Raw genomic sequence first — 576,716 nt, 5'->3', positions numbered from 1 at the left:
AAGTTTGGAGATGAGAGTTCACTTTTCCTTTTTAAGATGTTTCTGGCTATTCAGGACCCCTTACCCCTTCAAATAAATTTGATAATCATGTTTTCAATTTTTAAAAATGCTGGTGGAATTTTTATTGGGATTGCATTGAATCTGTATATCAATTTGAGTAGAATTGACATCTTTATGATATTTAGTCTTCTAATCCATGAGCATGGAATGTTCTTCCAGTTATTTAGGCCTTTTTCAATTTGTTTTAACATTGAGTTGCAGTTTTCTGAATACAAGTACTTTATATCATTGGTTAAGGTTATTCCTATTTGAGTTTTATCTGTCATATTTTATTTTTCCCATTCTTTTGACACTTTTGGTTACTTTTATTGATATAATCTTCATTTCTAGACTCTTTTCCAGGCCTTTCTCTCCTGTCTTTTCTTTTCAGGCTCTAGCACACCCTTTAGTATTTCCTGAAAATCTGGTCTCTTGCTTAGAAATTTTCTCAGTTTCTGTTTATCTGTGAATATTCTAATCTCACTCTCATTTTTGAAAGACAATCTTGCCAGATATAAGATTCTTGCCTGGAAGTTTTGCTCTTATAGTATCTTAAATATATCATACCACTGTCTTCTTGCTTCCATGTTTTCTGGTGAGAAATCACTTAATTTTATTGGGTATCCTTTATATTTTATGCATTGTTTTTCTCTTGCTGTTTCCAGAAATTTTTGTCTTTGACATTTGAGTTTGCTGTATTCAGATTTTTTTGGGATGGGAGTACGTTGTGCTTCTTGGACATGGATATCTATGTCCTTCAATAGGGTCGGGTTACTTTCTACCATTATTTCTTCAAATATTCCTTCTGCCCCTTTTTCCTTCTCTTCTCCATCTGGGACACCCATGACACATATGTTTGCACATCTTTTGCTGTCTGTAAGTTCCCTGAGACCTTGTTCAATTTTTTCCATTCTTTTCTTCATCTGGTCTTTTTTATGTTCACTTTGAGAGGTCATTTCTTCAAGCTCACAAATTCTTTCTTCTGCCTTCTCAAATCTGTTATATGATTCCAATGTTTTTAAAATTTCAATTATTGTGCCTTTCATTCCCATAAGATCTGCTATTTTTCTACATATACTTTTAAATTCTTTTTTGTTCTCATTCAATATCCTTTTTTTTTTTAAAGATTTATTTATTTATTTAATTCCCCCCCTCCCCCGGTTGTCTGTTCTCTGTGTCTATTTGCTGCATCTTGTTTCTTTGTCCGCTTCTGTTGTCGTCAGCGGCACGGGAAGTGTGGGCGGTGCCATTCCTGGGCAGGCTGCACTTTCTTTCATGCTGGGCAGCTCTCCTTATGGGGCGCACTCCTTGCGCGTGGGGCTCCCCTACACGGGGGACACCCCTGCGTGGCAGGGCACTCCTTGCACGCATCAGCACTGCGCATGGGCCAGCTCCACACGGGTCAAGGAGGCCTGGGGTTTGAACCGCGGACCTCCCATGTGGTAGATGGACGCCCTAACCACTGGGCCAAGTCCGTTTTCCTCAATATCTTTTTTTAAAAGATTTGTTTATTTATTTCTCTCCCTTCCACTCCTCCCCGCCTCCACCCCGTTGTCTGTTCTCTGTGGTGTCCATTCACTGTGTGTTCTTCTTTGTCCGTATGCATTCTTGTCAGTGGCACCAGTAATCTGTGTCTATTTTTGTTGCATCATCTTGCTGTGTCAGCTCTCCTTGTGTGCAGTGCCACTCCTGGGCAGGTTGCACTTTTTTCATGCAGGGTGGCTCTCCTTGAGGGGTGCATTCCTTGTGCATGGGGCTCCCCTATACAGGGGATACCCCTTTATGGCATGGCACTCCTTGTGTGCATTGGCACTGCACATGGGCCAGCTTACCACACAGGTCAGGAGGCCCTGGGTTTGAACTCTGGACCCCCTATGTGGTAGGCAGACATTCTATCAGGTGAGCCAAATCTGCTTCCCTCCAATGTCTTCTTAGTATCCTTAATCTCTTTAGCCCTCTCATTAAATTTATTAAGGAGATTGGTTTGAACATTGATGATTAGTTGTCTCAACTCCTTTATGTCATCTGGAGGCTTATCTTGTTCTTTTAACTGGGCCATATCTTCCTGTTTCTTGGTGTGGATTGTAATTTTCTGTTGGTGTCTTGGCATCTGGCTTACTATGCAGCTTTACTCTTTAGTTTAGGGCTTCCTCCTCTTTCTCCCTTGCTGGTTGTGCAGTAGAAGCCAAGGATGTAGTTGGTGCTGTAAGTGGTAGAGGCTCAAGGTGCCCTCATTGCCTCAGGGACCAATGAATCTTCTCCCAACTTTCTCCTTTGCCAGGGTAGGACAGAGTCACAGCTGTGTGGAATAATCCAAATTGTGCAGGCGTAGATGGTAGTTGCCCAGAGAAACTGATGAGGCTTCATACCCTTTTCTCCCCTGCCTGGGGCAGGGATGGAGCTGCAGGTGTGGGCAGCAATCTATGCAGTGTGGGTCCAAGATGACCACAGTTTCCCAGGTAGACTTCTGATTATTCAGTCTGCCAGTCAAAGGTACCTACAGTTACCTGGACAGGCTGGTGCAGGGCCCACCTGCCTCCTCCCTGCCAGAGGTGGGGTTGAAGCCTAGGCTCAGGCTGCAGGCCAATCTGGATAAAGAAACTGGTTCCTACTGTCTTTGTGATTTTTGGTTCTGGCTTCCCCTCAGGCTGGGGGCAGAGTCAAAATGGTGGCTACCGGCCTCTTTCTGACTTGGACAGATTCACACCCTAGCTGTTCCTAGGGTTATTCCTTATCCAGCCAAGTCTACTAATCAGTAACCAAAATCAGTGGCCTCCTTCCCTGTTTTTGGGAAATGGAGCTTACAATTCTAGCCACAGAATAGTTCCTGGGGCAGCTTGTACTGCCAAATTAGGACAATCACTGACCTCCGAGGCTTGGCCGATAATTTCTTGGTGATACTGGCGTAGATCTCCCCAGCTTCCTCCCTCCCAGAGGGAGGGCTTAGGCTAGACCTGCAATTTGATCTGGATGGAAAGAAGCCAGTGCCCTGCAGCACTGTGATTTTCAGTCTGCCCCACTTCCCTATGTGCCAGGCACAGAGTTAAAATGGTGTCTACCAGCCTGTTTCTGACTTGGACAGGCTCAAACTTTAGTTGTTCTCAAGATTATGCTTTATCCCACTGAATTTACTCATCAGTAGCTGAGGTTGGTGCCCAACCATCTCTTCCTTCCCCATTTTTGGGAAGTAGAGCTTTCAATTCCAGCCACAGAACAGCTCCCAAGACAGAGGAGGGGAGGGGGAGGGGAGGAGGAGGGGAGGGAGAGGGGGAGGGGAAGGGGGAGGGGGAGGGGGAGGGGAGGAGAGGGGAAAAAACATTGAGGTACAGAATTTTGTATGAACATATTTTTCATTTCCCTTGGGTAAATATCTATTCATGGTATTGTTAGGTTGTATGAAAGGTATATATTTAACTTTGTAACTGCCAAACTATTTTCCGAATTGCTGTGTCATTTAGAACTCCCATCAGCAGTGTATGAGAATTCTAGTTGTTCCATATCCTCATCAGTACTTTATATTACCTTTTATTTATTTTTTTATTAAAGATTTATTTTTTATTTATTTTTCTCCCCCCCCCCGGTTGTCTGTTCTTTCTGTCCATTTTGATGCGTGTTCATCTTTGTCCGCTTCTGTCGTTGTCAGCGGCACGGGAATCTGTGTCTCTTTTTGTTGCGTCATCTTGCTGCGTCAATTCTGTGTGTGTGCAGCACCATTCCTGGGCAGGTTGCGCTTTCTTTCGCACTGGGCAGCTCTCCTTACGGGGCGCTTTCCTTGCGCGTGGGGCTCCTCTAAGCGGGGAACACCCCGGCGTGGCAGGGCACTCCTTGCGCGCATCAGCACTGCGCATGGGCCAGCTCCACACGGGTCAAGGAGGCCCGGGGCTTGAACCGCGGACCTCCCATGTTGTAGACGGACGCCCTAACCACTGGGCCAAGTCCGCTTCCCTATATTACCTTTTAAATAGTTTGTTATTCCAATAGGTGGATAGTAGTATCTTTTTATGGTTTTAATTTACATTTCTCGAATGACAGATGATGCTGAGCCTCTTTTCATGTGCTCATTAGCCATTCATATACTTTTGAAGTCTATTCAAATCATTTGCCCATTTTTCTTTAAAATTAAATATTTTATTTTGAGATATTTGTAGATTCACATGAAGTTGTAAGAAATAAACTATGCTACACTATCATAATCAGGATATTAACACTGATATAGTCAACACACAGAACCTTTCCTTCACCACTGTGTTGCTTGTGCTGCTGCCCCTTTAGATCCACACCTTCTTCCCTCCTGCCTTGTCCCTGTCTCCTGGCAATCACTAATCTGTTCTCCATTTCTATGATTTTGTCATTCAAGGATACTATATAAATGGAATCATACAGTATATAACCTTTGGAATTGGCTTCTTTTGCTCAGGTTGTTAGATATGTCAATAGTAGTTCCTTTTTGGATTGGAGTAGTATTCCATGATATGGATGTACCACAGTTTGTTTAATCATTCACCTCTTTTAAATTGGGTTGTCTTATTACTGAATTGTAAGAGTCCTTTCTACATTCTGGATACAAGTATTTTGTCATGTGTTTTCCAAATATTTTCTCACAATCATGACTTGATTTTTTATTAACAGTGTGTTTTGAGGAGCGGTTGAAGAGCAGAATTTTTAATTTTGATGAGGTCCAGTTTATCCATTTTTTTTCCTTTTATGGTTCATGCTTTTTGTGTCCTATCTAAGATGACTGCTTAACTCAAGGCCACAAAGATTTTCTCCTATGCTTTATTTTAGAAGTTAAATTGTTTAGGAACTTATATTTAGGCCTATGATCTATTTCAAGTTAATTGTGTATATAGCATGAGGTAATTGTTGAAGTTCATTTTTCATGTGTATGGATATCTAATTGTTATGGCATCATTTGTTGTATAGAGGGTCTTTTCTCCAATGAATCATCCTGTCTCTTTTATTAACTCTCTCTTCTTTTACTATATTGTCATACTGTCTTGATGGCTATAGTTTTAGAAAATCACATAGTAAGAATGCTCCAAATTTGCCTGCTTTTTCAAAATATGTTGGCTATTCTAGGATCTTTGCATCTGCATATACATTTTTAAATCAATCTATCAATTTCTACAAAAAATCCTGAGATTTTGATTGCAATTGCATTGAATCTAGAGGTAGATTTGGCTAGAACTGGTATCTCAACAATAATGTCTTCTGAGGAGCAATATTTTGTTGTTTTCAATATACAAATATTGGTCATATTTTCAATTTATTCTGAAATATTTCATGATTTTTCAGTTATTGTAAACTATATTTTAAAATTTCAATGTAAATTGTTCTTTGTTCATATATGAAAGTATAATTGATTTTTGTATATTGGTCTTGTACGCTATATCTGGCTAAACTAACTTATTCTAGAAACTTTACTGATTCTTTGGAGCATTCTATGTAGACAAACATTTTGTCTAGAATAAAGATGATTTTATTTTTTTCCTTGAACAAATATTAAATTTATACAATTAATAATCTTTGGACACCTGGACAATTTCTAAGATCTAAATTTATTAGAAAAAGAAACAGTGATTAAAAACCCCTAACATCTTTTGCTTCCAATTTTTATACATTATAGCATTGCCTCCAGGTAATGATTAAAAAGATGTGCAAATGTCTCTGTCTTATATATTTAATTTTGTTTTTTCCAGTTAAAAAAATAGGTATGTTGTGGAACAGGTATAGCTCAGTGGTTGAGCACCTGCTTTGCATGTACAAGGTCCCAGGTTCAAGCCCTGGTACCACAAAAAATAAGTAAATAAATAAATAAATATGTAAATGTGAAACTGTGTAAAAGAAATGTGAATGGTGCTTGTAGGGAACAAACAGCCTTTACTGGCACCCTACTAAAGTGCTTATGTATGAGAGATGGTGTATTAGTCAGCCAAAGGGATGCTGATGCAAAGTACCAGAAATCTTTTGGGTTTTATAAACGGTATTTATTTGGGGTAGAAGCTTACTATTACCAGGCCAAAAAGCATAAATTACTTCCCTTACAAAAGTGTTGCCACATGTTGGAGCAAAATGGCTGCTGACCTCTGCAAGGGTTCAGGCTTCCTCTTCCTCTTAAGGCCCCATGATCTCAGCTTCTTCCAACATCAGCTGTAGGCTAGGATAAGTCTCATCTCTCTTCCATGGCTCATTACTCTCCCTGCTCAGCTGCTCTGCTCTCTCCCCACGGTCAGCTGTAGACTATTAGGTGAATGACTCGTCTCTCTTCCTGAACCCTCTGCCATGTCTAATGGAGCCTTCTGTCTTTCTTCACGTTTCTGCTTCTCTGTGCATTTACTTCCCAGGGCTCCAGCATTAAAACTCTGACCTCCCTTTGCTCCTGTGCAGCTTTTCTCTGTGAGTCCCCACCTACCAAGGGCATGTGTACTCAGTGTCCTAATGACATAGCCCAATCAAAGCCTTAATCATTATTTAATCAAGAAAAGTAAAACCTCTGAATCCAATACAATCTAATATGACCAGTTTACAAAAATAATCCATATCTATTTTTGGAATTCATAAACAATATCAAACTGCTACAGATGGTTCTTGGTCACTTAGTTTCCAGATCCTCTGAGTCTATGGAGAAAACAGAAGGTGGTTGCTTTATAACCATTTTGGGTATATGATAGTTTCAAAAATATGTGAATATGAAAGAGAATGGATGTATCTATGAATTGAGATTTTTGCAGTTTTAAGATGGAAAACTTGCAGTGTACGTGTTTTGAAATATAAAAAGTTTATAAGGTAAAATATATTTGTGTATGCTTAAATACATACATATATTAGACTAATAGATAAAGCTCACATTGATTTGACTGTTATTAGAAATACTATTGCCCAATCCGACCTCACAAATTCAGAAATACTTATTCAAGTACAAGAATCTGTCTCTCTAAAATAGAAATAAATATTGGCTCCCTCAAAACTGTCTCTGACAGACAATGGATTGTGGCAGATTCACAACAGCCTCCTTTTTTTAAATATACTTTTTTATTTTAATTTCTTAAAGATAGATTACATAAATGTTAAATTAAAAATATGGAGGATTCCCATATGCCCCATTCCCTACCCATCCCACATTTTCCCACATTAACAACATCCTTCATTAGTGTGGTACATTTGCTACAATTGATAAACACATTTTGGAGCATTGCCACTAAGCATGGATTATAGTTTACATTGTGTTTACACTCTCACACATTTTTCTAAGTTATTACAAGATATGTAATGACCTGTGTCTGTCATTGCAGTGTCATTCAGGACAATTCCCAAGTTCTGAAAATGTCCCCATATTATACCTGTTTTCCCCTCTCCCTCCTCTCAGAATCTCCAGTGGCCACAGGCCTCCACATCAATGCTATAAGTTCTTCCATTGCTAAGATCACAATAAGTCTATAGTAGAATACCGGTAAGTCTACTCTAGCCCATCATTCATTCCCCAATCTTGAGGATTCTGGGATGGTGATGCCTACTCCACCTCTAATTGAGAGGGGGCTTATACCCCATGGGAAAGATGGATGGGACTATCTTGCTTGCAGTTTCAGACTCTCTCTGTTCCTTGAGATGGTTGTTGTCCATCATCATCTCCTTGTTAGTTGTCCTGGATGAGTCCAATTACTGGAGAGCAGGTTATATAAATCTGTTGAGATTCAGGGCCTAACTGGCACCTAGACAGCCCAAAGATTTAAGTCTCTTGGACACATACCTATCAAATTGAGTACTAACTGTAGGTTCAAATAAAAGAGGCAGAAGAGCAATGTGTAGGGAAACCACAACTGAATTCAATTCTGTCTCACTGGGGAGCATAAATTCCAAAGTGCGGCCCACTGGCAAGATGCCAAATTCCTGAGCTATCTGCCCTGACTATACTGTCTGGATGTCTCCAGAGTCCTCAGAAGCCCTACTAGTTGAGGTAGTATTTACTTTGACAGTCAATGAGATCCTGCTGAGATGTGCAGAAGCATTACCTCTAGGATGACCTCCCTACTCACTTTGAAGTCTCTTAGCCATATAAACTCATTTGCCTTTTCCCCTTTTGGTCAAGGTCTTTTTCCGGTTGCGCTGCTAGTTGGTGCTTGGTAGTAATCCCTCTGTGCCAGGGAGACTCGTCCCCAACTTGGCAGTGTCTAACTCAGTTTCCTGATCTTTAGCTTTCCTGTAAAGTGGGAAAATCACCACGGCCAGGACAAATGAGTGTGACATCACAGAAATATTGGTGAGGAATATTTTTGTGAGAGGCATCAATGGCGATCGAATGTCACTTATTTCTAAGTGTCAAAAATCCAGGAAAAACTGTAAAATTAGAAAAGGACTCAGCATTTCTACATCAAGTTTTCTTTAAACATTTTCTAATGGTTGGATCATTCAGTTGTCCCAGTCACAAAGTCTTTAAATAGGTTTTACTAAAAGCCTACAAATCTTGTTAAATTGAAGCTCTTACTTGCTGAAAGTCTAATGTTCTAGCCATTGCTAAAAAGCTTGTATATTCTGTTTTTCCCCATCTGGGGAATACCTATAATATTCTCTTGTGGTAGAGAAACTCACTTGACAGATAAAATACTCTAAAATCTAAATGAGGTTCTCCCATTAAAACTGTAAGTTCGTATCATCCACAAAGCTCTGAAAAGGGAGGTTTGAACTAAAGATATTTTCAAATATTAATGATCCAATTTTTCAGAACAACTTAGTCTCACTTGGTTTAAAGTTCTCCTTACATCTAATAGTAATGTGATTTATACCACAAAATTCTCATAAACTCTCACCATATGAACTTGTTACAGAAAAATCCACAAGGTTCTGATTGACTCCTTCTCTGATCGACTCTACCTTGTGAAATTTCAGTCTCGTCAAGTGTTGTCAAAATGTCACATACATATTCATGTACCTGTTAGGACACAACCTAGGTAATATATAATCAGGTATACTGATTACAATATACTAGAGGAGAAGACCAAAGAGTCAGCTTTAGAATTGAATGGAAATTCTTGGAGCCCCTTCAACTCCAAGGCAAAGAGACATGAGTTCATGTTTCTCAGTGTAAACATTTACCTGAACATCTCAGCTTAATAAGATGACATCAGGGGTCTAAGAACTTTGTTATTGAGTGAAATGGTGCCATTTAAAGGACTCGAGATTAGTTACAAGATTTGACTTGTTATTTAATAAGCTCACTCTGGCTGCTCATTTGAAAGGAAAAGCCAATGATATTTCCTGATGGATTGGATGTAGGGGTATGAGAGAATGAGGAATCAATCAACTGGAAGGGAAAAATTGCAGGCTTAAGGGGGGGAAGATCAAGATATTAGTTTTGAACAAGTTAAGTTTAAGATATCTATTAGCCCACTAAGTGTAGTTCTTAGAGTCCATTTTGTATATTGCTCTGACTAGATATGAAGTCAAAGTAGTATTTGAAGTCCTGGCAACACTGGCTCTGGTTCTATAATTAACTAGCTGAGTGACTTTGGGCAAGTCATTTTAATTCTGTCTCAGGTTCATCAGTAAAATTAGAGTTGGACTCAATCAATTGCTCTCAATCATAGATGTTTTCTCACCCACAAAACATCTAATCAAAGATCCTGGAATTACCATTATAGAAACAAATTTGCATTTTTGGAGAATAGTCTGTATTGAAGACATCATGTTAATATTTTGGTAATGGTGTAAAAACTCTGGCTTCCTCCTCCATGTCCTCTACTTGAGAATCCCTGAGCTCGATGACCTCAAAGGTCCTTTCCAATAATAGCATGCTGTAACTCATGACTTAAGCCTTAAAGTCCACTGCAGTTTGCATATTGACAGGTATGTAAATACTGATATGAAAAGATGTTTACCATACCTACAAACTTAAGTACAAGTAATTTGTGAGAAACAAAAACTGAAAAGTAGGAGGCATGTCCTTTTAGATGAGAGATTCTGCTTGTTATATATATAATTTTTATTTTTTTATTGTTTTCATCTATTCTTGAATGCCTCTTTTTTCTATTAAATTTATTATTACCGTGATGCATGAAGATAACTTTAACATTTGAAAAATACTAGAAAACTTGTTTTGTAATTGTCTCTCACTCCATGACCAATTTCTTATTCTCCAGAGGCAACTATTTTGAACTCCTTTACTTGAATATTTTGATTTTTCTCCATCTTTCTACGTAACACTTTTATATTGCTATTTCTTGCTTTTTCAATTTTAGCATTACCTATTTTAGTTTGATATAGTTTGTGAATCCCAAAAATAGATATTGGATTATGTTTGTAAACTACTCTGTTCCTCTGGGCATATTATATAGTATTGGATTCAGACGTTTCACTCTTGTGTGATTAAATTATGATAAAGGCTTTGATTGGACCATCAGTAGGATGTTGAGTCCCCACCCCTTTGGTGGGCAGGGACTCACAGAGAAAACTAAATGGCAGAGTAGTTCGGGGAGTTTTTGATGCTGAAACCCTGAGAAATAAATACACAGGAGAAGAACACAGAGGAAGAGAGATGGCTCCATAGACACAGCAGAGGCCTCAGGAAGAGACAACCTGATGGTCTACAACTGACTCCTTGGAGAGATCAGAGCAGCTGAGCTCAGAGAGGAATGAGCCCCAGGAGAGAGACTCATCCCAGCCTACAGCTGATAGTGGAAGAAGCTGGGACCACAGAGACCTAAGAGGAAGAGGGTGGCTGAACCTTTGCAGATGTCAGCAGCCATCTTGCCCCAACACATGGTAACACACTTTGGTGAGAGAAGCAACTTACACTTTATAGCCTGGTAACTGTAAGCTTCTACCCCAAATAAATATCATTTATAAAAGCCAATAGATATCTGATATTTTGCATCAGCACCCCTTTGGCTACTAATACACCTAAGACTTCCTACCATGGAATATGAAGATTTAACTCTTTCTCACATGCACTTCTATGCATCTCCTCTTCTAAAACAGCTGTTTTGTAATTTTATTAAACCAATATCCAGTGTTCACATGACTAAAACTATGTAAATACAGATGTGTAATAGTAATGCTCTATTGTAATATACTCTACTGTAATTCTCTATTTTCTTTGCCTGTACAATATTTTGTTTTCTCCAAAATTAATAATCTTTTTAAAAAAAATAGTATTCTTAGTTTTCCATATTCTTACCATCGATTGTATAAATTTCCTCTCAACATTTTCATGCACATTAGGCCTCCTTCCTTCCTCCTCCTCTCCCTCTCTTCTCTTCTTCCTTCCTTTCTACTTGATGATCTCAGGCCTCACTGCACATCTTAGGATCTCTTTTCATCATCACCTTGGAAACTCCCTTTATTTCTCTTGGATTGGAATTCCCATGATTTTATGTTTTTTGGTTAATTTATTGTTTTCATAGAGTACATATTCCAGTAGCTTTGTGACTAGGGTGTATATTAGCCAAAGGGGTGTGATGCAAAATACCAGAAATTGGTTGGCTTTTATAAAGGGTATTTATTTGGGTTAGGAGCTTACAGATACCAGGCCATAAAGCATAGGTTACTTCCCTCACCAAAGTCTATTTTCACGTGTTGGAGCAAGATGGCTGCTGACGCCTGTGAGGGTTCAGGCTTCCTGGGGTCCTCTTTTCCAGGATCTTGCTTCTGTTTCCTCTGTGAGCTTACTTACCAGGGCTCCAGCTTAAGGCTTCAGCATCAAACTCCAACATCAGAAAACCCTCCAACTCTCTTTTGCCATGCCTTTTATCTGTGAGTCCCCACCTGCCAAGGGGTGGGGACTTAATGCCCTAATGATGTGGCACAATCAAAGCCCCAATCATAAATCAGTCATGCCCAGGTACAGACCAGATTACAAACATAGTCTAATATCTATTTTTGGAATTCATAACCATTTCAAACCACTACAGGGTGCCTGGAAAGTAAAATTAAATTTTGTGACCTACAAATATCCTGATTTCATCCTCCTCCTTGATTGATCTTGGATGAGGTATGTATGAGATTCTACGTTGTATATCATCTTTCATCAGAATTCTGATGGCATCTCTACATTATTATCTTAAACCTCCAGTACTGCTCCTAAAAAATCTGATATTCTGATCCTTATTCCTTTATATGAAATTTGTTATTTCTTCCAGGAAGCTTTTCTGATCTCTTCTTGTCCCCAGGGTCCTGATTTTCATGATCATATGTCTTGGTGTGGGTCTAGTTTTCTGAACTGCTCTGAGCACTGGATAGGACCTATCAATCTAAAGATTTAGCTTGTTTAGATCTGGGAACATTTCTTAAATTTATTCTGTGATTTTTCTTCCTTTAATTTTTTTTTTCTTGCTTTCCAGAATATTGTGAATCCTAGACTAGGCCTCTGTTTCCTGACCTTCATTCTTCACATCTTAGTCTCCTTTGCTGTGCTTTTCAGGAGATTCAAATCAAATTTCTTTCATATTTTCTACTGAGTTTTTCATTTCTGCTCTTCTACTTTTAATTTCAAAAATTTCATTATGTTCTACAATTTAAAAAATAGCATCCTATCTTTGTTTCATGGATTCAATTATCTTCTTATAAATTCCTAAGGATAGTAATGTATGCTTTTTTTTTCTATCAGCAGAAACTCAGTTTTCTCCAGGGTGCTTTATTATTCTGTTTGTACATTTTGACCCCTCTCTTCTACATTTGGCACTTTCTTCTAGTATCTTGGGAGTTGGCTTTCTGCTTATAATCAGTCTTGAAAGATGAACTTAAAGTTTGTCCACAGTGGACATTAGGGAAGGAGAATTTGGCTTACTTTACACCAGGCCCCTTACATAGACATTTTTCTCTTGGACAGGTCAGATTCTTCTGATGATTTTATAATCACTTGTTTGGATGGTAGAATGATTCCTGCCTGTGTTCAGGGAGCCAAGTTCAGGGAGAAAAGAGCTAGAGGGGGTTTTAACATTCAGAATGTAAACTTCCACTTCTTCCCTCTGTTTTTGATCAGGTAACCAATTCTATCTTTAGCTGTGTCTATTCTACAACCTAGAGGCAAATAGGGGAAGGGAATTGGGGATTACTGCTTCTCAAACAGTCCTTCACCTAATCTTGTTTTTTAGCCCCTCATTCACTCCCTCCTGCCTATTACAGATGAATCTGAGCATTTTGTGGCAGAGGCTCTAAGAGTAATTAAAGTTCCTTCTCAGCTTTCTCCATTGCTAGTTTATGATTCAGAATTCTTAGTTCTTTGTCAATTTGCTTTATCTGTGCTTTGTAGCTTCCAAAATTTTGTTTTCTTTCTCATTCTCTTTGTCCTAATTACTCATGACCTTCTTAAAAATAAATCCTGTTCCTAGGATTCAGGTAGTTTGAGAGACTAAAGTGTATTCAACCTGCTATCTTACTTGGAAGTCTGAAACCATTCCATTCTTTGTTCAGAAAAGTGAAGTACAAACAATCAGAAAAAGAATTCCACAGCCCTACTCCATTCTTCTACTCTTCTTTCCCCTCACCTAATTACTTGTTGATGTTACACTGAAGATATGGGCAAAGATGTTTGATACCAGAGACCAACAAGAAATAATGCACTGTATTCCAGCAAGGGTGGTTTGCTGTTTACTCAGCACTGTTATGAGATGCAAAGAAGTCAGGAATGGTACTATCCACAAAAGATATCTAAGAGTAAATGTACCATAATAAACAGAAATGAGCATCATTAATTTGTGTCTTCTCTGGGTGCAATAAAACTCCTAATGCCTTTGGGCTAGTAGGTAAGGAATTTTCCAGAGGTGACAATATTTTTATACTAACTTGGTTCTTATAATTCATGTATTTTAATTGAAGTGGCAACAAAATGCTCAGTAAATGAGAAGCTATAGAATGAACTTTTCAAACCTAGAGAAGACAGAAATCTCTCAGGGGTGGGCTTTGGGAATGTCTCAAAAAAAGTATCAACTGAGAAAAAAAAATGGAACAAGATTGGTTAAGTGTTGATGACTGTTGTAGATGGGTGATGGATACATGAGAGTTTACAAAGTATTTTTCTCTTAATTACATAGGCTTAACTTTTTATTCATAATAAAAATTTAAAGGGAAGGAAGTAAGAAAGCCTAGTGTTCTGTTTGACTGACAGCTGTCTGAATTTAGATATTAGTTCCCCAATCCTTCCTAATATTGGCCAAGATATTAAGAAAATCCAAGGTAAGTTTTCTATGTGGCAAGACTTATTTTCCTTGCCACTTCATAGTTAACACATATGCACACACACACACACATCTCGCCCAGCTGAGCACTCCTATGATGCGCTCTGGGAGCTTTGTAGCATGGTGGAATGATTACTAGAACATCAGTCAGTATGGTGGCTTGGAGCTATGTACCCTAGAAAAACATGTTCTTAAATTTAATCCATTCCTTTGGGTGTGAACTCTGTATGTAGGACCCTTTGATGAGGTCACTTCAGTTAAGGTAGGGCACAACTGAATCAGGATGGGTCTTAATCCTGTTACTGGAGACCTTGCAGAGGAGAAAGCCAGAGGGAGCAGCCAGAAGCTCAAAGTCAATGGAACCCGGAAGAGGAAGGAGAAGCCAGGAGAGGCTGCCACGTGCATTGCCATGTGACAGAAAAGCCAAGGACCAAGGATTGCCAACAGCCAGCCTAGAATGCCAGTCCTCTGAGAGAAAGCATCACCTTGCTGACACCTTAATTTTGAACTTCTTCTAGCCTCAAAATCATGAGCTAATAAATTCCAACCCACTGCATGGTATTTGCTTTAGCAGCCAGGAAACTGAAACAGAAAGTATGTATTCTAAGAACTTTAGCAAATTACATATTCCCTGGGCTTCTGTTTATGTATCTGAAAAATGAAGGGTAGAATTTCCATGATTAATAAAGTCTCTCCCAGGAGCAACAGTCCATGATCCTATGGCTAATACGATATGCAATGTGGCTTTGGACTTATTTTTGTTTAATCCTTCCCCACCCCCAAGATGGCTCCCTCATCTGTCTGCTCATTGTCTGCTCATTGTCTTCTCATTGTCTCCTCATCTTCTTTAGAAGGCACCAGGAACAGAACCAAGGACCTCTCATGTGGGGCAAGTGCCCAACTGCTTGAGCCACTTCCACTCCCTGCTGACTGCAGCATCTGCTGGCTGTGGCCTCTGCTTCTCTTCTTTAGGAGGCACCTGGAACCAAACCCAGGACCTCCCATTTGGGAGGTGGGCACCCAACTACTTGGGCTGCATCTGCTCCAACCTTAGACTTATTAACACCTTGGTCTTGACACCTGGCCATAGACTAGAAGACATTACTGGACATCAGCCTGCACCAGTGGTGCCATGATGGAATGAGTGGAGCCAAGAAGGCTTCATCAAGGGATGCCTCACTTGGTGATTTTGTGATTACTTGTCTTGGCAGTCTTCTGAAAATCCATTACTGGGAATTAAGAAACTCTCTTGAATGTTTTGATGGCCCAGTTTCATTACAGGTTTGCTCAGATGGTCTATATGTCATCTTTTTACTGATTTTTCTCTTTTGCAAGAGGAAGGTTATAATTCCAAGTTTTACAGTCATTTCCTCCTATTCCAGGGAGAGGCTTGAAAGATGTAATTTGTACTTAGTCATGTATGGCCTAGTTTATATCCCCATTTGATGTTAATTTGAGTGATGGATACCATACCCAACAATTCTTCTAGGAATTTATCCTCTAAGTAAACTGGCACATATAGCAAGGAACTCATGTGCGGGAAGGTTTGATGCAGCATTATTTGTAAAAGCAAAATCCTGGATAGATGTTTTTCAGTAGGAGAATGGTAAATAATGTGGTGTGAATATACACACTCACACCACACATACACACTCCTCTTATATGCATAGACTATTTCTGGAAGGATATCGGTATGAGTGGTATGGTAGCAGAGGTGGCCTCTAGGAGGGGAAATTGGGGCCTGTGTATCTTAGTTGAAAGCAAAATATATATTATTGAGGAACTTTCTGTGCATTCATTATTTTATTATATATTCCTTTTTTTCAGATAAAAATCTTCATATATTTTTAAAAGTCACATGATATGAAGAATTATAAAACAGGAAGAGTAAAAGACCACTTCTGTGATACAATATGTGGAATAGTTTTCTTTTCTTGGTCCTCACTTTTCACCTCCAACTCCCAGCCAGCCTGCCACTGGCCTTAAGTACCTAGCAAAAAATAACAATTCCTGAAAAAATGGCCTTTCAAATTCAGCTGCATTTTTTAATATATATATTTTATGTATTTCTCCCCACCCCCTTCTTGTTTTTTACTTTCTGTGTCTGTTCATCTTTCTTGTTTCTTTAGGAGGCACCAGAAACCAAACCCAGGACCTCTGGTGTAGGAGGGAGGTGCTTAATCACTTGAGCTACCTCCACTCCCTGCTTTGTTGTGTCTCTCACTATGTTTTTTTTTCTCCCCTGCATCTTTTGTTTCATCATCTTTTTTTTTTTTTTTAAAGATTTATTTTTATTTATTTAATTCCCCTCCCCTCTCCCGGTTGTCTGTTTTCTGTGTCTTTTTGCTGCACTCCTTGCGCGTGGGGCTCCCCTTCCCGGGGGACACCCCTGTGTGGCAGGGCACTCCTTGCACGCATCAGCACTGCGCATGGGCCAGCTCCACACGGGTCAAGGAGGCCTGGGGTTTGAACCGCGGACCTCCCATGTGGTAGACGGATGCCCTAACCACTGGGCCAAAGTCCGTTTCCCTGTTTCATCATCTTATTGCATTGTCTTGTTGTGTCAGCTCACGGTGCCTGCACATTGCATCAGCTTACTGTCATCTTTAGGAGGCACCGGGAACCTCTGTTCCCTACTTTGTTGTGTCTCTCATGTTTTTTCTTCTTGTGTCTCTTGTTGTGTCAGCTTGCCACACCTGCCCATTGCGCCAGCTCACTGTTGTCTTTAGGAGGCCCGAGCAACCTCCCATGTGGTAGGTGGGAACCCAGTTGCCTAAGCTACATCTGCTTGCCTCAGCTGCATTTAATGACCCCTTCAAAACAATAGTATTTAAAGAGATTTTGTAACATTTGTATGATGAATAAAATTATTCCCCTCTAACAGTGATTCTCTTTAGTTCTATAAACTAATAACTAAACCCAGCTTATCAATGTGAACAACGACTTTCGGCTCTCATTTGCACATGGCATAGCAAATGAAGCATTGCACAAAGCAAGTGCACAAGTGACTTTTCTGTCTGCGACATGACCCAGGGTGGAAAACCCAAAATGTGACCAAACAGCCTTCTAATTAACAAGGCAGTGATTGTGACAAATCACAAGCTGTTCAATCCTACCTTTACTGTTTTATATGAGGAATTGTCATTCTGAGGTAAGATTTGTACTAGATTAAGAAAAATAAAATGATCTTATTCATACCTTTTGGAATAGTCCTGAAAAATTGCTAAACTTTTATTCAAAGAGTACCTAGTGTATATACAGAAAATAAATCTACGAACATGGCACAGTCCATTAAATGGTTTGTGTACACCCTAGAGAATGTTAAAAGTTGCCCAGGAAGTGAGCTTCATGAATTGTGTGACAATTTAGGCAGATGTTTCAGTTGTTTCAAACTGACCACTAAGTCATGGAGTTTCTCAAGGATTCGTGACATCAGGTCCTTGAAAGAGATCTCAAGCCTGTGTAGTCTCTTCCAAATTTGACTGGTAGTCAGAATCACCTGGGTGTCTTAGTTTTAAATACAGATTGCTGGGTTTTTCCCAGAAAGTCACTAGCTCTGGGTTGGGACACAGAATTTGCAATCTGTTGCAGTTAATTTCTGATGCTCAGCTAAGTATGGGAATCAGTAATCTGGTTTATTCACTCCATTTACTGATATGATTTGGCTCATCTAATTGTACTTAATAAGGTATCTGGTTAGTTGATAAGTGCTGATATCCCTAAAACACATTTAAAGATATATCCTGCTCCATTTATATGAATTATATACTTGGAACAATAATTTACATGTTAAAGCCCTTTATAGTTAAATGTATTTGCATATGTTGAAACTGAGGCCATATATGGTAGTGGTAAAAATCCATTTTCCCCACTCAGATTCCTTAGCTTCAGATCTCATCTCCACATTGTCTTATCTCTGTGACTTTTGACTAGGTTTTGTTTTTTGGTTTTTTTTTTAAATCCTTTCTGAGCCTCACTTTCTTCATCTGCAAAATGATGGTAATAACTACTAGCATGGGTTTGTTGTAGAGATCAAATAAGTTAATACTTTTAAGCCTTTAGATCAGGGACCCGATTGCAATTACTCCACAGATATTAGCTGTTATTTTATGTGATCTTCACAAGGTATTGTTATCACATTGTTACGACTGTGGAAATTGAAGTTTGGAGAGTTTAAATTACTTGCCCCAGGCCATATGAAAAAATAGTGGGACCACAAAATCAGACCTTCCAACTCCAAATCCCAGGCCTTTAAATATTAATTATTTCACATTATAAAGTTGTCTATCACTTTCATCTTTGCCCAGAGAATTTGTGAAAGAGATTTAATATAGACCAGAGGATTCTAGAAATATAAGAAAAAATGGAAAGATATAAATCAACAGGGAAGAGAACTCCAAAAACAGCTACTGACCAAGTAAGAGAAGAAGCTTTAAATAATAATGAGTAGGTGGCATATGTAAGGGTACATAAGGGTATGATATTGAATTAGGTAAGTGAAGTTACAACAGAAAAGATGAGGTATGGTTTTTGCCAGCTCTGCTACCGATGAGGATATTATCAAAGAACAGACAAGAAAGGAAATGATTCTCATTTCACATTTACTGCTTCTAGGGTACTATCCACTTCATCTGGAAACTATCCAGAAACCATTAACTACATTCATAAAGATACAGCCCCCTCAAATCAGTATTATGGGTTTCAGTTCAACACTGGGGTGGAAGTTAACAGAGAGCCAACTAATGATATCGTAGTGTGGAAAGAGAAAAGTATAATCCCCATATTCTTTTTTTTAAACAACTCAATTTTATTGATAAATACTAATAAAGCATACAATCCATTCGAAGTATACTATCAATGGTACTTGGTATAATCAAATAATTGTACAATCAAGCCCCATATTCTTTAATTCAACCTTGGAAAAAAGATTAAACTACAGGCTCTAGGTGGCAGTGTGAGATGACAAGGTTTTGGCCAGACTTTGTCTCTCTAGATAGATAAGAAAAAGGTTACCAAATATTTACAAATCTGTTACCAAAAAATTTAAGCTAAATTTATGTTTATTCTGCATTAAAAACCCTGACATGACACAAGAGAATGCACACAAATTTAGATATTTACAGGCCCTTGCAAACTGAGGAAAAATGGCACCCCTGGTTAAGGAAAGCTTCTCTTCTTAACCCAACTCTGTCTGAAAGTCCTGAGGCAACTGCAGGAGGCTGGAACGACCCCAGAAACCCTACAGAGTAAAACCAAGATGCTGACTTTTTGTTCCTAGCCCTAATCCTAACTCCTCCTTGGCAAGCTGACATGAACTTTTTATGTTTCTAAATCCATTATTAAGAAGAGTGAAGAGCTTTCTTACAAACTGAGGTTATTTAAAATGATTCTAAAGATGTTTACTTGTAATCTAGAATCTAAATATTTGTCATACGAAACTTCTTACGATTTTTGATGGAGAAAACTTTATTCTCCTCAAGTTATAAATTAAGATTGGACCAAGGCTTGATTTTTACCTACTGAATTTGTAATAATGTCCCAAATCCTTACTAATCTTGCTCCATTTACCTCAAGACTGATGCAAACTCTTAAAATTAGGAACAGAAGTAAAGGCAGTAAAAATCTTGACACACTGTAGCAGTAGCTAGTCAAATATGGCTTGAAAATCTTGGCCAAAATATAAATGCCCATATTTGAGTATTGAAATTAACTGCACAAAAAGAGAGGAGAATTAGGTTAGCAGGGTGTGGTTGGCTGCAAGTTTAATATAAACCAACAGGATGATAAGGGTGCTAGAAAATCTGGTGCAGTTGTTGAGGATTGAATCATGGCCCCCACAAAAGGCATGTGCCACACCTGGTGCTCTGGGTGTGAAGCCATTTGTAAATAGGACCTTTGAAGATGTTGTTAGTTAAGGTGTACCCAAACTGAGGGAGGGAGGGCCTTAATCCAACATGGGTGAAGTTCTTTTAAGCAAAGGAAACTGGACACGGAAGGAGAAGCCACAGGGAGCAGCCAGGAGCTGAACGTCAATGGAATCCAGAAGAGAAAGAGATGCATTGCCATGTGACAGAAATGGAACCCCAAGGAACCCCAAAGATTGCTGGCCAGCCAGAAGATACCCACCTTGGGAGGAAGCAGGTCTTCCAGCCTCTGGAACTGTGAGCCAATAAATTCCTGTCCTTAAACCAATCCATTCTATAGTATTTGTTTTAGCAGTCAGGGAACTAATACATCAGTATTTTTTAAAAAATTGAGATAACACACACACAACATAAAACTTGCCACTTTAACCATTTTTAAGTGTACAATTCAGTGGCGTTAACTATTTTCATAGTGTTGTACTACTCTCATCACCTTCCATTGCTGAAACCTTTTCATTGGCCAAAACAGAAACTCTTTGCCCACTAAGCAATCACTCCCCTATCACTGCTCCCCCGGCCCCTGGTAACCTCTAATCTACTTTCTGTCTCTCTGAATTTGCTTATTCTAGATATTTCATGTCAGTGGAATCATATAATTCCTTTTGTGTATAGCTTCTTTCACTTAGCATAATGTTTTCACAGTCAGTCCATGTTGTAGCAGTGATCAGAAAGTCATTCCTTTGTATGGCTGAATAGCATTTCATCATATGGATATACCACATTTTGTTCCTATGCAGTCTTAAGCTACAAGTAGATGTGTAGCAAATGAATGAAGGAGATAATGGCTTGCTCTAATTTGCTTTACACCTGACTCATAGGTTTGGACCCAAGAACCATATTTTAAGAGGAACCATGAGAGAAGAGAGTGTGACCACATGTGGCAGCCCTGGGGGTATACTGCTGGATGTCCCTTCAAGAAAGGACTCGCTGTTCAGCAGCAAGGAGTGTAGGTAACTGAGAGTCTCTAGCTGCAGCAGGTTTAGGATCCACCACAGCTTTTGGGCTAAGGCTACCCTCTTCCCAGGCAGCCCCCTGCCAAAGGCTGAGCTCAGTGGGAGCGCTAGGGCCTGGCCCTTTCTTCACAGCAGGGTTCCTAATAGGCAATTTTTGCTCCAGAGCTCCTAGCTGGGATGAGCAAGACTGGAAGATCTGGGGTGCTCTCCACCCAGTCCTGCTTCCTTTCCCCTTTCCTTGTACAGATGTCAGATTAGCATCATGATCTGAAGGTTTTCCCTGCCTAATTCTCATCCTTCCCCCTTTTATATTATTATTATTTATTATTCCCTCTGCCCCCAATAAACTGTCTGTATTCCTACTTCCACCTCGGCTTCTGCTTCCTGAAGAACTCCAGCTGACATCCCAGAGGGTAATAATTAAGATAGAAAAGAAAAATAGGCGAGTGGGGACCAATGGTGAATGGTCAAGGCAAATGGCAATGTTTATCCTCATGGGGAGATGTGAGGGATGGCAGCTAACTTTCTTAAGGTGGCAGAAGAGGCACTAGACTGAAGTTCAAAACTTTGGGTTCTATTCTGAGCTTTGTCACCAACTATGTGACGTTACTGAAATTTTCCGGGCCTGGCTTTTTTGTAATCTGTAAAATGAAGGACTGTATCAATAGTTCTTGATTTTTTAAAAAAATTTCTCTCCCCTTCCCCCCTCCCCCAGTTGTCTGTTCTCTATGTCTATTTGCTGTGTGTTCTTCTTTGTCCGCCTTCTGTTGTCAGCGGCACGGAAATCTGTGTTTTCTTTTTTTGTTGCGTCATCTTGCTGCGTCAACTCTCCGTGTATGTGGCACCATTCCTGGGCAGGCTGAACTTTCTTTCGCGCTGGGCGGCTCTCCTTACGGGGCGCACTCCTTGTGTGTGGGGCTCCCCTACGCAGGGGGCACCCCTGCGTGGCACGGCACTCCTTGCGCACATCAGCACTGCACATGGGCCAGCTCCACATGGGTCAAGGAGGCCCAGGGTTTGAACCACGGACCTCCCATGTGGTAGGCGGACGCCCTAACCACTGGGCCAAGCCTGCTTCCAGATATTTTTTTTCCTCTACCCTTCCCTGCCTTCCCACCTCCCCAGTTGTCTGCTCTCTGTGTCCATTCACTGTGTGTTCTTCTGTGTCCGCTTATATTCTTGTCAGCGGCACCAGGAATCTGTGTTTCTTTTTGTTGCGACACCTTGCTGCATCAGCACTTCGTGTGTGTGGCGCCACTCCTGGGTGGGTTATGCTTTTTTTGAGCAGAGCAGCTCTCCTTATGGGGCGCACTCCTTGTGCGTGGGGCTCCCCTACGCGAGGGACCCCAGTGTGGCATGGCACTCCTTGGGCGCATCAGCACTGAGCATGGGCCAGCTCATCACATGGGTCAGGACCTCCCATGTAGTAGGCAGACGCTCTATCCATTGAGCCAAATCCGCTTCCCAGTTCTTGATATTTTATTCTTTAATACTCTGGTCCTATAATTACTCTGTCAGATAGCCAGATTCCAGTATGTCAGAAATCAGTTTTCTATTTTTTTAAAGGATATTTATATATTGGCAGTTTTCCATTTATACTTTTGGTAATTGATGTAAAAATATTAGGTCTCCCTTTTACTGCTTTGTGTTCCATCAGTGGGATTTAAACCTCTGTTGAGGACAATGAGTTGATCTCTTCAGATACTTTCTCGTTTTAGTTCTTTGGTTGTATGACTAACAGCATTGTCACATAAAAGGTAGAGCTGATTTCTTCAGGGTTGCTCTAGCAGGCAGAAATAAAAGCAGTTACAGGGAAAAGGATTTCACTCCATATAGAGAACTTTTTAACAAAAGAAGCCAAAAGTGAAATGGGCTCCCACTAGAAGACATAGGCTATCTCTGGAAATATTTAGAGTCCCAATATTACTGACAGAAATTTATGCACAGCCTTCCTCAATGGGTGTGCCTTGGCAAACTTGTGTTCCACTAACCCCTCCGAGGTGTAGAGCCCAATTTTGCTTGTGTGTGACATGCACTGGGTTCCCCAAGAGATAGATCCTTAGATCAGGAGCCACAAGATACCAAGGTGGGCAACTGGGGCTCAGCCCTGCTGAGGACCTCTGGTGTACTGAAGAGCACACACCTCAGAGTATCCCTCTCAAGTGGTGAGAGAGCTGGTACATTTACCCACTGACCCCATTAGTTGAAAGCTGCTTTCTGGGAATGTAGATTTCTGACACAAGTGCTAACTGTTGGAAGTCAAGCCAGCATTCACAAAATGGTTCCTGCCAAGGAGATATGGGCACAGCACTGACAGCTTCTCCCACAGGTAAAACTTATTTTAGCCACAACTGAGGGCATACTCTCTTAAAGTGATGTCTATTAGAATACACAGTAGATCAGGTCACCATTTGGTCTGCCATGTATTAGAGGTAAAAAGGAGAGCACAAAAGCAAAAGAGATAATTTGTTTCTTGGGACAGGCAAGAACTTTCCTTCATGAGTGCTCAGTCAAGGCTGTTTCACTCAAACTAGTCTATTAAAAAAACATAGCAGGGAAGTGGACTCGGCCCAATGGATAGGGCGTCTGCCTACCACATGGGAGGTCCGCAGTTCAAACCCCGGGCCTCCTTGACCCGTGTGGAGCTGGCCCACGTGCAATGCTGATGCGTGCAACAAGTGCCGTGCCACACAGGGGTGCCCCCCACGTAGGGGAGCCCCACGTGCAAGGAGTGCACCCCATAAGGAGAGCCGCCCAGGACAAAAGTTCATCCTGCCCAAGAATGGCGCCACACACATGGAGAGCTGACACAGTAAGATGACGCAACAAAAAGAAACAGATTCCCATGCCACTGACAACAACAGAAGCAGACAAAGAAGAACACTCAGCAAATGAACACAGAGAACAGACAACCGGGGGAGTGTGGGGGAAAGGGGAGAGAAAAACAAAACAAAACAAAAAAAAACATAGCAGTATGAAAAAGCAATCAAGTAAAGACTGATTGCTGTGAATGTGACCTAATCCCTTAAAGATCACAGCAAAAAAAAAATGTGTGTTCAATATTAATCTATGTTAAAAATGATATTGAAGTATATTCTTGAAGTATGCAGTATTCAGTAGAAAAGCTAGGTTTAGACGAAAGTGAGTAGTATGTCACCATTTGTGTGAATAGAGATATAGCTATAATCATATTTTTTTAATGCATGTTATCTCTGGAAAGATACCCAAGTCATTGGTAACAGTGGCTGCCTCTGGGAAGGAAAGCTGAACTCAGGGTTGGTTCACTCAGCAACCATTGACCTTCATTTTAAAGTGTGATGTTGGAAAGACAAATACCTCATTCTCAGACTCCTTTGCAGCCAGGATTCAGAATGTGAATTTAGTACCCTCAGTTGGTTGCCCGGGTGAGATCTGGGAAACAGAAATGAGCATAGAGCATCTCCCTGCTCCTGTTTTCAGCTGGCAACCAAGTCTGTGGGACGAGAGTGGTTGAATTCCATGTCCCAGTGTCGGACACCATTTTGTGAAAGTTGAAAGCCAGCTGTGGTGGTGGCAGCAGTATTGGCTTCTATTTATTTATTTATTTACTTGTTTTTTTTACAGGAGAAGTTGTAGGTTTACAGAAAAATCATGCATAAAATACAGATTTCCCATGTATCGGCCTGTAATTAACATCTACATTTGTTACAATTGACGAAAGCACATTATATAATTACATATAATTGGACAATATAACTATAGTCCATGGTTTAAATTAGGGTTTACTGTTTGTGTAGTGCAGTTCCATGGATTCTTTTTTTAATCTTATTCTATTACCACGTATACAAATTGTATTTCCCCTTCTAACCACATTCAGATATATATATTTCAGTGTTGTTAACTATGTTCAAAATGTTGTGCTACCATCACCACCACCCATTAACAAAACATTTCCTTCATTCCAAATAGGAATTCTGCACATTTTAAGCCTCAGCTTTCTATTCCCTATCCCCACCCTGTACACTAGGTGACTATATTCTAGATTCTGACTCTGAGTTTGCTTATTCTAATTATTTCACATCAGTGAGATTTTGTGTCTGACTTATTTCACTCAACATGATGTCTTGAAAGTTCATCCATGCTGTCACTTCAGAACTCCATTCCTTTTTACAGCCAAATAATATTCCATTGTATTATGTTTTAGTCAGGGTTCTCTAGAGAAACAATCAACAAGAGATATCTGTCAATAGCATATGACTTTGTAAGAGTCTTTCATACAACCATGGGGATGCACAAGTCCAGGTTCCACAGGCAGGCTGCAATCAGGGGCTGCAATGAAAGTCCAATGAAAGTTCTTGACAAGTTCTGGGAGATGCTGGCTGTCCAAAGACGAGCTGGGAAATTCTCTCTCAATGTTGGAACCACTTCTCCTCTTAAGGGATTCAACGAATTGGATTAAACATCACTCATTGCTGATGGCAATCTCCCTGATTGATGTAATTATAACCAGCTATCTATGATTTACCACTGCAGTCAAGTCAGTGGTGACTAAAGTTCATAAATGCTCTTGTATTACAGTTAGCCCAGTGCTTGTTTGACCAAACAACTGGGCACAATTACCTGGCCAAGTTGACACAATAGCCTAACCATCACATAAGTATATACCACATTTTGTCTATCCAATCATTGGTTGGTGGACTCTGAGTTGCTTCCATCTTTTGTCATTTGTGAATAATGCTGTTAAAAACATTGGAGTGCAAGTATCTGTTTGAGTCCCTGCTTTCAATTCTTTTGGGTATATACCTAGAAATGTGATTGCCAGGTGGTCTGGCATTTCTATACTTAACTTTTTTTTTTTTAAGATTTATTTATCTGCCACCTCTCCCCCATTGTTTTGTGCTCACTGTCTGCTCTCTGTGTCCATTGGCTGTGTGCTCTCTGTGTCTGCTCATCTTCTTTTTAGGAGGCACCAGAAATGGAACTTAGGACCCTTGTGGAAGAGAGGCACTCAGTCGCTTGTGCCACCTCAGCTCCCTGCTTTGTTGTCTCTCATTGTCTTCCTTGTGTCTCCTTGTTGTGTCTTTTTGTTGCATCAGCTTGCTGTGCCTGCCTTTTGCACCAGCTCACTGTCTTTCTCATCTTCTCTAGGAGACATGAGAAACTGAACCCAGTACCTCCTGTGTGGGAGGCAGGAGCTCAATCGCTTGAGCCACATCCACTTCCCATATATAACTTTCTGAGGAATTGCCAAGCTGCCACTATGGCTGCACCATTTTATATTACCACCATCAATGAAAGAGTGTTACTATTTCTCCACATCCTCTCCCAATACTTGTAATTTTCTGCTTTTTTCTTTTTAGCTATAGGTTTAATTTGCATTTCCCTGGTGGCTAATGATGTTGAGCATCTTTTCATGTGTTATCTGGTCATTTATATTCTTCTTTGGAGAGATGTCTTATCTTGCTCATTTTTTAATTGGGTTGTATATTAGTCAGCCAAAGGGGTGCTGATGCGAAATACAGAAATCTGTTGGCTTTATAGAGGGCATTTATTTGCAGTAGAAGCTTACAGTCACAAGACCATAAAGAGTAAGTTACTTCCCTCACCAAAGTCTCTTGCCATGTGTTGGAGCAAGATGGCTGCTGGTCTCTGCAAGGATTCAACCTTTCTCTTCCTCTTAAGCTCCATGGTCCCAGCTTCTTCAGATCTCAGCTGCAGGCTGGCATAAGGCTCATCTCTCTTCCCAGGGCTCATCTCTTTCTGGCTCAGCTGCTTTGCTCTCTCCACAAGGCCAGCTGTAAACTATCAGGTGAATAGCTCAGCTCTCCCTGGGGCTCCAGCATCAAAACTAAGCTCTCTCCTCTGCTGTGTCATTTTCTGTATGAGTGTCCACCCACAAAGAGGGTGGGAACTCAATGTCCTACTGACATGACTGAATCAGAGTCCTAATATTAATTTAATCTAGTAAAAGTGAATCCTCTGAATTTTATACGATGCAGGGTATCACCCCAGAGGAGCAGAACAGTTTACAAACATAATCTGTATTTCTTTTTGGAATTCATAAATATTATCAAACTGCCGCAAGTTGTTTGTGTCTTTTGTTAAATTGAAGCACTGGCTTCTTGAAGCCTGGATCACATCATTGGTGAATGTACTATCGAACACCATAACTTCATGCTACTTTGACTCTGCCTCCTCTAGCCATTCCAGATTTTGTAAGGACGAAATTCCTTATGTGACAGTCCTTTTTGCTTGAATTACCTGCAATGAATACTTACTGATGCAGCATTGGAACTGAGTGGGAATGAAATGGGAGGGGAACTTACTTTCCACTCCATTCTTTTTTATATTGTCTGAAATTATTTTATGTAACCCCTGTTTTAAGAACTACTAAAAATTATTAAGCATGCCAAACACAAAAAGATAGAGAACATTTAGATAGAGGATGAATAGAGTGATCTGTAAGTTCTCTTCTGTGATAAATCCTAGATGTATAGAAATGCCCAATAGTTTAAGATCTGGGAGGTACATTGTAAGTTCTTCATGCCCATATTTCAGGGATGTTTTCTTTGTCTCTTCATTGCTGACTCTTTCCCTTCTGTATTCTAATTATCTCTGCTCCTGTATCTACCATTGGAGCTCCCAATACTGATATCTGCTCCTCTCTCCCCTCTTCTCTAAATTTTTCTTGATATTGAGTTTATCTTCTCAGACACTGTTCTTCTCAAACAATTTTCATCTTTTGTGAAAAAAGGCTGGTCTTCTGTACATATAATCAGTCAATCAGAAGACACTTTTTCTTCCTTGTGATGAGCTGATCAATTTCAGTCCATCAGTGTAACTTCTGGGTTGTCGGCATTTTAGGATTGCATTTATTTAACTTGTTAGAGATATATGCACATTTGTAATCACCCAGAATAATTTCAGAATAGTCTTACTTTTTATTCCATAGTTATAATGCCTCGCTTTCTCCTAAGTACAATGGATCTCAAGTATTATAAATACAAAGCCATTCTGATCATGACAGTGGGCCATGATAAAAGATGAAAAGGAATTTCAAAGCACAAAATCTTTATTCTGGAGGATGGTAGCAATCTGCTCAGGAGACACCTGTTACAGGCCTCACTATAAGGTGAATGAAGTAGCCCTCAAAAATTTCCACCACCCTTTGCTCTAACTCCATGCCTATCAAGCAACCTTCTGGTTGCTCATCAGCTTCCCCAAAACTTCACAAACCTGGAAATTATAATATAGCCTGTGCATGAATTCAAAATGATCTAATTCTGTATCCAAATGTGCCTAGTTTCTAAAAAGTTGATTAAGTAACATAGACCCTATAGGCTTTAATTTTCAGAAAGGATGTAGCCTGAATGTGGATTAAAGGTTATATCCAGATGGAATGTGGGCAATATGTTAATTCAAGCTTACCTGGAATGTGGGTGATATGTTAATTCAAGACCTATCTAGTACTAAGACAAATGCTTAAAACTCAAAGAAACTAACAAAAGTCCTTTTTTTTCATAAAAGCACCTACATCCTCTGTAAAACAGGGACCCAGAAATCCTATTCAGGGTTCAGCTTTTTGGACAGGAGTCCTCGAGCCTGGCCAGTCATTAATAAATTTTTCCTCCTCAAGAATATTCCTGAGTCGTGGCTTTCAATACACGATCATTGACTCTCTCTGCTTCCACAACAAAAATGAGTACCTGGTTGAAGAGCTGAGCATTCAGGTCATGTGAAAAGTGATATAAATAACTTGGTCAATTTATTATTATAAATTGGCATTCTGTTAAATATATATTAGTCTCTACTAATTTGGTTAGCACCAACTTGATCTTTTTTTTTTAAGTTAGGCCAGTAAAAAGAATTTATTGGGAAATGGGGGAAAAGAACAGCTTGCTGAGAAATGGGAGAGAAGGATGGAAATACACACTGAGATTTGCTGTGGGCTCTTCTAGGCAGAGAGAGCAAGGTTTGGCTTATATGGCTACCTTTTAGGCTATTAATTTTTCCTCCCCTTGCTAATGCTAACGGGAGGGGCCCCAGTTGTTACTGGTTACCTCCACCAATGGTAAGGCCTGCTTGGAATATCCAGGGCCTCCCCTCAGCTCCAGAAGAGTCTCAACTGGGACCTTAAGGTCAAGGTCAAGGTCTCAGTGGGATCTCACGGCCATGTTGTCTGTCGGCCATGTTGTGGCTCTTCTTCTCATTTCCCTGCACTAACCTGCCTCAACTCCCCCCTCAGACAGTTCATGCCCTTATTCTTAAGGGGGTGCTGAGGGGTGATGGTCATTCTTCTATAGTTACTTCCTGCTGGTTAGGGCAGTAGTCCCCATTTGATGGGGCTTAAATCTCTCTGGCTGTTCTGTTGTGGTTGAGGGAAGATGGGTCTGGCACCCTGGCTGGAACTGGATGAAATCCCCGCATAACTAATAAGGTATTGATTCTGTAAGAAATAAACTTAACTAGAATTTTTAAGATACATGGTCCTATTAAAAGGATAAAGAAGATGGTGGTAGGCGGGCACAAAAAGGGGGCCAGCCATAACATACTGAACCTTGAGAGTGAGAAAGGCCAGGTGCCTTCAGAGCCTGTATCCTCCCAAAGTTAATGGGAAACAACATACTTCCTTAAATTCTTTTATGCTATTGGTTAAATCTAGGGGGAGATTATGGTAGACCTGTTGGGTATTGGTATAAACTGCCAACCCCAGTTCCCACAGCTGTGGTTATGCTTAGGACAGCTAGGAAAGGTACGAAGAGAGGCACTGCCTTAGACATAAACTTAAGAAGAATATATAGGCAATAACAAGACAAGCATAATAAAGACAAAATAAAGACAGTGCTTAAAAGAGCCATTCCTTTATCCTATAGGCACATTTATTAACTATTAATACTTAGAAAACGAATTACATTTACCAGGGTTTTTAAGATATTCAATATTCCTCTGCATATGATCTAGAATAGGAAAGATATCAGTATAATCATCAGGCATATAGGTACAGTACTTAATACTAATTAATTCACAAGTTCCTCTTTGAACTGCAATTAATAGATCTAAGCTCCAGATTTGCAATGCCATACATGTTATATCTCCATGGGAGCAGGCCACAATGCCAATTGTGTTTAAGTTCTATTCACAGTACTCTGGTAATCATTGCTCCACTTGGCATGTCCTTCACACAGCCAGCATGCTGCACATCATTGACCCTAGACAGAAACTAGGAAGGTAGGCTCCCGTGTTTCACTGGCCTGGTGCATAGCACCCTTTGACGCTATGAAACAGAGCCAGTCTGGAGGCAATGTCCATTGCACATCTGGCCATTTTGAGCCATCGCTGGCTGCTGCGGGAGTCTGAAACTGAAATGCACTTTCCGTTCACTTTAGGAGCATGTTCAGAGATGCAGTAGACGCTTTTATTGTTTTAGGGGTCAGTGACCAACCCAGCCAATAACTCAAATGGAGAGGCCACATGCAGTAACTGAAGGCCTAGTTTGAATACACAGTCATACCTTGGTACTTGACTGCTTTGAAACTCGTCAAATTTGGTACACGATGCATTTTGATGGAAAAATTCTGTCCTGGTACTTGTCCTTTGTTTGGTATTTGATGCACAAGCTAGAACTTGTTGGCATTGGTTGCCTCATGGCTTGCTACCCTTTCCAGCTGAAACAAAGGGTCAAACAGTTGTGTGGTAGCTCTTGCCCTGTGCATATCCCACTGTGGCCTTATCTCAGCTTCTGTGGTCATTTTGTGTATTTTTGTGTTTCCTCATCATGGGTCCTAAGAAACTGAGCAGTGATAGTGCTGAGCAGGAAAGAAAATGACTTCACACCACCACTGAGAAGAAAAAAAAAAGGTAATATGTAAACATAAGAGCAGTATTCATATTACTGATCTTGCTAGGAAATAACAATATGCCTAGAACAACGGTCTCCACCATCAGTAAGAATAAAGAAGTGATAAAAAGGCTGATGTTGCGAAGGAGTTAAAGAGTAACAAAGCAGCGTTCCCAGTCACTCAAAGTTGAAAAGCTGTCATTAACTTGGGTAATGAGAAGCAGTTAGCAGGTGACAGTGTATTGGAAACCATGATATGTGAAAAAGTGAGAGTGTTGCATGCTTGTCTTTTGAAAAACAAACCATTGCTGAGTGGTGAGAGTGCTGAAGTTTTTCAGGCCAGCCACAGCTGGTTTGATAATTTTAAAAAGAGGACTGGCATCCATAGTGTTGTGAGGCAAGGCAGTGAATCCTAATAAAAAGGCTGCTGATGAATTCATCAGTGAAATTCAAGACTACATAGAGGCTGAGAGTTTTATTCCCTACCAAGGTTTTAACTGTGATGAGACCACAGTTTTTTGGGGGAAAAAATGCCTAGTAGAACCTACATGACAAAAGAGGAGTAGGCATTACCAGGCCACAAACCACTGAAGGACAGGCTCACTCTCTTGTTGTGTGGCAATGCTAGTGGGGACTTAAAACTCAAGCCTCTATTAGTCTATCATAGTGAAGACCCATGAATTTTCAAGAAGCATAATAGCATAAGAAGCAAACTCCATGTGATGTGGAGGGCAAACAGCAAAGCTTGGGGCATGAGGCAATTTTTCACCAAGTAGATAAATGAAGTGTTTGGTCCCTCAGCGAAAAAAAAAAATCAGCTTGAGAAAGATTTGCCTCTGAAAGCTCTCCTACTTTTGGACAATGTGCCTGCCCACCCTCCAGACTTGGAGGATGACTTACTGGAGGAGATCAGCTTCAAAACTGTAAGGTCCCTGCCCCCCAACACTACTCCAGTCCAAGGACCAGCAGGTCATTCCAAACTTCAAAAAGTTGTACACCAAGGCACTTTTCCAGAGGTGCTTTGAGATCACCTCTGATACCCAGGTAATCTTCACGGAACTCTGGAAGAAGTATTTCAATATCCTGCACTTTCTTAATCTTATTGATAAGGCCTGGAACCAAGTCTCTTATAGGACAATGAATTTAGCATGGAAGACTTTGTGGCCAGAAGCTGTGACTCAGAGAGATTTTGAAGGGTTTGAGGCTGACACCAAGTCTGCAGGTACAGAGGGTACAGCTGTGCAGGATAGTATATCTTTGGGTCAATCCATGGGTCTGGAGGTCGATGCTGCTGACATTGGGGAGTTAGTGGAGGAACATCGTGAAGAGCTCAGCACTGAGGAGCTGCAGGAACTACAGAAGGAGCAGCAACAAGAGGTGGCTGAAGAGACTTATTCAGGTGAGGAGAGAACAAGGGAGGACGTCCCCCGTTCCTTGATAAAAGAAATGTGTGCAAAATGGGCAGAAGTTCAAAACTGTGAAGAAGTACCAATCGGACAAAGCTCTGACAAGCGGAAATGTGAATTTATTGAATTTTATACTTTCAAGGAATTCTGAAAAGAAGACAGAAGCAGTTCTCACTGGATAAGTTTTTAGTGAGGGTAACAAAGTGTCAGAGCCTGTGGTGCAAGTTGAAAAAAAGGCAGAAAAGAAAAAGAACACCTGTAAGTGCAAGTGCCCGATGTTCTGTTGGAGGGGGACTCTCCTTCCAAGGAACACTCCGTGTGGCCTCTCCTCCTCACCACTCTCCTCCCACCATCCCATTAGGCCATGGACCCTTCTCAGTGCAGGTAAAGTGAAGTTTCTATTTTATTTAATCTAAATATTTATTAATTTTTAGGTTTATTTCTCATGTAAAGTAATGAGATACAACCCTATCTTTTTACATATTGCCTTAAAAATGTGCATTGTTTTTGGTTTGGGAACACATTAAATTTATTTACACTATTTTTCATGGGAAAAATTTGTTTGGTACTCATCGCACCTCCAGGAACCAATTACAACGAGTACAAGAGAGTTTGATGATATTGAAATCTATCTCTGTCACGATGATGGGAGAGAGTATTGCTGTGGGGGGAGTGGGGGGTGGGGGCGGTGGGGTTGATTGGGACCTCATATTTTTTTAATGTAATTTTTAAAAATAAATAAATAATTTTAATTTTAAAAAAAAAGAAATCTATCTCTTGATTTTATAGACTTTCTAAATACTTCAAATGCAATGTATAACTTATCAAATGAACTTAACTATTTTACTACTTTGCTTTTTACTTCTATACCTAACAGGTATTTTACTTCAGCAGTACCGGAAACACTACCTTCTTAGTTATTTTATGAAAACTGAAGATTCCCAATGGAATCAATATTATCTTTCTTTATCACCAATTTAACATGCAGATTGAGGTGGCTTCTGACAGATTTCCCTATTATGAAGTTACTTTTTGTTATTAATTTCAATTTAGGTTTCTAATTAATAATGGCTTCCTGAAATTAGCCATTTAAATGCTTTGTTTAGAAGATGCTTTCACAAACTTCTTATAACTAGTATCTACCTTTTAAAAAGCTTATTAAACTACAGTTAGCAACCAGTGAAGTGTACTTTATCCATTTAAGAGTGAGCAGATCTTTCTTTAACTTTATTTCAGTAAACATGAACTTACAACTTTCATCAGCTTAAAGATTTAATACATATAATGTTAATTTATTTAATTGGTATTCTATAAACCTAGGGAGATTTCCCCCAAGCTAAACAAAATGGAAACCATTATAGTTTATGCCAGGAATGTTCTTTTTCTTTCCTGTACAAGCGGCTTAAAAAAATTCTAAAACTGTGAATAATCTTAAAAGCATACTATTAGATTCTAGAATATATTAAAATTGTTTAATTTGTTTTAATCATAATTTAGAAAAGATCTTTCCGTAACTTTCAAGGACTTTCACTTACTGAAATTTGACAATTGGATTATTTTAAGACTGGTAAAATTACAGGGCAAACTAATTCTTAATAATTCCCCAGCCTAGAAGGTAGAGTTTTAATGGGCCACACCTAGCCCCTCCCTCAGAGCTCTTGCACAGAGATGGTCCTGGGGGCTGGGTAGGTCAAAGAGCTCAGAAAAATCTTTTTCCCTTTCCCAATAGTTTCTGTATTCAGATTTCTATATGACCTTTCCATCCTGCTTAACCTAATTTGATCTCTAGGAATATTCATTCACATATGTAACTGCATATTTAATTTTTAACAATCTGAATAGAGCTCTTTTAAGAATTTTAAGAATTTTAAGAATTTTAAGAATTTGATATTAACCATCTCGATGTGTAAAGATATACAATGAACAAATAGGCAGAAAAATTGTACAGAGAGTTGGGCACAAAAACACAACTAGCTAAAGTTAAACTTACTAAAGTTAAAACTTTCATTCTTTTACAAAATAAATTTAACTGTAAAATAACATATAAAAGGTTTCTTTGAAGGCTATTTCTAATTACTCTAATTTGCACTGTGACCATGCAGTTTTGCATAAAAATTTCATTCCTTTTAATTAATGGCTTGTAACCAAATTGTCTCCAATGCTTTAAAACACAATTTATAACATTTCCTTTACTTCGGAGCTTTACTTATTTCTCATGTTGACTTTAACAGACCTTGGATGAGCAAGACTAATTCCAGTATATACTCACTGAGGTCATTGAAGCCTCAGGGAAACCTGGTTTTTCTCATGACTTGCTGCTTTTAGGAACATCAACACTCAAGGTGGGAGGCCCTTGCTCCCCAGTCCTTGGCCACTGGACTAGAGGAGTGGATGTCCAACCCTGGGGGTCAAGAATTCCACCAGGCAGTAATCTAGTACACACCTGGAGTGACGAGAGAAAGCAGGTCACTAATGCCAGTGGAAGGACAGGAGACAGGTATCTAAATTTGCCTTCTCCTGAGCCATGGGGTGCAGAGGTTGTCACGAAATAACCATAAGCATAGGCAAGGGGTGAGGCTAGACGTGAAATAACCACAAACAAAGGCAAATTCAGTTTTAATTACCATTCTATAGCAAACATAAACAGGTGTGTGTTTAGATCTGAACTAACCATAAACAAAGGTCAATTCAGTTTATAATTACCATCATAATAGCTAAAGTCTAGGCTAAATCCACCCAGTAATAGCAATTTCAGATATTATCCTCCTGCTGTTTTATAATATAAAGGCATCAATATAATGAGCTTAACTCTTAGTTACAGTTTCTAATAAGTTTCCACTTAAAAACAATTTGGGCACTTCTGTTTATTAACAGACTATTTTATTAGTAACAACTTTGCTAAGTTTTTCTGCTTTTTCAGTAGCTTAATTAATTCCACATGTGATTTCTTTTATACATCAAATTCAACTCCAAGGTAGTCTTAACATTTAAAGACTCTTAGGTTACCTTTCACTGTTATCCAATTTGTAACAGGTGAACTCCAAATCTGATTTAAGAGTTAGGCATGAGCAGTCTAACAAAGTTAAAGCAAGCACAGATTAGAACAGGAGAGAATTTTACACACTTGTCTTAGCTTAGGGAAAGACCTGACTTTAGAATCACCTAGACACAAAGCTCCTAGTGCCTGTCCATGGCAGAAAGTTTTTTCACGACCCTCCAGCTTAGTTCCTCCAGGAAAATCCCTGGGCATCTGCTAAGTATAAAGCTAAAGGAACCCTGCCCCCAATGAGACACCAACTGGGCTACAACCCATTAGTTAACCTCCCTCAAGGGATAAAACTCTGCAGGCTCTTCTCACTGGAGGACTGGAGTGTTACAAGGAAGTAGGCAGGGAGCTAGGAAAGCCAGGAACCTTTTAATCTTAATTGATGGCACCTGAGGAGGTTCCTTATTCTACAGGGAAGAGGCTGAGTGAATGGGGTCCATTTCCTCACCCGTTTAAGGCAGAGGTTCTTAGCAAAGCATCCTTGAGCTTGAATTGAAATTCAAAAAAAACATTCTTGTGGAGACGTGTGGGTGTGGGCGTGATACATTTATTAAATAATACACATTATAGTATGGACTGAGTAAGGGGTCTGTGGTTTTTACCTGATTAGCAAAGGGGTCTGTGGAACAAAAAAGATTAAGGGCCCCTGCTTTAAGGACACATGACCACGTGGTCTCTGGCCATCACATCCGTCTGTCTTCTCCTCTCTCACACTGGTTTAACTAGAACTCAGGGTCTCATACAGGCCCTACTCTCAGTCATACTGTGGCCACGTGGTCTTTTTAGACCATCAGTAGGCAGGTGGTCCCAATTTCTGAGAAGGCACCCCAGTAGGGAGTCTGCTGGAATGCTGGAAGAGCCGCCCTTTATCCTAGGGGAGGAAAAAAGGTGTTCCTCAGTCTGGGTGGCAACCCACTGTTAGACTTGACTGAACGGATTGCTCTGTGAGCCAGTGTCCTGAAAATCCAGGAGCCCTGCTCACTGTCCCCACGTTCCAGGGACCATGAGCTTTATGTCTCTGGGCATCCCCAGAGCCTTAGAGGTCTTGGGTGCATCTGGGCCCAGCTCCCAGACAGAACACCCAAGCTGGCTGACCCTAGGAAAGGGGCTGGCTAGGGACCCGCATGGTGACTCCCAGGGCCCAAGTTCCTCAGTTAAACCCAACATTAAAATCCCATTAAAAAAACTAGAGACTAATTGTCCTGTGTCTTGCCTGCAACAGTCTTGGGAACCCCCAAGCCAATCTCAAGGCCTTCCCAGGGCTGAGAAGGAGCAAAGCCTCAGGCACTACCAAGGGTGGGGGTGACGCCTCTCTAACATGCATTTTCGGTTTCTAAGGCATTCTAAAGCATCACACAGACCCAATATGAGGACAGCAGCAGCTGGAAGATCAAAGGCACTTCTAATTAAAAGGAGTTAGCTAGTGGTCTGAGGAAATACAATGGGCGATAGTCACTCTGAACTCACAGAGAGGGCCTGGTGACGTCCCAGCAGACTCCTGCTTGACTCAGGCCACATGCCCGGTCAGGTCTCAAGGACAGTTCCACCCGCCACCCAGAACTTCCTGGGATCTGCATGGCATGGGGGCTCACCCCTCCCACCTCCAAAGAGGGAGCCGGAAGTCTGGGCCGACTGAGCATATGTCCTGTGGGAGCCTATCCAGGAACCCCCTTTAAAGTGGCAGAACCAAAAGAGGGCACGGACAGGCCTAATTAAAACTCACCAGTCTCTGGCAGGGGCCAGGGAGCACCACTCGCCTTTCTGTCTCCTGCAATGGTGCGCCAAATGAAGCCGGGGAAGTGTTGGATCCCTCCTGGTTCTTGGCTATGTTGCATAAAAGAATATAAGAACACGCCAGTTTAGTTAGGCCAGTAAAAAGAAAGTTTATTGGGAAATGGGGGGAAAGAATTGAGCTTGCTGAGAAGTGGGAGAGAAGGACAGAAATACACACTGAAATTTGGTGCAGGTTCCTCTAGGCAGGAAGAGCCAACTTGATCAGTTTTGGAACATAACAAGATCGTGCTTTTGAATATATGATGGAGGGCCATCTGGATTAAGGTAAATGACTGAGATAATGTTCAATGTACAGCCGAACTTCTCCTAGTGACAGCTCCCTGTCTCTTCCTGAGCTTATTTCAAAATAAAGCAATTATTTCACCTTGCCTACACTTGACAAACATCCCAATGTGGCCTTACAAAAGGACTGTTCCTGTAAATGATATAAAAATGGATGGCAAAACAGTTATTTGGATTTCCTTTCATCTTTCAAAATTGTGATACATGATGTCATAAGTGGCTCTGCCAAACCTTTACCACAAATGGCTTCTTTTGACAAAAGTGGGCAGTTCATAATCATTGGATTGCATTTCTCTTTCTTACTTTTTTTTCTTGGATTGGATTGTATTCCTAGTTTTTAAAGCTCTCCCTTTCCAGGATACATTTTAAAAGGCAAAGCAGAAGGAAAAAGTACACAGGAGCTAAGTTATCTACTCTGAATAACATTTTTTTTAAAAAGCTGTCTACCACTTTACAGAGTTTCATGGGCAGTACTGAAAGCAATGGCAGAATTCAGCCAGGCTATGTATGCCATATAAAACCCTGATTGCCAAATATTAATTTCCTTTAGGTAACGGTCGTAAGAATGATCAACCTTATATTAAAAGAACTATTAAACACCTGTGATATTTTCCAAATTTCTAAAAGTGATTCCTTTGGGTTAACTTTTGTTAGTGTTTATTGCAAAATTATTAGCTTTTACGTGATAGCTAGAGGATGAAACTGATCTATTAGTTCAAGGTGAAAAGAAATGCCTGGCTTGCTTCCCTGCTCTCTCTATATTTAGATATACCACACTGAACAGTAAATTATTTTAATAAGAATATTTGTTAAATTCTTCCCAAAACACCAAATGTCTTAAAAGGCCCCCTAACTATTAAATGACCTAGTCCATTTTCATTTAAATTGAGTAAATGAGCTGGATTATAGCATTAGGTAGTAATAAACATTTGAATTCTATTAAAACTGCTAAAAAAAATGAAATGTTAATGAAGAAAGCTAGCTGCAATGCATCACCATAATCTAATTATTTCAAAATGGAAAATCAGACCCAGAGGTATAAACCACTTTAAAAAGGGTCTGATAACCCTTGTTAATGGGCAACTAGAGAGGTTTTTTTCACACCCCTTAATGCAGGGAAAATTATTCAGTATTTAATTCTATGAAGGGAAAAGCAGCAAACTAATAGCAGATTTGGTTTCCCTGGTTCTTCGTATTGCCTGTTCTCCATTGTGTTTTCTAGGTTCTCCAGAGAGAAATAATTAACTCTTTACTAGCTGCAATATTTTCAGGTAGGGAGTAACTCCTAATTCTGCCTAACCTTTATCAGAAATGGCTTCTTTTGAAAAAAGTAGGTAATGTATAATCATACAATTCCAGAGAATAGCTGGAGGAGGTTGATTTCATTATAGATCATCCTGAACAATGAAACATTCTGGAAAAGATGAGACAAATGATGTATTTTCATTTCGCACTGGGCCCTACAAATTATCTAGCCAGTCCTGTTCCCCAGGTGCAACATTCATCAAGATTTTGCCAATTTTGATGAGTAAAAATTTTTTGAAGCACTACTGTGTGCCAAGTATTGTACTAGGTGGTGGTGTTCAAAGGCAGCTGAGGCCAGACCCTGGCTTTGGAGGGGCTTACAGTCTAGTACCTGTGGGGTTGCCAGAGTTAGCATATAAAAAGCACAGGATACCCAGTTAAACAATGTTTTAGTTTTAAGTATGCCCCCCAAATATAAACTTGGCCTCTGAATTTTTCTGTGGCCACCAGTCATTAAAGTTCTGAGGACATATACTCCAATATAGGTTCATCTATCGATGAACTTCCACAGGTTGCTACGTGTTTTACACACAAATATATTAGAGTGCTTAGCACAGTATCTGGCACCTGGTGACTGCTCAGGAAGTGTCACTATTGTCCCCAGAGCCAGTAGGAAGGCTGATAATAAATAACAGTCACCGGGGAGGAGTGTAAATATTTATGACACCAACTATGCTCAGACTCTTTGTTGCGAGTATTCATTGTGCACGTTATTTTTTAATCAATTCATTCCATAATTAACAACAACCTTAGCCACAATGATTTAATTATCGTCACAGCACCGACTTGCACAACCAGGAGCTAGAAGGGAAAACATGGCCATCTGGTATCTGAGCTGTCTGAAATCTGGCCCCTCATACAATAAATATTTTGTTAAACAAATGGGTCTGACAAAAATGGCCTAATTTGTACTTTAAGGAGATGTTCCTAGGTGCAAATAAAAATATAGGTATTCTTGAGTAACAAAGAACATTCCTGTGGGTTTTTTTTTTCTTTCAAACCTCACTTTTCCCACATCAAAGACCGCGCGTTCACTTCCGGTTCCGGGCTGCCGCCTTTGTGGGTTGGACAAGGGTAGCCCTGAAACCACTCAAGGCAGGAAGGAGTCTGAGGAGAGCAGTGCTTTGGCCGACCATCCACTTATGACATGAGAGATTATGTGCTGCGGAAACCCAGCCAGGAGGCCAAGAGCGTGGCTTTTAGTTCTGTGGAAGTCCTCTCTTTTCCTTGCTCTTCTGATGTGGATCCAGCAGTCCGAAGAGAACGTCCACCAACTTCCTTCCCTCCGGTTTCTGTGGAAGACCCGGCCACGCCCTTTGTTTCACTTGTATACGACTCCATCTGCTTCCACCTACTCAAGGACGGCATGCCAGCACGTCTCTCGCTAGCAATTGTCTCTCTTTCCACATCATCTTCTCTACTGGATCATTCTCATCATCATACAAACAAGTTGTGATCTATCCCATCTTAAAAAAATAAAAATAAATAAAAATAAACATGCAGAGAAAGGGGCGACTGCCCTGGGATAGAACTCTTTGTGTGTATGTGACAGGTAAGGCAAGGCCTTCCAGGTGCACCTCTAGGACCATATTCTGAGTAGAAGTCAATCAGAAAGCCAATAAGCAAATGGAAGGCCAGGTGGAACAGACACATTTGACATAGCATATTTCAAAAGCCAAGAGATGCACAGCTCTCAGCTGCTGGCAAGGGGCTACACTGTCGACGTATTTGGCATCCAACAAGGGTTTGCTAATCCCCACTGCAGTTCTCTCTGACTGACCTCTGCAGCTAGCAGGATCTGTGGCCAGCTCTGAAAGGTGGAAGTAGTTTTCTACTGTGCACCGCCCCCACTGTCCAGTGACAGCAAGGAACTCTTTCCCAGAGTGAATTACGTTGGAATGTCATTGAAACTTGCAAAGAGGCCAGGGTTCAGAAAGGCATTTAACCAGGAGTGCCAGTGTCATCCTTGAAGGTGGTGACAAAAAAAGTGGAACCAAAAACCTCCCTGTGCCATTAAAACCATCAACTACTATACAGAGAATAAGATCTTACGGAGAGAGCAGTTTCTTAACCATAGCCATCCGCCCTCATGGCGTTTTCATCCCAAGGGATACAAAGTTGGTCCCCATCCTCATTAGGCAGCCAGGAACGGCAAGATGACGTTTATGATGGGAAAAGGGGAACTCAGTGATCTTCACAACTTCATGGAGAATGTGATCCATGGCCACATCCTGCACAGCCCTGCAACAGGTAATCCAGAGAAAGAGTACTCAGAAACCCAGGCAGGTGCAGGCAATGCACAGGTAGGTGACTTATCAGTGAGACCCCAACTTCAAGGCTAGAGTCAAGGTCACCGTTCCAAGCCCTGGAAGAGTGGCAGGCAAAAGGAGGGTGGACTGCCATTTTAGGAAGCTGCAGGGATGATGGCAAAAGCCAGTTCATAAGAATGTGGGACCAGGTTCAAGCCTAACCTTTGTCAAGATTCCCCAGCTTCACCCTGAAGCTGCCTCGCTAGCCTGCTCTTCGCAGCCAGGCTTTTTGAAGGGGTTGCGGACCTGCGTTCTTTTCTCTTAACCTCACGGTCATTCCTTATTCCATTGCACATGGCCTCCACCCTCGCGTCTCACTGGACTAAACCTGTCCTTGATGAGATCCCAGTGATCCAAATCTAATGGACTCTTCTCTGCCCTTATCTTTTTAAAAAATGTTTAACATAAATCTTACAAGTTACTCTGTTAACACAAGATAATAACTGAGATAACAATAATCCACATTGGTCCATGGTTACATTCTCCCTGCGCCCCCTTATTTTTGTTCATTCCCCCACCTTGAGGGATTTGGGACGATGACCACTCTGAGTGCTTCAGGCTGAGAAGGGACACAGATATTATGGAGCAGAGGAAGGAATTGTTTTGCTTGTAGTTGAAGATACTCCTTGTCTTTGGGTTAGGGCCGGCTCATCATGTTTTTGTTAGTTGTCCAGGGCAGGCCCAAAGAACTGGAGAGTAGGAGTTGGTCACAACTCTGCTGGATGTCAGGGCTCTACTGGCATAGGAGCAAGCCGAAGATTTAAGTCCCTGAGAAACATATTTAATAGGCACATTGAAAATGATAGGTTCGAATAAAAGGTGTAGAGGAATCATGATTAGGGGAATCATAAATGAGTATAACTATGTTACATGGGGGGAAATGAATTTTCATATTCTCCCAGATAGGTCCCACTGAGATTGTTGATTGCTTGAGTCCGGGTGGCTTGCCTATGGCGTCTGGATGTCCCTGGGGCCCCTGAGAGCACTTTCGTTTGAGGCTTTGTTTACTGTGACAGTTTGTGAAATCTGCTTAAGACCTGCATAAGGGTAACCTCCAGAATGACCTCCTGACTCACTGTGAAATCTCTTAGCCATGAACACGTCTACCCTTGATTGTACACTTTAGATGGATTATAGGTTTATGAGTACATTTCAATAAAATTGATTACTGAAAAAGAAGTAAGGCCTAAAAGAAAAAAAATTAAAAATAGGCATTGTTATTATTTACTCTTATGGCCTTTTCTAGTCTATCTTTCCTTCAGTTCATCTGCTTTCACTGTCCCTACCTAATATAGGGAAGATAAGGGTACCTCTATAGTCTGCCGCTTCAGATTTTCTTCATTTTGGTATTTTTCTGTTTCTTGTCTTTGCAATGGACACAGAGAGCAGACAATGCAGGGAACAGGAGGAGGGGGAGAAATAAATTTAAAAGAAACAGTCCTTTAAAAAACAATAGCAACAACAACAAAAAGAAACAGAACCTCATGAGACCTAGGGAGTCTCATGGAATAGACTCATTATTTTGAGAACTGGTTAAGAAAAGAATGATTCATTTGGTCTGCCTTTCTAATATAACAGTATTCTTCTAGAAGTTCCTTCTAGACATGTTTCAGCTTCAGTTTCAATAAAGAAGGAATAATAGAATAACTTCTGGTTTGTATCATTAAGTGATAAACACACTTTTATTTTAACATGTAACCATGAGTCAATTATCACATCTAAAAATATTCAGTAAGTGTTTAAATGTTTAAAGATAAAATGAAATGAAGAATGCAATGATCATCAATGGACTCAAATCTCTTGAGACAACCAAACTTTATCTGCTTCTTGCTTTGTTTATAATATCCACTTATAAAGTGTTCCTGAAAAAAACCCAACAACAACAACAACAACAGCATCAAAAAACTGCATCAAATCAGAGCAAGTCTTTAAAGCTAACCACCAGTTACAGGAAATACTAGGATCAGGGGAACATGTTAATATCCAACAAAATCCAGAATGCAGGAAAGGATACAAGGCTATAGAATGACCCAAATTTTTCAACACAAAAAAATTGCAAGGAAAGGAAAAAGGGAAGAGGAATCTATAAACTAAAAGAGACTTAAGAGACATATGAAATGAAATGGTAGACCTTGTTAGGACCCTGCCTCAAATAAACCAACTAAACATTTATGAGACAACTAGGGAAATTTGAATATGAATACTTCTAGCTGAAATAATGGTATTGTGCACTGTATAAAATAGTTATTAATGTGTGTGACTTACTAATGGGTGAAATAATATATCTGGAATTTGCTTTAAAATAATGCAGATTTTGTGTATCCCCTAGGAATAAAGCAAGATTGACCAAGAGTTGGTAAATGTTGAAGCTGGCTGATGGGAATATGAAAGTTCACTGTATTACTCCATTTTTGTGTATGTCTGAAATTTTCTGTGATAAAAAGTAAAATACATGCATGAAAAAGCAAGCAAAAAAACGTATTGTACTATGGGCCTTCCATGGTAAGTGAGGGGGCACAGAAGATTCCCTACCAAGTCTATTAATAAATTTAAAAATTCAGATCTTAGAAACTGCTCATTTTCTTGTATTGGGATTAACAGTAGCTGATGCCATTGATAAGTTCTCTATGAGTTCTGTAGCCTATCAGGAGCTCACTTAGCCATGTAAACATGTATGGAGAATATTGATGTGCTAGATTACTGTGCTGGAGTAGAAAAGCCAAATGGACCCTCAAGAAGTAAGAGCATCTACTGATGGTTCTACCGTTTCCATATTCTGGGTCTCATAGCTCTGATGTTTGCCGCTTTGCTCAGGAACAGATCTCTTATCACAAAAGATTTGAGACAGCTGAAGCCCTGACATTCTTTCTTCAATTCTCTTAAATCACTTAGAACAACAACCTGTATTGATTAAAATCACATCAACCTTTAAAAGCAAGAACTTAAACATTTCATGAAGTAGAATCAATCCACACCAAAATATCATCTGGTTCTTAAATATTTAATATTTTTCTTTTCAGGCCTTGAAAACATTTACCATTTTCATCGTGGCTCACCTGAAAATAGACATTATTTTCCCTGTGTTATACATTTTTACTGTCAACTTGCCTTGAAATTAGGCCAGCATTGATATTTTAGGGGCTAATTTTTATTCTTCCTTGTACTCCTCATGCCATCACCGCTGACCTAGTTAGTCTTTATGTGATTCTCTTGTCTTCCACCCAGGTGCAGTGCTCCTAGGAAATTGTCACTAAACCATACCTATGATTTCCACAGGCTTCCTTTGCAGGAGCTGCAGGGCACTCACAGAGTCTGTGGTTCCCTCATTTTAGAATTGCGAGGAGAAACACCCATGCTCAGGAGCAAGGAAAAAGGTTGTTAATTTCTTTCCCCATTAGAGGGTTAAATTCTGAAAAGCTGTTCATTTTTAGGAGTAACTAAAATTTGAGAGATTTTCATGTTTCTTTGTTGGGCCAATAAAAAAAAATAGCCCCCAAATGTAATATAAACCACATAAAAACACTGAATAGGGATGGCATAATAACTCCTTTTTAATCTAAGTAATGTAGCTATTTTTTTAGCCTTTAAATTGAAAAATGAACTTCCAAGTTCTGTTAAGAGACTGTTTTTTCTTTTTAAAGCAGCATTCATTGCCTTAATAAAAACACATCAACGCTTTCTACATTCTAATTTAAGAAACATTCAAGGAAAATGTTAAAATATTCAACTGTGTTTGAAGTGGGAGTAGAGGCCTAAAAATATAGAAAACTTTTAAAAAATAGTTTTGCTTCTAAATTTCTCTGTTTTAATTTTCTTCCTATCAATTCTCTAAACCAAAAGAAATATTCATGGCTTTGATATTAAGTGCCTAGAATCAACTATCTTTAACAGTTAAGAATATTATGTCATGACTCACCAATAATTGTACATTTGCTCTGAGCAAGGGCCATTGCCATGCTGCACTCCCAAATTCTCATATGTCTTATCAGTGTCATTTGAGATTTATAGCACAAACAAATGAAGAATTTCAGTTATAGGTATACCTTAGTTATAGGTGTCACAGTTTTTTAAAAGAGGATAAAGATTCTGGAACCTATGAAATGATAGGTTTGGCAAAAATTCCTTGCAACCATTTTAAAAATAACATGATGGGCTACTGGAAGACCTTATGGATAAACTAAGTCCACATCTTATAAAATTCATCTCATTTGTTTTTTAAGGTTTATTCTAAGTAAATAGAGTAAGGTAATGTTATAATTCAATACTCTTCTGGCAATTACCATCATCATTTATGTAACGATGGAGAAATCTGAGAAATTAAAATAGATCAAACCCTACCCCTGGGTTATATAATGGCTGTGCGTTAACTTAGGGGCGTCTCTAGAGGAACATCATGGGGCATGGCACGAGACTCCTTGTAATATAATATAGATGAACATGAGCATGGAAGGGACATTCTTCAGTCCTACAGATGACACAAAAATCGGAGGGATAAATACTTTGATAGAAGAAACCCCAAGCTCTCAAATGATGGTGACAGCTTAGAACGCTGGTCCAGGGCTCACAAGAAAGTTATAGTCAGTGCATAAATGTCTTGCTAAGGAAAGGCTAGGAATGTCAGATTTTATAATCTAGGTTTGTTTTTGGTTTTTTGGATGATGGATTAATGAGTCATTAGTGTCATATATGTGTTCCCTCTGACGTCCATGTAGCAGTTTGTATATCTCAGGTCCCCAATCAAAAGTTACCTTTTGGGTGCCACACATTTTAAGAAAACTATTGGCAAACTAGAAAGAACCATTTGGAGAAGTATGCCCAGGATGTTCTAAATTTTTTTTTTTTTAATCTCAAATGGAAACGAGGGAGAAAGAGTGGGCTTTTAATTGATAACTAATATGTGCCACAAACTATTAGGTCTTGAGGCACCAAACTGCCATCTGTGGGTAACTTGCTTCCGGTTGGCCTGGAGATGTGAGTCTGTGGACAGGAGAAAGCCACCAGAAGCCTGCAAGGGTAAAGTGTGGTTTGTCTGTGGGGGCTGAGACTCAAGCCGAGGTATTTTTCTGGAGGGGGCTATCTTTAGGCAGAAGCCAGATAAAGGGGGATGCCTTAGATGAGCCACAGTGCATAGAATCCTGCTCTCTTGATCCTAATCATCGAAAGATGCCTCGTTTCAAAGGCCAGGCATGGAGAGCACTCATGGAATAACCCTTGGCCAGCCTGACCTCACCATGTCCTACCCCACTCTCCTTTGTGTCCTCCTAGGACACAGGGCTGTCAGCCTCTCTGGCTTTCCTATGACTCTGACTGCACAATGTGCCTCTCACCCCCAGCTCTTAGAGGAAGGTCTCCAGTAAGCTCCTCTTCTTGCCTCCAGGCCTCCAAACAAGCTGTCTTGTCCTTGTCTGATTAAATCCTACTCATTCAGGTCTCAGCTGAATGGGTGTCTCCCGGGGAGGGTGTTCCCTGACTACCCACGCCAAGCTCGGCACCCTCTATGGGAAGAACAGCTTCACCGCCACGGGAAAAGGGTTGTGGAATACCTAGCTCCCAGCACAACACTGGCAAATGGGTGGCGCGCAGTGGATATTTGTTGAATAAGTACCAGGGCTGAAAATTTACTCCCATACTTCTCAGATGTAAGGAAAGGTAGCTTCTTTGTTTTCTACAACTGCTTTGATCTTCCTATGAGTTCCCTACTCCGCTGAGTAGCGGAAGGGAAAATGTTAAATTTAAAAAAAAAAATAGCATCTTTTGGCAAAAATAATTAACATACCAAAAATAGCAACCAATGTTTCCAAGGACAAGAACTTGATAAAAAAAATTTACTCTTTCATTATAATTCATCACTGCCAATGTTTTATGTGACTCCACTAGAGAAGACTTGAAAGCTTGCACCCGATTTCTTCTGGACTTCATTCACCCCGAGCACCTTTCCCTTTGCTGACTTTGCTTATTATCCTTTTGCTGTAATGAAGCATAGCCATGAGTGTGACTCTGTGCTTGGTCTTGTGAGTCCTTCTAGCACAGGAGTTGTTAATCTTTTTTTTTTTTTTTTTTTTGCAAAACACCACTTTATTTTTTTTAAGGTTTTTTAAAATGTATTTCTCTCCCCCCCACCATTGTCTCCTCTCTTGTGTCCATTCACTGTGTGTTCTTCTGTGTCCACTTGTATTCTCAGCAGCACTGAGAAATCTGTGTCTCTTTGTTGCATCATCTTGCTGTGTCAGCTCTCCATGTGCGTGGCACCTCTTAGGCAGGCTGCACTTTTTTCACGCAGGGTGGCTCTCCTCGCGGGGCGCACTCCTTGCACGTGGGGCTCCCCTACATGGGGGACACCCCTGCATGGCACAGCACTCCTTGCACACGGCAGGAATGCACATGGGCCAGCTCACTACACGGGCCAGGAGGCCCTTGGTTTGAACCCTGACCTCCTATATGGTAGGCGGACACTCTATCAGTTGAGCCACATCCGCTTCCCCTTAATCTTTTTTTGTTCCACAGACCCCTTTGCCAGTCAGGTGAAAACCACAGACCCCTTTACAGAATGTAGCGGCAGATAGTTTTATAACACTCAACATCAGAGGTTAGGGAAAATAAAGAAAAAATAATTTTTTCTTCAGTTCAAGCTCCTGGACACCCTGAAATCTTTCCTTGAAACCCTTCAGGGTCTGTGGACCCCTGGTTATAGTGACTCACTGAACCTGGGGGCGGTCTTGGGACCCCAACACAGCTCTCCATCATCTGGTCGGCAGCTGCCTCTCTGACCTCATCACCAGTAACACTGCGCCGCACTGTTCTCTCAACACACAGACACATTCTGTCCCCTCTGCCTGATGGCTTCCCTGGATCCCCATGGCCAAACAGCTTGTTTCATCACCTCTTTCAGGCCTCTGCATCAGAGAAGCGTGCCTTGACCTACAGCACTCCACCTCCTCATTCTCTGCTTTCTTTTTCTTGTTAGCACTTATCATCTGATATATTTACATCTATTAATTTATTGGTTTGTCATCCCCTCCACTCCACCTCCCCTCCACTAGAATAAAAGTTCCATAAAACAGGGACTTTATAATTTGGTTCCTAATTTGAGCAAAGCATTCTGAAGTATGCATAAGTGAAGTAATATGGTGTCTGGGATATGCTTCAAATACCGTAACAAATAAAAAATACTATGTCATGCCCAAGAACATCAGGAAGTCGTCTGAGATACATTTCAGTTTATTATCATATGATAAAGATAGAATAGCATGTGATAATAACTACAGGTATTTTACTTAAAGTTTTAAAATTTACCATGAAATTTTTCAAACAAAAGTAGAAAGAATTGGGTAGCAGATGTGGCTCAGCTAATAGGGCATCTGCCTCTGATATGGGCGGGTCCAGAGACCGATATACCCAGGGTCTCCTGACCCATGTGGTGAGCTGTCCCACATGCAGACCTGCCGCGTGCAAAGAGTGCTGTGCCATGCAGGTCCTTGCGCCCTGCAAGGAGAGCCACTCTGCGTGAAAAAAGTGCAGCCTGCTCAGGAGTGGCACCGCACACACAAGAGCTGATGCAGCAAGATGACGCAACAAAAAAGAGACACAGTTTCCCGGTGCCACCAAAGGTGCAAGCAGGCACAGAAGAACACACAGTGAGTGGACACAGAGAGCAGACAAGGGGGGAAGGGGAAGGGGAGAGAAATAAATAAAATAAAACTTAAAAAAAAAAGTAGAAAGAATAATAGAATAAACCATAAAACCAAAACCTGACTTATTATTGAGATTTTATCACATTTGCTGCCTTTTTCCCTTTTGTTGTAATATGTTAAAGCATATTTCAGATTTCATGTCATTTTACTCTTGTATATTTTATAATACATCTGTAAAAATTATGGACTTTTTTATATAATCAAGAGAGCATTCATCACATTTAAAATTGAGAATAATGTTTTTAATCATGATAGCTAGAGCATAATAAAAATTCCCTACTTGTCTCCAAAATTTCTTTCTACATTTGTCTTGCTTGACTCAGAATCCAAATAAATTCCATATATGTTATTTTTGATGCCCCTTAAATTTATTTTAACTTCTGGTCTCCCTTCATTTTTTAAAGCCATTTGTTGCATAATGTGTTGTTTTTTTTTTTAACTAAAACTTTTATTTCAGAAAAGACAGATTAGAACAAATGGGGGAACAGAAATGAAATTTGCATGTACAGTGGAAATATGGTCTAGTTAAAAACACTTAGACATAGAGCATTGAGAATAAGGATCAGTCTGGCTTCTTATTGAGCCTTGCTATGTGGGATCTTAATGGAATTGCAGTCTGCTTTCTGCCTTTCTAAAGATAATTTTAATTTATGTACTTGTAAGGCAGGGATTTAAGGTGCTGGTGGTAGTCTCTGCGTCTGCTAACAGTAGACTCTCCAAACACAGTTGAAAAATCAGATAATTTCCTTCATAGATATTATAAAATGATTTTTCAGCATTTTCCCTTAACATTGAATGATTGCCAGAATTAAAGGGGGCATGGTGAATTGGGATTAAGAGAGTTGGTTCCCAGTCTTAGGTTTTCTGTTTCTGATTGTGAACCCTTTGATTGGTTGATAATCTTGCCAGGTCTCAGCCTCCTCATCCATATGTTTTGTAAAAATAAAATTTAAAATACACCTAACCTCTGGCATGAACTTTTTCAGGAAACATTTTGAATAATACAGTTTGGAAAATGCTATCTTAAGATATCAGGTACAGAATTGGCACCATAAAACCTGTACAAACAGATAATAATTGGGTCGTAAACCTGAATTTTGTAGGTTGCATTGTTTTTATACTTATCCCCTCCCTGCCTCTTTGACATTTAGTAAAAAAATAAAAATGAAAGCTGCAGAGTGTCTCGATTATGATAAGAGGAAACAAAAACAGAGCTTGGCCCACGCCTAGCCTATTAATTAGGATGATCTTGACAACAAGCAGCAGAAACCAGCTCTCACTACCACATGTAACAACGGACTTTATGACTGGGCTGCCACGAGGACCTAAAAGCAAGGGCATGGCTAGGCCTGAGAATGGAACCAGGCGGTGTGCCCCAGGGAATCCAGAAATCCGTCCTCTCCATCTCTTGCCTCTGCCTCCCTCTCAATCTCTGTCTCTCTCTTCCTTTCATATTGCAACCTGCATTTTTCTGTTTCCCATTCATATGGTACAAAACAGGTGCCCCCAACAATCTCCAATCAATAATATGATGCAGCTTATCAGGAGACTCTAATAGTTTCCCTTCATCCTCATTCCAAATGCTCAGGGGAGAGACTAATCCGTCTTGGATTTGGTACCCGTCTCTGGACAATGAAATGCTAGCTGGACAGGATGGTTTAGGATTACTTATGCTGGGGGGAGGCAAAGGGGTGGAGGGGACATTGGTTAGATAATCCAACAGATGCCCACCACACTTGTTCCAAGCAGGAGTGGTGAGGGGCCGTGTACCACTGGAGGCCAGAGCAAAGCTGGCTGTAGGCAGTGAAGAGAGAAAATGCTAAGGGCTAAGTACAGTTGGGGAGACGATACTTTCTAGCAGGATTGTTTTAGATTTGTTTGTTTGTTTTTAAAGGAGGATGCTTCCTTTACATAAAATTTTTACTGTATGATTTGATTTAATTCTCTTAAATGCTATGTGAGGAAGTGATCTTCATCCCCATTTTATAAATACAGGCACAAAGACTATGAGAAATTAGGTTAGATGGTCAAGGTTATATAGCCAGTCTTTGGCAGAGCCAAGACATGATATGAATATAAACAAAATTCTGGTTAGTGAAGACAAGTTGGACAGTCTTCACTTTCGTGGTCTTTTAAAACTAAATGTTCTAAGAATATTAATTCACAATAACAGTAATGCTTTTATGAAATATCTTTTTTCTAAACACCTTGAAGACTCCTCGTATATTCCAGTTTGGTTTTATTTATTGTCCTAAAGGGATTTGGGGATTAATGTTAAAACCTATTTTTGAAAAGACAATGTAAGATTCATGTTCTGCTATAATCCCTCAGGAGTTTTTAGGAGGCACCAGGGATTGAACCTGGGACCTCATACATGGGAAATAGGCACTCAACCAACCAAGCTACCCCCACTCCCCTGAACTACTAGTTTTTTGTTGTTGTTGTTTTTAATATTTATTTTATTTATTTCTCCCTCCCCCTCATTTGCACTTGCTGTCTGCTCTCTATGTCCTTTTGTTGTGTGCTCATCTTCTTTTTAGGAGGTATCAGTAACTGAACCTGGGACCTTCCATGAGGGAGGGAGGCACCCAATGACTTGAGCCACCTCTGCTCCCTGCTTGTTGTGTCTCTTACTGTGTTTTCTCATAGTGTCTCTTTGTTGCATCATCTCATTGTATCAACTCATCATGTCAGCTTGCTGTCTTGCTTATCCTCTTTAAGAGGCACTGAGAACCCAATCTGGGACCTCCTCTGTGGTAGGCCCAAGCTCAATCACTTGAGCCACATCTGTTTTCCTGATCTACTAATTTTAATGGACTTGTATTTCTTTAGAATATTTCTATTATTCATTCTTTTAAGTATCAAAATTTCAAAATCTGACCATTTATATTAAGGCATTAACTTTTGTCACTCTCTTCCAGTAAAGATTATTAGATTAAGGTCAGATTCCAGATTTTTTTTTTTTGTCACTTTCTTTGTAATTTCCATTCACCTTTGTTGCTTTCTTGTATTTCTTAAAGACTTATATTTCTTGATATATAAAAATTATAAGACTTTCATCAGTCTCCTGTGTACCCCAAGAGGAACTTTTCAGCACAAAGCAGAATTTTCCATTTCATGGGCCCCTATTTTATTTCACTGCCCGGATATCACCATCTTCTGCAAACTGTGCCATAAATAGTTCTGCTTAAGGAAAGAAAAATTAAATGGGAGGTACATTTTTAAAAAGGATATTGTCTTCATTTATAGACAAGGAAGTGATAAAGGGCATAAGCCACTTGCCCAAATTAGTTACTAAAGCAAATTCAGCGTCTTAAGTTTCCTCATTGCCAGACTTGCGCTGTGTTTTTGTCTTAAAATCTAACATGGTTCTCCCATTCAAAGGCAGCATAAATTAAAACAGCAGCAACGGGAAGCGGACTTGGCCCGGTGGTTAGGGTGTCCGTCTACCACAAGGGAGGTCCACGGTTCAAACCCCGGGCCTCCTTGACCCGTGTGCAGCTGGCCCATGCACAGTGCTGATGCACGCAAGGAGTGTCCTGCCACGCAGGGGTGTCCCCTGCGTAGGGGAACCCCATGCGCAAGGAGTGTGCCCCGTAAGGAGAGCCGCCCAGCCAAAAGAAAGTGCAGCCTGCCCAGGAATGGCGCAGCACACACGGAGAACTGACCCAGCAAGATGACGCAACAAAAAGAAACACAGATTCCCATGCCGCTGACAACAACAAAAGCAGACAGAAAGAACATGCAGAAAATAGACACAAAGAACAGACAACTGGGGTGAGGGTAGGGGGAAAGGGGGGAGAAAAAAACAGCAGCAACAACAAAAGTCGTGTGAAAGTCTCTTGCTGCTGTGTAGTTGAGCAAAGGATAGGAAGTGACACCTTCAGATCATCAAATCCTGGTTACTGTCAGGCTACCACAGCCCCGGGCGATGCCAGGATTCCAGACCCCTGGCTTTGAACAATATGCCCAAGCAAGAAATGGGAAAGGGAGCGGCCATTCAATTGGAATGTGTGACGTTCGGAGCCTAGCAGGCCTCATCTCAGGTGGGGTGGGAAGACCAACGATTAAAGACAAAACCTAAAGGGAAATGCTACTTCTCTTGAGGCTTAGGTTGCCCTAGTATTTGAGGACATTTAAAATTAGATCAAATTAAAATAGATAAAATATCGCAATGTGGATTTAGGAAAGTGGCTCCCAGTAGCAATTTCCATTCTTTTACACAGCGTGGATACAACTTTCCGTTGAAAGCGTGAAAATCAGTAAAACCCCACTCCTTCTCTTCCTTCTGACTTCTAACCATGGAAGCCCACAAGGTTCAATCCCGGGATGGCTTCTCTTTTCCAGCTACACTCACTGGTGGTGAGTTCATCAGGTCTGTTGACTTTAGGGCCATCTGTAGGCTAACTCACCATTTCTCAACTCCCATCAGCACCTGTCCCCTGAGCTCTAGAGTCATGTCCAGCTGCTTCTTATCATCTCCCCTTGGATACCACACTGGCAACGCAGCACCCTCAGTACTGAACAGATCTGCCTCCTCAAGCCTGCTCCTCTCCCCAGTTCTCTCCGATTCAATAAATGGCAACTCACTCTTATAGTTGCTCAGGCCAAAAAACGTGGAGGTCCTCCATGAGTCTTCCTTGCTTCTCTCACACCCCACATCTAATCTATCAGCAGATGCTCTTGGTTCCACTTTCAAAAGGTATTCAAGCTCTGACCACTTCCCACCACCTTCACCACTGACACCCTGGGCCAAGCCACCATCACATATTGCCGGGATTCCTGCTTCCATCCTTGCACTTGCTGTCAATTCTCAATGTAGCAACCAGAGAAATTCTGCTAAAGCAGGCCAGAGCATGCCCCTCCTCTTTATAATTCTCCAATTGGCTTCTGAAATCCTACAAGTAAAAGCCAAAGCCTGTAAGTCCCCACTTGTTCTGTTCCCCTTCATCTCTGTGCCCTGGCTTCCTGGGACCCCAGCCCTGGGTCGCTCTGCCCAGCCACGCTAGCCTCCCTGCTGTTCCTCAACACACCAGGCACAGTCCCATGCAGGTACTTTCAGTAGCTCTTTTCTCTGCCTAGACTGCATTTCCCCCAAATATCCTTATGGCTGGCTCCTTCACTTTCTTCTAGTCTTTTGTGAAATTACCCCTTCTCATAAGGCCTTTCTGGATACCTTATCTAAAATCACAGTCCATCAAATATACACACTTGCTACCATCCTGTATAATTAATCATTTATTCTCCTTAGGATTCTCTACCATCTCAATCATTATATGTTTTGATTATATATTTGTATATTCTTTCTTCTCTAATATCAGAATATAAGCTCTTCAGGGTAGAGTATTTTTGTCTGTTTTAGTCACTGCTCTATTGCTTGAAACAGTACCTGGGATTTAGTATGTACTCAATAAATACTTGGTGAATGACTGTGTGGTAGTTACATATTTTCTGCCTCTGGCTGAAGAGATGATGGGCTTACCTATTTCTTCAACTGGGTCTTCATCAGTAGCTCCTCACTGTCCAGCAGTACATGAAAACGGCCTGGCCACTTCTTGGCTCTCACCAGGGAGCAGAGATCACCTGACCTCTATCTACTCCAGACAACACCTCACCTGCCTTTTTCCAAAAAGGACTCTTTGGATTCTAAAGAAAGCTTAAGCAGTTTCTTTGCCCTTTACGAGAGAAGTTGTGTGTTTACAGGCCAATCGTGCATAAAATACAGGATTCCCATATTCCACCCCAGCACTACCAGCTTGCATTGGTGTATTAGTCAGCCAAAGGAGTGTTGATGCAAAATGCCAGAAATAGGTTGGTTTTTATAAAGGGTATTTATTTGGGATAGGAACTTACAGATACCAGGCCATAAAGCATAAGTTACTTCCGTCATCAAAGTCTATTTGCAGCAAGATGGCTGCCGACATCTGTGAGAGTTCAGGCTTCTTGGGTTCCTATGTTCCTGGGGCTTGCTTTCCTCTGGGTTCAAGGTTCCTTTCTTCCTAGGGCTGGCTTCTCTTTCCTCTATGAACTTACTTCCTGGGTCTTCAGCATCAAACTCCAACATCAAAACTCCAACATCAGAAACCCCGGCATCAAAAGCTCCAACTCTGTCCTTTGCCATGCCTTTTTTTTTTTTTTTTTTAAGATTTTATTTATTTCTCTCCCCTTCTCCCCACACCCTGGTTGTCTGTTCTCTGTGTATCTATTTGCTGCGTCTTCTTTGTCTGCTTCTGTTGTTGTCAGCGGCACGGGAATCTGTGTTTCTTTTTGTTGCGTCATCTTGTTGTGTCAGCTCTCTGTGTGTGCAGCACCATTCCTGGGCAGGCTGCGCTTTCTTTCACGCTGGGCGGCTCTCCTTATGGGGCGCACTCCTTGCGCATGGGGCTCCCCTACATGGGGGACACCCCTGCGTGGCAGGGTACTCCTTGCACACATCAGCACTGCGCATGGGCCAGCTGCACACTGGTCAAGGAGGCCCAGGGTTTGAACCGCAGACCTCCCATGTGGTAGACGGACGCCCTAACCACTGGGCCAAGTCCGCCGCCTGCCATGCCTTTTATCTGTGAGTTCCCACCCACCAAGGGGTGGGGACTCATTGGGGACTCCACACCCTAATGATAACTCAATCATGCCCAGGTACAGATCAGATTACAAGCATAATCCAATATTTCTTTCTGGAATTCATCAATTATATCAAATTACTATAGTGTGGAACATTTGTTGCAATTGATGATAGCATCTTTTTATAATTGCACTATTAAAGTCCATGCTTTTACTTAGGGCTCACTGTGTAGTATAGGTCCATGGATTTAAAAAAATTTTTGTATTGTTACCATAAATACAATCTAGCATTTCTCTTTTTAATTATATTCAGATATGTTTCAGTGCTGTTAACTGCATTCACAATGTTGCACTACCATCACCACCATCCATTAACAAAATATTTCCATTATTCCAAATAGGACCCTGTACATTTTAAGCCTAAACTTCCCATTCCCTAATTCCACCCTGTCCCCTGGCAACCTGTTTTCTAGATTGCTTATTCTAATTGTTTAAAATCAGTGTGATCATACAATATTTTTTTTTGTGTCTGGCTTATTTCATTCAACATGATGTCTTCAAGGTTTATCCATGTTGTTGCATGGATCAGAACTTCATTCCTTTTTATGGCTGAATAATACTTCATTGTGTGTATATACCGCATTTTATTTATCCTTTCATCTGTTGATGGACACTTGGTTGCTTCCATCTCTTGGCAATTGGGAATAATGCCACTATGAAAACTGGTGTGAAAGTATCTGTTCTAGTCCCTTCTTGCAATTCTTTTGGGTAATAACCTAGTAATGAGATTGTTGGATCATATGTTAGTTCTGTACTTAGCTTTCTGAGAAACCACCAAACTGTCTTCTACAGTGACTGTGCCATTTTACATGGCCACCAGCAATGAATGAATGTTTCTATTTTTCCACATCCTATCTAACGCTTTTTATTTTCCATTTTTTTAAAATAGTCATTAAATGGATGTGAAATGGTATCTCATTGTGGTTTTAACTTGCCTTTTCCTATGGCTAATGATGTTGAACATCTTTTCATGTTTTTTTGTTTGTTTGTTTGTTTTTGTTTTTTGCCATTTGTATATCTTCCTTGGAAAGATGTCTATTCAAGTCTTTTGCCCACTTTTAAATTGGGTTGTCTTTTTGTTAAGTTGAAGGATTTCTTTATATGTAATAGATATTAATCCTTTATCAGAGAATATGGTTTCCAAATATTTTTACCCATCATGTAGGTTTCCTTTTTATTTCATGATACATACCTTTGAAGAATAAAAGTTTTTCATTTATCTGTTTTTGCTTTTGTTGCTTGTGCTTTGAATATAAAGTCTAAAAAGAAACCATTGACTAACACAAGGTCCTGAAGATGCTTCCCTACATTTTCTTCTAGGAGTCTGATAGTTCTGGTTCTTCCTTTGATCCAGCTTGACTTGACTTTTGTATATGGTATGTAGCATGGGTCCTCTGATTTTTTTTTCCCAAATGGAGATCCAGTTTTCCTAGCGCCATTTGTTGAAAAGAATAGTCTTTCCCAATTGAGTGATCTTTCTCCCCTTGTCAAAAATCACTTGACCATAAATGTGATGGTTGATTTCTGAGCCCTTGATTCTATTCCATTGGTCTATATGTTTTTTTCTTGTGCCAGTACCATGCTGTTTTGATTACTGTGGCTCTGTTATAATTTTTAAGACCATAAAGTATGGGTCCTCCAACTTCATTCTTCTTTTTTAAGGTGACTTTAGCTATTTGGGACCACTAAGTCATCTATATAAATTTTTTTTTCATTTAAAAAAATTGCATTGAAGTATATTTTTTCATATATGAACTTACATAAACAATAAATATATAGTACAAGTTGTGAACTTTTAAAACAAAGATGCATAACATTATACAGGCTCCCAGACATCACCCCACCACCAAATACCTTGCATTGTTGTAAAACATTTGTTACAAATTATGAAAAAGCATCATAAAAGTATTACTATAAACTATAGTCTGTATCTTACATTTGGTATATTTTTCCTCCAACTTTCCCTCTTATTTTTTTTTTGTTAATGAACCATACAATTTATTTAAAATGTACAATCAATGGTTTTTGGTATAATCAGAGTTGTGCATTCATTACTTCAACCAATATTAATTAAAGCATCTTCATTACTCTAAAAGATAGAAAAAAACAAATGCATTACTATCATAACCATCTGGTTTTTTTTCTTTTGCCTTAAACAATTTTTTTATTAGGTTGTAGATTTCCAGAGAGATGCATAAAATGTTCCCATTTCCCCACCCCCATTGTTAACATTTTACATTAGTGTGGTACCTTTGTTACAATCAATGAGTAAATATTATAATTGTACTATTTTTTATAACTTTATTTCAAATTCAGAAAAAAAATAACAGAAAAATGCAGCTCAACAAGTTATGGAAACATTCCTCCTAAAACGTTCTTTCCAGGCACTTTTATCTTATCTAATTCCAAATTCTAACTCAGTTGTTCCTCTAGTGTTCAGTAAGATACAGAGATTAGTTAATTAATAAAATTACGTGGTATTAATGAAAAAATGTCAAAGAGATAAAATGCTTAATCATATTCAGATCTCACAAAACCAAACTCCACAGTCTTTTTTTTACCTTTAGCATTAATGTAGTACCAACTTTGATAACCATATGTTAGCACTCCTATGATATGCTTTCAACATTTCTATTCATTTCCAAGCAACTTTTTTTTAATCACTTCTACACAGATTAAATCTCAGCTTTCCATTCTCTAACCACTTTCTATTCGCTGGTGACTTATGTTCTAGCTAATAACTCCATGAATTTGTTATTATATTTAGTTCATAATAGCAAAATCATGCATTTGTCCTTTTGTGTCTGGCTTGCTTCACTCAACATAATGACCTCCAGGTTCATCTGTGTTGTCATATCCTTCATGATTTCATTTCTTCTTCCAGCTGAATAAAATATCATGGTGTATATATACCAGTTTGTTTGTCATCAGTTGGGTACACCTGAGTTGTTTCCATCTTTTGGCAATTGTGAATAATGCCGCTATGAACATCAGTGTGCATATGTTTGTTTTTGTACCTGCTCTCAGATCTACCGAGTTTATAACTAGAAGTGGTATTGCTGGATCAGATGGTAGATCTATATCACTTCCATAGGAACCGTGAAACAGACTTCCACAGTGTCTGTAACCTTCTGCCTTCCTACCAACAGTGAAGAAGCATTCCTATCTCTACATCCTCTCCAACACTTGTAGTTTTCTGTTGTTTTTTTTTAATAGTGGCATTCTAGTAAGTGTGAAATAATACCTCATTGTAGTTTTGATTTGCATTTTTCTAGTAGGCAGTGATGTTGAACAATTTTTCATGTGTTTTTTTAATTTGCATCTTCTTCTTCTTCTTTTTTTTTTTTTTGTTAGTCCAGCTTAGGGTTTGTCGATTTTATTGTTCTTCTCAAAGAACCAGCTTTTCATTTTGCTGATTTTCTCTTTTTTATTCCCAGTTGCATTTATTTCTGCTCCTATCTTTCTTTCTTTTTGCTTTGGAATGGGTTTGCTGTTCTTTTTCTGCTTTCTCTAGGTGTTCAGTTACGTATTTGATTTTAGACTTTTCTTGTTTTTTAATATAAGCTTTTAGAACTCTAAATTTCCCTCTCAGCACTGCCTTTATTGTAACCTATCAGTTTTGTTTTCATTTTCATTTGTCTCATGATATTGACTAATTTATTTTACAATTTCTTCTTTGACCCACTGATTGTTTAGGAATGTGCTGTTTAACCTCCATATATTTGTGAATTTTCCCCTTTCCCACCTATTATTGATTTCCAGCTTTATTCCATTATGATCAGAGCAGGTGCTTTGTATATTTTCAATCTTTTTATATTTATTGAGAGGTGTTTTGTGGCCCAGCATGTGGTCTATCCTGGAGAAAGATCCATGAATACTTGAGAATGTTGTTTATCCTGTTGATTTGAGATACTGTTCTGTATATATCTGTCAGATCCAGCTTATTTATTATATTTTTTCAAGTTCTCTGTTTCCTCACTGATATTTTATCTACTTGTTTTATCTATTGATTTGAGGGGCAGATTGAAGTCTCCAAGTATTATTGTAGAGATCTCTATTTCTCCTTTTAGTTTTGCCAGAGTTTGCATCATGTATTTGAGGCACCTAGGTTAGGTGTATAGATATATATGATTTTACTCCTTCTTGGTGGATTATCCCTTTTATTAAAATATAATGGCCTTCTGAATCTCTTATCACATTTTTTTGCATTTAAAGTCTGTTTTTTCTAACACCAGTATAGCTCTCCTTTGGTCACTGTTTGAGTGAAATATCTTTTTCCAATCTTTCATTTTCAGTCTATTTGCATCCTTGGACCTAAGGTGAGTCTCCTGCATACAGCATATGGTTGGTGCATGTTTTCTTACCCATTCTGTCAGCCTTTGTTTTTTGAATGGAGAGTTTAATCCACACACATTCAATATTACTACTTAAAAGCATTACTTACTATAACCATTTTATCCTTGGACTTTCATATGTCATATCTTATTTTTGTCTGTCTTTTATCCTTTTGGTTACCCTTTCTGATTGTCCTCACTTCTACACTCTACTCCAAGCATCTCCAAGCATCTCTCTTTTGTCTCTTTTTTTTTTTCTCCCTAGCTGCAGAACTTCCTTTGGTGTTTCCTGCAGGGCTGGATTCTCTTCTGTTTCAGTTTCTGTTTATCTGTCTTCTGTTTCTGTTTATCTCTTCTGTCTTCTGTTTCTGTTTATCTGTGAATATTTTAAATTCACTCTCATATTTGAAGGACAGTTTTCCTGGGTAAAGAATTCTTGGCTGGCAGTTTTTCTCTTTCAGTACCTTAATTATATCATACCACTGCCTTCTCACCTCCATGGCTTTTTAATTTAAATCTGCACTAAGTCTTACTGGATGCCCTTTTACACGATGCTTTGCTTTACCCTTCCTACTTTCAGAATTTTCTCTTGATCTTTGGCATTTGGCATTTTGAATATTATGTTTCTTGCAGTAGTTCTATTTGGATTTATTCTAATTGGAGTACCCTGTGCTTCCTGGATACATATATTCTTTCATGAGAGTTGGGAAATTTGGGACCATTATTTCCTCAAAAACTCTTTCTGCCCCTTTTCCCTTCTGTTCTCATTCTGGAACTCCCATAACAAGCATGTTGTTGCACTTCATGCTGTCATTTAACTCCCTGAGCCCCTGCTCAATTTTTTCCATTCTTTTGTCTCTTTTCAGTTTCAACTGTTTTGTCCTCTACATCACTGATTCTTTCTTCCATGATACAAATCTGCTGTTGTATGCCTCTATTGTATTTTCAATCTCACTTATTGTGTCTTCATTCCTATAAGCTCTGTTATTTTTTACCCAAGATCTCATGTTTCCATGTACTCATTCAGTGTCATCTTCTTTAAAAGATTTATTTATTTATCCACCCCATCCATTATCTGCTTTCTGTGTCCATTTGCTGTGCATTCTTCTTTGTCTGCTTGTCTTCTCTTTAGGCAGCACTGGGAACCAATGCCAGGACTTTCTGGAGTGGGAGAAGGTGCTCAGTCTCTTGTGCCACCTCAGCTCCCTGGACTGCTGCAAATCTTATTATCTCTCCTCTGTGTCTCTTTTTATTGTGTCATCTTGCTGGGCCAGCTCTCTGCTTGGGCCAGCTTGTGTATGGGCCAGCACTCATGTGTGGGCCAACACTCCTGCATGAGCCAGCTTTCTTCCATGGGCCAGCACTCCTCTCAGGCCAGCACTGATGCAGGTCAGTTCTCTGCTTGGGCAATCTCACCTCTTGGGCCAACTTGCATTCACCAGGACCCAGGAATCGAAACCTGGACCTCTCATATGGTAGATGAGAGCCTAATTGCTTAAGCCACATCCACTTCTCCAGTGTCTTCTTAATGTCTTTTATTTCTTTAGCCATGTGTCCTTTGGTTCAATGATTTGATTTATTTTCTTTCTCTTTTTTCTTCTTCTTTATTTTCTTTTAAATGTTACATTAAAAAAATATGAGGTCCCCCCCACCCTACCCACACCACCCCTTCCACATCAACAAACTCTTCCATCATTGTGGCACATCCACTGCACATCACTCTATCTGGTGAATACATTCTGGAGAACCACTGCAGCACATGGGCAATGGTCCACATTGTAGTCCACACTCTCCCCCAGTCCACTCAATGGGCCACGACAGGACACACAATGTCCATCATCCATCCCTGCAGCACCACCTAGGACAACTTCAAATGCCCTCACACCATATCTCTTCTTCTCTCTCCCGACCATCAGCAGCCACCGTGGCCACCCTCTCCACATCACTACTATAATTTCTTCCCTTACTAATCACAGTAGTTCCCTAGTAGAACACCAGTAAGTTCACTCTAATCCATACTCTATTCCTCTATCTTGCGGACATGGGATGGCTATGTCCAGTCCCCCTCTACATCAATAGGGGATTTAGATTCCACATGGATAATGAATGCAATTCTCCTGCTTGCAGCTGTAGGCACTCTTGGTTCCCTGGTATGTGGTTGACCCTCTTCACCTCCCTATCAGCTGGCCAGGGTAAGTCCAAGAAACCAGGGGGTAAGAGCAGCAAGTCTTCTGAGGTCCAGGGCCTGACAGCCACATGGACAGTTCAGAGATTCAGGTCTCCTGAGTATACACCAACCCAAACGCCAACCACAGGTCTGGTAAAAGTAACAGAAGAGGCATGTGTAGACAGGTTATATCTGAGTCCAACTCCACCACACTCAGGAACACAAACTCTGAAGTAGGGTCAACTGACATGGCCCTGAACTCCAGAGCCATCTGCCTTGACCATAGAACCTGTGGGTCGCTGCAGCCCTCAGGAGAACCAGCACCTGGGTTTCCATCTACCTTGGCTGTCTCTGGTACCCTGCTGAGGTGTGCATAAACATCACCCTCTGATGACCTCCCAACTCTTTTTTTGGAGAATCTTAGCCATATAAACTCATTTGTCCTTTCCATTTCCCCCTTTTTATCCAAAGTAAAAAAAGCAGCTTTAAATACCTGATATTACATGTAGGCTGAGATATTCTGCCAGTCTGACCTCTTTGTTCATGGTCTTTTTGTAGTTACATCATCAGTTGGTGCTAGGTAGTAATCCCTTGGTGCCAAGGAGGCTCATCCCCGTGAGTCATGTTCCACGCTGGGGGGAAGGCAATGCATCTACATGCTGAATTTGGCTTAGAGAGTGGCCACATTTGAGCAACATGGAGATTCTCAGGAGGTAATTCTTAGGCACCCCACAGTTATAGGCCTAGTTCATATTTCAGGCACACAGGCTCATAATCGGAGCCATCAGTATCAAGGGCTCATCATTGGACCATCCATCTTTATTGGTCTTTGCCATTGCACTTGGGGGATTGTTGTTGTTCCATTGGAGAATGTGATAGAACTCCCCTGGTCATGAACTCAGCACTCTCTCATCTGTCGTTTCCAACTGAAACCACTATGAAAATATCCAAACCTTTCTATGTACCCTGTATACATGCCCTGGAGAACTCCCTCCCAACCGTGTGTTCCCCACCAATGACACCCCACACAAGTGCTCCTCCCCCGCCATAGTTGAACCTTTCTGTAGCCCAAAACTTCTTCAAAAAGGAAGCCCATTATATTGCCAGGTTCCATTAACAGAAAAAGGAATATAGTGATGGATTTAAAGAGTAGATATAGAATACATAGAAACTTAGAAAAATTAAATAAAGGAAAAATAAATTGGGGTATCAACAACAACAACAACAAAAAGCTTTGTTTTTGAAATCTTGCCTTTTATCACTGCTACAGGTGTTGCCCTGTATGTACAGTGGCAAGGCAATTTCTTCCATTTCTTCCTCAGTGTCTACCTCCTTTCTTTCTTTCTTTTTTTTTTTCCCCCCCGATTATTAAGTTTCTCCTGACATAAGTTTTAGGTCACAGTAGTTCACATATACAATATATGGTACTCCCACATATCCAACATCAAACCCTTTGTCCCTTCCCCAACAGTGATCTTTTTACATGTTCATATTATATTTGCTGCAGCTAATGTACAGATATTGAAACGATAGCTTTCAAACATGGTTCCATTTGAGTTTACATTATGGTTTATATTTTAGACTATACAATTTTCTAAACTTTTAGTTATCTTATGTTTTACATTACGGTTTACATTTTAGCCTATAGACTTTTATACATTTTTGGTGTAATTTAACATGACCTATATCCATCAGGCATGATCCTGTGGAACACTTCCATTGCCGCACAGTTACCCTGATTCCATGTATTCAACACCTCTTTCCCCCTCCCCTCAGGGCCCACCATGACAATCAGTCTTCATTACTTGAGGGACCATATTCAGAGATACTTGCAAAAATGTTGAGGGCTTGACATACTTGACTGCCCTAACCCATATGGAGTCACCAATTCTTTCAAGAGATACAATTCCCTCTGTTTAAGAACATCAGTCCTCCCCAGGATGTGGGCATACCTTCACTCTCATTGTATGGGTCTCTACCCAATGATATAATCCACTATGATAAAATGAGCACCTACACACTCCCCAGAAGCTTGCCCTGTGTCAGATGCCCCCCTCCTTAAGCATCCCAAACAGGCAAGCTTCCATATTACATTCTCTAAAGAGTTTTCTCTGCACCACATTTTCGACCACATACCTGATAATCTCCCATGATCAAATGTTCCCCCCACCTTCTCCCCAATTTCTTGGGCAATCTGACCCATCCTCCCATCCCTAGCCCCCATAAAGCCCACACAATCCCACCCAAAGTTATCCCTATGCCCCCATTTTATCCCTTCCCTGTTCAAATACTTACCTCCAACTTATCATAGATTTCACCCAAGTAGCTGTCAGCTCACAACATTCCTCTACCTCCCAACTACCTTTAAGTTTATCATCCAGTCTCTAGCTCTCTGAGGCAGCTTGGTTTGCTTATTTCATATCAGAGAGGTCATGTGGTATTTGTCCTTCAATGCCTGGGTTACTTCATTCAACATAAGGTTCTCAAGATTCACCCATGTTATCACATGTGTTTGCACTGTATTTGTTCTTATAGCTGAGTAGTATTCCATTGTATGTATATACCACGTTTTATTTATCCATTTATCTGTTGATGGGCATTTGGGTTGATTCCAACTTTTGGCAAAAGTGAATAGTGCTGCTATGAACATTGGTGTGCATGTATCAGTTTGTGTCCTTGTTTTCAGATCTTCTGGTTATATACCCAGCAGTGGAATTGCTGCGTCATATGGCAAATCTACAGGTAGTTTTTTGAGAAACCGCCAAACTGTCCTCCAGAATGGCTGGATCCTACTGCATTCCCACCAGCAGTGGATGAGTGTTCCCATTTCTCCACATCCTCTCCAACAATTGTAGTCTTCTGATTTTTTGATAGCTGCCAGTCTTATAGGAGTAAGATGGTATCTCATTGTTATTTTGATTTGCATTTCCCTAATAGCTAGAGATTTTGAGCACTTTTTCATCTGTTTTTTAGCCATTTGTATATCATCTTTGGAGAAGTGTCTGTTCAAAATTTTTTCCCATTATTTAAATGGGCTGTTTGTCTTTTTATTTTCAAAATATAGAAGTTCTTTATATATGCAAGATATAAGTCTCCTATCAGATATATGATTACCAAATATTTTCTCCCATTGTGTAGGCTCTCTTTTCACTTTCTTGACAAACTCCTTTGAGGTGCAGAAGGCTTTAATTTTGAGGAAGTCCCATTTATCTATTTCTTCTTTTGCTGCTTGTGCTTTTCGTGTGAAGTTCATGAAGCCATTTCCTATTACAAGGTTCTGTAGATGCTTCCCTACTTTGCTTTCCAAGGTCTTTATGGTCTTGGCTCTTATATTTTGGTCTTTGATCCATCTTGAGTTGATTTTTGTATAAGGTGTAAGTTGGTAATCCTCTTTCATTCTTTTACATATGGATATCCAGTTCTCCAGGCACCATTTGTTGAAGAGACCATTCTCTCCCAGTTGAGAGGGTTTGGTGGCCTTGTCAAATACCATATGGCTGTATATATGAGGATCTATATCAGAACTCTCAATTCGATTCCATTGGTCAGTGAGTCTATCCTTGTGCCAGTACCATGCCATTTGCACTACTGTAGCTTTGTAGTATGTTTTAAAGTCAGGTAGTGTGATTCCTCCAATTTCATTTTTCTTTTTCAATATCTCTTTGGCTATTCGTGGCCTCTTTCCTTTCCAAATAAATTTCATAGTTAGTTTCTCTAGTTCATTAAAGAATGCTGTGTTGATTTTTATTTGGATTGCATTGAATGTGTACATCAGTTTTGGTAGGATAGACATCTTAATAATATTTAGTCTTCCTATCCATGAACAGGGAATATTCTTCCATTTATTTAGGTCTTCTTTGATTTCCTTGAACAGTGTTGTGTAGTTTTCTGTGTATAAGTCTTTTACCTCTTTAGTTAAATTTATTCCTAGGTATTTGATTTTTTAATTTATTATTGTGAATGGTATTTGATTCCTGATTTACTCCCCAGATTGCTCATTATTGGTGTACAGAAATGATACTGATTTTTATGCATTTATCTTGTAACCTGCAACTTTACTGAACTCATAAGTTATAGAAGCTTTTTTGTAGACTTCTCAGGGTTTTCTATGTATAGGATCATATCATCGGCAAATAGTGAAATTTTGACTTCTTTCTTTCCAATTTGGATGCCTTTTATGTCTCATTCTTGCCTCAGTGCTCAAGCAAGTACTTCTAAGACTATGTAAAATAGGAGGGGTGATAGTGGGCATCCTTGTCTTGTTGCTGATCTTAGAGGGAAAGATTTTAGGATTTCACCATTGTAAATGATGTTAGCTGTGGATTTTTCATATATACTCTTTATCATGTTCAGAAAGTTTCCTTCTATTCCAATCTTTTGCAATTTTTTATCAAGAAAGGGTGCTGTATTTTGTCAAATGCTTTTCCTGCATCTATAGATATGATCATGTGATTTTTTCCCTTCAATCTGTTTATGTGGTGTATTACATTAATTGATTTTCTTATGTTGAACCATCCTTGCATACCAGGAATGAATCCTACTTGGTCATGGTGTATAATTTGTTTAATGTGTTGTTGAATACAATTAGCAAGTATTTTGTTGAGGATTTTCATGTCAAGTTTCATTAAAGAGATTGGTCTGTAATTTTCCTTTCTTGTGGCGTCTTTGTTTGGCTTTGGTACTAGAGTAATATTGGCATCATAGAATGAGTTAGGCAATGTTCCTTCTGTTTCAATTTTTTGGAAGAGTTTCAGCAAGATTGATATTAGTTCTTTCCAGAATGTTTTGTAGAATTCACATGTGAAGCCGTCTGGCCTAGGGCTCTTTTTAGTTGGGAGGTTTTTAATGACTGATTCTATCTCTTGTGATTGGTTTGTTGAGATCATCAACTTCTTCTTTTGTTAATGTAGGCTGCTTATGTGTTTCTAGGAATTTGTCCATTTCCTCTAAATTGTCAGTTTTGTTGTAATATAGTTTTTCAAAGTATCCTCTTATGATAATTTTTATTTCTGTGGGATCAGTGGTCATATCTACTTTCTCATTTCTTATTTTGTGTATTTGCATCTTTTCTCTTTTTTTCTTTGTTAGTCTAGCTAAGGGTTTGTCAATTTTATTGCTGTTCTCAAAGAACCAGCTCTTGGTTTTGTTTATTTTTTCAAGTGCTTTCTTATTTTCTATTTCATTTAATTCTGCTCTGATCTTCGTTCTTTCTTTCTTTCTTTCTCCTTTGGGGTTAGTTTGTTGTTTTTAAAATAATTCCTCCAAGTGTGCATTTAGTTCTTCAACTTTAGCTCTTTCTTCTTTTTTGATGTATGAATTTGTGGCTATAAATTTCCCTCTCAGTACTGCTTTTGCTGCATCCCATAAGTTTGGATATGTTGTGTTATCATTTTCATTAGTTTCAAGGTAGTTATTAATTTCTTTTGAGATTTCCTCCTTGACCCACTGTTTTTCTAAGATCCAAATCTTGATGCCAAATCTGGGTCTCTGGCCCTTGCAGATTTCCAGCTTCATTCCACTGTGGTCAGAGAAATTATTTTGTATGATTTCTATCTTTCTGAATTCATTGAGACTGTGGCCTAGCATGTGGTCTATCTTGGAGAATGATCCGTGTGTACTTGAGAAGAATGTATATCCTGCTGTATTTGGTTGTAATGCTCTGTATATGTCTATTAGATCCAGCTCCTCTAATATATTGTTCAAAATCTTTGTTTCTTTATTGATTCTCTTTTGAGATGTTCTGTCCAAAGTTGATAGTGGTGTATTAAAGTCCCCCACTATAATTGTAGAGGCATCTATTCCTTCACTTAGTTTTTCCAGTGTTTGCCTCACATATTTGGAGGCACCCTTGTTAGGAGCATAAATGTTTATGATTGTTCTTTCTTCTTGAAAGGTTAGCCCTTTCACTAATATGTAGTGTCCATCTTTGTCTCTCACAATTGTTTTGCATTTAAAATCTATTTTGTCTGATGTAAATATAGCTACTCCTGCCCTTTATTGGTTATTGTTTGCTTGTAAGATTGTTTCATTTTCAACCTCCTTGAATCCCTGGGTCTAAGACATGTTTCTTGCTGACAGCATATAGATGGATCATATTTCCTTATCCAATCTTCCAGTCTGAGTCTCTTGACAGGTGAGTTTAATCCATTGACATTCAGTGTTATTACTTTCAAGGAAATTACTTATATTAGCCATATTTTCTTTGGATTTGTGTTTGTCATTCTGTTTGATTTTCTTTTTCTGTTTTTCTGCTTTTAGTTGCTCGGACATTCTCCTCCAACGCTGTCTCTCTTGTTTTTTTTCTTTCTTCCTGCAGAACTCCCTTTAGTATTTCTTGAAGGGCAGGATTCTTGCTGGCATACTCTTGTAGTTTCTGTTTATCTGTGAATATTTTGAACTCTTCATCATTTTTGAATGCTAACTTTGCTGGATAGAGTATTCTCAGTTGGAAATTTTTTCTTTTAGTACCTTGATTATGTCATACCACCGTCTTCTTGCCTCCATGGTTTCAGATGAGAAATCAGCACTTAATCTTATGGAGCCTCCTTTGTATGTGATGGTTCTCTTTTCTCTTGCTGCTTTTAGTATTTTCTCTTTGTCTTGAGTGTTGGATAATTTGACAAGTATATGTCTTGGGGTTGACCTGTTAGGATTTATGCTGTTTGGGGTGCGTTGTGCTTCCTCGACATGTAATCCATCTCCCTCAATAGGTTTGGGAAGTTTTCAGCCACTGTTTCCTCCAACATCACTTCTGTCCCCTTTCCCTTCTCTTCTCCTTCTGGTATGCATATAATACATATGTTTGAGCATTTTGCATTGTCATTCAGGTCCCTAGGCCACTGCTGGATTTTTTCTATCTTTTTATTGACCAGTTCTACTATCTGTTTTATTTCAGATGTACTGTCTTCCACATCACTTAATCTCTCCTCTGCCTCTTTGAGTCTGCTGTTATTTGCTGAGAGTGTATTTTTGATTTCTTGAATTGTGCTGTTCATCACCATCATATCCATTATCTTTTTGTGTATGATTGCAATTTCTTCTGTATTTTATCCAATTGTTTTCTTCATATTCTTAATCTCTTCCTTCACTTCATCATATTGGTCCCTAATATATGTTTTGAGATCTTTAATTACTTGTTCAATGTTCTGCTTTTCTTCCTGGTTTTTAGTTTGTTACTGGATTGGGGCATGTTTTCCTGATTATTGGTTTGGTTTGTGGTTTTTTGTTGCTGTCTGGTCATCATTTTATCTTGGGTTTTGTCAGTTGTTTAGCTTCTTTGTCTAGATTGTAGTTTAATTAGTTGTTGCTTTTGTGGGTGTGTTAAGTTTTCTCTTTGTCACTTTGTTATTCTTATTCTATTTCCTTGTTGTTGGCTAAATTCACTTGAAGGAAAATATTAGGGCCAGAGAAAGCAAAAGGAGTAAGAAAAGAAAATGAATAATAGTAGTATTGATAGTAAATATTAACAGAGGAACCATGTGAGATTTAGGAGAATGGATATTAGACTCATGTAAGGTATGTAGAGTTATAACTGTAAGAAAAGTAGAGTATGTAAAATGAAACAGTAATCTGAATATGGGGAGGAATACAGTGTGAATTAAAAGGCCCGTGTGTTCAGGAGAGAGGGAAAGAGAAAAGAGAGGACAATACTACAAAGAGTGAATATAGCAGATTTGGCCCAGCGGTTAGGGCATCCGTCTACCACATGGGAGGTCTGCAGTTTAAACCCCGGGCCTCCTTGACCCATGTGGAGCTTGCCCACGTGCAGTGCTGATGCGCGCAAGGAGTGCCGTGCCACACAGAGGTGTCCCCACGTAGGGGAGCCCCACATGTAAGAGTGCACCCTGTAAGGAGAACCACCCAGCGGGAAAGAAAGTTCAGCCTGCCCAGGAATGGCGCCATACACACGGAGAGCTGACACAAGAGACGCAACAAAAAAAGAAGCACAGATTCCTGTGCCGCTGACAACAACAGAAGTGGACAAAGAAGAACACGCAGCAAATAGACATAGAGAACAGACAACTGGGGGAGGGGGGAAGGGGAGAGAAATAAAAATATTTTAAAAATTTTAAAAAAGAATGAATATAAGGCAGAAAACAGAACAAAGGTATTAGTAATAAAAAGTCAAAAAAATAGGGGGGCAAACAAAGAGAGGTGTAATGTAAGAGAAATAATTAATGATGGAGGATAAAAAGATGTAGAGGAAAGGGAATAGTGTTGGTGGCCAAAATCAGTACACACAGAAAAGAGTAAATGAAGGATGAGGAAATAAAGCAAATGTGACGCTCTCCCTGCAATACCTAATATAAAAAGAATAAGAAAGCAGAGAAAGAAAGAAAGAGAAAAAAAGGGGGGGGGGACAAAAGGGAGTGGGGAAGTAAGCAGGAAAAAGAAAAAGAGAAAGAAAGAAAAAAGAAAGAAAAAAGGGCCTTAGGAAATAAAGAGGAAGGAAAAACCAACCAAATACTAGGGAAAGTTTCAAGCAAGGAATCCTGTTTGTAGTTAAATCAAATGCTTAGGGATCTGACGTTCCCCCTTTTCTCCCTTCCTCACTTCCCTCTCTCCCAGGCAGCAGGAAAGCTGCCTGAGAGGTCTGGTAGGAGATTCAAGTGGGTCCTTGTTAAATCAGCTCCGCACAGAAAACAATGACTCCTAATTTCCAGAGAGAGAGCACCCACACCTCACCAGGAACCCTAAGTATGCTATTGGAGGCTTGGAAAGCACCTCCTACAGTTCCTCTCCTTTTGGTGTGCTATGAGAGGGCTAGCTGATTTTCTGACTCCACCTTCTCCCAGGCCAAGTTTCCTATCCCAGGGTATTTAGGTGAATTGGGCTTTCTTAGCAGATTCGCCACTCCTCTCTTCCCAGACTCTCCCCAAGCCAGGTGGTATGCTCTTCCAAGCGCAAAAAAAGAAAAAAAGAAAAGAAAAAAGGGGGTGGGGGGAAAACCAGGAAATAGAACCCACAGAAGCCAGGCTCCCCTACTGCACCCCCCACCGAATCCCTCCCACCCACGGAGTCAGTCCAAAACCAGAGGGCTAAGGCAATCCCGGAAGTCCAGGAGCGCTGGACTTGGGAAAGGGAAGTCCGGGACTCTGCAGACCCAGGGCATGTAGGTCCGTGGAACACAGGCTACGGGGACTCAGGGAACACTGACCTGGGGCCACGCATCCGGGGACCATGGGGCCCAGGAACGCCACCGCACAACCATCCATTCTCAGGAAACACCAGGGTCACCAGCCCCAGGGGGAAGGGTCCCGCCAGCCCACAGCTTCTGACCTCTGTACTTGTAAACCGCGATTCTACCTTTAGCAAGCACCACCTCAGCAACTCTCTCTCCAAATCGATGTCCACACACCCTCAAACCTGCAAGCCCCCACTCCAGCAAGAGTCCAACCCCACTCAGCCAGCTCTTCGCAGGAGAGACCGTAAGGTGCACTCACTCAGACACCATCTTCGGAAAGGAATGTCTCAATGACCTGATTTTTAGGAGATTTGTATGAACATCATTGATTCGTTGTTTCAAGTCCTGTGTCTCATCTGGAGCTTTGATTTGTTCCTTTGCCTGAGTCATATCTTCCTTTTTCCTAGAATGGCTTGTAATTTTTTGCTGATAATCTAGGAATTTGATTATGATGCTGAGTTTATGTTGTTCACTTCTCTCTCTTGCCTAGAGATTATCTGAGTGCTACCACTCTTCTTTGGTTCTTGATTCAATTTGTTCTAGATATTTAGGATTTCTCCTGTTTAACTGCTTAAAGCAGGGATAAGAACCCAGCAATGGGGTGCAGCCAGTTCCAAAGTCCTTGGAGAGGGTACAATAAAGGCACCTAATTGCCTCTTTTAAAATTTTTTTACTATTTTTCCCTTCTTTTCATGCACTTTCCTGGCCTGCCAGAAGATGGTGCTCTTAGGGAAACTCTTGTCTCAGGGCCCAGAGGCCAGGTGGAAATGCATTCAGTGTAACCTCGCTCTTGCTGAGGTAGGCAGTGCAAAAGCAATGTCCTCAGGGCAGGCGGAGCCTCCCAAACATTCTCAGAAGTTGCTCTCTTCCCTAGGCCAGCCACACCTTTCCTCCATCTGCCCCCTCAACAACCAGCCCAGTGCTGTAGCAAGGGTGTTTAAGAAAGCAAATTATCTTTAGCTCCTTGCCTGTTCTCAAGGCTAACAATGTCACAGGCCCATCGGGCCTGGAAGTGTGCACCCTCCAAGGCAATTTCCCTTGCCAACATCTGAATTTGCCATAGACTGTTTCCCTTCTTCTCCTCTTTGGTGGGGAAGAGGGCCCCTGCAACCCCCTCAGTCAGTAGATGCCTGTCATTGGCCAGAGGATCCAGCGCTGTTTGCTCCTAAGGTGGAGCGATGAGCACTACCTGCTGCTGCTGCATCTTTACTCATGGGACTTTTCCCAGTCAGCCAAAACTCTGTTCCTTTGCCCCTCTCTCTTCTGGGTAGTGTCTACTCTTCCCTTAGTGTCCTAAGCCCTATCCTCCATTTTTTTCTGGGAGAAAAGTGAGCCCTCAGCCTTTCTATGTCTTCCTTATAAATGTGGCGATTGGCTTTCCCATTTCTGCAAAGGTTTTTGGAATTTTGATCAGGATTGTATTGACTCTATAAATTGCTTCAGGTAGTGTTGCATTTTAATGATAGTCTTCATGACGCAAATAAATACCCTTCCATTTATTAAGGTCATATTTAATTTCTATTACCAATGTTTTGTAGTTTTCTGTTTACAAATCCTTTATATCCTGGTTAGATTTATTTTTCCAGATGCTTGATTCTTTTAGTTTCAATGGTGAGTGGATTTTTTCTTGATTTCTTCTGATTGTTCAGTGCTTGTGTATAGAATCACTATTGATTTAGTAGTGTTAATCTTGTTACCTTGACTGAATTCATTTATTAGCTCTAGGAGCTTTGTTGTGGGTTTTTCAGGGTTTTCTGTTTATAGGATCATTTCTTCTGTAAATAGGAAAAGTTTTACTTCTTCCTTTTCAACTTGGATGCCTTTTAATTCTCTTTCTTGTCTAATTGCTCTGGCAAGAACTTCCAGTACAAAACTGAATAACAGTGATGACAGTGGACATCCTTGTCTTGGTCCTGATCTTAGAAGGTAAGCTTTCACCATTAAGTAGGATGTTAGCTGTGGGCTTTTCATATATACCCTTTATCATGTTGACAAAGTTTCCTTCTACTCCTAGTTTTCTAAGTGTTTTTTTATCAAGAAAGATGGTATATTTTGTCAAATGCCTTTTCTCCATTGATTGAGATGATTATGTGGATTTTTCCCCCTTTATTCTGTTAATGTAGCATATTAGATTAAGTGATCTTAGGTTGAACAAATCTTGCATACCAGGGATAAATTCCACTTGATCATGGTATATAATTCTTTTACTATGCTGTTGGATTCAATTTGCTGGTATTTTGAGAATTTTTGCATCTATATTCATAAGAGAATATTGGTCTGTAGTTTTCTCTCCTTGTGGTTTCCTTATCTGGCTTTGGTATATGGATTGGTTGACCTCATTGAATGAGTTTGAGAGCATTCCCTCATCTTCACTTTTTTTGGGAGAGTTTAAGCAGAATTGAAGTCTTCTTGGAATGTTTGGAAGAATTCCCCTGTGAAACTTTCTAGTCCTGGGATTTTCTTTGTTGGTAGAGTTTTGATTACTGATTTAATCTCTTTACTCATAATTGCTTTGTTGAGATCACCTACTTCTTCTTAAGTCAATGAGATAGCCTATGTGTTTTTAGGAATTTTCCCATTTCATCTAGGTTGGCATACAGTTCATAGTATTCACTTATAGTCCTTTTTATTTCAGCAGAAAGTAATGTCCCCCTCTTTATTATTTTCATTACTTGTATCATCTCTCTTTTTTTCTTTATTGGTCTAGCTAAAGGTTTTTCAATTTTGTTGATCTTCAATGAGCGAACTTTTGGTTTTGTTGATTTTTTTTCTCTCTCTCATTTTGGAGGTGGTCTCTATTTTATTTATATCCCCTCTAATCCTTATTTCCTTCCAGCTTCTTAAAGCTTAGCTTGCTCTTCTTTTTTAGGTTCTTCTGGTTTTGAGGTTAAATCTTGGATTTCAAATCTTTTTTTAATGCAACAATTTAGAGCTATAATTTTTCCTCTCACCACGGTCTTCACTGCATCCCATAAGTTTTGTACGTTGTATTTTCATTTTCAGTCACCTCAAGGTATTTCCTAATTTCACTTCTGAATGCTTCTTTAATCTGTTATTTGTTTAAGAGTATGGTGTTAAATTTCCATATATTTGTGCATTTTCCTTTTCTCCTTCTATTATTGATTTCTAGCTTCATTCCATTGTGGTTGGAGAATTTACTTGGTATGATTTCAATATTTAATTTATTGAGCCTTGTGCTGTGATCCATCTAATGGTCTATCTTGGAGAATGATCCATGTAGACACAAGAAGAATGTATATTCTGTTTTCATTAGATGCAGTGTTCTATATATAACTTATGTTTGGTTGTTTTAGTGTGGATCTTCTGACTAGATGTTCTATTACTGACAGTGATTGTTGAGGTCTCCTACTATTAATGTAGAACCATCAATTACTCCCTTCAAATCTGTTATATTTGCTTCATATATTTTGGGCCCTGATGTTAGGTATGCATATATTTATAATTGTTACATCTTCCTGTTGAATTGTCTCCTTTATCAGTAAGTAATGACCATCTTTGTCCCTTGTAACTGTTTTTGATTTAAAATCTATTTTATCTGATATTAGTATAATCACCCCAGCTTTTTAAAAAAGATTTATTTACTTATTTCTCCCCTTCCCCCTCCTCCACCCTGCTATTTTTGCTGTCTGTATCCATTTGCTGTGTGATCTTCTGTATTTCTTTCTTTTTTTTTTTCCTTTTTGTCTTCTCTTCTCATTTTTGTTCTCTTCTGGGATTCACTGGGATTTGATCCTGGAGGCCTCAAATGTGGAGAGAGGCTCCCTGTCAATTGCAACACCTCCATTCCTGGTCTCTGCTGTGCTTCACCTTGACTCTCCCCTTCGTCTTTCTTCGGTTGCATCATCATCTTGTTGCATGACTCACTTGTATGGGCATTGGCTCACTGCACAGGCACTGGCTTGCCATGTGGGCACACTTCCTCTTCTTCTTTTTCACCAGGAGGCCCCAGGGATTGAACCTAGGTCCTCCCATATGGTAGGCAGAGGCCCTATCACTTGAGCCACATCTGCTTCCTCCCAGCTCTCTTTTGAATACTGTGTGCATGGCATATTTTCCCCCATCCATTCACCATTAACCCACCTGTATCTTTGACTTTAAGGTGCATCTGTTGCTGACAACATATAGTTAGGACATCCTTTTTTTATTCATTCTGCCAATCTCTGCCTTTTGACTGGAGAGTTTAATCCATTTATGTAGCTGAGCGAGAGGGTTTCGTCCTTGCTCAAGCCCAAGAGTCGGGGGGGCTTGCTCCTGCCGATCAGCCGGTGGGGGGGTGCCCCGAGAGGGAGCACCGGTTCTCCAGGCGTGGGGAACGCGCGGTTAGGAAAGAACCACGGAGACCGCCTGAGCGCAGGAACAGGTCTGCTTTATTACGGAAGTACACTTAGCTATATAGGGTTGGGTAGAGGGAGGGGCGTGATGAAGGGAGGGCTGGCTAAGGGGCGGCTGTGGACAGGCTGAAGCTGATGGATAGACCTGAGGTAAGCAGTTACTGGGGAAGAGGGCAGATTGTAGGTTGGTAATATGGGCGGGACTGGTGGGAAGGGTGGCAGGGGCTGGAAGGGGAGGAGGGGCGGAGAAAGGCGGCAACAATTGTTCCTTTTGTTTTAAAAAGAAATTGAAGCAACAAGTTTTGGTGCGCACGGTGGGTGTGAATGGCTCGGCGTGCGCAGCAACAAAAGACAAGGATTAGGAGGAAGAGTAGGAGGAAAAGGAGGTTATAGGGATGGGCACGGGGATAAGACGAGGGGTGGGGGGAGACCACGAGGACTGGCCGGTCGTGAGCGGACAGCATAGCATCTGGCCAGGATGCATGTGCCCGCCATTAGGGTCGGCGCACGCCGGCGCCTGGCGCGCGCCGAGCCTTGCCAGTGAAATGGGCCTGTGATGCCCCTGTACCCCTCGCCCGAGGGGGAGGAGTAGTTGGGGAGAAGTAAGGAGAGGAAGACAAGAAGCTATAGGCGTGCGGTCTGGAGTAGGTGGAGAAACCTGTGGCAGCGGGGTTGTGTCCCCCCCACTCATAAGACGGAAGGTTCGTGCGTCCAGTGAGGTTGGCGACATCAGTAGTGAAAGAGGGGGCGGAGGCGGTTATGTTCGAGGCGAGGAGCCTTTTTTGTTGCCAGAGGGAGAGGGTCCAATTGAAGGGCTGGTGACTCGGGTTGGCAGCGGCTGGGAGAGCGAGGGAAGCCAGGACGAAGAGAACGGCTGCGAGGCTGTGTAGAGGCATCATCTGACGGTGCGGCATCTGTGGAGAAAACTCCTCGCTCTCCACACTTGGCGAGCGGGCAGCATGAGGGGGGTAAGGAGAGCGGGGTAAGGGTCTGAAACGTTTTAAGAAGGGGCGTTCCTTGATGATGGCTGGTGCTGGATCCGGGTGAACGGGGCGACCTCTGGGCCGTATCCACTGTCAATGTTTTCTCTCACCGAAGGCATAGGGTGCTGATCGTTCAGTGGAACTAATGGGTCAGTGGCGGGCCGGATGCAGCGCCCAGGAACCCAGAGCGGCTGCGGCTCAGAATCTGGAAAGACGCAAGCAAAGCCCCTCCCTTGTGCTAGGAGGGGAGCTGGATCTTGCCAACGATTTGTGGCAGGGTCTTTCCAATGGACGAGGGGAACTTGCGAGGGCTGCCACATGGGTCCCCAGTGTTTATGGGTGGGGGAGAGTCCATGGTCATCGAAGGTTAGGAGATTGTGATGAATGAGGCAGGCAGTCACGATGTCGGCGGGGGCCTTGTGGGGAGAGGAGGCCCTTTCTTTTTGAATGAGTAGCTTGAGCTGTTGGTGAGTGCGCTCGACGATTCCTTGCCCCTGTGGATTGTATGGAATGCCAAAATGATGCGTGATGTGATACATCTGCACAAAGCTGGCGAAGGCGGCACTGTGATATGCTGGTCCGTTGTCTGTCTTGAGATCCCATGGAATTCCCATGAACAAAATAGCTTGGCGAAGCGCCTGGACGCAGTGTTTAGCACTTTCTCCCGCAAGAGGGACTGCATAGCACAGATGCGAAAAGGTATCAATTGCCACATGAAGATATTTGAGGCGGCCAAATGCACTGACATGAGTGACATCTAATTGCCACCTTGAGTTTGGGCGGAGGCCGCGGGGGTTAACACCCTGAGGCTGCAAAGGCCCAAGTGGCAACAATGGCGCGCAAGTCCGGCACGCGCGCACAAGGTGTTTGCAAGTTTCAATGGGAAGGTCTGGGAAGAGCTTCCAGATGGACCGCGCGGAGAAGTGGAATTGGGAATGCAGGAGCTTGGCTTGATTAACAAAGTCTCCAAGCCGCGGCCCGTCGGCAGGGTTTTCATGTAGGAGGACCGGGTTTACCTGGCGGCTTGACACAGAAGCATCAGCGAGGTCATTCCCTTGAGCCAGCGGTCCTGGTAGGCCAGAGTGGCTTCTGATATGAGCAATGAACCAGGGCTGCTGCCTCGCCTCAAGCAGTCGCTGTACGAAGGCGAGCGCCCGATCGATGTTTGAGTCACCTGGTAGGAAAGTAGCAAGTGGGAGGCTGCGACACACCTGAAGAGTGTATAGGCTGTCAGTAAAGATGTTGAGAGGCTGGTCTGGGTGGAAATTGAGGACTGCAGCGACAGCTAGAAGCTCGCCCACTTGAACAGAAGAGTCATTTGTGAACAGCAGTTGCCGTGGCTCAGGATTCTCAGGAGTGTATATGATGGCAGCAAACGCCGTTTTTGAGGCATCTGTGAAGGCAGTGATAGCAGAAGGGATCGGGTTCCATGCGGGCAATGGACGGAACGGGTTGGAAAACGCCAATTGAGACATTCCCTGCAGCAATCAGTGATGAGGATAGTGGTTGTCAAAGGAGCCGCGAAAGAGCTCTACCAGGCTCTGCATTTGGGCATTGTTCATGATGAGGGAGGTAACTTCCTTGGCATCTAAAGGCCAAACAATGGTGTGTGGCGGGATGCCATACGTTTGTATGGAGAGAAGTACTAAGTCAGTGGCCAGCGCGATCCAGGCCCTTGTAAAAGGGCAGATTTTTGGGAGCTTGCTTTTTGACGTATGAAGAAAGAGGAGGGGGCCATCTTGCCACAAGAGACCCGTGGGAGTGACCAGCGTCGGCAGAACTAAAGCCAAAATTGGAAGGTCAGGGGAGAACCGCTCTAGGCGGCATTGCTGCAGAGCGGCGCTGACCTGTTGGACGACTTCTCGAGCAGCAGGAGTGATGGTGATGCTGCGGGTGGCTGCAGTTGGTGGGCTGTCTTTGGTCTGCAAGAGCTTGAAGAGGGGTTGCATCTGCGCTGTTGTGATGGGCAGCGCTGGGCGAAGCCAATTGATTTGTCCGCAAAGTTGTTGGAGTTCAGTCAGCGTCATCTTGTGAGAGACATGAATTTGTGGGCTTGTGGGCTGAATGAAGTGATGAAAATGAAAGCCCAAAAATTGAAAAGGAGGTTGGAGGTTTATTTTGTCTGATTGCACGGTAAGTCCGAGGCTTGAAAGGTTTGTCATCACTGCAGAGAGCAGGTCATTGAGGAGCGCGCTGGAGCTCGCTGCTAAGAGGAGGTCATCCATGTAGTGGAGAATGTATGTTTGCTCTGGATGAAACTTTGAGTGCAGTGGCTCAATGGCATGGTTGACATAGAGCTGACATATGGTTGGGCTGTTCCGCATACCTTGCGGTAGCACTCGCCATTGGAATCGAAGCGCTGCGCCCTGGTTGTTGGTGCGTGGGACTGTAAACGCAAATCGCGGACAGTCTCGCGGGTGAAGAGGAATAGAGAAAAAGCAGTCCTTGATGTCGATGGTCGCCGCGTGAAAATGCTGGGGGACTGCGGTGGGATGCAGGCATCCTGGCTGAGGTGATCCCATTGGCTTGATATGCTTGTTGATTTCGTGGAGATCGTGGAGAAGGCGGTATTTGCCAGTGCTCTTTTTGCTGATGACAAAGACTGGTGAATTGTAGGGACTAGTGGATGACTCTATATGCCCTGCTTGTAGCTGCTCTTCGACGAGGGCAGAGAGAGCCTGCAATTTGTGAGCTGGCAAGGGCCACTGCACGAACCAGATGGGCTCCTCTGTGTCCCATTCCAGAGGGATAGGGTCAGGTTTTGAGATGGGAGCAGTGGGCGGGCAGCGCAGCTGAGAAGGCTTCTGTGGTGATTCGGGCCTTTAGCTGGCTGAGGACATCTCTCCCCCATAAGATGGTCTGGACTGACGAGAGGACGAGTGGACGAATTTGGCCTTCGTGGCCTTCTCGGTCGCTCCAATGCAGAGGCTGGGATGTTTTCCAGGAGGCAGCGGCTCCTGTGGCGCCGATGACTTGAGGGCCGGTTTCGAGGGGCCAGTGATTGAATGCGGCGATTTCGAAGGGAACACAGGAGACTTCAGCGCCAGAATCCAGAAGCCCATCAAGCCATTGCCCATTAATCTTAAGCTCTAATGAGGGTTTCTGGCGGCGTGTGATGGGCATTGTCCACATTATGGCTTGGGAATTCCTCTAGGGGCCTCTTGGGGGTGGGGCTGAGGCCTGCCCTGCTGGGAGTTTAAAGGCTGCTGGGAACCTTGGGTGGAACGGCAGTCGCGGGCCCAGTGATATCCTTTCCCACAACGCGGACACGGCGTAGAAGGGCCCCTTGGCTGTCGCATCGGCGGGTCTGAACGAGGCGCTGGGCCTGGCTGGGAGCACTCGCGGACGAAGTGACCGGGCTGGCCGCACCAAAAGCAGACGGAAGTGGAGGTGGATGAAACAGCCATGGCAGACACAAAGGCAGCGGTGAGCGTTTTGACTTGCGGGTCGACGTCGCGGCAAGCAAGGACCCACTCGTGCAGAGCTTTATCACGTATGGGAAGGACTATGGCTCGGAATGGCGCAAGGCTTCCATCTATGATAAGTTCTTTGGCCAGCGCAAACTGGGCATCCTCGCTGGAAATCTTCCGCTGACAGGCTTCCAGGACGCAGGCGACAAATGCTGGGAAAGTCTCATTGGAGTCTTGAAGCAGCTGCGCGAGTTTGGTGGGCTGCTTAGTGGAGACTAGAGAGAAAAATCGCTAGACGAGGACTTTTACCCGGTGCCAGAACCCTGGGTCAATTTGAAGGTAAGAACGAGGGTCTGCATAATTGTTGGTCCCCGTGTATGCATCAGAGGGATCGAGGACGCCAGCTTGGGCATTCTCCACAATTTGTCGGTCAACAGCCGCTTGGTAATGGGTGCGCCATTCAATAAATTGACCCAGCGTCAGGATGGCGCGGGCTAGTGCAATCCAGTCATATGGGAGAACAAGTTGGGTCCCCAACTCCTCAAGTAGTTGCTGCGCATAAGGGCTGCCAATTCCGTCTTCCTTTACAGCTTTGCGGAGGGTCCTGACCTCTTCCGCTGTAAAGGGTAGCCAAGTTTGGGGTCGCTGCGGCGTGGGCTGCGGATTTAGCGGATATAGCTGGGGGGTTTGAGAAGACGTGGCACCGGGGACTGATGGAGCAGCCAAGGCAGGTGAAGGGCTATTGCCGTACGGTGGCGGCAAGGGATAAGCGGAACACGGGTGAGAAAATGGCGGCTTAGCGGCTTCCGGGTGACAACAAGATGGCGGCGGGACCCTTCTGGGCGCCGGCAAAGATGGCGAAGCTGCGACATCCGACAGCAGACAAGATGGCGCGAGGGGTGCTTCCGGTTTAGTGGAAGATGGCGACCACGCAGTTTCCGGGCCCGAACCAGATGTTGATTGGGCAGGAAGAGGCGGGTAGAGGCGGGAGGAGGAGGACACCGGCGGAGAAGAAGCCGGATGTGCGCCATCTTGGGCAGAAGTGGGGGAAGAAGGCGGAAGTCCGCCATCTTGGGGAGCGGCAGGAGTGGTTTCTGTGTGCTGCGGGGAGCTCGGGCGGGGAGGTTCGCGCTCGAGAGCAGCAGCAAGTTGGTTAGACAGAGAGTCAGTGTCGGCGGACTCATCGGGATCACAGTCTAGAGGCCGTTTGGGAGAAGCTTCATAAACGGCTTCGGTCAGAGCGCCAAGGAGACAAGCGCGAATGGCAACGAGAACGGGTAAGAGGCCTGCTGGGAAGGTGCGTTTCTCGTGCTCCATGGCGGAGGTGACTCGATCTATGAGTCGCGAGTATGTGTCCGGGCTCCAGAGTTGGCAGGTGGCGAGCCACGGATTAAAAGGGAGCAAGAGATCCCAGTTCTTTTGGAGCTGCCGCAAGGAGACGCGGACTCCATTGGCATCGAGCAGGGCAGCGAGGGCCCTGACCTGTGGCGCCTGATGCAATGACAAAGAGGCGCCCATGACGGGATAGGGACTGGACGACGGCGAGGGGTCCCTTGGGGCTCGTCCGGGCGAGGGGTCCCTACCTGGAGAGGAGGACGATCACAGCAGCAGCAGCAGCAGCAGAGAGGGGCCGGGGGAGGAGCCGCCCCACGTTGGGCGCCAGTTGTAGCTGAGCGAGAGGGTTTCGTCCTCGCTCAAGCCCAAGAGTCGGGGGGGCTTGCTCCTGCCGATCAGCCGGCGGGGGGGTGCCCCGAGAGGGAGCACCGGTTCTCCAGGCGTGGGGGACGCGCGGTTAGGAAAGAACCACGGAGACCGCCTGAGCGCAGGAACAGGTCTGCTTTATTACGGAAGTACACTTAGCTATATAGGGTTGGGTAGAGGGAGGGGCGTGATGAAGGGAGGGCTGGCTAAGGGGCGGCTGTGGACAGGCTGAAGCTGATGGATAGACCTGAGGTAAGCAGTTACTGGGGAAGAGGGCAGATTGTAGGTTGGTAATATGGGCGGGACTGGCGGGAAGGGTGGCGGGGGCTGGAAGGGGAGGAGGGGCGGAGAAAGGCGGCAACACATTTACATTTAAAGTCACTACTGATAATGCAGGTCTTTCTTCTGCCATTTTGCTATTTAGCCTTTCTAATTCTTATACTATTTTGGGTCTCATTTCTGTTACAGTCTACTTTTATTTTTATTTTCTTTCTGATGTTGTACAATATTGAGCACCTTCTCATTTATATCTGGATGTATTTTTCATCGGTTTTCCTTGTGGTTACATAATGTTAAAATTTAACAGCCTAAATATAGAGCAGTTATGTATGGTTTGAAAATAAGTTAACTTCAATAGCATGCACATATATTTGCTTATACTTATCTGTCCCTCCACCATTTTTTGTACTTGTTACCACTTTTATCTTTATACATTGTATATCCAAAAATCTAGATTTAGCATTATGTTTTATGCATTTGCATTTTAGCACCTGTAGGAAGTAAGAAGCAGAGTTACATACCAAACAATACAGTACAAAAATACTGGCATTTATAATTATCCAAATGGTTACCTTTACCACAGGTCTTTATTTCTTTTGAACCACTCTCTAGTGCCCTTTTGTTTCAGTATGAAGAACTCACTTTAGCATTGCTTATAGGGCAGGTCTAGTAGTAATGTACTCTCTCAGCTTTTGTTTATCTGAGTATGTCATAATCTCTCATTTTTTTAAAAAGAGTTGCATTGGATGTAAAACTCTTGCTGGTAGTTTTCATTCAGCACTTTAACTATTTCAACCCACTGCCTTCCTACCTCCATGGTTTTTGATGAGAAATCAGCACTCAATCTAACTGGGACTCCCTTGTGTTTAACATGTTGCTTTTCTCTGGCAGCTTTCAGAATTCTCTCCGCCTTTTACATTTGATAGTGTAATTGATATATGATGGGGTGTGTTTTTATTCATGTTTATCCTGTTTTGTATTTTCTGAGCTTATTGGATACGCCTACTCATATCTTTTGCTAAATTTGAGAAGTTCTCTGTCATCATTCCTTTGACTATTCCTTCTGCCTCTTTCTCTTTTTCTTTTCCTTTTGGAACTCCCAAAGCATGCATACTGGTGCATTTGATTGTGTCCCATTGGTGTCTTAGGTTATTTTTACTTTTGATAATTCTTTTTTCTTTCTGCTCCTCAGCCTGCCTCATTTCAAGTGTCTTATCTTCAAGTTTGTAGATTCTTTCTTCTGCCAGCTCCATTCTACTTTTGAAACCCTACCAGGTGTTTTTCACTTCAATTATTGTTGCCTTCAATTCAAGTAGTTCTGTTTGGTTCCTTTTCAAAATTTCTATCTCTTTAGTTAAATTTTCATATTGTCCATTCATTATTTTTCTGCTATCCAGTTCTTTCTCTGGATTTTCCTTTATTTCCTTGAATATTTTTAAGGTTTTTTTTTTTTTTTAAAGGCATTATTCGGTATGTCCACATGCTGGTTGTTTTTGTTGGTGTTTTCTGTAGTCTTTGAATGGGCCACCATTTCCTGTTTCTCTGTTTGTCTTGTGCTAATTTTGTTGCACACTGTACACTTTAGCATTTTAAAATATTAACTCTGGGATATACTCCCTGGCATATCTTTTTCCAGGTTTTATAACCAGATGTTGATAAGACAGAGATTTTCTTAGTATTAGTGTTCCTATCAGGCAGGTATCTAAGACAAATGCCTGTATGGGTTTTCCCTGTCTTACCGAGCCTCTCTTGTCCTGGAATTTTGCTTGTTCATTGTTTTGGAGTTATTCTGTTTACAGGAGTTTGGTTGTCCCCTCTGTTTCCCAGGGGACAAACATCCCTATCCCAGGTATCTGCAGCTTGCAGGCCTTTGTCCCAGAAGGTCCACCTCTATAGTTTTTTACATTTTTTTTCATTGTCTTAGGCTGCTTTTACCTGGTGTGCAAATTATGGGAGGAGAGTCACCCTGGGAAGGATTTTCATTTGGTCTTTCACAGCCCAAACATGGTAAGGAACCCATGAAAAGGGCACAGACCAGTTCCAAAGTACCCTATGGAGGAGGTCAGGAAGGGTTGCCAAAAACTTCTTTGATGGTTCCCTAAAGCTGAGCTTTCCTGGCCTGCCCAGCAAATACAGCCCTTCAGCTAACTTCTTCTTATAACTCTGAGGAAGCCCTGGGTCTTTAAATCTCCTCAAGCTTCCACTCCTGTCTGGGGAGGGTTGAAAAATAACTGCCCTCAGAATGAAGACCCAGAAATCTGAATGCACTAATGAAAAGCCATGATCAGTGATCAGCCATGCACACCTCTGTTTTGGAGGAAGAGGATTTTTGGAGGGACTGGACCCTGCAGTGGCCTGCTGCGAGAGTGGGAGATGGCCAGTGCAGCTGCAGTGCGGAGAAAGCAATTTACAATTCTTTATCATAATTTATCAGCCTCTTCCTCCTGCTCTTCCCTGAATGCTATGCAGTTTTCTTCTCACCTCTGGAGCTTCAAAATAGCTGTTTCAAATAGATCTGCCTGATACCTACCCAGCCATCTTCCCTGGAAGTCTTTAGGTATTCTTTTATTTAAGGGTTCAAATGGTTGCTCCAAAGCTATTGGGGAGTTAGAGAGGGCCATAGAGGTAGAATTGGGCACCAGGTATCTGGTCCTATTACTTCCCTCCTCACAGGAGCTGAGTCTGTCGGTCTAGACTGCTGGCAGGCTATCCTCTTGTATGCTCCCCTCCTTTGCCCTGGCCTCCTCCCAATTTTGTTCTCTAAACATTTCCCCCTTGTCCTCTCTTCCTTCAACCCTCCCCTTTTAGCCCATCTTTCTCTGGAATACTTTTTCCCTCTTCCCAGTCTTTTTTCCTCAGAACCTGCTAATCCTATCAATGAAAATAATTAACTTCAGGCCCAAGAGACTTCCTTATGTCTCACACATGTTGAAGTCTCAGACAGCATTCATTGGCATTTCCCCTTGGCCCACTTACAGAGCCTCCAAAGTGGGAAGGAGTAGGTCTGGTCTAGCATCTTTGTCTTTCTATTCAGGGAGAAAGGGAAACATGCCTCTGATTGGAGGGAGTGGGGAAGAAACTGGAGCAGGGAGCTTCTTCTCTAGGCTTTAGCTAGTTTCTTCCTAGTCACAAACCAAACCCATCTTCCCACAGCAGGAATCCTTTCCCCTACAGATTTTCCTCACCACCCCCTACACTCCATCTGGTCTATTTGAGAAGATTCATATTCCTTGTATTAACACAACTTTGATTCAAGTTCTGCTAAAAAGACTCTGGCTTTACTTTGCTGAGAGCATTTGTCCCTCATCCCCCTAACATACTCTTCTGGGATATATTATAAAACTTTTTGGATTGTCAATAAGCTGCATCATTCCAAAATCAACTCTTTAATTTTTTAGGGTTTCAGACAATACAGAAGACTCAATTTATCCATCCTGGAAAAGAATTCTAAAATAGAAACATATAAAATAACCAAATTAAGTGACTAGATGAACTTTATCAATATTCTAAAGTCCATCCATCAATGTACTTGAATCAGATTTTGCCAGGGTTTAGGTAAGAATAGAATAAGGCAAATAATCAGATGAGGGAAACGGACTTTGGCCCAGTGGTTAGGGCGTCCGTCTACCATATGGGAGGTTCGAGGTTCAAACCCGGGGCCTCCTTGACCCGTGTGGAGCTGGCCATGCGCAGTGCTGATGCGCGCAAGGAGTGCCGTGCCACGCAAGGGTGTCCCCCGCGTAGGGGAGCCCCACGCGCAAGGAGTGCGCCCGTGAGGAGAGCCGCCCAGCGTGAAAAGAAAGAGCAGCCTGCCCAGGAATGGCGCCGCCCACACTTCCGGCGCCGCTGATGACAACAGAAGCGGACAAAGAAACAAGACGCAGCAAATAGACACCAAGAACAGACAACCGGGGGAGGGGGGGAAATTAAATAAATAAATCTTTAAAAAAAAAAAAAATCAGATGAACTTAATTGCATCTCATAATAACTACCCCCTACCAAAAAAAATTCTCTTTCTAGGTAAATTATCTTTTACTCTTAGAATAGATGACTCTAAGGACAAACTTTTAAATGATGAACCATCAAATACTATTAAAAGGGAATTTAAAGAACCTTAAGTAGGAAAGAGTGCATTATTTTATATTCTAAAATATCTGAGAAGTTTCACTGGGACAGAGAAAAGGAGCCTCCTAGACTTAAATATTCTCAGAGATACTTGAGAGCAAGAGTTGAGGTACCTCAAAGTGTAATTAACTAATTTAATGAATATTGGAGCAAAGAGTATTAAAAGAGCAGTTTTGGGGTAAAACATGCTTGGAGCCTGCTGAGCTTGGCTATCTGTTTCTTACTTCTACAGGTCTCAGCCTAGTGTTACTTCTTCCCAGAAGTCTTCCTTTGCCCACTCAGTCTGAGTTGGACTTCCCTTCCCAATCTCAGTACTCATCTTCATAATGCACTTATCTCCTGTTATTGTACTTGCTGTTAACTAACCTGGCTTCCTTGCTACACTGTCAGTTCCTCAATGGACAGAGGCTGCCTGGCACAGACTCGGATGTGGTATCATCTCAACTCATGTCTGAAAAATAGTAAAGAGGGGAGGGGTGGGAAATTTTTTTGAGATGTTCAACTTTTCAAAAGCCTGAACCCAATTATATTAAGTGTTCTGTGGTAACGGGAGAAGCCATGCTTTTGAAGGAAACAAGAGAAGGAATTTCCTCCAAGGTCAAAGGGAAAGAGAAGTCTTGGTCTTGCAGGCTGCCAAGACCATGTCTCACTTGTGGCCCCTGCCTTGCCAGCAGTTCCTCAGCTCTAAGCATACGGTAGAAGTGGCAGAGTGGCTGCACCTACTGGACCCGCAGCTCAGGACAGTGATGCACTTGTCAGAAGGTCTCCCCAAGGGCTAGGTGCTGCCTGGGATGCTGAGATTCTAATGCCCTGCAAGAGGTGCAAGGCAGGGGGTGAGGTAAGGTCCCCCAATGACAGATGGAGTTTTTTCCTGCCATGTGGGATAAGGTTTAGAATAGAAATTAATTTAAGTGATCTTTCTTGCACACCCGAGTCTGGAAACTGATTTATTTAACAAATAGTAATATATAGTGTTTCCGCCATAGGGAAAAAAAGCAATATCCACTACAAGTTAATATATAATATGAACCTGTTTGGATGACAAATTTGTGTCAATTTAAGGAAAATTTGGGAGTAATCAGCATCAAATTTATTTCAAGACAGTCACTGAGATCATTTTGAAGTGATAGGTGGTGGTAAGTTATTTCAATGATTAGGTCATGCATACTGAAATGGGATAATTATTGAGCAGATGAAAGGTCTTTCCTTGGAAATGCTTTAAAAGTAGTAATGATTGATAGCTTCTGAAAACAAGGAGCCTGGGGAACTGACTAGGTGCATTAGAAATTCCTTATTAGGTCTTCCACTTCATAGAGAAAGAAACCAAACAAAATTAGAAATAGACGCATTTAAAGTTCTTGAGTCAAAAAAGGCTTTGGGGAAATAGTAAAGAGTAAATAAGATGTTTCTGTGCTTGTAGGTGGTAGAAAAGAATACCAATAGGGTTAAGGTTGCCTGTGTAGACACATAACTTTATGGAATATTTTGGATAATTAGCTTAGTTGGAGGTAGCTTAATTAAGGAAAGTGCAAAATCTATGAAATGGTAGTTCAATTATGGCTAATGATGGTATAATTGCTCATCAACACCCATGAAAAAGAAATATCTAGCAATATCAATAGAAAGCATTCTACAATTATATAAGTTTGAGCTGTACACCACAGTTCCTCAATTCTTGCATTTTGTAAGATATGTCTTGCCCATAGTAAGCATTCATTTCTTCATAAAGAGTAACTAGAAATGGTGGGTAATGACCGTGAGGGATATGTAAGCAGTGTGAGTCCCTTTTCTCAAGGTTGGAGGGCTGCCACCTCTCTTTCTGCCCATCTCTTCACTCACCCCTCATTTCTCCCCACGGGCGGGAGAAGTGCTCAATTATTGGGTCAAGTTCATAGGGTGAAGCCATATGCCCTTAGGAGATCGTATCTTTTTTCTATGCTCCTGGTGGACCACAAAGGAAAATATATCGAGTTATCATTTTTTAAACCTGATTGGCAAAAATCTTTAAGTGTGATAATGGACTTTATGGTGAAGCAGTGGGGGCGAGGAAGAGGAACTCTCATGTATTGCTGGTGTAAGTGTAAATTGCAACAGCCCCCAGGGAAGGCAATTTCACAATGTCTATCAAAAATAGAAATGCACAATTCTTTGACCCACAATTCTGCTTCTAGGAATTTATCTACGGTTGTCTTTATGTGTATGCAAAATGACATGGATGATATTCATGGGAAACGGGTATAGTACAAGATGGGAAACAATTTAAATGACTATCAGGAAGTAATTTTGACAATAAATTATGGTGCAACCATATAATGGATTTCCACGAAGATGTAAAAAATGAGGAAACTCTTTAAGTATGGAGATGAATTTATTTCCAAGATTTGGCCAGAAGAGTTAGAAGAATTGCTAGGTTATTACCATATTTGGTAAGTGTTCTGAGTTCAACTGTGTAAGGGGATATATTGAAGTCCTAACCCCCAATATCTCAGAATGTGACTTTATTTGGAAATAGGGTCTTTGAAGATGTGATTAGTTAAGATAAAGTGGGACTGGATTAGAGTGGGCCCTAATCCAGTATAACTGGTGTCCTTATAAGAAGAGAGACACAGACAAAGACACAGGAGAGCACTAGGGGATAACTGAGGCAGAGATTGAAGCCCAGGATTGCTGGCCAACCACCAGAAGCTAGTAAGGGGCTAGGGAGGATATTCTTTCACAGATTTCACATTCCGGGCCTCCAGAGCTGGGAGACAATACATTTCTGTTGTTTTAAGCTGTCTCGTTTATGGTACGTTGTTACAGCAGCCTTAGGAAATTGACAGTAAGTGTATATTTAACTTTGTAAGAAACAGCCAGACCTTTTCCTAAGGAACACTTCCCCTTAATACTTCAACATGAATATCATTAACTTGAGTTCAATATTTGTTTAGTTTCCTTTGAATTGAGATAATTTACAATAAAATGTACAAATCTTAAGTGTATATTCAGTAAGCTTTGACAAATGCCTCAGTGTAACCCAAAGCCCTGTCAAGATAAGCAACATGATCATCACTCCAGAACATTCTCTCAGGTGCCTTCCCAGTCAACCCCCAGTTCCCCAGCCCCTCAGACACCCCGTTCTAATTTTTACTCCATATTTTGCCTGTTATAGAACTTGATGTAAATGGACTCATGTGATACATACTTTTTTATAGGTAATGTTCCTTTCACTTAGCCCAATGTTTTTTAATATTCAACCATGTTGTAGCCTTTTTATTATTAAGTAGCCAATGGTAGGAATATTCCACAGCTTGCTTCTTCATGCTCCTGTTGCTGGACAGCTGCTTCCTCCACCCTATTTTCTTTTTTTGTTTAAAGATTTATTTAAAAAACTGCTATGCACATTCTTCTACAGGCTTTTTTGTGGACATATATTTTCATTTTTCTTGGCTGAATACCTAGGAGTAGAATTGCTGGGTAATATGGTAAGTCTCTGTTTAACTATAAGAAACTGTAGAACTTTTTCCAAAGTACTTTTACTATTTTACATTCTCGCCAGCAATATGTGTATTTAGGTTACCCTACATCCTCACCAAACTTTGGTGTTGGTAGTCTTCTTAGCGTTAGCAATTCTAGTGATTATGTAGTGGTGTCTCATAGTTTAACATTTCTCTGACTGATAATGAACACTTTTTTTTTTTAAGATTTATTTCTTCTTTATTTCTCTCCACCACCCCCCCCCCCACCCCCGCTCCCGCTCCAGTTGTCTGCTCTGTGTCCATTCGCTGTGTGTTCTTCTGTGACTGCTTCTATCCTTATCAGTGGCACCGGGAACTTGTGTTTCTTTTTGTTGTGTCATCTTGTTGTGCAGCTCTCCATGTGTGCGGCACCATTCCTGGGCAGGCTGCACTTTCTTTCGCGCTGGGCGGCTCTCCTTACGGGGCACACTCCTTGCGCGTGGGGCTCCCCTACGCGGAGATACCCCCGCGTGGCATGGCACTCCTTGTGTGCATCAACGCTGCACATGGGCCGAGGCTCACACCGGTCAAGGAGGCCTGGGCTTTGAACCACGGACCTCCCATGTGGTAGGCAGACGCCCTAACCACTGGGCCAAGTCCGCTCATTGGCTGTTTATGTGTCATCTTTTATGAAGGGTCTGTTCAAATCTTTTGTCCATTTTCTTTAATTGCTATCCAGTTTTAAAAACAGTTTTACTATCCTGATTTATGGAGCAATCCTGGAAAACCACATCATGATAATACACAACTATCTACTCTATTTCTAAGCATGTCCAGGAAAGGAAAATTTTTATCTCAAAAACTTTTTTTGGTATTGTATAACTATTGTAGGCATTTAATTGCTTCCAGATTACTATAATTTAACCCTGTTTCTCTTGGTTACTCCTAATTTCTGTTACTGAGTTAAAAAAGAACTGTTTAGAGATAATTTGTGATTAGACATTGCATACTTATTTAGGTTATTTTTGAATATGTAACAGGTATTTAAATTTGTAAATGACATGTCTTTAACTGTTCCTTTCCCCTACTATTCTCAATCTGTATGGAAGAGACAAAAAAGAACAATTCAACCAAATACCAATTTACTTGTGCATTTGTCTACCTTTACCCCTTTTACTAATGAGCTAAAAGAACAGAGGCTCCTCTTGCTGGAAAATGTGTGGTTTTATTTAGGATTCACTTTCTTTTCATGGCTCAAGAGTTGTACTTAAGCATTCTTGGTCTGATACAGTAGGATAAAGAAGCTGATAAAAAGCTCCAGTTCATCAAAATGTTTTCTCCATAGAGTTGGTGGTATATTAAGTGTTACGAGGACCAACTGCCCTTAGCCAAGATACATAGAGAAGACTGTCATACGGAAGACATGTCTTAAGCGCAGAGCTGTGGGCAGGTGGCTATGTTGACTAGGTCTCCCTTATCCTATTCAGGTAGGGGCAATATGGTGATTTATTTTCTAACTTATTCTCTGACTATCCTTTAACATGCATTAGACTTATGGGTTCTCAGCAGCAGCAGCAGCTGTTGGGGGTGGGGTGGGGAACAGAATATTTGTTTTTTTGCCTTAAGATGTGTGTAGGTCCAATTTTAAAGAAGGGGATAATTATGAAAAACATTTAGAACTCTACTTAAGATTTGTAAGCATAAAAGTTATTTTTCTTTTAAAGATTCATTTTATTTATTTCTCTCCCCTTACCGCCCCCCCACCCCATTGTCTGTTCTCTGTGTCCACTTGCTGTGCATTCTCCTCTGTCCGCATGCTCGCTCAGTGGCACTGGGAAACCGTGTCTCTTTTCTGTTACATCATCTTGCTGAGTCAGCTCTCTGTGTATGCGGCACCACTCCTGGGCGGCCTGCACTTTTCTCATGTGGGGCGGCTCTCCTTGCAGGGCACACTCCTTGCACGTGGGGCTCCCCCACACGAGGGCGTCCTTATATGGCCCTTGCGTGTGGCATCTCTGCCAACTCACCACACTGGTCAGGATGCCCTGGGTATCGAACGCTAGACCCTCCCATATGGTAGGCTGATGCTCTATCAGTTGAGGCCTGTCTGCTTCCCTAGAGTTATTTTTCAAGAACCATCATACATGAGATCAGTGGCCCAAGGAGATTTGCTTATTTTGATTATGGGCATACAAATACATAATATATCTTTCCCCTCACATTCCTACTTCAACTCTTAATGTGTTTTTAAACAATGAAAATCCTGTAAGTAACTACAATAGATGACAGGTCTTCCCCTTATGCATCATTCCATTCCCTGAGGATCAAAAGGCAAGACCCACAAGTAAGACTGAAAATGTCCACAGTCTATGCCCTTGCTCTGGTTTCCCCCTAAATTCCTTTTTTAAAAGTCAAGGGAGGGGAAGCAGACGTGGCTCAAGTGCTAGGGCTTCCGCCTATATGGGAGGACCTGGGTCTGATCCCTGGGGCCTCCTGGTGAAAAAGAGAAAGTGTGCCCACACGGCAAGCCGAGTACCCCCATGAGTGGCCACATGGCTAGCTGAGTGCCAGCGGAAATGAGTCACGCAGAAAGATGATGGTGCAACAAAAGAGAGATGAAGGAGAGTCAAGGTGAATTGCAGCAGAAACCAGGAACTGAGGTGGTGCAGGTGACAGAGAAACTCTCTCTACATCAGAGATCCCCAGGGTCGAATCCCGGTGAATCCTAGAGGAGAAAAAACAAAAAGAGAAGACAAAAAAAGAAATAGACACAGAAGATCACACAGTGAATGGACACAGCACAAACAGCAGGGTAGGGGTAGGAGGGGGGGAAAAGTCAAGGGAAAGAAAAGATGACCAGAAAGTCTTGCCTGACTTTTAATCTTGTTCTATTTTCTATCCTAAAAGAAGTATATACTTTTTAAAAATACTTTTCTCCAGCTGTCATAGATTTATGAATATAGAGGTACAACACAGCATTAAAGCTAAGAGCATGGTCTCTGAAGGTTGCTACATGGGTTTGAATCCCCTTCTCTACCATCTACTAGCTGTGTGACCTAGGTCAAGCTATTAAACCTCTCTGTGCCTTAGTTTCGTCATATGTAAAATGGGAATGGTTGTATAATTACTACTTCATAGGATTGAGGTGTCAGTGAAATCAGATCATATGCTCAATATGCTTTAGCTATTATTATGTTGTAAGTAGAAAAAAGAGACAGATTTGAAACTAAGGGTTAAAAATTTCAAAGCAATTCTAATCAAATTTGTAACATGGTCATTTGTATAACTTGAACTTAGAACTTCCTTTTAGAACTTGCTCCAAGAGCAAGTGCATGCAGAGGACAAGCTAGAAGATGATACATGGCCAAGCCTCCTCCCTTGGTTTTTAATTTTTTAACAGTTTTATTGAAGTTTGGTTGATATACAAACAATAAGCTGCCCATATTTAAAGTGCACAGTTTGATCAATTTTAACATGTATACACATCTATGAAACCATCACCACAATCAAAAGGGTGTACCTGTATTTCTCCTCCAAAGTTTCCGTGTGCCCCCTTAGTAACCCCTCCCTCCTGCTCTTTCCTGCCCCCCCCCAGGCAGCCATTGTTCTGCTTTCTATCACTGGATTTGAATATTTCTAGACTGTTCTTTAAATGGAATCACACGGTAGAGACTATTTTATTGCCTGGTTTCTTTCACTCAGCATAATTATTTTGAGATTTGTCCATGTTATAACATGTATCAATAATTCATTCCTTTTTATTGCTGATAGAATATCCACTATATGGACATACCACAGTTTAGTCATCACCTGTTGATAGATAGGTACAGATTTTGGCTGTAAAGCTGCTATGAATATTCATGTAAGGGAAAAAAAAAAAAGAGAGGGTAAGAGTTCCAGCAAGAGAAAGAGTACCTAGCAAGACAAGGTCGTAGTCTTTTGTCAACTATCATGGAAGCGACAGCCCATCATTTTTGCTACAGGCTGTTCATTAGAAGTGAGTCCTTACGTCCAGGCCACACTCAAGATGAGGGGATTATAAGTATGTGGATAGGAGGAACCGTGTGAGAAGCTGCCCACCACGTGGGCTAGGGGCACATGCCCTCTTCTTTGCCTCGGGTATGGTAAGCTTCCTCAGGTTACTGACAGTGCCGAGTCCAAGAGCTGCATTTTCCTAAATCCAGAAATCACCCTCACCATAGGAAGGTGTTGGTGGTAACTATGGAATAGAAATTTTCATTTCACTGTGACAGGTGATCGCTTTAGTGTAAAAAGATTTACATACACACTTTTGTATAATCCTAGAAAATTTCTGAAAGACTGTAAAAACTCTTGGGAAAATTTACTCTGAGATTGGGAATGCGGGAAAGGGTCCCGGGTGAGCTTTCCCTGAGATCTTTCTATACTGCTTGCTTTTTTTTTTTTAAACTCCTTTAGAGGGGAGTAACCCACTAGCCTCGGGATTTAGCACTTTGGCAGAGCCTCGCTCTCCTTTCTGACCTGCTGCAGCTCAAAGCCTCTCCTGCGTTGCATACAGGGATTTAGAGAGACTAGAAGAAAGGGCGACACCAGGACTCAGGAAGGAGAAGGTAAAGCCGCAGCTCCCAGTGCCTGCTCCCCACTCCCACCGCTCCCCACCGCCCTAAGTCCCGCCCAAGGTCCCCGCCCCCACTGGCCTGAATCTTGCTCCCCTTTCCTTCAAGTCCTCGAAGGGGAACAAGATCTGCAAACCAGCTCTGAGCCTCTTCCACCACACCTTTCCTCGGGGGATGGTGCTCCTGTCCCGGGGTGGGGTGTGGGACCCGGGTGTGGCAACTGGGCGGTGGTGCCGCGGAGCACAGAGGTGGCTAAAACCCCTCTGGGATTAAGGCTCTCAACCCCCACGGTGGCGCCTGGAAGCCTGTGCCCGTGGCCCCGGCGTGTTCGTGGGTCCCTGCGAGGCGCCACTCCCTAGGCCGCCTCATAGTGAAAGTCCTAGGTGGGTACACGGGCGGGGCACCCGCTGGCTTGACCTCCAAAGAGCGACCTGCCGAGTGCCCGCCCCTGATCACCCTCCAGAGGCTCTGGGTTTTATAGGTGAACCGGTCCACCGCTCTCCTGGTTTAGCTTTTAACCACGGCAGCAGGGTTTGCCTCTCCCTGGTGGTGGTGGTGCAGCGCTCTCCCCAGCGCTTCCCGCGCTCCGTTCAGTGGCGCAGCACGAGGGACGGGCTTCGGCCGCGGAAGGTACCGATCAGAAGTGCTCTCACCCGGGCGGCGCATGGGCGCTCTCTGGGAGGGCAAACTGCAGCCCTCACCGCCACCCCCACCCCGGCTGCCCCTCCCGGCACCTGCCCGGTGCGACCAGCCCCAGGGGTGGAGTCGGCAGGGGCGGGCGCAGTGGCGCGCAGGTCGGGCCGCGAACGCTGGAGGGGGCTGTAGCTCTCCTGCTGTCCCCGCAGCTCAGATTCCACTTCCCCAGGACTACACCCCTCCACCGGGGGCCGGCCCAGCGTTGGGAGGGGCTGGGGCGCCGCCACCGCCTTCACTTCCCGCTTGGAGGCGGCGGGTCCGGAGCGGACTCGGCGGTTGCGGGCGCTCGGCTTCGGCGCCGGGCGGGGACGCTGCGGCCACCCGCTTTGCGCCGTTCCTCCCCGTGCAAATGGTGTTGGCCCGGGCGTCGGGCCGGACATGGCGACCCTGAGCCTGATCCCCACCCACCCCGCCTCCCCGGAGCCCGCCGCCTGCTCCGCCCTCCCCTCCTCCCCGCGCCACCTTTGATGGCTCGGACCTCGGCCGGCCACTGCCAGCTCCCTGTGCGCGCCCGGAGACGCGAGCTGCAGCCGCCGCCGCCCACGGGTATTAATAGCCGCGCGCCGGAGCCTCAGCCGCAGCCCCGGCCGGGTCCCGGCCCGCAGCCACCGCGGCCCTCGGCAGCCCCAGGGCTCGGGAGCTGCTGAGCCGGGAGGCCGGGAGTGGGAGCCGGAGCCTCCCGGGAGCCGCCGCCGTGGAGGTAGGAGCGGCCCAGGGAACAATGAGCGCCGCGCGGGAGGGTGGGGGCCGGGCCGGGGTCCTGGATGGGGCGGGAGCAGCAACTTGTGAGAGTCCGGGCGCTCGCCGGGTGGGGAGAGAGAGCGGAGCGGAGGCTGGAGGCGTGTGTGTGGCCCCGCGGGTGTCCTGCTGGGGGGAGGCGGGGGGTGGGGGAGGACGGCGGCTGGTCTTTTACTAAAGCTGGAGGTTCGCGGGTCGGCCGGGAGCTGCGGCCGCAACAATAGCGCGGAGCGGGGATCCTCCGGACTCCCGCGGCAACCTTGCACGCCTCTTCTCACCTCCGGGATCTCCCTCTGCGCCCTTCACCTCCCATAGCTCCCCCCGCTCTCGCCCCGTGCCCTTCCCCCCGCTTCCTTCCAGCCCACCCTACCCGGTGACAGCGCTGGGCGCTTCCTGACCTCAGGCCACATTCTCAGCCCCTGAAGCTGGTCGCCGGCCGAGGTGACCGCTGGTGAGGTGTCCCCGCTGCCAGGTGCCCGCAGCTCGCTTTTGCGGGAAGCTGGGTCCCCGGTCGGCCTTGGACCTGTGTGACAAAGAGGAACACACCTTCCACCCAAGTTAGATTTTGTCTGTCTTTACCGCCTTCCTTTATAGAGAACAAAGTTTCCCCCACCCCTTATTTCTTTCTTTTCTTTTTTTTAAAGCAAGGGCACAGATTTTCATGGTGAGCAACAAAACAACTTCTGATGGTTGTTTTACGATTTAAGTTCCGGAAACTTTAGATGTGTGACCCTGTGTGCATGTGCTTTATTTAAAGGGGAAAAATAATAATATGACTTCTCCGTAATGAGTCTACGACCCTGCGGGGGTCTGGGCAGGGTCCCCAGAAAGGAGAGTGAGGCTGACAAAGAAACGGGGATCCTGGTATCAGGTTAGCTTGTTAAGATGTGGGGAGAAATGGCCTCTCATCTGGAACTGTTTAGCAGTGTTAGCTTCTCTCTCTTTCAACTCTCGAGTACAGTGGTGCCTCTGGGCTGTTTCATTTTATTATTGTTGTTAATGCAGGTCTCCTTGTTAGTTTCCCAAATTTGGCTCAGCCCTGGGGCTGCAGTGAACTCGGGTTGCACTCCTGCCTCCACGTGTCCCTGAGCCGTGCCCCCTGTGGCCCCCACGTCCTCCCCCCAACAGGCGTCTGATTCTGAGAGCTCACCCCAGCCTAGCACGGGGTTGTGTTTAATGTGGTCTGCACGTGGTGGTTTGCCAAGCCCATTCCAGAACATCTTTCCCGCATTGTCTTGCTTTTCTTATTCATTCTGTTCACTAAGAGGAGAAAGAATGGCTTTTTTTGGTCCTGAGAGTTTTGGGGGAGTTGCCTTGAAAGTTGCCTTCATTGTTAGGCTCTGGCAGGGACCTTCTGAAGTCTCCCATCTTTGGCCGTCTTCCCTAATTCCAGGGACTTCCCAGCCTTTCTGATGGGTTGGTCTTCCAGTGCGATGGTTCCCCGTGAAGCACTTGATATGTTGGGAACAGCATCCACACGACTCACTTTATATTCCTGCAGCATCGTTCTGCAGCAAAGGCACCAAGATTGGAGTTACTCCAAGCAAAATGAAACGTTTGTGTTTTTAGAATGCCTGGCTAATAAAAGCTGCTTCTGGGTAAAGTAAATAGACACAGTATTGGGCTCTGTCGGATTTACTGGGGGAATTGTTGGTGGAGATAGTGAGTCTTCTTAGTCCAGAACCTGCCACAATTTCAAACTTGGATTTTTTTGCATCATGTGGACTGGGAAACTTGAAATACTTGTCGGTGGAACTGTGCCATATAGGGTCACAGACTCCATCCACTGCGCTGTCCCCCCGCCGGCCCCAGTTGGGGTGTGGTGTTTCACTTAGAAGGAGCTCTGTTATGGAGGGAATCCTCAGTTAAGTGTATGATACCCATTTTCATATCAATAATATTCCTTAAACTTCTACGGGGATTTAATTCCTTGGGTTATAATAGAATACAGATGCTACTCTGTAACCAAATTTACCAAGAAGGCTTTAAAATGATCCATCCTAAACTACTTTCTTGTTGGGTTATTGCCCCTATCTTGAGACTGAAAGGAACCTGGATGAATGGTTTTGTTTGTTTTGCTTTTCATTAAAGAAATTGCCCAAGGAAATAATGGTTTTTACGAGATAAAAAATAATTATAGTGTTGAAAGTGTTAGTTATTTTTAAAAAGTGGAATCCATACTCTATTATTCATTGGACAGCACATAAGAGTTTAATTCATTTGGAAAATGCTATATATTTCTGAGAAAACACTTGTGATTGACATAAAAACAAAAAACAAAAAAAAAAAACCCAACAAACTCTTCCACCCCGGAGAAAGTTAAAGAATCCCAGAGAAAAGACAAGAACCTACTTTTTGCATGCCGACTACTCTAAGGAAAAATGGCACCATAATTTTCCCAGAGGATGAGGGAAATTTTATGGATTTGTAAGTATTTGCCTAATGTTTTGAAATCATGACGAACTAGGTATTTTTAAACAAACCCTTTGTAAATGGCCTTGCTTACAGAAAACAGCTTATTTTTTGAGAAATGCAATTTCATCTTTAATTGAAGCTGCCACTGATGAGAAGTATCCGTATAAAACTATAAAGCCATTTAAGTCCTTTCTGACTTTGATGCCCAGGTTTTCTGTCTGTTGATCACCATATGCCTGGGAGGGGAGAGAATGGGATTTTAGTTTTTTGTCCACAAAAAAACTATTTATCTCTCTTCTGTTGTTTGGTGCATTTGATTAAATGAAGGTATCTCCAAACTTGGATGTTGAATACTAAGTGGTGGATCAACAACTTTTTTTTTGCCTTTTTAAGATAGTGTTCTACTAAAGTGTTACCTGCTCGGAGTCCTCTTGCCCTCTGCTCCATTCACGGCTTCAGAGGCATGGCTGCTGCCTTGTTAACCAGTTGCACGTGTCTAGGAAGATCAGAGCCAAAGGTTTCTATTCACATTACTTGAGAGACTGTTTTCCCTCCAGTACTTTTATGGTTGTGCAGCTTTTGTTTTTAATTAAGAAGCCCCCAGAAAATGTTTATTTTAAAGTGGAGAACTTGGCTTTTTAATTATACTCGTGCCCTGTTTTAAATAAGTTAACAGTGCTTTGCCAAATGGATACTTTGAGCAAAAGTGGGCAGCTGATACATTATTAAAATGCTGTGCCCTGAGCATTTGATACTTGTGAAGTCTACCCAAGGGCCACCAAGTACAATGTGACAAAAACTGAGTTCAGGCTCCTTCTGTACTTTGCCCCCCAGTTGGCACTCATAACTGCAGTTTTCTTGTTATCATGGGGGGATGAGAATTATTATACAAACTGCTAGATTTTCAAGTTAAGGTGTGAATTTAGCAAGTATACTAAATTAATTTCATGTGTAAAATCGTCATATTTGTGCATTTTTAAAAAATAGAGCCACTGGGCAAAGTAGATGGCCTTTAACTCATAAGTGAAATTATTTTTGGCCGTTACAGTAATGATAATATTCTCTACCAAAAGAGTAACCACACTTTATGTGTGGACTCTTGGCAAAATGCTTTCCATGAAGGTATCTTATAAAATTATAAGAGATGATTTATAAATCCAGTATTATGGTGACTTTATTTTTTTTTATCCTGTAAATTCAGGATCTGCTACAGTGCCTGGCACATAGCAAATCCTTGGTAAATCTTTGAGTGAATGATTAAATTGTGGCTTTAATGTCTTTTAAAATTAAGCTTTAAAGTTTGTAAAAAAAAAAATCTAATAGTAGCACTGATAGGTTGCTGTTCTGGGAGTTTGAAAATCTGATATTTGACTTTGTTTCAATTTTACTTCATTTTTTTTCCCTCAGTTTAAACTAATCCTTAAAGCCAAGTAATATTGTAAAAGGACAGAAAGTCATTTTTAAAAAATAGACAATAAAGACAAGCATGAAGAAGAAAGTAAAACTTATCTGAAATTCAGCCCAAGAACAATTACCATTAATATTTTGGTACCTGTTCTCTTGTATATCTTTCTCATTTTTATCTTCCCCCAACTTGACATTATTATTAATGCTTTATATAATTCTTGTCTGCATAGATTTAATTTGCTCACCATTCCTTCTTGTATATTGAAGCTTGCTTCTGGGATAATTTTCTTTCTGAGGTGCATCTTCTAGAAGTTCTATTAGTGCTTATGTGATGGTGGTAGCCTCATTTTTTGTGTGCCTTTAAAGATACTTTTTCTTGAACAATGGATTACTTGTATGTGGAGTTCTGCACTGTTGTTCCTGTAATAATCTACTGTTTTCTGGTTCCATTGTTGTCCCTGTGATGTCTGCTGTCAGGCTAATTATTATTGTAAGTAGTCAATCTTTTCTCTCTGACTGCTTTTAAGATATTTGATGTGCTGGAGTTTCACTGTGATATATCTAAGAGTCATTTGTTTTCTCCCTTGCTTTTGCTCTCCTTCCCCCTCTTCCCTCTCTACTTCTCCTTCCCATCTTCTTATTAATTTGTTCTCTATTGCTCAGTATTATTTTAGTGTTTGGGTATACTACAATTTGCTTATTCATTCACTTTTGGCATTCAGGTAGTTTCCAGTTTTGGCTATCATGAATTAAATTGTTAAGAATATTTGTCAACAAGTCTTTGTGTAGGGTAGATTTTCCTTTTCTGCTGGGTCTGATGGTAAGCGTATGCTTAACTTTTTAAGAAACTGCCATCTGTTTTCCAAAGTGGTTGTACTATTTCATATTCCCACCAGCAATATATGTGAGTTCTAGTTGCTCTAATCCTCACCGTCACTTAGAATTGTCAGTCTTTTAAATTTTAGCCCTTCTGGTGGGCATACAGTCGTATCTCACTGTGGTCTTATTTTACATTTTCTTGATGATTAATGAAGCTGAGTATCTTTTCACGTGCTTATTAGACATTTGTATATCTTCATTTGTGAGGTGTCTATTGAACCTTTTACCTTTTTTCATTGTTTTTTTGTCTTATGTTTTTACAGTTTCATTGAGTAAAATCAATATCCAACAAATTGCATGAACTTAATGCTATCCTGTTTTTCAGTTATAGTTCTTTATGGATATGAGTCCTTTGTTAGCTCTAAGTACAGTGAATATTTTCACCCAGTGTATTTCTTACCTATTTGTTTTTTACTGATATCTTTTGAGAAGCAAAAGTTATTGGAAAAAGATTTTACATAGTCTAATTATTGGACCTAGTAAAGGTCAGGGACTTTATTCGGATTTTGAGAATTAACACATTTCCTGTGTGGGAGTCATGCATGAGTATTGCTCTATTCTAAAGATCAGACTCTCGTTTACTTAAGAGTGTTGTAGCAGTTATGTACTTTCCTAAGTAACACTGAATTGAAAAGACGTAAGAAAGTTTTCCTGCTTACTTGTAAATTTGGGGAAATAAATGTTTAAGATTCTGATCTAATAAATAGGGTTTCTAAGATCCAAAATTGAGTCCTTTATTCTTTAGTGTGCAGAAGAATTATGAGAAAGAAATGATTTTGAAATCAATACAAAACAAGGCCCTGGGTAAAGGTAAGGTGTAATACCATAAAAGGAGGTCAGTGTGGCACATGTGGAAGGTTAGTAAAAGAACTTTAGTTCCTCTATTTTGGCAGTAATTACATCTTGATTATATAGTCATCTGTGTATTCTCTTGTATTCTTCACTAGAATAACAAGCTTCAGCAATTCAGAACATATGTTTTCCTAAGTTTTGTTTCTCTTGCCCATGAAAGGTAAATAATAAATACTGGTTTATTTGAATTGAAACTTGTGAATAAACACTATAATATTTTAGAAAAAAGAATGGTATCAAAGTTAACAAGAGTTGGGAGTGTAGACTGCGAAGCCAGAGACACCTGCCCTTAAATATTTTTTGTCTTGAGTGATGTTGGGCAAGTAATTGGTGCTCTTTTCCTAAAAGCTCAAGGGACCATTTAAGATACATATATCTGCAAGACACAGAATGTCTGACTAATAGCAACTTTAGCCATCAAAGCATCCAGTTGCCTCCCATAACAAGAGGATGGGGCTTCCAATTTGGTGTCACAGCTCACAATGTCATCAAGGACCCAGTTTATTTCTGTCCCTCTCCTCTGCCATCTTTGGCATATTGTTTTTTGTACTTGGGCTTGTTTCCTAATGGTTAATTAGACTGTAACAGCCTAATTAGCTATATTAGCTAAGCTGCTGCAACTCCAAGCCTCTTTTTTTGCACACCTTTGTTGCAGATCAATAAGAGGACAGGCTTTTCTAGGCTCCTTTTGCAATTGAGCAAAAGCCTTCCCAGAAGTCTCCAGCTTTAAAGGAAGTTCTGGGAAATGCTTCCGTGTTCTTTAAAAGAGACACAAGGGAAAGAAAAAAAAGACACAAGGATGAGACTGGCTGTGATGCTTGGAATTGTGGCAGCCATGCTGAGACTAATTTTAGGAAGAAGCATTTAGGAGAATGGAGTCCTGAGTGCATCATTGAGTCATTAATCTTCCTTTTTTTCTGGAGCTGTTCTAATCTGGATTTAGTATCCTAATAGATTTACTTACTGTCTTAGTTCACCAAGCTGCTATGACAAATACTGCTCAAAGAGTTGGTTTAAAGAACAAACATCTGTTATCTTACCATTTAAGAGGTTAGAAGTTGAAAATGAAGACATCATCAAAGCTGTGCTTTCTTCCAGGAGTCTGTGGTGTTTGGTGCTAGCTTGCCACTATCTTCCGGCATCCTTGGCTTGCATCTCTTTTTCTTTTGTGTCTGCCCTTTCCATTTCCTCTTCATTCTGCCTTCTGGCTCTTCCCTGTGGCTTCCTCTGACTATTGGCTTCCAGTTTCTTCTCTTTATAAGACCTCCAGTAATATAGATTATGGCCATGCTGTTTCTGTTGACCACACCTTTACTAATAACAGTCAGAAAAGTCCTATTTACAAATATTTACCCCACAGAAATGTAGATTAAGAACATGCCATTTGTTGGGGCACATAATTTAACCTGCCACACTTACTGTCTGATCCTGCTTGAGTCCACGCATCATGACTGATAAATTAAATGGAAGATTTTGTTCTCATCTGCGATTTATCATTATCTGTAAGAAAATGGGTTTACCTGAGCTAATTATGTGGAAAGTGATTTGGTGGTCAAATCAAATCACCGTGAGAGATTTGTTTTCGAAGACTTTAGATATCTGATAGCATGTTCAAATCATGCAACTAAGTCTAGGTGAATTTTCCCTTTCTTTCTTTAAGGTGGCCTTGTAGGACTTCTGCCTGGAGTTGACCAGTTGGCAGTTTGGATTACAGGATTAACTTGAGAGTAACATTTCATTTCTTGAATGACACATGATGTAGGGCAGAGAGAACCTTTCTTTCTACCTGGAAGAGCATTTATCCACACATTTTATATTGCTTAGGAGAGCTGTGAAGACATTATTAATCAGGGGTTTAATATCCTCCTTCGTAATCCTACCAGAGCCTCTGGTTCCCTGGAACCAGATTTTAGTGTGCACCAAGGTTATTAGGAAACTGAGCTACTTGAAATATCAAGATTTAGGGAGGCCAAAGGTTTCCTGAATTAGACGCACCTCTTCCTGAATTTGTGAAGAAAAGTTAAATTATTTAATGATAACCTTAATTTTAATCCAAGAAAATGAATTGAATATAAAATATCCTGGTGTACAAATTGCGTAATATAGAATAACAGTGGGTCTTTTTTCACTTAAATGATATAATCTCTAAAACCAATTTTGTATCCTTTTTCCATTCTCACCATTGTGATGGCCAAATGACAAGTGTAATGTATGTATTTGTTGCTGTTTTACTTCATTTTATGTAAGGGTTTATCAAGTCAATGAATGTTGATTGAACATCTATGTTGAAATACTAGATTCTTTTTGTGCCCCCCAAATAGGATCTGTCCCTGCTCTTAAAGAGTATAGAGTCTAGAATGGAGTGGGCATAGTTCAGTGGTTAAGCACCTTCTTTACATGTACAAGGTCCAGGTTCAAGTCCTGGTACTGCCTAAAAAAAATTAATAATAAAGAACATTCTTATGTAAAAAGAGTATTGCATCTAGAATGCATGAAGAAGTATATAGATAATTACAATAAAAGCTGGAATATATTAAGAGCTTTTAAAGTAAAAGGTACTAACATTGATAGATATGTTCAGTATATTAAGAATTTGGATTCTGGTTGGAAGAAGTGGCATTTAAATTGAGTCTTGAATGATGTATGTTTTTTTTAATTTACATGTTTATTTTAATGTTCACTTTGTAGCATGTTCATTGTAAGAGAATTAGAAAAATATTCTAGTATGAAACAAAGTAAAACTCCCTTGCAATCCTGCCATTCAAAGATAATGAACATTAAAATTTGGTTTATTTAACTTTGGTATATTGGGTTTATTTCCAGTAGTTTTTCTGATGCATACAAACACATTTTTTTTTAAATTGGCAGAATGATACACATACATTTAGAAGCCTTCCTTTTTCCTTAAAATTATCTGAATGTTTTTCCATATTAAGTAGTTTTAGAAATTAAATTTTTAATGCCCACCTAATATCACATTGCGTGGTTCCACATAAAATATTTAACCTTGTTTTAATGGCCATGTAATATTCCACTGTGTCATTCTACCTGAAATACTTAACCTTGTCCTTTATCGGTCATTTTGTTGCTTCCAATATTTTGCCATAATGACCATCTGTACATAACTCTGTGGCCGGAGGCTTTCTAGGTCTCTCTTGTTGCAAGGGACAGAATACCGGCATATCAAGCAGGAAAGGGACTTTCTTAGTTCCAGAAAGGGCCACGATGGATCTGGTCTCAGGAATAGTGTCCTGGTTTCAAATTTCAATCCCTGTGGTATATTCCCTCACAGAGTCTAGTCTGCTTTTTGCTCAGCATTGCCTTCCGTTTTCTGGTTTGTTTTTTTTTTTTTAGAAACTCTCTACATCTTTTTTTTTAAGATTTATTTATTTATTTAATTCCGGCCACCCCCCCCCCCCCCCCCCCCCGCCGTTTTGTCTGTTCTCTGCGTCTGTTTGCTGCGTCTTGTTTCTTTGTCCGCTTCTGTTGTCGTCAGCGGCATGGGAAGTGTGGGCGGCGCCATTCCGGGCAGGCTGCTTCTTTCTTTTAAAGCTGGGCAGTTCTCCTCACGGGCGCACTCCTTGCGCGTGGGGCTCCCCCACGCGGGGGGCACCCCTGCGTGGCACGGCACTCCTTGCGCGCATCAGCACTGCGCATGGGCCAGCTCCACACGGGTCAAGGAGGCCCGGGGTTTGAACCGCGGACCTTCCATGTGGTAGACGGACGCCCTAACCACTGGGCCAAGGCCGTTTCCCCGTTTTCTGGTTATCTTTTCCACTGCCATGCTGAGGGAGGCAGTTTGTGTGGTGGTGGTGAGAGGGTGTTCTACTATATGTTGTAGGAAGTACAGCATCTAAGGCCCCTGCCTTAAAACTCACTCTCCCAGTCGTCTTGGCATTGAGTGCCACCTTCATATATTTTCAGGTCCCCCTGGACGCAGAGTGATTCCATACCTGATTGAGAATCACCTGGTTGGAGTCTGAACCCTCTCCTCTAATCCCCAACCCACGCAGCCCCACGCTGCTGCCCCTGGTCAGCCTAGATCAGGGGTCATCAGTCTTGTGAGGTGTGTAAAAGGATGTGGGAGACTAGGGGAGAGGAGACTGCTTAGACAGCAGTATCTTTTTCTAGGTGGATAGAATTGATAGGCAAAGATGAAAAAGAAAAAAAAAACCCAAAACTTTTAGAGGGTAGGTCAGTAAGGAAAGCAAAGGCAGAAATAGAAAGTCCTCGTACTCCCTCGACAGGTCATGCTGAAGCTCAGCTAGTTCATGATCACGTAAAGGTTGACGTCTGAGCTCAAAGAACAACAGTTCTTGCACAGTGATCCTTGCGAACAGTGCCACTAAGTGACTGATCACCAGGTATGTATTATCCCTGTGAGGCCTTTCCTCTCATGTCTTCATCGCATGATATACTTTCTGGAGTGGGAGCAAAGTGGGCAGTTAGTGCTTCCTCAGCATGAATTTATTGCACAGCTGTGCAAGGTTGGGAAGTTTCAGAAGTCGGGACCTGCAACCCATTGTCTAGGTCTGGGATGGGGACGGGTCCTTACTGTTTATTTTTTCTAACTTGTGAAGACCTTTTACCTTCCCTCTTTTTTTTTTCCCCAAAGATTTATTTTATTTATTTATTTCTCTCCCTGCCTCCCCTCTATTTACTCTCTGTGTCCATTTGCTGTGTGTTCTTCTGTGTCCACTTGTGTCAGCGGCACCCGGAATCTGTGTCTCATTTTGTTGCATCATCTTGCTGCGCCAGCTCCGCGTGTGCGGCGCCACTCCTGGGCAGGCTGCACTTTCTTTTGCACTGGGCGGCTCTCCTTATGGGTGCACTCCTTGCGCGTGGGGCTCCCCTACGCCGGGGACACCCCTGCGTGGCGCGGCACTCCTTGCGCGCATCAGCACTGCGCATGGACTAGCTCCACACCGGTCAAGGAGGCCTGGGGTTTGAACCGCAGACCTCCCATGTGGTAGGCAGATGCCCTATCCGTTGGACCAAATCCGCTTCCCTACCTTCCCTCTTTTCTCGGTTTCCTTGGCTACGTAGTAGCAACTGAAGTAGTTGGTTCTTTTCAGCTCTCATCAATCCCCAGCAAACAAGGACTTTTCATGATAATCCCAGTATGTGAGAGGGATGACATTCCCTTTGGGACACATCCAGCTGTTACCCATTTTTCAAAGTCCCTAGTCGAGTCTATGTCAATTTCTAAATTCCATTGGTGTGTGTTTTGAGATAGTGCACAGAGGCACTTTAAAAAGCACATAGGAAGTGTGGAATAAATAGAACGATGCTGATGATGGGTGTAACTCATTTCCTCACAACCTGGCAGCTGGCTTCCCCAGAGTGAGTGACCCATGAGAGACCAAAGTAGAAACTGCTCTGTCTTTTCTGACCTAGAACTCGTACACTGTCACTTCCGCAGTATTCTTTTGGTCACACAGGCCAGTCATGGTTCAGTGGGAGGTAACTACAAGAGGGATGAAAGCCAAGAGGCAAGTGTCATTGGGAGCCACCTTGGAAGTCCTGAGGGACCTGTATTCATAGCCCAAACCTGCCCCTTCAAGTTGTGTGGTCTAGAGCAACATATATATTTTCTGAATCCCAATTTCCACTCGTAATTTTAAAATGGAGATGATAACACCTAGTGAATAATGTTCTTTTGAGAATTGAAGAGAATATATAAGAAGGCACTGTCTGGCAGTCTATAAACAGCTCATGATATGGTAGGCGATGTTGTAAACTGTGAAGCTTGGGTCTTCACTATTCAGAATGTATAAGGTAACCACAGTAAGTAAGATTCTTTTTAGCAAAGATCTTGGTCATAGTTTCTTTTACTTTTACATTCTGCATGTGTTTTTTAAAGTGTTTTTTGTTTGGTTCCTGAAAGGGAAAATCCAATCATTCTGAATTAGGGGATACCAAGTTCTTTAACTATCCTTGTTTTCAAATCTTTATCTTTAATAATACCCCAAATAAGAAATAGGTTATCTGAGATCTACAGTTTCATGCTGAAAGGATTCTGAGACATTATTGATGAGTTTTATCTATCTATCTATCTATCTATCTATCTATCTATCTATCTATCTATCTATCTATCTATCTATCTATCTATCTCTCCTCTCTCTCTCTCTCTCCCCCTCTCTCCTTCCCCCCTCCCCTGTTGTCTGCTCTCTGTGTCCATTTGCTGTGTGTTCTTCTGTGTCTGCTTGCATTCTTGTCTGGTGGCACTGGGATGTGTCTCTTTTTTGTTGTGTCATCTTGCCGCGTCAACTCTCTGTGTGTGCAGTGCCACTCCTGGGTGGGCTGCGTTTTTCACGTGGGGCGGCTCTCCTTGCTGGCACACTCCTTGCGCGTGAGACTCCCCTATGGAGGGCACCCCTGTATGGCATGGCACGGCACTCCTTGCGTGCGGCAGCACTCCACTTGGGCCAGCTCACAACATGGGTCAGGAGGCCCTAGGTACCAAACCCTGGACCTCCTACATGGTAGGCAGAAGCTCTATCAGTTGAGCCACATCCGCTTCGCTATTGATGAGTTTTAGTGTGTCTACAGAGCAGATATGAGAGATCATTAAACTACATCACCATTTTTTATAGAGATTTTAGAAAATGCTCACTTGTAAAAGTAATTAATACATAAATCAACACACTTTGACTTTTTTGGAGTGGTCAAGAAGGCTTTGTTTTTTGAAGTGATGGTAATGTGGGATAAGTAACTCTACCTGTTTTGCTGTAACTGAAAATGAGAGTAGCTGAAAGAAATCTGGCATCTCTGCCCTATTTTCTTTCCCAGCCTCCAGTGTTTCCCCCTTCCCGGTTGTCTTTCCCCAGCTCCCATGCTGATTTACTAGAAGTTTCTCAAACAAGCCACAGCAGCCTTCCCCCATACATCTTCCTATCTTTACACCTGCTGCATCCTTTGCTTGGAAGGTGAGAGTATTCCTCCAAGTCCTAATCAGCTCTGACGTGCACCCAATCCCTACCCACCTCATTCCAGAAACCTTCCTTAAAGCCTGGAGACTGGACAAGGTCTATTCCTAGGCTACAACCTGGATCCCATGTGTTTTTTACTGGTATATTTATTCTTTCCCCCAGTTATTTAATTAGAGCACTAACATATATTGAGAACTTATAAGCCCCAGGCTGAGTTCTAAATGCTTTGCATGTACAAACTCATTTAATCATCACAATTGGCATAAGTGTGATTGTTCTCATTTTGCACAAGAGGAAACTGAGGCACAGAAGTTAAATGACTTGCCTAAGGTCTTGTGGCTTATAATGGGCCAAGTTGGGATTGAAGTCAGGAAGTCTTTGCCCGCTTTCTTGAGAGCACCTTCTCTTTTTATACCTCTGCATTCCCAGTGCCTGACAGAGTGTCTAGAACACAGTAGATTCTCAACAAATATTTTTGAAGCTTTACCATCTGAAGGGGTAAACTCTTTGACAAATCCTTTCTTTCCATTTCTTTATAAAATGTATTCGCCCTTGACTGTCTGCTGGGATTTGAGGTTCTAAGGTTGCTTCTGATGTTCTTCCTTGACCCTCATGGGTTGGGGGAGGGGGGTGTCACTAGCCACTTCCTTTGTAGTTATGCTCTTATTTGCTACTTAACAGAAGAGCAGATTTGCTAAAAATTCTGTGAGAGATATATTTATATACCATGAAAAAAGGATGTTACCCATAGTTTTCTTTGGGTAACATCCAAAGAAATCGTTGTTTTTTGTTTTCTTGTTTGGACCTTTTTGCATTTTCTGAATCTCCCTTAATGAATTTTTATTGCTTTTATAATTAGTAAGTCATGTCATTTAAAGTGAGAAAAGTAAACTACTTTTCAGAGATGTAAGAAAAGGAAACACTTAATATTTTTTTCCCTATAAATCAAGCTAAGCCTGATCACACATATAGATACGTGGGACATACTTTGGGCCACAGAATGTGCATTGCAAGCATTTCTCTGCTGTGCTATAGAAATGCTCTATTTCTTCTTCCTAGTATTTCCAAGGCACATGACAAAGGAATACAGATGACACTTGGGTGAGATCTTCTTGAGATGGTTGCCCTGGAGCAGTCTCTTTATTTGTGGTTTTGACGTTTAAGGTTGCCAGAAGTTTGTTATCCAAACCAGTGGGATGCTTTTGCTTGAGGTAGAATAATTCATAAGTATGAGTTCAGACTCTAGGTACCCTTTGAGAATAGTCATTCCAAGGTCAGATAAACACTAATTCTAAGGTCTGAGTAACAGGCCAGAGTCAGTGGTATGGTTCAAAACCTGTGTGTGGCAGGGAAGCAGGGATAGAAAACATTTGCTTTTCTCAGACTTGAAGGCAAATTAGCAAGGGTTGCAGGGGATAGGAAATAAGTATTCTCAGGGTGATAGGGAAAACCCAATAACTCATCAAAAGTTGTCTCTTGAATATTGCTTGAAACATAGTGCACCAACTAGAAGAGCAAAAAGCATTTAGTAAACACTTTCTGACTTACCCTGTAATTGCTGCTGCTATAGCAGCTTGATTGCCTATTTTGCACCAGAGACTCCGCTAGGCATTGTTCTTGGTGCTTTGCATGCAGATCATTTGTTCCTTGAAGAAGGCATTATCTCCATTTGACAGAAGAGGAAACTGAGACTTAGATTGTTTAATAGCATGCACAGGAAAGCGGATGTGGCTCAAGTGATCGAACTCCCATCTACCACATGGGAGGCCCCGGGTTCGTTTCCCGGGGCCTCCTGGTGAAGGCGAGCTGGAGGCCTGCGCCTTGGAGAGCCAGCGCAGCAGGATGACACAACAAAGAGAGCCACAGAGGAGAGGCAGTGAGAGACCAGCAGACCAGGGAGATGAGGTGGCTCTAGCAACTCAGTGCCTCTCTTCCACACAGGAGGTCCTGGGATCAGTTCCTGGTGCCTCCTAAAGAGAAAGATGAGAAGAAAACCCAAGGAAATACAGAAGAACACACAGTGAATGGACACAGAGAGCAGACAGTGAGTGCAAAAACAACAATGGGGGGGAGGGGAGTGGGGGAAGAAAAGGTTAAAAAAATAGCATGCCCAGGCACAAAGCCGATAAGAGAAGGAGCCAGGATGTAAAATCAGGTTTTCCTGAAGTCTCTAAAGCCTACACTCTTCACAGCTCAGTTTGGGATTTTCTTGTAGTAGGGTTACACAACTAAGTGGCATTGGAACTGGGTTGAAGAAAGGTGAGTTGGCCTAATTCAGGGTCAGACTCATTTTTTTATTTAAAATTTTATTTAGTTCATTGGGGATTTTTTCATTACTGTTGATTAACAAAATACATTAAAATTTTATCCGCCCCTTCCCCATGGCTCCCTCATCTGTTTGCTTGTTGTTTTGTTATGGGTTTTTTTGCTCATTGTCTGCTCTTTTGTTTTGTTTTGTTTTGTTTTTCTTTTCTTTAGAAGGCATCAGGAATCAATCCTAGGACACCCCCCCATGTGGGAGGCAGGCACTCAACTGCTCAAGCCACATCTGCTCCCCCAATTTTATTTTAATTACTGAGTTTTTTGGTGCTCCCTTAAATTTTGCACTCAAGGACAGTGCCTCATTCGCCTCACCTTAACCCTAACTAGTATGAAGTTCTGGAGTTTGAATGATGAAAATCTTCCTACCCCTCAGATTATTTCATCATAGTCTTCATCATTGTCATGTTTTTTCCTCCTCAAGTTTTTTTTTGTTTTGTTTTCTGTTTTGGGTGAGGGTTTGCTCACAGTCTTAAAGACACATCTTAGCTCCCTGTTTGAAGATGCTGCTCTGTCTCTGATGTGCAGTTGCTGGTACCATAGGTTGCTTGTCGCATATTAGCTTTGATAAACTGAAGCCAGGTCTGATTAAAGCCTATTCAGAGTCACCCTGATCTGGAAACTCTGGGTTTTGTGGCTTGGTTGTAATGCTTTGGGGGGCAAAAAGGAGTTCCGTTTTTAAATTGAAGTCCCATAATAAAGGAGCTGTGAAATGAGGCCTTCCACGAATGCTCCTGGCAATTATGAGCTGTCGGCATAATGACGGGGGGAAGCAGAGGGCTTCTGCCTGTTGGTGGGTAATTGCTGTCCGCCTTTTCCGCTGGTTGCTTACAGAGCGGTTTGGGTGGCTGGGTGTCCTAAAAAGATCACAAGGATATCTTAATATATCTCACATGGAGTTGACTGACCATGTTTCACTAGATCTTTTTTTCTTTTTTAATAAAATATTTAAAAATAACATTAAAAACCTTTTTTTTTTTTTAATGGTAGAAGATTTGAAAAGCAAAGAAAGGCAGTTAGATAACACACTCATACATCCTCCACCAGTTTTTAACTACCACCACCCTACCACACCCAGATTTTCTTGTTCATATTCATTTGATCTATTTGCCCTTCTTTCCTTAACGTAAACATTTTTTACAAGTTTTAATTTTTTTCTAATTTATAAACTTATTGTACAAGTTTTTGTGACTTTCTGTTAACTTGCTTCCATAATCCTTAAATGGACTTTATTTAAATCAAATGTCTCTTGAGGTCATTTCCTGTTGACCTTTCCTCAAAGCAAATCAGCTGAGCTCACAATGAGGGGGTCCCTGATGATTTGCCCTTTGAATATTTGTCATGTAGAGATTCCCTTGAATGTGTTTAGAAGGATTTAGTGACCCCAAAGGCTCCATACTTCCTGTTTCTTTCTTTTACTGGTTGATTTTTTTCTCAGCGGCATTTGAGAGTATGTTTGGGATCAACTTTCTATTTACAGTGCTCAGTCTTCCTCATGACTTAGAAAATAGAACTATAGCAAGAGTGTCTCAGAGAAGTCTTAGGTGCTAAAGGAAACAATGAATGCTTCTGGCAGTTAATAACACTGTGGATTGTGCCTGTTTGCAAGCTCGGGGGTTGGAAAACTGTTATGATTTCCTAGGTAGTGGCAAGAAACAAGTCTGCCTTCGTCACATGTGTACTGGGAGAAGTAGCTTTCACTTGCCTGTCTGCAGCCTGGGTTATTTTGTTCAGTCCTGCATAACCACTACCTTGCACGTGGTTTGGTACATAGTTGCTCATTAAACCTTTATTGAATTAATGAAAATGAGTGACCCTCTCACCAGCTCTTTGGCATCCACTGTCTGTAAAGAGTCTTGATTTTGTAGTCCCAAATTGGTGGCATATCTGAATTTATTTATTATCCTAGTCCTCAGACACAATCTACTTAAAAGTACCTTTAGCTTCTGGGCTTTGTGTCTACCCCTCTCAGTTACAGACTTGGTTAACCTCTAGTGAAGTTACTACAGGTTCTCTTAAAATGTTCTGTGAATGGCTGAGGGGTCTTATAAGTCAAGAGCTAAGGTCTTAAAAACAACTACCCATGTAGGGCAAAAAAAAAAAAAAATTTAATGAGGGGACATGATATCAGATATTAGTGGCTTATAAATGAACCATAGCATTACCTTTTCTAAACACTCTGTGATTACCCTTCTTTAGCTTAATTCTGAGTAAGTTGCTAGATTGCTTGAGTCTGCCTTTTTGAGTCCTGTTGGCACCAACTCCTGTCAGTAGTCTTACTTTTAGTAAACATTGTAAGTAATAGCATTTAAGAGTGTGAGGGAGAGGTAGGAAAGAAAGGATCAGGAAATTGGCATGGGGTATTGTGGCTCCTTAGTATTTGTTGATTTGCGTCTACCTTGGTGAGTTTTCAGGGAGTGTCGTTTGTTTTGACCATATGGAGGTTGCTTTAACAGCTGGACTCTGTTTACCTGACATCCACTGGGCTGTATTTCAGGGACACTTGTTTGGAGAATGTGGGAATGGGCACTTTAAATCTACGTTGGAAGACCCATAGTCTGGGGTGCTCTTGGTGGGTTTGTGCTAAAGTGAAAATCTCTTGATTCTGCTTAATTTAATCTCTTGGCTTAAGACTCTTTTGAGTTGTATTTGATTATACAACAGAGCATTGCAACTGTGACTTTCAGTTTTTATGCCTTTTTACCTACTGCTGCAAATCCAGTGGAGGCATTTTGAGTCTTTTATAGAGTTTAGATTTTTGTTTACTAAGAAACAAGCTTTTATTCTTTATTGTTATAAGAATTATCTAGCGTTCTTCATTATAGTTGCTTTAGCTTCCTCTTGTGTTGTCTAATGTGTAAATTTGCCTGAGAGGAGAAGTACCTCTGACATAGAGCCCAGCCTGGCAAGCCAAGATGTGTTGGCAGGTAGGATTGTCCAAAGTGAGTGATTGCTTCAGTTGTATCATGAAAATATGATGAACTGAGGTTAGTTTAATTTAGAAATTCTACTTGGGTTTAACAAGTCTGTCTTTGAGTTTTTAAAAAATCTTTTAAAAGCTTAAAATGGTACCATAAATTGCAACTAATGCTGATATTAAAAGAAGTGAAACAGATTTAGAGAAACATTGCCAGTATTTTAACAGGGCTTGTAACTGTAGATGTAGTGCTGGGTTTTGTAAGCACTCTACTGTGTATAGGGACTAAAATGCCTTTGTTTTAAGCGCGCCAGTTCAGAGTTCATGGCAGTTTGAACTCTGTCAGGCTGAAGTTTGTGTTAACACAATGCTATGGGTTAAAAAGGTTTGTTAAGTAAATGATAAAAATGAAGTTACAAGGAGAAAATTTACTCAATTAGAGAGAAAAGGCTTTTCCAGCACTTCTCCGTCGTTAGTGATTCTTATCCATTAAAACAAATCTGTTAGGACTTTTCTTCATGATTATCTCCCATCATTTAAAAAATAATCTACTAGAAATATTCTATGCATAGATTTTTGATGCAAATGGTTGCATCCAGTATCTGCTGTCTTCTACCTTGCTTTCTTTGCTTAATACACCTTGAAGATTGTTCCATGTTAGTACATACAGATTTTCCTCATTCTTAATATTGGTCACATAAAATTCCGTTTTATAGGGGCACCTTAAACTAGCTAATGTTCTCCCTATTAATAGACATTGTTTAGACTGTTTTGCTGTTATAAACAATGCTGCATTGGAGATCTTTGCGGTATGTGAGTATATCTGAAATATGAATTCGTAGAAGTGGAACTAGTGGCCAAAGGGTGTATTTGTTTTTAAATTTTGGTAGATATTTCCGTATTGCTTCCCCGTAAGAATTTATACTTGTTTCTGTCTTTTATACATTACTTACTGTGTGCTAGGAACTATATTAAGTGCTTTATAAATATTAACTTAAGAATAATCTAATACCAGACCTCAAATTTATAAAAATTCTGTAAAATTTTCATTTTCTGAGGGTGCAGTTATTATGGATTAGCCTAAGAGAATTTATATGATTAGCTACCCCCCCCCCAATAATGCGGCAGCTTCTGAAATAGTATGCCAGTGTGAGTGACATTTTGGCGTTTGCCATTCAAGCATAATTGTGCCCTTGCATGTATCTGCACATTCATTTGTGCACATTGTTTGATCTCATTTTTTTCTCCCAGTCACACAGAAAATAAAATTCAGCCTATCTAAGGGGTTAAAGAACAACCCCTTGACTACAGATGTTTTCACTCTCTCTATGGGTGTTTGCCAGCTTCTCATCAGATTAGTAATTCTCTTCTGGATAGAACAAAGAGAAGATGTCACTGACAACTTGGGGACGTGGAAATCCCGCTGTGCTGTTTTTGCCCTTAGTTCTTTTCATGGGTGAGGTGAGAAAAAGTTTGAGCCTTCTAGTTTTGATTAACCATAAATGAGATATTTCTAAGTAGGAATCCAGCAGACACGAGGGTGTGGCTATTGATTAATTTTTGGCTGCTTAGGGCTGTCTTGCTGGTGATGGGGATGAAGTGAGGCGAGGGAAGGAGAAACTAGCAGGATAAACAAGGCTCTGATGTAGGGTATCAGTGGGGCTGGCATGGGGGAGGGGGCCGGTCTTGGTTCTGTGAACAGCTGGGTTTCTAGTCTCCTTGACCCCCTTGGAATTTCCCCATGACCTCTCTTCCCCGGGGGTCGTAGTCAAAAGAATGAGGAAAGCACCCTTGAAAACTCACCCACAAACCCAACATCTCCCTAATGTTGAACAGAAAGGAACAAAGAAAAATTACTTATTAATCCTTAGCCTGCCCATTTCCTGGTTCCTTTTAGACCTTGATCAAGGGTGGTAATTTCCATGTGTATTCCTTTAGAAGTAGAGAAGCTGGAGAGAGAAGGAAGCGAGCTAATAACCAGCTTTTCAACACAGTGCTGACTTTAGCATTTCTTTATATAGTATTTTACCAGGCCCTTGACATTTGTTTAAAGGGAAAAAATTCTTTCTCCAGGAACATCTGTGCAAATCAGATGGGGTGTGGGGGTCTAGAGCCAAGCGAGTGTATGGGGTAATTTAGCACATTGCTGAAAGCGGAGTGAGAGACAACATATCCACGCTATTCTATTGCAATGGCAGCAACCCAATATCAAAGGCAGACCAGCAAATTGTGCCAAAAAGATGCATTCATAGTGCTGCGTAATCACATTTTGAAAAATGTGCTGTAGATAAGTGGGAAAATATGCACTCTGGATGCTTCATAAATAAAGGTAGTTAAGGATGTCTGTCATTCTCACATTTTAGCTCTAGTATTTGGTATGCACATCAAAAAAACCCAAGCCTATTCACAAAATCAATTTGGCATACAGCCCCTTTCAAATCAGCATCATTTCATTGCATGTTAGCTTTTGGTATAGCTTTAAACTAGGAAATCTCATGTTTAATTAGGTTGCAAAACAGGAGAAGAATTTTAATGGGCAGTTGGAATAAATAAAAGGTGAATGGTAAACTAACCCATGGTTTGCTTAAATTTCAGGTGCTAGTTAAGAAAATTCCGTAGAAGGAATTTTGTATATTTCATGATATCCATCAACCTGCATACAATTTCTTCAGGTTTTGATTTTCATTTACTGTAAGGTTTTTGCCTCTCATGCTGGGATCTTTGGAATACTGAGGGTTTTGTAACTCTGGAATGGAGGGCTGCGCAGTACTTTCCAATATTTCAAAAAGTCTAGCCAGAATCCCACTGTCAGGTTTGCGCAGTGAGTCTCTGAGAATTAATGAAGGCATCAAAGTGTTGTTTCATTTTGCCAGAGGTATCTCATGTGGGTGTGATAACACTTGTAATCGCATGCTAATCTGAAGGATTTATTGGCCATTCGTTACATGTGCATTTAATGAATAAAAAGTAGGGACATGAGTTAGTTGTTGCTTCACTGCAGTCTGGACCATGCGTTCCTTTGACAAAGGGATGGGGTGGGGTATGGCGTGCCATTAGTGATTAGGGTCTTTGGGTCCTTTGAGGTTGAAAGGTTGGTAACCATTGTTACAACTGATAGCCAACACCCAGCTCTGGCTCCCCACCCCCATCCCATTCACTATTTAAGAAGGTGTTGACGATGGAAGTGTTCTCACCCCTATTTCCAGTTCTTTCCGCAAGACTAAGAGATGACTGCAGCTTTGGAGGAGGGTGAAGAGAAGGACGCAGCTGCCAACGACTGTATGGCTTCCAGTGGGGAGCTAACTTTCCCTTCCTTCTTTCCTTTCAACTTCAGAATGTTTATTTCATATATTAAAAATATACAGGAGAGGGAAGCAGATGTGGCTCAACCAGTTGGGTGCCTACCTACCACGTGGGGGGGTCCTGGTTCGGGTCTCAGTGCCTCTCCTAAAAGAAGACAAGCCAGATGGTGCCTCCCGCTTCAACGAGCTAGATGCCTCTTGCGTTGAGTTAGATGCCACCTCCCCACCACCTCCCAGCTGCAACGAGCCAGATGCTACCCATGCTACAAGCTAGCAGACGCCACAGCCCTCAGGGAGCAGATGTGACTCAGGCCATTGGGCCCTCGCCTCTCATGTGGGAAGTCCCGGGTTTGGTTCTCTGTGTCTCCTGGAGAAGGTGAATAAACAATGAGTAGACAAATGAGAGAACCATCTGGGGGAGGTGGAGGATAAATAAGAAAAAGTAAATAAATAAATCTAAAAATGTATGTGTGTGTGTGTATGTGTATTTGGGAGAGGATGTGGCTCAAGCAGTTGAGCACCTGCTTCCCACACATGAGCTCCCAGGTTTGGTTCCTGGTGCCTCTTAAAAACAAAAAAACAGCAGGGAAACAAACGAGAAAACCAACTCAGGGGAGAGGGAGAGAAAGAAGACAAGAAATAAATTTACTAACGGTGCTTGTCTTCCTGAATACTTTTGCAAATTATCATTAATGAGCCTTCAGTTATTTTAAAATAGAAAAAAATATATCAGTGTATTTTTGGAATTTTTCAATGTGGATGGTTTGGCACACTTGACCAAGTCCATGCGATGTAGCTGAGTCTGGCATATATCAAGAGTTCTGAAACACGTGTGAAGTGTTGTGAAAAAGAGTCTTGTGGGGATTGCAAGGAAAATCCTGGAGTAGAAGCTTAGAATTTCTGCTTATCACTCCCTGAAAGTTTCATATTACTTCTTTTGTGCAGATTCCAAATGTTTTTGGAAGGTTTGCAAGTGAATAAAATAATCCTTTGGCAAAACTGACCAAAACTGAGGGATTTAAGGGGAGTGCCCAATAAGTCATTGTACGTAAGCATTGTATTGTTGGCTTTGGCAAAGATAATTCTTAGAGAAAAGCTGTATGTGAGAAGCTGGAATACATGATGCACTTCTGTGGGGGCACTTGAACTGTCTGCCTTGTTTACCATCAAATTGGCATTTTCCCTACTGGAATAATAATAACTAGCAGTCTTATAGAGCATACTATGGGTCAGGCACTGGTATCAGTGTTTTACATACGTTACTTTGCGTTCTCCTCAAACAACTCTGAGAGGTAGGTACTGTTGTATTTGAGGAAATTGAGGCCCAGAAAGGTCAGGTAACTTGCCCAAAATAACAGAGCTGCTAAGTAGTAGAGCCATGATTTGAACCCAGCCTGGCTCCTGCCTCTGTCTGGAACCTGGGCCAGTGGGGATGGGAAGGGAGAACTGCCAAGGTTAAAATCAGGTCGAACCAAAGCAGGAGCAACAAAAGAAAAAGTAGATGAGACCTGTTCAAAATTAACAAGTTTGCACCTCAAAGGACTTAGTCAAAAGGGTAAAAAGGCAGCCAACTCAATGGGAGAAAATATTTGGCAATCACATATCTAATAAGGGTTTAATATCCATGATATGTAAAGAGATCAAACAACTCAACAATAAAAAGACCAAGTATCTGATAAAAAAAAAATGGTCAAAAGACTTGAAAAGACAACTGTACAAAGAAGAAATACAGGGGAAGCGGGCATGACTTAGCTGATAGAACCTCTAATTACCATATGGAAGGTCCAGGGTTCAATCCCCAGGCCCTCCTGACCTGTGTGATGAGCTGGCTCATGTGCAGAGCTGCCACGCACAAGGAGTGCCGTGCCACGCAAGGGTGCCCCCGCATGGAGGTGCCTCACACTCAAGGAGTGTGCCCTGCAAGGAGAGTTGCCCTGCGTGAAAAAAGTGCAGCCCGGCCAGGAGTGGCGCTGCACACACAAGAGCTGACGCAGCAAGATGATGCAACAAAAAGAGACACAGGTTCCTGGTGCCACCGAGCATGCAAGCGGGCACAGAAGAACACACAGCGAGTTGACACAGAGAGCAGACAATGGGGGGAGGGAGAGAAATAAATAAAAATAAATCTTTTTTTAAAAAAAGGAAGAAGAAATACAAATGGCAAAGAACACATGAAAAAATGTCCAACATCACTAGCAATTAGGGAAATGCAAATCAAAACTGCAATGAGATATTTCATACCTATTAGACTGGCTGCTTTTAAAAAGCCAGAAGACTATAAACACTGGAGAGAATGTGGAGAGATAAGAATACTTATTCAATGTTGGTGGGAATGTAGAATGTTACAGAGTCTTTGGGACTTCCTAAGGAAGTTGAATGTAGATTTGCAACGTGACCTGGCAATATCATTACTGGGTATATACCCAGAAGAACTGAGAGCAGAGACACGAACATTTATCTGCACACCAATGTTCATAGCAGCATTATCCACAATTGCGAGAAGTTGGAAATGGCCCATGTGTCCATCAACTGACGAATGGATAAATAAGTTGTGATGTATATACACTAGGGATTATTACGTAGTGGTAAGAAGAAACGACGTCACGAAGCATATGACAACTTGGGTGAATCAGGAGGACATTATGTTGAGTGATGCAAGCCAGACGTAAAAGGACAAATGTTGTATGATTGTGCTATTATGAACCAAATATATTGTGTAAACTCATGGAGTTAGAGTATACATCACCAGAAAGAGGGGGGTAGAGAATGGAAAACTGAAGGTTAATCTGTGCCAGACTGGTAAAAAGATTGTAAATCTTTGGAAATGAATAGAAATGGTGAAAGCATCTCACACTGTAACTAGCAGAGATATTATGTGAGTATAACAGTAGCTGAAAGGGAAAACCTAAGGTCATGTGTATTACTAGAAGGAAAGCTAAGAACTGTAAAACGAGATTGTATAAGATAGTGAAACCTCATGTAAAACACAAATATGGGTGATACTGCATATATAAGACGGTTTTTTACAAAATATGAATATAAATATAGTAGATGGAAGGAAAAACAATAGCAGTTATATATGGCAGGGGAAGCAGAGAGAGATTGAGAGGTGATGAGTTTTGTTTATTATTGTTATTGAAATAGTGAAAGTATTTGAAGAATGATTGAACACATGAATGCACAAGTATGTGATTATACTGACTACCACTGATTGTATACTTTGGAAGGATTTATGCTTTATTACTATCTATCAATAAAATTGACTTGTTAAAAAAAAATAAGAAAGAAGCCATCATTACTCTTAACCCTGAAAGAGAAAGAGGGGAGAAAATCTTTTGGAACCTGGAAATGATAGCCACAGCTGAAGGGGTGGGATATATCACAAGAGATATGGTCATAAAAATAAAATAGGGTGGAAGGGTTTGCTTTAAACTCACTCTGTGGCAGGTGCTTGGGTCATAGATTGCTGGAAAGCTTGGTTTGGTTAATTTTCAACTAAGCAACCATCTTTATCGCGACATCTGTTCTATTGGCCATTCAAAGGGAGTATAAGACCTGGTTTCCGTCTTCAGGGAGCTTACAGCCAAAATTGAGATTATGAGATATAATAGCTCATATGAAATTCTTCTGAAGAATTACATAATATAAAACATAACTTCTTATAAGGAACTTAGCTGTAAGGAATTCAGTGTGGGTGTGTTTGGGTTTGTTGGGAGAGAAATAAGTTGCTCTCTTAAGTGGGAGAATGGCAACATTACCAACAACAACAACAAAGTCTTCAGCATGAATGGCTTCTCTGTCAAGGACCGAATTCTCTCAACTCTTCCCTCCTTGCTCCTTAACCGATGCCCTTTATTTGCTCTTTTGCTAACTCCTGAACTCCAGACTTCCTCTTCCTCTCCGTTTTGTCTCCATCAGTCATTCTTTATTCTTCCTCAGCCGGCTCCTTCTGCTCAGACTCTAAACAGACTTAAATACTTCCCATCTTAAAAAATAAATGTGAACTAAAAACCTTCTTTCCTGAACCTTCCCTCCTTCTGTTGACCTCTTTTCTCACTCACATGATTCCTTGAAAGAGTAGTTTGCTGCTGTACCCCTGCCTCTAAAATTCGCTCTTACCCTGATAAGACTCTAGTTGAATCATGCCATGACAGTAGTGCACTGCTGGTGTTATCCTAAAGCAGATAGACTTTTCAAATTTAAAAGAAATGCTTGCTTGGTGCAGAAAATGAAAACCACCAATACTGAGGGAAAGTAAGACATCTGCAGTCCCACCCCTCAGAGGTAACCACCATTCCATTCTAGGGTCTTTCCTTTCTAGTATTCTCTCCATCTTGTGTTTCACTCAAAGACCGCCATATCACACCACACGTATAATTGTGTGGCCTGCTTTTATTTTTTTAATGAAAGAAATGTGTTTTTAAAAAATTTAAGTGTATTTTATAATGAAAATCAGCTGTCCCTTGCCCTATTCCTCTACAAGCTAACCTAGAGGTAATCATTTTCAAGTGTTTTAACTCTCTTTTTTATGTTTATCTTTGTTTTGAAATAATTTATTTATGTAATTTAGATGAATTAAAATGCTTAACCATTTAGCAGATGTAGTTTATAAAGTAGTGTATGTAATTTTAAAATTCAAATATAGTTTGTATTTTTTACTTGTTACTACTCTTTACTCACAAATATGAAAGATGAGATTTAACTGGCTTACAGTGTCCCACCCAAACAATCCCCCTCCCCCCAGCATCTTCCTGGTCCCCACAATGTTTACTTATGACATTGGTTGACATTTGTCTTTTTATGGCTGAGTAAATAGTGCTCACAGCTGAGCTGCTTAGTGTACCAGAGCTGCAATTCTTTCCTTTTCTACCTTGTCCTTCAAGATAATATTGTTTGCCTGTTTTTCAGATGTATCTATCACTAAATTCATTTCTGGAATCTCCATTGGAAATATTCCCAGTACATTCAAACCTGGTAGATAATATATCAATTCTACCTTTTTCTTGGAGATCACCTTCCTGGTATCCTCTTTCTTCCCCTGTACATTGTTTGCTGTCTAGTTCCTGCATAGCTGTTGTCTTAGGATTTCCCATCACTATCAACCATCATCCTGAGATTCTCTTAGCTTCTTTCTTCTGTCAGATCTTCTCTTGTACTGGATCTCATGCCATCTTCTTTGTTTGATTCTGAACCTCTTTTAGTAACTTAATTGTTTGATTCTGAACCTCTTTTAGTAACTTCCTGTGAATGGATGCTTTGGAGATAAATATTTTGAGACCTCTTAAAACACATATCAGACATATCTGCTAATGTTTAACCAAACCCACAGACTTACTGGATGTTTTGTGTATAGAATTCTATATTAAAACTATTTTCCCAAAGAAAATTATTCATCAAGGGATTTTGAAGGAATCAGAATAATTTTAATGAGTCTGAAGCCATTCTGATTCTTGATCTTTTGTGTGTTACACTTTTTCTCTCTCTCGAAGCTTTTCAGATCTTTTCTTCAACCCTGGTATTATGTAAGTTCAAGATTATATGTCTCATATTTGCTTTTTTTTTAAAAAAATCATTAATTTGGGTACTAAAGAGTCATTTCAATCTGGAATTTATGTCATTCAGTTATGGAACCTATTTTCCTCTTTGTTTTCACTGTTCCCTCTTTCTGATTCTTTTCATATTTGGATGTTGTATCTCCTGGATTGATCCTTAGTTCTTTCCTGGATTTTACTTTTTGTATCTTCTAGCATTTTTGTTTTACTCTGTGGTTTATTTTTTTCAGTTTCATCTTCCACACTTTTTGCATTAAAATTTTTAAAATTTCCAAGTGCTGTGATACTTGAAATGTTACTTTTTATTGATCTCCTGTTTTTTTTTTTTTAAAGATTTAATTAATTTATTTCTCTCCCCTCCCCCCGCCACCCTGGTTGTCTGTTCTCTGTGTCTATTGCTGCGTCTTCTTCTTTGTCCGCTTCTGTTGTTTTCAGCGGCACAGGAATCTGTGTTTCTTTTTGTTGCGTCATCTTGCTGTGTCATCTGTTCGTGTGTGTGTGTCGCCATTCCTGGGCAGGCTGCACTTTCTTTCGCGCTGGGTGGCTCTCCTTACGGGGCACACTCTTGCGTGTGGGGCTCCCCTATGTGGGGGGACACACCTGCGTGGCAGGGCACTCCATCAGCACTGCGCATGGGCCAGCTCCATATGAGTCAAGGAGGCCCGGGGTTTGAACCACAGACCTCCCATGTGGTAGACGGACGCCCTAACCACTGGGCCAAGTCTGCCGCCTCCTGTTTTTATTTCATGGTTATGATGCTTTTATCTCTCTGGATAGTAATTCCATAGTTTTTTACTTTAGCTTTTCCCTTCAGGTCCCTCTCTTCTCCCCCTCCCCCTACCAGTTTGTTTGATTTGTTCTGTCTTTCATGTTGGAACCTTTCCTAAAGTATCTGGTTATCTCTGGCTGTTTATATTTAAAAGTGAGGCACTTAAAAGCTTAGTGGAAACCATGTGTGTTGACAGAGCTTGTGCACTGGGGGCCACCTTCGTTAGGACCCTTCTGTTTTCTTGGATGACCCCAAATGTTGGTAAATGTAGGCCTTTTCCTTTGGGTTCTCGAGTTTCCAAGGAGAAGACTTCTCTGATGCTGTGCCCTGTGGGGTGTGAGACTTGCTGCTAGAGTTCTGCAATAGGAGCTATAGACCTGAGCAGCTGGGGAGAGTGGTCTCACAAATCGGTGTGTAAACTTTCATGTAACCTCTGTTTTCAGTACAATGTCTTATTCCCACTTTGAGCATTCTGGACCCTTGAGCCCGCATCCTTTCGGATTAACTTTCCAGAGATGGTAAATGTTCTGCTTCTGTGTAGGTTTGGGGGATTTTCCAGATTTTCATCTCATCCTCCTGTGTTTACCCCTGTCTGTTTTCAGTGGTATCTGTTGTCTACAATTCCTGAACTTTCCAGGGATATGCCTCAGAATTGTCTTGTCTTCTTTCTCTGGAGGCGTACATTTCAGCTTTCTTCTAAGTCAGTTGATGCTCTTCAGTGCACTCTCCTTCTCCTGAAATACTAGTGACGTTTCTTGGTTTTCTGCTTTTTCTTTCTTCTGACTCCTTTTGCTTGACTATGCCTTTTAATTTAATTGTTACCATGTTAGTAAGGTTTGGTGAGGAATAGAGATGAATGCCTGCATGGAATCTGCCATGTTTAATGAGAAATCCTAGTGGACTTTCTTCATTTGGTAGATATTTTCCTATGACACTTCGCATTCCCCTACAATATGAATTTTAATGCCTGGGTAATCCTTTGTATGGTTCTTTGCTTTACTGTACTAATCCCCTGTTGTTAGACATTGTGTTTCTAATTTTTTATTAGTGTAAGTATAAACAATTCTCCACTTAATATCTTTATATATCTTTTCCAGACTTTGCAATTACTTTCTTAGGCTAGATTCCTGGAAATAGAATTACCATGTTGAACTATATAAACCTTTTTTACAACTTTTTACATTCGTCTAGCATGCTTTCTTGCATTTCCAATCTTTATTTCCGAAAGAACTGTCCAGTTCCCATGTCTACCAGACATGATCGAGTACCTGCATTTCATTGCAGGTAACACTTCGGCATGGACATACAGGCTGGTCCTTAGTTTGGATGAACTAATTTAACATCAGTAATTCTGTCAATCCACATGAAGTCAGGCTACCTGTGGCGATACCATGGGTCATCAACCTTGGGGAAGTTACTTAACGGCTCTGGGCCTTCATTTCACCATCCATAAAGTGGGGGTGATAGGAATAATAGTGAATAGACTTAAGTTTAGATTTTTCCCTGTCTGTCTGGAATGCAGAAAAGGAAAACCAATGAAATAAATTTCTTAAGGTGAAGATAAGATTGTCTTTGTTGTTTTTTGAAAAGTGACTGGAGGGAAATCGTATAGTCTCATACAACAAGTCAAATGACAGAAAATTGTGAAGAAGAAATAAATTAAAAACTACCTCACATCCCACCCTTTAGAAATAATGTTAGCATTTCTTGACCACCGTCCAGTTCTTGCATCAGTTAGAAAGATGGATGGGATCTCACCATACATAGTATTTTACTTAAGGTATTAAGTAAAATTTAAGCAAAGATAAAAAATGGAAGTGCAACTGAAAGAATTGCTCACTTCTTCATGACAACAGAGATGAGAGCTATCTTTTAGAAACTAAGTTATGAGAAAATATGACAAAAATTATTGAGATTAGAATAATTTCTTTTAAACTACATTTCATGTTGGAACATAGATTTCTTCCAAAGAAAGCTAAGAAATTAACACCAACCTCATGCCACCCATCTTCCCCTGAGCTCCAAATTTTTATCAGTTAGGACATTTACAATATAAAGGATTATAACATTTGTATTTTGTCCTAAAACCACAGCTCCCATTGCTCTTTTACTTTGGTCTATTTTTGGATAGATTCATAACTTGCCATTTACTGTGGTATTTGCCATCCCTGAGTTATTTTGATACATTTTTGGTTGGCTGGATTTCACTGTCAAATTGTTTTTACTTAAAGAAGTCCTCATGGGTACTGTGCTCCCTGCGTTCTGAACTGCCTGAGAATGTCTGTGTCTTGCCTTTCTATTTGAAGCACAGCTTGGCTGACTATCAGGTTCTTAGGTCACACTTTATTGCCCTCGGAATTTCTTAGACATTGCTCTCCTTTTTTAGCATTGGATATTTCTGGAGGAGAAAACTGAGGCCAGGTTAATGCTTTTCTCTCTTGCATATGAATGACTTTTGTTATCAGATGTGCCCAAAAGAGTTTCTTAGTTTTTTGGGGGTTTAGCACTTTACCAGCATGTCTAGGCATTGGTTGTTTTGTCATTTTCCTGGGACTTGCAGTACCATTTGATCTGTAGATTAAAGTCTGTCTTTTTATCAGGGAAGTTTTCTTTTATTACATCGTTTAATATTTTTGAATATATTTTGTATAATGTTCATTTCCAGGAACTTTAGTTGTTTATCCCATTTGTCTTCCACACCGAGCATCAGATCTTCTACTTGTTTCTTTATTCCTTTCCATTTAATTCTTTTTTTTTTTTTTTTTTAATGGACGTACCGGGGAATGAACTCAGGACCTCATACGTGGGAAGCAAGTGCTTAACCACTGAGCTACATCTACTCTCCAATGAGGGTTGGTTTTTTTTTTGGTTTTTTTTTTTAGGAAGTACTGGGGATTGAAACCAGGACCTCGTACATGGGAAGCAGGCGTTCAACTATTTGAGCCACACCTGCTTCCCATTTCCATTTAACTTTGAATGATTTCCTCAGGCTTGCTACCTGTATCTCTAAGCTTTTAGATGCTTGCTTCTTTTATTGTTGTGGTTGCTTCAAATGTAGTTTCCATATCTGTAATTTTTTTTTTAATCCATTTCTTTCTTGGACTCTGTTAGTGAATTTGAGTCTTAGATTAATGATAATCAATTCTTGAAACTTTGTGTCTAGTCTTGGAGCCCCAGCTTCATGGGTGTGTGGAACATGCATTCACATAGGGGCCCATGCTCAGAAGCGCCCTGTGCTTGATTTAATGTTCTGCAGTCATCCTCTTGAAATTCTTAATACTTTTTGAATAAGGAGCCCTGTGTTTTCATTTTGCATTGGGTCCAGTGAGTTAGGTAGTCAGTCCTGGTGATTTTCTTTCCAGTACATATTATTATTTGTCCTTTGCCTGGGTTCCTACTCTGTGATTACTTATCTTGGAATGAGGCTGAGCTGTTTGGTAAAAAAAACTGATGTGGGATATATGGAGGTTTAGAAAGCTGGGGTGGAGAGGATTGTGAAACATCTCACATTCACTGCCTCTGTATCCTTTTACAAATTCTGTTGTTTATTTAGCCTTGAGAATAATCTTCCTTCAGTTTGTTACTTTTAGGAGTCTTGCGTGGCTCATAGTATATCCCTGTTAGATCCTGGCTCTCTTAAGCCCAGGTTTGTCATATGGTGGATTTGGTGGTTATCCCCTCCCTTTTATCATCTTCAGCAGTTTTCCTTGGACTGGTTCAGGCCAGGCCTTTATTACATATTAAAAAAAGGCACCAGCATGGTTTCTCCTGTGTATTTCTTCTATACTACAGATCTAAGTCAACTTGGGGAGTTCGGGTGCTTGTAGCCATTCTGGTAAGGATTGTGTTGCAGCTGAACTTCCTCCTAACTGGTGCACCAAGGGCTGGACAACTGCACTAGGCAAAAAACTTGCATCAAGATCAGGACTGAAATACATTGATGTGGGTGATTTAGCTAAAGAAGGGCAACTGTATGATGGCTTTGATGAAGAGTATGATTGTTCCATTTTAGATGAAGATAGAGTAGTTGATGAGCTAGAAAACCAAACGAAGGAAGGTGGAGTTATTGTTGATTACCTGGTTGTGATTTCTTCCATGAGTGTTGGTTTCATATAGCTTTTTTGCTGAGAACAGATAGTAGTATATTTTTCAAAAGACTTGAAACAAGGGGTTAAGATGAGGAGAAACTAAAAGATAACATTCAGTTTGAAAATTTTCGAGTTCTTAATCTTCATTAAAGATGAAATTGTTTGGCTTTCTTGTGGAGAAAAAAAAGCCCTGGAATAAACCCTTATTCTATCCACCTGCTAGTCTTACAACACAATCTTAATACAAAAGTTTTACTCATACTTGGACAATCTCTATGATGCAGGGAGAGAAATATCAACAAGAGTGATTGAAATGTTGCCAGGCTCATAAGTCAAAGAACTATTATCTTTGATCCATTGTTCAATCCATTGCAATATCTGATTTATATTATTATCGGGCAACTGATGCACTATTTCTTTTCTGTAAGATGCTGTGGTTTCTTGATAAAGAACTTGAAAGGGTTGAAAGTAAAGACTGTCATCAATGTTTAAACTGCTAAAGAATAAATAAATCTGATTAGATGGGTAGCTCTGTTAAGTTTATTATGGAAGAAAATGAAGATCATCTCTTAAAATAAACGTAAGGCTTAAAAAAAGTCAACTTAGCATAGAAAATAGTAAAATGAAGTAAAACAATTAGGAAGCAATGAGTTTTGAGAGCTTATTACTTTAAAATATATATATATATAAGGGTAATGAAAATTTAACAAGGCTTTAGTGAGCTGAAACAAACTGGCTGCAGCACACTACTAGAAAGAACACTAGAGATTTTTAAAAAAGGAAACAGGAAAACTAAAGGAAAGAAAGTAAAGCATTTGGACATTGGGGTTACTCTTGTAGAGCTACCTACAGCTCTCTCAGGTGCTGTTTTGATCTAGAACTTTATTCTGGGGTGCCTTGATTTTCTTTTTAAGATTCCATGTGACAAAATCCCCCTAGAAGACTTAGGGATATAATCAAGTGCTCCGCTCATTGTTCTATAATTTCTTGGTGCTCCAAATATGACGATACCTTTCTTAGAGGACATCTTTCCTGTAAAGTGGCACATATTTCTCCAGGACCCTTCTTATATGTGCTAGATGATTTTGATTCTCTGACATCATTTTTTGACCTGGAAACAGCAAATACAAGTTTCCAAAAATGATTGCATTCTTGTTGACTGTCCCCTTTACCATGCAAGTAATACGTATGTCTTTCTATGAGTTTTGTCTTTTGGGACGGTATTCTTTCAGCACATCATATATTTGAATGTCTAGTATGTGCTGTAGTTGCCCAGTTAGGAGCACAGATACTATGATGACATAAGGCATAAGAGGATAAGTACAGGAAGAGAATTGCAGTATGCTTGGAGTGCTCAAATGGGGAGGAACAGGGAAAGTTTCAGAGAGGAAGTGGTATTTGAGCTAATTTTTAAAAGGAGTAAAATGTATTCAGGCAGAGATTTAGGGAAGGATGCTCCTGCAGAGGCAAGAAAGGACTCACATGCCTCGGAGTCTATGCCCTCAGGAGAGATAGAGAAAAGACTGGAATGGTGAGTTTGATTCATCTTAAGGGGCCTTTAATTTAATTATCAGGCTAAAGAATTTAGGGGGAGTAACAAGCTTCTAGTTGCTTTGGAAACTTTTAAATCTGGGCAGTAGGAAACATTAACATGTTGAGTTAGAGGCTATAGTTGCAAAGACCATTCCACTGTTGAAATAATATAGCTGAGTGGTCAGCAGGGAAAATATAAAGTTGTCCTAGTTCCATTTTTATCTTGTTGATGTAGTTTCTGTGGCCAGAATTTTGTTCAATTTCTGTCTGTCATCTTTGTACCTTTAATGTTATCATGGGATTCAATATGACACAGCAGGGAGCCAATCAAATCATTAAGACAATTTGTTGTAACTTAAGAAAAATAAAAGCTCCCGGGGGGGGGGGGGGGGGGAAGTATTCAAATATGCTGTTCCCATGGTATGTGCAGTTGAAACAAATATTCTCCCAGCTCTAAAGTGACCCTTCCAGTGGGAGCAGTTTTGCCAAAGCTGAGTTGGCAGTATTACCAACCCGAACATGGCCATTTGTCATCCTGCAGGGTGTGCGAACTCTTCAGGAGGGCTCAACCATCTTCCACATTTTGCCACTACCCTTGATGGCAGGGGATCTATTTGTTTTGTTCACAGCTCTATCCTGAACATCTACAACAGTTCTGTAAGGAAGAAGTCTCAATAAATATTTGTTGAGTGAGCGAAGTTTTGAGGTACAAAAGTGAGAGTAAGATCCTAAAGGCTTCAAGAAATGCTTTGATGTTTTGACTACTTCCTGAACCGTGTACATTTACTCGAGGGCCTGCTGCGGGCCTCATTCTGACTTGGAAATTGTTGACATCACTAAAGTGAAGACTGATCTGTCCACAGTGATGCCTTTTGAAGGATCCTCCTTTCTAGAAAGGGGTCCCTGGGTAGCTCTAATTCACAACTATTTGTGTGCTAATAAATAGGAGTGTGTGTCCTGGATATCCAAGAGGGATCAGACTAATCCTTTAATTAACGTGTATGTTAATTATATGTGGTAAGAGGAGAGGAAAATCCTTTGCCTCTTGAACCTGGATGTTTCCAAGGCTGAAACTTCAGGCTGGCTGCAAACTGATACAGCCCATGGAAATTTGCCAGCTCTGTGGGTGTCAGAGTTCCATGGGCTTCCCAGCATCCTATTCCTGCGTGGTAGAGCAAGTACCTGCCTTGGGATACAGGGCACTTACTGTGATGCTCCCAGTGAACCCTGAATGGCCAAGGTGGGGTGACCTGATGGGTACTGGCTGATAGGAGGAAGATTTAGATGACTGTGGTGGCCAAGTACATGGACTCATGCCCTGCAGGGTGTTGAGTAGACCTGGGAGCCAAGGCAAGCTTCCTAAAATGATGACTTGTTTTAAAACCATGTAACAATATAAGAAAAGAAGTTAAAATATATTTCAGGCCTTTAATTTTAATACATTCTTAAATAATGTTCCATGTCTGCCTAGATTACCATTGTCTGTTTTAGGCTGAGGTTGTAGAGGACACCTGTTCAGTTTTTGTGCCACACTTACCTGAGTGCCCCAGGCAGACAGTAACTGCTTTTGTTGATAGATGACTGACTGAGGATTCAGTTAAGGAACCTGACATTAAATTGAGCAGTACAGAAAAGGATTTGAGTAAATTTTAAAACAGTAACCAGATTATATAAATCATGGGAATAGAAATTCCCTAACCAACAATATGTAAAAGAAAATTAATACATATTCCGTAGAGAGAATATTTACTTATTATTGCCATGCATATTACAAAGACTTGTCAAGTCAAACAGAGTTGAATTTTTTATTTAAAAATTAGTTCAAATAAAGAATTGAAAACAGGGTCTAAAATAAATACTTGCACACCAACGTTCATAGCAGCATTATTCATAATAGTTAAAAGATGGACTCATCCCAAGTGTCCATCAAGAGATGAATGGATAAATAAAATGTGGTTTATACATACAATGAACTATTATTTTTCTATAAAAAGGGATAAGGTTTCATGCATGCTACTATATGGATGAATCTTGGAGATATTTTGTTGACTGAAATAAACAGACACATTAAGACTGAGGAGGATTGTGGGAAGATGGCAACAGACTAACAGGGTGAGCTGAATGCTCTCAAAAAAACCACAGAGAAAGAGCCAAAAGTTGTCCGAGGGACCTGCTCTGGGGGTCAGCAGATAAGGACAGTCCTATACAACTCCCAGAAGGGTGACAGACAGAGAAACAAAGCTGAAACAACAATCATGAGTTATCAAATCCCTATGGTGCCCAGGAAGGGCTCTCCTCCCCCACCCCCAAGATATTAAGCTGGGGTAAAACCCCTGGCTCACTGCAGCTGACTGAGAGGTGAACAGATACTTCTTCCCTGTCATCTGTTTCAAGGGAAAAGGGAGGGTAGGTTGGTGTGCTTTTCTCCAGCAAATTGAGCTGTCAGAGCTTCCTTTGAATCTCTGAACTGGAGATGTGACACGGGAACACAGGAAAGCTGGGATTGAAACACCTCCATGGAATGGTATGCTGACTAGTGCCATCTGCTTGCTGGTCTGGAAATTGCATGAACAAAAACTGTTCTCTACACTCTCTGTATCTGACCCCTGGGAGAAAATCTGTACCCACTAGTGAGTCCCTGGCACAATTTTGAAAATTTAAGCTGGACAATTTTAAAGACTGAAAATAAGTTGAACCAAATATCAAAAAGAAAAGCTATGAAAACAAAACACAAAAAACAATAGGCAAGAGAGAAATTAGCCATCAGAGTAAGTTCACCAACATATCTGGATACCTGGATATGAGCAAAATATTACAAACCATACTAGGAAACAGGAAGAGATGGACCAGCCAAAAGAACAAAGCAAATATCCCAAAGAGATGGGATTTAAGATAATTAATTAGTGATAATCACACAACTCTCCTAAATCACTTCAAAGAATTTAAAGAAAATATGACTAAAGAAATAAAGGATATTGAGATACTGGGAGGACATAAAGAACAATTTGAAAACCTGAAAAGAAAACAAACAGACCTTATGGGAATGAAAGACATGGATGAGATTAAAAATACATTAGAGGCACATAAGCAAATTTGAATTGCTTGATGACAGAATTAGTGATTTCGAAGACAGAACATCTGAACTAGAAAAGACAGGGGAACGGAAAGAGAAGAGAATGGAAAAAATTGAACAGAGTCTCAGGGATGTGAATGACAAGGTGAAATGCACAAACATTTGCCCTATTGGTGTCCCAGAAGGAGAAGAGAATGGAAAAGGAGCAGAAAGAATATTTGAGGAAATAATGACCAAAAGCTTCCCAACCCTCATGAAGGACATAAATATCAATACCCAAGAAGGACAATGCACCCCAAACAGAATAAATCTGAGTAGACCTACCCCAATACACCTACTACTCAGAATGACAAATATCAGAGCTAAAGAGAGGATTCTGAAAGCAGGAAAAGGATAGCATTACATACAAGGGAAACTCGATAAGAGTAAGCACTAAATTCTCATCAGACACCATGGAGGAGAGAAGAAGGTGGTATGATGTATATAAGGTCCTAAAAGAGAAAAAACTGAATGCTATATCCAGCAAAGCTTTCCTTTAAAAATGAGGCGAGTTCAAAGTCTTCACAGACAAACAAAAACTGTTAGCATTTGTTACCAAAAGACCAGATTTGCAAGAGATACTAAAGGGGGTGCTGCAGCCTGAAAGGAAAACATAAGGGCAAGAGATTTGGAGAAGAGTTTGGAAATGAAGATTATTAGGAAGGGGAAACTAAAGGAGCCAGACAGTAGAATGATATGACAACAGAGAACTGAAGGACAAAATGGATAAAGTAAATAATGCCTTTACAGAAATAACACTGAATGTTAATGGATTGAACTCTCCAATCAGAAGACATAGGCTGATAGGATGGATAAAAAAATATGAACCATCTGCAAGAGACGCACCTCAGATGTTAGCATACAGCCAGGTTAAAAGTGAAAGGTTGGAAAAAGGTATTCCATGCAAATAGTAATCAAAAAAGAGCTGGAGTAGACCAGATAAATGTAAAATAGCAACATTATAGTATATGAAAAATAATTACTCAGTGCAACTGGCAAATTGTTCGTGGATCAGTATTTTTTGTCATTTTTTTCATGCAAAATAAACACTTTTAATTGAGGAGAGCTGGAGAAGAGAAATAGTTTTGGATACTTCATTTTTCTTTAACCCTTTCTTTAATTAAAATAATCTACCTGGATCAATAATGATTTACCATGACTACCATTGAACAAGATTTTGAGTTTTTCTGCCTCGTAAAATTATGAGTTGGCAAATTGTTATCTGCTGTAATTCATTCCAATAAGATGTGAAGAATTGCCAAATAGGAATTTGATTATCTAGAAAGAATTATGGCCTAAATGGAAATTAAATAACTAAACCAGTAATTTATTTCATTCTTAGAGATTATGTCCAACAGAGCTGTAATATAAAAATTAGAACTATGTTATAATTAATTTCTTATATTTGAAATATTTATATTTATAAATGTTTGTTACTATACTATCTTTTTTATATTTGATTATATTAAATCAAACTTGGCTTTGTACTCTTGTTCAAAATTTGTAATTTCTTTCAGTCAATTTTTCTATTTATTTTGCAATTTTAAAATAAAGAACATTTTTTAACAGTTAAAAAAAAAGCCATTGATTACACACTTTGGATCGATCATATGCTATGTGAATATATCTCAATAAAACTGCTTAATAAACAAATAAATAATTATGCAATAATAGCCAGAAATAGCAGCTATGTACAGCAGGGGAAATTGAGAGATTGAAAGGTGAGGAATTTTCTTGTTTGTTCATTTTTGTTGTTGTTGTTGTTGTTATTCTTGAAATAATGAAAATGCTTTAATAATGATTGAAGTGATGAACACACAACTGTGATTATACCAAATACCACTGATTGTACACTTTGAATAAATTGTAGGCTTTATTATTTTTTAAAATTGATTTGATTAAAAAATTAGTTTGAGGCATAATTCAGTAAATATACTTTGCATTTTTATTTTCAATTTTCCATAAAAAATTTCAAATGTAGATAGTGTATTACCACAAGTTCAGGAACAACGTCGGAATTTGTGATTTCCATTAACAAACGCCTTTTGGGTGTTTATTGTTGAAAAGTTTAATTTTATCTTTTTAATTTAAATTCTCCCTCTTTGTATTGTACTGTATCTGCTTTACTTAGAAATGTGTTTTGTTTTGTGACAGAAATGTCCCTTTTCTGACTTTTGCCTGTTATCACTCTGTCATTCCCTTTTTGAGTCCACGCCTTTTGATTCTCCTGACCCTGTTTGTAATTGCCTTTATATTAATTTTCTCTTTCTCAGCAATGCCTAATGCCAGCTGTGGGAATGGAATAAAGTGATCCCTATTCCTTTGTCATTTTCTTTTATTTATTTATTTATTCCCTACCCACCTCCCCCGCAGTTTTTTGCTGTCTGCTTCTGTGGCCATTTGCTGTGTGTTCTTCTGTGTCTGGTTGTCTCCCTTTGTTGTGTCATCTTGCTGTGCCAGCTCTCTGTGGTGGCGGGCTGTCAGCTGTCCGCGGGGCACAGGCTAGCTTGCCTTCACAAGGAGGCCCTGGTATGCAATTGAGCCACAGCCGCTTCCCCCTTTGTCATTTTCTTTTAAAAATATTTTAGTGTTCTCCTTTCTGCAAGGTTATTTTGCTTTGATATATGAACAGTTACTGTGCAAGACTTTTAAGATGGATTCTAATCTTATGTTGGTGCCTGTATATCATTGTAATAAATGGCTAAACTCTGAAAAATTACCCTTTTCCTAGGCTATTTTTCCTAGAGAAATTTTCATTTTAAGTCAATATTCATAGAAGCTCCTGTCTCAAAGTCTAACTCTGTACGTGTTTGTTTTGTACCTTTTTCTCTTTCTGAAACATATTAGAAGCAAAGTCAAGGTTGACTGATAAGAAATTGGTCAAGTCTATTTCCTTCCCAGCCAGGTAATATATAGGTAATAGATATAAAATGATTTTTCAAATACATCTGTGAAGTATGGCTTCTGTCTCCTCCCCCCGCCCACTAAAACCAACTGTTAGATAGCTAGCCCCTGACTGCAGAATACCACTTATAAATGCTCTAAATGTACACATGCTGACTTCCTTCACCTCCTAAACTCTGCTCTGCTGATGTCTCCCACCCTTGCCCCAGCCCTCCCTAAGAGTGGAAACTTAACACATACAAAATGGCAGGGACCTTTACTTCCCTCAGTGCTGCCAGAGGCATTCTGGGACCTCCCAGTCCTGTCCAGCTGTCACAGTAGTGGCTGCTGGTACTGCACAGCTAGGTACGGCACCAGGTCCTGGGAATTCCTGCTCCCACGAGCTCTGGCCTGCACAACCCCTGACTCTCTTAAAGTGCCAGCATTCTCAATGTCAAAGACCTTCCTCTGCTGGTGCTGCCATTACTCTACATTATTCTAACCCCAGTGGAGCAACTGTAGGAGTCTTGGAAACAGGTGAAATGAGCATTGGGGACGTTGAGTTGTGCCACAGGATATACTTTCACAGAGAAATAAAACTGAATAGTAGTGAGGTCTTGCTCATGCTGTTGTTAAGCTTTACTGTGGATGAAATGGGCTTTTGAGGGCAGCTTTGAGAATGCTTACACCACGCAACAGAGGAAAATGTTTTTTGGATTCCAACTATCCTTTAATATGTGAGTAAATGTTTGGAATAAAACCTGTTCATAATCTGTAAACTACTCATATAAATTGCATCCAAATTAGAAGGCATTTTAAGAGACTAGGCTACTTTCTTTTACTTTAAATATTTATTTTTCCCTCGTGCAGTGTGGCAGTAAAGCCAACCTCTCAATTAAAGAAGGAGAAAAATTACTCAAAACCTTGGCACCCCAACCAGTCAAATTCTTTGCATCTCATGTCCAAACCCAGTGTGTACATGCATACTCCTTGCACAGAAGCAATTTTGCAGTCTTTTTTAACTTTAACATTATAACAAATTGATTTTTCTATGTCCCACTGTCTCCATGTTTATAATTTTTGAGTGTATAATTGTATCCACAGCAGGTATACCATAGTTTGGTTAACCTTTCTTTGTTTTCAGTTGACACTAAGGTAAGCCACACAACAAAGAACACCTTTGTGCTTATAGCCTTTTGTTCTTTGGCATGAATTACTTAAGATAAAATTCTCATAAATGGCAAATTACAGGAAGCCTGCAATATTAATACTGGTGCATTTGGGGTTCTAAAAGTGTTGCATTGCCTTTCTATCAATGCCAGCAATGTAACATTGAGTATTACGTGTTTTGTTACTTTAAAAAAAAAATCTCCAAAAACAATTTTTATTTTCGTGTTTTAATGCAAACGCTTGAATATAGGCAGATGTTGTCAACTGAGAAAAAAAGTGAGGAAGTCAGAGAAATTTGCCCGAACCAGTCCAGGAGAGTGCTCTGTCCCTCTAATCTTTAACTGGTATTTTATCAAGTGTAATGTTGGTCTTTCTTTAGTTCTTTACCTCTGCAAAGTACTGTCTTTTTTTCTTTTCTTTTTTTGAATATCAGGGCTTAGCAACCTTTCATAAGCAAAATGCCATGCTTGCCGAGTCATCATAAAACCAGACTGTTCTTACATATGTTTATTTCCCCTCAATACCAGCTCAAGTAGAAGCAGCCAGCTGACTTCTTTATTTAGAGCGGATCTGTCAGAGGCCATACACAGTGAGGGGTGTGATGTGTGATGTTTGGTATATTCTTATTAAATTTCCTCCTGCACTTCTCTGTGTTAGTGTTTTGTCATCCAAAAATACAATTTTCAGGCCATTAAAATCTTCATTGGAACAATTAATAAAAAAATGTCTGGTAAATAACAAGGATGGGGCCTTTTTCTGGAACTCAGAATCTAGGGAGTTATTCTTTAATGATTCAAAATTCTTTGGGTACCTTCTTCAAGTAGCAACGCACATCTCTGTACTGTCATCTAGCTCTTAGTCCTACCTCATCCACAACTATGCTACAAGTGTTTCTTCCAAATGCTTTGTGGAAATCCAGCTATATCGTGGCTCTAGCAATCTGCCTGTCTACTGGCCTAGTAATCTGTCCAAGACAGAAAGGGAGTAGTAACTGGGGACTGGCTTGTTCTTAATGAAGCCACCCTGGCTTCTCGTGAGCTTTGCTTCCTTTTCCTCTAAAGCAGTTTCTTTTGACAATTGTCCCTTAACAGTATATTTTAAAATTTGGTCCTATGTTCAATTCCTCTAAGTAAAACTAATATTCTTTAGTTTTACTGCCTGCTTATTTTCTAGATGAATTTTCTATTGCTTTATCATGCTTTGTATTCTCCTCAGATCTTTGCATTGCATAAAATTTATGGGTTAATTTAAGCAAGACTGTCATTTCTGCTCTATTTACTCTTTCGGAACTGTAACAGATTATCTCTCAGTTTACTTACGCCTTCTTTGACTAGCTAATTAGCCACAATTGGTCATCAGCATTGATGAAAATAATTCTTAATCACAATTTAAAACTTTAGTAGGAAGGAAATAGTTAATGTTGGAATGGTAATAATTTTTTATAATGAATACAAAACTATAAGCCTTTTCAACTTTGAAATTGTTCTTTATAAACTCAACCAAAGTTCTTTTATCCGGGACACACATGACTTGGTCCCTGTTGAGGATGACTCCTAAGCTCTCCACAGTTGCCCTGTGCAGAATGGCCACTAAGAAGCAACTTAACTACAAATGAAATGCATGATTTACATTATCTGGAGAGCCTTTCCTGCTGATTTATTTAGTTAATGGCCAAAGCAGACATCGGCAGGTGAAATTGTTTTCTGCAAGTCAAGGATTAGAGAGCTGGGATGCGGTGCAGATTTCTGCTCCTTGTTGAAGTGTCCTGATAGGAGTTGTAAATGTTTGAATTCCAGATATGGAGCTACTGGAATGGCATATTTAGACTCGCTTTTCTGTTTTGGGGTTCATCTGTAGTGACAAGTTTAAGACATTAAATTTATGTTAGATTACTTAGCACTATGAAGCTGGAGCTAACATTTGTGGTTTCTTTTAACCCATCACATAGTCCATTATTCATGGCAGCCTGTGCCAGTGGGCAGCCAGTGTCCTCTGGCCTGACTTAGGTTTCATCCTCTCACCTGGCAGTGATGGGGGCCTCTCTGGAACTTGGTGTCTCCTGCTTGGGAGGATAACTGGACAGCTCTCTCCTTGGCCATTCCTTATAGGCACCGGAGAAAGTCTGTCTCTCCCTCTTGGCTAAGAGGGTCCCTCTGACCTTTGTCCTAGATTGGGCCTGACTCTCCTTAGTATAGGATTCACTTGGGTATCTATTTCAGGGTGACTTTTGGGTCTTCTCAAAAGGAGAAAAATAAAAATCACTCATAATCTCAACTCCCAAAGAAAACCTGTTTTGGTGTGTCTAATACCAGTTGCTATTCAGCGCTCATATAGCTAAAAGTATTAATAAAGAACGTGTGTTCAATTTGAATTGATTAGTTATTGTGCGATTGATACTTATGGTACAATCAGTTTCAGTGTATAGTTTTCCATGAGTTATTCCATTTCGGAATTCCTTATTTAAGTCCTGTTACTCACAGTAGATATTCTTTTTGTCTGTATCCCAATGCTGAGGTAGGATTTATTAAGAATTTTTGCATATAACTATTTTTTAAATGTTCTTGTTTTGCTTGAGCTCAAGTAAAGTGAGTTTGAGAATATGACATCACTTGAAAAGAAAATTGCTTATCTTTGAAAGTTTGGAAATATTTCCCAGACTTATTTGTTTATATAGATGAAGGGAAAAGTAGAAATCCGTATTTTTTTTTTCTAATTCTTCCTTTTTGGTCTAGTCATGCTTTCCGTTTACATATTATATCAATTTTACTTTTTTTTTTTGAGGTACTGAGGCTGGGAATTGAACCTGGGTCCTCATGTGTGGGGAGCCAGCGCTTAACCACTGAGCCACATCCGCTCCCCCGAGTTGGTTTTTTCTTTGTTTTTTTGCTTTTCAGTTTTTAGAAAGCACCAAGGACCAAACCTGGGACTTTCCATGTGGCAAGCAGCCCCTCAGCTTCTTGAGCTGCATCTGCTCCCCTAATTTTACTTATTTTTGTTTTTCCTTTTTGGTTTCAAAATTCTGTAGATAAAGACTGTTTGTTATTCTTGGTAATATTGTTCTAGAGAATGGTGTATTTTCCTTTCAGTGGGACTTTTGTAGAAAACCACTCATTTATATTATATTTATATATTCAATGTTAAAAATACAGGTGACGTTGTATTTCTTTTCTTCCAATCAGTGTTGCATTAAAGAGGGTATTTAAGCTTGCAATCGATTGATTGACTTTTTTAAAAAGGTTTATTTATTTTTTCCCTCCCCCGTCCCCATCGTTGCCTGCTCTCTGTGTCCACTTGCTGTGCCTTCTTCTGTGTCTGCTTGTCTTCTTTTTAGATGGCACCAGGAACTGATCCTGGGACCTTCTGGAGTGGGAGAGAGGCGCTCAGTCTCTTGTGCCACCTCAGCAACCTGGTCCGCTGTGTTTCTTATCGTCTCTCCTCTGTGTTTCTTTTTCTTGCATCATCTTGCTGCACAAGCTCTCTGCTCGGGCCAGCACTCCACACGGGGCAGCTCTCTGCCCGGGCTAGCGTACCGTGTGCGCCAGCTTGCCTTCACCAGGAGGCCCTGGAAATGGAACCCTGCACCTCCCATGTGGTAGACAGGAGTGTAATCGTTTTGGCCATGTTCGCTTCCCTTGATTGACTTTTGTTATTTATTCTTACTTTATGCTTTATGATCTGGGAATGTATCATATATACATAGAATTATGGTCATAGGTAAATTTTTGTGTTACAATATGATTATTTGAAAAATGGTTTATAAACAGTAAAATGTATGTTCCTTATCTGCCATTTCTTGTTCTCCAGGTTTGTTTTTTCTGCCCTTACTTATGGTTAGGTTTCTGTTTCTTAATACTAAGAGTGGATTATAGATGTTGGTGCCTTCTAGGTATTATATTACATATATATAAATAATGTAAATATGATGAGATTTTTATAAGAATGGTCTTACATGACTGTGGGGATGCGTAAGTCCAAATTCCATAGGGCAGGTCAGAGGCTAGAAACCCCAGTGAAGATTTTTTATGAATTCCCCAGGAAAAGTTGACTGGTTGAAGTAGAGTTGGAAGTTCTCTCTTTTGACTGCTGAAATCATCATTTCTTTCTTTCAATTCCTGCAGCTAATTCGATGAGACATCTCTCATTGTTAAAGGCAATATCCTCAGTTGATTGTAGATGTAATCAGCTATAGATGCAATCAACTTACTGATGATTTAAGTCCACAAAGTACCCTCACCATAACAATCAGATCAGTTTCCTTGACCAAACAATTGGATACCAAAACCTGGCCAAGGGTGGCTAAAACCAGTTTCTACTGATAATGAGATAAATGGTGGCTAAAATCAGTTCCTACTGATAATGAGATAAAATTTAATACCAGTCCCTTTCTGACTGATTTTGAGCTAACACCAGAAGAGTAAGGATTGTTATATTGTCAAAATAGTTTCTTCCCTTAAAGAGAAATGGGGGCTGTATTTGGTAATTGTGAATTTTGTCAGAAAAATAAAGTTTTTTCATAGGGGAAAAAAAAACCCGTTACACTCTACCCCTTCAAACTTGACAGCCATATTTATCACCTTAAACCATACTCAATCTCTAAATAAAAACAATAGCATTCATACTTTCACTTAACAATACTGAACTGTTACAGCTGGAAACAGTTGCATACAACTGGAAACAAACTAACTTTCCCCAAAACAGGGTGCAAGTCTTTGGATGAATATTTTTCATTCTTAAACATGATAGCCTATAACTTAAATACTATGACATGAAACTAATACAACTTATCCTAAGATAGGGAAGAAAACAGATATTTGCTTTTTGTGTGTGTGTGTGTGTGTTTGTATACACAAGCATGCTCCTTATAAAACAAGAAAGAAATGTTTTTAACAATTACAGTCCTCTTTTCTGTAACTGGTCATGTGGTTGTAGCTTGTATTTATCAATACTTTCCTCCACTATTCATTCCATATTCCCTTTACCCTAAACAAGCACCTCAGTAGGCCATGGTTCTTCGCCTGATGGAATGACCCAAACCTTCATTCCTGAAGTTTCTGGGCTATTGGTAGTCCTGCCTGGATTTGGTTGTTGCACTTTTCCACTGACTTTAATCACAGGGCATAGTATACTATGAGACACTCTAGGGCAGGGGTTCTTAAGGGACCCATGAGCTTGAATTGAAATTAAAAAAAAAAACATTCTTGTGGGGATGTGTTGCTGTGGGTGTGATATATTTATTAAATAGTACACTGTATAGTAGTATATTAACGGGTCCATGGTTTTCAACTGACTGGCAAAAGGGTCCGTGGAACAAAAAGATTAAGAACCCCTGCCCTAGGGGATATCTGTATTCAAGGCAAATTCTCTTTGCCTCCATTGTGTATTCAAGGCAAACTCTTTTTTACCTCCATTGTATCTTTTTCCCTTTGATAGTAAGGACAATCACCCCAGCCAGTACAGTAATTCCCGTCTCTGCCTGTTGATTCAGAGGCTTGAGGAACCCAGAGTGGCCATATGGCCATCTTAACTTCCAGTTCAACTAGAATCATTGTTGTATCTCCTGGTGGAAGCACTCCTCCTTTTGGAATTAAGATCTGTAAGCCAGCAGAGCTTAAGGTTGCAGGGACAGGAAGCAAAACATTTTCCTAGTGGATCACTAGATGTAATAGCAAATGTTGCCACTCCCATTTCTATCCCTTAATTCCTGGAGCCTTGAATCCTGGGTATGGGAGAACAGCATGATAGAGTGAACACTGATTTAGAGCATACACTGCCTCCTGGAAAACACTGCTGGAGCCCTGCAAGATACTGCCACCTAGTTGGTGCTATAACTGAGTCTTCAAAAGGCCATTCCACCATTTGTCAATCCAAGATGATGGGATGCCTGGTTAAGACCAGTGAATTCCATGAGCATGTACCCATTCCTGCGTATCATTTGCTGTGGAGTAGACTCCTTGCTCCAAAGCAATGCTGTGTGGAATACCATTGCAGTGGATTAGGCATTCTGTAAGTCCATAGATGGTAGTTTTGGCAGAAGCACTGTGTGTTGGGAAGGCATATGCATATTTGGAGTATGTGTCTGTTGTACTTAGACCAAAACTCTTTCTTCTTCCATGATGGAGGTGTTCCAATATAATTAACCTTCCATAGGTAGCAGGCTGATCACCTCGGGTAATGGTACCATATCAGGGACTGAATTTTGGTCACTGCTGCTGGCAGATTGGGCAGCCCCCAGTGGCTGTAGCCAGGTTGGCCTTGATGAATGGAAGGCCATGTTGCTAATCCCATGCATACCCTCCATCTCTGCCATCATGGCCACTTTGTTCATGAGCCCATTGAGCAATGATAGGAGTGGCTGGGGAAAGAAGCTGACTGGTATCCACCGAATGAGTCATCTTATTATCCACTTGATTATTAAAATCTTCCTCTGCTTAGTGGGTCCATAGCAATCTAATCCAACTTTAATGGTAATCCTTCCGCCATTATCCCATACTCTATTATCCATTCTCACACATATTTCTCTGGTTTTTGTCTTTATAAATTGGAAAAACCATGCAGTTCTTTTGGAGTATAGTGTACTACCACATGGGTCATACTTTGTACCTCACCTTCTGGGGCCAGTTAGGACTTCAGTCTGAAAGGAAAGAGAAGTAGTGGTGGTGGGTCATGAGAAGAATTAGAAGGGTCTTGTCAGCTAGCTATCTCAGAGCATTACATTGTAGTTTTATCTGGTGAAACAGGATAAATCTCTTCAGGCAGAGGAATGAGAACTATTTTTCCTTAGCACAGGTGGAGATCAAAGATGGCTTATTTCCTCAGGGCAGACTGGAGGTCAGGTGGCTGGTTCATCAGGGCAGACCATTACAGGTTTATCTGGGTTTCAATGTGTGTCCGTCTCCCCCACCACCATTATCAACCCATATGCCCCCCCCCCACCCCCGCGTTCCAATTTTCAGGATCCCATTCCTTTCTAATCAATGCCCTCACTTTAACAACAGATACCCTACAAAGTTGGGAATTTAGTTTACATTTTAATTCAGGCACAGGCACAATGAGACTCTGGGTCTGGTTTTCGATATCTCAAGTCTGCAGCTACAGGAAATAATATTTTCTTTCAGGAGACATAGAAGCTTTCATTTATTTCCTATGGCTCTTAAATTGGGAATTTGAAGTCTTGTCTCCTCCCTTTCTTTTACAACTGTATCCAGCATATTTGGGAACAACCAGCCAATATCATTATGCCTTTTAACTCCATAAAACTTTAAGGTGTCTAAAACACTCTCTATCAGAGTCTTGACCCTTACAAGCATTTGAGTAGCCATATGCAGTGGTGATATTTTGTTTATCTCTATTGCCAGCTATTACCATGGACTATCAGTGCCATCTTGATAGTTGGAAATAGCATCATTAGTGCCTTTAAATTTAATCGGATTGGAGAACCAATTCCCCAATCTCCAGAACTAGTTCCGAAATCTCATCCTTAAGATTCTGTATCTCAAGAGCCACCTCGTTTCAGGTACCAAAGATGTATTGTATTAGTCAGCTATGAAAACAGGAGATATATATTATGTAAGTATTATGAGATTTTCAAAAGAATTGTTTCAAGTGACTGGGGGATGGGTAAATCCAAATTCTGTTGGGCAGGTCACAAGCTGGGAATTCCAATGACAGTTTTCCATGAATTCCTGAGGAGAAGCTGAAGTAGAGATGGAAATTCTTTCTTCTGAATTCATCACTTCTTTTAATGCCTTCAGCTTATTGGATTGCCTCATTGTTGAAGGCGGTCTCCTCAGTTTACTGTAGATATTATCAACCATAGATGCAATGAATTGACTGATGATTTAAGTCCACAAAATGTCCTCACAGCAACAGTCAGGCCAGTGTCGCTTAACCAAGTAAATGGACAACATAACCTGGCCAGGTTGACTCATTAACTTAACCATCTCAGACTGCTACCTAACTGAGCCTTGGGTCCTCTTTCTGGGAAACAGATACTGGCACCAACTTCAGGCTGTGGGGCTGATCTGGGAGGCTCTGCTAGTGGAGCACAGGCATTCAACCAAGGATTTGCTTGTCCTTCCCCTTCCCTTTCTTAGATTTTTTTTTTTTAAAGTGAATCTCCATAAAATGTATCTAGGTACCTTCTCTGTATGGTTGTTGTGAAGTATTGTGAGAATTAAATTAAGAAATGCAAGTAAGTGCATAGTGGATGGCACCTGTTATTGGGCAAAAGTGCTTTTTGAAAAGATGAAGTGACTTGAATGGAAAACTTGTATTTCACAATAATTCTAGAAATACAGGGTCCTGCATTTGATGTCTCTCTTTAGACTATGACTTGTGGTCTTAGCTGGAAAGTGATCTGGACCTGACTCCTCAACCCCATTTGACTATCAACCTTTTCCCTTTTATGGCGCGTAGTTGAAGACAAATTCTGTTACTGGTTTTGCATCTGTCTACTTTAATCACATAGCTTTTCCTTAGGAACTGTAGTATTTGCTCTGGGACAGTGGGGGTTATCTTTATTTTTCCCTTTGGATTTTATTTTATTCTCTAGTGTCTACTGTGTGTGTGTCTTAGTATTACTTGATGCTTTGCAGTTTTAAACTACTTTTAAGGTCAGTTCCTTTGCGCTGTGAGGCTCTTTAGTTCTAAACTGAACATCAGTAAGTGCTGCAGAAGCATTAGACCTAAGCTTTGTGCCACCTCGTTGTGTGCACAAGGAAAGAAAGCAGGTGGAGAGTGGACACCATGGACTTTTCTTTTGAGCACATACTCTAATCCACTGCATAACTAGAATGTATGTGCCAAATCCTTGGTAATGAAATTGAGAAAGGTCTTAAGACATTTTCAGAATTCATAAGTTAGAACCGTAAAAAGACAGTACACCATAGTCCTTATAGGCCTAATAGTATTTGAGTAAACATTTTGATGATTTGATAGATTTTCCCCTTTGGCATTGTCAGGAGCTCCCTTCCACCTGTGGTTTGCTCAGCAGCTTGATTGACACTTTGTGTTAGAAGAGGAGAGGTTTGGGGAGACTTTGTGATTGCATCTACAGCGACCGAATCATAAGACCACTGGATGTTAATTTTTAAAAATTACAGCATTGTTTAAATATCTTATTTATTAATCAGGCTGACATTTAAACTTTTTATTTTTCTCACAAGGGGTTTCTTTTTGTTTAAATCTGCTTTATTCCCTTTATATCTCACTATTTTAATTAATAATTCTAGGGGAAGTGATCCAGGATTTGGTAACCTTTACATTTCTGCTATATTTCATTGCTGTATTTTATTGCTTCATTTGGTTTATTATAATATTGCTTAGTTTATTTCTTGAATACTATTGAAACTGCTGCAGAATTTAATAGCCTGTACCTTTAATGGCTCATATAAATTGCTTTCCTTTTTTTCCACCCTGAAGGGAAGCCCTCTCATTTATAATTCACGGGGTTTGATAAACTTTAGAAAATGTGTGTTGTTTTTTTTTTTCTCTTGAAAGTTGTATAAAATAATGCTGTTACTCCAAAACAGATGTCAGCAGAATGTTACACAGAATGCAGGGCATGTTTATTTTGGGGTATTTATTTCCTAAGCATCATTTCTAGATAGTTTGAAATGTGAGCAGAGAATGATAATGTATCTGTATAGGAGGTTCAATTGTAGGCAAACCTTTTACTAAAAACTTCCTTATTAAATAATGAGGTAGTTGGAAATATCTTGGCTTAATTTGGAAACTATTAAACCTAAAAATGCTTTGTAAATTACTAAAGAAAATACCTAGAGCTCCCCCCCCCTCCTTAACACAATTTTCCAGGTACATCTTTAGTTACTTATTAAGTCCTTTCATTTGTTCATGATGGAAGGGAGGACTTCTGTGATGAGCTAAATTGCTCTCAAGTTCCAGATGTGGCCTTGATTGAACCAGAAATTAACAGCACAGTATCTGTCCAGGGAGCCCCAGGACTTTGTTTCTCATTTTAATCCCAGTTTGATCCTCCTTCTTTTGGAGGTACCTCTGCTACCATTTCTCTTAACTGAGAAAGCAGCTCCAAAAGTTTGGCCTAAATCATATATTTGCTATCCTATTACTAAAAATCAGCCGGACTTCTGCTCCACTTCTCAACTGGAACTTTTTCTCTTCACCACCAATGACTGCTTGATCGATCATTGATCTAATGATTGAACTTTTCTTAATCCTCCTTCTTGATGCCTTGGCAGCATTCAGTATTGTGGATCAACCCCTGCTTTTTTGGGGGGTGGGGGTGGTGGACAATCATCATATTTATTTTCTTTTTCACAGATTTATTGAGGTATCATTAACATTTAATAAACCACACATATTCCAAATGTATAGCCAGGTAAGTTTTGGGGTGTTTTGGCTTTTTTTTCCCTATCAGTTTTGCACGTTACTCCATTAACACAAGACAATAACTACAATAACAGTACATCTGCTTTGGTCCATGGTTACACTCCCCCCTTATTTTTGTTCACCCTTCAGTCTTGAGGGATTTGGGGTGATGTTCACTCTGACTGCTTCAGGCTGAGAGGGGACTTAGAAGTTATGGAGCAGAGGAAAGAAGTTGTTTTGCTTGCAGTTGAAGATACTCCTTGTTTTGGGGATGGGACATGTCCATCATCATCTTTTTGTTAGTTGTCCAGGGCAAGCCCAAAGAACTGGAGAGCAGGACTTGGTCGTACCTCTGCTGTTCGACTGCTGCTTCTTGATGCTACTGCCTTCCCTTAGCTTCCTGCTGTGATTTTTATAGTGGATTTTCAGCCTTGTTCTTCTATAAATATGGGAGTCATCCATCAGGGTTGAGGGACAGAGCTGTCCTAGAGGTGCCCTAAAATTCCTTCCAGCTCTGAGAATCTGTGATTCTTTCTCTGAGTCTCCTTCCTTTACCCATCCCATAAATATTGGCAAACACTCCAGATGCCTGTCTCGTGTCTTTTTTTACAATCTCCTTTTGAGGGCTCACCCACTGTCATGATGTCACCTCTACTCAGATACAGTTGACTTATAAAGTCCTTTTTCTGAGCCTCAGCTTGCCAGAGGCGAACTTAGCATGTGAGTGGTGGTAATAAGGGGATGAAAAATGGTGAATGTTGAGGAAGTGGAGGCCGTAACCTTTGGATTATTGCTGGAAAACCTACCTTGATGCCCTGTATCAATCAGTCACAAACTTGAACTCTCAGGACTTTCTCGTTCTGCCTTACTTGCTGCTAAGTTTGGACATGACCATGTCTCCATCTTTTTCCCTTCTATCTAATTTGTCATCAGTTTTGGAAGTTTCTTAATGGTACAGTGTTTCCAATAGATGCTCCTTTTTTTCTCAATGTCACCACCATCATTTCTTGGATGGGGTATTACAGAGGTTTCTTAACGGATCACTCCATATCAGTATAACCTGTCTCCTAATCCTGCCAGCAAACACTGTCATATTTTCTTAAAATCATTATAATCCTTCAGATGAAGGTCCTACTTCTTGGCCCATAGTTTCAAGGATACCAAAATCTGCCTCTCACCTACCTATCTCGTTTTCTCTTTGACTATTTTTCTCACCTCTTTACTCCTCTATCGCTACCTTCTGGCACAGCCAGTGGCACATTGTGGACACTTAGTAAATATTTATTGAACGTAAGCGTGAACTCTATGCAAAATGGATGCCTTATTCACCATTCCACCTGCCATCACTGCTGTTTAAAAACTGTAAGTCGTTTTTCAGGGACCAGCTGAAATCCTACTTCCTCACTTGAGGTGAGTTCTCTATTTCTGTGGCTTTTAAAATTCATATCATACCTATTGTCAGAAGTAAACTTGTTGCTTTAAACAATTATCTCTTTTGCTTGAAAGATTATACATCCCAATAAGACAAAACCATATCATGCTATATTAGTAATTTGTGTCCCATATAGTGCTAAGTGTATTTGCTGTAAATGTTTGTTAATGTGATGACCCCAATTGCTATGACACATGAATGAAGCATACTTTAAACATTTTGTTTGCTATTGAAAAATTATTGAGTAAGCAAATCAAATAGTATACTGGAGAGACTACTGGGAAGATGGAGCATTAGAAAGGTTGAGGGATCACTTCTCTCCAAGAAAAAATAGTGAGAGGACAGGCAGAGGTTGTCTGGAGGGCTGCTGTACAGAACATCTGTCTTCCTCCCTGTCAGCTATTACAAGGGAAGAGGGAGGGTGAGTCAGAGGGCTTCTCTTCAGTGAATTTGGCCAGTAGAGCCTGCTTTGAGTCTTGGCTCTGGCCAGACCAGAAACATAGGAAAGTGGAGACAGAAAGAAATACTCAATGGAAAGGTTTGCCAACAAGCATATTCTGCTGTCCGGCAAGGAAACTGCAAGAAGAAAAACTGCTTTTAGGTCTCTCTTTACCCCACCCCTGAAAGAAAATTATGTGTCCCATTAGTGAGTCCCTGGCCCAATTTTGATAACTTAAGCTGAGCAATTTTAAAGACTTAGGCTAAGTTGAACCAAAAATCAAAGAAGAGCTGTGGAAAAAACAAACAAACACTAGGCAAGAGAGTGAAATTGACAATCAGACTAAATTCAACAACATATCAGATGCTTAGACACCAGCAAAGAATTACAAGCCATACTAGGAAACAGGAAGGGATATCTCAGCCAAAAGAACAAACCAAATATCCTGATGAGATACAGTGTTTAAGACAGCTAATCAATGATAATCCCAAATCTATGTCAATTAAAAGTATTGGAGGAAAATATGACTGAAGAGATAAAGGACATTAAGACACTGAGTGAGCATAAAGAACAGTTTGAAGGACTGAAAATAAAAGTAACAGCTTATGGGAATGAAAGACATGGATGAGATTAAAATTACATTAAGGGTACATAGAAGCAGATAAGAATTTCTCAAAAACAATTAGTGATTTTGAGGAAAGACCATTTGAACTGGAAGAGACAGGAAAACAGAAAGATAAAAGAATGGAAAAAATGGAACAGGGTCTCTGGAAATTGCATGGCAATGCAAAATACACAAACATACGTGTTATGTATTTGAGGAAATAATGAATGAAAACTTCCAAACCCTTATGAAAGACATAAATATCACTATCCAAAAAGACAGTGCACCCCAAACAGAATAAATCTGAGTAGACTTATCCTGAGACACCTACTATTCTATGATAAATATCAGAGATAGAGGATGCTGAAAGCAGCAAGAGAAAAGTAAAGCATCACATACAAGGGAACCTTGATAAGATTAAATACTGACCTCTTATCAGAAACCATGGAGGTGAGAAGAAGGTGGCATGATGTATTTAAGGTACTGAAAGAGAAAAACTGCCAGTCAAGAATATTGTATCTGGTAAAAAACGGACCTTCAAAAATGAGGGTAATCTCAGAGTCTTCATAGACAAACAAAAACTGAAAGAGTATGCTACCAAAAGATCAAATTACAAGAGATAGTAAAGGGAGTCCTGCAACCTAAAAGGAAAACACAAGGGTGAGAGACTTGGAGAAGAGTATAGAAATGAAGATCATTAGGAAGGGTAAATTAAAGGGTAAAAAGATAAACAATATAAACTATGACAACAGAAAACCAAAGGACAAAACGGATGAAGTAAGTACTGCCTTTACAGTAATAACACTGAATGTTAATGGCTTGAATTCCTCAATCAAAAGACATAGACTGATTGAATGGATAAAAATCTATGAGCCATTTATATGCAGTCTACAAGAGGATCACCTCAGATGTAAGGACACAACCAGGTTGAAAGTGAAAGGTTCAGAAAAGATATTCCACACAAATAGAAACCAGAAGAGAGCTAGAATAGTGATACTAATATTGGACAAAATCATTTTTAAATAAAAAACTGTTATAAAGGATGAAGAAGGTCATTGTATATATATATGTGTTTTTTATTTCTATCCCCTTCCCCCACCCCATTGTCTGCTCTCTGTGTTCATTCACCTTGTGTTCTTCTGTGTCCGCTTGCATTATCTGGTGGCACTGGAAACTGCATCCCTTTTTTTTGATGTTGTTGTGTCATCTTGCTGCATCAGCTCTCTGTGTGTGGTGCCACTCCTGGGTGGGCTGCGCTTTTTCACATGGGGTGGCTCTCCTTGCAGGGTACACTCCTTGCGTGTAGGGCACCCCTACTCAGGGGCACCCCTGCGTGGCACGGCACTCCAAGCACACGGCAGCACTGCACATGGGCCAGCTTACCACATGGGTCAGGAGGCCCTGGGGATCGAACCCTGGACCTCCTGTATGGTAGGCGGATGCTCTATCAGTTGAGCCATATCTGCTTCTTGATAAAAACTCTTCAAAAGATAGAAATAGAAGGAAGCTTTCTCAATATGGTAAAGTACATATATGAAAAACCTACAGCTAGCATTGTACCCAGTGGTGAAAGATTGAAAGCTTTCCCACTCATTTCAGGAATAAGACAAGGATGCCACTGTCACCACTGTTATTCAATATTGTTATAGAATTTGTAGCTAGAGCAATTAGACTAGATATAGAAATAAAAGAGATGAAGAATTAAGTAAATGGAAGGATATTCTATGTTCATGGACTGGAAGACTAAATATCATTAAGATGTCAGTCTATCCAAACTGATTTACAGATTCAACGTGATCCCAATAAAAATCCCAACAGCCTTTTTTGCAGAAATGGAAAAACCAATAATCAAACCCATCCCACCCCCCATGGCTCCCTCATCTGCTTTGCTCATTGTTTTTTGCTTATATGTTTTCTTTCCTTTTTCTTTAATAGGCGCTGGGAACTGAACCTGGGGCCTCCCATGTGGGAGGCAGGCACTCGACTGCTTGAACCACATCCATTCCTTGCTCTTTGTTTTTGCTTGTTGTCTACCCATTGTTTTTGCTTGATTCTGCTGCTTGTTTGTATGCCTTTAGGAAGCACTGGGAACCAAACCCAGGACTTCCTATGTGGGAGGCGGGTGCTCAACTGCTTGAACCACATCCCCTTCCATCAATAATCCAATTTATTTGGAAAGGTCAGGGGCCTCAAGTAGCCAAAAATGTCTTTAAAAAGAAGAGCAAAGTTGGAGGACTCTTCACTTCCTGACTTTAAAGCATATTACTTAGCTACGGTGGTAAAAATTGCATGGTACTGGCATAAAGACAGATATTGACCAATGGAACAGAATCGAGAACTCAGAAATAAACCCTCATATTTATGGTCAAGTGATTTTTGACAAGGCCATCAAGCCCTCCCAGCTGGGCCAAATCAGTCTGTTCAACAAATGGTACTCAGAGACTGGATATAGATATCAAAAGAAAGAAAGAGGACCTCTATCTCACACCTTATACAAAAATTAACTCAAAATGGGTCAAGGACCTAAATATAATAGCGGCAATCATAAAAGTCCCAGAAGGAAATGTAGGAAAAATTTTCAAGATCTTGTGGTGGGCAGTAGTTTCTTAAACCTTAAACCCAAAGCACAAGCAACAAAAGAAAAATTAGATAAATGGGACCTCCTCAAAATTAAACATTCCTGCACTTCAGAGGACTTTGTGAGGAGGGTAAACAGGCACCTTACTCAATGAGAGAAAATATTTGGAAATCAAACCTGTGACAAGTGTCTGATATCCATGTTATATATAAAAAGATCCTACAGTTGGACAATAAAAAGACAAATGACCTGCTTAAAAATTCGGCAAAACCTGAATAGACATTTGTCCAAAGAAGAAATACAACTGGTGAAGAAACATATGAAAACTTGTTTAGCATCACTGGCTATTAGGGAAATGCAAATCAAAGCTGCAAGAAGATATCATTTCATACCTACTAGAATGGCCACTATTAAAAAAGACAGAAAACTTCAAGTGTTAGAGAGGCTGTGGAGAGATAGGAATGCTTATTTGCCCTTGGTGGGAATATAGAATGGTATAGCCACTGTGGAAGCCTGTTTGGCGGTTCCCTTGGAAGTAAGGTATAGAGCTACCATGAGACCCAGCAATGCCATTACTAAGTATATACCCAGAAGATCTGAGAGCAGAGACATGAACAGACATCTGCACACCGATGTTCATAGCGGCTCTATTCACAATTCCCAAAAGATGGAAACAACCCAGTTGTCCATCGGCTGATGAACGGATAAACCAACTGTGGTATATATACACGATAGAGTATTATTAAGCTGTAAGAAGAAATGAAGTCATGAAGCAAATGACAACATGGATGAACCAGGAAGACATTATGTTGAGTGAAACAAGTCAGACACAAAAGGACAATTGCTGTATGATTTTGCTATTATGAACTAAATGCAACGAGCAAACGCATGGAGTTAATAGCTAGAATGTACGTCACCAGAGAATAGAATGTGGTTAGAGAATGAAAGCTGAGGTTGAACTGTACAGAATTGGTAAAAAGTTCTTTGTAAATGTTTGGAAATGAAAAGACATAGTGAAAACACATCATAGAATTTGTACTTAGTAATATAGGGGTATGATAGTGGTGTGTTTTTTGTTGTTTTTCCTTTTTTTTTTTTTTTTGGAGTAATGAAAATGCTCAAATATTGATTGAAGTGATCCATGCACAAATCTGTGATTATACCAAATGCCATTGATTGTACGCTTTAGATAAATCACAAGGTTTTGAACAAAAAAATTAATAGGGTGGGTTGGGGGAAATATACACCAAAGGTAAGATATGGACTATATTTTGATGATGTTCTTTCATAATTTGTTACAAATGTTTCACAATAATGCAAGGTGTTGCTGGTGAATTGATGTGTGGGAGCCCTGTATGATGTCATGCATGCTTGTTTTGTAAGTTCACAACTTTTACTATACACTTATTATATGTATGTTCATGTATGAATGATATCCTTCAAAACATTTTTTTAAAGGAAAAAAAAATTAGTGTACTGCACCCTCATTATGGGGCCAGGCAAGGGTTAGGTACTTTCCATAAATATTTGGAGAGGCTGGCCAGTTGCCAAGAGAGAGATGACTTTTCTTCAGTGAATGAGAATGACGTGTGTTAAGTCGCGTGAGTGTGCCTGCTGTCTAAGATAGACTGGCCTCTGTTTGCAGAGACATTGTTGTGTGGGAGTGGAGAGTGACTGGGAGCTGTTGTGTTTGAGAGGTCCACCTTTCTCCTGTTTTCTTACCCTTGCCATTTGCTTAGAAGTAGAACAGGGGTGCGCCTAAGTTTAATTTTGTACTCTCAGAATTATCAAGAAATTAACATCAGTGAAAAGTGAATTCTTGGAGATTTTTTTCTTGTTTCCTGATTACTCTCTTCTCAATACCTTTAATTTCCACACCTATTCTACATTTGTCTTTGTATATCTGTGTAGTGGAAGAAACGGGCTCTACCAAATCTGTAAATTGCAACAATTGTAATGTCTGAAGTAATTTTTAGAACAGGGTTGGAGTATAAATTAAAAATTGATTGGAAAAGGAATCCAAGTTTTTGGTTGTTTTTTTTTTTTTTTTTTGAATAATCAAGAATTATTGAGAAAAATTAGGTACTCACTAGGCTTGGTACATGAATGAACCATGGCATAGTGTTTTCTTGGTGAAGTGGTCTAGCAAAGAAAGTATTCGGTTTGTGTTAGGTGGTTTTGTATCAATACCGTGGACCCTGCAAAGTAGGCTTGTCTGAGAAGCACTTGGAGGGCTTGTTAAAACCCACAGTGCTGGGCCTCATCTCCGTAGATCTGGGCTGGTCATAAGAATCTGCAGCTCTAACAAGTTCTCAGGCGATGCTGCTACTACTGATTTGGGGACCGCACTTTGAGAACCACATCAGTAGATGGTAGGGGTTCTCCCTGTTTTCTAGGAAAGCCAGAACTTTCCTAAAGTTCTCACACTTCCTAAGTTCAGGAACACTGAGTTGGAGCCATCTCTTGTGCTAACACCAGTCAGGGTTTAGGGGAGTGATGTCACGTGCCACGGTAGTGCGGACCTGTTTCCTGGCCCTGGGGCTTGTGGTGTAGTGGGCAGTGAAGGAGAAGAGGAGACTGGTGGAGAAAACACATGGGACTCTAAGCTATATTTAAGCAAAACCTAGGGACGAGTAAAATGAGTTGTTTTTCTAAGAGAGGAGGTCAGAAAAGGCTTGTTTTTTCTGTAGGAGATTACATTGGAGTTGTGTAGAGAAGAGAGTATTTTAGGAAGAAGAAAGAAAACTCTAAAAAGCCGTGCAAAGGGTAAAAAGTATAAACCATAATGTAAACTGTAGACCATGCTTAGTAGCCGTGCTTTAATACTTGTTCATCAATTGTAATAAATGTACCACACTAATGAAAGACCTTGTTAAAGTGAGAAAGTGTTGGGGGGGGAGGGTACATGGGAATCCCCTGTGTTTTTGTTCTAATATTTATGTAATCTGAAACGTCTTTTAAAATAAAGAGCAAAAAATCAGTGCTAGGAAATTGCAGGGTGTGCTGAGCAGTGAAGAGTTTAGTAGGATTAGAAAACAGTTTAGTTATGTGGAGAGAAATCATAGCAGATTTTTCCAATGCCAGGTTGGAAAGTGTAACATGTAACTTGGTATTGATTAGGCCCAGATTTCTGAGCAGAAAAGGGATATCGTTAATACTGCACTTCTGAAATAACCACTATGAAACAAGAAAATTTCTCTTCTGTTCTGAGTTTTCCTTTTCAAGTACTTTCCAGAGATTAGTTGGAGGTATTTAAGATAGCCTATTTAATTTGTTTTTTTTTTCCCCAGTTAGGGAGAAAAGACAGTTTTAGGTTCTATAGTCTTGCTTTTCCTTTGGTGGTAAATAGGGGCATCCTCTTTGTAGACAGTTAATATATCCTTGCCTCCTTTTCCCAAGTGATCAAACAGGCCAAACACTTCCCGGCCTGTTTGAAGTGTCTGGTCAATGCAAAACAGTTGATGTGCAGTGGTTTCTTTTCCTCGCAGACTTTTTGAAATAAGCAGATCTCTCCACACAGATAAGTTGTTGAACTTTCTCAACCCCCCTTATCACTGTCCCCGTGAAAGGCCAAGCCTATCTGGTCGTGCCCTGGAGAAGCTGCGCAGCCAGGCCGCCTTTTTGGTTTATCTTCTCCCTGCTGGTCTTCGGGGGCTGGCTTCTGGCCTGTGGCCCCCCTCCGGGGGTCAGAAGTCTAAGGTGGCTTTGTCACAGGGCCCCTTTCTGGCTTCTGAGGGCAGAGCCAGAATGAACCAGTTATGCCTGCTTCTCGCCCTTTGCTCTACTGGGTCTCTGACATAGTTGGTTTTTGTTCCTCCCAAATGGGAAATGCTCATCCCTTAGCTCTCAACACGTGTCCTTAGAAGTGCTGCGGGGACTCCAGAACCCAGCACTCTACCTTCCTGCGGCTGTCTCTCTTAGGCTTCTCCCATGAACAAAATTTCCTATGAATTTATCTTAACCTGGAGTTTTTAAAGTAGCTTGTATATAAAGCACTCCAAATAAAACAACTTTTGCAAGAAGAGTTCCTCTTCTTCAACCTGCTGGAGTGATAAATGTCACCCTTCTTTACTGTGCTTCCTCTCTTTAGATTTCATGCTCTGAGTGGGGCTGGAATAGTCCGTACTTCTGGCTGTAGATGCAGGATGGTGTGCTTTTTAGGTAGATGAAAGTTTAATTATTTATATCCTAACAGATAATATGTAAAATGGTACAAAATTAAGAATGAAAAGCAAATCTCAATTCTTTTTTTTTTTTTTAAGATTTATTTATTTATTTATTTCTCTCCCCTTCCCACCCACCCCCCTGCCCTGGTTGTCTATTCTCTGTGTCTATTTGTTGAGTCGTCTTTTTTGTCCGCTTCTGTTGTTGTCAGCGGCAGGGGAATCTGTGTTTCTTTTTGTTGCATCATCTTGTTGTGTCAGTTCTCTGTGTGGGCGGTGCCATTTTGAGGCAGGCTGCACTTTCTTTTGCACTGGTTGGCTCTCCTTATGGGGCACACTCCTTGTGCATGGGGCTCCCCTACGCGGGGGACACCCCTGCGTGGCACAGCACTCCTTGCGCACATCAGCACTGCGCATGGGCCAGCTCCACACGGGTCAAGGAGGCCTGGGGTTTGAACCGTGGACCTCCCATGTGGTAGACGGAATGCCCTAACTACTGGGCCAAGTCCGCTTCCCCAAATCTCAATTCTTTCTCACTCCTCTTCTTAAACCAGGCTGGTGCTTCTCCAGAAGCAGCACTCTCACCAATTACTTCTGAATCCTCCCAGAGATGTTTTGTGTTCACAAAGATATTCATATGTGTTGGTCTGGATGCACACACTTGAATAGACACATTTTTAGCAGGTTTATTGAAGTATAACTTACAGATCATACTTATACCTATTTTAAATATATAATTCAAAGATCTTTAGGAAGTGTACCAAGTTGTGTGACCAGTTTTGGGACATTTTTGTCACCACGAAAAGATCTCAATCTCTCATGTCCTTGGCAATCAGTACTCACTCCCACCCTCAGTCCTAAGCAATCGTGTTCTGTCTATAGATTTGTCTTTTCTGGATATTTCATGTAAATGGAATAATAGAACATATAGTCTTTTGCAATTGGCTTACGTAATTTAGGAACATGTTTCTTTCTTTTTATTTAATTGCCTTTTTTTTTTTTAAAGATGTAATATTTGTAAAATATTACATTAAAAAAAATAAGAGGTTCCCATATACCCCAAACCCTACCCTACTCCTCCCACATCAACAACCTCTTTCATCATTGTAGCTCATTCATTTCATTTGAAAGTGAATATATTTTGGAGCACTGCTGAACTGCATGGATTATGGTTTACGTTGTAGTTTACACTCTCCCCCAGTACATTCAGTAGGTTATGGCAGGATATATAATGTCCAGTATCTGTCCCTCCAATATCATTTAAGACATCTCCAAGTCCCAAAACTGCCCCCACATCACATTTCTTCTTCCATCTCCCTGCCCTCAGCAACTACTGTGGCCACTATTTCCGCATTAATGATACAGTTTCTTCCATTGTTAGAGTCACAGTAGTTCTATGGTAGAATATCAGTAAGTCTATTCTAATCCATATTTTATTCCTCCATCCTGTGGACCCTGAGATAGTGATGTCCACTCCACCTCTAAATTGAGAGGGGGCTCAGATTCCACATGGTTGATGGATGCAATTCTCCTGCTTGCAGTTGTAGGCATTCTTGGTTCTCTGTTGTAGTGGTTGACCACCTTCACCTCCCTATTAGCTGACCTGGGTAAGTCCAATGAACTGGAGAGTAGGAGTTGCAACTCTCTGAGGCTCAGGGCCCAGCTGGCACATGGCCAGTCCAGAGATTCAAGTCTCCTGAGTATATACCGACCTAGTGTCAACCACAGGTTCAGTAAAAGTGACAGAAGAGGCATGTGTAGAAAGGTCACATCTGAGTCCAACTCCATCAAAATCAGGAACACAAATTACAAAATAGGACCCACTGAAAAGGCACTGAACTCCAGAGCCATATGCCATGACCATAGAACCTGTGTGTCTCCATAGCCCTCAGGAGTACCAGTACCTGGGGTTTTATCTACTTTGCCTGTCTCTTGGATCCCACTGAAATGTGTGTAAGCATCTGATGACCTCCTGACTTTTTTTTGAAGACTCTTAGCCATATAAACTAATTAGTCTTTACCATTATCTCCTTTTATTCAAGGTCTTTTTATATTTGCATCACCAGCTAGTGATTGTTAGTAATCCCTCGGCACCATGGAGGCTCATCCCCAGAATTCATGTCTCATGCTGGGGGGAAGGTAATGTATTTACAGGCTGAGTTTGACTTAGAGACTGGCTGCATTTGAGCAATATGGAGGCTCTCAGGAAGTAATTCTTAGAGCTCTAGGCCTACTTGAAATTTCAGGCACACAGGCTCATAAGCATAGTCATCAGTATCAAGGGTTCATCATTGGACCATCCTTTTTCACTGGTCTTTGCCCTTGCTCTTGGTGGATTGTTGCTGTTCCATTGGGGAATGTGGGCTCCCCTGGCTAGGAACTCAGCACTCTCTCGGTTGTTGTTTGTCACTGTAACTGCTATGAAAATACCCAACGAATATCCAAACACTTTTATATACCCTATATACATACCCAACCATGTATCCCCCAACCATGTGTCCCCCACCAATAACACCCCACACCAGTGTTAGGAACATGTTTCTGACCTTTATCCATGCTATAGCATATATTAGTGTTTTGCTCCTTTTTGTTGCTGAATTATATTCTGTTGTATGGATATACTAGCTTTTTTTCTTTTCTTTCTCTTTCACTAGTTACTGCATATTTCAATTATTTCTACTTTTTGGCCACTTTTGGCTATGAACATTTCAGCTGTGTGCAAGTCTTGTGTGGATAAATTCCTTTAGATATCTAGAGTGGAATTGTTGGGTCACTAAGAGAAGGATTTGCTGCTTGTATTCTAAATTTATGTTTACGTTTTAAAAGAAACTGCCAAATTGCTTTCCAAAGTGACTGCACCCCTTTACATACTCACCAGCAATATCTGAGGATTCCAGTTTCTTCAGATCCTTGATAACATTTGTTGTTGTCTGTCTTCTTCATAAGTCATTATCTTGGATGTGTAATATCATCTCATTGTGGTTTTAATTTGTGTTTTCCTGATGATATTGAGCATCTTTTTGTGTGTTAACTGCATATCTTTTTATTATCAGTTTTGAAAGATGAGGTATATCAGTTAACTTAAAGTGCCTCTCACTGTCACCTTTCCCTGCAATTAAAAAAGTTACATTATTTCTACATTGTCAGGGTTTATAATATTCTTCAGCCATTATAATTAATTTAGGCTTGGTCTTACAGTAGAAATATATTTAAAGCTTACCAATAATTGTTTTTGTTTTGCCACTTCTTGTTTTGCAGAAGTTTATCCTTTATTAGTTTCTTTCATGAAGGGCTCATGGATAATATTTTTCTGAGTTCTTATTAAAAATATTTGGCTATTATATTAGAATAAAAGTTTGGCTGAGTTTAAAGTTTTGATTCCTTTTTTATTGCTTTGAGGACTTCTGGCACTCAAGCATTGGATGTAGCTATGAAAAAGTCTAAAATTCTGTCCTCTCATATTTTACTTGAACTTTTTGCCTAGGTGTCTAAATGATTTTTTCAATTTTTTTTCTCATTCTTAAGTTTTGAAGGTCAGTGATGACATAGAAAATGTCTTGGTGTTGATTGTTTTGTTAGTTTTTACTAAAATATATGTTCATTTATTATGGAGAATCATCTTTTATTTCTGGAATGTTTTCCTGAATATGCCTTTAACTTTTTTTACTTTGTTCCATTATTTAAATTTTATTTTCTTCAGGGTTATCAATTGTGGGTATGTTGGACCTTCTCTTTTTATCTTCTATAGCTATCATTTTTTTTTCTCCTTCAACACTCTTCCTTTTTCCGTCCTTCCCCTCAAGAACCTCATATTTCCACCAATTTGTATTTTCTTTTACCTGCTTCCAAACTGGCCTGCATTTTGGTGATGTTGTTATTCAGTCTTTCCACATTTCCCTCTGAGGTCTGCCTTAATGCTTTATTTCCTTCTGATGTTTTTCCATAGTTTCCCTAAACACTTGTAAATCATCTTGTGTTTTTGTTTAAAGAAGCATTTGCTAAGTTGTGTTAATTTATGACAATATGTTTGGGCCAAAGTTTAATCTGTTGCATGTAACATTTCTCTGGTGGGTGTTCTTCATCTGTCATTTATTTTCTTTCTTTTTTTCTCCCTCCTTTCTTCTTGTAGCATCTTTGTAAAAGTCCTTTTTTGTTCTTAGGCATTTTTTTCATGAACTAGCTATTTGCAGGAGCGTTATGTGGGTTAGAGTTCAGGACCAGGTCCCAGGTTTTCTTTATCAGGAATTCTTATAACCTGAGGATGTGTGTTTATGGATTTCTTTCAACCTTTGTTTTTTCCTTGCCTGATGGGAATGGTAGTGTTCCATTTCCGTCTCTATCTTCTTCACCTTGCCTTAGCATGAGACCATGTCCTACTAATATGACTTGCCTGAGGGATTCCTCATTCAACTTTACTTTTTGTGCTTCTTGGGATTTCATATCCAGGGGAGTCTTACTGCTGACTTATACCTATATTCCTAATGTTTCAAGAAAACTGTTGCTGGTTTTGTTGCTAAAAATGTTCTACTTATTTTGAGAATGTGGCTGTGCCATTTTTAACTAACATCTGCAGACATGTTCAACCTTTCTGAGTATTTTCATTTTCTTCTTTTTGACCTTCACTGCAGTTTGGTAACTCTTCCCATGTTTTATGGTTTGGCACAGATGTCTTTTAGTTTCCTCAAGGACAGAGTTTGCATATATTTTTTGGTGTGTGTGTCTTAATTGCTTTTAGATGATTTCCAAGAGGAAATCTTTGAGCCAGGATATTATGACATGATAACTGTACTTTTCTGTCTTTTCTCTACTGGTTAGAAATCTTGTTGCTCTTTTCCTTTTGCTGCTACTTCTTTTACAGTAACTCTTCAAATAGATCTGAGAAATAAAGTAGCTTTATAAACTATTACTCACTTTCAGTTTGAAGTGATTACATTAGTAATGTCTACAAGGACTTTGACTTTTCCTTAAGGAATTTAGAGGGAGAGGAAGTTATCGAGGTAAAGTCAGAGTAGACCATGAATTAATTTTTATAAACACTCAACTTTTAGGCTTGTTAGACTTTTTTTTTTACCTAGAAGACTGCATTGTGTTAGTTGGCTTACCATTTTTCATATCAAGTATCAATTATGGTTACCCATTTATGACTTGCCAGAGTTCCTGAGATATTTTCTGAAATTCTTAGAATGCTTAACTCGACAATCTTAGCTGGATTTCTATTTGAATTAAACAGTACTTTCCAAGTATAGCAGCAGTCTGCATGTAAGTATGATAACAAAGAAAGTGTGACATACTTTGTTAAAACATCAGTATCCAGAGGTAGAAATAATATAGGCATGTGTTCATTCAGGACTAAAGAGAAGGAAATTTAAGGTACCAAATAGCTATTAATCATTAACTTAATATGATGTTAAATACAAAGGTGCTAAATATTGCAATGTGTATTCATTTGAGGATTTGGACAAGAGACAGAGAAAGAATTCAATTTATGGGATGAAGGGCCTTGTTCTTGACTTAGGTAGGACAGTTTTTGTGGAGGGACCCTAACATCTTTGATGTGGGGCTACCTAGGAGAATAGGGTCCTTCCTCCCTACTATCAGACAGACCCACGACTCGTTGACTCATCTCAGAGCAGTAGGAGGCAGGGTGGGAAAACCATGTGTACATGACTCAGGACAGGGTCTGCCCATTTGGATAGAGTGCAAGGAAGAGAAGGCAGGGCTGGGAGTCAGCAGTGGATGCTTCAAGAGGCAGGGAAGAATCAACACCAAGTAGGGAAGAGTGCAAAGAGGAGGCTGGAATGAGGAAGGGAAATTTGACTGATGTCATAGTTTTCTCTGGAGGTTACATTTAATATTTATTTATTAACTTAAAAAATAATTTCAAACTTATGGGACAGTTGAAAAAAGAATGCAGACCCTACACAGAGAACTCCAACATGCCCCCACACCCCCAGACTCCCAGATCTACCAATTTTAACATTTTGCCACATGTGCTGTTTTCTTTCCTCCCTGCCTCCCTCCCTTCTTTCCTTTCTCTCTCTCTACCTCCCACTCCATCTCCCCCTTCTCTCGCTTTCTCTCTACACCCTGAACATTTGAGAGCATGTTGCACATATCATACTCCTTGAACACTTAGTACTTCCATGGATATTTCCTGCCAACAAGAATATTCACTTATCTAATCACCTTAAAAGTAGGTATTGAGGTCAAGAAATTTAACATTGATATAGAACTTATATTTTATATTGCAATTTTTATGTTCCAGTAATGTCGTTTTGAGCCTTTTCTCTTCCATTCTTAGATTCCATCCAGTATCATGTATGGCATTTATTTATTTTTTTAAAAGATTTATTTATTCCCCTCCCCCTTGGTGTTTGCAGTCGCTGTCTGCTCCCTGTGTCCGTTTGCTATATGCTTTCTGTGTCTGCTTGTCCTTTTTTTAGGAAGCACCGGGAACTGAACCCAGGACCTCCCATATGGAAGAGAGGGGCTCAATCACTTGAGCCACCTTAGCTGCGTGGTTTGTATATCTCATTTTCTTTTCTTTTTTTTTTTTTTAAAGATTTATTTATTTATTTCTCTCCCCTCCCCCCCACCCCGGTTGTCTGCTCTCTGTGTCTATTTGCTGTGTGTTCTTCTTTGTCTGCTTCTGTTGTTGTTAGCGGCACGGGAATCTGTGTTTCTTTTTGTTGTGTCATCTTGTGTCAGCTCTCCGTGTGTGCGGCACCATTCTGGCAGGCTGCACTTTCTTTCGCGCTGGGTGGCTCTCCTTATGGGGCGCACTCCTTGCGCATAGGGCTCCCCATACGTGGGGGACACCCCCGCGTGGCAGGGCACTCCTTGCACGCATCAGCACTGTGCATGGGCCAGCTCCACACGGGTCAAGGAGGCCCGGGGTTTGAACCGCGGACCTCCCATGTGGTAGATGGACACCCTAACCACTGGGCCAAGTCCACCGCCTGTGTCTCTCATTTTCTTTCCTCTTTCTGACTCTTTTGTTGTGTCATCTTGTTGCATTACACCAGCTTGCTTTCTTGCTTGTCTTCTCCAGAAGGCACTGGGAACCGAACCCAGGACCTCCCATGTGGTAGGTAGGAGTCCAATCTCTTGAACCACATCCACTTCCCATGTAGTGCATTTAATTGTCTTTATCTCTTTAGTTTCTCTTTCTTTTTTTAAAAAAATTATGGTCACATATATACTGCATAAATCTTCCCATCCCAACCCTTCCCAAACATACCATTCAGTGGGATCAATCATATTCACAGTGTTGTGATACCCTTACCACCATACATTACTAGAACTTCCCTTTACCCCAAACAAAAACCCTTTACTCATTTTGCATTAAGTCCCCATTGCCCCTGTCCCCACTCCTGGTAAACTCTACTTTCTATCTCTATGAGTTTGCATATTCTTTCATAATTTCTTTGTGGTTAACATGCGCCTTAAATTTAATGTCCTAAATTTGTTCATTACCTTTGACACCAACTTAACTTCAGTGATATACACACACTGTGTTCCTATAACCTCTGTTCCCCTACCTTTATGTAGGTCTTGTCACAAATTGCATATTTATATGTTATGAGTGTAAAACTACTGATTTATCTTTGCATTTTGTTTATTTGCCTTTTAGGTACTGTCGGAGGTGAAATGTAGGGTAACAAACCAAAAATACATTAGTACAGGCATTTACATTTACCCATGTCTTTATCTTTACCAGAGATCTTTATTTCTTCATGTAACTTCAAATCAGTTGTCCTTTCCTTTCAATGTAAAGAACTCTCTTTAGCATCTCTTGTAGGGCTGGTCTAGTGGTGACGAGGTTCCTAAGCTTTTGTTTATCTGATAATGTCTTATTCTATCCCTCATTTCTGAAAGATATTTGCTGGATATAGAATTTTTGGTTGACAGTTTTTTTGCTTTCAGCATTTTAAATATATCATCCCACTTTCTTTTTGCCTCCATGGATTCTGATAAGAAAATGGCACATAATCTAATTGAGATTCCCTTGTATGTGACATGTTGCTTCTCTCTTGCAGCTCTCAGTGTTCTGTTATTGTTGACATTTGACAGTTTGATTATAACATTGCAGGTGTGGGTCTAGTTGGTTTATCATGTGTGGAGTTTGTTGAACATTGTGAACATGTAATGTCTGTCATTAAATTTGGGGAATTTTCAGCCATTATTTTTTTAATATTCTCTCTGCTCCTTTATTCTCCTTCTGGGATCTCCATAATACATATATTGGTATGCCTTATGGCATTCCACAGCTTCCTCAGGCTTTATTCATTTGTCTTCATTCTTTCCTATTTCTGCTCCTCAGACTAGATGATTTCACTGTTTCTTTCTTCTACCAGCTTCAGTCTGTTGGTGAACTCCTTTAAGGCATTTTTAATTTCTGATAGTGTGCTCTTCAGCTCTATTTGTTTCCTTTTCATAATTTCCATCTCCGTATTGCTATTTTCTTTTGTTCATCCATCGTTTTCCTGATTTCCTTTAGTTTTTTGGTCCATGTTTTCCTTTAGTGCTTCGGCTTATTTAGGACCATTTCTTTTTTAAAAGTCTTTATCTGGAGTGTCCTGAGTCTGATCGTCCTTAATGATGCTTTCTAATGTTTAAGCTTCTTTATTCCCTGGGCCTTTGCTTCCTACTCCATTGTATGTTTTGTAATCTGTTGAAACCTGGAATTTTGATGTTTTAATGTACACTCTGCAACTTTAATTTACACTCTGCAACTTTCATTCTTAAGCTTGTATCCAGCTAGTGGTACAATGCAGCTTTCCTTGAATGCCAGGCTCTAACAAAAAACAAACCAAACAAACAAACAAAAAAAGGAAAAATCTTTCCCAGTCTTTGCATTGACCTATGATTGTGCTTCAGAGTTTAGCCATAGAGTTGAGAATAGCTCCAGGCCAAAACCTAAGGGCCTCTCTGGTCTTTCTGTGTGCTGCCCTAGGAATTCCTGTTATGCAGCTAGGAATGTCCCCTCTTCTCTGGGAAACTGTTTCCCCTCTGACAACTAGCAATCCCTTGCCCCAGGCAGACCCTTGACTGCTCTCCCACAGCTTTCTGTGGGAGAACTCAATGTTCCCTCTTCTACCTGGAAGGCAATTTCTGAGACAGTGAGTCCCTCAGCCCCCAACAAGACAGACTGGATTTAGCTTCCATGCTCCTAGTATGTGTGCAAAGGTTACTCAGCTCCCTGCAGAACCCAGACCAGACTGGGGAACTGAACTAGGAGTGGAGGCTAGCTCCATGCTGAGCCCGTGAGGGGTGGGAGAGGGGCTGGCCAGGACACCATTAGATCCTACTGCTTTTTTTTTTTTTAAAGATTTATTTATTTGTTTATTTCTCTCCCCTTCCCGTCTCCCCTAGTTGTCTGCTGTCTGTGTCCATTTGCTGTGTGTTCTTCTGTGACTGCTTCTATCCTTAAAAATGGCACCAGGAATCTGTGTTTCTTTTTGTTGTGTCATCTTGTTGTGTCAGCTCTCCGTGTGTGCGGCGCCATTCCTGGGCAGACTGCACTTTCTTTTGCACTGGGCGGCTCTCCTTGCGGGGCGCATTCCTTGCGCATGGGGTTCCCCTACTGGGGGACACCCCTGCGTGGCAGTGTGGCACTCCTTGCACGCATTAGCACTGCGCATGGGCCAGCTCCACATGGGTCAAGGAGGCCGGGGGTTTGAACCGCGGACCTCCCATGTGGTAGGCGGACACCCTATCCATTGGGCAAAGTCCGCTTCCCCCTACTGCTTTTAATTAGCCTTTTTCTTTATCTGGCACTTGCCCTGCACCTTCAGTCCTTTGCCTGTTTTCTGGAGCTTCATTAAAGATGTTTCTGCCAGCTTTTACTGGTTGTTCAAAGCTTCTGTGGAAGGGTGGAACCCTGAAGCTTCTCTACCCCACCATATTGACCCTTCCATGTATTTTCAACCATAAGACAATGAACAGAAAATGTATATGGAAGTCATTTTTCCTGGTTTGTGAAGAGTTTTTGAACACAACTTACTTTGTCATTAATATACTGTTACCACCAGTATTTGAGTCATTGAACAAATAGTGATGGTCTTTTTTTCACTTTGGTATAAAGCACTCTACTAGGCATTATAGATTAACAGGGCCTAGTCTGGTCTCTCAATAGACTAATAGATGAACTAACTGAAGGATAGGTCACAGAGCCCAATCAATTTGATTTGGGTTCTTAGAAAAAGCTTATTTGGTCAGAAATTAGAGAGGTACTTACATAACAGACTTGTGAAAGCATAGATGGGCACTCCCAAAAGAAGGAGCAGTACTCCAAAGGGCTGGTCTGGTTTGTCATAGAGGCCTCATCTTAGAGGACTACACAAGGAATGAATAACAATCTTTAACAAGCTTTGGTGGAAAATTGATGGGGAAGGTAATGTGGGGGAAATAAGTAGTAAAATGGTGTTTCCTAGATGGCGAATTTCCCCTCTCCTTCCTATCTGATCAAAGGATACACCTTTTTCGTCCATGATGACTTGAATCAATGACTTAGGTTGGTATGACTCCGAAGTTTCTGATCTGTGACTTTAGGGCCAGCCAACACCAGGATCATGACTTGGAGCCCCAGGGAATTTGGGGATCAGTACCTTGCCATATGAGATATTTCCATATGGAATTAATTGGAAAACTTGTGAGACTCTAACTCGTCAGGAGAAAGAGAGAACAAAATTGAACATTAAAACCTACAAAATAAGATTTGTAAACTTGATGGTTTTTCCTGAAGAGAAGCACTGAAGGGTGACTAGTTTTCAAATGCATGAGACAAGGCTCTTTACTCAGCACTGTTCTCCCTAAGTGACCACTTTGGAACCCGTTGCTTGGCTTTCTTTGTCAGTAAAAGCCCAGTCTCTTTTTCTCCATTGTCTTTTAGGAGTGGGCCTGCTTGTTTTTTGTTCTGTTTCCCCCTTTCATTTCCCTCTCTCAGCTTTCACTTGTATAGTTAGTGGACTTGGAACCCACACCCCAGTTTTCCAACTCCACCTCTCTAACAGCCAATGGGATGTTCTTTTATAACCTTAAACTTTGTCCCACACCAAACTCTCACCTTGCCCTCCTCCTTCCTCTCTTCTGTTCTTATTTAAAGCTTCCTGGTCATTGTTATACATTTATCTCCTTCTCTCAGCAGCTAACCATTTACAGCATTGGGTTAATTTTTCCATAAAGGTAGATAATTATATCATCCCCTTTTTATTTCCATTGCCACTATCTATTTTCTCTCTCTAAGCATAAACTGTTGAAACAGTTTAACTGGATGCCTCCAGCCCCTGCTGTCCCATCTCCTTTATTAGAGTCCTATTGTAAATCATCTTCAGAGTCACTTTTCTAAAATTTTTTGTTGTACCTTTTTTTTTTTTAAGATTTATTTACTTATTTATTTCTCTCCCCTTCCCCCCGGCCTGCCCCAGTTGTCTATTCTTTGTGTCTATTTGCTGCCTGTTCTTCTTTGTCCACTTCTGTTGTTGTCAGCAGCACGGGAATCTGTGTTTCTTTTTGTTGTGTCAGCTGTCTGTGTGTGTGGTGCCATTCCTGGGCAGGCAGCACTTTTCTTTCGTGCTGGGCGCACTCCTTGCACGTGGGGCTTCCCTACGCGGGGGACACCCCTGCGTGGCACGGCACTCCTTGCGTGCATCAGCACTGCGCATGGGCCAGCTCCACATGGGTCAAGGAGGCCTGGGGTTTGAACCGCGGACCTCCCATGTGGTAGGCGGACGCCCTAACCACTGGGCCAAGTCCGCTTCTCTGTATCTTTTTCTAACCCCAGTTGCTTCCTACTGCCTCAGTGTAAAGAACATATTTCTTTACTAAGTATTTGAGGTTCTGACTCCAACCTGTTTTTAAAAATGCATCTTTAACTCTTGAGCAATGATTCTTCCTGTATTAAAAATCCGTATACCCTCTCCTTTTTGTCCATAACTTTGCTTATACTGTTCATCTTCTCAGTAATGCTGTTCTCTTGTGTTTCCAGTCCCCCTCCAAGTATTATCCAATGTTTGGCACTAAATTCAGTTCCATTCCTAAATTTTCCATGATGGATGTCCCTTTCTCTCCACCATCCCTCTTCTAATCCTTCTCACATTGAATTCTGATTCCTCTGTGTGCTTATGATGCTCAGAATACTGTATTATCATAGTATAAATTTACTCACTGATTGGTCTGGTCATTAAAGCAAACATTATTTTATTTTATTTTTTTAAAGATTTATTTATTTCTCTCCCCCCCCCCACCTCTGTTGTCTTTTCTCTTTGTCCACTTCTGTTGTCAGCGGCACGGGAATCTGTGTTTCTTTTTGCTGCGTCATCTTGCTGTGTCAGCTCTCCATGTGTGCGGCACCATTCCTGGGCAGGCTGTACTTTCTTTCGCGCTGGGCGGCTCTCCTTATGGGAGTGCACTCCTTGCACATGGGGCTCCCCTACGCAGGGGCCACCCCTGCGTGGCAGGGCACTCCTTGCATGCATCAGCACTGCCCAAGGGCCAGCTCCACATGGATCAAGCAGGCCATGTGGTAGATGGATGCCCTAACCACTGGGCCAAGTCCTCCGCCAAGCAACTCTTATTGAACTCCACTCTATGCCAGGCATTGTGCCTAGGTAGGTGCTGATATAGGATACAAGGAGTGTCCAGGATTAGGCTCCTGCTTTAGGGTAATCATAGATCCTGGGGGGAGTAAACACACAAGCACACATGGGCTCGGGCATCCCCATAAGACTTTAACAGTCATGAGTCAGAGGGGCAGCCGTGAACAAACTCTGCCCAGTGTCATGATATGATGGTTGACCTTGACTTTTAAAGCAAGAGTAGACCTTTCCAGGTGGAGAAGGAGGGCAAGGCATTCAGCCAGACGGAGCTACATCTGTGAAGACGTGGATGAGTCAGCGTGTTGAGGCCAGAGGAGAGGGAGAAGGGGAGCGTGCCATGCAAGAGGATGATGGCGATGAAAGATGATTGTTTTTTGTTTTCAGGAAAATGACTTTGCCAATATTACATTATGAAGAATGACTTTTTGGGATGGGGAGCAGTTGAGAAAAGGAAGATAAGGAGGAAATGCTTTAGGAGGTTATTGTAATAGAAACATGCAATAGAAATGGAGAAAGAGGACTACCTCAGGTTGCCTATGGTTGTGTGTATGTTTAGTTTCTTTGAATAGGTTATAAACTTGAGAGCCACATGTGTGTTTTAGCTATCTGTCTTTAGAATCCCCAAAATACTTGGTATGTTGCTGTGTCCATAAATGGTAATTAATGGATAAGTTAATGATATGGCTTATGCATTGTTTATCATCTTCCCTCTAGACTCTAAACTGATGAAATGTAGTTCCTTGCTCATTGTCAACACTGAATAATAGGCTGAACACAACTATAGTATGAATAATTAGAAGCTAACTGTAAAACTAGGAAAGAAAATATGCAACGATATGCAAAAATATGCACGAGAATAAAATATGCAAAATTATTTGCATGTCGTGAGTGCTTAAAGGTGACATTATGTTACTGAATGTACTGGAGCTGACTCACCATTTGTGATTGCCTGTGAAGGGGATGGAAAGTCTTTATCTTGGTGTGGTTCTGGGGAAAATTCTAGCGATGAACGGTACACAAATGTTACTTAGGGGTTGGTTTCCTTGAGTCTCCTGTTCTGATTTAGATTTCTTTCTCATTGCTCCCTGTAGGTGTCTTATAAACCTCTTTAATCATGGGAGAAATAGAACAGAGGCCGACTCCAGGATCACGACTGGGAGCCCCGGAGAATTCGGGGATCAGTACCTTGGAACATGGACAGAAACTGCCCCCAACACCTTCAGGAAAACTCATGTCCATCAAAATCCAGATGCTGGATGACACCCAGGAGGCATTTGAAGTTCCAGTAAGTTGGGGATGTATCTGAACTCGTGTGTGTGGGCAGCCTTTGGCATGGGGAGGTTAATCTCATTCCTGTGGTTTGGTGACAGGAGGTGGCAGGACGTGGTCTATGTATTCCATCCCTTCCTGCCCATCCTCAACACACTTCTAACCCTCATTGTTCTGATCTAAGTTTTAAAGGTATACACGAATCACCTATAGAGTGATACCAATGGCCATGCCACTCGAATTTTACTGTGACTGTCTCTACACAAATAGACATGTATGTGTATAGGTATAAGTTTATGTGTGTATTAATATGTATTTCATATGCACATATTGTGTGTGTGTTGGAGGGAAGAGTGGCCTTGTGAAAGGATTCCAGTTTAATTTGTTTATGACAGACAATCCCTCTCTCCCCTAAGGGTGTGTGTATGTGCACATGTGCACCTGCCACTTCGGTTACTGACAAGAAAAATCCCAAGAACACCCTCCAAGAGCTGTATGCCTGCTTTAATTTCAGGAGAGCAGGAGAGAAGTGGATGGGCCCTGTTCTTGGCCTCAGTGAGTGGGGGATGGAGAGCGTAGAAAAACTCAGATCAAAACACGCAGAGTGGCAGCTTTGAAATTGAAGAAGCCTTTCATTCCAGGGTCCAGGGAGGAAAAGCTGAGGAGGCTGGGAGCTGGGGCAGAGAAGCACTCCTAAGCCTTGGCCGATGTGTCTCTTTCACTTGTCCTGCCTCCTCTTGCTCCCTTACCTCTTCCCCAAATGGAGCACCTGCTAGAGGTTAGGAGCTACCACGACTTACGTGCAGAAGGAGGATTTCTTGTGCCCAAGGCAAAGGAGTAAGATAGGTGTGCCTGGCTCTCTTGAACCATGCCTGCATTTTCTTCAAAACTCATTATCCCTTACCATGGTTCGAGTCTGTAGAAGTCTTAGCACACTACAGATTTAGTTTTTTGGTCTGTCTTCAAGCACCATGTCTAATATTGTTTGTGGGGGAAGAAAACAACTCCCAAATCCCAACGATCAACTTCTAAATAAACTTTGGGAACATAACCTGTGCTTAAAATGGAGACTATTCCTGTTGGCTAGAGCAGCTGAGATTTAATAATCGGCATTAATGTTGGTAACCCATCATTTAATCATGTATGTGAATATAATATAATTCAGTAAATTATATTTCTTTCAAAGAACATTGTTCTGAGAGCGTGAGTTAACATCACTTATCTTGGGGAAAGATAGACCTTAGAATAGCTATGTTTAGAACTGCCTATTTATTGTACATTGCAGACAACCTTTGTATCTTTCTGATTTTCTTGTTGTGGAATTCAAATCTTTCAAGGACACGGGAACATCTTTGCCGTCTGATGAACAAAACCATTGCAGTCTGCTGGAACTATAAAATGCAGTGAGGAGAACACCTGCCATTCAGTTATAATTAGGCCTTTGGGAACATGTGTGGAGTTGCCCCCCCCCCCCCAATTCTATCTTGTTGTCAGACTGGTTTAGTGAGGTATTTAGTTTCAGTATTTCCTGTTTGGTACTGCTGAGGACTTGTGAGCTAAAGTCTCTAGCAACTCATTCTAGTAAATGGTATTCCCATATGTGGTTTGGACTGAGGAATCATCCAGTGCTACTACTGTGTGCAGAAACTCCAGGGAGCACTATACCATATTGTATCCCCTGTGGGGCTTCAGTCTCCTTGAGCCAAAGAAAGTCTAGACTCTGTCCTGGCTACTATTTAGCTAGGAACTATGTAGGGACTCCCTGCCTAGGAGGTGGTAACAGAGCTGTGTTTTCTTTAAGAATTTTTTTGTTTGACAATTTCCAATGCTGTTCTTTGTATGTGAAGACAGCTCTTCTGTCTGGAAGGAACCTTCCTCATTCTTCTGATAAACTCCTAGGCACCCTTTAAGGTTTCTTTGGGCGCTGACTCCCTCTGGCAGTAGCTGCGGCTTTGTCTTCCCTCCTTGCTGAGCTCTTTGTTCAGACACCTGTCAGGGTGCAACCAGACAGCCTGAGTTCAAATCCCAGTTTCTACTGACTGACCTTGGAAAGTTCCGTAATCTCTCTGTACCCCTCAGCATTCTCATCTGTAAAATGAGGCTAGAAAGAAACCTGATGACTTAAAGAGAATAAAGAGTTGATACAGTTGAAGTGGTTGGAATACTTCTTGGCACACTAAGTGCTTATGATTGGTAGTATTGATTGTTGTGCCCTCCCCACTCCACTGCTGCCTTCTCAGGGCAGGGACCTTGTCTTATTATCTGTATATCCTCCCGGCACCTAGCACAGGGTCTGGCATGTAGTAGGTGTTCATTACGTGCTTGCTGACTGAATGTTAGAATACGTTTATCTTACAAGTTGAGAATTAATGTCATTATTTTTCACATGCCTCATCCATTCCTTTTTTTCTTTTTTTGGTCAAAAGTTTCCTTCTCAATCAATGGGCAACAGATGTGTTCCTCAACTGTGGAAAGCCAGGTGTCAGCATTTTTATTGATGGAGCAGATTTGAAATTGCTACCTTGTGCTCTTTAAGAGCAGAAACAGCCGGGCCATCCCACAGCTGGAAGGCATCAGGCCGGCCCAGGGCGCCTCAGTCAGCACGCTAGGGTTGGGGGAAGAGTGGCTGCAGTATTGCAAGAGACCTAGCTCTCCATAACTGCTTTAAAACCTTGGTCCAAAATTGTTTGCTGTTAATCCATCAAGGCCAAGTGTCTGACCCTGGAAGTGGCCTCCTCGCCCACGCACGCTCCTTCCTTTGGTTGGACGCCATCAGTGAGTGAATTCTCATTGCTCACTCGCATTTGCCACGCAGATGAGCGGGGCAGGCAGCCAGCAGTCACTGCAGTTTTCCTTTGGGAAAGTTCTCTTATGAACTGTGTCTTTCCCCGGGGAATTGGATTTCCTGGGTCTTTCTTATGATTTTTGTTTTAAAATATGGATGCAGGCAAACTAGTTATTTTAAATGCAAATCCCCTGACCACTTCCTGGAACAAATAAGGAAACCGTACTCTCTGTGGTCGCCTCTCATCATTATTTAGAGTGTTTTTTTTAAGAGTTTAGCCTTTCAAAAGGCTTTGGCAGCGAGTGCCCCAGTATTTTCCACTCTGTAGCTAGTGCCATGGCCACCTTTGCTGTTAACTTGTCCTGTAAACTCAGAAAGAGTCTTTTTCCTCTGCAGAGGCGAAAGTTCAAAAGCGTTATTGATGGTAAATCTTTCCACAGTGTTTCATCATCTTTGTGGGGGAAATGCTGTGTAGATAAGCCTCACCCTGTGGATTGTGCCTCCATGGCAGCAGCGTTCTCTTGCAACCAGAGATGGTAGAATGCAGTGGCTCCCGAGGCTCCGAAAGAGTTAACACTTCCCATCCTGCCAGCGCCAGACCCCGAAGGTCCCCGAGAAGGTTTTATGTGTTCCCACCACATGACCCTGCTGGTAAACAAACACTGTTCCTACTGACGTTCATGGGATGAAGCAGATGGTTTCTTCTCTGAGTGTTTACTCAGTTTATGTATTTTCATGAGCAGTGCCGTTGTAGGAGGAGCGGAGAAAAGCAGAGGAACCAAAGTGTAGACGTTTTTGGTGTAGTTTTGAACAGCTCCGGTAAAAACTCTTGGGGAAGAGGTTCTCAGGTCAGAAGAAGAGCGCTGGTCCCACTTGCCGTCAGCAGGAGTGGCCTCTTGCTGACAGGTGGGCGATGACGGAGACAGAGGCCTCACGGAGACAGGGCACAGAGTGGCAGGCAGGAAGGGCTCCACCGCGATGTTGTCATCCCAAGAAGTAACCCTCGTCCTTCCTTGCCTTGGCATCTTGTCATTGCCTACTCAGAGGCTTTCAGCTCCTCCAGTTGCCTAAGGCTGGAGTATGGCTTTCTTAGGGCTGCTGGGGAAGGCAGTGAAGATCTAGGGTATATGTTAAGCTGCTTAAGCAGTTATTCTTTCCCACCATCCTCATTCCAGGTAATTCTCTCATTGGTCTACATACATTCTACCTGCAGGTAGCATGTGAACCCTCTGGGGGCAAGGCCTCTTTGTGCTTGTTTATCACTGTGTTCTCAATGCCCGGAAGGGTGCCTGGTGTCCAGCAGCTACTCCATATGGGTGACTGACCGATGGCCCAGATGTCCGGCCATTTAACTCTGACAAGAGTTACGAGATGCCATTGTCCTTTTGCTACACAAGAGGGAACCCATGGGAAGAGCTCGTGGGCCCCTTCCTCACATCTGCACGTCTTCAAGATGGGGTGGGGGTGGGAACCCAGCCGGCCTGACCCCTTGGCATCTCTGCCTTCCCCCGCACTGAGCTGTCTCCCCTTATAAGATGCGTGGACTTCTGCGCTCTTGCCCCATTGGGTCTTTCCAGTTGTCTCTCCTACTGTCCCCAAACAGAAGGTTCCTCTTTCAGCTGGCTTGCCTTCCTGAGCACTCGTCGCCTTCTCACCTCTGTGCTGCTCTTGTTCTTTCCCTATTTCTAAGCACTGACCCACGCCCACTCCCAGCAGCCCCTGATTGATCAAAATTCAGCCTTCCAGGCAGGCTTAATTCCACCTTCCTCAGGGTGCCCCTGCTCACGAGGGCTTTCTCTTATAGTGCTTGTCTAGACTTCCAACCATGGCCTCTATTCCTGCCTCTCTCACTAATTGTGGCTTGCCTGTCATAATAAAAGACATCAAGTCATTGTGCTTATACTAAAAGCCATTGATTATAGGCTTTAGATAGATTGTATGGTATATGAGTATATCTCAATAAAAATGCTTAATAATAATAATAATAATAAAGATGTCATGTAAGTTTTTTGGCAGTTGGGAAGGAATTGCCAGGGTTGTCTCTGAGGCCTAATTAGGAGTCCAATGCAGCCAGCCCTTAATTGATGAAACACTTATTTTATCACCCTTTTAAATGAAACAGTCGTTTAATTTCTTTAATTATCACTGAAACTTGGGCTTGGCGTCAACTGAGGGCTTGTTCTTCCAGATGCTCTGCGGTTCAGTGAAAGGTCTTCAATTGTTGTGTAACATTTTAAAGTTGTCATTAAAAGCTTGATTTCACAAAAAGGGAAGGAGCCGGATTTTGTCCCTTAAAAAGCTCTGCATTTCCTTTTTGTGGACTTCAAATATACCTCAGGAAAAGCTGTGGCTGACAGCTTCCCACTGGGCTTGTGCTCACTCATTGCAACTGTCTTTACTAAAGCACATTTGCCTTCTCTCTATGCTTTTATTTTTAGTGAATTTTCTTTATTTATTCTCTTTCAACCATTTTACTGAATGTGCCTTCTTTGGTAAGCTGCTGAGCCCCCCGCCCCCGCGCCAAGAAATGGAATACACATTTAAATAAAGGTCTTGGGGGAGACTAGGTCTAATCTTCCTTCTGACAAGCTTCTGCCTCGACTCCCCTGGCATTATCAGTATCTGGCGGGGGGGGAGGGGGGAGGTCCCCTCAAGTTCATCTGATTATAGTGATGGGAGAAGGAAACTAGATGAATTCCAGGGCTACTTGATTCTCTTCTTCTTCATGAAATGCCTCATACATAAGAGGTGGTGGTGGTGGTAGAGGACAGACCTAAATAAAATTTAATTGGCCATTTAAAACCAGGAGAGGCATGTGTGCCTGGGCCCATTTAGCTGCCTCACCTCGACAGTAGCTGCCATTTGAACCAGAATGAGTGGAGGAAATTTCACATGTTCACTCAGCTTTTTAAAAATAAGTCCACTTTTCTTTTCTCCTTATCATTGTTGCTTTTGGCTCCTTTACTAGCAAAGTTTCTGAAATGGCATTTATGTCCACGTAGTCATTTCTGTGTTTTATTTAACTTGAGTGATAAATTGGGCTGTCTAGGTCTGGCTTCGTGCGGTTCAATCCAAAGGCTACTTTAATAAATTTAAAAAATTTAAATCATTTTTGGTAAGTACTGTTAGCCTTTCTTTATAACCCCTTAGAAACAAAGACTAGAGCTTAAATTTTGGCCTGACATATTTGTGTGTGCCCCTTTCAACTTTAGTTTAGACACTGCTGATCAAAGTTAAGTTCTGTAGCTCTGAAATGGCTGCAGTCATTTTTTAACAGCTGTTTGTTATTTTCTCCCTGAAAAAAAGAATTACTCAGTAGAACCTAATAAATAAAAAGAATAAGCTGTAATCGAGAATGTCCTTATCTGACATTAAAATGAGCTGTATTTTGAAAAAAAAAGTAGGAAGTTTGGGAAGCTTTCAAATGGAGATAATAATTTTTTAATTAGAAGAAACAGCAGTTAAAGTGGAAAACTTGCTTCGTCACTTAGAAACAGTATAGCTTAGGACAAGTTGATAACCATTCTCAGTCTGTATCTTCATCTGTAAATACGGAGAATATTTACTCCACGGGGCTGTGGCAGAACTAAAATGAAATGTCTTCTGAACAAACACCTTGCACATTATTAGGTTCATTTAAAAGTTAGCCATGTTCTTTCCTTTCATTCTAAGCTTTAGTTTCATTGTTCTTTTAACAGAATTCAGAAAGCATTTTAAAAATAAAGGTAGTATGCTTGACTAAGGAGAGTAATCCCTTCTCTTTCCCCTGGCTTTCTGTGTAGTCTCACATTAGACTTCAGCTTTCTTTGGAATTTTTTTTCTTTTGTAGGTAAATAATCAAGTAAACCATCACCTAAAATAGAGATGTTTTCCAGGTGGCTTTCTGAGGATCCATAAGAATAAAGTACCACTTGGACAATTGCAACGAAATCTCAATTTCTGAGCAGCGCACTTCCTTTTCCAATATACCAGTAGCTTCTCTGAGCCTTAGTTTGGTAAACTTTAAAATTGTGGGAGGTGTTGTCAGCTTAAAAATTTGACCTTTGCTGATTTCTTGGTCTCCTCAATTTACTTAGGTAGCCCAAAGACTCAACACTTTCACAGAGGCAGGATTTTCCTAGAAGAAACTTGCTTTCCCCTTGAGTAGACTGGCCCAAGGATTTTTAGGGTGGCGTTAGCTACTGCCCTCTCCACAGCAGATCTTCCCAGCACTGGCTCTGTGGGTATATTTGAAGGGAACTCCCAGCTGGCTAGACCTTCCTGTGTTTGAAGGTAAATATGAAAACCTATTACAAATGCAAGTCTTCCATTTTTTTAAATGATTTGCTTATTTGTTTTCTTCCACCACTTTGCACGTTTGAGATGGAGGTAATACTTTTAACTCATAAGAATTAAATGGAATGATTTAATTGATAATAGCATTTTTTTCTTCTCTAGGTAAATGATCATATAAAAGAGCAACTCTAAAAGTCTTTATTAACTTTGAGCAAACACTTTATAGGTTTCTCTTTCTTCATTTATAAAACCAGGAAGCTGAACTAAATACCCGTAATAGAATTCTGTGGCTGTGATTTTATTTTATGTGATGTGATCTTGGAAAATGGTATGTATTTAACAGATGTTTATAGACAATTCCTTACATGCAAGGCACAGTGCTGAAAAGAAAGCAAATAAAAATAATAACTACCATTCTAAAAATCTTTCGCTGAGTGGCAGACAATGTGCTAAGTCTATAGCTACATACATAATGCCATTTATTCTTAATTAGTGCACCTATGAGCTAGGTATGAATAACCCCAGTTTCAGATGCTGAATTGGAGGCTTAGAGAGAATACATCACTCACTCCAAGTCATTCAGCTGGTAAGAAGGAGCTAGAGTCCCAACCCACGTCTGTCTTATACTGAAGCCTGGGTTAATTCCAAAGGCTATTTTAATAAATTAATTTTTTAAAAATAAATCATTTTTGGTAAGTACTGTTAGCCTTTCTTAACCCCTTAGAAACAAAGAATAGAGCTTAAAGTTTTGAAAATATTTGTGTGTACCCCTTTCAGCTTTGGATGTTCGTGATAAAGTCAAGTTCCACTCTGTTAGATGGTCCTGGGCCAGAAGCAGCTGGTGGAGAGGATAATACATCAGTCATGCTGGTACCTGTGACAGGTGCCATTGATGGGTGCTCTTAAGTGTAAGAGGATGGACGAAACAGGGATGAGCCTACAGAGGGAGGGAGGCCGCTGCAATGTCATGTGCACATGGCGGTGACTGATGAGGGCCCAAACCTGAGCACCGCAGGAGTGTCAGGAAGGATATGGAGGAGGTACAGCTGGTAGGACTTCGCAGCTGATGGGATGTGACCACCCAGGGAGGGCGAGAACATACTCAGTCCTGAGGTTTACAGCCTGGCTGGCTCCATGCCTGGCAGGGAGAAATAGAAAATCAGCTGGCACATGCCTTGTTGACAATGGCTTTGCTAGTAATAATCTTTCATCAACAAGAAAGTGGCATTGCTAATGTTGCTAATAAGGCATTGCCTTATTTTTAATCACCAAGAAAAATCTGTTTTGGGAATCGGACTTGACCCAGTGGTTAGGGTGTCTGTCTACCACATGGGAGGTCCGCGGTTCAAACCCCGGGCCTCCTTGACCCGTGTGGAGCTGGCCCATGCGCAGTGCTGATGCGCGCAAGGAGTGCCCTGCCACGCGGGGGTGTCCCCCACATAGGGGAGCCCCACGTGCAAGGAGTGTGCCCCATAAGGGGAGCCGCCCAGCGTGAAAGAAAGTTCAGCCTGCCCAGGAATGGTGCCGCCCACACAGAGAGCTGCTGACACAACAAGATGACGTCAACAAAAAGAAACACGGATTCCCGTGCCGCAGACAACAACAGAAGCGGACAAAGAACACATAGCAAATAGACACAGAGAGTAGACAACCGGGGTGGGGGTGGGGTGAAGGGGACAGAAATAAATAAATAAATAAATAAATCTTAAAAAAAAAAGAAAAATCTGTGCTTTTGTAAATTAGCCTCCAAGATTCAGTGATTATGCAAATTGTATACATAGATGGAGGTTGAGTGCTCGATTTCAATTTCTGTTAGGAAAATTTTATTTACTCTTAATTTGCATTTACTCATCACCCCGAAAGTGACTGTGGAATTTGCCAGACTTAAATGAAGACAGAGCTGGGAAAGCATTTAAATCCATAATCTTCAAAGGATTCATGTAAAAGCATTGGAAAGGAATGAGGGCTATTGCTTTTGTTAGTTCATATTTAATTTTGATGTAATGACATGAAATATCAATTACATTTGCTGTTTTTTTTTTTTAAGATTTATTTATTTATTCCCCCCCCCACCAACCATGGTTGTCTATTCTCTGTGTCTATTTGCTGCGTCGTCTTCTTTGTCCGCTTCTGTTGTTGTTAGCAGCACGGGAATCTGTGTTTCTTTTTGTTGCATCATCTTGTTGTGTCAGCTCTCCGTGTGGGTGGCGCCATTCTTGGGCAGGCTGAACTTTCTTTCACGCTGGGTGGCTCTCCTTATGGGGCGCACTCCTTGCGCGTGGGGCTCCCCTACGCGGGGGACACCCTTGCGTGGCAGGGCACTCCTTGCGCGCATCAGCACTGCGCTTGGGCCAGCTCCACACGGGTCAAGGAGGCCCGGGGTTTGAACTGCGGACCTCCCATGTGGTAGACGGACGCCCTAACCACTGGGCCAAGTCTGCCACCCATCCAGTTTGTTATCTTTAAGGGGTCGCCTGTCAGTATGTATTTCTGTCAGCAAACAGAATTCAAATGTTCAATTACCTTTGATCTAGGCATAAGTTGATTTAAACTTTTGAAAGCAAGACTATATATAGAACATTTGTTGAGTTGTTAGGGAATCACAGCAGTACTTTTTTCATGCTTAAAAGCATATTTAACCTTGTAAAAATGGGCAAAAAAAAAAAACCCAAAAGAACATATATTTCACTCTGAGCCTCAAGAAGTTTTCCTTTAACACTTACTATTTATTTTAAAAACATTTCAGTCTTTGTTCTCACTGAAAATTTTATACAAAGATTACCTCTTTGTTTTTAGGCAAAAAATACAGTGAAAACTTATTCTGTATAAGTATCTATGTGATATATAATTTAAAGCATTCCTCAATTTCCAATTCTGAGTATGTATCCTTTAACTAGGAGTATCATAAAGAAGATATAAAAGTTCTATGTGAATGGTTCTCTCAATTAGGGCACTGAAGTGTGAAATATGCCTAATAGCACATATTTGGCAGCATTTTAATGAAAGCCCACCCCCGGAGTTTTGTAATAATTTTTCAGCTGACATTGAGTTGGATTTTCTGAGTCACATCTGGTCTGGCTCTTCGTTTTGGTACCTCCTTACACCCGCCCTGTCGGCTTGTGGTGACCTCCACTCCTCAATCTAGTCCCCCAGGCACCCACCCTTCATTGACTCATTTTCTGTTCTCTGTTCCAAATCTCAGCATTCTACCATTTGGAATCTCCACTCATTGTCAGCATCTCAGGGTCCCACTCTCCTCGCTGTGGTTCTGGCAGTGGCTATAGCTCCCTTCCTTTCTGCTGCTACATCTAGGTGGTTAAGGGCTGTGGGGAAAAAAAGGCTCTCACCTGGGTTCTCAAAGCGGCCCGACTACTGTGAAGAAGCCCCCTTGGCCACTGCTTTCCTGTTTCTTCCAGTGGCTATTGCAGATTTTCACCAGTTCCCCCAGGTCAGCTCTCTTACTTTTGCTACCCTACCAGCCAGGTCCACCATAGGACATAAAGCTCAAAAGGCTTCACCTGAGAATAATTTTGTTAGTGCTCCTCATAGAAGCACAGACAGGAAGGTGTCAGGAAATGAATAAGGGATAGTGAGGCAGCGGGAAGCGGTTACCCCCCTTAGGGCCTCGAGGAGGGAATGGTCTTCCCAAGCCAGGTGAGATCTGCTGCCAGACAGGAGGGGCCCCTGACAGGAGCTGTGGCCACTGCCAGAGCTTCAGCCGGATGAGGGGGGGTGCGATATGTACCTCAGCCCCTCTCTCTTCCTGGTCATCCACCCCCTGTCAGGGTCCGGACCCAACCAGATGACCGAGAGCAAGGGAGCTGAGGTGAGAAGTCTGCAGCGGTCAGCCTCCCGGGCAGTTAGAGGATGACCAGGATGACCGAGCTTCCTACCTCAGAGAAAATGAAGGCCACGAGATGGCCTCCCTTGAGGTCATACATCTGCAGCCGCATGCTTGTCTCTGTCTCTGCTTCGCTGCATCTCTGCCGGCCCCGATGGAGTGGTCATCTTTACACTGTACCCACTGCCCCAATACCCTGATCTCACCTCCTTCAGGAAGTGGCTTCACAGAGCAAGCATCAACAAAAATATCCTTTATTCACTTATAGTTCCTGTGATTTGTGGGCATGCTTTTGTTAAATTTGTAGACAGTTTTATCAGTGGAATTCAAATGATGAAAACAATAGTTTATATAGTAGTTACAGCATATGTTGAATGTACAAGTTAAAACTTCGATATTACTGTTAGCAATCTTATCATCCCTTAGCCTGACCTAATTATTTTGTGAGTACCAGGATGGCATTTTTTATTAGAGTTTTTAAATGGGATGCCTGGCTTTGTCATACAGTGTTGACGATTACTCTTTTCCTTATATTACCTCAGTTTCAGTTGTATTTTACAGCTCATTGCATCCAGGTCGATTTTACGGTCATGATCGCAGTTCCTGTTTGTCCACCACGTGATTGAGCCGCCCAGATAGTGCCAGTGCACTGATTAGAGCATTGGTGATTTATTAAGATCTCATCCCATTAATCACATCTAAAGAGGAGAATGTTCATTCCAGGCAGAGTGTTCGCATTTGCTAACTGCAGACTTTCTGAACTCCTAATGGGAAAGATAGTTTCTCTTCTTTTTTTTTTCCCCTTCTCTATAGTGGAATTTTTCGGTTAGCCTTCTCTGCTGCCTTGCTTCTCTTTGGAAGCTACTGGAAGGTGCGTGGCCATCTTAGAAAATAAAGTTCTAATTTTCTTCAAAAAACGTTTTCAACAGAAGCCAAGACACTGCCAGCAGCCCTTTGCCATCCTGCCATCCTGGGCCGCTTTAGAGAGAGGTTTTATGTGGATAAGAGTAGCATTGCTTAGCTTCCAGACTTATTTTTGCCCTCTGTCTGGCTCCTAAAGTACTTAACCATGGATGGGGCCATTGGGTTTGGTTTGGGTTTGGGTCATTGTGTGGTGGTACACAAGGTACTAGATGGAAATAAGTTCTTTTTTCTGTGCCCTGAACCCACATGAACCCTCAAGGCATTGAATAATGGTTGTGAGTCCCTGCTGGCAACCTTTCCTGCTGTGGAAGTGATGCTTCAGTTGTAGAGTCCATTTTCCTGAGCTACTTAATCACTTAATAACTTAATTTGACTTTTGTTGAAATATAGCATCCTCCGTTGTTTTGTCTCTTTAAGTAACATCACTTGAAAAATGGTTGGTTATCAGTCTTCTGGCTTCTTTGGAGGCACAGGGTGGAATATCACCCAGAACACCCTTAAATCACTTGTGTATGTAAAGCTAGATCTAAAGTATGGACAGATGTAGAAGTTGAGAAATCTTGGCTGTATCAATCAAGTGCACTGGGGAAGCGGGTTGGGATTGAGGCATATTTCCTCCACCCCTCCTTTAGCATTTTTCACTGAATAGTGGTGGGAAAGTGCTAGCTGGGAAGTCATTGTGTAGTTCCCTCCTTGCAACATCATGCAGTCTTGTTCTGGCAAATACAAATTCCTGAGATGTTTTAATCCATGTTTAAAAAATAAGCCTTCATGCCTGTCCCAGGGTTCTCAAGAGTCTTCACAGAGTTATGCCAGGGAGCAATTTGGTTTGGAAATTACTTAAAGTAGCCACAGCTGATTTCAACTGTTGGGAAAAATAGTCCAGATCTTCATTTCCTAAATCTTCAGGTGAACCCTGACAACACTTCAGGCTCTTTGTTAGGCATTGGGGGATGTGGAAATAGATTAGTGGAGGTGAAGAGATATGGATGAAGGAAATAATTCATTCAATAAGAAAAACTGAAAGATGAGGTCATAAGTATTGTCATCCTAGCTCTATCGACTGAGATGACCAAAGGTAAAGTTTGTTATGTGAGCATTCAGGGCATCATTTGGCCTTTATCTCCTGTTTGTTTAATGTGTGTTATAGTTTATGGGCCTTACTTCTCAGAGAGATGTTAAACTCCTTTAAAGGCTGGGACTGGGTTCTAGGTTACCTCCATAGATGCCACATGTGTTTCCTGCATCTATCAGGATCCAGACGTTTATAGATCTTTTTTATTCATTGACCTATTTCTGTCACCTTCTGCAAGCTGCTAAATTTTAAGAGTCAGTTCGTCTCCAGTTGCATTATTTGCTGAAATTTAGGCTATCTTGTGATTTAAAACACTTTGCAAAGACACATTTCAGAATGTTATTGATGAGATTAAAGGTGGTATGTGTTCTTTATTTTCTGGCAATTTGTGTGTCAGCTGACCAGTTGAATAAGATTCTTATAACCTCAGAAACAGCCTTTTAATATTTGTATCAAACTTAACTTTGAGTAAGCAAGCCAAGTGGTATCTCCCTGCTGCACTTGATATGCAGATCCTGCCATTTAATATTGTTTTTAAGTAATGTATGCCTTTCCAGGCAGAGAGCTGCCAAGCCATAGCACTTGTACATTGCTCTAATTAATTTCCTGAAAGTAATAAATTTTCTCTTCTTTACCCTTCTGCCCACATTTTGCCCTCCTTTGCAGAGATTCATTTGACAGTGCAGATGAAACAAATATGTATACTGCTCTGATGTAGCATTTGGAAACCTGCAGCTAAGCGTTTCTTGTGAGAAATTTAAAATTTGTGTTCCAGAAGTGTAGCGTTTGGATAAATTTACACATTATGGAATCCTTTCCATTTATATTTTATTCACGACCTGAGGTCTCTGAATGACAATGTAAAATATTATTAACTGTAGTGACAGGACATACAACATCATGTCAGAAAAGCATATTTCTCAGAGATCAGGGTCACAGTACAGTGTATCCTACAAAGCTGAAGGGAAATTTCTGCAACAAAGTGGTGCTTGCAGTAATGTCCCTGAGTTTCCAGGGCTCATTTATCACTACAGTTTTGCCTGTTAGAAGCTAGGGATGTAAAAGAAAAGGAAAGTAGATTGAATATATTTTAATATATGAGTGTTTTAAGAATTATTCAGAAAGAAAGAATTGTTTAAAATCCAAGTTGTGATTATACTGACCTTTCTTAGCAGGAAGTGTAATGGTCGCTGGTCATGTCCAGGAGCCTTAGGAGCATAATTTAATTCTGAGACTGTGGAATAAACTGGAAGAAATGAGTCACTGCCTATAATCTGCTTTAGAGAACTGGGCATGTTCTCCCCTCCCCCAACCAAAAAAAAAAAAACCACCAAAAACTGATTTGGGCATTATTGGGGGGGAAAATGGCTTTGCGCATAAGAGATTCTGGCACCTTTGAACAGATTTATGAAGTTTAATGGGAATCAGAAAATCATATTAATCTTTGAAAGAAATTAGCTCTAAAAACTTTTTCCCTAAGGCACTCTCTGTTCATTGCAGAAATTTGGGAAAAAGCATAAAAACTTAGAGAAAAAAAAAAAGCCCCCATTAGCCAACCAAACAAGGTTATTGATATTTTCAAGTATATCCTTAGCTCTTTCCCCCTCTTATGTATTTTCCCAATTAAGAGTCTTTTGGTTGTATGCAACAGAAAAGGATTTTGGGTGAGGTAAACAAAGAAGGGAACTTGTTGAAAGGTCCCTGGGGCAGCTTGCCTTAGCCAAATAGCACGCACGGACTTTACTATGAACCAAGCAGTCACGCCATTTGTCTCTTGAATATCTTTTTATAAAGCCAGAACATATTTTCCTTGTTAGGGGTTCCTCATTGTCTCTGCCTTGGGAAACCATACTCATTGATGGGAGTCTTGACAGAGAGGAACAATCTAAGGGCAAAGGAGAAGCACACATGGAAAAATTGCTAGTAGCTTGTCAGCAAGCCCTGCGACTCTTAGGGAACGGTTTAATAGCAATTCAATGTGAAAGGGACTTTGACAGGCTTGGGCAGCATGAATAACCCCCAAATATTGCCTGAGCCAAGCTGCTGTTTGGATGGAGGACACAGAATAAATTGTTAAGATATGGGGCCAGGGAGGGATAAAGGCAAGAGCAGAAAAATCAAATCTTGGACAAGCTTATTAGCAGTCAAGGAAGGGAAACAGAAGCAGTGAAGCATTTTATAGGGCAACACATGTTTTCTCCGTTTAGATAATGTTTTATAATCTCTTTCTATAGGGACCTTAAGATTGATAAAGGGACTGGAGAATTTTTTTTTTCTTGTACAGAATAAAATATCTTCTTAAAAATTGCCCTATCATTCAGCTTTTTGCTTAAACTAATGAATCATTAGTGGCCTATTATTTTCCTTCACTTAGTTTCACTTTCCCATTTAATGCTTCCCAGTTGAAAACCATGATTTGCTATGCTGTAACTTCTGATTTCATTTGTTGTATTTTGGAAGAGAACTGTGAGGGTTTGTACAAACACATTTTTATCAGAAGTGATTTTCAGATTTACTTGCCGCAAGGGTAGATTTCATAAATTGGCATGAATGTGCCTAATTAATAAGGCTTTTATAGATCACATACTTAAAAATTATTTTTGTACTGAGAATGCAGTGCTTGGAATATTATGTTTAGTGTGAAGGCTGCTTTTTTTAAATAGAATTGAGTTTCCCAGAAAAAGTCAATGATAGTTTCCCCTGCCTCCTGAAGATCAAGTGAGCCCAGAACTTCCTTCTGCTTTCAAGGTGATTTGGGTTAGGAGGGTGGACCTCAGGGAGGCCTTTTGTGATGCTGCTGTCATGTAGGAGGCTCAGAAGTTCACGGTGGGTTTGGAGGGCTCTGCGTACTCCTTGCTTGGTGCCTACAGGTTTGTGGTTTCACAAGAGCAGTATTGCCTTGGATTCAACAGTCAGGCTCAGCGGTCAGGTTGAGGGCACTGGCAAAGCAGCTCATTCAGCCCACCTTACTTTTTCTGCTACGGAAAGGTCTTTCTTAACATAAAGGTGGTGTTTAGCTTTAAGAGTGGGTGGCGTTAGTCAATAACATCCTCTTCCTCCAAAAACCAGCTGCAGGTTGTGCCAGGGCTGCCTGTAACAAAGTGGCACAGTCTGGCTGGCTTGAACAACAGACATATGTTGTCCCCTGGTTCTAGAGGCCACAAGCCTGAAGTCCAGTCCCAAAGCAGGGCCATGCTTCCTCTTCAAGGGCTTCTGGTGGGTGACTGGCAAATCCATGGCGTGCCTCGGCTTGGGGCAGTCGACTCATCTCGGCCTCTGGTTTAGTGTCCAGATTTTCTCTCCCTGTAGACCCCAGCCATATGGATTAGGGCTCACCCTGTTCCCTTATGGCCTGAACTTAATAGTGTCTTCAAAAATTCTACTTGCAGGTGAGTTCACAGTCATAGGACCCAGGGTTTGGACTTAAGCATCTTTTTGGGGGGCACGATTATATGGTCAGTGGAAGGGCTAAGTGAGGGCTGGGGAGAGAGGCCGGGAGGGTCCTGCAGAAGCTCCTCCACAGGGAACCAAGGCACAATTGCATTTAGTTAAATTTGGGATTTTGGAATTCCTATGGAATATTTTTATTTCTTTTCATGCTCTAGTAGTTTAGTAAATTCACACGCTTCACTGTCTTCTGTGAGTAGATCTCGGAAATTACTGAGATTTTCCTGTCAAGCAGAATGCCCGGCTTGTCTCAGAAGGTTCAGACTGTTAATTCCGTAATGACTGTTCTCTTATATTTCCTTTTCAAGTCAGAGATTGAAAAGGTGGAGGAAAATATCATCCCACGTCTTCCCTTGATGTGCATAAATATGTCTACGCTGACTGAGGAGTTCATTCCCAATCAGGAAAAGGTTGACATTTGCAACCAAGTTGTTAATTTGCTAAACTTAAATTTTCTTATATCAAAACTTACTTAGCCATAAAACCAAAGCAAAATATGGGCAGTAGTATATAGTAATATATTCATAATCTTCCATCAGGTGGGCAAAAAAGTATACTAAATTAAGGAAACTAGACCAAAGGTAATACATATTGTTTGACTCCATCTATACAAAATATAAATACAAATAAAGTAGAGAGACGGAAACAGAATAGCAATTATGTGCAGCAGGGGAGGCAAAGAGAGATTGTGAGGTGTTTATTAAGGGGTAGAGCTTTTTCTGTTTGTTTTCTTTTTAAAATTATTATTATTGGAATAATGAAAATGCTCTAATAATGATTGAAGTGATGAATGCACAGTTATGTGATTATACCAGGTACCACTGGTTGTACACTTTGGATGGGTTGTACACTTTAGATGGATTGTTGCTTTACTAATATGTAGTAATATCAATAAAATTGTCTTTTTAAAAAAGGCCTTATTTAGATTGCATCATTTCTTGGCAAAGTCCTGCGATTTTACACCCTGTGCGGGTCAACTGTTTCTTAAAGAATCCAACCCTCTGCTTGCTGACTTCTTTAAACAATAGGAATGATGTATAGTGATTTCCTTTTACCTCACCTCACCTTCATCCTCATTTCCTGCTTTTCTGTGACAAGTTGACTTTTGGAGAATTTTAGTTAGACCAAGAAACCTAGACCTCTTTGGATATTTGAGGCAAGTGAGGAAAGGGTAAGTGGCCTACTGGGGACTGGTCTGGAAATCAGAAAAGACTGATATAGGGAATTAGCATCTCAGACAGTAGAATGAGCTAGAACCTCTCAGGGAAGGTAGCGTCTGGCTCTCAGTTGGGCTCGTGGCACTAGACCAAAGACCAAGTCCCCAGAGGGCAATCATTTTAAATACTGGAGACTTACACTTTCCCTCCCTCACTTCTTTAGTGAGCCTTAGGGTGTGATCTCAGTTAACTACCCCAAACACTTAAAGAGAACAAAAAATGTCGCTCTCTCACTGCCCTCAGTCTTAATGGAAGTGTAAGCAATTGCAGAAAAATGGAAACTACAGAAGAACAGAGAAAGGAAACCACCTGATAGTTCTGTCATGCAGAGATAACCAATAGAACAGTTTAGTGCATTTTTTCCTCACTGATTTTTGAAAATGTTTTTTCCTTCAGCTGTAATTACTTCCCTCCCCATAAAAGTCCCCACCACTCCATTCCACCGAAAACACTTTTAAGTATTTGGCATAGGGGGAGCCCGTGAGCTCAGTAGTTGAGCGCCTGCTTTGCGTATATGAGATCCTGGGTTTAGTCCCTGGTACCTCCTAAAAAAAGAGTTTGGTGTGTATTGGCTTACAGCCTTCTCTATACAAATATATATATCCATATATGTGTATTTTTTTCATAACCAATATAGGCCACTTTCCAGGTCAATGCATATCAATTTTACACATTCTTTTAAATAGCTACATAATAATTTACTGTTTAGATAAATCCATAATTTATTCAATTTATTTTCTGCTGACCAACATTTAAGACATTTCCAGTTTTTGTGCCATTTAGTGTTACTAGTACAAATAGCCTAGTATAGAAATTCTTATAAACTTATCCTTTTGTTTCTGTAGGATGGAAATACATCTGTTAAAAGGCACCAAGCCTTTTAAGTTTGACAGCCAATCTTCAAAGAACAGATAGTTTCTATATTATCAAAAAATTAATATATGATCTATAATAAGGTATAACCATTAGACATAACATAATACAGAAAAAGTATAAGTCACTTCTTCTAATGAATATAGAAAAAATTGCAAACAAAATATTAGTTAATTAAATTTAGGAGTGTATTTAAAGAAAGCATGACTAAGATTTATAACACGAATGTAAGGATGGTTCAACATTAGGGAATCTTTCAAAATAATAAGCAAATTAAAACACATCATTACATGTTTTTAAAAGCCTATAGTTGGGGCGGCAGACTTGGCCCAGTGGTTAGGGCATCCATTTACCATATGGGAGGTCCGCGGTTCAAACCCCGGGCCTCCTTGACCCGTGTGCAGCTGGCCCATGCTCAGTGCTGATGCATGCAAGGAGTGCCCTGCCACTCAGGGGTTTCCCCCACATAGGGGAGCCCCACGTGACAGGAGTGCGCCCCTTAAGGAGAGCCACCCAGCGTGAAAGAAAGTGCAGCCTGCCCAGGAATGGCACCGCACACACAGAGAGCTGACACAACAAGATGACGCAACAAAAAGAAACAGATTCCTGTGCCGCTGACAACAACAGAAGTGGACAAAGACGACGCAGCAAATAGACACAGAGAACAGACAACTGGGGTGGGGGGAAGGGAAGATAAATAAATAAATAAATCTTTAAAAAAAAAAAGCCTATAGTTGTATTTAACAGCCATTTAAAATATCTGAGTAAAATAGGAATAGATGGAAATTACTTAAACAGGACAATTGCCATGATCCAGCAACAAACATTTAATTAAATGGTGAGATACTAAAGCCATTCCTGTTAATATTAGTCCAAATACATGATCGACTTCTATCACAGTAGCATTCAGTGGTCAACATTTTGAAGGTTTTAACTTACACATTAAGAAATGGAAAAGAATGGGAGAAGAGAGAAATTATTTTTGTTTGCAAAGGTTATGATCGTATACCTAGAAAACCAAAAATAACCTTTTAAATACTTTTGAAATTAAGAAAAGTTGGAAAGGTGACTAAATAGTGTTGAAATCAATAGCTTTTATTTTTTCATAATTAGAGTAACCACTTAGAGATGGGGGAAAGTTCAAAATTGTGACCCAAACAATAATATTTAGGAATAAATTTAAGTAGGAGGGGACATGTCTGATAAGATAAGGGTAAAACTTTATGGAAGGACTTTAAACAAAATCTGAATGGTAGAGTCATCCACCATATCCCAGCATAAGAAGACAATACTATGAAATATTAATTCTCCCCAAATTAATTTACACATTAATTCTTTTCTAATCAGAGCACCAGTGGCAATTTTGGGGGGTGGAGTGGGGAACCAGAAAAAATGATTTTCAGTTTATTTGGGGAGAAAAAATATGTGAGAATGACCAAGATGATTTTGAAATATGTAAATTGGGGCTTGCTCTTTCAGGTAGAATTTTAGAACCAATGGAATTAAAACAATACAGTACTGGCACAGAAATAGAATCAAAAGTCAGAATATATAGAAATTATTTATGGTAAAAGTACATTTAAAGCATTCTGAGATTTTAAGGAAAAAAAGGAATAGTATTTACCTTCTTATTTATTTCTTTTTTTAAATTTTTAAAATTTTTTAATTTTTTTTATTTTTAAAGATTTATTTTTTTTTATTTCTTTAATTCCCCTCCCCTCCCCCGGTTGTCTGTTTTCTGTGTCTTTTTGCTGCGTCTTGTTTCTTTGTCCGCTTCTGTTGTCATCAGCGTCACGGGAAGTGTGGACGGCGCCATTCCTCGGCAGGCTGCTCCCTCCTTCGCGCTGGGCGACTCTCCTTACAGGTGCACTCCTTGCGCGTGGGATCCCCTACACGGGGGACACCCCTGCGTGGCAGGGCACTCCTTGCGCGCATCAGCACTGCGCATGGCCAGCTGCACACGGGTCAAGGAGGCCCGGGGCTTGAACCGCGGACCTCCCATGTGGTAGACAGATGCCCTAACCACTGGGCCAAAGTCCGTTTCCCCCTTATTTATTTCTTAAATGTACTTTTCCGCCTGAGTTATACCATCTTCAACCGAATTGAACTATTTCCACACCAACCTCCAGTCTGGTCTTTACCCAGGACACATTAATATGGTCTAATCAGTTTTAGATACCATCATTTTTCCTCCATGCTATAAATGTTTCATAAGCACCATTTTTAATGTCAACAAAACAGTTCACTGAGGATATGTTACAGATATTTGGGGTAATTGAAGTTGATGCCATCAACCCTGTAATTAATGAAGTCCCATCAGTAACTGAAAAAAATACATAGCTAGAGCTTGGGCCCAACAAGTAGGTGGTTTATTTTGGATTAAAGCCTTTTCTGACGGTAAGAACCAAGGTTGCCCTTCTGCCTGACCTACTACCCAGCCAGGAACCATCCTGGACACCTCACTGAGTTTATCTCTTGCGCTTCCTGATACATTAGACCAGAGCTTTTGTTCGTCTAACTGGCCTGCAGCCTCCACCCAAGACTTTTCTTTACACAGTAAGCTCAGCTGCTCTCTCTGACTTTAAAGTCTGTCCATCCTTGTGACCTACTTTGGCTGTGTTTTGCTTCAGTAATCTAGTTTCAGACTGGAATTCTGATGAAAGGAGAAAAACGGCTAAATATCCATCTCTCTACCCTAAAATATCAAATGTCCAATAATGGGCATTTAATGTTGTCTTGCTTTATGGGGTGCCGGTTTTTTGTTTGTTTTTGTTTTTGTAGGTGCCAGGGTTGGGGATTGAACCTGGGATCTCATATGTGAGAAGCCTGTGCTCAGCCACTGAGCCACATCAGCTCGAGTTGTTTTTTTGTTTGTTTGCTTGTTGTTTGTTGTTGTTTTAAGGAAGTACCAGGAACCGAAGCCGGGACCTCCCATGTGGGAAGCAGGCGATCAATCACCTGAGCCACATCTGCTCCCATATGGGGCGCTTTTGAGGGGAGGGTGAGGGTAGAAGCAAGGAGGGGCTGGAGTGAGATGAACAAAGGAATGTATCCAATGATAGTAGTTATTTTTGCACAGTAATTCTCAGAATAGTGAAAATGTTCTTGTAAAAGTGTGTGGATACACCTATACGCATTCACTTTCTGCCATATTAAAAAATGCAGGTCCTAATTACTTGGCACTGTTCCTTCAAAATAACAAGCCGTTGTATTTTTAGTTAACACATTATTAATGAAACTGTGTAGGCATGAAGGAATGTTACTTAAGTGAGGGATGGGGAAGGAAAGAAGTCAGAACATGTACTTGCTTCTTAATTTGAGAGAGAAGGTGGGGGAAGGGTGCTCTAGTTCTGGTTTTCTCCCTGGTTTCAGTGCTTTTCTTCACAATAGGAAAGCATCATGCTCCCTGTTGGTCTCAGCATCAGAGCGCCTATGCTTTCAGACCTTGGCCACCCACCACTCATCTCCTGTACCTCCTCAGGACAGCAGCGCTAGCTGTCCAGTAGGACTGGAGGAGCTCCCCAATCCAAGGACCAAAGGACATGAAAGAAGCCTCTTCTGAATGTGCTAGCAATGGTTCTAAGGAGTCTGGCTGTCCTTACTCTACCCACTAAGAGATGTTTTTGCAGGGCATACGAGAGCCTCTCCCCATTTTATTGCCTGTATTCTTTTTCTAAGAGCTGAGCATATTCTTTGCCAGATACCCGAGACTTGGTCTTTCTCCTGAATTTATTCCAAACTAGTTTTCCTTTAACTTCTTGTTGCTTCTCCCTGGGGTGGGATCCTTTTCTACTTTCTATACCCAGTGAAGTCATGGGAAGGAGGCTCTCTTCTGTTGACGATTTCATCATTTGCATCACCTTCCAGACTGCAGCTGTGGAAACCCAGGGGCCAAGAGTCGTTGTCCACAGTGGCTTTCAGGGCCCAGGATGGGGAAGGGGGGTTGTTGGATGTGCCAAGTTACTGAAGGCACTGGGTCTAGTTTGGTGGTCCGCATTTTTAGATGATCACGGAGGAAAACAGGCTCACCACTGGGAAAGCTGTGGCATCTCTCTGGCTGCAGAGCTTCCAGAATAGCCAGCGTGCTCTGTCTGGGTGGAGGGAGGAGCCCAGGCACACGAAGTCAGGGCATGGACGGAACAGCCGGAACCTACTGACTCGCCTCTAGTTCGCACTGGAAGGATACAGCACCTCTAACCTCGGCTTCTTTAGAGCCATTAATTAATTTGGCCCTGTGGCTTTTATGACATCCCAATGTGGTGAGTACGAAGTACTTAGAGATGCTCTTTTCCGATGTTGAAATGGACATGTTGTGAGGATGTAACAGGCATCTCTGAGCTCAGGGATCTGAGCCTGACCTTCATGTCTGAGGCTAATGGTCAGGTTTGGACTCTTTTCCTCCCCTCCTCCTCTGTTCTCCCTCATATCCTCTTAGCACCTTTGGGCAGTAACACAGGTGCACAAGCTCCTTCCCTTGTCCTGACCCCGTTCTTCCGGGGTACTTCATGCTCTGTGGAGCTCTTTGGACTCCCTCTTGCCTGTTGTCTTAAGCTTCTGCAGTTTCTTTCTTTCTTGCCATTTAGGCAATGCAGATAAAAAGAAAACTAAAATTATATCCAGGATTGTTTTGTTTGCAGTGGCAGGATTTGTTCAGAGTTTCTAGTCTGAAAAAAAAATGAGATTAATTTATTTCTTTGGAATAACTTGGAGCAATAGCAGCAAATAAATAATTAAAAGGTATGAATTATGATAGTATACGTGCTGTTTATTTTTTATTAGAACACGCATGATGTTTTATTTTTATTTCTTATACAATTGTTGGACTGTTAACAGTGAAGAAAACATTATGTTGCCTTATCTAAAAATCTATTTCTTAACAGCATTAGCATATGTTTTTTTCATAACTGACATGTTCGGTTTTTTGAAGAATTTTTGGCAGAGTGATGTGTCAAAATCTCATTTGCAGTGATTTCTTACAACTTTGATTTTTAGGAATGCCATTGTCTATTTTTAGTGTTCTGAGCGTCCGTGTTCGTTGGTTCTCTTGGCTTTCTCCCTTTTACTCTAATGAATGTATTTATAGCCACTGGAGGTTTTTTTAAAAGCTGGCGTTTGCTTCTTTATGAGTTTATTCTGCATGTAAATGGCCATGCTCAGGGTTGCACTGGACTTGGTGATGGCAGCCACAGTGGCAGCCACGGAGGCTCCTGCTTCCTAGAGCCAGGCAGTGGGCTAGGTCACAGCCTGCTTTCTCTCAGATTCCTACAACCTCCAAGGTGGGTGGGTTGTCACCATTTTACAGGCGGTAAAACTGAGTAACTCACCCGAATCTATCCCAGTACAAAAACCGTATTCTTTCTACACTAGTGTGTTCTTTTTTTTTTTTTTTTGGAGACTCTGGCTTTGGGTCTCCTGAGGGGTTGGATTACACACAAATGTATTTAATGTAGGACGATGATGTTCACACTGTGGGTCATGGACCCACAGCATCGGTGTCACCTGGGAGCTTGTTAGAAAGAAGTGCAAATTCTCAGGCTCCACCTCAGACCCACAGAATCAGAGTCTGTATTTTCACAAGCTCTTCAGGTGGTTTTATGAGGAACTCTGATATAAGGGACGTAATTATAATTCTTTCATATTTTCATTTTAAAAATATGTGTATATATACAAATTTTCCAGTTAGCAACCATTGTTATTGCTTAACACATTTATAATCTATTATACAAAATATTTTTAAAGGAGCAAGCAGTGTACTGATACCGTCCTTAGAAATTTCTCCAGTGAAAGCTCATTATTTTGGGTTTTATGAATTTGCAGATTTTAATTCTGACAAGGCATCCACTAATGTTTATGTTTTATAGTAAAGGATTTGCTAAATGCTAAACAAAATAATTATGTCAACAAGATTGCACTGGGAAAAAATAGTTTTTGATGTCCTAGAGCAATATTATTTGACGTTAAAAAGCAGATTTTTGGCAATGCATCTATTTGTTAACGTTTTGTTAAGTTAGATCTGCTGAATGTAGCTAGAAATGACAAAATCACATATATCCAATAATTCCTTTTTTTAACTAATCCAGAAAGTCCCATTCTCTCATTTTCACTCAGACTGATTCATTAGGTAGCTGAATCTTCCAATTCTGCCACTCCCCCCAAAGAATAATATGAGTAACATTTAGAGATGGGCCAGAGTATATTTAAAATCTTATGTTTAGGAAAGTGGATATGGCTTAAACAGTTGGGTGCCCACCTTCCTGGTGCCTCCTAAAAAAAGAGGAGAAAGAAAGCAAGCTGATGTGACAGGCTGATGTGACAGGCTGGTGCAGTGAGCTAATGCAACAAGATGACGCAATGAGATGACACAACAAGGAAACACAATGAGAGAGACAACAAGCAGGGAGCAGAGATGGCTCAAGTGATTAGGCACCTCCCTCCCACATGGGATATCCCAGTTTGGTTTCTAGTGCTTCCTAAAAAGAAGATGAGCAGACACAGCACACAACAGGCAGGTAGTGAGTGCAAACAAGGTGGGGGGAGGGGGGAGGGAGAGGGGAGAAATAAATCAAATCTTAAAAAAAAGTCACATGTTTACGCTCAGTTTTAAAAATATGTAGAAAAGGTAGTATTAGATATGTTAGGTTTAATGTTCTCAGTTTTACCTGTCTAAATCAATTTAATAATTAAATTTTTTGCTGAAGTTAATCTCAAATATTAAAAAATATTCAAAGAACACATTGCTTCAGCTTCATTAAATACTAACCTAAACATCTAGAAAAACCCCCAGATATCCAATTAATAATACTTTGCCTGGCAAACCTGATAACATGATACTGTATTAGCTACTACTGAAATGATGTGAAAATTTTCACCAGAAGAATATTTATTCCATAACATTATACCTGAAATATGTGGCTCTTAAGTCAGAAGTATTGACAAGGAGGGAACAAAATAAAGAAATGAGTGAGGACAAGCAGCCAAAGATGTAAGGCAGAGAATTTGTGATATTGCTTTGAATTTGTACCTAAATATAATATCCTGGAGGTAGCACATTGAGCTGAAAAGTTCCATCAAGCCTATATTTCCACTATGACTAAAATATCCTGAAATATTGGGAAGCGGACTTGGCCCAATGGATACGGTGTCCGCCTACCACATGGGAGGTCCGCGGTTCCAACCCTGGGCCTCCTTGACCCGTGTGGAGCTGGCCCATGCACAGTGGTGATGCGCGCAAGGAGTGCCCTGCCACGCAGGGGTGTCCCCCGCATAGGGGAGCCCCATGTGCAAGGAGTGCGCCCCATAAGGAGAGCAAAAGAAAGTGCAGCCTGCCCAGGAGTGGTGCCACACATACGGAGAGCTGACACAGCAAGATGACGCAACAAAAAGAAACACAGATTCCCGTGCCGCTGACAACAACAGAAGCAGACAAAGAACAACACGCAGCAAATGGACACAGAGAACAAACAACTGGGGGGAGGGGGCGGGAATGGGAGAGAAAAAAAAAATATCCTGAAATATTTCCAACTTCTCTACTTTAAAAATATTTCTTATCTAAAAACATTAACTTTGTAATGCCTTTCCTAATCTGGGGTTTAGTAATATCTTTTAATGCTAATGATATCAATGGCAAAAAAATTTATTGTTTTATTAAGGGGAGAAACATAGCTAACTAGATGTCTTCCCTTACCCTCATTTAATAACAAGGTAGTTCAAGCATTTTGGGTCTCTTGGCCTTGATGACAGTAATATTGTATGGTAGATTTTGTCATGGTTTTGGAGTGGGAAAAGAATATGGCTTTGGTAGCTAATGTTTAGAGAGAAGGTTATATTTATTTGTGGTCCTGGAAGAAATCATTATATATAAATATAAGAACTTATTGATTATGATTGATTTTTAAAGTCATCCTTTATTTCCCTGACTTTCCTAATCATAATATTCTGGATATAATTTAATCATTTTGGCTAGTAGTTCTGGGTCAATGTTATACCATCAGATATGGCACACTCTACTTTCAGAGAACCTGGGCTTACAGAAACCTCCTAATTGAACTTCTCACTATTAGATATTTTTTTAGTACTTAATTTTTAAAAATTTGTTCCCTGTTGGAACTTTTTTTTAGGTATCCGGGGTAGGGGACTGAACCCAGGACCTTGTATGTGGGAAGCCAGAACTCAACCACTGAGCCACGTTTGGCTTCCCCGAGTTTGTTTTATCATTTGTTTTGCTTGTTGCTTGTTTTTGCTTTTTCAGAAGGTACCAGAAACTGAACCTGGGACCTCCCATGTGGGAGACTGGAGCTCAACTCCTCGAGCCACATCCACTCCCTGCTGAGACTTTTTATTCAATGTTTTATCGTCAACCCTAGGACAGTGCACAAAACAGAAATGCCTAAACATTCCTGAATAAATAAAAAATTGATAAAGTTACACTGCTTTTATTTCAATGTTGATGGGTCAGTTTAAAAAAGAAATATTTCTGACAGTTTATTAGTTGTTCATTTTATTACTGTTATATGTTCTTGGCCCTAGAAGCATTTTTTCCCTAAGATTTTCCCAGTGCTCCTCTAATTTGCTACTTCGAATCTACTATTATTTGGGAAATGAGATGTCTTTGTTTCCCAGCTGCTAAAACAAATGCCATATAATGGGTTGGCTTAAACAGTGGGAATTTATTAGCTCACAATTTTGAGGCCGAGGAAAGTCCAAAATCGAGTTGTCAGGAAGGCGATGCTGAGCTGAAGACTGGCCGTCTGGGGTTGGCTGCTGGTGATCCTTTGTCCTCGGATGTTCATGTGTATCGTGGTGTCTTCTCTTTTGCCTCTGGTTCCATTGATTTCTAGCTCCTCCATGGCCTTCTGTCTGTCTGAACTTCATTCCGCTTGGAAGGACTCCAGAATGGAATGACAGCCCTACCTGCTTAGTTGGGCCACACCTTAACTGCAGCAACGTGTTCAAGAGATTCTATTTACCATGGGTCCACCCTCACCAGAATGTGGGCCAAACTGGGGCACAAAATTCAATCCCACATCACATAAGATAACGAAAGTTACTAGAACTCTGCATAAAGTGAAAATAAATAAATTCTGAATTAGACCCTCCTAAGCAAGGTACGTAATGTTAAGCAGATCCTCATGCCAACATCTTTGGATTTTCATTGTCCTTTTTATATCCTTACCAGATAATTAATGTTGCCTGACAGAATAACCATGTACTAGACTATTTTTGTGACTGTTGTATGGCCCAAAACCAGTTTGTAGCTGGTTATTCTTATTATATGGACAGGAAAATATTTTTAAAAATAGCTTACTGCTTAGCAGCACAACAATAATAACAGCAGCTTGCACTTATAAAGCCAGACACTGTATTAATTCTGAAAGAGGTGCTATTAAAATTTCCATTTTACAGACAGGAACAATAATGGTCCCCAGAGGCTTAGCAACTTGCTTAAGGCCATGCTGCCGGCATGTGGTGGAGTCACTGGAACTCCAGCGGTTTGTCTGCCCTTGACCCGTGGGCTTGCTCTACTGGTGGAGTTTAGTTTCTAGAATTTTGACATACCCCAGTTACAGTATCAGCTTTACAAAGAACTTTCTGTGATCCTCCCAGCGCAGTCTCTCCAGAGCCACATTTGCAGTCATAATCACCCCTTTGCACTACTTAAGGCTGTGGGCCCCATGGAATCGAGTGTAATATTCTAAGAGAAATTAAAAGTACTGAAAAAGCCACAAATGACTTGAGAAGCTCTGAGGAGGAATTCTACTCATGTAATTTGTGTATAACCTTTTGATTATGCCTAATATTTCTCATATAAAAGAACTGGGACTGTGGGAAAGAGAACTAAACTGAGGCTGGAGAAAAAGAGGGGGAAATGACAGCGGTTTATGAATGCCAAAAAGTGTGAACTGGGGGTGCTCAGGATAGGAAAAACTGAGCAATTCAGCCAGCAGCTTGGGCTCTGGTAGTTAAGTTTACCCAGGCCCATTTTTAAACTGCTTTATTGAAATAATCACATACCATACAAATCACCCATTTTTATGGGACCTACCTTTAAAAAAAGAATGCAAAATTACAACCTCAAAATTAAGTCTGAGGCCCTGGAAAGGCTTGCCAGCAACTGGCCTGGAGGCTCAAGCGGTTTTAGCTCCAGAGTGAAATCTGCCTCCATAGTGATTGCTTGAGTGGTGGTCTGAAGCGTAGTAGTTAAAAAAGGTGGCTGTTTCCAATTTGTTGAAACATAATTTAATTACCCTTCCCTCAGCTGTTTTGAGAGAAGAAAGAAGATATAGGAAATTGGGAGGGGAAGGGGGGCAAACAAATGAAACGGGAACTGATTAGTTTTTTGGTATTTCTGTAATTGATAAATTAAGAAAATTATAAGTAATTTTACCAAATCCTTTAGTAGTGGATAATCTGGGTCTTTTGGTATGTAATGAAAATACTAAAGCTAAAGCAAAAAGGAAAAGAAGCCATTTCCAAGAAGGATTGGTGGCAATTTTGAGTGGTTGGTTGAATGGGGGAAAGTTTAGGGCTATGGAGGCATAAAAAGTTATCTCGATGTTCAATAAAGGATGACAGTTTTTGTTTTTTAAACATGAAATTGTCATCCTAGTAAATATTACCCAGGAGGATGAGGGTTGCTTTTGTGAAGTTTTTCAAAACCTTCTTTTTTTGTAGTGAAGATTAGATGGGAAGGGATAAGGAAGGGCTGTGGTGGAGGTACAGAATGAAAGAATTTAGTATTAACTTGGAAACTTAATATTTCTTTAAAATTGGGGATTGAATGTCTTCCTTCAACTTACTTTGAGCTAAAAGACATGACTCTACTGTCCTAAATACTGTGGAAGAACTCTAGAGGGTGAGTCAGAAGAAAAAAATCAGAAGACAAGATCCCTGACCTAGTGAAGAGGCTAATCCAACGCACACATGCGACAGATGAGGAATAGTTGTAGCGTAAAATGTGGAAAATATAAATTACTGCAGTGTTGTATAAGCTAAATTCATAAGCGCTGAGGGAATGTAAAATCTGGCATTGGCAAGAGCTGGGTGGAGTTGCAACTTGGAGTGGGAGAAGCCCAAAGTGAAGTTTTAAAGGAGGCGATGGATGAGGTGGGCAGGGTTCCAGGGCCTCAGTGTGTGTGCTGGCAGGACGGAGCCCAGAGTCCTTCCAGAGACGGGGATAAATGTGCTCGAGGGGCCAGGGACACGCTCTGGGGAGCCAGGAGAAACGAAGAGACTGGAGGCATTCAGCGGTTTTGCTGGGCGAGGCACTTAAATACAGGCATGTTGTGTTTCATGGAACAGATCACACTGCCTGTAGATTTGATGGAATAATTACACAGCATTTTGGGGGGAACATCTTCTGTACAGCTGGATGTAACTCTCTATTCTGCGCTTTGTTGGCCATACGGCTTGTTTATTTTTCTATTTTGAGAGATGTAGCAATGCGTCTTGCATTGACAGGCTCTTGTTTCCAGTCCTTTTGTCTTAAACAGGGCTCAGTTTTGGACGGACCACCCTGAAGGTTATGTTTCAGAGCTATTAAAGAAATATATTTCCTTTTTAATGTATAAATATTTCTAGTGTTCTCTCCTCCCCTGAGGTAAGAGAGAAGAATTAATATCTACTACTTGCATCAAAATTTTTCTAAATACTTTTGTCTGGAACAGTATTAAACAGTCACTAGCTGAATAGGAAACTGATTTGAGGGGAAATCACTTTTCATATTAAAGATGATTTTGTATTTAATCCTGGACTCTTTTGACTGAATGTAAATTCTCTGTGTGTGTATATGTATGTATATACATATTGTTTTATACATGTACAAACATATATTTCTTAAGTTACTATCTGCTGCATAGATAACCTCAAAAACGGTTTAGTTTTATTTAGAAAGTAGAGTTTATCACCACTCAAAGATAAGGGAGGAAAGCAGATGTGGCTCAGGCGACTGAGTTCCCGCCTACCACATGGGAGGTATGTGGTTTGCTTCCCAGTGCCTCCTAAAGAAGATAGCGAGCGTGACGGGCAGGCACGGCAAGCTGACACAACAAGATGATGCAACAAGAGACACAAGAAGAAAAGTATGATGAGAGATACAACAAAGCAGGGAGCAGAGGTTCCCAGTGTCTCCTACGGAAAATGAGCAAGACAGCAAACTGATGGGACGGACAGGTGCAACATTGTGACACAACAAGAGACACAAGAAGAAAAAAAAAAAACAATGAGAGACACAACAAAGCAGGGAACGGAGGTGGCTCAAGTGATCAAGTGATTTGGTGCTTCCTCCCCACACCTGAGGTTCCTAGTTCAGTTTCCGGTGCCTCCTAAAGACACAGCACACAGCAGAGTGCAAACAATGAGGGGGTGGGGAGAAATAAATAAAATCTAAAAAAGAAAAAAGGGAAATACATAAGAAAATATATATGCACAAATATACTATCATTTCCATTGTTTCTTTCAAAGATGATATAAAAAAGGATAGCAAAAACACTTCAGGAGTATTTTATAATGCATGAAAGCTTTTGAAAGGCTAATTTTATCTTTAATTACATAGTACACTTTGAAAGAGATTAAGATTTTAATGTGACTGTATCTGTGAATTTCATTCATATGTCACAGACTTCTCCATCTGTCTTTAAAGTATATTATCTGTGGGAAGAACTAATGTTCTAAGCATTTAGCTCAGAGAAAGTTAAAAACAAACTTACTGCTAATTTTTTACTTATATGCTTCTGTTCTAGAACCTAATGTTCATTCTCCAGTGGGGAGAAAAACTCTTTATGTTTAATGTATACAGATTTTACTGTTTCTGTGGGGAACTGTGATTTATTCCCCATAAGACTTCTAGATGGTGTTATTTAACCTGATACCATAAAATCAAATGCACAATAAACTGCCTCAACTCCACAATGGTTAAAGTGACATATGTTGATTTCCAATCTAGGGTCTGAGATTAGGTTTTGAAATGCTGATTATTTTCAATGTAACATTTATATAATCTAAAACTTCTTTAAAAATAAAGAAAAAAAGAGAAATGTTTGATTTTTTTTTTGTTAGTTTTAATATTTTCCTTAAATACCTCAGTTAAACTAAAACTCAGTGCATTGTGGAAATAATCTTTCTCAATGACTGATTCAATTTTCTGGGATGAGAAATCAGTCATGAAGAAATACCTTTTTTTTTTTTTTTAACTAGGTCCTAATGAGTAAAAAGAATTTATTTAACTTCCATTGTCATTTTAGATCACTAATTCCTTCCCCCTCTGTATTGACCATCTATTATTTTTGTAGTGAAAACTGAGCTGAAAATTCATTTCACTTTTGGTTTTTTTGGAGAAGGGTATTTGATTTTTAATCCCTCTTCCACTCCATCATACACATGTTGGATGGATTTTATTGTAATTTTCAAGTTTATTCTTTAAAGAATACAAAAATTATAGTCATATTACTAAATAATTACTTTTTAAAAAACACAAGTGTTTACCCCCAAGCACTAGAATTAATCCCCCTCTCCCCCCGTCCCCACCCCCCAATTTCTTAAAAAGAATATCAATGATCAAGTTCCTCTGGGGTGTTTGGAACTTGGTTGAGAGAAGCCTTTTACTGAACTTAAAATATATTCATATCAGTACTAGAGTATTTTGCATAATTTTAAAGTAGACTAGAATTGGTACAAATTATGATAGAAATGCATTCAACCCCAAATTTCCAGTGAGTTATATATTGGCATTTTTGTTTTCCCAGCAAATGTCCTATCACAAGAGCTGCTCTCTTCCACAGATGTGTTATTGTGTCTTCCATCCTTTGGGCACCTGCTTCACTCCGATGGTTTTGTATACTGAGAAGTCCTTTGAAACCCAAGCACTTCACCACCATTCCTATGTAACTGAAGAATTAGGAGAGGACAGCATTTACAATAATCCGAAAAAAGGGGACTACTTCTTACATAACTTTAGAGTTAGGGCTTAATGCATGTTTCTTTATTTCTCTTGAAGAGGATTATTGGCAATGGCTAGAGTTATATTAAAATGTGATGCATTAGCATGCCAAATAAAAATAATTTTTCTGCTTGGTGGCATAGAAGGAGGTGCAACGTTCACGTCTCTGAAGCTGCAATATAGGGGCCAGACCCACCTATAAAAAGCCTCCAGTGAGCTTGGCTCTGTCTTCCAGATTTGATAGCCCTTAAAGATGAGCAAGAGGCTTTTCTGCTATAGGTTATTTGATAGTAGGGCAGTACTCCTTCTATTCCAGCCATAAATTAGACTGGCCAGAGAGGTTTGGTTTATTGCTAGTGCTGGAGTTAAAAACCTTCTCCCTTTGCCAAGTCATCTGTTAATTAAATTCATTAGTTTTAAAATGTTAATTGGAATTGCTGAAGTTGAATTCCCGAAAGGTTTTAAATTTTAGAAGGAATACCTCATATATCATATTATGTACTAAGAAATCTACAATAATCGCTCTTCTTTTTTTTTTGGAATCTCATTAGAAGAAGATTTATTGAATATGGCACACAGAACCAAACCATGCAGGCAAAGATTGATAAATGTATGTGCATTAAAATAAAATTTGTATGGGGAGCGGGTGTAGTGGTTGAGTGCCTGCTTCTCAAGTACGAGGTCCCAGGTTCAATCCCTGGGATGTTCTAAAAAAAGTATTGTAAAACGAAACAAGCAAAGCCACCAACAAAATGTAAAGACAAGCCACAGAAGGAAAAAAATATTTGCAATGCTCATGTTGTTGATTGTCTGAGAATTAGTGTCCAGAACCTAATAACACTCTTGTGAATTGCTGGCTAACACTTATTATTAGCAGCACAGCTTGGGCCGTGGCTGTAAGAGGCATCCAGCACGACAGCTCATCACTGATGAGGGATGAGCATGGGCAGCAGGCAGGAATGAAACGGAATGGCCAACGAGCCGGAAAAGACACCCCGTCTCACGGCTTAAAAGGAAAATGAAAATAAGTACAAGAATAATAGATATGGAGAGGAGGGGCAAAATGGTGGCAGAGTAAGGAGCCCCAAGAGTCAGCTGCTCCTACACTGCAGTTAGTAATCACCCAGAGCTTTCTAAATCACCTGTTTGAGGCAGGGGAATGAGGTCTCCCCCTGGATCCATAGAAATGTATTTCTTGCACATGAGCGCGGGCCAGCTAGCCCCATGGGGTCGTGGACGCAGTCCCCTTGATAGCACCCTCTCACCACAGGCAGTCCGGGGCTCTCCTGGCACACGTGTGTGCATGTTTGGAACCTTGCCAAGTGGTAAGGCAGCTGATCTGGAGACGATCTTTTCTTTATGAACTGCAGGGTGCCCTGGAATGGGTTCACCCCCAGAGGGGCTCATACCTTGTAAAGCATCGTGGTTCCCGCAGCATCTAGTGAGCTATCATTGGCCCCTGAAAATCTGGGGGAGAGGGTATAAATCTTGGGGTGGGCTATACCCATACCTGCAGCAGGTCTCCAAGGTATTCAGCTTCTGGCATGTTGGAACAGCACAGGCAAGGAAAGTTAGCAAGATGGATTGGTCCCTTCGGGATAAAGATGGGCTCCAAGGGCTGGGTCGTGGGGCCAGAGAGCGAAGCATGGCTGAGAACGCTCCACGGCTGAATGAGGCACCCCCACCACCCCCACACATCCCTCAGTAATTGCTTTTTAATTCAAAGAATGGATTATTAGTTGAAAAGCTTTTTGCGGAGACTAATAAAAAATTCAGTTTAATTCATGATTGTCTTTTTGATTTCTTGAGAAGAATTCTGTAGTGTGTTTATATGAGAACAATTAATTTTGATGGGAAAAGAAAATTTTAGCTCCCGTGTTTAGTTCAGTTTTTTTATGACACAGTCATGGAGTACCTAAATAATATGAAGAGAACACCGGATGACATATGGGGCATTTTCTACTCAATGCTTATTTTTAAGAAGTCTCTTCTAGTTCTTCCTCTCAGAGTAAGTGGACGATCAAGCCCGAACTGCTGGAGATGGTTATTACATTATTTTTCATACTTGAGAAATATTTTGGGGTTAATAGAACAGATCTTTACAAGAAAAACTTTTTTTTTGTAATTACAAAAGCATTACATGATTACACAGCATAACAGTTTAAAATAACATAGAAAATACAGAAATATGCCCCATTCCTGTCATAGTTTTTGAGGTAAATTCTTAATTATGGACAGACCAGGAAAATAAGCCACCTTTTCATTCTTACAACTTTTAAAAATTTAGATTCTTTAGTTTTTGTCTATTAACTAATTTTTTTGGTTAGATAATTCTCAAGGTATGATGTCCTTTGTGTATGTTTATGTCCTGTAGTCCCAACCTCTTCATCCCTAGGGATAATTTTAAAAGTTCAAAGTCCTTAGTCATGAGTGCTGAAACATTTAGGAATTTAGAAAAGTTTAATTTCAACCAGGTACTTAAAATACAAACAGGCAGAATGACATCATGTAAGTACACAGCACTTTAGTGAATAGAGTCTTTGTCCATGCATTTCTAGACCAAGGCACTGAAATGGAACATTAATTGTTAATAGGTTAAAAAAAAATCCAGTTGCTGCTTGAGCCTTTATATCCTGCCTTGGCAGTTTTTGTATGGAACTTAGAGCCAGGGGCTCCTCGTGTCCTGTGAACCTACCTTTTCAAGAGGGTAGCCTTCCCTTTGCACACCTGGAAGAGGATGCATGCCATCTTGCTGAAAGAGTCCTGCCCACAGCAAGTGGCCTGTTGGTGGCATGCGTGCAGCCTCTCATGTACATGGCTGGCTTGGTTGGATCCACATATGATTTCTTTACTCCTAAGAAAGTCACACTGGGCACTAAGTGACAGGCCAGGTCACCAACATCGATGTCCCATGCCTCAGTGTGCCTGGCATAGGTTTTCCATACCCACAGCCTGGCAGTAGGATGCATAATGGGAACAACTTGAACTAATGTAGGGTGATGACTCGGACAAGAAGGATACAATAGAAGATAAACTCAGGACTCTGCTGGAAATCAGAAACAGCAGAGAGGAAGTTGGGAAGGTGGTAGGAAGGTCATAATGTTTATCCCTCTCTCCCCTCCCACTTCCTCCAAAGTTTAAAGGTAGTTTACAGAGATTCGGGGATGGAAGATAAGTCAAGACAAAGGGAGAACAAGGGCAAGACATAAACTGAATATAGAAGTGGGGCCTGTTCACAAAATGAATGCCATTAAGTCCAAAGAGGACCCACAAACGTGGCAATCATTGTGAGGAGGGCCGTATGTGGGGAACTTGATCAGAAGGCTGTATGATAAGAACAAAGCAGTTCTCAGAAGAGTCACGGATTTCTCCTACCAAGACCAGAAATGAACTTCTTCCAGGGGTCAGTATGAAGGGGGAACATCATGTCATGTAATGAAAAACATCCTCAACATTCTCCCTGTTATCAGAGAGGCAGTTTTCACAGACATATTTCTCAAAGTAGGCAAATGGGCATACCCAAACATAGCCCAGAAAACAGCCATTTTAATGGGAGATGTGTGCTAGCTGTGGGACATCTCTCTAATATCTGGTTTAAGTTAAGTGTAGATGCTGTAGTATCTAGAAGAATAACGGATCTTTTTTTTTTTTTTTTCCAATTTGAAGCATTCTGTAATTCTTGAGATCTTTCTGTTGTATATATAGGCAGAATGAAACTAAATAGTGGACTCGGGAAGCCAGTGGATGGAGAAATGGGTGAGAAGTTACTCGCCTAAAAGAGAGTATGAGATGTCTTACTCAGGACATATGACTCACTTGAGATAATAGTTCATTATGGCTTTAGAAGTAATAGAATGTCTTTTTAAGGCATAAAATAGTATCAGGAATACATGTCTTTGCTATTTGTTAATCATAACAAAAAATTCAGAAGTATTTTTAATGTTGCTGTTAAAATTGTGACGTGCTGAGTCATTAATACTAGTTGAACTATTTCGATTGAGTACACATTAAAAATGACTGTTTTTGCATCACATGTAATTCTCATAATATTTAATAATTAGACAAATAGGAATTTTCAAATATCTTATAACAAATGAACACAGGGCAGGTGATGCTTTGAATTTTTTGCTTTTACAACTTGCCTTTGGAAGTTTGTGCACATACTAGTTCCATATTTATGTTCTTAGTGTCTTTGGGAAAAAGATATTTTAACGGTGCAGTACTTCATTTACTCAATATGGTAAGAACCTTAAACTCTTGTAATATAAAACATTTTGGCAAGGGTTACTCTTTGACACTTTATTGAGGGAAGAGATCTGCATTACCTTTGAGGAATATGGCATTAAAAATAACTTTCAGTCTAGTCACTGTATTGCTTTTTCCTTGCAGTCACAGACATTTTAGAAGAAGAAAAGGAGAAATCTTACGTTCTCCCCTGACTCATTGTTCTCCACAAAAGTTATATTCCTTTGACGACACATAAATTATTTGGCAATTTAAATGATTGATGCCACAGGGGCCTGCATCTCAGTGGGAGACAGGAAAGTAACCAGCTAGATGTCTACAAAAGAAAGATCACACAGACCTTGTGTTTATACCTGTCTTTGCGCATTATAGAAGAAAAAAGACAGAGGGAAACCTGAAACAGTATCATTTCTCAGTGATGGTTTCCAGTGGTGGTGTTTGAAAAATGAAATTCCTGTGGGAAATGAACACTCTTGTTACCCACCTGTGTCCTTTCACTTACATATGTGATGTTTGACAGTTTCTTCCCTCATTTCTTTCAGAAGTCTTCAAAATTAAGCAGAGTTTGGTTGGTTAGCCTTTCCTAACACCCAATTTTTGATGTTTATAAGTTTTCAAGCACTATGGCTATGCATTTGATAAAGGAGAAAATGTGTGGTTTTGTGTATATTAATTATGTTAGTTTAAATTTACTAATGAGATTCACCAACAGTTTCCAAACACCCAACATTGGGGCTGCCCAGTGACTTAACTAGAACAACTTTAGCAGTATGAAAAGAAATGTGGGCTTAAGAACAAAACAGAACTGAGCTTGTCATTCTTTAAAATGTCATCTCAAGTCCCATCAACAGTGTTATGTTAAAATCTGAAACCGTGTATGTTTTGAATATTTTAGATTCTAAAGAAATGACTAATAATAGTGTTTTTTCCTGGTCTGTACATGATTTGTTTTATCTCAGGTGATCTACATAATCCAACTTTTAATTGTGAAATAGAGCGTGTATGCAAAAGAGGCTATAAATGTGTTATGTGTAGTTTAAAGGTTAGTAAAAGGAGCACCCAAGTTAAAAAATATCAGTGTGGGCCCTTCTCCAATTATTTCAATCCCTTTCCCAGCAGAAGTAACAACAGCCTGAACTTTGTGTTAATCATTCCTTTTCTCCTCTTTACAGTTTAACACACGTGTGTGTAATATTGAACAATAGCACAACTTGGTTTTAAAATTACTTGTTCAAGACCTGTCTCCTCACTTGACTGTGAGCGAGGGGTGGGGGGTGAGGAATTTTGGTCTTTGGTCTATTTCTAGTTTCCACCAGGTACTTGATATTTATGGACTAAAGATATAAATGAAAGTGCTTATTCTTATAAAATGACAATTCCTAATTTATGACTAAGATATAAATATGTGTATTTGAATAATAAAATAAAATAAATAAAAGAATAATAAAAGAAACACAATAATAAAAGAAACGCAATATCAAAATTTATTCTTGGAATATGAACTTAGGTGCATGGCCATGAGCACTGGAAGGGCTTCGGCACACAGCCGGGCCCATATGCTTATGTTACGAAAGGGAAAAGTGAGGCTGAAACAGATGAAGGCTTTGCTTACACTGAGATTGCTGGATGGTGGCAGAGATAGAGCCAGAATTTATAGTCACTGCCTCCTATTTCAGGATTTTGTCAACTAGGCCACACTCCACTGTCACTTTGTTGTTGTTGTTGTTTTTTCCAGAGATACAGATGAGTTTTTCAGCTTTATTCAAACTCCCCACTGGAGAGGGAAGGGGCAAACAACTACCAAAAGGCCTCAAACATCCCAAGTTAGCCTTGCGCAATTTAATGAAGTCCATGATAAACCAAGAAAAGATATTATATTGGGATAGTGATATAGTTCGTTTTTCACATGTTTCACTTGCTGTGATGGCGGCCAGCAGGCCCGACCCCTTGGCTGCCGCAGAACACTGAGGCCATGCACAGGCTGCTTTAGACTGTGCTGTCCAAAAACGCGCCGTCGCTTTTGAATATTCTTATTACCAACCCGTTGAGACGCCTCTGCCTTCTGAGGGTCGTAAATTGTATGAACATCAATGTTAGAGGAAGCATCCAGTGTGGATATTAAAGGAACGTTATCTACTGGCCACTAAAATATTCCCTTCCATGACTTGGTGAGCTACGGTCATCACTTACACCTCAGGGGAAAATGCAACTGCCTACCTCAGATTCTCAGGACATTCATTTTAAAAGAACACTTCCAAATTGGTTGATACCAAAGTTTTAAAATTTGATTTTGGCAAGCATGGGCCCCTGAGATTTTTAAGGTAGCTTTTTATCAAAATAAAACCAGCTACTTGGTTATGAGTAAATAGAATTCCAAAGGCTGATACTCCAGTGGCGCTGATACGCTAAGTGTGGAGAGTGGTGATTTAATCACTGTATGTTGTTTTAGGCTGCAACAAGAGGGGTTTTCAAACCAAGTTTGTTCAGTAAGGAAAAATGTTAAGTTTCTAATCTTTGAAAGAGGGTGTTGAGGAAAATGAAAATGATTTGAAGCATTAAAGAATGCTGTTAAAGTTTTATTGGCATTGACCCTGAGCTTATCCTCTATAACATGATGATGATGATGATGATGATGACGATTTTAGCCTTTTATGCCCCTATAATCAGATACTGCTGCTGTTACTGGTGGTGATAAAAGTAGCAGTGGCTACTTCGTATTGAGTGCACGCCACTGCAAAATAATTTCTGGACGCTGTCGTAGGAGACACTCATGGTAACTCTCTGAGTCAGATATTTCTATCTGGTTTATCTATGGAGACATTGAGGCTCCTTTCATAGACTTTGACGTTAGACCAAAACAGCATTTGATTTCCAAGTCTGTCAGTTTTTAACTGTGACCTTGCTTTTACCATTCAGAGAAGGAGGAAAATAGCACCTACCTCAAAAGGGGGTTGTGAAGACTTGATGAAATAATGGGTGTAGTGATGACACAGCTTACAAAGTATTCAGGAAGTGCGAGCCACTGCTGTGGTTGTGGCTGTTTTTGTCCAAGGTCACAACACAAGTAAATATTGAGCTCAGCTTCAGAGCCAGGTATGTTTGCTTCAAGGATCATACTCTCTCTACTATATCCTGTATCATTTCATAGCAACGCTTTCTTGAAAACTGGGCCAGGTGGTTACTGTTCATTTTTTGTAATGTATAGACTTCTGGATGGAGGCAGAATTTCTGGGTTTGAAGTCAGTCTCCAGTATCTGGTTTGTGTGTACGTGTATGTGTGCCTGCATGCTTTGTATTGGGGATTTGTAATGAATTGATTATCTTTTTTTCTGTAATACAAAATGGGGATTATTGAATGGTTATGAAAGCCCTTTGAAAACCAAAACTCCCTATACTTCTTGTCCATATGGTCATTCAACTGTTTGTATTCTGAGAACATCTCAGCTCGCTTCCCTCTCTTATTGAGACCTCTGAATTTCCAGGCAAAGTGATGATCTAGGTGGGTGCTCAGTAATGTGCGGGCATTCCTGAAAGTACTGTGTCCCCCATCCCTGTCCCTAAAAGGTCCATCATTTTTTGTGATATGTTAGTATTTTGGGTTGGAAAGTCAGAGAGATGAGTGTTCAGATTCCAGCTCCACTGCTTTATTACTGTGATTTTGAACAAATTATTTTGCTGAGTCTCAGTTACATCACATGGATGAAAACTATATCTGTCTACTTTTGAGTTAGCAATAGTGCCTCTAAAATGACTAGATTACACAGATAAAATAGTTCCAAGTATAGAGTCGGTGCTCCCCCAAAATGAGCTACTCTGGTGTTTATGAACTGGGTCTACTGTAATAAATCTGTCTGCATTTGTAGAGAATCTACTAATGAGAATTGTATATTTTTGCCTACGTTGCTTTAAAAGCAGAATTAGATTTAAGCCAAAATTCAGGCAAATTGTAGATGATAGATTAGCCCTGGTTAGTCATTTACACATTGAGTTTCAGCCTCAGCATGAATATCTTACTATGAAGTCACAAGAAATTGCTGAGAATTCAGGACCTTAGCTCACTGCTGGGATTAACTTCTTTTCAACAGACTGCCTAGAGAATATCTGTACTACTGTAAGTGAAAGCATGTATTAGTGTACCTGATGGTGGTGGGTAAATGGCAAAAGTAACCACAGTGTCAGCTTCACGGAGGGGAGCTGCTGGCTTGGCCGGGACTGGGGCAAAGAAAAAGATATACTTAGTGCAAAGTTCCTATTTTGGAATTCTTTTTTTTTTTTTTTTTTAATAAATATTGTTTTGCATTGAAAAACAAAGGAAGACATTTTTATTTCTAGAAGAAATTCTTGAAACCGTGAATTTCTATCACCAGAGAAATTAGCTTCATTTGAGAAATCAAATTTTGGGTGTGTGGGAGCAAGTGGGAGTGGGGAAGTCACTTTTTAGCTCCTCTTTGGCCATTCTAAATAAGCTCAATTAATGGGCGAGAGATAAAATTAAAATGTAGAAAATGCTATTTTGTCAATTTTCTTGAAAACGCAAAATGGTTGCTGTGTAATCACAAGATGTACTGTTTTGCTGATACCTTAAAATATTAATATTATATGAAGCATTGCTGTTTTGAATTTACTTTCATGGGATGGTTTTGAAAAATGTTAGTATTATGGGTTAGATGGAGTATATATTTTGTTATTGCCTCTTTTACAGCCCTTGTACGTAGCAGGCTTCTCTAAGAGGAGGGCAATGTCACATCTCCAACTTAATGAAAAGTCCCCTTCATAAAATTCCATTCTTACCTCATGAATATTATCTTTGTAGATTTCTGACACTCTATGACAGACAGACTTCATGTGGGAAAGGTCCCTTATGGCCACAAGAAGAGGAAATTTAATGGAAACATCTAGCTGGAAATGCAAGTCATTGTTTGAGTATCATCTCTCCTCCTCTCCCTCCTCAAGTCCAGAACAATATGTTTGAATATTAGCAAAATCAGTAAAAGTTAAAGCAACAACTCTTCTTGTGGGCATTTTGGCAACTAGTCAAAAATCTTAAAAATGTGCATAGCCTGGCCCAAGCACTTTTACTTCTAGGAGGAATACCCACCCAGAGCTGTTCATGAGGGAGTTAATAATAAAATCGTATGTCCGCTTAAATTTATTCATGTGCAGAATTCTGTGCAGCTATTATTTTAATTATTTTTTGTATTATGTTATTAGTTCTGAAGCCATGAAAATAAATGGGCTCTGTAAAACTTATGTGTGGGTGGCATCACTTACTTATGGAGAGATTTGCCTTCTGAAGGAAAAACTTGGTTTTCAATTGTAAATATTTCAGAAGACATCTCTGAAAGCCTTTTTTCCCAGCATTATCACCATACTGTGTTATCACACCTAAAATCGCTATCAGAATTCCTTAATATCATCAAATGCAGATAACTTTTTGATTAAAAATATAATATTTATTGATTTTTCGCAACTTCCTTAATCTTTTTTTTTTTTTCTCTGAGGTACCAGGACTGGGATTGAACTTGGAACTTTGTAAGTGGGAAGCTGGTGTTCAACCTTTGAGCCACTTTGGCTCCCCTGAGTTGGTTTTTCATTTGTGTGCTTGTTGTTTGTGGGTTTTTTTTCCGTTTTTAGGGGGCACTGGGAACTGAACCTGGGACCTCCCATGTGGGAAGCAGATGCTCAACTGCTTGAGCCACATCCGCTCCCCTTCAGTTTTTTTTGAAGAGGGAATCATCTATGTATTTAAAACACCACTGGCTTTGGCAATGTTTGTAATCAAGATGCACTAAAAATGCATGTCAAGGTAGTGTTCTTGATGTTTTTTGGACATGGTAGGATTTTATGACGTGTGATCAGATACGCTAATCTTTCTTACCGATGCAATATAATCATGTCAAGTAAAAAATACAAGGGAAGCTGATGCAGCTCAGTGATTGAATGCTGGTTTCCCACATACAAGGTCCTGGGTTCAACCCCCAGCCCTGATACCTCAAAAAAAAAAAAAAAAAAAAAAAATACACATTTTTCTTCTCATCACATTTCTTCCTTCTTTTTATAAATTTGTTTTAATTTCTCTTTAAAAAATAGAACCTTAATTGATGTGTGGCTACCAGGAAGATAGCCAAACTAAAACTTTTGATCTATTAGAAATTGATAGTTTTATTTTGTTGAAACCACAGTGGAACAGGACCTCAGGAAGATTTGTGAAACCCTTTTGAGGTTTGGATTTTGTCAAACTTCCAGCTTCATGTGATTTTTCCTTTAAACACTGTAATAATGTTTAGAGTTTATCTAATCAATATGATTTTGTATCAATATGTATTGCTATGTCTTTTTTTTTTAAAGGACACACTGGGTATTGAACCCAGGACTCATCATACAGGGCTTCCAAACTTCACCACCACCAACACCTTACATTATTGTGAAACATTTGTTACAGATTATGCAAGAATATTGTCAGATTCCTGCTACTAATTATAGCCTATATCTTACATTTAGTGTATTTTCCCCCAATCTACCCGATTATTAACTTCCTGTATTAGTATTATAATACTTGTTATAGTTCATGAGCGAATGTTTTCATATTTGTTCAATTAAGCACAGCCCATCTTCAGCCACAGGAGTCACTGTGAAACATGGTTCCATGCTTTGTACAATTCATTCAACGTGCTGTCATCTCCTCAGTCAATTTTAGAATGTTTTCATTACTCCAAAAGGAAAAGTCCTATACCCCCTTTTACCGCTCTATAGTTATCCTTTATTTCTTTTGCTTTCCCCCACTCCTCCCCCTCTCACATTTCCCCCTATTAATAACATCTTACATTAGTGTGGTACATTTGTTACAATTGATGAACAAATATTGAAGCATTGCTACTAACTTTGGTCAATAGTTTACATTATGGTTTACAACAGGTCCTGTATCTGTCATTGCAGTATCATACAGATCAATTCTAGTGCCCTAAAAATGCTGTGTGTTCTACCTCTTCTTCCCTTCCCCTCCCCTCAGAACCTCTGCGAACCACTATATTTCTGTCAGTGTACATCGTGATAACGGATTAGGTACTTGACTGTTGTGCTTACTGATTTGTAACTTTAAACAGATATTGTTGTCTAATTTGACAATGTAAAGTTTCTGAGGGTGTGGATTGAAATGAAAGATCTGAATGTTGCAGATATGGTGGCAGGAAAAAGTGCCCAAATCACCTATCCAAGTGCTCACAGTGGCTCTGTACTGCCAAATATCGGATTTCTTGCCCTCCTGATGAAGTGGCAAATTCTAGATCAAGCAACCCAAGAATGCTGCCGTCTGGTAGGATTCTTTATACATATTTATGTGATTTCATTTAGTAATTAATTCAGGAATTTAAAATGTTCCTGATTTCAGGCTTATTTGTAAAAATTAGCAGTACACCCTTTACTGGTCTGGAATGAGTCTAGTAAATTAATGTCTGTGCCTCCCCCTGCAGTAACTGGTGGTAAGGGTGGGCCTGTCTACTTGCCCACCTGCCCACCAGTGCCGGGGCTCCCTCAGCCTTGGCCCCAGGGGATTTGCCATGAAAGAGGGGCCAGTGGTTTGTGCCCCCCACCCCTAGATTCACTGGCCACTGAGTGGTCCCAGACTCTCAGTGTTTGATTATAAAAATGGCAGCATTAGATGTTTTAAATACACATTCCAGGCAAGCAGATATGACTCAAGTGATAGAGCTTCGGTCTACCGTATGGGAGGAACAGGGTTCCGTCCCTGGGGCCTCCTGGTGAAAAAGAAGAAAGCATGCCTGCAAGGCAAGCCAGTACCTGCACAAGTGCCCGCGTGGTGAGCCAGTGCCCTGCACAAGTGAGTCACGCAGCAAGATGATGACACATCAAAAGAGAGACAAGGGATTGCAACTGAAAGTGGGAGGATTGCATCCAGCATCCATGTGGAATCTGAGCCTCCTCTTGACATAGAGGTGCAATGGACACAACCAATCCAATGTCCACATAGAAGAGGTGGCATTGGATTGGGAAAAGTGGACATGGTGGCTGATGGGTATGGGGAAAGGCAGGAAGAGATGAGAGGTGGAGGCGTCTTTGGGACATGGAGCTGCCCTGGATGGTGCTTCAGAGGCAATCACCGGTCATTGTATATCCTCACAGGGCCCACTGGATGGAATGGGGGAGAGTATGGGCCATGATGTGGACCATTGACTATGAGGTGCAGAGTTGCCCAAAGATGTACTTACCAAATCCAATGGATGTGTCATGATGATGGGAGGGAGTTTTGCTGGGGGGGGGGGGTGGGGAGAGGTGGGGTGGGGGGTGGGGATGAATGGGACCTCACATATATATTTTTAATGTAATATTATTACAAAGTCAATAAAATAAAAAAAATTAAAAATAAAAAAAATAAAAAAAAGAGAGACAAGGGGAGAATCAAGGTGAAGCACAACAGAAAGCAGGAACTGAAGTGGTACAATTGGCAGGGAACCTCTCTCCCCATCAGAGGTCTCCAGGATTGAATCCTGTTGAATCCTAGAGGAGAGAAAATGAGAAGAGAAGACAACACAAAGAGCAAAAACAGCGGGGCAGGAAGAGGGGAGGGGGAGAAATAAATAAATCTTTAAAAAAGAAATACAAATTCTGAAATGGTTCCTTGATGACTTGACTGCTTGCATACTTTAGAAGGGTAGAAAAGGGAGAGAGGTTCTTGTAGGATAACTAGTGGAGCTTGGGTTAAGCTTCAGAATCCAAAGTTCAGTTGGATGGTTGGATAGAGAGGAGATGGCTTATGGGATATTCCAGGAACCATTGAAATGGGAAATTTAAAAAGACATGAATCCAAAAAAAAAAAGGACATGAATTCACTTCTGTGGTGTTTTTGAGACGCACTGTGTGAGCTCAAGCCAGTCGACCCTCTGAGTTTGTTTCCTTGTTTGTAAATCACGAGAGCTAGAATAATTGATCTTTCAAGGTTTTTTCCTGCTTTAAGCCTCTGGCTTTCTGAACTATATTAAATATATAAGCTCCTGCATCTGCCAAATAGGCAGTTCATTTCAAGGAAGTTTCTAGAATAAGCAATTCTTAACATGGATAAAATGCACTTAAAAATTCAGCAGGTTTCATTATGATTTTGTGTCATTATTAGAGAATTTGTGTGTTTACAGAACAATCATGTATAAAATACAGGATTCCCACATAGCACCCCACCACCACCATCTTATATTGGCATGGAAGTTTGCCACAACCATGATAGCACATTTTAATCATTGTACTATTAACTAAAGCCTGTGGTTGTAAGTGGACTTCAATATAGTTCCATGGATTTTTTTTTTAAGATTTTTATTCTGTCACCATATATATAATCCAGTACTCTTCCCCAATCACATTCAAATATATATTTCAGTGTTGTTAATTGCATTCAGAATGTTGTGCTACTATCACCATCATCCATTACCAAAATATTTCCATTATTCCAAATAGGACCCTGTACATTTTAAGTCCTAACTTCCCACTCCCTACCCCCACTCTGTCCCCTGATAACCTGTATTCTAGATTCTGATTTTATGAGTTTGCTTATTCTAATCATAATATGATTTATACTTCACTATTCACTTATAGTCTAAGGGCCTCATTGTTGGCTGTAGGGATGGGATAGTTTTAAATTTTAATAAAAGTATTGGTCTTTCCCTGAAAAGAGTTCTTGTTGTTCTAATGTGAGCTGATTTTAAAAAATTACAGGGCTTGTTTCCTCCAGGAAAGCACGGAAAAGGCATGATGTATTTTTTTTTTTTTTTTTTTTTTTTTAAAGATTTATTTATTTTATTTAATTCCCCCCCCTCCCCTGGTTGTCTGTTCTTGGTGTCTGTTTGCTGCGTCTTGTTTCTTTGTCCGCTTCTGTTGTCGTCAGCGGCACCCGCTTCTGTTGTCGTCAGCGGCACGGGAAGTGTGGGCGGCGCCATTCCTGGGCAGGCTGCTCTTTCTTTTCACGCTGGGCGGCTTTCCTCACGGGCGCACTCCTTGCGCGTGGGGCTCCCCCACGCGGGGGACACCCTTGCGTGGCACGGCACTCCTTGCGCGCATCAGCACTGCGCATGCCCAGCTCCACACGGGTCAAGGAGGCCCGGGGTTTGAACCGCGGACCTCCCATATGGTAGACGGACGCCCTAACCACTGGGCCAAAGTCCGTTTCCCGGCATGATGTATTTTTATTTTGTGCATATTTAATTACTCATTGTACATCTGACTGTTTAAAAAGTAAAATATACAAAATGATTCTTCTATTTCAAGAAGCTATCAATTGTGTTCAAAATTCCCTCTGTTGTTTATTGATAGTTGAGACACTGCTTCATTATTTTTTTTCCTTTGTTCTCCTTTAGTTTATTAGAATGTTTTTAAGAACACGTTTCAGCCAGGGTAGCCACCTTCATCCTCATTGAGCTCAGCCTTTGCAAACCTCCACTGACTTCCAGGGAAACAATGCAAGCACCTGAAAGACCGTGTTTATGGTGCACGGAGCTCTGGAACTGAATACTGTTCAACCCAGGGCCGGAAAGCAAATACCAGGGTTACCTTCACGTTTGCCCATTAGTGCTTATTTTGTTAAAATAACCCGGACTACCACTTCCTTTTCCACCTGCCTAGCAGGCCCCTTTCTCGGAATTCCCTGATCTTTTTGCGAAAGATATTTTTTCATGTTCTCCCAAGGCAATGCGTTCTACCACGTGAACTGTGTTCTGGTCTCTGTCACACTGTTCTGCCAAGAAGCTGACCGAGTGTGAAAGTAATTGCTCATCTGCTCTTGCCAGGTTTACCAGAGCCCAGAGAGCAGTGTTTAATCAGGCCACAGAGAGAATGCAAGGGACCCGGATGCAGTGTCAGCTTGCCCCTCCCTCCTTTGGAGAGAGTAAAGGCCTTCAATAGTCGTTTCTTAAACACAGGTGCTTGAGGAGAGTGCTCTGGAAAGACTTGCATGATCCTGGAATGTTCACATTTCATTCCTGTTCTGTTTGGGGACATTATCTTGGGCATCTTAAACTCCCAAGTTGGACAGGCTTGGCCATTGTCTGAGGGGGAAGGATGTATCCCAGTTATCTGGGCAGGAGGTGACTCAGAGCCTGGCCCTGTGGGAATCAATGTGCAGGGAGCATGATGTGCTGATAGAGCACATTGCTCCAGTGAACTCGGGGAGGAGCCGCTGGTGTCCCATGGAGAAATGCTGGCAGAGGCAGCATGTGTACAAGCACCTGTGCACGGCACCTGTGCGCACGCACACACACACACAGTAGAGGGGATTCGCTGTATACTAGCTCTTCCTTGGGGAAAAACATTCCTGTCTCCCAGAAAGAAATCCTGGCATCTGTCTGCATTCATCCCCTCCTCGAGAGTGACCTTTTGTTCCAGGTCATCATAGCCACCTCCTGTCTGCCTCGAACAGACAACCTTCATCTTCATTGATGTAAATCACCTTCTGCAAAGCTGCGTGGCTGTGTGCAGTTCTGCTGAGCAGATTTGATTTTTGCTTTGAATGGGATGGGAGGGGTAGAAAAATTGTGTGTGGGAGGGAGTTTATGGTGTTAAATGAAGAGCATTTATTGATGTTTGTGACAATATTAGAGTTTGCAATACAGAGAGTATCTTTTTGATACATAACATGCTTGTGTAGGAGTAGGGGGAAAAAAAGCAACACATGGCTTGAATTTCTTTGTGCAGATGATTCCTTTAACAGCTAATTTTTGTAGCTCTCTGTGCTAATTTTTCTTCCTACAGGTTGTTACCACGTTATTCTTATTTGCCAACGATTCCTCTTGCTCCAGGTCCCAAACATGTAATGCACAACATATTTATTTTAGGGACACTAAAACTGCTGGTGGGAGGCTTAAATATGGCTTTCCTCTGTGGCAGGTTAGGTAATCAAGTGTTTTTCCATTTAAGATCATGCAAAGTCGAGCCCATTGAAGAAAGTAAAGATTTGCAGTTAAAATGGATAGAAGTGAAAAGCTTGAATTATAGTTTTAAAGGAAACTGGTCATTCCAGGCATATGCTAATGAATTTTTGCATTTTGTATTCATCAGGGGTCATATGTTCACATTACATTAAATTAATGTCTTTAAATGGCATTTTGATAATGTTAGTTGCAGGGGATTTTTTACGTGAAAAAGTTCTTCAAGAATTAAATTGGAACAATAAGGACTAGAGCCAGTAACCTGTCTGTACTGAATTTATATTAAACCCAAAGTTAACTTCTCATATCCTTCAATTACTGTTTATTAGGAGCTGGAATTAATGGGCCCATTCTGGAGAAGCTAAGCATTACCATGGTGTAGTATAAAAGTTGATAGATTGTAACATTTACAAAGAAAGATGGGGAAACAGATGTGACTCAAGTGATAGGGCCTCTTCCAACCATATGGGAGGACCTGGGTTCGATCCCTGGGGCCTCCTGGTGAAAAAGAAGAGAAAGCATGCCTGCATGGTGAGTCAGTGCCCATGTGGCGAGCTGAGTGCCTGTGCAGCAAGCCGAGTGCCCATGTGGGTGCCTTCGTGGCGAGCCAAATGCCTGCGTGGTGAACTGAGTGCCGCACAGTTAGGCAGTGAGACGATGATGCAACAAAAGAGAAATGAAGGGAAGAGTCAAGGTGAAGCACAGCAGAGACCAGGAGCTGAGGTGGCACAATTGACAGGGACCCTCTCTCCATATCAAAGGTCCCCAGAATTGAATCCTGGTGGATCCTAGAGGAGAAACACGAGAAGAGAAGACAAAAAAGAAGTAGATACAGAAGATCACACAGCAAATGGACATAGACAGAAAAAAATAGCAGGGTCGGGGGGAGGGGAAGAAAAAAATGCTAAACAAAACAAAACAAAAAAGAAGAACCTTAACCAAGATATCTTAGTGTTTGAGCCAGTTTCACAGTGTTACTCTTCTAATACAGTTTCATCTTAAACATTACTTTTATTTAAAATGTTTATATCCAGAGAGAATCTAGTCATCCCCCAAGAAATCAAATACAAGGATAGTTAATTCTAAATTGATTTTCTAGAGAAAAATTGGAAATGAATGTCCATAAGTAGAATAGATAAATAGAATATGACATACTTAAACCAATGGAATAGTGGGGTTAAAAGAAAATCCTGTTAATAGAAATCAACATAGATTGATCTTAAAAACATAATACTAAATGATATTAAAAAAGACTTGAAACAAGTGTCATTCCTGGGTGGTAGATCCATGATGATTATTATATTATCCTTTGTACTTTATTTTTAAAATTATTCTCCAAGGAGAAAAATATTTATGCCCATTATACAAAATTCGTAAAATAAACATTATAATGAAGATAATTAAAATCACTCATGGGAAGCAGATTTGGCTCAATGGCTAGAGCGTCCACCTACCACATGGGAGGTCCAGGGTTCAAGCCCAGGGCCGCCTCACCCATGTGACGAGCTGGCCCACGCTCAGTGCTGATGCGCACAAGGCGTGCTGTGCCACGCAGTGGTGTCCCCTGCGTAGGGGAGCTCCACATGCAAGGAGTTCGCCCTGTAAGGAGAGCCACCCAGCGCGAAAAAAATAAAGTGCAGCCTGCCCAGGAATGGCGTCACACACACAGAGAGCTGACGCAGCAAGATGACGCAACAAAAAGAGACACAGATTCCTGATGCCACTGACAAGAATATAAGCTGACACAGAAGAACATACAGCGAACGGACACAGAGAGTAGAAAACTGAGGGAGGAGGCGGGGAAGGGGAGATAAATAAATAAAAAATAAGTCTTTAAAAAAAAAATCACTCATGAGCTCACCAAAAATGTGCATACTTTTTTATACATTTGTGATTAGTAATTGCGCTTTGAAGGGATTTATTCTCAGGCAATAGCTAGGTTTATGTGCAGAAATTTAGCTTCATAGATATCCAGCAATATGGGATTGAGTTTATCTTGGTACATCCATAAAGTAAAATATTTTCAGCCATGAAATGTTATTTATTCTCTCAGAATTGATCTCTTGGTTGCTGATTGTGAATCTTAACCTTTTATACTGACATTCTTTTATTGGTTTTCCTTTTACCATTTCTTTTCATGTTTTCCCCCAACTTTTTAGGACTTTTGTCTACCTGATTTGGAAATAGGTGACTTTTTTGATAAGCATTGGAACAAGCTTCATTCTAATTTTGACTTAGTCACTAATTTACTTGAGTTCTTGGGCAAATCCCCTCACACCCTCATGCAATAAATTACCACTCCATGGGCCCCAGGCTCTGGATGTGGAAGCTGAAACGGAGGACAAGGCAAGCCGAGGCCCGGCTCACTCCAGGTGTGGGGCCGCCTGCCTGAGTTTCCTCATCTACAAATTGGAATTGAGAATATCTGCCTGATTTTCCACAAATACTTTAGGGAGCACCCTGGGAAATGCACTTGGCAGTACACACCCCCCTTCCATCTTTCCCTCATGTTTTGCCTTTTAGTGAAAATGTCTTGCCTCTGGCTTCCCAATAGCTTAGCCAGGGGATAGCCCTGGGCCTTTGCACATGCTCTTTCTTCCATCTCGAATGCCTTTCTTGCATTCTTTCTCATTCAGTCTTGAAAATTTCTGCTTCCAGACCTGTTCAGACATGGTCTCATTTGGGAAATCTGTATCTAAATGTGATTTTTCATTGAACCTTATAGACTCTATTCCTAATGCTTGCTTATAGTGAGTACTATATCTTGCCAGAATTTAGGACACAAAGGGAAGATCCTGGTCTTAGTTAACTTTCTAACCGTATTAGGTACCAAACACAGTACCTGGCATAGAGTAGGGTCGCAGAAAGCATTTGTGGAAATGAGTAGCATTGAAGGCCTTGTGAAGAGTCAACAGTGCTAAACATAGAAGGTGTCATTACGCATATCTGAATGTGCTGTTTGGAATCACTAGGTGCATCGGGGTGGTATTAGTTGGACGACAGAATGTGATCTTTTTGTATTAGCAATGTTGGTCACTGCATGACACACACAAATACCTTCCTGCTTTGCTTGTGTAAGTCTAGTGGATTTGCATGCAGCTGTTTAGGCATAAAATTAGGTGTTTTTTTTTTTTAAGATTTATTTTCTTTATTCCCCCCCCCCCGCCCCACCCTGGTTGTTCATACTCCCTGTCTGCTCTCTGTGTCTGTTCATTGTGTGCTTTGTCATCTTTTCTTTTTTTTAGGAGGCACTGGGAACCAAACCTAACACCTCCCATGTGGGAGGGAGGTGCCCAATCACCTCTGCTCCCTGCTTGTTGTGTTTCTCATTGTGTTTCCTTGTCGTGTTTCCCCATTGCATCAACTCACTGTCTTGCTCATCTTCTTTAAGAGGCATAGGGAACCGAACCCAGGACCTCCCATATGGTAGGTGAACACTTAACTGCTTGAGTCACATCTACTTCCCAGGTGATTTTAACTGTGCCTCCTTGGGGGTATCTAGCTCTTAATGCTGAATTGTAAAAAATGTATTTCAGTCATACATTCAACAGCATGCATATATTGCTTCTGTTTTGCTCAAGGCTCTGGATCCTATGGGGGATGATGAGGAATAAAGCCTTTTATTTATTTATTTATTTTTAAGATTTATTATTTATTTCTCCTCACTTCCTCATTGTTTATACTTGCTGTGCCTGTCTTCCTTGTTTCTTTAGGAGGCACTGGGAACTGAACCTGGGAACTCCAATGTGTGAGGAAGGCTTCTAATTGCTTGAGCCACCTCCATTCCCTGCTTTGTTGTATCTCCCATTATGTTTTTCTTCTTGTGTCTCTTTTTGCATCATCTTGTTGTGTCAGCTTGCCATGCCTGCCTGTAATGTCAGCTCACTGTCTTCTTTAGACAGACCAGGGACTTCCCATGTGGAAGGTGGGAACCCAGTCACCTGAGCCACATCCGCTTTCCAGAAATAAAGTTTAAGAGTATATCCTACAGACAGATGTAAGCTTCAGGAGTGTAAGCAGCTGACAGACACACAGTGCAGGAGTATACTTGACAGGCTTAAGTTGGAACCCCAGACAGAATGGTTTTCCTCCAAACAGGAAAGGTGGAGCAGCCAGAACAAGGGAAATTGTTCTGTAAGGAGTTTAAGGGGACTCAAACCTCCAAACTAACTTCCTGATTTGCTTCCACCTTGATGACCTGCTCCTGTAAACAGATGTCCAGACTCAGGCCTGGAACTGCTTGTCTTTGAAATTTTAAAGCGCCCTTAGGGCCTGGGGTGCTAGTGAGGTAGGAAAAACCTGATTGCTGAGGTACGACCAAGAGGCTCTCACAGCTGCAGAAAGCTTGATCATCGGATCATCAATCATCGTGTTTACTTCTCTTACTGGGGCCCCAGCACCTCGGGCAGTCGACTCCTTCAGAGACCCCTTCATCCTTAGTCTACCAGAGTTGCCAAAATGCGATAGAGCTTAAGCAGATTCTTTCTTCTCGATGTGTCTTTAAAGCCAATTCCTGAGAAACGGGTTTCAAAGAGAGAGTTTTATTGGTTGTGTAAGCAATGGAGCATAGTGGCTTCCTGGCCCAAAATTACCTTCTTGGTCTGCAGAATCTAATATTTTATAATATCAGGGTGCTAATGAATAATTGGGGTGAAGCTAGACTCAGTTTCCTTCATTTATAAACGTTAAGGGCTGAACAGGACAGATGGATGTAGGGTAGCAAACCAGGGTCAATGACAAGGATTTGGGATAGAGGTATTAAAAAAGAAAAAGAAAAGTTATGTTTTCTATCATCAGATCTTGCAGTCTGGTGGGAGAGGCAAACCATATAATGCTAACTCCATATGTAAAGGTGAGGCAGGCTTTATTAGGAATCAATAGATGCATCTGGAACCTGGCAGAAAAACCGTCGCCATTAAACATGTGGCCATTGGTACCCCACAAGATGGCTGTTGGAAAACCCTTGTGAGAAATTACATTTGGAACAAGATTTCCTCTAGAAGCCAGGAGACACCCCAGATATTCTCTAGGGCCCTTATCATTGGGCCCTCCCAAGGGATTGATGGGTGGGATAATCAATGAAAGCAGCAAACAGCTGGGACTCCTCCCCTGTCATTAGCAAAGGGGCGGGATAATTAATGGTGTAAAAGGGAAGTGTCAAAGCAAAACCCCTGCTCTTGCCTTCTTATCCCTTCCCGAAACCCATGCAAGTAAACCTGGGCATTTGTAATCTGTAATGGGGAATTGTAGTCTGTAAATCAGCCCACTTTACCACTTTACCCCTTCTGCTCTACCTGGAACCCTTCATCTGTTATTTTCTTGCATTTCTCTTCCCTCCCTTTCTTAATAAATTACTGGCCTAATTACCCTGGCTTGCTCTTGAAGTTCATTTTATGTGGTTTTGCCAAGAACCTAGAGAAAGTCCAGCAACGAAGGCACAGGTGGGATGGAATGCTGGGAACTAGTGATTGTCTCTGTGACATAAATTTCTGTCTTGCCTGAATAATCCCTTGGTTCCCGAGGGGAATGTGGATGGTTCTATGTGGCAGTAAAAATTAGCTAAAAAAGCCAAATGACTTTTAAATGTGATTTTCCACTTTTTTTCCCCGAGCACAACTGACAAATGAAGACAAAATTGGCGTTGAGGGACTAGCTCCTTCCTTTACAGATAAGGAGAGTGGGGCCTCATGGGAATAACCAAGGGGCTAGTATTGTATTTATACTGGTTCTCCAGTTCACTTTAGCACAAGGGATTCTGACATTATTTGACCCCATTCCTGTTTTATCCATTTGAAAGGCAGCAAGACAGGGGGAAAGAATATTAATTCTGGTGTCAAAAGATCTGGGCTCAAATCCCAGTTCAACCATTATTAGCTGTGTGGTCTTAAGTAAGTTTCCTCCCTGAGCCTCGTTGTCCTTTTCTGTAAAAGTGGGACTAATAATACCAACTTTGACCTTTGAAGGAAATAATGTAAGTAAAGCATTTTGAACAACACCCAACATGCAGGCCAGGCTAAATGAACACCGGCTCTTATCATCTGAGTTTGAACATTAACACTGAGCTTACTCATTCACTTGCTTGGTGGAGAAGCTCAAGTTCTAGGTCATGTGTCACAATTTGGAACAACCACATTTGGAAAGTTTTCTGAAGTCCACATTTTCAAACGAGTTTTCAAAATTTCCATATATTACATTTTGACTAACAGAATTGGCAACGCCAAGGTGTTCTTTCATTGTTAATAAACCCATAATTGAAAAGCTACGAAAGAATGGAGCAGAGACACACAAAGAGGGGTTTTTACTTAGAGGTTAAATTAATATTGGAGCAAGAAGTTTTATCTTTACTTAACAGTGAGTTTCAGCAGTGGGTGAGTCCTGAAACAAGGGCCATGACGTTTTTATTAAAGAAGCACTCAAACTGTGACCTAATTTTTGGTTTTCTGGCAGTGTCCAGTTGTTGAGTACAGTTGTCTTGGGTACCTTTCTTCCTGCATCTCCCAGTCCCTGCTTTGGGTTTGGCCTCTACGTCTCCATCTGGTTATTGGTGTGGTCTTGGAAAGTGTGGGTTTGGTAAAAACAGCACATTTTCCCTTTGTTGATGATTTCAGTGCTTGCCTTAGCCTGTCTCCTCTGCCCCAGGCTTTTTAGATTAAACATAAACTTGGCTTTACCAGAGCCCTCAGGCCCCTTTCCATACCTTATAGTCTAGGAGATGGTTGCAGAGGAGACCAGAGGAGCCTTCCTCAAATTCCTAAAGGATTCCAGCCTATTGAGGCTCACAGAGGCGAAAGGGATGTGCCTCACAGGTCAAAACCACTCAGGCAAGGTCAACAGAACTATGACTGGAATCCAAGCAATGTCTGCCACCCTCACCACAGCGGCACAGTCACGTGGAACTTTGCCTCAAATATAGGACATTAGTACTCTCTGGGTTAAATGTTGCCTGTGATGGAAGCCAGTACTTCCTGTTGTTTTCTAGTCTTGTTTGCTACCCTGCAGCTACATCTCAGGTCCTGTTTCAAAGTGGAATTGAGAGATTAGATTATAGCAAAGCCAGCAAACTATCATCTACAGATCCACCACAAGATTCTGTTTATCCCTTTTTATAGTTGATCAAAGGAGCTCTGGTTATAGCATTACTGTGGATCTACAGTCTTTAATAAGACTAATTTGTTTTATCTAAATTTTTCGAGTTTGTGTTTTTAATGTTAAAATTATGGTAGGAAGAATCATCCTGACCCTTGATGAGCTTATATTCACCTTATTTGATCTGAAACAATCAATGCCATATAAATGATTCTTCTTCACTTACAGTTCTAATGATGACCTTTACAGGTGAACATAATGAGCTAATTTTCTTTTTCTCTTTTTTAAATTTATTTCTCTCCCCTTCACCTCCCCCCCACTCCAGTTGTCTGTTCCCTGTGTTCATTTGCTGCATATTCTTCTTTTTGCCCTCTTCTGTTGTTGTCAGCGACCCAGGAATCTATGTTTCTATTTCTGTTGCATCACCTTGCTGCGTCAACCCTCCGTGTGTGCAGTGCCATTCCTGGGCAGGCTGCACTCTTTCGCGCTGGGTGGCTCTCCTTACGGGGCACACTCCTTGCACGTGGGGCTTCCCTACATGGGGGACACCCCTGGGTGGCACGGCACTCCTTGCGCGCATCAGCACTGTGCGTGGGCCAGCTCCACACAGGTCAAGGAGGCCCGGGGTTTGAACCGTGGACCTTCCATGTGGTAGACGGACGCCCTAACCACTGGGCCAAGTCCGCTTCCCTGTTTTTCTCTGTAGCAGTAAAAATGAATGTAATTAGTTGCACAAATAACTTAAAATGTAAACAATAAAATCTTAATAGACAATTTTTAAATTAAGAGGAGAATGAGCTTGAATTTAATAGTCCTCTCCATTCATTAAATTTTGATTTTAAGGTGAGCTCCCTCTCAAGATGATTCTAGTTATGAATATTTACATTTGGGTAATATTTCATCAAGTCTGTGGCTTTAGGAATTCTCTCCTTCACAGCCCTCTAAAATGGAGTAGTCTATTACTTTTGGCAAATGAGGACACTGAGGCTCACCAGGGATTTGCCAGGCTCAGAAATCTAAGAAGTGTTATGATGGGGACTGAAACCAGGAGCTAACAGGCACAGATAGAGGGTATTTCCTGAAAAGATTGCTCTTTTTTAATACCAATCTGAATACATACTTGTATATTTGCATTTCACTTATAAATTGCTGGGGTTTACATTGCTCTCTTTCTGGAAGACTTGGTTGCACTTGTCTTGCCCTTTGGACTGTGGGCACCCCTTCCTGTTGGAGGTCATTTACCTAACCCACTCTCTACTTTCTCTCTTTCTACCCTCTCCTCTCCTGTTTTCTACTTTGATGTAACTGAAACAAGTTATCTAGTTGCCTCCATGGACTTGGAGGTAGAAGTTGTTTTAAACCTTTCTAGAGCTTAGAACATTCCATGTTCATTTTGAGGAGTTTGTTGTATCTCCTTACCTCAGATATAAAGTAATAAAGCTCACTCTTGCAGTGAATTTGCTTTCTGCAAGTGGAGATGTTTCTGTTAATCACTAAAACTATTTGTATGAAAACATAGAAATCCAATTTTAATATCTTTTTTATAAAAATTTCAAACATACAGAAAACTGGACACCCATATACCTACCCCTTGTTTTCAACAATTAACATTTTGCCTTATTTACTCCATCCATCCCTCCATAAAGCCACCCATCTATCCACTTACCTATTTATTGGACCTTTAAAAGTAAATTAAAGACATCAGGATCTCCCTCCTTTTTAAAAATAAACTTTTTATAAAGATGTATAACATACATACAAAAAAAATGCACAAAGAATAAGTGTACAGCTTGGTGAATTTTCACAAAGCCCTCATTCTTAGATACTACAGAATGCATCTCCCAGAAATAAGTATATTCACTTAACCACAGTACCATGAAACCCAATTTTAATGTTAAATTATTGGGACAATGGGGTGGTCAAGGGTAGAAGCCTTGTCCTACATTTTCAGTGACTGCTTAATTGTTTTCCTTGTTGTATATTAAGAGATAGGTAGAGGAGGAAGGGATTTAGTCATTTTGTTTTATTTTTCTTAAATTTATTACATGTATCATCCGAATGGATGAGGAGTTGATAAAGAATTTGGTTTCGGGTAGGAGTAAAAATCGACTGGGTTTTATTTGAGACTTACAATGAATCAGCTTTACTACAGCTAATAGAGAGGCTTAGAGAGCAGCTAATTTTCAATGGCAAGCAATACATAAAGTTGGCCTTACATTTATCTTGAATACCAAGATAATCATTGTTCTCAGGTAAATTTTGGTTATTCTTCAGTGGCACATTTCACATTTGACTAGTAGGAGAACTGTGTATTAAGCCATAATCACCCCTTCCCATCTGGTCACCACTGAGATTGTGCTGTTCATGTATCCTCAATCGCACATTAATGAGTAAATCTGTCAAAATGTTGGTTTTGCTTATTTTCCAAGAGTGCTGGTAGGCTGCCCTAAATTCTAGATACATGCCTGGTTTTAAATATGTGTATACATTAGCCTTGCTGGGTCTTGGCTTTTAAACTATTCTTTAGTTACGATTTCTTAGGATATATTTTCTTGGAAATACCCAGTTTGGTTAATGTTCAGGTTCATGAAATTTCTCATGTGGGGTCTTGAGAGTTCCTCTGGGTTAACAGCTGTGTACTGTGAAACGAATGCATTCACTGATACCAGCTTTGTGATGGCCTGACTAAAATTTGCTGGGGAAAGATGAAGGATCATGATTATTGCCATGACCTGTGCCTATTATTCATCCCACGTATCGCTGATATGCTTATTTGTTGATAACAGTTGTTCTTAGCCTGAGAATTAGGGCAGCTCAAAACTGAGAAACTACGTGTGTGTTTTAATTTTTCTATTCCCCCACCCCCACCCCAAATATGCAATTTGGCTTTTTAGTTTTTTTAAGAAGTTCTTATTCAGCATAGGCCATGTAGCTACTCTGGCCTTAAGCTCTGAATAGGATACAAAGATGAATAAGCTCCAGTCAGTGCAATTGGAAATCTAAGAGTTTATACCTGAACTGCAAATAAATAGCTGAGGAGGGACACAATATAGACCTGTCCTGGGGCACTGTGGAAACCCAGAGAGTGAGAGTTCCAGAAAACTCCTGGAAGATTTCCAAGAGGAGGAGATATTTGAATTTTACTAACAAAAAGGCATGTGAAAATTAATATTAACACCCTAGTTTGATGGACTGTAAATTATGAAACATAGTAAACATAAAGAAAATACTCTAATAGAATCTATGCATCTGCTACCCAAAGAAACACGAGTAAACTTTGTTTTAGATATCATACTTTCTTTTTTTCTTACTCATTTTTAAAAAATTAAATTTGTAGACTTGCAGACAATAGACTTCCTCTCCACACAATTTTTCCTATTGTTAACACTTAGTATGGTAACTTTGTTACAATTAATGAAACAATATTTTATAATTATACTATTAATTATAGTCTGTAATTTACATTAAGGGTCACTGTGTCCTATGGTGGTTTTTTAAAAAATTTTTATTCTAGTAACATGTACAATGTAAAATTTCCCATTTTAACTACATTCAAATATATAATCCAGTGGTGTTAATTATACTCACAATGTTGTGCTGCAACTACCACCATCTGTTACCAAAACTTTTCCATCACCCCAAACAGAAACGCTACCAATTAAGTATTAACTCCCTGTTTTCCTACCCCTGCTCCTGGTAACCTGTATTCTAGTTTCTGACTCTGTGAATTTGCTTATTCGAATTACTACATACTAGTGAGATCATAAAATGTTTGTCCTTTTGTGTAAGGCTTATGTCACTCAACATGATGTCTTCAAGGTTCACCCATGTAGTTGCATGTATCAGAACTCCGTTCCCCCTCTACTCCTATGAAACAGATTCCCCTCCCACATCTCCTAGGTGCCCAGTGGTATGTCTCAAAGCAGGAAATCCTTTGCCCCAGACCACTTTGACTTGTATCTTACACTGCTTTAGCTATCTGCAAACTGATTCTTCTGTATGGCAAGTTCTGGGGGTGCCAGTAAGAGATGAGTTTCATGGTTCAGTCTTTTGGGCTGCCACCCAATAGGTCAGCACCGCCATAGAGGCAACCTCATATCCCTATATGGGTTACTCTGTTCCCCATGGAAAATCATCAGGGACCCATAATGGGAGTGCAGCTGGCGCCACATCATGCCAGGGAGGAGGCAAGGAATGGGCCAGCAAGGGCTCCAGGAGCTTCTACCATTTTTTAAGGCTCCTTTTTCTTGATTAAGCCCTCATCCGGTTCCTGCAACCCTTTTAAGTGTTTTTCAGATCTGCCAGTTCTTGCTAGTTGTTCAAAGATTATATAGGGTAGATGTATCCTGGAGTGTCTTATGTTGCCATCATGGCCAAGTGGAAGTCCTCTTATTCCTTTTTTTAAAGATTTTTATTTTTCATTTATTTCTCTTCCCCTCCCCTCTCCCACTTGTCTGCTCTCTTGTGTCCATTCACTGTGTGTTCCTCTCTGTCTGCTTGTATTCTCGGTGACACTGGGAATCTTTGTCTCTTTTTGTTGCGTCATCTTGCTGCGTCAGCTCTCCATGTGTGCAGCACCATTCCTGGGCAGGCTGCGCTTTTTTCGCGCGGGGTGGTTCTCCATGTGGGGCTCCCCTATGTGGGGGATAACCCTGCGTGGCCTGGCACTCCTTCTGTGCCACAGCACTGCATGTGGGCCAGCTCATCACAAGGTCCAGGAGGCCCTGGGTTTGAACCCTGGCCCTCCCATATGGTAGGTGGACTTTCCATTAGTTGAGCCACATCCACTTCCCTCTTTTTTTTTTTTTTTCTTAAATGGGATATTCATTTGCGGTAGTGTGTGGAGATTATATGGCATACTGCAGATAGAAATGGCCTGAGATCAGAAGACCAGTGAAGAAATCTAGAAAGCTCTTCAAGTCATAATTTCTTCATGGTTTTACTTTCTTTTCTTCCAAATCAGCAGTAATAAAATAAGGAAAGACAGACAATTGTTTAAACCCTCTTTTCATGAAAATTATTACAAATTTTGTCGGTGTTACAGTAATTTCTCAATTCTGGATGATAGAAAATTTAAAACAACCTACTTAAGATCATTTAAGGAAATGGGGAATCGCTTTCCTTGATTCATAAATAGTTACATGCTGCTCTGGTTTAGGTACTATGTTATTTGTTGAAGAAACAACACTCAGCAAAATAGACCTGAAATCTACTGTCATGAAACCTAGAGTTTAGAAGAGAGAAAATATTTTGCAAACAATTACACAAGTGATCACACTTTTACAAATACTGGTAAAAGCATGAAGGAAACACTTGGTGTCATTTGCTACATACCCCACTTAAGTGTGCAGTAAGTCTATCTCATTTTATGTAAACAAATGAACAAATATATCTTTATATATTAAATACCTCAGAACATTTCTCTTTGTACTTACGAAGAGCATGCTCTTGAGGTTTTCCTCTCACTTCCTTGGCTTTCCTTTGGGTAGGGGAGCTTAAAGGATCTTTATATTTGAGTCTAAAGAGGCCTAATATTAAAGTACAGATACATGGGAAGAATCTCACTTGGAAGCTTTTGGTTTCACCAACTCTGTAATCCATTGGTTTGGAGTTTTGAGTTCAGTTAAATGTACTGTAATAGATTAGTGATGTCTGGCACTGGGAGGGCTCTGTGTCTTGATTGCTGTATTCTGATATGAGTTCTTATCAACTCATTACATTTCATAGATGATTAGTGAAGATAATAAGGAGCTCTGATGGGGCAAGGGGACAGAAGAAGAAGTCAGCTGGGCTAAGAGAGGGCACCAGAAACAAATATTTTCAATAATTTTGTCTAGAACTGGAAAAGCCCTGGCCATACTTCAGTATAAGCTATGCAAAGTCTAGGATTTTGTTTCTCTTCTTTATTCAATGTAGTGTATGACACTCATTATGGGTTTGTTGATTGAGTGTTTTTGAAAATAATCATAAAATCTGTTGTTTACTTAGCTCCAGGGAGGTGGCACATGCTATTGTACCTGCAGGGAAATAGAAGTTCAGAGCCCATATTAAACTAAGTTGTAGTTTTTTTCCCCCATTTTAGAAATTATCTCTTTTTTTAAAAAGATACATAGATCACACAAAATATTACATTAAAAAATAAAAGAGGTTCCCAAATACCCCACTCCCCCCCCCCACTCCTTCCACATCAACAACTTCTTTCATTAGTGTGGTACATTCATTGCATTTGATGAGTACATTTTGGAGCACTGCTACACAGAATGGATTATAGTTTATGTTGTAGTTTACACCTTCTCCCAGTCCATTCAGTGGGTTATGGCAGGATATATAATGTCCTGTATCTGTCCCTGCAGTGTCATTGAGGACAACTCCAAGTCCCAAAAGTGCCCCAATATCACACCTCTTTTTCCCTCTCCTTTCCTTCAGCAACTCCCGCGGCCACTGTCTCCAAGGGGAGGGAAAGAGAGGAACAGAATAGTTGGAAGAGGGGTAATAGGAGGGCAATGGAAGTGTTCTGCATGATCCTGCAATGATGGATACAGGCAAGGTTAAATATCACCAAGAATTTATAAAAGTGTATAGTCTAAAATGTAAGCCATAAAGTAACCAAAAATTTATAAAGGTGTATAGTCTAAAATGTAAACCATAATGTAAACCATAATGGGGCCATGGTTAGTAACTATGTTTCAATATCAGTATATCAGTTGCAACAAATGTAACACCCACATATAAAAAGATCATTGCTGGGCAAGGGGAAAAATGGTTTGAACTGGGCATGCATATATATATGTTCGTATATTTGTTGGGTATTGACATAGGGGGTAGAGTTTCACACAACAAGTGAGGGAGTGCTCTCATTCTGGGAAACTCTAGCACACTCCTCAATGGAGCAGCAACAATCCCCAAGTACAAGGGCAAAGAGCAGTGAAGAAGGATGGCCCAGTGATGGCCCCTTGACACTGATGACTGCTTATATGCCTGTGTGCTTGAAATTTCAACTAGGCCTAGAGCTGCAGGGTGCCTAAGAATTACCTCCTGAGAGCCTCCATGTTGCTCAAATGTGGCCACTCTCTAAGCCAAACTCAGCATGTAAATGCTTTATCTTCCCCCCAGCGTGGGACATGACTCTCAGGGATGAGCCTCCCTGGTGCTGAAGGATTATTACTAAGTACCAGCTGGTGATGCAACTAGAAAAAGACTTTGAATAAAAGGGGGAAATGGTAAAGACAAATGAGTTTACATGGCTAAGAGACTTCAAAATGAGTCAGGAGGTCATCAGAGGGGTCGTGCTTATACACATCTCAGCAGGATCTCAGAGACAGCCAAAATAGATACAACTCCAGGTAGGAGTGCTCCTGAGGGCTATGGAGACACCCAGCTCCTATGGTCATGACAGATGGCCCTAGAATTCAGTGCCTTGCCAGTGGGCCCTACTTTGGAATTTGTGCTCCTGAGTGTGATGGAGTGGGACTCAGATGGACCTCTCTAAGCATGCCTCTTCTGTCCCTTTTACTGAACCTGCGGTTGGTGCTGGGGTTGGTGTGTGCTCAGGAAACTTGAATCTCTGGACTGCCTATGTGCCAGCTGGGCCCTGAGCCTCAGCAGAGTTTCAAATCCTACTCTCTGGTTCATTGGACTTACCTAGGTCAGCTAAAAGGGAGGTGGGGATGGTCAGCCACCACACCAGGGAACTGAGAGAGTCTACAGCTGCAAGCAGGAGATATCTAAGCCATGTGGTATCTAAGCCCCCTCTCGATTTAGAGGTGGAGTGGACATCACCATCCCAGGGTCCTCAGAATGGAGGAATAAAATATAGATTAGAGTGGACTTACTGGTATTCTACTATAGAATATTGTGACTCTAGCAATGGAAGAAATTATATCATTGATAAACTAAGTTTTGTGAAGGCTGTTTCTGATTTCCACGGCTTCAGGTTCATAGAGTTAGAGGGAACAAGCAGAGCAGGGATTTGAATCTAGGTTAGTCTGATTTCAAAGGCCATCCTCTATCCTCTACAATGTGAAATGCCAGACTGATGAATGCTAATGATTAATGTTAGCTATTTGTAATCAGTCTCTTTGTTTAAAAAATGGCAAACTCTAGGGTTTTATGTGTTTAAGGATCATGAAATAGGGTTTGCTGAGTCCACTTGTTAAACTTGGTCACATAGAAGTAAGAAATACCTTTTGGGAAGAGCTTCATCTACTCTGATACACCTGTGAATTTGCTTCTTTGTTTAGAATGTTTTTCTTCATCACACTTTTTATCTTTATTCAAATTGCAGCTGTAAGCTTGGTCCATCTGTCAGTGTCATCTCTATAGGAAAAAAGAAAAAGATTGAAAAAAAAGAGAGAGAGAAAAAAAAAAGTAAAGGGGAGGACAAGAAATGCCCCTGTTGTTTTTCATACAAGTTCCCTTGAGCCTCCTCTGGTGCACACAGCCAGGCTTGGCTTAGAAACACAGTCTCTGCAGGTCGAGTTTCTCTTTGTCTGAAAATATAGAGCTTTACAGGCTCCTTGGTGACCTGCGGTTTGCCTTTCCTCAGAGTTGAAGAGGCTGAAGTAGGAGGGAGGGGGTTGTTATTTATCACATTTATTACTTCTAGGGAAGTAATTTGTCAAAAAATTAATGTCCCCAATTTTTAATCTCTGAATTTTACTTTGCCTTAAAAATTATATTGTTAGCATAGAAATAACGTTTGTTTTAAAATACATTCCTCTTCTCTCCCTCTTGTATACTTCCTAAAATAAAATTATTTTTAATCAGTTTCCATATCTGTTCTTAACATCCAAAATCTTACATGTGAAAAGAAGGCACCACTAAAAAATAAAACAAAACAAAAAAAGAAGGCACCAGTATCCTTCAAATAAAAACTTTGTTATTTTAAGGTTTTATCTTTTTTTTTAAGATTTATTTTATTTATTTATTTCTCTCCCCTTTCCCCCCCGCCCCAGTTGTCTGTTCTGTGTGTCTATTTGCTGTGTGTTCTTCTTTGTCTGCTTCTGCTGTTGTCAGCGGCATGGGAATCTGTGTTTCTTTTTGTTGCATCATCTTGCTGTGTCAGCTCTCCGTGTGTCAGCACCATTCCTGGGCAGGCTGCACTTTGTTTCGCGCTGGGCAGCTCTCCTTACTGGGTGCACTCCTTGCGAATGGGGCTCCTCTACGCGGGGGCACCCCTGCGTGTCAGGGCACTTTTTGCGCGCATCAGCGCTGCGCATGGGCCAGCTCCACACGGGTCGAGGCGGCCTGGAGTTTGAACCGCAGACCTCCCATGTGGTAGACAGACGCCCTAACCACTGGGCCAAGTCCACTTCCCTTAAGGTTTTATCTTTACTTCAGGTATATTTGGTATTCAGATAATTCATTTCTCTTTCAAGATTTTAATTTAGGCCCAATAATAGATACTTGGCTATAACACAATTTGTTAGTTCCCAAGTAATCTGATTACATGAAAAGTGAGCTTTAACCACTTAATATTACATTGATCTTGCTGTCCTTGAGTGAGTCTGTGCATTAGCTCATAACATGGACACATTTATCTGGCCAACATCTTTTGAATGTAACACTATAATAGTGAGAGGTCTGGAGTTATGGTTTTCCTTTAGTTCTCCATATGTGATTCTGTAGTAAATTAATGCCTTAACTTGGAATCTCATGTTATAGAATTCTATAAATAGTACAAACAAGTGAATTTGGGTGCTTGTCATTAAAAAATATATTTAACACACTGAACTATTTATGCTTGAAATAAATGATGTCTAGGATTTGCTTCCAAATAAAACAGGTGTGCCTAAGTGTGATTAGGAGTATAAATTGGCAATTAATTGATAATTGCTAAGGTTGGGTAATGATTTGACATGTTTTAAAATTAAAAGTTTAAAAAATTTTAATGGATATAATGCTGTTTCTTTAAAGGAAAAATCTGACAGGCTTCTAGGGAAAAATTTTATAGGGCCGAACAGTAATAGCTAACATTTTTAGGTTTTAAAAAATAGATGTGTCCTGTCCCCCTTCTTTTTGTTTTTGTTTTTGAGCTCTGAAATACTGAGCTGGATTACTGTGACAATTAGTTAAATAAAATGTCCCACTTTCCTCGCAAGTGGCTGGCATTTGTGGCAGATTAATTTGGGGCATGAGAAGAGAATAAAGCTTTAGACCGATGAAAGGCTGACATCTAACCCCTCCCTGGTCACTTTCTGGGCTGGATGCAGTGTGTTTCGTCTAACCATAAAATACTCCTTCGTGCATGGATTTTTAAATGCTTTGAAAACATCTCTTCCTTGAGAAGCTGCAAAAAATTATGATCTGCATGTGAAACTAATAAAAAGGAGGGGGATCATAATGAATATCATTAATGGAAGTCCTAAGTGGCCCTGGAAATCCCTTCTCCCCTTTTCTAAGGCATTTAGGAAAGTGGAGTTACACTCTATTTCTTGTTGACAGCTTTGTTTAATATTCCGAGAGCCTCACGGGATGGCAGGTGGGGTCAGCGCTGATGGCTCCATGCCTGTCACCAGTGGTATGAAGCATAACTGAGGACGAGACCTTTCTGCTCAGCCTTCCTTTTATTAGTGTAATTGATGGAATGGGGGCCCAAAATTCCAAGAACAAGATGAATTCCTAGATTGCTGAGTGTTCCATAGTCTCTGAAAAAGACATTTAGAAGCACCAGATCCTGATGATTAAGCCTGGGGTGCCTGGGATTTGTAACCAGTGATGTGGGGCAAGACTGCCTCCTTGGACTGTACAGTCTCCTCTGCACCTTTTATAGACTTGGTGATTCCTAATATTATAGCCAAACATTAGCAGAAACAAGCAGAAGACCATATTATAGATATGCCTTGATTGCAGAAGCTAAATGAGGGTATTGCACAAGTAGGCACAATAGAAGAGCTAAAAAATTTTTATAATAGTTGGGTTAGATTAAAAGGAGTGTGGGTACTTTTTTTTTTCTTGTTTAAAATTGTTTTTAATAATTATATTGCTTTTACAGTTGGATGTTTAGTTTACAAAAGAATAAATGAGTTGACTTTGGTATTCCAAAAGTTCCCAAGATGAAATTTTCCCAATGGAAAATTAAATAGTGGCTAGGTTCCTAGGGAAGAAGCTATAATGTAATTGAATGAGATTTAGGATTTCTGTAAGCCTTTCCTGAGACCTGAACGATACCTCCCAGTCCCTGTGCAATGAGAGGAAGTCACCCACTGCGGCCACCACCACCCATAAATGGATGTGTGTTCCAAAAGTGGGTGGTGGTGGCTGAGAGTGTCAGGAAGTAAAAAGAGGTGGAAGGTTTCAGGGGCTCTTCACATGTTCACTTTTTGCTATTCTGTACTTAAGTTTGAGATTGCCTGATATTTTGTTATGATGGCAAAAGTTGGTTGATATAAGGGTCTCAACATTTTAATTCAAATATTTGTTTTGTTCAAAGTGATTCACTTAATCAAATTAGGATATGGCCCCAGACCGTATCTGAGATCTTGACTGTCTTCCAGAAAGAAAGATATTAACTCACTGCTCATTTATTAAAATGATTATCTGCACCCACATAAATTGGTTCTATTTATTCAAAAGTTTTTGAAAGCTGATGATGGCCACATAGCATGCTTGGTACTGAGGGAGGTAGGGGGAGGTGGTACTGGGGAATTAAGTGAAGGCTTCCTGTGACACTTATACCCTCCTCAAGGCAGTTGTGAGATGGATTAACACACTAGTGGCAAAAATGGGACAGATTCAGTGCGGTGAGTGATTTCCTTGGGCTTGTTTTAGGCACATGACTACCATTTCAGTTCCTCAGTCAGCATGGTTTCTGGTTCATCTAGTGCAGCGATTCTCAATATGGGGTACTTGCTAGAATATCTAGGAGAAGTGTAGGACATACAGATACCCAAGTTCTACCACCAGAAATTCTGATTCTTTTGGTTGGGAGGGGGCCTGGGCATTGATATTTTTAAAAAAGCTTTACAGGTAATACTAACATGCAGCCAGGGTTAAAATCCAGTGACATGGTAGATAAGAGGATATTGGTTTTTGGGGTTTTTTTTTTTGGTACCAGGGTTGGGGATTGAACCCAGGATCTCCTACGTGGGAAGCTGGTGCTCAACCACAGAGCCACATCGGCTCCCTTATGTTGGGTTTTTCTTTTGTTTGCTTGTTGTTTGTTTTTTGTTGTTGTTGTTTTTATTTTATTTATTTATTTGTTTTTAAAGATTTATTTTTTGTTTATTTCTCTCCCCTTCCCCCCCCCCAGTTGTCTGCTCTCTGTGTCCATTTGCTGTGTTTTCCTCTGTGACTGCTTCTATCCTTATCAGCGGCACCAGGAATCTGTTTCTTTTGTTGTTGTTGTTGCATCATCTTCTTGTGTCAGCTCTCCATGTGTGTGGTGCAATTCCTGGGCAGGCTGCACTTTCTTTTGCGCTGGGTGGCTCTCCTTATGGGGCGCACTCCTTATGCAGGGGGCTCCTCTATGCGGGGGACAGCCCTGCGTGGCATAGCAGCACTGCACATGGGCCAGCTCCACACGGGTCAAGGAGGCCTGGGGTTTGAACCCTGGACCTTCCATGTGGCAGGCAGACGCCCTATCCATTGGACCAAGTCCACTTCCCTGTTGTTTTTAGGAGGCATGGGAAACCGAACCCAGGACCTCCCATGTGGGAAGCATGCATTCAACCGCTTGAGCCACGTCCGCTCCCCAAGAGGAATTGTTTTAAATTTAACCAAGGGAAATATTATTATGACTATTAAAAAGGGCTGTCTTTTCTTCCATAGGTTTGTTATGAGAGTTTAATATTGAGCACAGAGAATATACTGAAGTTTTATATAATCCATAGAAGTAGTTTCCAACCCTGTCTGTATAATAGAATCTCCTCAGAGGTTCTTAATAAAATACCATTACTTGTCCCTACCCCCCACCTCCTATTCTAATTGACTTGGTCTGAGATAGGGCAATGTGTGTGTGTGTGTGTGTGTGTGTGTAACCAGATGGTTCTAATGTGCAGGCAGGGTTGAAATCCATTATTTTATAGAGTGTTGTCCCTGCCCTCACTGGAGTAGCTATTTGATTATTAAGAGTATATATTTATTAGCTTAAAAACCACTAATCATCAGTAAACCTATGTAAAAAATCCATAGGACTTGCAGGTGGAAAAATGCTAGATTTAGAAATTCCTCAATTCCAGTTGTATTACTTTTGGTTTCATGGAATATGCCATAAATTTAATAATATGAATTATGAACATTTATGAAGGCTTTTTGAAGCCTACTATCTGACTAGACTGCAGTGTTTTCCTTATCTTTTTAGTATTTTTTATCCACATTGACAGCAAATAAATAAACATTAAGTACATATGTGCAAGAGAAAACATTTCAGGCCAAGTGTGCTAATATTGAAATTTACTGCTTCAATTACAGTTCTTTGAATATTTCAGATGCTCAGAAGAATGTTAAAATGGTGGGATTTTTGTTTTCCACAGTGATTCTTTTCAGTGAGAATGTTGACATAATCAGTTATAGTCATGTAACATTTCTATCATTTTATTAGTAAAATTAAAGTTGTTCATCCCTTGTGTATGCTATTTGAAACAGATTCCAGACAGTATTAGTTTAGAGTAGTGCTGCCTGATAGAGCTTTCTGGAATGATGGAAATGTTCCGTACCTGTGCAGTCAGTCCACTTTGGCAGCCACTAGCCACACATGTGGCTGCTGAACACTTGAAATGCGGTTTATGAGACTGAGGAATTGAATTTTTAATTAAATTTAAATTTAAATAGCCACACGTGGCTGGTGGCGACTGCATCGATAGGGTAAGTTTAGAGCTTGTACGGACAAGCTTAGACTGAGCCAGACTGGTCCACAGAGTGTTGGATACACTTCCCCTCCTGAGGATGGCCTGTCTTTTACAATCCTTTGCTCAGGTACTATTTTGTAGAGGTTGGAGTAAGATTAGGGTGATCCCAAGAAAGGAAGCATTCTGGACATAGGGCTCTGTGGCGTGTAAATTCACTTCTGACAGAAGAAAGACCTGCGGCCTCCTGTGCCAGGCAACTCCCTCTGCCCGTGCTGGGGGTCTCTCCCCCCAACACCGCCACGTTGCAAGCTGTTGTGTAATGTTTATAGCGCCTTTCCCGGGCTTCTCAGCCTCCTTTCTGGCATGACAACTCCCTCCACCTCCCTTTTTACATCTCTGGATACTAGTGGATAATAAACATCATTTGTTTGGGAAAGACAGTTTTGAAAGGTCTAATTTTTCAGGAATATTTGAAAATATATGGTAGAGGCATCCCTGAGCTGCTGATGTACTGTGCATCTCTCTTGTTATTGTTCAGAGTTATCTAATAAACTTAATTCTGGCTAATAGTAGATTAACCAGTTAATCTTTATATTACATGGAATTTGGACTTTAGTTCTCGTTTGAAGGCGCTGGCCTCCTGAAACTTCTTTTAGCACATGAAGAATTCTGATGTGGGGGTAGAGTGACAGACCATGAACCTCTGAATGCTTCAGTTGGCAGAAATTCTCTCCCCAGCAGTCATGCGTATATTCCTTAGTTCCTTGTTCAAAGCATGATTAACTTGGTTGACCTGCACAGGTTTCCGTGTAGATATAAAATTGAAAGATTTTCAGGAGATTGGACAAAGAAGTACCAATAGAATTGATAGCTGATGTTCTAACTTTGAAGAAGAAAATGGAGTATCTTAAAAATAGACAGAGATTTAAAGTACTATTATCAGAATAGTAGTGATAATAATGATGTTCAATAAAAAATAAATTCAATTGTGAAATCAAGGAATAATTATAAACATATTTAGAAATTATTTCTATCAAAAAGGATTAAGCCTAAGAGATTTGATCTTAAAAGAGGATTTCTGGAAAATTCTCTTCTGTTGAATATTTTTTGACAGTATTGTAAAAATGAGATGTCATTTACTTTCTTAGAAGACGCAGTTTATTAAAATAGTCGTACTTAGTATGCACATGCTATTATAAACTTCTCTGTGTAGTAAAGGATCTTATGCACACTTGAGAATTTCTTTCTGTACTTTAAAATGGACCATTTTGGCTTGATTAAACAGAATAACTACATAAATGCTGTAATCTACTGTATATATACTTTGGTGAAAGAAAATGTCTTTTCTGTGATTTGATGGTATCCTAGTTCGCCACAGGGCTACTGATGCAAAGTATCAGAAATGGGTTGACTTTTTTTGTTGTTTTTTGGGGGGGTTGACTTTTATAATGAGAAATTGATTGGAGTAAAAGCTTATACAGTTCTGAGGCCGTGAAATGTCCAAATCAAGGCACCATCAAAGATGCTCTCTCACCAAAGTCAGCTACTGGTGATCCTGGTGTCCTGCTACATGGGGAAGCAAGATATGACTGATCTCTGCCAAGGTCCCTGCTTTCCTCCCTGGACTCGCCGTCTCCCAGAGCCCAGGTGTGGGCCATCAGGCATGGGGCTTGTCTCTTTCCAGGCCTCCTCTCTCTGTCTCTGCTGCTCTCCTTTCTTCCCTAGGTCAACTGTGGGCTGGCAGGCACATGACTCCTCTTGAGCTGTTCCATGGACCCAACCTCTTGGGGGCTTTGTGCTTAAGTTTTGGCTGTTAGCGATCCTTGAGTCCTCTTTCACATGGTAGGGTCAAAAATGGCAGCTTCCTTTCTTGTCTCTCTCCCCACCATGTTTTGCTTATATGAATCTCCTGTAAGAGGGTAGAGACCCAACCTGAGTTATGCCTGACTGATGTAGTCCCATCAGAAGGGCCCTATACCCACAGGAATGAGCCCATTCAAGAATATAATCTTTTTTTTTTTTAGAGTCACCAAATCAAACTGTCACAGACAGTTTGAAATTTTTATAAGAAAATTTAGAACTTTACCCATTACAGGGAGAAAACCAAAGAGTAGCTTGAATGGAAGATATTCATGCAAAGTAAATCGCAATAAAAATTTAAGTTACTAAGGATTTTGACCAATCCTCAAGCTTCTTAGGACAGTTGAATGTGGCAGGCAGTCCTTCTGAAAGGGGAAAATGTCAAACAAGGTAATTAAACATTAGTCATGGGGAGCAGATATAGCTCAAGTGTTTGAGTGCCTTCTTCCTGTGTGTGAGGTCCCAGGTTTGAACTCTGGTACATCCTAAAAACAAACAAATGAAAAAACTATCACTGGGAAGCAGATGCACCTCAGCGGCTGAGTGCTGCCTTCCCATGTCGGAGGTCCTGGGTTCATTCCCTGGTACCTCAAAAAAAAAAAACAAAAGCAAAAACACATGAAAAAACCTTAGTCATTTTTCTAAATGCCTAAGTAACCAATAGAATTTTCTGAGGTGTTGGAAGACCTTCTAGAAAGGCAAAATAAAGGATAGGCTGCACAAGGAACTGGAATCCAAGTTTGACCTGATAATAGCCAATATCATGACGTTTGTTACAGGATTCTAAGAAGGTTTTTTTTAAATCTGAAAATTTTTTATAATAAACATTCTGATTTTATCAGTCAATTCACATTTTTTTCCTAGATATTTGCTTTTACTTTGGGAGAAGACAGCCTAGATTTGTGCCATACCTAATCATCAACAATTAAGTGAAAAAATTCTCAGCCTGTATGCTTTGGTTAGTATATATCTCCAAAGAAGAAGATTGCTTAATTAGCTTGTTCAAACCCAATATGGGTTTTTCCTGACTATACCTAAGGATGTATATATTCCTTAATAAAGTAAATCCTAAACTTCTCAAAGTTAGAATTTTCTATTTGGGAAAACAGCTGACAAAGAAGGTAGGTTGTATCCTTTAAATCTTCTGTATCTAATATGGTCGCCACCAACCACATTTAAATTTAGCTGTTTACATATAATCCAATACAATTGAAAATTCAGGCATTCAGTCGTTTTGCAGTGGCACTAGTCACCTTTCACGGGCTCAATCACCACCTGTGGCCAGTGGCTACCATATCAGACAGTACAGATGAACATAGAGCGTTTCCATCATCCCGGAAAGCTCTCTTGGCCCTCACTGCTCTGGATAGACCCTCACTTGGATAACCAGTACTACCACCTTCCCTCTGGGTATAACTGTCTTAAAATGGCCAAATGGTATGATATATATAACCATACTTTTCCCTACCTATGCCTTGCCCACCCTTGCTTTCACTTCCCAGTACCTAGGTAACAAAACTAAATCCAGGACAAATGTTGACATCAACCTGAGAGCTAGAAATTTGAACCCCAAGGACTAGGTGGCTAAGCTGGCTTTAGCTGGCACATGGATACTCAGAAAAAAATTGCAGTAACTCTTTATGGACTTGATCAAATGAACAGACTGCTCTTTGCTATTCTTCTCTTCATTCTAGGGCTTCCTAAACTTTTCAGAATAACTGATTCTGTTTATTTATTTGGCTTACTGAGTCCCTCTCTTCTTCAGTGTCTTTCCCTGCATGCACTTGTGAGTGGAGTTTGGTCTCATTATGAATTGAGAAGGTTAATTTTTAATATTCAGAGGATCTCAGTATGCCTCAGGGTAACTCGAGTAAGCACGGGATTAAAACCGTGCACAGGAATTGCTCTTTCACTGATAATTCTGCTGGCTATTGACTGTACTTGGGCTAAGGCATATATCTTATTAAGGTAGTCATTTTAGTATTTATTCCTTTTTGGACAGGTGGGAGAATTTCATTCTATTTACAGAGATGAGTTCCCCTGGACCTAAAAGCCACATGGCTGATCTAGCTCATGATTTTATTTCAGAAGGAAAGATTTTGAAAGCTTGCCTCCATGTTGCTACTTATCAAACATTTACTAGCATTATAACTTCAGTATATAAAAAATATTATTAATGTTCTCATTGAATTATTCCATCCAATAAAGTAGTTAATTTAGGTAGTACCAATGTACATTTCTCCCATGGGACTTTACAAAGCTGTTTTCACCTCAAAGGAAAAAGAATGCAACATGTATGCATCTTAAAATTTTTTTCTAAATTTGTTCTAATGTGGAAGAGATTTCCTCCTACCTACCTGGAGATTTTGTGCCTTGTAAGGAGTTAACAAAATTGGAATAAAACAGATTAAATTAGGTTTTCTGGTCATAAATCCTAGCTTCTTTCTATAGCTCATTTCCTTTTCTACTGGATCAGCTTTTATTTTCATTCAGAATTTTCTAAGTGTTTTCTCTTCATTTCAAAGAGGCTTGGGGAAGATGCATGGCTGCTAAGTGATGTCATTTGCAGTCTGTGAAAGCCAGGTGCGTGCTAGACATTTAAACATGCTCATTATTTTTCCTACAATCTGGTCCCTTGTTCTTGCAGAAATTCAGAAACCAAGTGGATCCTAGTTGTAGTGAAAAGAATCATCATTAATCCTTTTTGCATCTAACATTGGGGTAATTTTGTTATGCATATTTGGCCTCCCTGCTTTTAAACCAATAGGCAACATTTAAATGCTGTCTTTTATGGAGAAAATCCAGCTCCATGCTTCAGCTGTTATCAGTCTTGAAAGGTGAAAATAGAATACTTACAGCAACTAGCTTACTGAAAAGATGAGTTGTTTCTTTTTGACCATCATTTGTGCTCATAGTACTGAACTTGATGGGTCAAAACTATCTCACTTTTCACAGCTAGATAGCTGTGCAGCTCCGTGAGGGCAGGCTCCTGCCTCCTTACCCATGGCTTCAGGGTCCTTTATGAGCCCTTCAGGGACCTTCCACACCTTAGGCAAAATCTCTCTCCTAAACTGCAGACCCATGCCTGAGCTTGATATCTTCCCTTTGCTGCCCTTTAAATCCCCCAAGCTCAGTATGTCTAAAGCTGGATTTGCTGTCCCTCACTTGTTCCTAATGCCCTTTTCTTGGATTTCTTAATGTCATTGGCCTCTCTGTCCCAGCTACACCTTTGGTTTCTCCTGCTTTGGTTTCTCCATCACGAGTCAGTCACCAAATCTTGTGATGGCTGCCTTCTTGTTAAGCTACTCCTCTCTCCTGCTGCCACTCCTTTAGGTCAGACCTCATTATTTCTTACAGTTATCTTGTGCCTAGCTGATCTGTCTGCCTCCCTTAGCAACCCACTTTTTTTTTTTTTAAAGATTTATTTTTATTTATTTCTCTCCCCTCCCTACCCACCCCCCCCCGCCCCCGCCCCCGCCCCAGTTGTCTGTTCTCTGTGTCCATTTGCTGCGTGTTCTTCTCTTTGTCCACTTCTGTTGTTGTCAGCGGCACGGGAACCTGTTTCTTTTTGTTGCGTCATCTTGCTGCGTCAGCTCTCCATGTGTGTAGTGCCATTCCTGGGCAGGCTGCACTTTCTTTCACACTGGGCAGTTCTCCTTATGGGGTGCACTCCTTGCACGTGGGGCTCCCCTACACAGAGAAAACCCCTGCGTGGCAGAGCACTCCATGTGCACATCAGCACTGCCCGTGGGCCAGCTCCACACGGGTCAAGGAGGCCTGGGGTTTGAACCATGGACCTCCCATGTGGTGGATGGATGCCCTATCCACTGGGCCAAGTCCACTTCCCAGCAACCCACTTTTGATCTATTCCCCAAGAGGCTGACTAATTGATCAAGCCAATGTTTATGAAACACCCATTCTGTTCCAGGCATGTTATTAGATAATAGGAATACATTGGTGGACAAAACACACCTGATTCCTGCCTCATGGAGCTGACATTTATTGGGGAGTACTAACATTACACCAAGAAGCAGCATTAAAGAATGAAGAGGGTTGCTATAGGTATGTTTATGATGTCTGAGCATGTCGTCCATCAGTGGTTTCCTTCATCTTTAGGATCAAATCCAAACTCCTTCACATGGGCTTAAGACCCTTCATGAACTGAAAGACTGATATCCTTGCAGATCCTCCGAAGTCAGTATGCTTCCTGGACATCTTTGTGCTTCTTTGGAGTGTCTTGGCCCCCTTGTTTCCTTGGCATATTTCAGTATTGAACTCAAGCACTATTTCTTCTTGGAAGCCTTTCCTGATTCCTTATATGTTATCCTTCGCTTTTGTGCTCCCATTGCTTCTCTGTGCCCTATCACATTAAATGTCTACACATACACACACACCACACACACACACACAAACAACTTCCCTTCAGTAGCTTCTGAAGACCCTTGAAGACAGAAATTAAGCCTCCTATCATTTTATCCTTAGTATCTAACATGATGTTTTGTATATAATAGGGCTCAGTAAGTCTGATGGTTAGAGACGCCAAAACATGGCATCATTGTCTTGACTGACGTGCTGATACATAGTTTCAACAAGTGTTCTAACAGATACGTCATCCCTGTGTCAGAGATTCAGTGGGTGAGATTTCTGTCCTGGATGGGATGTTGGCCTCCATGGCATTTGAATTTTCTTATTCCAAGCTGTAACTGCTTGTTTTCTATTACATAACTATTTATTTTTACCAAGCTCCCAAATGTTTAATTGGGTCTGTCATATGTTGTGGATTCTATTTCTGGGTCTTGTAAGAACTTCTGTCCTAGTGCTTTTTTGTGCATATGAGCAATTTTACTCAGTGGGATGATATTTTCTTTTATAACTCATTAATGTTTGTGATACTGTGTACTCAGATATTCAGTGTCAGCTGTCAGCTTCCACTGGAATAACTCCTGCAGACCCTCAGAAGGTACTTTTGTGCCGTATTAGTCACATGCCAAGAATCATGAGAGCACATTGAATCCAGTGGCAGACAGGAACCGCACGCTTGGCCTGGTATATGTATGCGTGAGCAAGTAAATCCAGTCATTGCTTTCTCCCCTCAAAGAAAGAATTAAATTTAATGTTACTCTAGGCTATTAAAAGAATTAAAATTAAATTAGGCACAAGATAGGAAATTCTAAGAGGCTACCCTTTACGTTGTAAACAATTTCATTCCTGCTGAGTGCAAATCTGGCTGCTTATGTGGTATCTTACATCGTGTTCCTAATGCGATCTCCTGTTATACTGTCGTGTGATGCTTAAGAAATACACCTCTTCCCAAAGATAGATGAAAATTTATCTGAACCATTCTTATGTGGTAAAAAAATCTGTAAAATATTTGGCTAACTGTTCATTTCCAGTCAGTCAACATCTACCACATTTGATGACATGCTCCAAGCATTTATTGAGCTTTTACTATGTTGATCTTGTGCAAGGCACCTGGGTCAGTGATGGATTAGCTGAGGTCCTTGCTGTCAGGGAGATCCCTGTCTGGATAATCAGATCAGATGCCTGGAGTTCAGTGATTTCTAACTGGCGAGTGGCATGGACTGGGTGCTGCTGTATGCTTTTTTTCTAAAGCAAAACTCTAGAGCAGGATTTGCTCTCCTGGAGGTTAAGGCATTTAGTTTAATCCCGATGGGATAAGCAGATGCTCTTATTGAACATCCCGGGCATCTGGGACTGTCAGCATCTATTACTAAAGGGATCATATGAGACAGAATTAAAATTACCCTGTGCAGAAAGAAAGAGTGTGGGAGCCATCACTGAGATACGCACTTTTGTCCTGAAAATGAATGGGGGAAACTTCACTTTGTGGCCAACTTTCTCTGAAAAGTGAAAGTAAGCCTAACTCCCCTGACTTCTGATGTGCCATAGAGGCCACTTGACCTGAGGGTTATCGTGGCACCTGTTACCCAGAGAGTCTCCCAGGTCTTGTCTGGTGTCAGTCAGCTGTTCAGCAGAGCTCTATTTGATCACCCACAGTTATCCAGATGCTGTGTGAGGCATGAGGTGGATACGGGTAAACCTAAGAGACAAGTCGGCTGTCTTTATGGAGCTTTTCTTCTCCTAGAGTTGCTTACAGCCCTCTCATTTGAGGATAAGAAGAGAGGAGAATTTAGTGTTTGTTGAATGTGCTTCCTGACACAAAGGGAAGTGACATACACACACACCCATGCATTTTCAGTTTTGCTCCTTCCAACACAACCCTTTGGTGCAGGTATGTGTAGTGAATATGTGTCTTTTTTTAAGGGAGGAGAGGGTAACCTAGTATCCCAAAACTTTACTTTTGAGGATTCCCTAATTATATATATAGCTGGGGATTGGGGTGGGGAGGGTGGGGTCCTGTCCTAGCAGCCCAGCGGGGCAGATGCACCCTTTCCATATTTCCTGGTGACCAAGACACAGACAAATGAACTAACTCGATGTTTCTTTCTAAGATTTAGAGAACTCAAGGGAGTGCATCCCAGAGAGTCGAGGGATTACTGAACGTAATTTTTAGTCACGTGCCTGTTATATATGGGGAGTAGCTGTAGCTCAAAGGGTTGAGCACTTGCTTCCTATGTATGAGGTCCTGGGTTCCTCCCAAAAACAAAAACAAAACAAAAAACCTATTACATAGAACTATACTGTCTTAAATGTATTTGTCTTGTATAAATTGAGTTCTAATTATATGGTCCATAACTTATATTTGGTCCTTCTCACAATGTCTATGTAGGCACATGCATTGCATATTGAAAGAACTCTCTGCTTTGTGAAAGACCAACCCAAACATTCCAAGACAAGAACCATCCACAGATCTTTACCTGCCTCCTATGTGTCAGGCCCTGGGGATATAGCAGTGAACTGAACCAAGTAGACACTATCTCTGCCCCTGTGGAACTTGCATTCCAGTATATAGAGAATAAGAATTAAATACATCAGATGCCAAATGGTACTAATGCTAAGAAAACCAAAGGAAGGGAGAATGGGGAGTGTGATGGGTATGTGTGTATTTGTATTTCTTGTAAACTTGGGAGAGAAGCCTGTCCAGTAAAATGCCATTTAGCAGAGACCTAGAGGAAGTGACCTATATATATATTTCAGGATGAAAGTCATTTCAGGGAAGTGGACTTGGCCCAATGAATAGGGCATCTGCCTACCACATGGGAGGTCCGCGGTTCAAACCTCCGGCCTCCTTGACCCTGCGGAGCTGGCCCATGCACAGTGCTGATGCGCGCAAGGAGTGCCGTGCCCCTTAGTAGGGGAGCCCCACGCGCAAGGAGTGAGCCCCGTAAGGAGAGCCGCCCAATGTGAAAGAAAGTACAGCCTGCCCAAGAATGGCGCTGCACATACGGAGAGCTGACACAAGGTGACGCAACAAAAACAGAAAAACACACAGAGAATGGACACAGAGAGCATACAACTGGGGGGGAGGGGTGAAGGGAAAATCAATCAATCAATCAATCTTTAAAAAACAGAGTGAAAGAAGAGAATGTGCAAAGGCCCCAAGGCAGGAGTGTGCCCAGTGCATTCAAGTACCAGCAAGGTAGCCTCTGTTGCTGGAATAGCATGACAGGGAGAGAGTAGCTGCAGATGAGGTGCCTGGAGAAAGAATGGGGATTGGTAGGCCAAGTTAAGGAGCTTAGATTTTATTCTGAGTGATATGATTTCTGACTTGACTTTGTACAAGAACCACACTAGGTACAGTATTGAGAAGATTGCAGAGGCAGAAAGGGAGGTGGCAAGATTAGAAGTGAGGAAGCCAATGAGAAGGCTTCTGGGTCATCCAGGAAGAAGATAATGGCAGCGTGGACTGAAGTGGCAGCAGTGGAGGGGTGAGAAGTGATTGTGTCCTGGCTATAATTTGAAAGTACAGCATTTTTTAGAATGTTTGGGTCTGCGAAACTGGCCTTAGCGTTCCATCACAAGGCTTTTCTGATTATAAAATATGTTCAGTACAGCATTTGTGGGATTGGATTCCAAGACTGTGCAGTAACTGTCAGGAAGGGTGAGTTTCTGCTAGTGGGTATTATGTGTCCCAGCACTTCAGCAAGATTCCATATCCAGAAACTGAGAGATTGTTAGGTTCTTGAGTAGTTATTCTCTTGCCCTCTCCCCTACCACCAAGTTAGCAGGATTCTCCTCTCACACCAGGGTGAGTCTCTTCTAACAACCAGGTACTTCCTTCCATTTTGTCACTGTCTCCAGCCTTTAAGACCTTGGTGCTAACTCTCTCTTGGTCATTCAAAGAAAAGTCTGTGTAAACACCACCAACTTGACGAAATTTGGCCCAATAAATCGGCAGCATTCTCTTGAAGAGTGATTATCTTTGAAGCATCAAGACAAAGACTTATTTGAGGAGAGTTGTGGGGAAGAAACAAAAGCTTCTGTGTTCTTTAGAAGTATTCTTTGGAGAGCAGACTAAACTTGGGTGGGTGGACATTGAAAAGACTTATCCAAGAGTAGGAGGCAAAATGTAATTATCCTTCTCTGTAGGACTTTTTCTGTTGACATGCCCTGTTCTTAAACAAAGTACAGTATATGGCTTTAACTGTGGTGTTGTGGAAGCATTCACAGTGGTTTGAGCATTTCTTATACCCTGTGGATAATTTAAAATACACATTTATTACACAAGTTGGGAAAGTAAGACTTACTGAATTGAATACATAGCATCAGTATTTTAAACCAGAAACTGGAAGTTTTAATTTTCCCCATTGAACTGACTCTTGCATTTTCCTAAATTTTGGGAGTGGGGACCAGAAGTCATAGAAGATATTAATAAGTACTTGGTAGAAATGAAATGGGTTGGGGGAAAGTGACAGGGGAAAACGTATTTTCTAAAACATTATAGCCTAAAGAATGTAATAATAAATGTATCTCATGGTCTAGAAGTGAGCCATCCATTATAACAGTCATTAAGCAGATGTGGTTATTTATTTTTAAATTAATTAAACCTAAGTAAAATTTAAAATGCCATAGCACTAGTCACATTCAAGAACTCAGTAGACCTATGTGTCTTAGTTTCCCCCTCTGCCGAAATAAATACCATATAATAGGTTGGCAGAAATGTATTGGCTTCATGGTTTTTTGAGGCTTGGTTCCTCCCCAGTTAGTAATTTCTGGCTAGCCAGCAATCTTTGGTATTCCTTGGCTTTTCTGTTACATGGTAGCATCTTCTCATTTCTCTTCTGAGTTCTGTTGGCTTCCAGCTTCTGGCAGCTCCCTGTGGCTCTTCTCCATGTCCACTTTCCTTTGCTTATAAGGACTTCAACCATACTGGATTTAGGCCCACGCTCCTTCAATTTGGACACAACATCTTCAAAGGTCCTATATACAAATGGCTTCACACCCTCAGGACCAGGGGTTGGACCGGAACGTGGGGCATGATTCAATCCCCAACGTCACTGTAGAACATGCTATTGGATAGTGCTGGTCTAGGATATAGAGTAAGACACACCTTTGGCAAATTAGCCTACATATCGTTCACTGTTGTCCCAGCCAAGGCCAGTGTAGGGTTGGAAAGTCCTGAAAGGACTGAAGAAAATCCCGTTCTTCTGGAATGGTGTAACTTTGGTGGTGTTCCATGGGGGGCTCAGTTTTGCATCCTTCATTTTGGACCTTTATCCCGCCAAGGAACTCTGCTTGAGGAAAGTAATGATGCATGACACGAATCCAGGCAGGTAAGGTACTCACTTTTTTTCTGAGACATTCAAATAGAAAATATAAGCCTGCTTTAGTAAGAAAGTACTAGAGTAGTTTAAATCCAGGAGGTAAAAATACTTGAGAAGAAAAGGTAATTAGCAGGGTTGGGGTATTTTTAAAGTCCAGTGTGCAGCCAATGCAGTAAGGGCTAATGATAAACCAGGAGGATCTTTTCTTAACCTGATGGTGGATTACTGGCATATTTTTATCCTATTTATCAGATACATTTAAGTTGAGCCAATTGTTTTCTTTTCTAGCGCGAAGAGCAGGCAAACTATGGTTATCATGCTTTTGCTTAGACGAGGCATGCTAGATAAATATTTACTGAGCTGAGGCTTGTGAGGACAGGCCGGGCTGGGGATGCCCAGCAGTGGGGAGCATTCCCCTCATAGCAGAACTGTCTCATGAAGCTTGAGGCTATACTTCAGAGGAGGTGAACAAAGGCCACCTGACTAAAGGGAAAGTGATTTCAAAATCTAGACAATTAAGGAATTGTGGAGCCCTTCTCTGAGGTACCGGTCTATATGCCATAGGGCATGTAGTCCAGTGGGAAAACTTCCAAGGCAAAATACATCCCACAGTGAGATTTGGAAGAAGGCTCTAGTTGGCACCAGGAAGCAGTCAACAGAATGCAGTGTGTAATCATTGTAAGGTAATTGAAATTTCCAAGTTTACAACTTATCATGTATTGAGATGAACTAGGAGTGGAGGGGGCTATTGTAATAGGAGGAGGTGACTCCCTTGAGCTTGGAGAAAGGCATCTATCGGTTAGTTTGGACCAGGGGGAAAATGTGTCCTGACTGGCCAAAGGGAGACCCATGCAGCCTTCTATCTGTTGGCAGAAGGTTGCATGTTGTGTAGTTTAACTAAGACAGCTATGTGATTACCCAGATCTTTCTGCTCACTTCCCTTTTGGGTCAACACATCTTTTGAGCATGGCTGGGTTTTCAGATGTGTTTTGGACTGTAAGATAAATGTAACGATGGGGAAGCAGATATAGCTCAAGTGATAGGGCTTTTGCCTACCATATGGGAGGAGCTGGGTTCGACCCTGGCACCTCGTTGTGAAAAGAAGAGAAATTGTGCCCATGCAGCAACCCAGTGCCTGTGCGAGTGCCTGCATGGTGAGACAGTGCCTGCATGAGTACCCGTGCGAGTGCCTGCATGTTGAGCCAGTGTCCTACGCAAGTGAGTCTTGCAGCAAGATGATGACGCATCCAAAGAGAAACAAGGAGAGAGTCAAGGTGAGGCGCGACAGAAACCAGGAACTGAGGTGGCGCAATTGAAAGGGAATGTCTCTCTCCATCATCCGTCTCCAGGATTGAATCCCAGTGAATCCTAGAGGAGAGAAAATGAGAAGAGAAGACAACACAGACAGCAAAAACAGCAGGGCAGGAGGAGGGGAAGGGGGGTGGATATAAATAAAGAAAGAAATCTTTAAGTGTAATGACACATCAAGTGAATCTAGTTGGCCTTTATTCTTTAGAAAGCAAGTATATTTATACATTTAGAAGTCCATCTTATGAAATTCCTGTAGATGCAAGCCAATTCTGCCAGATTTCATCACCTCTCGATGGGCTGATCCCTTGTCCTTTCTTGAAATGAGAAAAGAAAGACAGTGAGTTGTGTTCATTTGTATCATTTTGGCCCACGGGTTGCTTCTTTTAACTCTCCCCTGACACCTGGTCTTCTTCATTGAGGGTTGGTATGACACAGATCCATGACACTGAGCATGGCTCATCATGCTATGATCTCGGTATGAGCACCCAGTACAGAGAACTCTTCCAGCCCGTAGTACTGAGGTTGTGCTTCTCTTATCAGGATATAGGGAAAAAAACCCTGAAGTTTATGCAGATTTCCTTATTGCACTGGCTACTAGAAACTCAAAGCCAAAATTTGTGTCTCGAGCCATGTGTACAGGGCCTTAGAACATAGATTTACTTTTCTAGATATACTCCTAGTTTCATTTTAATAAAACTACCCTTGGTTGTCTCATTCCTGATTTTCTCACATTTTAATTTTGTGCATATTTGTAAGTAGTCTTTAAAACTGTTGGAACTAGGGAAGGATTTTGTCAAAGTAATTTTTCCCTCTGACTTTTAACTTCATCAAATTTTCTCTTTTAGCAGCAGTGAGTTTTACCTGCTTCTCTATAAGGCTAGTGAGTCCTTAGGCATGATTTTGCTTTCTGAGAATTTTGGCAGTATATTTAAATTTACCAGCTAAATATATTTAGGTTTAGTAAAATTGATTCTGATTCTACCACCAAGTCCAGTTGATTCATAGTGTATCAACTATTACTACAATTCAAAACTATTTAAAAAATAATTATAACTCAATTTATCCTGATCACATACAAGTATTTAATGTATAACTTAAATTTTAAAAAGAACCTTTGACTGTTAAATTTTATTAACATTATTCCCCATTTACTTTCTTAATTTTTCTATATGTACATTCCCACATATTGCACCATGTACAGTGAGTTCTGTTTTGTTTGCATGGCGCACTGTACAACAGTCTTTTAATCAGAGATGCACTCTGAGATAAAGCCTCCAGGAACTAGTGTGATCTCTCTGTTCAGCTGAGTAGGAGCCATTAGGCTATGGCAGCGGATGCAGAAATGAAAAACACTCTGTCTGCTGTCCAGACTTGAGCAGGAGGCAAAACAAAAATGCAAAAAGCAACAGTGCACAACAAAATACATAATTTTGTTAAGTTCCACCTCAATGTGTGGATGTGCAGAGACTCAGAAATGCAGAACTAAGGACTGGCAGTGGTGCAGTAGCCAGCTGGGCTTAGAGAGGAGGTGGGCTTAGATCTGGAATCTGGGGGTTCAGGCAGAGAGAGACAGACACACACACACACAACACGTAGGTGGGACAGCTTTGCTCTGCATTGTGCTGGAGAGTTTAAGAAAGGAAGATTAGTTTATATTTAACCAAGGTGGAAATAAATAACAGTGGACTAATAAAAATAGGATATCAAATTGTGTTCTCCCTCTGTTTTATGAGTAGCATTTTAATAAACAAAACTATGGATAAATTGGCCAACATTAGCATGTCTTTGGGAAGAACCTCTAGCCCAGGGCTTTTTAACAAGAGGCCTGTGAGCTTGAATTATAATTCAAAAATACATTATTCTTATGGGGACATGTTGGTGCGGGTGTGATATATTTATTAAATAACTTACAATATAGTGTGGGCTTAGTAAGGGGCCTGTGGTTTTGACCTGACTGGCAAAGGGGTCATGTAGCAAAAAAGGTTCAAAACCCCTGCTGTAGCCCATGTGGGTTTTGTCGTAACACTGAGATGAATCAACCTCCCACATGCATCCTACCCTCTGCCAGGTAGACCAAGTGGCCCAGAAGGCAGAGGTGCCTTGGGCCACTGGCCCAACTGCCCCTTAGCCTGACTATGCGTCTCCCATTGACCTGGTCCAAAAGTCTAGTGCAAGTATTTTGGCTTTAGAGCCTTTAAATTCTGTCTTTATGGTCTTTTAAAAGCAACTAAGGCAAGGAGGACAGATATTGGAGGTCCTGGAGAGTTCTGCAACCTTTTATCAAACATTCTACAAATATTGATAAATATTATTAAAAATTTGTAAACTGTATTTACCTGCATCATGCCATGCAGTTGGCTAAGTCGTCTCGGATGTTATGTTACTTGTGAGGTAAGGGCATTACCTTTGCTATTTGATTTTTCTGTGTGCGTCATTGTAGGGAAAGACATAATGAATTAGACATAAACCTGGCCTTTGGACATGATGGCCAAATTTGTGGTCTAATTACTTTTATTTATTTATTTTTTTAAAGATTTATTTTATTTATTTCTCTCCTCTCCCCACCTCCCCCCCCCCCGCCCCGGTTGTCTGTTCTCTGTATCTATCCACTGTATCTTGTTTCTTTGTCTGCTTCTGTTGTTGTCAGTGGCACGGGAATCTGTGTTTCTTCTTGTTGCTAATTACTTTTAGAGAGAGCACTTTCTAAGGTTGGTACTAAAGTCTGTTTTGAGAATGTTTCTTCTTATTTTTTCTTCCTCTTTTGGCACAATGGATATTTATCCAAAAAATTATGACCCCAACCGTGTTTTGTAAGCCCATACCCACTTCCTTAAAAGGCTATATTGTTATTTAAAGTGAATGAAATCAATGCTTTGGACTTCTTGTCTGGTATGTATTGGTACTCTGTTGAATTAGTCCTAGTGAGTAGCTCTTTTCAAAGTCCTATTCTAGTATGAGGAAGGAATCATAAGTCAATTCTATCTACCTACCTACCTACCTACCTACCCACCCACCCTATCTCCCCTTCTCCCCCACCCCCTGCCCCAGTTGTCTCTCTGTGTCTATTTGCTGCGTTGTCTTCTTTGTCCGCTTCTGTTGTTGTCAGTGGCATGGGAATCTCTGTTTCTTTTTGTTTCATCATCTTGTTGTGTCAGCTCTCCGTGTGCGTGCGGCACCATTCCTGGGCAGGCTGCATTTTCTTTTGCGCTGGGCGGCTCTCCTTATGGGATGCACTCCTTGTGCGTGGGGCTCCCCTTCGCAGGGGACACTCCTGCGTGGCACACACTCCTTGCACACATCAGCACTGCACATGGGCCAGCTCCACACGGGTCAAGGAGGCCCCGGGTTTGAGCCGCGGACCTCCAATGTGGTAGATGGACGCCCCAATCACTGGGCCAAGTCCGCTTCTTCATAAGTCAATTTTGAGGTCACTGCCAAGTCCAGTTGATTCATGGTGGCTGAGGGGGTGCTGTGTTGACAGAGAAGGACAATCCCATTAGCAGTTACCTTCGTGGGCATAGAAAGGTGAAGGGGCAGCAGGTATGGCCTAGGTTTGCCACCCTTGCTTCTTAGGCAATGCCAGAAGTTTTGATTTAAAGTAGCTTGCTGGGTCACAACCTCTGATTCACCTGATCTGCTTATAAACTCCAGGTCTGTCAATAAGATGACCCTTGAAAGCATTGAAGTTCTTCATATAAAAAATAATCTCCTTCAGCCCTCCTATTATTCTGGCTGGGTGAGATATTTGAATTATTGATCTTGTTCAACAAGGCATCAGGATCTTAATGAATGGTTCAAATAGTCAAAAGATATTCAGATTTTTCTCCTATCAAGTCTAAAGACTTAATCCAGAAATAAGCCAGTTCCCGTTTGTTAACATTACCATTAATTAGGACATTTAGCATGCCAAATCCTAAAATTCTTTATGCAATAATACAGAGTGATATAAGGATTGGGATAGTATATATGTGCTATCCTGAAGGCCCTTTCTCTCCCTCTTTTTTTTCCCTCCATTCTTAAAATTAATTTTAAAAATTAAAGGGAAATTGATGTAATTCAAAGTACAAGAAAGAGCTTGAACTTGAGTGGAGAGTTGTGGGCCCATGCTTCCCACTGGGTCACCACTGACTGGCTTAAATTCAAACTGTGCTTCTTTATGCCAACTGCACATGGGACTCCCCTGGGAAGCTTTTTAAAAGAACACCGAGGCCCAGGCCCCATACCAGGGTAACTGACTCAGACTCTGGCAGTGGGACCTCAAGCATTGATACCTTTTTAAAAGCTCTCTACATGGTCCTAATGTACCCTCCTGGCTGGAGAACTGCTATTCTAGTAGATCCCTATCTTCAGTTTCCTCATCTATAAACTCCCATAACCCAATGCAGATAAAACCTTTCTTGATTTGGCCCATCACCTCCTCTGGCCTCAGCCTCCATCGCTCCATCTTTCCTTGGGGTTCCCCAGACTCTAGCCACACTTAGCCACCTGGACATTCCGTTCTCATCTCCCTATTGCTGATAATCTCCTTTCTGCCTCGAATGCTATGTCCCCAGTCTCTTCCTATTCCAGGTCTCTGGACAAAATTACTTTCTTCCTGAGATTCAGAATCAGTGTTCCTTCCCTTTAGACAACTCCTCTTCCTACCCAAGCAGACCCAGCATTCTTCCCCTCTGTTTTCATGACCTCTTGAAGGCAGGGACCATCTGTCTTCATGTGCATCTCTAACACCTGTTCAGAAAGCATTTGCTAAGGAATGGATGGATTAGGAATAATGCCTGTTTTTTCCTTCTGAGGTTTTGAGCTATGGTAAAGGGCTCATAGGCAGTAAAGCATTTTACCAAAATAAAGGGATCGATGATGACTACTGGTTTGGATTTTAAAATGACAGCTAATGAAGATTCATTTGTCACTTTTCTCTGAACTCTATTCTTCTACGGTATGGGATGTCGTACTTTCCTTATTGTTTAGAGTACAGTCTGGTTGCCCTCCAGGTTGATTTTGCAGCCCCCTGTCAGTAAGTGTAGGCTAGCCCTTCATGCTGTCAACTCTAAGTGCAAGACAGCTAATCAATTGGGCCTAATTAGATGATGTGTTTGCCTTGGGCAGCATCTCCGCAGTTCCAAAACCTTGTCCAAATGGCTGAGCTGCGGGTGGACTTTTATTACATGGACTTGCATCTCGCAAAGCCATCTGTGAGGGTGGTTTTGTGAAGCAATTATGTGCAGGTGTGCAATACAGATGAAGTAATCACTTAATTATTTGGTGTAGCAGCAGGCATCTCGTACTGGAGACTGGCTTAGCAAACTTCCCTGACTTTGTTCATCCCATTTTGTTCTTCGGAATTTTAACACAACCTAGAGAGAGAGAATCATTGGGACTGTAGCTGCTCATATAAGTCAGCTTGCTCCATATTTTAACCAAATCATAAGAAGGTCAGCCTGATTCTTTTTTGAATATTAATGCTAATTGGAATAGAGCGGACATGCTTGGCTGTAACTGCCTGGAAATGTAAAGGAAATTTGGGTATATGTGCATTCTTGGGAAAGAGACTTCCATCTTTCATGAGATTTTCAAAGGGGTCCAATCCCAGCCTGCCACCCCCCCCCCCCCACAGTAGGGATGAGAATATTTAATGTTGTCATATGCTTCTTTGAAGTTGTCAGTAGTATCTAGGCATTAAAGATAGATCTTGAATGAGTTCCTTGTTTTGTTATACAACATGGAACTTGATTGCTATCAAAAGCCAATTCCAGGAAGTGGGTTTGGCTCAACTGATAGAGCACCCGCCTACCATATCGGAGTTCCAGGGTTCAAACCCTGGGCCTCCTGACCTATGTGGTGAGCTGGCATATGCGCAATGCTGATGCGTGTAAGGAGTGTCGTACCACACAGGGGTGTTCCCCGCATAAGGGAGCCCCACGCACAAGGAGTTGCACCCCTCAAGGAGAGCCGCCCCGTGTGAAGAAAGCACAGCCTGCCCAGGAGTGGCGCTGCACATGCAGAGAGCATATGCAGCAAGATAATGCAACAAAAAGAGACACAGATTCCCGGTGCCACCTGACAAGAATGCAAGCAGGCACAGAACAACACACAGTGAATGGACACAGAGAGCAGACAACCGGGGGAGAGGAGAGAAATAAATAAAATAAATAAATCTTTAAAAAATAAAGGCCAATTCATTTGTAAATTGCCCATGTACCTTGCATCTTGTTTGCCATCTTCCTATGCAAATGCATTTTGACTTTGACCTTTTTGAGGAGAAATGGCGAGAGAGATGGGAAATGAAATGAACCACCAAGCAGGACAGTGAGAAGAAGAGTGATTGGGATTTCCCTTAAGACCCAGTACAGGACTGTGATGGGAATGTTCCCCAGCCCCAGAGCTGAGCAGCTTGGTGGTCCGGCACCCCAGTCCTTTCCAAGGCACTGGGTATGTATTTTCTTCTATGGCCTTCATAAAAGTATTTTAGAGAGGAGGCTTTGTTGCCCCCCATTCCACCAAGGAAAAGTGAAGATGTCTGAACATCTTGCTTTAAACGAAGTGGCATGCCCGCCGTGTTGCTCCTCGTGGCATGTGACATGGGGCCTGCATCGGCATAGTCCCGTGCCTGGTGCACAGACAGGGCTCAGGGAATATTTGCTGAATCGAAACACAATTCCCAAACGGGGAGAAATGACCTCTTATGGAACAGGTGCTTTGTGCTCCTTTTCCATGTATCAGCTTAAATGAAAGATCTGCTTAGGATAGAGTGATCAGCTTCATTCTTTGTGACTTACCTGTGGTTTTCAATTATTTCATGATTGCTGTGCCAACTGTTCTGGAATATCATGAACTCCTTGTTTTCTGTTTCTCTGTGGTTTTATGCTATTGACCTGCCACGCAGTCTCTTTTTCATCCAGCATTTATTAATTCTCCGGTTATGGGAATTAAGCACTGTACAGAGGAATTCAGCACCCGGGCCCTGCCTTCTAGAAAGTTAAAGTGCGATAACGGAGCTTTCAGTCTTTTCAACACCTGGGTTTATGTATTAATGTAGGGCTACAAATTTGGTAAGTTATACCTCCTTATATGAGTAATGTGATTCCTGTTGTAATACTGAAAAATAAAGCAATTAAGTATTAAGCAGGCTTTAGGCATTTGTTTGGTCACATACTAATGAGTCTGTATATATGTAAGGGCTCTCAGACTTTGTGCTAAATGAAACTACAACATAGTAAGTGGAGAGATGGCCCCGCACAGTAGGTGCTGTTAAGAGGCAGTCAGGCTGGAGGGGAGGGCAGAGTGGGAAAAGGAAGGCTTAGTTGGGAGTGCAATTAGCAGGCCTAGGCATTGCAGGCACCACATAAATAGCTTTACATGATACTGATTATATTTGATAAATATTGAGGAAAGAAAGTTAGCTGATTTTAATTCTAGATAAGACATTAACTTGCGTTCCTTCCAAAAAAAAATGTTTGAGCCCACAGAAACTAAAAAGAAGATAGATTCTACCATGCTGAGATGACCATTGTTATTAAGTTTTTATATCTTTTTCTCTGCGCAGAATATTCTATTAATATTGACCTTTGTAAAAGCAGTCTTTTCTCTCCTTCCCTGTCTTCACACCACCTCTGTCATGCACTGAGAATAAGATGGTTACCAGCCAAGAAACATAAAAGCATGTTCCAGAGGGCCTCATTTGAAAATGGCTCCCAGCAGGTGAAGTGTAAGAAAATTTAGGAGCTGTCTGTTGAAGTGATGACTTTGACATTATGCATTCAAATTATTTCTTTTCTTGAATATTCTACAAAAGAATCAAGGCTGAACATTCTAGAGTTATGCTACTGGGTGGCTATGCAATTGTTAAAGGAGGACAAATATTAATAAAAATGTGGTCTGAGCCCCCAAAGCACTGCATTAAAGTCTTAACTCCAATGATCGACTTGGAAAACGCAATTCGTAAATAAGAAGAATTTTGCACAAAAGTTTCTCTCTCTTCCGTCCCTCCCTTCTTTCCTTCTGTCTTCCTTCCTTTTCTATTCCACCCCCTCCCCCACTCTTCCAGCAGCCTAGAAAGAAATGTAATTCCTTATATCATCATATTTGAGAGTTTAAAATATAATCAATAACAAAATCTTTTAGGTAGAACCATGTGGCTGTAAAAGATTACTACCAGTACAAAAACAAAACCCCCAAAAACAGTTGTGCTCAAATCATTGCTAGTTTAATATTCAGTGTATTTGATTCTAGGTCTTTATTATTTTAAAATAGTTCTTTTGTTTGTTCAGTTTTGCACATTTTCTGCTGCCCATATTCTCTGTTACTCCAAGTATAAAGTGCTAACCAGTTGCACTAAAGTGCTACGGAAGCATTGAAAATTCCCTTGCTTGTTTTGGCCTTACCATTCAACAGTTTCTAATATTCCCCCAAATAATCCTTTAAAATTTTATTAATAACTCATTTTGGTCCCAATAGTATGCCAAGAACCATTCCTAACTCAGAATTTGACCACACCCTTCCTTGTCCTGAGCTGTGCTCTAGCTAATTAAGATATTTATCAAGGCAACAAGAAAATAGGTTTTAAGTTTCCAGGAGCTAGAGTAAGAGGACTGATGGGTCAGGCTGCCTTATTGGGTTGGCCTTGAGAGGTTTTGGTGGTGACATCAGGTTTTCCTGAAAATCACTTAGAGATGCTGGGAACATTTCCTTAGGGTCCTGGGTCACCGTCAGGTGTGCGGACCCTGTCTCTCTGCAGGCTTGGTAATTATCCAGACCACATACTTATCCTATTTTTAAGGCTGTTCTCTGAATGGCAGTGATGGGAGACGGGCAGATGCTTTGGGGTCCTCCTGGTATAGCATCCGGGATATGTGTGTGTGTGTTAAATTCTTTTCGAGTGAGTTGATTTCCAAGGGAAGTCTTATGTTATAGGAAATATGTAATTTTATAAATGCATGTAAGATGTATTTTTTAAGAGTAAAATATTTTTGGGTTCTGACTGCCCTCTGACCAGCTGGCCTGGTCAGATCTGCCATCTCTGCAGCTGGAAAAGCTGCTTCCCCGGCTGCCCAGAGGGGCCACTCTCCCCTCCGCCCCTTGGCACTTTTTTTTTTTTTAAATCACAGTAAGGACAGAATAGCATTATTCTATTTTCTTCACCAAGTAGTGGTTTGGAATACATCTCATGCTCTTAATATTCAGCCCTTTCTTTGGGCTGGAATTGGAGATTTCTCCCCAAAACAGTGGCCTGGTCAGGTGTATGGCTTCTGTTTTCTGTGCTGCTACGGGGTAGGAGTTTGGTGACCTTGCTTAGTTACCATTTAGAGGATTCCCTTAACACACCCTAAGGATCGGGCCCTGGCCCCACCAGCCTTAAAATTGGTCCAGAGCAGCAGCTCTCAACTGGGTGTCAGTTTGCCCTGCAGGGAACATTTGGTGATATCTGGAGACATTTTTGGTTGTCAAAACTGTGGGTGGGGGCTGGAGGGCTGCACCTGGCATCTCAAGCGTAGAGGTAAGGGATGCTGCTAAACGCTCTACAATGCACAGGACAGCCCCCAGCCGAGAATTATCCACCTCAAATGTCAGTGGAGTCAAGCTTGAGAAGCCCTCATCCAAGGCTTCCAGGCCTTCTTACGGTGCGTGCTTCTCTCTGGTTCATGTTTCACTTTCAGGGTTCATTTACTATCTGAAAACACTCTAGGTGAAAAGATGGAAGTGCCTGCTGCTGGGGTGAGTCAGATGGGCTTGATTAAAGGAAACAGGGCTTCTATTGTGTGAGGCTTCCCACACTAGTCAATATTTACATGGAGGTGTTGGTTTTCTAAGCTATCTTAAAAATGTGTGGCTTATTTTCTTCTTATTTATGGTTTTCCTGGCAGTGACTTAGAAACTTGGCATTTGTTTACTTTTCCATATTTTGTTTCTGTCTTTCTACATTCCTGAGACTTGGATCCTTAAAGCTTAGACTTTTCTAGACTATATTGCATCATTTAATCTACCTAGGGGCTGATGCCTGAAGAAGAGGCATTTTGAAAAAAAAAAGAGATTGTGTAAACCGTTTGGTAGGCTTTTTGAAGGAGGGGGAGAAAGCCAAGAAATTATGGTATACTGAAAGCACACAGAGGAATACTTCAATTGCCTTAAGGAGCAAATGTTTTCATTGCTTATTTATTTAAGTGCACAAGTACGCAGGCGGCTTATGGGCTCCAGCCTCTTTAAGAAGCTGAAACTGAAAATTGTCCTCTGAGCAAAAGCCGGAGCGAGAGGGAGTGTAGGTTGCCTGGGGCAACCTTGTTAATTAGGGTGACAGGAATTCACAAACAAAACAGATAACCCTGGCTGTGACCATTAAAATTCACAGACAAACTTTCTTTTCCCTGAGGAGGTCTGATTCATTTTAAGGAATACTTACTGTAGCCACACCTCAGTTTTGACCGCAGACACTGACCCGCTCCATACCCCTCCTTAACTTCCTGCAAAAAACTGCAGGGAGCACGAAAGAGCTTTTGGTGATTTGAGTTCAACTGCCACATTTCAGCACAGGAGCACAGGGGTTAGCCAGTTATCTATTACTCTGGATTTTTTGATGGAAAACCATAATCAAACCTCTAGACTTAACAAGGCGAGTGCACTTAAAGAAGTGCATTTCTACCACTTCTATATATACTACTGTGATTTTTTTTTTGCCTTTTTTTTAAAGCTACATAGATCACAAAAAATGTTACATTAAGAAATATAAGAGGGTCCTACATACCCCACCCCCACCTGTCCCACTCCCCCCATATCAACAGCCTCCTTCATCATTGCGGCACATCCATTGCATTTGGTGAATACATCTTGGAGCACTACTGTACCATATGGATTATAGTTCACATTGTAGTTTACACTCACCCCCAGTACAGTCAGTGGGTTATGGCAGGATATATAAAGTCCAGTATCTGATCCCGCAATATCATTTAGGACAATTCCAAGTCCCGAAAATGTCCCCACATCACATCTCTTCTTCTTTCTCCCTACCCTCAGCAACTACTGTGGCCACTTTCTCCACATCAATACTACAGTTTCTTCCATTACTATTCACAATAGTAAGTAGACTCTAATCCATATTTTATTCCTCCATCCTGTGGACCCTGGGATGGTATAATGTCCATGCCACCTCTATATCAAGAGGGACTTAGATCCCATATGGTTGATGGATGCAATTCTCCTGCTTGGAGTTGTAGGCACTCTTGGTTCCCTGTTGTGCTGATTGACCATCTTCCCCCCTCCTGTTAGCTGATCTGGGTAAGTCCAATGAACCGGAGAGTAGGAGTTGCAACTCTGCTGAGGCTCAGGACCCAGCTGGCACATGGCCAGTCTAGAGATTAAAGTCTTCTGGGTATATACCAACCTCAGCGCCAACCACAGGTTCAGTAAAAGTGACAAAAGAGGCATGTGTAGAGTCTACTATGATTGTATTATACGACTTACCTTGATGTATGATGTGTCAATTTATACTTGCAGTTTTGCCCATATCAAGGAATTAATATGTATCTCCCATTCATGCCTCCACACCCCTAGTTGCTGCATCCTCACTCACCCCCCTTGCCCTTTCTTCAGCCACTACAGTTTAAATGGTCAAAGTGGGCCTTCCCTGTAATATCCATGTCCAAATAGCCAGGAAGAAGGTAAGGGGAAGGGGTGGGAGTAAGAGGGAATGGAAGCAATTACTTTTTTGTTATGGAATGCATCTCTTGTCACTGAGAAAATGAGGTAATGGGGTAACCTGGTCCATATTGCTCACTCAGGGCTGGCATAGAGGCAGGAGTCCTTCTTTGGGACTGGGGGTGCTTTGAAACTCAAGAGCAATAGAGAGTGAAGTTGGGCTCATTTGGTTAAATTACAGAAGTGGTTACAGAGAGGCCTCAAAGTAGCGAATTCCAGAGATAAGAACTGAGCATGGAGCATAGTGCTAAGTGGGTCAATAGTCTACCAGGTGGCCACTTGGCCCTGGTGGAGTTTTGATGATCTCCCTTGGATGTGCTCTGGGGGTCAAAAGGCACTTTTTGATTGTAAAGGGAATATCAAGAAGGTTTACCTTGATTGGACACACTCAGTATGTATGACCCTCAAAAACATTATCCTAAGTAAAGGAAGCCAGGTATAAAAGACTACATGTTATTTGATTCCATTTGTATGAAATGCTCAGAAAAGTCAAACTTAGAGGAAAAAGCAGATGAATGGTTGCTTGGGGCTGGAGTGAGAGTGGGAATGGATTGCATACTGGTTTGAGGAAGCATTTAGGGGTGATGGAATTGTTTTAGAACTGAATCATGATGCTTGCACAACTCTAAGTTTACTAAAAATCACTGAATTGTACTCTTACAGTGTTTAAATTTTATGGTATGTAAATTATACTTGAGTAAAAGTATTAAAATTTTACTCAGATTGGCTTGTTTTGAGATGTGCAGGAAGGTTGATTATTGGTCCTACAACAAGATTTATACGGCTCCAGACTTGATCCTTATTATGTTAATCCTAATTTGGGGAGAGGTATTTTGAATGATGCTATTAAGAGTTGAAACTTTTAAGCAAAGTCTTATTCTGAACATACTCTCTCAGTTTTAGTAAACTTCATCTTCTGAAATGCTTAATAAATCAGTTCATAGTTTATATATACAAGACATATTTATGTATACAGAAAATCTCACTAATTTGGATAGCTGGGTCCAGTCTGAATTAATGAAATTAGGTATGTAAGGATATGAAATTCTATAGAATCTCAGAGTTGGAAAGAACTTTAAAGGTTGAGCACTATAGGACAGATACGATTAAGAATAGCAGACGATTAAGATTCAAAGACTTCATATTGTATTTGACAGGTTGATTAGACGACCTCAAAGTTAATTTTTGCTCTGTTAATTAGAAAGTTTCATTCAGCAGTATTCACTCATTATTTGACCATGGTGGTGGTCTGAATTTAATTGTCTCCTTTCCCCTCTGTGTTTAGAAAATTCTAATTAATGGTTACTTCTGTATTTATTTTGGAAAATGTTATGATTATTATCAAGGCTGCTGAAAATCATTTGAAGCCTGATGGGGATAAAAATTAAGCTCCCTTTTCCCTACCTGCCGTGAGTAGATTTGTATGAATATACCAATACAAAGAGGCTGGAACTCCTTTCCTAAAAGCTATTCTTGTTCTGCTGGACCTCATTATGGAAACATAGTAAATTAATAGGACAGGACTTTGTAACTGTTTAATTGAAGACTCCTGTTTTTCAGTCTTATGCACCTGGAGTTTTTCTTTAAATATGATTTTTTTTTAAGGGTCAGAAAAGGTCTTTTTTTTTTAAAGACTTATTTTTTTTATTTATTTCTTTCCCCTTCCTCCCCTACCCCAGTTGTCTGCTCTCTGTGTCCATTCACTGTGTATTCTTCTGTGTCTACTTGTGTTCCTGTCAGCAGCATTGGGAATCTGTGTCTCTTTGTTGCATCATCTTGCTGCGTCAGCTCTCCATGTGTGCGGTGCCAACCCTGGGCAGGCTGCACTTTTTTCGCACGGGGTGGCTCTCCTTACGGAGTTCACTTCTTGCGCGTGGGGCTCCCTTACGCAGGGGACACCCCTATGTGGCACGGCACTCCTTGAGTGCATCAGCACTGCGCGTGGGCCAGCTCACCTTATGGATCAGGAGGCCCAGGGTTTGAACCCTGTACCTCCCATGTGGTAAGCAGATGCTCTATCAGTTGAGCCAAATCCACTTCCCTAAATATGATTTTTATACACCTAAGAAGCAGGTGGGCAAAAAAAATTTTTTTCAGTGATTGATGGAGTTTTATATATTACTTTATTTTTTTATTGGAGTTTTTAAAAGGGCTTTTGAAGTGACACTCATGGCACAGTTTTGTTTATTAATTCTGTCAACAAGTGTACTCTGGGTGAAGACTAGAGAAAGATGATGAAGGTCTTACACTGAAATGGCTCAAAACGAATGGAGAAGAGATTACAGGAAATGATAGACCAGAGTGCAGAGACATAAAACAATGGTAACAGCACGTATGATGGGTTTTGGGACAGGGGGTAGGGAAGTTTCTTTCAGACCAGCAGGGGCCATGATTTTTAAATTGTGTCACCGTAGTAGACTAAACTGAATGGAGAAATTTTCTTTGGCCCCAATGCTAATTTTATCAAGTCAAAAGGCCCACATTTATTTCTCACTTTTCACCCCTCCCAACCAATCTTGAAGTGCTAAAAAGCTGTAACTTTGTCTAGTAAAGCCGTAAGTACAGACACAGTGGATCAATGTATTTGCTTCTCAGCCAGCTATTTGGAACTTACTATTCATTTTTAAAAATTTAACCTTCAAAAATAAAACAACATGTGTAACAATTAAATGTACTCTGTGTCTAAGCTCTTTATTTGAATAGTGAAATATAGGCATGACCATAATTAAGAGAGAAGTAAAAATTTATTGTTCTTTGTAATTAAAAGATGGTAGGTACTCAGTAAGAATTAAGAAACGCGTCTTTTTGTTTCCTAGGGGGAAATGCTCTTTCACTCATCATCTACTGGCAACTTGTATTACAAAGGGGGGAATGTAATCCTAGCATTGGTCACCATTGACAGGAATTTATAACATGCCAGATAGAGTGCTTTAAGCATATAAACATGTCATCTCTAATCTTCCCCAATGCCTACAAAGAGATAGTTGCTATCTCTTTTATTTTATAGAAGATGAAACTCATACTTCAGTAGGTTAAGTAACTTGACCAAAGTTGGACAGCTAGTGGCTGAGCCATAATTTAAACCCAGAATTGTTTGACTCCATGGCTTCTTCTACTGTCTTCCCTCTATAGTTGACAACTGGATACAGATTATAAACTTGCACAATCTTAATATTTTCTTCCCTTTGTTAGAGAAGTTCTGGGTTTATAGAACAAGCATTCATAAATACAGGATTCTCATACACTACCCCTCCCCACCCCGCACCACCTTGCATTGGTGTGGGACATTTCTTACAAATGAAAGCATGCACAATCTTACAGATCATGGATCATAACTTCCCATTATATGGGTGTGGAAACTGAGTCTTGTAGAGGTGACTTGTTGTATGCCCTCTTGAGTAGGTTCCTGTTCATATTTGGTTACCTTGTAGGATAGATGATAAACAGTTCATTTAGTCAGGTGAGGCTAATTATTAATCCATTCTCATTACCCATTCTTATTAATTGGTCTTCATTGTCAGCGGGAAGTTAAGAAGAGGCTGAGTATGTATTACACAGTGAACACACAGCTCTATACTTGGCCATGCATCATTGGAAATATTCGTGAAAATTAATGTGAATGTTCCACACATCAATTGTTGTCACGTACCTTTGATAACATGAACATCTGGAAGGAGATAAATGGCTTAGTTATTTGTAGGCAGCTTTAGGCTGTAACAAATCACCCCCCAAATTTTAATAGCTTGAGACAATAAAAGTTTATTTCTTGCTCCTATCAAAGTCCAGTAGGTGAGGGCTTAGCTCCGTGCAGTCATTCATACCTAGGCTCCTGCCATCTGGTGGTTAATGTTCTCCTTGAGAGCCTCAGTATTTTCTCCTTTCAGCCTGTAGATGAAGGGTGAGGCTCATACATGGGATGTTTGTATGGGCTAGACTTGGAAGTGATATGCAGCATTTCCTCTTACATTCCACTGGCTAGGAACCAGTCACATGGCCACAGCTAACTACAAGAAAGGTCGATAAATGTATATCCAGTGTACCCAGGAAGAGGAAAACTCTGATCTTGGTGAGCACTAACACCTCTACTATACATGGCTGTTTTTTTTAGTGTTGTTTTTTTTTTTCTGTGGTGGGTTGGGGGACCTGATGTTGATGGCACATGGAAGCATCAATGACAATGAACAACAGGATTGAAGAACTGCTTTCTTTCCTTCTGGTTGATTACCATGGACTCTGTTCAAGAGGGACCAAAAACCAAAGGTTGATACCATGTTCCTGCTTGCAGCTCATAAGAAAATAGGGAAAGGAACCAGGGTACCTCCTTCAAGAGAAGCTTCCCCTGTACTATCTTCCACTTTTCACCTTTCATTTTCCTTCAACAATATAAGTGCTATTACCATATTCTCTTTCCTAAACAGTACTGATAAACAATAACACAGCAGATTTTATGTAGGGTACATATGTACATGATGACCTGAAACTCTCAGAGTCATTTAAGGGGGTGAATTCCTCATTTTAGAATTTTTTAAAGATGTGGAATTTCATTATTTCTTATGTGTGATATGGGACATGTTTAAATAGTTCAAGCACAATAAATAAATGAAATAGAATAAGCGAAAAAATGAATAGATTGAACACGTGGTTATCCGAGTGTGGTCCCTTGGCTCACAGTAGCAGCATCACCAGGAACATTTTAGAAATGCACATTCTAGGCTTCACCCCAGACCTACTAAATCAGAAACGCGGGGGTTGGGTCCTGCAGTCTCTTCTATCAAGTTCTTTGGTTGATTCAAATGCATGCTCAAGTTCACTGATCATTGCTCACGTTCACTTGTTCATTGTTCATGTTCTTTTGTTCGTGTTCGATGCTCAAGTTCATTCTGATCATTGGGTCAGAATATTTTAAAGTATTGATAATGATCAGTATCATTAAGACTTGGGATTAGCTTCTATCTTTCAAGTTTAAGAGATTTAAAAAATACTTATTTAGACAAAGATCATAGTTTCCTGGGGCTGGAAGGGACCTTGGTGATAATTGGAAACCTTTTCTAACACTTTGGGAATGGGGAGAGGCTTATCCTCTCACCACTGTCCTCTCTCCAAGAGGGTACCTGTTGGTCCATTTATCTACATCCATGTCGTTAGGAATTCTTCTGAACCAAGTCAAACCACCACTCGCAAGCATAAATTTCAAGTATTTGACATTGTACGTTCAACATTCCTTGATATATGAGTATATTCCATTGTTGGTAGATTTGTTTTTGTAAAGGAATTCTAAATGGTTTCTTTTAAAAATATTTTGTTCCTTTTCCATATATCCAACTCAAAAGTATTCAGTGTCTTTGGAAATACAGGCAGTCCTTGTTTGCATGGTAATGCAGGACTGTAAAAATGACTGTGCAAGCCAAAATAATGCACAGTGATCTGAATAATCAAAAGGGAGAAATTAGGATTGTTCCATGACGTTTAAAAATGTTTTCAAAATATTTTTAAAAACTGTCTTACTGCCAGTTTAAAATGCATATGGAAATGAAAAAAAGTAAAACTGTTTGTTATACTTAAAACATTAGAAACATTAATAATTAGAGCATTTTATTTCTTTGTAAAAGACAAGTAGCATGAACAGTGCTTGCTTTCTCATCATATACTTATGACAAGAAGTGAGCACTTTTGTATGTCTTAGTACAGTCTTGCTCCTTTCTAACTTTAGATCAGCTTCCAATGTTCAATGTCATGAAATATCTCCAGGAATTCCATAATTGTGCCCTTTTTTGTGGGTGACACTTTCTCTGTGACATCTTCATCCTTTTCATCACAATCACTTTTCCTCAGCCCTCACTGAGTGGCTCTGCCTGCATATCTAGAGCTGCTTGAGCAGAGACAGTGTTAAGATTCCCAAGGTCCTCCTAGAACTCCATTTACATTAAATTTGAATTTCACTTTCAAGAATTATTTTTCACTTCTTTGCTGCACTTTTTATCTTCGTAGGCCAATTCCTTCTTACAATGGTCGATTTTTGCAAAATGTTATGTGGGTTTATCAGTGAGTGACAAGGAGGCAACACAGCTTCATGCTTTGTTGTCAGTTTAGGAACTGAATAATGCACAGTGACCAATCACTGATAGACTTTGCAAGAAGTGATGTGATTGGTTATTGACCATAATGTCTACCTTTTAGTTGCATAGTGATTTCTGGACTGAAGAGCTAGCAGCAAAGTTTGTACTTTATATAGTGGCTTACAGTTAATATACCATGAGAAATGAAGTTTGAGTCATATTGTTCTGAGACTAGTTTTATTTAACTAAATGTGGTAACTGAAATTGGTGCATATCAACCATACAAAACAAGGATTGCCTGTATTCTTAAAAAGAGAAAGGGGAGAATTGCCTGACTTACTGTAGTTCTCTTATTTAGTAGGGGAAGTGGACGGGTAGGGACTCTCAGTTTTTTAGTTTCTGTTGTATTCCCCATGCTAGATGTTCTGAATGCATGGTCCTATGGTCCTTACCATCCCACGAGGGAAATGTTGGTGTTTCCATTTTAAAAGGAATAAAACTGAGGCCAAGGGTTTTAGTCACTTGCTTGAATACAAACAATTAGACTTAGAATTGAAACCCAGATCTTTCTAGCTCCAAAATCCATGCCCTTTATCCTTATATTAGTCAGGGTTCCCCAGAGAAACAGAAGCTACAGGATATGGATATATTTATCTTTTTATTGATCATTATGTATATCTTTATATATATACACATATATATAAATATTATGAGATTTATTATAAGAACTGATCCCATGTCAATGTCCAAATTCAGTAGGGCAGGCTGCAAGCTAAGAACTCTGAAGGAAAATTTTTGATGTATTCCTCCAGGAGAAGCTGGCTGCGTGAAGCAGAGATGAAAATTGCCGATATTATCAGCTCTCCCTGTAAGGTCTTCAACTGGTTGGATGAAACTTCTCTCATTGTTGAAAGCAATCTCCTTAGTTGATTGTGGATGTAGTCAGCCACAGAGGCAACCAACTGACATGATGATTTAAGTCCACAAAATAGCCTCACAATAAAAATCAGGCCAGTGCTTGGTTGGTCAAGCAACTGGAGACCATAACTGTCCAGGTTGACGCATGAACTTAATCATTGTAATACTATACACCAGTATTTGGGAAAGAAACCAAACAGTGTGGTGGGAAAGGAGAAGAAAGCTGACATTTATTAAAGGATAGTCTTGGGATATATATTCACATGTCACATCTATTCTTCACAATAAACACTCAGAATATATCACTATTCTCATTTTATGGATGAAGAAACAACTGTGCAAGTTCAAAGAAGATAAGGGACTGGCTTAGCCACATGACTGCAGTCACATGACTGATTGATTGTGAAGAGTTAAACCTTGGTTTTTCATTGGTTTTACTCTACAGTTTAATTCTTAATTTATAAATTTTGATTCTACAGATAGGAAGTTGGAAAAACAGAGGATTGGGGTTTTATTTATGAAAGTGATTTTTTTCCCCTAAGAAAGCATTTTTGGTTAGTATAAAATTCTTGATTTTTGAATTACGGTAGAGAATTTTTAAAAAATCATGAGAAGCTGAGTTCTACAACCTCATACAAATTATGCTCTGCACTGAAGCTGCAGAACTAATTCCTAATGAAAAGTGGTACCTTTTGCTGTTGAAACACATCTCTTACTTTAGGTCGTGCCAGTGCCTCCCAGCTTTCCCTCTGCCTCTGGCTCGTCAGCCTCCCTCCATTGGCTGACTCCTTCTGCCCTTCATGCCCAGCAGTGTGGGTGTTCCCAGGGCTTCTGTCCTGTCCCACATTCTCTCTCTCCAGGCTTCGTGCCTAAGGAATTTTTAGGCCAGAACACAACGTATTCACATCGATATCATTTCATCCGTCACCCTCTTTCCTTCAAGGCCATGCCAAGTCACAAGTACCATTGCTTCTCCTGCTAAATTAATATTTTCCACATCTGTTTCCTCTTTTCTATCTCTGCTGCTGAAGCTTTGTTTAAATCTTTACAATAGCGAACTGAAAACAATGAACCCTAACTATTCTCCTTATGATTTTGTCTTTTCCCCTCCAATATTACCTTACACTCTGCCAGAGTTTCTAAAGCCCAGATTTGATAACGTTACTCTCTGACGAAACACTTTTCGGTTATTTTTCTTTGTTCACATGGTAAAATTGAATTTGCTTAGCAAGACATGCAAGACCATTGACAATCTGACACCAGTCAGTCTTCCTGCCTTGATTTTAATTCATTCCCACTCTGTGTGTTTTGGGGGAAGCCACTGAGAGCTCTGCCTTAGCACGGCTCTTCCCTTAACTTTGACTGCCCTCCTCCCCCTTCCCTTTCAGCCTCTTCTTTGGAGCTCTCCTGGACTCTGTAACCCACAGAATTAATCTTAACCGCCCCCAACCCCCCTCGGCCTGATTCCATAGAACAAACATTCCTTGATTGTAGCGTGTATCGTGTTTTGCTTTGTTTACATGACTTTTCCCAAGGCATTGTGTAAAGATATTGAGTACAATAACTGTCATTTCTGTACTCATCATATAATAGGTATTCTGTAAATATTTATTTAATGAATAGAGTTCAAGATCAGTGCTCTTCTGGTGCTCATTGAGGAACATGTTTTGCTTAGAGGGCCAAGTTTGTAATAGATACCTTTTGTTAAGACTTGAAGGAAGCTTCACAAATGGGGCACTGTCTTGGGTGGAAGAATGGTGAACGACAGGTGATGAAGATAGAAGATAGGGTTAAAGGCTAGAGCTGCGCTGTTCATTGTGGTTCCACCAGTCCCACGTCACATTGAGCACTTGAAACGTGGCTAGCCCAAATTAAGATGTGCTATACCGAGAAGATGCACAAGTGATTTCAAAGACTTAGTACCCAAAAAGTAAAATAGTTCACTTTTAACAATTGCTGCATGTTAAAATGATACTAGTTTGCAGTTATTGGATTAAATAAAATACATTTAAAAGTATATATCATCAGTTTCTTTAAAAATATGGCTACTAAAATTTTTCAATTACATATGCAGGTCATAATATATTTTTCTGGGATAGAGTTGGGCTACAGAGAAGCCATAGAAAGCACAAGAAGGGTCAGGGCAAGATGAGAGGCAAAAAGCAAATGCTTAAAAAAAGAACAAGAAGTGGGGAAAAAGGAGGGAAGGGCCAACACATTCAATAGAGCAAGAATAAGCAGAAATTGTGTACAGTTAAAAGAAAGAGGGAAACGGACTTTGGCCCAGTGGTTAGGGCATCCGTCTACCATATGGGAGGTCCGCGGTTCAAACCCCGGGCCTCCTTGACCCGTGTGGAGCTGGCCATGCGCAGCGCTGATGCGCGCAAGGAGTGCCGTGCCACGCAAGGGTGTCCCCCGCGTGGGGGAGCCCCACGCGCAAGGAGTGCGCCCGTGAGGAAAGCCGCCCAGCGTGAAAAGAACGAGCAGCCTGCCCAGGAATGGCGCCGCCCACACTTCCCGTGCCGCTGACGACAACAGAAGCGGACAAAGAAACAAGACGCAGCAAATAGACACCAAGAACAGACAACCAGAGGAGGGGGGGAAATTAAATAAAAAATAAATAAATCTTTAAAAAAAAAAAAAAAAAAAAAAAAGAAAGACATAGATGATATATGACAAACACAGTTGATAGGAGAAGTAATGTACAACTTAGGCTATGTAGTCAGTCCCTTACCTAAAATTGGCAAGTTTAAACTAAAAGTGTGGGTGAGGACTCGTATTGTTTTTCCCTTAGTATGAAATCTTTTGTGTTTACTGCAGCATACTTAGAGTATAATGTAAGCAAAAAGATGTTTATCACCCACAATTACAGTCTTCAGAAATAATCCCCTTAAACCCTGATATATAAATTTCAGAATTCCTTCTATATTTGTTTACATTCATGTATAAGTTTTACACAAAGGAGATCATTCTTCATATACTTCTTGTAATCTGCTTTTTTTCACATAGTAGAGTAAATATTTTTCTATGGTAGGCTTAAATTTAAGAAGATTGTTAATGGAATCCAGGAAAAAAAGAAACAAAACCAATATTATTTTCAGGCTTGCCTCCCCCACTGCCCCAGTTTCTGTCTTTTGGAGGGAGAACAGCTTACTGATCTAAATCTGGGTCCATTCACTCAGAGAAGACAGATTGTCCGGCATCAGGCTTTTGATTTTTAGTCTCATGTGCCTCACCAGGGATTGTCATGCTAGTTGCATTTCTTAACTATATCTGCTAAAACCCTTCCTTCAACTAAGGATCGTAGCTTAGACTAAAATAAGTCTGAATATCCGTAATTAGGCATTCATAAAGATGAAGCATACGTCACCCTTGTTATATCCAGCTGTGCCTGTGTCTCTGTGCAGCTGCCTTACTATATTGAGGAATCTGAAGCTAAAAAATGGAAAACTTTCTATTCCTACTGAAATTTTAAAAATTACTCTTTTACTAATTCCTAAGGTCTGTAATGCAGACTTTCTGACCTTACACTCGAAGGTGGCATAGATATCAGTTATAATTACGAAAGCTTTATAATTTTCAATGATCCAAGAAATGTTACCTGCAAGGGCTGTGTGATCAGAGCAGAGGTTTAACTGGTGGTGGATGGAATGGGCCAGAACATAGAGTTGTATCAAATGGTAACTTTATCTGTCAAGAAAAACAATATTTTTAAGTAAACTCAAATTATTTATTGAGATTTTATTTTATTCGCTTAAAAACTTCTGATTTGAGAAACATATTAAGGTTCACTTCTTGCCCCACCCCCTTGGCAGAGGGTGGTGAAGTCATCCTTGGGGATGCATGGCCAGCCCATTTATTTCTCTTCCCAATTACCTGAGGAGTGACCTCTGTAAAAGGGCTAGGCAATGGCTTTCCTAGGAGTTATCAGGGTTTGTGGAGAAGGAAAGAGTATCATTTGTGGGTCCTTGAGGAAAGGGGTGGGAGGTAGTTAGACTCTAAAGCAGAGTCCTTTGTAGGGCTTAGTAATATTAATGATGGCTATAATTAGAGCAGGAACAATAATAATCATAAATCCGCAACATAAAAACACCATATATTGAATACCCTTTATATGCCCTATAAGGTAAGATGCCTTTTAGATGTGATGTTTTTAATCTTTGAGGAAAGGTGTACTATCTCCATTCTACAGATGAGGAAAATGAAGGCCAAAAAGATAAGTGTCTAGTTCAAGGTCATATGGCTAATGAGTGCCTGGGGAAGATTGAATCCCAGGTCTCTGACACCAAAAGGACTATGACTTCCTAAGCACTCCGTCCTTAGCCCCCACCCCTGTCCATGGGTGGGGGGTATGTTTTGGGGATTGTGATAATACAATTTCCGCATTTGGTAAGTGACCTTTTCTACTTTAAACATCTTCTAGAGAGATTTTAAAATAAGACCCTTTAAAACACCTCTCCCAACTCCAGAGAGAACTTGCCCTTTAAAAAACAAACTTTGTTGAGCAGGACTGGTCTACTGTAACCACAAGCTTGTTTGCCAACAAATTACTGTTTTTAAGATGGTTGTTGCTGAAGTGTTAAGGTTCTTGCTTGCCTCCAAATTGTAAAGATATTAGATAGGGAAGATATATATATATATTTTTGGCATTTTAGTTTTAATTTTTTTTTTTTTTTAAAGATTTATTTTTACTTATTTAATTCCCCTCCCCTCCCCCGGTTGTCTGTTTTCTGTGTCTTTTTGCTGCGTCTTGTTTCTTTGTCCGCTTCTGTTGTCGTCAGCAGCACAGGAAGTGTGGGCGGCACCATTCCTCGGCAGGCTGCTCCCTCTTTCGAGCTGGGCGGCTCTCCTTATGGGTGCACTCCTTGCGCGTGGGGCTCCCCTACACGGGGGACACCCCTGTGTGGCACGGCGCTCCTTGCGCGCATCAGCACTGCGCATGGGCCAGTTCCACACGGGTCAAGGAGGCCCGGGATTTGAACCGCGGACCTCCCATGTGGTAGACGGACGCCCTAACCACTGGGCCAAAGTCCGTTTTCCAAGTTTTAATTTTGAAGATGTGTCGTGATGTTTCCGAATAGTCTTCATCATTCAAAAAGAGGATAACTTGACTCAGTGGAATAATTAGTCCACCCAGCTGTTGTGATTTTCTTTTTAAGAAGTAGGGCACTTTGTAAGATAGACTTTATAGAATAAAAATTTAAAAAACAAAAGAAACATTTCTTACATGAGAACAAGAGTAAATTTTGACAGAGAAGAGTGGGGGTTCCCATCACACGGGCTCTTGCTGCTTTTTCCCTTAGCCAGTGTGTCACCAGCTGACCTTATTCCTTTACATTGAGTTTGTGTGTGTTTCATTGTGTTTATTATTTGAAATCATGGTGTTTGTGTAATTTTTAAAAATATGGGACACTTCACGAATTTGCGTATCATCCTTGCTCAGGAGCCATGCTTGTCTTCTCTGTATTGTTCCAATTTTAGTATACGTGTGGTCGAAGTGAGCACCCCTTGTAGTTTTTTACTTCTTCACAGATATAATTTGGATAGGAAGGGCCAGAGAGGGAGGAATGAATAGGGCTTTCCAAGGGCTGCTCAGAAGAGTGGCCTCCCACCTTAGGCTGCTGTGAGCATTTACCTCTCTCTATGACACTTAATTCTCTCCTCGCAGGCCCAGTTGAAAGATTTTTAACTTGGTCTTACTAGCCCTTTAATGTAAATATAGCATTGTTCTGGCAAGCAAAGGGGAAAGTATCCTTCAGAAAAAAAATATGGAAAAAATAACATTGCACCTCATTGGAAAGGGATAAAAGATCAAGAACCAGGCAGCCTCCCCTTTACCTCTCCTTATACTTTGTACCCTACCTCTCCTCTCACCAAAGCTTCGGTAATATTTCTCTTTGGAAAAGAATATACTTGAGGAAAACCTACCCCGACGGCATGATGGTCCGAACAAATACTGGACTTAAGATCATCCTGGCACCTTCACGTATTTGCCCCGAGGTTTTGCCCCAGTTATCAGGCCTCCTCGAGCTGCAGGTTGTGATGGACTGATCTCGGGCGAAGGTAGTGTGTGGAAAGAAGGCCAGGTGTCTGCATGGAGCCATGTACAGCCTGGTAGAAGCAGGTAGGCCTGCGCTGGAATCCTAGCTCTGTCTCCGATGAGAAACATGGAGCCAGTCTTATAACTCACATTCTCCTTACTGAGAAAAACAAACATGTTTTTTTTTTTTAAAGCAAGTTGGTACTGGGACTCTTCTAGGCACTAAAATTTTATTAATTTATTTAATCCTTAAAAGCACTTCAAAGCAGGTGTTATTATCCCAGTGTTAATTAAGTGACCTAATAGTAATTAAATGTTCCCCTGAATACTTCCTCGCTAATAAAGGATTAGACAAGGTAATGCACGAAAAGTACCTAGTGCCATTCGCAGCGTTTGGAAGGTGCTCAATAAATACTGGATTCTTTCTTCCTATCTTTTCCGTCAATACACTTAAGAATCACGTAACACAGCGTAAGCGACAGTGCTGTCCGAATGGTACTGTGCTCTCAAAAGTATTAATTTTACAATTTAAAGACAGCCTAATAATAAGGAAAGAAAATCTGTGGTGGAGTCCCATGTCATTTGACGGCACAGCAGCATTTTCTTTAATGAAATCTCAACACTGGAGTCTCAGAGGTCTCTCCTCATGGCGCCTAGCCAAACCTTTAAAATTGCCATCATCTTTTGAGGCATTCAGGCCCCAAGCAAAATACAGCTCCTGCAGCCTCTGTGTCTGGGAGGGTGGCTTTTAGGGCGGTGGTGGCCTCCTCACGGAAGCCAAAGGATCAAATTAGGGAAGGGAGGGGGCAGACTGTCTTTACATGGGGTTTTTACGTGTTGTCGAGAAAAACGGTTTGTTTTCCTGGTGACTCAAATGGGAGATAGCATATGGTTGAAGATTTGGAACAGCGAAGGCTATAAAAGAACCAGGGCGACGTGAGGGAGAACAGAGAAGCTAAGAGCCCCGGGGCCACACGGCAGAGCAGCAGATGGCCAAAGGAAAAGCGCTGCCTGATCTTTGAACCTTTTCATACGGTTGCATGATAACAACTGATTGCAAATTAAGGATGAAATGTTTCTGGAAAATGTTCTGTTAATGCAAAGGATGTAGGCTAATTTACCTGTGTCTGTCTGTTCCCACACCAGAACATTTGGGGGGATAATGTGAGAACCCCCTCCAAGAAGAAAGCTGTGTACTTAGGGAAGACTAAATGGAGTACATGTGCTCGGTAATACGGATCTGCTTTGTTTTCCTTCCTTCATTTCGTGATGTTGCAGAGAAAAAAAGATGTAAAGGTTATTGCAAATGGTTGAGTCACTACAATTAGGGGAATTCACTGATGGTTTTGTGATTTCCAGTTTGGCAGTATGGGCCATTAGAGAATAAGTGTCAAGCTTAGGTTTCAAGTCTGACTCATAATTATTACCCTCATATAAAATAGCTCTTAGAATTTTACATTTTTTAGTCTTTTATTGTCATTAATAATTTTGGTATTTGGCAAATGTAGGCCCATTCTGACTACACAGAACTGCCAGCCCTTTTCAGCTCTAAAACTGAATATAACCTTCTATAATGTGCACGGGGAGTATGGTGGTATCTACAGAATGAGATAATTTCAATCGGATTTTATGGATTCTCGTGACTGGGATTGAGTCCCTGTCTGTATCAGTGTTTGACTGGCTTCTGCTCTCTCCTTTGGGGTTGGCATCACCCCCTGCCTCAGGAAGGCGCCAGACTATGTGGCACAACTGGGTGAATTAGGTAACGGTGTCTCTGGATGGACAGTTACTGTAAAGGCAAACTCTACGGGCAGATGCGATAGCCCCAGGCTCCCAGTGTGGGGAGCATGGCCCCAGTGCATCCCCCACTCTCCCGCTCACCATGGCCTGCCTGCCTCCCTCAGCCTGCTCAGCCCCTTTCCACAGACTCATCTCTACTGGGCTCCTGAGCACAAGGCTGGAGAATTAGCATCTTGTTCCATCCTTGCAGTAGTTGACCTGGGATTGTGCTGTGCCTGGGGTGAGCCTGATGGTCCTGTGTGCCACCCCTGGATCCTCTTATTTTGGCCTAGTTTGTACGACAAGGCCTCCGTTGTGGTTTCCTTTCAGCAGCCAGAACCGCTCTGGGAAGAGGGGCCCGTCCCCTGGGCTGGCACGGCTAACCCTTGTCCCAGGCCCAGTCTTCCTGCTCCCTGGCTGTTGGCCTGTTCCTGAGCCACACTACCTAAAAGAACACTCATGACACCATTGGAGAATGAGAAAACCTGACCATTCCAACGCTCCTGCGAGGAGCTGGGTTAAATAAGTTTTCACACTAGATAGGGACCCTGCTAGGCTGGGACTTTTTATTATCCTCAGTTTTACAGATGCGGAAACAAGGCATGGAGAGGTTAAAGAACTTGCCCCAGGCCACACAGGGAATGCCTGGTGGACCCTGCCTCTAACGTCTGTAGCAGACCCCCTGAAGCCCCTGGTGCCGTCCCCACTCGAGATGCAGAGCCAGAGCCCCCTCCCATTGCCTTGGAGAGGGCCGCCAGCCCTGAGGCTCCCTGTTTGTACACTTCTCTCACTTTGGGGGTTCACCAAGTCAGACTCTCCTCATCCTCACTTCTTCCTCTCCCACCAGAGCCCCTTTGGACCACAATTTACCTCAGTGCAAATCCCATCAGGTAACACAGGTTCATTCATACCAAGCTGATTCCAAAAGACCCCAATCCAAGCATGCTTCTGACATTACCCAACAAGCGTCTTATTGGGAGAGTTAGTTGAAATGGGTCTTGTCCCTTTAATACGTGTTTTGGTGGCCACAAATGTCACCTAACTGGTGGTTAAATTAAGCCTAATGTGTGAGCAGGTGATCAGTAGGTTCATTGTAAAGAAGTAACTCCGACTCTCAAGTAATCAGTTGGAAAGAAAATAGCTGTTCTCTTTCTACCCTATTTTTGTTAAATGTTCTCACTAGATTAATAAACTTGGAAGAAAAACCTTTAGGCTGATTCTAAAAATACCCCCAATGTTACAGTTTTTGCAGGAGAAACTCTTGGTGTGGGGCCCCCTCTCAGAACACCAGCCACCAATCCTGAGCACAGGTGCTCCACTGCCAGGTGGAGAACAGAGTGTCTTCTACTTGCTCCCAGGGCCATGCTCCCCAGGCCCCACTATCGCCTCAGGGAAGACAGATGTTTATTTTGACTAAAGCTAAGTCTAGAGTAAATCTGCTGCTGTCAGAGAGAGAGAGAGAGAGAGTTAAAATGTTAAAGCCCATTTGGGATGGCCTCTCCATTGCTTTGATCTGGAGATACTGACTTCTTAAAGAGATTTGGGACTGGAAATTTGTTTGTAAAACAAAATTCTCCTTCCTTATATTCTAAGACCCTTTTCAGTTGTTAAGGGGATTGGTTTCTATCCCCTTGTTTTCTAAAGAAGGTAAAGCTGGAATTTGACATTTTAATTGACACTGTCAACATGTTGGGTAAGTGCCAAAACTGTCTTCTTATTTAACCTGGGAGAAAATTAGTCCCAGGGCCAGAGACTAGTAAAGAAGCCTGGGAATAGAAGGCCAGACCACCCTGGGTTTCTTTGGCACCTGCCAGGAGAAGACAGCTGTTGATTTCTTGGGCTTCTTGCCACTTTCTCACAGGCTGTGAGAGCGAGCTGGTGAGGGCTGGACTGGTAATCCCGGAAGCCTCTGCGGCCACTACCCAGTCCACCTTTCTTTCCTTTGCTTTCCTGTCTACCCAACTCCTCCAGCACTTTCTGCCCCTGCCTCCAGTTTTGGGGAGCATTTGATGGGCTTGCTATCACTTGCCTTCATACCTTGTTTTTGTGTATGGAAGGTGTGTGTGTGTTTCATTTAGGCATCTGTGTAGAATATGAAATATATATGCCTTGAGATGCATCTATTGCATCCCTTGGAACTTAGTTTTTAAGCAATTAGTAAAATATTTGAAAAGGGAAAATACAATTCATTATATAAAATCAAGAGTAAGTTCACAGTCTCCATTTATTTCACTACCTTTCCATACACAAATCTACAGTAGAGCATGTTAAAAACAAATAGAGCTCAACTCAGTATAACTTGGCAGGGTCAGTTTATTTTTATTTGCCTCAAATAACTTGTCATAATCCTCTGTTATAGAATCTTTTAAAATATAAATCCAAGTCTTGATTTTCTTTGGAATCTGGATATTCATGTTCCCTGGAGAAAAAGCAACATTCTCTTCCTAGAAATAAGATTGGGGGAAAAAAAGTTAAAAGTGTATTTCTGAATTACTTAGGGCTTCTAAGGTTATAAATGAGGAACAACTTTTTCTTTTTCCTCCTCCCTCCCCCCGCCCACCCCGGTTGTCTGTTCTCTGTGTCTGTTTGCTGGGTGTTCTTCTTTGTCCGCTTCTGTTGTTGTCAGCAGCACGGGAATCTGTGTTTCTTTTTGTTGCATCATCTTGTTGTGTCAGCTCTCCGTGTGTGCGGCGCCATTCCTGGGAAGGCTGAACTTTCTTTCACGTTGGGTGGCTCTCCTTATGGGGCGCACTCCTTGCACGTGAGGCTCCCCTACGCGGGGGACACCCTTGCGTGGCAGGGCACTCCTTGCGCGCATCAGCACTGCGCATGGGCCAGCTCCACACGGGTCAAGGAGGCCGGGGGCTTGAACCGCGGACCTCCCATGTGGTAGACGGACGCCCTAACCACTGGGCCAAGTCTGCTTTCCAATGAGGAACAACTTTGAGATGACTTAAGCGAAAAAGAAATTGATACTAACGCTATAGGGTTGTCTCCAACTCCAAGGATGGGAATGCAGTTGGGGATTGTGATGGTATTGGAACAAAGTCTGGGTAGTCATGCTTGCTCTCCCTGTGGACCAGCTTTTTGGTACCCACCTTATTCCCTCTATCAGCAGACCAGCATTCTTGGCATATCAGTTGCTTTTCTGGATTCCTGGCAAGGTTCTCTGATGGACCCAGGTGTGGTCAGTAGTTCATCTGGACCACTCTAGATATGTATCTGTCCCTGCTAGATGTTTGTCTGATTGTAATATTGCTCAACCAGTCATTCACCACTTGGGAATAATCCTGTTCCTTTCCCATGTGAGGCCAAACTTTAAAAATCATCTTTAGAAGATGAGAATGAAGTGGAACAGGGAACGTGTATTCTCTTCTCCTTGCACTTCATTTATCCTTGGCACCAATGGCATGGCACCTGATGGAGATGCGAAGGTGGTTTCTTAGGCCAGATAAAAATGAACAGATTTCATTCTGTTTCCTCGCATCCATGTGACACCTTAAAACTAGATAATCCTCAGGATTCCTGGGACTTTGGATTATAAACTGCCTTAAAGCAATCAACTATTTAGACCCTCTCCAACAGTTTTCTTCCAAGAAATGTGGGTGATCGTCTTGTCATCCTTTCTAAAAAGTCACCAAGGCTTCAATACATGCTCATCAACTGTAACAAATGTACTACGCTAATGAAGGGTGTTGTTCATGTAGAAAAGTGTGGGAGAGGTAGAGAATGGGGCATATGGGAATCCCTTCTATTTTTTGTGTAACATTTATGTAATCTAAAGTATCTTTTAAAAAAAAGTCACCAAAAGGATGGGCCCTCTGGGGGTTGAAATGAGTTGCCAGAATGAAGTCCAGATTTAGACAAATGCAAATGCTGTTATTGCAGTGTTCAGTATTAGTTTTCCATAACCTCCACATCATCTGTAGAATTCCATATATTTAAAATGCAAAACTAGAGCTGACCCTACTCCCTAAAAGGCACTTCCAGTTTGGAAAAGTGCAGGTGCCTCCCGCAGGTGCTTCTCATAATCTGTGGGAACTTGGCGTTGTTTGGTTGATGTAACAGGAATATGATTTTAATCTCTCCCTAACTCCTTTTACATTTCTTTATTATTATTATATTTTTTAGATTTTACCTACATATTTACAACTGAAAACTTCTCCCTTTAACCACATTCAGATAGATAATTCAGTGGTGTCAAGTTACATTCACTGCCACCACCAGCATCCATTACCACAACTTTTCCATCACCCCCCAAAGCGGTTCTATGCTACATATTTTTAAAGCTAGGATATGTGAGTGTGCTATGATTTGGCCCTGTGTGCTGACAAATCCTCCAATATTACTGGCCTGGAAAGCCAGGTAGTATTGAGCTTCTCTTACAGACTATCCACCACTGACCTCGCAAAATTAAGGAATCCTTTTCCCTCTTTTCATCATTTTACACCTATTAGTTTGCTTCCCTGCAGCTTGAAACTGATGAGTCCATTTGTTTCTGTGCTATCATCAAGAAACACACCCTTAACCAGTCCATGGTCAGTCAACAATCTCTAGGCTAGATGATTAAAGCAAACCTCAGTTACTTAGCAAAGTGTAAAGGCTTTTTGTGGTATCATGCTCTGTAGGTGACATGGGCTATAGAGGGAATAGTCAAAGAAAATTCCAGAGAAAAAAATGACACGATACTAATGCTGAAAAGAGTCGTGCTAATGTTGAGGTAGAGATAGAAGACTGAAAAACTAACCACAAACAATAAATGGTTGAGTCCTCAAAGAAATCAGTTAAGGAAGGCCTCCTTGCCACAAACAACCTTCCTATTTCAACTACTCAGTTGTTAAAAGAAAACTGTAGCTCATTTGAGCATTGCTGGTTGGAAACTTTAAGGAATAGAAGAGTGTATTAGTCAGCCAAAGGGGTACTGATGCAAAGTACCAGAACTTTGTTGGCTTTTATAAAAGGTATTTATTTGGGGTAGAAGCTTACAGTTGCAAGGCCCTAAAGAGTCCAACTCAAGTTTGCTTCCTTGCCATATCCAAGAAAAGTAGGGGTAGGGTGGGGGGAGTTGGTCCTAGGTCCGACTGTGTATGTCCAAGACCAGAGATGTGGACAAAAGACTAGGGAGGTTCTTATGCTTTGATCTGGAGCTATTCTGTAAACACTTGTATGGATATGCTCTAAAGGAGAGCACTCCCACAGGTCAGTCTGCAAAGCCTTGACTTCCTAAGAAGCAATTCTGTTAAACATTATTTGTGAGAGTTTGCTATTATTTATGAATTCCAAAAAGAGAATCTGTTTGTAAACTGGTCTGGTCCACTAGGCAAGATAACCCTTTGATTGTATTAGATTCAGCTGAGATGTTTCATTAAATTGTGTTAAGATTAGGGCTTTGATTCAACCATGTCATTAGAGTGTGCAAAGACTGGGAAGGTTCTTCCTTTTTATTGTTTGCTCCTGGCATTCAAGGACAGCTCTATCATCACACACGCTGTACACAAGCTTAAGGAACAGACACGTCAAAGTCTAAATTCCAGTGATAAAATACTAAAATATCAAAAATGTCCAGGTTTCAACAAAAGGTTATAAGGCATACAAAGAAATAGGAAGAGATGGCCCAGGCAAAGGAAAGATGAAAGATTTAGAAATGAGGGCAATAAGACCTGGAACATTCCAGACAAAGACTTATTAAAAAAAAAAAAAGGTTCTAAATATGCTTAAAGCACTAAGGGAAAACATGGACAAAGAACTAAAGGAAATCAGGAAAACAATAAATGAACACAAAGGGAATAGCAATAGAGGGATAAAATTATCAGAAGGAACCAAACAGAACTGAAAACCATAATAGCAAATTAAAAATTCCCAAAAGGGGTTCAACGGTATATGGAGCTGGCAGAAGAAAGAATCTGTGAACCTGAAGATAAGCAATTGAAATCATCAGTCTGAGCAGCTGAAAGAAGAAGTAATGAAGAAAAGGGAACAGTGCTTGAGGAACCTGGAGGACACCATCAAGCACAGTCGTATGTATGTTTTGGGGGTCCCAGTAGGAAAAGAAAGAGAGAAAGTGGAAGACAGAATATTCAAAGCTATAACGGCTGAAAATTTCCCTAATTTAACAAAAGGCATGAATACAGACATTCAAGATGCTCAACAAACTCCAGAGTAAAACAACACATATTATGATCAACCTATCAAATGCCAAAGATAACAGAGAATACTAAAAACCACAGGAGGGAAACCTCATGTCACATACAAGAGTGCCTCAATAAGATTAAGTGCCTATTTCTCCTTGAAAACCATGGAGGCAAGTAGGCAGTGGGAAGATATTTTTAAAGCACTGAAAGTAAAAATTGCCAACTGAGAATTCTATATCCAGCAAAACTGTCTTTCAAAATGATGGATGGATTAAGACATTTCCAGATAAACAAAAGCTAAGGGACTTTATCATCACCAGATCAGCCCTACAAGAGATGATAGAGAGTTCTGTAGGTTGAAAGAAAAGGACACTAGACAACTGACTGAAGTTGCATGAAGCATTAAAGATCTCTGGTGAAGATAATGACATGGGTAAATATAAATACCAGTACTAATATATTTTTGATTTGTAGCTCTACTTTTTCTTCCTCTAGTATCTAAAACATAATAAAGGGGAAGCGGACTTGGCCCAATGGATAGGGTATCTGCCTACCACATGGGAGGTCCATGGTTCAAACCCCGGGCCTCCTTGACCAGTGTGAAGCTGGCCCATGCGCAGTGCTGATGCATGCCAAGGAGTGCCATGCCACGCAGGGGTGTCCCCCGCGTAGGGGAGCCCCACACGCAAGGAGTGTACCCCGTAAGGAGAGCCGCCCAGTGTGAAAGAAAGTGCAGCCTGCCCAGGAATGGTACCGCACACACGGAGACCTGACACAACAAGATGATGCAACAAAAAGAAACACAGATTCCCAGTACCACTGATAAGGATAGAAGCGGTCATGGAAGAACACACAGTGAATGGACACAAAGAGCAGACAACGAGGGGGGAGGAGGGGAAGGGAGAATAAATCTTTAAAAAAAAATAAAACATAATAATGGTTTTGGACTCTGTATTAGTTAGCCAAAGGGGTGCTGATGCAAAATATCAGAAATATGTTTGCTTTTTATAAAGGGTATTTATTTGGAGTAGGGACTCACAGATACCAGGTCATAAAGCACAAGTTACTTTCCTCACCAAAGTCTATTTCCATGTGATGGAGCAAGGTGACTGCCGACATCTGCCAGGGTTCAGGATTCCTGAGTTCCTCTCTTCCCAGGTCTTGCCTTTGTCTAGGCTCATGTCTTCTGTGTTTTCCACAAGGTCAGCTCTAGACAATGAGGCTCACTAGGCTTGGCCTCTCTCCACAAGGTCACCTGTAATTATTGGGCAGATGACTGTCGCTCTCTCCAGGGTTTCTGCCATGTCTAAGGAGCCATCTCTATTCCTCTGTGTTCTTTTCCTGACTCAGGTCCTCTCTTCCTGGGTCTTGCTTCTCTTTCCTCTGTGTGCTTACTTCCCTTGGCTCCAGTTCAAGACTCCAGCATCAAACTCCAAATAAAAATTCCAACATCAAAATCTCTCCAATGCTGTCTTTTGCCATGCCTTTTATCTGTGAGTCCCCACCCACCAAGGCACAAGAACTCAATGCCCTACTGATGTGGCCCAGTCAAAGCCCTAATCATAATTTAATCATGCTCAGGTACAGACCAGTTTACAAACATAATCCAATATCTATTTATAGAATGCACAGCTATATCAAACTGCTACAGATGCATAATGTATATATATGTAATTTGTGACAAGGTGGGGGATGGAGGGTATAAGAAAATAGTTTATGTTTGATATTGAAATAGTTAAATTGGGATCATAGCAAATGAAATTGTTGTAGAGCTAGGATTTCAAAATTTAGCCCCATGGTAAACTGCAAAGAAATTATCAGAACACATGCAAACTTGTAGAGACAGAAAATAGAGTATAACTTACCAGGCAGGAGTGGGGAGTTAATGCAAAATGAGCAAAGGTTTTCTGTTTGCGGGGAAGGAAAAATTCTAGTAATGCATGGTGGTCAGGTACTGCAACATTATGAATACGATTAATCCCACTGAATGGAATGCTTGGGAGGGGTTGGGATAGGAAGATTTATATTGTATATGTGTTTCCAAAATTTAAAAATGATAGAAAACTAAGTTATGACAATTAAATGTAATGCATCATACTGGATGGGATTTAAGAATGAAGGCTAAATGGCTCAAAAGGGCATTTTTGGGATAAGAAATTGGAATACAGAATGTAAGCTTTATATCACTGTTAAATTTCGTAAGGTGATTACATAATTGAATATCCTTGTTCATAGGAAATCTACTTGGAAGTATTATGTGTTCAAGGAGTATGATATAGGGAAATAGACTTGGCCCAGTGGTTAGGGCGTCTGTCTACCACATGGGAGGTCCGCGGTTCAAACCCCGGGCCTCCTTGACCCGTGTGGAGCTGGCCCATGCGCAGTGCTGATGCGCGCAAGGAGTGCCGTGCCATGCAGGGGTGTCCCTCGCGTAGGGGAGCCCACGTGCAAGGAGTGTGCCCCGTAAGGAGAGCTGCCCAGCGCAAAAGAAAGTTCAGCCTGCCCAGGAATGGCGCCGCCCACACTTCCCGTGCTGCTGACAACAACAGAAGTGACAAAAAAACAAGATGCAGCAAAAGACACAGAGAACAGACCAGACAACCGGGGGAGGGGGAGGGAATTAAATAAATAAATAAATAAATCTTAAAAAAAAAAAAAAAAGGAGTATGATATGTATAACCTGCTCTCACATTTTCAAAAAATAGGTAGATAGATAGATAGATAGATAGATAGATAGATAGATAGATAGATAGATAGATAGATCCAGCAAATGTGCAAAATGTTAAAATTGATAGAACTGAGTATTTCGGGGGGTGGAGGTATGTTGGATTTCTGGGTTTGGGGTTTGTATTATGTTTACAACTGTCATGTAAATTTAAAATTATTCTATCATGAAAACTATTTCACAAAAAGGTTTTAGATTGTTGATACAATTTTCATTATTATGTTTAAGGGGTTATGCCTAGGTAGGCAACTAAATGTCTATAGATATGGATATATGTGTGTGTCCTTTGTGGATTGCTCCCTTTTTCTTTTTTTGAGGTACCAGGGGCCGGCATTGAACCTGGGACCTCATATATGGGAAGCCGGCGCTCAACTATTGAGGCACATCGACTTCCCTGAGTTGGCTTTTTTGTTTGCTTGGCTCGTTGTTTGTTTTGTTTTTTTCAGGAGGCACTGGGAACTAAACCTGGGACCTTCCATGTGGGAGGCAGGCGCTCATCCACTTGAGCCACATCCACTCACTAGATTGCTCCTTTTAAAAGGAAAATTCTTGAAGGCCACCTTTTAAGATTTCCCTAATTGACACATTTCTGGTTATTGTTAACATTTTACTCTGCAGGAGGCTAGAGAAACAGGTCTTCAGGCAAAAATAAATGCTTACTATACTTTGTTACATAGATATTTTAAAAATGCAGATGTTTACATACTATTTGTAGTTAACGTTAGTGTTTTGGCAGGGGGAAGAAAACCTCTCCCTTTTTAGAATATTCAGAATATTTGCAAAGTCCCAAATAATTTTGTCTTCTTGTTGAGTGTTAATGGTTTTTTTCAACGTATTTAAGGAAATTCAGAGCAATTAAGTCTTCAAGAACCTGAATAGAATTTAGTCAACTTTATAATTAATATACATTCTCAGTTTCATCACAGTGACTATGACTAACGAATATGCATAAATCAGTTTTATTGATTAATATATTAAATGTCCTAGGAAAATTGCTCTGTAATTTAAGTGTGAAATGGTCCTTTGCTTTATTTCATCTTTAAATTTGAATTTCTGTGTAGGTGCTTTTCTGCTTGCTCTAAAAATGTTTTCTGTTTCAGGCGGCTCTTGATTTTCTTTGTGTTTTAATTTGTGGCTTGGAAAGGGGGAAAAAAAGTTCATGTTACTCTCATACTTTATCACCTACTCTTTCATGAAAGAAAGCCTATTTTCATGAGGAAATCATGCCACATCAAATCCAGCTTATGTATTTTGGCAGTATTCACAAGGAAAGTACAGTTCTGGCTGCACCCACGGCTCCTTATATAAGATTTATTTTGTAATTGGCAACCTTGGTATTCAAAGTTTTCACATTTAATTTATAACTGTCTGCAAATTTTTAACCAAGCGAAATTCAGTTGAGTCTATTGAATTTGACTAGCTTGATGGAATAATAATTTGACATTTTCTGGAAATTGTTTGCTTTTTGGAATGCTGCCTTGACAAGAGTTCTTTTTCCAATGTCTTCAAAAGAAAGAAATTATCATCATCAGATAAAAATGTGGAGCACTCACTGGTCTGCTTTCTTTGGTCAAAACGTGTTGAGCACACCTCGTGTGTGTTTCAGAGAATCCTTGACACCTTTGCCTTCGCAATCATTCCTTTTCCAAATTCCTGTCCTCTTCCCCTTCTCCCTCTAGGGTGTCTCTGAGGTGCTGGGTTTCTGCCAGTTGTAGACGTCACTTAACTGACCTTTTGCCTGCCGTGACACTTGGCTGCTTTCCTAAATGTTATCCAGGGCATTCAGGGGTTCTGTCCTAACGCTTTCTTTATTGAGGCACTGGAAGAGTAACTGAAACTTTGTTGCTAACCATTGCAAAATAATGACCATTTCCCAGCCTGATGGGTAAATAATTTGTAAGGAAGATACTTGAACATAAATCACGAATTTGCCTACTACACAGTGGCTATTCCAAATAGTAATGAAACAGCGCTATCTTGAAACCTCAGCATGTCGTGGAGTTTCCTTTTGTATCTTACTGCAGACATGCCAGTTCTCTGTGCTTTCTGCTTGTAATAGAAACCCTTGAAGCTTGTGATCTTTAAAATTATTTTTCATTTCCAAGAACACATATACTTCTGTAGAGGGTCAGAATTTTAGAGGTGTCTTTTGCCTTTTTATCTACTTTTTCATACCTGTTTCCCAAGTGGTATTAACAAGAAACATCTAGCTCTACCTCTACAGAAGTGCACGGAGCACCAGCTGCTTAGGTCCTTCTCTTTCCCTCAGATCCTGCACTTGAGAGAAGAGAATGAAACAGCAATGAGAAGCTGTCTACCTGAAGGTTTTGTACAAGAGAGAATCGGCATTCTTGTGGCTATGTAGAATGTATCCCACATCCAGGAGTTTTGTGAGCACAGTGTGGTGGAGTGCTGTTCTGAACTATTCCATGTTAATTGTGTAGAAACCTGAATAGAGCTGTCGTAACCCAGGGACTTAGATGTCTGTCAAGGTCGAGGAGCATATGGTTATATCAGTCATAGAGATGCAAGAATCATATCAAGTTGTAACTAAAACTTTGAAGTAAATGTGTTATTATAGGATAATACTCTGAGAGAAACATATCCAAACCACAAAGTGAACACACTCCTGTATGTAATGTCCAGATCAAGGAATAGAACATTTTCTACCCTCCAGAAAGTTCCCCAGTGTTACCTCTACTTTCTCACAAGGGTAACTACTCTCCTGATTTTTAATACCATAGATTGATTTGAGAAATAGAATCATGTATCATGTATACTTTGGTGGAGGTCTTTTCATCCAGTATTTTATTTGAGAGGTTCAGCCATGAGTGACTGAGGCAATAGTTTTTTTTTCATATTCATTGTACTATCATTATATTGATGTACTATCATTATAATGTACATTATAATGTACTATCATTCTATTGATGATGGACTATTGGGTTGTATCCAGTTTGGGATTGTTGCATGTCTTGTGGTAACTATACATACCAATTTCTGTTGGCATTATATGGAATTGCTTTATCTGTGTATATGTTCAGTTTTCGTAGGTGTACTACCCAGTAGTTTTCCAAGGTAGTGGTAACAACTGGTACTTCCATCAGCCATGCTTCATGTCCTCTTCAGTATTTGGCATTGTATCTTTTCATAATAATAGACTATTAAAGAAAGATAACAACATGCTGTATACAACACTCATATTATGTTAAATGCAAGGTGGTAACATTATGTACTGTGGAATTGCAAAATATCTCATTCAAATCAGTAACTGATATTTGTGAGTAACAATGTGAAATGCCTTCAGGAGTGCATCATATTAGAAACTTAAGGTGATTTCTTTTAGGTGTTGATTAAAATGACTGTGAGTGATTGCAGTATATATTTTTTAAACTGGGAAAAAAATAAGGGATTTTTTCTTTCCGTAAAAAGTAATTCCTTTGATCATCTGTGCAAAAGTTGGAAGAGAATAGTCAAAGAAGAAAACTTCCTTAGCTTTTTCTCTGGGGCAGAATAAAAGAAAATTGCATTCAGTTTCTGGGAAATCCCAAATTCTGGGCTTTCGCTTCTTTGTGCCCTTTATAATCTCTATATATTTTCATATGTCTGTTTAATATAGTATATTTTCATTTCTTTCACCCATTTTAGAATTTAAACAGACTTAACTAGCCATTTGTAGAATTTTTTTCTTCAAAATGTGGTAAACCTCTCCAAGTGTCCTTTAAATAGTTGTGGTAACATTGCTACATTATGGAGGCATGTGTGCAAGATGATGTGGCAAGACCTGGATCCCGGATGGGGAAGAGAAGCAGCACAGTGTTCTGCGTAAAAACGAAAAACAAAAAACCTGGAGAGGCTGGAAGTCCTATACCAGCTGCAGTAGACATACCTTCTGTCTCCCACAAGATAGTCTTTCTTGGAGATGTAGATCTGTAAGTTGTATGTAAATTTTGTATAGAAATAATTTGTGGGTTCATCCACGTGAATCCCACGCATGCCTATGGGTCTCCATAAATTCATAGATGGTTTTATTCCCTCAAAGATGTTTCAACCATATCTTTAAAAGTGATTTTCTATTTTCGCACTGGACCACAGAATCTTAGTTTTAGATAGCAATTTGGAGGTTTTCTAGGTATGAAGTATCCTGCCCTTTATTGTATTTTATAACTGTAAACTTTCTTAAAAAAAAAAATCTAACTATGGGCCTATCTAGGAGTAAGGAGAGATCTAGAGGGAGAGGGAGAGAAGAACCAGTGTCTCCTGTTCGGGGAGCAGAAGAAAACAACACGAGGCAGGAAAAGCAGCCTCTTCCTGAAGCCAGAATCATCTTTATCATAATCTCTCTTGTATTTAAATGCTCTTAGAGCTGGCAACTCACTAAACTCTCATCCTGTTGAACATGCTTTGTTTTAGAAGTTTCATTCTTTCTGAGCTAAAATCTCCTTTGACTCTTAAACCTTTGCGCTCCAGCTCTACCCTATTTCTATTGGCTGAAACAACAGACTCATTCTCCATTATCAGATACAACTTTGGTTCTCTTGAGCTTGGATTATCTGCATCCATGGTAGTTGTCATGTGAGTTGCCTCTAGTTTTGCTTTCTTTGTGGCATACTTAGCAGGGAAGAATTGGATGTTTTTAAGTTTTCCTGTTAAATTTTCTTTGCTGACTCCCTATTTCTCCTGCTTTCTAAATCTTGGCCTCCCTTAGCTCTCTTCCTGAGCCAGCACTAAATTCTATGCAGAAGGACCCAGTAAATTGCCAACCATGCTTCCTTACAGCACTTTTAGAGCTGAACTCATCTCCTCCCTAGTCCCACTTCTCACTCTCAAGCGTTCTCTATTTCTCCTCTTTCACTTTGACAACACTAACCTTTGAGATTCAAGCCTGGTCTCATTCTATGTCTTCCATCCTTCCTACAACCAGGTCTTTTTCTCATTTTTTAAAATATTCTTTTCCTAAGTATTTGGTCATTTCAAGGCTTTGACCCTTTTGACATTGTGCTTTTTTCCTCCATTATAAAGGAAGAAATGTTTCCTCATGGAAATAAATCTCCACACTGTGGAGGAATATGTTGAGAACAAGCCTGAGCTGTGTTGGCTACCATGATGCGCAGCTGTTGCCTGTTGTAAGTGATGGTCAACTCTACACAGCTCCCATTTCTTGCCTCTCTTTCTTGCCCTCAAAGTGCCTGTCCCATCTCACCCCCAATCCCAAATGTTTCTCATTATTTCTCTCATGTCTAAGACAAGCCAAGGCTCTCACAGTGAGTTCTTAGAACTCTGCTCCCATCCTATCTGAGAATGTGTGAGGTGGGACGAGCTTGAACACTGGCACAGGGGTTGAGCAGATCCATTTGTGAAATCTCAGCTCACTGGATAAGATATTTCCTTCCCAGGATTGCTGTGAGGATGAGAAATAAGGCGTTTAATGTACTTTTAGTTGTTCTCTAAATTGTAGCTATTAACAATCATTGACAGCAGTAGGTGTTTTCTTCATGAAGTACTTCACGTTCACGGTCAGATTCCTAATAAAACTAGTGAAATTTCCCCCCTGCTTTTCTCCTTTCTAATGTAGAATATTTTTTAAAAAGATTTATTTATTTATTTTTTAAAGATTTATTTATTTATTTATCTCCCTTTCTCCCCTCCTCCCCGCCCAGGTTGTCTGTTCTCTGTGTCTATGTGCTGTATCTTCTTCGTTGTCCGCTTCTGTTGTTGTCAGTGGCACGGGAATCTGTGTTTCTTTTTGTTGCGTCATCTTGTTGTGTCAGCTCTCCGTGTGGGCGGCACCATTCTTGGTCAGGCTGCACTTTCTCTCGTGCTGGGCGGCTCTCCTTACGGGGCGCACTCCTTACGTGTGGGGCTCCCCTACACAGGGACACCCCTGGGTGGGACGGCACTCCTTGCGCGCATAAGCACTGCGCGTGGGCGAGCTCCACATGGGTCAAGGAGGCCCGGGGTTTGAACCGCGGACCTCCCATGTGGTAGACGGACGCCCTAACCACTGGGCCAAGTCTGCTTTCCTAAAGATTTTTTATTTATTTATTTCTCTCTCCTTGCCCCATTGTCTGCTCTCTGTGTCCATTTGCTGCGTGTTCTTCTTTGTCTGCTTCTGTTGTTGTCAGCGGCATGGGAATCTGTGTTTCTTTTTGTTGCATTATCTTGTGTCAGCTTTCCGTGTGTGCGGCACCATTCTTGGGCAGGCTGCACTTTCTCTCGTGCTGAGGGGCTATCCTTACGGGGCTCACTCCTTGCATGCGGGGCTCCCCTACATGGGGACACCCCTGCATGGCAGGGCACTCCTTGCGCGCATCAGCACTGCGTGTGGGCCAGCTCCACATGGGTCAAGGAGGCCCGGGGTTTGAACCGTGGACATCCCATGTGGTAGACGGACGCCCTATCCACTGGGCCAAGTCCGCTTCCTTCTAATGTAGAATTTTTTTGTTTTGTTTTGTTTTTATTTTTATTTTTTCATTTTTTTATTCATTTTTTAAAAAATATTACATTAAAAAAATATGAAGTCCTGTTCAACCCCACTGCTCCCACCCCCTATTCCCCCCACAGCAACACTCTCTCCCATCATCATGACACATCCATTGCATTTGGTAAGTACATCTCTGGGCATCGCTGCACCTCATGGTCAATGATCCACATCATAGCCCTTACTCTCCCACGTTCCATCCGGTGGGCCCTGGGGAGATCTACAGTGTCCCATAATTGTCCGTGAAGCACCACCCAGGACAACTCCAAGTCCCAAAAATGCCTCCACATCTCATCTCTTCCTCCCATTCCCCTCACTCAGCAGCCACCATGGCCACTTTTCCCACACCAATGCCACATTTTCTCTGTGGACATTGGATTGGTTGTGTCCATCTAATGTAGAATTTGTTATGGTAGTCACCAGGGGTCTCTTAGGTGCTGAATTTATGCATTTGATGTTTAAATGGAAAAGACATTATTTCATGCCCACATTTCAATAGCTCATCTTTCCATGAGAATTGAAAACAGTACTTCCAGGAATATATATCTCATTTTCTGTTACATCACAGAACCCACGTTTATATCAACTTACTACTGATTTAATTAATAAAACGGTTCATCTTTGCTCCCTCCTTGTTCTCTTTTACTTACTGTTCCTGATACTGTTACCTGTAATACTTAATGATGAAGGCTCCTGCCCGACTCATCGGCTTGCTAATTAACTTTAAAGGTTAGGTTGGTCAGTTTTGGAGTAAATCATCTCCTGATCACTATTCCAGTTTTTTCATTGATGAGCCGATGGTGTCTTCTGGTTGAGGGTTACAACTTGAAATCTAGGGGAAATGGTAGTCCTTCTAGTTCTGCTCATCTGTCTTCTACCTGTGAACGCAATGTCAGGTTCCTTAATTCAGAATCACACGTGTGTGTCAGAAGGCAATGAGAAGTTGGATAAGCATCTTCTGGAACACACAGCCAGAACTTTCTCAAGAATATTTATCTTCATATCTGTCGCTTTTCTGGTTTTCTTCATAGAGCTGTATGATACATAGAGCTGTATTTGTGGGCAAGGATTTGGAAAAAGAAAAGCATGCTGGTGAGAGTTATGTCTGCTGTTTTAAAAAGGAAAAAATTCAAACCACCAGGATCTGAAAGCCGCACTGTGTTCCTAATACCCTGAAACAGCCACAGGGCAGCTCGGCAGAGAAAACAAAGCTTGTTTTATTGCTACTCATTATAGGTTTCCCTGACAGGCTTGGAGGCACATTGAGTTAAAATGGAGCTCTTAACTATATTATAAATGCTTTTGAAATTTTCCATTGGCAATCTGTCAATAGACGACTGCTTTGAAAAATGAACGAAAATCAAACATAAAGACACAAATGCTTCACACCACTTAGTAATGAATAAACTAATGCAAACCAACATCCAAGTGTGTGTGCGTTGCCTGCATGTAGTGCTTTATAATTTTGTCCCAAGGAACTAAAAACCCAGCCTGGCGTACAGTATCTTTAAGGAAAGATTACTTCTCATGGACTCCCACTTGGAGATTTAGCGTTTTCTGTTTCCTTTTATAAACATATCCTTTCCTAATTCTTCTCATTTGCATCAGTGCAAAATGTGGACTAATCATGCCTTTAAGGGGGAGAGAACAACATGAAATTTTCACAGTGGATTTTGTAGAGTACCCAGCATATACTAACGGTATATATGGTTCTAATTAACTTTTCTTTTTGGAATGGTGGCATCGTTGTTTAAAATATGTAAAAATCATATTACATGGTTAACTAAGAAATTAGTGGAAATCCAAACTTTTAAAACTAGATCTTGGGAAGTAGATGTGACTTAAGCAGTTGGGCACCCACTTACCACATGGGAGGCCCTGGGTTCGGTGTCCGGTGCCTCATAAAGAAGATGAGCAAGGGAAGCGGATGTGGCTTAACTGATAGCGCGGCTGTCTACCATATGGAGGTTCCAGGGTTCAATCCCCAGGGCCTCCTGACCCGTGTGGTAAGCTGGCCCACATGCAGTGCTGCTGCGCACGAGTGCTGTGCCACACAGGGGCACCCCCACGTAGGGGTGTCCCACGTGCAAGGAGAGCTGCCCCGCGTGAGAAAAACACAGCCTGCCCAGGAGTGGCACCACACACATGGAGAGCCGACACAGCAAGATGATGGCAACAACAAAAAAGAGACGCAGTTTCCCAGTGCCGCTGGATAATGCAAGTGGACGCAGAAGAACACACAGCAATTGGACACAGAGAGCAGACAATGAGGGGAAGGGAGAGAAATAAATAAAATAAATCTTAAAAAAAAAAAAAAAAGATGAGCAAGACAGCCAGCTAACACAACAAGATGATGCAACAAAGAGACCCAATAAAGAAACATAATGAGAAACACAACTGTGGGGAGTGGAGCTGGCTCAAAGGATCAGGCACCTCCCTCCCACACCAGAGGTCCCATGTTCTGTTCCCGGTGCCTCATTAAAAAAAAAAAAAAGAAGATGAGCACACAACAAATGGACACAGTTCAGATGGTGAGAACAAACAACGAAGGGGTTGGGGAGAAATAAATAAATAGGAAAAAAAAAAAAAAGAAAACTAGTTCTTTTTCCTGCCTGTGCTGACAAGCACTGAGTCTCAACTATTTTATTTTTTTCATCAGAAAGCTTGTATAACTTTCAACTGATGGCAAACTTTATTTCAAATCTGTGCTTATTATCTTTGGTGATGTTGCTTGATTTGTTTTAGGCACTGATGAATTTGTTTATAAATTTGAACAAGATGCATTTAATGAGTATGCACTGTTGATAGAGTACTGTCCCTCTGAATAACCCAAACTTTTTACCTAGGGGAACGCAGTCAGTTTTTAGTTATGTATATCCCTTGCTGTTTGTTGCTGCCATAGATTAAATTTTCAAGGCTTAGAAGATGACAAAGATATCTCTTACTGCTTGGCTTTTGGTTTTTCAGAAACACCTGTATGATTTCAAATATGGTTTTTATGTTAACTCAGGTGCTAAGACCCAGGGTCAATACTTACCTTGTAGCCTGCTCATATTACTAAATTTAGTTTATAATTGGGCAAGACTATTTTAAATGTGGAATCTATTTCCATATCTTTGATTAATTACCCTACACTTGCCTACAGTTTTCCCACCACTAACCCAGAACAGTGATGACCCCTAAATAATAGTGAGACATCATTAAAGTGGTGATTGCTGGATCCTCTATAAAAAAGGCTGCATAATAAGGGGCTTGTACTGAACGCAAATCTGAAAACCAGTATGAATTAACATCGGAGTGTGCTCGGTTCCAGGCATTCTTCTTTTTACCAAATTTTGAAGCAGTCACACCAGAGTAAAAAGGTGAGCCAGTTTTCAAAGGAAATTGAAGCTCCATATACACCAAAAGCACTGAATCAGGAAGTAAAAAATATATTTCCTGAACAAAATATAAAAAAATAAACTTGTTTATTTAAGTTTATTCTTAACCATTATCTGAAGAATAAGGCCGAGAGGCTGCCATGACCAGTTATTATTTCTGATGTGACACTTTCACTGCATAAGTTGCGCCTTCCTGTGGGTTTATCTTTCCATATATGACTGTCCCATGTTTAGTTTTGTTGTGCATGTGCACAGTTTAACATATGTTCCCTAACCAGTAAAATGTCATCCTTTATTTCCCATTTTCTTTTAAACAATCTCTGTGTGGTTAACCTTTCATTAGTGGTGTGTGTTTATGGGCTTTTTGAAGATGTCAACTCTTTGAGCAACAATTTCTGGAAATAAAAATTTGTTCTCCAATTGGCTTTTAGAATCTGGACTCCAGCTTATAGTTGTTTTTGTAAAAGAATGAGAGATTACATTCTATCCATGAGAACTCAGGTTTTAAAATGCTTCATCCATTCAACAAATCTTACGCGCATCTATCATGCTATTCTAGTGAACAAAATAGAGACCCATGTCCTAGTGAAGCTTATATTCTAGGCGAGAAAGACAGCAATGAAAATAAACATTATAAAGAAGTACCTTGCTTTGAATGTTTGAAAGTCATAGGTGAAAATGAAAAATAAAAGAAATAGAGCAGAATTAGAGGGGTGGGAATGTGTGGGCAAATTGCACTTTTAAATGAGGTAGTTTCTATTAAGAAACAGACACTTTAGCCAAGATTCAAAAGAGGTGGTAGAATTATCTATGTAGATTTTTGGGGAGAGGAAGAAGGAGCAGCTGGTGCAAAGGCCCTGGAATGGTTGTATGCCTAATCTGCTCAAAGAACAGCAGGGAGGCCAGGGTGGCTGGAGAGGATTTGAGCAGGAGGGAGAGCAGCTGACCATGTGGCCAGGTAGGTGACAAGGGTGGGAAAGATCACTATGGAAGATGATCTTCCATATGGAAGATGACTATTTCTGATAGAGTTAATTTGAGAAGCTGTTTGAAAATTACTTGTGTGAGTAGTTAGATGGTGCCCATAAGTGACAGAGGTCAAAATGCAGGCCAAGTAATACAAGGAAATTGTCATGAAAAAGGTGTCATTCAAGGTGTTCAAAAGGTGGATTTGGGGAAGGGGACATGGCTCAACTGATAGAGCGTCCGTCTGCCATATGAGGGTCCAGGGTTCTATTCCCAGGGCCTCTTGACCCATGTGCTAAGCTGGCCCATGCACAGTGCTGCCACACACAAGGAGTGCCGTGTCATGCAGGGGCACCCCAGCTTAGGGGTACCCCAAGTGCAATGTCTGCGCCCTGCAAGGAGAGCTGTCCTGTGTGGAAAAAAAAGCACAGCCTGCCCAGGAGTGGCGCCACACACACGGAGAGCTGACACAGCAAGATGACGCAACAAAGAGACACAGATTCCCAGTGCTGCCTGATAGTGCAAGCAGATGCAGAAGAACACACAGCGAATGGACACAGAGAGCAGACAATGCGGGGGAAGAGGAGAGAAATAAGTAACATAAATCTTTAAAAAAAACAAAGATGTATTTGAAGAGAATGTCCTAAAAGCTAAGCTGCATGGTTTTTCATTTCTTGAGCGCCGCGAGGGTGTGTGTGTGTGTGTGTGCACGTGCATGCCTGCATGCATCAGAATCACTGAGGGATGCTTTTCCAGATATGCTTAAGAGACTCTGTAGGTGTGGGGTTGGAGAGTGTGGCTGATATGGAATTTCTGGGTGACCCTGTTTTTCAGAATCCCCTCCAAAATCATTGCTATACTTAACACGTAGTTCCTTAATTGAATCCCCATCAGCATTCCATTCTGTTAAGTTTGTAAGAACTTACAGAATCTGTGATAAATCATAATGAACTTGTTTGTCATAACTGTGATTTATTAACACCTAAAGAGCATGTTGTCCAGTATTTCAATTTAAAAAAAAAATGCATTTACTAATTTAAATTATTTCAGTCTTTCTAGAAGACTGTCAGTATTTTGGGATATGCTTTCTCTACTTTTATATTTATTTCTAAGTGTCTTTTTCTTACGTTTAGGCTCTATGTCTTTGTATTTTGTTTTACTCTGGCAAGTGCTGGCAGAAAGGAACTGTCATTGATAGTGACTACTACTTTCTTATTATTTATTTATTTTCCCCTTAATAGTGGTTTTCTAGGGCATGGCTCATGCAGACTTTTTTTTTTTACAACCCCTCCTTCCTCTTATTATCTGTATTCTCATCCTCCAACCCCTCATCAGAAGATGGTGGAATATAGGAAAAGTGTAAGTTTTATTTTGTAGTCATCATGAAGGAAACTCTGCAGGGGTCCCCTTGGGTTTTTACCCTGAGCACATGAATTGGATTCCACACCTGGATGGTCATGAGAGAAAGCAGGTTATTAAACAGGTGCATGGATGGACAGGCGATGGTGGTGGTGGTGGTGGTGGGGTTGTCTCAAATCTGCCTTCCCTGAACTAGGAGAGCAAGTGTTTTTATGGATTCAGACAGGGAGGGTGGAGTGGTTACCATCACAGCGGCAGGTACACACAGGGGTGAGCCTAGTTTTGAAATGACCGTAAACAAGGGTAAGTTTACTCTAGCAAGTTTCAGTAATTTCAGGTCATAACTTTTGGTTATTCTTAATATACTGGAAAATAAGAAAAAGTGCCTATGTAGTATTTCAGTTATCATAATTTTTCGTCAATTCTTAATTCTCAGTTCCAGTTTTAGGTTGCTTTGCTTCAAAACACACTATGCACTTTCATTTATCAACTGAGCAACCAGAACTACGTTAACGTTAGGTTATGGAGAACAGGACTGCCTCAGTGAAGACACTGTTTTTCGCAGAGTGTAGTAAATTGCTGTGTTTCAGTGCAAGTATGGAAGGCCTGGAAGTCTGGAGGGAGTTTTCATAGCTACCAATAGTTGAAAATAACATGGACTTTTTTTTTTCCCAACTGAAAGCATAATGGTAACTAGAATTTTTTTTTTCTTATCTGGTTGCCTCATCGTCTTTTTGGTGTGTCGCCTCGCTGTGCTGGGGCCTACACCTCTCTGTGCCGGTGTAACTAGGATTTATTGAGTGCTTGGTGCTGGTGCTTGCCACCTTATGTGTATTTACCCCACAGCCACTCCCTTAGGGTTACTGTCATTCCATTGTGTAGATGGAAAAACCAGGTAGGCCACAGAGCTGGGGACAAGTCAGACATCAGAGTCCTGGGCTGAGGCCTGAGAATCCCTTCTCTTCCCCCACTATGTGCAGCTCCCAGATTTAATCTCTAGTCACTTCTGTACGTAGAGTAATGGCTTCATCTGCTGCACGGGACTCAGAAGTTAGATTTCCCTCTATTTTTCTTGATCATGAAAATACTTTTTATAGTGTTGGGCTTTCTTCCTGCAGATTTACCACTCCTAGTTCACTGCCAGTGTCTTTTTTGTTTGTTTTTAGAAGTACTGGGGATTGAACCCAGGACCTTGTTCGTGGGAGGCAGGAGCTCAAGCTGCTCCCCATGTCGGTGTTTTTGAATATGTTTCTTTGGGCTTCCATTATATACATTTATTTGTAAGGTTCTTTGTCCTAAGTCTAGAGTCTTTGTGCTTATATTAATGAGGTGTCCAGTTTTTCAAAGAAGGATAAGTGTTAGAAATAGGGTCAGAATAAAGCCTTAAGGGGTAGAACGCAGCCATAAGACCTCACCTGGAAACCCGAGGGCTGCCGCTTGAGAACACAGCTGTAACCATTATAGCCTAAAAGCCCGCCAAAGGTCCCACAGGGAACTCAGAAGAAGCTCCCGCTAACTCCAGACACTAAGGCCTCCCTACTGGTTACCTGAAAGCTAACAGGTGGAGGTAGAAAGGCAACCAGTCAGGACAGCAGGTAGCTGCGATACCTCCTTATATGGTGAAGACAGGAAGGAGAGGCCTTAAAAGGCACGCGCCACACCCATTTGAGTGTGTACTTTACCTTTTTCTTGTTTCTAAGTAAACTCTTTACTCCCTTGCCTACCCTACGGCATGTCCTTAAATTCCTTTAAGCGACATAGCTAAGAACCTAGAACCCAGAATGCAGAGCGTTCTGCTAACAGAACTGTATATTTTCAAACCCTAGAGCTGGAGCCCGTTCCACCCCCACTCGTTCCCCCAATCACATCCGTGGCTAACAGAATACTAAACCTGAGAAGTAAATTTTGAAAGAATGAAGAATAAATATTAGTTTGGGAGGTTTTGTGGGGACTCTAGAGCAGAGAATTCATACAGGATCCTGAAAACAGTGTTTTCACACTTTGGTTTGATTCATGTATTTTTTATTTAAAATCCTTTTGCATAAGAAATAATAAAATGGAGATAATTCTCCCATTCTCCCTATTGACAAACTGAAAAAAAGTTAAAAATATTTTCTGTAGAATGTGTCTGTAAACTTTTAAAATGATTTTTCTTTCATTTAGTATTCTTTGCGAAGTTCTTGGGGGAATGCTCTAGTTCATAGACAAGGAGAAATTTTGCCTGCCCACAAAGAAGGATAAGGCCACGTTACCTGGTGGCTTTGTTTTAAGTCTTCGCTTTTCTGTTCAAATGTTAAGCTAAGTTCAGTTAAATATTTACTTTCCTCCTTCCTATGGAATAATAATTTTGGGGGCCAACTGTTTATCAGAAACTTTAGTTTCATTTTACTGGCTTGATTAAGCCACGAGACCAAGGAGAAAATTGCCAAACTAAACAAACATCAGGAAAAATGCAAGCATTTTTCTGTAGCTGGGAGCAGTGTAATGCTTTCCATGAGCAGTAATAATCTGGTTTATACTTGCTTTGATCATTATTCCTGTGACATTTTATTCCCTGCCCAAGAGATATTTAAAGTAACAAAATGTTCAGCAAGATTTTTTCATTTTGGTCAATTTTAGAATTTTAAAATTTATCTACGTGTGAAAGTGATCAAAGGAAAATGAACTGTGTAATGTCAGGAGCAGACAAACCCAGTCCAACCAATAGTGGAATTCTCCCATACACAACATTTTTCTTCTTTTCCTCATTGCCTAACAGGTTTGCAAAGTCTTTGTGGCTCAAAGGGGAGGAAGGTAGTTTTGTGCTAAGGACACCGTGGTTTTAAGGTAGCTCATTTACAGTGAGCGAGCTGAAAGGGCCCATTCTCTCCCTGGCCTGGAGTCGGGCCTCTGAAATCCAATATGAAGTGTGTTTAATGAGTGCTGGGAACGGCGGGGCTTAGCGCGGAAGGGAACAAGGAGCACAGTGTCTGCGCGCAGGCGGCGCGGCCACCATTAGAGTCCGAGAGGAGGAAGAATGGCGGCGGTGTGGACCAAGCGGAGGGGCGGGCCTGCGCGTTTAGCTCCATTCTCTCAGAATGAAAGCCTTGTTCCGGCTCCCTAGAGTTCGATTTTAAAGTTTTAGTTCCTGTCGGTGCTGTGGTTGGCATTTCACAGCAGCAGTGATCACCCTGTTTCCTGACAAGGGTACTCCTGGTCTACTGTTCAGCTTTTGACCCATTTTCTTCTTTTCCTTCTTACTTCCCTGCGTCCGCCCCCGCTTCCCTTCCTCCCTCCCCCTCCTCGTAGCCAATACCCTGTAGTGCTTATTGAGTACCAGATACAATTTTAGGAGATTGGGCGTATATTATCGTTTAATCCTCATAACAACCCTATGAAGTGATTTAATCATTAATCTCATTTTGCAGAAGAGGCAACTGAGGCACAAAATGTAAGTCGCCCAAGGTCACACTGCCAGGAAGCAGAGAATGGGATTTGCAAGGTGGCAGACCGTCTCCAGAGTTTGTTCCTAACAGTTACATTACACTTTTTAAATCACCCAGTGGTTTAAGAAGCATGAGAAACATTTTCCAAATTTCAGTTCCCCCATTTCTCTGTTACCTAAGGAGTCGTGTTGTTTGCAGAGGATGATCCTGATTGACTTATCTGACACTAGCGTGCAAGGACTGTGTCGATTGTGGTAGATGTTCCTAACCAACCTTTGTACCTGGAGGTATGGCAGCCACAGAGCTCCATCAGCTTCTTGATTTTATCAGCAAGTTTACCCCAGCACAATTTGGACATCAAAATTATGGGTTTGTGTCTTGAAATGGATAAGGGGGTAAATAGAGACACCCTGTGAATTAATGGTTAAGAGCAGATTTGCTGAATCTGGACTAGAATCTCAGCTCTGCTATGCACGACCTTGAGTAAGTTACTTAAACTCCCCTTACCTCCATTACCTCACCTTTAAAATGGGGACAATAATAGTACCCCTACCTCCAAGGTTAATGTGAGAATTATGGAGGTAGCATGTGTTGGTTCCTAGAACCCTGCCTGGCACATAGTAAGTGCTATGCATTGGCTCTTATTACTGTGAAGTATGTCAACCTGTACAGATAATTCACATGTGGCTACTTCCTGTCCTCACGGGTTGCTTGGGAAGAAGAGCCCTCTGATCTGCTTCTCTCTCATCCCCAGATCACAGTCCATCTAGAAGTAGCTGAAAGCTAGTGCAGACAAGATTCCACCTGGGATCCAACCAGCCTCCTCCCAGGCCCAGCCTTACAATTCCTGTTCTTTTCAGAGACCCATCTTCCCTGGGTTCCCGATATCAGGAATGTTCCCAAACTACCCCTTTTCCTTGTGGCTCCAACAAAGGATGATCATACCACCAGGGGGCTGTGGTCCTTTGGGGTGAGGTTGGAAGCATCTTTTCTCTAACATGAGCAGAGTTGTTCATGTAGGGCTAAAGTTAGGGTAGGTGTGACTGGTCTCTCTGACACTTAGACAATCATAAATACTAAAATATGAATACCCTAGTTTTCTGAAACCAGACCTCATTTAGCTCCCTCACTTGATGCAGGAGGAAACTGGATCCACCTGTTGATTTGTCCATAGTCAGCCCTCACCTCCCCCACTCCTACCCTCACCACTCACAGAAGCTTAAATTCAGATAAAAACACATGAACTAAGCTAGATTTTCTACTCCCCCCTCCCCCCCCCCCCCCAATTTCAGGGAGATTGAAATAGGAGGATGTAATTCCGTGAATCAACCTTTCTTTGATTGAATGGTCTTTAAAACGATGTTTTTGTGTCTGTAAACAATATCTAATTATATTGTCTTACTGGCATATCTGTAAGAAGTGCCCTGTTTTAGAACCTGAGAGCCAGTAAAACTTTTTCTCTGAGGTACTTTACTCCTCAGACTTTTTTCTTTTGCATTGTGAATCCAAGGCAGAATTGTTTTATTGAGGTACTATATATATATATATATATATAACATGTAGTTTACCCATTTAATGTTTATAGTTCATTGATTTTTTGGGTACATTTACAGAGTTTTAGAATTGCCAGCATAATCTAATTTGAAAATATTTTCAAAACCATACCTAGTGCTTCCACCTCTGAAGCACTAGGTATGTTTTGTTTTTTAATTGTAAATTTTCTTTAATCACAATTTTAAGAATGCACAAAGATATTTTGTGATAGTAATTAGTCCTTGATTTAAGGTAGACAGATTTTCCGGTTGGTTTAGATCTTCCCCAAGAGAAGACTTGACTTTACAGTGCAATTGGAGGGGAATAAGAGCTGGCCACAACCCTGTGGTTGGATTCTATTCCTTGGGGACATTGTAGTTCAACACACTGCTGTATTAGCTGGGTTTTCTGTCCCATGACTTTGCAGAGAAATGCCTTTGGGGTTGGGAAATGAGACCTCTTCCCAGTGTCACCCATTCCCCTGTCATAAATTTTGTAAATTAATTTGCCCCCCTCACCATCTTAGCAACAGTGACAATAACAAAGAACTTGTGTTATTTGCCAGGCCTTTTTCTAGACAATTTGCATGCATAGTTTCCTTTCATTCTCGCCTCAGTCCTGGAGAGGTAGATAACAATATCCCAAGTCTTTTCATGATTCCACGCCTCTGTTTACCTAACTAACTCCTACTCATCCTTCAAGACCCATTCAGATGGGCTTCTCTTAAGCCTTCTTAGATACTCCTCTCCCAAGGTACCCCACTACCCAACACTGTAGCTACTTTGTTCTCTTCTCTGACCTTCCACATTTTATTAATAAATCTAACAGTGTTTGCCACATATTGTACTTTAGCTGGTTATTTGTCTACATCCCCAACTGTGAGAGACATTTGAAGTACCTGGCACAGGACCTGCACAGAGTTTCTCAGTTAAAAATGTACCCCAGCTTAATGGTTTGTTAATCCTTCTACCCAGCTGGTCAAAAACTGCCAAAGGGCCGTGAGGAAATATGAGACTTTATAATGCACTAAGACTGTCTTCATCACATACTGGTGGAAGATTGATAGGTTACAGAACTTTTTATGATAGGTATTAATGGAAGGAGAAAAACCATTGGGAGAAGCCATTCTCTTCTGCTGGTTGAGAGCATACCCTGGTCATCATGAAAAAAATAGTACTTTCAGAAACAGCTCTCTGAAACCTTAGCAGGTGTAAATTTTGTAAATCTGGTTAAGCACTGTCTTAATAAGTGTCTAAGATACTATTTCAGAAAAGCAAAACTTTGCCTTGTAGCAGGGAGTGAGATTTATTTCTCCAGACTCTTTGAGGAGAGGGAGGGGCAGAGGAAGAACATATACCCCCATCCCCAGGGAGAGCTGTATCTTTACTCTTTTAGAGGACAAAAAATAAATACTTGCATAAAACTTTCTAAAATAAAATTACCTGAAGGCTTAGGAACCTTTTAAAAGCACAATTAGGCAAAACAACTCTGATTCACAAGTTTTAATAGCTTGAAGTTGTACATGAATGCATGTACTGTTTATTATTATATTAAGTGCTTGCTTGCCAGATGTTCCCCAAGAATGTAAACCTCCTAAAGTTTAATTTTATACGATTCAATGAAAATCCAGTTCAAACTGAAAAAGCAATAGGGACACACGGTTTGAAATCAGCCAACTTGTTTGTGGACTAAATTAAAATTCGAATGCCTTTTGGAAAATAATTAAAAAGTAGCTAATAAGAAAGGACTTGATAAGAATTGAATTACATAGTTTCACTGATCACTGGGGTCTTCTCCTAAATGAAACATAAATGATCACTATTTGGTTCTTCTGTAAGGTTTACACTTCTAGAATATTATAATAAAAACTGGTGGTGTATGGAGTAGGCCAGACTCAGTTTCTTAGAGGAGGTGGAAACTCAGACATCTGCTCCACCCCCAGTTCAAACACTTAGGGGCATTAAAAAATATATATTTCTTTGTAATCAGATACCTTTTATATTAAATCACTACTAACATATGTTTTCAAATGGTGCCTAGATAAGCTTAAATACACACATATATATAAATATACATATGTACAGATAAATATATAAATGTGTGCCTCTGTGTGTCATGAAGTAAGTTACTCTTTGAGAAAATACCTTTACAGATGAATTTTCCTTAAGATCTCTTCCTTGTATTCTGCTAGCTGCAAAATGCACATGCCCCCCACCCCTTGTTCAATCTTATTGACTTATTTACAGATAGAAAAAAAGAGGTAGTGGATTTGTAGCTTTGAATCCCATCATTGACTTTCAGTGAAAAGCCAGCCCCAAATGCATACTTTGTGGTTATTTCCAAAGATATTCGTTTTTAGCCCCCCCCCTCCCTTTTTTTCCCTAAACATGTAAAAGAGCTCTTTGTACTGAGAAATATTTGCAAACATGTGGTGTATACAGATGGAAATTCACTCATCCCCCCTTTTCCCATGGGATAAAGTGCTTCACTTCCCCACTCTAATTAGCTGAGTCTTCACCTCTTAATATTTTTCTAGGATTTAATAGAAGGAAAATATATAGTAAGTATTTATATTCTTGTTCTTAGCAATAGTTCTGACAGATTCTGTTGTAACACTCTTCAGATTATAAATATGAACTCACTTCCTCATTTCCTTTTAAGCTGGCATTCTTATTAGAACATTTTCTGACAATAATAAAACATAGGCCCCCAAATAATCCTCATAATCTAGCTTTTTATGAATCCACCTGTCTATGCAATGTGCATGAAGAGTTAATAAGAGTTGGGATTACCCTGTTTTTCTCTCTCTCTGTCAATGTTAAGAGTAAATTATCCCTTACCTCCATGCTATTGTCCATTGATTCTGTTCTCCCAGATATATCCTTCTACGGCCGTCAGTCCACTTTAGCCCTTTATATCCAACAAGCTTTGGCTGAACACAATTTCGTACCTTCCTGAAAATACCTTTCCTCTTGCAACTGGAAGAACTGAGCAGCTTTCGGATATCAGGTTTAGGCTCCTGTCCCTTTAACCTTGCAGACATGGAAGAGTTCAGGTTGTACAGAGTTCTGTGAAGTGATTTTGAACAGAATTACTTTCAGAGTAAAACGCAAAAACTCATTGGAAACAAGCACAAAGAAATGATGATGCATGCTGATAGAGTAAACCGTGGTAGGAAGGAAACAAAGGATACCTTTTCTTAAAGAATAAGGAGGTGCAAAAATCACTGCATGCGTGTATTAGCTGCTTCTGATCTGGTGGAAACCTTTTCCTTGCTCCCCTACTTAGATATGCCAATATAATTCTCTCTCTCGATTTATTTGTATTTACAATTTATTCAAATGGAATCATACCCTACATAGTACTTTGTGTCTGGTTTCTTTCACATAGCATAATATTTTTTAAATTATTGTATTTTTTTTTATTAGAGAAGTTGTAGCTTCATGAATTTTTATCATCATTTCTATACATGTTTTAGGCTGTAGCTGCCTGTTAACTTATTGGATGTTAATGCTCAGTCAAGGGAGCCCATTATGGGTGTATTTAAACCCCTGTAAATACTTTCTAATGCTGCTACATACTGGCTTTCCTAATAGCCCTGAATGTACGCAGTGCTCACAGGGGAATTCATGGCATGATTTATAGGTGTCTATTTTATAGATGATTTTTTGGAGCTATAAAGATAGCATTCAAACTCTAAGTTGACTTCTTAGATAAAATTTCAGTATTTTGTATAAAGCATTTATAGGAAACAATAAATTTTAAGGAGATTTTTAAAAATTGAGACCAGATTTATGTCCTTTACTAATTAAATTCCGAACATCTATTACAAACTCATCATTCTGCAGGAAGTGAATCAGTCATTTGCTGTGCTTGTCTCTGACAGAATGTGATTGGTGTTTGAAGAGCTGAGGGAATTCTGTGGGTTCTAGGATTCAACACAGTCTCTCATTATTACCAAGATAGCATGTTCATAAAAAAAAAATTCCTGCTACCTCAGTAAAGGACCCAGTTTAGATGTTTCATCTACCTCTTTTCTTCTGTGTGTTCCATAAAGTGCTTAGTTTAACACCATGTCTGTGAAGACATCCATTGTGTATTGATTTTTTTTTACTCGTTTAGACTTCCAGCATTGAGTTGGTAAGTCTCATTTTCCAGACTCTGTAAATCTAGATGAAGTTATCAAATTCACTTAGTTCCAGGAATTCTTTGGGAAATGTGAGTGCCTGCCAGCTGGTCAGATCAGTTGGTGGTACATTTTTATAAACAAATAGTAAATGTTGTTTAGAACTGTAAGAAAGAAGGATTGTGAATTTTTTGAAGGTCTTCCCTTAAAAAAATCAGTTGGTGTACAACTGTTCATCCCCCCACCCAATTTTTATAGCATTCTAATTAATGCCTACCGATTTTACCAGGATGAGAGGAGAGCCTAGAATAAGTGCTTTAGTTGATCAGGAAACTCTCTGGAGGCTGGTTTGAGGGCTTGAACCCAGGTGCAGGGGCTGGTATGGAACAGCTCATTACCACCACCACCCCTAATGTCAGCTAGCTGGGTGAATTCTAGGTGTGTGCACCATGAGCAAACCAGGACAGATTGCTGTACCAGACAATATGGTCAGTGGCCAGTAATCCATGCAGATTATAAGTCCATTCTGCTGGATAAATGCATGTGTATGTGTTGGGGGGGGGGGAGTATTCAACAGGGGAAAATAGAGGGTTACCTTGCAGTCACATTGGTCCTGCCACCAGTACAAGTGAAATGATTCTACCAGTGACTCTTGGTGTAGAGACACTGAACAATCAAGGTCTAGAGCCTGGAAAGCCTGGACATTCAGGGAGACTATCCCACATCTTTAGAGAGTTGTGTCTTCTGGATTTCAATGGTGGAGAATATTGGAGCATAAAGTGACATCTGAAAAAAAATTGTTGACACCAAAGCATCTTTCCCTGTTCCTCAGGTCATGCTGGGCAGGCTAATGGACTTGCCTGTCATTGTATTCATCAGGCTCTGACCCCTAGCTTCCAGTTATTCTCAGAGGTTACTGGTTGGTTCTGGAAATACTTTGCTCTTATCAGATGGAAGGTGAATGTATAAACCAGTAACTCCAGATGGCAATGTCTTTGAAATATTTTTCTTCTAGTGTTTGAGCTGCATAATAGGACTTGGTTTGTTTTACTGGTGGGTCATTAGAAATTCACTAGATAGAAAAGAGAAAAAGAGGAACATGATTCTAAGGGCTTTGGGATAGAAATTGTGCTCTTATAGATCATATTCCCTTTCCCTATAGACTCAGTATATAGGAAATACATATATAGTATTGATTTCAGCAGATAGTGATTAAATGTCATGATGTTGCTAGGCAATAGATAAATAAGTAATCCAAAATTTAGTTGATACTGAGGAGGTAGACTCATAGGATGGGTATTCATTTGTTTGGTCATTCATTTTAATAAAATTGATTGGTCTCTAGACATTGTAGGTACAAAGATTAACCACATGTGGCCTTTGCCCTTGATATGTATAATCTAGATGAGAATCTTTAGTTTTACTCTCCACTCAGATTATAAAAATCAAAATGCTATAGAAACATGTAAAAGAACAAATTCTACCATGTTTGTGGAGAGGGACCAAGCAAAGGCTCAGGGACTTCATCTGTCACAAGAGAAAGGGCCTGGGATTGGAGTGGGTAAAATGGCAGAGATGTGATCTCAGTGTCGGGGAAGAGCGTGAGCAGAGGCACAGAGAGCTGGAGTGGTCCAAGGCCAGCTGTGAAGGATCCAAAGGCTTGAACACCCAGAGGTTTACTCTAGTAAACCTCTAGTGAGCCTCTAGTGAGGAGGCTCAGCTGGTTTTCCATACTGCCTACCGCAGCGGGTATAACTCACTCTTGTTTCTGTTCACAGCAAAGAGCTCCAGGGAAAGTGCTGCTGGATGCCGTTTGCAGCCACCTCAACCTCGTGGAAGGTGACTATTTTGGCCTCGAGTTTCCTGACCACAAAAAGATCACGGTAGGAGACCTTCAAATTGATGTCGCAATTTTACTGCCTGTTCATTTTGGAGAAGAAAGAATTGGTAACTTTCCTTGGACATACAGAAATAGAGAGTGGAAAACACACCCAGAAAGACCTTGTTAATATTGTTTTGTAATAAAAGTAAAGCATGCATATGATTAGCAAGTTCAGAGGGGACGTGAATGAGGACTGTCTCCCTTCCAGCATGTGTGTATATATACACAAACACAGCTTTTTAAAATGAACAGATTTTTATTTTAAAATAAAATAAAGAAGCGAATAGTGTCCAATATTTCCCCCCATACCCCCCTCAAGTTATCATGGAGATTTTTTCCTTTCATTGCACAGAGTCTACTAGCTTCTCTTTCAAAGCTACATGCTAGTCCACCAAATGGAGATGTTATTATAATGTACAACCTCTGTCATAAATGATGGGATAGTTAGGTTGTTTCCAATTTTTTTGCTATTACAAACAGTGCTGTGGTGAACATCCTAGTATATTTGTGTTTGCACACTTGACCAAGTAGTTCAAATTCAAGGACATGGAATTGCCCGATCAATGATCTGACCATTTTACAGTTTGCTTTGATATGTCAAATTGTTCTACCACCAATTTGAGCCTGACATATAGGAGAATAGCATACTGGTATCTTTACCCTTTTTGGCTGATCATACTTTCTTAAGGATGTATGAGAGTCTACCTTTTATTAGTCTTCTTTTTAGTCTGTAAGCTCGTCGAAGGTATTTCCATTTATTATTTCCTTCAGTGCATACTGACTGTCTAGTACTATCACAAGTCACTGTACTACAGATCCAATAATGAGGAAAATGCAGGCCTTATATCATCAAGGAATTTATAATCTAGGAGGGAGTCAAACTTGAGTCAGTAGCCAATGCAGGGCTGTAACAAGGTGAGGAGGGTTGGGTGGTGGGAGCAGCAAATAAGGTATACAGATTCAAGAAATCCTTCTCAGGCATTGCTAAACTGAATCCCGTGAGTCCAGTAGGAATTGAAAGAATGTTCTGGGGAAAGAAGGGGTGGTACAACATGTACAAAGACTGGAAAGTCACATGAGCTATTCAGGGACCTGCAAATATGGCTGGAGTTTAGCAGTAAGGGGGAAGAGGGCAAAGGTTGGAAGGTAAACAGGGAGCCAGACCTTCAAGGGCTTTCTCTACTGTTGTTGTCCAGTAGAAATAAATTTTGAGCCATTTATATAATTTTTAATTTTCTGGCAGTCATGTTTGAAAACGAAAAGTTTAAAAAAGAGAGGTGAACTTAATTTAAAACTATACTTTCTTTAATCCAATACATCCCAGACATTATCATTTTAACATGTACTCAGTATAAAAATTATTAATAAGCTATTGTCTCTTTTTTTTCATATGGAGCCTTCATATCTGGAGTGTGTTTTACACTTCCTGCACATCTCAATTCAGACTAGCCCAATTTCAGGTGCTCAGTATTCCCATGTAGCTAGTGGCTATTGTATTGGATGGTATCATTCTAAACTGAGCTAATGTATTGGGGAAGCTATTACATCATTTGGAGGGAGTGTGATATGATCTGACTTATGGTTTGGAAGGGTAAATCCTACTGGATTGGAATAGGACAGTTGACAGTCAGGAAAGCTGTTAGGAGCTTGCAGTAATTCAGGCAGGAGACATATTTAGCCTAAACTGAGGTAATGTCGGGACTGAAGGAAGGTGGATAATGATGGAGATTCAGGGGGGAGATGTGATTCGCTAGATGAGGGAGTGAGGGAATGTGGAGTCAGAGGGGCTTGGTCTCGGGTGGATGGCAATCCTGATCACTTGAGAAGGAAAAAATCGAGGGGTAGATGATGTCCAGAGGTAAAGACAGTGAGGTCAGTCCCAGGCATGTGGCGTTGAGGGTATCAGCACATATTCCAGTAGAGGTGTCCAGCTGGCAATACCAGTAGGTGTATTTCTGGAGTGCAAGAAGGAAATCTCAGCTGAAATTTGGATTCAAGAATCATAAGATTATTTTAAATAATAATTAAAGCTGTGAAACTGGATGAGAGTGTGGAGTCTAAAGAGAAGAGGGCCATAGATAGTGTATTAGCATTTAAGAGATGAATGGGCAAGAAAGAACTCTTGAGGAGGAGGGAGCAGAAAAACCAGGAGGGGAAGAAGTCACGAGCCAGGAAAGAGAAGCTTTCAAGGAAGGAGGGGCCAGGAGGAGAGTTTGTACCTCCTTCCTCTGCCTGCTGCTCAGAGTGGGTGGGAAAGAGTGACTCTGCCTTGCACTTAAACATGAAGGTACATCTTGCTTTCTTGACTTATTCCCACCTCCAAACACCCTGTCATTTTCTAGTCCATACATTAAATATTAAGCCTCCCCAACTCCCAGGTCTTCATCCAGCATGGTTTATGGCTATATACCTGACAAATTTAAATCAGCATTTATTCATTTAACAATTATTTTACACCTACACACCAAGCATCATACTCCACACTATGGAAGACATGATAAAAAAAATGACAGCACCACTTTGGATGGACTTTATCCTTTATTAATATGTATCAATAAAATTGATTTGCTTAAAAAATTTTTTTTAGTGTGGACAGCAAGAAGTTCCCATTCATTGAGAGTACACAGCTTAGGAAGAGAGAAAGGGAAACAATAAAAACACAATGTAGGAAGTCCTATGGAATATGGTTTCATAAACATTATGTTAAAATGACGATTCTTACAACATGGGAATATGTGTTATCTCATACCATTTCTAATAGCTCTGGTAAGTAGCAGTATTTGCTTTGCAGTTGAGGGTGCTATTCTGAGATTCTGAGAATTGTCGCATATCTGGATCAACCAACTAGTTAATGGAAGAGCTAGGATTCTAACCATGTTCTTCTGACTCCACGTTCAGTGCCTTTTCTGTAGCCCGTGGGAATTTAAAATTTATTGACTCTTCCTAGGCATTGGGGGGGCAGGTGCTGATGCTGGTGCCGACATCTTCAAGTTTTTGCAGGTTTGATTTTTATTATCTCGTTCCTTTCTTACAATGTTGTTGAAGAATGCACTCGGCTTCCAAATACAGAAAACCCCACTAATGGTGACTTAAAGAAATAGGTGTTGATTTTTGCTCACAAATAAAAGCCACCACATGAGTGTTTACTGTGGGCCAGCAGCATTCTAACCGTGACTGCAAGAGCAAACAGGACTGAGTACCTTCTCATGGCACTTGCGCTCTAGAACAGGGGTCAGCCAATTTTTTCTGTCAAGGGCCAGATGGTAAATATTTTAAGCCTTGTGGACTGTGCAGTTTCTGATGCAACCACACAACTCTTTCATTGTAGCACAGAAGCAGCCAGAGACAATGTGCAAATGAAGGGTCATGGTCGTGTTCCAATAAAACTATATTTACAAAAATAGGTGGCTGGCCTGTGGGCCATTGTTTACCGACACCTGCTCCAAAGAGTAATATTTCATTTATTCATTCAAAGACCTATTACCCTTTTTCTAGGAAATGGCTAGGAAATGGTAGGGCTGGAATTCAAGTTCAGATCTGTCTAAATATAAGATCGTGCTCTCAGTCACCATCCTGTGCTGTCCACATCTCTATATTTTAGTCTGTCAATTATAAAGTCCCAATATGAGAGTTAATTGGATATAATTTTTTTTTAGTTGTTTTTGGCAAAATTCACCTTTTGGTGTTAGAAGATGGTGGAATATGACTGGGGGCAGGGCATAAGGAAGCCTTTGGAAAGTGTTAACTACGGAATTTATCATTTTATTTTACTACAACTATTATTATTACTTTTGCCAGGCTTTATTTGGGAAGCGGCTTGCCATCTGCCAGACAGACAGTTTGGTCTCAAAATGCCCAGACGTGAGACTGTCATGACTGGTTTTACCCAATTATCTGTCTCTGTGAGGTGGGGAAACTAGTGGTCCCCCACAGTGCTTGACAGGGGAGGGTTGCAGCTCTTTTTTCCTAGGTGGTAAGTTGTTGAATTCAGGCCGTTTTGCATTCCAGCTCAGCCTTCTGCTCATCTCATCAGTTCTGTCATGTAAATAACCCAAGTCAGAACATTATTTATAATAAGGGTTTGAAAATGATCTCCACCGACTCTGACGTGTTTCTCAAGGTTGGAAGTAAGCTAGTGGTAATTACTGAATAATCAATTACGCTCATCCCTTAATCACCAGGTCCTGTGACTTGTCAAGGAATACAGTTGGTATTGGTGTTGGTGTGAGTTTGTCCTTGGATCCAAGCAGCCTCCTCACAGGATCGCCCCAAGGAAGTAGAGAATTCTTTTCATCAGCTCTTTTCTTTATATTTTGGACTTTCCATGGCAAAAACATTATTGATCCTAGGAATCAAAATCCTGTACTTAACATGCCAGCTAATTGGTGCTTAGATTCTGAAGGCTGGGAAAAGGCCAGAAGGATTGATTTGGCTGGAGGGGTGGGGGGCTTGGGAGCTAACTGTCCTTGAGAACCAACTCTGTGCTACATGCTCTGCAGTAAACTTAAATGCATCTCCTGTCTTAGTCAGGTGAAGGGTGGAGAAGCACTTTTTTTTTTTTTTTTGTAAAGAGTCAGATAGTAAATATTTTAAGCTTTGTAGGCCAGACAGTCTCTCTGGCAAGTACTTACCTTGGCTATTGTAGCATAAAAGCAGCCATAGACAACGTGTAAATGAATGTGTGGCTGTGTTGAGTAAAGCTTCATTTATGGACCCTGACATTTGAATTTCACGTACTGTTCATGTGTCATGAAATAGCCTTCCCTTTTTTTTTAAGGAGGTACCAGGGACTGAACCCAGGACCTTGTACATAGGCAGCAGGCACTCGAATACTTGAGCTATGTTTGCTCCCCAAAATATTAGTCTCTGGATTTTTTTTCCCCAACCATTTAAACATGTAGAAGTCATTTTTAGCTCATGGTATTTTGGGGTCTGCTTTATAATATTCCTCCAAGGAAGGTATTTATCATCCATATTTTACAGTGAGCAAATTCAAAGAAGTAACTTGCCCAAAACTTAATAAGCTGCGTAACTGTGTATAACCAGGATTTCCACGTGGGCCTACCTTAGCCTGTGCCCTCCCCAGCACACTTGGCTGCCGCTCATGAGATTTCAGGGTCTCGAGAAGCTGCGCTGGCCTTATAGCAGAGACAGATAAGTAAGATGGATCATGCTGGTCTCTTGAGCCTAGTGGGACGAGCTCTGGATTGTGGCCTATGAATCTCTGTTTGAACATTTGCTTTGTCATTTAGCAGCTAGATAGGTTCTTATTTGATTTTGTACTTTATCTGAAAAATGGAGTAATGAGTGATTAATATACAAGGTTTTCATGATGATTGAATGAGATACTTTCCAACGATGAACGCAGCAGGGTTTCTGCCACGTTGTAAGCACTCAGATATCCTAAACAGAGGGAAGCAACAGGGCATCTGAGGGACTTGAGAAGAAGAGAGCCCCCACAGAGCCACTTTGTAGCCCCTGGAAATCTCAGAGCAGCAGCTGAAACTGGTCAGGCCTAAGGCAGGGGTTCTTCAACTCCTCAAGCTCAAGGTGTGTGAGCTTGAATTGAAATTCAAAATAACATTATTCTTGTGGGGACGCGTTGGAGTGGGTGTGATATATTTATTAAATAATACACAGTATAGTGTGGGCTTAGTAAGGGGTCTTTGGTTTTCACTTGACTGGCAATGGGGTCCGTGGAACATAAAAAGTTAAGAACCTCTGTGTAGCAGTTTGATATGGTTATGAATTCTAAAAATAGATAATTGGATTATGTTTGTAATGTGGTCTGTACCTGAGCGTGATTAAGTTATGATTAGGGCTTTGACTGGGCACATCATTAGGATGTTGAGTCCCCACTCCTTGATGGGTAGGGACTCACAGATAAAAGATATGGCAAGGAAGCAGATTTGGCCCAATAGATAGAGCTTCCACCTACCACATGGGAGGTCCAGGGTTCAAACCCAGGGCCTCCTGACCCATGTGATGAGCTGGCCCACATGCAGTGCTGACACACTCAAGGAGTGCTGTGCCACGCAGGGGTGTCCCCCGCATAGGAGAGCCCCACACACAAGGAGTGCGCCCTTCAAGGAGAGCAGCCCTGTGTGAAAAAAGCACAGCCCACCCAGGAGTGGCACCACACACACACACACAGCTGACGCAGCAAGATGACTCAGCGAAGAGAGACACAGGTTCCTGGTGCCACTGACAAGAATACAAGCGGATACACAGGAACACACAGGGAATGGACACAGAGAGCAGACAATGGGGGCGGGAGGAGGGGAGATAAATAAATAAAAAATAAATCTTTAAAAAAAATATATATATATATATATATGGCAAAGGACAGAGTTGAGGGTTTTGATGTTGGAGTTTGATGCTGAAGTCTTAAGCTGGAGCCCCAGGAAGCAAGCTCAAAAAGGAAAGAGAAGCAAGGCCCAGAAAGAGAGGACCTGAGCCAGGAGAAGAACACAGAGGAATAGAGATGGCTCCTTAGACATAGCAGAAACCCCAGGGAGAGAGACAGAGCCATTCACCTGATATCTAGAGCTGACCTTGTGGAGAAAACAGAGGCGCCGAGCACAGAGGAACCCAGGAAGCCTGAACCCTCACAGACTTCAGCGGCCATCTTGCTCCAACATGTAAAAATAGACTTTGGTGAGGGAAGTAATTTTTGCTTATGGCCTGGTATCTGTAAACTCCTATCCCAAATAAATACCTTATATAAAAACCAACAGATTTCTGGTATTTTGCATCAGCACCCCTTTGGCTGACTAGTACACCCTACCTAAAGGAACTGGCCAGGGGCTGGAAACAGTCTGTCTCTAATCTACCACCCTAGACAGGACGCCACTCCAGAAATGGATCTATAGTTGAATGGGGTAAGGACAATAAAGAGGAATGAAAGAGAAGGGAAGGAAATACAGCCAGGAAATCTCTGAAGGCAAGCCACCAAATGTAACACTACACAAAGACAATAGGAGAGGGGGCTCTGTGAGGTTAGAAAAGCTACTCTGAATCATGCTTTCTTCTAAAACATTTAGGAAACAATTTTCACATAAACATGAGTAAAAGAAAGGTATCAAGGTCATAATGATATTTAAAAAAACAAACAAAACCAGACTGTGTTCCTGTGATGAAAAAATATGACGCTCTTATGGGCTCGCCATAGGCACCAGGCCTGAGTGTGACGAAGCTGCTGGAACCAGCCATCACTTTGCAGAAGAATGTGCTTGATGGTACCACGAGTGCAAGCTAGCAAGATGCAGATTCTGGGAAACTCTACAGACCAGCAGATATAACTGTAAGCAAAAGAAAGGGATGGAGAAAGAAGCTATAGATTAAAAGATACTGAGCAGATATAATTTTTTTTTCAAATAAGGAAGACTAAATTACAGGGTTTAAATATGCACCATTTGGTGAAAAAAGCAAGAAATGTAAGAAGGGGTTACTATAAAAGTCTGGAAGGGGCTTGCTTTTAGAGGGAGGGAAGGGATTGCTTGGATTTGGGATGGGGCAGCTGGCAGAGTTCTATTTCTTGACCTAGGTGATGGTTAACAAAGGTATTTGCTATTTAATAATTCACTAAGCTATAAATTTTTTTCTGTGTGTAATTTTAAGCATGTGGGGTTTTTTTTTAATGTTTTAAAAAGGGGAAAAAATTATAAAAGAGAAGCAAAGTATAGTATAAAGGGGGGAAATCCAATTAAGTAACCAGAATCCCCAAGTGAGATCCTTTGAAATGAATTTTCAAAGCTAATGCAAATTAGGCAGATAATTTTTTAAAAGTCAAAACTGAGCACTTGATGTTTTACAAGTACTTAGCCTGAGGTTTATTGCTGAGCCATTCCTAAAAGGTAATGGTCCCCAAAGGTTAAAGTTTCCCTCCAGGCACAGGCTCCCCCAGACCCCAAGCTTTGCATTATAGTTTTAAGTCTTGATTTTATTCCAAAACTTTCCTTCATATGTACCTGGGATTTCAAACACTACTTATTGAATTCAATAGACTTACCTATGGGGATAGCCTGTACTACCTTTGATTTTTCACTCCGGTTTACAGATTTTTAGTTTCTTTTTTTTTATTAACGTTTTCCATGTAAATAAACAAAAACATATTCCACAATTTTCTATTCAAATTTTATTCACACATTCCTTCAACAAGCCAGTGTCTCTAACAAAAAAGATGGTGCGACTAGATTAATAGAGGTTTAATGGGCATAACCAGGTATGAAGCATGATCCTGGATTGGATTTTAGTTTTGTCAGGTCAGGAGAAGAGATATTCTTCAGTCAGCTGGAGAAATTTGAATGTGGTGTGAATATTTGATGAGGGAAATTTTACAAAATGGAAGGTAGAAAAAAATGTAGGATATAGAACAAAACAGTACAAATTCATCTTGGTTTTAAAAATGTGTATGTTTTCATACCCACTCACATGCAAAGAAAAAAATCTGAAAGGATATACACTAAGGCAGTGGTTTTTAAGGCATCGTTTCTAGACCAGCAGCATTGTATCACCTGGAAACTGGCTAGAAATATAAATTATTTGGTCCCACCCTGATCAGATGACTGATTAGACACAGGGGTGGGAGGGTGAGGGAGGTATTTTAACAAGTGCCCTTCCGATGATTATGATGCATGCTCATCTTTGAGAACCACTTCACTAAGTTGTAAACGGACATATCTTGGTGGTGGCATGAATTTTTTCCCCTATTTTTTGCACATCTGTACTTCCCAATTTTCTATAAGGCACGTGTATGAATTTAATAAATATTATTTTAAAAGTAATAGATTTTAGGGGCAGCCAACAAATTTTGTGTTTTATTTTCTTTCAACTTTAAATACTTCCTAATTTCCCTTTGTATTTCTTCTGTTTTTTGTTTTGCTTTGTTATTTTAAAGATTTATTTTATTTATTCCTCTCCCTTCCCTCCTGTTGTCTGCTGTGTCCATTCACTGTGTGTTCTTCTGCGTCCACTTGCATTATCCTGCAGCACTGAGAAACTGCATCTCTTTTTTGTCACGTCATCTTGCTTGCATCAGCTCTCTGTGTGTGTGTGGTGCCACTCCTAGGTGGGCTGCGCTTTTTTCACACAGGGCAGCTCTCTTTGTGGGGCACCCCTCCGTGGAGATACCCCTGTATGCCATGGCACTCCTTGCATGCGGCAGCAGCACTGCATGTGGGCCAGCTTACCACATGGGTCAGGAGGCCCTGGGGATCGAATCCTGGACCGTCCATATGGGAGACGGACGCTCTATCACTTGAGCCACGTCTGCTTCCCTGTATTTCTTCTTTGAACCATGTGTTATTTAGTTTCCAAATATATGAAGATTTTCCACTGATATTTTTGTTAATGATCTTTTAAATTTATTCTGTTGCTACCAGAGAATGTATTTGTATGACATGAAAACTTTTAAATAATTTACAGATTTTTTTATTTTTTAGTGACCCAGAGTATGGTCTACTTTGATAAATGTTTCCTGTGCACTTGAGAGGAAAAAAAGACATTCTTCAGGGTTGAATGGAGTACTCCGTATATATCAATTAGGTCACATTTATTGATAGTGATGTTGAACTCTTCTCTGGACTTACTAATTACTGCTTACTTGTCCTATCAATTATTGGGTAAGAGGTTTTGAAATTTCCAACTGTTATTGTGAATTTGTCTATTTTTCTTTGGAGTTCAATCAGTTTTCCTTCATATATTTTGAAGTTCTATTATTAGGTGTATGAGTACTTAGGACTGTTACATCCCATTGATTAATTTATTCCTTTACCATTAAGAAATTACTTTCTTTATCTCTGACTAATATTTTCTTTATTCTGATATCTACTTTGTCTGATACTATATAGCCACATTGGTTTTTATTTTTATTTTTTAATGTTAGTGAGGATTTTTTACTTTTAGTCTGTTTGTGTCCTTTTATTTGAAGTATATTTTTTTATAAGGTCTTGCTTTTAAACCCAGGCTCACAATATCTGTCTTTTAAATTGAGATGTTTAGACCATTTGTATTTAATGTGTTTATTGAAATATAGTTTAACTCTGTCATCTTTTTGTTTTCTATTTGTCCTGTCCATTTTTTGTTCACTTTTTCTGCCTGCCTTTTGGTGAAATGAATACTTTTGTTTATTCCATTTTATTCCTTTGTTGTTTTTTAACTATAGGCCTTTGATCTGTAATTTTAGCAGTTGCTTTAGGGTTTAGAGTATACATCTTTCACACCTATATATAATTTCATACCTATTAGAATGGCTACTATTAAAAAGTCAGAAAACTGAAAATGCGGATGTAGAGAGATGGGGAACGCTTATTCACTGTTGGTGGGAATGTAGAATGGTACAGCCACTGCGGAGGACTAATTACTTCTATTTCTCCCTTCCTGATCTTTTTGCTATTGTCATATATTTTACTTTTATTTAGGTGATAAACCCCACACTTTTTATTTTTGTTTACCATCAATTATCTTTTATAGGGATTTAAGTTGTAAAAAAATGTATGTATTTACCCACATAGTTACCATATCTTCTGTTCCTCATTCTTTTTTATAGACTCAGATTTCCATCTGGTATCATTTTCCTTCTGCTTGAAGGAGTTACCTTGACTTTTCTTGTCATGCAGATCTGGGGATGAATTCTCTTAGATTTATATATGTGGAAAAGTCTGTCTTTCGCCTTTTTTTCCCCCGTGTTAGCATTCTAAGATGTGTTTTCTCTCCATCTCACTCCTTTTCATTACTTTAAAGATCCTCCTACTACATTTTAAATTTTTTTGTAAAGATATTTTTTTCTAAAGTTTTATTTTATTTTTTATTTCTCTCCCTCTCTGCCCCCCGTTGTCTGCTCTCTGTGTCCATTCACATTCTTATCAGCGGTACTGGGAATCTGTGTCTCTTTTTGTTGCATCATCTTTCTGCGTCAGCTCTCCTTGTGTGCGGCGCCACACCAGGGCAAGCTGCACTTTTTTTGTGTGGGGCGGCTCTTGTTACAGGGCTCACTCCTTGAGCATGGGGCTCCCCTATGCGGGGGACACCCCTGTGTAGCATGGCATGCCATGCGCACATCAATACTGCGTGTGGGCCAGTTTACCATATGGGTCGGGAGGCCCCGGGTTTGAACCCTGGACATCCCATATGGTAGGCAGACTATCAGTTGAGCCAAATCTGCTTCCCCCCCACTACATTCTCACTTGCATTGTCTTCAACAAGAAATCTGTTGCCATTCTTATCTTTGCTCCTCTATACATGTGTCCCTTTTTCTATTATGTTTTTAAGATTTTTCTCTTTATTCCTGTTTTGAGAACTTTGATTATGATGTGCCAGCATATAGTTTTCTTCATGTTCTTAAACCTGGAGTTCACTGAATTTCTTGGATCTGGTTTATAATATTCATCAAATTTGGAAAAATTTTAGTCATTTTCTTCTGATGCTTTTTTTCATCCATTCCCCCACCTCCCCTCTTGCTATTAGCTCTCCTTTCAGGACTTCAGTTACACATGTATTAATGGCTATTTAATGTTGATCCTACAGTTCACTGATGCTCTGTTGATTTTTCTTTTTTTAACAAATAAATTCTATTGATACATATTAATAAAGCATAAATCCATTCCAAAACATGCAGTTGATGATATTTGGTATAATCATAGTTGTGCATCCATCACTTAAGTAATTTTTAGAGCATTTTATTATTCCAATAATAATAATAAAGAAAAAACAATCAAACAAAACTCATCCCCTCTCAGTCTTTCTGTGCTTCCCTTTCTGTACATAGCTACTATTCAGCTTCCTTCTCTGTAGTATATTTGTATTTTGTAAAGCAGTATGCAATATCACCTATACATGAGGTTTCACCATATCATACAGTACCATGTTACATTTCTTAGCTTTCTTTCTAGTACCATAAATGTCCTTAGACTTTCCCTTTTGACTACTGTTATACCCATATAATAGCTCTGCTAATCACAAACACCATGATGTACTCTCACTATTTCCATTCATTTCCAAAGATTTACAAACAACCTTTTAACCAATTCTGCACAGATTAGTCCTGCTTTCCATTTGCTCATTCTATTTTCTGGTGACCTATATTCTAATTATTATTTCCATGAGTTTAAATAATATATTTAGTTCATAATAGCACAATCATACAATATTTGTCTTTTTGTGTCTGACTTCATTCAATGTAATGTCCTCCATGTTCATCCATGTTGTTATATGCTTCACAACTTCATTTCTTCTTACCACTGCATAATATTCCTTCATGTGTATACACCACAATTTGCTTACCCATTCAAGTTGATGGACACCAGGATTGTTTCCAACTTTTGACAGCTGTGAATAATACCACTATGAACATTGGTATGCAGATGTCTGTTCTTGTCACTGCTCTCAGTTCATCTGGGTATATACCTAGTAATGGTATTGCCAGGTCATATGATAAGTCTGTATTCAACTTCCTTAGGAACTGCCAAATGGCTGTACCACTCTACATTCCCACAAACAGTGAATAAGCCTTCCTATCTCTCCATATCCACATTTACTTTTTTCTGACTTTTTAATAGTAGCCATTCTAATAGGTGTAAAATGATATCCCATTGTAGTTTTGATTTGCATTTCCCTAATTGCTAGTGATTTTGAACATTTTTTCATGTTTCATCATTTGTATTTCTTCAATGGACAATTGTCTTTTCAAGTCTTTTGCCCAGTTTTTAATTGGGTAGTTTGTCTTTTTATTGTTGAGGTATATGAGCTCTTTATATATCATAGATATTAACCCTTATCAGTTATGTGATTGCCAAATGTTTTCTCCCTTTGAGTAGTGTTTACCCTCTTCACAAAGTTCTTTGAGTTGTAAAAGTGTTTGATTTTGAGAACACATTTATCTATTTTTTCTTTTGTTGCTCCTGCTTTGGGTTTAAGGATTAAGAAACTACCACCTACCAGAAAATCTTGAAGATGTTTGCCTACATTTCTTTCTAGAAGTTTTATGGTTATCTCTTTTATATGTTGGTCCTTGACCATTTTGAGGTGTGAGATAGAGGTCCTCTTACTTTCTTTTGGATATAGCTATCCAGTTCTCCAAGCACCATTTGTTGGATAGACTGTTCTGGCCTAGCTGGGAGAGCATGACCGCCTTGTCAAGAATCACTTGACTACAGAGCCAAGAGTCTATAGTTGAGGTCCCAGTTTGGTTCTATTGGTCAATCTGTCTGTCTTTATGCCAGTACCATCCTGTTTTTTACCACTGCAGCTAGGTATTATAATATGCTTTAAAGACCGCAAGTGAGAGTACTCCAAATTGTTCTTCTTTTTAATGACATTTTTGACTATTCAGGGCCCTTTCTCTTTCCAAATAAATTTGATAATTGATTTTTCCATTACTGCAAAAAAAGGTCTTTGGGATTTTTATTGGGATTATGTTGAATCTGTAAAATAGTTTGTGTAGAATTGACATCTTAACGATATTTAGTCTTCCGGTTTTGGTATTAGGGTAATGTTGGCTTCATAGAATGAGTTTGGTAGCATTCTTTCCTGTTCAGTTTTTTGGAAGTGCTTGAGCAAGATTTGTATTAGATCATCTTTGAATGATTGGTACAATGCACCCATGAAACCATCTGGTCCTGGGCTTTTCCATCTTTGGGAAGTTTTTAATGACTGTTTCAAGATCTTCATTTTTGATTGGTTTGTTGAGGCCCTCTATTTCTTCTATTTCTTCTTGTGTGTTTCTAGGAATTTGCCTATCTTGTCTACATTGTCTACCATTGTCTAGGTTTTGTTTTGTTTTTGTTTTTGTTTGGGGTGGCCAGGGATTAAACCTAGGTCCTCATAAGTAGGAAACTGGTGCTCAACCACTGAACCACATCAGCTCCCTTGAGTTGGTTTTTTGGTTGTTTGATTGCTTGTTGTTTGTGGGCTTTTTTCCCTCTCCTTGTTGTTACTTTGTGTTTGTTTTTAGGAGGCACCGGGAGCTGAACCGGGACATCCCATGTGGAAAGCAGGTGCTCAACCGATTGAGCCACATCTGCTCCCTAGGTTTTTTTTTGGCATTTGGTTGTTCATAGTATCCTCCTATGATCTCTATTATTTCCAGGGTAATGAGAATGTCGCCTTTTCATTTCTGGATTTATTTATTTGTTTCTTTTCTCTTTTTTCCATTATCAGTCTAGCTAAGGGTTTGTCTATTTTGTTGATTTTCTCAAAGAAAACCCACTTTTGGTTTTGTTGATTTTTCTCTATTGGTTTTCTTGTTCTGAATTTCACTTATTTGAGCTCTAATCTTTACTATTTCTCTCAGCTTGGTTTGGGATTAGTTTGCTGTTCTTTTTCTAGTTTGTCCAGGTATACAGTTACATCTTCAATTTTAGCTGTTTCTTTTTTATGTAGGCTTTGAGAACTATAAATTTCCCTCTCAGCACTGTCTTTGCAGTATCTCATCGGTTTTAATATGTTGTGTTCTCATTTTCGTTTATCTCAAGTTATTTCCTGAATTCTCGTACAATTTCTTCTTTGACCCACTGATTAAGAATGTGTTGTTTAATTTCCATATATTTATGAATTTTCTTTTTTTCATCCATTATTGATTTCCAGCTTCATTCTGTTTTGTATAATTTCAATCTTTTTAAGTTTATTGAGACTTGTCTCCTGACCAACATATGGTCTATCTTGGAGAAGGTTTCATGAGTGCTTGGAAAGAACGTATATCCTGCTGTTTTGGCATGCAATGCTCTATAAATGACTGTTAGGTCTGATTCCTTTATCATTTTATTCAAGATCTCTGGTTTTTTATTTGTGTGTGTTTTTTTTAAATCCTCTGTACAGATGTTCTATCCAATACTGAGAGTGGTGTATTGAAGTCTCTGACTATTATTGTAGAGACGCATATTTTTCCCTTCAGTTTTTTTTTTTTAATTTTAATTGCCTTTTTAAAAAAAGATTCATAGATCACACACAAAAATTACATTAAAAAAAGTAAGAGGTTCCCATATACCTCACACTCCACCCCACTTCTCCCAAAATCTACAACCTCTTTCATCATTGTGTTTTCATCATTGTGTTTTGACAGTGTGTGTCTCAAGTATCTTGGGAAGCCCAGGTTGGGTGCATAAATATTTAGTATAGTTATTTCTTCTTGGTGAATTTCCTGTTTTATTAATATATAATGACTTTCTTTATCCCTTATAATGGTTGTGCATTTAAAATCTAATTAGTCCAGTATTTTTTTATCCATTCTATCAATCTTTATCTTTTGATTCGGGAGCTCAAGCATTAACATTCAGTGTTATTACTGTAAAGGCATTTTGTCCTTTGGCTTTCTGTTATCATATTGTATTAGAATCTGTCTTTTAACCCTTTAAGTTACTCTTCCTAATAATCTTCATTTCTAACTCTTCTCCAAGTAATTTACCCTTGTGTTTTCCTTTCAGGCTGCAGCACTCCTTTAGTATCTCTTTTAATTCTGGTCTTTTGGTAACATATTCTATTAGATTTGGTCTGTCAGTGAAGACTTTGAATGCACCCTCATTTTTGAAGGACAGTTTTGCCGGAGGCAGATTTCTTGGCTGGCAGTTTTTCTCTTTCAGTTCCTCAAATACATCATAACCCTTTCTTCTCACCTCCATGGTTTCTGAAGAGAGTTCAACTCATAATCTTATTGAGATTACTTTGTATGTGTTGCTTTGCTTTTCTCTTGCTGCTTTCAGAATCCTCTCTTATTTCTGGTATTTGTCATTCTGAAGAGTAGGTGTCTCAGGGTAGGTCTATTTGGGTTTCTTATGTTTTGGATGCGTTTTCCTTCTTGGATAGTGATATTTATATCTTTCATAAGGGTTGGTAAATTTTCAGGCATTATTTCCTCACATATTCTTTCTGCCTTGTTTCCATTCTCTTCTCTTTCTAGGACACCAGTAATGCATATGTTTATTCATTTCACATTGCCATTTGATTCCCTGAGATCTTGTTTCATTTTTTCCATTCTTTTCTCTTGCTGTTCTCCTGTCTTTTCTAGTTTGGATGTTCTGGCCTTGAAATCACTAATTTTGTCTTTGAACAATTCATACCTGCTGTTATGTGCTTCTAATGTATTTTAAATCTCCTGTAGTGTCTCTCATTCCTGTAAGGCATGTTAGTTTTCTTTGCAGGCTTTCAGATTGTTCCATATGCTCACCTAGTGTCTTCATAATATCTTTTAATCCTTTAGCAATATTTTTCTTCAGTTCTTTGAATTGATTTAGTAGATTTGTGTCACTATCATTGATTAGTTGTCTTAGATCCTGTATATCATCAGAATATTTGGTTTGTTCATTTGGCTAGGCCATTTCTTCCTATTTCTTAGTATGGATTGTTATCTTTTTGCTAATATCTAGGCATCTGAATACTTACTGATGGACAATTTCTCTCTCTTGCCTCTTTTTTTCACAGCTCTTCTTTGATATTTGGTTCACCTTATCCTAAGTCTTTAAAATTGCCAAGCTTAAGTTATCAAAATCGGGCACAGATTTTCTCCCAGGAGTTAGGGTACAGAGAGTCTCAAAGCAGTTTTTGTTTGTGCAATTTCCAGACCAGCCAGCAGGTGGCACTCTTCAGCACACCTTTCATCGGATTTGTTTCAGTCTCCACTTTTCTGTTTTGGTCTGGTCAGAGCCAAGATTCAAAGTATGCTGTGCTGGCCAAATTCACTGAAAGGTACCCCCCTGATTCCCTCTTCCTTTTTCCTTGTAACAGCTGACAGGGAGGAAGGCATCTGTTCCCCTCTCAGTTGGCTGCAGTGAGACAGGGGGTGGGAGAGGGAGCCCTTTGTCTACCATGGGTGTTTGGTATCACACCTTTGTTGTTGCGGATTCTTTGTCTCTCTCAACCCCCTGGAAACACTGTCCTGGTATGCTGATCCCCAAAGCAGTACCCTCAGATAGCTTTTGCATCTTTCTCCATTGTTTTTGTAAGAGTTGAGCCCTGCCTACCTAGTCTGAGGCCATCTTCCCAGAACTCCTCCACTCTCTTAATTTTTTAGTTCTTCTCTTGTGTTTAATTTTGAATTGTTTCTAATGCCAAGTCTTCAAATTCATTAGTATTTTCTTTTGCAGTGCCTAATTTGCTATTAATCCCATCCAGTGTATTTTTAAAATCTCACACAATCTAAATGATTTTACTTCTAGATGTTTAGTTTGGGTCTTTTTAAAAAATGTCTTCCATTTTTCTGTTTGACTCTTTGACTCTTTGACTATAGCTACAACTATTTTAATGTCCTTGTCTGCTAATTCTAACAACTGTCATTTCTAGATCATTTTCAATTGATTAATTTTTTGTATGCCATTATAGGTCATATTTTCCTGTGGCTTTGCATGCCTGATGCTTTGGGGATTTTGTTGTTGTTGTTGTTTTTAATTGGATACTAGACCATGACTTTTACTTTGTTTGGTGCTGGATACTTTTTTAATCCCTTTAAATTTTATTGAGTTTGTCCTTGGATGCAGTTATTTGGAAACAACTTGGCCTTTTCAGGTCTTGGTTTTAAAGTTTTTAGGTGAGACTACAGTATTGCACAATCCGGGGCTAATTATTCCTATTACTAAGGCATAGTTCTTCAGTATTCTACCCAGTGCCCTATGTCTTAGTTTCTCAGCTGCTAAAACAAATGCCATACAGTGGTACTGGTTTACATAACAGAAATTTATTGACTCACAATTTCAGAGGCTAAGAGGTTGGCTTCCTCCAGGGTTGCTATGGTTCTGGCTGTCCAGTCCTTGAGATTCCTTAACTTTTCTGTCACATGGTGATGTCCTCTCCTTTATCTTCCAGGTTAATTGACTTCCAGTTTCTACTTCTCTATGTGACTTTCTCTTTAAACATTCAGTAATAAGATTAAGGCCCAACCTGATTCACTTGGGCCATGCCTTAACTTAAAATATCATCTTCAAATGATCCCATTTATCATAGATTCACACCTACGATAATGGGTCAAGATTAAGAACATGATTTTTCTCTGGGGCACATAATTCAGCCTGCCACACCCCATGAGTCATGAGAGTAGAGTTTTCAGTCTGGCTAGTGGTAGTAGGTAGTATTCCTGGCCCTGTGTGAGCACTGGGACTGTTACCTCTAGTCCTTCCCAGGGGTTCTTTTCTAGTATGGGGTTGTTTCCTAACACATGTGCACTGATCAGTATTCAGCTGATTCCTTAAGGGCAACCTTCTGCAGATTTCCAAGGTTCTCTCTATGTGCAGTTTTCTCCTCTTGGAACTCCGTCTTGTGACCATTAGCTGCCTTAGTCTCCTTGAACGCTTAGCTCTATCTGCAGCAGTGTAGGCATCACATTTTTATCTTCCTGTTTCTCAGGAACTGCTTTTTCTTGTTGCCTCATGTCCAGTATCTTCAAATCTGTTGTGTTATGTGTTTTGTCCATTTTTTGACTGTTTTAGGTGGGAGGGTAAATCTGATCCCTGTTACTCTATTTTGACCAGAAGTAAAAATTTCTAAAAATAGGGTTTCTACAGAGAAAGCCACACTTAATGTTTAAATATAACCGAATGTAAAATTGAATAAAGTAATTTAAATTAATGTGAAATGTGTACTTAGATTAGTACATGCAAACATTTCAAGGTAGCATTATTTCTTCTAGGAGTCTGTCTACAGGAAAATGAATTTGTTGCCGTAAATTCTAGACCATCAGATAATTTCCTATAACAAATATTTTATCTGGTTCTTATACATTATAGTTGATCATGAAGTTTTTCCATTGCATTCAGTTTGATATTTTAAACAGTAAGCAGAGAGATGAACCTCTATGAGTCCTTTCTCTTTTAAACAGGTGACATATTATGTTGCAAAAAAAAAAAGGGACACAATTTACGAGTCAGATGGACTTCATGTCAAATCCCAGCTGGGTGACCCAGGGTATCTTCCGTAAGCTCTCTTAGCTTGGCTCCCTTCATGTGTGAAATGACAGCATTGATGTGGGTATTAGAAGAGCATGTGTAAAGCATCTAACTCACTATCTGACACACCGTAGGCCTTCAATAAATATTAGGCCCTTCACTGCCTTCTGTCTGATATCTGTAAATGAATCTCTTTTAGCACATTCCTTTTGCCTATGAAATCCACCTAAAATAACACCCACCAAAATAATGGGGAGGGGAGGGGGAGAGGAGATGTTTTTATTAAATGAGGAAACCTCTTTGAAGATAGGGATTAATCTTGCCTTACGTTTGGTATGTTGGCCTTGAAGCTCTTTTTACCTAACGCTATTTCAGTACAGAGAGTACATTCCAAAAGGGGAAAGTAACATTAGCAAAGGATCAGAGGCAAAGGTTCATGCATGTTTGGGAAGGTAGGTAGCTGTACTGGAATGCAGAGAGAGAAGCACGGAAGCTAGAGGTGGGAAGCTGCTTTGAAACCAAACTGTGGAATGTAGGCCTTTGATTCCAAGCAGGTTCATCTTTGAGTCCTACCAACTGGAATGGGTTTTCTACAAGTGCATTCATTTTAGCCAAATTCCTTTATGAGTAAACAATGTGGATGTGTAGGTGTTCTCTGGAAACCATCAGGATGGATGTTATAGAAGACAAGGGTGTATGGTTTGGTTGAAGGCGTGGAGAGTAGGGTTAGAGATAGGTAATTACAAATGTGACCCTCCAGAGAGTCGCCGTCAGGAAATGAAAGATTTTGGTGTCAGAGTTTATCCTTGCAATGCACCTCAGAATGGTAGGCACAGTGACTACCATTGGTGTCTTTGTTGCCTTGTTATTCATCTGGAAGTTCTTTCTGGTCTGCTTAGGTTAAATGAATGAGCCACTTGTCTAGGATGACCTAGTCCATTTAAATTGCTTCCTTGTAGCCCTCTCTATATATCAAACTTCAGCGCTTTAACTCTGGTTAAAGAAATTTTACTTGCCCTGCTCCTTACAGCTCATCCACATACGGTGGTTTCTACATGGGAGACTTACTTTCTTAGCTCTGCAAATACAGTCTGACCAGTAAACAGAGAGAAGCTCCTCATCTAGGCTGATTTACTTGTGATTTGATTGATGCTTTGTTGTGTTATCACTGGAGAGCTCTACCAAATGGGCTGACTAATTCAGGCCAGTCTTATGTTCCCAGACCTACATGTGAAGAAACACATGCTCATTTGGCTCAAATTGGTGCTTCTACTTGATGCTTTCCAAATAAATGCTAAAAACAGAGTAGAGATGTTTTAAAACAGTTCGTAAAATTGGCAAAATTGTACAAAATTGTAGTTGTTTGGTCCTGGTGCTTTGCAGAAGTTTAGGCAGCTCCTGTGGCACAACTGGCCATGATGGGAGATCTCAGTGATGGTTCCCCTGAGACGGCCATAAAGGCCAAAAGAGCACAGGGAAGAAGCTTGTGGATGGGCTCGCTGCAGCCCGGGGAGCCCCACTAGAATGCCCCAGTTAACCCGCTCTCCCATGGGATACAACTATTTCAGAGCTCCACTCACCTCAACCTTTTAATGCTCCAGCCTTACAGGGGAAGCAGAAGGTGTTAAATAGAAGCTTTCATTTCTACTTGCTTCTGTCATTATGCTTTCCTTCTCTAGATGAGGACTCTTTTTCCCTCTCAAGCTACTGCCTCCACTGTCCTATAGATCTGTCTCACATCATCTCAGATCCTGTGTGACATTGCTTATCCCTCCTGACTCATATTTTCAACCCCTCTTCTTCTTCAAAGCACCCATCTTTCCTATTAAAAACACACAAATAGAATAAACTGTGTCCTTACTCGATCTCTCAGCCCCTCTCTCTCCATTCTTGCTCCTTCACAGGCAAACTTCTTGAAAAAGTCATTTATCCTTCCTGCCTCTTTACCACCCCTGAGACCCAAGGCTGCTTCAAGTGATTGGGAGACAGTCTAGTTGTCATCCAGACCTTTCAACAGATCCTGACATGCTTCCTTTGGGAAACACTGTCTTCTCAGTGCTCCCTGGGCACAACTCTTTCCTTATTGCCCTATTCTCAGCTGCTTCTGCCTGGCTCTACTTGTGGAGGGGTTCATCAGGGCTCAGGTGATTCATTCTGTGTATTCCTCTCAGGCTCTTGTATCCCCCAGGGAGTCAGTGTGGTGGTGGCTTCACAATGTAGGGTCTCCAGCCTATACTTTTCCATCTGTTTCCATACATCTCTTTCTGGATGATCCAAGGGTACCTTAAAGTCAAAATGCCTAGGAGCCCTCAGTCCCAGTCTTCTCCCAGTGCACCCTGTCACCAGGGTCTATCTAGATACCCATGGCAAAAAAATTTTTTAATTATTTTTTTAATGCACTGTTCTGCCTTTATTATTTCTCCCCTTCCATCCCCTCTCCCCCTCCCCCCATGGCTCCCTCATCTGTTTGCTTGTTGTCTGCTCGTTATCCTTTTGTTTTCTTTAGGAGGCACTAGAAAGCGAACTTGGAACCTCCCATTTGGGAGGTGAGTGCTCTACTGCTAGAGCCACATCTGCTTGCTGCTTATTTGTTTTTGCTTGTTGTTTGCTCATTATCTTTGCTCCTTGTCCGCTCTTTGTCTTCTTTAGGAGGCACCAGGAACGGAACCTGGGACCTTCCATGTGGGAGGTGGGCACTCAACTGCTTGAGCCACATTGATTCCCAAGACACCCATGGCAGAAATCTTGGTGTCATTCTATAATTGTCTCTTCCTTTGGCCTCTATATCCGCAGGTGTATAAATGCAGACGTCTCTAGATGCTAATTTAATTCATAAAATGGCATTTCAGTGACTTCTGGGAAGAAAATAACAGAGAAATAACTTTCTCCCAGAAAAATAACTAGAGGACAGATAGAAATAGACTGGAAAAAATTGTTCTAGTGTTTAGGGCATTAGGGGAAGTCTGAACACTGCCCAGAACAGAGAGGGACATAGGAGAAGAAACTTGAAAGAGAGATCTTGAGTGGAAGCTGCAGCTGCAGCCACAGCTGCCAGCGCTCCTTCCCTAACCTATGAGCAGACAATTTTGAATTCTCTGGCCTTGGGCCAATGGCTACAGCCAAAGGGGCCACCGGGTCTACTTTCCCAGGAAGCAGGAGAGAGGGACACAGCCTAAGGTAGGGCCATGCTGGTGTTTGTGTTGGGAGCCAGCAAGGGACTAAAGAGATCTGAGCCTCTCAGTCAGCCTCCCTGCTGACCAAGACTGATTGCTGAGGACACAGAGGGGAGTAGAACTGTTTCCTACATGGGAAAAGGGAGGGCGCTGCCAGCAAATATTGGAGAACAGCCTCTGAGAAAGTTTGAGTTATGAAGCTCTTGGCCTCCAGGCAGGATCCTCAGTTACACTGTTGTGGTTGGTGTTGCAGTGAACACACTCAACATCAGACATCTGCGCCACAAACAGACGTCTGCACACTGGTGTTGATAGTGGCATTATTAACGCCACCATTAAAAGATGGAAATAACCCAGGTGTCCATCAACCAATGAGTGGATAAACAAACTGTGGTGTATTCACATGAATGGAATTTTTTTTTTCCATTTAAAAAAAAAATATTACATTAAAAAAATATTAGGTCCCCATTCACCCCCACCACCCCCACCCCACCACTTCCCCCACAGTAACACTCTCCCCCATCATCATGACACATCCATTGCATCTGATGAGTACATCTCTGGGCATCTCTGCACCCCATGGCCTGTGGTCCACATCATAGCCCACACTCTCCCACGTTCCATCCAGTGGGCCATGGGAGGACATACAATGTCCGGCAATTGTCCCTGCAGCACCACTCAGGACATCTCCAAGTCCCGAAAATGCCTCCACATCTCATCTCTTCCTCTCATTCCCTGCACCCAGCAGCTACCATGGCCACTTTTTCCACACCAGTGCCACATTTTCTCGATTATTAACCACAGTAGTTCATGAATAGAATATCATTAAGTCCACTCTAATCCTTACTATATTCCTCCTTCTTGTGGACCTTGGCTTGGTTGTGTCCATTCCACATCTATGTCAAGAGGGGGCTTAGATTCCACATGGATACTGGATGCAATCCTCCTGCTTTCAGTTGTAGGCACTCTAGGCTCCATGGTGTGGTGATTGACATTCTTCAACTCCATGTTAACTGAGTGGGGTAAGTCCAATAAATCAGAGTGTAGGAGCTGAAGTCTGTTGAGGCTCAGGGCCTGGCTATCATATTGTCAGTCCAGAGATTCAAATCCCCTAGATATATCTTAAACCCCAGCATCAACTACAATTCCAGTAAAGTAGCATGAAAGACTTGTGAAAAGAGATCACATCTGAGTCCAGCTCCATCACGCAGAGACACCAGCTCCAAAGAAGGGCCAACTGACATGGCAGTGAACTCCATCTGCCATGACCATAGAACCTGTGGGTCTCTTTAGCCCTCACAAGAACCAATACCTGTGGTTGTATCTACTTTATCTGTCTCTGGGACTCTGCTCAGGTGTGCATAAGGACAATCCTTCTGACAACCTCCAGACTCTTTTTTAGAGACTCATAGCCATATAAACTCATTTGTCCTTTCCATTTCCCACTTACTTTAGGTCAAACAGCATTTTAAACTCCTGTTATTATATGTAGACAGGGATATTCTGCTGGTCCGCGTTGAACCTTTAATTCAAGGTCACTTTCTAGTTACGTCATCAGCTAGTGCTTGGTAATGATCCCTCAGTGCCAGGGAGGCTCATCCCTGGGTGTCATGTCCCACACTGGGGGGAAGGCATTGCATTTACATGCTGAGTTTGGCTTTGAGACTGGCCACATTTGAGTAACACGGAGGCTGTCAGGAGGGAACTCCTAGGCACAGTGCTGCTCTAGGCCTTGTTCTTTTTTCAGGTGTATAGGCTCACAAGCATAGTCATTAGAATCAGGGGGTCACTGTTGGACCCTCATTCCTTCCTGGTCCTTGCTGTCACATGATGGAATATTATGCAGTTGTAAGAAAAGAAGTTGTCAAGCATATGACAACATGGGTGAACCTGGAGAACATTATGTTGAGTGCAGCATTCCAGACACAAAAGGACAAATACTGTATGATTGCACCATTATGAACTAAATATATTGTGCAGTCTCGTGGAGTTAATAAGTAGAATATGGGTCACCAGAAAATAGAGTGGGTTAGAGAATGGAAAGCTGAGCGTTAACTTGATGATGTAACTAGAAAAAAAAAAGAGCTTGCATGTTAATCTTTGGAAATGAATAGAAAAGGTGAAAGCACAACATAATGTTTATAACTAGCAGTGCTATTATTTGGATGTGACAGTGGTTGAAAGGGAAAGTCTAAGGTCTTGTATATTACTAAAAGTCTAAGGTCTTGTATAATACTAACACAGGACTATATAGCATAGTAAATCCTCCAGTGAAATATGAATATGGGTAATATTGCATATGTAAGACTGTTTTTCTTGATACTGAACAAATGTATGTTAATATTACAAAATGTTAATATCAGGCAAAAAAACCCCTAAAACGTTATGCTCAGGGACTGACCCCAGACGCAAAGTGCTATATACATATTGTTTGATTCCATTTATATAAAATAGAAATATAAATCAATTTATAAAGGTGGAATTAGATTTGTGGTTATGTAGGGCTGGGGAAGGATAGAGGGATTGAGAAGTGACTGCTAAGTGGTGTGGAGTTTTTCTTTTTGGATTAATGCAATTGCTCTAAAAATTTTTGTGGTGATACATGCACAACATTGTGCTTATAAAAAAGCCATTGATTGTACACCTTGGATAGATTGTTTAGTCTGTGAATATATCTCAGTAAACTACTTTTAAAAAAGAAAGTGCATTTCATTGTTTTAATTTATGTCTCTAGTGCACATTGCTCCTGTACTTGAACATTTTCACATTAGCTGTTGGCATTTTTCTCTAATGAATTACTTGTCTGTATTTTTTGCATAGTTTTCCACAGGTGTGTTTCTCTTTTTCACATTTCCTTATATAGCCCTCTGTATATGAGGGATATTAACCATGTTTTTGTCTTTTATGCAAATATAGGTTTAAGTAGAAGTGATTTTAAATGATCACAAGTTCAAAATTAGGGGAATTTGATGAAAAGAAAGTGTGAAATGGAGATAATATGGTTAACTTGAATTTTATTAATATGGTTAACTTGAATTTTATTAATAAGGGCAGCTGGTTTCTCTTAAATCTGAAAATTTTGCCACTCAAGCTACATGCTAAGGAACATGTATGTGATAAGCTTATTACAGACTCTCAAGTTGGACAGATCTGATTTCACTCCTCACTGTGCCACCCTCTTGCTGAGAGACCTCGAGCAAATTATTTAGCCTCCTTAAGTCTCAGGTTTCTCTCCTGAGTAATAGAAATACTCTGGCCTTGCTTAGAGAGGAATAGCTTTTTGGTAATATCTGGTAGAGAAGAGCTGTGGTATTCAATAAAAATTCATTCCCTTTCCATGTCCTGCAACAATGTGCCACTATTCTGTATGTAAGTATATGTAGATGTATTTTTTAAAAAATGAAAACATGCATATTTCACTCAGCTTTGAAGCCAGATAAGCCATCATCCATCAGCATTTCATAAATAACTAAATATGATAAAAATACAAATGAGGGTAGAAAAGTTCTTAGTTAACTGTTAATTATTTATCTGAGTCTAGGAAAGATTTTAATTTTCAAGGGATGATATTAACAAATTAGGATTAACAAATTATAGACATGGCAGGCAATGTAAGATTTGGCATTCTAGAGGGGGAAAAAAGGAACAGACAGCCTCAAATAAAATACTTTGATTTTTAAACAATTTCAAATAAAGTCTCAAAATACTTGTGTTCTTTCATTGAGAATTTATGTCTCAATTTGTTGGGTTTTTGCCTCCCTTTTAGGTATGGCTGGATCTCCTAAAACCTATTGTGAAACAGATTAGAAGTAAGTATGTATCATATATTTAATGATGATGTTAAATATAAAAGCAGACGTTTTCATTGTTTAGACATCTTTTGCCTTGAGGCATCAAGTGCTAATGATACATATTCTTTTTTTTACTCCTTGATTGCTTTTCATCATCCACTAATTCAGGTACTATTAAAATATATCTTCTACAATTTTAATATATAACAATTTTGTAATCAAAAGCTTGCTTGGAAAATCAGATATCATTTTGATTAACAAGTAAAGCATGCTGGTAAGCCCCAGAATAATTTAGCTGGCCTTGTCTATGCTGGCATTTCTTCCTGTCATTTTTGAGAGAGGGAAGACTTTTTGGTTTTTATATTTTCTGTACTGTCTCTAGAAAGCCTATGAAATCAGAATGCAAGGTTTTTTTGTTTGGTCATTTCTGTTTTTTGTTTTTCAAAAATTAGGTGCCCAAAATAATATGTGTGCTTGTGAGTGTGGTGCACATACATGTGCATACATTTCTTAATGACAAGCAGAACACTGAAGGCAGTCAGCATACGTTTTTTTTCAGGTGGTCCCTGGGATTGAACCCAGAACTTTCTACACAGGAAGCAGGTGCTCAACCACTGAGCCACACTTGCTCCCCAAAATCTCTATTTTATTATATTATTTTTTTAAGGAGGTACCAGGGATTGAACCTGGGACCTCGTACATGGAAGCAGGCGCTCAGCCACTGAGCTACGCTCCCTCCCCCTCAGCATGCATTTGGAGTCTATGTTGGAAAGAAAAGGAGGTAGAGGGCATGGGAGAGGAGTAAGGAAAGAGAACACTTGCCATTTCTCTCCCTTCTCATTGCACCTCAGCACCGACCAACCTCCTCTCTCTCTACTTCAAGGACAAACTCTGAGCTCAGCCATCCCAAATGGTCCCCCATTGCAGCCAGAGAGTGGTCAAAAGTCTAAGATGGTAACCAAACTGTGAGCCTTTAGTTGAGCATGAAGCACCCACAACTTCTGGGGTTGTTTTTATGTCTAATCAAGCAAACCCCCCTGGGGTAACTTGAAGCAATTTATATAGATGTAATAAATACAGAGCACTGGCTTTATATGGCCTTTATGTGATTGAAATTGATGTTGACCTTCTATAACTTTAAGTAATTATTGATGCTGAAAATGAAATAGCCACCATTTGTTTAATGTTTACTGGATGTCCATGGGGTGGCTGGACCCATCGCTGAGAGAAGCCACAGCGTGATGGGTGGATGGAGCGCAGAGTCTAGGATTACACTTGTCCCTGGTTTGATTAAGGACAGGAATTGTTAATGGTGGGAAGGTATCTCCTTAGTACAGTACCTAAAGCAGACCCTGAAGATAGCATCTTGTTGGTCAGGTCAGAACTGGAGGGGAGAGTGTGTATCTTTTTCATCTCTTCCCTGTGCTTTGACTGGCCGGTGGAACAAAGCTGTCATTTTGCACTTGGTGTTTGCATTTAGTTGAATTTAGTGCTTCAGGTTTTCTAAGGATCTTAGTAGCCTCATTTAAGTCCCTACCTGTGAAAACTGCCAAAAGGAAATTGCAGCCTTTCCAGCCTTCCTCCTTTTGCTAATTTTGTGCTATAGGATTGACGTGGCAGGGTTTCTGTTAATTTTTGGATTTATTAGGAAAAAGAAGCTCATCTTCTCCTGGCTTCAGTATTTCCGCACCTCATTTTTTCCCTCTATTTTGTATATATCACTAGCATGTATCTCCTTGTGATGTACCTTTTTTGTCTTTTTCTAATCTTGAACGTTATCACAAAAATTGTAATACAAAATCCTTTACTTTGTGATAGTGAAAGTAAAGCAGAAAGACATTTTCTGCTTTTATAGTATTTCTCATTTAAAAACTGGATTTCATTATAGTACTTTATAATTCATAGAATATGAACTTATTGCTATCATTTCAAATGGCAGAATCTGTAAGACTGCCTTTATATTGTAGCTTGTACCTCAAAACAAGAAACTCTGACCCAGATTAGTAATTATTATTTTCTAATCTATTTGATGCTGGGTTTTAATTCTCACAGGGAAATTATTATCCATCTTGTTCACAGTGTCTCCTCCCCCCAGATCTGCTTCCCAATTTTTATCTTACTTCATTGATACAATAGTTTATAAGACATGAAAAGGATTTGACTGACTGTGACAAATGCAAGGCGATATCTTGGTTATGTTTTACTTCCAGAGTTTAGGAGAGCCATTAACATGCAGGTGCTAGATGCATACTGGATGAACATATTAGCAATTGTACCTTGCAGGTACTTGAAAAGAATAAATTATATTATTGATTTACATTTTCATTATCACCTTCTTAGATTATTTAAAGCTTATGTTTTGATAAAGGCTGTCAATTAGATGAATTTTGGTAGACAATTTTTTTTTTAAAATCTGGGTAAAATTTAATGGCTCAATACAATGTCCTTGTCATAGTACTTTTTAAATACAGGTATCTGTTTCCCACAATATGAAGGAGTAAATTAGTAGCCAGACTTGGCCAATTGTTAAGTGACTTGGGCATTGGCAGACATACCCTTGGAAATCTGGAATGAATCTGTTATTTAGTCATCAATATATCCTTAATGGCATTTGCAACACGAGTCAATACATGCTTTGCTACTTTTTTTTCTTTAGGGCCAAAGCATGTTGTTGTTAAGTTCGCTGTGAAGTTCTTTCCACCTGACCACACACAACTCCAAGAAGAACTTACAAGGTTAGTGGTTTGGAAACTGGGCATTTATTATTATGCAATGCAGAAGAGAAGACAAAATCAATGTTCTAAATCAGTTAATTAAACATTTTCGTGTTTACCTGGCCAGCATCCTGCGCTGTCCTTAACAGATTAAGCCCCTTCTCTCCCACCTATACTTAGAAAACTGGGTTTGGGGGACGGGGGGACACAATTTCCCCAAAGCCTGGTCTCTTTAGGGCTGTGAGATGAAGTGAACTGGACTTACAACTGGTCGCTGTCATATTTGCCCTATACTGTGAGATAGTTTTGACTCTCTCCCGTGAAACCCAGATGTTATGGTATTTCTTTGTCGCTGCCGTGGATGACTGGGTCTGCTATGAGGCGTAATTTGCTTTCTTTGGAAGTGTGGCCGTGTGGGAGAAGCATGAAATAGGGTCAACCTGCCATTCAGCGTCAGTCCTGCCACTTGCTGGCCTGTTCCTTGTTCCCTCCGTGCCTCCATTAATTTGTCCCTAGCAGTGAAGATTGTAATGCTTTCTTAGCTAGATTTGTTTTGAGGATGAGCAACATGATACATAGAGTCCCTGGCATGCAGTAGGGACTCTTCTCGGTGATAGCTGTCACCATCACCATCATCACTACCATTCATTTTATAATTTGAGACAAGATGAGTGATTTTCTAAGAACAGAGCTGGCGGGAATATGTGAAGATCAGATACCTCCCTTTCAAGAGCACCCTTATGAGTATTCAAGTGTGATCTGTATATAGATACATAGCTCTACTAGGGCATAGAGAGTCAAGTTCTGTTTTGGCCGTGCCACATCTGAGATACCTCTTTGACATCGTGGCTGCGTCAGGAGAGGCGGTGATGGATGTACGAACGTGGAGCACCAGGGAGAGCAGACGGCAGAAGCCTCCCCACAGCTTTGCATTTTCTGAATGAGCTGCCATTAATTGTCTCCCTTCGCTTATAATCAGTGTAGCAATTGATGGCAGCCAAGAATAGAAAAAACCCATCAGCTTTCTGGAAACTACTACAGTTTCGACCCCTTAATGTAGAGGACGGGCAGCTGGAGCTGCTGAACGTGTAGCTGCACAAGACAGTGGGGCAGGTGGCAGGAGAGCAGTGTTGACTCTGGCTACTGATCTCAGTTTCTGAGGCTGGTTTTCCTTTCTTTAGACCATACGTTGCTCTAAGCTAAGCATGTTGGAATCAATCTGAAGGCGAGCCCATCTATTGGGCAGCAGCGTGCCTCTTCCCTCCACTTCTCACTAAGCCTCTTTTCCTACTTAGGTTGGGGCATAAAGCCTTTACTTTTTTCTCATTTGAAAATTCTCTGTCACAATTAGCTTCGTACTTATTCTATTTTTGTGTCTCATTATCTCAAGAGATGTGTAGTTTTCCACAATTCTGGTCCTTGTGACAAAAGTCTATACAACTTGTTACCATCAGGCCCCATGTGCCTGGTATTGCCGGTTTCTCTGTCAGTGCTGATAGATTCCAAAAGTGTTTTAAACAAGCGCAGCTGGACACGGGTTTGTCTTTCTTTTTCTTTTAATTTTTAAAATTTTGCATGTATATGTTTTGGTTTTTGGCTCCCAGTGTAAACTGACACTTAGAAAATCTTTTGCAAGGAGAGAATCCTTTTGGCTCAGTATTGAATAAAATTGATCTGGAATTTCTAATGTATTTAGAAACTCGCCATTGCTATCCAATGCTATCCAGGGATGTCTCCCAGGTCCAAGGTATTGAGACTCCCACACTCTCAAATTCCTGTAGAAGCAAAATATTAATGATGATAGACTATTGAGACTTGAGGCACTTTTCTGTAGCAGGTGGTCAGTGAGAGAAGGGTTGGAACAAATTCTGTGTCAAGAGCACTGTAGGTGAGAGACACGTAGACGAGGGAGAGACGGAGAAACCGGCCTTCAGTTTATTGGTGTATGTGTTACTCTCGCTCTGTATTTAACTCTTTGGGGCTCCAGAAATAGCTTTCAGCTTCCCATTTATATAGATACAAGATTAAATTGCCTACCACTTTTAAACAGGAAGCTGAATTCCTTTCTATTTATCGAACTGCACAGTGAGGGGAAATCTGTCCTATTGACATCAGTGCCCAGGCTTCTGGAAGGAGAGAAAGTTCCGACTCTCAGATTAGCTTTAAAATAGCTAGAAAAGAAATGATCATTTCTGATTGATTAATGCCGAGCTCTGAGTCGCTTTTCTTTTGCTGATCAGTTTAAGCACACACTGCTTTCCCCCTTCCATCTGGGCATACTCTTTTCTCTCTGATCCTGTTTCTCCTTGGCTCTGTTCTTCTTATAAGGGGAGGAGCCCCTGTAAGAATTTGCTGCTCTGTCCCCTGTGCTGAAGTTTTTCTTTAGGCTGGCAGAGAAAACGGTAAATGACATGCTTAATAAGAAAAGAAAGACGATTAAGACCTCACCAATGGGATAAATTAAAATAGACATTTTTAAAGCAAGCTGTCAGATGAGTGTGATTTGTGATTCCTGCAGTACATGGAAGGAGAAGCCCTTTTGACTAGTTCTGATTAGTCCGTCACCATCCTCCTCATGCCCGCCCTTCTGCCAGAGAGTTGGTGCCACATTGAGCACTTTGTGTGTTTTCGTGTTTACCGATTTCATTTAGTTTAGTGCCTGCTGAGTAAAACTTAGCCTTTCGCTCCTTGTGAATTTCATTGGAACTGCTTCAGTTTATAGTACTGAAGGTGTTGCTATAGCTCTAAAGTTAGCTTTGCCTCTACCATGTGCAACGCGCAGCTCTTGTCATTAAGAAAAGTCTGCAGAGTCACTATCCAGGAAGGTATTTCTCCTGTACAAGGACCTTGGAACTGGAAGAGTCAGGACAATCCGGGGGGTAAAAAACTCTTCCTGCAGTCCTCATTTGTCCTCTAAAGGAATGTGTATTTACAGAACCCAGTACTATCCTATAGCCCATCGAAGTGTCACCAAATGGTCACCAAAGCCTGGCAGAGTCTGGCTGTCTGTTCCTGCACACTTATTTGCGAACATAGGACCCAGGGTTTGAATTAGTAAGTGGTAAAATATTCAGAGTGTGATGCTTTGAAACACAAAGCCCTCCTACTTATTTTAACATTAACCATGTAGATTAAGAATTAAAGCCTGTAGTTCTCAATGTTAAGGTTCAAAAGACATGATTAGCCACAGTCTAATCAAGAAAGACCATTTGTGCTAACTCTTCCCTTCTGTACCTGCTTTTTTATGTTGATGCTCGGGTTATTTTGTAGCCTCTGTTTCTTCCCTTTGACTTTCCATATAGTAAGTGTGTGTCGGAGAGACACACGCACAGAGAAAGAGTGAGAACACAAACGAGATTAAACACTAGGGGAGTTAGAGAGAAGTCAGCTCTTGTCAACTCTTAGACCTTTATATTTTTTTGCTCTTTACAGAATTGCCCCTAGTTTTTTAGTTCTTTTTTTTTTTTTTAAGATTTATTTTTATTTATTTCTCTCCCCTTTCCCCACTGCCCCCTTTGTCTGCTCTCTGTGTCCATTCGCTGTGTGTTCTTCTGTGTCCACTTGCATTCTCGGCAGCACTGGGACTCTGTGTCTCTTTTTGTTGCGTCATCTTGCTGCGTCAGCTCTCTGTGTGTGCGGTGCCGCTCCTGGGCAGGCTGTGCTTTTTTCGCGCGGAGCAGCTCTCCTTGCGGGGTGCAATCCTTGCACGTGGGGCTCCCCTACATGGGGACACCTATGCGTCGCACGGCACTCCTTGCGTGCATCAGCACTGCACGTGGGCCAGCTCACCACACAGGCCAGGAGGCTCTGGGTACTGAACCCTGGACTTCCCATGTGGTAGGAGGATGCTCCATCAGTTGAGCCACATATGCTTCCCAGTTTTTTAGTTCTTAATAATGGAATCTCCTACATGATTTAAAGAAGATTAGTTATTTTTTAATGATTGCTAATGTTTATTGAATGTGTATGTGCTAGACACTGACCTTTACCTACAGTATCTCATTTTATTTTTATGTAAACCTCTGTGGTTGATATTGTTAAGGCCCTTTTTAAAAATTAAAATTAAATTTTCATTATTATAAAAGTAGTAAATATGCATCATAGGAAGTTAGACTATAAAGATTGACAAAATTAAGAAAGTAGAAGTACTATATTCCCATCGCCTATGCACTACCATTATTAACATATTAGTGTGATAGCCTTCCCAATTTTCTCTCTCTATATATGTATGTTTCATCTTATTCAGTTTTCCTCATTTATCTCTCAAATGCCATTTTATTCTCTCTCTACATATATTTTATATATATATATTTTATTATAGAAGTTGTGAACTTACAGAACAATCCTGCATCATGTGCAGAATTGCCATACAAGACACCTCCCCACCAATACCTTACATTGTTGTGAAACATTTGTTACAGATTATGAAAGAAAATCATCAGACTGTTACCGACAACTATTGTCTATAGGGTACTCCAAATGCCATTTTATGTCTGCTTTCAGACCACTTGTGGCATCTGATTATGTGCCTTGGATCTCCTTTAATCTAGAAAAACTTCATGGTACCATCTTGTTGCAGAAACTGTATCAGTTATACTAAATAATACCCCACTTCTAAATTTCTCTGATTGCTTCCTTATGTGGTTTGGTTTATTCCTCCATCCTTTGTACTTCCTAAAAACTGGAAGTTAGTTCCAAAGGCTTGATGGATACAAGTTAAACATTTTTGGCTAGAATCTGTGAAGTGATGTTGTGTGTTTCATGTTTCATTAGTGATGCTAACATTGATCCTTGGATTATGTTGGTGACATTTCGATGTTTCCTTTGTGTAGAAAATTGTTGTTCTTTTGGCCCTATATGAATGTTCAATCTCCTGAGTGCTTTTTATGGCAATTGACAATCCTTGCCAGAGACAATAATTTCTTTAGAGGTTGCAGAATGATGATTTTCTAATTCTGTTATTCCTTCTGCATAACAGATGGCATTCTTTTGTAAAGTAAAACTTTACTTGTCTACTTATGCTATTTGGTTTTCCTGAAATACTCTTCTTACTGGAGAGGTAGGCAGAGTTCCACGTTTAATTCTTTGCCTTAGGTTTCCAATTTTTAAAGAAGGAGTTGCTTTAATAGCCTCCTCAGATGATGATATATTCATATTTCCAGCATTCTCTTTTTTGAGTATCATTATAGGCTCATGGATTTTCATTAACTCATTGTGTTTTCACTTTACTCACTCTTAAGTGATTTTAGATAGTCACAAATTTGATTAGTGGAAGTCTCTTCAAGATGGTTCTTTTGTTCTTTTGATGCAATCCCACTGAATTTTGAAAGCTGCCTTGTTTTCTGGCATAACATGATATTCCAAGTTCACTTGTACCTTTTCCTCCCCTAGATCTGGAACCTACCATTTTTTTCTAGAGCCTCTGCGGCTTTCTAATGTATGAGAGACAGAATCTGGTTGCTAAGGGTAGCTTCTGAGGTGACACTGCTTCTACACCTCTGCCATGGGCAAAACTAGCAAATAACTTTCTAAGAGTATATAGTTTCATATTGATATTTTCAAACAATTTTAATATCACAGTGTAATTTACTTTATTTTCTTTGATTTATAAATACCTCTCCTTTCTCTTATACCAAAAAAAAAAAAAAGGTTAGTTGTTTTATCTTGCAAATAAAAGAATTTTAAATAACTCAAATATTTTTTTAAAAATCTGGAAACTGAGGCTTATGGAAGCAACTAAGCAAAGATTACCCCACAAATAAGTGGCAGAATGTCTGTCTGTCCGAATCTCTTAACAAAGCTCTTAACCATAATAGATTGCCATTATTGTCTGAAGCCATAAAACCATTTTTGAGTATGTTTGACTGATGTTTTGAAAAATTCAAAATGCTAACTATACATACCCTGCAAAAAAATACATAGGGTGGCAAGATATAGTCTTATGTTTTTATGGCTGTATCTCTCCATATAAAATGAGACTTCTTACTCATTATGTGAAATAAATAAGTCTCCAATTACCTTTTATTTTTAGGGAGATAAGTATTTGCATTGCAGTCATTGGTAGCAGAAATTCATTCCAGACCAGGAAGAAGACTCCCTTATTATTTGGTTTTATGATACCTTTCCTTAGTTTCTCAGCATGGAGTGGTTGCCAGGAGTGAGCCTGGCTTCATGCTGCCTCCCCTGCCCTTTGTGTGACGCCCGTTTCTATTTATATTTGCAGGTACCTGTTTGCTCTGCAGGTGAAGCAGGACTTGGCTCACGGCAGGTTGACATGTAATGACACCAGTGCTGCTCTCTTGATCTCACACATTGTACAATGTAAGTGCTGTGGGATTCCTTTAGAAGTCAAGTGGGAAGTAACACAGTAATCTGACAGATGAAAATAATTGCATCCGCACACACAAAAAAACAATAGTAATGACTTTGTTATTTTTTTGCAGTCAGCATGAGTGCTTATGGATGCAAGAGAAAACAGTATTCCCGATTTCATTTAAAGTACATATCCCCTTAATATTAACTCATGAATTCTGTGTTCTGGTGTTCGTCTACTTTTTTTTTGAGGACTTATATACAGTTGTTGGTATCGTTGTCTCAAAGGAGAAGCTTAGATGGACAATGACCAAGTAGACTAAAGTTATTTTGTCCTATTCTTGAGTTAATATTTGTCATTGAATATGTCATGTTAATATGAAGACATAAAATTGCCACAGATTTAACTTCTCTTTTTCTGCCCTCTAGAGCTCAGTAAACCATGACTCATGAAGCTCAACTAAATCCTAGTGATGCTTGAAAATAGAAGTTTTGACTTGTCATACTCTAGAAACAAAATGAATTAGATTGTACTCATTCCAAGACTTACTGATAACCACCTGAGCATTTTGTTCCCCTTAACCAAGGGAGAAGTTACTTGAAAGGGAATTCAGACATTCTGTTTCAAAAACAGAATTACATGTTGTATCAGTCAGCCAAAGGAGTGCTGATGTAAAATACCAAAAATTGGTTGGTTTTTATAAAGGATATTTATTTGGGGTAGGAACTTATAGATACCAGGCCATAAAGCATAAGTTACTTCCCTCACCAAAGTCTATTTTCATGTGCTGGAGCAAGATGGCTGCCGACATCTGCGAGGGTTCAGACTTCCTGGGTTCCTCCCTTCTAGGGTGGGTCTTGCTTCTTCCTGGGCTCAGGGTTCCTCTCTTCCTGGGGTTTGCTTCTGTTTCCTCTGTGAGCTTACTTCCCAGGGCTCCATCTTCAGGCTTCAGCATCAAACTCCAGCATCAAAACTCCAACATCAAAAACCCTCAACTCTGTCCATTTCCATGCCTTTTATCTGTGGGGACTCAACGCCCTAATGATGTGGCCCAATCAGAGCTCTAATCATAACTTAATCATGTCCAGGTACAGACCAGATTACAAATATAACCCAAAGTCTGTTTTGGGAATTCATAACCATATCAAACTGTTATACATGTATAGACCAAGGTCAAGGTGTTGTATGAACGCTTCTATAGGAAGAAGTATTGTGCTGTCATAGCACCTTTTTAACTATCACTGTGCACAAAGTGGTACCATTTAATCAGCCCCATCACATTTGGTAACTGCTCAGTTAACAAATGTCACCCCCAATAGTCAGCAAATTGCTTGTAGCAATACAGTGAGGCATTTCTAGAGAAGGTGTTTACTTCTTATTATTTATTTATTTTGTTTGTATTTTGGCATTATTGAATGTGTACTAGATGAATTTTAAAAAATGATGTAAGAAAGAAAAACAAAAATAGGTATCTTTTATTAAACCTTACTATTTGCCAGCATTATATGTATTCTCTTATTTAATTCTTGTTAACAACCCCATGAAAATCTGTACTATTATTATACTCATTTTACAAACAAGGCACAGAACTGTTACCTCAGTTTTGCCTTTCCTATCCTCGTTCTTCCCTCTTCATAAAATGATAGGAATGAAGAGGGATTTCGTCAATCAGGTTACTCACGTCTTCAAACCTCCATTTCTTTTGGAACATGAGAAAAATGCTCTTTTCATTAAGCAGTGAAAATTAGCCAGCATAACTACCCAATACTTGTTATGTGTCCAATAAGCATTACTCTTGTTCTCTATCTTCATTCACCTCTAACTCTCCCTTTCCAAACCATGTAAAATTTTATTTTATTTAGGTGGGGTTTTTGTTTGTTTGTTTGTTTGTTTTTGTTTGTTTGTTTGAGGTAATGGGGTTGGGAATTGAACCCAGGACCTCATATGTGGGAAGTCAGAGCTAAGCCACTGAGCTACCCATGCTTCCCTATGTAAGAATTTTTTTTTAAAGATTTATTTATTTGTTTCTTTACCCTTCCCCCCCAGCCCTAGTTGTCTGTTCTCTGTGTCTATTTGCTGCATGTTCTTTGTCCGCTTCTGTTGTTGTCAGCGGCACGGGAATCTGTGTTTCTTTTTGTTGCATCATCTTGTTGCGTCAGTTCTCCATGTGTGCAGCGCCATTCCTGGGCAGGCTGCACTTTTCTTTTGCACTGGGCAGCTCTCCTTACGGGGCTCACTCCTTGCACATGGGGCTCCCCTAAGCGGGGACCCCTTGCGTGGCAGGGCACTCTTTGCACGCATCAGCACTGCACATGGGCCAGCTCCACACGGGTCAAGGAGGCCCGGGGTTTGAACCGCGGACCTCCCATGTGGTAGACGGACGCCCTAACCACTGGACCAAGTCTGCTTCCCAACACACAGTATTTTTATAATCCTTTCCTGGCCTCTGTAAAGTCCCATTTCTGCGTGTGTTTCATCATATTCTTAAGCATCCTGTGTACTCAATTATGTGAGGAATTTCACAGAATCTGCCCTGAATATTGTGTTATTTAAATTAATTGCACTATCGATGAGGGGTCAACTCATTTCCCTTTCAGAGGAGCTGTTCTAACGCTGTTTTTCCTCCACTCTTTCATGTAAGTCTGTAGTTTTTCAGATAGTCTATATGTATATTTTTTTCCTTTGTGCCTCCACCACTGGTCTTATCTCCTGCAATATTTCAAACTTAATTTCTCTAGTTTATTCTGAATTTGACTAATTAGGACTAGTTGAAGAGAAGACTCAAACTCTAGGTAGCACAGATCTCAAAATGCCACTTAGGTGGCATGGAAGTGCAGCAGGGGCTCCCTTTCCACAGGCTGTGTTATCCTCAGTGAGGATTATACAGCACTAAACAGGTGTGCTTAAATGTGCCTTCATGAGTACGGTTCATTGATTGAAGTCACAGGATTTGGATTTTGTTGTCGTCATTCCTATTTTCTGCTGTGGGTAGACTGCTAAAGAATTTAGCCTATGCGTCAGCTGATACAACATCTGTGGCAGGAAGCATTTAAAATATTTATTTTGAATATACACTGGTTCTCAAGCTCAGAAAATGAGGAGCTTGTTTCCATATTTCAAAGGAGAGACCACAGGGGGAGAAAAAAATGAGTCCTACATTGTCATTGTATTTTAGGAAAGCAATAAGGGGCAGGTAACGCAGAAGAAAAGCAAATTATTAGAAGTATGGATACTGCTGCAGAAGGAAACACTGGAATTCCTAACTCTTCTCTATTGAATTAATGAAAAAGTGTGTTATAAAATCCAAATGTGTTTTGAAGTTCAGACAATAAAGGCTCATAGGAAATTTGGGATTTAGGTGTTTCCCCCATATACTTCTTGGGGACAGAAAGAATGGTAGCAAATTCAGGGTTGGCGTCGTCAAGGAAACCAGGGACAATGGGCAGCACCACCGGGGCATCTCCCCATTTCTGTCCTGTTTTCTGTAATGAAATGTGGCAATTTTACTCTATTTAGGAAAAGAGAAATTTGTCCAAAAGTCAAGGCAATTAGGAAATAGTGTTATTGATCTGTCATAGCAAGAGGAAGCTAGTGAGGGACTGATTTCTTCTTCAGTACTTCACCTCTTGCCAGGTGGGTGACACTGTTTTGTGCAGAGCAACTGTCCCCCGTGGGCCAGGTTTATAGCCCAACAACATACAGGCCCTATCGTGGAGGTTCCTTACCCAAAGCGTGACAAACTGCTTTATGTGAGGAAAATGAAAGGCAGGTTTCGTAGCAACCACTCACCTGCTTCTAATCAAAACAGCTGCAGCATCTGGGCTCTGGTCAACAGTGCTACTTCTTATCAAGCTTGTTACACAGACTATGTGATACAAAGAAAAAGACATACTGTCCCAGAGGTATTGCAATTGGTATAAATTGAACTCAAGCTAGTGTTTTAAGCTAAGGAACAATTATTGTTTTAAGGTTCTATCCTTTAAATTCCCAGATGAAAGCACTTTGGGATTAGGAAGAAAGCTGGCATCATGTTTCTTATATGTGAAAGATACGTAACAATATACAATCTGACAACAGAGCACAAGAAATTTAATAAACTTCTTTAAATCTTTTTTTTTAACCAAATTAGATTTGCTGTATTACTAATATACTATCGTCTTTCCTCAAAATGAAAAAGCCTTTACAATTATTATAAATAGTGGGTGTGGTTTTTTTTGTTTATTTGTTTGTTTTTTAAGGTACTGGGGCCAGGATTAAACCCAGAACCTTGTATGTGGGAAGCCAGTGCTCAACCACTGAGCCACGTTAGCTCTTCTAAGTTTTTTTTTTTTTTTCTTGTGTTTGCTTGTTGTTTATTTTTAAGTAAGATACTATTTCTTTAATTAAAAAGAAAGATATTTAGATTACATAAATTTTTATTTGTTTGTTTTTAGGAGGTACCGGAAACCAAACCCGGAACCTCCCATATTGGAAGCAGGTGCTCAGCCACTTAAGTCTCATCTGCTACCCTATACATGGTTTTAAGTTGAGTTTATAAAGTGCTGAAATCTAGGAATTGTTTAGTGGTCAAAAGTTGATAAATTCCCCATGTGTAGATTGGTGGTCAGAAAGAAGAAACAAACCAGGGATGTAGATGGCTGAAGATGGATGATTCTGAAGTTTTCTTTCCCACTGTTAGAGGTGAGAAAGAGTAGAAACCATCTTCTTATGTTGCCACAATTGTTGAATTGTCCACACCCACACCTTCTGACACTGAGCCCTTTCAATATTTCCTGCAAACTGGGATCACCTCATGTTGTCAGCTGTTTCCCAGTTTGCTAACCAGTAATATTCCACTGGGGAGTATAACAAATTGTGAAGTACTAAACAAACGTGACCGTTTTTCTTTCTCTGCTTCTTATTAGCCGAGATTGGTGATTTTGACGAGACTTTGGATAGAGAGCACTTAGCAAAAAATAAGTATGTACCTCACCAAGATGCCCTAGAAGACAAAATCGTGGAGTTTCACCATAACCACATGTAAGTCTCATTCATTGCTCATGTTTCCTGTGAGCTGATTCTTCGTGCCCTCCCAATATGCACAGGTACAGACACACACAAGTGCATACCCAGTAACGGTTGTGAAGCAGTACACAAAGGGTGGGGGGAGGGAGGCTCCCTGGGATGTTACCACCCATCTTGGACTCTCAGAAAAGCAGACAAAAGTTCTAGACTCCTTGCTTTCTTTCCTGTGAGACTAGAGTAGGCCTGGAATTTTAGGGCACCCCCTGATTTGGAATAGAAAGGAAAGTATAAGACCGAAGGACCATCCAATTATCATCTTAGGAGGAAATCGGCAGTGGGGCATGGTAAACTGGGGACAAAGTAAGACTATTGTAAGAATTCAGAGCCATAGCAATGTCTCCATTTTGTTGTTTTGTTTTGTTTTATACAGTAAAACATTTTAAAGGATTTTCTGTATTTTTGTTGTTGTTTTTAAGGAAGGCATTTGAGCCCTGGTGGTAGTGTGAAAGGGTGTTGCTTTGAGCTTGGCTTGCAAGTTTAGGTCCACTGTAAGTGACTAAAAACTTGTTTTAACACAATGGTATTTTGCTTTTCTATGACCTTAAAGGAAATGCTTTGAGATTCCAGAAAACTGGCCCGAGTTTGAGATAGACTTTTAGGTTTTGTGTTACATGAGCAATAGGGCTTTTGTCCTGGCTGCTAGACTTTGGGTTGCAATGAATGGGAGGTTGGTTGTCACCTGATCAGTTAGTCCCACTGTTTTTGATGAAATGCCTATTCATTTCCCAAGAGAAGCTGCTTAATCTCAAATTAATAGACACAGGGAATTCAAATCTCCTGGCCTTTCTTTTTAATTTTTCTTTTGTCAGTGGACAAACACCAGCAGAATCAGATTTCCAGCTCCTGGAGATTGCTCGTCGGCTGGAGATGTATGGAATCCGGTTGCACCCAGCCAAGGACAGGGAAGGTACTAAGATCAACCTGGCAGTTGCCAACACGGGCATTCTAGTGTTTCAGGTAAGAAGACTTAGAGCACAGCTCAGTTCCCTTGGTGATGGGGAGATAAGAGTTGGCCCTTTGACTGTGATTTCAAATTGGGTGGGCCCAGTTAAGACTTCTGACAGCTATTTTTAGGTGAACAGAGTTAAAAACTAGCCTTATCTGGGTCTTTCTCTTTGTTTCAGGCCCTCAACTTCCAGATGCTATTTCTTTTGTCTTTTCTTTCTTTGGGGGAATCCACAAGTATGGATTTGTTTGTGCTTATTCATTTGGTTTGATCCCAGAAATATCCATCTATCAGCAGACCTCAACTTAGAATATAGTTCAATGGAGTCATGATTTTAGAACCCCAAATAAACATCTTTCACAGGTTTACACATGATATTCTGCCATGATGTGATCTTTCGTTGTTATTATTGCGTTTGGATGGGGCTGGTTTACTTATGACTTCATATGCACATAATATAAAAATAAAAGTACAGTGTGCATTTTTCATATACAGCGGTTTTACCAAAGCTATGTCTTCATGCTGCAGTAATTTCACAGCATAACACACACACACTGCACTAGAATTCCTACCTGTGTTTTACTTAAGGACTTGAAAGCTCAACAGTTCTCTGCATTCTAAACTGCAGCTGCTTACAATATACTGTTTGATAAATTTTGCCGTGTGGTTGTGCCTCTGGAACCATCAGCGCCATCAAGATGGTGCACCCTTTCATCACCCCCAAAAGTTTCCTCAGTGCTTTGCTTTTCAACAAAAGGGGGTGGCCTGTGGTTCAGTCTCAAACAGGTGTGGAGAAAGCGTCTGCCTTTCTCTTCAATAGGGTCAAATTTCATCAATTTTTTTAATATGAGCATGACCTAAAGCTTTTTTTTTTTTTTTTGAGTGCTGCACAGGGGTCCCTTTTGTATGTTATAAAAATCATCCTAGTGATTCTCTTCTCACACATGAGATGTTTGTGGCAGACACTAATAATTACAGAATCATGTCTCAAGAGGAGTTAAAGTTGGGTATCCTCTTAGACTGTAGGGATTGACACTTTGAGAGAGTATGGTATTTATGAGAAGGTGACCACTCCTAACAGTTTCGACCTGCACCCAGTAAGAAAAATGGCAATAAAACCAAATGTAGTTTTCAGTACTACTATTCAATTTCAAAATTAAAACCATTAAACACTCCATAAAGGGGGAAGAGGAGTAGCCTAAAGTCCAATTACTTTGCTTTGATTTCATTTGAGACAATCTAAATATTGATAATTGCTTGGTAATTTAATAATGCACAAATGCTATATCTTGGGGTTCATCTTTTTGCCAGTGCCTAATTGCTTCATTCTTATCACTTTTAATAAATGGACCTGGTGTTAAAGTGGGCTGAGTAGGAATTCTAGTTTCAGTTGAGGTGATAGAACAGATGGGAGTTCATGTAGGGCAGCTCCCTATTGTTTCTCCAGTACGACCCCCCTGGCTACCAAAGACGATTTGGGATGTGTGAGTCCCACCCGGATACTGTGCCCTGGCCTTGAAGACACAGCCTGGGGGTCTCCCAGCCCAGCCACAGGCTCTGGGCTCCCATTCGTAGTCCTGCTTGTGCTGTTGAGAGAAGGACCAGACCTTGAGAGAAGGACTGGACCCGTAGCGGGTGACTTACTTGCCCTCTTGCTTCTGTGGAGATCAGCAATAGCTGGTGGTTAAGGGCACATGCTTGGGAAGCTCAGTTCTGCCACATTGACTGTGTGATTTTGGACCTATGAAAATACAGTCATGCTGCAGTTTCCCGGTCTGCAAAATGCACATAATAAATCCATCTCGCAGGGTGTGTGCCAGTTTGAAAAGGTAAGGTATTTAAAGCATTTATGGAGTGGCTGCCACCCTGTAAGTGGTGGCTGCTAGTCATTGCGGTGGTTGTCCTGGATTTTATTTTTATTTATCTTTATTATGTCTTGACCAGCCTCTTCTCTCCCTGGAGGCTGTGTTTGAATACCAAATCACATCATCTGTGGCAAATATAATGTTGCAGGAACTGGTATCACTCGATTTCCCAAGATCCGCTGAATTTTCCAAGGAAAGGCAGGCTTCCTGAGCAATGGAACTTCATCCCTTGTCCTTCACCTCTTTTATACGTAAAGCGTTCCAGCCCCTGAGTCCTGCATAATGCACTTTCTGGCTCACTAGCTGATACCTTTCTTATTAGGGTTTCACAAAAATCAATGCCTTCAACTGGGCAAAGGTGCGGAAGCTGAGCTTCAAGAGGAAGCGCTTTCTCATCAAGCTTCGCCCGGATGCAAACGTAAGTAACTCCTTGGAGAGGAGGAGACCAGCTGAGCCCCCTAAGAGTCATTGGGGTGACACCTGTCAGGAGCTTTTTGTTTTTTTAAGGTACCGGGGTCGGGGATTGAACTGGGACCTCATATGTAGGAAGCCAGCACTCAACCACTGAGCCACACGGGCTCCCCTGAGGTTCCCCGCCCCCGCCCCCATCTGATTGCACTGTTTGAGTATCTATAAGTAACAGTGGACCCATTCTCAGTAAACAGTGAGAGGGTGAAGAATGTGTACTTCACACAGACCCCCCTAAAGATATTTTTCACATGGCTGCTGGGTCAGGGAAGCAAAAAGCAGTAGCTCCTCCATCTGCAGGAAGTGGCGATGGAGAGAGGTGGATGGCATGTCCCTTGTGGCCTCAACCAGAACTTCGGGGACTTTTTCCCATGGAAAAGTGATTATAAATGGCAGCGGGGGCTTATAGTTTAGCTACAATATGGATTAAATAGGCTTTTATAGCCTGACCCAGGAAACAAACACTCTTTATAAATTCTTTTCTATGGGAAAATGTATTTTGAGTTCCAGAAAGCTGACTTAGAAATGAAGAATTGCAGCACAACTTGTTTGTAAGTCAGATACCCCTAAATAGTGGGAACTGCTGGGAATGGTAAAGACTGTGGTTCCGTTTATTTATATAATATGACCACTTAAATTGGCAGCAGTTGGTTATGCAAGTGGAAAATTACCATGCCCCCCTTCTAGACTCAAAGGACATGAATTTTTCAGCTTTGAGTGATACTTCTGTGCTCCAGGAAAAAAAAAAATTCATTTCCTGTATGGTTCCTGAGGCCACCTGGAGACTTGAGCCATATGCTATTTTATAGAGAAGAGATTTAAGACTAATCATCAAAGTTGACATGAACCATGAGGAAGAAAACAGAAAGAAGATTTGTGTTTCGGTTATTTTAAGGAGGCAAGAAAAGAATGTTGGTATTTGGATTCTGTTTTAGAAGGAAATATAATCCAAGTAAACACAATTTGTTTATGAATTCTGCCAAAAGATATGTTATCACTTCCGCTAAATTTCTACCACTGTTTTCTGTTGGTTCCTCTAAGAAATTTTGTGGGAAAGAAAATGGTTGGATGGAGTTCTCGTCATTAGGAGCAGCCATATTTTACTAAATTTTGAATTTATGGTGATGATATAATAAAATACACAGTTGAAATTTTCTTGCATAAGTTAGTTTTTACCCCCTTTTTCATACTTCAACTGAATGTCTGTGAGTAATGGGGAAAAAAAAGTTTGTTTTTTTTTAGAGCTCATACCAGGATACCTTGGAATTCCTGATGGCCAGTCGGGATTTCTGCAAGTCCTTCTGGAAAATCTGTGTTGAACATCATGCCTTTTTTAGACTTTTTGAAGAGCCCAAACCAAAGCCAAAGCCTGTTCTCTTTAGTCGAGGCTCATCATTTCGGTTCAGGTAAGGCTGAAGCTGTGTACCTGGTTGCCGTGTGAACATTCTTCCTGGCACTACTCTTTCCTACTCTCTAACACAGCTGCTGTGATACACAGCAAGTAGATAAGGTGAACACTCGCTGGTCACCAGGATCTGGGACTGATGGAGGTGCTGGCTTGGGTTATCCCAGCAGGCTCCCTTGCTGTGTCATCCCTTGCTGTGCTCTAGTTAAACATTAACCAGCCACGGGTAACCTACCCAGCCTCCGTAAACTTGTAACTAATTCAGAAAAGATTTCTTCTCTCTGTAATAACAAAATAGGGTCTAACATTTTGTGTAGCTTCATGGAATGATATGTAGACTTGCCCATCGTTGGCCCACGTACTCAGTTTTACTTTCAACAAATATTTGAGTGTCTACTGTGTGCCAAGTACTGTTCTAGGCTTTGGAGAAATAGCAATAAATATATATTCCCACTGTCTTGAAGCTTACAAACTCTTGGGGTATTTGCTTAATAAATAAACACATAATTATGAAGTGGATTTTGTTAATCCAACATTTTTCTGTTAGGTATAAGGGAAATATCAAGAGGTGGACACAAAACCCAGGTTTTCTTAGGATTGCTCTTATTTCTGATTAACTGAGGAAACCCACACATCTGCCAGTTCTAGAAGGAAAGGAAGTAAAGATGACGGGCTGTCAACATTTGTGTGTTTAAAAGAGAATGCCTTCATGTCTTCTCTCCTTTCCCTTTGTGGTCTTCATTTTAGTGGCCGGACACAGAAGCAGGTTCTTGACTATGTTAAAGAAGGAGGACATAAAAAAGTACAGTTTGAAAGGTAAGAGAAAAGTTGCCTTCCTTTCCGTTTTGAGAAGAGGCATACTCTCCAGGTGATTTATTTCATTGCTGCTAAATACCTCCTCAACTAGGCTTGGTGTCCAGGGAGTTACAGAATTACTGCTTTACAGTAAACCTTGAAAAGTTTATTATTAGGAGCTTTTGGGGGCCCTGGGACCCTCTCCCAAGTATAAAATGAGATGAGGAGAAGAGACCGAGAAGACCAAGTGAGCAAGAAGAGGGAGCTAGCAGAGGGCAGCTAGCAGAGGGCAGGGACCGACAAACAGGAGATTATTGTGGGGAAAAAGTATGTAAAAACTTGCCCATAGTGAGTCCTTAAATATTTTGGGATTTTAATTGAATATTTTTTATAAACTTTTAAATTAAATGGAGTTCAGGTGAGCAGAAACGAGGTTTATTTATTATTATTATTATTACTACCAAAATTTTATAATAATTTATGTGCCAGACCATGTTCCAATGGCTTCCATATACTGACTCATTTCGTCTTCATACCTGTCTGGTCAGTATTGTTTTTCCCCTTTTTAAATATGGAGACACTGAAGCTCACAGAGGTTCAGAAACTAGTCCGGATCTCATAGCTGGTTAGTGGCCTCTGGTCAGCCGGTTCCGAGGCTCAGTGCCCTGAGCCACAGGTGTGCTGCCAGGATAGGGAAAAGCAGAACCCAGGAGGGACAGAGCTAAACGGTCAACAAGTAATGTGATGACAATCTGAGTGCCATTCAGTGTGGGTGTTTTTTAAAACTTTTTTATTTTGATGTGTTTTTAAATTACAACAAAGTACAACAAAGTACACCCAGTTTCTACTACTTAGATTTAAGAACTGTTAACATCTTGACATATTTGTTTCTGTGTTTATTCTTTTATTTGGAGCTGTTATTTTCCAGATATGGTTAAAACCCCCTTTAACCCAAATCCCTCATTATTTCCCTTTTCCACTCTCCAGAGGCAATAACTGCCAGAATTTTATTTCTTTTATATTTATATCCATGCATCCAAAAACAATATGTAGAACTGATTTGTGTGTGTGTTTGCTTTTTCATTTACCTAAGTAGAGTATACTAGCCATAATTCTGTGTCCTAATTTTCTAATGCAAGCATGTTTGTAGGTATATTTTAAGTGTTATAGAGTATTATGAAGGTTTTCCATGTTATTGATGAGCATTCAAGTTGTTTCAGTGTTTTGTTTTGATTTTGCTGAAACAAACTTGCTGCTATGTACCCCGCCCCCTTATATATTTCTCCTCTTGCAAACCTGAGGTTGTTTCTCCTGTGTGGAGAAAACATATATACAGGAGATTTTTTTACATGTGTCTCTGGATATTTCAAACCTCATAATTTTCCTGGATGATTAGTAACTGATTAACCTTTAAAGTATCATGTAAGAAGTGGCCCAGTTCTTGCTCTAATACAGAATGTGGACCCTCCAGAGCTTTTTTTGTATTGATTCATATGATATGCATATTGAAATTTTAAAAACTTTATTTTAGTAACGTACAATTCAAAATTTCCCATTTTAACCATTTTAAGTATACATTTCAGCAATATTAATCATAATCACAATATTGTGCTGTTATCACCAATATCCATTACCCCAACTTTTCCATCACCCCACACTCAAACTCTGTATCCACTAAGCATTAACTCCCTCTTCCCCTCTCTCCATGCCCAGTCCTTGGAAACCTATAATCTACTATCAGTCTCTATGAAATTTACTTCTTCTTCTAGGTATTTCATCTAAGTGAGGTCGTACAATATTTGACCTTTGGTATCTGGCCTGCTTCACTCAACCTGATGTCCCCAAGGTGCATCCTTGCTGTAGCATGCATCCAAACGTCACTCCTGTTTTGCCCCAGAATGATATTCCATTGTGTGTACATGTCACATTGGGATCTAGCCCCTATGTACATTTTCATGAGTTTAAGCATATGAAAATTTCCTAATTCTTATGTAATGGGGGTGGAGTGTTAGATGGACTAAGAGAAGGGAAAAGGAAAAAGAAAGTTGTCTGTGGCATTAAAGCTGGTTCCTTCCACTCTGAAGTCTATAAATTCATTCAGAGGGCAGCCTTTTCCTCTGAACTTCATACTCTAAGAGTTAGCTGATGAGTGGTAATTTCCTCTGTTGTAGAACTGATCTAGAAAATAATTACTCCAAATGCATGAATTAATTTTGTATGGTTAGCCTGTGGTTGCCATTCAGAGCATGGAATAACCCAGCCAACATCTCCCTTCTCAATGACTTTTCCCTTAACTGGGAAGTTACAGCCAAATTTCTAGTGTTCCTTTAACCAGCTGTACCACTGAAAATGAAACAGGGGCACTCTGAGGACTTCTTCAAGGTTTCAGTACCCCCAGAGCTTGAAATGTTAGGAAAAGGACGACTGTGGGACTGTTTCCAAGGAGCATTTAGGAAAACTGCTCTGGGTACCTTCATCATTAAGGAAGGGTATAATGCTGCTCTTATTTTTCATTAAAAAAGAACAAAAACAACTCCTACAACTTTACCTGCCTTATGTGATTTCTCCCAGGAAACACAGCAAGCTTCATTCCATCAGGAGCCTTGCTATGCAGCCTACAGAACCGAATTCAGAAGTGCCAAAACAAGTCAGTAATAGACTATTACTACTCTATTGTTCACTCTCAAAACTTCCCCTAGAGCACTGTCATTCACAGTAGGCTTTCAAGTTCCCTGTACTTTACAGAACTTTACAGATGAGCTTGTGGTTGTCTGTTCTGGCATTGACCAGACTTGGGTTTGTGCCTGTGCCATCCTGGCTTGGGCTCAGGGGGCCCTAGACTGTTTGCTGTTATGCTGCTGACTTCTGAACTTCAGTTCAGTCAACTGTGCTCTAAGCCATGGAGCAGTTTGTTCTGGTGCCCTGAACTCAGCATAGGGCTGGACCCATCAGAGGAAGCCAGCAGAACTGAGGTCCCCGTGCAGCTAAATGGGCCCACTTGTGTGATGAGATTGGGACCTGCTTTGCAACTGATGGGTGTAGCTCCAGTTTGGTGCCAAGGTCAGGACCCTGAATTGGCATGAAACTGGGGAGTGAGTTCCCAGAGTTTGTGTTACAGGGTGGTGACCGCAGTTGGCAACCAAGAGAAATTATCATTCCTGCTCTGAGGGTGGCGAGAGGTCATTTTCCTTGGAGTGGTTTTCTGGATGAGTTTTTAGGGTTTTCTGTAGGAGAGAATAAGAACTTTGTTGAGGAAGACCATGAAGGAAGTTTCATGGTGTAAATTTTTAAAAAAAGAAAAAAACCTTCACCTGTCTGTTCTGCCTTTAGAAGTATTAGCAAAGAAGGTTTTTGTCGTTTTTCTAAAATTTGTGTCAACTTGCCTTCAGGGACCCGGGATGTGTATTCTTCTTCCTGCCCACACTGCCTTTGGAAGCCCCTTCTGGACAAATAGGCTCTCTTGTTTCTTAGAAACCCAATGGGAAATGGTGGAGTCTAGAAAGCAAAGAGCAGAACGCCTACTGCCGGCAACGCAGCATTGTTAGCTCTCACACTGGGAGACCTTTTTGGATAATGACCAAATACAGTTTTTTGAGTGCATGTTTATTGTCAGAATGCTCTGCTCTAACACTGTGGAGGGCAGCCTTTATTTGGCAATCCTCTTGGCCGCTTGAAGCTTAAAGGGATGTTGTTAAATTGGACTCTGACTTCTCTTTCTTTTTTTCAGCTCTGGTGTAATAATCTCCCTTCTCTCTTCATCTCCCTTCATCCTTTTCTTGCCCCGCTCCACCAGTCTCAGCAGAACGCCAGCCTTACGTTTGGAGAAGGTGCTGAATCACCAGGCAGCCTGAGCTGCCAGCAAGGAAAGGAACTGAAAGTTTCAGCTGAAGAGCCTGGGCCACCCCAAAGCCCTTCTCTGAAAAAGAGCCCACCGGGTACCAAGAAGGCAGACGGAGCCATCGTGGTGCCGATGGAAGACGAGGAGGAGGCTCTTAAGGATAGGATCCAGCAGAGTAAACCCCAGCAGCCAAGCACAGGTCCAGCATCCAGGGCTGCTAGAGGCAGCAGCACTTCCATTCCTTTCATTGACTGCAGTGATGTAGATAGTGAATACGACCTTCTCAGAGAACAAGTGTCCCAGTCACAGTCCCAAACAAATGACAATTATGAGGGTGATTTGACCAGTGGTGTTTATCTTCTCTCCAGGGATGAGAGGCAGACAGAGGCTAGGCACAGGGCTTCCACTCACTCTGTAAAGTCCTCCAGGCCTCCCTCCAGAGAATTCATTGATGATGATTCAGCAGACATAACCTTTGATATAAGTGGGAGCCCCCGACTCCCAAGACATAGCTCCCTGATAGATGAAATGTTCAGGGACGCAGGCAGTCACAGCCCCCTGGCCACCCCTTTGTCTCCCAGCAGCAGAAGTTCAAGTCCAAATATGAGTTGGGACAAGACTGGGTCTCAAGGCTATGTCTCCCAAAATGGAAATGACAGTAGAGAGAGAAGTATGGGAGAAGATACTCTCCCAAGCCGAGGTCCTTATTACGAAAACTGTTCCCCTGTCTTACAAAGGCCATACTTGCGGAACCTTCCTAGTAGATATAATAAGTCAGAGACGGATCCGCTCATCCTAAGCCAGGCAGCATCAACTCCAGAGGCGATCGATAGGCTTGATGGCCATGAAAAGGCAGGTCTGGCCAATATGGCTGCTTCAGAAGGTAGAGTGCTGGCTAATGGGGCACCTCTTGTAGGTCTGACCACAAAGATTCCCATCATGCCATCATGCGTGCAGGACCAGCTGGCACCCCTACAGATGACAGAGGCCTCTACCAGCAGTGGGACTGAATCCAGTGATTCAGACTCTGAAATGGCGACCCCTTTGAGCCAGCCCCTCGTGTTTGGTAATCCAGCCGTGCTGAGTTCCCCTTCCATGTCTAGCAGCAAGAAATCCCTGGGTGGCCTGCATTTGAGTGGTGAGAGGGGGGAGGATGAGTGAAGAGGCTACAGGCAAGTCTTCAGCTATTGGTAACCTGGGGTCTGGGGTTTCAACAGAGATTATTGATTCTAGTGATCCATTAATTTCTAATCAATATTTGTTTGAGGAAGTTTGGGGCAGACACATGTTCGGATAGAGTATGTCTGACTTCAGAAATCTTTTAAGAAAAGCAAAACTTCACATGGTGGCTTGCTTTCCAAAAAAAAGGTGCACAAGATAAACAGCAAGTCATAGATGACAAGTTACCAGGAGATTGTTTACCTTACTAGTTGAAAGCTAGGAAGAAACAGTTTCTTAAGAATCTGATAATGTGTATCATGCATTACGTTTCTGTGGAAATATTCTGTGTACATACGATTTTGTATGCAGATCAGCCTCCTATTGCTTGAGTGTTTGGACTGAAGTATCACAGAAATCATAGTAAAACTGTTTACTTTTCCCCTCCTTCCTTCAAAGGTGGGCTGCTTTTCTGTGCCTCAAAAAGTAAGGAATTGACAAAATTCAAGGCTCAATGTATTATTGCTAGTTGAGATCAAGTGTAGGTGAAATATTCTTAGTCAGGAATAATGACTATTTTAATGGGAAGAATTGGGGGTTATTTCTTCTTTCCAGACTTTACATGGAATGCTATAAAGGTTGTCCGACCCTCGTGGACTGTAATTTAACTGGGGTTGCTGATTTTGGTTCAGGTTTGCAGTGGTGGATGAAATTGTTAGTCTCGTTTTAAGAAGTCATAAGTGGCTCTCAGATTCTCTCAGAGAAACACAGAAATCCTACTGGGAGTGTGCAGGGAAAAGTCGTGCCTCACAATGAACTGTTATGCACAGAGGTTAGCAACCTGAACGCCTGCCTTTGAATCGTGTACAACGCAGAGAAGGATCGTTTTCCAGTATCATTGTCCTTGATTGGTTTTTATGCACCTTTTTACCACTCACACTTGTGAACAATATATACTCTTGGGACAGTGACTTCTGGATGTTTCTCTGAGCAGTGCGAAAGAAAGTGGAAGTAGTAGAGATCTGACTTCTGTTTAAATTTTGCCCACCTGTGCCAGTGCCTTTCAGCCAGCACTCCTGTGTTTTAGATTAAAGAGCCCAGGTTTTACTTGCAGGGTTTCTCGACATTAGCTGCACATTGAAATCATGTGGGCCATTTAAAAAACAGGTGATGCCTCAGCCCTGCCCCCAGGACAGGCCCCTGTTGGACAAACAGGGTCACTTTTCAGCCAGACGTAATTGTCTACTAGATTCTAGTGGAATATATTGAAACCATGAGCTAAAATGTTGGTTTGCTTGCAGAATCAAAAAAAAAAAAAAAAGCAAATGAAATAACTTTTCTTAATGCTTGTTATTGGTACTTTGAAGTCTTTGTTACTTTTCCTTTTAAAGTATAGAATAAAATTGGTAGATCCTTAGAAACTACAAAACTATTGAAAAGAGTTGTGACTGTAATACTTTTTTGAGGTACTGCCATGCCAATGGCCTTACTAGACTCATTGTATGATTTTTGTCACAAGGAAAGATCTAAGCATGTTCAGGGAATTGCATAAAGTTTGGCAACGGTACATAAATGAATCGAAGCATTGACTGTCCTCGTGATTCATAAATTATTATCTTGTCTGTATGAATGTCAATAAGGTTGTTTTAAAGATTCTGAAGACTCAATTCATTCTTATACATTCTTTGTTTTATTTTCCTAATCATTTGATTCTGTGCATGATTGATGAATCAAATTGATTTTTGAATAGTTTGAAAGATGTTCATTGAAGTAGTCTGCTTACGTCTTGCTTTAGATGTATATATTAATAACAGAATCACAGAATTTTAAAAGTGGAAGAGACCTTGGAGATCATTTAGAGCCATCCTTCATTGGACAGCTGAGGAAACATGGACTGACAAGGTTCAGTGTTTGACATGGCCAGACAGCTATTGTCTGACTAAGATGGAACCAAACTGTTGGTCTTCAGGCTCTAGGTTTTACTCTGCATGGCATCTTGGAGCGATAGGATGTTTTGGATTCCATGTTTTAATTTTTGGAGAGTCTCTTATGGATTAATAATTAAAAGCAGATTTGAGACCAGGGAGCGTGTAGACTTTCCTTTGGCAATTACAGTCTGTAGGGATGAACCACTGCTTTTTAAATTGTGTGTTCCTTTGCAGTTATAACAAGTTTTTGCATATTCTGTTTGGGACTTAGAAAAAGAGGTCAGTTTGCTATATAAAATTTTAGTCACATATGAGGTAAGCAGAGTCAGACTTGGAATCCTGTGTTTTATTTGCATAGGTGGTTTGTTCAAATGAGTTTCCTTTTTACCTCTTGTGATAACAGCAGTCAGAAAATGAAATATGAAAGAACAATAAGTATTAACTTACCCAGCATAATGCGAATCATCTAATGTAAACCTCCAAAGCAAAACATGCTCCAATAATTATGTTGTTTTGCTTTTTTCCTGAAGAAGTGATTTTTATCTAAAGTGTCTGAAAAGCCGTTGATAACGGGAGTGGGCTCATTTCTATATTGACAGCATTTCCTACTCTTAGGGTTGCCCCTGTGGTTTTTCTCTCACTGGTTTGGTACCAGCTAAGCAACTGCATCTTGGCCAGTATTTACAAAAATAACAATCCTGGTGAAATTAATGGTGCTTAAAATAGAGGGAGTATAGTTTTTCTTCAAAAGCTCCATATCCTGATGTGCTGAGAATATTCACTCATTTCCTTTAGGGACGCTTGCTCTGCACTAAAAGAGATTCCAGAGCACTGGTCAGAGAGCGAGCTTAAGCATTCTTTGGGCCTGGTGGAGCATATCTGCCGAGGTGACGTGAGCTCCCCACTACCACCGCGCAGGGCCAGGAGGAGCCAACAGCCCCCGCATTCCGCTTTCCACGCGTACTGACTTTCCCTTTACTCAGGCTTTTCACAGCCTCCAGTCTCGCTGTGTGGCACGAGAAGGGCATGACACACATGTACTAAGAATGGGGAAAGGCAAGAGATGGGGCGTGATGAATGAGCAGCAGAGGTTAGAGACCTGTAAATTTATTCAGATTTCCACAGGGACTTTCTCAAGACCTGTGAACCATTTTATCCCCACTTCTGGGACAAGAGCTAGTGTATAGGTCTCCTGAATCCACAAGGAAAACAGGTCTTACTATGGCTGGTCTTGGAAGTGATCTGAAGGCCTGGGGTAGTAGACAGACCTTATCTAGAAAGAGAAATCTTGACACTACTCGGGGTCACTAAAGGGCCTCCTTGCATTGATGTCTTTTCTTGGATATTATTTCAAAATATGTAAATGATAGACCTTTTGGTTGTTCTTGCTGCTGCTTTTTAAGGACAAAATAAAAATGCAAGAAATTCTTTTAGCGTGAAGAAATGTACTTAATGAATTCCAGAACTCAAAATGAATTGCTTCAGTTCCTTTGACAGTCATCTGTATGCCATTGACAATATTTTATTAGACAGGCATTTAATTAAAGAAAATCTGTGGGCCAGATTCTTCCCTACATATGTTATTCTTGTTTGAGAATTTCTCACAAATTTATCTCACCAAATTGGGCCACGTGGCCTACACATAAAACGTGAGTAATTTCAATTTTTTTCTCAAGAACTTCTTTGAAGATTCAAATGAAGCAATCCTTAAAAAAAATTTAAAAATAAAGAAAAGCCAGGCCTGAAGAACTCATGCAATAGGAGCCTCTCAAAATTTCCACTAGGTGTACAGACTCCAGTCTGTTCTGAATTTGAATCAAAAACTCAACCTTCTTATTAAAAGCCCCAGAATTGGGGAGTGGTTATAGTGTAGGCAGTGGTTGAGCACCTGCCTCCCACACAAAAGGTCCCAGGTTCAATCCCCAGTGCCTCCTTTAAAAAAAAAAGAGCCCTGGAATCATCTTGATCATGTGGTCAAGCAATTCCTTAAGGAGGAAAAGCATTCAACTGTCACTTTAAATTTAGTTGAAGCAGTTGTCAGTGTCTATAAATCACAATGTTCACATACTTGCAATAAACTTTTTCCATTTAAAACATTATTTCCTATTTCAATGCAAAAGTGGATTTGATGGAGCTTTCTCAGTTGGCCAGTATTAGGGTTTTAGGTAAACCCAGCCTTAAATTAAGGTATTTGGGGTCTCCTTTACCATCAGATTTATTTGCTGCTTTCTCTGTCACCTCTCGGCCTCTTCCCTTAGTCAGGTTAGCCAGAGTTTTGTTGAGCTCTCAGAGTTGCATTCCCAAGAAAGGCTCTTTTTTTCTGCAGCTTCTTCCTTGTACTCTAAACATTCTTTCTGTGATAGTCATGAGCTTAGTTACTCTTGGGATGGATTTCCTCCAGTTTCATGGTATGAGTCTGTTTCCATTGCTGCCTAATTTTACAAATCGAACTGCAAAAGTCTATATTCTCTGTAATACTAGTTTCTTTGAACCTTAAAGAGGTGAACATTGCAAAATAATCCAGTGCTGGTAGCTCTCTGAGTTTTACATTTAGCCATGTTAGCCAAATCTTTAAGAACATAATGGAAGGAAAGGGACTATTGAATGAATTTCTTTGAGCAGTAAGTGATTAAAGAAATTTACTCTGGCGACATTAAAGAATTTACTGGCAGTGCTTTTTCCTTGTTAGTTTAATCCCATCTGTTTCTGTTTAATTGAGTGAAACTTAATACAGGAAAATGGAGTCTCTAGTGAACACTTGTGCATACCTCTAACACCAGTTGCTGGTATTTAAAATGAAGCTATGACTTTTAGACCAAAATTAGCAGTGTTACTTAATGTAGCAATTTTCTTTTATTAAAAAAAAAAGTAATGAAAGCAAAAAACTCTCCATGTGATGATTTGGTCTACCATTTTAGTCATCAAAGATCAAAATACCGCCTGGTTGCCAGCTGTTTGGATATGTACTTGAAAAGGGCTGCTTGTGATTTCCTTGAATAACCTAACAAGGGATTTCCAAGCATGTCTCCTACGAACACAGGTTGCAAATGGTTGTTGGTATATATTTTTGGGAAGGAAGGGGATGGAGTCTTGTTTTGCAAATAAACATAACTCAAAAAAAAAAGTAGAATGAAATTTCTGGCATGAGGAACTTTAAAAAAGTGTTTCTACTGAAAGTAATTCAGTATCCTGGATACAAGAGAAGACTTAGAAAATCTTTCCCTGAAAGCTTTAAAAATGGAATAGAATCTGGTTTGTTCTGGATAATTTCGGCATTGATAGCCTGAATGGCTCAAACATCACAGCTTGGCCCTACTAAAAGGCTTCAGCATCTTCTTGGTCTCCTCCACCATTTGATTATAACTTTGAAAGAGAAGGCAATTCTTTTGCTTCTTTGTGCAAGTTCTAGATCAGGTTACTCTGGTATGTCTCATCTTAGGGCAGGGGTGGCTTTGTATTTGTAAGGAGGATTAAGAATCACCTGTTGACCCAGGATGCTGCAGCTACCTGTGTAGTTGAGAGCCAGTCTAAAGGTTAGCTCTGTAACTTGAGGGCTTCTGGTGCAGCCCTGGAAACCGGGACTGGAAGATACTTGATTCTTGCTGCCAGGTGCAGGTCCAGTGATTTCAGAATGCTGAGGAGGAGTTGGAAATCATGGAAAAATGCAGGAAGAACACAAACCAAGGGCATTCAGGAAGGAAGCAAGGCCTTTGTGGTTTTTTCTTTGTATTTTTGTGTGACAACATTTTACCCTGATGAGCTCTACGTTTGAGGAAGAGGCGGCGGTGGTAGTGGTACGTGGAGTTTTTAGTTAGTAGCTCTGCGTCACTGTGAATCGGGGACTGTAACTGGCTCAAAGCAGGAGCAAGTGGAAGGATCATTTTGGAGCCTGACGTGGCAACCGGCCTGTCCTTTCTCACAGACCAACTTTTTGGCCCAAGAAACAGGGCTGTCCAGTCCTTTTCCCTGAGCCTGGGGGTGTCTTTGGAAGAAACAAAGCAGTTGTCACTCAGCCAACAGTGCTGTATAGAAGGACCCGGCTAGGTCTTCCACAGCTAAGAACACACACCTGCTGCTAAGCGCCTGAACTGGCTGGTGGACTAAATCCCTTACTTTCCTCTCCTTCTGCCTGGGAAGTTGATGTGGAAAACCTAACTAACCAAATTTCACAGCTTGGCCTATATTAGTAATCTAACTCCCTTTTGTTCTCCCTGTGTGTATATTTAATACTATGTAGATAATATATTTTAGTAAAATTTTCTAATACACCAAATTAATTTTAAAATAGAGAAAGCTGGGGACTTCATTCTCATTTTTGTCATTTGTTTACTAAATTTGAGAAAACATTTTTCTGTTCCATTGTATGCACTGTTTTGTCAGCATGTACCTATCTGGGAGAAAGAGCTTCCCTCCCCCCCACCAGTGTTCTGTCTTTACCCTCCAAGCATGGTTTATCTTCTGTTCCCTGCATTGTTGGAGCACTGTCTGATGTCTTTTATTATTTTTCTTTTCTTTTTTATTTTACACTGCCGAATACCAATTTGTACTTGTAATTCCTGCTTCCTCTAAAATACAGTGATCCTGCTCACTGAACAAGCTTTAACACAGAAACCTGCTGGGTGGGGTCAGTTTTTGTACCCCCATTTCACTAAAGGTGGGGAAAGAGAAGATGAACAAAAGGGTTTGCTTTTCTGATGGGTCCAATCAGGCCTGCGCTTTGAACTTTGGACAGTGCAGGTGCAGGGCGGGGCAAGTGAGCAGGATCACTGTAGTGGAGGGAGCGGGCTCATGGAGACAGACCGCATCTGTGGCCGCAGCTTACATTGGCGAACTCAGACAGCCAACCCAAAGCCTGTGAACACCTGTTTAAATGGAGGCTGGGGAACCTCACATAGATCCTCTCTGTAAGGAAAATTAGTTATGTGTTTGTTTTGTTTGGGGGTGGGGGCGTGCAGGGAAGACGTCACCTCGCTGAGCCCCAGATGGCGTCTCATGGCCAGTAGCTGATTTTAGTGTTGATATGTACCCACAATGTAAGCTCACACAGATGCTGTCTGGTTTCATCTTCTCTCCACTGCCTCAGAGTGCAGTTATATCTTGAGAAAGCATGGGTTTATGCCACCTGGAAGATTGTTGGCTTCTCCAATAACAATGAGCTTGGTGATTTTTTTAAGCATGGAACGCTAAACTCACATAACAGTGTATGCACGGTATTAATATCTCTTGTTAATATAAACTGAAGAGGCTTTTACTTGTCCTAACAGGTATCTTGCTGTAAAAAAAAACTGTCAATGGTTTAACTGTTCTGTCCTACTGATGGCTGAAGCTTTGTCCTGAGTCCAAGATAATTTTCATTGGTACGAAGCACCATGTTCCCTACCCTAAGTGCTGCTGCCGCCACTGCCACGCCACCACTGCCACTGCCACCACCATGTTCAAACAAAGGAGAATTTTCCTTTCTCTTTTCTCCCTGAGTAAGAACAAGCTAGTGCATTTGCTCTCATTGCTCCATTAGTGGCATTTCTCTTTCTATATATTCTGCAAGTTGCGTTGCTATTGCTTTTTTGAATTGCTTGATGATAAACTGCTAAATTGATGTTTAGCTGCTTGTAAAGCTTTTTTAAAGGAACTTGGTCTGACAAGTTGGCAAGAAGAGGAGAACATCGCTAATATTGGTAATCCTATAACCTGGTTTTTCTTGAGAAACTTTGTAATTTCAATTAAATACTACCAACTTTTTTTTACATACTCCATTGGGGAGGAGCTTAGATAGCAGACTAAACAAGAAATCCTGCACATTTAGATATCTACCCATTATTCAACATAATACTGATCTTTTTTGATAACTGTCTTTAAAATGCAGATAAACTATAGAGAGAATTCCTTGTGTTCTCTTGTAGAGAGAGATTATAGATATTAAAAGGGCCTTAAAAAAAAAAGATAAAAACCTACAGTTGTAATGTATTTCCTACATGTGCCTTTGGATATTTTAGGTATATAGAGATAAGATTCTCCATATTTTAGAATCACATTATAAGAAACAAATAATGACACAGGTGGCATCTAGAAGCTTGCATAATAATTTTATTTAGGGGCTTATTGAAGGAAAAGCAAAGATACCTTTTTAATAATTGTACTTTTTGAAATTTTGAAGGGGAAATTGAGAAAGCAATCAGTATTTCATTTTCACCAATATTCTCATTTGCAGATATTTTAATATTTAACCTATTATGGATGACTATGTTTAAAATTATTGTCAGGTTTTCTAGTTCCATCCTTAACAGGAAAGATAACACCTGATTTTTAAAAATGGGAATTACCAATTGACTAGTTTAAAACACAGTACAGGTACAGCTAAGTATTAGAAATAACATTTTTATTACAAAATAGAGATTAGACATCTCTCCTCAGGATTTTGTGAATTTATTTTTAAGACTTTAATACAATCTGAGGAATTAGATGGTTAATACACAGCTTGTATACAATCCCAAAGGAGGGAGAAAGCCATGAGTTTGGCTTGTGGATCATATCCTGTCATCCTAATGCATTTCAGTACCTCCAAAGAAGAGCTGATCAAGAGATGCTGCAGAAGCAGCTTCCCCCAAGCAGTGGGGAAAGAATTATGAATGTATTTTAAATGAAAAAGAGCAGCTAAGCCAGTTTCTGGGCTGGTTGATAAATTGAAATCCATAAATATAGCTGTACTAATTTAAAGTTCCATAATTGTTTGTGCCATGAGAATGTATACATTTCAAAGGATTTTAAAAAGCAATTACCAGAAGTGCTTCCCTTGGGAATGGAATTAGTTGAAGGCCTTTCCAGTCCACCAGGGTGACATAAACTCAGTCCTCCTTATACAGATTAATGGGGCAATGGGGGGCGTCATGAAATCAGTGGGAAGAAGTGAAGGATGTGAGCATTTTTAATCTGAAATACAACTGAATGCCTGAAGGGGGGGTGGAAAGCAGGACTGTTTCTGGAAGTAGGAAAGGTAAATTAAAAAAAAAAAATTGGCTTTCAGACTTGCAGGATTTCTTTGAACTTCTTTCCACCTATTGCCTTAATGTCCAAGTGCTTTCTCAGTTGGCCACCCAGAACGATTTATCTAGAGCCCCTTGATGAAAGAAATTACTTGGCATTAATTTGGAATAAAGAAAAAAAGAATTTTAAAAATACCAATGCCGGATACGTTCCTTGAGTGGCAGTGAACCTCTGTCACAATTTTCTCTTCTATCTGGGGCTGGCCCTTTAAGGTGGATGACAGACTACATGAGCTAAACAGGCTTTGTGATGCTGTGGAAATCAAACCAACCCATTTTATCTAACAACACAACCACGTTTGCTTGCTTTATTGTAAAACAGACTGCATCAGTAAAAAGTGGCTACATATGCAATTCTAACTCTGTAACCTTACACACTGGCTTACTTTAGCCACAGCTCTTTGCACATTCCCGAGGGCAGGCCCTAAGTGGAAACCAGTGTGCACAGACTGCGTTGCCACAAACTCAAAGGCAAGCGAGAGTTTTAATTACTCATCAAGCTGCCGAATTCTACTAATTACCCGCGTCAGCATAGGTCACTGATTGCTGGATGGTAAATGCACTACCTATTTGGTTTGGACCAGATCACCTGTTGATAGTTAACTTTCAAAGCCTCAAGTAGGTAGACTCTTTTGCAAGGGGACATGGGGGAATATTCTCCAAGGATGCAGCTCAAATGAGAAAAATTGAACTTTAGAGTTTCAGACTTTTCCTTTCCTTAGACTTGCTGGTAGATTTCTAGACCAGACTAATTTATAGGTATTTATTGGTGTGACTGTTTAAATACACCCATTACCCTTCCTTTCATAGGCCCTTCAAAGTCAGCTGAAGTAGGCTCTAGGGAGAAGGAAATTGGCCAACCTGATTTGGTTGTCCTCCGATCTGTGCATTGCACATATAAAACAGGTGGTTATTATGCAATTGTGTTACCTTGCGGCTGCAGCAGGCTTTCACCCAACAACCTGCAGGCTGATCTCAAGCTGCCCCGTATCTTTACCTCCATCCACAGGTTGGGCATGAAGTTCACTTTTAGTATACCGCTTTCTGACTCCTGTCTCTGATTGACTCAAATGGGGAGACCCCCAACTCTAAATTGCTCTCTTCTTTGGACTGTATCAGGCCTTCCTGGCAGTGAGGCCCCTCTCTTAGAACAAGAGTCTAGCTCAGCCTTTCAGCCTCCTTGGTCTTCTTAATACGTGTTCCAGGTGGGATTCAGCAGGGCTAATAGCTTTTGACCTTTAACAGTGGTTGTGGTTGTATTTAAGTGTGTTCACCCTGATTTTCTCCTGTGCAACGTGGCAGTGTATTTTTATCTGTCACCAGATGCTGTCCAGTGCCTGATTGTTATCATTTCCCCACCTCCCACTCCCTCTTTCAAGATAGCCTCTAACTGGTTTTCATTCTTGGGTCCAACTCTTTCAATGATGAGGCGAATGCTTTTTTCTGTTCCACATCACTGCACAGTCAAGGCCCAGCACTTTGTCACTTATAACTACCTCCCCTGACCTCACACACAGTGCGAGCGCTGAAGGTAAGCCCTCAATTTTGCCAGGTTATGGTGAACATGGAAGAAAAAGTACTCTCAAACAGCAACTCACAAATGCATGAAATGTTTTGCTCGCTAGACAGACTGCCGAAATTTCTCTTTTCTGATTCCTATTTGTAGTGATAACATTTTTCTTTTTGTGATTTTTTTTTAAAAGCATAGTGTAGTACCTTGAAACAATTGCAGTTCTAATTGTTCTCACTATTTCTATTTGACAAGTTCCAATTCTTTTGAAACTATTGTATTCAGTTGTGTACTAGTGTCAATAAAATTGACATTTGTGAAGCAATTTCTGGCCTTTTTCTCCGGGTATTACTGGGTCTGGTGGTGTGCGGGGTGACTGGGTCTTTGGCTAATGCTAGGCCTTCATTTCAATGTGGTAATCTGAGAGAGCTTAACAATGCAAACTTCTTGGATCTGCTTTCTCCTCACATTTTCCAATCTTGTTATTTAAGGATCATTGTACTGACCCTTAGTCAGTGGACAGGACATCTGCTTTGGATTGTATTTCCAGATGCGGCGGCTTTTCACACCCGTGTCGGCGGCACAGCTAGCTGGTCGACCGGGGACCCCAGTGGGGGGTGGGCGGGGATTCTCCATGAGTCTTTCATACTGGGATTAGACTCATTACTCTCACTTCATCAGTTCCATTCTAGACTGTTTTATCTTGTAATTTCAAAGTGGATTTTAATAAATCCAGAGGGAGAGACTAAATGTCAGGAAAAATGAGGGCAACTCCCAGAAAATTGCCCTTAACCTTTCTTTTGGAGATCCTTTACCCAGTGAACTGACTAGCAATGAAGCTGAAATTGTATTTTGAAAAATGGAGAAAGCATTTACATTGCCTTTCCTTAAAATGATAACAGACAGGACTGCCAGTTACTTTAACTTTGATTACCAAATATTAGCTCTAGCAAATCTGCATGAGAATTATAAATTTAAGTATTAGGCAAAAACAAAGTTTAGAGGTTATTTTTTTTAATATCCCATTTAGTTCAGAGGGTTGCAAGTACATATTTGCAAAATTATGTATACGTCCTCTACCTTGGCTGACTTGTAATGGGTAATATATACATTTTTATATTATTTAATATGCTGTTCTTTTCAGAGGAATAATTAATTGCCTGTCACTCTTGTGACTTGTGAAGGAGAACTGTGATAATGTAATGACCTCTAGCTTTGCATTTTTCAATGATTACCTTTGCATGTAAATGTGATGCTAGTGTTTCTGTCCCAAACAGTGAGAGAGACATGGAGTGACATCACCAGGTATAACAAGCTTGCTTCTGTTCTCTGTAGAACTGGGAGTTAGTTGCTTTACCTTTCTGTTAGCTGTGACCCACTGTTACATGATGTAGTATGTCCTAAGTGTGCCAGTCTTTTAGATTCCTGTTAGTATAGTTTTCTGGTCCAGTCATTTCCCCCTCCATGTCTCTTTGTGATACAGACACTGCGTCTTTCTTGAGCAATTCTTAGATGCCAAGGTAGTAGTTAGGAGATGAAAAGAAAAGTTTGGCTACACCATACTTTTCAACTATTATTGTTATCTAGGCAGAGTTCTGCACCTTCTCATTAATTACACAACAGAGGCTCGGTGGACTTATTCATACATGGTATCCTGCATATTAAGGCAGCTGCAACTTAGGGGAAAAAATAAAAAATAAGAGCATTAAGTGTGCCAGATGATAGTCAAGGTTCTAAAGATTTGAAGAGGTGAAAGTTATGAGTAGAAACCAGGCCCCAGAAGGAATTACCTTTTTTTTTTTTTTCCCCCTCTTTAAAACTTCTCATCCCCAAACAGGCTCCCTGACTGGTAGCCCTCACCTTTCAGAACTGTCCATCAACTCACAGGGAGGAGCCGTGCCTGCCAGCGTGACCTTGTCTCCCAACCTGAGCCCCGACACCAAGCAGGCCTCTCCCCTGGTCAGCCCGCTGTTGAATGACCAGGCGTGCTCCAGGACAGATGACGAAGAGGAGGTCCGGAGAAAGGTGCCGGATGAGTCTTGTGGGAAGGGGGCATGGTTGCAGGAAACAAGGCGCTTACTTTTCCTGACTGTTTAAAAAGTAAGCAAAAAGCTGATGACTGCCCCGCTGGAAGCTGCCAGTTGCCCAGCTAACAGCTAGGACCAGAGAAATCAAGTCACACTGTATCCCCAGGCGATGGACCAGAGGCTTCTTGTTACCCTTGTCCCTTCAGATCTGACCACCATTTGTATTCCCACGAACTCATTCCTAGACCCATCACTGACAACCCCAGGTAGCCGGGACAATGTACTATAGTTTCTCTTGTATTTAATTCCTTGAATGAGAGCAGATATGGTGCAAGCAGTTGAGTACCTGCTTCCCACACGGAAGGTCCCAGGTTCAGTTCCCAGTACCTCCTAAATACAAAAAGACAAACAAGCAAACAAGCAAAAAAATCAACTCAGGGGAGCCAATGTGGCTCAGTGATTGTGCTCTGGCATCCCACACACAAGGTCCAGGGTTCAATTCCCAGCCTCGGAACCACACACACACACAAAAGACTACATCACTCTCATGTCATTAATTAATTAGATTTTCTGGTCCCCATGTTTGAATGAATAGTCCTCAGTGGTGGCTAATATGTTTGAGGCCTTTGGGGGATGGTAATATTTACATCAGGAAACATTCCTAGACTATCTTCTCATCATAGAAATCCATTCTTTTCCCCCTCTTTCCCCTCGCCCACACACAGAAAGGAAAATGAGAGTTTAGCTGTATTACCAGTTAGTCAAATATCATAAATTAGTAATATATCACTTTATCAGGACTATCTTATAATCAGGGCATTCTTAGAGGCTTAAACTCAAAAATGATTAATATATCTTGATTTCTTCTTATGAATTTTGCAGAGATTCCCAACCGACAAAGCATACTTCATTGCTAAAGAAGTGTCCACCACTGAGAGAACCTATCTGAAGGACCTCGAAGTCATCACTTCGGTATGTTGAGCATTTCCCCTAACGCATTCAGTTACATCATTTATATCAACTGAACAGTCAGCTTTATAGGAGAAGCTGTATTTAATTAAATATTGAGTTCCCTGACTCCAATAAAAGGTTTTTGGTCCTGAGGAATAGAAATTAGACATTTACAGTATATTAATTTAGAATATCTGCTGCACACATTTTTATAATTGTGATTTTTAAGTACAAAGGAAGTAAGTTTCTAAAAAGGAGAAAAATTTTTAAAAAACAACGTTGAATGTCTGCATGCACTGATCCAAAACATGCTCAGGTCCTGCCCATTGTCAAATGCAGCCACTTCTTTTGGCTCTGGGGAGAACACAGAGGTGGAGAGAAAGCCTCATGTTATCTTTGATAATAAAATGAGGCATGTCAGCAAAATCTGCCAGAGACTTCCTTTTATGATTTTAAACAGTCCTTTGCAGACTTGAAACTCATTCAGGGCATCGCAGATGTCTGTCCGATTCCTCGATTCTGGGGAAGAACTAGCCAATTTGGAGGTAAATTGGAATCCTTTGCGTTTTTGTTACTTGCGTGATGTGTCTCGTGCTTGGCTGTCAGGAGGTCATCGGTAAACATTTGTGGACTCAAATTCCAGCTCACCTCAGTGAGCTGAGTGACCTTGGCTGAGGGCTTGATCGCTCTGGTTTGGCCATGTCTGTGCTCAGTCAGCATTATAACAAAGGAAATGGTAGTTTCTAAAGGAATGAAGCAGAGAGTATTTAGCGGTCATAAATAAGTGACTGTCCAGCAAGTTGGCCAGAATGGAGGTTTTGATTTGAGTATTTGCTCATTTAAGAGATTTTTCCTGGCTTAAACAGGTGACTAGTAGTAAAGGTCAGAAAACAATAATAAAGAGAGGGTGCTTCTCACCCCATCTCATGAAAGGAAGAAAAAGCATAAGGCTAGGAAAGCCCTTATGCTCTTGAAATGCTCGCGTGTGCCCCTGTGGAAAAGGAAGTGGCACTGTTCTTCCTCATGTTAAATAAACCCCAGCAGGAACGCCCTCTGTCCTCTCACTGCATTTGGTTGCAGCATTCCTTCTGAAGAACTACAAACTTTCCTCATTACCCTTTCCACCTCTCAGTGTGTCCTCTTTTCATTCCCAGTGGTTTCAGAGCACAGTGAGCAAAGAGGACTCCATGCCTGAAATATTGAAAAATCTCATATTCCCAAATTTTGAACCTTTGCACAAATTTCATACTAGTTTTCTCAAGGAAATTGAGCAACGACTTGCTCTGTGGTGAGTATATCTATTTTCTCTTCCTCCCTCCCTAGTGTTATTTTTATGTTGTTCTGATAAGCAAAGGTCATGAGCAAAAATAAAAGATAAGAAACTAGCTTAATATAAGCCAGTCTTAAAGTGATTTTCAGTTAAATTCTATGTGTGTTTAGATCTCATCTTCAGGTTTTTTTGTTTAAAGTTCTCCGAAATACATTCTTTTAATGATAACTAAATGGTTACCACAAAAATAAAGATAGTAAAGATTACTTCTGGAGGGAGGACGGATGTTATAAAGAGTAGAGGCATATGAGGGACTTTTGGGGCAATAATATTTTATTTCTTGACCTAGGTAGTGATTTATAATCTTTTGTTAAGTACATATATGTCTCATGCATTTTTCTGTATTTCCGTTTTAAAGAGTGTTTTTGAAAAATACAAAGCCCTAAACAACATACATGCTTGCTTATTTTGTCTCTGTCTCTCTCTCTCTGATCTTGAATCCCATTTCTAGGAATTTATCTTAAGGATATATTTCAATATGTGAAATGACATGAACAAAAACATTCATTTCAGAATTAAAATATTAGAAACGAGCTTAATGTCCATCAATAGCAGATTGGTTTAAAATGGTGTTAAATATATCCATTAAATGCCAAATGAAATATTAATCATGAAGGAGAAGAGGCGGGTACAAAAACGTGGAAAAACTTTGCATACTGTAGACTGTATAATGTGATGTACCCTTACCTAAAATAGAAACTCTTAAGGAAAATTCTTACTATGTTTTTTTTTTTAAACAATTATATGTGGATGACACACGGGGGTTAATTGTGTACTAAACACATGTTTGCCAGAGAAAAAAATAGCAAAAGTCTTCAGAAATGAAACTCATTATATATTGCATCCTTACTACAGGGGAGAATTTGGTTTCAAGTGGACTTAGGGGCATGTAGTGACCAAAGGGCCTGAAGGACCAGTGGGTGAGTTTGTCTTGCCTGCCTGGCGATCCCTGGGCCATGAGATTCAAGCAATAGTTTACAGATAAGCAGAACTAGGCTGAGTTTTGAAGCCATTACTACTAGGGCCAGTGTGAGCTCTCTGACTCCCTAAGTGGGGTCTGACTTTGTACTTTTTTATGCCTGGAGGCTACTGTATGGGCAGTTCTCCTTTGCCTGAGAGGAGGAAGTGGTAAACTTTACTGTGAGGGCCCAGGAAGGAGCATCAAGCCAGGATGGAGAAGTATCAAGTACAAAGTCAGTCTCATTGAAAATTCCAATTTAGCAAGTGTCGTACTTTAGGTTGGTATGAGCGAAAGAGAAATATCACTTTTCAAAACTAAAATATAAATTAAATGAAAAATAATTCTGAAAAAATAATTCTAACTTAGAATTGTAGCTTCCCAAACCTTCCTGAAACCCTTTGGTCATGTGCCACCACATTGCCTCATCATTCATACAGAATTGAATGATGGTCTCATAATGGGGTCAAAGACCTTTTTACAACTCTAGAGAAATCACTTAAGGGTTTGTTTTCTGGCCAGTCAGATGTTTAGTAACACAGTCTTAAACTTTCCCATAGATTCAGAACATCTTGAGCTGGTATCACTTACAGTGGTCTCAGCCCACATGACAATTGATTTAAATAATGTTAGGTCACACATAGGAAATGTCATCAATTTACAGACTCGAGATTTGAGGTTTCAAATGATTTGAGTACCCTGGCAGCCCATCACGGTGTCTCCAGTTAGATCCTACTTCAGGGGCACCACCAGGGAGAACCTTGGAAAGCTGTCAAAAGCATTTCATTTTAGAAATAAATGCCATACTCATAGATTTATCTGTGGCTGTAACTCTTTAGCATCTGACCCTTCTCTGTGAAAGAATATCCAGTTGCTTAAAAGGCAGCTGATGTAATTTGATTCCCAGATCGTTTTCAGTAGATTATCTTCCAAGGATCCACAATTTTACCAGTTTTAGATGAAGATACCAGAAGCATGAAGGAGATTCATCGCTAGAGAGAGAGCAGATAATCAGTATGCAGACCTTGACTTTCAATAGCCTTGCAACAATGGTCCCAGATAAAATAGATGACATCTATCAGAAATAAATGTAAAAATATGCAATTAAGTTCAACTAATCAATTCCCCAAGCACATGATAAGGAAGACCCAGTTTGGCAGGTATTCAAGGGGGAAAGGCTAAGTGTAACTGAGTTCAGTTTGAGGCAACAGAATAACGTGGCAGTTAGAGAAACCTCTTTTCCTTGAGGCTCTCAGCCTTGACTACTCATTAAACCACTTGAAATCTCTTAAAAAAAAATCCTGCTACTTAGGCAGCATTCCAGACCAATTATATCAGAATCTCTGAGGGGTAGCACCTCAGAGTGAGTGTCAGTATTTTCTAAAGCTTTCCGAGTGAATACAGTGTACAGCCAAGGTCAAGAACCTTTCCCCTAAACTCCTTCATTAGAAAGAAAGAGTCCAGAGCATGGAAAACGATTGCCCCATCAAACTTGAAGCGTCAGAGCTCATCCAGAAATGCCGGATTTCGCATTTGAAATGGGATACTCAGCAAATGCATTCCACTGAAAAGGTTATTGGTGAAGCTAGGGATATTGGTCTAGAAAATGTAATGACTTTGGACTTCTGCATGTCTATCATGTCAGAAAAGGAGGTAGATATCCTCTTAGTTACATCAGAGTGTTACTGGATGACTCTGTGCTCTGGGCTTCTAGGTTCTTGGCTTATGTCTTATAAAAGAATTTAAAGACATTCCACAGGGTTGGCAAGGGACTAAAGAGTTCATTAAAAAACAAGAAAATGAGAAAAGTTCACAGTCCAATGCCTGGACCACAGGTGTGCTACAGAATGAGACACGTTCGTGGGGCCCCAGGTCGGGGCTTTTTGAAGTCTTCTTTCCTCCTCTTTAATAATGTTGGGGGAGGGGCTCCAACTGTTTGCTGTTCTGATTGGTTGCCCCACCTGTCATTTCTCAGGGGGCCAATGGTGAGGCCTTTTGAGTATATCTGGGCTTTCCCTTGCCCCTAATAGGATTCTCATTCTAAATTAGGTTCTCGTGGCAGGGATCTCGCCAGGATGCCAGGGGAGGTTTCTGGGCGGGGTCTAGTCTGCTGGCCATTTTGCCTATCGGCCGTGTTGTCTGCCAAGCCTCAGCTGGGACCCAAGGCTTCCCTTTCCCTATATTAACTTGCCTCAAGAGGACAAAATTTAAGCAAAGGAGTGGATTTCCAAGGAGACACATTTTGTCTGAATTCAGAAAAGATTTCCAAGCACTCAAGTATGACCTAGCAATGAGGGCTGCCTTGTAAAGTAATGAGCACTTCCACCTTGGAGTTATTTGAGCAGAAGTTGACTAGCCATTCACAGAAGCTCTTTCTCTGTTGGGTGAACCCCAAAACTGGCAGTGCATTGGGGCCACTTGAGGGAGCCTCATTCCAGCTCTCCTGGATCAGAATTTGGGAAGTGAAACCCAGTAATTTGTATTTTTTAAAAGCTTCTTGATGATTATGATTTATACCTCTACTGAAGCAACTGATCTAGAGATTCAGTGATTCTTTGGTCTGCCTTTCACAGACAAGTTATAACTTTCGTTTCTTCATTCTACAAGAATAAGAAAGCAGCTTCTGTGGGTCAGCCCTGCTTGCAGGGAATGTGCCACCTTGGAAGAGGCAGTGCACATGTAGCACCGGGAGGGCCAGGTCCTGGGGTAGATTGCAGGCTGTGTCCAGCATGGGCTGAGAACGTGGTTGTCCCACTGTGTCCTGGTGGGCACATGGCCACTAGTGTTTGCACAGAACAGGTAATCCTACATGAAGGTTGCATTCTCCTGAATAAACACACCTGAGAAAAGGATGGACCTCTAAGCCTGTTTCTTTCTGGCAAAGCCCAGGTTACCCTCATTCTTCAGAAGCAAAGGAGGGAAGCAGATGTGGCTCGAGCAATTGAGCGCCTGCCTCCCACACAGGAGGTCCCAGGCTCAATTCTCAGTGTCTCCTGAAAAAAACGAGAACAAACAACAAGCAAAATAAATGAAAAAACCAACTCAAGGAGGTCGATGTGGCTCAGTGGTTGAGTGCTGACTTCCCACATATGAGGTCCTGGGTTCAGTCCCCAGCTGCCAGCACCTCAAAAAGCAAAACAAAAAAAAACAAGGAAAGAGGTTTGGTGACTTCTGAAAATATAAAGGAAATTTTTCCTTATGAAAGCAAGATCGTTTTACTCAGCTGTTCAAATGCATTCAGAAAAAATGTTTATAACCTTTGGTCTTCAGAAGAGAGACCCAAGTTCTAGCCCTGAAATGATTGGTAGATGTTGAACATGAACTGGCCAATTCCCTGGTAACTGATTAAAGGCCCTGACAGAATGCCACTGTGTACAAAATTCAGCTTATGAGCCAGCAGTGAGGTGGGGTGCAGTGTACAGTGGAAGAGGCACTCAAAGTAGGCTATGGGAACATACAAGGTTTTCAGAGAGAAAGAGTTTGCATTTCTTTTAAACTTTTTATTCTGAAATAACTTCAAACCTCAAAGTACAGTTGCAAAAACAATACAAAACCCATACAGAGAACTACTCTACCCAGATACCCATTTCCACTAACCGGTGGAATTTTTTAGAAGAAATTTGGGAGTAGGGGTCACTTGGAAGGCAGGGCAGAGTTTGAGCCGGGAAGACTAGAGACTGGATGTCAAGATATCACAGAATAGACAAGTCGGGGCTCAACTGCATAAAGGCTAAGGCAAGGCTGGCTAGACCACCTGGCGCTTTGAGCCCACTGGCTGGGAGGATGGTAATGCAGTTAGAGAAGAAACGATGAAGTGAGTGTAATGGAGGGAACATGAACTTGCTTTGGGAACAATAACTTTTTCTCTTATAGAAGTTGTAGGTTTACAGAAAGATGATGTAGAAAATACTAAGTTCCCATATCCCAACCCTCATTTTTAACATTTGGTGTGACAATGGTGCATTTGTTAGGATTGATGATTCCTGTGGTGGAGAACGATCATTTTGAGGTGCCAGTAGTGAAGTCCTACTTTGAATTTGGTAAATTTCAAAAGCGTGCACCTTGGTAAGGATTTGGAAGTTACCCAAAGGAAGAATTAAATCTTGGAGGAAGAGAGTAAGGTCAGAATCCTGTTAGGTCTGCCTTTATGGCACCTCACCTGCTCTGACAGAGCTACCAAAGATTTGACGCAAGAATGAGGTTAGAGGTAGAGGACACCGGAAAAGAACGTGTCTTGGAGAATGACAGTGAGGAGGGCAGTGCTCATTTGGGGAAATAATTTCATGGTGTGAGGGAGCAGACTGAAGATCAAAAAAAGTTCTGTGGAGATGGGAGAGGAGGAAAGCAGCCTGGGTTCTTATTCCCCAAGCAGCAGCAAGGCCAGTGCAAGCGCTCATGTCCGCACACTGGCCAGGCTCTTCGTTTACTCGATCAGTATTTACGGCACCCCTCCCATGTGTAAGGCCTCTTCTCAGTGTTCAGTGAACAAAACAGACCACAATTCCTGCCCTCCTAAAACACATATTCTCGTTGCATCCTTCTCTCCGCTCTGTCACATGGAGGCAGCCAGAAACAGCCTGATCTATTTGAAAGGGGAGTCCCTTAAAACTCCCCTTTCAAAGTGGAGAAAGACTGAGGACCCCCTTTCTCTCTTCTCCTCATGCCAAGACAGGAGTTCAGTGGGCATCTGATCCCTTTCTTGAAACAAACATCAGCAGTATCCTAGCGGTGTTAGAATCACGGTTTTAAGATTGGTAGTGTTCTTACAGCATAGCACTTTGCATTCTACAGCCTCTCTTAAGGCATTTTTCCTTAAATCGTCTCACTTGCCAATCAAAACAGACTTGTTAAATTCCCCTGCCTTTCCCCTTACGGAAAACGAAGCTCTGAAGGGCTGAGTGCCTTGCCTGAGGTTGCTCCATACACGGTTGGGCCGGACTATACCCCATTTTCAGCTTTCCCTAAGCTTTGAATCGAAGGGTAGGAGAGGGAGCTATAAAACTTACACTTTGGTTCTATCTAGAGCAGTGCTGTCCAAAAGAACTTACCCTGATGATGGAAACACACAGTCCAAAGTAATAGCCACTAGCCATGTGTGGTTCTTCAGTACTTGAAACATGGCTAGTGTGAATGAGGAATTTTAAAATTGTGTTTCATGTTAAGTAAAATTAACATTTAAGTAGCCATATTGGACAGTGCTGGTCTAGAGGCTTGAAGGGGAAGGAACTCTGGAGTGGAGGAAACATGGATACAGACAATTTCCCTTTCCATCATGACTGAACGCCCCAACGCATATGCCCTTTACCATCCACTTTTTTAGAATTCAGATTCTTTACCGTAATTGTTTTATTTTTAAAAAGCAAGCGTCAAAAGCAGTTCTCTAAGCCCTTCCTCCTTGCTTCAGCCATACCAGCTCCGCTTTTCTTTGGGAAAAACTTTGTATGTCAAGAAGGTTTTGCTGGCTTTAAAAACCAAAACGGCATAAAAAGCGTTCAAAATTATTGCTCTAAAAGAAAACACAATGAAATACACCAGAGGGAAGGAAGCGTGATGTAACTGGCAAAACACAAAATGGAATTGGAAGAAAGATTAGGATACGCTATGTGTTACGGTTAAACTGTGAGGGGGAGTCTCTTGTACATTCATTTATGTATTTATTCTGAAGACAAGAAAAACATTTCAAAGACGCTGTGATCTTCCCATTATATTCTGTCCCAAATAAAGTTACCTGTTGTCTGGCTAGGGATAAAAAGATGATGGTGGTTGTTGACTGCTTCCTTTTAAAGCAAGAGTGAGATGGAAAATGGCATGTTCTTAAGCATCGTCAGGAACTAGTTTCTTGGATTCTCTGGCTTATTCCTGACTCCGAAGTCAACTGTGCTTGAGAGCAAGCTGTTTTCTTTAGAAAAACGAGAAACATTTTTCCCAATCACCTGAATTTCTGCTAGAAAACACTTGAGGGAGAGAGAGAGAAAACTGTCCAAGTTGCTGAAGAGTGTGAAATGGCTCTTCTATCCTGCTGCATTTGCACATGTGCCCTGTAACAACAGGACTGAGCCTGGCTAATAGCAGCAGGTCTCATCTGGGTGCTGTCAGCCTGCCCTTGAGTGGGCTGTAACTTTTGCTCTTTCTTATTAAACTGGCCCTGATGTTAAGCCTCAGAAGAAAGGAAGTAATAGCTTTAAGCAACCTGCTTGATGCACACTAGAGCGGCTGAACACCTGAAGCTCCCGTCTCCTGGATGAATTCAACACCCCGACCCCCACACAGATGTCCTCCCCAGAAGTAGAGCTGTGAATTAATGTTAAAAATTAATGAGATTTTCCTTTCCGTGGATTTCAAAAGATGTTGAAGGCCACATACATGACACATCGCCCTGGCTTTGTTTGCTTTTTAAACTCAGCCCCCCTCCTCACCCCAAATGTTCATGTTTAAGGTTGTCTTTACCTGTTTACTTATACATTATCCTTTTACTCATATAGACACACAAAACACACATAAGTGCATACCTTCTTTCTTTGTTTTCATTTAGAATCATCAAAACCACCGGGAATAGTAAGGGTGAGGATGTGTATTTGTTTTGCAAATGAGGACTCTCCAAAAATTAACTGTATTTTGCCAGGATCAGGGAGCATCGGGACCCAGAGCCAGGCGAAAAAGTCAGACGTCTAGATCCAAACTGCGTAATTTGCCTTAGTGTTTTCTAATAATGAAGCGATCTTCATTTGGTTGGGAGGCAATGAAGAGGGCTGAGTCTCAGGGCTGAGCGATTAAGAAATGTGCTTGGACTTTTAGCGGGCTGCTGGAAAACCCAGTGTGATAGTCACTGCCTGCTATCACCCGTAAAGAATCTTCTCAGACAGTTCACAGGAGCCAGGCTTAACTTAAAGCTATCCAGAAAATATACCCTCCCAGAGGGAGACTGCTTCCTAGAGCTCCTAATACTGTACAGGACGCTTGGGGGATTTTATTGCCAACAAGGTCATCAGAACACCCGTAAACTGTTTCCGTTAGGTTCCTAAGTGGGTGTATGTTGACCCTGGGGTTAGGGATGTGAATGGGAAGTTAAGCATTGATTTATCCTGCTTGACTTTGCCCCACCTGCAGCCCCAGCCTGTGAGTGTGTCACCCCCAGGGGCAGGGTCTCCGGCTCTCTGAAGACTAGATTGGCAAGCGCTGGCAGCCTCCCACTGAGGAAGGCGTGCAGAGGCTACTGGCCCCTCCTGCCGAGAGAGGGAGGTGGTCTGCATGCCGTAGGCTGCACCCCCCACACGCCCCATCAGTCTGCTGCTGAGTGACTGAGCAGCTCACGGTGCCCCAAAGGAAATGTTTACACAAAGTCAGGAAGACCTAAAAGTTCCTGGTAGACGATGTGTGTGTGCGCTTGTGTATATGTTTGTGTTTTCAATTCTTTGCTGAGATAATGTGTGATTGCTCCTGAGAGCAAATTAATTATGGTGCACGGGACAGAATTTAGCATCTAGACAGCCTCTGAGTAGACTTTACATGGTTTTCCTGAGAGAAATTTTCCAAAGAGTTTTCATCTTTACTGCCGTGCACTAATTACCCACACAGCAAGTATGTGGCCCTGCCAAACAAGGACCTTTTCTGGTGAGATTAACATCCAGAGGATGTTATGGAAGAGTTATAATTACTTTTTCATGTTCCTTCTAATAAAGTGACCTTTTAACTGTTCTTTAAAAAGCAAATGCTTTTGGATGCTCTGTAGATTTGAGGGTTGAGAAAGTAAAAGCATGACGGTTTTTCTGCACGAGGCAGTGGGGGTTGGGGTTTGCCCCATCCCTTGGACTGGCTCTATGTCCTGCATGTTTGGAACCAAGCTCAGGCGTGCTGTGTGATCTGGGGGAGGCTGGGGGGCCGGGGAGGCAGAGCTGCCCGTGCTGCCTGCAGAAACTTCAGAGGACTGCCGCCTGCTCTCACCATGTCACTTAGAACTGACCCCCTTTAAATGTATTGGAATCAGTGTCTGACTCCGAGTGGTTTCTAGAATGAAAGTAAGGGTGCTAAAGACTTAGAGAAACAGATATGGCTCTGATAGCAAGATGAAGGAAAGAATGTCCTCTTGAGTTTGGACTTTTAATATCAGTTTTTCTTACAATAAATAGTTGGCAAAAGATAAAGGAATTGAAATACATGAAGTTTGGCTTCTACCATTGTTGTCTGCTGCCACCCCTTCCCAGTGTCCTCCTTCCAGCGTTCTGTTTTGTCTTGGATGGGGATTTTTGTTCTGAGAGGAAGGAAGTTGCTTGTTAATAATGAAAACGGGAGAGCTTCCTTATTTCTTCCCTTGCCCACCCAATCTTGCCACCCTTGTTAAAATATCTGAATTATGCCCTTCTACTTCTGTTAGGTGCATTGACAAATGGGATGCCCATTTGAAAATCTGGGGTAAAATATTTAAGTGCCAGATAATAGCTCTTTATCCACAATCAAGTTTAAATTGTCTTGCCCCCTTTTATTGATGCCAGGTATTTAATTAAAGAATCAGATCACTCTGGCTCCGTAGCAGAGTCCTCCTATGAAATGACACTCTACCAGGCATGGGAGGCCAGTAGGGAGAGGGGAGAACGTTCCAGATCTGAAAAGAGTCTTGTGTAATGTTGAAGATATAGCTGGATAGGTATATGGACTTGAGCTCTCTTTCAGTTTAATTCATTTTCTGTTGCCAATAGGTAAGTGGAAGAGCAATCAGTAAATTCCCAATGAAACCCAGTCACATATGAGGATCAGCAAAATGGCCAACTGATAAACTGATCCATAGTGACATGGTTAATAACCATTTGCCAAAAATCCAGAGAGGCTTCAACCTAGCTGCTGATGGGGAATGGAGTAATATGTAGAGATTTGCAGTGGGCTGAGGAGTGTCCTCAAAGGAGGGCATGGGTATAAGTCAGATGCTTGAGCATTCCTCAGTAACCCCATTTTGGGCTAGGAATTTATGATCAGATGGATGGGGGGTAGGGACAAATAGAGGACAGGTGAGGTTTCTAGCTTTGGAGACTGGGGTAAGGAGAGTTATATCAGTAAGAAAAATGTAGGAAGAGGATTGGGTTTTCAACACAAGTAATTCACTGTTGGGAACATCTTGAGTTTGAGATCCCTATGGAGTCACTCATGTAGAGCCCCTCTGGAAAGGTACAAACTCATAACCTATGTGAGTAGCTACAAAGGACATTTGCATATAGATTTGGCATCATGAGTTGAAACCACAGGGGAAAGAAAGGATTACCCAGGAAGAAGTGCATGAGAAGAGAAGACAGCCACCCTGGATTCCCCCAGATCACAGATGTCCTTTGAGCAGCCTGAAGAGGTGGAGTCGGCAAATAAGACTGAAGAATTGACCTGAAGAGAAGTCCGAGACCCTGGAGGGAAAGGCTCCCTGAAACCGAGAGCAGAGTGTCACGTAGTTTGGGGGTGGCCACCTGTGAGAGGTTGAATAGGATGAGTGATAATAGGTCAGTGGTTTAGGTGATGAAGAGGGTAATGGTAGCCTTCCACAGAACCCTTTAAGGGGAGTAATGAGGAGGATGAAATCAATATTTTAATTAGCTGAGGAGTGAGTGGTAATTAAGGCAATTGGCCAACAAGTTTCATCTGGCAGCAAAGGAAGCCGACTGAGAAATTCTATTTTAGGGCCGAAGAGAACTAAATAGGTTAGAAAGGCAGCCACACAGAGGAGCAGTCGAACTAAATAGGTTAGAAAGGCAGCCACACAGAGGAGCAGTCGAAGACACAGGAAGGGGCTGGGAGCGTAATTGATGCTCTCCTTTGACAAAGCTTTCTTTAATTCCCTAATGGATTTAGGGGCTCCCAGTCGCCTCTGTAATGTAATTTACACTCAGTGCTTAGTTGGAGCTGACAGAATCCTGTCGTCTTTATTGCCTGGTTTGTGAAGCCATGAACTAAGTAAGGAAACAGGCCCCTCTGTTTCTGATCGACCTGACTTGTCCGCCCCCTGGGTTTAGTTAATTAAGCTTGTGCATCCTGCCGCCCTCCTAGCCCTGTCCCAAGATCCTTGATGAATCGGAGATTGAGTCAACAGTTCCGGGAGGCCTGGAATGCTCCGCCCTGCTCCGGCTGAGAGGGAAGGCGTTTCCCTCTGTTGCTGGCGGGTTATTAGCTCTTCCCTCTGTGCACTGTAAATCCCGGGTCCTCCTGCAGGGGGCTGCAGGCTGTCCTATCTGCTTAGAGCGCCTCTCACTCCAGACCGGAAGTCTAATAAACTGATTATTACCTTTCTAAAAAAAAATTCCTCCCTTTCATTTAAATTTGATTCTGGCTATCTTGAACAGCTAGTTTAGAGATGTCATTAGCCAGGTTCATTGTTGAAAATCTTGTCTTAATTGTCTCTGAGAAATCCCTTTCTTGCCAAGTCGTAGTTCCACAGATATGCACTTGTATAGTGGTTGAGTGCAGACTCAGAAAACAGATGATCCAAATTCAAGTTCTGCTTCTACCACTGGATGACGGCCATTAGATAAGTCACTCCGTTTTCTTAGCTATACAGGCAGGTAGTAATATTATCTGCCTCAAAAAGGTTGTCACAGGGGCTCAATGGGCCAGTGGCTGCCATGTGCTCAGCAGTGTCCAGCGCGTGGAGGATGCTCTGTGAGTGAGCACTGCTGTTATTACAGCTTTCTTATCCAGCACCCAGTATGTCTGGGCAGGCTGCTGGCCCTTCCCCTGGGACCACTCTGTACCCAAGACACACTTCCTGCCCTTTGTCTGTTTTCCCCATTCCCACCTCCCTGCACGAGTCTACTGCACCTTTGCAATTCTCCTCTTCCCAAGAGATTTCTTGACAGCTTTTTAAGCCAAGGGCTCTTGAAAGCAGAAACCTTGATTTGGGGAACATACGTCTTACTTGGTGCAAGTGTTCTATTAGTAACAATCTCTAGGAACCCAAATTTCATAAGCCAGTTACTCCAAGCGATCTCCCTACTATTCTAATGACGAAAATCACCCAAATGTGGACAGAATAAAGAATTTTTAATATAAAATGAGACCTAATTTAAATGATGAGAAAATGAATCTTCCCTGTCTCTTTCAAAGTGCAAATGGAATTCTTTGTCTACATAATGAGGGGGTAATTTCAAAGTCTCCTCCCAGCGCTAACATTCCGAGACACCAAGAGAAGTGCAGGAGACTGTCATGGAGGGGTACAAATAGGTGACTGGAAGGGAGGAAATAAAGGCGGATTGTTATTTCGTGATCTGAGGTCAACCACCTTTTCCAGAAATGTTTTCACTGCTAACGCTTGGCCTTTCCAACCCTTTGCCTTTGCTCTCAGGGAAGGGCGCTCAAATGCCCACATCAGAGGAGATTACCAAAGAATTGGTGACGTCATGCTGAAGAACATCCAGGGCTTGAAGGTGAGCTGTTTTAGGATGGGGAGGATCACATTCACTAGTGACAACAGGGTGTGACAGCTGGAGCCATTGGCTGCAGGCACTCTCTGTATTAGGCTGCATTGCCTGATTTAAATGCCTGTATCTGCCATGAAGTGGAAAGGGGTGACTTTTTGGGTAAACTCTTCTTTTAGCCCTTTTAGAGAATTTTATTTGAAGCGTAACAACAAATCCAGTGCCTTTGGGAGAAGCACTTGTAGTACTTTTTCCCTTCAAATGCTCTTGTCTTGTAACCAAAACAACATTTTCACAGAAAATACCATTTGGTAATTTTAAAGAAACATTGTTAGATAGACAAAATGTTGTTCGGCTGGCTGAACGTTTCATTTTCAGTCAATTGTTTTTGCCTTCTTGTAAGAATGAAAAAAATAATGAATTTAGAGACTAAGAATCCTAGCAAATTCTATCACTTTAAATCATTGTATAAGGCAAAATGAGTGTTTAACCATCCAGGAATATCTGTAATGATATGAAAGAGTGAAAAATCTTTCCAGGGCCATCAATAAAGATTAAAACTTTATTCTACCACAGTTTTGAAATCTGCATATCTGTTTTAGTTTGTCGTAGGGCTGCCGATGAAATGTACCAGAAATGGGTTGGCTTTAAGAATGGGAAATTCATTAGGGTAAAAGCTTATGGTTCTGAAGCTGCGAAAATGTCTAAATCAAGGCGCCGTCAGAGATGCTCTCTCACCAAAGTCAGCGACTGGTGATCCTGGTGTCCTGTCATGTGGTGAGGCAACATGGCAGCCCATCTCTGCTGAGGTCCCTGCCTTCCTCTCCAGAATCTACCATCTCCTGGAGCTCAGCTGTGGGTAATCAAGCATAGTGCTGCTTTTTCAGGCCTCTTCTCTCAGCCTCAGCTGCTCTGCTTTCTCCCCAAATTCAGCTATGGGTGATCAGCATATGGCTTGTCTCTTCAGCCTTGAGCCCAGCCTCTTGGGAGCTTGGCGCTTCGGCTTTGGCTGCTAGCAATCCTTGAGTCCTCTCATATGGCAGGGTCAAAATGGCAGCTGTCTTTCTCTGTGTGTGTACTCAGTTTATTTAAGACCCAGCAAGAGGGCAGAGACCCTGCCTGAACAGTCAAATCAAAAGTGATATAATCAAGTGATCTAATCAAAGATCCCTTAACTGAATTTAATGTGCTCAGAGGGTCTCACACCCAGAGGAATGGATGAGTTAAAGAAAATATTTTCTGGGATTGACTAAATTCAAATTGTCACACCATCTCTTATAACTGAAATTTTCATTTTAGTCCATTTATAATTCCCTTAGTATCAAATGTTCTAGTTTGCACAATTATCTTTCGAATACAAAAGACAGCTGTATTCATATTCTAAAGCAATCTTCCTATATCCCAACTGCCCAGAGCTACTCTGTAAGCTAATAACCCACTAACAAAGACAGCTCATGGGGTCACTATTTTAGTCTGTCCAATTGTCCAGTCATCCGTCATCAATCCAGTACTAACTGAACACTTGTATCATAAATGTTACTTTTGGGGGTTAAATTAATTCCCAGGAATCTGGTTGAGTTATTTTAGTGTTTCTCACCCCACCGCCTTAGGATCTCATGAAATAGGGACAAGGGGAATATGGCAGGGTGGTGGATTTCTGTGAATTAAGATTGCAGGATCCTATTTCAAAAATAGAACAAAAATTAACCAAGATTTTCCATCCCATTTTTTAATGCTATAAGCTAAGGTTAATGCACCTAACTTGGATGTAACACTAACAGATGTCTTTTCATTTTCCAAGGAATTTTTTAAAAATATCCTTTTCTCTTTTCTCTATAAAACGTTTTTGTTGATTTACTTGCCAATTATTTTCCTCATAAGAGGCCTTTTTTTTCACATATTCACTCATACACACACACACACATACATATTTAACCTATTCTCCTAGTGCTTCCTTTCCCTAAGATTGTAAACCTGCCTGGGGAAGGCCCCCATCTGCCTTTCCTCCCTTCAAAGAGGCTTGGACACCTCCACGGGTCTTTGGTGCCGACAGCATAGATCTGTAAAATGTATTCCCCCAATCCCTCACCAGGACAGATCTGACCTTGCCTTGTCCCCAGAGCTCTCTTGTTAATCAGCCTGCTCTCCTTTGTGGTCTTCTCCAGCCTTTTTGCTGCCTTCCTGCTGAGAAGCTGGCATTCGATGTCCACCCGCCCTTCTCTCCTTTAACCCAGCACAGACAATCTCCTAAAAATATACCTGATTTCCTCTTACAACAATTCTTTCTCTTCAGTCTAATGAGTTAGCATTTTTGCATTCAGTAAGCCTCCTCAGCTGTGCTGGCATTTAGTTATTGTGCTGATGCCACAAGCATTTATAGCATGAAGCTCTGTGCAAGCAAAATAAAAATCAGTGGAGAAGCTCTGTATGGAGGGGAGTAGCAGAAGGTTTTTTTTTTTTTAAGATTTATTTTTTATTTATTTCTCTCCCCCTCCCCCCACACCGTTGTCTGCTCTCTGTGTCCATTTGTGTCAGTGGCACTGGGAATCTGTGTCTCTTTTTGTTGTGCCATCTTGTTGTGTCAGCTCTCCGTGTGTGCGGCACCATTCCTGGGCAGGTTGCACTTACTTACGCGCTGGGCGGCTCTCCTTACCGGGCGCACTCCTTGTGTGTGAGGCTCCCCTATGCAGGGGACACCCCTGAGGGTGGCACAGCAGTCCTGGCACGTATCAGCACTGCACGTGGCATCACACGGGTCAGGAGGCCCGGGGTCTGAACCTTAGACCTCCCATGTGGTAGGTGGACGCCCTATCTGTTGGGCCAAATCCGCTTCCCCAGAAGGTGCTAGAGATATAAAATGCCCGGCTAGCACTTTTGTCCAAAATGCTTAGGGTAGTCTCCCACTTACCTCCCCGCCCCTGCCCCCCACCGCCCGTGCTCGTGGGTACCTGCGTTTGCTGGAGCTAAACCCTGACTGCCAGGTTCTCTGCACCGGTGTGAGGTAACACAGCTGAGGGGGCTTGGCCAATGGCTTCGACACTCCCCACCCCCTGAAAGTTAGAGATTCCCAAGTCGTGATCCCGAGGCCACACCGTGAACGTCCACCTGAAAATGTGTGCCAGATGCCACAAAGACCCTTCAGAGACAATGCCGAGGAAGGGAGTCCCTCACCTTTCAGCCTAAGCCTTCACCTGCCTCCAAGCTGGCACCCTCTGCCTGTCCTCGAATCATCTGTCTCCCCAAGCTTCTGTAGGCTGCCCTCTCCCTTTAACTCCTCCCACTCTTCCTTCTGGCACCGGCTTCTCTCTCCTGGTGACCGTACCAGCTGCCTTGCCTCCTATCCAAGCTGTGCTTCAGAGTTGGGTTATTTTTCACAACACAAAACTGGTTGTGCTCAAAACGCTCGTTGGCTCTCTGTTGTTTGTAGAGTGCAAACTCTCTAAACCTGGTGGAAGAAAGCCATTACACGTAGGCCGGGCGATCTTTCCCGACCATCCCACTTTCCAGCCACAGTGAACTTGCCTCTGCACTCAAGTCAAGGCTATAGAAGTAGAACATGACAAATTCCCTCTCTTAAAAATCTACTAGGGGGATGCCCAGGTGATAAAGTTGCAAATAGCTATATACAAGTGAGTACGTGTGTAACTGATGAAATCTGAAAAAACTCGATGGTTTGTATGAATGTCAACTTCCTGGTTGTGATTTGCACTTTTGCACTGTTGATATGCAAGATGTTCCCACTGGGTGGGGGGTAGGGGGTGCACCCAGGACCTCCCTGCACGTTTCTTTCCAAGTTCATGTGAATCTATGACTATTTTAAAATAAAAGGTTTGAAAAACAATCCCATAGGGAAGAATGTGAGATGAGGGCTGGAGATGATTGTAAGCACCATAAGAGGAGAACGGGGAGTCCCTAACTCAGCCTGGAGATGAAGGGACACCTCCTAGAACTAATCCTGAGTGATGGGGATGGGGCTCAGCTGGGGGAAAGTGGGGTCCTAAACAGAGGAACACCTGTGCAGAGGCTCCAGAAGTGGAGAGGCTGAAAGTTGTTCAGTGAGTGGTGGGAAAGTGAGTAGCAAGAGTTGGTGCTGGAGAGTCAAGGGGGCTCAAATCCTAAGGGGCCCTCGTGCCTAACTCTGGTCGTTGCCCTGAGCTAATGGGAAACTCTCATATTTATCTGCTTATTTTGTTTTTTTAGAGCAGTTGCACATTTACAGAAAAATCATGCAGAGTTTACAGAGTTCCCTCCTTCACACCTAGTTTTCTCTCCTGTTAATATTTTGCATTAGTTTGGTATCTGTTATAATTGATAAACTGATATGATTTTAGTTATATTATTAGCTATAGTCCATATTCTACATTAGGGTATACTCTTTGTGTTATGTAGTGCTATTATTTTTTTTTAATTTGTATCGAGGTATCATATATACAAAATAAAATTTCTTTCCCCTTTTCACCACTGTCAAGTATACAATTCAGTGGTGTTAATTACACTCACAATATTGTGCCAACATCAACACCGCCATCACCCAAACTTTTCCATCACCCCAAGTAGAAACTCTGTAGATGAGGAGCTCTTGAAGTATACGAAGCAAGAGGGTGATGTGAGTTTCTTTTTAGAAAGTCCATTTTGGTGGCCAAGCACACAGTGAAGTGGAGGATAAAAGCAGAGGCAGAGTGGGGTGGAGGCACCCTTACTCTGGTGGGCAGGAGAGGCACGGGCGGTGGCCGTGGAGATGATGAAGGGAGCAGAGTGGAGGTTTTTAGGAAGTGGAACCCATAGACGTGGTGGAAGATTCAGATAAAGAAGGACCGTGTCCTGTGTACTGGCTGGTGGTGACACCAGTCTCTAAATTAGCAAACAAGGGGGACCCCGTCGAGGCAGGCTGTGTTGAATTTGTGTTTGGACACCCCACCTTGGCAGCGCCATGGGGCGAGCGAGTGGCCATGTTACAGGGATTCGCCTAAACCGGCATAGAGGAGTGGAGCCTGGGTGGGAAATCCTGACGCGGGGGTTGTGGGCACACACATTGTAAGCACACTCCTGGGAAGGAATTACGGGCTTGCTGTTATCGTGCTGGGATTTCCCTGTCCTCACCCTTATCCTAATTTGTCTGGAGGATTCCTTCAAGACTGTCCTCGGAAATCTTCCCCACCTTCCTGGGGGAAGTTCATTATTCCTTAATTCTCTATTACCAACTTCTTACCCCATGTCTGTCTGTATCACAGCTCCAGTCGCATAGGGACCAGGTCTTATTCTCGCCCATCTCCTTGGAATCTAGGAGCAGGTGCTCCTGGCCGTACTGATAATGTATGAGTGAGTGGGGTGACTTAAAAACAGCATGGTTTTGTTTTGTTTTAAACTGTATAACATTTATTGAGTGGCCCTGGTTAGCCTGTCATATGATGACATTTTGAAGGAATCCAAGACCATACCCTCAAGGAGCTCCTTTCACATTTCCCCAACGTTTGGCCAGCCACAGTTTTAAAAGAACCTGTACACCTGTAACGTTATGTAGACATATCAAATATTTTAGAAATCACGTGTATTTTTAAATAGTGCAATACTTTAACAGAATTTCTAATTTCTTTCTGAGAACTTAGGTATTGAAACCTAACGCGACTTTCATTTCCATAAAAACACAGTGGAACGCTTTACTTTTCGATTCAGCTAAGTGGCCTCTCCCCCTCCCCTGCCTTATGTTTTGCCCCCACAAGCAACTGGCGGTTCACCTGTGGAAGCACAACGAGGCTTTGGAGGGGCTGGAGAACGGGATCAAGGGCTCCCGGCGGCTGGAGAGCTTGTGTCGAGACTTCGAGCTGCAGAAGGTGTGCTACCTGCCTCTCAACACCTTCCTCCTGCGGCCGCTGCACCGGCTCATGCACTACAAGCAGATCCTGGAGCGGCTGTGCAAGCACCACCCGCCGAGCCACGCCGACTTCAGGGACTGCCGAGGTGAGGGCTGCAGCTCCGCGGGGGCCCGGGTGTCGCCTCTCGAGTGCCCGACCAGCGCCGGGCAGGGAGGGGCTTCCTCGGGGAATCAGATCTGTGAAACTTTGCCCCAGGTTTGCATCATCACACAGGGCGGGCAGTGCTTTTTGGTGTCTGATTAAATATTGCCTGTTCAGTGCTGATCTTTCTGCCTAGAAGAAGGAGATAATGATCACTATCCCCTTTGCATGCGTTTTCTCTTTTGCATCCTGGGCGGTTTGGTGCAATGAGCCTGGGACAGCCCTACTCAAAGAGCATGGGTGGAGGAAGCCTGCCTCTGCCTCGGCCTACACGTTGAAACTCCCACTCCTCCTCGGGCCTGCCACAGCAGCAGGCTTCTTTTTTTTTTAAAGATTTATTTTTTTATGTATTTCTCTCCCCTTCCCCTCACCCCCAGTTGTCTGCTCTCTTTCCATTTGCTGTGTGTTCTTCCATGTCCGCTTGTATTCTTGTCAACAGCACTGGGAAACTGCTGTTGTTTTTCTCTTTTTTGTTGCATCATCTTGCCACGTCAGCTCTCCATGTGAAGCCATCGTTTAGTGGGTCCCCAGGCGAGCTCCTGGGCAGGGACTGAGGGGTGATACGGCTATCAGGGGGAAGGGCACGGTACAACAGGAGCCTAGAGCAGGGCCAACTGACTCAGCTTTGGGGCACTAGGGAAGCCTTTCTAAAGGAACAAGCATCTAAGTTTAAAACGAATGTGTAAAATAATGGAAATTTAAAAATTGAAAAAACGAATGTGTAAATAGGGGTTCTCTTGGTTGAGGAGAGTGAATGGAAAATAGAATTGGGAACAGCATATGCACAGATCCAAAGGAGACAGACTATGGAACCTTTCAGAAAGGAATTTTGTATGTCTAGAGTGTGGAACACAAAAGAATAGCAAAATATGAGGCTAGAAAATTAAGCAGGGGCCACCTCCCGCAGCATCTTAAAAACTCTGCAAGACCATAACCTAACAGCAAAGGGAAGTCAGGATTTTAAGGAGGGGAACAGTGAGATCAGGTTTGTTCTAGAAAGATCGTTCTGTTAGTATCTAGAATATATAAAGGACTCCTACAAATTAGTTTTTAAAAAGACAACCCTATAGAAGATTTGGCAATCATTAGAACATTGGCAATTCATGGAAGTGGAAAAGAAATGGCTAAATGACACGGTTTGCCGTCGACAGCGAGTCTTTAAAACCTTGCTGCCTCCTGCCTCCATGGCTGTGCGTACGCTCTTCCTTCTAGGTGAAGTCACTACTGCCCCCTTCTATTCCTTTCCTGGCAAAATCCTCCCTGTCCTTTTAACCTCGGCTTGAGCCTGACCTCCAAGGTTGAGCTGACCTTGCCCACCTTGTCCTACTGTATTGGCTCTGCCTGTTGCAGCCAGTTGGCTGTGCCTGCACAAGGTGACCTAAGGCGCATCCCAGCTCAGAGGACTCTGAAGGTGAGGGATAGACTTGATTTTGTTTCTACTGTTCTTGGTAGAGAGGCCCAGTTTGCTTGTTGCTGTTTTTCTAAACAGTCTCCAAAAGGAATAGTCTATCCTTGATAATTAAATGGGGAAAAAAGTGTCTCTTACCTAGCTTAGGGAAAAAAACACAAGTGGCATTATTTTAGAAAGGTTAGGGTGACCAGGTGTGTCTGAGCATATTGTCCCTGAACGTGAGGGATACTCGGGGCCAGCACCTGTTCCCAGCATGCCCTGTCCCGAGAGCCCCTAAGGAGCAGGGGCCATCCTTTTCCTCTTCGCCCACCACATCAGGTGTCTGGTGCAGGTAATTGTTTATTGAACCAAATTGGGTGGTGATGTCTGAAGATTGAGCCAGCCCTGAGGTGTATCACTGAGGCTGAGACACTGAGGCATTCTGTGATAAGCCAGGAAGCATGAAATTTGCATCCCCAGGGAGAAAGCAAGAAAAGAAAATTAACTCCTTCACTTTCAAAGTTGAAATGCTGGGGGAAGGGGGGGGAGGGAAGATGGTGTTAATCAGTGATCTGAAAATTGAAATTCAGTTTACAAGTAGTGGTTGCTTTTCTTGACAAAAATACACAAATGCTCCGCTACTGTGGATGTGAACATGCTGCCCCTCCTCACATACTTGTATTAATTGGTTATTAATTCCTTGGATACCTACCAGAATAGGGGCGCTATGCCAATATTTGGAAATAAAGTTTAATTTTGTAGTTGTTCTTTATAACCATCTTGGGAAACAGTATAATGTCAGCAGAAGAAAGGAAAGTGTGCTCTGGAATGTTATCTCAGCGAAGTGGTGCAATATCAGTGAAAGCCTCTCACGAAAGGATCCCCCTTTGCCCCAGACTTTTCTGTGGCCAATTTGTACTCCCCGTGCTCAGGTCTTTCAGAAAACAGGAGTGGGAAGAAAAATCCCCATCCTGGGGACAAAATTCAACACACTTATTACCCTGCTTCTTTCGCCTCCATGCCAACAAATCATTCTAATTGGAGGACAGCTATATGCCAACTTGCTATAAATGGGCCACTTATATTTGCCAGATGCCTTTGGGAAACTAAAGTAAAGCAGCTACATACGTCATTTGATCATAGAGAAATAGCAGTGTTTTCACCGTAAGTATGGCTTCCAAGATAGAGTGGTTGCTGGAGAATATTACCTTTAAAGATGTTGGGGAAAAAAGAACCCTTGTCTGCTCTAATGCTGCCAAGTTTTTGTGTCTTTTTCCTTCATTAGCTGCTTTGGCAGAGATTACTGAAATGGTGGCACAGCTTCACGGTACAATGATCAAGATGGAGAATTTCCAGAAACTGCATGAACTCAAGAAAGATTTGATTGGCATTGACAATCTCGTGATTCCAGGAAGGGTAAGCAAAAAAGCAATTGTGGTCTCTGTGTGTTTGAGATAAAGCTAGAAAGGTGACATTTAAGTGATTTAAATCTGGACCTTCTGAATACAAATAGTCCCAAGTCAAAATATCCTATTTCTGAAATGTCTTCCTTCTACAGGGGAAGCAATTGGGAAAATGCCTTGAACATTACAGTTTCATCCAAACTTAATATATTAGAAGGAGATAAAGCAATCCTTGACCCCATTCTGTTTTTCTCCTAATTTATTGATTTGCTTAGTGGCTTTTTCCCTGTCATATTCCAAACAAAATTTGAAATAGCTTTTATTTCTTTTTAATTAGGAAAATGTAAGATAAAGTTTAAAAAAAAAAAAAAAAGAATTGGGTAAAATGATGATATAAAGCCAGAAGAAAGCCAGTGCATGAAAGCAGGTCGTAAATTCTCATGCAAATTTAAAAAATATAAAGATGCAACTTTCTGTATACATAATTTAATTTTAATTAGGAAATAAAATAACATTTTAGCCAGAAAACAATTCTGGAAGTACAAGTTCATTTACAACATTAACCTTCACCTCACAGCGTCTTTCATTAGATGTAGGTCACAATGCCACAGGGTCGTATTACAACAAAAACATGCACATTATGGGCCAATGGGAATAGAAAAAATAAAGCATAGCTTGCTTTTTAAATTTTCCTTCCTAGGAAGCAGTCATTGCCCAGGAATCAAAAATATCATCAGTTGCTATACCTCAAATCTCTCCATATGATCTTTGCCCCCCATAGCCATTTCAAACCATACATCACCTGGACTCAGAAGATAATTTTAGCCTCTTTGACCTCCTGCAGGCTCACCTTAACCTTCAGACAAATATCCAGTATGTTGGGGGCTTTAGTCTTATCTGACAGGTGGCTGCCCTGGAAACTGTAAATTTATCTAAGCTAGGGAAGATGAGGGTACTTCCCTGTATATTTGGATATTTCAGCCAGGACCTAATTATAAAACTGACTGGAAAACAAGTTGTGAGAGGTTGTCAGAATAGTTAGGTGGCAAGAGCTGGGTGGAAATTAGAGCTGGGATTTGCTTCAGCTCAGTGGGTAAGAATTTCTGCCAGGCCACAGCAAGTAGCAACCACATTTACCCATCTGTGTGGACTCCTTAGAGAAGTCCTGTGGAATCAGTGCAATTTTCTCTTATTTTGAATGTTATAAAATATTTAACATATTATGCTACGTAATCAACAAACCATTTGTAAAGAATTTCATGTTTTGAGGAAACGGTTTTCTTGGTGTAATGACAAGCACATTGGATTGGAGTAGGTGGTCCTGGGTTCCAATTCTAGCTTCACCAGAACTGGAGTGTTTTACTTACCAGAGCTTTCTTTTCCTTCTATAACCTGGGGAGGGTAACATCTCCTTTGTAGGACATAAAGATCAAATGAGATTTAATATGCAAAAAGACAATAATTATCTTCTCTTTCTCCTACCTATGTTTATTTGAAGAGATGAAGTACATAACTGTTAAAATGAAATTGGTTGCATAGCACAGCATCCTGGAAAGTATCATCAGCAGTTAGCCCAGAACCTACTAACTGACCAGCTGATCTTGGGCGACTCTCTCAATCATTTTGCCCCTCAGTTTCCTTATCTGAAAAATGGGGATAATAATATTGAACTTACATGCTCATGTATGGAGCTAATGAAAGTACCTAGGACATGTCAGGCTCATATCAGGTGTTTGATAAATGGAGGTCATTATAATTCATAAAGGTGAAATCTGAATTGGGTTGTTGGTTACTAACCAAAGAGCCACCTCATTTCCATATTCTTTTGCTCAAAATGCTGCCTCATGTCCATTCATCATTTTGAGTCAACCCTAAATGAAAAGGGAAGGAGAGATCAGAGGCCCTCAGACAAAGTGAGTTCTAGGATAGAGTGCTCCATACACCAAGGCTAACTGATTATCATTAATCATTTTAAAGTATTGACTAGCCTCATGTGTGGAAGGAAGGCTCTGACAGATTTGTCTACACATAGAACTTTTAAAAACAGAGCTTTAAAGGTGAGCAGGCAAGTGTAGTGCCGCCCCCTCAGCCACCTGCAGGCTAGTTTTAATGTGCCTTTCAGGCGTAATTCAGCGCACCCTTCTGCACAGATCAGACTGCAATGGGGTGCTGTCCTGAGGCAGGACTTTCCCCTGAGGCAAAAGGCTCCAGCACACTTGGGTCTGAGCCAGGCTCTCAGAGGATGTTTTTCTAACATAGGTATGGTATGCCTGAGAAAGATTTTCCCTGGACTGGCCTTCAAGATTACAAGAAAGGCATTATTTTTAATGAAGAAGAATGGAGGGAAACGGACTTTGGCCCAGTGGTTAGGGCGTCCGTCTACCATATGGGAGGTCCGCGGTTCAAACCCCGGGCCTCCTTGACCCGTGTGGAACTGGCCATGCGCAGTGCTGATGCGCGCAAGGAGTGCCTTGCCACGCAAGGGTGTCCCCCGCGTGGGGGAGCCCCACGCGCAAGGAGTGCACCCGTGAGGAAAGCCGCCCAGCGTGAAAAGAAAGAGCAGCCTGCCCAGGAATGGCGCCGCCCACACTTCCCGTGCCGCTGACGACAACAGAAGCGGACAAAGAAACAAGACGCAGCAAATAGACACCAAGAACAGACAACCAGGGGAGGGGGGGAAATTAAATAAATAAATAAATCTTTAAAAAAAAAAAAAAAAAAAAAAAAGAAGAATGGAAAGGAAGCGGGGACTGCAAGGGGTGATTCACTTTGGTTAAAATGTAGAGGCCTAGATTTCCCTCCAGATAGCAGCAGCTTGAGGGGGACTTTTGGGGTGTTTTCTTATCTTTCTGTTCCATGGTTAAACACAAAATCATTTTAGGCAAGAGATATTTTCAAGCAATGACATCTAGATCCACAGCCCTTCAGCTTTCTGCTGCTGGAGCCCCGTGGACAGAGACTGAGTGCTTTCCTTTTTCACTTCTACAGCGCTTCAGGCCATACCATCTTCTCCTTTCCACACGGGGAGCAGAATTGTTTCGTTTGTTCTGTGCAGGATTCTTGGATTCTTCTAGCATGAGAATCATTAGAAAGTGCATCTTTTCCCACATCAGTGAAGGTGGAAGGCAGGAGCAGAGAGGCAGCAGTACTTTATTTAGCGTTCCCATTCCTCTTCTTACCCTTCAGCTAGGAGAGTGGCTCCCCTGAAATACCACTGCCTCGTAATAATATTGTTGATGTTCAGTATTGCCTGTGCTACAATCACCTAAGGGTTCTTTAATGTTACTTTGTTGACTTTAAAATTGCTGGCAGCCCTAAGTCTTGGAATCACAGTTCATAAAATCTCAACAAAAGGTTAATGAATCTGTGCAGAAGTATGAAGACTCAAATGAGTTGGTTAAATCCCTGTTCCAGGCTTAGTAGCTGCCGTGAGCAGAGAAATAATACAGGACAAGTGTTCCAGGCATCTATTGCTATGAAACAAACTACCCCAATACTCAGTGGCTGAAATAACCTTTTCTTATTTCTCATGGTGTCGGGGTCAGGACTGTGGGCAGGGTTTAGCGAGATGACTCCTCTGCTCTGTGTGATTGCCAGAGCCTGTGGAGGTGCTCCACGGCCAGGTAGACTGGTGTGGAGGATCCTGGGTGACTCTGTCCCACGCCTGGCACTGTGTCGGGATGGCTGGAAGGCTGGGCTCCGCAAGCCCTGGGCACCACAGAGCCCCTGAGCCTCTCTAGCCTGAGTTCAGGGTACTCCTTCCTCAATGTGGCATCTCTGGGTTCCAAGAGCAAGTGTTCCCATGGCAAAGTGGAAGCTACACGTGGTCTTATGACCCAGCCTTAAGAGGTCACACAGTGTTACTTCCATACTCAATTGGCCAAACAAGTCACAAGCCCACCCCATCCAAGGGGAGGGGACATAGACCTCTCTACGGGAGGAATGCCAACATAATAGCTATGGTTTAAAAGGGCCACTGTGCAAAACAGTCTGGCAGTTCTTCAAAGAGTTCAAGAGTTACATATGACCCAGAAATTCCGCTCCTGGGTATATACCCAAAAGAATTGAAGCAAGGTATTCAGACAAAAGCCTGTACCCTAAGGTTCATAGCAACACTGGTCACAATAGCCGAAAGGGCGAAACAACCCAGAATGTCTGTTGGTGGTTGAATGAAGTTCTTAGACATGCTACAACATGGGTAATCCTTGAAAACGTTATGCTGAGTGGAAGAAGCCAGACACAAAAGACTACCTGTTACATGGAAGATCCAAAATAGGTAAATCCACAGAGACAGAAGATAGATTGGTGGTTGCCAGGAGCTGGAGGGAGAGGGAAATGGGGAGCGAATACTTAATGGACACACAGTTTTGTGAATGTACTCAAGTCACCAATGGTAAATTTTATATTATATGCATTTTACTACAATTTTTAAAAATGCTTATTTAACAATAATAGCACCCCAGTATGGTTCATGCTTTTGAGAGTTTATAGTTTGAAGGAAAATGTCACTCGGGATGCCAGACTCCTTAGACACAATTGCCTCTCCTCACCCCTTTATCTTAGAACTAGAACACAGTTACTGGTTTTCGAGAACCTAAGTTCTCCATCACAGAGAAGATTCTTCCTCTTCCCCTAGTTCATTCACTGCCACTTTTTATAGCTGCTTTCTTCTTTGAAAACTGGCTGGAGCCTCATTCTCTCCCTCGCAGTGATGGGGGCCCATAGAGCCTCGAGGCTACGTGCACAGGCATTGGGCTCAGAGAGTGTAAGCGTAAGTCAGCATCATCTCTGAGCACCACTTACTCCTCTGTGAAGTGGAGCCAGTGGTAGTATCTGCCCCGTAGCTTCCTGGGCAGAAAGGACAAAATGCTTAGAAACGGCTTAGCACAGCGCTGGGGACAGAGCAAGCATTCATTAAATAGTCACTGTGGTGCTGTGACTTTTAGCCTGAAAGGGACCCCGGTGTGAGGAACTGGACTCTCTGGGTTGATGTGGGTTTGCACGCTCTCAGCTAAGTCTCGTGGTGGTTTTCTCCTCAGGAGTTCATTCGCCTGGGAAGCCTCAGCAAGCTCTCCGGGAAGGGGCTGCAGCAGCGCATGTTCTTCCTGGTATGTGATGGGAACTGCTTGTCCTCCCTGTGACCCGGGGAAACGTGGTACCAGGGAGCAAGCGTGGGTCGCAGGGCCAGCCTCAGCCTCCCAGGGAGAGGACCTGGGAGCGAGCAGGAGCAGCCACAGTCAGTGAGGCTGGAGCTGCTGAGACGAATTGTAATGGAAGAGTTTTAGAACAGTCTGCCTGCATGCACTGGTTCCACGTGGAGCCCCCACACCCCGCCGCACTTCCCCTTGCTTCTCTAGTTCAACGACGTCTTGCTGTACACCAGCAGAGGGCTGACAGCCTCCAACCAGTTCAAAGTCCACGGGCAGCTCTCCCTCTACGGCATGACCGTGAGTATGCGGGGCTGGCGGGGGGGGGGGGGACACGGAGGCCTCTGGGGCACAGGCCCGACTAGAGGGAGCATGAGGAAAGAAAGCAGACCCTTCAGGGAAGGGGTGCATCCTAGGCACCTGCCCACCCTCCAGTCTTCCCGCCCCTTTCACCTCTAAGAACGGGCCTTGTTCTGGCTCCCTGGAAGCAGCTTCGGGGTCATGGCTCCTTCTGCACGGGGGATCCATGTATGATGACTCAAGTTCAAGGTACCCTGAGTGGACCGAGCTAAGAGAATGGGCCCGGAAGACATGAATGACTGTACACGTGGAATAGCAGAGCCCAGTGAACCAGACAGTGCGCATCTCCTGAGATGTATTTGTTCGTCTCTGTCCTGTAATGCCTCGGCCAGCAGGTGCAGGCAGGGTGCCGATGGCCCAGGACCGGGCCCCTGGCTTGTTCCAGGGATACGCTCTTATCAGCGCGTGGGTAGGAGGCAGTTGGTAGCATTGCCAAAATAACTCGCCATGTGCTGACCTTCCTTTTCCATTTTGCTTTTGGCTTAGGCCCCTCTCCCTCTGCTGGGGCTCCCAGGTCCTCTGAGTCCTGCTTAGTTTTACGTTCCTCTCTTCTGACTTACCCCAGTAGCCAGTTCAGTGATCATTCGAGAAAAAATACATCAAGTCTCGCTCACTGCTTGGCACTAACACTGCGACCTCCCTTGTCCGCCTGGCAGATAGAGGAGAGCGAGGACGAGTGGGGCGTGCCACACTGCCTCACGCTCCGGGGCCAGCGGCAGTCGGTCGTCGTGGCTGCCAGGTAACTCGGGCCCAGCCTCCCCACTGCCTGCCCTCTTCCCCTCTTCTTGGCTGTGGTCTGAAAACCTAACAGCAGCCTCTGTCTTTAGTTCTCGGTCTGAGATGGAAAAGTGGACTGAGGACATACAGATGGCGATTGATTTGGCAGAAAAAAGCAGTGGTCCCACCCCAGAGTTACTGGCCAGCAGCCCCCCTGACAGTAAGTGCGGAGATGGTGGGGGCAAGCTTTGCTCAGGGCGACTCACAAGCCCACTGCCTCAAGGGGCCACCAGGGCAGGAGGCAGCGGGGAGGGGTAAATTTCTGGCCTCACAGGGACAGCTTTGTGTTGCATTTAAAATCAAATTATCACTTGGACTGTAGATCCATGGTCTACATTTGTGTAGAGCTGAAAAATCAAAGAACTTCCTTTTTCTAAAAATGAAATCCTTCAGACAGCATGAAGGAGGGAGCAGGGAGTCATCTTGGTCAAGCCAGCAGTGGCACCGCATATAGGACATCAGCGTCTAGGGGAGCAGATGGGAGTCTACATGGCCTGCCCCAGGGCAAGGTGCAAATGGGCGGGGTGTGAACGGGCGAGGTGTGAACAGGCGAAGTGTGAATGGGAGGCATAGACAGAGGGGCTGGGCTCCCTAGGGGCAGCCTTGGATGGGCAGGCAGCTGAATGTAGAGCTCCTGCCTGGTGCCTCCTGTGATCGGCCTGGCTGCCGTGAGCAATGCCTTGGGATCCCTCCCTGAGCACCACAGAGGGTGTCTTAGACAGGATTCTCTTCCTACTGAGGAAAATACCAAATGAAAAATACAATATATTGCCCACACTCTGCAGAGTCCCCAGAGGAATCCACAGCCGCTGATCAGGAGTCCGAGGACGACCTCAGTGCCTCACGCACCTCGCTGGAGCGCCAGGCTCCTCACCGCGGCAACACCATGGTCCATGTGTGCTGGCACCGTAACACCAGTGTTTCCATGGTGGACTTCAGCATTGCCGTGGAGGTACAGTGGGAGCAAGAGAGGGTGGTAGGATGAGACAGTCCCCCGACTTGCCCAGGCATGGCCCTGTCACCCCAGGGGCTTGAGTGCAGCTGTCGTTGGCATTCGGTTCTATTCCAGTGGTCTATATATCTGTGTCTGCCCTTGTAACAAGTCACAGTATTTTGAGTCCTGTAGCTTTGTAATAAGTTTTGAAATAGGCAATTGTGAGTCCTTCCACATTTGTTCTTTTTCAAGAGGTTTTTGGTTTTTGGGGGTCACTCTGCCATATGAAATTAAAGATTAGCTTTTCCATTACTGCGAACATAGCTGTCAGAATTAGAATTGGGATAGTATTAAATCTTTAGATTGCATTGGGTAGTACTGACACTTTCAATCCCTTAGCACAGAACTGTCTCCATTTGTTTAGGTCTTCTTTAATTTCTTTCAGTAGTGATTTGTTGATTTCTGCATACTAGTTGTTTACTTTGGTTAATCCAGTTTATTTCTAGGTATTTTATTCTCCTCAGTGGAATTGTTTTCCATGCTCCAGGGCCAGTCACTTTTTGCCTTGCTCATTCCTGGTGTATAAAAACACCACTGATTTTTGTGTACTGATCTTATATCCTATGCCACTTTGCTGAATTCATTTATTAGCGCTAGTAGTTTTCCTGTAGGTTCTTTGGATTTTTCTTTATATAGCATCATGTCATCTATGAATAAGGATAGTTTTGCTTCTTTCCAATTTGGATGCCTTTTATTTCTTTTTCTTGCCTAATTGCCCTGGCTAGCACTTCCAGTACAATATTTAATAGTAATGGTGATAGCAGGTATCCTTGTCTTGTTCCTGATCTTAGGGGGAACACCTTCAGTCTTTCACCCTTGTATAATGTAAACTGTGGGTTTTTCATTTATGTTCTTTATCATGTTGAAGAAATTCCCTTGTTTCTATTTTTATGAGTGTTTTTATAAAAAAAAAAAGCTGCATTTTGACAAATGCCTATTCTATAGAGATCATCATGTGGTTTTATTTTTGGAGCACACTTGCATACCTAGGATAAATCCTTGATCATGGTGTATCATTCTTTTAATGTGTTATATTTGGTTTGCTAGTATTTTGTTGAGGATTTTTGCATTTATATTCATTCATAGGGGATATTAGTCTTTAGTTTTCTCTTGTGAGAGCACTGTCAGGCATTGGTATTAGGATGATAATGGTCTCATAGAATTAATTAGGAAGACTTCCTTCCTCTTCAACTTTCTGGAAAACTTTGAAAAGGGTTGTTATTTCTTCTCTGAATGTTTGTTAAAATTTACCAGTTAAAACCATCTGGTCTTGGACTTCTCTTTGTTAGGAGGTTTTGATTACTGATTCAGTCTCTTAATTTGCTATTTGTTCAGATCTTTTATTTCTTCTTAAGTCTGTTTAAATAATTTATGTGTTTCTAAGAATTTGTCCATTTCATCTAGGTTGTCTATTTTATTGGTGTACAATTTAGTAATGCCCCCCACTCTTCATTTCTGATTTTTATTGCCTCCTCTCTTTTTTCTTCGTCAGTCTAGCTTAAGGTTTATCAATTTTGTTGAACTATTCAAAGAACCAACTTTTGGTTTCACTGATTCTCCCAATTCTTTTTCTATTATCTATTTTGTTTCACTAAGCCTTTTCATTTCCTTCTTTCTGCTCACTTTGTGTTGGGTTTGTGCCCCTTTTCTAGTTCCTCTAGATTAGGTTGCTGATTTGAGGTGTGTCTTTTTAATGCAAGCATTTAGAGCTATGCATTTTCCTTTTATCATTGCTGCATCCCATAAGTTTTGGTATGTTGTGTTCCCATTTACATTCATCTCAAAATACTTCTTAATTTCCCTTATGATTTCTTCTTTGACCTACTGGTTGTATAAGAGTGTGTGAATTTTCCATTTCTCTCCATTATTGATTTTTAGCCTAATTTCATTGTGGTCAGAAAAGATTCTTTTATGATTTCAATCTTTTAAAATGTATTGGGACTTATCTTCAAAATGATCCATGTGCACTTGAGAAGAATTCATACTCTGCTGCTCTTTGATGAAGTATTCTATATATGTCTACTGGGTCTAGCTAGTTTGTAGTACTGTTCAGGCCTCTATTTCCTTATTGATCTTCTGTCAATGCTTGTCTAATATTTTGGTGCATACATCTTTTAATCATTATATCTTGATGAATTAACCTCTTTTATCAATAGAGTGCCCTTCGTCTTAGTTTTTGACTTAAAGTCCGTTTTGTTTGATATTAGTTCAGCTGCTCTCTTTTATTAATTTCATGAAATAGTTTTTCCCATGCTTTCACTTTTACACTATTTGTGCCTCTGAATTAATGGCCAGCCTTTCGTAAACAGCATATAGTTAGGTCATGCCTTTTTTTTTTTTTTTTTTTTTTTTTTTTTTTTAGGTCCTGGGGCCAGGGATTGAATCTGGGGAAGCCAATACTCAATAACTGAGCCACATCAGCTCCTATGTCATACTTTTTAATCCATCTGCTAATCTCTGCCGTTTTGACTATAGAGTTTGATCCATTTATATTTAAAGTAAAAACCTGATAATGCAGGACTTTCTTCTGTCATTTTACTCTTTGGTTTTTGTAAGTTTTATTCCTTTTTGTTCCTCAATTCTTCCATCATTGCCTATGTTTCTATTAGTTGATCTTTTGTAGGGAGCCCTTTGTAATCCCTTCTGTGCCTGTTTTTCTAATATTTTCTTTATGGTTACCATGGGGCCAAAATTTAACACCCCAACTCTGTATAACAATCTTTTTTGGTTTCATACCTTTTTTTTTTAAGATTTATTTTTTGTTTATTCCTTTCCCCTTTCCCTGCCCCCACCCCCAAGCTGTCTGCTTTCTGTGTCTGTTCACTATGTGTTCTTCTGTGTCCACTTGTATTCTTGTCAGCAGCATCAGGAAACTGTGTCTCCTTTTTGTTGTTGTTGTGTCATCTTGCTGCGTCAGCTCTCCATGTGTGCAGCACGACTTCTGGGCAGGCTGCACTTTTTTCGCGCTGGGTGACTCTCCTTAAAGGGCACACTCCTTGTGTGTGGGGCTCCCCTACGCAGGGGACATCCCTGCATGGCACGGCACTCCTTGCGGGCATCAGCAGTGTTCATGAGCCAGCTTACCACATGGGTCAGAAGGCCCTGGGTTTGAACCCTGGACTTCACATGTGGTAGGCGGACACTCTCTCCATTGAGCCAAATCTGCTTCCCTGGTTTCATACCATTTTAACTTCAATAGCATACACAAACTATATTTCTAAACGTCCCACCTTTTAGTAGTTCTTGTCACAAATTACAATTTATATATCAAGTCCAAACCATTGATTTATCATTATCTTTTTATGCATTTGCATTTTAGATCCTGTAGGAAGTAAAATGTGGAGTTACAAATAAAAAATACCATATACTGATATTTACTTGCCCATGTCATCATCTTTATTGGAGATCTTTATTTCTGTCTACTGTCTAGTGCTCTTTCCTTTCAACCTGCAGGATTCAATTTTTAGCATTTCTTGTAGGGCTGATTTGGTAGTGATGAATTCCTTTAGCTTATCTGGGAATTTCTTAATCTCGCCTTCATTTTTGAAAGACAGGTTTGTTGGATATAGAATTCTTGTGGCAATTTTTTTCTGTCAGCACTTTTAATATGCCATCCAACAGTTTGATTATAATATATCTCAGTGTGTCTATATGAGTTTATGCTATTTAGAGTTTAGTGAGCTTCTTGGATGTGTTTATTCATGTCTTTTATTAAATTTGAGAGGTTTTTAGCCATTATTTCCTTGAATGTTCTCTCTGCCTCTTTCTATTCCTTCTGGAACTCCCACAATGCATAGATTAGTATGCTTAATAGAGTTCCCAGGCCTCTTAGGCTCTAGAAACTTCTCTTTATTCTTTTTTATTTCTCTCCCTCAGACTAAATAATTTCAGTTGTTTGTCTTTGAGTTCTCTGAGTCTGTCTTCTGCCGGTGCCAATCTGCTATAAAAATCCCCCTAGGAAAGTTTTAATATCTGTGCATCTTCAGTCCTATTTGGTTCCTTTCATACTTTCTGTCTGTTTATTGATATTCTCTTTGTGTTTATTTACCATTTTCCTAATGTCCTTTAGGTCTTTGAGCATATATTTTTAAAAATCTTTGTCTGGCATGTCCAGGTCTCCTCCTCATGGATGGTTTCTAATATTTTAACCTCCTCTGCATGCACCAACACTTCCTGCTTCTTTGTATGTTTTGTTGAACCCTGGACATTTCAATGAATAAAAATGCCGACATGTCTGTTCCTTAAGCTGGTATCCAGCTATTGTTATGACAGTGATTTCTTTGAATGCCAGAGACAACAAAAAGGAAAAAAAGGAAAAGAACACCTTACTTTCTTTGCAGTCTGGCCTGTGCAAGTGCTCTCCTTCTGAGCATTTGCCATACAGTAATTTTAGAGAACTGCCCAAGGCAAGAGTGCAGGGATTCCGCAATCTCTTCTGTGCACGTGTCTTGTCCTAGGGCTTCCCATTTACACTTTGAATACCTTCATTCTCCTAGGAAACTGTGCTTTCTCACAGACTGAGTTCTATAATGTATCTTCCATAGTCAGCACTCCTTTGCCCCATACAGCCGTAATTTCAACTGTTCTCTTACAAGACTGTGTGTGTGAGGAGCCATCAGCCCGCCACTAGGTGCAGGGCAAATTCTGGAATGTCCTACCTGTAATGCATGTCCTGATTCAATCCTAGAGACAGATGCATCCTAGTGTGTACACAAAAGTTACTCTACAAACTCTGGAACCAAGACCAGGGACCTATACCTTGGAAGCACAAGCTAGCTGCATGCCACTCTTGTAAGGGAATGGGTGAGGGGCCAACAGCAGCAAGAGATCCTACCATGAAAGTTGATTCAGCATTCACTCTGTTACTGCAATCCTTTGTTTTCTGGAGCTTTGAGAAAAATATTTCTGCCAGTTCTGTTTGCTGTTCAAGACTTCTGTGGGGGCACAAAGCCAGGAAATGTCCCATTCCACCATCTTGATCAGGTAAATACTCATGGAATTGGCTTATCTGTTGCTCTGCAAATGGCCCTTCCTTTCCGTTACTCATCAGGCGCACTGCTTGAGTGTGGTGCCTTCTGATGCCAGGTGCTAACATGCCCCATGACTAGCAAACAGGAAAACAGGACTCATTCTCCCAGGGCCTTCGTTCCCCCCTTTGTTACAGACAGGAAGAAGCCCTTTCCTCTTGACTCAATGTGCTCCTTTCTCAGAGCACTATGTACAATTTTTCTCTCTTCCCAGTTCTATCACTCACAACTAGGGCAAGTAAAATGAATAATAGGGATGTTGGGAACAGTGTGGAGATAAGCTGGCCTTGACAGCTTTGTTGACAAGGCAGTGGGAACTAGGGGCTCACCGCAGATGTAGATGTCTGATGTTGGGATAGCCAGAGTGGAGCTTCACCTGCAAGGAGTGGATGTGCACGTTCTTAAGGTGAAATGAAAGAAATTGCCTTTTAAAATTTAAGTTGAGAGAAAGTGGAACACTACAGATAAAGTAGGAAGTTATTCAGCAGTTGGAGTGGAGGCCACAAAGGGGCTTTGAATGCCAATGAGGACCAGGAGGATGAAAGGAACATCAGGAGGATTCTTCATGATGAGAGGGAGAATCAGCAAGAGGGAGGAGCAGAGAGCCTACAGTGAGGGAGATTGAGAGCACAGGTTACCAGTAAGGGCCACAAGGAAGGGGGGCATTGGGTCAGAGATGTAGAGATCAGCTGTAACAGCACCAAGTGGAAACTAAGTCATCCACATGGACAAAGGGTTCAGCTTCTCGAGAGCAGTGGGTCCGTGTGACGTGGGAAGTCATGGCAGGAGAGTTCTGTAGAATTGAGAGCTGTGGACACTAGGGAGCACGGAAGGACTAGTGAATGTGATTATTTACAAGTGTCTGATCTGTCTGGATGGCGAGTCCGGAAGTATTTATTCACAGCATTTAGACTTCATTTGTTCCAGAAAGGATTTAAGGGGGCTGGCAGAAGTCAATAAAGAGCTCTAATGAACCTGCCATGAAAAAATGCTGGCCTGGAATCTAGTTAATCAATAAAGCATATATACACAGTGTGGGGCTGGCTTTTGTTTCAGTTAGTTGCATATCAGAAATATATTTTGTATTCCATTTGAAAGAGTTAAAAACGCTGATTATAATGTCCTTGCCTCCACTTAATGACTTCTGTCTAATCATGTGTAGTGTTGCAAAAGTGTTTAATCTGGCTGAATACCCTCTTGAATTCAGAGCACTCCGTTTCTTGTTCTTTTCTGCCAGGGGGTGAGGCTGACAGGGTATGCTTATAGCTGTGTCCCTGAGACTGCTTGCTTGGGACACCCTCTCCCCACTCCGTTTGGAATGTCCCCCTTGAGTCAACAAGGCCCCTACCTAGGCCCTCCCATCACAGAGAGGAGCTGCTTCTACCAGCCCTTTACCCATACTTCCTTCATTAACAGGGTGATTTACTATTAATTGCTGTGTCCCTCAGACTGTGAACAACTCAATGGCAGAGACACTTAGGGGGGAAAAAGACTCCTTTCGCCTCAGTATCTGGAATAGAGGCCTTACCTAAATGGGTATCCAACAATGCCTACTGGATTATATGTAAGCTCTTGAAAAAGCACCAAAGGGATAGAATAAATACATCCCTCTGAGTCAGGTAACTTAACTTTGACAAAGGGGCCAACTGGGCCACAGGCTTGCCATCCATGCCTGCATGCCTTCCGACTGGCCTCTCACTCCTGAGAACATCGAGGGGGCCTGTCATGCCAGATTCAGCTTGTGTTTCCTCCCGGGGAGGGGTCGCTTCTGTGCAGGGCCAGGAAAGCGTTCTGAATAGAGCCAGTCCGTGCAAAGGGAGAGCGAGGTGCTGCCTTCGCCCCTGCTACAGGGCCCGGGTGAGAACCTGTCTTTGATCACTAGGTGGCAGTCGAGAGCTGCCTAAGCTTGACTCACAGACCCAAGATCAGAGTAGTCCAGGGGTGACAAGAACTAATCAAACCAGGCTCATACAATCTACCAAGGGCTTCTCTACTTACAAGGGAGCAGATCTGCCTCAATCACAGGAAACCTGTAACTCAAACCTGGTCACGGACACAGCTTGTGGTTCTAGCGCAGGCAGACCACCTAAGTAACCGTACCGCAAGAACCGATGGGACCTTGAAGATCCACTTGTCCTTCCAGGTTACTCCTAACTGCCCCGTGTTTCACCTGCGTGCACCCGTCGGTGCTTCTTACTGGGCTACTTGTATTTCAGAATCAGTTATCTGGGAACCTGCTGAGGAAGTTCAAAAACAGCAACGGATGGCAGAAGCTGTGGGTGGTGTTCACCAACTTCTGTCTGTTCTTCTACAAATCACACCAAGTAAGTGCCTTGGCCCGGGCATGTGGCCGCACACCCGGGAGGGGGCACGAGTGAAGCGGGGCACCCACGTGCAGGCCCCCCTCCTTCTCCCAGGCCGGGCAGCCTCTTGCCCTTGAGCCAGTGCTGCTGGCCCGCCCAGTCAGGCAAGAGAAGCCGTGGGGTGCCTGGTGGGGAGACCCACAGCTCGAGGGGAGGTCGGCATGTTCCATTTGCTGAAGGCCCCTTCAGCCTTGCCAAGAGCCACCTGTCTGCTGGCTGGGAAGGGCCAGGCGGCGAGGACTTACCAGGCGGCCCACATCTGGCCGGGACTCCCTGGGGACCGCAGTGGACTGGCAGAGCCAGTGTCCTCTGGTGTGTACTCTAGGCCCCGCGCCTGCACGTGCCGCCTCCCGAGCTCCCAGAGTTTCTAGCTGAGGGGCCGGCAGCCACACTCAGCGGCAGCCTCCGCAGAGCCGCCTTCTGTTTACCCTTTCCAGGACAATCATCCCCTCGCCAGCCTGCCTCTGCTAGGATATTCACTCACCATTCCCTCGGAATCCGAGAACATTCACAAAGACTACGTGTTCAAGTTGCATTTCAAGTCCCACGTGTACTACTTCAGGGCTGAAAGTGAATACACATTTGAAAGGTAGATGTCCGCCTTTCCTAGGCACAGAGTACCTGAAGAGTAACAGGATTTCTCCAAACTGGATTTCTCCGAGTTGAAAAGGCTTTTCCCAGCAGCAGCTACTCCCTCTCCCTGTGGGCTTGAGATCTGGGGTCCCTCTAACATTAAAGTACACTCCTCCCTCATAGAAGCAAATACTCATGTTCCTGAGTAATAACATCAGTACTTAACCCACACAACATTAGTTGATGCCACATATATTAAGTTTTTAAATCTCTAATTTATGTTATACCATGAAGCAAAGCCTCAGAATGTGCTCAGGAGGGAGTTAAAAGTTCTATGCTGGCCTTTACTGGCCTCAGTTACCTGCCCTGGCCCAAAGAAAGCATTTTAATAGCAAAAACAAAACAAAAACCTTCGATTTTTCAGACTGTAGCTTCATCAGTTATTCAATAATCAGATTCCTGATTGGGCTATGGCCAAAAGGTTAACTTTCAGGTCAAAAAACCAGAGGGGGGGGGTGAAATTCCTATTACTTCTTCAGGTTATTTAAGTGAACATTGAGACTACCAGTAATCATGAAAGAAAAGCCAAGTGCAAAGGGCCAGCCCATCACGTTGGACACTTTGGCTTGAGGTTGTTTCTGAAATTCACACTTGAAGTAGAAATCCCAGGCCTCAGGGAGGTGCAATCCACAGCAGACGACAGAATCGCACTTGTCACTGCCGAGCCACCTAGGAGGGATCCTTGAGGCCACAGACCAGACAGGGCAGTGACCAAGTAGGCAGCCACGCTATCTGAGGGCACGGTAACTCTCTCAGTGTGCACGAAACCGAACTCCCCAAGGATTTCTAAATGAATGGACTATGAACTGTGTATGATCCCTGATAAAGTTAACACCGTAGATGAGCAAAGTAGTCTCCCAGGGTTTAAAACTCCCATGGTACCCCTTCACCACCACCCCAAAAAGCCAGTTCCTAAGCTACATTACTTGAGAAGTAAGCCCCGGGAGTATTAACCCTCTTGACCCTTGACTAAAATACTTAGAACTCGCGGGCTGGGTTTAACCAAGTTTATCCTTTAGCCTTATTGTGGTAAGATCCCAAAATGACCTCTTCAGAAATTTCTAAATGTGAACAGTCCTCTTTTGTCATACCATAAGCTCCAGAAAGGCATGAAGCTTGCTGTACCCCAGGTTTGCTCAACCTGAGCACTATCGGCATTTGAGGCCAGAGAGTACTTTGTTGAGGGAGGAGGCGGCTGTCCCGTGTACTGTGCAATCTCCAGCAGGGCTGGCCTCTACCTACTGGATGCCAGTAGCACTTCCACCACCAGCTGCAACAACCAAAAATGCCTCCAGACTTTGTCGAATGTCACTGGAAGTGGGGTGAGGGGTGGGAGTAAAATCAACCACCCAGATACCCCAAACAGACCAGCAAATACTCAGAATGGAGGAACCCTTAGCTTCATTTGCTTGAGTTCTGAGAGCTCAATTAGGAACTCTTACTGCTAAAAGGACAGATTACAAACCAGCAAGTGTTACATCGTGCTGTGTTTCATAAGTAACGATAATGTACCAACTTTATGAAGCTGTTACAACAAACAAGAAAAATCAGACACAGGTAAACAGGAAGTGGCCGAAGGCACTTATTTTACTTTCTTCTGTTTTTAGGTGGATGGAGGTGATCCGAAGTGCCACCAGCTCGGCCTCACGTACCCACATTTTAAGTCACAAAGAGTCTCATGTGTACTGATGGCTGTCCAACACTTGTTGGCTGTCTCATTGGTGGTCAGTGGTTGCTTTTCTGGAGGACATTTACTTTCTTCTGTCTTAAATGAAGCCTAGTAAAATTAACACCTGCCCAAAAAAACAAAAACACAGTTTTACAGCAATTCTCATCTGTCTCCGCAGAACAATTTTTAACCTTGTATTTCAGCTGTTTCTTTCTCATCTGAAGGGAACAGCACTCCCACCACCGATCCAGTGTGGCGTTTTGTCTGTCATTCTCTTGGTGGGCTGTTTTTAGCTTGTGCCAGTATTAAAAGTCATTAATATAGTGCCAAATGACAACTTTTCCTCCACAACTGCACCTTAAAAGCAGTGCAGACACATCCGTTCAACCAAAAGACAGGGCAAGTGCTCTTCTTTTTCTTAAAAAAGAGGCTTTTATTATTTTCATCTATAGGCTGTTGCATTTTTAAAATGGGATATGCATTTCCAGTGTTTGCAATACACAACTCAGTCTTAAGCAAATGAGATAATTTTCAGATTTCAGTTTTTTTCAATCTTTCTACTTTTATAAGAATAGAAAATTAGTAGGACTTGCTTCTTTGATTAATAAGCAATTTGCAGCACACAGCATTCCACTTTGGGGTTTCACACTCCAAAAAGACATTTCTTATCAGATCTATTTCTTGGCGCAAGTTGACCAAATTGTCTAAGTGATTACTATTTACTAAAAATAGTGGGTTGTTTTCTTTTCAAAGAGAAGCAGAAATCCAGTGCAATATCTGGGCTATCGCTGTACTGTGAGTGGTGTATACAATGGGAAGATGTTAAGCTGTGATGTTTTGCTGTTTGTTTCACAAGCATGAAAAACCTGTATGCCATTAATCAGGGCCATTTGTGCTGTTACATTACAGAGAGTTTTTGTGAGTTTGTGTGGATACAGAAATACTATAAACTATGGTACGTAGTTCCCCAGGCACCCATTACCCTAGCTATATCCTCCAGCAACTGTGGTTTGAAACTGCGCATTCTATAGTAGTATATATTGTGCCTGTCTTCAAAAACCATTTTTTTCTTTTTATACTTTCCCCTAGCCCCTCCCCCAGACATGGGCCATGGACAGTACGACGTTGCCCATCCTTGACCATTGGACTACACAGGGAACATGCCCACAACTGCTTGGGCCCACTAGTCGAAAAGCTTTTGCCTGTTCTTGGTAATCGGGGTGGCTGCTATTCCCTTATTATTCCTAAGGTCCTTTCTGATGCAACTCAAACAATCCAGAGGCAGCAGCAGCCAATTCAACCTAGCTCTCTTCCAGCGCCCTACACCACAACCGGGAAAGCCTACCTAATTAAGAAACACAACTTTGTGAGCTGACCGGTATACACGGAAACTGATTTCTGAGTGGACGAGGAGCTCGAGACTTGTTAAGTCATATGCCTTACGACATGTACCAGATGGTTTTAAGTACTAACAAAAGGGAATAAAAATACCTCACGCCACAATTCAGCATTTTGAAGGCTCAAGGCAAAACAACCGACCTTGTCTGTCTGTATTTCCATCAGTGTGTGTGTGTTGCGGTGGAGGGGAGGGGCTCACAGCACTGCCTCTCTGCTGGGCAGGAAAGGTGCTGGTGCTTCCTTTTGGGGTGGATGTAAAAGGGGAAGAGAACAGAGGCTCACCCACTCGCCAAGGCAGATAACATGTTTAAGGAAAACTTGGTCACGTTCCTCCAACATGGCATTGGGGTGATAAAACATTTCTAGCAGGAGACCGAGAATTAGTGGCTTTCAAAGACAAATACCACAGTGCCGCTGACAACAGAAGCGGACAAGAACACACAGCAAATAGACACAGAACAGACAACTGGGGCAGGAGGAGGGAAGGGGAGAGAAATAAATCTTTGAGAAATAAATCTTTAAAAAAAAATCGCTAAAAAAAAAAAAAAATACCACAATGGTAAGAGTGACAGAGAGAGAGACAGGTAGGGGTTAGGATTCTCTTCTCACCACGTGCCCTGGAAGCAGCAGCAGAGTTGAAGAAACCCACATGCACCCTGTCCCCCAAGGCAGGACAGGCTACCTGGGAACGTGAAACTCCAGGTACATGTGACCATACGTCACTGAGCATTTGAGGTGGCCACATGGTGTCAGGAAAACTCTCTGGAAATCACCTGTCACTAAATTCTAACAAACTTTGTAACAAGCTGGTCCTGCCTCAGTATTTCTGAATGAATTCAGACCATTTGCTTGACACTTGTGCTTCAGACCCGTGCTTAGCAACCATCATCTCCCACCTGCATTTTACGTGTTGGCTAGACCCCAGCCCAGCACCAGCACCCTTCTAAAAATGTTAGGTATGGGAAGAAAACTGTCCATCTGCAGTTTTACTCACCACTCATATGAAACTGCCTCCTTTATAGTTTTCAGTTTCCTTACAAAGATGCTTCAACTATGGGTGAAAATTGTGTGCTTTAAGTCTTGACCGTTCTTAGTAAATTAGGTATGGGGTGGGAGGGAGTATACACATTGCCTAAGCCCTTACAAATGCAGAAGGAAACTAACTCCCAATCATCAGGGGAATAGAGCACTCCCAAACCGCCAGGATCAGATGGCGAGTCAGACATACCTTCGCGCACAAAGACAAAAACCACAAAAATCGTTTTCTGTGAACTTTATTGACCCTTGCATCAATCATATAGTACCTGTGCTTGAGAACACACCCACAGCACTCGCCATATTTATTGCCATATTTTGTAGTAGAAATACAGAAGCCATTTTTTTAAAGGAAGGAAATATAAAAATGCTTATAAACTGACCATATGCTTTACCAAAAGAAAGGTACAAAATGCTACATAAAGGACTGAACTAGACACTTCACAAGACCAACTTGAGAATGGGTTACAAAATTGTTGGATTCTGCGGGGATGTGGCACTTCATTACATTTAGAACAGTTCTGTTAGGCTGCCAAGGCAGCACAAACCACACTGGAGGCCCACTACATTTAATGCAACCCACTGGGGAAACAGGACAAATTTAAGAGGGCACAAACAACTAGGTCAAATAGAGCCTGACCCCAGCCACCAATTCCAAAAGGCAGCGTGTGTTCTGCCACTCGTCTAAAACAATTTTTCTACACCAAGCTGCATTAATGCAGTCTGTGGTCTCTAGGCAAATAAACCATTAACAGTTTGGGTTTGGCACTGAGATGCTTCCAAGTGTTAGTTAAACCCATCTCAAATACTGAACTCAAAGAACTGGCTAATTAGCAACAAGAGTGTTTATATAGTCTAAAGCAGATTCTTTTTAGCTCTGGTACCTGGTCTCTCTTCTAATGAAGGATACACAAATACGCTAGCTTCCTTGGCTAAACAAGGGTCCCTTAAAAACATTTCAGCTGATTTTGTGTCTACAGAAAACAGAAACAAGCCAGAGAGACTGTAAAGGGAGGTGGTCCTCTTTTAAAATCCAGTCAAATATCATCTTCCCCAGGGAGCTTAATGTACAGAAGATGCAAAAATAACAACTTGCTGTCTTTTACAGGAGATGGAATTGCGCATTATAATAATCTGGTGATAGTGGGGTATCTACTAACCACACCAATATGTATGTACATTCTACTGTAGAACCATACCTAAGAGCATAGTCATGGTAACTTGTACTTAGGACTGACTTCAGAGTCAAGGCTCATGACATCATTGTCCAGCTATAAATATGAAGAACTCCAACTCTTAAAAGCTGCTATCTGAAGTGACTCTTAAAATCAGACAAGCAGCGCACTTTGGGGAACAATGATTTGTTTCTTTGAGCCTCCTGCAATGGACAAAACTAATCTTTGGTTTATGCCTCATAGAAGAAAACAAATATTTCTTTCAAACAGAAGATTCTGTATAAATAAAATGAAATATTCTCAAATTTAACATTCATGCTGCAAAATACCATATAAAAAAAGAATTAGCAATTAAATCCTATTAACCCTAATAAAAATGTATTCCTTATAGAAACTAGCTGTTGTACCCAAACTTCTAATTTAAAAATCAGGATTCAATTTTAGAGTTTAAAAACTAGACTTCGTGAACTCATCTAAGCAATCGCGACCCAGCCAGATTCCTCTGGTTCAAGCCACTGTCCTTTCCCTGTTGTTTACAGGTCGCTAAGCCAGCAGGTATCTTGTCTTACCTTCCAAAGTCTACCTAGTACCTTCCTTGTTTCTAAAAATCCTTCATGCCCCCCAACACTAGAACCCCAACAAGAGGTGACAATAGTTAACATCCACAAATATAAAAAGCTGCCACATGTACTTAAATCAGGCAGTCAAGAATTGCTACTAAAGCTCTCTTCCCCATCCCCAAATCCTAGGGCTTGTTTCCACCCTTGGCAAACAAGGTTCTGCAGCAAGGCAAGAAAAATAAAGCCCCACTGGCTGACAATAAAACGGACACGTTCCTTTAAATAAGGAACTAAAGAGCCTTTGCTCAAGGTCCCTTGATACAGCAATCTTACAAATCAGCAATGTTCAACCACATCTTTTCAAGGACCAAAAAAAATTTTTTTTTACGTTGCATAGGGAACTGACTTGGACATTCAGTATTTTGAATGCAGGGCACTTTTTCCTTTAGCCTTCAAGAACTGTCCCATCACACAACCACACACTCCCACACACAGCACGTCTCTGCAGGTGCACTGTCCTCTTGAGAGTCCCGTTTCAAGGAGAATATGCAAAATAAGTGTGTTACAAAATTTATTTGTGTAAGCATTCAGACATTTTTTTAGGTGGGAAAGATGATATGCAAATTTCACTACAAGGTTCAACAGAAAATATTATGAAAAGGACGGTACATCTGGCGCCAGCCTGGAAGTGGCACAATTTGAAACAAATGTTAAACTAGAGTGCTTCATTTTGGGAGAAACTTAATAATTTAAAGCTTTGTGAGGCAAGATATGTTCCAATTTAAAACATTAAGAAATAGTACCATTGATGAAAAAGGAAATCAACATCTAAGTGTACCAAAAAGGCTATAGGGGGGGAAAAAAAGAAAGAAAAATTTGTATTTGGTGAGGTACAAATAGGAGTTTTCCATAAGAGGGGCATTAATTATTATTAATGGCAAACCCTGCAAATACAAAATAAAATCCAAATCACCGGTCACATAATTCAAAATTTACATGTAATAAAAGCAAGGCAATAGACTCAAGTTATGGCCTGTCAAATATTTACTCCACTGACATTATCTACAGAAGCACTTGGCCAATTTGTACACAGTGATTCCTTATGCACGCCAAAAGGGTTTCGTAAAAATGACACTATATACAAATCTGTACACCCATCCACCAGAGCACGTCTCCATCTCCCAGGGGAGTTATCAACTTAAAGCAGGATACCTGAGGTTTCATTTTTTCAGTTGCCTTATCATAATCCCAAATATACATTTCAGGGTTTTTTGTTTTTAAAGAAACTTTCCTTCACTATGTGCACTAAAGTAAAAATTTAAAATAAGATAATAAAATAAAACGATCGCTTAAAGAGCCGACCCGACCCTCCCACCCACATGAGAGACTTGGTCCCGCGGCTGCACAGTGAGGAAGGTGTATGTCCCTGGGAGGGCAGGCGCACAGCCCCAGGGAGCAGCCCCTTGAGTGTGCGCCTCTCCTGTGGAGTCAGCAAAGGGCTCTCGTTGACTTTTTAAAAGGAGAAGGATAAAGAAGAAAAAAGGAAAAACAGAATCCCAAATGCCAAAGAAATTTCAGTGGGATGAACTTCCTCCACCGCTTAGAGAATATCTGGGGAAAAAAAAAAAAGAAACACATAAATGTCATTTCTCGGACCTCTGTGCAACAGTTCAAATAACAACCAAAGTAAAAAGAAGCAAACTATTAGTTTTCATAGAAAAACCCAAGTTTAATAAAAGGGGGCGAGGGGGACTAAATATCAATGAGTTATTGTAACTATATTAAAAATTCATTAAAAAGTGTCATGCTTCAAACAGAAAACTTTTTCATATAGATTAAATTCATAAAAAAGATACATAACAGAAAGTGAGACTGTGTTCAGCCCCTCAGGAAAGCACAGAAATGTGAAACAGTAATGAGACACCCCTTTATAATAATTTTTTAAAAATAAGACAACAGTCTTTAAAACACAGTTTTAAGACTACAGAAATGCATATACTGCTAATATAGAGTGAGTATGAAAATAGGAAGCCCTTGTTGGCCACAAAAATATTGATGCTTATCCCAACATTCCACTTCCTAGAAGTGCTTCAGAAATGTGGTCCTCCAAAAGAAGGAACAAAATATTTTTACAAAGATGTAAACTCTTGTAAAAATAAAATTTTTGTAAAAACATTTAAAATTTAATATAAACAATAAAGTTTAACAAATATGTCTCTCTAGTTCCTCTGGAATTATAATAATTTGGAAATAACTTAAATGTCTAATAGAGAAACACGTAAATTACAACAAAAAATGAAATATTTAGAGTAAAAACTGTAATCACCAAGATTAAGATTCTAAACCAAATGAAAAGCATACAAGTTAGTAAGTATATACAAGTTATAGTGCACTATAATTTGCAAATGTGTAAAAAACTGAATAAGCTTATAACTTTACATAACAAGAGAAGACCATGCACAAAAAACAATGATGATAATTGGGCCAAAATGGTAGGATCCTGCGTACTTCCTTCTGTTTTTCACTAATTCTATAGTCTTGTCTTGCTTTAGAATACAAAGAAGGGGTACGAGTGCCCTCACAGCCACCTCAAAACCCTGACTCACAAACCCCAGCCATGAACAGCTGCTGAGGGCTTGCTGTAGTGACTTCAAACTGAGATGTGCTGTTAAAACATGGAAAATGCACGCTGGGCTTCAAAGTCTTCCTACCAAAAAGAATACCAAGTATCTTAACATTTTTATGTTATTCACACACTGAAATGATATATATTTTCATTTCAATATGTGATATATAATTCACATCATTTCAATATGTGATCTATAAATTCAAATATTGCAGTATTTTGGACATAATGAGAAAATTTTTAACTTTGAAATAAAACCTGTTTGTTTTTTTACTTTAATGTGGCCACATATAACTTCAAATTACATTTGAAGCCCACATTTTATTTCCACTGGATGGTGCTGGGACAGATAAGCTTGGATCAGCAACTAAAGAAAGCTGAGCAAGGAAATAAGGGGGCCCTGAAATTGGAAAACGTGGATAAAGCGAATATGCACAGGTCTCGAAAGCAGCCCTCCAGCTGCTAAGGAAATCGAGTCGCATATATAAATCATTTGTAACAATTTCAGGCCATTCTGGACAATGTGGAAAATATCTATCCTAAAAGTGACACTGCAAAATCTTTAGAAAACAAAACCTGAAACAAGGTAACAGGAGCACCAGTTTCTGGTTTAGTGCTATTTCTTTGGCTTTCTAAAATAAATAAATGATACTAGAATGAGGTTTGGAGAAGTGACACCAAAGACATCAGAAAATCTGGGAAATGAGAATTATGGACCAATATTAAGTAACAGGGAGAAAAAAAATTATGTAGCAATTAAGAAATTGTCATAATGAATCTGTTAGCAATATAATGGCATACACATACTGGACAGACACAAGCGAACATGATGCTAACTGCTTGGGTGAGAATATGGGTGACTTTTCAGATTCTATTTTCCTTTATTCCTGTAATGTTATATCGCTTTTCATACCAAGAACAGGAAGGAAGGAAACTTTCCTGAAGGATAATAATTGATTTCTTTGATTACCTCAAAATTGAAGGCATTTATTTAAATACTTTTTATTTTCTATCCTAAACTTTAAAGCAAATTAAAAAGGTGAAATTGAGCCAGGAGGCTCCTGAAGATCCAAGACTGGGTTTTCTCTCTATGGCCCCTTGGGAGAGAGTGGTCACAGGACAGCAGGCAGCCCCTTTGGTCATTACTCCCCCTACTGCAAGGGGGCAAGGCCAACTGGCAGAGTGACCCCTCATCCCCCCAAACTCTTAAGTGCTGCCAAGGGGCTCTCAGAAAAGACCTGGAAATGCTTCCAAATAGAATCCAGTCTTGGTGACCCTTTGAAGGGGATTATTAACACAGATAACAGGAAGATGAGTTTCAAAGTAATGACATGCCAGAGCTCTGGGGAGTGATGAAGGAATGGGATGTGGAGTGGGGCCCTGTTTTCTGGGCCCCCCCTCCACTTTCTCTCAATGCGCCCAGCAGGGATGGAAACAATGGTGCCCTATGCTGGGGTGCCAGTCTGGAGAGTCTACAACACGCCTGCGAGGGCAGGGCAGGCCCAGGCCGTTCCCCCACCTACTCCTCCTGCACACTGGGGTCAGGGGACGGGCAGGGGCACTCCTCGCAGGCCAGCACACACTGAACACGTGCCATTACGGACACGGGTTCCAAGGCCCGGGGCAAGAGTCTGAGAACTGGAGCAGCCAAAAAGGAAAAGAGCATGCCTCATGCCCTTCTCATTTAGTTCATGGAGCCAAACCTGGGTCATTTCTGGACACTTCACTACGTTAGAGTAAAACCTAACTGACAGTTACAAACAGGTGGCTAAGCGTTACACTCCCCTCTGGCAGCCAGATATTTATAAGACGAGCTACAAATGCAGGTGTCTGTGGTCCTTTCCAATGGAGTCACATCATCTGATTTCTGTAACTCAGAACAAACAGCTTCTCTAATTCAGTCCTGCTGCAACCCAGAGTAAGATAAGGAGGACAGACCTAGAACAAAGCTGAAAATCTGAGATTCGGCCCGTGTGAGAGGGTCCCCCTCCCAGCGTTGCGTAAGAGCCACAGAGAACCCCCGGCAAGTGCCCTCCACCCGCCACTCTGCTCGCGGAGGCAGCAGTTACCTCTGGAGCCGCTGCACAAGCTGTGCCACCATGGTGTCGGAGATCCCGGGGCACGCCTCTTCCGCTAGGTAGATGGCCCCTCGTAGTTCTTCTATGGACCCCAGGTTCCCTCCGCAGGCCTGGCTCTTCTCCTTCAACTGAAAACAAGCAGACAAGAATAACGACATGATGCCCAAGTGCTGATGAGCACCGATTTGAAGAGCAGCTGACCTCTGCATCGCAACACCCCGCACAGAGCCCAGGCGGCAGCTTCAGCCTGCCTTGGGATCGCTGTCGCTCCGTTCCCCTGAAAAGCTCTTTGGAAGCTCTGACAACAACAACAGGCACATTCAGAAATGGCAACAGTCGGACCTCAACAACTATGTTCTGTAGATGAGAAGAGACAAAGCTAGTTTTCTTTGCAGCTTTTCAAAATTATGGCAATGGTCTGCCCCCTATTTTGTTTTTCTTTCCTATTTCAACCTTAATATTGTACCCACAAAAGCCATTTAAAAGACTATCAGAAATGATTCCATTCTGATTTCAACAGTGAAACTCAGGTGCAGTGTGGGTCAGCTAAAGCTTAGTTAGTTATTTTAATGGATTGGTTCTTGCAACCCATTTAATGGGTTGGTCCAGCCTTTTGGTGCCGACGACACCTGTCGAAACATTCTATTTTATACAAATACATAAGAGGCAGCCCTACATTCTGGGGAATGTGCAACGCCGCCCTTGGCTAAGTATTGTGACCCTTGTTCCCACAAGAAATCAAAAGTGTCTTCAGGTACCTCTCTTATTTTAAAGTCAATTCTACAACTAAGGTCAATCCAAAACAGGAAATATGAAAGCAAGAGCAGCTTGGCTGAAAACAAAGCACAGCTCAGGACTAGAAGCATCTCAGAAGGGGCTCCAGCTGACAACAAACACAAACTCCTTTTCTGGGGCACCCCTTCCTCCATTCCATCTTTAGGCCACTAAAACGTCACAAGACTTTTGGCCTTCACGTTTCAAGCTGCTGTGAAAACCCTGTTGTTTCCAGAATCGTTCTCACCCTTCTCCATTCCTAAGGGGGGCAGACAGAGGACCTGGAATGGTGTGATGGTGGTGGGGCCAGCGGATGCCGAGGACGGCTGCTCAGCAAAACCCACACACATTCCCATGCTTATTCATTGCATTCCTTCCTGCCATAAACTGCAGCCCAGCTGACCTGGAGGTGGTCACTTGTGTTTGTCTAAGACTCCTTGACCACCTAAGAATGACTGAATAGGCATCAGTATTAGGAGTCCTGAGTGCGGGAGCGGTGATCCACCACCTCACTCCCATTTTCTGTAACTACTTTCTTCCACAGCCCCACCCTGCCCTGTGACCCACAAGTAAGCAAGAAAGCAGAAACAAGGAAGTGCAGGGAGGAGGTTCCTCGGCCTGGAGGCTGCTGCGATGTGCTCCACGCTCCCAAGAGCCAGCGGCCTGGCACATGCTGCTACCCAGCAGAGGCACTGGGCACCTCGGCCGCCACTTCCTCATTCCACAAAGGAGGGATGATGAGCCTTATTATTGAGTATGAGTTTTTGTGGGTTTTATATAAAACAATGCACATTAACATTTTCAACTCTAGGTTAGTAAATATTATTGACAATAAAACATATGGGAAGTGATAATTGTGAGGTTACCTTTTGGTTAGGTGAGAAAATCAAGGATGTTACATTTAGGATTCCCTCAGGGTTGTTGCTGAATAATGATTTTGGAATAATTTCCTCAATGTGTCCAGTTAAAAATCAGCCTCAGGCCTAATGAGAAAATCTATGCCACTTCCCCTAATTGCGGACTGATCCCATTCAACCAGCACTGGCAGGGTCAAAGGAAAGAACTGAGCACCAAAAAAACCCCATGGGTCAATTTCTCACACAACAATACAGAGCAAAATGGCATCTTACAGACATCCCAAGAAGAGCAAAGGTGCTCAGAAAAATCTGTCAAGGCTGATACTATCAAAGCATCTGCAACCAGTGTGTTCAGTTGTTTCAACCCTGCACCAAAGTTGTAAACTGGAAGCAGCTGAAACCTCAGGCTCCAGCCACCACCCATCTCAATAGTAGCCCTGAATGTGCCAAGTCGGAAGCCAGGTTTCGGCAATTACTATGCAGAGAAATGGAGGCAAACTTCAAGGAGAGAGGCTGGAAAGAGGTGTTAGCAGGCCTCTGGCTAACCTGGAACAATCCCAGGAAGATGCCAAGGTTTATTATGCACTGTGGGACTACAGTTCTGGCCAAATAGACGCGAGAGGAATGCGTGTGAACAGTACTTCCTTCCCACCTTGGACTCCGGAGCTCAAATATAAGGACCCCATTACAACTGCTGTGGAAAGCACCCTAGGAGACCTGATTCACCACACAAACAGATCTTGATGGTTTCCCCTTTGTCATTATCTTAAAGATAGTGTGAGCCAGTAAGGGGATGCAAATAAGTGAGATGAAGGGGTATTTCCAATTTATTTTCAATGCAGCTTCCAACAAGATGAAGAATAGCCATCATTCTTACAAAACCTACTCTTGAAAATGTTTCAAAATGCAGTATATGTATAGGTGTCTCCAGGAGGCAGGTAAGGGCTACACTGAGAAGAAACAGGGAACTAACACACAAAAGTCACTCACAGAACAAAGAAGTGAAAGTTGGCTCGGGAAGGCCACGTCATGCCTTTGCTCACTCCCAAAACATGTGTGGCCCTGCTGTGCTCACATGACTCCACACCGTGAAAGAGTAAAGTGACATCAGGGGCACGACAGGAAACATAAAGACTCAAAGCAACTCTGGTATCTTCTTTAAAATGGAAATCTACTCTTGCTTTGCCCTAAATTTGTTTGAGGCAAAGAAATTAGGTGGCATACAAACAGGCTTTTTTAAACTGTAAGTTAAAAATCACGGCCTTGGGCGGGGTCGTTGGTGCCCCATCCATCTAATCAGAGATGCAACATACCAGACATTTCCCAGGAGAGATCTGACACAAGACCACTGCCTGGGGAAAGCAATGGGTGAGCACAGAGCAAACCCATCAACATTAGACAAGGTGCAATGCTTTTGCCACGTAGTTTTAATGCCCCACCTTCTACTGGTGATGCCACCACAGGACAAATTGTACCCTTCTCCCCCCCTCACATTCCTTCGTCCCTCCCACACCAAAGTCAGACAGGAATCTTACCTCTGCAAACAGAGGAGAAATAATTGTAGATAAACACTGAGAGAAAGGTCTCTTTGGGATGTCTTTCATCTTGGGAGGAAAAGAAATTGGTAATCAGAAATATTTAAATTCTCATTTACATTTGTAATAATTCATTAAAATTCTGATCTGGGCAATAAAGACATAGTATCTCTTTCTACAACCTCATCCCAAGGAAATTTTCAATATTCACTGTAATACCTGAATACACCGTTTCATAAGACTACAGTGCTACCACAAGTTTAATTTGCAATGGCATGCAAAAATCCATGCAGCTGAGCAAACCATGTATGGTGTCAGATTTTCATGTGTAAAGAGCCTAAGTGAACAATACATGGAATTGTGTGTGGGTATAGAGCTGCCAAACTTCACCTCTATACTATCAATATCGATAAAGAAGTTACTTAATAATTAAACCCTGGAAAGGTAAATAAGATCAAAGTTGGCTCTTGTTTAGTGGCTGTCATATTTGAATGCCCTGTTTTCTACTATACTGCAATCCCTATCTAGAGATGTAATGAATCTGTCCACTTGTTAAAGCAGGACTTGTATCACCCAAGGAACAAGCACTGGTTTCCATTTTGTCTGAAACCATACCACTGTGCTTTAGAAGTATCCTAAAATACAGCCTTTCATACACTTAAGCAGCCATGATATCAGTTAACCAAAACTAGATTTTATATAAGTGCCAAAACCAATACTTTCTTTTATTAGGGAAGTTGTGGGTTTTCAAAAAATAATAATAATAATGCATAAAATACAAGTTCCTGTATACCACCCTATTGTAAATACCTTGCATTATTGGTACATTTGTTAAAATTGATGGCACATTTTCTAACTGTACTATTACATGTGTTACCTTAGGGTTCACTGTGTTGTACAAGTCCAAGGATATTCATTTTTAAGTTTTGTTCTAGTAACATATATATAAGCTAAAACTTCCCTTTCTAACCACATTGAAATATGTAATTCAGTGCTGCTAATTACATTCACAATGTTGTGCTATCACCACTATCCATTACCAAAACTCATCCATTATTTCAAACAGAGACTCTGTACAATTTAGGCCTTAATGCCCTATTCCCTATCCCTAGCCTTGAACCTTGATAACCTACATTCTAGAATCTGGCTAATAAGTTTGTTTATTCTAATTATTTCTTATCTGTGAGATCATACAATACTTGCCTTTTTTTTGTCTGACGTATTTCACTCAAGACAATGTCTTCAAGTTTCATCCATTTGTCACATATAACAGAACTTCACTCTTTTTTACAACTGAATAATACTCTATCGGGTGTAATTTTAAGGTTTTTTTTTTTGAGGTGGTACCAGGGATTGAACCCATACATGGGAAGCAGCCGCTCAATCACTAAGCTACACTCGCTCCCCTCTACTACATGTATAGATCATATTTTATCTGTTCATCAGTTGATGGGCACTCAACTCAGGCTGCTTCCATCTTTTGGCAACTGGGAATAAAGCCACTACGAACATCAGTGTGTAAATATGGGTTCAACCCCTGCTTTCAATTCTTCTGGATATAACTCTCGAAGTGGTATTTCCTGGTCATGTAATCTTATATTTCACTTTCGGAGTAAGTGTCAAAGTGTCTTCCATAGTACCATTTGACATTCTCATTAACTTGAGTGTTCCTATTTTTCCACATGCTTTTCAACACTTATAATCTTCTGTTGTCTAAATTAGCAGCCATTCTAGTGGGTATGGAATGGTATCTCAGTGGTTCTGATCTGCATTGCCCGAATGCCTAATGATGTTGAGGATTTTTTCATGTGAATCTTTGGAGAGATGTCACTTCAAGTCTTTCCCCCATTTCTTAGCTGAATTGTCATTTTGTTGTTGAGTTAAAGGATTTCTTTATAAATTATGAATATTAAACCCTTCTCAGTGGTTTCTAAGTATTTTCTCCCATTGTATATGCTGTCATTTTATTTTCATGACAAAGTTCTCTGATGCACAAATGTTTTTAATTTTGATGAAGTACCATTTCTCTATCTTTTCTTTTGTTGCTTGTACTTTGGGTATGAAGCGTAAGAAACCATTGTCTAACAGATGCTCCCTACATTTTTTTCTGGAAGTTTATTTAGGTCTTTGATCCAGTTTGAGTTGATTTTTGTATATGGTGTGAGGTAGAGGTCCACCTTTATCCTTTTGAATATGGAGATCCAGTTTTTTCAGAACCATTTTATTGGACAGACTATTCTTTCCCAATTGAGTGGACTTGGCAGCCTCGTCAGCAATCAGTTGGCCATAAACATAAGGGTTTATTTCTGTGCTCTTAGTTAGATTCCATTGGTCTATATGTCTGTCCTCGTGCCTGTACCCGGTTTCGATTACTGTGGCATTGTAAGATGTCCCCCCTCACCCCAATGACTCCCTCATCTGTTTGCTCATTTTCTGCCTGTTGTTTGTGCTCGTTGTTTTTTGGCTTTTTGTTTGTTTGTTTCTTCTTTAGGAGGTACTAAGACCTCCCATGTGGGAAATAGGTGCTCACTGCTTGACCCAAATCCACTCCCTGAAAGAAGTTTTAAGACTAACAAGTGTGAGTCTTCCAATTTAAAGATAGGTTTGGCTATTTGGGTCCCTACTCTTCCATATAATTGGACAACTGGCATTTCCATTCCTGCAAAGATGACTGTCAGAACTCTGTTTGGGTAGAAATGATATCTTAATATTTTGTTTCCCAATGAATGAACGCAAAACATCCTTTCATTAATTTAGGTCTTCTTTGCTTTCTTTTAGCAACATTTTACAGTTTCCTGTGTACAAGCCCTTTACATCCTTGGTTAGACTTATTCCTAGATATTTGATTCTTTTAGTAGCTAATGTAAATGGAATTATTTTTCTTGACTACTTCTTCTGATTGTTCATTGGTAGCATAAAGAAACATTACTGATTTTGGGGTGTTGCTTTTATACACTACAACTTTGCTGAAATCATTTAGTAGCTTTAAGAGCTTTCTTGTGGATTTTTTCAAGATTTTCTTTATACAGGACGACCATGTCATCTGCAAATAGGAAAAGTTTTACTTCTTCCTTTCCAACTTGGATGCCTTGTCTTTATTTCTCTTGTGTAATTGCTCTGGTTAGAACTGCCAGTACATTGCTGAATAACTGATGACAGCAGGTATATTTGTCTTGTTCCTGATCTTAAAGGGAAAGCTTTCAGTTTTACAATACTGAGTATGATGTTAGTTGTGGGTTTTTCATACATGCCTTTATGTTGAAGTTCCTTCTATTCCTAGTGTTCTAAGTGTTTTTATCAAGGGGTGCTAGATTTTATAAAATGCCTTTTCTGCATCAATTGAGATCATGTGGTATTTTCCCCCTTCTTTCCATTATGTGGTCTATTATACTCATTGACAGTCTTATGTTGAACGACCCTTGTATACATAGGATAAATTCCACTTGATCATTGTGTACAATTCTTATAACATGCTGCTGGGTTTGGCTTGCTAGTATTTTGTTGAGGATTTCTGCCTATATAGTCATAAGAGATGTTAATCTGCAGTTTCCTTTTTTTGTGGTGTCTTTACCCGGCTTTGTATGAGGATGATGTAGGCTTCGAAATGAATTTAGGAGTGTTCCCTCCTCTTCAATTAAAAAAAAAAAAATTTAGTGATCCAAATTAATGAAGTATAAATCTATCCAAAGTGTACAATCAATGGCATTTAATATAATCAAAGTAAAACTCATCACCTCTCAATCTCTCTATGCTTCCATAACTGCTACTCTGTTTCCATCTCTCTAGTTTATTTCTATTTCATAAAAACCCATATTTGTATTCCACACGAGTTTCACTATGATATACAGTCCCATATTAAACTTTTCAGATTTCCTTCTAGTAATATGCATGACATTAGACTTTCCTTTTCAACCACTGTCATACACGTACACCAGCTCAGCTAGTTACAAACAGTATGATGTGCTTTCACCATTTCTATTCATTTCCAAAGATTTACAAATAACGTTTTTACCAGTTCTGCACAGATTAACCCTCAGCTTTCCATTCTCTACCCTCATTCTATTTTCTAATTATTAACTCCATAACTTTATATTTATTTCATAAGAGTGCAATCATACAATATTTGTCCTTTTGTGTCTGGCTTGCTTCACTCAACGTAACGTCCTCCAGGTTCATCCAAGTTGCCATATGTTTCATGGTTTCATTTCTTCTTACCATTGCATAATATTCTAACCACAATTCATTTATCCATTCATTAGTTGATGGACACCTGGGTTGTTTCCAATTTTTGGCAATTGTGAATAATGCTGCCATGAATATGAGCATGCAGGTGTCTGTTCATATCACTGCTCTTGGTTTTTCCAGTTATATACCGAGTAATAGTATTTCCAGGTCACACGGAGTCTACATTCAACTTCCTTAGGAACTGCCAAACAGTCCTCCACAGTGGATATACCATTCTACATTCCCACCAACAGTGAATAAGCATTTCTATCTCTCCACATCCTATCCAACACTTGTAGTTTCCCATCTTTTTAATAGTGGCCATTCTAATAGGTGTGAAATAATATCTTATTGTAGTTTTGATCTGCCATTTCCCTAATCACTAACAATGTTGATGTTTTTCCACACTTTTTTTTGCCATTTGTCTTTCTTCATTGGACAGTTATCTTTTCAAGTCTTTTGCCATATTTTAATCAGACTGTTTGTCTTTTTACTGTTCAGTAGTAGTACCTCTTTATAAATCATGGATATTGAACCTTTATCAGATATGTGACTTCCAAATATTTTTTCCCATTGAGTTAGCTGCCATTTCACCCTTTTGACAAAGTCCTTTGAGGTGCAAAAGTGTTGAATTTTGAGGGGGTCCCACTTATCTCACTGTTTTGTTGTTGCTCATGCTTTGGTATAAGGGTTAAGCAACCACCACCTACCACAAGGATGTTTTCCAACATTTTTCTTCTAGTTTTATGGTTGTCACTTTCATGTTTAGGTCCTTGATCCATATTAAGTTAATTTTTGTATATGGTATGAGATATGGGTCCTCTTTCTTTCTTTTGGATACAGTATTCAGTTATCCCAGCACCATTTGTTGAACAGACTATTCTGGCCCAGCTGGGAGTACTTGACAGCCTTGTCAAAACTCACTTGACTATGGATGTAAGGGTCTATTTCTGAGTTCTCAATTTGGTTCCACTGGTCAATCTGTCTTTATGCCAATACCATGCTGTTTTTAACACTACAGGTAAGTAATGCTTTAATGTCAGGAAGTTAGAATCCTCCAACTTGAGTCTTTTTTAAAAGCACTTTGGCTATTCAGGGCCCCTTACCCTTCCAAATAAATTTGATATTTGGCTTTTCTATTTCTGCAAAAAAGGCTGTCGAGATTTTTATTGGGGTTGTGTTCAATCTGTAAATCAATATGGGGAGAATTGGCATCTTAACAAAATTTATTCTACCAGTCATGAACATAGAATGTCCTTCCATTTATTTATTTAAGTTTTCTCTGGTTTCTTTTGAAATGTTTTATCATTTTCTGAATACAGGCTCTTTATGTCCTCAGTTAATTCCTAAATATTCGAATCTTTTGGTTACTATTATAAATGGATTTTTTTTTCCTGATTTCCTTCTCGGCTTCTTCATCAGGATTGTATAGAAGTGCTATTGACTTTTGTGTATTAATCTTGTATCCCGCCACTTTGCTTAACTCATCTATTAGTTCTAGTAGCTTTGTTGTGAATTTTTCAGAATTTTCTAGATATAGAATCATACCATCAGTAAATAGCGCAAGATTTACTTCTTTCCTTTCCTATTTAGGTGCCATTTATTTTGTGCCTAATTGCTCTAGCTAGAACATCTAGCACAATATTGAATAACGGTGACGGTAGGCATCCTTGTCTTGTTCCCAATTTCAGTGGGAAAGCGTTCAGTCTTTAACCATTAAGGTACAATGCTAGCTGTAGGTTTTTTTCATATATGCATGCTACTATACTGAGAAAGTTTCCTAATATTACTAAGAAAGATGCTGTATTTGGTCAAACATCTTTTCTGCATCAATCAGGAGGATTAGTGTTTTTTTCTTCTTCAATTTATTAATGTGGTTTATTACACTAATTGATTTTCTTGCAAACCATCCTTGCATACCTGGGATAAAATCTACTCGATCATGGTGTATAATTCTTTTAATGTGCTTTTGGATTTGGTCCGCAAGTATTTTGATGAGGATTTTTATATCTATATTCATTAAGAGATAACGGTCTGTAATTTTTATTTTAATCTTGATCTGGTTTTTGTATAAGGGCGATGTTAGCTTCATAAAATGAGGTTGGTGGCATTCTTTCCTTTCCAATTTTTGGGAAAAGCTTGATCAAGTCTGGTATCAAATAATCTTGAATGATTGGCAGAATTCAACCAGTGAAGCCATATGGTCCTGGCTTTCATCTTTGGGAAGTTTCTGATGACTGTTGTAGTCTCTTCACTTGAGATTGGTTTGTTGAGGTCTTCTATTTCTTCTAAGGTCACTGTATGTGGTTCTTATATTTCTAGGAATTTGCCCATTTCATCTACATTGTCTAGTTTTTTGGCATACAATTGTTTATAATAACCTCTTATGACCTCTCTTATTTCTGCAGGGTCAGTGGTAATATCCCCCATCGTTTGATTTTATGTGCCTCGTCTCCCTTTGTTTTCTTTGTCAGTCTAGCTAAGGGTTTATCGATTTTGCTGATCTTCTCAAAGAACCAACTTTTGGTTTTGTTGATTCTACTGTTTTTTGTTATTGTTGTTCTCAATTTCATGTATTTCTGCTCTGATCTTTACTATTTCTTTCTTTTGGCTGGGTTTGGAATTAGTTTGCTGTTCTTCTAATTCCTCCAGGTAGGTAGTTAAATCTTCAATTTTAGCTCTTTCTTCTTTTTTAATGTAAGCATTAAGGACTATAAATTTCCCTCTCAGCAAATGTTACATGTTTTCTTGTTTGTTTGGGTTTTTTTTTTTGGAAGCACCAGGGATCGATCCAGGGACTTTTGGACCTCACATGTGGGAAGCCGGCACTCAACCGCTGAGCTACATTGGTTCCTCTTAGTTGTTTTTTTCATTTGTTTGCTTCTTTTTTTAAAAGGCACCAGGGTTTGTGCCCACCCAGGGATGCCAAAACAAACAAAAAAGGCACCGGGAACCAAACCCAGGACCTCCCATGTGGGAAGCAGGCACTCAACCACTTGAGCCACATCTTCTCCTGTCCCACAGGTTTTGATGCATTGTGTTCCCATTTTCATTCATCTCAAGATATTTATTGAATTCTCTTGCAATTTCCTTTGACCCACTGATTATTTAAGAGTGTGTTGTTTAATCTCCATATATTAATGAATTTTCCCTTTCTCCATTCATTATTGATTTCCAGCTTCATTCTGTTATGATCAGAGAAGGTGTTTTATATATATATATAACTTTAATCTTTTTAAATTTATTGAGATTTTTCTTATGACCCAACATATGGTCTATCCTGGAGAAGGATCCATGAACACTTGAAAAGAACATATATATTGCTGTTTCAAGGTGCGATGTTCTATAAATGTCTGTTAGGTCTAGTTCATTTATCATATTAGTCCAACATTCTGTTCATTTTTCCTCTGTCCAGATGCTCTATCCAACACTGAGAGAGGTATACTGAAGTCTCCAACTATTACTGTAGAAACATCTACTTCTCCCTTTAGTTTGGAAGTGTGTGCCTCATATATCTTGGGGCAACCAGATTAGGGGTAAAAATATTTTAGTTATTTCTTCGTGGTGAATTGTCCCTTTTATTAATAATGACCTTCTTCATTCCTATAAAAGTTTTGCATTTAAAATCTATTTTGTCTGATACTAGCATCAATACTCCAGTTCTTTTTTGCTTACTATTTGCATGGAATATCTTTCTCCAACCTTTCACTTTCAATCTGGTTGTGTCCTTACATCTGAAGTGAATATCTTGTAGACAGTAAATAGATGGCCAATATTTTTTTATCCATTCTAGCAGCCTGTCTTTTGATTGGGGAGTCCAAACCATTAACAGTCCATGTTATTATTGTAAAGGCATTACTTACTTCATTCATTTTGTCCTCTGGCTTTCCATTGTCACTTCTTACTATTGTCTCTTTTTGCCCTTTAATATACCTTTCCTAATAATCTCATTTGTGTACTCTTTTCCAAGTCTCTCACTCTTGTTTTTCTCTTTCAGGCAGCAGCACTCCCTTTAGTGTCTTGTAATTCTAGTCTTTTAGTAATATTCTCTCAGTTTTTGCTTATCTGTGAAGACTTTAAATTCATCCTCATTTTTGAAGAACAGTTTTACCAGATACAGAATTCTTGACTGGCAGTTTTTCTCATTCAGTACCTTAAATACATCTTACCACTTTCTTCTCACCTCCATGGTTTCTGATGACAGGTCGGAGCTTAATCTTAATTTAGGTTCCCTGTCTGTGGTGCTTTGTTTTTCTTTGGCTTCTTTCAGACTCCTCTCTTTATCTCTGATTTGTCATTCTGAATAGTAGGTATCTGGGAGTAGGTGGGCTCAGATTTATGGATTTATTCTGTTTGGAGTGCATTGTCCTTCTTGGATATTGATGTTTATATCTTTCAGAGGTGTTGGGAAGATCTGGTCATTAGCATACTGTTAGGTAAGTGAGTTTACTGTTCAGTCTTTAGCAAAAGAACAGCAAAATAAAAGAGAATGCCACAAGGAACTAACCAGCACACTCACAGAGCAAGCTTTACACAAGTCATTAAAAAATTATGTTAACTGATGGCAAGAGCTCCCATCTAAGTTTTTGGCTGTTCCAGTATTAGCAAATGTACCTTATTTCTTTCTAAATCTGATGGCTGAAGAGCTCCATTCTCAAGATTCTTTGGATCTTTTTCCCGGATGGTGAAGATCCAATCCCCAGAGTCACTGCCTCCAGATGCTTGGCCATCGGTTTCCCTTAAAAGAGAAATCCCAATGAGTTCCATCAATAGTCCTGGGGAGGGACTGAGACTTTCCAGAAAAGGTAGACTGATGATACTCTAAATTTACAATCCCCAAGTCCAACTGGGCACTCAATGCTACCCATCAGAGTTGTCTTCTTCAACTCTCACCACCCACTCTCCACAACTATTTCCAATCTTCTTCATTCCCCACAAACCACACCCCCAATTCCATCCTTCTTCAATTTTGAAAAGAGGACCTTTCTTCCTACCTCAGCGAAAAGAGAGACTATTACCATGTGCCTCGCATAACTTCCCGCTCCCAGAATTACAAATATGCCAAGCTGCATCCACGCCCCTCCTTCCCTCATACTAAAATGGACAGAGGCATCTCTTCTATACAACCATCTCTCCACCTCCACTGATAGGCCACTTCTCTCTGATACTTCAACTTTTCTCCCCTTTGGCTCCTTGCAACCAGCATTTAAACTTGCTTTCCTTTTTCTCACCTTAAGAAGGAAAACAATCCTCCCTCAATCCAGTCTCTCCTCCAGATTCAGCCCTGACCCTCTCAGCCACATCTTTTAGATTTATTATCTATACTCACTGCTTCCATTTTTTACCTTCCACTCAACCCAAAGCGCACTCCTATCTGGCTTATGCCGCCCCGGGGTGTCCCTCAAACTGCTATCACCAAGGTCACCAACACTTAGCACATCACTAGATATGTGAGTTAATTGTTCAGTCTCTATCCTGTTGATGATCCCCTCCTGTAAAGTGTCTATCCTGTTGATGATCCCCTCCTGATTAGTCCCCTCCTGTAAAGTGTCTCCCCAACTCTTATGGTCACACCTGTGTCCGGATCACCTCAACCCAGTAGGCCACAACTTTTTAGTCTCCTTCATAGATTCTGCTTGATCCCTTATGCTGGGGCTCCCTAAGGTTTAGATCTAAGCCTCAGGTTCTTCTCACCCTTTTTATAAACTCTGAATGACATCATTCATTCTCATGGCTCCACTTACTGTTTGTATAGAGGTGACCCCTAAATTTGTATCATCTGCCTAGACACATCACCTCAACTCCAAGCCTCTGTATGCAGCTCTGAACTGGTCATTACCTCTTAAACATCCCGTAAGCTCCAAATTCAACATTACAAACAATTAATTCATCTTCCCATATCCCAACTTCATTTCCAATACTGTCATCTCAATAAATAGTACCACCACCTACCAAATTTCTGAAACTTCAAATTTTTTATCTCTTCATCCAATCCATCACCATCGTCTTAAATATCTATCAAATTTGTTTAACTTTTCATCCACATTGCTACCATCTCAATTCAAGCCCACATAAATTTTCAACTTTATTACCTCGACAACTTTCTAGATTTATACTTCTCAATCTTGGCTGCACAAAAAAATCATCTGATGACCTTTAAAATAACACTTTGGGTTCTGTTCCCAGAAATTCTGATTTAACTGGCTTGGCACTTACACCTGGTCTGTGGTCGATTTTTAACTTCTGACAGGTGCAAAGGAGAACAAGACAAGGGATTACAGATTTGGAATACTTCAATACACGACACTTCACTAATTGTTTCCTTTCTCCTTTCATTCTGAAGCAGTCAATTCAGCCTTCCCTACCCATGAAGTATTTTAATTGCTTCTATACCCAATTCACCTCTTTAGCTAAGGGAACTCCTTGAAATCAGCTTTTAAGTAACTTTCTAGTATGGAACTTTTACGACACCAAACATCTTATAGAACACACAATCATAAAAATATGCATTTAAACACTTTTAAAAGTATATTTAAGGCAGTCTCATCTCAGTATTTTACCTACGGAAAGTAAATGGAAAAGAAGAATACAGGTCAAGTTCCGCACACAGTTTGCTATCATACAGTTTTTACTCAGATAAGCTCCATTCACAATATCAAGAGGCTAAAGACTCCCAAATAGTCCCATATGGCATCTATCACAAGAATCATGTCAACTTGGATCATCTACTGCCAAAATCTCACGAAATAATTAAAAATGACATTTTATGCTCTGTTGGCAATGAATTTTCAGATCTCTTAAAGGCTGGACAGCTTGTGGAAAGGAGTATTTAAAATTTTGTTCATTTGGCACAATCTAACTCTAATAGGCCCATGGAAACCCCACAAATGAATAAGCCAAATAAGGCTGTATACACACACGTGGGTATGTGAAACCTGCCAAACATCACATGGAAAAAGCTGACAGAAATTCAAATACCCCCGAAAAAGTACAAGACCCACAAGATGACATTCTCTGTTAATAAATGCTTCCAGCAAACAGCAGCTCCAACCAGCCACATTATACTTACAGGGTACCCTCTACCTGAAAACAAAAGTCACTTGGTATATTTTAAGCCAGGGCTACCTGTGAAAATTCATGAAGATCTCTGTATGTAGGTTTTCTCTATGTCCCTGCACATGGCCACTTACACCCTCATGTGATAGTACCACTTTGAATTTTAGAAAATCATATTGTACTGTCTTCCCTCCTTAAAAGTGCCTGACACCCAGTCTCTCTCTGAGAGCACTGAGATAGCACAGAAGTCTAATTCCTCATCTCCAGCCCTCTTTCACATTTACGGCATCATGTGATTTAGAACTTCAAAAGTATGCCTTATAAAACTCAGCATGTAAATGCAATGCCTTCCCCCCAGCGTGGGACATGACACCCGGGGATGAGCCTCCCTGGCAACGAGGGACCACTATCAACTACCAACTGATGATGCAACTGGAAAATGACCTTATACGGAAGGTTCAATGCGGATCAGTAGAATATCCATGTCTACATAAAATACCATGACTTTAAAATGCTGTTTGACCTAAAGTAAGGGGGAAATGGAAAGGAGAAATGAGTTTATATGGCTACGAGTTTCTAAAAAAGAGTCTGGAGGCTGGCAGAAGGTTTGCCCTCATGCACAACTGAGCAGAGTCAGAGAGACAGATAAAGCAGATACAACCCCCAGATATTGGTTCCTTTGAGGGCTAAAGAGACCCATGGGAGTTATGGTCATGGCCGATGGGGTTAACTACCAGGGCAGATGGCCCCTCTTTGGAAATGGTGTTTATGTGTGATGAATCTGGACTCAGATGGGATCTCCCTTCATAAGACTTTCATGCTAATGTGCTGGAGGTGCAGTTAATGTTGGGGTTTAAGATATATTTAGGGGATTTGAATCTCTGGACTGACAATGTGATAGCCAGATCCTGAGCCTCAACAGACTCCAGCACCTACAATCTGATTTATTGGACTTACCACACTCAGCTAAGATGGAGGTGAAGAAGGACAACCACCACACCATGGAGCCTAGAGTGATTACAACTGAAAATGGGAGGATTGCATCCAGCATCCAGGTGGAATCTGAGCCTCCTCTTGACATAAAGGTGCAATGGACACAACCAATCCAGTGTCCACATAGAAGAGGTGGCATTGGATTGGGAAAAGTGGACATAATGGACAAAGGGTATGGGGAAAGGCAGGAAGAGATGAGAGGTGGAGGTGTCTTCGGGACATGGAGCTGCCCTGGATGGTGCTTCAGAGGTAATCACCGGACATTGTAAATCCTCACAGGGCCTACATGATGGAATAGAGGAGAGTATGGGCCATGATGTGAACCAATGTATATGAGGTGCAGAGGTGCCCAAAGATGTACTTACCAAATCCAATGGATGTGTCATGATGATGGGAACGAGTGTTGTTGGGGGGGGGGAGAGGGGGGGTGGGGGGGTGGGGTTGAATGGGACCTCACATATATATTTTTAATGTAATATTATTACAAAGTCAATAAAAAATAAAAAAATTAAAAAAAAAAAAAAAAAGTATGCCTTATAAATTCAACTCTCTGGAGTGTGGACTAAAGGAAAAGGTCAGAATATTGAACAAACCCTCCTTCTACAAAGAAACTAGTACATGCCATAATTAGACCTCTTCTAGAACCTGTTCCCAGAAGAGGAACTAACTGACACACAAACACACACACAAAACCAAATGGACAAGGTCCATCCTATACACTGTCCCTGTCAGAAAGAGCAGACTTACGTATCTGAATCTTCTGAGCTGGAGTCATCATGGCTCTGCTCAGCCTTCCATCTCTTGTACCTATCAATGAGCTCAGTCAGGTACGATGTCTTCTTTGCATTGCGTATTATAAACTTGTGCTTTAATAACTCCTTAGCAGTGGGTCTCTGGGAAACAAACAAATGAACAAAAAGAACCAAGATGAAGTTTCAGTACAATGTACTTGATTCTACTCCAAAGGACAGATTTCTGCCTCAAAATGTCAAAGAACCACAATGAAATATTAAGATCAAGTTCTACTTTAAAGTTTTTTTCCCTAATGATGTATTCAGAGTTCAGCACCTGTGGCTGGGACCGGGTATACAGTGGTGAATATGACATTACTACCTATGGGGGAGGGGAGCTCCTTAACATTTTGCAAGTAACAATTCAATGAAAGTAGAAGCACTTCCTCTCGGAAAGAATCATTTACATGGACCATTTTGCATAGAATTTCACAAGGATCATTCAAGACAGCTAGAGTATCTCTCAGTTTTACAAAACACCTTATTACAAATTCTGGCATGAAAGGAAATATATGCCCTGTGTTCATTTGTTAACTTTCTATGTGGACATTTGGCCCCCCTAAGGAATAACAAGAAAATAAGATAAATACATTAACTTGAATTTATCTCAAAATTGGAAAGGAGCCAATAGAAACCTTCTTCTTGGATGCTGCAAGAGAACCAGAACTTTCTTAGTGATCAACTTTGCCAATTTATTAACGCTGTGGCCTCTCCTGTGGTTGTGAGATAAGGATTTCATTTGTGCCCTGGGCTCCAAAGGGCCACAGCTAAATACTGCCCTCTGAGCTCCGCCAACTGCTTCGCCCTTGAAGACGGCAAATCCCGTTATGAGGCGGGAGCTTGCCAAGGAAGCTGAAATGTACCCCAAATTGGGAAAGACAGCCCAAACAGTGGGTTACATCAAGTCTCCACTAACTCTAAGTTACTAAAGCTTTATTAACAAGTCAGGCATATTTCTAAAATTCGTCCTTGTGAAAAACCTGGCTCACAGCAGGCATTTCTCACTGGCTTTTCCACGTGATTGTGAAACTCAAGTATCTCAGACGTGCTCATAGCCTCAGTTTTTTCCTCAGTACACTTGGGGACAGGGTAGGGATGGGTATGTATGTACCAGACAAGCAGATACTAGGAGCATACTTTCCATCAGAAGATGTGCTCGCCAAGCCATGTACATGCATGTGTGTATCTACTTGGGTGTTGGTGTGCTGTGGCTGGGAGCAAACATCATGGTATAAAATTCACAGCATCATGGACATGTACACCACCACCATCCATCCCCCCTCAACCTGATGTTTGATGAATTAGGTGAGTTCATAGTGCACATCACCTGTAGTTACTTGGAAAATGTCATGTCCCCCGTTTAATTCCTTTATGAGACCTGGCATCAATTTAGAAAACCATGGAGCTCTTGTAAAACTAAGCACCCATTTTAATATGGGAGCTGGATTTACAGCTAACTCTAACGAAAAATAAAGAAGCAGAACGGGGATATACAGTGCTATACATATCACCAAAATAGAGAGAGACAAATACAGTAAGACGTTTCTAAGCAAAGTCAAACCACACATGAAGAGATGCCCATTTCTCATCCTGGTGAAACTTACAAAACTTGGTTCCTTATTCAAACAGGCTTCCACAAACTCCTTGAGGGGTTTGCTATAGTTTCCTTCCAACGTTGGTGGGTTGTTCTTTGGAATGAGGAATAAAACCTTCATGGGATGCAGCTCGGAGTGAGGTGGCTCCCCTTTTGCAAGTTCTATAGCTGTTATGCCCAGGGACCAGATATCTGCCTGCAAAAGCAAAAGCCATCTTTAGGGATACCAAGCAGGAATACATTCAAATAAATATACTTCTTAGAAAGAGAATGGATAATACACATCAATGTATGTCTAAGATTTTGAAAAATAATTATTTTTAACTGATAAAGAAGATAAACCCTTGGCAAGATTTCAAAATAGGCAATACACAGGAGAAAATTTTAGCTATAAAGCATTTTCTGCCTCTATACTGAGGATGGCTTTTATGATTATTCTTCCTTCCTTTATTCACTGTTGGGTGGGTGAGATGTTCACTGTGAAGTCTCTGGAGTCAATGGCATAACTGGAAATAGAGAAGACGAGTCTGGAGTGGTTATCCCATCCAGCATGGTACACTGGCTCAGAGGTTGAGAGCAGCATGCTGGGCTCAGAGACCTGGACCTAAACACCAGCTCTACAACCAGCTAGCCGCATGCCATCACACAAAATACCTAGCCTCTCTGAGCCTGTTTTCTTCATTCGTAAAATGGGAATAATAAGATGGCTGTGCATGATACTTTACAGTGCCTAGCACTTTTTTAAAATGTTTATTACGAAAAGTTTCAAACACACGCTGAATTGAAAAATAGTAATCCAATGTATCCCCCACATACTCATCATATGATTAGTAATATTTTGCCATACCAGCTTCATTTATTTTTGCCCTAGTATTTTCTAAAGTAAATCACAGATACAATATTTTCCCCCCAAGTACTTAGTATACAAACTTAAGGAGCTTTTACTATAACCAATGCCTAAAATAACAGTAACTCTTTAATATCATGAAATAATTAAGTATTCTCAACTGATCAAAAAAATCTTTTAATGGTTGGCTGGTCTGAATCACACATTTCAGTTGGTTGTTACGGTCACCCAAGGCTCTTTCATCTAGACAAGATACCCTTCAGCCCCCCATGCCATCTGCTTGATTGATGAGGAAACCAAGCGCCAATTTCTGAAACTGTCTGATGGTTTCTTCCAGGTGTCATTTAATGTGTTCTCTAGCTTCTGTATTTGCTGTCAAATGCAAATTAAATCTAGAGGCTTGGTTAGAATCATTTTTGGCAGAAACACTTGTCAGGCGGGCTGCAGCCAGGGCTCAGCATCCAGCTGCCTGGGCCCCCTCCTGCCAAGACGCACTTCTGGCCACAACCAGTCACCTAAGTGAATGAATGAATTCCTTGAAAGTGTAATGTAAATTTTAAAAATCAAGGCAGTCTTAGAGGACAAAGGAATTTAACAGTTAATGAGATTGTCAGCAGCCAGTACCAATTACTAGAGAACAAGGCAGAAGCTGAAAATGAAGCAAAATTACAGACCGGAAAAGAACTGTATGTGTGTTTGGGGGTGGGCAGGAGGGGTTAAGCTTCATTCTAGTATAGCATCCCTGCTCTTATTATTATGCATTGTAAATCCATCATTATTCCAAGAAATCAAGTCAGAACTTGATAAATGATTCTCACTCACTCTACGAGGAATTCTGTTCATTTGATATGTTCTTGCAACCCTAGTGAATACCAGAAATCCTCACTAGACTCCCAGCTTTCCGTGAAATTGATACCTACAGCATATTCTGCTTTGTTCCATTTCAGTGAAGATGGAGAACAACTGTCTGTGAGGCTTGCACTGAATTCTGTGTACTAATCTCTTATTTTTAAGGGATCAGTCTAGAATAATCAGGATGAAGAGCAATATTCCTATTTTCCTTCCCTCTACAACTTACACCCCTTCGTTTTCTAATGTATATTATTCCAGAGTCTCTCAAACCAAGAGGATGCAGACAGGGTACATCAGAGTGTGCTGGCAGGTAAGCATGCCTACCAGTTGTGGCAGTGGCAGATGACATGAGTTAAGAGAGCAGGTACAAAGAGAGGGTAAGGTGCAAAAAGAGAGGAGGGAAAAACAACAGAAGGCAAGGCTGCTATACAGCAGCAGTTCTTTCCACAGCAGGTACCTTCTCAAGTTTGTGTAATTCCACATGTCTGCCTACTGTAGCCCCTTGGAATTTCATTAAAACTGCTGCTGTCTGCAAAGCCTGCTGCTCAGCCTCCATTTGTGTCCTTTTTCTTTTTTTTTAGAAGATTTATTTATTTATTTCTCTTCCCTCCCCCCCCCTCACCCCAGCTGTCTGTTCTCTGTGTCTATTTGCTGCGTGTTCTTCTTTGTCCATTTCTGTTGTTGTCAGCAGCACGGGAATCTGTGTTTCTTTTTGTTGCGTCATCTTTTTGTGTCAGCTCTCCGTGTGTGCGGCACCATTCCTGGGCAGGCTGCACTTTCTTTCACGTTGGGCGGCTCTCCTTATGGGGCGCACTCCTTGCACGTGGGGCTCCCCTATGTGGGGGACACTGCACAGCACTGCATCAGCACTACACATGGGCCAGCTCCACACGGGTCAAGGAGGCCTGGGGTTTTCGAACTGCGGACCTCCCATGTGATAGACGGATGCCCTAACCACTGGGCAAGTCTGCCGCCCCATTTGCTTCTTGGCCATATTAATACAGGGTTTTTGTCCAAATGATCGCTAGTGGAGGCACCTCCGAGCATCTCACAAGTAGTTAAACACATTCTGTGACTCTAAGGCCCGAGAGCCCTCCAGGTCATACAACAAGCAGACACGTGGCAAGATGACAAGGACCTGACACGTGCTTCCAAATGCCAATACCCACCAACTTAAATGAACTGAGAAAACCACCTTCTCAGGTCTGTTCTGAGGATAAACCTTAGAACTGGCTATAACCCAATTTGAAGGTCTTCCAAGAAGGGGGCACAGGCACCACTCAAGCTCCAGCTCCCCCTGGAAGGGTTGCCAATAAAGTATCACCAAGACAAAGCCGGCCCATCCTCCCAGTCAGCCAAGCCAGGAGCCCAAGTGCCATGCTAGCGCCTCCACAATTCTGTTCAGATACTCCTAAATCCAAGCAGGTGCCAGGTGTGTGGCTCCTGACCTCCCAGCGCCCCTTCCCCCTCTCCAGCCTTCCTGCCACTGGCTGAGTTCAGAGCTACCATCTCCCCCTGGGCTTCTGTGGTCCTAGGTGGCCTTCCTTCCCAAGGTCTCCCTCAGACAACTAACACCCTGCTGACTGACCTGGAAACCCTGGACGGCACCACCCAGTTGCTGAAAATCCTTCATGCAAGTGGGCATATGTATCAAAGGTCATAAAAATATTCAAACTTGGTAAGACCGATTAACCCCACATCTAGGATTGACTCCTAAATAAAGAAAATTTTTGATTTGGAAAATGGTATATGCTGCCAAAAAATATTCAAAGCAGCAATGCTTAGAAGGATTAAATTACTACATCATATTAGCTTAACAAAGAATCATGTACTCAACAATGATGGTAACAGAGGATCTTATAAATATAATTATCTATAACCTCATCTAAGAAATATGGCACCAGATTTAGAACATGGGTCTGGATTTTAAACTAAAAGTTAACATGAGGGAAGGGCAGTCATCTTCCAAAGCAGTTAAAATTGATGTGTAAGAAGAGACCCATATATTGCCACTAGTGAAAATATGAAATTAGATACTAAGACACTGTGGAAAACGAAAAGTTTGTCAAAGTTTTAAGAGCAGATGTTTTGAAATGCCAATACTAATTTGTGAACAGATTATTTTTTTCATGTACTCAGTAGCATGCTCCTGAGTGACAACAAAGAATTACCGGTTACTGAGGGTCAATGCTGGGGTGGAGGAGATAGTGAATATACAATAAAATTCTAAACTCTTGCAATATCATGTTAAATAAAGTAAGCTGGCTACAAATTTGAATAAACTACACAATTTAAGTGGTATGAAAATGTATACATAAAAAATAATTATGGAAGGGACTACCTACTATGGGGGGGGGGGGCGAAAAACCATGGTTAACCCCAGATTCAAAAGATGGTTCAAAATGGATTTAAAATAAAGGACAAACAATGATTTGATTAAATCCCATATTTAGGGCCACATATTTAAGTATCATATAGATGTATAAAAATAGTTTACGGGTACTAAATAGCACACAAATTGCTTTACCCAAATCTCCAAAACATTAAAGCCCGTTATAGTTGTTTCTTAGCCATGCTGTGTCTTGTTTGGAATGCCAGACAGAGCATAGCTGAACAGAGATGCACTGAGAGTTAACGGGACACTCATTTCCACTTCCTTCCCCTACCCTCAGGGCTCATCACTCAGAGCTGGGACTGTTCCACTTACAGAAAAGATTTTTTTTTTGTAGGGAGCAGATGGAGGCACTGCAGTGGGCTTGGCATCAGTAGGGGATTTGGGAAGGAAAGGAATCACCCACTGCCGTAGACAATGTTAACTATACAGAGTCAAGCAATAGATATGGCTATCACCAACTGCGATTTCCCTATTCTTTCTTGATTTTATGTTTCCATCAATGCATCACCTATTTCTATTTCTCCATGGTTAAACTACAGTTATTTCAGAGATGATTAACATGAAAATAATTTTGCTTGTGCTTGAGTGGTAGATCTACAGATTTTTTTCTTCTTCTCATTTTTTTCAGTATTTTCCAGATTATCTTCAGAGAGTGTGTGCTCCTTCTGAGACCAAAAGATGGAGTTGTTTTAAAAGAAAACACTGACACTGGGCTCTCAGTGCTTACAGGATGTCCTTTCAGTGAATGGGGGAAGACAATTTCTCGGGTCTCATCTCCTACCACATTCTTCCCACAATCAACGATCCAAACCCAATGTCATCCCCCTTCCCCCCCATTCCCAACATCCCACCCCTCAAACCCAGCAGACTCAGTCTGCATGTCCTTCCCCTCCTTTGACGAGTGTAACAGTCTCATATCTGTGAAGTCTACCCCAGCTCCCTCTGACCCTCCCTCCGTGAGCTCCCACTATACTCCCCACCTGCCTTCTGAGACCACCCAGTGTTGCAATGACTCATTTAAGACGTAAATTACTTACTGCAGCACTAAAGGATGACTGAATGAATGAGTACCTAGAAAGTGACATGCAACAGGGACTGTATCTTTCCTCAATTCAACCCATTTGCCAATACAGCATCATAAACTTAGAGAAAACAGTAAAGTTCTGGGAGAGCAGAGAGAGCTCCCTTGACATCCACCTCCAAAGTTTGGGGACTTCTTAAAACAAACACCAAGCTTGCCTACATCACCTTAAAAAATAATAATAATAATAATAATAATAATAATGATATACACTTAAGGCATAAAAGTAAATCACAACTTACTAATGTCATTTTTAGAACTGAGAATGAAATAAGCCCTATATACGCAAACACATTCAGGAACACCAAATGACAAGGGGTTATAGACATTGGTTCAAGAGGTGAGTTAAATAAGGTTCTAGAAGGATATAAAAATTAAAGTTAATGGTTCCTTTAGTTCAGTGATACGCAGATGCTGGTGAGGTGAGTGTGAGTCCACTTCTTAGGCCAGCCAGGCCCTGATGGGGGAATTGATGAGTGCCCTCTTTTCTGGGGGGTAAGGGTAGAGGAGGCACTCTTTTTTCATTTCTCCTGTTAGGCTGTCTTTCTCTGCCTGCCCCTTCTGTATCATACATGACGTTCTGCCCAAAGTCCTCTTCCCCCACTTTCCACCTAGACTTCAGCCACTTTCTGTACACAGACAACTTCCCAAGTACTCTGCCCAGACCGCCATATGCCTCTCCTGGACAGCTTCCAGGGTATTTTGTAGGGATCTCGAACTGAATGGGCTGATCTGAGCCCATCCTCTCCATTCTGGTCTTTCACGTCCTCCACCTCCACCTCCAAACATGCTTCTCCCTCAGTGGTCCCCACCACCAAACGTATGTCACCTAAGCTAAAAAGCTCAGTAATTCCTGGATGCATAAAGAAATGGTATTAAATGATGCAACAGGAGACAAAGAAGAAAACATTTAAAATCAAGGTCTGACCTGCTTCACTCCACCCTTCTCAGCTGTGAGGTTAAAGAACGACAAGGAAGAGTGCTCTAGACTCAACCAACGTATAGCAGGACCTTACCTTTGAGTCATAGGCCGACTGCTTAATGACCTCGGGCGCCATCCAGAAGGGGGTGCCCACGAAGGTATTTCTTTTAATCTGGGTATCCGTCAGCTGGCCCGCCACACCAAAATCAGCCAGCTTCACCTCTCCATGTTCAGAGAGCAGAACGTTAGCAGCTGCAAAATAAAACCGCTTGGATTTACTCTGCCGCTCCCACTTGTTATTTTGGGAAGTGGATTTCAGAAATTCTGAGAGAATTTCTCACCAAGAGACCAGATTTTCAGGAAATGCTAAAGGGGATGCTAGAGCCTGAAAAGACAGGACAGAAAGGCCTGGAGGAGACTCCAGAAATGACGATTGTATCAATAAAAGTAACTAAAAGTGTTAAAAGAGTGATGAAAATAAAATATGACATAAAACTCAAATAGGAATAAACTTAAGCAACGATGTAAAGCACTTGTATTCAGAAAACTACAACTCAATGTTAAAAGAAATCAAAAAAGGCTTAAATAAGTGGAAGAACATTCCATGCTAATGGCCTGGAAGACTAAATATCATAAAGATGTCAATTCTACTCAAATTGATATACAGATGCAATACAATCCCAATAAAAATTCCACCAGTATTTTTTTTTATTGAAAACACAATTACCAAATTTATTTGAAAGGGTAAGAGGTTCTGAATAGCCAGAACATCATAAAAAGGAAAAGGGAACTCTCATCTCCAGACTTTAAATTATATTACCTAGCTATAGTGGTAAAAACAGCATGGCACTGGCATAAAGACACCCACACAGACCAAAAGAACCAAATCGATGATCCAAACAGACCCTCACCTGTAGTCAAGTGATTTTTGACTAGCCTGTCAAACCAACACAGCTCAGGCAGAACAGGCCATTCAACAAATTATGCTGAAAGAACTAGATATCCATAGCTAAAAGAAGGAAAGAGGACCTCTATCTCACACCTTATCCAAAATTTAACTCAAAATGGATCAAAAAACCTAAATATAAAAGCAAAAATCACAAAGCTTCTAGAAGAAATTGTAGGAAAATATCTTCAAGCCCTGGTGATAGAGGATTCTTAAAGCAGATAAAAGGAGGACTGAGATGGACTACTGATGTTTAATGTAGCTGGAAGTTTTAATTAGCTTTAATGTAAAAGTGCAGAAATGTATAGAGTAGATGGTAACAAATAGTGAGAAAAAGCTAGTTTATAAATGGGAATGTGGCTGAAAATGGTAATCTAGGGATGCAAATGCCAACTGACAGAAAGCTAGAGAATAATCTAGGAACTGAATAGCACAGTAAACCAAGAGGTAGATGAGAATTGTGGTTGATGGTACAGATGCAAGAGTGTTCTTTGTGAGCTAGAGCAAATGTACATCACTACTGCAGGGTGGTGGGAATATAAAGAAGCATGGGGAAAATACAACTGTAATGACCTATGGTTAGTAGTAATCATGTAATATGCTTGCATCTATGCCAAAGATGCACTGTGTTGATAATGAGGCAGTATGGACAATGTGAGCCAAATGTACACTATGGACATGGTAACAATCACATGATATTATTTTATCTGTAACAAATGTTCCACCACATTGTGGTGTGTTGATAGATGGATGTTGTTCATGAATTCTGTTTTATAAGTTTACAACTTCTATCACAAAAAAGGTATTTAAAAAATAGTAATAGGGTGGGTTGGGGGGGGAAATACACCAAATGTAAGATAAGGACTATAATTAGTAGTGAGATTTTGACAATATTCTTTCATAATCTGTTACAAATGTCTCAGAACAATGTAAGGTGTTGGTGGAGGGTTGATGTATAGGACCCCTGTATAACGTTATGCATATTTGCTTTATAAGTCCACAACTTTTACTATACATTTATTGCTTATGTATGTTCATATATAAATGATATAAAGATAATAATAAAAAATAGGGTGGGTTGGGGGAAAATGGTTTGGTTAGTAGTAATATTTTGACAATACTCATTAATCATTAGTTTAAAATGTTTAACAACTATGCAAGGTATTGGTGGTAGGGTGAGTTATAGGAGTCCTGTATGATGCTATGTATGTTTGTTTTGTAAGTTCACAACTATTATTATACACTTATTATGTGTGAGTGATATACTTCAATAAAATAAAATAAAATATAACCGCTTGGCGTTATTTACTCTGCTGTTTCCACTTGTTATCATTTGGGAAACTGTGTGTCCTCTCCCTAGCTAGACCATGTGCTCACAACAGGCACCAAGTGCTCTATTTCTGTTAGATCCGCTGAGCCAACACAACTCCAGCATGGAGAAGGTTCTTCACAGACACAGCAGCTTCCCTTGAGAAGTAGTTTCTTTACCACAAGTTCCTACCCAGCTTAGCTTATTGCTTTGGTGTTTTTTTGTTTGTTTGTTTGTTTTGTGTGTGTGTTTTTTTGTCCGGTTTTTTGGTTTTTTTTGAGATACCAAAGATTGAACCCAGGACTTTATACATGGGAAGCAAGTGCTCAACCACTGAGCTACATCCGTTCCCCAATGAGAACTGGCTTTTCATTTGTTTGTTTTTTAGGAGGTACCAGGCATCAAACCCGGGACCTCATACATGGAATGCAGGCGCTCAACCACTTGAGCTATGTCCACTCCCCAAAGGTTATATATTTTTAAAAGGGTAACAACAAAATGTTTTCTTACCTTTAATATCTCTATGAATCTTCTTCTCTGAATGCAAATAATCAAGTCCTTTCAGTATTTCTCTTAATATAGTAGCAATCTGAGTTTCATCCAGAGGGCCAGGTTCTAACTACCAAGGAAAAAAATTGAAGTTATTTAAACCATCCTCTTATTAGTGGTTCAAGATGATAAAATGAAGAGACTCTAATCCACATTAAATGGGCAAGAGTAATTAAAATCTAAATCTTCTTCACTGATAAACATTTTGCCCAAACTATTGTAACCCACAGAAAAGATGCTCCCCTCCCCTCCAAAAGAAGACCCAGATAAAATGACTTTGCTCACTGAGGCCCAGCCAGCCAAGTAAAGCCAGCGAGGGAAAACGCCCCACAGCCTGCTCTGCCAGTGACCTGCAGGCTAACCTTGAGGTTCTCAGGCCTCTGGCCCACAGCAAGGCAAGACCCAGGCGGGGTCCAGGCAGGAAACAAAAACCCAGAAATTCACAATATATGCTTATAACACCAAAGAGCTTTACTCTATCCTCATTTATTTGGTTATTTTACCAGATGGCTAATCCCCAGCAACCAAAAATACAAGTGGGGGAAGGGGGGAAGTACAAGGTCTGGAAGCCAACAGCTTTTAGAGGCTACCCTGGCACCATAACTTTAAAAATCTGCATCTAAAGCTCCTCAACTTGACAGAGCTCAATTCATAATGATTTGAAAATTTTGCTTTATTATTTTTACCACCACAATGAGGTAATAATTGTGCCTGAAAACTTTTATTCTAAGAAACTCAAACTAATTGTTAATATTGAGTCCTTAACTATATAAAGATATAAGGGAGAAATATCAAGCAAGCAAATCCCCACTTAAAAGATAAGGAACAAATTAGGTTAAAAACTCAATTCAAAATGGATAATAATTTCACCATCACTTAAAGAGCAGAGAATTAAATCAAAACTAATAACTACAAATACTCCCTAAAGGATCTAATATTGGAGCCACTGGAGGGAAGGGTAGAATTCTAATAATCTAAATTAACTTCTCATCTAAATGATGGTCCTGTATATTAAGTTTTTCAGACCTGAAAGTAATGCCACTATCATCCAAATTCACAAATGTCTTCAACAAAAACACATGACCCCATGACCTTCACTAATATTTTAAAAAGATATCTGTACTTTAAACCAAAGGGAACTAAAACTAAGATAGACATCATGTACCTGAAACACATATTTCCTCATGAATGCAGCAGTATTTCTATGCCAAGAGCCTTCATGAAGAAGACAGCGGCAGAACAGGTGTTTGGACCTGTGAAGTTGATGTAGTCCTGAAAGACTATGTGGAGGCCAATGTGGGAGCAGCTGAAACACCCCTTCTTGTTTACATTAGAGCTTTAGTCATTTCTGGCACTAATTTCTGGCTTTTGTGTTTTGTTTTGTTGTGTTTTTTTTGAGGTACTAGGGGCCAGGGATTGAACCCAGGACCTCCTAAGAGGGAAGCCGGCACTCAAACACTGAGCCGCATTGGCTCCCGAGTCCGTTTTTTCGTTTTTTCATTTGTTTTGCTTGTTTTTGTTTGTTTTTTCCAGGAGGCACCAGGTACCAAACCTGGGACCTACCATATGGGAAGCAGGCACCCTTTCAGTTCATCTTAATGCCATGCCTTCTGCTACCACAGCACCATCTTAGTCTACACAGAGACCCACAAAGCTGGGGCTCTTCTCTTTTCAGGGGCTACATCTTCCATTTCACAACTAACAAAAGGGAGGTGCTGTCCCTGAAGGACCGTCCTCACCAGCCCAGCAGTAAAGCTAGGGACTACCTCTCCTAATCCGTTAGCCTTCCTGGGATTACAGTTTACCTGGGAGCAAGGCACACACAATCAAGCAGCTCTTTGATTTCTCACATCTCAGAAGACAAGTATAAAATAATCTGCTGATCTTATTTTTAGTTTTACCTTATGCTACATGCTTATAAGAAGATCAAACTGCTTGTATCAACTAGCCTGTCAGAATTATACCAAATCTAATTAAGATATAGACTACAAATTATCTCAAAGTGTATGGCACACATTGCTCCACAGAACCCAATTTTCCCCTAAGTTATTTGACCAAGAATCTTATTTTTAACACAAATCAAAACTACAATTTCAAAAAGCACAATCTAGAAAATCTTGACTTTTAGTCAGGTCTGCTTTCTCCATATCTATTTTCAAGTGTTCATAGAATGAAGACATTGCAATATTCAAAATGAGGAAACCCACTTCTCTAATAATATGGGACCATGGAGAATGAGGGCAGAGATGCTGGATATCTGCTTTTATTTAGAATACAAAAACACAGAACAAGTTATTCTAAATCATAGTACAGTATAGGTTTGATTTCCTCTTCCATCAAGTCTCTACCCAAGCAGATAATCCATAATATTTGGCTAGATCAAACCCAAATTTCCACCAACAAATGAATGGATAAACAAAATGTGGTATATACACACAATGGAATATACTCAGCTGTAAGAAGGAATACAGTACTAATACACAGGGATAAGATGGATGAATCTTGAGGACCTTATGTTGAGTGAAGCAAGCCAGGCATTTGAAGGACAAATACTACATGACCTATCTGAAATGAATTAAGCAAATCAAGCTGTCTTAAGAGAGCTAGAGACTGGACCATGGGCTTACAGAAAATGGGGCGGGGGGGAGTTGTGAGCTGATGCCTACACAGGTAAAATCTATGATAAAGTGGAGGTAAGTAGTCAAGTGCAGTGAAGAGATAAGACAGAGGCAAAGGAATACTACTGGGTGGGGCTTTGCTAGCTTGAGGGGGGCTAGGGTTGGGAGGATGGGTCAAATGGTCCATGGAGTAGGGGGGAGGATTTGGGGTGAGCGGGTGAGCACAGGAGATTGTCAGGTACGTAGCTGAAACTATAACGTTGAGAAAACTCTTTAGAAAATATAATAAGGAAGAGTTACTTGTTTAAGGTGTTTAACAGGGGGCATCTGGCACAGGGTGCACCTGGGGCAGGCTTCTAGGATCTGTGTGAGCGCTCATCTTGTCATATTGTGTTATATCAGTGGATGGATCCAAATGGGGGAGGATAGACTACAGTGGCAAGCCCTCGGGATTGTTTTAAGTATCTATGAATCTGATCCTTCAAGCAGTGAAGCCTGATTGTCACTGTGAGCCCTGAGGGGAGGGGGAGGTAGCTATGTTTCAATAGCTGTACATCAGCTGTGACAAATATAACATCCACATGTAAAAAGATCATTGCTGGGCAAGTGGGAAAAGGGTTTGATGTTGGGTATATGGGAGTTCTCTATTTTGTATATGTGACTTTACTGTGATCTAAAACTTTTTAGAAGACAATTTTTTTAAAAAAAAAGAAGGATGTAGACACTGAGGAAGGGATGGAGGAAACTACCTCGCCACTGTATGTGCAGGACAACACCTATTACAGTGATGAAAGGCAAAATGTCAAAAACAAAGTTTTATGGTATTTTTCATTTTTTAATACCCCAATTTATTTTTCACTTTATTTTAGTTTTTCTGAATTATCATGTATTCTATTTCTAATCTTTAAACCTGTCAATACTATTTCATTTTCCTATTAATTTAATATGGCAATATATTAGAGACTTCATTTTTTATACCATTTCTCTTTTTTTTTTTTAGAGATTTCTTATTTATTTTTATTTATTTTATTATTTTTTAAAACTTCTCTCTCCCCCTCTCCCCCAGTTGTCTCTTCTCTATTTCTATTTCTATTTGCTGCGTGTTCTTCTTTGTCCGCTTCTGCTGTTGTCAGTGGCACGGGAATCTGTGTCTCTTCTTGTTGCGTCATCTTGTTGTGTCAGCTCTCCGTGTGTGCGGCGCCATTCCTGGGCAGGCAGAACTTTCTTTCGCATGGTGGCTCTCCTTACAGGGCGCACACCTTGCGTGTGGGGCTCCCCTACACAGGGACACCCCTGGGTGGCACAGAACTCTTTGCGCGCATCAGCACTGTGCATGGGCCAGCTCCACACCGGTCAAGGAGGCCCGGAGTTTGAACTGCAGACCTCCCATGTGGTAGACGGACACCCTAACCACTGGACCAAGTCTGCTTCCCTAAAGGCTTCATTTTTTAAGAACTTTTGGATCACAGACAGGTTCAACTACAGCAAGGGAGGAGCACTGGTGTGCGGTGTCATTAATGGCAGATGCAGGGGAGGGAAAGAGTTCTCCAGGGCACAAATATAGGGTATATAGATATGTTTGGATGTTCGTTGGGTGTTATCATACTGGATAGAGTTACACATGACAACTGAGGGAGCGCTGAGTTGCCACCTGGGGAACTCTGTCGCATTCCCCAATGGAACAGCAACAATCCCCCAAGTACAAGGACAAAGACAAGTGAAGAAGGATGGTCCAATGATAGGCCCTTGATACTGATAACTATGCTTATAAGCCTGTGAGCCTGAAATTTCAACTAGGCCAAGAGCTGCAGGGTGCCTAAAAGTTACCTCCTGAGAGCCTCCATGTTGCTCAAATGTGGCCACTCTCTAAGCCAAACTCACATGTAAATGCATTACCCCACCCCCACCCCAAAACAGGACATGATTCCCGGGGATGAGCCTCCCTGGTTCCAAGGGATTACTACCATCACCAGCTGGTGATGTAACTAGAAAAAGACCTTCAATAAAAAGGGGAAATGGAAAAGACAAATGAGTTTAAATGGCTAAGAGACTTCAAAATGAGTTGGGAGGTCATCAGAGGGGTCGCACTTATGCACATCTCAGCAGAATCTCAGAGACAGCCAAAGTAAATACAACATCCGGTACTGGTGCTCCTGAGGGCTACAGAGACACACCGGTTCTGTGGTGACGACAGATGGCTCTAGTGTTCACTGGCCTTGCCAGTGGGCCCTATTTTGGAATCTGTCCTCCTGAATGTGATAGAATTGGACTCAAAAGTGATCTCTCTGTACATGCCTCTTCTGTCACTTTTACTAAACCTGTGGCTGGCACCAGGGTTGGTGTATGCTCGGGAGACTTGAATCTCTGGACTGTCTATGCGCCAGCTGGGTCCTGTGCCTCAGCAGAGTTACAACATCTATTCCCTGGTTTGCTGGACTTACTCAGGTCAGCTAACAGGGAGGTGAGCATAGCCAACCACCACACCAGGGAACCCAGAGTGTCTACAACTACCGAAAAGGAGAATCGCATCCATCAGCTATGTGGGATCTAAACCCCTTCTCAACTTAGACGTGGAGTGGACACTGCCATCCCAGGGTCCAAAGGATGGAGGAATATAATATAGATTGGAGTGGACTTGCTGGTGTTATACTAGAGAACTGTTGTGACTCTAGCAATGGAAGAAACTGTATCATTGATGTGGGGAGTTGCTGATGGCAGGAAGAGGTGTGATATGGGGCATTTTCAGGACTTGGAGTGGTCCTGAATGATATTTCAGAGGCAGATGCAGGACACTGTATATCCTGCAATAACCCACTGGATGGACTGGGGGAGAGTGTGGACTACAATGTAAACTATGGGCCATGCGGTATGGCAGTGCTCCAGGGTGTAGTCACCAAATACAATGAACGTGCCTTACTGATGAAAGGGGATATTGATGTGGGAGGAGCAGGGATAGGGGGGTGGGGAAGGTGGGAAGTGGGGTATATGGGAACCTCTTATAAAGTTTTTTCACTGAGCTATTCTGCCTCCTTTATGTTTTTCAACGTAATATTTTGTGGGATCTATTTTTCTTTTTTTTTAAAAGACAATAATAAAAATTTTAAAAAAACACACAGAATAAGTCATTCTAAGTCATATGACAGTATAAGTTTGTTTGTCTTCCATCAAGTTTCTACCTAAGCAGATAATCCATAATATTTGGCTTGACTTGGGCTTAGCCACCTCCTCCTTTCTATTATCAAGTTGCTGGAGAGAAACTGCAAAGTAATCTGGTATCGCTACCAAGGGAAGATAAGAAAAAAGATTGAGGAAAACTAATGGAAAAATCTTCCCCTTGATAATTAAGGGTTGGCTCTATGATTAATAGGTGTGTGATGATACCCTTTCCAATCTGGTCTAAACACAAGTCATCACTGATTTATATACCAAGGGGGGGATACTCTTATTTACCTGTGGGGAATCCTTAATGGTGTCCAAATTCACTGTCAAAGGTATTTATTTAGTTGCTCCCTACACCACAAAGTTCCTCATTAATACGTAAGACCAAACTCAGTTCTCTGAATCATAAACTAGCTGCTCTATTATTATCATTTCTGGACAGTATACATATGGCTCCCTCGGAGTGGCTTCAGGGACCCTGCAAACATTTCATTTCAAATATTTAGTTTTCTTTTAACTTAATAATAAAAACAACAATTTGAACATACTTGAATGTGTTCATTTCAAAATAAAATAGCCATCATATTTTATTTTTCTAACCTTCATGGCTTTTATTAACTAAGTTATTCTTCACACTAGAGCTCAAGTTGTACCACTCAAAAAAGCATAAACAACATTTTTCTAAGTCATAAAGGAAGCACAAAGAATGCCAGGAAAGAGGGAAAAGGGCATCTTAAGGGACTCAGTGATGTGGATGTGAGAAAGAAAGGACCACGTGGTTCCCAGACGATGCCTTACCTACCTGCAAGAACATTCCAACTCCTGCTCTTCTCCCAGGACTCCGCCCTTGGGAACACAGCCCACCATTTCCTATGAATGAGGTCTATTCCGCACCCCAACCTAGAGCCTGCCTCCACATGAACCTCAATTCCAGAATTAAAACTAAGCCAAAAAACTAAGATTATCATCAAATTCACTATCAGACATGTTCAAAGGGCCAATCTAGTTGAAAGTGGATGGCCATCTTTCTGCCCATACCAAGGTGTCGCTAAGATTCAATGGGAGGGGGAAAAGGATGTGGCTCAAGCAGCTAAGCACCCACCTCCTGCATGGGAGGTCACAGTTTGGTTTCCGGTGCCTCCTAAAGACGACAAGCTTACAACGAGCAAAAACAACGAGCAACAGATGAGGGAGCCATCCAGGACAGGGCAGTGGGTGGGTAGCATTCAATGGGAAGAATTAAACTAATGCTTGATGGCCTAAGTAAAAGGTTTTCACAACCACAGTAGGTTGCTAAAAAGGCAAAACATAAAAAATGTGTACACTACAATTCAAATATAAAGCACATATGCTCATGGGTAAGAACTAGGAAAGAATACAGAGAGAGACCTGTTAAGAAGTGAGGGGAAGCGGACTTGGCCCAGTGGTTAGGGCGCCCGTCTACCACATGGGGAGGTCCGCGGTTCAGACCCCGGGCCTCCTTGACCCATATGGAGCTGGCCCATGTGCAGTGCTGATTTGCGCAAGGAGTGCCATGCCACGCAGAGGTGTCTCTGCATAGGGAGCCCCACACGCAAGGAGTGCACCCCATAAGGAGAGCAACCCAGCACGAAAGAAAGTTCCGCCTGCCCAGGAATGGCGCCGCACACACGAGAGCTGACACAACAAGATGACGCAACAAAAAGAAACACAGATTCCTGAACCGCTGACAACAACAGAAGCAGACAAAGAAGAACACGCAGCAAATTGACACAGAGAACTGACAACTGGGGTGGCGTGGGGGGGTGGGGAAAAGGGAGAGAAATAAAAATAAATAAGTCTTTTAAAAAAAAAAAAAGAAGTGAGAATGTGTGTCCCCCAATTTTTCTTGTTGTTATTATTCATCTTTTCAATAAAACAGGCTGAGCCATAAGTCTGAGTAGACTGGAACCTAGAAAATTTTCATTACTAGAGAATTTCCATTACTAGCAGAGAAAAACTGACAAACAGAGAGAATAAGGGGAGGAAAGAGCGATGGCAAGCTCTTCATGCACTCTTCTCACTGAATGAGATATAATGTCATCTTTCCCTTCCAGAGGAGGCTCCTACAGAGTCACATCTCAGCTATTAGCACTACACATCTTAACAGAGACATTTGAGCATATTCTAAAAGTATTTTTCAAAGATATGATCCTCAAAAACAATATAATCATCTGCACAGTATCAAATCTTTACACATGACAACAATAATAATAATTTTTTTTTTTAGAAAATATTTATAAATGTAATAATTCTAATGGTTTTCAACACTAAAAGTTAAGAATTGTATCCTTTTGTTAAAACTGTGTTCTCTGCTTTTAGGGGTTGGGAGCAGGCTGACAGAAAGGGGGTAAAAGATGGAGAGAGACATAGCAAAATTGCCATTGGACAAAACGATGGTCAAAGCCTAGCTATACTATCTGCTAGCTGGTGCACCTAACCTCTGAGTGTCTGCTTCTTCATCCACTAAAATGAGATGATTAGGGGTATCCACAAAGAAATGCCTCGTTCTTGATACCAGGGCTATTTAAGTGGAAGGTAGATGGCCATTTGTCAGGACTCTCACACTATATTATATACACACACATGTATTTTTTAGTGAAGGGGTTCCATGCTTTCTCTTTTTTTTTTTCTTTTTTTTTTAAATTATTTTTCCCCCTTCCCCTCCTCCTGCCCTGCTGTTTTTGCGGTCTATGGTGTCTTCTCTTCTCATTTTCTCTCCTCTAGGATTCTGCGGGGAGAGGTTCCCTGTCAATTGCGACACCTCAGTTCCTGGTTTCTGCTGCACTTCACCTTGACTCTCCCCTTTTCTCTCTTTTGATGCGTCATCATCTTGCAGTGTGACTCACCTGCGTGGGGCACTGGCTCACCACATGGGCACTCATGTGGCTACTGGCTTGCTGCATGGGCACGTTTTCTCTTCTTTTTCACCAGGAGGCCCCAGGGATCGAACCCAGGTCCTCCCATATGGTAGGCGGAAGCTCTATTGCCTGAGCCACATCTGCTTCCCCTATACTTCTTTCTAACTCTAACAGTTAAAATTCCACTGCAAGACTTTAATTCAAAGCTCCAAAGAAAGTCACCAAATTAAATTATTGTGACATTAAGAATGATTAAAGCATTTAGAGGCCAGAATTGCTGCCCTGAAGGAATCAATGTCAGAGAAAAGTCCCTGCAAGCAACTTTATATATGAAACAAATATAATTCATTTAAGATAATAGTAAATCTAATAACACAAAATGAGAGTAATTTGCTACATCCCTGTAGTATTTCCCAAAAGATTAAAAAAAAGGGAAAAGAAAAGCTCTTTGTGTACTATGTACATTTATAGAAAGGAACCAAAAACAAGTCATAAAATTTATCTAGCTGTTTTGTTGTTTTCCCATATAGTATAATTGTTTATACCATATGAAACTTTTTTCTTGAAATCTTAAGCACCCTTTAGACCAAATGTTTTTATCTTAAAAATTATGTAATTTTCTAAATTGGGCACATAACCTGAAGGCATGTGGGAGATTACATTTAGTTAGTTTTATAAGTTTACCTTCCAAAAAAATTACCAAGCACTATTATTACTATGAGAAAGAGATCCCCTCTTAATCAAAGGGTTTGTCTTTCCTTAGAGAACATGTGTGTAGAATCAAACTCTTAAAATACATGGGAGTCATGCAGCTTTCACTAAAACAGCAGTTTTCCTGACAACTTTCTACCCTGCAGGATCCACCCACAATCACTACAACACTAGATTAGATGTGCTTTAGAAATCACCACTACCCAAACCCCCAGTTTTTTACAAGAAGGGTAAGAAAAGACTGGTTACACACTGCTCTTACTGCCGGCTTACCACAGTGGGAAGGACATGTGTTTCATGGATGAGTTAAGCAATGTTTAGATATACTGGTTATTTCTCTCTCTCTTTTTTTTAAAGATTTATTTTATGTATTTATTCCTTCTGGTGCCCCTCATTATTTGTGCTTGCCGTCTACACTCTGTGTTTGTTCGTTGTGTGCTCTGTCTGCTCATTTTCTTTTAAGGAGGCACAGGGCACTGAACCTGAGTCCACCCATGTGGGAGGGTGGTACTCGGTCACTTGAGTCACCTCCACTCCCCCACTAGTTATTTTTGAGTATTCCATCCAAGACCAAAATATAACCAAATTTTACCACTAAATGCAATCTCAGATTCTAACTGTAAAATTAACCTGTACCTAGCTTCCACTTTTGTTAGATGTAGATTGGCATACTTTAATGGCACTGTAGGTAGAGTTCCAGACAAAGATACACAAAACTGTTACTAGTCCAGGCTCCCTCATAAATTCACCATGAGCCCTGGGCAGGGTGATCAATGCCTTGGCTTATACATCCATAAAATGTTCATTCCTCCTTGGTCGGTATTTCACACCACACTTCAATACACAGAACCTGTCTGTCAGGTACTCCTGAAATCATCTCCAGGAAAGTGAAACAAAAATGGGTATCAGTTCTAAAAACAATGACATATCAGTTGTGGAAAATAAGCTGTTTCTTAGGTAAAGTAATAACAGGCAAAAGCCTACCCTGCTTCTATGAATGAATTCACTGGTTTCTGGTACTTACTTTCCCATGAAACAATACAACTGGTTTTAAAAGTAGACCTGTAAAGTTTCAGGAAAATGTAAGCAAAAATACATAATATTATTAGGAAGCATTTGATTCCTTTTTCATGCAACTTAACATAAAGAGGAAAACAAATGGATTATCTTTAAAAACAATCTTTACTGAGAAAAGACTGATACAGCGTTCAACAGAATACTTACTAGGTCTAATGCAGAGCCTCCACCAAGATATTCCATTATTATCCACAATTTGGTATCCTACAAAAACAAAACAAAAAAGGGGGAATTATTTTAAAATAAAATCAAGAGGAAAAAATAACTTTTTAAATAATTCTAAAGAGTATTTTTCCCTGTTATTTTGGAACTACTGAAATTTATAAATACATATAAGCAGGACAAGTGTGTCAAGGTGTTTACTGTAAAGAGTACAAGAAAACTCCCACTCATCAGAGTTGTATTATCTAAGCCTGGACAGGAACCCCTAAGTTGGGACTCGGGTTTGCAGATCCACAAAACTGACTTAAAACTTTAAAAAAAAGAAAAAAGAAAAAAAAGCAGGCCCAGGCCCCGGCCTGACCTATGAACCATGATCAGAGTGTTCACATATTTTAAACATCCTCACCAGGTGACTCTCACGCAGGGTTTGGGAAGCAGCCAAAGTCAACTAGGCCAGCAGCAGTCCCAGCCACCCTGGCCCCCTCCTCGTCAGCGAGGACCCACAGGCTGGGGGGCACAGCAACAGGGGCCAGGGCCATGCTCCTCCTGCCTGCAGTTCTGAGGACCTCAGTGATTCAAGGGCCAGCGGAGCCAAGTGAAGGTGAAGCTCCCCGGAAGAGAGCCACACAGGGTGGCCAATTTAGCCTTTGATTCACTCATTCATTTTATAGAAAGACAGCCAACTTCCAATACTCCCCAAAGTCACCCTACTTTCGTCACTCTTTTTTTGAGAAAGACAAATACACATCAGAGAGCTTTTCAGGAAAGCAGGCTCCTGGCCTAACCCCGTGTCCCAGCAGGGACCCTGTGTCCCGTGCCTGACCCCCAGCGTCAGCCCCACCCATCCACCTCTTCCCTTTGCTGGCCCTTGAAGCCTCTCAGGCCTTTTCATGACTTCCAGAATGCTCTTCTAAAAACGCAAACCCCTAAATGCTCCTCTTTTAGAAACAACCAACCATTCACTCTGCTGAAGGAGGGGGTCCGGCGTGGGGTCAGGAGCACCCTGGTGCTGATCAGACCGGGGGCTGGATCCTGATCCCTCCCTTTCCTCCTGAGGGACCTGGACAAGAACGGCAGCAAATAAGCCCTGCGAGTACTGCTGGCAGCCTGGCCCTTCTTGGCAGGTAGGCCCCTGGGTGTGCTCACACCAGCATGCTCCACTGCTTACTCAATAGTTTATGGCAGCTTTTCTATGTCCCGTAAGGAAAAAGGAAAGAAAGCAAACAAAACCCTTCCTTCAGGACTGAGCCAAAGTCCAGCTCTCAGGAGACCACCAAGAAAGGCCCTCTGCTGCGCTCCCATTTGCCCTTTAGCTCCCACTACGCTGGCCTTGGCCCCTCTTGAACGTGCAGTAATTTCTCAAGTCTTTTTGCCTTTGCAGTTCGCTCAGTCAGGAAAACCCTTCACATGCCTTCCACCTCCATACTCTGCAAACTTTTACTTCAGCGCCTATTTGTCTGATTTTGATTTCAGATTTGCTTGTGTTTCCCCACTTAAATACTAAAGTGCTCAGAGACAATGCCAGGCACGCTCAAGCTCAATAAATGTTAATTATGGTCTCCTGTTATCAAGGTAAGGTAAATTATGTTGACTCTACATTCACTTTTCAGAAGCACTGATGCACACGTTGCAATGGGGAAAGGGGAAATCCTTTTAAATTTTAAAATAAATTCAGACATCTGGGATTAGTTCTGTGATATTCTAAATAGCCTAAGTTTTAATGAATATAAAACACTTTAAGTTTTTAAATGCCCTCGATCACTAATACAATGAAGACAATTTCATTCTAGACTGGAAAAGGCACAAAAAGCTTAAACAATGTGTTTGATTACAGAAAAAACATTTTACTCATTCAATTATCATCCAGTCACTGTGCAAGACACTAAAGATGCAAAGCACTATCAGACACAGGCACCTTCCTGGGTATGATTTCAAGGAAAATTCCTCTCAGAAAAATTTCTATCATTTCATTTCACAAATATGATCAACCATAGATTTCTATAACACTTGTTCACTGGTTAATGTTTATGCTGCTCCTTCTAGGCATCCCAAAAGCATCTTGCCTGCTTACTAGAAATAAATTCTTCCAGGGAAAGAGCTTTCTTATATGCACCAGAAATTTCAACTATTTTTCTTTTAGGTGACTTGGTGCTTCAAATATCTATTACCACTCCCTTTTTTATGGCTGCTGTTTGACTCAGCTCCCATCCCTTTTATTTTATGACCATTAAGGGAGAGTTTGCTCTTAAGCAAGATAAACTCTCAGCAGGTTGAGAATCTTGCCTCACCTCCACACCACATCTGCAGCTAAACTGTGCGATATTACGCCCCAGGGAAAAACCTTCTGCTGAGTCCAGAGATTTCCGTGTCCCACACTGCTTCCTGAAACAGCAGGCCACAGTCGTGCCACACCCTGGACAGTCACTCCAAAGCTCATCCTTCTCACACACTTCCCAGCTACACTTTTCCCATGCAGCTGCTACCCAGAAGGCAACTTCAGAGGAATTGAAATAACCCTTTAAACAGAATAACCTTTTAAATTAGCTGCTTTTTTCTTTCAAGGAGTCATAACAGGGCATTTCTGTTTTCCTAATGCCTCAGGGGGGCATTTAAAACAACTGCAGAGCAACTGGTTTACTAGATGCTTCCTAGCTCCAAGGCTAAATAAAAGCGTATCCTTTCGTTATAAAAGTTTTCTCCTTCCTGGAGAGGGAGATGGAGTAAAAAGAGCATCCCTATTTCCATTCTTCTGTTTTAATACAGCTCATTCTTTCCACCAGACATGCTGGGCAGAACCCAAGCAGGGGGCCCACCAGATTAGAGACATTTAGATAAATATCTTTTAGGTCATTTAGTTGGGTCCCTCCTATTCAAATACCTTGTCTAGGTCAAATGACTAATATTTTTGTTTTTGTTTTTTTTTGGTCATCAGTTCTGAAGCATGGAAACAAGACGACGAGCCACAATATGTCTGAAAGACAACGTGGCTGACAGGTAACATGGCCGCCAGACCCTGTCAAGACCTTGACCTCAACCTTGAGGTCCCAGTTGGGACTCTTTCCAGGCCGAGGGGAAGCCCCGGATATTCCAAACAGGCCTTACCATTGGCCCCCACCATTGGTGGGGTAGCCAGTAACAGCTGGGCCCCTCCCCTTAGCATTCGCAAGGGGAAGAATAATTCATAGCTTAAAAGGTGACCACATAAGTCAAAGCCCTCTCTCTCTGCCTGGAGGAGCACGCATCAAATCTCTGCGTATTTCCGTCCTCTCACATTTCTCAGCAAGCTCTGTTCTTTCCCTCAATCTCCCAATAAATCCTGTTTACTGGCTGTAGCAGTTTGATATGGCTACGAATTCCAAAAACAGATACTGGATTATGTTTGTAAATCTGGTCTGTACCTGTTTATGATTAGGGCTTTGATTGGGCCATGTCATTAGGGCACTGAGTCCCCATACCTTGGTGGGTGGGGACTCACAGATAAAAGGCAAGCAAAAGACAAAGTTGAAGGTTTTTGATGTTGGAGTTTGATGCTGAAGCCTGAAGCTAGAGCCCCAGGAAGCAAGCACACAGAGGAAAAGAGAAGCAAGCCTCAAGAAGAAAGGAAGAACCCTGTACCTAGAGAGAAGCAAGACCCCGGAAGAGAGGAACTCAGGAAGCCGGAACCTTCGCAGATGTCAGCAGCCATCTTGCTCCAACACGTGAAAATTAGACTTTGGTGAGGGAAGTAATTATACTTTATGGGCTGGTATCTGTAAGCTCCTACCCCAAAAAAATACCCTTTATAAAAACCAACCAATTTCTGGTAGTTTTTATTAGCAGCGTTTGGCTGACTAATACATGGGCCTAAATAAATCTGGCATGTTCTTAAATTCTTTTATGTGGCATAGCCAAGAACCTAGAAGGATCCAACACTTCCCTGGCTTCAGTTCCACGAGCACCACCCATCAGGGAATGGAAACTGCATCATGAAAAGTTCCACTGGCTGTCACCACTCTGCTGCTCTTCCACCTTACTGGGTGTGCCGGTCTTTTCACTCAAAGTCTGCCTGTAAAACTGGGTAATCCCCCTCTAGACATGGGGTCGGAGACTTCCCTGCCACCCCAGACTCCCTTGCTCTCTTTCTACCACATCTGATACAACCAAACCCCAACCTCGTGTTACCCACATTTTCGGCTTTTTCCTTATGCTCCACGGGCACCAAAACCTAAGAAAATCACAGAACTCTGCCGAAGAGGTTTTCCACTCCCTTCTCTCTGACTACACCGTGCTGGCTTCTGCCATCTCTCTGAGGCCAGTCCCCATTCATTCCAGTTTGTGGCACCACAGAGCAGCCTCTCCCAAGTGTGTATCAGGTGCTAGAGGTAAGCACATGCCCTTGTGGGGGCTCACTTTGTACAGCGGAAGACAGGCCTTCAACAATTGCTCAATGATTTATATAATAACTGTTAACAAGTGCTATAAAGAGCAGCAGGTGCTAGGAGGGGGGAGGGTGGGGGACAATCCTGGCAGTGTCAGGAGCCAAGTGCCTTTTAAGATGAACCTGAATGATGAGCTAGCACTGGAGGGCAGAACGAGAAGTGAGGGAAGGTATGAGGAGAGAAGTACATGACAGGCAAGAGCAGCAGCTGTGCAGCTGCCAGGCAGGAAAGAGCCTGGCATGTTCAAGGACCTAATGGAGAAGAGAGAGCAAGGAGGACACCAAGGTGGAGAGTAACCTGGAATAAAGCAAAAGAGAAAGGTAAGACTCTCAGAAGCAGATGTAGCTCAAGCTGTTGAGCTCCTGCTTCTCATATACAAGGTGCCAGGTTCCATCCTTTGACCCCCCAGTACCTCCTAAAAAAACAAAGCAAGCAAGGAAACCAACTCTCATTGAGGAGTAGATGTAGCTCAGTGGTTGGGCTCCTGCTTCCCATGTATGAAGTCCTGGGTTCATTTCCTGGTACCACCTTAAAAAAAAAAAAAAAGAAAGAAAGGAAAGAAGGGAAGGGGGGCGGAGGGAGGGAGGGAGGAAGGGAGGGAGGGAGGGAGGGAAGGAGGGAGGGGCAAGACTCTTAGGCCAATCTTGTGGCCCAGGCTTAAAATCTTAGACCTTCTCCTAAAAGCACTGGGAAGTCACAGAAGGGTAAAAGGAGATGGTCATTTCAGAGCAAGCACTCTGATGTGTATGGAGGAGTGGGAAGACAATCCAGTTGAAATGTTCTTGCAGGGCCCTAGGGAAAGAAGGATGGTGGAGGTGACCATGGCACTGGTGAGAAGTGGGTGTCATCAGAAGAGGTACACGAGGCAGAAGCAGTAGGAAATGGTGGTGCGTGTGGGATCAGAGGTGAGTTCCAGGTGTGGACTCACTAGAACGCATGACTGGCAATGCCATCGCCTGGCCAAGGGAACACTGGAGGAAGAGTAGAGTGGGGTGCTCCTGAGAGGGCTAGTGTAAACTGACTGTGTAAAGGTGTCCACATGGCATTCACAAAGACATAGTGAGTCCTTTTGTTTTTCTGCTTTTAAAAAAACTGACTGGTTTCAAAATATCTAGAATTCTACTAAAAAGTCTAGCATGGATTCCAAACTCTTTGGTTTGATCAACTAGACATTCACAAGCATGTACTCACCTAGTTTCTCACCTCATTTCCCACTCCTCCCCATGCCCCCAAGAAGGGAGCAGACCCTCCCACCTCCACACTTCTGCACAAGCTGCTCCCTCTGCTGGGAGACACCCTGCCTCCCTACGGGCAGGTCCTCTGAAGACATTAACGCAGGTATCTAGCTCCCCTGTTCCATTTTCTGCACCGAAATGTCTATCCTCACTCTTCTTCCTGCCTCAAAGGAAGAGGTACAAATCATTCTCCCTTCAAAGAACAGCTCTGCCAACACTGTTCTCCACTCACCCACCACCTCCCTTTCCTGTGACTCCACTAACTCAATTAATTATTCCCCTTTCCTCCTCCTTTACAACTCATTCCTCCACAATGAATTCTCTAAATCTCTTAAGCCTGACCATTTCCCATGTCCCACTGAGCCCTAAAGCTATGTGTTCTAATTTGCTCCTTTTCTTCCTAGGTACAATTCCCAAACTACAGCCTGCTGGTTTCTCTTTTCTTTTATATTAAGAGAGAAGAATATGAATGAGAGAGGAGGGTGCTAATAATAAGAGAAGGGGAGAAAGAAAAACCTTGCCTACCTCACAATGAGGATTAGGACAGAGATGCTGCGGACATTATGAGGAACAGGGACAGAGTGAAGGACAAACACCTGTAGAATCCTCTGGTACAGATGCATCATCTGTGCCACGTCAGCACCGCACACCTGCAGCACCACACCTCCAACGCAGGAGACATACTCAGTAAGGACACCAGAAATATTCTCTGAAATGGACCATTAGTCATGATCCCAAATAATAATTTCTACCATTACCAAATCCTAAAGTAAAAAAATGTTCTGAAAAGGAAATAAATGGAAAGCTCAGGAAAGTGAAAGGTGTGCTCTGGAGGTTGTAAGCAAGGCACTTCCCCTTTAGTTGCCTCAGGATTCCCCGGCCTGGGCACTACTGACATTCGGGGGTGGCTAACTGCTATGGGTGGTTGTCCTGTGCACGTCGCATGTTTAGCAGCTTCCTGGGTCTCTACCACTGGATGCCAGTAAAACACACCCTCAACTGTGATAACTGGAGATGCTCCCCAGGAGGCAAAATCACCCCAACTGGGCATCACTAAAGCACACAATCATTGTTTCTAAGCCCAAAAAGGTTAATGAACCACAACTGCTGACCAGTTAAGGCTCTCTTTATTCTTGGCAGGGCCAGTTTTGCACAAACCCCAAAACCTCCAGCTGGAAGTTTACCCCTAATTTACCATGAGACATTCAGTAAGTCATTTAAATCTTCTAATTTTTGGATTCCTCATCCATAAAAAGATGGTAATAATACCTGTTCTTCTAAACTTCACAGTTCAATTGTCAATAAAATGAGATTAACAATGTGACAGCATTTTGTAAAGTACACAGGACTAAACAAATGAAGAAGACTGTTATCAGCTTTATTAATATAGTCACTATAAACACCTCAAAATAACCTGGTAAATCCAAAATAGCCCAATTAACAAGAATAAATAAGATTTCTTTACATGCAGTTTCTGAACAAAATAAAATCTGTAACAATGATTCACAGTCTACGAGAGTATGAAAAATTATTACTGCATTACAAGCCCTGAGGCAAGAATGCCTGGCAAGGGATATCTGGGAAAGGCAAATACTTTGGCTGTTCTCAAGGAAGGACTAAGTACCATCACTTGCCCAGATACATAGTTATGCCCTCATAAATCCCTCTAAATCATTAATTTGAGGCACTCATTCCCTAAGAAAAATCATTAAGATTTCTTAAAAACAAAAATGACTTCAATCAGAATTTCATTTTTAAAAATGACCTCAATACTAAATATGAATGTCCTTATGATACAATTTCCTCATAAAAGATATTAGAAAATGATTTATTTATATAATAAACATAAACAATTAATTGAAAGTTCAAAATTTTACATTTAAAAGCATATATAGTGAAGAGTCTCCTATTCTCTGGCCCCCAGCACCCCTTCCATGACCAAAGTTAACACTAGGTTGTTTCCATTCTTTCACTATTATGAGACAAGCTGCAAGAAAGAACTTCACACATGTCATTTCACCAGTTCCTAGAAGTCCAACTGCTGGGTCAAAAGGACTCAATCCATAATAATGACAAATTACACTCTCAAGAGGTTGTCCCAATTTATACAACCTCCAGCAATGTATGAGAGAGTACTAGTTACCCTATTCCTTTGCCAACAAAATGTAGTCAAAATTTTGTTGTGTCAACGCATAGGTGAAATAAAAGAAGTATCTCAGGAACTTTTATTTATAGTTCTATTATAAGGCAGAACATCTTTTTCATGTACTGAAGTCATATATTCCTTTCTGTGAACTCTGTTCAAATCCTTTGTCCACTTTTCTATGGGGTTACTGACATTTTTCTAATAGTAGGAGCTTTTAATACATTAGGGTAAAATAAACTGCCAAAGCAATATTATCCCCATTTTGTCTTTTAACTTTACTTTTGGTAATTTTTCTTGTAGAAGTTACTTTAATGCAGACAAAGTATCAATAATGGTGCCATTTAAAGGCAAACATTTTTATTTAAAGGCAAACTGAATGATTTCAAAGCATTTCCCAAGAACTTGTAATTCGTAATTGAAAGCTGTGGCTCACCATACCCAAAACAATCCCCACATTACCAACTCTCTGAACTTCGCACATTAGGAGAAGTCTGAAAGGGCTTTTAAAAAAAAAAAAAAAAGGGCAGATTGCCCACAGTTAATGAGCAAGTTTCTTAGAGAATGAATTCTAAAATGAGGTAAGTTTTGCTTCACATCCTTCCACATGCATTCTGAGGTCTTCCTAATTATTCAATCATAACAAAAGGCTAAGACCAAGGTATATGAACAATGATGCAGAGGTATTATTAAAACAATGTGGAGTCACAGACTTCTTCAAGAACAAAGTTTTTTTTTTTAAGTTCTTTGCTAAGATGATGTGCATGAACACAAAGCGTTGAGGCCTGGATATGAATCCTGCTTCTGACCCTACCAGCCATGTGACCCCTTAGGTAAGTTCCTTAACCTTGTTAAGCCTCCATTACTTCATCTGCACAGGGGACAAAAGAGCACCCCCTCACAGGGCTGTGATGATGTGAGGGAGTGCCTAGCACACAATTAGTGCCCCCGTAAATTTTAGTTCTTATTACTATAATAACTTCAGAGTATCTGAACCTATTAGAGCCCTAGGCCCACTGGGAAATTTGTAAAACTGGGAGGCAAGAAACTGGTGTCTAAGTAAACCACTACCCTCATGTTTTATAGTCAAAGCAACTCCTAAAAATTCACAGTCTTTCAACTGTCCTCAAAGTACTCAATGACTCCTGGCCTCAAAAGATTATTTAATTGTCCCTCTCGGTCAAAAATGCTAGAATTTCTTAAATTATGCATCCAGGACATAGTACACCTACTATGTGCACAGCTGAGGGGAATATACACATGGATAAAACCTAGACTGCAAGTTTAAGGAGCTTTTTGATAATAAAGTGGGCAAGTAATGAATATAAAGCAGCCTGCGATGGACAAAAGAGACGCGCAACATGCTGCAGGTGTTTGGGAGAGGCCTATCAGAGCTGAGTGAGGACAAGTCGTAACTCCAGGAGGGAAGTGGTATTTGAGCTACACCTTGAAAGACTGACAGATGAGCCTGGACAGGGATGACAGGGTGTTTGTTTCAGGAAGACAGAGATGGGGAAGGAAGCAAGCAATCCTGTTCAATTAGAGCAGGAGAAATGAGCCAATGTTGTGGGGGACAGACATTCCTGAATGCCAGTTTATGAGTTTATGGAGTTTAAACTTAATAAGCAATTAGGAATCACCTAAACTTTTGGTCAGTAAATAATCAAGGTATGCCAATGATCCATTAACCCAGCTGCTGCCTATGTGACAGAATGTATGGGGAGGGAAGGAAAGTAGGAAGATCAACTACAATATCAAAGCAAAAGGTCAGGGCAAGATCAAGGGACATTTCACAAGTAGCACTGACATGCCCGGGTGTGGAAGGAAAGAAGCCAAGATCAAAGATGTTCCACTAAAAAGAAACATGGAAGTCAGAAAGAAGAAGACTGGTGAGGACGGAAGCAGAGGTGGCTCTTCGCATTTCTGAGACACTGACAGGACATTCTGGTGGATATACCTGAGAAGCAGCTGGAAATGTGGTTTTGAAGTACAGGAGAGAGGCAATAACCAGTACAACTGAAAATGAGTAAAAGTGCCAGATTTTTAACTGAAAGAACATATAAGGTTCCCCAGGTATATAAAGATCGCAGCTATCACTTAGCTTTCCCATTTGCTACCCTGGTTCCAAACTGCATTTTGAACTTCTGTATTATTAAAAAAAAAAAAAATTAAGAGAAAAAATTGAAAGGGCATCCAATGCTTAATTGGGGAAATATCCAGGATCAAAACTTCCACACAATCATATGTGTAGAAAAAAGTCCTTGGGCCTTCAGTTCTCACAATCATTATCAGAAACAACCAAACCCAGAAGTACTGACTTCCCATATAAATGAAATGCCATGGGGACAAGAGGGGGGAGATACTAGGCAATGCAGTAGGAAAGACGCTAGAGCTGCCTCCCATTACTTCCCCTACATCATCCTTTGTGTTCTCAGCACATCTACCTCAGACACACACACAGGAGCTGTGTTATCTCTAATAGGCTCTGATAGGGAAGAAGGTCTAACATTTGAAAGGGAATTTCTGTAGCAAATCATTCCCATCAATATTGTCTGAAGAGCTGCCCTGAGTGAAGGAGAGAGGCAGGGACCCAACATAGGAAGAGTTCTTTGAAGATAACAAGGAAAGAGCTGTGATGTGCGCCAAAGGATAGATGCACAGGAGACATAGTTCAGCAACGAAAGTCTGTTACTTGCTTGGTTTTTTAGCAGAAGAGAACTACGGTTCATTATGTACCATGAATATATTGGGTACAGTATGAGGTGCCTTACATCCACTCCTCACATTAGGTAGTTGTTGTAGTTGTCTGCGTGCTATAAATTTGCCTGACCTCATTGTTAGTTTGCAGAGGATCCTGGAGTCTTTCACTACAACCTCACCACCTTAGCACTCCCCTTTTCTGCACACCTTAAAATAAATACCAAGACATCAACAGAAGGTAGAGAAATAATATATTTAGAAATAAGCATGAGAGGAAGGGATCACTGCTGATTAGGAAAGGTTAGGGCAAGTCTTCTATTCCAGATGGCCTTCAAAGTGAGGCAGGTTAGTTTAGAGAAAGGGAAGACGAGTCACAGCTCTGACCTGGCAGAATAGAATCCATGGCCTTGTGACACATGGCCACAAAACCTGCGTGGAAACGCCCTCAGGAAAAGGCTGCCGCCACCAATAAGGCCAGAAAGACCCCATGAGACCCCTGCCACGAGATCCCAGCTGGAATGAGATCTCATTTGGAACGAGAATCACGTTCTGTCAAGGGGAAGCCCCGGATACCACCAAAAGCCTTCACCATTCGCCCCCTGAGAACTAACAGGTAGGGTAACCAGACAGTCAGAACAGGAAAGAGCTGGGGCCCCTCCCCAACAATATGCAGGGGGAGGAGTAAAGGTTTTAAAAGTCCTAAACAGCCCCCACATGCCGGTCTACCCTTGCAGCATGCCTGCAGTCTATGTCTCAGATTGTGTAGTGTTTATCTTTTCTTGTTTCTTAATAAACTCTTTACTCCCTAGCCTACCCTACGGCGTGTCCTTTAATTCTTTCAGGCGACATAAGCCAAGAACCTAGAAATCCAGAACCCAGAGTCTTCCACTAACAGGAGGAGGATAAATGGTGTTCCATGGTAAGCAAAGTCCTCTACTGTTGGGAACAAACATGAAATTACAGAAAGGTCACTATAATATCAACTAAAAATAAGATTATGCAATAAGACCTGCACAAAGAAACAAAAGAAAATCAACTGAAAATTACTGGGTTGAATGTTTCAATCAAAGAAAAACAAATCAAAACTGTAACTACAAATTAGCCACAAATAATGCTGTAAACATTACATATCAAAAGCTATATAATATAGTCTGATATATTCAAAGGAAAACCCAAGCAGTCAACATTTAATAAGGAAAAAAAAAATGTGAAAAATGGAAGGAACCTAAGGAAAGCAGAGAAAAGAATAAAAATACATATATGATCAACTTAAAATGAGACTGAAAAACTGAATCTAGTTATAGAATAATAGATAAATTCCAGCCCTGTAATCAAGAAAAAAATAAATACCACATTTATTTGAAGACTCAGCAATAAAAGAGAGAACTACCACAGGCAGGTAAAATTTTTAAGTGCAAAAAGAAGAATCATAAAATTTTATGATGGTGAAATTGAAAATCTGGATCAAACAATTTCTCAGTAATATATGAATTAATGCAAAAATTTACTCACAAAGGGAAAAAACTATAGGCAGGAAAGAAATCAAATTATCCTCCTCTAAAACATGTAAACAGCAAGAGGTTCTAATAAATTCTTCCTTCAAAAATTTTAAACCTTGAAAGAACAGATAGTTCTAACAACTATCACAAGGTACAGTAGAGTACTGTTTTGATGACATTATACCAAAATGTGAAAAAGGCACTGATCACAAAGGAGCAAGCTGGATGAGGTTCATATTAAGGCATGAACAGAACTGCTAGGAAGAGGGTAGAGTACACGGTAATTGGTGTATTTCTATGTGCCAGGGAATTGTCATCTGGTGAGAGGGATTGGCTCAAAGTGGGGCATTTCTAGATGAGAAAAAAAAGATAGGTTTTGGACATGAATAATTAGGCATGCAATTCTCTGTATATTTAAAGACTGTTCATCTCTTTTCTCTAATACTGCCTGCCTAACCCCTACCATCTCTCTATGGCTTTACTCAGTATAGTCTCCGCCTACTGGGAGGCTAGGTCTACACATAGAAAACTGTTCTCTGTATGTGCCATAATTCCATTGCAACTGAATAACTTTGGCTGGACAAAATCCTTAAATGATGGGGAGAGAAGCCAACTCTTGCTTTCGTGCAAGAATTTTCTTCGGGGACACCTGCCATTCCCTTCTAACCACCAAGGACAGACTCAGCTATCTGAGGCAACTGTTCTTTGAGGACATTCGATAAAGGTGGGAAAAGCGGAGTCCTCCAAAGAACCAGGCAAAGCCCCATTCTCCTTCGTAATGGGTGGCTGTGGGCTTACCGAGGAAGAAAGAACACAGCCCCATCATTTCCAGTTTTTTCCTCCTGGCTGAGTAGGTGAGATCCTCACGACCATTTTATGTTCGTACAATGCAGAGGCACTTCATATTTGAGTAAGTATCTTCCAAAGAGTCTTTCATTTCATCTTCCCAATAAGCCTACTGTTGGAGAAAATACGGCGCTTACTGGGACACGGAGACTGATTGACCATAAGCAAAGAATTTATTTATTGAGAAGCTCTCCCAATGGAGGGGGTCTGAAGAACAGACTTCAGTCCACTCCTGGAAGGGCGGGACTTGAATTTATACAGAACTTTCCCAGGTAGGGAAATGATAGTTAGTGGGAGGGGGGTTGAGAGTCTGAGTGAGGTAGTGGGAGGGGTCAAGGAACTCCATGGCTTCTTGGAATGCTGCAGGAGCAAATGTTTCTTTTGATCTGTAAGGTTTAAAAGGGTTTGTAAATAGTGAAGGTTTCTGTCTCTGTCTCCCTCTGATATGCAGGTAGATTAGCAAAGATCTCCCTTGCCCTCTGATATGCAGATGTGAAGATCTCTATCTCCCTTTGCTCCGTCTCTACAGGGATTCTTTGTTTAACCTGTGGAAAAGTTCCATGCCTTCAGACAAAGGGGGAGAGAGGGTTTACCTTTTTCCCAATGCATATTAGGGGAAACTGAGGTAGTTAAGTATTGCAAACCTCTAATGACTACTTACTGAGATAATCAGTGTTTTCCCATTTTACAAATTAGGATTCCTGGTCACATAGCAAGGAAGGAAAAAAAATCTGGCACTCAAGATCCTGACAATCTGACATTAAGCCAGAAGCCTAAACAAGAGCCACTATAACAAAAATTCATAGACTCTTAAGTAATTTCTCAAGGATCCCTGCGAGGAAGAAGACTGATAAAACTGTCAACTATTTCACCATTCCCTTTGAGAAACAAACTACTTAACCTGTCTTCCTATAAAGCACACCAAAATAAAAAAAATGTTTGCATATAATTTGAGAGAACTGACATGCCTACTCCATTATGCCAAGTTTAAGAATCCTTGCCCTAAAGCAAAATAGTAAATTGGAAAGAACACTACACATTCCTTAAAATGCAATTCTTGGGGTTTAAGTTTGCTGCTGTCTCTTTTGGAGGGGGCTGCCTTAGGATTTGGGGAGTAAGAGGTTTTTGAGTAATTATACTTGCATGTTTACTAAGATATTTCTCTTTTCCATCAACATAAATTTAACACAGTACATCCATTAATGGAAAATTTCTGTACTAAATGCCAACGGATACTAAGATAAGTAAAAATACTTTGCCCTCTAGAGAAATTTAAAGATGTTTATTCAATTCACAATTAACCTAAAAAGAGGAAAAAGGAAAGAAATAATGAAGCATGAATGAAGTGCCCTGAGACACCAAAGAGGAGTGATTTTTCTTTTCTCCTGTATATCTATCTACCCTTGTTAAAAAAGCAAACATCAGAGTAAATGATTATAAACTGCAAGGTCGAACAAGTTCTATACCGTAATCTAACTAGGACACCTATAAAATGCTCTTTCTGTAAAAGTGAATTATTTCTAAAAATTAAGTGATTATCCTTCTGCTAAACAAAAATTGTAATGATTAATATACAACACATAGAAAGATCATAAAAATCATAAAACCAAAAAAGTAAAGGAGGACTAAGTATTAATTCTTTGATAAAGACCCAATCCAGGGTCATGAACTACTGTGATTAGTAATCGAAGAAAATGTGGCATTGGTGTGGAGAAAGTGGCCGTGGTGGCTGCTGGGGGTAGGGAGTGGGAGGAAGAGATGTGATGTGGTGGGGGTGTTTTTGGGACTTGGAGTTGTCCTGGGTGGTGCTGCAGGGACAGTTACCGGACATTGTATGTCCTCCCATAGCCCACTGTGTGGACTGTGGGCGAGTGTGGGCTATGGTGTGCACAATTCACCATGAGGTGCAGCGGTGCTCAGAGATGTATTCACCAAATGCAATGAATGTCTCATGATGATGGAGGAGGTTGTTGTTATGGGGGGAGGAGTGGGGTGAGGGGAGTGGGGGGTATATGGGGACCTCATATTTTTTTAATGTAACATTAAAAAAATAAAGACAAAAATAAAATAAAAAGACCCAATTCAAAAAGAACACACAAGACCAAGTAAGAAGGTGAGTATAACTGGGACGGAACAAAGACTTTATTATATTTTGCAAACATAAGTGGTGACTTTAATACTATTATAAGACAATTTACAGAACTGGCAGATTCACAAATAACAAATGCTGTATTTCAAATGTTCGGGTGGCAAATTCATATTCACACTTCTATTGCCATGCTTGGAATTTAACCTAAAGTTAAAACAGTTTCCAGAGAAAAGAGAATCTTTAAAAGACTGTCCTGAGGGAAATTTTTCATGTATTTGAACCTTCTGGTTCTCTTCCTTCCTACACTGTCTTTACTGCAAAATTTTATTCTAGAATGAACATCTGTTAATGGTGAGTTACTGAAAACAGTCAAGCTACACTGGCTCAGAGATGTAGATTCAAGGGCACTGTCGCTAAGGTAACCCTGAGGCTCAGAGGGTGCACGCCCCGCGGTGCGGTGAGGAGACACTTGCTCCTTACTGCCATATCTATCCACGACAACGTGAGCCACCAACCTCCAGCTCTGTTTCTTCCTCAGTGAGGAAGACCCTGTCACCGCGTATAAAAATCCGCTCCGCAGAATTAAAGACGCCTAGAGAGCAGACAGTCTAACTGCTCTGTCTAGCACCTAGCAAACCATGTTCAGTCAGCAACGTTCATGACAACTTCTTGTTACTACCAGACAGGACTCAATAAAAGGGCATGCTACTAGCAGTACATTTTTCTTATTTTGAAGCAGATGTCTATTTACCCAACTGCCTGAAGAGTCAGGCCGTGCTGTGTGAACTACTGAAGGAGAAAGACAACTTTTTTTACATCAGAGAGAACAAGTCTTCTCTGTAATTACATACACCAAGCAGCCCCTCAACACATTAGCTAAGATTTGTGATCTCTTATACCTTATTTTAGAAATGTACTCAGAAAAAGAAATTTTAAAGAAAGCATATGGCATAATTAACTATTAATACCTGAATAGTTTAGCTGTGCTTGGATATTCCAGACAGAGGTTTAAATATACAGAATGTGTCTGTTGAGACAAAAGAACTCTAAATGCAATTCTTACTTTAAATTATAGGTACCATTAGCCAGAAAACAGAGTTGAACTCTTTTTGGCAAAGTAAAATATTTAGCCTAATTGAAATTTTAATTCCATTCTATTTTTTGGATAGAAAAACATAAAATAGAGCTGCCAAACGTCTTCGGGGACTTTCTTCAATTACACAAGGACAGTGTGTTCAAGAGAGAAAATGCAACCCACAGTCCCCATCCTCAGAAACATTTTGAAGCAGATCTTTAATATTATCTTTGGCACTGAGCCTACAATTTTTCCCCATAATTGACTGCGAAATGAAACTTATTCCCTTGTGATTTTAAAACAAGATGTACTTGCTGATTTGTTGAGTCCATCCAAAAGAACAGTAAATAGCTCTTGCCTTTACCCCACTGTCACACTGGAATCTTAAACCACTAGCTGAATGCACCATTTCTATTTTTCCCAGAAACACGAGGACAGATACTCACATACTAAAATTCACTCTCAGAGAAAACAGATGTGCTTCTCCCTTTCCCAGCAGCGGCAGCTGTTCCAGCCCAATTGGGGGATGCCGCAGATGACTTACAAAAGGCAAAGGAAGCCTGGAGGAGCGGCTGCTACTATATGGATGTACGTGGAAGAGAAAGGGAGTTGTTCTACTGTGGGACCAGAGCCCATTTGGCTGAATGATTTAAGCAGATGAGCAGCCAATAATCTGGGGAAATAACAAATCCAATAGCCAAGAGGCAGGATCGTGCTCCCAAAAACATTTCCAAGTTTGCAACAAACAAATATGATTTCCAAGCCTTGAAGAGGCAACAAAAGTGGAAGAGAACTGTTAAAGTCCTAATTTAAGTCACATAGAGAAAAAGGGAATTCTCATGAAAAAAAGAAGTCAACTCCAACTGCACTACCTCATCAAATGGAGGGTGTGAGAAGCATTAGGGGGAAATATCTCTCCAGTGTTGTCAGTTCTTGTGCAACCAGAATCGGTAACTAAAGCAACTTGGTGTCCCTAAAACCCTCCGTGTCCCCAAAATGTGCTCTGCCCTCGGCCAGCAGCAGTGGTCTCCTCTGCTAATGGCCCACACAAGACCCCCAGAGTTCAACTGTTCTTGCAGAACATCCTGCCTTCCCCCTCCATCACATAAAAAACCCAACTTTAAAACATCTGGGAAAATTACCACTGAAAGGAAATTTTCAAGAGCTGTGCATCTGATTGTGTTTATAAAAATCTACATGAATTTCCGTTTTTCAGAGACTCTACTTATTATGTCTTATCACTTAAATGAAATCATAAATCCAAACCCATTTTCTTTAGAGTATAATAGATTAACTGAAGCCAACAAATAGTGAAAACATAAATAAGCAGCATGGAAATAGGACAGATTTTCAGAGGTAACTCTGAAATCAATTACGTTGGGGGGAAAAAACAGCCAAAATCTAAAAAAACAACCCGAAGGAATCAGAAAACAGACCATAAAATGGACAAATATCATTTCCTGGCCCACATTCCATCCTCCCGTCCAAGTTTTAATATACTTAAATTAGTAAATAACCATGTTAGATGCAACATTTCTAAAAGCAAAATATTCCAGATTTCCCCCTACCCTACTAAAACAGACACTACAGCACAGGGCAGGGAAGTCAAGTCAAGCCCCAGGGAGAAGCAAGCCCTTGTTTTTTTTTTAAATAAAATTAAATTAAAAAAAAAAAAAAAAAAGGAGGTACCAGAGATTGAATCCAGGACCTCATACATGGGAAAAAGGCATTCAACCACTGAGCTACATCCACTCCCCAATGAGAGCTAGTTTTTTCATTTGTTTGTTTTTAGAAGGTACTGGGAATCGAACCTAGTTGCTGGCCTTCAACATGGATCTCCTAAAACAGCTTCAATAAAGGTCTTACTGTTCTTGACATTTTATCCTTACAAAGCATTGAACACATTTCTAGTGTATCTTCAATGTGTAGCCTAAAGAGACTGGGGGATACAGGGGAGTCCTTGAGCCCAAGAATTTAGATCAGCTTAAACACAGCCAGGTCATCCCCAAGGTTCTAGTTCAGATTCCAGGTCAGTAGTGGAGACGGGGACTCTGCAGTTTTTAAAGCCCACATGTGTTCCTGGAGCATACTTCTGCATGCAACAAGTCACCTTCCAATCAATCCCTTAGAAACGGGAACCCCTGATTCACTGAGATCTAGCACATCTGATCTAGCACATTCACCATTTTGGACATGTTGAGCGTGAAGTTCCTGTTGGACATTTAAGGGAGCCGTCTAGCAAACAATTAAATACATGGATCTGGGAAGTGGATGTGGCTCAACTGTTAGAGTGTCCACCTACCATATAGGAGGTCCAGGGTTTGAACCCAGGGCCTCCTGGACCATGTGGTAAGCTGGCCTATATGCTGTGCTGCTGTGCACAAGGAGCGCCATGCCACGCAGGGATTTCCCCCGCGTAGGGGAGCCCCACCCCACGCGCAAGGAGTACGCCCTGCAAGGAGAGCCGCCCAGCGCGAAAGAAAGTACAGCCTGCCCAAGAATGCCCCCCCCCCCACACACACACACACACACAGAGCTGACTCAGCAAGATGATGGGACAAAAAGACACAGATTCTTGGTGCCACCAAGAATGCAACACGAACACACAGTGAACACGAACACACAGTGAATGGATACAGAGAGCATACAACTGGGGGTGGGGGTGAGGGGGAATAAAAAAAAAGCAAAACATGGCTCTGACGCTCCTAATGTGGTGCTTTCAATTTTACTCCCCACCATCCCACAACCCCTTTGGGCTATATATTAAAAATGTATTCAACGTTTTAAAAGGGTAAAATGTCAATAAATGAAAAGTGCATTATACCCAAGGAAATATTAGAAATATCTTTTAGATTGGATTTCAAGAAAAATCGAGACAAAAGAGACTTGAGGTTATATAACACAGTTTAACAAGAGCACCCTCAAATCCAGCACTAATTTCTATTCATTAACATTTTAATCTAATGTGGGTGTCACCTACGGGGATTTTTTTTTTTTGGGCTACCATTATTCTGTGTTTCCTAAGGAACAGAACAAACTTCCCCTCAAATCCCACAGTATCACTCAGAAAAACAATCTGGTGAAAAATAAAACTATTTAAAACAACACACTACATCAGTAATAGCCATTTTTATTTAATGCTTAATGGTCCTTTGTCATTTCAGCTAGTTTAAAAACACAAAAATTGTAAGAAATAACAGTATAAGAGCAGGAGACCTGCAAAAAGTTATTGCTTAGTGCTAACTTAAATTCAAATCGGGAGATACCAAGTTAACAATCATGCTTTGATGTAACCTAAGGCCCCATTTGCCAAGTGGGCCTCAAAAGAGGGAGCCTCCACGCACTTCATACTTTGTATATAATTGAATTTTGCCATTAAAAAGAGAAAGAAAAAAGGGGAGTAGGGGGTCCTTATTAAACCCCCTCCTCAGAGAGTCTCAAAACCTCTGCAGATAGCATACAAAAAATCTGCTGAACCCAGCACGTTCCCATTTATTCATCAGGTGGCACCTATTAATACCATCAAGAACAGGACTCCTTCAGAAGTACGGCCTGAGCTCAAACCGTCCTACTGAACACTATCAGCTGGCTGGTGCCCACTAGTCTGAAACCCTTTATGCAGCCCCTCCCCCAACTCTACCCCGTCTCTTTCCCTCCCCAACTTCCAGCCCCAATATATGAGCCCAATTATTTGCCTCTGGATAACGATTAGATTCAGCATGCAGACCAATGTTTGGAAGGTCCAACTTAATGAAATACAGAGCAAGGGATATTAATGGCAAATTTCATAGTAGAGAGTTAAAAGAACTGTGCACATTTTTAAAATTACACATCTAGACAAAGTTACACACCTCAATGCCAAGTGCTCAAAACTTTTCTTATCACATATAAGTATGCATAGCTATCAGACCAGCCAATACACTGTCTTTCTAGAACCAATTCAGTCATTCAAGTTGCTGCTTAAACTTTTAAGTGAAAATGAGAAAAAAGAAAATGAAACCACAACAGAGGGTTCCAACAATATTTATATCACATTGTTCACACTTACGTGTGGTTTGAAACTCCTGAATCTCTAATTAACCAAAGTGACTAAAAAACAGATGAGTTTTCAGGAACCAAAGTAGAGTCCGCTTGCAAAGCCTCAGTTTAGAATCCATGAGATGGTGTGCCAGGAGCAGAGCAACCACGAATGGAAAGCAACACACAACCTGCACGCTCCCTCATGTTCCCTACAAACCTTGGTTTCTAAAAGGTCTTGCAATGAATGATCGCATCTCCTCTTCCTCAGTCGGCAAGGGATGGAAGGGAGGGGGACCAGTACTGGGAAGAGCCAAGAGAGGAAGGTAGGGAGAGAAGTGGGGGCTGCAAAGCAACTGCAACCCACTCCGTCAAACATTCAGGAGATGGATTTTTCAAGTGAAATTTTGTTGAGGAGCAGATAGCCACACTATCTGCAGTGACTGGGTACATGCATAGAACTACTCTAACACTGAACAACATTCATCATGTACAATCCCTGTGGTATGAGAAACAGAATAAGCAGTTCACCCAAATGACCACTCACTGCGACGGCCCCAAGGTTCTGGTTGGCTTTCCCTTGTCATTCTTTTAGTTCAGTGTCTTTATCAAAAGTTTCCTTGATCTCCCCTCTTAAGTCTCCCCCAACTCCTTGCCCTCTGTCCCTGGTACTGTGGCCCAGGCTTCTGCCAGTCCCCTAAGCTACTCTAAAGGGTCTTTTCTTGGAGCTGGTGCCCCTGCTCTCCCAGGGGCCTGGTTGGAGAAACCCCAAGAAACACTGATCCAAGAAACTATGGCCTCCATCTCACTCTGTCCTAACCTCCCCCTCCTGCTCCTGTCCTGGATAGCTATCCTCTCCTGTGCTCCTCAAACACATCTCTGTCTTCTGACCATCATTAACACTTACTCAGGACTGAAACTGCCTACTTATTTGTCTCTTTCTCTCACTAGACCAAAGAAGTTCTGAGTGCAGGGCCCGTGCCTGTTGTGCTCAAGTCTGCATTACCTGCCAGAGGCAGAGCAGCAGGTGTTTATAAATACATGAACCAATGAGTGATGGCAGCAAGAGAAAGCGATGACACCTGAGGCAGGTCCTGGAGCCCTGGCAAGTCAGTTTCAGATCAAGGAAGATTAAAGCTAGTGCATAACAAACCTCCAGACCCAAACACAAAAAATATTTCACAGTCAAAGGAGGTTACTGAAGGAAAGGCTGGCTGGCACTGGAAAACCCAAATATTTTCTTCATATACTTGAAATTTAATTAACAATTTATAAAAAAACAAATACCTGAGAGGGTTACCTGTGAGGAAGGAAATTTCAAATCCCAGGTAATTAAGGCATTTCAACATAATAGATATTGAACATACTAGAAATATTTTCCATGTATTTCTTTTTCAGTATGGTGTAACTAGGAATGAGTTAAACATGCCTTAGGAGCTCCAGTCCTGATCCCAACTGCCAAATAAATACAGTTTTCAACAAAAGGTCCTCGTTCATCAAAGCAGTGTTTTTTAAAAACAGGTTAAAGATGGACACAACTCCGCACGCTTGCAGTACGTCAGTAACGAGGGTGAAGGGACACAGTTAATGTCTGTTCAGTGAAGAAGGAAGACAGTAAGAGGCTAAGGCGCTGCTCTTGTTGACAGCAACTCCAGTGGACTAATGTTCATTTCCAGAAAATGAAATGTAGGCAGAAACTTGATTAAAACCAGCAAAAGTTATACTAAACTTGGTACATTATTAAACAAGTGCCCAGAATGAACTTCATTTAATAAGCTTGATTTCATAACCTATCACATGAAAGTTCACTGTATTGCTACCTTTTATTAAAGCGGTTGCTGCTTTGTTCATACAGTCCATCAAAGAAAGAGCAAGGGATTACAGGTGGCTTAATGTTCTTCTTAGAAAGTAGGTAAAATATGGGGGCATGAAAAGTAAAAGAACAAGGAAGGGGGAAGAGACAATCTTCCTGATAGATGCATGGTACAACACTAGTCTGGGCCTGACAGAGCACCAAATTTAAGTGTGACTATGCGCTTAAAAAGGATATCTTCGAAAGAGTCACAAAGATCATTTTAAAGGGTTAGAAAAACAAAGAAGGTAACACTGAAGGTTTTCTTTCCCTTTTTAAAAAAGCATACACATTGTCATACAGGAAATCTTCACAGTAGGGTGCACGACTTTTCCTCACTTTTCCTCACTAAACTGCAATGAATCCCACCGACCAGAGCCAAGAGCCAGCCAAAACTGTAGCCACTATGAACAGCGTTATCTTACAGTCTAAAGAGCACACACCCTTGAAAAACCCACTGTGACTTAATAAACCTACAATTACAGCACATTTATTCTCCCGGTCATTTGTCAAAAGGGGGAACATGAAATCTATTAAGAAAGTCTAAAAGATTGTACTTGGGTTAAAATCAATTTCTCTTGGCAGGATACTTAAGACTTCTAAAGATTTTTTTAAAAGTTCATACCTAGCATATTTCCCCAAAGATTTAAGTTCAAATTTCTCCTCTTTCAACCCTGCAATTTAAGGTCTTAAAGACAAACAACAACAGCAACAACAAATACAAAAAGTCACTAGGAAACACTAATGATTAATTCTGAGTCTTATTCCTTTAAGAATTAAGAGCAGGAGAAAGCAGAATCTCCTGTCAACAACAATCAAGCTCTTCTAAGGTTATAGTCCATTTTCTAGTCTACAGCTTTGCCAGGGATCACATACTGTTCTAGGGAAATAGCAGATTTCTGGTCCACTTGCCTTCCCTAGACCAAGATTTGTAGCAATGCGTTCTAGAAAGCAGAGCCTGCATAGGCCAGCACCAAACCCAGGCAGAGGTTAGCACTATAGCAATTAACAGGATTATCAGTTACCCTGGCCATGTTTTTCCCTAATACAAACAAGAAGGGAAATGGACTCTTTGCAATTTGTCCCCAAATGGCAACAACAGCTCAAAGTACCCAGAATTAACCCCAACCTGCTGTGGAGTACAGGCACAAAGCCAGAAAGAATTATCCATGAGTTCAAGACCACTATGTCATGGGAATTCCTATCCTCAGGTTAAGAAAGCTGCCATAGTTTACTTTCACTCAACTCACATTCTGAGCTCAGGAATAAGGGCTGTTACCGTAGGTTGCAGGACCCTGGCCTTGGCTGGGATCAAGAGAGCAGCTTCAAGTTCTCCTGACCAAGCCTGCGTGCGGTATGGATAGAGGCAGGCTCAGGACCCATGAGGAAGGCAGCACGTCTGTCTGGGCAGCACTGACAGAGGAGCTTACCTCCTTGGAAGTCTGTCGATGCCAGAGTCGTGTGCCCACTGTCCAATGGGCTGCCATCCCTTTGAGGAGAGGGAGACAATGATGGGACCAAAGGATCTTCTAAAGGCAAGTTCTTACTGCAAGCTGGCCCAAAGGTCCCTGCAATCAAAGAAATCATTGTGGTTTTGCATTTGGCATAATTATGCCCCCTTTCTTCTAAGGACAAGTCTATAAGCTTCTGAATGGATGTGAATTTTCGAAAAGAAAAGCATCCAGGAGCAAAGATCCACTTGGTTGAAAGCAAAGGAGAGCAAGGCAGGAAGTCTTCATTGCCACACCCCAGTGTAGGATATGAACCTAAGTTATTTCACTTCTCAAAGAAGAGCCGTAAATCCATCGGTACTTTTAAAGAACCAATCTTTTATACCAAACACTTCAGCACAAGCCAAACTCCACCCCATCACACTTCTTTAAATGTGATCCATAATGACTTCAAAATTTATATACTACTCTGTATCAGTCTTGGTTGTAAACAAGAGAAAAGCTTATATACAAAAGCAAAATGTAGGCAATTAGCTACTCTACGTACTGGTCAACCCTGCCACTGACCTATCACCACTGATTCCATTTATAATGACAGGGAAAAGTCGTCAGGTCCAATTGAAGCTTATAATCAGAAAGCCAATCTCATACAAAGTCAACCAAAAGTAATGAAATTGAGTAAACTAAGTTGAGTACTTCACCTACTTAACAGGTTATATTAGTTATTTTTAGCAATTCATTCTGCAGTAAACTATTATCACCCAATGCCAAAATGTCAATACTTCTTAAATAGTTGCACAGCTAGCAAAACTATCTGTATATGTTCCATTTTATATCATCTTGCCATTTCCTTTTTTAAAAGTTCTCTTTTTCTTCAGACAAAGAAATATTTCAAGATACATGATCCTTGCCACTGCAATAAGGTGAGTACCGAAATCATAATACTCTATCTTTACAGTTACCTCTGCACTAAGCATACAATGAAAGGAAGAAAATAACAAAGTTGTAACTAGTTTTGTAACAGAATATTTCTGTGTTTTAAATATTTCTTTCAAACAAATTCTAGATACACAAAGAGGAAGAAAGAAAAAAGTGATCTACAAATTAATGTATTCTTTTAAAGATGAACCATGACAACATTGACAAAAGGACTCTTAAATATACCAAGAAAACGTTTAGCTTTTCAAAGAAAAGATCTCCCCTCTTGAAGTGACCAGGAAGGGCCTTAACTGTCAATCAAAAGAGCAGTGTTATTACAAATGTAGTAAGAGTGAAGAGGAAATAAACATAAGTCGTCAGGAAGGATATAGCTCTGCAGAAAGCGAGTTTCCTAATAAGTAACTGGAATGCCTTTAAGAGAAGGAAAGCAGAGATAGATGTTGCCATGGCGGGTGGCATGCCGGGAAGGCAACCATACAAACCATCCACAGGCGAGAACAAGGCTGCATGACAAGGTTCCAGGACACAGGAGACTGGGCACCAGCAACAGAGAGGGAGCAAGAAGGACAAGGAGATACTATGCGGGGCTCGGGTGACACCTAGCTATGCCAAGAGACGCAGCCCCTCATTATTGTTGGGGCATGCAATTTCCCAGCCAGGCAGGAGATGCTCTTTTAGATGTCAGCTAGGCTTCTGGAGATATATCACTGTGAGCCACGGCTACTGGAACAAACTGAAATTCATTCATTCAACACATATTAGCAAAGTAAACATAATCTAAGCATTGAAGATTTGCTACACCCACATGCTAGGCACAAATTTCTCTTGTTGAACTACCCCAAGAAATAAGGTATTCAAATTAAATACTAGGACAATGTGATCTTTCGAAGATTATACCTAATATCCTCAGATTCAAGGTAAGTGTGAAATGGCCAGCCTACAGATCCACTTACTATAATGCTAACTTGCTCAAGTGTCCAGTGGGCTCTCGGTAGCCAAATGCAAAGGGACTACTGACGTGTGAGCAGATACCAGATTCCTCAAGACAGTGCTGAGAAAGAGAAGATACTTAATAAATGGTGAGCCATCAGGGTTGAGAACCACTGGAAGAACACCTTGTGACAGGCACCTGCCCTTCTTCCTTACCCTGATTTGTGATTCAGAAGAAGCTAACCCTATTCTCAGCTCCAAGACTAAATCCTGTTAGGTGGAAGCAATTAAGTGGGCTTATTCCCCCAGCCAAGAGCTGGATGAGGCAACAGCATGTGATGTGACTTACTGCTGGCTAGTGAAACACTGAGGAGGTGTGGGTCTGGGAGGTTTCTGAGAAAGGTTTCCTGCGCATTAAAAACTAAAACAAAAACAAAGTCCTTTATCTGCCCAGTAGCAAAGCCAAGACCCTGAGAAATGCAAAATGGAAAGAAAGAAGGAAACTGGACCCTCAACAACACTGGTGACTACCGACTGTGCAATACCCACCTCTCTTTTGGAATTCCTGCCACGTCAGGGAATACACATTCTTACTGCTTACCGCTTCTGAGTTGCTTTCCCTAACACTGAAAGCATTAAGTGATAGCTACTTTCTGTCTGTCGATCTCTGCTGATGCCCTTCCTCTCAAGGTGATCCTACAGATCAGCAGCTTTCAACCTTGACTGCACATTAGAATCACCCAGGGGGCTTTTAGAAGTCCCAAGATCTAGGACCCAACTAAATCAAGATCTGGGTGGAACCCAAGCATCAGTTTTTAAGCTCCCCTGGTGATTCCAACATACAACTAAGGCTGAGGTCCCCTTCACAGTACTGGCTCACACCCTTCAGGTAATCAAATTATCTACCTAATGGAAGAGAGAGGGTGCCTAAATAAGCAATGGAAAGGCACTTGCTATGGACTGAATTGTGTCCCCCGTAAAAGGTGTTTTCAAGTTCTAACCCCCAGTCCCATGAATGTGACTCCATTTGGAAACAGGACCTTTGAAGATATTACCAGTTACGATGAGGCCAAACCGGATTACAGTGTGTTCCAATCCAGTATGACTGGTGTACTTACGAGAAGAGGAAATATGAACATAGAGAAAAGAAGATCATGTGACAGGGGCAGAGATTAAGTAACACCCAAAGTCAAAAAGTACCATGGATTGCCAGCAAGCCACCACCAGAACCCTACAGACTTGGGAGGAAGCACTGCCTTGCCCATACCTTGACTCACTTCTAGTCTCCACAACTGAGAGACAATGAATTTAAGCCACCCAGTGTGTGGTACTGTTAACAGCATGCCTTCCTCAAGAATTAGTGGTTTAGCTCGTGTAAAATGAGCTAAACTACAGAAAAAACAACTGAAATATCCTCTATAGAAGAGAAAACAGCCCATTAGAGAAGGGCAATTAAGGAGAATGGGGAAGAAATGTTTGGCAGACCAGGGGTTTGGTGTAAGGAAGTAAACAGTAGATCTCAAGGAACCTCCTTTGGCCCTAAGTCATAGCGCCACTACCAATCCTCTGTGATATTAGGGAAAAAATAAGTCACTCAACCTCTCCATGCCATGCTTTTCTAATTACTCTGACTGTGCATAAGAAATATATTTTAAATGGCCAGCTAAACCAAATCAGGGACTGAAAACTTTAGGGTATCCAATCTCTTTAGTTTGCAGATGAGGTAACCACATTGCTGGTTTAATTTACAGCTAGAACCAGACCTCCAGAGACAGGTCTCCAAAGCTCTAGATCTAAGGTCAGGGTAACTAGAAAAGACAGTAGACGTTAACAGATAAAAGGCAAAAAAATTTCCCGCTTTTCTAACTAGGTCTCATTTCTAGTTCCTTTATATTTTCCAAAACCAAATTTGCTAAAACCTCTTCCCCAATACCAAAATCTCTACTCCAAGTCAAGCTGGAGTTGCATCATCCCACAAATCTACCTGGCCCAAAATGTAAAGGGAAAAGATTGAAGAGGAACCAGTATTTGAAAAATATTTAGTATTATAATACATTTTTAAAAATTAAGAACAGAGTGGTCACCACACTGCAGTCCAAGCCACCCAGAATCCTACCTTCCTCCCCACAGCTTCTCTGCCACTCTCCCAAGCAAAAGGAGAAAAACAATTCCACGATGCATACATAAAACCAAAGGTCACCCAACGCCTCTTTCAGACACCCTCTGAACTACCCTGACAGAGCCAAATGCACAAGTAATTATCCACAAGTAATTTCTTCTTGCCAGCTCCAAATTATCAAGCTTTCAACAAACTGGAAATACCTTCTCAAATTTAATACAAAGGCTAGTCTCAACGTGTTTTCAGTTTAGTCACTGTGAACAAGGTCAGTCCTCCATACCAGTAATGCCAGAGAGGGTTTTGGAGCCCAATGCAGAAGAACTGCCAACACAGGATGTGAGATGTGAATAAGTGACTCAATAATCAGCTCAATGATCAACTAAAAGTCTCTGCCACAGCATCCTTCCTAACCCATAACAGAAAGGAAATACTAGGGAGGGGGTCTGTGACTGGGAGCCTTTGCAATGGCCTATCGCAATGGCCTATCAAGACAAGGTCTATTCTTTTGTTACATATGTAGACACTGTGCAAAACTGTAGAACAATTAGCAAGCTGCCTTAGAAGACAGTCTTAAAGTTTATAGGTAATAAAGCAGATTCTGGTCTAACAGATACTCTAGTTCTCAGTAACATTAATGAGAAAACACTTCCCTCATTCTATGGAGCCAATGTGCTTTCTTAGAAGTCTGAATGGGCAAACCTAATCTGGCCAACTGCCATTTCTTTTCACCAAAATTAAAATATATATTAAAATAGTATCCTAATTTCTCTTTCTCAATGATGGGACTAAAGCAAAGTAGACTCTTTGTCTTTGAGTGGAAAAGAAGCGAATGAGAAAAAAACTGTATGCTTTGATAATTTTTGAGGCATAGAAGAGCTTATATATGCCAGGCATATACCTGAACTAAAATGCTTTCAGAAACTAAATAATATCTAAATTTCTAAATAGGTATGATGGTAGATGTCAATACAAGAGCATAATTTATCATGGAGTAGCTGGTGGGGTAGGGGGTAGGTCTGAATGAAAAAATCTAGACATGAGCCTTAAGACATGTTAATTATCATTTAGCTAGCCTTCTCTTTTGAAAAATAAGAATATCATGAAGTTATAATACAATGCAGACAAGGAAGAGGAATCAGTTTTAGGATTTTTTTCCCCTGGCAGTAAGGAAAGTAGGCATATGATTATATTCCATCATCCACACCAGGATGCACATGAAAGTGAAGGGAGCTGGGACAAGAAACATAAACCAAGACAGGGGACAGGCAGTAACCTAGGTAGCAGCCTCACTCACAGAGATGGCAGGGACATATAAACACTTGTTTACTTATTTTCCTAAGAGTGAAACGACTGAGTTTTCTCTTACTCAGAAACTACTTATTTTCCCTTTGGGGAAAGGAAGGGGGGGAAATGACAAATAAGAAATCCAAAGAACCAAAGAATATAACTTTGAAAAACTCCCCTAAATCTGTAGCGTATACAATACAATCAACCTATCACCAGAATAATTTGTACTTTCATAAAGCACCTACCTTTTAAACACTCATCAAGGTACTTTCCCATGTTAGTTTTCTGGTGAATCCGATGGATAGAGCTACACTAAAGAGTTCCAAGAACAGAAGTAACTTATTCTTTTTTTTTTCTTTTAATTTATTTCTCTCCCCTTCCCTCCCCCAGCCCCAGTTGTCTGTTCTCTGTGTCTATTTGCTGCGTGTTCTTTGTCCGCTTCTGCTGTTGTCAGCGGCATGGAAATCCGTGTTTCTTTTTGCTGCGTCATCTTGTTGTGTCAGCATTTTGTGTGTGCGGCGCCATTCCTGGGCAGGCTGCACTTTCTTTTCAGGCTGGGCGGCTCTCCTTACGGGGGGCACTCCTTGCGCATGGGGCACCCCTGCGTGGCACAGCACTCCTTGCGAGCATCAGCACTGCACATGGGCCAGCTCCACACAGATCAAGGAGGCCTGGGGTTTGAACCACGGACCTCCCATGTGGTAGACGGACGCCCTATCCACTAAACCAAGTCTGCTTCCCATAACTTATTCTTAAGACAGGGATCTGGATCCATAATTAAACAATTACTCTTTACATAACATGTTTCTACAACAAAAATGACTAGGACAGTAAAGGTTTGACAGACACAGCTTTTTGGTTTTTGTTATTGTTTTTTTGCCTTGTACCTGAATTTGCTTTAAACAGGCTAACACTTTGAGAGTGTATTTCAAAGAAAGTAATAAATCTCATTTTTAGGACTGCTAACAACATGTTTTTAAGACTCATGAACTCTGAGTCACTTAGCACAGATATCTTTTCCCTTATTAAAATAAAAATTTTTAAGTTATACTAAAAACCTACTACATGCCAGGCACTGTACATACATGGTCTTAATCTTTATAGTAATCCTGTAAATTAATGCACTCACTGGCCTTTTACCCTTGAAGAAATGAGTGGCTCAGAGAGCACCCAGACAGGAAAGTGTCTGTACTAGGATCTAAGACCAAAATCCTGACTATAAGACAATCTCAAAGTAGAGATATGGAGATACTGATAGGCTGCTGAAAAAAAACAAACCACAAGATTTATGTTGCTGAAGAATGAGTTGCACTTGTAAATGCAGCCTAAAAAGAAAATAAGGCTTAGAATCCTGTACTGTACCATACTGTCTTCTGTTATGATACTGTCTGTACTGTCTTTAAAATAAAAATCGTCTCTCTCTTCTCCTACACACCACACTCAAATATCCCCCCCCCTCCACACTCTGCCCCACCTCCTCCATGGTTTCATTTTGACCTCACGAATGGTATTTTTGTGGTGGAAAACTCCAGTGGTATAATTGTCAGGACAAGGAAACTTCTGGTTAGTCAAATATGCTGGTGTTTTAACTCCCCCAAAATTAAACACTTTTAAACTACAATAAATGAAGTTCTTTTATGGTATGTGATAATCTTCAAGATCTTTCTAGGCCTCAGATTCATCAATATACACAAATTTTCATTGCTGTACTGTTAAGCTTTTGGGGAGAAAAAAAAGGCTACAAGGCAATTCTGTGATTTGATTCACAGTACGATCAAAATTAACTCCTCCCGATCTCAGTCACAATAACTGTATTTAAACTCATTACCTATTTTTTTAACATCCTTTTCTAGACTAAATGAATGAAACCAAAACATAATTATGAAACCTTCTAATGCTAACCCAGTAATGAAGAAACTAGTTTCTGACAAGCTCCTCTTTGCCCAATCCTGTTCTGTACAAGTCCCTGAAAAGAGCATGAGCTCCTCAGACCCTCTCTCCTATCACCAATTAAACAACTAAGGATATTAGCTCAGAATGCCTACAGGGAGTGCTTTAGAAAGGGAAGGAAAAGCACACAAAGCCCAACTACTTTCAACCTGGTATCAAAAAGCCATTTGTCTTCCAAGGCAATTTAATTTGTATTTTACTTGACACTGAAGACTATACTAATTCGAACTTCATAAAGCTACCCAGATGATGGAATGATATTCTCTGAGTCATCATGGAGGAGCCTCGTCTGAGCCAAGGAATTTCATAATACTGTATTACACAAGAGAGAAGAGGCAGAATCACAGGTCTGGACTCTTGTCTTGACTCATCTGTAAGAGTTTCCACAGTTCAACAAAGCAACCCATTACATTGTGATTGTCTGTTGGGTTTTAGAAGGTACCAGGGATTGAAGCCAGGATCTCATACATGGGAAGCAGACACTCAACCACCGGGCTACACAGCAGGTAGCCCAGTGTTATATGTTATATACCCAGTGTTATATGCCGCTCCATTATATGTTTTTTAGCCAAATATTACAGAATCATCTTTTACATGATTAAAGAAATTGAGGGCAACTGTTCACAATAGAGGCATTACTCCTGGCAGCCTTGCAGCAGTTACATTTCCTAAAGAACAATCTGCCTAATAAAATATATGAAGGACTTCAAATAAAAATATAAAAAAAGCTTCATCCTACCCGAAGGCAGGCAGTAGAGAAAATTTCATAAATTACTCCACTTTCTTTAACAAGTAAGAGGCTGTGGAAAAGACTGGCTAGCTGTGTGTAGCAATTCGGTATTATTTATGAACTCCAAAAATAGATATTGGGTTATGTTTGTAAACTGGTCTGTGGGAGGTTTCACTTTTACTTGATTTAATTATGATTAGGGCTTTGATCGGGCCACGTCAGTAGGACACTGAGTCCCTGCTCCCTTGGTGGGTGGGGACTCACAGAGAAAACAACAACGTACAGGAGTTAGTTGGAGTTTTAATGCTAGAGCCCTGGGAAAATAAACATACAGAAAAACAGATACGTGAGGAAGGAGAGAAGGCTCCATTAGACAGGGCAGAAGCCCCAGGAAGAGAGATGAGCCATTCACCTGAGAGTCTACAGCTGGCCTTGTGGAGAAAGCAAAGCAGCTGAGGCCGGAGAGAAACAAGCCCTGGGAGAGAGACAAGACTTATCCCAACCTACAGCTGAAGTTGGAAGAAGCTGGGACCACCGAGCCTTAGAGGAAAAGGGAAGCTGGACCCTTGCAGAGGCCGGCAGCCATCTTGCTCCAATATGTGGCAAAAGACTTTGGTGAGGGAAGTAATTTACACTTTATGGCCTAGTTAACTGTAAGCTTCTACCCCAAATAAATACCCTTTATAAATGCCAACAGATTCCTGGTACTTTGCATCAGCATCCCTTTGGCTAATACTGTGCATCTAACTCATTTTGTCTTCCCATTAAGCACACAATCAGATGACATTTCCCAGCCTCTCCTGAGCTAGAGGTGCTAAGTATGGGCAGAAATAATGTGTTCTTTGCCTAGTTCTGGGCACAGAGAAACTTCCCACACATGGTCTTCCATTTTTTCCCACGTGCTGATCTGGTGCAGACAAGCACAGCTGTGTGTGGACATTCCAAGAGTCACAAGATGGAAGGTGCCTGGGATCCTGAATCAATGTTTAGAGGAAAATGGTCCACAGTTCAGGGCTACAGTGAGCAAGAAATAAACTTCTATTGCAAATTTGTAAGATTTATTACAGCAGCCTGTATGTTAACTAAAATTCACTGGGCAGCCCTAGGTGAAGGTTAAGATCAACTTGGAACCTATATTCCAGAATTGGTGACTCAGGTAAGAAAGAGACACCCTAAGTAGAATGTCTAAATATGTACAATGAAAGTAAATAAGCACCATGTTTGGCCACAATAAAGGAATTTATTCCATCATGTAGTAAAAATTCTGCTGAGGAGCTAAGATTGAAAAAGATACTTCTGAATCACTGATCCTTAATTTCTATAGTTAAATATTAGCTGGCATAAATGACTAAAAGTTTGTGATGCTCTTCCACATTTCCTTTGCCAAAAGGTATCATAATTCATACAAAACACAACATCAGCGTACCACATGAAAATCCAGCTCTAATTTACTATAAAACTCCTTTTGAAAATTATTTTATAGAGGATTAGTAACACAGTAGAGTCCAAGATGAGGTGCTTTTTCTGTTGTTGTTTTTTAAACTGTTAATAGAATTTAACATCATGAAGACCTTTGCATTCACCTATGGAAGCCACATGTGTTCCCCCACACACTCCTAAGAATGATCAAATACAAGGTGCTTTCCCTTTCTGCTCTGTCAAGATCCAAACTGGATGTATAACTACCGCAGCATTAATCCTGACTGTTAATATACTCCTCCCTCTTTTCTTCAGTCCTGATTTCCTTTGATCTCATTGTTTATGTCTTTTATTTCAAGATATTGTAAGAGACGAGATATGAAATTCAATCCATCAAGTAAACAAACGAACCCTTTCTACGTACCTACTATATGCCAGGGTTTTGTTTTTTGTTTTTTGGTTTTTTTTCATTTAATCTTTATAACAAAATTCCATTTAATCTTTATACCAAAAAGGTATATGATGATGTTGTTGTTTTTCTTCCCCTTTATGAATATGAAAGGTAAAGTTCAGGGAAGTTTAAAAAACTGTTTTTCTCAAGGTATCAAAGTGCACGACAGAGGAGATTCACATCCAGCACATCTGACTCCCAAAGTCACTCTTTCCACTTTGAAATCATGCATCTGGTAACATATCGCCATTCCTTATACACAGCTCAAATGTTTGGTGGGTGGGGAGAAGGATAGGATTACCATTCAGCTTTGATTTCCTTTAAAGATTCATTTTAGTAATTCAATGGTTCTCAATTTCCATCTTCCACTTCTATCTTATGACATTTCTGCAAAATCAAAAACTATTTAATATCCCTTTTTTGACATCAGAGCAGACTAGCTACAACAGAGAATTCAGGGGAAAAATGCAGGAAATGAGGCAGCCAACTTTATTGTTACCTCCTTCATAAAATATTTGTTTATACCTACAAACTTTGATTTCCACAAAAATTATTTCCAAATTTTTCAACCAATTCTTTTAAAGATTTCCAAAGATTTCCATTTTGAAAGACACATTTGTTAAGTGCAGTTAAGTTTGAATAAGCATTTATGTTGAAGTATTTGAAGTACAGGAATGGTCTCAACCTTGCTTGGAGTTATAAACATGATTACTCTACAATGTCTAAATCGGTAGAATAGTTCCATGCAGGAAAAACCATTTCTGATATTATCCTTTCAAGCTTAAATAAATGCATAGAGATCAAGGAAAATTTGTAGTGTTGTAAATCTGTAATTATGTACTTACTCAGCATTCTTAAAAGTGCAGACAAACTAATCAGTATTTATCAGTACTTAGCAGCAGTTTTAAAACAGCATTAAACCACATGACTGAAAATATCAAATGACTAATATTCTTAGGTTATCAGGAGTTACTACTAAACATAAACCATCCTATAATTAGGTGATTAATGGTTGCTATAATGTATTAAACCTATTTTTGATGACCAAGCCCTACTCAAATACTTTGTTTTGAAAAGGAGTTTCAATAAACACTTTTACCAAAAATAGATGTTCATAGGTGACATTTAAGAAGGTTAAAATTATCAAAGCCAGATTCTTTTAATGCAAAGGTCTCTGCATGCACTGCTGGCATCTCAGCTAAGGAATGCATAATGGAAAACAGCATCTATATTTTTAAGCCATACCTTCAGGTAGGATCCATAATATTTGGTTACATATGGACTGTCACACTGACTCAGCACTGTGATTTCTTGTTGAATGTCCTCTATTTCATCTTCAGCTTCTTCCAGATCAATGATTTTTATGGCAACTACTTTCTGAGTCCGATTGTCAATGCCTTTGAATACCTCACCAAATGAGCCCTTCCCAATTTTCTCGAGTTTTGTAAAAAGCTCTTCCGGATCTGCTTTTAGGTTCTGTAAGAGAGAAGGAAAAAAAGAGGAAATGTCAAAACAGTGTTATAACTGTTTTTGTCATTTTACTTATAACATTACAAACCATAATCTCTCAAGGACCAATCTGTTTTCCTTATATAAGGATCAGGCTGGTTGTGACCAGAGTTCTTCACATTCAGGATGTAAGATTTCTAAGTCTTGCCTACATGGGTGCATTAGTAAGTATGCAAACAAGAACAAGTATCTTGCTAGATTATAAAAAATGGAAAAGGCTCCAGGTTTTGTAAAATTAACGTAAAAATCAAAACATTTACTTGAACCTCTTAGAATAGATATATGGATTTATTGGGGGGGAAATCACTCTGAACCTAGCAAAGATCCCACTTTTCTCCCCACCTGACCCCAGTTTCCTAAATTCAATTTGGTATTTACAGAAACATAGGTTAACTGGCTACATACATATAAGAGAAACAAAATTTTTTATACCCTAACTATAGCTGTTTTGTAACAGTCTATATTTCAAAGTCCAATAAATGCATCTTCATTTGTAGCTACTGCCTTCACCTAAACAAAAACATTTTACCCAGGTGCCAGAAGACAATAAGCAGCCTTTCTTTTTTCATGTAAATGTCATGCACTTAAGAAGCTTCCTTATCAACTGATCTCAATAGCTGAAAACACATATGCAGTGTACGTTTCCAAGAGTCTAGCTGTGGGTACTCAGAACACCCATCCTAAGGGTTGGCCTGTAGAGAGGAATGTGGCAACAGATGAGTTCTCACTAGGGGCAGCAAACTGTCATCTTGCCCCAGAGGACATCTGAAAATCGTGTGGGAGGTATTTGTCACAAAAACTGAGGGCAATACTGACATTTAGTGAGAGTCAGGGATACTAATCTATCGCACTAAGGAACTGTTCAGCCCAAAATACCAATTGTACCCCACCAAGAAGCACTAGCCAGAGTCACTGGAACCCCACTGGGCAAGAACGGGCTCTAGGAGCAGCCAACCACACTGAACACATCTTCCCTCAGAAACATCTCACGTGAGGAAGAAAATACCAAGCCAACCGTCACAAGTCTATTGATCTTTCAAAGAAACTGAAACATTATGGAAAAAGAGGAGGGAATAGAAGGAAAAAATGATTGAAAAGTAAAGAAAGAGAACAAAAAGAGGTATGAATAAAAGGAACAGGAAGAAGAGAAATCCACTGACCAGTGAATGCTAGTAGGTCACATAACACAGTGTATAGGATTTCAGCAGTTTAGGGTTTGTGGACTAACCAGACACTAACCACTAACTTGCTTTCCAAGGTGAAATACACTGAGTTCCAAACAGCTGATTTACATGGAACTTTAGAAAAACAGCCCATTTCTATGGCAAAATGGAGGTCTTGAGCTGCAGTACACACACTGTGAAAACATCCCACCTCAAAAATGTGCCAGCAGAGACCCAGGACCACCACTGAACAGCAGAAAAGCCCACAAAACCCAACAACCATATTTTAAAAAATGAACAAAGCAAGGTCTGTGAGCTGGACATGCTATTATATATTCACAATGAGAAGAGTGTCCTGGTTACCAGGAAACAAAGGACACGATGGAGATCACATCACTTACAGCTCTGTGCACGCTGGAAGTGGGCCCTCTGTCAATCATGATTTAACAAACTTCCAAGTCTAAGTACTATACTTCTAACCATGATCTGTTCGGCTCATAAAAAGCTAAACAAACACCCATCGTATTGAAAGGCTACCTACCTTCACTGTCAGATGAAGTATCTGCACTAAATAATCCATGGGATAATTAATAGAGGGGTACTTCCCCCCAGAGCAATTGCTAAACCGTTTTTTCTGTCATGGAGCTATGTTTCAAATTTCTTTTAGCCACCAAAGTACTCAGAAAACTTGAATGTGTAGCCCAGGCTTTAAAAAAAAAAAACGAAGAAAGAAAACGACAGTCCAGGACACCTCTAGGTTTCAGCACTCAACCCCGGATAATTTTTCTAAATGAGGATTTTTCTTGAAGCTACTAGAAACTTCTAAAATATCCTCTTATTAATAGTACTGAGTCAAGGTATTCTTTTCAAACCTGTAAAGTACTCCAGATTAAGTGTCCTTCAAAGTCATTTTTGCAAACAACCCCCCCAAAATCCCAGCGAATCCTGGGTGTCTGTGTCATCCCACTCAGCCTGCACGCACCCTCACCCTCATGTCTAACACAAATGGCTAAGAGTAAAGGATTGGGGAGGAAAGAAAAACACATTTTTAAGTATAAGGAAATGTGGTGGTAAGTAGCTGCTGCCCATTTACACCAACTACAAACTTTTCTGTTTTCATCCCCTTTTCCTTCTCTCCAGGATGAACGTGACCCTCGTCTTCGTCAAGGCCTAAAAGCTGGGCTCTTGAATTCATCCTTCCCTGTTCCAGAGTAACTTCATCAATAATCCCTCTTCACCTTTCCACCTTATCCCTCCCTACTAGCTTTTACCCTTGTCTTATCAATGTGATCCTTCTTCCATTAACTAAGTAAAATGTAAAAATAAAATTTAAAAGGCCCTTTTTCCTTTACTTTCTCTTTCCTTTGAAATTCCTTTTAATTTCCCTGAACATCATCTAGACATGCCAAGACCTGACCCCACTCACTCTTCAACCCGCTGCAGTCTGCTTCCTGCCCTCTCACAGTCCTGGATGGGCTTTTTGCTGTTACCAACGATGCAGTTTCTGCATCTCCCCTGTGGTGCATTTGATACCCATTCCCACTGTAACTTTTGAGCCCTTGGCATCCAGGAACCCAGCTCTCCACTGGCCTTTTTCCAAATTCCCTGGTTCCTTACAAATCGTCACTCACAGACACTACCCCATACCTAAGCCAGACCCTTAAACATGGGCACTCCCCAAGGATCCACACTAGGCCTCCTATTCTTTCTCTACACCTTCTCCTCAGGGTTGTCACAGTTGTGTGTCTCGGGGCAGTATTTCCCAAACTTAGCTGGTTAGAATTGTCTAGGACACTCTGAAAATAGAGAGATCCCCACATATTCTCACAGATGTACATAGAGGGAAGGAGGCTCATAATCACATTTTTTAAAACCCCAATGGAGTCTGATGAATAATCACCTTTGAGAAAAACTTCTAAATTATCGTATAAAGTACAACTTTCAAATTGCTAACTCCAACCCCATCTTTTGAGTTTTAACTCCTTGGTCCAATTTACTTTCTACATGTCCCCTCTCTCTACCTGAACATCTCAAGCTCAATATGTACAAACAGAATGTGTGGTTCTATCTGCTGAACTAGCCTAGACTTCCATAGTCTCCCCCTGTTTAACATCTACCTCTTCGTCAGACTATAAAGTGAAGAATTCAGGGGCCGTGCCTTACTCATCTTTATACCCAAATGCCTGGGCTCAGTGTCTGCCAGTAACTGATGGTCAGGTCCACAAATGTCCCGTGAGCGATTAGGAAACCCCAGGCTTACAATGACACACCAGGATCCAGGGCAGAATTACAAGCAGTACTGTACTTGAGACTATCCAGCCTCAGCTGAGCCACGGGCTGATTGCGGCCACTGGCTGATTGCGGACACTAGGTGAGAGCCCAGAAAAGGCCAACAGAACTGCCCAATCAATCTACAGAATCAGGAGAAACAGTAAACCTGCTGTTTTAAGGCACCCGTTTTTGATTGGCTTGTTAGTTACAGATAACCAATACAGAAACTGATACACTTAGAAGTAGAGTACTGAATGTGGAAGAGAGTTAAATTTCATTTTCACAAATGGGAAGCCGGAGCCAATCATTCCAGGAGGGAGGGGAAAGGAGCTCTAGCGGCTTTGGCGCACCAAGAATTTGAAAAGTGGCGCCAAAAACGAGGGGGAAGCATGGTAAGGAGTGAGGGCGGGGCCAAAGCGAGAAGGGCCAATGGTGAGTGCTGGGGGCAGGCCAGTAGTGAAAGCGGTGCCAAATTTGAAAAGCGCGCCAGGAAAGAAAGCTGAGCTGATCCCAGCGCAGCCCGCTGGAGTGTAGAGAGCACAGGAGCGGGAAATCAGAGCAGGAACTGCAAGTTAGTTAGATCTCTCCGATAGGCTGTAACCCCTGAAGTACCCAATCAATGGGGAACAGGGGAGGGACCTGCATGTTAGGTTTAGGGCATAAATGTCAGTGTTTCCTGTTGTTTGGTGTGCCAGCCATTGTGCGCCCATTCTTGCAGGATCGTTAGTAAAATTATGTTCTCCTCCATAATCAAGTGAGCTTTTGTTCTGTTACAGGTACAGCTTTCTTTCTAGCACTGATCTAACAAAAAACCTAGGTCCTAACTGGCTTTGGGACGGGAAGGTGGGAAAAGAAGTGAGGTCATTAGTGAAGGCTGGAGCAATGGTGAACAAACTGTTAGAGGAGGCTGGAAAGATGGTAAAGAAAGTATTATTAGAGGCTGGTCAAGAGTGACCCATGTTACACAGTAGCAGAACAATTAGGGAAAATGTAGCCCCAGTAACTTAAAAGATTAAAAAAAAGAAAATGTACCTAATTGTAAGATTTCCAAGCAGAATGCTGAAAGAACAAACTGTTGTTGTTGCTGTTGTTTTGGGGGGGAAGGGTGCGCAGAGGGGGTACTAAGAGTACTGACTTACACCCGAGGACTAAGGTGTAAGAAAGAAGGAACTGTTCTGTTTACAAGCTGAATTTAGAGAAAATATGGAAGGCCCAAGACTTTCTGGGTCACAAAATAAAACTAAACCTAGGAGTTTCTTCGGCCAGTAAAGAGTCTTGGGGGGGGGGGGGGGGCATGGCCTCAGGGATAGATGAAAGCAAAGGTGAAAAGGTGTGACTGTAAAACCCTCTCTGAAGACTAGGAGACACAGTTCAAAAATCACAAGTTCCACCCTGGATGGTGCTTCAGGGGCAATCACCGGACATTGTAAATCCTCACAGGGCCCACTGGATGGAACGGGGGAGAGTATGGGCCATGATGTGGACCATTGACTATGAGGTGCAGAGGTGTCCAAAGATGTACTTACCAAATGCAATGGATGTGTCATGATGATGGGAACGAGTGTTGCTGGGGGGTGGAGAGGTGGGGTGGGGAGGTGGGATTGAATGGGACCTCATATATATATATTTAATGTAATATTATTACAAAGTCAATTAAAAAAAAAAAATCACAAGCTCCTCTGAGCCCCCAACTTCCACAAGCAGAAGCAGGCTGCAAAAGCCACTCAATAGAATATGGCAAAGTGACATGGCCTAACTTCTGAGGCTAGTAAAAGGAAGGACATCTCAGAGGGCAGAGCCAGGAGCCCAAAGCATGGAGCCAAGAGCCAAAAACAAAAGACAAACCAAAAATCAACAATGAACTAGGGAACCAAGCCACTCCCAGAAAGCAAGCCTTAATTAAGAAACATTCCCTGTTCCTTGTGGAACCTATGCCCAGCTAGTTTCTAAATCTAAGAAACTTCAGAATTGCCAAGGACCATTTACTGCTATCTGCCTTTCTTTCCTCCCCGCCTTTGAGCAGGAGTATCCACTGCAGTTATCCTGTTCCTGTCCTGCCCTTGTTTGTTGAGTGTAGTGGGAGGAGAGGATGTCTTTTCAACTCACATCTCCCTGAATCAAGAGAAGCCACATCCAAGGAGTACAACCCAGCATCCACATTCAGATCTGGTATAAACAGAAACCAGATTGGTGCCCTTGGGAGAGAAGAGTGTAGATGGGAGAGAGAGGAGTATATGAGTATATCTTGCGTGTGTGGCAGACAGGAATCCTTGGGACCAGAAGGCAGGCTGGGGTAGATTGTTAAAATAATGGACCCCAGTAAAAACCAATTCCCCTGTGCCCACCCCTATGCGACAATGCCAGCTCCTCCCATCAAGAGGCAGTCTTTTTCCCACCTTTTCAATCTGGGCTGCCAGTGTTATACTCTTTTCCCAAGGTTAAGCCTTAAGAGGCCGTGCAGGGAAGCGGACATGGCTCAACTGATAGAGCACCCGTCTACCATATGGAGGGTCCAGGGTTTGATCCCCGGGGTCTCCTGACCCGTGCGGTGAGCTGGCCCACATGCAGTGCTGCCGAACTCAAGGAGTGCCATGCCAATCTGGGGCACCCCCACGTAGGAGTGCCCCACGTGCAAGGTATGTGCCCCACATGTAAGGTGTGCACCCCACAAGGAGAGCCGCCCAGCATGAAAAAAAGAGAAGCCCGTCCAGGAGTGGCACTGCACACACGGAGAGCTGACCCGGCAAGATGACGCAACAAAAAAGAGATGCAGATTCCCAGTGCCGCCTGGTAAGGCAAGTGGACAGAAGAACACACAGCAAATGGACACAGAGAGCAGACAACAGGGGGAAGGGGAGAGAAATAAATAAAATAAATCTTTTAAAAAAAAGAGGCTCTGCAGCCTTCCCTCCTGCCCTCTTGCAATGCTTCTAAATTAAAATGTAGACAGGCCTGCTCTGGCCTACTGGGGAGGCCACAAGAAGAACCAAGGCATGAGCTAAACACAGGAGAAACACCAGCTACCCCAGCTGTCCCGGGCCCTAGCCAGCGTCCAGGTGACAACGGCTGCATAAAAGTGTCCCAGTGAGACCTGCAGAACCCTCCCCCCCCCCCCCCCCCCCAGCAACCCAAAGAACTGCGAGAAACCACAGTCATTCCTGTTTTAGCCACAGAAGGTCTGGAATGATCTGATACACAACAGAGAAGAGAGATCACTGCAGGAGAAAAGTACTCATTCAGGGGTGGGGGTGGGGGGGAGATGTTCTATACTTGGAAAGGCGTTTCATTTTCCTAAATTGCCTGTTTTTCCTTTTGCCTGGTCCAAGACAGCCTACAAAACAGCCGTTTTCAGTACTTCTTTTACTATCTTCCAGAAAGACCTTTCCTAGGACTCTGCCACCTGTAAATTTAGGAGTGCAGTCGCTCGGGCTCACATCTGCTCTCAAGTGCTGTATGTCATTAGACTCTTCACCACTGCTAGCAGCCACAAAGCTGGCTAAAACCTGTCCCCAGCAAGCAGGGGAGACATCTGCTAAGAAAATGACAGCAAGGCACTACACAAAGCAGGGTCAGTTATCGCAGGCATCCCTTGTCCTTTGGCAATTCTTACATAAACTCATTACCATACAGCGTTGCCCCAAAGCCAGAAGGAAATCACGCCAAAGATGACCTATTTCAAAAAGGCATCTCGAGAATTCTGCTGTCAGAATTTGTTCTCTGAGGAAAGCAGATCTCCTTGGTGAGAAAAGTACCTTTTTACCAATTACCTTGAAAATTTTCTTTTTAAAAAGGGTAGGCAGAGCAGAGCATCAAATTAGAAAGGCTGGACAGCCCTTCCCTCCCCCACACCTCTAAGGTGGCCTGAAAGGAAGAGGAGCCTAGTTGCTAGATCCCAACCCCACCCCAGGGCAGGGATGAGCAGATCTAGTGGCTAGGGAATCAGGCAAAGGTCAGGACACTGCCTGCCACCATTCCCCAGCAACTTTTCCCTCCAAGATAACCCAGAGAATGGGGGGAATGGGGGTGATGGGTGGGGCTGGGCGCTGCCTGCACATAAGCACCCCACTCCTCAGGACAGGGTGCATCACTCAAAAATATTAGGTGCCTTGGGGAGCCAGTGTAGCTCAGTGGCTGAGCGCCAATTTCCCACATTCAAGGTCCCAGGTTCAATCCCCAGCCCCAGTACCTTAAAAAATAAAAAAAGAATAATAAAAATTAGGTGTCCAGTGCAACCTCCCACTTAGGTAGGTGAGCTATGGTAGAATTATTCTAAGGAAAAGAAGGGAGAACAGCTTCTCTAAGAAACTTCCCTACAGTGAAAGAAAGAATGATAAAGAGAAGACTGCGGTGTGAATCTCATATGCTTAGCCCTGTGACCCCATAGGCTACTTAACATCTATGAGCCTTCGTTTTCCTCCTCTAAAGGAAAGGTTGAGGGAATAATGGGATAGAAGTAGCAATATCAATCTAGATCAAATGCAACTAGGAGTAAGAATTTAGTACCCACCAATCCAGGTGACTGACACAAGGTAATACAAATATTTTCTAGTGCAATGTCTGGAAATAGCATTCAAATGCTGATTTCTCTAATCACAACTTCATAATTCCATCAAAACTTTTACCATCTATTTTGAGAAAGAGCCCAATTCCCCATTTGGGGGAGTTTCAAGATTAAATGAAAACTTTAGGGAAATGAAACTTGCTTTCCCTATTTCTGGTTCCTTTATTTTCTTACCTTTTTCATCACCCTTTCCCCCCCCTCCCCACCCTGCTGTTTTTGTTGTCTGTGTCCATTCGCTGTGTGATCTTCTGTACGTATTTCTCTTTCTGTCTTCTATTCTCATCTTTCCCCTCTAAGATTCACTGAGATTCGATCCTGGGGACCTCTGATGTGGACAGAGGTTCCCCTGTCAATTGTGCCACCTCAGTTCCTGGTCTCTGCTGCGCTTCACCTTGACTCTCCCCTTGTCTCTCTTTTGTTGCATCACCATCTTGCTGCATGACTCACTTGTGCGCAGGCACTTGGCTCACCATGTAGGCACTCAGCTCACTGTGCAAGTACTCAACTCGCCACACAGGCACTTGCTTGGCTCGCTGGGTAGGCACCCACATGGGCAGCACTCAGCTTACCACGTGGGCATTTGGCTCACCACACAGGCATGCTTTCTCTTCTTTTTCACCAGGAGGCCCCAAGGATCGAACCTGGGTCCTCCCATTCGGCAGGGGGAGGCCATATCACTTGAGCCACATCCACTTCCAACATCACCCTTTTCATATGAAAACACCAGGCCAATTGCCTATTTAAACTTCAGTCAGCTAAATTCTAGGCCTTCTTATACATATGATGTCTTGTTTTTAATGACAAGATTTAGGAAAACCAGGGCATTTGTTATACTTAATCATATTTATGTCAGGATCCTTAATAACTCACCAAAATAAGTAGCAGATGCACCACACCCCAGATCAAAAGGCTAGAAAGCACTCCTATGTCCCACCCCCTTTCCCCAACATGCCCAGGGGGCTCAGGAATTATGGGAAGAGCTGAGCATCAAGGGAAAAGACCCCCAGGTGATTCTGGAGTCAATAATTTAACAGAGGTTTATCGCTAAGACATGGAAAAAATTATCTTGGTACAAACAAATACCCCGAAGCCCGGAATCTCCTAGAAGAGCAAGGCTATGGAAAATCAAATGTGTGTACAATACAAGTACCTGTTCCACTACCACACGGTACAGTTTTGTGTAATGGGGGGGGGGGGGGGGGGACAGCAAAGCCCCACTTTTTGTAATACGGGACATTAATGCCAGCACACTGAACCTCCACCAACACTGGACAGAATGAGCCATGAGATCTCAAAATACGTACTCTTGACTAATGAAGACACCTGTGGAAAATGCATGTCCAAGTGTGATTCAGATGTTAAGAAATTAGACCTGAAGAAAAATCTTAATTGACCAAATCCTGATACAGTTTATATTGTGTATACAAGTCCTTTTTTAATCTGAACACACAAATAAACCCTCTAATTTCTTAAACTGACAGCTATTGTGAATTCATCATTCATCGAGGAGTATTCTAAGTCCACATTCAGACAAACAGTAATAAATACTGCCCAGAGGCAGAGAGAGATAGGATGATAGTGGTAAGAGAAGGTCTACCTTTAGGAAGGGAGGTGAAGACGACAGGGACTGCACAGAAGCTTAATACAACCTCACGCCATTAGTGAGGAGAAAAGGAGACTCCAAAGGCTAGATCACAGCAAACAGGCAAGACCAGCCCTCTGTGCACAGGCGGTGTTCATTCCCACATAACTCCACGCCCTTAGTGAGGGGAAAAGGGAAGCCTCCAAAGGCCAGGTCACAGTAAACATGACAAGACGGAGCCCTCAGTGCACAGACCCTGTCCACAGCTCCTGTGACCCATCGACAGCCCTCCTTCCTCACTCCTCTCGGAAGGCAACACAGCTTTAAGACTGGCAACAGGCACTGCAAGGGAGCCTACATGGTCCCAATGCCTGAAAAGGGCAGCCTGTTCTGAGTAGGGCCAGATACAGATCCAGAGCTAGAAACAGCCTTGCCAAACCCAATCCTTGGCAAAGAAAGGAAAACAAGGAACCGTTTTCAGCCCTGATGGATGTGGAAGTGGGTGGGTACTCGTGGAAAGACCCAGCGCTCCCCCCAACATCTCAGCCACCACAAGCAGCACCAACTTCAGCGGGGCAGGCAGTCCATCCACTGGGAGAGTGGACAGGACTCAAAGGCACACACTGAGTAAGCGTGCTAACCATAAATCCCTCTGAGAAAGAGAGGAGGAAGGTTAGAGTCACCTTTTTCTTTTCTTTTCTTTTTTTAAATAAACATTTCCAGTTACTGGAGTGTTAGTGCTCGGCAGCGGCAGACACCGCCTCTCTCCTCCCACCTCAAGCCCCAGTTTCTCACGTACACATCTCCAGATTCAATGGCAAAAAGGCAAACAGAGGAGATAGTTCTGGTATGTTGTTTTTTCCCAGACACATGGTTAAAACAACAACTCTTTCAACTAATAATAAGGACTCCAACTAAGCCAGACCCTTTGTGTCCTCCCGGGTCAGCAGGAACTCTCATTTATATACAGAGTTTAGCTCAAGACTTTTCCTCTGCTCCACGAAGTCCAGGTTTAGCCCAGAACAGATTAATGTCTTTTACAGATTCACTGATTATCTTCACATACTAGAGTACCTACTAAAGTAAAATATAAATAATAAAGGATTTGTGGATTCTCCCTACCATTTTCATTGCTACATCTACTTCGCAAGTTGACTAAATACCAAGGAAGAAAAATAGTATGAATGTTTTCTTTTTCTAAATACTGATTCTGTTCTCCTTGAGAAAGACAAAAGTGAGCATTTTCATGTTCTTTCTTATCTTTAAAAAAAAAAGGGGGGGGGGGGGGAGGACCTGGTTGTCTCAATGCAGTCTGGAGAGCAAAATCATCAACTTAGACTGACCTTCAGGAGTTTGAAGGCAATAGCAATGTTAAGTGTCTTTTACCTTTCAAAGCTTTGCCCTTCTGGAGCTCAAATGTCTACAATAATTCACTAAAATAGTTTCATGATAACATAAGTATTTTATATTTTTTAGTCTGAATAGCTATTATTCCTTTCTTTTGATCATTTCTGCCAACAAAAAAAACGCATCTGGCACTACTAATTGCCAAAGTCACTCAGCTTCAACTGTGTAAACCATACTCCACTACGCTGCGCTGAGGCCAAGCGTTTCTCTTTCCTTTTCCATGAAAAGGAAAAGAAATTGTCTTGAGTTTAATGTATTTTAATACCTGCTACTTCTCAGATCACTATCCCTACAGCAATAGATAAAAGAACCTTGGAAGTTCTGGACCACGGAAGGTTAATTAGTGGCATGTTTTCCCTTCCTCCTTTCAGAGTTGACACTGATGAATCTCAGAACTCTCTCCTCCTGGAGCATATTCAGACCTTCTGACGCCGTCACTCCAGGCAGCCACAAATGGTTCTGCTGGCTAAGCACAGCCCACCGGCCAGGGCGCCAACTAGCCAACCTGGCCTGGCCAGACCTACTACCAACATTCCAGTATCTCCCGACCCTTCCGTAGCTGCCCATCTCTCCTACCAACTTCTTCCCATAATGTTCCCTGTACCCTTTATTCCTCTTGCAAGCTTTACATGCAAACTGTGCCCACCGTTTTGAAGAATATTTCCCCTTTCCCATGCCTCTCCTTTCTGCACGCCCTGGTTTCTCTCTCACCATAGCAGCCACATACTCTCTGGTTTATCAGCCTCCAACTGACTCACACCACGACCTTACTATGTTCTGTTGGCAGAGTTTATCTTCCTAAAATCCCATGACTTTCCTTCACTGCTTAAAACAACTGGTGATGACACATATGACTCTAAAGACTGAAGTCACAAATACTCAGTCTGAAAATCGAAAATCCCAAACCTCCCTTCTGCCTTTACTCCAACTTACCCTCTAGAGCAGGGGTTCTTAACAAGAGGTCCATGACCTTGACTTGAAATTTTAAAAAAAACAGTATTCTTGTGAGGACAGGTTGGTACAAGTGTGATGTATTATTAACTAATACATGATACAGTGTGAACTTAGTAAGTGGTCCAGGGTTTTCACGTGACTGACAAAGGGGTCTGTGGAATAAAAAAGCTTAAGAACCCCTGCTCTAGTGACCCAACTTCTTAGCACTGTCTAAAAACATTCTGTATAATTCCATTTATATGAAAATCTCCAAGTAACAAAATTACAGTAATGGAGAACAGAACAAGAGTTGCCAAAAGTTAGGAAAGTGGGGAGGGTGTGCCTATTAAGACAAGGGAGTTTCTTTGTGGTGAAAGAACAGTTCCATACTTGAATCCACATATGTGATAAAATTTCACTGAAATGTATTTAAAAAGTGAGAGAGAGAAGAGAAGGGGGGAAACGTGCTGTCAAAACCTGGTGACATTCAAAAAGTTCTTCAATGGAGTTAAAAGTATTACAGAACAACCAGCAAGATGGTGGCAGAATAAGGAGCTCCTAGAGTCAGCTCCTGCTACAAGGGAGTTAGTGAACACCCAGAGCTCTGTGGAGCTAGCTGAAGCACCTGTTTGGGGGCTCCAGGAGACCAGTAGAGCATCCTACAACCTTGAAGGAATGGGAGGAGGAGACTGCCCATCTGCAGAAGATTCATAAGTAGAGCATTCCACACCATGGAAGCCAGTGCCCATCCACCACTGGAGGCACAAGCCGCCTTGGGAGCTGTTCCGTGGCTGGAATTGGAAGCTCCACTTCCCAAAAACGGGGATGAGACAGGTGAGCACCAACTTAAGCTACTGATGAGTAAATTCAGCAATCTAAAGTATAATCCTGAGAACAGTTAAAGTTTGAGCCTGTCCAAGTCAGAAAGAGGCCAGTAGCCGCCATCTTAATTCTGCACCTGGCACGAGGAGAGGCGGGGCAGACTGAAAATCCCAGTGCTGGTGGGGACTGGCTTCTTTCCATCCAGATCAGACTGCAGCTCTAGCCTAAGCCCCAGCACCACCTCTGGGAGGGAGGAAGCTATGGGGACCTACACCAGCCTCTCTGGGAAATTACTGGCCAAGCTGTGGACGCCAGTGATTGTCCTATTTCAGCAGCACAAGTTGCCCCAAGAGCTATTCTGTGGTTGAAATTGGAAGCTCCATTTCCCAAAGACAGGGGAGGAGGAGATGGTTGGCCACCGATTTTGGCTACTGATTAGGAGATTCAGCTGGCTAAGATATAACCCTGGTAACAGCTGGGGTGTGGATCTGCCCAAGTCGGAAAGAGGCTGGTAGCAGACATTTTGACTCCACCCCCAGCCTGAGGGGAAGCCAGGCTGACTGAAAATCACAGTGATGGTAGGTCTCGGTTTCTTTCACCCAAATCAGCCTACAGCCCTAGACTACACTTCAGCCCCACCTCTGGCCGAGAGGAGGCCAGTGGGCCCTGCACCAACCTAACCAGGTAACTGCAGGTAGATTTGGCTGGCACTGACTGAATATCAGAACTCTACCAGGATAACTGCAGTCATCTTGAACCAGCACTGCATAGATTGTGGCCCACACCTGCAGCTTGATCCCTGCCTCAGGCAGGGGAGAAGAAGGCATGAAGTCTCATCAGTCTCTCTGGGCAATTACAGACTAGGCCTGCACAACTTGGATTATTCCACACACCTGAGACTCTGTCCTACCCCAGGCAAAGAAGAAAGCTGGGAGACGCTTCATTGGTACCTGGGACAATGAGGGCAGCTTGAGCCTCCACAGTTTATAGCACCAACTACATCCTTGGCTCCTACTGCATAACCAACAAGGGAGAAATGGCAAGAAGCCCTAAACTAAAGAGAAAAACTGCAATCAGAATAAATACTCTAGTAAGCAAGATGCCAAGACACCAACAAAAAATTACAATCCACACCAAGAAACAGGAAGATATGACCCAGTTAAAGGAACAAGATAAGCCTCCTGATGACACAATGAAGTTGAAACAACTAATCAAAGATGTTCAAACAAATCTCCTTAATAAATTCAATGAGGCAGCAGACTTGGCCCAGTGGTTTGGGCATCCGTCTACCACATGGAGGTCCACGGTTCAAACCCCGGGCCTCCTTAACCCGTGTGCAGCCGGCCCACGTGCAGTGCTGATGTGCACAAGGAGTGCCCTGCCAAACAGGGGTATCCCCCACGTAGGGGAGTCCCACACGCAAGGAGTGTGCCATGTAAGCAGAGCCGCCCAGCGCGAAGGAAAGTGCAGCCTGCCCAGGAATGGTGCTGCACACATGGAGAACTGACACAATAAGAAGATGCGACAAAAAGAAACAAATTTCCATGCTGGTGACAACAATAGAAGCGGACAAAGAAGACACAACAAATAGACACAGAGAACAGACAACTGGGATGGTGGGGAAGGGGAGAGAAATAAAAAATAAAAATAAAAATAAAAAAAGAATATATTAAAAAATAAACAAATTCAATGAGATGGCTAAAGAGGTTAAGGATATATTAAGATGACACTGGATGAGCACAAAGCATACACAGAAAAATAGCAGACCTTATGGGAATGAAAGGCTCAATAAGTGAAATTTAAAAAACAATGGAGTCATATAATAACAGATTTGAGGAATCAGAGGAATGGATTGGTGAGCTTGAAGAAATGGCCCCTGAAAGTGAACATACAAAACAAAGGATGAAGAAAAGAATGGAAAAAATTGAACAAGGTCTCAGGGAACTTAAAGACAGCAAAAGACACGCAAACATATGTGTCATGGGTGTTCCAGAAGGAGAAGAGAAGGGAAAAGAGGAAGAAGGAATATTTGAGGAAATAATGGTAGAAAATTTTCCAACCCTATTGATGAACATAGATATCCATGTCCAAGAAGCACAACGTACTCTCATCCAAAAAAATCGGAATAGACCAACTATGAGACACATACTCATCAGAATGCCAAAGACAAAGAGAATTCTGAGAGCAGCAAGAGAAAAGCATTGCGTAACATATAAGGGATACCCAATAAGATTAAGCGCTGATTTCTCACCAGAAACCATGGAGGAAAGAAGACAGTGGTATGATATATTTAAGACACTACAAGAGAAAAACTTCCAGCCAAGAATCTTATATCCAGCAAGACTGTCTTTCAAAAATGAGGGCAAGATTAGAATATTCACAGATAAACAGAAACTAAGAGAATTTCTCACCAAGAGACCAGATTTTCAGGAAATGCTAACGGGGTGCTAGAGCCTGAAAAGAAAAGACAGGAGACAAAGGCCTAAAATAGAGTCTAGCAATGAAGATTATATCAATAAAAGTAACCAAAAGTGGGGAAAATAAAGTATGACAGGTAATACTCAAATAGGAATAAACTTAATGATGTAAAGCACTTGTATTCAGAAAATTGCAACTCAATGTTAAAAGAAATCAAAAAAGGCCTAAACAACTGGAAGAATATTCCATGCTCATGGATTGGAAGACTAAATATCACAAAGATGTCAATTCTACTCAAATTGATATACAGATTTAATGCAATCCCAATAAAAATTCCACCATTTTTTAAAAATTGAAAACACGATTATCAAATTTATTTGAAAGGGTAAGGGGTTCTGAATAGCCAGAAATATCTTAAAAAGGAAAAGGGAACTCTCATCTCCAGACTTTAAATCATATTACCTAGCTATAGTGGTAAAAACAGCATCGTACTGGCATAAAGACACCACAAAGACAAAGGGAACCAAACTGATGGTTCAGAAACAGACCCTCACATATATAGTCAAGTGATTTTTCACTAGCCTGTCAAACCCGCACAGCTCATTCAACAAATGGTGCTGAAAGAACTGGATGTATATACCCAAAAGAAAGAAGACCCCTATCTTACACCTTATCCAAAAATTAACTCAAAATGGATCAAAAACCTAAACATATAAGCAAAAACCATAAAGCTTCTAGAAAAAATTGTAGGAAAGTATCTTCAAGCCCTGGTGGTAGGTGTTTCATTCTTAAAGGAGATAAGAAGAGGACTGAGATGAACTATTGATGTTTAATGTATGTAGAAGTTTTAATTAGCTTTAATGTAAAAGTGTGGGAATGTATAGAGTGGATGGTAACAAATAGTGAGAAATAGCTAGTTTATAAATAGGAATGTGGCTGAAATGTAAATGCCAACTGACAGAATGCTAGAGAATAATCTAGGAACTGAATAGCACAGTAAACCAAGAGGTGGATGAGAATTGTGGCTGATGGTCCAGATGCAAGATTGTCCTTTGTCAGCTAGAGCAAATATACATCACTAGTACAGGGTGGTGGGAATGTAAAGAAGCATGGGGAAAATACAACTGGAGTGACCTATGGACTGAGATTAGCAGTAATAATGTAATATGCTTGCATCAATGCCAAAGATATACTGTGTTGCTAATGGGGCAGTATGGAGAATGTGTACCAAATGTACACTATGGACGTAGTTAACAAATGTTCCACCAGTGTGGCGTGTTGATAGACCGATGTTGTTTGGGAATTCTACACATATGCATGACTGTTTCAATTTCTGTCATAAAAAATATATTTAAAAAATAATAGGATGGGTTGGGGGGAAAATACACCAAACGTAAGATAAGAACTTTAATCAGTAGTAAGATGTTGACAATATTCTTTCATAATCTGTAACAAATGTCTCGCAACAATGCAAGGTGTAGGTGGAGGGTTGATGTATGGGACCTCTGTATAATGTTATGCATGTTTGCTTTGTTAAGTTCACAGCATTTACTATACCTTTACTGTGTATGTTCACATATAAATGGTATAAAGATAATAATAGGGTAGGTTGGGGGAAAATACTTTGGTTAGAAGTAATATTTTGACAATGCTCTTTAATTCTTAGTTTAAAATGTTTAACAACAATGAAAGGTATTGGTGGTAGGGTAAGTTATGAGAGTCCTATATGGTGCTACGTCTGTTTTTTAAGTTCACAGCTATTCCTATACACTTACTGTTTATGTATGAGTGATATACTTCAATAAGTTTTTTTAAAAATGAAAAGAAAAACATTACACCAACAATAATTCCCTAATTTTAACAATGTACCATGGTTGTATAAGGCATTGGAGAAAGCTCGGGGAACAGTATAAGGTAACTCTTATTTTTGCAACTTCTTGTGAATCTTAAACTACTTTAAAAATTTGGTATTAAATTTAAAATGATGGTTTTTAGGGACCAATGGCACTTGGAGTCTAAAATCACAAGTTCAAAACTTCAGCTCTGCCAAGTTACTAACAAGTTACTGACCCACCCAGCCTCAGTTTCCTTACCTGTAAAATGTGGTAACTACTTACTTTTTGGGATTTTGGAAGGATAAGAACATAAGTAAAATTCCTTGTATAATATCTGCTAAACAGTGAGAGCTGAATAAGTGAAAACTGTTTTTCCTGAAGTTCTTTTTGGTGTGTACTTAATACGGAGCTATTCTTTCTGACAGCAACTGGTCAAGAATCAATAGCTTCTTAGAAACCTTTTCAATCAAGCAGAGCCAGAAGTAAAACCCAGGTTGTTTAATTCATAAACGTGTGTACTTTCCACTGCACTATCTTATAATCAGCCAAAATAACAAGCAGCAGTATTCCTTGCTATGTCTTGATTTTTATTTTGGCCCAGCCACATTCTCCAAAGCCACAGCGTTCTCATCTGTTAACAACGCAAACCAGCAACATCCATCAGGGAGCGAACTAAGTTTGGTGTGAGATTCCACAAGCAAGGCGGACACCTAGAATGTAGGAAAGGCACACATCTGAAGATGACAGGAATAGATGACGTAGAGCAAGTTCCTAGGGGCATGTGGCCTTTAGAGAGCCTAGACATTAGCTCCGTTTTTTAAAAAAAAATTTTTTTAAGGTGAAAAAGCTAAGCCTCAGGACCTACACAAAGCAGAGAGATTTGGAAAAGAATAGAAGGTCAACTTTCTAAAGGATGGTGCCAGGAAGGATACAAAACTAACTTCACCAGTGATGAAACTAAAGGAATAACCTTCGTGGCCATGTAGAGTTTCCTCCTTCAGGGATGAGACAAAGCCAAATTCTAGGGGGCCTGGGTGAGCACCTTCAGAAAGAAAGAAGGAAAAGTCAGTAAAACCCATAAGGCACAGGGGCAGACTCTCGAGAGTCTACAGCTGGTGAAGATCAATAAACCACCAACAAGGAAGAGCCTGCAGACCTGGCTGGGGTTCCAACCCCTTACTTGCAGAAAGTATTAAGCCACTGAGGCAGAGTCCCCAACCCAAACACTGAGGCTCTTACATCACATCTATGAAATAATGCTAGACATTATAAATTTCAGCCATGAGAACCTTACAAAATTTCATAAACCTTTTTTAGCTTCCCTAGACCAAAAACTACTAAATCCCTTAAAACAGAAAGGGTCTGTCTACAGGGAAAAGGAAGGTTCTACTCCACAGGCAGTTTCAAGAGAAAGGGACCAAAGTTAGATACGAGGTACTATCTTTAATCACCTAAGAAAAAGACTGGAAAGGATTCCGGTGATTGGGTTACTCATGGCAGTAAAAGGAAAGGAGGAGAATTAGAGAAACGCAGAAGGACCATTCTGGAGCAACTGGATGATGATCAATAAATTATACCAAATACACGTTTACGGTATCATTTAAAGTCTAATTCAGACCAGGGACTCTAAGTTCAACTGAAATAACACTGGGTTTTAGTTATATCATGGGGGGAAAAAAGTACATTTAAGTATTGTCATTATGGACTTGGCTTTATAAAAGCAAAGAAAATTGAAAATAACTTGATATCTGTATCAAGAATCATATTTTCATATCATATCTTTCAGAGGGCACTGAAGGATGGACTAAAAGGGGAAACTTACTGATTAAAAAAAAAAAAAAGTAATGCCTTTAAAACTGAGAAGGAAAGTAGCCAGAGTCAGGAAGAATTTGGGCAAAGAAGATGCAAAAGGCATTGGCCTAATGGCCAGGAGGGGGAGTAGGTCCATTTGGTTCCCAAACAGAAAGATACATTTTTAAATAGCTCCTGAAAGAGAAACCTACTAACAATTTGAGCCAAACTGTACTTGAAACCAAGGGATCACCTTATAAAACAATCTGTAGATTAGAATACATAGAGCAGCTGTATTTTCCCACCCATACTAATGAGCTACACTTCCAAAACTCTGGCCTTCCCAGGGTCACAAATTAGGTGACGGTCATTGTGGGGCAAGTTGGTATATGGTGCATCCTGGGAACACAGGCTCAGGCACAACCGAGACTCCCAGCAAATGACTGCTTTATTGCTTGCACAGCACAAAGAGTGCAAAAGAGTAGGGGAAAAGATACCACCTTGGCCGGTCCCCCAGGGAGGTCAAATGCCCAGGTCAGAGTTGATGGTTGGTTGGCAACGCCACACACCTCTCTTTGAGTCGGACATAAGCGACACCTGCACTGACTAAATGCTGAGCTTTTATACACCCCAGGGGGAGGGGCCTTTGCTAATGAGCAAACTTTGTGCCCTGGCAAGCAGCTGGGGCTGTTTAGATTTAATGTCTCCCCAGCCATCTCTGGTCTCTTACAAAATAGAAACATACAGACCCCTGCTTGCAAACCAGCTCAAATGGAAACAAACACCTGCAAGCAAACAAAGAGTGGAAACAGAGAAAACACCTGCATACAAACAAGCAAAGAGAGAAAGGGGAAGGGATAGACAAGGCATGGAAATGGTTACTGCCTGCTGCTTGACTTCCCCAACAGTCACAGTGGGAGGCAGTGAAATTCTTTGGTCTTGGATGGGCCATGGGCCAGAATGAAGCCATAAGAAAAATGACCACCATTTCTGAATGCCTACTCTAAAGTAAATATTATATTCATTTTGTAGTAATTATGTCATTTGTTCAAGGGCACAGTATATGTGACAGAGCCTGAACTTGAACCCATCATCATGATTTCACCTTGGAATGATCACTGCCGCCCAAGCTCTGGGAAGAAATACCAGGGAACACAAAACTAAGAATCCAAAGATCTGGATTTTCCTCTGCAGTGACCCTTTGCTATGTGACTTTGGGCAATTTCTTAGCTCAGTAAAATGGACTAATGACATTAGAAGTATCTGCCTCACAGGTTTGTTGGAAGATCAGATTAGACTATGTAAGAGGAGGAAAAAAGTGAGGCATACTGCAAACACACTTTGCAGAGGTAAGCAGTTAATTATTGCAACCTCCGCTAGAGTTGGCATGGACTTTCAGCAAGCACATCTAAACTGAGATGTGTAAACACTCATTTTGACTGAGAATATACCATATAAACATAATGCAATATGGTCCCAAAGAGAGATTAAAAAAAACTAGTTTTTTTAAGTATGGCTTAACTTCGCACCAATTCTCCTATTGTTTTAATAGTATTCTTTCCATAAATAAGAAAGTTCAAAGCTAATTACAAGCAAATAAAATGCCCTGAATTGTTATTCAGTTGTAATCTCATCAGATTAATATGACCATTAAATTTCAAGAAGCCTTCTGAACTTAAAGCAATACTGGGCTTTGGAGCCTCTATGCTCCTATCCAAGTGCCCACAATTTGTCTAGATCAAGCTTATTAACCCATACAGGTCTTCTCTCATTTTAATAAGTTTAAAGCTCATTCTTGAGCTGTATCTTCTCCATGCACCCCCCCTCCATCTGAAAATTAGGTTGCCTTTTTTATAAAATACACAGGAATATATAAATACAAGGTCAATGTAAGGCTTATGAGAGAGAGATGGGGGGAGAGCAAGCAAGAGAGAACGAGCAAGAGCAAGCGCGTGTGCCTCAAATGCCCTTTTTGGGGGAAAATCCTGTAACCAGAATCTCTGCAATGTCTAAAATCCAAGCAACCCTGGGAGGGGACGCAACAAAGAAACTTCGTGGTACATACCTGACTTTCCCTGCCCTGGGAAGTCCCCACACGCATTTCAGGGAAGAGTGTCCTATCAGGGAAGTAGCCATCATCACACGTTACAGGGTCCTTCCAAATCTGATCATTAGTGTTCTACTCAACAGCAACCCAGAGACATCTTTCATGAACACATGAAACTCTGAGCTCCTGATTTTGACTTGTTAAGAAAGTTTAAGGTCAGGACTTTGAAAAACATCAAATACTGATTCAGGACACCCAGGTGCCTCTTGAAGCTAAGAAACAAATTTGCACTACTTCATGCACAGTCAGTTCTCACCCTTCGAAGGTATAAATGGGTTCTTGGGTGGAAATAACAGCTCACCACACAACTCCAAGACGGCCTCTGACTCAGAAGTGAACTAAAATCACAATGACGCAGGGACTTGTGTGAAAGGACACAGACAGTAAGAATGGTAGGACTGTGTTCTGCAATCCCATGCAAGAAGAGTGTCTACATTACTAACAGTGACCTTAGAGGGCCCTGTCCAGTGTAGTTAGTAATTCTTAACCTTAGCTACACATCAGCATCACCTGGGGAGCTTTTAAACAGCTTGATACCCTAGTCTCACCCTGGACCTATTAAATCAGTATTGTTTAAGATGCCAATGTGCAGCCAAAGTGAAAATCAGTGATCTAATCAAGGAGAGTGTTCCAAGCTCTGCAGGAAGTTACAATACCAGTCCTAGCATCAGGAAAACTTATCCTGGGTTTGTGCTCACATGCTTTTCTCCACCTAGGATGGAACCAGACAAATGTGGAATTGCAGGGCAGTGTACGAGTACCTCCCTACAGCTCACATTATATTTTCCTCTCTCCTCCCCATGTGAGCAAACCCTGGCCACCTTGTGCTGACTTTTGCACACCCATTCTACTCCTCCAGCCCCAAAGAGTGTTCTGTGTATGAACTAGTTGGTTAATTTAAGTTCTCTAAAATACAGACCTGGGAAGCAGATGTGGCTCAACCCAGAGAGCATCTGCCTACCATATAGGAGGTCCAGGGTTCAAACCCAGGGCCTCCTGACCTGTGTGGTGAGCTGGCCCATGCATGGTGCTGCCCGCACGGAGTGCCATGCCATGCAGGGATGTCCCCCACGCAGGGGTGCCCCATGTGCAAGGAGTGCGCCCAGCAAGGAGAGCCACCCTGCGCGAAAAGAGCAGCCCGCCCAGGAGTGGTGCTGCACACATAGAGAGCTGACACAGCAAGATGAAGCAAGAAAGCGAGACACAGATTCCCGGTGCCACTGACAAGAATGCAAGTGGACACAGAAAAACACACAGCAAATGGACACAAGAGAGCAGACAACTGGGGGGGGGGGGTGTAGGGAAGGGGAGAGAAAAACTAAATCTTTAAAAAATAAAATAAAATACAGACCTGTAATTAGCAAATAAATTTCATAAATCCCAAATGGCTCTAGGAAGCCTAAAGAATTAACAGACTTTATCTAGGCTCTAAATATACTTTCAAAGAAAAATCTCATTTCTAACTGACAAAAAAATTATTTTGCATGAGGCCTAAATCATAGGTTTTACAGAAACACACTTTTCCCCCACATTACAGTAAAGTTACTAATTTCTACAATATGAAGTTCATCCTGGCCTGTTTCCATGAAGAGTTAATGTCCTTTTCTCACTGACAACGTTTAGTTTCATCTACTTGAGATCTTTTAAGTGGCTTACAAATGTCTCCCAAAATCTCGCTTAGTAAATGTATATTCCCTTTACACTTTATTTCAGCCCTACAACAATCACATAATCCAGAAGAATAAACAATATTCTACAATAGTTGACAAAAAAGGAAACTGGAGACAAGAGATGTTAAATCCTGTGCATTAGTATTCTTAATAAGAAAAGAGTAACTACAGTTCAAAAATATTAAAAATGAGAAAAATTATTGCACTACCTAGGAGAATCAGTTTCTGGACTCAATATCTGGAGTAGTTTGAAATTCTTTTATGTATCCCAAAAAGAGAAAGGTTGTTTGTGAACAAATTCATTCCTGTGGGTTTGAACTTTCAAATTGGACTAAGTCAGTGAGGTGTGACTCAGGTTGAGTCTCTGCCGTCTTGCTGGGTCTGATATAAACGGAGGCACAAAAAAAGAGAGAGCTCTACATATTACATCCTGCCATGAAAGAGAAAGGAGAGGCTCAAAGAGCTGAGGCCCAGGGTGAGATGAGCTGTAAGCCTCATCGCTTGCAGCTGAACACAGGAAGAGAGCCAAGCGGCTGAGCCTGAGAAAAAGAGGCCGGGTAAGAGAAAAGCCCTCTGCCTGGTTGACCACAGCTGAGCCCCAGGAGACTGAAGAGCCCGGACGGGAAGGCAGAGATCTGCGGCCATCTTGCTTCCACACATGACAGGTGACTGGTGAGAAAGCACCTCTTAGGGTGCCTTGAGTTGGACAATTCTCGGTCATGGAACTATATGCTCTTACCCCAATTAAATTCCCTTTTAAAGGCCAACCCATTTATGGTGCTATGCATCAGCAGTCCTTTGGCAAACTAAAATAGTATCTAATTAGAATATACACACACACCACACCACCACACACCACCACATGTTCCCTGAGGAAACCAGTGCCTTCAGGTATGTATGGTTCAAACTAAGGGAAAAGTTACCCTAGATCAGGGGTTCTTAACCTTTTTTGTTCCACGGACCCCTAAGTCCACACTATACTGTGTGTTATTTAATAAATATATCACACCCGCACCAACACATCTTCACAAGAATAATAGTTTTTGAATTTCAATTCAAGCTCACGGGCACCTTGTTAAGAACTCCTACACTAGGAAAAAAAGAGGCTCAGAACCCACTGCAGCCTGGCTTTGTCTGAACATAATGCTGAGTTGTACAAGATAGTGTTCAACTAGCAGTACTGATATATGGTATGAAAGTGGTTGTATTATGCTGATGCAAAATACCAGAAATTGGTTGGTTACTTGGGGTAGGAGCTTACAGATACCAGGCCATAAAGCATAAGTTACTTCCCTCACCAAAGTCTATTTTCACATGTTGGAGCAAGACGGCTGCTGACATCTGCAAGGGTCAGGCTTCCTGGGTTCCTCTGGGCTCAGCTCCTCTGTTTTCTCCACCAGGTCAGCTGTAGACTATGAGGCTCACTAGACTCTGCCTTTCTACACAAGGTCAGCTGTACTCAAGGTCAGCTGTAGACTATCAGGTGAATGAATGGCTCGCTCTCTCTCGGGTTTCTGCTGTGTCGAAGGAGCCATCTCTATTCCTCTGTGTTCTCCTGGCTCAGGTCCTCTCTTTCTAGAGCTTGTTTCTCTTTCCTCTGTGTGCTGATTTCCTGGGGTCCCAGCTTAAGACTTCAGCATCAAACTCCAACACGAGAATCCCCCCAACTCTGTCCTTTGCCATGCCTTTTATTTGTGAGTCCTCACCCACCAAGGAGTGGGGACTCAGTGCCCTAATGATGTGGTCCAGTCAAAAGCCCTAATCATAACTGAATCATGCTCAGGTACAGACCAGATTACAAACATAATCCAATGCCTATTTTTGGAATTCATAACCATATCAAACTGCTACAGTGGTTTAAAGGGAAAGTCTAAGGTCATGTATATTACTAGAACGAAAGCTTAAAAATGTAACATGGGACTGTACAGCATAGTGAAACCATATATGAAATATGAATATGAAAAAAGCAAAAAAATATTATGGGTAAAATTGCATAATAAAGACCATCTTTCTTGAACAAACATATGTTAATACTACAAAATGTTAAGATCAGACAACAAAAAACATGCTAGGGAAGCAGACTTGGCCCAATGGACAGGGCATCCGCCTACCACATGGAAGGTCCAGGGTTCAAACCCCAGGCCTCCTTGACCCGTGTGGAGCTGGCCCACACGCAGTGCTGATGTGCACAAGGAGTGCCATGCCATGCAGGGGTGTCTCCCGCGTGGGGGGGCCCCACACACAAGGAATGCGCCCCGTAAGGAGAGCCACCCAGCACAAAAGAAAGTGCAGCCTGCCCAAGAATGGCGCTGCACACACGGAGAGCTGACACAACAAGATGATGCAACAAGAAGAAACACAGATTCCCGGTGCCGCTGATAAGGATAGAAGCAGTCACAGAAGAACACACAGCGAATGGATACAGAGAGCAGACAATGGTGGGGGGTGGGAATGGGACAGAAATAAATTTAAAAATTTAAAAAAATTTTTTTAAAAACATGCTAAGTGAAAGAAACCTGACAAAGTACTACATATTGTATGAGTCCATTTATATAAAGTGTAAATATAAATCAATTTATAAAGAGGAAATTAGATTAGTGGTTATATAGGTCTGGGGAAGGATTGCTATGGGTTGTGGAATTTTTTTTATGGAGTAATGAAATTGTTCTAAAATTTTTTTGTGGTAATGAATGCACAACATTGTGATTACACTAAAAACTATTGATTATACACTTTGGATGGATCATATGGTATGGTATATGAATATATCTCAATAAAACTTAATTTAAAAAAAAAGTGTCCAGGCTGGAAAAACAGAACAGAATGAAGAGCTCCTCTGCCCCTCTGATTCACTTGGTGCCTCTCCCTTTCTCAGCATGGATTTAACAATCTGCTCTTACGCTCTGACTACTGTTCTGTTGCTAGCCTACCTAGTGCCAAATGCTCCCTGGCACTCTGCTTGGGTCATCTCACATCTATGGAGCATCAACCATATAAGGCTTTATAGAAGAGAACTGAGAAACCAAGGGATGAGGAGTTCAGCTTGCCTGTGGTCACAAAGCTCAGAGTTAAGTTTCACCCCAAACTGAGCCCCAGGAACCACAAGTCCCCACGAGGGGCAGGGCAGGGCCTAGAACCTCTGACCTTCACCAGGCCCTTCCATTGTTTGCACTGTGTTCTTTTATTCAGCAAAAGTCTCCCTAGCTAAAGATGAAGACTTGGGGTTTCTGTGCCATGACAAGCAGGCACAGACACCAAGACAAAAATCAGGATGGTTTTGTTGGCCAAGCATCGGATGAAAACTCTGCAATCCATTCCAAATAAATGATACATTTCATTGAAAAATGCATCCTGGAACCTCCTTTAAGTAAAAGCAAATGCAAACAACAAAACCCATGGAAAATAATCTGACCATAGCACATACAATAAGCAGAAACAAACAGTAGCAGGTCCCATTTCCAACACACCTCCCATGTGAAGGCACCTTGCTAGTAGGCAGTTAAAAATGTTCCTCTCTAGACCTCATGGCAACCATCTATAAGAAAAGTAACACCATCTCATCACACAGCTTGTTCAGAGGATAGTAACTTGCGCAGGGTCACCCACAGCTAGGAAGTGGGGTCTAAACCCAAGTCTGTCTGGTCCTTATGGATCATCCTCTGGGGCTGGAAAGTGATCCAATGCCTGATTAAAGAGGTTCTTAACGGGCAAATTATGCCCTTGGGGTATCAAGTCAGAATGCTACAATCAGCATTAGGAGTAAAACCTGATGCCATCTTTCCACTTTCCTTCCGGGAAACTCTATTATAAAACTTAGACCAAAAAGCTTTGCTTTCACGTATTTTGATCAAAAAATACATTTCTTTTACTTGAAAATCAAGGGAGAAATGGCTGGGATAGAAATGGACAAGAATGATTTGGCACAAAGAAGAATACATGCATCCTGGCCACCGGGGGGAAAAAAAGTCACAGACCGTTCTTTTATCCTTTGTAGGGGCTGCCACAAGGGCAGAAGAGCCTGAGCAATTAAGGTGCATTCAGTGCTAGCCAAGTCTTACCTTTCAGAGAAATCAATAAGACAACTGACAGCCAAGTCAGCTGTCCTGTTAAATCCTTTGGAGGATTAAAGAATTCTATAGGCAATATGCTAGATCAGGGGTCAGCAAACTTTTTCTGTAAAAGGCCCAACAGTAAATGTCTTACACATTGTGAGCCAATCAATCTCAGCTGTACTTTTTTTTTTTTTTTTGAGATACTGGGACCTCATATGTGGGAAGCTGGCACTCAACCACTGAGCCATATCAGCTCCCCTGAGTTGCTTTTTTCATTTGTTTGCTTGCTGTTGTTTTAGGAGGCACTGGGGATTGACCCTGGAACCTCCCATGTGGGAAGCAGGTGCTCAACCACTCGAGCACATTCGCTCCCTGTCCATTCTTCTCTCTCTCTTTTTTAAAAAACCTTTAAAAAAGGTAAAAACCATTCTTAGCTCTTGAGTTATACAAAAACAGACAGCCACAATCTGCCAACACATGTGCTAGACCAGCAAGATGGCCAAAATATAAACTCTGCCCATCACTTAGCATGCTAGTTACGCTGCCTGAGTTAGCTTAAGGAACCAGTACCTGGTTTCCACGCACAGGCACAGGAGCTGGCCATTAACTCTCAAATAATTTTCCATGCATCATTCAAGAGAACTAAGAAACACATCCTTTCCCAGTCCTCACTGCCATGTTCTTCATCCTGCTGTCCTCCAGCTCCCCAAAGGAAAAGAAACCTGAACATTCTGAGCTCTTGTGACATAGGGACCAAGAGCTTTCTTCACTTGTGCTACTCTCATTATCTCCTCACCAACCCTCTGAAGAAGCTACTTTTACAGATGAGGAAATGGAGGCTTAGGGAGAGTAATTTACTTACTCAGAGACAGGGTTGGAAGTAGGAGAGTTTAGCTCTTTTTAGCCCTGACGCCAATGTTCTTTCTATGACACCGCGACCCCTACACATCCATCTGTGGTGGAACTGCCTATCTGTTAAGGATATTTATTTATTCTTATATAGTAAGTGCCTGTGATGTGAGCTTGTGCTCACAGCAGAAATCTCTGAACTGTGGCCCTCAGGTGGGTTTCTACTTAGACCATCCTCTTACACAGAGAACTCCTTGTCTTTAAAGGATCTCTAATATCAAATGCGTACAAATCCAAAGTGAGAGTTTTCCATCCCTAAACCAGCAGCAGCATCTGGCATATTGTACTGTTTGCTTTGAATAGTATCCTGTTTGAATCAATCTCTCCCACTACATAGGAGAAGGAGCTCATTTAACCAGCACAATGCCTGCCACAAAGGAGACCTGATAAATATCCACTGACTGAATTAATGAGTACGCAAGTGGGCCTAGGGGTCTTGAGGTCAAAGCTGCCAGACTTAACAGAGATGCCAGACAGACCATCTCCTCCCGACCCCCCAGAGCCTCCCTGAAGGTCTGCTGTGCACACCTCTGTGCTAAGCCTCACTGGTCACATGACAGAGGTAGCATCCAAGGTGCACACTAACTCTCCAGCAGGTGACATGCAGGAAGGAAACTTCTCTCTTTGGTAGGGAATGCTAAACAGGAAGAGAGAGGAGACTAATATTTCTAGATTGTCCTGGTTGCTTACATCCTGGTTTCCTATCGTAACACATACTTGCTTTCTGTCGTCCCCCTTGTCAACGCCACTAATCCACAGGGACTTCAGCAAATTCTCATGGCTTCCACAACTCCCTGAGGATCACACTGGACTTCAGGTGTTAGTGAAGAAAAATCCTGTTGATTCAGTACCTACTTTTAATTTTTTCCTCACTGATAGCTTACTGGCACCTCAAACTCAACAACAGGGAGAACCTTTTCCTTTTGCTGACCTTTTTTTCTCTCCCCATGTCCTGTGTCTTACACAAATGCATGCATCCCCTGCAGTAATAATCCTCACAACTGAATCTCTCCCAGAAAGGTTTCAAGGAGTAACTCACACGTACACCCACATTCACACATGGCCCACTTGTTATCTCCCCTCCAAGGCTCGGCTCCCATCACTACCTCTTTCCTCTATATGTCCCCCTATGTCCCTTCTTTCTTACTTAGACCCAAACTCAAGTGAAAGAATTTCATCATTACTGAGACCAATGGAAACACACCTTTGTTTTCAACCCTCCTAAAACCTGTCACAATTTCTGGAAGGAATCAAAAGGAAAATTAAATGAGACACAGGAGGAGTCCAGACCTGGGGGCTGAGGGGGAAAGGAGTGATGGAAAGAGAAGGATTGGTGACCAATACTTAAACATAGTTATTCCGTAGATCCTGATACCCACCAAAACCAAACTGAGAGAGCAAACTTTATATTAAATGACTGAGCCTGCTGCCCATTTTGTACACTATTTTCAATTCCCAGTCTGGGTGGCGGACTTGGCCCAGTGGTTAGGGCGTCCACCTACCACATGGGAGGTCCGCAGTTCAAACCCCGGGCCTCCTTGACCCGTGTGGAGCTGGCCCATGCACAGTGCTGATGTGTGCAATCTGTGCCCTGCCACGCAGGGGTGTCCCCCGTGTAGGGGAGCCCCACACGCAAGGAGTGCACCCCATAAGGAGAGCACCCAGTGAGAAAAAAAGTGCCGCCTACGCAGGAATGGCACCACCCACACAGAGAGCTGATACAACAAGATGACGCAACAAAAAGAAACAAATTCCCATGCTGCTGACAACAACAGAAGTGGACAAAGAAGATGCAGCAAATAGACACAGAGAACAGACAACTGGGGTGGGGGGTAGCAGGGGATAGTAATAAATAAATAAATAATTTTTTTAGAATTTCCAGTCTGCCCACTTCAGTTACATTGACCTTATGTACATACCTCTTTCACGAGTGGGTTAAGCTGGCTATAACACTAAAATGCTTCTGAAAGAGTAAATATTTTAACAACTTTTTTGTTATTGAGTGCTTTTCACTTTTTTGCCATATTGTTATAATGACCATCCAATAATATTACTTTTATAATGGAAATAGTAGTTGTGATGGTTTGAAGCTGTTTGTACCTCAGAAAAACATGTTCTTGGATCTAGTTCATTCCTGTGGGTGTGAATCTATTGTAAGAGAAGCTTTTGATGATGCTACTTCAGTTAAGGTGTGACCCACCTCATTCAGGATGGGTCTTCATCCCATTACTGTAATTACTTTGTAAGAGAATGAAATTGAGAGAGAGAAAACCATGAAAGGCGCTGAAAGCAACAAAACCAGAAGAGAAGGGGAACAGGAAGTTGTTGCCATGTGCCTTGCCATGTAGCAGAGGAACCAAAGATCACCACCAGCAGCCAGTCTTCAGAAAGAAAGCATCCCCTTAATGCCTTAATTTGGACATTTTCTCAGTCTCTTAAACGTAAGTAAATAAATTCTCTTTGCTTAAGCCAAACCATTTCATGGTATTGCTTTAAGCAGCCTAGGAAACTACAACAGTAGTAAATCTATTGAATCATAATAGGTTGTCCCTTCCTATATTAAAATGGCACTAATGCATCATCAGTGAGACACACGGAAGAACATAACCACATGCTTCTTCTTTAGGACTTCCTACAGCATTTAGAAAATAAGACTAAAATTTTTAAAAATCAAAAGCTGTTCAAAGCAAAACACTTAAGAGAGTTGGTTTTAGGATCAGACTGGCCCAAGATTCACACCTTGAATCTTTTTTATTCTAGACAATGAGCAAAGCAATCCCAGCAAAGCTCAGTTGTAAAATGGAGTCTTATCTCACAAGGTATATGTCACAGAAGCAATAATGAGGATTAAATAACATACTTCTTGATTGTTATCTTGGTGCCTAGTAAGTCCTAAACATCAACTGTCAGTGTTATTTTTACTGCACTGTATTAAAATCACATATACAGGGGAGCTGATGTACCTCAGTGGTTGAGCACTGGCTTCCCACATACAAGGTCCCAGGTTCAATCCCCCGCCCCGCTACCTGAATGAGTGAGTGAATGAAGAACAAATAAATAGCTGGAAGGCATGTAAAAATGGACAGACTCTTAGAAAATTATGTGGCAGTTTCTCAAAAAGTTAAACATAAAGCTACCATATGACCAATCCACTCCTAGGTATCCATCCAAGAGAAATAATAACTTATGTACACACACAGACATGCCTGTGAACAGTCACAGTAACATATTCATAATAGCGAAAAACTGGAAACAACCTAAGTCTCCATCAACTGTTGAATGGATAGACAAAATGTATATCCATACAATAAAATATTAAGCAGCCATAAAAAGGAATGAAGTTCTGAAACATGCTACATAACTGAACCTCAAAAATATTGAAATAAGTAAAGGAAGCCAGACACAAAAGGACAAATACTGAATGATCGCTCTTACATGAAATATCTAGAAATATCTAGAAAATATCTAGAATCCAAAGAGACAAAAAGTAGTTTACTGGTTGCTGGGGGGTGGGGGGGGTGGGGGGGTGTAGAAACAGAAATTAACTGTAAATGAGCATGAGGGAATCTTATTGGGAGGATAGTGGCTGTTAACACTAAGTTATTAAAAATGAACTGTACCCTGAATTTTATGATATGTAAAATGTACCTCAATAAAGTTAACTAAAAAAAAAAAATGTTCTCTTTAAACATCTTTCCCAAATGACTGCGAGTCTCAAGGGCAAGGGCTTCACCAGTTCACCTAGCCCAGCATCTGGCAGAACAGCTGGCCTATGGTGGGAGCTCAGATGTCCAGGGAATGAACAGCTTTTTCAAAACAAAAGTGTGTCTTTTTCCAGAGCTTAATGATTTACAAACACTTCATGTTTCTGTCTACTCTTTATCTAAGCTAGTCTGCAAAACCAACAGTCAGTGAAGGCCACAAAATGCTGTTGTGTCTGATCTGTGAAGTTTCAAGCTGATCAAAACCACAAGCCCGAAACTTCAAGATGTATTCTGACTTATGAAGTGCAGTGTCTGTCTCTGTTCAGAGCCAAGTTTAAAAAGAAAAACTGCCATCTTTATATTTTCATTAAAGCAATGTTATGAAAACCTTTGGGACTGTGAGTAAACAAAGAGCATGTTGTATTAGATCCAGAAAAGGTAAATGTTCAGGAAAATTGCAATCTAATTTAAAATAAATTCTAAAATTCTTTCAGGAAAGATGTAATTTCTGACTTAGAAACAACCACTTTAGTAAATGCACCAAACACTGTTCCAAGACAATTGAATTCTTTAAACCTGACCTCTTCAAAGATAAGGAAACCACAACACAAAGATTAGATGAATTGCCCTAGATCAGGGTTCTTAACCAGGCTTCCAGGAGGTTGAAATGAACATTTTAAAAAAATATCATTCTAGTGGGGCATGCTGGTGCAGGTGTAATATATTTATTAAACAATACACAGTACAGTGTGGACTCAATATGATTTTTATTTTGTTGTAGTGTGTTGTGAGTGCAGTGGATAACTGCCTGCAAAAAAGTTGGTAAGGGGAAGCAGACTTGGCTCAACTGACAGAGCATTTGCCTACCATACGGGAAGCTCAGGGTTCAAACCCAGGGCCTCCTGACCCACGTGGAGCTGGCTCACACACAGTGCAGATGCGCACAGAGTGCCCTGCCACATAGGGGTGTCCCCTGCATAGGGGAGCCCCACGTGCAAGGAGTGCACCCCCGCGAGGAAAGCCACCCCATGCAAATAAGAGCACAACCTGCACAGTAGTGGCGCCACACACACGGAGAGCTGATGCAGCAAGACGACGCAACAAAAAAAGACAGATTCCTGGTGCCACTTACAAGAATGCAAGTGGACACAGAGAAACACAGCGAATGGACACAAAGAGCACATAACAGGGTAGAGGGGAAGGGGAGAGAAATAAAAACAAAAAACAAAATGTTAAAAAAAAAAGTTGGTTAAGGATGGTGGAGATGGTTTTAGGACACCATGGGAAAACTCAAATTTCTAAATGGTTCCTGAAAAATGACTGTTTATACAGATGTTGAATTGCGTTAGGTTATCAAATATTGAAATTATGGCAAAGTTGTAAAACGTAATTTTGAATAATCCTAAAATTTAAAGATATGTCAATGTTGAATGTCATAAAATTATCTGCCACTACATTCTGAGAAGGGGTCCATGGTTTTCACCTGACTGGCAAAGGGTTCTGTGGAACAAAAAAGGCTAAGAACCCCTGCCCTTGCCAAATAAGATTTGAACCCGTTTGTCTCAAAAGCCCACCCTTAACCACTATACTTTACCATAAAGAAGAAATATTTTATTTGTAGGTCTAAACAAAAGATACCAGTACTACTAAAACCTGGGATTAAGTAGGATGTATCACATAAATTCTAGGTGGCATGGAATATAACAAGCAAAAACATCTTCACTCAATACTTCATTATTTTTACCAGTTGAAAAATAAAAATCTTGCATTTCAAAGCAAGATTGTTATAGCTCTTCCTTAACAATTGTGCACTACTGAATAAGCTCTAAGTGCAATTCAGTAAATAGATAACACTGAACAAGTATGAGACAAAGGCTTATCACTCCGTCTTCTCAGTGGCTGTTCTCTAAGCATCCTCACTGGCTTTAATCATATGCCATTTGTAACGTTTTATTTCTTACCCTAGCTTGAAGACTTGGGTCATTCAAAAGTCTGTATTATTTTCTGGATGTGGTAGGTAACTAGCTCTTGTAACTTAGTTGTTTTCTTAGCACCATATTCCACCAACTCCCATTACTGACTAATGTGTGAGCCATTTTAAAGTATTACTAGTAGGGACTTATAGAAGTAAACCTTTGGAAGATAGGCTAACCTAAATAAATATTGAATAAGGACAGTTCCAGCCAACTCTGCATTGTCAATTAAAGGACAAAAGGACTGAAAACAAGTAGAGTGTATTAATCCTTTAAAGAATAAAAATTTTTTTAAAAAAGTCAACCTCACAAATTTTGGGTTCAATTCAGGTGATAATACAGTAATCCCTCACACCCACAGATGACTTCATGCTTTTCAGAGAATCATCATATGAATGGCTTCTTAGATCCTAAAACAGCCCACAAGGTATTTCATTCACTTCAGATTAGGAAACACACGCATCAAAACCACATGGCTGAGCCTAATAAATACTAATAAATGCTTAAGTTTCCTGGCTCCTAATTTCCACTTCACCTTTCTGTTACAAATCCCCTTTCCATGGAGGTGAATGTGAAGTCAAACTGAGGGGAAGCAAAGGACCCATGGCCCCTGGGGAAGCTGACTATCGAATTTACTTTCTAAATCTTTTACTGTATTTTTCTATCTACACAAAGTATGAATACCGTGAATAGTGACAATTCAGTTTTAAATTCAGACTCCATAATTTCCAAACTCAAAACGAAAATATACAGACTGACTAGAGGATATTTGTGGAGATAATGGGACAGAGAACAAAATCTCAAGCTCACTAGTCACCGTAGTTTAAAAACCCTCTACCCAAACAGTTTTTTATGGGAGAACACACCTAACTTAAGCTACCTGGGCCTAAAAAACACCATATAAAAGGAGAGAAATTCAGGCTATGGCTCTGCTCTGTGGCTGAACAAGTAAAAATAGCCAATGATGCTATCTTCCAAAAATCCATAGCTTCAATAAAATCCGTCCCTACCCAAGCACCCTACGCAGTTGTTTCTTACCCAAAAAAGAGAGAGCACTAAACCCTTGAAGGTCAAACCAAATGAATAATTCAACAAATTTGCTCTCCTGGCTGAACTGCAACTTGAAGTATGCATATATTTAACTGAAGCTTACAAAATTATTCAAGTATAATAACTCAACTTTGATTCAGGTCAGGTTTTAGAAACCTCAACCCTCCAAAAGCAGGAAGGAAAAAAGGCCTCCAAGCACAAAAATAGCTGTGATGAATCTTGAGCCCTGAGTTCGCACGTACTTCACAGAGGTCTTCAGTCTCTCTCAGAATAACCCAGTTCTCATAATAAATGCACCCTCTAGGAAAGGCCAAAGAACTGGGCTCTAACTCGCAGCAGAGTAAAAGTGGCAGAGCAGGGCAGAGGGTAGACAACCCTTAGAAATGGCTCTGGTTGCCAGAGAAGAGAAAAAATAAAGACAGAGTAGAAAACGACGAGGAATTTGAGGCTCTCTGCTGTAGGAACAAACCCTTTTACTCCTATCCTTTAAGCAGCCCCTCAAGACATTACTGAATTACAGTTTAACACAGGACACCACCCCATGTGGCAGACAGGATATGTCCCAGGTAGTCCCCAGAGGGAGAAGTCTGAAAATACCATGCTGAAATAATAGATGTGTGTACAGTATGTGGATATAGTGCAAAACAGCTTTAAAAAATAAAAAGCTGCATGCCCAAAAAAGGATTTGTTCCCAACACAAATGACTCTGGACACCACCCCACAGTTAAGGAGAAAGGTATCTCCTTTTCAGGGTTTCTTCAATTCTTCAAATGGTATCAACAAAGCAACATGTGTGAGGTATTTTTTTATAAGGGAGTTACATGCAGGCTCATGTCAAGTACTGCTGTGATAGTAAGACAACGCTGCAACTGGATCAGAAACAGAAAGCAGGAGGGCTGGGTGAGCATCAAGTGGCTACTAGTACCAAAACTTTCAGGGTTTTTGGTATCACAACTGACATTCACAATGACACATGACAAATTTTCATCAATGAGAAACTGTGACCCATTAACACTGTTGGAGGGAGTTTTTAAGTTACTGGCATATATTTAAAAGATTTCCATCAAAACAGTTAACCATCTACTATTAGATATTTAGTAGATTCAGTAGATTTAGTTGATACACACATTTATGTCATATAAACAAAGTGCTATACAAAAAAGAAACTTTGAGTCTTTCTTGGTCCTATGCTTAACAAAAATAGCATGCAGTGTAAACTGGCAAGTTTGGTTAAGCTCTATCGGACATGTTGGTGGAACCCAAGGTTAAAAATGCCCATTACACATGAAGAGACATCCAGTAAAAGAAGGCAATTAAAAGGCATGTTTATGCTACTCTAATTTCACAATTAATTTTAAAAATGAAATGAGAATTAAAGCCTATCTACAATAAAACTAGGAAACTATAACCCTAAACCACAGATAATAAAGACTACCTGCCAAATTCAGTGAAATCTGAACCTAGCTGAAGAAGGAAGAAGAGAGAACAAATCCTCAACTCTCCAGACTTAAAAGAGCAGTTCTCTTGGAAACTGAGAGGGTCCTGAGGGATCCAGATGCTCTCTTCTAGGAAAGCCAATGGCTGCAGCTGTAGGCTGGGGTAACAGGGTGCAGGGACCGTCACTGTGGGACCCAGTTCCACACCACAAAGCACACAGAGCACAGAAGGCCTGGCTGAAGAGGGCCATCTCTACTTTCCTAACCAGAAGCAGCTTCCTGGGGGAGAAAGCAAGCTTTGCTGCTGCTGACCAGAGGCAGCAGAGTTAATTCCATCACCAAGTGAAGCAAGGCCTTAATTAAGAAGCACCCATCTCCCACCTGCACCATCTAAAATCATCCCAAGGGAAAAAAAGCAGAAGCACACCCCACACGCAGAAACAAAGGAAATCCCACATACATATACCTACATGACTGAAAACAAAATACAAGGAAGCAGCAAAAATCCTACCTCTAATACTCAATCCTAAGAAAACAAACAAGTGGAAAGATTCACATGTCCAATGAAGTTTCATGTATTTTTTTAAAAGCTGTAAACTACCTAAAGCAGAGATTAATGTAGAATTGTAGAAATTATGAGGCAGTCATACAATGGAATACCAACGAACCACTCAACATAATAATGCTTATCTATGGACATAAAAAAGTGTCCCAATATATTCAGTAAGAAAATGTACATTACAGAATAGTACAAATAGAATGACTCCATTTTTGCTTAAAAGTAGAGAGCGCATGCTCACACACATTCTCAGAAAAGTGTGGAAGGATGTACACTAAAATGTTAGTGGTTATTTGGAATTGGGTGGCTTTTAACTCTCCTCTCTTTTTCTTCACTCTCCCAATTGTTAAAAATGAGTTTATTTTAAGAATTTGTACTGAGATGAAAGAGGAGCTACAACATTCCCACTTTTAATGAACACACACACACAAACACAAACGTAAACTAAAAGATCAAGAAAGGTCAGACTTGACTTTAGGAAAATTTAAAGTCTATGGTCCAAGAATTCTTGTATCAAACCATGTTTTATCTAATCCATTGCCCTAAAATCAATCTGAGTAATAATAAACTAAAGGAGAAAATGTCCTTCTATATTAGATTAAACACCCTGAATTATATTACGTTAAACACCATGATTACTACATTTTTAACATGTCTCTCCATACAGAACACCAATAAACAAAATGAAAAGTACTAAAACAGATAATACACTTGAAAACTTCAATAAAACTTAACTCCTGGGAAGCGGATTTGGCCCAACAGATAAGGTGTCCACCTGCCACATGGGAGGTCCAAGGTTCAAACCCAGGGCCTCCTGAACTGTGTGATGAGCCAGCCCACGCACAGTGCTGATGTGCGCAAGGAGTGCCATGCCACTCAGGGGTGTCCCCCGTGCAGGGGAGCCCCACACACAAGGAGTGTGCCCCTTAAGGAGAGCCGCCCAGTGCGAAAAAAAAGTGCAGCCTGCCCAGGAATGGCGCCACACACACGGAGAGCTCACGCAACAAAATAAGACACAGATGCCAAGTGCTGCTGACAAGAATATAAGCAGGCACAGAAGAACACACAGCAAATGGACACAGAGAGCAGACAACTGGGGTGGTGAGGGAGAGAGAATAAAAAATAAAAATAAAAAAAAAATTAACTCCTGATATAATGCATTAATTTTTAATGTCATTTAATTTTTTTTCTGAAGATGAAAAGGAAATATGAAACTATTAAAGAAATTGGAGATCATAAGAATTTCTGAAGATATGGGTATAAATCAATACGGCTCTGTTAAAATCTTTGTCACTTATAGTTTTCACCAAAGAATAAATAAGAGAACAGAAATAACTTCACAGTACATGAGATAGTTCAGTTTGAAACAGAGCATGCAGCTCATGTTCCTTCATTTTCAGGCCAAGAGCTAGATGTGGCAAGTTAATCGCTTAGCAAAAGCTGAGGAACTCGGGTTTCTAACGGTTGAGCACAAAGTGGCGTTGCCAGAGTTCCAGCTGATGTGGTATGATTCACATTTCATAACACACACTAGACAAAGGGCTGGGCATCAGGGAAGCCAAGATCCAGACCAAAGAGATTTCCTCTGCCCAAGAAAATGGACCCACCAATGCGTATGGGAATGACAAGTCCAGCTTCACGCTTGGAGTGGGCAGGCCATCTATCCTGGAGTTTAGAGGGGATATGCCTTACCGCCCAATGTTCAGGGACAGTGCCGCCACCCCAATGCTTAGAGACGGTAAAGCCTATTCACAGTTTGGTCGCTGTGTCTAAGTACTTAGAAAGGATAGGACGGCCACTCCAGCAAGCCCAAAACTCAAAGCATCAATCGAGACATGACTCTCAGACCTTGAGATCTAAAGGAGACTGCCCTGCTAGGACACACTGTTTGGGACCCATGAACTCTATTTCCCTTCCGAATTCTCCCTTTTGGAATGGGAATATTTATCCTATGCCTGTCACACCACTCCTTTTTAGAAAGCAGACAATTTGTTTTCAAGTATTCACAGGTCCAAAAGCCACCTGAATTCTGCCCCAGGGTAAACCACACCCATAAATGATTTTGATGAGAACTTGTACTTGTTGCTGAAATGGTTTAAGGCTTTTGGGATGTTATCATGGAATGAATCTATTTTACCTGTAGGACTAGGTTATGATAGGCTGAGATATGTATCCTAAAGAGAAAAAAAAAAGGGGCCCAATTGAATAAGGTTTATGAAGGATTTATGAAAAAAAGCCACATGTTGGAAGAACAAGAAGCTTGACGTCAACAGAACCCAGAAGAGAAAGAAAACAATGTCATGTGACAGGGAAACAAGGAACCCAGACATTGCCAGCCAGTCAAGTAAGCCATAACCCAGGGAGGAGGCAAACCAACTAGACTCTAAACTCATGAGGCCAAAAAGAAAAATAACAATAAATAAATAAAAATAAACTCATGAGGCCATAAATTCTGGTTGTTTAAGTCAACCCACTGTACAGTTATTTGAGCTAGCAGCCAAGAAATTAAGAAAAATGATACCAAGCATAACTAAATACACACAAGTATGAGACATAATGAAAGTTCTGAAAGAAAAATAAAAGGGAGAAGAATATTCGAAGAAATAATGGCTCAAAACCTCACAAGTTAAACAAAACACATAAATATACACATCCAAGAAGCTTCACAAACTCCCAACAAGATAAATCCAAACAGACAAACACCAAGACACATGATAATCAAACTATCAATGTCAAAGATTGAATTCTGAAAGCCACGAGAGAAAAGCAACATGTCCTATACAAGAGAATCTCAATAAGATTAAGTCGCAATGTTTCATTAGAAAACCAGGAAAGCAAGAAGCAGGGGGATAATATATTTAAAGTGGTGAAAGGAAAAAAAATTGCCAGACAAGGTTTCTATATCTGACAGAACTCTTCCAAAAATGAGATTAAAACATTCACAGATAAGCAAGGGCTGAGGGAGTTCATCACAACTAAACCAGTCCTAAAGAAAAGCTAATAGAATAAATTTAGGTTGAAAGGAAAGAAGAAAAGACCAAAGCTACATGAAGAAATTAAGATCTCTGGTAAAGGTAACAACATGAGTAAATTAAAATACCACAACTATTGTATTTTAGGTTTGTAACCCCACTTTTTACTTCTGACAGGATCCAAATATAAATGCATAAAAACTAATGATACAATTGTATGCCAACAAACTAGGCAACACAGATGAAATGGAAAATTTCCTAGGAACATACGAACAACCTACACTGACCCTAGAAGAAACATTCCTCAACAAACCAATCCCAAGTAAAGAGACCGAAACACTCATCAAACAACTCCCCAAAATGAAAAGCCGAGGCCCAGATGGCTTTACAGGTAAACTCTACCAAGCGTTCAAAGATTTAATACCAATCTTATTCAAGGAACGCCATAAAATCATTCTATGAAGCCAATAGTAAATACCCTAATACCAAAGCCAGTTAAAGACATTATAAAAAAAGAAAAGTACAAACCCATTTCCCTAATAGATGACAAAATCCTCAACAAAAAACTCTCTGATGAAATCTAACAACATGTTAGAAAGAATTCATTGTGGCAGTTTGATATTACTTATGAATTCCAAAAAGAGATATTGATTAGGTATGTAAATTGGTCTGTTCCTCTGAGCATGGTACCCCTTTTTATTGTATTAAATTCAGAGGCTTAACTTTTACTTTATTAAATCAAGATAGGGCTTTGATCTGACCACATCACTAAGGTGTGTAGTGTTGAGTCCCCACCCCCTTGGTGGTCTATATAAACGGATGCTCAATCAACAACAGGGGAAGTAGATATACAGAGAAGATGCACTGAGGATCCTGAGGCCCTGGGAAGAGAAATGAGCCTGAGAGTTCACAGCTGACCTTGTGAAGAGAACAGAGCAGCTGAGCCCAGAAAGAAAGGATCCTCAGAGGAAGAGAGACAAGCCCTATGCCAGCTTGTAGCTGAGACTGGAAGAAGCTGGGACCACAGAGCCTTAAGAGGAAAGAGGAAGGCTGAACACTTTGCAGACATCACCATCCATCTTGCTTTAACACGTGGCAAGAGATGTAGGGTAAGGAAGTACCTCTATGGTACCATGAGTTGTACTCTTTAGGGCCTTATAACTGTTAAGTTTTTACCCTAAATAAAGACCCTTTATAAAAGCCAACAGATTTCCAGTACTTTGCATCAGTACCTCCTGCATTAGTACCTGACTAATACAATGATCAAGTGGGTTTTATACCAGGCATGGAAAGGTGTTCAACATAAGAAAATCAATAAGCATAATACACCACATAAATAAAAGAAAAATCACAGGATCATCTCAATTGACACCGAAAAGGCATCTGACAAAATAGAGCATCCTTTCTTGACAAAAACACTCCAAAAGACAGGAATTGAAGGAAACTTTCTCAACATGATAAAGAGCACATATGAAAAACCCACAGCCTACATTGCACTCAATGGTGAAAACTGAAAGCTTTCCCCTGTGACTAGGAATAAGACAAGGATGCTCGCTGTCACCACTATCGTTCAATATAATGCTAAAGGTTCTAGCTAGAGCAATAGGGCAAGAGAAAAGAAATAAAAGGTACCCAAATGGGAAAGGAAGAAATACAACTTGTACTATTCACAGATGATATGACCCTATCCCTAGAAAGTCCAAAAAAATCCACAACAAAGATACTAGAGCTAATAAATGAGTTCAGCAGAGTGGCAGGATACAAGATTTTCACACAAAAATCAGTAGTGTTTCAATACACTAGAAATGAGCAATTCTCAGGAGAAAGGAAAAAATTCCAATAGCAAATAAAACAGTCAAACTTAACCATGGACATAAAGCACTTATATACAGAAAACTACAATGCAATGCTAAGACAAATCAAAGAACACCTAAATAAATGGAAGAACATTCCAGGTTCATGAATTGGAAAACTAAATATTGTTAAGATATTAATTCTATCCAAATTGATTTACAAATTCAAAGCAATTCAGATAAAAGTTCCTACCACTTTTTTAAAGAAATGGAAAACCCAATTATCAGATTTATTTGGAAGGGTAAGGGTCCCCAAATAGCCAAAATCATCTTAAAAAGGAAGAACAAAGTTGGAGGATTCTCATTTCCAGACTTTATATTACCTAGCTACAATGGTGAAAAAAAACAGCATGGTACTGGCATAAGGATAGACATATAGACCAGTGGAACCAAACTCGAAGGTCGGAAACAGACTCTCACATCCACGTTCAAGTGATTTCTGACAAGGTTGTCAAGCCTACCCAGCTGGAGCAAAACAGTCAACAAATGGTGCTGGGACAATTGGATACCCAGATCCGAAAGAAAGAGAGAGGACCCCTCACATCTTATACAAAAATTAACTCAAAATGAATCAAAGACCTAAATATAAAAGCTAGAACCATTAAACAGCTAGAAGAAAATGTGGGGAAATATCTTCAAGACCTGGTGGAAGGTGAGGATTTCTTATACCTTACACCAAAAGCACGAGCAATGAAAGAAAACATGGATAAATGGGACCTCCTTAAACTCAAAACACTTTTGATTCAAAGGATTTTATCAAGAAGGTAAAAAGGCAGCCCACTCAATGGAAGGAAATATTTGGAAACCACTATCCAATAGGGGTTTGCTGTCCATGCTATATAGAGACCATACAACACAGCAATAAAGAGCAAGCAATCCAATTTAAAAATAGGCAAAAGACTTAAATAGACATTTCTCCCCAGAGGAAATACAAATTGCTGAAAAGCACATGAAATAAATGTTCAACATCACTAGCTATTAGGGAAATGCAAATCAAAACTACAATGAGGTATCACCTTATACCTCATAGAATGGCCAATATTTTTTTAAAAAACAGACAACAACAAGTGCTGGAGAGGATGTGGAAAAAGAGAAACACTCCATTATTAGTGGGAAGGTAGAATGGTGCAGCCTCTGTGGAAGACAGTTTGTCGGTTCCTCAGGAAGCTAAATATAGAACTGCCATACGCTCTCGCAACCCCTTTACCACTAGGAATACATCCAGAACTGAAAACAGTGACACAAACATACCTGCACATCAATGTGCATAGTGTCATTATTCACAATTGTTAAGAGATGGAAACAACCCAAATACCCATCAACCAATGACTGGATAAACAAAATGTGGTATATACGTATGATGGAATACTATGCTGTGGTAAGAAAAAATGAAATTGGGACACATATGATAATATGGATGATTCCTGAGGATATTATGCTGAGCAAAATAAGCCAGACACAAAAGGTCAAATATTGTTATGGCCTCACTAATATGAACTAAATAAGAAGAATAAACACATGGAGTTAAAACCTAGAATTCAGGTTACTAGGAAATAGGAGATAAGGGCTGAAAAGGGGTACTGGTGTTTACTGTATGTAGAATTTTTAATTAGATCAACTGTAAAAGTGTAGAAATGGATAGAGGTAATGATAACACATGATAGTGAGTATAACTAACACAGCTAGTTTATAAATGAGATTGACCCTTGGGATATAAATGTCAATTCAAAGAAAACTAGAGAATAATCCAGGGACTGAATAACAGATTGAACCTGGAGGTGGATGAAGAGTGTGGTAAATAGTAAAATTACAGGAATGTTCTTCTATGAACCAGAACAAATGTATGTCACTATTACAGGGTGGTAAAAAACACAGTGATGCATGGGAAAAATACAATTAATGTAACTACGGAATACAGTGAACAATATTATAATATTCTTGCATCATTGTCAAAGAAGGTACTATATCATCGCCTAAGGGTCAATAATAGGGGAGTATGCGATTTTTTCTTTTGGACTAAGGAAGACTTTCAAAAGTTTATTGAGGCAATGACTGCACAACTCTGTGATGAAAGTGAGAGGAACAGAGTGTACACTTTTGATAGACTACATGGCATGGTTAACCATGTGGTGGAAGATGGACTGTGGTTGACAATACAAATATGAGTATTCTCTCATGAAATGTTTAACAAATGTACAATACTAGTACTTGGTGTTAATAACAAGGGGTATATGGAAAAAATATACCAAACATACCCTGTGGGCCACAGTTAGTGGTAAATTGTCTGATCATGTCCTTTCATAATCTGTAACAAATGTTCCACATTAGGTTTTTGTGGAGAGGTAATAAATGGGAATTGTGCACATAATGCATGATTTTTCTGTAAGCGCACAACTTCTCTAATAAAATATATATAATAATAAAAAAACTAATTTGTTGTTTTGGTGACAGAGGGGTTTAAGGAACATAGCATGTTTGTGGTAAAGAAGTTCAGTATCAAGTAGGATGAGACTTATAGATTTAGGATGTCAAATTTATGTCACAAAATAACCACAACGAAAACATTTAAAAAGTTACACAGAAGGAAATGAAGAGAGATTATTTCTATAAAACATCAACTAAACATAAAAAACAGGGAGTAAAGGCAGAATTGAGGGTCCAAAAAAGTGCATGACTTATAAAAACCAAAGAGCAAAATGGCTAATGACCTGTATTTTAGTTAAATGTAAATGCAATAAACTCTCCTGTCAATAGGAACAGATTGCCACAATGGATTAAAAAAAAGCATGGGAAGTGGACAGGGCGCAACAAACTGATAGAGCGCCTACCACACAGAGGATCCAAGGTTCTATACCCAGAGCCTGTAGTAAGCTGGCCACTGTGCAGTGCTGCCACACACAAGGAATGCCATGACATGTAGGGGCGCCCCCGCATAGGGATACCTCATACACAAGGATTGCGCCCTGCCAGGAGAGCCACCCTGTATGATAAAAGCACAGCCCATACAGGAGTGGCACCACACACACAGAGAGCTGACATAGCAAGATGATGCAACAAAAAAAAGAGATGCAGTTTCCCAGTGCCCCCTGACAATGCAAGCAGACGCAGAAGAACACACAGAGAATGGACAGAGAGCAGACAACGTGGAGGGGGCGGGCAGGAAGGGGAGAGAAATAAATAAAAATAAATCTTTTAAAAAAAGCATTTTTACTACCACCAACTACATGTTGTTTACAAGAAACACACCTAAAATTCAAATACACAAGTAGGTTCAAAGCATAAGGATAGGAAAAATATTCCATGCAAATAGTCATCAAGAGGATGGGGATGGCTACACTAATATCAAATAAAATAACCTAAGTAAAATACTGTTAAAAGGAACAAAGAGCACTATATTTTGACAAAAGGGTTAATCCACCCAGTATATGAAACAATTATATACTTACATGCACTAACAACTGAGCCTGAAAATATATGAACTGACATATTTAAAGGGAAAAAGAAACTACATTAACAGGAGGAACTTAAAATTATTAATGGTAGGAGATTTCAATAATGGATAAAACATCTAGACAGAAGATCAATAAGAAAATATGACTTGAAAAACATTATAAACCAAATAGACCTAACAGATATACAAAACACCATCCAAAAAAAAAAAAAATCACAATACACATTCTTCACAAGGGCACATGGGTCATTCTCCAAGATAGGCCATCTCTTATGTCACAAAATTAGTCTTAGGACCACAATGAAATGAAACTAGAAATCATTATCAGAGAGAGAAAGGGAAAATACAAACATATGAAATATGAACAACATAATCTTAAACAATAAATGTTTTAAAGATGAAATCAGGGAAACGGACTTTGGCCCAGTGGTTAGGGCGTCCGTCTACCATATGGGAGGTCCGCGGTTCAAACCCCGGGCCTCCTTGACCCATGTGGAGCTGGCCATGCGCAGCGCTGATGCGCGCAAGGAGTGCCATGCCACGCAAGGGTGTCCCCCGCGTGGGGGAGCCCCACGTACAAGGAGTGCGCCCGTGAGGAAAGCCGCCCAGCGTGAAAAGAAAGTGCAGCCTGCCCAGGAATGGCGCCGCCCACACTTCCTGTGCCGCTGACGACAACAGAAGCGGACAAAGAAACAAGACGCAGCAAATAGACACCAAGAACAGACAACCAGGGGAGGGGGAGAAATTAAATAAATAATAAAATCTTTAATAAAAAAAAAAAAAAGATGAAATCACAAGAGAAACTAGGAAATATTTTGAGGCAAATGAAAATGAAAATACAATATACCAAAAACTCCAGGATGCAGAAAAGACAGTGCTGAGAGGGAAATTTATAGCTCTAAATGCTTACCTTAAAAAGTAGAAGAAACATCTCTAATCAGAGTCCTAACACCTCATAACTGAAAGAATTAGAAAAAGAAGAGCAAAGTAAATTCAAAGACAGCAGAAGGAAATGACAAAGATTAGAGCAGAGATGAATGAAATTAAGAATTTAAAAACAGAGAGATTCAATGAAATCAAAAGTTGGATCTTTGAAGAGATCGATAAAATTGACAAACTTTTAGTTAGACAGGCAAAGAAAAAAGAAGATACAAATAAAGATCAGGTATGAAAAGGGGGGCTACCAATTACCAATCCCACTGAAATAAAAAGGACTGTAAGAGGATTCTATAAGCAAATGTGTATCGACAAAGTAGATAACCTAGAAGAAATGACAAATTATGAGAAACACATAACCTACCTACAATGACTCAAAAATAGATGAGCTCAACAAACCAATAACTACTAAAGAGACTGATTCAGTTATCAAAAACCTCCCAAAGAAAAACCTAGAAACAGATGGATTCACAGAAAATTTTACCAAAGATCCCAAGAATATCAATCCTGCTCAAACACTTCCAAAAATTGAAGAAGAAACACACCTTAATTCATTCTACGAGTCCAAACTCACACCCTCATAACCAAAAACCAGATAAAGATACTACAAAAGAAAATTATAGACCAATAACTTTTATGAATATAGATGCAAAACTTCTAAAGTACTAGCAAACCAAATCCAACAGCACAGCAAAAAAATTATACACCATGACCCAGTGGAATTTATTCCAAGTATGAAAAGGTGATTTGATTCAACATAAGAAAATCAATTCATATATACATCACACATTAAAAGAACAAAGGAAAAAGAGAAAAAAACACATGGTCATCTCAAATGATGCAAAAAAGGCATTTGACAAAATCCAGCATCCCTTCTTGATAAAAATACTTAGAAAACTAGGGATAGAAGGAAACCTCCTCAACATGATGAAGGGCATATATGAAAAGCCGACAGCTAAAATCATACTCAATGGTGAAAGACTGAAAACTCTTCCTCTAAGATCAAGAACAACAAGTATGTCCACTGTTACTACTGTTATTCAACACTGTACTGGAAGCTCTAGCTAGAGCAATTAGGCAAGAAAAAGAAATAAAGGGCATCCAAGGTGGGAAGGAAGAAGTAAAACGTTCCCTATTTGCACATGATATGATCTTATATACAGAAAATACTGAAAAATCTGCAACGCTCCTAGAGATAATGAATTCAGTGAAGTAGCAGGATACAAGATCAACACAATGAACAACAGCAGTATTTTCATACACCAACAATGAACAATCAGAAAAAGAAATCAAGAAAAAAATTCCACTCACAATAGCAACTAAAAGAATCAAATATCTAGGAATAAATCTAACCAAGGATGTGAAGGGATAGTACAGAGAAAACTACAAAGCACTACTAAAAGATATCAAAGAAGACCTAAACAGGGAAGCAGATGTGGCTCAAGTGACTGAGTTCCTGCCTACCACACGGGAGGTCCTGGGGTTCGGTTCTTGGTGCCTCCTAAAGATGAGCAAGAAGGCAAGCTGATGAAACAAGATGACACAACAAGAGGCACAAGGAGGAAAAGATAATGAGGCACAATAAAGCAGGGAGCAGAGGTGGCTCAAGCAATTAGGTCTCTCCCTCCCACATAGGAGGTCCCGGGTTCGGTTCCTGGTGCCTCCTAAAAAGGAAGACAAGCACACAACGAGCAGACACAGTGAATGCAAACAACTGGGCGAAAAGGGGAATAAATTAATAAAAGAAATCTTCAAAAATAAAAAAAAAGAAGACAACCTAAATAAATAGGTCATGTCAATACTACTAAAGCAATTTATAGATTCAATGCAACCTCAAATAAAATTCCAACACCCTTCTTGAAAAACTGGAAAAGCGAATCATCAAATTTACATGGAAATGTAAGGACCCCAAATAACTAAAGCAATCTTGTAAAAGAAGAATGACAGTGGAGGACTCACACTTCCCAGTCTTAAAACTTATTACAAAGCCATAGTAATCAAAACAGCATGGTACTGACACAAGGCTGGACATTTAGACCAGCAAATTGAAATGAGAGCTCAGCAATCAACCCATATACGTATGGCAATGACTGCCTTAAGTTCTTTTATGAATCCCAATAAGAAAATGATTATGTTTCTGACCTAATCCATTCCTGTGGGTGTCGGACCCTTTCAAGTGTACTGCATCAATGAGACATGACTCAGGTTGAGTCTCCGCCCTCTTGCTGGGTCTGATATAAATGGAGACAGAGACAGAGACAGAGAGAGAGCTCCAGGAGATGACAGATTCTGCAGGGGAAGGCAGGAACCTCCAGAGAGATAAGGAGCCATCTTAGCCCCAATGGCAGGGGCCCCAGAATCACAAGCAGCTGATTGTGGTGAGAAAACACCGCTGTTAATGCCTTGGTTTGGATGTTTCACAGTCTCAGAACTGTTAAGCTTTTAATGCAAATAAATTCCCCTTATAAAAGCCAATCCATTTCTGGTACTTTGCATCAGCTGTCCTATAACAAACTAAGGTGATGTCAACTGATTTGTTTTCTTATCTTTTATTTTTTTCTTGTTTGATCTTATTTATTTTATTTTTTTCAACCGATTTTTGACAAGGTGGTAAAGACCACTCAATAAGATCACTCAATTGGTAAAGAATTGTCTCTTCAACAAATGATGCTGGGGAAAATGGATCTCGATTGGGGGGAGGGGGGGATGGAGAAGGACCTCTACCTCACTCTACATATAAAAATCAACTCAAAATGGGTCAAAGACCTAAATACAAGGGAAATGGACTTGGCCCAGTGGTTAGGGCATCCATCTAACACATGCAAGGTCCACGGTTCAAGTCCTGGGCCTCCTGGACCCGTGTGGAGCTGGCCCATGCAAAGTGCTGATGCACCAAGGAGTGCCCTGCCATGTAGGGGTGTCCCCGCATAGGGGAGGCCCACGCGCAAGGAGTGCGCCCTGTAAAGAGACCTGCCCAGTGTGAAAGAAAGTTCAGCCTGCCCAGGAATGGCTCCACACACACGGAGAGCTGACACAACAAGATGGCGCAACAAAAAGAAACACAGATTTCCGTGCCGCTGACAAAGAAGAACACACAGCAAATAGACACAGAGAACAGACAACTGGGGTGGGGGTGGGGGGGAGGGGAGAGAAATAAAATAAAATAAATAAATCTTAAAAAAAAAAAAAGACCTAAATACAAGGGCTAGAACTATCAAATTCTAAAAGAAAATGTAAGAAAAGCATCTTCAGGACCCTGTGTTAGGCAATGGTTTCTTAGACTTTATACCCAAAGCACAAGCAACCAAAGTAAAAATAGATAGGACCTCATCACAACTGATGGTGAGGACAGCACCACATTGTATGCTTGATTAATCCCACTAAATAGTATGCTTGGGAGTGGGTGAGATGGGAAATGTCATGTATGTTTCCACAATTTAAAAAGGTGACTCAAGAGACAATGACAATTAAATCCAATACATGATTCCATCTAATAATGGAAGAGAAATGCCCAAAAGGACATTATTGGAACAACTGAAAAATTGGAATACAAACTGAATGCTTTCTATCAATGTCAACTTTTTAAAACTTGATAAGTACATTTAATGTGGTTAAGTACGTACAATAAGTGAATAGCCTTGTTCTAAGAATATGTACACGGACATATTAAATTTCAAGTAGCAATATGTATTCAACCTTCTCTCAAATTTTTAGATAACAGAGATACATAGAAAATAAGAATATGACAAATGTATCAAAATGTTAGAAGTCAGTAAATCTGGGTAAGTGGGTAGAGATATAGTAGAGTTCTCTGTATTGGTTTTATATTATTTTTTTCAACTGTCCCGATAAATTTGAAATTATTTCAAAATCAAAAGTTTAAATAAACAGGCATACCTACTGTGACCTGCCTATAATCAACCTATGTAGGTTTCCAATCTTGTTTTCTCTCTAGAGCAAATGAAAAATAAGCTAAGAGACCACACCAAGCCCACTTTAGATTTCATCTGAATTATCCCATTCTAGAAGGAGAGACCAACTGGCTTGAAACGCCTCTTACACTTCCTTTCTGTTTTTAGCACTTTTAGCTTATTTCAAACAGTTAAGTCTTTCTAATATCTTTTCTTTTCCATTATCTCAGTTGAGAGTAATGAATGGAAAATATACTAATCTAACTCACCTATTCCAGTCATCCCAAACTACAGTTAATCTATGAATAGACCCCATCTGCCGAGAATGCCTATGAACCCCCCTGCACCTTAAAGAAATGCTCAAATACATGGTTCAAATGTCACCTCAATTAGAAGACTTCTTTCTTACATATCCACTTTGTACCCTTCTACAGTTAATATCTTCTGTACTCCACAGTCCATTTGCTTGCTTGAATGCTGCCCAACACAGGGCTGTGAGCTATTCAGGAGACCAGGTATATCTTATCCATCTTCCCCAGCCTTCAGCATCGTGCATTAAATACCCCAGACATTCAATAAATCTTTGTTGGTTGAAGAATGAGTATCATGTCTCATCAGGAGTATCAAAAGCACTTAAGTGCTGGCAGAAATTGGATTGCTTGAGGGGTCTTGATAACAAGTTAGTAGATATTTCTGATGGAACTGCTAAGATAGGGAAGAAAAAAAAGCAAATGGAATTCTCAAGCCTTCCCTTCTGTTCTAAATGTAAAACAGTGACCAATCCTTTGCAATTAAGGCAACCCCAGAAGCCTTACTCTCAACATTCGTTGCCCCTGGGGAATAAAATTATGCAATTCTGTATTACTTGATTTTTAAAATAATTAGTCATGTATTACCTCTAAAGATTTATAATATACTAGAATTATAAAAACTAATTTTAAGGAAGCCTTATAGTAGTCTGTTTAATTTTTTTTTTTTTTTAAGGCCTCATGTGATATGCTCTCTCCTTAATATTCCCAACAGTCACCCACAGGAACTTGGGACACAGGGTCTTAAGTCCCTGTGTCCCAAACCAAGGTCAGATATAAGAGAGGCCTACGACAGATAGGTCATCAAGGTGACGTCAGGTACACAGGGGCCTCAGGAGCTACAAGAGCCAAGTACACAGAGAAGGGAGAGGCAGAGAGGGAGGGCCTCGCCTATACCTGGGGTGAGATCTTGTTCCGCTTGACCCAGCTAACAAAGGACAGGATAATGGAAATTTTAGAACCAAAAAAAAAAAAAAGAGAAAGATCTACTTTAAGAAGAAGGTGCTTCAATTCTCAGCGGATACACTTAAAACTTTTAATTTACGAGCTTCAAAATAACTGGAAAGACAGAGACCAAAAGGAACTCTAGAAATGCCCTGTTAAGACTCGTGGCTGGCCGCCAAGAATCACTAACTTCTAATGCATAATGTGGACCCACATATCTTGAAAACCCCAAGCGCATGCAGCTTTCATGACAGACTGACCAATGGCTTTACCCACCCAGGCTTTACCACACCGTGAGAAACTACTTTGGTTTTAGACAGAAACTAAAGAACCCTATGAGAAAAAAAGGGCATACATAGAAAAATATTTCAGTAGAACCAAAATGACATGTTTTTTAAATATCCTCATTATTCTAGTTAACCCCCAAGGAGCCCATACTTCCAAAGAAATTTAATACCCACTTCTCTTCACAGAACTTATTTTTAAATGGGCCATTTCACTTTAATTGCTAAAATTACCTCTGGCTAAAATAATAATAAAACAAGAGTTCTGATTTAACCTGCCAAGTTAAATAAATTATACTTTCCAGACCCCTAAATTATATAAAACATTATGCCTTTTGCAGATTAAAATAAGTAACGAAAACTAAACCACCTAGATGAAACTCCAAAACCTCCACTTAAAACTGCCATTTTAGGATAAGTTGTACAAATAACTAATAATGTGATCACCCAAAATACCCTAACCAACACTGCTTTCATTTTTCCTTATTAATTTCCAGATTAGATCCATGTATGTACCTGTTGAATGATCGAGCTGCCAGAGTTGACGATAATCCTCAATTCTGCTTTTGTCTCACTGTAAACATTCTGCCATTTCCATAATTTCCTATCACTTACGGTTGGCACGATATGCCACTGGTCTCATGGCAAACACTTCCAACTTTAAAACTAACTTCCAAAAGAAAATGCTTGGGTGGATTTTTTAATAAAAACTTCCTATATCTACTAGTTTCTCATTCTTACATAAATGTTTATCTCTCTCAGGTGAGATATACTAGAATTATAAGAACTATTATAAAAACTAATTTTAAGGCCCTCCCTTAGGTGAGGGTCTTTCTTGGCATACACTCATGTGACAATGTGCTTGGTTTCTACATTCATTTATTAAGGTGCCCCTGCACCAAGAGTCTACCTCCGAAGCCTTCTCTCTGCCAACCCTGGGGAACTGCTGATCGCTTCTCTTGGCTTCCCCAGCAGGGTGAGCAGGACACACTGACTGGGCAGAGACCCACCCCTCTTGCCAGTGAAGGGGCCAGGATTAGGGATGCCCCCTCAGCCAGGCCCACCTGCACCCTCTGAGGAGCAGGTGCTAGAGCTACTGAAAAAGAGGTGTTCTTCTTCCCTTCAGGATGACGTAAGAAAAGCCAAGAACTTCTGGCAGCCACCTGTGCCACCTGCAGGGATCACCTGCAGAAGGAGGCACCACCAACCAGGTAGGGCCACAAGCCTTGGTCCTGATGGCACCATAGAGATCGGCTGTGCTGGAAGCCCTTTCAACTGTGTGAGGAATTAAATCCCTTTTTACTTTCTGCTTTCACTATTTGGGGTTGTCACTGTTACCTACAACTGAAAACTCCCTACTGACGAGTGTGAGGAGTCAACACCAGTCGGGGCCACGCCAAACCCAGCAAGGTAAGAAGCACCACAGCGACCCAGAATCAGGTTAAAACTCAAGTGTGTTCAGTTTAGTTGACCTGCAGGTATAACTCTATAAAAACGGAATGTTTATTTAAACAACATCCTTGCTAAACTTTGCTATTCAGCTGAATGAAAGGTTACTTTGCTGTCCCACTTTAGAGAAGTGACTCCCATTAAACTGTACATTAAGGAGATTTAGGGTCAAAATGAAGTATTTACTGAGTACTTGAGTTCTGGCATTTGACGCATCTAATAAAACTGTTTAAAAAGAAACTCCAGTCATCTAAAACCCTACAAGCTACTCCTAACTTACCAACAACCAGCTCACACACTGCTTCTACTGATAACAGATCAGCCACCCTCAGCGCCCCTCTGACCCCATCCATTCACTTCTGGGCCACAGCACTGCAGCTGCCATGAGATCACGTGTGAAGACTGGACACTTGGGACAGCAGAGCTCAGAAGCCAACACTGTGAAAAGCAACTATAAAGTTAGGGTGGAGAACCTCTTTAATGCAGGCGTGACTATGAGATCTGAAATGCAGCTCCTCCCCTTTCAACCCGCCCTCCACACCCTGGTACCTGCCACGGATGACCTAATTAATAAATCACCACGTTCGGTCCCTAGCCTGGACTCTTTCCCTCAAGCTCCAGACCCGTATATGTAAACACCCGCTGGTGTCCTCCAACTACTATCCAAGTATCGGAAAAATAATTCCTTATCTACATGTTTCTTCATCTTCCACCTTCTGGGCCCACTGGTGGCCCCACTGTTCACCCATATACCCAAGCCAGAATCCTGCAGGCCATGCGAGGACCCCTCCCCTCACTGCCATCTTCACTAGACCCGGCCCGTGCTACCTGCAAGTCCTCTCTCAAATCATCCCCCTCTTTCCCAGCCACCGATGCTTCAGTTCAGCCCCAGATTCAGAACTAACGTTGGCAACAGCAAGTCTCCAAGGCTATGGATCAAATTCCTCCCAATCCAGTCCAACCACCAAACTCTTAAAATCCAAAACTGGTTTCACTCGGTCTCTTAAAACCTTCCTGGGAATTTCACATCACCTAACTAACAGGCTAAAGCCCAAACCACTCAGTACAGTCCTTTTTGATCTGTTCTTCAACTACCTCTTCAATGTCCGGTCATTTTTCCCCCTTTCCCTTCAAGTCCCAGCAAAAGTAAATTCCTTGTACTTTTCCAATCACTTCATGCTATTAAAAAAAAAAAAAAAAACTTCTGCTTTCAAGTATTCTAGTCTGTCTGGAATCCCTCTCCCTTTAAAAGACAGTCTTCTTCTGGAACAGAGCTCAGGCATTACACTCTTCAATTAATCTTCCAAACTGCCACCTCTCCATATTTAATTACTCCCTTCTATAACTGTGTTTATCCCACTGAAATGTATGTTTACATATGTGCCTTTGTTACTAGAGTGAAAGCTCCTTGAAGACAAGATTTATCATTTACTTTCCTTTCTAATTCCAATGCTAGCTGAGTCTGACACATGGAAGATCTTACTTCTTTAACCCTAAATATCACCTCCTATTAATGCCATAAATTTTTCACTATCTGTTATTTTATCAATCAGATAACTGTTTAGATCAATACACATTCTTCCTTCCCATAATTAAGGTCTACTACTTGGATGAAATAGTATGACTTTTCCCAGCACCTAGCTAAAATCAATTTCAAAACAAGAAATTTTAATTGGGAAGTACTGAAACCTACTGAGGAGGAAAGAGGGTACTACACTGGAGCCTCCTGGCATGGTGAAGGCACTGAAGGAAGGGGAAGAATACTCAGGTAAGACAACATCCACAACAGAACAAGAGACCAATTTGGACTACTCAGAAAAACTGCACCAAGAAAAAGAGACAATTCTTCCTTCTCCTCCAACTGTCTCTCTTACACCAACTAGTTTCTTGCCTTCAGCACAAGAAACCCAAACACACATTCTTAAGATTATAGGTCAGTTAATCCTTGGGTTAAAAAGCTTTTCTACCCTGCCCTAACAGTTTAGTCATCATTTAAAAATGTATTTCTTAAAAAAAGTGTGCTGGACTCCTAACCAACAAACTTACAGACGAAATCTGGAACATGTTTGAGAACTGCCCATATTTTAAACTTTTTTTTTTTTTTAATTTTCCTTCTTGTTGCATCAAAGTGAAACAGTGGTGAACATGAGAATAAAACCACAATCAAAATACTAATACAGGAGGAACAGAATATGGATTAGAGTGGACTTACTGATATTCTATTCACGAACTATTGTGATTAGTAATCGAAGAAAATGTGGCACTGGTGTGGAGAAAGTGGCCATGGTGGCTGCTGGGGGTGGGGAATGGGAGGAAGAGATGAGACTTGGAGGCGTTTTCGGGACTTGGAGTTGTCCTGGGTGGTGCTGCAGGGACAATTACCGGACACTGTAGGTCCTCCCATGGCCCACTGGATGGAACGTGGGAGAGTGTGGGCTATGATGTGGACCATTGACCGTGACGTGCAGCGATGCTCAGAGATGTATTCACCAAATGCAATGAATGTCTCATGATGATGGAGGAGAATGTTGCTATGGGGGGAGGAGTGGGGGGAGGGGAGTGGAGGGTATATGGGAACCACATATTTTTTTTATGTAATATTAAAAAAATGAATAAAGACAAAAAAAATACTAATACATCCTTTACTAAATTTTCCATCTTATAAAGTACTATCAGGTAAATGACCACATAGTCTACACTTACATAATTTTTTCACCTTTGAACAGCAAAGGTCTTTAAAACAAAGTTTAACAAGTACTCTTTTTCTTTTACCTATACTTTTATCAAAAAGTGTCCATTTCTGTGTTCATTCTCATAAGAGTTACACATATCACCTAAGACAATCAGCATATTTTTAAAAATCTGAAAATTCAAATACATGAGAAAAGCAAACAGATTCTAGCAAAACTCAGTAATGCTTAATTCTCATATCACTGCCTTTATTTTCTCAAGCTTTTCTAGCCATCAAAAAATAAATATATACGATAGAAGGGTAGTAGTAAAGGTCCAAATACCTTTCCCAAAAACCCAAAACTCCAAAATCTCTGAAAACCAAGTTTTTCATAACTCCAGCGAAAGCAAAATCTAAACTGATCTGAGAACATTTGGCAGCAAAACCTGAAATGATGAGGGGCTACTCACAGTCTTGTGTTAACAGACATGCCCTGCACTGCTGAAGACCCTTGAGGGGCTCTGAGACAGACAATGGAGCCTGCACCGTCACCACACGGGCATGAAGTATCTCAACCATGGGCAGTCACTCAAAATGCATACACCGCAGAACTGTTAAAAAGCAGAGTGGACCTGTTTTGGCGTGGCTGCTCTTTCAGGGCAGTAATTTTTGAGTGGCAACATTTGCACTTACCAATTCCCTTATCATCTCAACTTTTTATTAAATCAAAAGACTAAAAAGAAACACACACAGCATAGAAAGGCTTTTTTAAAATAAGAACATCTACTACACATATAAAATACTCATCTGAAGGACAATTAAGAAGACAGCTGGGCAGAGCCTGCTGTCTTTCTCAGGTTAGTACATCTGCCAGTCATGTGCCAGGCTGCCCGGAAAGGAGTGGTTTGCTGTTTTGTGTGAATGCTATCCCCCCACCCATACTCACACCCTCTGCCCACTATCGTCCATATGCAGTCGCCGCAACTGGGCAGGGGACAAGGAGCACAGCATGAATTTACAATACCACTGAGAGGTCTTGCATATCAATATAATAAGCAGAGTAATTAACTACATACAACTCATAAAATAATACACTGCTTTCCAGTAATGCCAGCGGAGAAGGCTGAGAGAGCGGCAGGGTAAGTAATTTTTCTCTTTCCAAAGGCAAACAAAAGCACCAAGGTTATTCTAACAAGCAAATCCAAACAGGAATGTGTTTCTGACTAGAACTCTTTTACCCTAAAGAAGAAACATGCCATATATTAAAGGAGTGAAGTGAGTTACGGTCTAACCCAAAGATATTTAAAACAATCCTAAGAAAACTATATGGAAATGTGGGACAATATTTAGAATACCACTCTGAATAGAAAACAAATATAAAAAGAGCACTCATATTATGATGGCAAAGATATGTAAGTACACAGAGAACTGGAAAATTAGCAAAAAGAAAAAAGAGGAATACTCAAATAATGGGATTACATATACTTCTTTTAAATTAAATTAATGAGGGACGGGGGGGGGGGGGAGGGGGGGTCCCAGGAAAAAAAACAAGTGTCCTTGTCTTCACCAAGCTTTAACCCCACATTTCACATTATTTTTTAATTGACTAGGCTACACAACATGTGCGGAATGGGAAACCTGACTCACAAACTGCAGCAGATAAGCAACTGCATACACTTCCGCTGGTTTTCAAAGCGCTGCACTATCACAAATCCCCCAGCAGAAACTAACAGTACTATCGCTAAGCTGGTGCAAAAAAAAAAAAAGATGAAAGAAGGGAAGAATCATTTTCATGAAATTTCAAAAGCAGCATTATTCCATTGCTACAGAACAGGCCAATGCAAGATGTCATGAATAAAAATACTGGTAATTTTACCTTTCTTTAAATCCCTAAAATGTTTTAGAGTGTAAAGTCTTAACCATAAGTAACTTTTCACTCCAATTATTTTGCAGGATGTTAAGGATAAACTTTGTCCTCTTGAAAATACAAGAGAAAAAATTATTTCTGACCAGGAGGTGCTACAGAACAAGCTTCTTTCTGGCTATCTACTGATATAGTCAGATTACAACTAAGAGAAAATAAAATAACACATTATATATACACACACAAACATACACTCACACATATTTGGGATTGGAAGAGCTGACAAAGTCTGACCTCAAGAAACAAATTCCACACCAATAATAACACATTCACAAGGAATAATCAGGTATATCACTGAGAACACATCTTTTTAACTCAAGAGTTGTTTTAACTGTGCTCACTGCCTCAAACCTTTGGGGAAATGGAATTCCATCTCATGTTACCTAAGGTCACACCCGAGGACTGCCTGCGCCAGGGCCCCAGGTCAATTTTGTTGCTCAGGCACTGAGCCTATCAGCACTACAAGGTGTGCACACTCAATCAGACCGCCCACCGCTATAGAGATAATACAGGCAGTCTTTGTAAGGAAGCCAGAAAACACAGTGGTTTCACTTCATGTAAGCTGTTGATTTTTTCTTAATTATGACGATAGAAGGAAAGCGTTCTGCATGACATAGTGTTTTTTAAAAAGGCTACCTATTTTTCATTCACAAAGAATAGAGAACAATGCCAACAGAATGAATACCTTTCCTGATAGTCACTCCCCTAACTCTGCTTGACATACTGTTTACCCTCACATTTGAAAAAGCCTTATAAAATAATTTTTCCAATTCCTCATGTATTGAACTCTGACAAACTTCAGAAAAAATATAATGCACTGAAGAAATAAAGGCAAAAAAAAAAGGTAAATAAAACTCAATGAAGAAAGTCGGATAAGATCAAAGTCTAGCCAAACCTAACAGTGCACCTTAACAAAGGACTGCATTATTTAAAACTTTTTAAAAAGCTAATACAGAAACACAGACCATTTCTGAGTTTAAAATAAAATAAACTACTTATACAAAGCTTAAAACCCCTTGACATCCCAAACATTTTTAAAAATCTACTGGTCTGGAATATTTTTCTGGCTCAAAAACATATGTATGCTATAACCTCAATCAAGTGTTAAACACCACAACTAAAAGAAAAGAAAATCAATTTTGCCAAAGAGCCCATTAATTTCTTAACTGGGAAAAAATTCTGACATTATGCACTCATTACACTCAATGGGAGCCTGTGTCGTGTGTGTGTGTGTGTGTGTGTGTGTGTGTGTGTGTGTGTGGCGTGCAGGGGGGCGGGGAGGCAGGGCCGGGCCTTGGTAAATGATGAAAACTTTCCCTGAGAAAGCTTAAAATCTAATTAAGACAACAAAAAATATCACTCATCTTATAAATACTAACAGCACACAAGGTGTTACTTGGCAAAGGAATCTCACGGTACTGAGTCTGGAGCCAGATACTGGACAAGAGCTGTGGATGTGGACTTGCCAGAGAAGCCAAGGCAACACCTGCAGTGGAAGCGCAGGTTCAAAGAGGCACCAACACCCGACCTGCTTGCGAGGAATGACAGGGAAGTGAACTGACAAACAGGAGATGTGGTTGAAAAGCAGCGAAAGAGGATGCTGGGTATTAACAAAGGGCCCTGAATTTTAAGCTGGAGTTTCTTTTTCATCTGGAAAGCCACCACAGGTTCTTAAGTAGGGAGGAACATGATGAAAACAACAGTTAGGAGAGGTTATCCTAGCAACTTTGTGGAAGATCATCAGGTTCAAGGTTTCTGTTCCAGTTTAGGGTTTTTCAAAAAAAAAACACAGAATGCTAGTTCAGAGAGAGATGCATTCCTCAAATAGTAAATCTATAAAATAGTAAAAATTTTAATAAATTAGTAAAATAGCTAAAACAGTAGAAATTCTATTCAGTTAAAATCCAGTTCGGATGTGGATGTAACTCAGTGGTTGAGCACCTGCCTCCCATGTACAAGGTCCCAGGTTCATTTCCCAGTACCTCCTAAATATATATAAATGTTTGTGTATGTGTGTGTGTATATATATATATATTCGATTCAATTTCCCTAATACCTTAGGCCAGCAGTTCCAAGGTCAGACTTCTCAAATACAAGCCTTAAGTCACAAGCATTGATTTTTTAATTCAACTGGCATGTTCCACCAATTGGGGAGCAGTAAGGATTTAAAGGTTATTTACAGAGGCAGCAGCATCGCATCACGTAGGAACACCTGAGCAATGCAAAGCCTCCGTCCACCCCAGACCCACAGAATCAGAAATTGTGGTTGGGGCCAACAGTCTGCAGCTTATCAAGCCCTCCAAGTGATGCTGATAAATAACAAAGTTTGAGAAATTTAGTTTGAGACTATAGGGTACTTTCTTCAGGGAATACTTGTTAACACAATCTGGGCAATACCTGAAAGATACTAAGCAAGTCAGTTAAAGGCTCTAGACCTACCCCAAGGAGCAGCTGAGGGCCCTGCAGAGAGTGGAGGTAAAGGCAAGAGCTGGAAACATCTTCAAGCTCAAACCACCTCCCTACCATATCCACAATCCCTAATGTTAACTATGGACTACAGCCAATAGTATAATTATAAAAATATTGTTTCAATATTATTGTAACAAAGGTACCATGCTAATGCAAAGTGTTAATAGAGAAAAGTGTAGCATGGGGCATAAGGGAACTCTGTTTTCTTGCATAAGTTTTCTATAATTCTATAACTTCTTTATTAAAAAGAACCTGGAAAGGGAAAAGAAAAAAAAAAAAAGCAAATGAGAGTTTCCAGGAAAGAGTTTTTTTGAGAAAAAAACAAACAAACAAACAAAAATACTGAGAAGATGAGTGCTCCAGATACCACCAGTTACTATCCCTGATTGGGCCAGTCTGATGGAAGCTGTCATCTATGCACGATCCGATCATTCGGGAAGCTGAATGGGGAGTGGGGAAGCGGCTGGGAGGGGTGCTGGCAGCAGCTGGTAAGGAATCCAAAGCACATGGCAGAAGGTGGCATTCTGTGTTAAGGAAGGAAAAGAATACAAACTCTAGCACCCGAAGTCAGGGCTCTAATCCCAGTCATGCCATTTTCTAGCTGAGGGCCATGGTCAAATGTAATAATCACCCTAATCTCAGCTTCCTCTTCAGTAAAACTGGCTTATCAGTAAAGATTAAACAAGGGCATAAGAAACCTATCAGAATGCTTGGCCCTCAGAAGGAACTCAATAAAATTAGTCTCCTTCCTGCAAGGGTCCCACTAAAGGTAACAAATTTTCAAGATGTTTATTTTCTAAACCAACATAAATACAGCAATACCATACAGGCACCATTTACTTTTTTCCACCTAATTAATGAGGGTAATACAATGAAGGAGGGGGGAAAAAAGTAAAATCTGCCTACTGGTAGAAACCATTGAAGAAATGAGTAATTCTTTGTTACCTACATCTCTCTTTCTTTTAAAATTTCCTCTTAAAAATGTTTGATTTGATGAAATTGCCTCAAGCACATGAAAGGAATGTTCAAACAATACCTTTCTTCATCAGGTGTTCAGGGAGCAGTTGAAGAACTGTGATTTAAACATACTGAACTTTACTTTTAGTTGTATAAAATATTTGCCAAGCAAGACTTAGTTCCTGAGTTCTGGATTATTTTCCACTTCCACTCAACTGTTCATCACTGTAAATTTCTAACAAAGAAAGTACTTTCTTCTTAAGTAAGGAATCACTCTTAGGCAACACCCAAAAGAGCAACGTTCCCTCTTCAGAGATGCACCCTTCATGTCATTCATTCATGGAGCGGGTCTGTCTTAACTCCCAAGTCCAGGCCAATCCCATGCCCACCATCGTGGAATGTGCACGTGCCAGCAAGTGTACACTCAGTGCTGGAATTGTCTTGGACCCCCAAACCATCAACCTAACCAATATATCTCCAAAGAGATACTGTGGGGCTTCCTGAAATTCTGTGCCCAAAAGATCTTCGGACCAAAAAATCTGAGAGAGAACTGTGAAAAGAGGATTCTCAGTTCAAGCTGGTAGGGAGAGGTCACTGACTACGAGAGAAATGGAAATATATATATTCAGATATTTACACTTCCATCTACAAAGAAAAAATAAAAGGCAAAATCACATGATGGAGAGAACAGTCTCTGCCCTCAGGCCAGGAGCAGCTCTACAACCCTGGAATTCTCTTCAAGTCCTTAGCCTTCATCTATAAATTGAAGGAGAGCAACTTTGAGATAGAGGAACTCAATAAGCGTTAAGTATCTAATTTGCTCCTTCCTGTAATTCCACTAAAACCATAATAAAGTGTATTTCTTAAAAAGCTAACCCTCTGTGTACTACAAAGAAAGAGAAGACAATAATGAAATTTCAGAAGCCAGAAAGTAGGTTGTGGTAAAAAAAATATTTTTACCTAAAAAAAAAAAAAAAAAAAAGATGAGGGGAGGGGAATACTACTCCTGACCCAGAGGTAGAAAAAAATAAGAGAATCAACCCAATTCACAGCACCAAATCCCCCAAACACAGCAATCTGGTGGAATCAGGTACCCCTGGAATAGGAAGGTCTAAAACTGAAGAGTGACTGAAAGTCAATTCAAGAAGGGGTCAGATACCCAGACCCCCTTTCCCACACTGCTCACAGCCAGGCAACTGCCCCAGACCATTCCCCCTCGAGGAAACAACTGGAAGTATTTTCTCTGGAAAGGAAAAACAGGATTTCTGGGCCAGATGACTTGCAGGCACAGTTGAAGACAGAGGCAGCATGTTGTTAAAACCAGGGAAATAAGTAAAGCTAAGCAGGGTGGGGAACCACCACCCAGTCCATTTCTTCCATTCGCCCCTCAGGCAGACATGGCTCTTCAAGCACAAGGAAAGAAGAGGCACCCCTGGGGAATCTTGGTACAGTCCAGGAGATGTACCAAGTGTGGATGATGACCACTCCAGATCCAGTAGGTCAAAGGCTTCTCTTCAGGTTGATTTAACTGATAAAAAGCTGAAAGAATCTGACAGCAATGGTTCCCCAGCTATATGGACAAGTAATAACAGTGATAACAGTGAAAGCAACGGCTAAAACCTTTCCAACCAGCTTTGTAGTCCCCAACCCCCTCTAAAAATACTGAGCAGATCTTCACGGGTGGTCTCCAACACATACAAAAAAACTAGAGACTATGGTGGTGGACTTGGTCCAGTGGTTAGGGCGTCCGCCTACCACATGGGAGGTCTGTGGTTCAAATCCCGGGCCTCCTTGACCCGTGTGGAGCTGGCCCATGTGCAGTGCTGATGCGCGCAAGGAGTGCCGTGCTGATGTGCGCAAGGAGTGCCGTGCCACACAGGGGTGTCCCCAGCGTAGGGGAGCCCCACATGCAAGGAGTGTGCCTGTAAGGAAAGCCACCCAGTGCAAAAGAAAGTGCAGCCTGCCCAGGAATAAGTGCCGCACACACGATGAGTTGACTCAACAAGATGATGCAACAAAAAAAGAAACACAGATTCCCGTGCTACTGACAACAACAGAAGAGGACAAAGAAGATGCAGCGAATAGACAGAGAGAACAGACAACTGGGGTGGGGGGGAAGGGGAGATAAATAAATAAATAAGTAAATCTTAAAAAAAAAAAAGAGACTAAAACCAACCAACTAGTCTGTAAACTCAAAACTTCTCTAATTTTTTTTTTTAATATAAAATTTTAAAAACTAGGGAGAAAAGGGGATCTGGAAGAAAATCTATTTAGGGCAGTAAAAAAAATTACAATTAAAATGTTCAGAGAGATGAGCAGGTATTTCAACTAAAACAAGAAAAGGATACTATAACAAAGGAACATTCAGAGAACCAAAATACCTCTTACAAATTAAAAGACAAGAGCAGAAACTAAATACTCAGTGGAGGAGTTGGAAGATAAAGTTGAGACAATCTCCCAGAAAACCAAGTAAAAAAGACAGATGGAAAATAGCATTAAAATGAACACTTGTGCAGAGCTGACACAGCTCAAGTGGTTTAGCGCCTGCTTCCCATGTACAAGGTCCTGGGTTCAATCCCCAGAACCTCCTAAAAAAAATGAAATATGTTAAGACCAGTCTAGAAGGTAGAACATCAAATTATAAAAAATTTAAAATTTCAGAAAGAGAACATAGAAAATAGAATAGACCAGTCTAGAAGGTGGAAAATCAAAAAAATAGTTTAAATAGTTTTAAGTTGCCAGACTGAAACAGCCTATACAAGTACCTGTCAAAAAGAATAAAAATAGACCTGCATATCCCAGTGAAACTTCAAATACAAGAAAAAGTTAAGATCCTGTTAAGTTCCAGGAAAAACAAAAGAGCTAGCATACAAAGAACTGGGTAAGGGCATGGTACTGTACTTTTCAACAGCAATACTAGAAGCTAAAAGGCATTAGAGAAACGCCTTCAAAATTCTGAAGGAAAATAATTTCCACCCTATAATTTTATACCATGCCAAACTATCAATCAAGTGGGAACATAAAACTAAAGTAATTTTCAGATATTCAAGGCCTCAGAAAACCTATCGTTCATGCACCCTTACAGGGGACATTATTGCAAGGTATGTTCTGCCACCACAATGGCAAAAACCAAGAAGGCTGACTCCAAGGAACACAGAAAACAGGGCATCCAACCCAAAACAGCAAAGGGAATCCCAAGGATAAAGACGGTAAAGAAAGGCCAGAGGACGTCAGTGGAGTACCAAGTGTGAAGACTGAAGCAGGTCAGAAGGCTCAAGGAAAGTCCTCAGGATGGTGAAGGTGGCAAAACGCCTGCTACATTTGAACTTCCTAAGAGAATTAGACAATAAGTGAAGAATAAGTTATAAGAACATTACCCCTGCCCAAAAAAAAACTTTCAAAAAATATTTTTAAAGTTATCACAGTTTACTAAGGGCTCCACAGTGAAAGCTGTTTACCATCATATTAATATAAACACTATATATTGACTAAACTGAAGTTATAACGATATGGGGGGGTGCTGCTGAGCAATGGAGGAAAGGACATGAACTAAAGTCCTTATCTTCAGAGTCCAAGGTCTATAAAATAAATCTGAAACTAGAAACAAGTAGCAAATTTTAAATGTTCTTTATTTTATTAAAAAAAAAAAAAGGAGCAACAACAAAAATCAAGCAGGAAAGCTCAAAGGAGTTGTCTTTGGGGAATAGGAAATGGAGAAAAGCAGTAAGTATTGCTGTCTTTCAAAACAAACCTTATGTAGTTGATTCTTTAAATTATACACCACACACATAATTTTTTAAAATAGAAACTAAACAAAAATCCTAAATATTTAAAAATAAAATGAAGGATTTGGACCTATAACCATGCTTCCGATCTTAGTGTCTAAAATTCTTTTTAAACAAGGGACTTCATAAAAAGATTAACACCAGTTATACAGCTACATATTTGGTAAGCTTTAATGTAAAACTTGAAATGTTCCCACAATTTATTCAGATACCAAAAGGGTGCTGCACAGAAAATGTTTCTTTTACTGACCAAGAACCCTTATGAAAACATACTCTGAAGGTCTCTAGAGTTAACAATGTTATTCATTTGAAATTCACATACAGGGTCTTTGTAATCACAATTTGGAATTACTTTATATTTTGTAGCAAGTAAAGGTACATGTATCTCATTTCTTCCCTAATCTAAACCTTGGAAACCTGGGAGCAATTTTGGATAAGGAAACACCATGAGCGGGGTGTTGTAATAGCCATGATTTTCCACCAAAACATCTGACACTAAGATTTTAAAATAAATTCCACTGCAAAAAACATGAATTTGGGAAATGACTACCACAAACTGATCGAATAATGGTGATTGATTCTAAGCAGCAACAGAAAGCTGAGTGCAACTTCTATTTCCTGCACTCCTGCCACCAAGATTCCATTAATGATAATAATTCCAAGCTAAAGCATACAAAAAGCCACAGAAGAGTTGGTTGGGAGTGGTCCATTTCCTGAAGGTACAGGGTTTCCAAACAGGCAACTCTGAATCACCCAAAAGAGCTAAGTAGCATGTTTCTCAAAAGATCATCAAACTCCTACTCTTTGCCTTTAAGAGTGTGACTGTAAAAATATACTGTTAAGAAACAGCGATTATCAGCAGGCTCATCTCTTCGGTAACTCTTCACACTACATCTTATCCCAAAGTCCCTGAAAAATACTAACAGAAAAACAGTATCTACCTGTGTCAAATGCATAAGTTAGTTCAGCTCCATACAGCAGAACAGCAACTCAAAGATCAGCACAAAAATTACATACAGGAGCTAGAAAACAATGATGATGGCTTCCTCAGGCCAGTACCTACTTTGTACAGAGACTCTTGTGCTACATTAACCTAGAAAAATCTAATCTGGCCAAGTTCAACTTCAAGGTGACTTAGTTCTATGGGATGGCCAAGTTCAACTTCAAGGTGACTTAGTTCTATGGGAAACATTATCAACATCTGGGGTTAGAACTAAAATGTCCTGGACTCCTCCAAAAGCATGTGGTTTGTTTTTAATTTTTAACTTTAAAAGATCTTTTGAGCCCCTCCCCTGGAGGAAAAAAAAAAGCACTTTCAAGGAAAACAAATTCTTAACTGTGTTGAGTTACAGTAATTAAAGAAACAAGGAAGAAGAATTATTGATATAAGTATATAATAGCAGTAATTTTAAAAAACTTGCATTGTCAACTAACAGTAACACATTCCTTATTACTTCTCAGGGTAGACTAGCAAAAAGGGCCCAAAAGCAAGGGGAATGGAAGAGTGGGTAAAAAAAAAAAAAGACCATAAAATGTTCATTCAGAGTTCAAATTACCAAGGTTTGAGTCAACACTACTAAAAAGTCTCCCTTGGCAATCTTGCTGACACCTGAGCCTCCAACAATTCAAACTACTCATCCCTTCCCTCCTTCTGTAAAAGACATAAACCAAAATCTAAGTCTTTTTAAATCACTACTCATGCAAACTAAAAAACTGATCAGTGCTCCAATCTCCAACTGAAGCTTGCTTTTCTTTTCATCTGAATTAAATTGAGTGAATTCAATGAAGAAGTGCAGGACAGGGAATATACACAAATCAGGCGATTTTCTATTTGCAGTTACTACATCCAGTTCGTTTCTCTCCCTCCCCCTACCCCCTTGCTAATATAAAACTGGGCAGCAGAAGGAAAACCCACCCTAGCAAACTTCATTAAATATTTATTAAAAATAGCAGCTCATTCCCATTTACAATCATCAACCCCTTACTTAGGACACCTGACACACTGGCATTCAGTACAGTTGTTGACTGAATAAATACAACATCAATCTCGGGAAGTCTGATGTCTTCAACAAATGCAGTCTGGACTGAAATAAACTTTTAACATTAGAAAAAGTAATAATATAGCAACAATACAACATGGTTAAGTAGGAGTATGGACCTGGTTTCAAATCACCAATCTGCCATGTAGGTGGGTTCAGATCCATCACTGTTACTTTCCACATCTATGAAATGGGATAAATTATACCTTTGCCTTAAGGGAAATCAGTAAGAATTAACAGACATAAAAATGACTTGCAAGATACTGAAAAGTGGTGTTCATGCTAAAATCCTTATTTTCCTAAGCATCCTTGCTAGGCCACCTCAAATCATGGTACCGCGTTTCTGAAAATTTTAAGCCAACATCCCATCACTATAAGCCCTGGTCAGGAGAAGACAGGGATAGGAGACAAGGCAGGGCACAAAAGGGTTATGTACCACTCTCCTTTCATTTCATCCTGCACAACATTAAACCGAGTTGTGCCTTTAATTTATTCCTCAACAACTCTTACGGGAAGCCTCCCAGAGTAGCAGCTGCTAAGTCAAAATTGCAAATAAACGGACTTGTTTATCTTTTTTGGGGGCTGGGAGGAGAAGGAGAGGAATGTTCTTCCCCAAATGGCACACTCAAAAACAGTTATCATACCAAGGTCTGTAGATGTACTTAAGTATAGAAATGAGTCTGTCTTAAGCCACTTTCTAAAACTGTAACTGCTGAAAATTTGGTCATCATTTTCACTGAGAAAATGTACCAACTTTTATACTGAGAAAGCTGAGTAAAAGTCTGTAACACCATCTAGGAAAGGCAAAGTTATTAAAGGAAATGTATCCTCTTTTCCCAAGACTTCCAAATTTTGACCCACACGCTCTTTAATAAAAAATTTTAAAAAGTTGAGACCAGATAAGAACTGGTGACCAAATGATACAGACTTCTTAGCACCAGTCCCTGGGGCTTTCAAACCGATTCACTTTTCCACAAAGGCAGAATACCATCATGGTAAACAACAAATGAGGCATTTGAGCTAGAATTACAAACTTATTAACACCATGTAAAAGTTGGTGTAAAGTAAATATCAACAGTGTATTTTTTTATTATAGGAGGTCATTCTTATTTTACTGGTAAGAAATTTTTTTATTCATGCAGTTCACCCTGTCTCTGAATATACGTTCAAAAACTCCATCTGATTTTTACACAATGGTGAGCAAAGTATTAGGTTTAAAATGGTGAGCTTAAAAGCACTTTAAATGAGATTCCAGGAGAGACTTTGTTAAAGCATCTTCCTAGTCACACTTTTAAAACATTAGCTTTAACTGTTACTCCTTTAAAAAAAAAAAAAGTCGGGCTAAAATTACAGATGCCACTAAAGTAGTAACTCTGAGTTCCTATTTTTCTAGAATTGAAACCACAACGATGAAACCCAGTCTTTTTTCTTTTTTCTTTTAATGTTTAAAAATGATTATCTCTGAAGAGAGGGGCAGATGCCTGGCTCAAAAGAGGTCTGTATACACAACTCTAGCCCTCAAGGAGGAGAGAAGAAAATTAGTCCACTGATATCTATATGATAACAAACAATCCTCTTGGATACTTCTGGTTGTTCTTAAAACTCTTATGCTCACTAATTTGGGAGAGCAAAACTTTAAAAAACATATCCTAACTGATTTTAATCCTAACCATTTTGCTACCATTTGTGCGTTTACAAAAATTACAAATCAGCCAAGGATGGCGGTTTTATTTTTCCAAGGCTAAAAGCAGTCATCAGTGGTGAAAAACCTGAACGAATTAGTATAAATTTGAAATTCGACTCCACCAATAAACTTCAGTGGTAGGTCACGATGCCACAAAGTATCAACGGGAAGGTTTGCTGGGGGAAAAAAAACTACTCTAAATCCAGAAAAGTCTCAAAGCAACAGTCCAGTCTCCCGGGACCGGGTAGGTAAACCCTGGATCGCCCGGGACGCTCGAGAACAAGCTGTACAATTTCTTCTTCCTGGAGGTTTCCAAGCTTGCACTTTTCCCTCGTCAGCACCAGAACAAAACGCTCCGAACAACTCTACTAGAGGTGGAACTAGCAGTTACACCTTCCTCGACACCCCGCCCTCGCCCCTTCCACCCCGACAGGGCAGCCGGGGGCCCAGGACCCGTCCGGGCACGCGCTCAGCTCCCCTCCCTCCCCGCAAGTTTACCGCCCCCTTCTCCCGGGGGGAGAGGGGGGATGAGGTCTGGTGGGGGTCAGGGGCCTTGGGGGTCTCTTCCGCCCCGAGCCCGCACACAGGGCCCGGAGACCAAGCTGGGCCTCCAAGGGCATTTCTCGACATCGGCTCTCCCCGGGGATGCGGCCGACGCCGGGCCTGTAGCTCAGGAAGGAGTTGGGGGACGAAGGAGGCCGGGAGGGCGAGGCGGCGGGTAACCCAAGGCCGGGTCTCCCACCTTCCTCCCGAACAACTGCGCCCCGCGGCCGGCGAGGGCCGCCTCCACCCAGGACCCCGGCCGCGCTCACCGCGCCCCTCCCCCACCCGCGAGAGCAGGCTGCGGCGAGGGCAGGGGCGCCCGGTCCCGCGCGCCGGGGCCGGCGGGGCGCAGGGGCGCTCCGGGGGCTTCCTCCCCAGCTTCGGGCCGCGCGCACGGAGCGGCCGGGAGCCCGCGAAGGAGGCTCCGGCGCGACCCCGGAAGGGTGAGCGTGGGTGGGGGGGCTGTGTTTACACCGCCAAGTTCCCCGCTTCCGCCCGCGCCCTCGCATCCCTCCCCTCCCGCAGCCGCGGGCTCCCGCTTACCTGCATGCCGGGCAGGCCCGACTGCACTGGCGAGTGAGCCATGGCGGTCAGGACGGCCACTTCCTGGGACGGGACGGCCGGGCCGACGCGGTCGGTGCGGGCGACGAGGCCCGCTGCCCGCACGCAGACCTCGAGTGGCGGAGACGGCCGGGGAGGCGCGAGTCCAGCTTCGTCCGGGCCGCCCGGACCCCGAGCCCACCCCAGCCCCGGCAGGTCCCGCTCCCCACGGCGGCGCTCAGCGGCGGGCGGCGGGCCGCGTCTCCATGCACCGCGCCGGGGAGGGGCTGCGCGGAGGCGCGTGGAGCGCGGAGCCTCGCGGCGAGCTGCTGCCGCTGCTGCTCGGCTGGAGCCGGGGCGGCCTCGGCCCGCTCGCGCCGGCTGCCTGGGAGCGGGAGTCCTCGAGCAGCGGCCGCCGAGCCCGAGAGCGCGGAGTCGCCCCGCCCGGCGGCAGCTGCGAGGCCCGCCCCGGCCCGGCCCCCGTGCCCGCCCCCGCGGCCCGGCCTGGGACCCCGCCCCGCGTTTCCGGGAGGGGGAGGAGGCTCGGCGGCCGCCCGGGCGCCTTAGTCCGCAGCCGCGAGAGTCGCCGCCTGCCGGGGCCGGGCGCCGTCCCGGCCGAGCCGATTGGCTGGAGGCGGGCGGGCGGCCGGAGCCTCTCCCACGCCGCGCCCCCTCCGAGGCGGCGGGGAGGGGAAGAAGAAAGGAAGGCGGGTGCGGGGAGCAGAGGGAGCCTCAGCCGGGGCGGGCGCCGGGAGTAGGAAGAAGGGGACGGAGTCGGAACCGGGGACCGGCCACTTGCCCCGGAGACCGGATCCCGCGCGAGGGCGAGCCTGGGCGGCGAGGGAGCGATTCGCTACAACTTGCTCCACCTTCCTCTTCCTGCCCTCGAAGCCCGCCTCTGCCCTCGGGGAAATGAGTCCCCGCCGACCTCCCTGAGGGCAGGGTGCGGGTCGGGGGTGGGCGAGTGTCCTACCCGGCCTCAGCCGGTGGCCTGTGGAAAAAAATACTAGGGCGGAGCTTCTTCGGTGTCTGGGTGAAGTTTCCAACCAACCCAAGGAGGAAACCGAGAGGGAGAGGCCGAGAGAGCTGTTAATTCCTAGTGATTTCGCTACTGAAAACAGCCCTACTTGGCACGCTAGGCGCTGGGTATTTAGCTAAGAAGTGAGGGGACTGAACCCCACCATTTCTGGGCTCTGGACCAAGGCGGGAGCGTCCACCCACGAGAAAGGAAAAATAGGGAGGGAGGGGCAAGGAGGAAGGGAAGACAATCCCTGGAAGGAAATGGTGTCTAGACTTTTACACACACACACCCTGACAGCCCCTCTCTTTCCACTGCCTGCCCAAGTCCCAGACCCACTTAGCTCCGAGTCTACCTCCACTTTCAGCTACCTCCACTCCAATTACAGAGGAAAAATAAGGTTGGTGTGGGTCAACGTAGCCTCCAAAAAGCACTTCATTTGCAATGACAGGTAGAGTGGCAGTCCCTGAAATTATGTGCGAGTCATTCAGTATTGCACCTCAGATTGGGAACCCAGCACCTCACTGATTCGCACGAGTGTGTCCATTTAGCCACTTCGCTGTGCGACGTTGGGCATACACAAATGAGCTCCCAAGCGTTCACAGGCTCCTGGAGTAGATTCTATAAGGCCTTCACGGAGATAAGGAATGTTTATTCTCAGGGGTGTCACTGCACTCCCAAGAACTTCAGTTCACTGTACTTCTCTGGGTCAAACAAGGAGTGGGACGTTAAAACTTCGTCCCTTCCTTCCCTTTGGAAATTCACATATTTTTTCTCTGAGTCCTTCAGACACCTTCACCATTGTCACTGGTACGCTGATCTTCACTGAGTTGTGCCTCACACCAGCCCTGCCACCCCTAAGTCCTGTGAAGAGAACGTGGATAATGCAAGGTTAAGATAAACCAGAATCCTCATACCCAGGAGCTTACCATCTTGGGTAAAGTTCCTGTACCTAAAAATAGGTATAGAAAGAGAAATTGCAAAATGGGCAAGAATGTGAATCTTAAATATGTTTATATTTTTCAATCCAGGAAGTTTACCTACAGGAACATATCTGAAGGAAACATCTAAGAAGTGTGCAAAAATGTATATAAAAAATGTTCAGGGAAGCGGACTTGGCCCAGTGGTTAGGGCATCCGCCTACCACATGGGAGGTCCGCAGTTCAAACCCCAGGCCTCCTTGCCCCGTGTGGAGCTGGCCCACGTGCAGTGCTGATGCATGCAAGGAGTGCCCTGCCACGCAGGGGTGTCCCCGCGTAGGGGGCCCCACACACAAGGAGTGCGCCAGTAAGGAGAGCCGCCCAGCGCAAAAGAAAGTACAGCCTGCCCAGGAATGGCAACACGAGCTGACACAACAAGATGATGCAACAAAAAAAAAGAAACACAGATTCTCATGCTGCTGACAACAACAGAAGCGGACAAAGAAGAACACGCAACAAATGGACACAGAGAACAGACAACTGGGGCGGGGGGGAGGGCAGAGAAATTTTTTTTTTTAAATGTTCAGTGCAGTGACATCTCTAATAGCAAGAAAACTAGGAATAAATTAAAAGTCTAACAGATTAAGTAAATGAAAGTCTAGTCATACAGTGGAATATAATATGGTCATTAAAAATGATGTTAATATTTAGTAACATGGAAAATACTTTTATTATATATAAAGAAATACAGGATACAAAACAATATGTATAGTCTAATCTCAGGCTATATCATATCTGTGTGTGTATGTGTAAATAGAAAAATTGGGGAAGTGTAAAAACACCAAGATTTAGTGGTGCTTATCCTTGGAATTAAAGATGATTTTTTTCTTTTTTCTCATCTTCACTTTCCACAATGAATATTTATATTGAATTTTTAAAGTTAAACAACAATATGACAACATATGCCAAATGCTTTTGAATAAAAAGGTAAGTTTTTATTCTTAATGTTTTTTTAAAGATTTAGTTTCTTAAACATTTATTTTCACTTTTAAGTTATATAATCTCTAAGAGAAACTTTGGAAAATATTTTAGAGCAGAGGTTTATAACCAAATAAATTCAGAATATTGTGAATGCTTCCACAGACTTAAATATATTTTTTCTTCATAAATCTGAATTTGATCGACATTACACATAAAAAGATCTTGGGAGAGGTGTGTGTGTATCTATGTGTGTGTGCATGTATGTACCTGTGTCTTGAGTTTTGTGGACCCAGAAAATTATCTTCTTAAATTGGTCCATTCCTGTGCATGTAAACCTATTGTAGTTGGGACCTTTTGATTAAATTACTTCAGTTAAGCCTTGTTAGATTGTGTGACCCAGGATGGGTCTTAATCCTCTTACTGGAGTCCTTTATAAATGGAAGAAACATGCAGAGACAAAGAGAAAAACTCTTAGAGGCTAAAATCAACAGAACCTGCAAGAGAGAATACCACAGGAGAAGAAAGCTGGAGGCAGCCAGAAGCTAAAAACAACAGATCTGGAAGAAAAAGCAGAGACCAGCAGATGCTGTCATTGTGCCCTGCCATGTGCCTAATCACCCACAGCTGCAGCTTGGGAAGAAAGCATCTCCTGATTATGACTTGATTTAGACATTTTCTCAGCCTCAGAAATGTAAGCTTATACATTACACTAAGCCCCATTGTAAAAGCCACCCCATTACTGGTATATTGCCTTGGCAGCCTTTAGCAAACTAAAACAGTACCCACCTGTCTTATTTTGCCACAGAGCTGCACCAATTGGGTTGGCTTTTATTTTTATTCAATTTTTTTGGAGGTACTGGGTATTTTCCTTATTTTCAAAGATTTATTTTTTATTTCTCTTCCCTTCCCTACCCCTCCCCCCCAACTGTCTGCTCTCTGTGTCCATCCGCTGTGTGTTCTTCTGTGTCCACTTGTATTCTTGTCAGCAGCACCGGGAATCTGTGTCTTTCTGTTGTGTCATCTCACTGCGTCAGCTCTCCATGTATGTGGCACCACTCCTGGGCAGGCTGCACTTTTTTTTTGCACTGGGTAGCTCGCCTTACGGGGTGCACTCCTTGGGCGTGGGGCTCCTCTATGTGCGGGACGTGCCTGCATGGCACTCCTTGCGTGCATCAGCACTGCGAGTGGGCAGCTCATCACGTAGGTGAGGAGGCCCTGGGTTTGAACCCTGGACCTCCCATGTGGTAGGCAGACGCTCTATCCTTTGAGCCAAATCCACTTCCCAGTACTGGGTATTGAACCTGGGACCTCGTACATGGGACACAGGCACTCAGCCACTGAGCTACACCTTCTCCCCACAGTTGACTTTTATAATGAGAATTTTATTGGAGTAAAATCTTACAGTTCTGAGGCCAGGAAATGTGCAAATCAAAGCACCTTCAGAGATGCTTTCTCAGCAAAGTCAGCTACTGGTGATCCTGGCGTCCTGCCATATGACGATCAGGCATAAGAGATGGCTCATCTCCTCAGCCTTGAGCTGCTCTGTGTGCCCACCCCTTGTGGGCCTTTTTCCATGCCTCTGTAGGTAAGCCTGGAGTCCGCTCTATCTCTTCTTTCTCCTTTCTCTCACATGGCAGGATAAAAAATGGCAGCTTCCTTTCTCTATACTTCTCTGTGTGTGTCTCCATTTATATAAGACCCAACAAGAGGGCAGAGACTCAATCTGAGTCACACCTCACTGATGTAGTCCAATCAAAAGTGTCCCACACCCACAGAAATGGGTTACTTCAAAAATACAATCTCTTCTTGGGATTCACCAAATTCAAACTGTCACACCATCCAAGTTTTTCTCATAGAAGATTGAGAGTGAAGACTTGACAATAGCAGGGGCCACCTGCAGACTTCTCTTCATCTCATTCTAGAGAGGAGACAATGATTTCCAGTTGATTGTTCTTAAATCAATTCTAATTGTCTGATGAAATTGTTAATCTTTTCCTTTATTTTCTTGAATGCATTAATCATAGCTATTTAAAAATCCTGGTCCGATAACTCCAGTATCTTGTAAGCCTGTTTCTACTGTTTCTTTCTTAGTTTCCATCCTTTGGTCCTGTGTTTTGGTATACCCAGTAATTTTTTAATGGATGCTGAATCTTGTCTATTAAAAATTGAAGAGGACAACATCTATTACAGTAATGAAAGGTAAAATGTCCAAAAAAATTTTTATAGTATTTTTCATTTTTTTAATACCCCAATTTTTTAATACTTTATTTTAGTTTTTCTAAATTATTATGTATTTTATATCTAATGTTTAAACCTATCATTACTATTTCATTTTCCTATTAATTGGATTTGGCAATATATTAGGCTTCATTTTTTAAGAAGTTTTGGATCACAGAGGGTTTCAACTATGGCAGGGGAGGAACATTGGTGTGGGGTATCATTGATGGGGGATGCATGGTAGGGAGTTCACCTGGGTATGCATGCAGGGTATATAGATATGTTCTTTGGGTATTGACACAGTGGGTAGAGATTCACGTGACAACTGAGGGAGTGCTGAGTTCCTATCCTGGGGAGCTCTGCCACATTCCCTAATGGAACAGCAACAATCCCCCAAGTGCAAAGGCAATGACCAGTGAAGAAGGATGGTCCAATGATGGGTCCTTGATACTGATGACTAGGCTTAGGAGTCTGTTGCTCTTGAAATTTCAACTTGGCCTAGTGTTGCAGGGTGCCTAAGAGTTACCTCCTGAGAACCACCATGTTGCTCAAATGTGGCCACTCTCTAAGCCAACTCAGCATATAAATGCATTACTTTCCCCCCAGCATGGAACATGACTCCTGAGGATGAGCCTCCCTGGCACAAAGGGATTACTACCAAGCACCCGGCTGGTGATGCAACTAGAAAAAGACCTTGAATAAAAGGGGGAAATGGTAAAGACAAATGAGTTTATATGGTTAAGAGACTTCAAAATGAGTCAGGAGGTCATCAGAGGGGTCATGCTTATGCATGTCTCAGCAGGAATTCTGAGACAGCCAAAGTATATACAACCCTAGCTAGTGGTGCTCCTGAGGGCTACAGAGACAAACAGGTCCTACAGTCATGGCAGATGGCTTAAAAGTTTGGTGGCTTGCCAGTAGGCCCTATTTTGGAATTTGTGCTCCTGAGTGTGATGGAATTGGACTCATGTGACCTCTCTACACATTTTTTTTCTATCCCTTTTATTGAACCTTTGGTTGGCACTGGAGTTAGTGTATGCCCAGGAGACTTGAATCTCTGGACTATCCATGTGCCACCTAGACCCTGAGCCTCAGTGGTGTTACAGCACCTACTCTCTAGTTCATTGGACTTACCCGGATCAACTGACAGGGGGGTGAGGATGGACTACCACTGCACAAGGAACCGAGAAAGTCTACAGCTGTGGGCACGAGAGCCATCCACCAGCCATGTGGGATCGAAACCCCCTCTCAGTTGAGAGGTGGAGTGGTCATCATCACCCCAGGGTCTCAGGATGGAGTAATAAATTATGGATTAGAGTGGGGGGAAAAAATTGAAGAGGCTCTGAATGATATGATTTTCCCCTAGAGAAGGGTCACCTTTCCTTTGGTAGGTAGAGAAAGAGCTAAGCATCTTAATCCAAGCAGGAACTAAAGTAATTGGAAGCTGAATCGTAATTAAAGCAAAACTAAATTTACCTCAGCTTTGGCCCAGTTCCTCCCAAGAGTTCCAACTAAGAGCCTGGGGTCCCTATTCATTAAGGCCCTTCAACTCTGGCAGGTACTAAATTTTAATCTTTGTCTCTTCTGCCTCATAAACTTGCTAAAATTTCACTGTGCTTTTTTTTTTTTTTTAATCTGTCTTTCTGTTTGGCTTCTTAGTCTCCTGCCTTGAACAGCTTCTGAATTCAATAAAATTGACAGTGTTTTTTTTTTTAGTTCCCTGCTCCCCAGATGGCTCCATCATTCATTTGCTTGTTGTTTTTGCTCGTTGTTTGTTTGTTTTTGCTCATTTTTTGCTTGTTGTCTGCTCATTGTTTTTTTGCTTATTGTCTGCTCGATGTCTGGATTTTTTTTTTTTTAATTTTTAAAAGATTTAATTATTTATTTCTCCCCCATTGTCTGCTCTCTGTGTACATTCACTGTGTGTTCTCCTGTGTCTGCATGTATTCTCATTTGGCAGCTCCAGGAACTGATCCTGGGACCTTCTGGAGTGGGAGAGAGGCAATTACTCTCTTGCACTACCTCAGCTGCCCTGTTCTGCTACATCTTCTTATTTTCTCTTCTCTGTATCTCTTGTTGCATAATCTTGCTGCACCAGCTCTCCTGCATCAGCTGGCACTCCTGCGCAGCGTGGCATTCCTGTGCAAGGCGGCATTCCTATGTGAGCTGGCACTCCGCATGGGTCACCTTGCTGCATGTTCCAACTTGCCCTCACCAGGAGGCCCTGGGCATCAAATCCTGGACCTCCTATATGGTAAACGGGAGCCCAGCTGCTTGAGCCACATTGGTCTTCCTCAATGTCTGTTTTGTTTTTTGGGTTTTTTCTATAGGAGGCACCTGGAACCAAACCTGGGACCACTTTGGGAGGCAGGCACTCAACAGCTTGAGCCACATCTGCTCCTTGCTTGTTTGTTTTTGTTTATTGTCTGGTCATTGTTTTGCTTGTTGTCTTGCTCTTTGCTTTTGCTCAATGTCTGCTTATTGTCTGCTTGTTGTTTGTCTTCTTTAGGAAGCACTGGGAATCAGACCTGAGACCGCTCATGTTGGAGGCAGGCACTAAACTGCTTGAACCACATCCGCTCCTGACAGGGATTATTTTTAATTTTAATTTCTATACCCCTCCCTTCTTATCATAATCCTGAACCTACTAGCCTCTACTTTTTATTTGTCTTACCCTATAAGACTGCCCAAAATTCTGTTGGTTTCTCTGCCTCTTTGTGGTGACCCTCTGTTCAGGCCCTTTGCCCAGAACTTTAGGCCCTTATTCCACCCTCAGAACTGGCAAATACCCTGAAGGGAAAAACCTCTTCAGAATGTTGGTTTTTGTCTCCTTATGATTCCCTGCTTCTGTCCTGACTACCACCAAGCGGTAAGGGTATCAAGAACTATGAAGGGTCTGAGAATTTTACCATACTTGCAAGTTCTCAAGTTGGCCTGTCACCAACTTTTTCTTTTCCTTTCTTTTTTTCCTCTTTTTTTTGGCTCCCTAAGCCTCAATTCACACAGGGTGACACAAAGGGCGCCAAATGATACCTGTACACTGAGTGGGTTGAACAGAAGGGGAACTCTCACCTTGGGAACCAGAATCTTTTATAAGGGGCAGTAAACGAGCCTGTCCTTTGTTCTACAAATATCCTTGATAATTTATTCCAGAACATAAGGCAGTTAGTGCCTCATTTCACAAGACATACAGAAATGTGAGAGACTAATGGAGAATAGTCTCTCATCAAGCAGCTCCCTTCAAACAAAACTAAACTGGGCATTTGATAGAGAGCTAACTGGACGGGATTTGGGATAGAATCATTCAAAATTGAATAAAACATATTTTCAGTTACGTTTATTTTTGTAGTTGTCTAGGTCTCAGGGGTTAGACCACATCCTAGTGGAAATGGATATTCCCACTGTAAGTCATCTTAGGCCTTGACCCAAAGGAAGAGAGGATTTTCTCCTTTCTCTAGGGTAGGAGGAAGATTTGGTCCTGGACCTCAATATGTGATTCCTGGAGTCTCTCTGAGGCTGGATTGGGGAGGAGGCTGAATTGGGGAGGAGGAATCAGTAATCAGAATCAGAGGAGAACATTGTCTAAGAGGTACTCTCCTTAGGATCAACAGAGCAAGGGAAATAGCATGGCAGCAAGCTAAGGAGAACGGTCCAGGACAAATGAGCAAAATGGCTGGGCATTGTCTGCGGCATTCCCACAGGGAACTCTCAGGTATCACTGGGGCTCGTTTTCTGGTGGGATAATTCCCAGCAAGTCAGCCGTGGGTGGTTTGGGGCCATTACAACAGGGGTATAAAATAATCACCATCCCAGTTTTCATCCAGAGGCAAATGAGGCTAGGAACATTTAGGTTAAGATGGGATATAACTGGATGCATATGGAACATGGATGAACCTTGAGGACATTATGTGAATGTAATAAGCCATACACAAAAGGACAAATATAGTTTACTAGGAGATAGAATGTGTGTTGCGAAAGGGAGCTGATGTTTAATGCATGTTTAATGATTTTTAATGTTTATTGTAAAAGTGTGGAAAAGAATAGAGTTGACGGTAATACATTTTAGTGAGTAGAACCAACACTGCTGATTTATAAATGTGATTGTGCCTGAAAGGGGTAGTCCGTGGACATAAATATCAATTGAGAGGAAGCTAAAGAATAATCTAGGCTCTGAATAACATAGTAATTTCAGTCGTGGATGAAGATTGTGGTTAATAGTATAAATATAAGAATGTTCTTTTACAAAGTGCTAAAAATATGGTGATACAAGGAAAAATTACAACTAACGTAATTTATGAATACTTAACAGTAATATTGTAATGTTTGTGCAGCAATGGCATGAAGATTATCAATTCTAAGGGACAACAATGGAGAGGTATTGGGGGTATGGGATTTTTCCTTTTGGAGTAATGAAAACATTATAAAATTGACTGAGGTGATGACAGAAAAACTCTGTGATGAAATGTGGGCCACTGAGTATACACTTTGGATTAAATTTAGAGGGACAATAACTATAATTTCTACCATGGAAAGAAGAGAGTCATCTTTTCATACTTTTCCTCTTATCGCTTTCCCACCATACTCCAATATATAATTACAACGGATATAGCCTACCATAATTCCATAAGAGATTTTGAGAGTATCCATAGAGATTAGCCATTTTCTGGTCTCCATGGAGATACAACCAACCCATTGAATTATTTTCATCTCCTGGCCCTCCTTGTCTTTTGTGTACACTTAAAGACATGAAATGGGCAATGAATTGTACTCTGACATATATTCAAGACCACAAAAGACATTTCCTTAACCCTATACAAAGCCCCTCCAAATAGAGAGCCTCTGTGCATTGACTTCCCCTAAGCCAGTGCTTAGTCTCAGCAGAGCTCAGAGCACAGCAAAAACAAGAATTCAACAGTCTCTTCACTTCTTTTTCTCCAGTTAAAAAGATAAACACCCCCAAATGCCACTTTATAAAGAACAGCTAGACAAGTAGCACATTAGCAATTTAAATTCATGGATTAAAGAGAGGGACTTACATGGAGAACTTTAAAGAGATAAATATGAGTAGCTTGGATAAATAACTAACAGAAAGCTTGACGAATTTCTACACGTGTTTACAAGGAAAAGACAAAAGATGAAGGTAAATTATTAAGATCAGGATGGAGAAGTATGTCTAGTCATAGTGAGATGACATGATGACAAGAAAATGTATGCTAAATCCCTAGAAAAATACCCTAAGGACATTGAGGAACGATGCAAAAGAAGTTTCATTCTGTGGGTGTGAATTTCAGACGGCAGGCTCTTACAGGAACATCACTTTAAGATGGTTTTTCATTGTGCCCCTTTCACTGTAGATGCCTTCCTGGTCAATCCCCTTTTTAAACTGTTTACTCCAGGCTCAGCTTCATGAGGGAAGAGCTTCCTTTCTCCTCTCCCAAGGCCTTGCAGTCCTTTCTACACACTTGACATTTCTGCTAATAAGCATTGCTTCATACTTCCTTGGGCGTAGTCCCTAAATCTGATCTCATATAGAAACCAGAGCACTAATCTCCAACCACTGAACAACTGATAGCAGAAGCAGGGGACTTACAGATGTTTGCTTGAGAAAAATATTTCTAACTAGAAGAAATCTCTCAGAGCACATGGCAAAATCAGCCAGAGAAGAGTTAAGAATGTTTTGCAGGAGTGTTTCAAAAGTAATAAATGCTCATTTTAGCCAAAAGATATGTTTTAATAAGGTCTGTCTTTCTCTCTAGTGCCTTCTCTGCCCCTGAGCATTGTTGCTTTGTAGGTGCCACTTATTTGGAGGATTGGGATCTGAGCCTCCAACTGGCAGGATGCTCTAGGGGCTCAAAATAGGGAAGTTTAGGCTGCTTAGAAGGAACATATTCACTAGAAAATTTCTCCTGTGCAATTTTGCCTGGCAAAGAGCCAATTAACAGGGTTTGCCGCCTTCAGAACAGCTACTTGACCCTGCCAATCAGTTTATAAAAGCTTTGGTTTACAAAGACTCATCAAGCTCTGTGCATGTGTATTTGTCTTCCTCCTGAGGCTGGATTTGCTTTCAGATAGATCCAGAAAGGGCAAGAATGATGTCATCCCCAGTAGGGTGATGTCATCCATCCTACAGTCATGGAACCGCAGCAGCAGTTCCTAAAAGTCCTTGGCCCGGTTTTCTGACAAGGAAGACAAAGTGTAGAGAATGATTTGTATTTTCACTTCAATCAGATCCAGGGAATTATGAGCTTGAGAAATATTGTATAATGACAGAAAAGTAAGATATGCCTATAAGTTGCAGACATTGGCTCCAGAATGCACTTTACTTAGTATGCTTAGAATCCCAACCTAAGTACTACTCTGTCATCAAGGCTTCACCTGCAAAAAAAGCAAGTGGGTAGTCTGTTACTTTTATTTTACAGCCCATTTTTATATGATTTCCTAAGGAAGCTATGTCGGTGATTCTATTAGTCAGAGCTCTTTGAATAACAAGTAACAGAAACCTAGCTGAAACCTCCATAAGCACAAAATGGAAATTTTAGCTCTGTAACAGAAATCCAAGCTTGGCTAAATCAGGCTTGGATAAATCCAAGAGAATGAGCTCAATGATAAAAATCAGACCTCTGTCTTTCTCCATCTCTCAGCTCTGCTAGCCTCTGCTTGGCTTCATTATCATATAGGTTCTCTGGACAGAGTATCAAGAGCTGTTCTATATGGTCCTAGAGAGAAGATAGTGGCTTTCTCTTACCCAGCATCCATATACCAAATCTAGTGGAAAACTCACATTTTTATATCTCAATTCTTGTGAACAAGCAGGGCACAGGGATGGAACAGTCCAATCCAAATAGCATGGAATGTGGAAGGGGATTTCCCCCAATAGAAAGAAGTCTTTTGTGCTAACACATGCCACTCCTCAGTTGCCTGCACTTGTACACACACACATGCACACTTGTGCTTGTGTGCACATTATTTTTTCAGTATGTATAATTTCTTGAGTGCCCCTCCCACATATGTATTATGTAACATAATACAGCCTTTCCATGTATAGTCATGAGTGTTCTCATCTCTTCCCCAAAGCAAGTCAAACCTAAGTGCCTCCTACTTATATGATCTATTTCCCATCTAGGATCTCAGGGTAATATGCATTCCTCTTTGTCAAGTCTGAATGTGGCTTTTCACAGACCAGGAAGCTATATCTCAATGGTAAGTATAATCATCCTTAATATATTTAATATATAACTGAGGGGACAATTTTAAATAACCACCTTAAAAACTTTCATTTCAAAAGGGAAAGGAAAATGACCCCATCATCAGTCCACATTACATTCAATGGCTTCCTGGAAAGTAAGGCAGGGGAAAGGGGGTTCCTTGGTCAGCCACAGTGGCTGTGCTTGGCTCTGTTGAAAGGATCTCCCTTTTCTATGATCATCCCCAGACATCTTGGAGAGGAGCTTGGGGCAGGGTGGCCTTCTGGAGTCTGCACTACTTTACTGGTCCATCTCCAATCAGTAAGACAATCCTGGGGATTGTCTTAGTTCCCCCTTCACAGTAAGTACCCTTAGTGTCTCAGTAATTGTTCATAGCATCTTTGGGCCAAAAGAAATACTAGTGGTGCAATTCATTAAGGAAGCTAGATATAAATAATTTAAGCTTTTCTGTCCTAATAATGTAGTTACTGTGGCAATTTGGGATTATTTTGTGAATCCCCAAAAAAAGAAAGATTATGTTTGTAAAATAATCTCTTCTCTGGGTGTGATACCCTTTGATTGCATTAAATTCAGCTGAGGGGCCTTTGATTAGCTTACCTGTTCAGATTGCTATAGAATTTCTTATCAGAATACCTCAGTGAGGCATGACTCAGATTGAGTCCCCGCCCCCTTGCTGAGTCTGATATAAATGGACACCCACTCAGACAGACACAGGAAGAGGGAGTTCTGCCATTTTTGATCCTGCCATGTGACAGAAAGAAAAAGGCTCAAACAGCTGAGGCCCCAAGGAGAGATGAGCCATTTGTCTGATAATTTACAGCTGACCTTGGGAAGAAAGCAGAACAGCTGATACTGATATAGGAAGCCCTAAGAGACAAGCCCTGTGCCAGTTTACAGCTGAAATTAGGAAGAAAGCAGAGCAGCTGAGCCTGAGAGAGGACGCTTGGAAGGGAAGGAGAAACCTGGGCAAAGATTGAAGCCCATCTTGCTTTACCATGTAGCAACATGCCAGGATCAATAGTAGCTGACTTTTTTTTAAGAAAAGATTTATTTTTTATTTATTTCTCTCCCCTTCTCCCCAGCCCCACTGTTGTCTGCTCTGTGTCCATTTGCTGCATGTTCTTCTTTGTCCGCTTCTGTTGTTCTCAGCAGCACAGGAATCTGTGTTTCTTTTTGTTGCGTCATCTTGTTGTGTCAGCTCTCCGTGTGTGCAGCGCTGTTCGGACTTGGCCCAGTGGTTAGGGCGTCCGTCTGCCACATGGGAGGTCCGCGGTTCAAACCCCAGGCCTCCTTGACCCATGTGGAGCTGGCCCCGTGTGCAGTGCTGATGCGCGCAAGGAGTGCCCTGCCACGCAGGGGTGTCCCCCGTGTAGGGGAGCCCCACGTGCAAGGAGTGCACCCTGTAAGGAGAGCGGCCCAGCGTGAAAGAAAGTGCAGCCTGCCCAGGAATGGCGCTGCACTCTCAGAGAGCTGACACAACAAGATGACGCAACGAAAAGAAACTCAGATTCCCGTGCCACTCACAACAACAGAAGCGGACAAAGAAGACGCAGAAAAATAGACACAGAGAACAGAC

At 41.1% G+C, this 576,716-nt stretch overlaps 2 protein-coding genes, 1 long non-coding RNA gene and 1 other non-coding gene across 10 annotated transcripts; 2 read left to right on the top strand and 2 right to left on the bottom strand.

Annotated features, from left to right (window-relative positions):
- The first annotated feature begins 94,426 nt into the window (after positions 1-94,426).
- FARP1 (FERM, ARH/RhoGEF and pleckstrin domain protein 1) lies at positions 94,427-414,507 on the top strand. 6 transcript variants are annotated; one of them, XM_071208233.1, is made up of 28 exons: positions 94,427-94,552; positions 168,740-168,933; positions 309,569-309,673; positions 335,478-335,520; positions 338,159-338,237; positions 344,440-344,537; positions 349,434-349,548; positions 350,403-350,550; positions 352,727-352,822; positions 354,115-354,278; positions 355,025-355,093; positions 357,644-357,719; positions 358,866-359,109; positions 359,827-359,976; positions 372,384-372,571; positions 373,456-373,545; positions 374,679-374,812; positions 387,124-387,205; positions 392,917-393,154; positions 395,886-396,016; positions 401,043-401,111; positions 401,361-401,450; positions 402,167-402,249; positions 402,338-402,447; positions 403,073-403,239; positions 410,525-410,632; positions 411,109-411,260; positions 412,912-414,507. In XM_071208233.1, exons 2-28 carry the CDS (start codon positions 168,763-168,765, stop codon positions 412,991-412,993), a joined length of 3,282 nt encoding a protein of 1,093 aa, XP_071064334.1. In that variant the 5' UTR covers positions 94,427-94,552; positions 168,740-168,762; the 3' UTR covers positions 412,994-414,507. The 6 variants fall into 6 exon arrangements, with proteins under 6 accessions (XP_071064334.1, XP_058132470.1, XP_004447832.1 ...); XM_004447775.5 differs by having other exon boundaries at positions 94,524-95,318; positions 372,414-372,571; XM_023589723.2 differs by having other exon boundaries at positions 94,524-95,318.
- On the top strand, positions 209,287-213,930 carry LOC131273416 (uncharacterized). The gene is made up of 2 exons (XR_009180617.2): positions 209,287-209,643; positions 210,346-213,930. It is a non-coding gene; the product is annotated as an uncharacterized lncRNA (long non-coding RNA).
- LOC111764942 (U6 spliceosomal RNA) lies at positions 275,244-275,352 on the bottom strand. The gene has a single exon (XR_002797419.1). It is a non-coding gene; the product is annotated as a U6 spliceosomal RNA (small nuclear RNA).
- A 1,122-nt stretch (positions 414,508-415,629) lies between the features above and the next one.
- Positions 415,630-563,263, bottom strand: STK24 (serine/threonine kinase 24). 2 transcript variants are annotated; one of them, XM_058276488.2, is made up of 11 exons: positions 562,803-563,263; positions 493,572-493,802; positions 459,162-459,218; positions 448,532-448,640; positions 445,861-446,018; positions 439,680-439,865; positions 438,032-438,177; positions 433,850-433,973; positions 425,012-425,080; positions 421,837-421,973; positions 415,630-418,752 (listed from the first exon to the last, which is right to left on the bottom strand). In XM_058276488.2, the coding sequence occupies exons 1-11, from the start codon at positions 562,842-562,844 to the stop codon at positions 418,716-418,718; spliced, it is 1,296 nt and encodes a 431-aa protein (XP_058132471.1). In that variant the 5' UTR covers positions 562,845-563,263; the 3' UTR covers positions 415,630-418,715. The 2 variants fall into 2 exon arrangements, with proteins under 2 accessions (XP_058132471.1, XP_058132472.1); XM_058276489.2 differs by lacking the exon at positions 562,803-563,263 and adding an exon at positions 482,481-482,618 and having other exon boundaries at positions 493,572-493,667.
- Positions 563,264-576,716: the final 13,453 nt, after the last annotated feature.

This window comes from Dasypus novemcinctus, chromosome 15, assembly GCF_030445035.2.
Source record: "Dasypus novemcinctus isolate mDasNov1 chromosome 15, mDasNov1.1.hap2, whole genome shotgun sequence".
In the NCBI taxonomy this organism is placed as follows: Eukaryota; Metazoa; Chordata; class Mammalia; order Cingulata; family Dasypodidae; genus Dasypus; species Dasypus novemcinctus.
This window is presented reverse-complemented; position numbering and strand designations above follow the sequence as displayed.

Excerpts from the sequence above, each read along its gene's own strand:
- FARP1 (XM_071208233.1), top strand. The coding sequence starts at position 168,763 with ATGGGAGAAATAGAACAGAGGCCGACTCCAGGATCACGACTGGGAGCC. Across the intron at positions 354,279-355,024 it reads GGCTCATCATTTCGGTTCAG|TGGCCGGACACAGAAGCAGG; the intron begins GTAAGGCTGAAG and ends TCTTCATTTTAG. Across the intron at positions 355,094-357,643 it reads AAAAAAGTACAGTTTGAAAG|GAAACACAGCAAGCTTCATT; the intron begins GTAAGAGAAAAG and ends GATTTCTCCCAG.
- STK24 (XM_058276488.2), bottom strand. The coding sequence starts at position 562,844 with ATGGCTCACTCGCCAGTGCAGTCGGGCCTGCCCGGCATGCAG. Across the intron at positions 493,803-562,802 it reads CGGGCCTGCCCGGCATGCAG|AACCTAAAAGCAGATCCGGA; the intron begins GTAAGCGGGAGC and ends TCTCTCTTACAG. Across the intron at positions 421,974-425,011 it reads TTTCTCCTCTGTTTGCAGAG|TTGAAGGAGAAGAGCCAGGC; the intron begins GTAAGATTCCTG and ends GCTTGTTTTCAG.